Source organism: Calliphora vicina, chromosome 1 (genome assembly GCF_958450345.1).
Source record: "Calliphora vicina chromosome 1, idCalVici1.1, whole genome shotgun sequence".
Taxonomy (NCBI): Eukaryota; Metazoa; Arthropoda; class Insecta; order Diptera; family Calliphoridae; genus Calliphora; species Calliphora vicina.
Window position 1 is genome coordinate 17,811,514 of NC_088780.1, and position 526,509 is coordinate 18,338,022.

Below are 526,509 nucleotides of genomic sequence, written 5' to 3' on the forward strand. Positions count from 1 at the left end.
CAATAAAATAAGTCAAAAATAAAAATCTTCAGCCAAAAAATTATATTATGCGTTGTTGTTGTTGTGAATGTATATTTGTGTAAGTTCGGCTTTTTTGTTATACACACAGAAAACACGATATTTCTGTTAGCAACACGAACATCTGAGACGAATAAAATCGAATAATTCTTTCAAACTCTCTCAAAACAAAAACAACACACAGTGTTTAATTCTGTCAATTTTGGTGTTATGATTGAAGATTTTCTTTTTTGACTACTTTTATTGCTACCTTATCTGCTGCATCAACTGCTACTTTACTGCTACCTTAAAAATTAAAACTCGATATAGAGCAGTAGCAATGATTTGTATTTTTATGCTTCTACTCCATTTACAATTCATGTTTTATTACTACTGCTCTGTTAAGAGTTTTATATTTTGAAGGTAGCAGTAGTTTTAAAAAAAACAAGAAAACGAAAAAAGACAAATGCTACTGCTACTGCTACCGCTACATACACTTTTTTGAAGCAGTAGTTGTAGCAACAGTTAAAAATTTGTTAGTTATCGTAGCTTTTTAAACACTGATTTTGATTAACTTTTTCTTAAGTTTTCTAATAAACTAACCTTGATTAAAGTAAAAATGCAATTCTTTTGGATTTTAAACTTGTACACCAAAGAAATGTGATTGAAAGAGTTAAAACTGCTATAGTTTCCTGTTGGCTTCATTCAGCATTACCCTGTATCGGTTCTAAAACAGAATCTCTAGAAAATTTACTTAATTAAGCTCTAAAGAAATATACAGTGGTTGACAAAACAATGGAAACTTTTCCAAATATTCCATATGTAGCCCAAAATTTAAAATATTTTTTTAAAATAAATTTTTTTTTTTTACTGAAAAACAAACAACATAATTAATTATATTCTGAAAAAAGCGACAAAATTAAAAATATTCACTATTTCTTTGCTACTGACAAAACAATGGAAACTTTTAAACTTCTGCAAGAAAGAAGAGTAAAACGAAAATAATATTTAAAAGAACGATGTAAAAAGCATCCTGTTTACAGTTATTTTATTTTTAAATTCTGGTAATTTTTCACAATTTCTTTTTCTAAGTTTTTCGCATAATTGTTTTTTTTTTCAAAGTTAACGAAAATGGCTAAAGTTAAGATTTGTGAAGACTTAAAAAATAAAATAATTAACGATTTTAAAGCTGATTTAAAACAAAAAAGTATCTGTGACAAATATTCAATAAATAAATCAGCAGTTTCAAAAATTATAAAGAAATTTCGTGAGACCGGTTCTGTAAAAACTCCACATTTAGGTGGAAGACCTCGTAAGACTACTTCTAGACAAGATAATTTAATAGCGAGAGAGTTCAGGAAATTCCCAAAAATAACTCCTCGAGAGGTTGTTAATAGCCTAAAATTAGAAATAAGTACCCGAACATTTAGTCGCAGGGCAAATGAGGCTGGTCTTGGTTGCTATAGTCCTGTGAAAAAACCATTCATTTCTAAAAAGAACCGTTCTGCTCGTCTACAATATGCCAGGGATCATTTAAACTGGTCGATACAGAAATGGAATACTGTCATCTTTTCCGACGAATCCAAATACAATTTAAGAGCCAGTGATGGGAGAACATTTGTAAGACGACCAAAGGGAAAAAGATTAGATACAAAGTACACAAATAAGACTGTAAAGTTTGGCGGTGGCAATATTATGGTATGGGGATGTCTTTCAGGGCAAGGTATGGGTCCAATTCATATTATAAAAGATACCATGACAGGTATAGGATACAGAACTATATTAAACGATTTTATGTATCCATACGCTGAGGAAAATATGCCCCTAGTTTGGAGATTCCAACACGACAACGACCCGAAACACACCTCTAGAGTTGTAACCGAGTGGCCTGCCCAATCGCCAGATCTCAATCCCATAGAAAATCTATAGGAAATTTTAGATCGTAAAATAAGGAAAATTACACCAGGAAGGAAGATTTATCGGAGGCGGTTATAAGGGAATGGCGAAATATTTCAAAGGAGACCATTGACTCTTTAATTGGTTCAATGCAGCGTCGATGTGTAGCAGTTATAAAAAATAAGGGATACCCAACAAAATATTGAGTTATTGCAAAGTTTAGACCATATTTATTAAAATAATACCTAAGTTTCCATTGTTTTGTTAATGCCGTAATAAAGAAATCTTTTAATTTTGTTTTCTCATTTTTAGAATTTAATTAATTATGTGCTTTGTTTTTTGTTAAATTAAGTTAATAAAAGTATACAAATAAAATACTACAAAAATGTTAAAATTTTTTAAAAAATGATTTCAGATTTTAGGCCACCAATGAAAGTTTCCATTGTTTTGTCAACCGCTGTAGATTAGGCGACTCTAAAGTGTCTCATTACAAAGTTAAATTTTTTATGGATGAATAGGCTTTCTACCTTTTAGATGTTGGTGCTTTTTTATTCCTGGAATTATACAAATTCATAAATAAAATGAAATAAACTGAAAAAAAATCTAAAGAAAAACTGGAGCTAAATAAAATTCATCAACCACGACTGCAAAAAGCGATACCTGAAACCTGTAAGTTTGTAAAATAAAATTTAAAAATTTAACTAAATTATTTATAAAATTGCATTTCAACTGAATTTTCATAAATTTAATTAAATATTTTTTAAAATATTTCCAAAAAATATTGATTGATTTCATGTTTAATTAAATTTTAAAAAAACATAAAATAAAATGTACGAATTTGTATTCCCAATAGTTGAAATTACTCAATAATTTTCAAGTATTGACCATAGAGAAACATAGAGCGGAAACTAGAAAAAAACTCAAAAAAAAAAATACTCAAAATAATTACACATACGAGTTGTTGTTTTTGTTTTCACATAGTTTTTTCTACTAATACATCAATATACACCAATTTGGTTTCTGACAACTGAGTTAGGTCTTTGACAGGAGAGTTTCCGCTCTATGTCTATTCTCTATGCTTACTATGAATTTTTTAATTTCTAACGAAAAATCGGGTTTTGTTTAAACAATTTCAACAAATTATTCTATTTCAAAACCACTATAGTTTTTGTTACTTTTCAAACTTGCTTCGATATTTACCAAGTTTACCGTTTCGTTTTTATCAATTAATTGTCATTAGTTTGTTATTATTTTAATTTTTGAAAAAGTGAATTTTAGAAATATTTTTGTCGATTTTCTTGTTTGTTAATATTTGTAAATTATTGTATATTTTTGTAAAGAAGTAATTTATACAAAATTGGTAAGTTTTTCAAAAAGTATAACGCGACAATGAATATCCATTGGAAGTTTGAGAAAATTGTGATTTTCCGAACATCAATTTGTCAATAATTCGTGTTTGAAAATGAATTGTTTTTGAAAACATTTGGTGAAGAAGTGATTAATGATGCCAACTTGAGTATATTTTCTCAAACAATGTAATATGTACAGAATTATGAACTTTTTCAAACTAATTTCATAAAAAAAAAATCTATTTTTGACCAAAAAAAAAGCAGAAATTAGATGTTTTGAAAAAATCATTAGTTCGTAGAACCATTTTTGTAACAATTTTATTTATTTTCTTTCATATTTTCTAAGAATTAAAAATCTGTAATATTAAATTATTCATTTTATTTATTATTTTCATTATTTCTTTAGAAATCATGGCTTTACCTCTAACTATGGCTCGCTTTTCAAATTCTTTATATAAACCTTTTTTGTTACAAATAAAACCTTTTCGGGTAAGTTGTATTTTATTTTTTTTTTGTTTTTAAAAGTTTTAATTTTAATTTCATTTATTTATCTTTTTATTTTATTATTCAGAGACTGCAGCGCCACAGATCACATTTTAGTAAGTTTAATTGCATCAAGTTTATAACTGGTTGAAAGTGGTGATTTTATTTTGGGATTTTTGTTTTGTGTAGCACCCATTGCTGGTTGGCTAGAGAAACCAAAAAGTTTATTATTTCATCCAAAGAATATTTTAAAACATGCTGAGGTAAGTGAAGAAAATTTTTTATTCATATGTTTGATAAAATTTTAAGATATTAGTAGTATATATTTCAAATTTGATATTTATATTATATGTAAAATATCATTAAAGTGATCCAACATTTGTTGTGGAAAAGAAAACTTTAAATTATGGAATATAATTCCCTCTGATTGCCATGTTTAAATTTGATCTTGAAAGAATTTACTATTTAAAGCAATTGTTTTACAAAATATACTACGTATTTGGGTAATTCATATTTTTGAGAAAAGCTGTGATACTTGATTACGTACTTTTCGTTTATTAAATATATTTAACGTCACAATTTTAAGAAAAATTGGTTTTTATTTTTCATATCAAAGGTTCGAAAAAATTATTTTTTAATTCCATTTTCGAAATCGATTTAAGTTGTACCTCTTAAACATTCCGTTAATGTATTCATTAGAAATAGATTCATACAGCTCAATTATGAATAAAAAATTCCGCGGGAGTTTGTTCCCCGGGAGTTTTTTCTCATTGAAATTGAATAGGAAAAATGAGAAAAGGGAAAAAACTCCCGCGGAATTTTTATTCATAATTGGGCTGATAAGCTTAATTCCTTTGTATTTCAAATGTATTGAAAAAAATCCTTTGAGAATTCTTTATTTATAGAATCTATATAAATAAAAATCAAATGTCGTTCGTTGGTAATTGCATCAGTAGAAAACAGCCGGACCGATTTAGACAATTTGTATACCCTTCACCTTCGTGAGAAGGGTATATATAAGTTTGTCATTCCCTTTGTGATTTCTACATTTTTCATTTCCGACCCTATAAAGTACAGTGAGTGTCAGTCAAAATCGTACAACATATTTTTTTTTTTAAATATTATGAAATTATAAAGGCAATAATAGGTGATTATATAAAAAATTAAAAGTAAGTTTATTAATTGGAACAAAAAATATGTTTTTCAACAAAAAAGTTAACAAAACCTCAATTCGTTAAAAAAAAAATTGATGAAAATTAAAGAACATCACAAAATTCATATTTCACTTAAATTCGTACAATTATATTAAATTATAATTAAAACTTTAAAAATTAAAAAAATGTTAATATTAAATAATCCTAATACTTTGTAGAGTATCATTTGCTATTTTTTAGTGCCTTTACGATTTTAAATGAAGCGATGATATTCTGGGCACTGACAGTCTTACCCAATTTTTTTATTTGTGGATAAGGGCAATTAAAATTATACCCAATTTTCTGATAGGTAATAGCACACACAATATAAAAATAGCATTTTAAAATATTTCCAAAACATCAACTTTCTAAAACTAATGAATAAAATTTGACTACGATGGTGTACGATTTTAAGTGACATTCACTGTATATATATTCTGGATCCTTATAGATAGCGGAGTCGATTAAGCCATGTCCGTCTGTCTGTTGAAATCAATTTTCTGAAGACCCCTGATATCTTCGGGATCCAAATCTTCAATAATTCTGTCAGACATGCTTACGAGAAGTTTGCTATTTAAAATCAGCAAAATCTGGATTACTAAGTCATTAATATAGACAATATGGATATCTAATGATAGATATTTCAAAGACCTTCGCAACGAAAAATATATTTTTTAACCCGAATTTTTTTTCACCAAAAAAAATTTAAATTTAAAAGAAACAATCCGAAATTTTTTTTTTCAAAAAATTAAAAAAACTGAAAAAAATATTTTGTTCACCTAAAAATATTTAAATTTTTTATTTTGAAATATAATTTGCTAAAGGGTATATATGATTCGGCACAGTTGAATATAGCTCTCTTACTTGTTTTTTTAAATGTTGGTCATAGCCCATCTTAGGTTTTTACGGAATGAAAAATTAACCACGATTTATCTAAAATGGGAAAACGGCTACACCGATTTGGATAATTTTTTGTTTATAGTAATCCAATTTAAGTATTTACTGAAAGAAAAATTGACTACGCCAATTTTTTTCGATATATCTAAAATCGCAGGACGCCTGGGCCGATTTAACTAATTTTTTTTAATGTTCGCAATACATAGTCCGCAAAAGTTTTTACATAAATATAAATTGTCCACGTCCATTAAACGTCAAATTATTAAATACAGGGACCCGAAATAACTTATTTTTTTTTAAATAAGCAATTGGTTATAGAATAAATAACTGCAAAAAAATAGGTCTCGTAATAACAATTATAAATAACTCAAACAAATTTTAGTCTATAATAACCATTATGAAAAATTTTAATATTTTTAGGTCTTTGATAACCATTATGAAAGATTTTTATTTTTTTCGGTCTTTAATAATCATTATGAAAGATTTTTATTTATTTCGGTCTCTGATAACCATTATGAAAGATTTTTATTTTTTTTGGTCTTCAATAACCATTATGAATGAATTTTATTTTTTTGGTCTTTGATAACCATTATAAAAAAATTTTAGTTTTTTGGTCTTCGATAGACTACAGCCATTACAAATATTTATACACTACACCACCATAGTGATATAGCGTATAGTGCCCCAAGGACGAAGTCTATTGATTTTGGTTAGAATCGGTCTATTATTTTTCCTAGCCCCCATACGATTGTCCTATCTGAAAATAGATAATCCCTCATAAATATCTTAGTTATATAGATATTCAAACCAAATTCAGCACAAATAAGTTTTATGTAAGTCGAACTCTCACTACTAAATTTTGTGACGATTGGTCCATAATTAGTCATAGCTCTCATACAAGGCCCACTTCCGAAACCATTTTAACGAGTATAGGTTTCTTAAAAAAGTTGGTATTTAAATAAAATTTAGCACAAATAACTTTCATATATACAGAAGATATGTCACTTAATTTTATGCCGATTGGTCCATAATTAGTCATAGCTCGCACATATTGCACATTTTAAAAGAAAACTGTTTATAATCATAAATATTCTTGATTCTTATTAAATTCTGAACCGATTTATCTTTCTCTGTCTATTTTAAAATACAAGAAAACCAGGTTCATGCGACCAAAAAGCTTTGTTGGTATTCATAATGTTTACGGAAGACCAAAAAAAAATAAAAATCTTTTATAATAGTTATCAAAGACCTAAAAAAATAAAAAAATTTCATAATGGTTATTGAAGACCAAATAAAATAAAAATCGTTTATAATGGTTATCAAAGACCAAAATAATATTGGTTATTTTTAACTGTTCAGAGATCATTTTTAAAAAATTCTTGATAAACAATTATTTCAGGATTTTTTCCAATATTGGTTATAACAGTTATGTCCCTGATTAAATACATCACAATAGCTTAAATCGATAATAACTTGGCCAATAAGCGTTGAATCAAGAAAAGGAGCTAGATCTGTGATCACTCATATTTCTGACCAAAAATCGATTTTTTTGTATAAAAACTCAAAATATCAAAATTCGCTAATAACTTGGCCAATAAGCGTTTAATCAAGAAAAGGAGCTCGATCTGCTATCACTCATATTTCCTATCAAAAATCGATTTTTTATATAAAAACCAAAAATATCTAAATTCGCTAATAACTTGGCCAATAAGCGTTTAATCAAGAAAAAGAGCTTGATCTGTGATCACTCATTTCTGACAAAAATCGATTTTTTATATAAAAACCCAAAATATCTAAATTCACTAATAACTTGGCCAATAAGCGTTTAATCAAGAAAAGCAGCTCGATCCCTGATCACTCATATTTCTGACCAAAAATCAATTTTTTATTCAAAAACTCAAAATATCTAAAATAAGCCTTTAATTGAAAAAAAGGAGCGCGATCTGTGATCACTCATATTTCTAACCAAAAATCGATTTTTTATTCAAAAACTCAAAATATCTAAATTCGCTAATAACTTGGCCAATAAGCGTTGAATCAAGAAAAGGAGCTAGATCTGTGATCACTCATATTTCTTAACAAAAATCGATTTTTTATATAAAAACCCAAAATATCTAAATTCGCTAATAACTTGGCCAATAAGCGTTTAATCAAGAAAAAGAGCTCGATCTGTGATCACTCATATTTCTGACCAAAAATCAATTTTTTATTCAAAAACTCAAAATATCTAAATTCGCTAATAACTTGGCCAGTAAGCGTTTTATCAAGAAAAAGAGCTCGATTCCGTTCGATTTTTTTTATATAAAAACTCAAGATATCTAAATTCGCTAATATCTTCACCAATAAGCGTTTAATCATGAAAAGGAGCTCGATCTGTGATCACTCCTTTTTCATACCAAAATTCGATTACTTATTTAAAAACTCAAAATATGTACATTGATTTACATGTATTCTGTTGTTGCAAGACTTAGGTTTTTGACAATAAACATAGGTTCTTTATCTCTCAGTAGCGATTCTATGTATATTTTATTCGGTCATATATGAATCATCATAATCAGGGCAACCAAAAACATGCAATATCATATTTTTTGCTGTGCATCGTATAAACATATGAGTTAGTTATTTATCCGTTTCAGACAATTATAAGAATTTTGGCATCGATTTGTTAGTGCATATTTTTGCATATTTTGCTATTTACTGCATATTTTTGCATATATTGCGTTTTATAGCATATTTTTGCATATTTAACTGATAACTGCATATTTTTGTGGCATATTTTCTTTATTTCCATTATTTTGTTTTCTAACCCCCATTAACACGAAGCCTGGTTATGCCTTAACTAATAGTTATACTGTCGGTTAAAATTATTTTTGTATGAAAACTGTCAGCATAAAACATAACCAGGTTTCGTGTTACTGGGGGTAAATATAATTTTATTGCTTGTATTGTACTTTTTCATTTCTATATTTTACAATTTGTTAAGGTCCAATGATAATTTGCTTAAGCTACTTAAAGAAAAAATTAGTCGAAAATAATCGACTTAACTTCATTAAATTTTCATTGACTTAAGGGATCTTAGTTTCAATATATTTGAATTAAATTAAAAATATTCACACACAAATATCAAAATTTAACAAATAGTAAAAAATACATAAAAAATTAAAAGAAAAGAAAATGGGCAACTTCTTAACAAAATGTTGGATACATTTAAAAAAACTTAAGGTGGCTTGATACAGTTATGGTTGGGTATTAACAGTTTACCACTAATGCAGAATTAAACAACTTTTCAGCAAATGTTCAGAATATTAAGATCCATCGAAAATATCACGTTCAAAGCACGTTGATAGATTTACACAAATTGTAACAAAGATATTATGAAATCATTAAAAAACAATCAATTGATGAGAAAGGAAAAAACATAGAAAATGTCACGGAATTTTGAGTTCCAGTAATAAAAATGCAAAAAAGGTTTTTTTATTTTTCGGCAGTTTTAAAGAAAACATATCATTTCACTATTGTAAGGCTTTTTGATAATTCTGTTTAAATTTTGGAAATCAAATTTAGATGTTATGATGAATGCTCCAAAATCCAATGCAATTTTTTACCAAACAATTACAAACGCTCTCTATAGTGATTTCGAAACATAATTCAAAGGATAATAAAGTAAATTTTAAAGAAATTCTTGATATCCTCTCCCTTCAATATTATGCAACTAATTACTAAACAAACTTTTATTTACTTCTTATATTATTTTTAATAAAACATTGAAATCAAACAATAACCAACTATTTTTAAGTGCATATTTTTTATATTTTAAGAGCATATTTTTCGTTTTTAAGTGCATATTTTATGCGCATAAAACACTTTTTTTAGAGCATATTTTTGGTTGCCCTGATCATAATATTAATAGGCAAGTCGATTTCTTTACACCCCTTTTACTCTCACATTATACATTTAATTTGGGCAAGAAATATACCATTTTAAAGGGATTTATTCACAGAAGTGCAGAATATATATTTTGTTAAAATCGGTTCAGTTTTTTAGGAGTTATAAGCGTTTAAAGATACTACTAACACATATGAAAAAACGTGTACATGTGAACTTTAAGCTAAAAAGTAAACAAAGCAATGCATGTTTGTCTAATTTGTTGTTGTAAATAAGAGAAACAATTAAACAGTATTGATTTCGCTCTGTTTTAAGTGAGAGTTGTTATAGAAAACAAAGAAGAAGAATTTAGTAATTTAAATTCGCTTTAATAAATATATTTTGAAGGTGTTTTTTTATTTTCTAACTCCCATATGCATAAACAATTTTTAAATTTATCAAAGGTTTATAAAATTAATTTTATTTTATAAACCTTTGATAAATTTAAAAATTGACAAATTTAAAAAAAAACTGTTTATGCATATGGGGGTAAATATATAATTGTAGATAAGTAAATAGTTATTTTATAATTGTGACGATTTTCAACGGTTTATCACTGCATGAAGTTTAATCAAAATTGGGACGGGTCGGAAGAAATGGTGAGCCTTCCATACAAAGTAAATAGTTATTTCTAAATATTTTCTGAACTATTATTGCAAGATTCTTCAAGCTAAGTCTAAATGGTTCTTTTATAAATTTTCATAATTTCGCTGAAATTGTTCGGGATTGGAATAGTGGGCGTGGCACACCCTATACAAAGTATATAATTAATTTTGAATATCTGTAGAACTGTATTGTAAAAGTGTTTAAACTTATAGCGAATTAATTTCTTATTACTGTGCGGAGTTTAGCTGAATATAGACTGATTTAGATTAGAGGGCATATCACCCAAAATGGGAGAGGTCGGAAAAGGATGTGAGTCACCTCCCATACAAAGTAATAATTGGAAGGTTCTTCAAACTTTGTCCGCATAGCTCTCTTACAATTTTACACAGATTGGCTGAAAATGGTCGGGATTGGATTAGTGGTTATGGCGCAAAGTAAATAATTAATTTTGAATATCTGGAGAACTATAATTATAAAAGAATTTAAACTCTGTATCAATCAATTTATTACCATTCTAAGGAGGTTAGCTAAAAACGAATTTATTCCTGATCCCTGTTCGAAGATTAGCTAAGCATGATCGGCTTAGTAGGAATGACCCCTCCCTTATAAAGGAAAGTTAAAGTAAAACTTGATATTTATATAAAAGGTTTAAAAATGTGTGGGATCAGAGCAGTGGAGTGGTATCTCCCATACAAAATTAGTTAGTTATTTTCGACTATCAAGTGAATTGTAGTTGAGAGATTCTCAAATTTTATATGTGTTATTTTCGTATTTCCATTCATATTTTTTTAATTTTACTAGGGTAGGGGTAGCGAAGTGCACCGGGTTATGCTAATAAAAATTATCATTCAATATTACGTTTTTTTTTCTTTTTAACTATTTTTACCCCTTTCAAACCGCTTCTCACAAATTCACAAATCGAACACAAGCATTTTTAGTTTATAATAAATTTTCGAAATTCTTATTATTTTCTTTCGTAATTCCTTCTTTATAGTAAATGTTCGTAAGTAAGATCAATTTATAATAAATTTTTACTATTTATAGTAAATTTTTGAAATTCTTACTATTTATAGTTCATTATACCCTTCACCTTCGTGAGAAGGGTATATATAAGTTTATACATTTCTACATTTCTCATTTCCGACCCTATAAAGTATATATACTCTGGATCCTTATAGATAGCGGAGTCGATTAACCCATGTCCGTCTGTCTGTCTTTCTGTTGAAATCAATTTTCGGAAGACCCCAGATATCTTCAGGATCTAAATCTTCAATAATTCTGTCAGACATGCTTTCGAGAATTTTGCTATTTAAATTCAGCAAAATCGGTCCACAAATGGCTGAGATATGAGGAAAAAACCAAGACAACCTCGATTTTTGACCTATATCTGGATTACTAAGTCATTAATATAGACAATATGGATATCTAATGATAGATATTTCAAAGACATTTGCAACGACTTTTATAAGACCATAGTAAGTTGGACCTACAATGGGTCAAAATCGAAAAAAAAAATTTTAACCCGAATTTAAAATTTAAAAAAAAAAATATTGAAAAAACAAAAAAAAAATTTTAAAATTAAAAAAAAAAAAATTAAAATTTTAATTTAAAAAAAAATTAAAATAACAATCGAAAAAATTTTTTTTCCAAAAAATGAAAAAAACAACTGGAAAAAAATTTAATTTTGTTTACCTAAAAATATTTAAAATTTTGAAGTATAATTTGGTGAAGGGTAATAAGATTCGGCACAGCCGAAAATTCTTACTGCTTATCTGAGCAAGAAATTTTATATCATTTGGTTTGTTTTTTTCAAATACTTACAATGTTGATTCACACACAGCATTTTCACTACATTATAAAAAATTTATTATTTTTTTAAAAAATTTCTATTGAGTCTACTGTACTCTACACATTATTTACTACTACAATATAAATAAATAAAAAATAAATAAATATTACACTGAAATAAAAGAAAATTCAAATAATAAGTGCAAATGTTTCAAAATTGTTGGTATACAAATTAAAATGAAAATAAATTTGTTACGCTACTTTCTGGTTGTAACTAAAATTCGACTACTGGTGAGATTTGTTAGCTATAGTTAATAATACTAGATAAAATCAAACTACAAATCAATAAATTACATTATTTTATTAATAATTTTCAATATATTTTCATGAAATACATATTTTTTTAATAAGTATACTGCTGGGGTTGGTTGGTTGGTTGTTTTGTTGTTTTTTTAAGAATTACTATAATCATTAATCATTAATATATAAATATTTATTTAGGTCTTTTAGCAAATACTACATTTAATTATTACGTTTTGTTTTTTATATAGAATATAGAGTTTAACTAACAACTAATTTCAAAACTAAAACTAAAATAAAATAATTTTCAAACTGCCAAAAAACAAAGAAATTAAAAGAAAATCAAAAATTAGCTTTTAAAGGCATAAAAAGCTGGGTTTTTTTCTTTTAATTAAAGACATATTTGGTTATTAGGTTTTTATAAGTAATTAAGTTAGAGCAAACTATTTAAAATTGTTTAATTATGAACTTTTATAACTTTATAACTGTTTTTCTCAATACTTTTGTTTTTTAATATTTTGTTTAAAGTGTGTGTGTTTTAGGTTAATGGTAATTTAAAGTTTAAACAGCAACACAAAACTACTTTAATATAATATTTTCCTTTAAAGTTTAATAATATTTTCATTAGAAATATAACTATTTTGAAATAACATCAAATTGTTTTCTGGTTTTTTTCGCATAACAAGCATAAATTTAATTTAATGTGTCGACATTTATAAATGTTTTGAATATGAGAGTTAGTTGTAATGAATTTCTTTTTATTTTTTGTTAAATTTTCTTTTAATATTGCTTTTTTACTTCATTGTATTTTATTTATTTATATTTATATTTGAAAAACCAACTACATCTATTATTATATTTTTTTTATTTAATTTAAGTTTATTTTCCAGTTAAGAAGATATTGTCCGTTTTTATTTGTTGTGTCTGTGTGTAATTTGTTTTATTTAAATATAGAATAAGGTTTTAATTGGTTTTCTTTTTTCTTCTTTGTAAGGTTATATTGGGTTTAAAATTGTTTATTTTTAAATATTTTGTTTAAATATTTTCTTAAAAAGGCATTTTTAATTGGTGATATCGTTTCAAATACTTTCTTTTTCTATTTATATATATTTTTTTTTCATTTAGTTTTTCATATTTATATTGTTTAGAATTGTTAACATTTTGTAGATTATTTAAGGTTTTTCTTGGGGATTTTGTGTTAATTGTGATTTGACGTTTAATGACATTTAATTGCTACATCGATATTATTTTTTCGCTTTTTTTTTTTAAGTTAAAAATTGTGACAAAGGATGAGAAATTGAAAGTATATTTTCAATATCACTGTCATAATGGGAATATTCAAATTAAATTTTCACAAAAATAACTTTCTCTGATCTAGACCATAACCAATTTTTTCTGACAAACTTTTAATGGTAATTTTTCCCTATAGTATTCATAGTAAATTTTCGAAATTTTTGCTAATTTCCTATAAATAGCAAGAATTTCTATTTGCAGTCAATTTTCGAATTTATGAAATTTTAAGTTAAGTTTGAAAATTTATCGAAATCTATATATATAAAAAAGGTCCATGTATGTAATGTCATCACGTGAGAACGGCTAAAGCGATTTGGCAGATTTTTTTTTTAATTTTTTTTCGAAATTTTCAGATTATTTATAAAAAAAAAATTCCGGGTAAAAACTCGGAAATTCTTTTTTTGTGAGTCCAGTCAACTGTAATAAAAAAGCTCCCTAATGTATGCGGTATAAATTTAGATATTTTATTTGCAGTATAAATAAGAACAGGCTGGTGTGCGTGGGTTAGAGAAACTTGAAGAACTAACATTAGCAAATGTTAATAATTATAGTCAACTTTCGAAATTATAATTATTTACAGTAGATCTTCGAAATCCTTGCTAGTTATTAAATTTTCAAAATTCTTGCAATTTTTAATCAATTTTCGAAATTATAACTATTTATAGTAGATTTTCGAAATCGAATTTTCGAAATCTTGCTATTTTTAGTAAATTTTCGAAATTTAGTAAATTTTATAGTAGATTTTCGAAATCCTTGCTATTTATTAAATTTTCGATTTTCTTGCTATTTTTAGCCAATTTTCGAAATTGTAACTATTTATAGTAAATTTATTAAATTTTTGAAATTCTTGCTATTTTTAGTAAATTTTCGAAATTATAACTATTTATAGGAGATTTTCGAAATTCTTGCCATTTATTAAATTTTCGAAATTCTTACTATTTATAGGAGATTTTCGAAATTCTTGCCATTTATTCAATTTTCGAAATTCTTGCTATTTTTAGAAAATTTTTGAAATTTTACTATTTAAAGTCGATTTTCGAAATTCTTGCTACTTTTAGTCAATTTTCGAAAATTTTCCATTTATTGTAAAATTTCAAAATTCCTAAGTCAATTTTCGAAATCCTTGCTATTAAATTTTCAAAATTCTAGCTATTTTTAGTCACTTTTCGAAATTATAACTATTTTTAATAGATTTCCGAAATCCTTGCTATTTTGTAAAGCTTCGAAATTTTTGCATTTAAGAAGATTTTCGAAATCTTTGCTATTTTTAGTCAATTTTCAAAATTATAACTATTTATAGTACATTTTCGAAACTCTTGCTATTTTTAGTAAATTTTCGAAATTATAACTATTAGTAACTATAGTAGATTTTCGAAATTCTAGTTATTTATTAAATTTTCGAAATTCTTGCTACTTTTATTAAATTTTTGAAATTATAACTATTTATAGTAGATTTTCGAAATTCTTGCTACTTCTAGTCAATTTTCGAAATTTTTGCATTTATAGTAAAATTTCGAAATTCCTACTATTTAAGTCAATTTTCGAAATTATATCTATTTGTAGTAGATTTTCGAAACTCTTGCTAATTTTAGTAAATTTTCGAAATTATAACTGTTTATAGTAGAATTTCGAAATTCTGCCTATTTATTAAATTTTCGAAATTGTTGCTATTTTTAGTCAATTTTCGAAATTTTACTTAAAGTAGATTTTTGAAATTCTTGCTATTTTTATTCATTTTTATTATTTTGGATAAATTGTACCATTTAAATAGATTTTCGAAATTCTTGCTATTTTTTTAAATTTTCGAAATTCTTGCTACTTTTATTAAATTTTCGAAATTATAACTATTTATAGTAGATTTTCGAAATTCTTGATACTTCTAGTCAATTTTCGAAATTTTTGCATTTATAGTAAAATTTCGAAATTCCTACTATTTAAGTCAATTTTCGAAATTATAACTATTTATAATAGATTTTCGAAACTCTTGCTAATTTTAGTAAATTTTTGAAATTATAACTGTTTATAGAAATTCTTGCTATTTTTAGTCAATTTTCGAAATTTTACTATTTAAAGTAGATTTTCGAAATTCTTGCTATTTTTATTCAATTTTCGAAATTATAACTGTTTATGGCTACTTTTATTAAATTTTCGAAATTATAACTATTTATAGTAGATTTTCGAAATTCTTGCTACTTCTAGTCAATTTTCGAAATTTTTGCATTTATAGTAAAATTTCGAAATTCCTACTATTTAAGTCAATTTTCGAAATTATATATATTTATAGTCGATTTTCGAAACTCTTGCTAATTTTAGTAAATTTTCGAAATTATAACTGTTTATAGTAGATTTTCGAAATTTTACCTATTTATTAAATTTTCGAAATTCTTGCTATTTTTAGTCAATTTTCGATATTTTACTCTTTAAAGTATATTTTCGAAATTCTTGCAATTTTTATTCAATTTTCGAAATCATTCCTATTTTGGATAAATTGGACTATTTAAAGTAGATTTTCGAAATTCTTGCTAATTTTAGTAAATTTTCGAAATTATAACTGTTTACAGTAGATTTTCGAAATTTTACTATTTAAAGTAGATTTTCGAAATTCTTGATATTTATTTAATTTTCGAAATTCTTCTAATTGTAATTCTTATTATTTATAGCAAATTTACGAAGAATATTTTCGAAAATCTTCTGTTTTAGTAAATTTTCGAAGTTCTTGCTATTTTTAGTAAATTTTCGAAATTTCACTATTTATAGTAGATTATCGAAATCCTTGCAAATTTATTCAGTATTCGAAATTCTTGATACTTTTAATTAATTTCCGAAATTATTACTATTTATAGCAGATTTCGAAATCCTTAAAATTGTAGCAAATTTTCGAAATTCTTGCTATTTTTAGTAAATTTTAGCAATTTTACTATTTGAAGTAGATTTTATAAAATTTTCGAAATTCTTGGTATTTTTAGTTTATTTTCGAAATTATAACTGTTTATAGTAGATTTTCGATATTCTACCTATTTATTAAATTTTCGAAATTCTTGCTATTTTTAGGAAATTTTTCTATTTAAAGATTTTCGAAATTCTTGCTATTTTTATTCCATTTTCGAAATCATTCCTATTTTTGATAAATTGTACTATTTAAAGTAGATTTTCGAAATTCTTGCTATTTTTATTCAATTTTCGAAATTTTTGCTACTTTTATTAAATTTTCGAAATTATAACTATTTATAGTAGATTTTCGAAATTCTTGCTACTTCTAGTCAATTTTCGAAATTTTTGCATTTTCAGTTAAATTTCGAAATTTCTACTATTTAAGTCAATTTTCGAAATTATATCTATTTATAGTAGATTTTCGAAACTCTTGCTAATTTTAGTAAATTTTCGAAATTATAACTGTTTATAGTAGATTTTCGAAATTTTTCCTATTTATTAAATTTTCGAAATTCTTGCTATTTTTAGTAAATTTTCAAAATTTTACTATTTAAAGTAGATTTTCGAAATCCTTGCTATTTTTAGTCAATTTTCGAAATTATAACTATAGTAGATTTTCGAAACTCTTGCTATTTTTGGTAAATTTTCGAAATTCTTGCTATTTTTAGTCAATTTTCGAAATTATAACTATTTATAGTAGATTTTCGAAATTCTTGCTACTTCTAGTCAATTTTCGAAATTTTTGCATTTATAGTAAAATTTTGAAATTCCTACTATTTAAGTCAATTTTCGAAATTATAACTATTTATAATAGATTTGCGAAACTCTTGCTAATTTTAGTAAATTTTTTAAATTATAACTGTTTATAGAAATTCTTGCTATTTTTAGTCAATTTTCGAAATTTTACTATTTAAAGTAGATTTTCGAAATTCTTGCTATTTTTATTCAATTTTCGAAATCATTCCTATTTTAGATAAATTATACTATTTAAAGTAGATTTTCGAAATTCCTACTATTTAAGTCAATTTTCGAAATTATAACTATTTATAATAGATTTTCGAAATTCTTCTTCTATTCAATTTTCGAAATTTTTGCATTTATAGTAAAATTTCGAAATTCCTACTATTTATGTCAATTTTCGAAATTATAACTATTTAAAGTAGATTTTCGAAACTCTTGCTATTTTTAGTAAATTTTCGAAATTATAACTATAGTAGATTTTCGAAATTCACCTATTTATTAAATTTTTGAAATTCTTGCTATTTTTAGTGAATTTTCGAAATTTTTCTATTTTAAGTAGATTTTCAAAATTCTTGCTATTTATAGCAAATTTTCAAAATTCTTGCTATTTTTAGTAAATTTTCGAAATTGTAACTATTTATAATAGATTTTCGAAATTCTTGCTATTTTTAGTCAATTTTCGAAATTATAACTATTTACAGTAGATTTTCGAAATTCTACCTATTTATTAAAATTTCGAAATTCTTGCTATTTTTAGTCAATTTTCGAAATTTTGCTATTTAAAGTAGATTTTCGAAATTCTTGATATATATTTAATTTTCGATATTCTTCTAATTGTAGTAAATTTATGGAGTTCTTATTATTTATAGCAAATTTACGAAGTTTCTACTATTTATAATAAATTTTCGAAAATCTTCTATTTTAGTAAATTTTCGAAGTTCTTGCTATTTTTAGTCAATTTTCGAAATTTCACTATTTATAGTAGATTATCGAAATCCTTGCTATTTATTAAAGTTTCGAAATTTTTCCAAATTTTTACATTTATAGTAAATTTTTGAAATCCTTGATAATTTATTCAGTATTCGAAATTCTTGATATTTTTAGTCAATTTCCAAAATTATTACTATTATAGTAGATTTTCGAAATCCTTAAAATTGTAGCAAATTTTCGAAATTCTTGCTATTTTTTAGTAAATTTTAGCAATTTTACTATTTGAAGTAGATTTTATTAAATTTTCGAAATTCTTGCTATTTTTTGTCAATTTTCGAAATTATAACTATTTATAGTAGATTTTCGAAATTCTTGCTATTTTTAGTCAATTTTCGAAATCATTCCTATTTTCGATAAATTTTACTATTTTAAGTAGATTTTCGAAATTCTTGCTACTTTTATTAAATTTTCGAAATTATAACTATTTATAGTAGATTTTTTCGATTTTCGAAATTCTTGCTATTTTTAGTCAAATTTTGAAATTATTACTATTTATAGTAGATTTTCAAAATCCTTCTATTGTATTCAATTTTCGAAATTCTTGCTATTTTTAGTAAATATTCGAAATTTTACTACATATTTAAAGTAAATTTTCCAAATTGATACTATTTATAGTCAATTAAAGAAATTCATGCTATAGCCAATTTTTTTTTTTAATTCAAATATGTATTCTAAACTTTCGATTAGATTACTTGAGACACAATAGGATAGTGTCTCCTCTTTGCATTACGAAATACACATAACTGTTAAATGAACCAAATTATATATGAATTAGAGTCAGTCAATTATTAATTAATTAGTGAACAATTTGGGATATATAGATTCCCTTTATTGTATTTAAAATTTATATTTTTCATCTCTCGATACAGTTGATTAAAACTGCTTTATTATGTATTAAGAAAAACTCTCTTTTGTTACTTGAAATATTACAAAATAAAAACTAAATAATTACAACTTTAATAGCTACGAAATTATAAAATCTTCAAAAAAACTACCAAAATTTAAAATCATAAATCTAAAGCCATTACAATAATTACAATTTCGCCATTACTTAAATTACAAATAAATATAATACCAAACTAATTTATTATTGATACAATACTATAACTAAATATTACAAGTGCAACAACTAAACTACAAATTGTTTAATATAATTTTAAACAATTTACATTAAAATGTTTGAATACAATACAATACTTGTACTTAACTTAGGTTTACAGCATTTACACATCATTTCCAAAATTAATTTAAAGTAAAATACACTTGTTTTTTGTTTTTTGTAATTAAAAGAAAATCATTTTCTTTTTCTTTAAAATTTTATTGTTTTTCAATTTTTATAATTTTTTTTTTTGTTTGTTTGTTTGAAATTATTATAAAGGAATTAAAATATATAGTTTCAAAGGATTTCATTTTTAAAAAGGAAAAAAGCAAAACATTTCGAGTATATAGGCATGGTTGTATATATTTATATATATATTTGATCTAAAGAGAATATACAATAGATATATATAGTATATTATAGTATGGGGGAGGAGGTGTATATATAGTTATAAATATATATATATATTTTTCAAGATATATAAGTAGTATATACTAGTTTATATGTATATATAAACAATTATTAAAATCACCACATTTTTTTTTAATATATTAATTGCTAGTTTTGTTTTGTTTTAATAAATAATTTCTTAAATACAAATTTATTATGTTTTTATAAGATTTCTTTAAATTAGAAAAAAATACTAAAAGAAATTTCAAACTCGGTTTCCAGAATATCTGGTTAGCTTTTTCCAAACAATATGAAAAAAATAACCAGAACTTGGGAAACAAGGGTAAATGTTGTTGATTTTTGTGGTAAAAAAGGACTTATAAGTAGCCCCTTTTGGTTTGTGAATTTCTTTTTTCAAGGATTTTTTCAAGCCCTCAAAACATATTAAAATTTTTTGTTTCATTAATTTTTGTAGGTTTCCAAGTTTTTTTTTATACATTTAATACTAAACTTTCTAATTTAGTTTAGTTTTAAAAAGTTTGTTGTTTTTTTTTGTTTTACAAATAATACAATACAATTTAAATACAATAGAAATATTTAGTTGTGTTGACTACATACATAGTTTTCAAATATAATGCACTTTTGTTTTTTAATTCAACTTTTTTTTGGTTCAAAAATACAATCAATTTTAATTACATTCAAAAACTAAAAGAAAACTTCACAGGGGAACAGCAGAAGATTAATATGAAAAGAGCTAATAAGTAAAAAACATAATAATTAGAGGTCATTACCGAATAACATACTTTGTAATGACTACTAATTACTTATGAATTACTTAGAAGTAATTAAGTAATGACTGGCTTAAAATCTTATACAAAAGTATAGTTATTTGAATGACACACACTAAAATATCGACATTATTTTGGCCTTCAATTTTTCCTCCTCTCATTCATCATCTGGTTGTGTTTATTTATATTAGTATTCTTCGGATCTACATTGGAGCAGCGAAATTTTTTTTTTTTTCAATTTTATTTTTATTTTATTGTATCTTCATTCATGAACTAACAACAAGTACTTCAAATCTTATATCTAATAATTATAATTTAATTAGTCCAGCCAGTGCCGGACGAAAAATTGTTTATTCATTTAGCTTTTATTAAATTGGCATTCTTCCTTCTATTCTTTGGATTAGGTCTGCTGTGACCCTCCTTCTTAACCGAGTGTGGTCACGGTTATTTAATATGTTGCGGGCCAGTGGGTTTGGGTGAATTTCAAGTTTTTTTAAATATTTTTCTGCATTTTTCGTGATCTCAGTTTTTACAAGGGGCACGTTTAGATCTTTGTGTATATTCGCATTTTTGATATACCAGGGGGCAACTGTGATCATTCTTAAAAACTTGTTTTGGCGTCTTTGGATCTTTTCAACATTTGACGCTGAGGCCGTGCCCCATAGCTGTATGCCATAACACCATATCGGTTTTATGATCATGTTGTAAAGTAGAAGTTTACAATCTAAACTAAGCGTAGAGTTTCTACCAATAAGCCAATTAATTTGAATTGACTTCAATTTCATTTGAATCAACTTTGCATCTATATGACTTTTTCCATGTAAGGCGACGATCGAGATGTATTCCGAGGTATTTCACTTCCGATTGTTGAATTATTGTTTGGTTATTGATATGAATAGGAGGGCATGATTCTCTACGCAATGTAAATGTTATATGGGTACATTTTTGCTCATTGACTTTAATTTTCCATTGTTTTAACCATTTTTCGAATTCAAATATGTGATTTTGTAAGTAACGAGATGCTTCTTGAGGGTTTTCATGAATGCTTAGAATAGCAGTATCATCAGCAAATGTTGATGTATGAGTACGATTGTTAGTTGGCATATCAGACGAATATATCAAATATAAAAAGGGTCCCAGGATACTGCCTTGTGGGACTCCAGCTTCAATGGGTTGGGGACTACTTAAAAAGTCTCCTTCTTTAACCTTAAATGTTCGACCAGTTAAATAGCTTTCCAATAGCTTATGTGTGTTTGCGGGTAAATTTTGACTCAGTTTGTATATTAAACCATCATGCCATACTTTATCAAATGCTTGAGAAATGTCAATAAAGAGAGCGGAACAATATTTCTTTTCCTCAAACGCTTTTCTTACAATATTTACAAGTCTATGGGTTTGTTCGATAGTACTGTGTTTTCTTCTAAAACCAAATTGATGATTCGGAATACAATTGTTTTCAATTAACATCGGGTGCAACTTGTTCATAAGTATCTTCTCAAATAGCTTTCATATATTGGACAATAGGCTTATTAGTCTGTATGATTCTACTTTTGTGTGATCTTTTCCCGGCTTAGGTATCATGGTAATCAGTGAAACCTTCCATTCTGGAGGATAATATTCAAGGCGTAATATAGCATTAAAAATAAAAAGAATTATTTTTATTGCTATCCGGGGTAGCTCCATAAGCATCTTGTTACTGATTTTATCAATACCAGGTGCTTTCTTGGAGTTTAAATCAACAATAGCCTTTTCGATCTCTCGAATCTCAAAACGTAGGGGTACGACTGCTCCAAAATGGGGTACAACAGGTGGCAACTCAATTGCTTCATTTGATGTGTTCGGTGTAAATACGTTTTTCAAATGATTAACAAACAGATTCCCTTTTTCAGTATCATTTCTTGCCCAACCACCACTTGAATTTCGCAAGGGGGGCTTACATATGACAGGTCTTTTAAGACTTTTTGTTGCTCGCCATAATGAGTAATCCGATTGCGGGGTTGCGTCCAGGCTTTCTAAATATTTATTCAATGATTCCATTTTTCGAAATTCCAAGAGCTTTTTAAGTCTTTTTATACAATCTTTAAGCTTCGATTTGAGTTGGGGGGATCTGTGCAATTGCCACTCTCTTCGAACTCTTCTTTTTTCATTTAAGAGCCGTTCGACATCTGCAGAATAAATTCTATTATATCTGATTTGTCGGGGGGTTTGGGTAGCATGTTGAGCAGCCAGTTTGAGATTTTTATCGAAATTGATAAGAGAGTGATCGATGTTTTCTGGTGTTCTTAGCGGTATGTTTTCCGAGCAATGTGTACTGAGGTATTTCTTATATTTGAGCCAATCAATTCTTGTGCCTGTCATCGCTAAAGTACCAGTCGGGGATACAATTTCTCGGGGGCTCAATAAAGTAACAATAGTGGGTAAGTGATCTGAAGATAGTTCCATCGAGGATTCAACTTGAATCATTTCTCCAGGGATATTTTTCATCACGCTAAAATCAATAACATCCGGTTTTTTTCGTGGGTCAGTAGGCCAGTAGGTAGGTTGGCCGCTCGAAATCACATTCAAACCCATTTTAGAAATTGTATCAAACAAAACACGACCTTTAGGGGTAATCAGTCGTGATCCCCAGAATGTGTGCTTAGCATTATAATCGCCAGCAGCCAGGAAAAGGGGGCCTAGTGATTTAAAAAATCTATTATATTGACTTTCTGTAATTGAAAATCTAGGGGGTGAGTATATCGATGAAATCACTAAGTTTCGATGAAAATCTTCAAGACAGATTGTAGTAGCTTGAAGATAATCTTCGCAAAGATCACACATTAAGTAGTGTTTGATTCGAGCTTTTATTAAAATTGCCGAGCCTCCGCATGCTCTACCTCTGGGATCTTTGGTATCATATATTACGTATCGATTTATTCGAAATGAACTTCTGGACGTCAAATGAGTTTCAGAAACCAGCATTATATCAATTTGTTGGTTTCTTAAAAAATATTCGAGTTCGTTTTTGTGTTGGCGTATGCCGTTTGCATTCCAGAAACATATTTTCAAACAGTTCATGGCTTATTTAGGATAGCTTGTAATAACATGGATTGCATTTTAAGCATTTCCTGCATCATATTACTCATAGAGTTGGTAAAATTGTTAACCGATTTCACTAGGGTCTCTATTGTAGCTTCCAGTCGACTAAAATTAGAAGTGGGATGTTGTTCTGTAAATTCCACATTGATATTAGGGTTATTTTCTTTTCCTATTGGTGGGTTTTGAGCAAAAGTTGGATTCGTTTTTAGAACACTAGCGTATGAACCTTTATTATTCATGGTTTGCGAGATTTGGGGATAATGGGTATCAACTAGGTTCTTTGATTGCACAGGATAAATACCGGGTTTCTGTGTTAATGTTCTTTTAACTATAGAATATACTGGGCATCCTCTGTAATTTGCTGTGTGATTTGCTGCATTTTTTTACTTTTGAGTCGTTTTTGGATTTATCGAATTGGGTAGAACCGTGCAATTCTCCACACACCACGCAAACAGGGGGTAGTTTGCAATATGCCCTAGTATGACCATATTCTTGACAGTTTAAACACAGGACTGGTCCCGATCTCTTATGTGCGAAATTGAAAAGAAAATTCGCCCATATGTCGCCACAATTATGAGTAAAGTGAGGAGTCTTTCGAAGTCTGCCCCGAATTTTTGTACTGTAGGGATAATTATGCCTTCGACCTAGCTCACTGTACACACTTCCTTAGTTCAAAATATAATAGGGACACTGTGAATTAATTTTGAATAAATATTGAAAAATTTTGATGCAGAATTGAATTTCCTCCCTTAATGTGCTGTTGTGGGCTTGTTGAACTAGACCTTTGAACAAGTCTTAGACTTTTCAATTTAAGTTTAAATTTAATGCCATTATAACTGTAAACACTTTATTGAAATATATTTTGGCAAATAAAATGTATTGTTACGAAATAATATTATCAATTTGAATTTAACGGCTGCTTGCAACATTCATCATCCAGAAACTTCTACTTATCAACAATGTTGATAACATTGTTTATAAGTATGATAACATCAACTGTTAAAGCTTTAAGTAATCATTGTGGAAATGGAACATTCTAGTTTTGTCCGTAAGATAATTCATGAAACTACTAGAAAATGGCACTGTGTATATAAATAGTAACAGCGAGTTACAGAGCAGTCAGTATATCGTAGGCGCCGTTAGACTTTAACATCAACTGTATTCCTTTGACCAGTCCAGTCCATTTCATTAAATTTGTATTTTCAATCAATATTTTCAGTTTAAATTCAAATCATTTTCATAGTCCCCTGTGAAATTCTTTATACATAATTTACAAATTAAAAAAAAAACATATAATACAATAATTTGGGGTTTCTCGTTGCAAGAACTTGTACTAAATGATTTTCCAAACTAATTAAATTTGAAATTCCTTGTGTAAAATTTACAAGTATCGTTGCTTAGTTAAAATGAAAACTAAAATTAAGGGAACGTTTTGTATAAATATCTACTAAAATGTAGTCTAGCAAGTGTAGGGTTTAGCTGGTAAATAGTAATGTTTAAATAAGTTTAACTTTGTTTTAAAAATAAACTAAAATTATCTGTTAAATTTATTACAGTTAATCTTGTTTATTTTTAACTTACTGTTTAAACAAGTTAACCAAAGTTAAACTAATAATTAAACTAAGAAAATAACAAGTTTAAACTATAGTTTAGTTAAAACTTAGCTACTTGAACCCAAGTTTACTATAGTTTAAACTGTAAATTATTAAAATAACTTGCTTAGAAATCCAGCGTAAACAGTTTTTAAATGCGAAAATTTCCATTTATTTTTTGAAATCTTTCACATTTTGTTTAAAAGTAGAGTGTTTAGTGTAGAGTAGTATAGTTTAGTTATATTTGTTGTTTTTTTTATAAATATTCGTTTTAAGTTTAGGAAATAATAGATTATTATGGAAGACTAGTTCTAAGTTTTTATTATTTAATTTAATGCATTAAATATTTTATACAAAAATTTGACTCACCTTTTTATGGTTTTATTGTTTATTTTTCTTATTTTATTTAGAGTTTAAAATTAAAGAATTTCAAGTTTGTTTTTAAATACTCAACAAAATTCTTTAAAACTTTTCATTTTACTTCGGGTTTTAAAATAGCGTCACTCTTGAGTTTCGTTTTATTAAAATTTATGTTTGTTTTTTTAATATTTTAAATGTTTTATGAAAGTAATTGTTTGTTGTCTTGACCTGTTAAATATTTAATTTATGTTTGATATGTTGTTAATTTTTTATTTTTTTTTTACACACACAAGATTTTATTAATATTTATTTTGAAGTTATAATGCCTTTGTTGTAGTCCACATTAAAATTTTTATATATTTTATACATTTATGAGCATAAATATCCTTGAGAATTCCATTTGTTTTTTATTTTTTTAATTTTTATTATTATATATTTTATGTGTTTCCTTTGAACTAAAATCGTTAGATTGTTTATCATTTTCAAGATAATATTTTTATTTATTTTCCATATTGATTTCTCTAATTTTTGTATAACATAGTTTGTGTCTTCTTTTCAAAAATGTATAAATTTGCAAACATTTGTATAAATTAATACAAATTTCTATTAAATCGCAGTAAATATGCAAACATTTCTCTTAACCGGCACATGTTTCTTCTAATTTGCACGAATTTGTTAATAATAATTATTATTTGACACAAATTTCACCTTATCGAATTAATTTTCACAATTTTCTATAAAATTTGCACAAATTTTCTATGAAATTTGCACAAATTTCTATTAAATTGTATTAAATATGTAATCATTGATATAAACTGATACAAATTTCTATGAAATTTGCACAAATTTCTATGAAATTGCATTAAATATTCAGATAACTGTAAACTAGCACAAACGTCTTTAAAATTTGCACAAATTTCTATAAAATTATTATTTGACACAAATTTCATCTTATCGAATTAATTTTCACAATTTTCTATGAAATTTCCACAAATTTTCAGTGAAATTTAAATAAATTTCTATTAAATATGTAAACATTGATGTAAACTGACACAAATTTCTATGAAATTTGCACAAATTTCTATGAAATTTGCACAAATTTCTAATAAATTGCATTAAATATTCAGATAACTGTAAACTAGCACAAATTTCTATTAGTTGTCAAATTTATATGAAATTTGCACAAGTTTTCTATGAATTTTGCACAAATTTATGTTAAATTTCATTATACATTGATGTAAACTAGCACAAATTTCTATTAGTTGGCACAAATGTCTTTAAAATTTGCACAATTTCTGTCAACCTGCACAAATTTCTATTAGTTAGCACAAATGTCTATAAAATTTTCAAAAATGTCTGTAAATATTGCACAAATTTTCTATGAAATTTGCAATTATTTGTCTTGTAAAATTTGCACAAGTTTCTCAAATATGCAAACATTCCAAATTTATATTTTTTGGCACATGTGTCTTCAAAATTTTCCACAAATTTCTATAAATATTGTACAAATCTTAGCAAATTTTTATGAACTCTTCCAAATTTCTAAAAAATTTACAAAACTATTTATGATTTCTACAAAACTCTTTAAGATTTGCACAAATCTTTATTTAAACGTAATAACTGTTGTGAAATTTCTGTTAACCGGTATAAATTTCTATTATTTGACACAAATTCCACCTTACAGAAATAATTTTCTTAATTTTCTATGAAATTTTGCACAAATTTCTATTAAATTGCATTAAATATGCAAACATTGCTGTAAACTTGCACAAATTTCTATTAGTGTGCACAAAAGTCTTTAAAATTTGCACAAATTTCTATAAATATTGTGAAAATCTAACAAAATTTTTATTAAATCTTCCAAATTTCATAAATCATATGTAAACATTGATGTGAACTGGTACAAATTTTTATGAAATTTGCACAAATTTCTAATAAATTGCATTAAATATTCAGATAACTGTAAACTAGCACAAATTTCTATTAGTTGGCAAAAACGTCTTTCAAATTTGCACAAATTTTCTTTGAATTTTGCACAAATTTATATTAAATTGCATTATATGTATATGCAAACATTGATGTAAACTAGCACAAATTTCTATTAGTTGGCACAAATGTCTTTAAAATTTGCACAATTTCTGTCAACCTGCACAAATTTCTATTAGTTTTCACAAATTTCTGTAAATATTGCGCAAATTTTCTATGAAATTTGCACTAATTTGTCTTGTAAAATTTGCACAAATTTCTCAAATATGCAAACATTCCAAATTTATATTCTTCAAAATTTGCACAAATTTCTATAAATATTGCGCAAATCTTACCAAATTTTTATGAACTCTTCCAAATTTCTAAAAATTTTACAAAACTTTTTATAATTTCTACAAAACTCCTTAATAATTGCACAAATCTTTATGACAACGCCATAACTATGCTAAAATTTTTGTTAACCGGCACAAATTTTTATTATTTGACACAAAAATTTCAACTTACAGAAATAATTTTCACAATTTTCTATGAAATTTGCACAAATTTCTATTTAATTGCATTAAATAAGCAAACATTAATGTAAACTAACAGAATTTTTTAGTTGTCAGAAATGTCTATAAATATTGCAAATTTTTTATGAAATTTTGCACAAATTTCTATACAAATTTCAAACATTTTGAACAAATTTCTATTAAATTGCAGCAAACAATGCTGTAAACCTGCACAAATGTTTAAAAATTTGCACAAATTACAATAAATTGCACAAACCTTAAGCAATACTTAAAATTTTGCAAAATTCTTTATCTCTACAAAACTCTTTAAGATTTGAACAAATATCTATTAACATAATTATGATAAAATTTCTGTTAGACGACACAATTTTTGATGAAATTTCACAAATTTCTATAAAATTTTCAAACATTTTGCACAAATTTCTATTACATAGAATTAAATATGTAAACATTCCTGTAAATCTGCACAAATTTCTTTTAGTTGGTACAAAAATTTACACAAATTTCTGTATTGTCTTATAAAATTTGCACATATCTCTATAAAATTTGCACAAATTTTATTAATTCGCTTTAATTATGCAAACTTCCTGTAAACCGACAAAAATTTTTATAAATATTGTGCAAATCTTACCAAATTTTTATGAACTCTTCCAAATTTCTAAAAATTTTACGTTTTGTAATTTTCTACAAAACTCTTCAAGATTTGCACAAATCTTTATTTAAACGTAATAACTGTTCTGAAATGTCTGTTAACCGGTATAAATTTCTATTATACAAATTCCAACATACAGAAATAATTTTCTTAATTTTCTTTGAAATTTTGCACAAATTTCTATTAAATTGCATTAAATATGCAAAAATTGCTGTAAACTTGCACAAATTTCTATTAGTTTGCACAAGTCTTTAAAATTTGCACAAATTTCTATAAATATTGTTAAAATCTAAAAAAAATTTTATTAAATCTACCAAATTTCATGAATGGTTTTCAAAATTCTTTATGATCTCTACAAAATTCTTTAAGATTTGCACAAATCACCCTCATCCTAGCTTCTACAAAATATACGCACAATTGACTTAAAAATTTGCACAAAATTCTCATTATTTGATACAATTTTGGCCTTGCTGAAACAATTTTCTATAAAGTTTGCACAAATTTAGTCAAATTTATATAATATTACACAAATACGCAAAAAATTTTGCGGTCAAATGTCTTCAAAATTTGCACAAATTTCTATAAATATATTGCAAATAGTTTATAATATAAAATTTGCACAAGTTTTCTATGAATTTCACACAAATTTGTATTAAATTGCATTATATATGCAAACATTGCTGTAAACTAGCACAAATTTCTATTAGTTTGCACAATTTTTTTAAAAATTTGTACAAATTTCTATAAATATTGCGAATATCTAACAAAATATTTATAAAGTCTTCCAAATTTCATAAATGTTTTCAAAATTCTTTATGATTTATGATGAAACTCATTAAGATTTGCACAAATCTCTATTAAATCACTCTCAGCTTCTTCAAAATATTCGCACAATTGTCTTTAAAATTTGTACAAAATTCTAATTATTTGATACAATTTTGACCACAATTTTCTATAAAATTTGCACAAATTTAGTCAAATTTCTATAATATTACACAAAAAATCCTGTAAATCTGCTCAAATTTCTATTAATTGCCACAATTGTTTTCAAAATTTGCACAAATTTCTATAAATATTAGGAAAATCTTGCCAAATTTTCATTTGCCTCAAATTTCTCCATACAAGAACAAATTTAATTTTCCCTCAATAGGAAATTGTTTTTCTCTTTCAATTTCTGAAATTGCTTTTAACTCATCTTAGCTTTCACAATTTTCTTTTTATTAAGAAAACTTGCAACAATATCTTTCTATACGAAATTGTTTTTCCTTTACAAACTCGGAAACTATTTTTAAATTTATATAAACTCTCGCTAGCTTCTAACAAATTCTAAAAAAAAATTAAAAATGTTTTAAGATTTGCTTAAATTTCTATAAAATTGCACAAATTTAATCAAATTTCTATAAATTTACAGAAATTTCTGCTAAATTGCATTAAGTTTCTGTAAGCCTGCTCAAATGACTTCAAAATTTGAACAAATTTCTATATAAACATATTTCAGATTTGCGCAAATTTCTATTTAAACGCAACAAAAATGCAAAAATTTCTGTTAAACGCCGAAAAATGTTTACTATTGTTACAAATGTCTTTAAAATTTGCATAAAAATATTTTTAATTGACTCAAATTTCAACAATTTTCGTTTTATTGATAAAATTTTCAACAATTTCTCTGTGAACATTTCTGATAACCAGCGATAATTTTTACTAATTATTAAAAATTTCTTTAAAATTTGCATAAAATTTCACAAATTTCAATTAAAAAGAACTATTTTTGTTTTATTGATAAAATTTTCAACAATTTCTCTGTATAAGAAATTATTTTCACTTCAATTTCTAAAAGTTTTACCAAAATAGTATTAGATTCTACAAAATCTTAAAAAAAGTTTAAAAATTCTTTTAGATTTGCTCAAATTTCTATAAAATTTGCACAAATTGCTGAAATTTACTCAAATTTCTATAAATTTACACAGATTTCTTTAAAAAAATTCTTTAAATTTGCGCAAATTTCTATTAATTTGGCACAAATGTCCACAAAATCTTAAAAAAAAGATTAAAAATTCTTTTAGATTTGCTCAAATTTCTATAAAATTTGCACAAATTTACTCAAATTTCTATAAATTTACACAGATTTCTTTAAAAAAATTCTTTAAATTTGCGCAAATTTCTATTAATTTGGCACAAATGTCCACAAAATCTTAAAAAAACGTTTAAAATTTCTTTTAGATTTGCACAAATTTCTATAAAATTTGCACAAATTGCTCAAATTTACTCAAATTTCTGTAAATTTAAACAGATTTCTTTAAAAAAATTCTTTAAATCTGCTCAAATTTCTATTAATTTGGCACAAATGTCCACAAAATCTTAAAAAAAGTTTAAAAATCTTTTAGATTTGCTCAAATTTCTATAAAATTTGCACAAATTGCTGAAATTTACTCAAATTTCTATAAATTTACACAAATTTCTTTAAAAAAATTCTTTAAATCTGCGCAAATTTCTATTAATTTGGCACAAATGTCTACAAAATCTTAAAAAAACATTTAAAAATTCTTTTAGATTTGCTCAAATTTCTGTAAAATTTGCACAAATTGCTGAAATTAACTCAAATTTCTATAAATTTACACAGATTTCTTTAAAAAATTTCTTTAAACCTGCACAAATTTCTATTAATTTGGCACAAATGTCCACAAAATCTTAAAAAAACTTAAAAATTCTTTTAGATTTGCTCAAATTTCTATAAAATTTGCACAAATTGCTGAAATTTACTCAAATTTCTATAAATTTACACAGATTTCTTTAAAAAAATTCTTTAAATCTGCGCAAATTTCTATTAATTTGGCACAAATGTCTACAAAATCTTAAAAAAAGTTTAAAAATTCTTTTAGATTTGCACAAATTTCTATAAAATTTGTACAAATTGCTGAAATTTACTCAAATTTCCATAAATTTACACAGATTTCTTTAAAAAATTTCTTAAAACCTGCACAAATTTCCATTAATTTGGCACAAATGTCTTTCAAATTTGCTTAAATTTTTAAAAAAGAAAAAAAAAATTATGAAATTATTTCTTTTTATTAAATGAACAAATTTGTGCAAATTTCTGAAAATGTTTGCTCATATTTCTTTAAATAATTTAAAAATCTGAATAGATTTCTAAAAATTTCAAAAAATTTGTGCAAATTTCGGATAATGTTTTCAAATTTGTATGACTCTCTCAAACATTTTCCTAAATTAGCAAAAATTTCCATTAAATAGTTAGTAAATAGTTGCAATAATTCTTGCAAAATTATTTGTGATTTTTAAAAATGTATAAAATGTTTGCACAAATTTCTATAAAACTATAATAAATATAAAAACATTCATGTTCAAATTAGAACAAATACAAATTTCATATAGATTTGCACAATTTTCTTTAAATAATAGACAAATCTGTTTAGATTTCTAACAATTTTAAATTTGTGCAAATTTCGATGTTTCCAAATTTGTATGACTCTCTCAAACATTTTCCTAAATTAGCAAAAATTTCCATTAAATAGTTAGTAAATAGTTGCAATAATTCTTGCAAATTTCTGCAAAATTATTTGTGATTTTTGAAAATGTATAAAATGTTTGCACAAATTTACTCAAATTTCTATAAAACTACAATAAATATAAAAACATTCATGTTCAAATTAGAACAAATACAAATTTCATATAGATTTGCACAAATTTCTTTAAATAATAGACAAATCTGTATAGATTTCTAACAATTTTAAATTTGTGCAAATTTCGGAAAATGTTTCCAAATTTTTATTTTCCTTAAACCTTCAAACTTTCTATTAATTAAATCCCGAAATTCGGTAATATGAGTCTGTAAAAGGCCTAATGAAATTTTCCTGATTCGAAAAGGATTTTCAAAAAGAAAAAAAAAATAACACTAATAATAATATTATCTTGAAAAGTTTTATTATAAATATTATTTGGTTTTATTTATTATTTTTCTTTTTTTTTAGTTAAATACCATAAATATATGTTTAGAGATTATTATTTTTTTATTATTATAATTAAACTCACAACATACATACACAATTTTTGGTTTTGAGTTTAATACATTCGAGACAACAAATATTATTTGAAACATCTTGATTTTGGTTTTTTTTTTAATTTTATTTTAACGTTTGTTTTTTTGGTTTTCTTAATAATCATTAATAGCCACACGTTAAATATAAACGAACATAAATTTTTAAGTTTTTCTTTTTGTTATATTTTTTTCTTTTTATTATAATGATTATATAATTTTTTTGGTTTTATTTTCTTGTCTTGGATTAATATAAGTTTTTAATTATAATCGAACAAAGCAAATTATTTTTTTTTATTTTTATTTTTTTAATAATTACCTTACATTTTCTATAATATAGAGGTTTTTTTAATGTATAATTTTTATGATTTTTTTTTTATATTTCAATTTTTATTTTTTTAATGTAAATATAATGTATATTATTTATTATTCAGCATAATTTTCTTTTATGTCTTAATAATTCCTTAATATTAATTGTTTTTTTTTTCAAATACTTAACATTTTATTATATATTTATATATATGATTTATAATTTTTGTTTTTGTTTTATTTTTCAAAGAAAAGAATTGCTTTTTTAATTTCATTTTTATATGTCTTAATAAGTGTAATTATTTTATAGGTTTTCAAGGGTTAAAATAAATTGATATATGTTAATATTATTCGCCATTTTTTGTAGTTTATTAATAGTTTTTAAAGTAAATGACTCCTAAACTTAACTAAATAAATGACTTTTTGAATTTCATGTCATTTAAATAATAATAACTCCTGTAAATTAAATTATTGAAGGCTTAAAAATGGAGTTCGTCCGAATATTCTCGAATATTCAATATTGAACGAGAAATTTTTATAGCAAATCATGATTAAAACAAGTAAGAGAGCTAATTCGGCTGTGCCGAATCTTATATACCCTTCACCAAATTTAACTTCAAAATACAAATTTTAAATATTTTTAGGTAAACAAAATTTATTTATTTCAGTTTTTTTTTTAATTTTTTGGAAAAAAAATTTTTCAAATTGTTTTTAAATTTTAAAATTTTTTTTATTTGAATTTCAAAAAAAAAATTTTGGTGAAAAAAAAAATTCGGGTTAAAAAATATTTTTCCCGATTTTGACCCATTGTAGGTCCATGGTCTTACATACGTCATTGCAAAGGTCTTTGAAATATCTATCATTAGATATCCATATTGTCTATATTAATGACTTAGTAATCCAGATATAGGTCAAAAATCGAGCTTGTCCAGGTTTTTTCCTCATATCTCTGCCATTTGTGGACCGATTTTGCTGATTTTAAATAGCAAACTTCTCGAAAGCATGTCTGACAGAATTATTGTAGATTTGGATCCTGAAGTTATCTGGGGTCTTCAGAAAATTGATTTCAACAGACAGACAGACGGATATGGCTTAATCGACTCCGCTATTTATAAGGATCCAGAATAGATATACTTTATAGGGTCGGAAAACTATATTGTGGAAATTACAAAGATTACTATGATTATTTAATGATGATTTTCATATGCAGATCTATTAAATTTTTTTTCAAAGTTGTACATTATGTAAATCTTTGCCTATTTGATATTATTAATGGATCGAAATGAATCGATTTTAACTCAAGAGCACAATAAAAATATTTTGATTATATTTAAAATTTGAAATATTTACGATGGATCACCAAATTAAAAAATTGTCTCTATAGCTATTATAAATTATCATTTAAGTATCAAGAAACATTTTCGACAACAATATATTGGTGATTGATTTCGTTATGCGTGACTGTCTGATTCAACATCGCCCAGCTCATAGACCAAAAGGTAGAGACATGAAATTTGGACTATAGGTTCCTTTGGCCGAATGTAGAAGTGAATAAGAAGTGAATTTTTTCAAAATTCTAAAGTGTGAATTCGGTTACCTTATATCTTCTAAATTAATACAGATATAAACAAAATTTAAAATTAGTCTTTATCTACTTAAAAAAATTGCAAGACAGGGATTTGGTACTTTTTTTGAAGATCGAGCGTCTTAGCAGAGAAAACGGGTAAAAACTTTATTTTGGTAGCTTTTTGTTACCCCATGTATCTTTTAAATCAATAAACTTGGAAATAAATTTCAAATCGTATTCTTTACTTATAAAAAAAATAACTAATAATAACAAGTTTGGTACTTTTTGGAAAATTCGAACAATTAAATGGTAAAAATTTTATTTGTTTTTGGTACTTTTTTCATAAAATATGTTTTTCTATAAATTGACAGACATATCGAGCCCTTAGTGCCAAATTATCGTAAGCGATAAAACACATATTTTACAGGATAAGGTTTTTTTTGATTATTTTGAAATTTATACATAGAATTAAAAATGTTATGATATGTTATGAAATGTTAAAATATTTATAACTTTTGACAATTAAAAATTCATGGATACTTTATTGAAAAATATGACAAAAAATGTTTTTTATTGAATTTTTGCACAGATACAAAAATAGTTTTCAATGAAATTTCACAGTTATGTAGATTTTTCTATTTAAAATGGAAAAATAAAAACGAATTTTGAAATTTATTATCAGCAATCCCATAATTCCCAGAAAAGTGTTGAAAAATTCCAAAAATGGGAATTTTTTGTTTTTTGGCTATAATATCCATAACAGGGTCGGGGTTATCGGGATCCTTTACAAAGTAATTAGAAACATATTGGGCATCCTAAAATCGGTTACTATATTTTGATATCGAATATGCGATTTGAGAGTTTTTGCCCTAAAATTTTATTTTACATAAAAAATAGGTGTTTTTTGAAAGGAACTGGTCCCCTCGGTAACAACAATTTAGAAATTTGTTTTCCTTTAAAATATTTTATGAAAACTTAGATTTCAGAAAGTAGAAATTCCTTATACATCCTCTTAGAAATTTTTTGCGATAACTTAAAAAGAAAAAAAGTTATTTTTTCCCAAAAAAAATTAGCGAAAAATCGCCTTTTTAAAATTTTATTTTTTCTATTTGACACATACATGTGTTGTTAGTCCAATAAAGGAAAACTGGAGGAAATCGGGAAATATTTGGATACGCTATATCAAAAAACTGGAGTAGGGAGGGTAAAAATGTTGAAAATTTAATTTTCATATGCGAATAAAGCAATAAGAGGTAATAGATAGCTTCGACGAGGTTTTTTGTAGTGCTCGATGAGAAGATTCTATATGTGTAATTTTTTTGAAATCGGAACTCAAACCAAGAAATAATATCGTTTTAAAAATGTAACATACCCGAGGTGTCCTACTTTGAGGGCTCTTGGTCGCGCCCCTGGTGGGCCCACGCGGTCCACGTTCAGAACTTAAACTCGACAACACTTCTTCTTTGCGCATGTGTAATTTCTTTCAAAACAATCTAACCATTTAGAAGTTACAGATTTATTTCCCTCTTTTTTTCTATACCACTGTGTGTCGCTTACGATAAAATTTGTTTACTGTAAAATATAAACATTGACTTACGATAAAATCGTACCCCCTATATTTTTAAAGTTATTAACAATTTTGATATTCTGAGAACGCTAAAACATCAGTCGGTCCATAAAATTTTAATTTCTGCAATAAAAAAAATTTTGAAAAATGTCGCTTACGATAATTTCGCGCTAAGGGCTCGATATGAAGATTTCATTATGACCGCTACTGAAATTTATTTAAATAAAATCATTGGGGACAAAAAAAAGTAACAAAAAAGAGGTAAAAATTCAAAATCAATTTTTATAAAATTTTAGACATTGGTTCCTGCAGTCATAGAATTAACTAACAGATGTTATTTGGTAGGTGGAAGGTGAAAGATTGGACCTTCCATGTGTAAACAGCTTGGTATTTTTAAGTAAACAAAATTTATTTTTTTGTTTAAATTGTTTTTGAAAATTTAAAAAAATTTTTTTTTTCGAAATAGTTTTTTTTTCAAATTTTTTTTTTCCCGATTTTGACCCGTTGTAGGACCAACTTACTTATAGCCTTATATACATTGCTGCAATGGCCTTTGAAATATTTATCATTAGATTCTATATTAATGACTTACTAATCCAGATATAGATCCCGGTTTTTTCCTTATATCTCAGCCATTTGTGGGTCGATTTTAAATAGAAACCGAGCCAGAAGAATTCCCGATATATTGATGTATGAATCATGTATGTACGTTATTTGGGGGCTACGTAAAGTTCATTTCAACATACAGACGGACATGGCTATATCGACTTCGCTATCTATAACGATCCAGAATATACATTTATACTTTGTGGGAAATTACAAACGGAATGACAAACTCATGGTGAAGGGTATATAAATATCCGCAAAATGGAGTATTTTGAAAATTCAAACTTGACGTGTGTTCAAGAGTAAAAAAGGGAAATTGGTACTTTTTTACTTAATGGTACTTTTTTTTAATATTTAAAATTATTAAACTTATCGTCATAAAAGTTAGCTGATGTACATTAGAATGAAGTTAGAATCAAACATATTGGAAATTCCATATTATCGTACGTGACATTTGTACGCCTATAGAGTGGTATAGATATTGCAAAAATAGGAGTATCTGAAAAATAATTTGGTCTTTATGCTCCATTCAGAGGGTACTATATTTTAAAATAATAAAAAGTTCTTTCGAAATATTGTTGTCCAAAATATTGAGCGAATAAGGGTATATCATACGTGACGTAAAACTCATACGTGACGTAAAACGGAACTCATTTTAAGGTACATATAGAAATATGCGAAAATATTCGAATAGTGAGAGACGTTATGTTTTCTTTTAATTTCTTACACTAAACGAAATATTTTTGCTTTACAATCCGTCATATTTAAATAAAAACAATCTTTGGATAATTTTATAATAAATAAAATTTAATATCGTACGTGACATACCCATGAAATATCCATTTCCCTCGAAGGGAAAGCGCAATTTACATTAAGACTTTCAGATGTCTGTTTTTTCGAATTCCCAGTCTAAAAAGGAAGATCAGAACAATTAGTGTTTCGCCATTTTTTATTTGACATCATAACTGTTTATCGATTATTTGTTATTAGTTAATCGTAGGCAAATATTTGTAAACTTTCGATGGCACTTTCGATAAAATAATTTTTTGTTAAAAAATCCTATCATAGTTTTATTATGATCGGTGAAGCGAACCGGGTTTGCATGATTTGTTTTAAAGTTTTAAAAAAAATCATTTCCTATGACAAGTTATGGTTAGGAATTGTCTTTAACGCTATCTTAAGTTATTGAAATTAGGGAGCCATTTACTTTAAACACTTTATCATATAAATTACTATTATATATTATTTTTTATCATTATTTCATTAATGAAATTTTAAACTTAATTAATATCTATTAATACTATTTTTTTTGTTATTTGTCTTGGTGTATGCTTTTTGTTTTTAATATGTTTTATGTATTTATATATGAATTTGTTAATTTATTATTGGTTTTAGATACATTTTTTTTAATTCAGTTAAATATTGCATTTATTTTTCTGTTAGATAATTGACTAGTATAGGGTTTTACATTTAAATTATAATAACTTTTGTTATCAAAACTTAAGAACAAAAAAAAAAAATACCAACTATAAAAACTATTAAATATATCAAGAGATGAATATACAAAAAATTAAACTAGTAACTAAAATTAGTAAATTATAAGATAAACTAGTTGTGAATTTTAATTAGTTTTATATAATACTAGAACTATAAAATAAAAAGCCAAATGCTCGGTTTTTCTTTAATACTTTTTTTTCTAAAGAAACTTTTACTTAAAACAAGGGGCTATATATAGTTTTGGTCCTCATTGTTAAAATCTTAAAAATTAAAAGAAACTTTTATATAAATAAACTACTTGGAATGATTAGTAATTCGGTTACTTAAATAAATAAATAACACTACTTAGGAAGACTTTTGGTCAAAAGAATAACAAGAAGAGAAGAAGTTTTTAACAACAACTTTTCTCTCTTCTCACATGCAAGTACTATGTGAATTCAATAAACTTGTGTGAGAGAGAGTTAACTTGTCTCTAGAAGGCCTACAATGTTGAGTTAGGTTATTTTTTAACTGCCTTGCTCTTTTTGTTATTCTTTGATTTTAATTAAAAGTCTAGTTTTTTTTCTAATAACACAAAACTAAACTAGAAATTTGTTTTAAATACTTTAGTATTTTAAATAAAATAAAAACCATAAATCTTTTAATTATCGTTGTTTTCTATAAGTCTTTTTAAATTGTTTGTATAAATTCACTATAAAATACTTGCTAATTTTTTGAGTTTTTATTTTTACATAAAATATTTAGAAAAAGGGGGGAAAAAATCTGTGTATATATTTCTTACAAAAAGTCTACTTTGATATAAATTTCATTTCTTGTTTTTTTTGACACAACTCTGGTTTTTTGAATTTATATGTATTCGTTTTATGATTTTATCGTTTATTTAAAATTTAAACGATAAAATACGATATGATTTTAGGGTTTAATTTCAATTTTAGAGATATAAGTTTGTACTTATAGTAGTATATTATGGTTTTAAATTTAATTTATTATTTAGTTTTTTAAATATTTGTTTTTAGTTAAAGTGTATATAATTATCACTGTTTTTCTTTATTTCTTTTTTTTGCAAAAAAAAATTTAGTTTCAATTATTATTTCTGTTAAAAAATACCATAAATTTATTAAAAATTTGAAACTCGTTTTATTAAATATGTATGTATGTATTTATGTATAGTATATATATTTTTGTTTAGTTTAATGTTTATTTTTTGGTTTTTTATTGTCATACAATTCTAGAAAATTTATTTATTTATTGCTTTAAAATCTAAACTACAAAATCCTGGAATTTATTTACTCTCAAAAGCCTTTCCTTCTAAATCCTTTTAATTAACTTTGTAGTATAGTTTTTTTTTAATTTTCAATATTTCTTTCTTTTAATTATTGTTATTTGTGTTTAAGTGTTTGTTTTAATTTAGACCTTAAAAAAAGCCTTAAATCTTAATTTTTATTTAGTGTATTTTTTGTGTTTAATGCACTATTAACTAATAAGAGCACATAATTTAATTATTATATTGTTGTTAATTTATCCTTTTTTTCGTTTATTTATTTAATAATACTGTTTTATAATTGTTCTTCTAAAATAATTAGTTTTTTTTTTTTTTAATAAATGACTGCGTTTTTGGGCAAAAAATTCTAAAATGCATATTTAGGAAATTTCAAAATCTATACCACAGGAAAGCTTAATCATTTTACCTCCCTAAAAATGTAATAATTTCCTTAAAAAGAGAAAGTAAAATTACTCAATTAAAAATGTTTTCAAAACCTTATAATCCTGGGGTGTTACTCTCTATTGCGATGCGAAATGGTACAATTGGTACCCTTTATTGCGTTTTCGCATCGCACAAAAAATTAGTTTAAAATGTTTTTATTTACAAGTTTTGACATTTAATTTTGTCATTCTTCGCTATTCACCCCTATCGTGAACAACATGTGAAATTTATGTTCCCATGAAATATCCATTTCCCTCGAAGGGAAAATTGCTATCCTGATATTCCCCTGAACTTTTCATTCACAATAGTTGTAACAACTGTTTATTGTTTACAAAATTCCATCTAAAAATTTCCCATGTTGGGGAATTTTTTTCACGTGAACAAAGTTCATGAACGAAAAATGGGAAAATGGAACATATTTCATGTGAAATATTCACCAATATCGTGAAAAACATGTGAAATTTATGTTCACATGAAATATTTATTTCCCACGAAGGGAAAATTGCTATCGGGAATATCATGATGAACTTTACATTCACAATAGTTCATTTTGTTTGTAACAGAATATATGAATATATTAGTAGAATAATTATAATTACGAAAATTATATTCTCAGCACAACTTCACAGATCTGTATGTCATTCTGGAAGCTATATTTATACCAATAAGCATTTTAACTGTAATTCAAGTTAAAAGCAAGTGTAATCCGGATGTATTACACTTTATTTCAATAGCATTCTCCAGTAAAAAGGAAACATAAATTGAAGCCATACTATGTATTTAGTTTGAAAATATTTATTTTTTAAAATATTTTGCAAGTTTAAAACATAATTACATTTGCATTTAAGTCAAATTCCAAAAAAAAAAAATGTTCAAGTGCTTGAATTTTTGGGGCTTTGATGCTTATTGGGATTTTATATATCTAAATCTTTTTGTTTTGAGAATATTTCGCTTTAACGACGCAGCAGTTAAGCAAGTAGTCAATGTATTCCTTATAGACAGTAATTGTCACTAATGTCTGATCGCTTGACTAACTCCAATTAATATATTTTGTGTCATTTGACACGTATGTGCAGAGATAAGTCTATTGGTTACTTTATACATCCCAGGTAATCTAAGGTTCACTTAAGTGTCTCTAAGTAATCTAGAGTGTAGTCACTTTAAACGTTTATTTTGTACTACACTTTTCTGTGAGTAACTGGTGTTTAAGTAAATTGACATCCCATATAACCTAGCGTGAAGTTAATTGCCACTTTAGTGTCTCTAAGTTACCTAGAGTGTAGACAATTTAAACATTTGTTTTTTTTAGAAAGTAGTTATTTTATCCGCCAGAAGTAATTTTTATTGGAGAGTTGTCAGAGGAATGTTTGTTTACAAGCAATCGGCTATTGGACTGTCTATTTGAGGTCAATTAGAACACGTACATGTTAAAATAACAAGTTATGTAATGGATAAAGTAACCAGTTAGGTAGCTAGTAAGGTAACTGACTCTATGTAACCGTTATGTGAATCCAATACGTTGGACCAGCTACCAGATAGTGTCATTGTAATCCAAAAGTTTCAATTTACACCCTGCTTGGGACATGCAAGTTTTAAAACCACTAGTCACGTAGCTTATATATAACTAGTTGTCACCCTAAATTGTAGGTAAAATCGATAGTTCGGGACAGTCTCATAGAACTGTTGGGAAATGATCGGATACTATCATCACACATACTCATTCCTATCGTGAAAAACATGTGAAATTTATGTTACCATGAAATATTCATTTCCCTCGAAGGAAAAATTGCTATCGTGATATTCCCCTGAACTTTTCATTCACAATAGTTGAATTTGTTCGTAACAGCTGTTTATTGTTTACAAAATTCCATCTAAAAATTTCCTATGTTGGGGAATTTTTCTGCGATAGGGGTGACTATTTCCCTCATTACATCCAGAAAAATGCTTCGTAAGGTTTACATAATGACACATCTCGATTATTTCCTATGGGGCCACTTGAAGTCTCTGGTTTATGCTGATGAGCACGAAAGAATTGACGCCTTGGTAGCCAACATTGATCGTGTTACATTAGATATACCCATTATAATAGCAGAATTGAGCATAATACCCTTTTGTGGTTTATGACAGCTAACCTCTATAGCATTAGTCTGTATCAACTTTCACCATGGAGTGGTCAGAGCGTTTTTGAGGAAACTGCATATTAGAAGACCGTCCCCGGTCGGGTTGCCCACATACAGTTCGAACACAGCAAGTCCCCAAAGCCTTCAAATCAACGAGTTCAGCGAAATCCTCTCCGGAAACAGAAAATCGTGTCACGTGAGATGAATACATCATGGAAAAGTTAATGGGTCGAATTATTAATAAGACTTGGTATTTGAGGCCTTTCAAACGTCGTACATACCAGACATTTGTTTACTGCAGCTTTAAAAAAATAGGTCATCTAAAGAATCCTCTAGCTAGTCCCACGGGTCGAAAATGTTCATCATTCAGGTGTCTCTTACGATGGGGTCACTGACTTACATTTTTGTGAACTAGGGGTCAAAATATAGACCAGAGTTTACCAAGTTTTTGGTAGCTATTGTGAAGCCATGAACTAAATGGCTAAAAGACGCAAACCTGGCCTTCTGGCAACCTTTAGGGGGTTATTATGTAATTCGATTCGAAACGAAACACTTTCGAAATACAACGTGGAAAACATACAAATTCGAATGAATTTCTTTTCGAAAGGAGTACAAATTGTGGATCGCCAAAACACCATGTACGGATATAGCGTTAATCGAAATGGATGTTCTTTTCAGGCAATGTTACGCGTGCTTTGCCCGTGAGGACTATTCGCAGTATAGTCCAATGTTTCAGTAAACCAACCCGTACGACGACTAAAAATAAAATGTGCCGAAAACATCGCCACAGTATGTTAGAGTGTGCAGGAGAAACAATCGATTTCGCGTCATTCACAAGAACTCAGCCTTTCGCAGACCACAACCTGGCGAATTTTGCGTCGTGACTTGGAAATGTACCCGTACAAAATTGAACTAACCTTGAAGGTAAACAACCTAATTTTGGAAACTGACTCTAATTTTCATCAAAAAATCATCTGAGGCCCATTTCTGGGTACTTCAACAATCAAAATTATTGAATTTGGGACGATACCAATTCACATGAGATCCGTGAGCTTCAAATGCATCCCGAAGAAGTCAATGTTTGGTGTAGATTTTGGGCTGGCCATCACCCCTATCGCAAATCAATATTTCACATGAAATATGTACCCATTTCCCATTTTTCGTTCATAAACTTTGTTCACGTGAAAAAAATTCCCCATGTTGTGAAATTTTTACATGAAATTTTGTAAACAATAAACAGCTGCTACGAACAAAATCAACTATTGTGAATGAAAAGTTTAGGGGAATATCAGGATAGCAATTTTCCCTTCGAGGGAAATGAATATTTCATGGGAACATAAATTTCACGTGTTTTTCACGATAGGGGTGCATATTTCGGTCCATATTTCTTTGAGATCGACATTGCTCGAACGATTTGAGGTGATGGTTATCTCACGTGTAGGTGATGTATACTGGTCACCGATATCATGCGATTGAACTCTGTTAAACCTTTTTCTTATAGAAGTTTCTAAAATCGAATGTCTTTGTCCACTCAGCAAAGCCGCGACTTACATTTGCACGATATTATTATGCAAAATATCGAACAATTTGGGGGAGAATTTAATCGGCACTTTATGGATTTATATATAATTCTCAATTTGTTCATCCCTTTAGTTTATTATTATTATTATTTTTTTTTTTATTTTCTTGACTTATTCTTACCCTTAACTGCCCTGACATTGATTAATAATTATTTTTATCCAGAAATTTCATTGTTACGATTAGCTAAATAATAAATATTTCTTGTACGCCATTTTGTATGTTTAATAACTAAAATATCTATTACATATTTACAAAAACTAAAAAAAAAACACTTTTTTAAAATGATTCAAAACACAAGTGATAAAAAAACTAAACTAAAATGAAAATGGTAAAATATTTCAATTTTATTTTTAACTATTTTCAAAATGATAATAATGTTGGTTATATAAAAAATGGCATTTATTTCAAACTGGTGATGGTAGGGTGTTTTATTTTTATATATTTGCTCTATATGTTGGTTTTATTTTTTATTTTTTTATTTATATCGAAAAAATATTGATGTACGAGTATTATTTAAAAGAATGAAACTAAGGACTACAAAAACACTCAATATAAAATATTAACTATGAAGTTTTATTTAATTAAATACGAGTATAAATATATGGGGGGTTATTGTTTAATTCGCAACAAAAGGAAAATATAACGAATATAATTTTATTCGAAATGTTTTTCTTTTGTTTTTATATTTTACAATAACTTCCCCACTTACTTCTAACAAAATGTATGAGACAATTAACTAATTAAGAAATTTTTAAAGCATACTTGATTTATTTAAGATAAATTGTTATAAGTTAAAAGAATATTTTCAGCAGCAGTATTTTATACAAAGCAACATTTTAATACATACAATACAATTCAAGATATTTTAATACAAATTCAAATATTTCTAGTTGTATAATATTTCGTATTATCCAACTAGAAAGTTTAAAATAAAATTGTAATAAATTAATTTCGTTATATTAACATTTGAATGGATATTCGAAATGCTCTAATTTCAACATTCGGTCTCTAAAAATGTTCAATGTTGAAAGTAAGGAGAAATTAGATTCGAATTTTGTTTAAATACAAAAAACCATTATTATTCGAATAGTTTTAAAATCAGTTTATATTTATTTTCAGAAAACATAAACAAACCATTTGTTATTAATTAGTTAATGACATTTTTTATTCAGAAAAATTATTCGAATAATTTTTTTATTTATCGAATAAAAAATGTAATTGTTTTCAATTAGTCAATTACATATTTTATTTAGAGAATAAAACAAATATTCGAATAATTTTTTTAATAATCGAATAATTTTAAGGGCGTCTTAAATTTTCTTTATAATAAGAAACAATAATTAATTTGAATTGAAATGATTTCAAACCTGGGTTAAATTATTCATAGAACCGGTAATCATTTATTGAATACAAAATTCAGATTAAATGTTATTATTCGCAGAATAAAAAAGCGGTTAATATTTGAATAATTTTGTTTTTTTTGGAGAACCGGTTATTATAATTCGAAAAACTTGGGTTTACATTTCAACGAAATAATATTTAGTATACAAAAAACCTAAATTATTCGAATAACCTTAATCTTATTAGAGTATAACAAAAATCGAATATGTAATTTAAAATCAAGGTTAAGTGTTTTTCTTTAGACAATATTTTCAATTCGGAAAATCAAAAAAAAAAAATTTTTTCTAATAATTTAAAATTCGGTTTCATCATTTATTGAAATTTCCTCCAAAAAATTTTTTTATAAAAGAAACAATTTCTATCAGCCCAATTATGAACACAAAATTCCGCGGGAGTTTGTTCCCGTGTGTTTTTTCCCATTGAATTTGAATAGGAAAAACTTCCGGGGAATTTTTATTCATAATTGGGCTGTATAAAATATTATATTCATACAATAGATAATTCAGCAATTAGTATTCGAATACATAATTATAAATACCGGTTACATTCACCCCTATCGGCAATAAAATGCGAAATTTTGTTCCCATGAAATATCAATTTCCCTCGAAGAGAAAATTGCTATCGTGATATTCCCATTAACTTTTCATTCACAATAGTTAATTTTGTTCGTAACAGCTGTTTATTGTTTACAAAATACCATCTAAAAATTTCACAACAAGGGGAATTTTTTCAAGTGAACAAAGTTGATGAACGAAAAAAGGAAAATATTTCATGTGAAATATTGATTCGCGATAGGGGTGATTTTATTATTTAGCTTAAAAACCACTTATTATTCGTATAATTATTTGATTTATTTGTTTGTTTCGCTTTTATAATGCAAATAAGTTAGAGATTTAATAATAAAAAAAATTTTCGAATAATTTTGAAAATATAAAAACCGGTTTTTATTCGAATACATAATTTAAATTTTCTTATTCGGTAAAATTTTAATATTTTTTATTCAGATATGCATTAATTCAAATCCTTAAAATCATCATTCGGAATATACAAAAACCGGTTCTTATTCGAATAACTACAAAACCCGAGCGAATGAAATCTACAAAAAATGCTTGTGTTGGAAAAAAATCTGATTATACAAAATCCGGTGTTTTTTCGGAAAATCCAAAACCGGTTATTATTCGAATAATTTCAAAATCCGTGTGAATGATTCCAATAAAAAAACCGCATGTTAAAATTGAGAAAAATTGTCCGATTATGCCAAAACTTGGTTTTATCCGAATAGTTTACACCCGGGTTTTTGATTCGATTAATTTCAATAAATAAAATATTATTTATTAAAATAATTTCAATTGTATCTAGGTTTTTTGAAGTTATTAAAATTAAGATTATGGAAAAACCGTTTTTTATTCGAATAATTTAAACTCGGTTTTATGATTCGATTAACTGGATCATGTTTAAAATTTAAATAAAATTATTTTAATTTAAACCCCTTTTAAATTTTATTATTCAGAATAAAAAAACGGTTATTATTCGAATAATTTCAAAACCCGTGTGAATGATTCCAATAAAAAAACCCATCTTCAAATTGAGAAAAATTTTCCGATTATGCCAAAACTTGGTTTTATCCGAATAGTTTACACCCGGGTTTTTGATTCGATTAATTTCAATAACTAATAAGACAAATTCGTCTCCAAATTACAATAAAATTATTCAGATTATGCAAAAACCGTTTTTTGTTCGAATAATTTAAACTCGATTTTAAGATACGATTAACTGGATCGATCATGTTTCAAATTTCAATAAAATTATTTTAATTAAACCCATTTGTTTATTATTCAGAGTAAAAAACCGGTTATTATTCGAATAATTTTTGTCCCATGTTAATGATTCGAATGAATAAGTTAAAATTTTAATGTTTCATCAATTTTAAATATTGTTCGTAAAATACAGAAATTCGATTTTTATTCGAATAATTTTAAATTTCATTATACGTCTAAATTTTATGGCGTCTAATTAAATTCAATTATTGGGAGAATACAACAACTGATTATTTTTATTCCAATAATAATTTTAAAACCCGGTTTCAGTGTTAAAATGTATTAGTATTAAAACAAATTAATTATTTGTATTCAAATAATTTTATACTCGGGTTCATAATTTGAATAACTAGGACTATTTGAAATTTCAGCAAAATGTTATTCAGAGTATAGAAATTTCTATAATTTTCAAAATATTTTTTAACAAAATCGGTTATTCCAGTAACTTTAAACCCGGATTCGTTAATCGAATACGAAAATCTGCAGTATTTTTTAAAATTTAAATGTATAAATTCATCGGTTATTATTCAAATAAATTTTTAAAAGATTTTTGATTTTAATTAATATTTTTTTATATTTATATAAATTTATATAATTTTTTACATATTTTAAAAAACGGTAATTTTTATTCGAATAACTTAAACTCGGGTTCATTATTCGAATAACTAAGATTATGTAATAAGTTATAAAAAATTTTATTCAGAGAATATGAAAATCTGCAGATTTTATTCGGATCATTTTAAACATGGATAACAATTCTATAAATTAATCGGTTATTATTATTCGAATAATTTTTTAAAATTTTTTGGATTTTAATTAATATTTTTTTATGAAATAAACAACTGTTAATTATTTGAATAATTTTTAAACCGGTTCCATTATTCGGAAAATACAAATGCCGGTTTTTATTCGAAAAATTTTTAATCCAATTTAATCACCCTTATAGTGGTTGGCGTAAACATCATACGCCTACGACAGTTTCGTACTAGATTAAAGAAACAGTTTGCATTTTAGCTTTAATCTAGTACGAAACAGTCGTAGGCGTAAGACGTTTACGCCAACCACGATAAGGGTGAATGATTCAAATAAGATTAGTTCGTGTTCAAATTAAATACCAAAAAAATCATTAAGAATTTACAAAGACGGGTTTTTTATTCCAATAATTTAAAACAAATAAGTTTATTTTGAATTAAAAAACCGATTAAATTCCATTATTTGGAAAATACAAAAACCGGTTTTTATTCGATTAATTTTAAATATAATTCAATGATTCAAATAAAATAAGTTCGTTTTCAAAAAAAAAAAAAATTTCCTAAAAATTTACAAAAACCGGGTTTTATTCGAATAATTCAAAAGAAATATTATTATTTTGAATTAAAAAAAAGGAAAATATAAATTCAATTTAATGATTCAAATAAGTTTGTGTTCAAATTACAAAAAAATCAATAAGAATTTACAAAAACCGGTTATTGTTATTCGAATAATTTAAAACCCGGGTTCATTATTCGAATAACTAAGGTTATTTTAAATTTTGTAAAAAAATGTATTCAGAGAATACAAAAATTCGACAGTTTTTATTCGAATATTTTTTTTTTTTGAATAATTTTTCTCAGTTTCTATTTTCATTAATAAGAAAATTTGAAACAAAATTATTACGAGTATTCAAAAACCGGTTATTTTTGTTTTAATAATTTAAACCCGGGTTTAAATGATTCGAACAACTAAGTTCGAAATAGTTTGTTTTTTATAAATGCTGAAAATATTCTTTTTTTCCTTATTATTTATGGTTGACTTTTCTAAAATGTTTTCAATTTAAAAATCAAGCTAAAAATTTTGGATTTAATAATACTATAAAATGATGGAAAAATACACATAACAAATATTTATAATACGGAGTTCATAAATACATATTTAATTATTATTTTTTGTAGTAATTAATATTTTTTGTTAAAGAAAAAAATGAAACAGAAACTATTTTAAAAAAAATTACATTATACAAACTAATATCTCTAAAATTAAATCAAATTTTCATGATACACGATATCAATACGAATATTTATATGTAGAATATTGAAAATTGTTTTCAAAAACAAATTAAACAGTGTGTAAGAAATATATAGTAAATATTCAATAATTAATTGAGTTTTAATACATAATAATAAGAATATTTTGAAATAATTTTCAATTTAAATACGATTTTGACTACTCGATTCTAAAGAAATTCAAGAAAAACATACACAAATCAATGAGGTTTATATTGTTTAAATATATATAGTTTAATTTACTATGTTTACTAAGTTTTTTTTTTGGTTTTAGTTTTGTTTATTGATTTCTTTTTATACCACAAAAGCTAAATATTATTAAGGGTAATTAAACAAATAGTTACGGTATTTAAATAAGTTTTGAAACCAGTAAAATATAAGCTGCTATATAAACATAAAATAAGTTTTCAATTTAAAAGCTAAATAAAACGGAGCATTTGACTTTTTTTTTCTAAGTATTTTGGTTTTTTTTCTTCAAGGTTTTTATATGTTTTATTTTTGGCTAAAAGCTAAAGCAGTAATAATAAATAAAAATTTACACATTCTAGTACAATTTAAGGAAATTAAATCATAAAAATTACACCATATTAAGTAAAACTTTCTATATATTCAAATAAAAATCTACGAAAACTATAAAAATTTTCGTTTCAAATTAAAAAAAAAACACTAAAAATTTTCGTTTAAATAATAAAAAAATATTTATTGAAATTAAGAAATAAAAATCTTATATATTTTCATTGTAATTTGTTTTTTATATAAAAAAAAAATGTCATTGAGATCTCTTAAAAATTAGTATTTGGCTTAAAAAAATTATAAAATAAATTAATGTTCTTTAATGGAATTAGCATAAATTTTTATAATAACAAAGGATGGCACTCTATTATAAGGAATGTTAGTTAATAATTGTTTACAATTAAAATAAACAAGTCATAATTTAAAGTTTTAGGTATAAAAACTCTTTGGTAAATAAACTTAAATTATATAAAATAAAATATAAAAAATATTAAGTAAATAAATCATAATTTATGTATGTATATTCATAGATTCAAAGCTGCTAATTTATATCTTAAAATTAAAAGGAAACAATTCAAAAATTTTATTAAATTTCGATTTTCAATCTGTCTTTTTTACATTTGAACGTATGTCAAAAAGCCCACCTAGGTTGAAATACAAAAACTCTTAGTTCTGGTTCACACACGTCAAGTTTACCTGCGCAAGTCTTGAATTAGTAGATAAGACAGGAGATTGGATAGATTTTTTTTTGTACAGCATGTACCGATATAGTTATCCGAAATAATCCTTCGTGAAAAACATGTGAAATTTGTGTTCCATTTCCCTCGAAGGGAAAATTGCTATCGTGATATTCCACTAAACTTTTCATTCACAATAGTTAATTTTATTCGTAGCAGCTGTTTATTGTTTACAAAATTTCATCTAAAAATTTCACAACATGGGGAATTTTTTCACGTGAACAAAGTTTATGAACGAAAAATGGGAACATATCTCATGTGAAATATTGATTCGCGATAGGGGTGATTGATTCGCGATAGGGATGAATCTAAGTATGTGAATTACATGATGTTCATTAGTCCTCAACCCTTTTTTTATTAATTTTTCTTTAATATTTGTTTATTTAGAGCAGTGGTCGACTTGAAGAGATCTTGGAATATGGATTATATATAACAACTGATCAGCTATTTATTGAGATTTTTTATATTTTTATGAACTTCATTGATATTCGTTTGGTTTATAGGTAAATAACTAACTATGCTCGGCCCCTTGGTGGCTATGTATGCCGACCACTGATTTAGTGAAGGGAACCAACACAGTGCCGCCTCGAATTTTAACATGCTTTTTACACAACACTAACGTCATGTCATTATGAATTAATTCACATTCAGCCCAATTATAAAAATTCCCCTAAAGTTTTTTCCTATTCAAATTCAATGGGAAAAAACTCCCGGGGAACAAACTCCCGCGGAATTTTTTATTCATAATTGGGTTGATTATATCCTTTGTTCTTCATATTCATTGAATTCATTCTTTATAGAATTAATTCCTTATTGAATCATTCAAAATTTCTTGAATTCATATTCACTATTATAAAAAAGCTTAAGTAAATTTTTTTCTATTCATTTTGTAAATGATTAATGCTTTCATTATAAATAAATTCATAGAATAGTTAAGATTGAGTTCTGAAATGGAATTAAGAGTAAATTCTTTCAAACCTTTGTATGGCAGTGATTAACACAAAGAGAACATAGAACATAGATTGTCTGCCACAAACGAGTGGAAACCATGGGCATCTCATATGGCTGAGTGGTTTAATTTTTCATTGATCACTTGTGCATGAGAAATCTTTCTGCTCACAGTCGGGTACACAAAACGCTGGTGCACACATGTATAGTTTCCATGAATTAGGCTACAAATTGTTCCCTCATCCGCTCTATTCTCCGGATTTCGCTCCAAATTAATGGTAAAAAGGAGGTTTACTGAATTTCGTTGAGGCCGTATAAGCACGGAAGATGCCGAATGTTCTGGACGCCCAGTTGGTGTCTCTACAGCCGAAACAATTGATAAAAATTCTGATATGGTTTCGGCCGATTGGAGATTGTGGAAGCCATAGGCAGCTCACATATCTCAGTAGTTTCAATTTTGAATGATCACTTGAGTATGAGAAAGGTTTTCGCGTTTGCTCACAATCGGGTGCACAAATAGGGAACACAAATGTGCAGTTCTCATGGCAAAAATCCATGAATTAGGCAACGAATTTCTCCCTCATCCGCCCTATTCTTCGGATTTAGCCCCGTGTGACTATTTCTTGTTTCCAAACGATGAAATCATCTCACAAATCTATTTTTGATGACCTTGGCAAATCTTATTTTTTGGGATACAAAAAGTCACGGACTAGCCCTCGTATTTATATAAATAATATAAAAATGAAATGGTCCATGTATGTAATGTCATCACGTGAGAACGGCTGGAGCGATTTGGCTGATTTTTTTTTTATTCGATTCGAAAAAAATTACGGCTAAAACCGGCGTTTTTGAGTCCAGTCAACTGTAATAAAAAAGCCCCTAATGTATGCAGTACAAATTTAGACATTTTATTTGCAAATAAATAAGAACAGGCAGGGTTGGAGAAACTTGACGAACAAACATTAGTAAATGCTTTCGGGCGAAGCCGGGGCGATCAACTAGTATAAATATATTTATAGAAAATTTTGCATTCTTTTTGCTTAAATGTTACAAAATGGAGAAAACATATTTCTGATCTCTCGAAATCCCATTAGAGTCTCAAACACGACTAAATCGAAATTTAGGGCCTGGCTCACTAAATGCGAATGAACATTTCCTTTCTTATTTTATATTGAAGACAACAAATAAATTTGAATTTTTTTATTGTTTTCAATATAAAATAAGAAAGAAAATGTTCGTTCGCATTTAGTGATTTAGGCCCTAATTCTCTTCAAATCAAAACAAAATTAATAAAAAATTTCAAAATGGGTAAAAAAATATAAGGATACATTAATTAAATAGAAATGTTTTAAAATAAATTAAACTTAAACATGTAAGTACAGTTTTTGTTCACTAATTAATTCAAGCTAATAATAAAAATATATTCAAAAGAAATATACAAAATTATATCATACATTAGCAGCCAAAGGAAAATAAATTAAAATAAAGGTTAATAATAATAATATTGTAACTAAAAAAAAAGTAGACTACAAATTTAGTTTAATCAATTTAACAACAAAATTAAGTACGAATTTTATTCATCAAATAATTATAATGATTACCACTCAAAACTTACCTTTTTATTTCAAATCAAATGGTTACAAACAAAATACTAAATAAATTATAAAACAACTGAAATACAAAACAATCTACTACATTTTTTTTTTTGTAAATACAACAACATTAAACAAAGAAAGTAACTAAAATAATAACATTTAGGCTCAGTTTCACAATGTTAAAATGTATAGATTCTATTATGTTAAGTTAACAAATAACTGTTAAGTTAACTGTTACCTTAACATAAAGAATAATGTTAATTTAACATTGAAACATTTAAACACCTTAAATAAAAAAACACAATTATGATAATTTTGAAAATAATTTTATTTACACAAAAAAGAACAAAAAAATAATAAGAAAATGAAAATTTTTTAAAAAAATAGTTTTTCTTTTTTACTTTACAAAGAATTACTAAATAAAATAATTTAAAAAAAAAACATGCACAAAGGTTTGGTTTTGTTTTTCCTTTTCATAAAATGTTTATTTGTTAAAATAATAATGAACAAAAAAAAATAAATTCAATTTTACAAACTAAATTTTAAAAATAAATGTTTATAAAACTAAAAAGGGGGCGAAAAAAATATAAATTCAAGTTTAAAACTACTAAAAAATAAAAAACTACTTGTTATAGTTAAATGTTTAATTAAAAAATTACTAGAGAGCGTTCTTTATATTATATACTACTTTATTTTATATATATATTAAATGTTTGTTTGTTTAATAATAATATGTAGAATATTGATTGATAAAGTGAATAATAAGTAAGTACTTGTTACTAATTAAACAAAAAATATGTTATTGTTAAGTAAAGTAAATTTAAAAATGGTGTAATTATTAATAAACATGAGAACATTTTGTTTTAAAAATTAATTATGTAATTAACACAAAAAAAATATGTATAAACTTTAATACAAATGATTATAAAAGTGAATAATAATGATTCAGCATTTTAAGAGACAGACAGAGAATATATATGTATGTATTTAATTAATATATTTATGTTTGTATGCATGGTAATGGATGTAAATGTTTATGAGAGTGTGGGTGTGTTTTTATTTATTTAACTATATAATAATAATACTTCTGCTAAATGTCCCTTGAATGTAAATTATTTTCTTGTTAATTTGTACATCTACTAATAAATAACATTCTATGAATCGTGAAAACAATTATGAATTCTAAACTTGTTAAAGGAACGGAGAAGAGAGGGAGAGAAATGCTTAATAACAGTATTTTTTTCAAATACGACTTCAAAAATTAACCTTCTTAGAAAGAGTACTTTATTTATTAACGTCAATTTAAAAAAAAATTGTCTCAAAAAGTAAGTCTTTAAAAAAGGTAGCTTTTTCAAATAAAGGTACTTTTTTAATGACAATTTAAAAAAAAAATCATAAAATTTCCATTTTCTTTTTAAAAAAGTACCTTTCAATAAAAGCAGTACCTTCTTTTAATAAAAGTAGATTTTTTAAATAAATGTACCTTTTTTAAAAATTAATTAAAAAAATACCTTTTTTACAAAAACGAACCTTTTAATCAAAATTACTTTTTTTAAAAAAGTACTTTTGTAATAAGTATTTTTTTAAAGAAAGTGACTTTTTTAAATAAAAGTACCTTTTTAAAATATTTTTTTTACATAAAAGTACTTAATTTTCTAAAAAATTATCTTTCAATGAAACTACTTTTTATAAAAGTACCTTCTTAAAGTAATTTTTAAAAAAAGTATATTTCAATGAAAGTATTTTATAAAAATACCATTTTTTAAATAAAGTACCGTTTTTAAATAAAAACATTTTTAAATAAAAGTACCTTTTTTTAAATAGAAATACCTTTTTTAAATAAAAGTACCTTTTTTAAATAAAAGTACCTTTTTTTAAATAGAAATACCTTTTTTAAATAGAAATACCTTTTTTAAATAAAAGTACCTTTTTTTAAACAAAAGTACCTTTTTTAAGTAAAAGTACCTTTTTTTAAACAAAAGTACCTTTTTTAAGTAAAAGTACCTTTTTTAAATAAAAGTTCCTTTTTTAAACAAAAGTACCTTTTTTAAATAAAAGTACCTTTTTTAAATAAAAGTACCTTTTTTAAATAAAAGTACCTTTTTTAAATAAAAGTACCTGTTTTAAATAAAAGTACCTTTTTTAAATAAAAGTACCTTTTTTAAATAAAAGTACCTTTTTTAAATAAAATTACCTTTTTTAAGTAAAAGTACCTTTTTTAAACAAAAGTACCATTTTAAATAAAAGTACCTTTTTTAAATAAAAGTACCATTTTAAATAAAAGTACCTTTTTTAAATAAAAGTACTTTCTTAAACAGGAACTATTTCAAAAAGTATTATCTAAAAAAGTACCTTTTTAAATTAAAGTACATTTCTTAAATAAAAGTACCTTTTTTAATAAAAGTACTTTTTTTAAATAAAAGTAACTTTTTTAAACAAAAGTACCTTTTTTAAATAAAAGTACCTTTTTCAAATAAAAGTACCTTCTTTAAATAAAACTACCTTTTTTAAATAAAAGTATCTTCTTTAAATAAAAATACCTTTTTTTAAATAAAAGTACCTTTTTTAAATAAAAGTACCTTTTTAAACAAAAGTACTTTTTTTTAGATAAAAGTACCTTTTTAAATAAAAAATACCTTTTTTTAATAAAAGTACCTTTTTTAAATAAAAGTACATTTTTTAAATAAAAGTAACTTTTTTAAATAAAAGTGCCTTTTTTAAATAAAAGTACCATTTTAAATAAAAGTACCTTTTTTAAATAAAAGTACTTTCTTAAACAGGAACTATTTCAAAAAGTATTATCTAAAAAAGTACCTTTTTTAAATAAAAGTACCTTTTTTAAAATAAAAGTACCTTTTTTAAAATAAAAGTACCTTTTTTAAATAAAAGTACCTTTTTTAAATAAAAGTACCTTTTTTAAATAAAAGTATCTTTTTTAAATAAAAGTACATTTTTTAAATAAAAGTAACTTTTTTAAATAAAAGTAACTTTTTTAAATAAAAGTGCCTTTTTTAAATAAAAGTACCATTTTAAATAAAAGTACCTTTTTTAAATAAAAGTACTTTCTTAAACAGGAACTATTTCAAAAAGTATTATCTAAAAAAGTACCTTTTTTAAATAAAAGTACCTTTTTTAAAATAAAAGTACCTTTTTTAAACAAAAGTACCTTTTTTAAATAAAAGTACCTTTTTTAAATAAAAGTACATTTTTTAAATAAAAGTACCTTTTTTAAATAAAAGTACCTTTTTTAAATAAAAGTACCTTTTTTAAATAAAAGTACCTTTTTTAAATAAAAGTACCTTTTTTAAATAAAAGTACCTTTTTTAAATAAAAGTACCTTTTTAAACAAAAGTACTTTTTTTTAGATAAAAGTACCTTTTTAAATAAAAGTACCTTTTTAAATAAAAAATACCTTTTTAAATAAATCTAGAATTTTTTTAAGTGCCCATTCGAAAAAGCATCTTTTTAAAAGTACTATTTTATTTTGTAAGTCATTTTTTAAAAAAGTTGTTCTCAATGAAAGTATTTTATAAAAGTATAAAAGTATATTTTTTTAAAATAAAAGTACCATTTTTAATAAAATAAATTTTTCCTCATATCCTCATTTTTGTTGATGTTTTTTTGTTTACTTGAAAATAGATTGAATTCTTCCCCCGGTCACTATGTTTAACAGTTCGTGAATCTATTACTGAAAGATTGTTTGAAATGTTTTCAATTCCGTAGTTATTATTCCGCTCTTCAGATTCCGTTTGATTTTTTAATTCCCAAATTCTTGCGAATTTAATTTGGCAATGTTTTGTATAACAAAACAAAAATCTAGTATTTAAAAGAAATTATTTAAAACTTGCACTTAGAAAAGTGACAGTGGTTTCATTCCGAAACAAATTTTCGTTTCACTTATTCTAACGAAGTGGAATTATTTCCAATTTCGATCTATAGTGGAATTATGTGACAAGGGCGGGGTATGTTTACAAAGACCAATTGACTCAGCAACGAATAACGAGACGAGAAGATTGTTTGTGAAATATTGTTCCATATCCCATATGCTGTGTCGTCGTGGCAACATCATTAGCAACTTGTTTTGCTTTTAAATTTACTTTTAGAGTAAATATTTGTGCCATTTAATATATTAAAAACTGCCACGCCCTTATTTTCCCAAAAACCTAAAATGTTTGTAATTAAAAAAAAAACTTTTCTAAAATTCTCAGAATATTTCCGTCAATTAGAATGAAATTCCTTTGCAAAGTTAAAAATTAGGCGTGGCAGTGGGAGGAGTAATCTAACTCGAATTCATATGAAAACATGTGTTGATTTTAAACGTGTTTTTTTTAATGAATTTTGTTCACAATCTTTAGAATTACTAATGATATAACTTTATATTAAGTGATGCTAAACGATAAACGTGTTGCTCTCTCCTCTGCTCAATTTAAACTCTTAACAAAGTATCAACGATTTTGAATGTTATTACCATTTTTTGTTGCTCCTTAAACTAAATTCTAATGATACTAATGAACTTAAAGAACAAAAAAAAAAAAAAAAAATAAAAATTAAAATTAAAATATGTTTTGTATGCAAGTTTAAACTAAAAACTTAAAATAAAGAAACTAACTGATTTGTCTGGCAATTCAAATGATTTTGTATTTGTTTACTTAAATACAATGTTTTATATTTCAATTTGTTTCCTTTTATAGGAATGTGTTTAAGTGATGTTAAAAAATAAACTGAAATACAATTAGAAAGTTATTTAAAAAAAAATAAAATTCAAATCAACTAATGCTACGAGTACTTCAAAAGAAATAAAAAAAAACTATAAATGATGTCAATAATAAAGTGTATTAAGAAAAAGCCATATAAAATGTTTAAAGAAAGAATTAAAAAAAAGATATTGAGAATAGAAATATATGATGTTTATGCAGAGATTAGAAATTAAGAAAAATAAAATGAATACAAACTTCTAATGAAACACAAAATTGTAATAGTAATAATAATAATAATAATAAGTTCAGATGAAATACACAAATAATATATACATAAATTCATATAGATTTAAAGAAGAAAATAAAAGATTTTATATTAAAAAAATTCAAGGGGTAAATAAAATGTGATACGAAAAGAAAAACTTTCAAATTCAAATGCTTAATACTTTGTTAGACGAAAGTGTTTAAATTCGAATCAAATTTTTTAAGTACAAACTCAAATTAATACAAAATATTTCAGAAATCATAATTACAAAATTAGCCAAGTTCAATTCAATTTCTAAACATAAAATTATTAACTAAAATCTAATACAAAACAGAAAAACTAAAACAAATAACTTATATTTAATAAATTACAAATTAACATTAAACAAACTAAATGAATTAAATTCGTTAAGTTTATAGGAAAGTTTTTGTTTTCATTTGTTTTTTTGGGGGGTGTGGAGATTAAAAGTTAAATTTAAGTATTTCTGATTTAATAATAATACAATAATAACTAATAATAAGAATTAAAATAATGGAAAAAGAAATTCATTTGTTAATGCTACATTCTATTGTATGTATGTTTACGTTTAAATGTTTACCACTAAGCAAATTAATTATAATTCAAACTAAATTACAATATTTATTTTCAATATACTTCTTTTTTTTTTTAATTAAATTTAAGTAAAAATTCAATACAGCTTTAAGAGAAAAACAAATTAAGTATGTAAGTAATACAATGATGCTTTAAAAGTGCTGATTTCTTTTTGTAACAAAAAGAAGTTGTTTGAAAAAGTGTGTTAGAAAATTATAATATGTTAATATGGAGATGTGTTTTGTGATTTCATTTAATTGTGGTTTTAATATAGAGTGGCAAAATTATTGTTTGAATATTTTGTTTTGGGTAAAATGTTGAGTATCTTGGGGGGAGTTTTAAAAAGTGTAAATGGCAAGTTTTTTGGGGGTTTTGTTGCAATAAATTAAATTAAAATTGAAGAAAAATGGTTTAAATAAATGATATGGAAACTTTGTTGGTTTGGAAAAAAGATTGCAATAACTTTGAGGCAAATTTATAACTATAACTTGAAAAACTATTCAATTATTTGCACTTGAATACTTAATTAACAAATTGTATCTAGTGGGCGTGGCAGCGGGAGGTGTAAAATATGTTCACAAAATAGCCAAGTTTTCAATTTACCAGTTGGTTCAAGTTTCATGTGGATATCTCTTTTAGTTTAAAAGATATTTTAAAAAGAGTTCACTTGATATATGTCATAATGAAATATTTTCTGGTTAAAAACGCTTTCTAGTTATCTCTGAATATTTTGCACATTTAGTTACCAATACCCTTGAAACTTGGCATAAGTGTGGATAAGGAAACTTTGTTTTCATTGGTGAAATCAAAAACCTGCCATCCTTGCTCATTACTGAATTATATGCACTTTTATACAAAACTGGCAAATTTAACCAAGTAGGCGTGGCAGTGGGCGGAGAAAAATATGTCCATAATCTAGCTGGAATTCCATTCTATCCTAAGCCTAACATTTCGTTTTATAATCTCTTCTAGTTTAGGAGTTATACGGTTTACAAGAAAACGATTATTTGACAATCACCTTCTACTAAATTCTGTTCACCTATTACCTGACAAAAAAGTTGAATTTTGATTTTTGCAATTTTTATGGTTGAAAAATTATTTTAGTTTTCCTTGAATATCTCCACCAAATAGAAAGCAATTGCTAAGAAATTTGGGTGGATTATAGATAATAAAATGGAGAATTTATATCTGAATTTGAAAAATTGCCACGCCCACTCGTTTCACAATTATTTACACATTCAAATTTAATCAGTAAATTGTATCTAGTGGGCGTGGCAATGGGCTGTACAAGATATATTCGCAAAATAGCTAAGGTTTCAATCTTTTAGTTGGCTTAAGTTTCAGGCGGATATCTCTTTTAGTTAAAAAGATATTTTAAAAAGAGTTCAATTGATTTTTTGTCATTATGAAATATTTTCTGGTTAAAAACGCTTTCGAGTTATCTTTGAATATTTTGCACATTTAGTTACCAATTCCCTTGAAACTTGGCATAAGTGTGGAGAAGGAAACAAAGTTTTCATTGGTGAAATCAAAAACCTGCCATCCTTCCTTATTACTGAATTATATGCACTTTTATACAAAACCGGCAAATTTAACCAAGTAGGCGTGGCAGTGGGCGGAGAAAAATATGTCCATAATGTAGCTGGAATTCCATTCTATCCTATGCCTTACATTTCGTTCCATAATCTCTTCTAGTTTAGGAGTTATAAGGTTTAAAAGAAAAATAATATTTGACAATCACCATCTACTAAATTCTGTTCACCTATTACCTGACAAAAAAGTTGAATTTTGATTTTTGTAATTTTTATGGTTGAAAAATTATTTTAGTTTTCCTTGGATATCTCCACCAAATGGAAAGCAATTTCTAAGAAATTTGGCTGGATTATAGATAATAAAGTGGAGAATTTATATCTGAATTTGAAAAATTGCCACGCCCACTCTTTTCACAATTATTTGCACTTTTAAACTTAATCAGCAAATTGTATCTAGTGGGCGTGACAGCGGGATGTGCAAAATATGTTCACAAAATAGCCAAGCTTTCAATTTACTAGTTGGTTCAAGTTTCAGGTTAATATCTCTTTTAGTTTAAAAGATATTTTAAAAAGAGTTCATTTGATTTTTTGTCATTATGAAATATTTTTTGGTTAAAAACGCTTTCGAGTTATCTTTGAATATTTTGCACATTTAATTACCAATTCCCTTGAAACTTGACAGAAGTGTGGAGAAGGAAACAAAGTTTTCATTTGTAAAGTCTAAAACCTGCCATCTTTCCTCATTACTGAATTATAGGCACTTTTATCCAAAACTTGCTAATTTAACCAAATGGGCGTGGCAGTGGGCGGAGAAAAATATGTTCATAATGTAGCTGGAATTCCATTCTATCCTATGCCTTACATTTCGTTTCATAATCTTTTCTAGTTTAGGAGTTATAAGGTTTAAAAGAAAAACATTATTTGACAATCACCTTCTACTAAATTCTGTTCACCTATTACTTGACAAAAAAGTTGAATTTTGATTTTTGTAATTTTTATGGTTGAAAAATTATTTTAGTTTTCCTTGAATATATCCACCAAATGGAAAGCAATTTCTAAGAAATTTGGCTGGATTATAGATAATAAAATGGAGAATTTATATCTGAATTTGAAAAATTGCCACGCCCACTTGTTTCTCAATTATTTACACATTCAAACTTAATCAGCAAATTGTATCTAGTGGGCGTGGCAGTGGGAGGTGCAAAATATGTTCACAAAATAGCCAAGTTTTCAATTTACCAGTTGATTCAAGTTTCATGTGGATATCTGTTTTAGATTAAAAGTTATTTTAAAAAGAGTTCAATTAATTTTTTTTGTCATTATGAAATATTTTCTGGTTAAAAACGCTTTCGAGTTATTTTCGAATAGTTTGTACATTTAGTTACCAATACCCTTGAAACTTGGCATAAGAGTGGTTAAGGAAACTTGGTTTTCATTGGTGAAATCAAAAACCTGTCATCCTTCCTTATTACTGAATTATATGCACTTTTATACAAAACCGGCAAATTTAACCAAGTAGGCGTGGCAGTGGGCGGAGAAAAATATGTCCACAATGTAGCTGGAATTTCATTCTATTCTATGCCTTACATTTCGTTTCATAATCTCTTCTAGTTTAGGAGTTATAAGGTTTAAAAGAAAAACAATATTTGCCAATCACCTTCTACTAAATTCTGTTCACCTATTACCTGACAAAAAACTTGAATTTTGATTTTTGTAATTTTTATGGTTGAAAAATTATTTTAGTTTTCCTTGAATATCTCCACCAAATGGAAAGCAATTGCTAAGAAATTTGGCTGGATTATAGATAATAAAATGGAGAATTCACTGTTGAAATTGAAAAATTGCCACGCCCACTATTTTCACAATTATTTGCACTTTTAAACTTAATCAGCAAATTGTATCTAGTGTGCGTGGCAGCGGGAGGTGCGAAATATTATCACAAAATAGCCAAGTTTTCAATTTACTAGTTAGTTCAAGTTTCAGGTGAATATCTCTTTTAGTTTAAAAGATATTTTGAAAAGAGTTCAATTGATTTTTTGTCATTATGAAATATTTTCTGGTTAAAAACGCTTTCGAGTTATCTTTGAATATTTTTCACATTTAATTACCAATTCCCTTGAAACTTGGCATAAGTGTGGAGAATGAAACAAAGTTTTCATTTGTGAAGTCTAAAACCTGCCATCCTTCCTCATTACTGAATTATAGGCACTTTTATCTAAAACTTGCTAATTTAACCAAGTGGGCGTGGTAGTGGGTGGAGAAAAATATGTCCACAATGTAGCTGGAATTTTATTCTATCATATGCCTTTAATTTCTTTCTAATATCTCTTCTACTTTAGGAGTTATAAGGTTTAAAAGAAAAAAATTATTTGTCAAACACCTTCCACTAAATTCTGTTCACCTATTACTTGACAAAAAAAGGAAATTTCGTTTTGGAAAATATGCGGTTCGAAAACAATTTTAGTTTTCATGGAATAACTCCGGCAGTTGGAACAGAATTTTTGTGAAATTTGGCATGAGTGTAGAGAATGAAATGGGTCATTCATTGATGAAATTAAAAAACAGCCACACCCCTTTCGTAAGTAATTATACGCACTTTAATAATAATTGTTTAAATTTATCAAAGTGGGCGTGGCAGTGGGCATTGAAAATGTCTCCTATAATATGCCAGAAGTTCTTATCTACAAAATGCATTAAGTTACAGCACGTTATCTATTTTAGTTTATAAGTTATACAGTTTTAAAGAAAAAAAGTTATTTAACATTTTCCTTCTGCCGCATTAAGCTTGCCTATTACTTGATACAAATTATATTAAATGATTTTGCCATTTATAAAGTCTGTCAATTTAAATATCCCTTCTAATTTTGCTAAAAAAAGGTTTCCATATCAAATATACTCCATTTCAATTATGAAAAGAAAAATTTATTTAATAATTTTTATCAAAAAAAAAAAAATGAAATGAAACTAAAATTATAACAAAATAAGTTTAGAAAAGTATGTAATTTATGAAAGAAATTTGTTTTCAAAAAAAGTTTTAAAACTTTCTTTTTTTATTAAATTTCAATTTCATTTGTTTTAAAACACATTTTGTTATTTATATGTTTTTTTTTAAAATTTTTAGGGAGAATAATTTTGTTAAAATTAAACGCAATCACAATCGGTGGTTTTAGAAGATTATTTTTCTTATTTCATTTTACTTTCAATATTAATAAATAACTTTCTTTTATTAATTTAATATTTAATTAATATTAATTAAAAATTCATGTTGTTGTTTTTTAAGTGTAATTTTGTTTTTTTTTGTGATTTTTTTTTATTTTTAATTTTCTCAGTTTTTAATTCAATATATTTTTAGACTTAAATAAAAGTGTATGTAATTGAATTCAGGATTTTAAGGGTTTTCTTTCTTAAATATTAAAAATGTTTAGGTGTGTGTGTATGTGTATATATATGTATTTAGCATAATATTTTGAAAATAAAATATTTTTTTGTTTAAATATAAATTATTCTCTTTTTGTGTTTTTTGAAATCATTGTCTTTTTTCGTTTGTTTTGCTTTTTTCGATTTTTTTTTCTTCTTTAATACATAACAATTCGAGTTTTTTTTAATGTTTTTATAAGGTAATAGTGTTTTTTTTTATGATTTTGTATGCTTAATTTGTTTTGCTTTTATTTCAACTAAAATGCTTAAGCATGACACGACTTAACAACTAAATGAAACTTAATTTAATAATAATGTTTAAGGGATTTGTTGCTTTTAGGGTATAAGGGGGAGTTTTGTTTTGTTTTTAATATAATTTACAACATTTTTGTTTTTTCTTCATTTTTTTAATATTAAAAATTAAATAGTAAATAATATTAAAAGGAAAATGAAGTAGTGAAAATAAAGAGAATAATAGAGTAAAGTAATAAACATTCAACAAAGTTTTTTTGTATTTCTTTTTTGTTTTTGCAAAATACCTTAATAAAAAGCCGCTTTACACAAAATGTAAATATGTTTGTTTAAAAATGAAGCAACACACAACAAACATTACCTTTGTTGTCGTTTAATTGTTGTTCTTTTAAGGCTTTCTGGGTTGGGTTTTTTGTTTTCTTTTAGATTAGAGTATTTTTGTTAGAGGAAGATTTTCAGATTTTATTTAAACATACATTCCCATGCCATACACTGAACTCCAGTCGACTCCTTGAAAACTCGACATATCCACATTTGCTAAGGCATAACTTTGATATGGATTTGTGGCGGCGTTTAAGTTATTCGAAGCCACTAAGGCTGCTTGTTGCGCAGCAGCGGCAGCCAAGGGATTTGTTACAGCCGAACCTGCATGAGCACCGTTGGCATTTGTTGAGCCAGCTGCAGCTAAGGCTGCGGCATTGTGGGCTTGTGTTGCTGCCGCTGCTGCGGCTGAGTTTTGAGCAGCTGTATGTTGTTGTGCCGCTGCTACGGCATTCTGTTGTTGTTGATGATGATGAGCATGAGCATTGGCAACTTGTTGTTGCTGTTGTTGTTGGGCTTGAGCAAAAGCATTGGCGGCTGCTGCTGTGGCGGGTATGGGGTAGGGAGCATAACTGTAAGAAAAAGGAAACCTTATTTAACAGTTCATGAGAAATTTAACGAAATCTTTGAAAAAAAAGTACTTGAAAAAAAAATTATTTAAAAAAGTTACTTTTGTTTAAAAAAGGTACTTTTATTTAAAAAAGGTACTTTCATTTAAAAAAAGGTACTTTTATTTAAAAAAGGTACTTTTATTTAAAAAAAGGTACTTTTATTTAAAAAAAAAATACTTTTATTTAAAAAAGGTACTTTTATTTAAAAAAGGTACTTTTATTGAAAAAAGGTTCTTTTATTGAAAAAAGGTACTTTTATTTAAAAAAGGTACTTTTATTTAAAAAAAAAATACTTTTATTTAAAAAAGGTACTTTTATTTAAAAAAGGTACTTTTATTGAAAAAAGGTTCTTTTATTGAAAAAAGGTACTTTTGTTTAAAAAAGGTACTTTTGTTTAAAAAAGGTACTTTTGTTTAAAAAAGGTACTTTTATTTAAAAAAGGTACTTTTATTTAAAAAAGGCACTTTTATTTAAAAAATTTTCTTTTATTAAAAAAGGTACTTTTATTTTAAAAAAAAGGTACTTTTTAAACATTTCAAGTTGCAATTTATTTATTTCCACTCACCGAACACTGTGTAATGCTGCTTGAGGATATGTAGTTAATAATTTACCAAAACCACTTGGATTAGCGGCTACAGCAGCGGCGGCTGCAGCATTTTGTACTTGGAAAGGATTTTGTGAAATCAAGGCGGCTTGCTGGGCAGCAGAGGCGGCCTGGTGTGTGGTGGCATGAAACTGTAATTGACCCTGATGATTCTGTAGCATAGCCAATGGATTCATGGCTGTGAGACCGGCGGCGGTGCGGGCGCCCAACAATTGTCCGGGGGCAGCACCCAACAGCTGACCGGGCGCCAATGTGCCCAACATAATGCGTTTCTGTAAGAGCTGAGCGGCTGGTGTGACGGCCTCTTTGGGTTGAGCCTTTTTACATTCCACCTTTTTGTTCTTAATGGTATGGAAGTGTATCTCACACACACGATCTACCACATCCTCATTCTCGAAGGTGACAAAACCAAAACCACGATGACGTTTGGTCTGCTGATCCATTAGCATGACAGTTTCGCCTACAGTGCCGAACTGATTGAAATAGGCCTTGACCTCTTCGGCCGTGGTGTCTTGGGCTACACCGCCCACAAAGATTTTCTTGGTTTTGCTGGAATTGCGTGGCCTGTTCTTGGGCGTGGCATGTTTGGGATCAATCTTCTTGCCATCCAAAGTATGTATGGGCACTTGCAAGACCTTGTCCACACTGCAGGGATCTTTGAAGGTGATAAAACCAAAACCACGACTACGCTGTTTAGTGGAAATTTTCATTTTAAGAAAATATTTTGGGTGGGAGAGGGAAGAATTAAGGGAAAGAAATAGTTTAAATTATTAGTTGTGTGAATTTTCAAAAATTAAGTAGAAAAAAAAGAAATTAACTAAGACATGTTATTGTTTATGTTTTATACAAAATTTTACTAACTAAATTTATAGTAAATATGTAATAATAATAATAATTGTAGTAATAATAAATATGTAGAATAAAATAATGATGATACCGTTTGCAAATTGAACAAATTGTTTTAAACTAAGTTTTATTCAAACAAAATTACTGCCTAAAGTTAATAAAGTTTTTGTTTTTAAATAAATATTTATAATTTTATTTATAAAAATAAATAGTAGAGAGAGATACGTTCATAAAAAAAAACCAATTGGTAACAATTTCAAAGTTTTATGTTAAACAATTTCGAAACAAAATTAAAATAATTCCAAAATCAAATAATTAGAAATTAGAAAAAGAATAACTTGGTTTTGAGTTTTCTTGTAATATTTCAAAGCTACCAAGCCTTTTAGGTTTAAGAATTAGTTACCAACAACATAAATTAAACGTATGTAGGTATTTTATTTACTCTTATTAAACTGGACCTATAAAATTCAATACAATTATTTTAAAGGCAAGAGTTTTTTTTTGGCTAAAAAATGTTTGGTTTTTTGATCAAACTACTTATTTAGAAAATGTTTGTATACATGTTAAGTTTTTTTTTTGTTCAATGTTTTATAAGCTACAAAAAAATTTGTACTAAAAAAAGCAGTGTAATTTTAATTCAATTTTAAATACTCGTAATTCTCAACTTGATATTATTATTTACACACACAAAATTTCACAAATATTTCTCAACAAAGTCAAATTAACAACTTGTTTAATGGTAATGGCGGTGGTGGCGTGTCAAATGTTTTGAGTTTTTAGTTTGTTTTTAAGGATTTAATCAGGACCTGTTAGAAATGTATTTTACTTTTATTATTGCCATTGTGTAGTTTTGTTTTGTTCAAAATAGCTAATAATTTCGGTTGTTTGTTAAAAACACAAAAACAATATCTAAAAATATATGTAATTAAAAATGTAAAAGAAAGTTTACACTATTATTTGGTTAACTATTTTGCTAATGAAACATAAACAAAATTAATATGTAGGGGGTTGGTAAATAATTTGTTTTTAATAAGGAAAACAATCCAAATACAAAAATAAAACAATAATTAAACTGTTTTTCCTATAAAAAAAATTCTTACACTAAATAAATGATTCAATAATAAATTTCACTTGCCCAATGAATACAAAAACCTTAAGAAGACACTCTCGAATTTAACAAACATTAGTTCAAATATCAGCAGGTTCTAGGAAGCAATAGTAGGTAATTTATACTATGACATTTGCTCAAATGTCTAAAACATTTAATGATTATATTCATTTTATCATTTCACCAAATGTTTGCCAAACTAAAAGAGAGTGCCATCAGTTTGCTTTCACGATCATGAAATCTCTAACTGGCAAGTTATTATTAAATAGTAATAAATATTAAAGTTTTTAATATTTAATTTTCATTTAAATACTTTCAAAATATTACACACAATTTGGTAGAACTAAATTTAAATTAAGTATAGTTTCTTTTTTTTTTGCTCAATTATTTAAGGAACGCAACTAGTAGATTACATAATAGTTATTTGCTTTTGTTTTATTTTAAATTACAAACTTATATTAAACTTAATGTCTAGTATTTATATATTACAACTAAAATCTAAAATATTTCTGCAATATATTTGTTTATTTAGTAGCGTATGTTTTTATGTAAAAATGTATGAATCTAAATATGTATAAATATAGTTGTAGACTTTAAAATATTGTTTAATTACAATTAGTTTTTATTTAAATACCTCCACAAACAAAACTGCAAAGCAGTTAGTTGTTACATGGGACTTAGAGAGAGAGATTTATTAGCTTTAATTAAGACAATTTTCAACTGTTCAACGTTTTCTATACACTTTTTTACACAAATTTAACGTCAGCACACAAAATTTAATTCCGGCTCAAAATTCTCTATAAGAATTTAACGCAGTCACAAAATATTCTATAAAAAATTATGACCGGCGCAAAAATGTCTATAAAAATTTAACGCCGGCACAATATTTTCTATAAAAATTTAACGCCGGCACACAATTTTCCAAAAAAAATATTTAAAGCCGGCACAAACTTTCAATAAAATGTAACGACGTCAAAAAATTTCCTAAAAAAAATTAAGGTCAACTCAAAAAGTTTTAATAAAAATTTAACGCCCTCACGAAATGTTCTAAAAAAAAATTAAACGTCAACTCAAAATTTTTTAATAAAAATTTAACGCCGGCACAAAATTTTCTTTAAAAAGTTGACAAATTTAACGTCAACTTAAAATTTTTTAATACAAATTTAAAGCCGGCACAAAATTTTCCAAAAAAAATATTTTAAGCCGGCACAAACTTTCAAAATGTAACGCCGTCAAAAAATGTCCTAAAAAATTAATGTCAACTCAAAAAGTTTTAATAAAAATTTAACACAAAATGTTCTAAAAAAAAATTGACGTCAACACAAATTTTTTTAATAAAAATTTAACGCCGGCACAAAATTTTCTAAAAAAAATTTTACGCCGTCACAAAATGTTATTTAAAAATTTAACTCCGATGCAAAATATTTGATCAATTCACAAGGTTTCTTATCAGTCATATTGTCATAATGTCCTAATATTTCACGACTCGGCGGCTCGGCTTAACAGACTCTTAGGCGTTCGACGCAGGTCTGTGCTGGTTGGTTACGACAACACAATAAACATAGCATACAGAGTAGTATTATTTTAGAAAATTTTTTGCTTCAAATGTGAAATATTTTATGACAATATGACATGATAAGAGAGCCGGCGAGGCTCAAAATGTTCGATAAAAATTGAAAATATTACGTAAAAGCTTTATATTTACTACAAAAATTTAACGCCGTCATACAAATTTTTATAAAAATTTGACGCCTGCACAAAATATTCTATAAAAATGTCTAGCCAGTTCAAAATGTTCTATAAAAACTGATTGCTGGCTGAAAATATTACGTAAAAGCATTTTACGTCGTCACAAAATTTTCTACAAATTTAATGCCGGCACAAAATATTCTATAAAAACATGTTCTATTAAAATTAATTGCTAGTTTAAAATATTACATAAAAGCTGTATAAAAATCTCTTTTTCAAAGTCCCACGTATTATTTTAACAGTTTTCTCTTAAATATTACAAGATATTTGTTTTTTTTAATTACCACTAAATTTTCTATAAAATATTATTCCTCGAAACTACCATAAAATATTGTAAACAATACTTAAATGAACGAGAGCCTAAAAACATACCAAAGAAAAATTAGACAAAATATTTACAAGTTTAAAAATTTCAATCAGGATATCAAAATGGTCGGGGGGACTGAAGCTACAAAAACATTAATATACGAAAATATTTTGATTTAGAAAATCATTTATTTGTATTTAATATGATTTTCGAACACACCAATATATAGATTTTTAACATTAGGAATTAAATTATTTAAAAAATTGCAATTATTTACTTGTATTTGAAATGTTTTCTCTACACATTTCATGTAATTCAAACTTACTACTAAAGTAGTAGTGTTTTAAAACTATCGTATGTATTTTTCATATTTATTATTATTAATTACAAAACAATTTCTATAAAATTCGTCTTAAATTTCTAGTTTTTAATAGTTTTATTTTCAAAAAGTTTCATAAAACAAAAAGCATTAATGCTTATTTAAGGTCTTATTCATAATCAATTTTTAAATTTATCAAAACAAATTATGTTTTCTACAACTTTTATAAATTTAAAAATTAATTATGAATATGGGCTCTAAAGTTTTGACTAACTATATTTGTTATATAAAGATTTCTGTTAAGATTTTGCATATTATTAGTAAACGTTTAAAAAAAATGATACAAGAAATCCTTAAGATATTGAAAAAATATCTACAAAACATGAAAACTATAAACTTTAATATTAAGGATCGAAATTTGTAATTGTTTTCGAATAAAGTTCCTTAATCACAAATTCTAGCTTTTTAGTACATACTTATAAAATTTAGTTTAGAAATACTAAGGTGTCCTTTAACATTTTCTAAGAGGGAAGAAAGTTTTCTATTAAAACCAAAAAATACATTTAGAGGACAATGAAATATAAACTAACACTAACATTTTATTTTGCATCTTTACTTGTTTTTAGTCAATATGACAAGTTTTTTCATATATTTTAAATTTATTACTAAACAGACTAAATACACAAATATGTTGAGTGAAAGAGATGGGAAAAATCTATGTAAAAACTACAATTTTAAATAAGGTATTTTGTAAAAATGTACTTTTTATTTAAAAAAGTACTTTTTGTTTAAAAAGGTATTTTTATCCATAAAGGTACTTTTTATTCAAAAAGGTACTTTTTATTTAAAAAGGAACTTTTTTTAAAAAAGGTACTTTTTATTTTAAATGGTACTATTTATTTAACAAGGTTCTTTTTATTTAAAAATGTACTTTTTAATTAAAAAGGTACTTTTTATTTAAAAAGGTACTTTTTGTTTAAAGAGTTATTTTTATTCAAAATCGTACTTTTTAATCATAAAGGTACTATTTAATCATAAAGGTACTATTTATTCAAAAAGGTACTTTTTATTCAAAAAGGTACTTTTTATGAAAAAAAGTACTTTTTATTTAAAAAGGTACTTTTTATTTTAAATGGTACTTTATATTTAACAAGGTTCTTTTTATTTAAAAAAATGTAGTTTTATTTCTAAAAGGTACTTTTTATTTAAAAAGGTACTTTATATTTAAAAAGGTACTTTTTTTAAAAAGGTACTTTTTTTAAAAATGTACTTTTTATAAAAAAAGGTACTTTTTATTTAAAAACGTACTTTTTATTTAAAAAGGTACTTTTTATTTAAAAAGGTACTTTTTATTTTAAATGGTACTTTTTATTTAACAAGGTTATTTTTATTTAAAAATGCACTTTAATTTCTAAAAGGTACTTTTTATTTAAAAGGTACTTTTTATTTAAAAAGGTACTTTTTGTTTAAAAAGTTGTTTTTATCCAAAAAGGTACTTTTTATTCAAAATGGTACTTTTTATTTAAAAATGTACTATTTATTCAAAAAGGTACTTTTTACTCAAAAAGGTACTTTTTATTTAAAAAGTAACTTTTTATTTAAAAATGTACTTTTTATTTAAAATTGTACTTTTTATTAACAAGGTACTTTTTATTTAACAAGGTTCTTTTTATTTAAAAATGTACTTTTATTTCTTAAAGGTACTTTTTATTTGAAAAGGTACTTTTTGTTTCAAAATGTAGTTTTATCCAAAAAGATACTTTTAATCAAAATGGTACTTTTTATTCAAAAAGGTACTTTTTATTTAAAAAGGTACTTTTTATTTAAAAATGTAGTTTTATTTCTAAAAGGTACATTTTATTTAAAAAGGTACTTTTTATTTAAAAAGGTACTTTTTATTTAAAAATGTACTTTTTATTTAACAAGGTTCTTTTTATTTAAAAATGTACTTTTATTTCTAAAAAAATACTTTTTTATTTGAAAAGGTACTTTTTGTTTAAAAAGGTATTTTTATCCAAAAAGGTACTTTTTATTTAAAAAAGTACTTTTTATTTAAAAAAGTACTTTTTTTTATTTTAAATGGTACTTTTTATTTAAAAATGGTACTTTTAATTTAAAAAAATATGTACTTTTATTTTAAAAAGTCCGTTTTATTTAAAAGATTTTTCAAAAAGGTACATTTTGGCTGTGTTGCAGCTATTAGGACTATTTTAAAAAAAATTTCAAAAAGGTTCTATTTTGGGAGTGTTCAGAAAGTCAAAGATTATTATAAAAAGATTTTTTTGCGGTATTTTATTTCTTCGAAGATGTACTTTTACGAACTGATTTTTAAAGGTTGGGAAATTAAAATCGCTCTTTACAAGCTGGAAGGACAGGCCGATACAAGAGACCTCTGTCAGGTGTGATAATTCGATCGGTAAACAGTAACTCGACGTACTTTTTTTTTCAAAAATGCCATTTACAACTTTTGAATCGAAAACAAGATAGATTTTTCGAGGTTGATGCAAGTGTCAGGGGTCAGAAGAGACGATCGATAAAAATGTAAAATTTTGTCAGGACTTTCGGAAATTTCTTTATACATTTTTATTTATAAAATGTTCAGTATTATTTCTGCTCAGACAAGACAGATTTGCTGCCAATCGTTTCTATCAACAGAAAGTCAGTTGACAAAGAAGAATTAAAATTAAGATCGAAATAAGCGAATTCTAGAAATTTATTATTAAAAATTCCCGAGAATGAAAACATTTTTTAATCACCCTTATCGTGGTTGGCGTAAATATCTTATGCCTACGACAGTTTCGTACTAGATTAAAAATAAAATACAAACTGTTTCTTTAATCTATTACTAAACTGTCGTAGGCGTAAGACGTTTAAGCCAACCACGATAAAGGTGAATATATTTATGTTCTATTGTGATCATAATAACGGTTTTTTTTTTGGAAAACATTGCATTGAATTTAAACGATCTGTCTGATTTATAACAATATTAAGATAATCTAAATATTACAAGGATTCTAAGAAATATAGATAGATTTCTTTTCTAAAATTCTAATAATGTTGTTTTCCTTTAAATGTTTCTAAATTACGGTCAAGCAAAGGACAAATTATTGTGCTAAACACATATTAAGCGTATTTCGAAACTACATAATCAATTGTTTAAGAATTAACTACTAATATGATAACATCTCTTTAACTCAACATATTTGTTTTTGGTTATAATAAGATAAAATTTACAAAAGTTTAATTAATAATATACAATAAATTTGATTGATGTCTTTGGTTTTTGCTAGAAGAAGTTATTTTATACATAACTTTATACATTAAATTTATATTTTGGTGTTATACACTTTAAACAAATATACTTTTTCTGAAATTTAGTAGACGATTTACAAGAAAAACTAACAATAATAAGAGTATGTAAACATAAAAAAAAGATATTTCTTGATTTTAAGAATGATACGAAAAGTAGAGAGAGAATGGTGACTGACTGATTGACTTTGAGGTGGTAAGTAGTAGTAGTGGTAGTACAAATCATCAAACGTATGGCCAACAAATATGTATAGATATTAATTATTGAGAGATACATAGTATGTTTTTTTAATATTTGATATTTTAGTTATTTTTTTTTTCAATACAAATAAACCAGAGTAGTTATTACATTTTAAAGGTAGTATGTTGAAGTTATGCGATATTACATATTTACGTTTTACATACTAAAAAAATTAAAAAGGAAATTAAATATTTGTTTGAAAACTATTTAGTTAAAGAAGTTTAAGGTAAAATTTAAAAAACAAAACAATAATTATACAGAGTAACAAACAAAAACAAAGAAGAGTGTAGTACCTATGAATCATTTAATGAACGGAGTAACGTTTAATGTTAATATTGTACACGAGGCTAGGTAAAAATAATGAAGAAAATTATAGTTGCCGTCGTATACAGGATACGCTATAACAATAGTCCTTGTTCACAAGCAGTCAGCTTTCAATTTTTGCTTTTTTTGCCATTTCGGGTTTCTAGTGCTAATAGAGCAAAGTAGTTTGGGTTGTTTACTTCATGTAAAAATGCAGCCAGCTTGCATAATTTTTTGTTTTCAATATTTCCACATACAAGTCCTGTTGCATATTGGTAGTTTGCATCCTTTTGTGTTGCTTATTTTTTGTACAATTAACAACAATAATTCAACTTTTATAGGGAAATAAAAAAAAAAAACAAACGTTGAAATGCAGCTGCCTTCTTACTTCAACAACAAATAACGTGCCATGGCTTATGAATTAAACATTATTCTTTACGTTTATGCCGAGCCTGCCTTTTGTTTATTTGTTATCCTTCCTTCCTTATCCAGTCTTTAAAACCAGGTAGTTGAGCGGTAGTTGTAGTAGTTGGGTATATATATAAAAAAAACTGTTAGAATATATTGTAGATCGTTGTTTTTATTTGCCAGTTGGTTTGATCTTTGTTTTCTTTTTAATGTGTATTGTTAGGGTTACAAATATATTTTATTTCTTTTTATTTTTTTGTTAAATATTTATACATACTTAAGTTTACAGACAAATATTTGTATAGAGTAAATTTTATTTTTAAAAACTAGTTGCGCTACTTTTCGGTTTTATTTATTTTTTTTGTTATTTTGGAAATTTTCTTAAAAGGTTATTATTGTTTATGGAAAGAGACTTAAATTTTTGAAGACTTAAGAACATGAAAACCTAGCAAAAATTTGTGGTAAATGCTAAAGATAGGAGGAATGAATTCAAAATGGAGCAAAAACGATTTTTTACTGAATTTTTTAAAATTTCATTATGTACTTTTGTTTTGTAAAATGTACATTTTCTGTAAAACTTACTTTTATTTTTTAAAGGTACTTTTATTTAAAAAAGGTACTTTTATTTAAAATAGGTACTTTTATTAAAGAAAGGTACTTTTATTTAAAAAAGGTACTTTTATTTAAAAAAGGTACTTTTATTTAAAAAAGGTACTTTTATTTAAAAAAGGTACTTTTATTTAAAAAAGGTACTTTTATTTAAAAAAGGTACTTTTATTTAAAAAAGGTACTTTTATTTAAAAAAGGTACTTTTATTTAAAAAAGGTACTTTTATTAAAAAAAGGTACTTTTATTAAAAAAAAGGTACTTTTATTTAAAAAAGGTACTTTTATTTAAAAAAAGGTACTTTTATTTAAAAAAGGTACTTTTATTTAAAAAAGGTACTTTTATTTAAAAAAGGTACTTTAATTTAAAAAGGCACTTTTTTAGATAATACTTTTTGAAATAGTTTCTGTTTAAGAAAGTACTTTTATTTAAAAAAAGGTACTTTTATTTAAAAAGGTACTTTTATTTAAAAAAGGTACTTTTATATTTAAAAAATTTACTTTTATTAAAAACAAGGTACTTTTATTTAAAAAAAGTACTTTTATTTACAAAAGGTACTTTTTTTACAAAAGGTACTTTGATTTAAAAAATCTACTTTTTTAGAAAAAACTTGAAATAATTCCTGTTTATGAATGTATCTTGTGAAAACTATATTTGTTAACAAAGTACTCTTTCTCGATGTCTGGTTAGTATAACTTTAGGTTAAACCATAACTAGATATTGTGAAAATGGGGTTTGAAGATATTTTGAATCTATATTTCTTTGTAATTTTCCTTTTAAGCAGAGCTTCGAATTAATTAATTCAATTGGAGCTTAATTCACTAAAATCTTAATTATTTGTTTAAATAGAATTATTTCATTGTTGAATTAATTCATAACCTTTGAATGAGTATTTTTTTTGTTAATTCAAATCTAATACAAATAGAATTAACATATTTTATCCTCATTGAAAATGTTCAAAGCTATTTTGTAATGGCTTTGAATTCAAGAAAATTTTAATGATTCAATAAGGAATTAATTCTATAAACAATAAATTCTCAAAGGAATAAATTCAATACATTTAAAGTACAAATGAATTAAGCCTATGAATTAATTCATAATGAAGTCATTGATGAATTCTTTCGAGCTTTTGCTTTTAAACAAGTATCTTTTTTTATTTTCAAAAAAGTACCTTTATCAGAAACTTGGGTAATTAAAAATAAGTCTTGCATTTATGTAAAACTGTTGCTGCCAATTTATCATCTATTCCACATTAATTAAAATATTTCCTCCCTAATGAATTCATTCCTTTAAATAAACTGCCTTAATAACTATAAAATACGTATAATATACCAAAAATTCTTCATAAGAAACCGCTGTTTCTCACAAAAAAAGGATAAAATAAATTCATAAAAATCTTTAAAAAAAACAATAAAATCCGTTAGAAAACTTTTGAAATCATATAAAATAGCTTAAGCAAAAACCCAAAAAAAAATTAAATAAAACAATCCTGTTATAAAAAACAAAAGGAACAAAAATAAAACTATCCCCTAACAGTTTTGGCAAACTCTTCTTTAAAGTCTTGTTAGAGATCCCGTTCATTGTTTTACATTTCGTTTAATGGGTCACATAGTAGTAATACATTCATTCCCATCAAGCAATAAAACAAACTTAACTGCAATGATCATTCGCTCTCCTTACCTTTGTCAATTTATCAACAAAAGGAACAAAAAAAAAATAAAACTAAATGTCATGAGCCTGGTGTGTTCCTTTCAATACAATAATGAACAAATAACGAGTGAGCAGTAGCTGAAAAGGTACAAATATGAACAGATGTGTATTTTTCTTCCTCTAAACTCTAAACACACACATTTACAAAAACTTGAAATTATTCTCGCCCTACAAATAAGTACGTACATACATTTTAGGTTGTACATAGGCCTTTCAGGATATTTAACTATTCAATTCTAAAGCGTATGAAATTTATTGAAAATTATTAAACAGCTGCTGTTTCGCTTGTTGAAAACAAAGAATTTCGAGTTGTTTCTTTTTTTCTCGCTCAATTCAATTTAATATTATGTATTGGTGGTTGGTTACTTTAATGTTTAGGGAACAAGAAGTATTAGTGAATTAGTTTTTGTATATTTTTTTTAGAGAAAAACAGTTGGAGTTTTTAGTTGTTATTTAGCTCGTGCTTAATAGCGCGTTTAAATAATAAATATAAAGTAATAAAATAGCAGTTTTGTGGAAGTCACCTGTTGTGGCAAAGGGTTTTTGTAAAGACGGTCTTACTTTAAATAAGGAAAATAATAAAAAAGGGTAAATTTTATTAAACTTATGTTGTAGTTTTAAAATAAAGGATCAATTTGTTTGTTAATAACAACAAAAGACTGGAAATTCTTAATGAAGTAAAGAAATTTTCAGATAATTTCTAGAAAAAACAAACCCTTACACTTTATAATAATTTGCTAGATGTTCTATTCGGAAGTGCAGAAAACTAGTATCAAGAGTAATGAATTAAACATAGGAATTACAATATTTTTGCGAAAAAAAATCATAAAATTCAGAATACAAAAACAAAAAAATACATTTAATTCCGGATTTTAATTTTTCAAATAAAATTTTAATCGAATTTGATGATAGTTTTGAAAATTGAGGTTGTTTATAATGACTTAGCATTAAAAATTTCTAAGCGGATTAAATTTTTATTCGAATACACAATTCATTTCAAAATATGTTATAATAAAACTTGTAGTTATTAAATGAAATTGTGATTTTCACATAGATTTAATAACTTAAAGTCAAACCCGGGTTTTTATTATTCGAATAATTTTTAAACCCGGTTTTTATTATTCGAATAACAAGCTTAGGAAATGCTAAAACATGCCTCTTTAGAAATAGTTATTAAAAACTCGGGTTTTAATCGAGTTTTATTGAAGTATTTAATCGAATAATAAATTAAATCTTTATTCGCTTAAATAATTTCAAAAAATTAAATTAAAAAATTTTGTTATTTAATTTGTTATAGTAATTTCCACCAAAAATTTTAATTTCAAGTCAAAATCGGTTTTTTAAATCGAGTTTTTAATCAAATAATAAATTAAATCTTTATTCGCTTAAATAATTTCAAAAAATTAAATTAAAAATTTTTGTTATTAATTTGTTAAAGTAATTTCTGCCAAAAATTTTAATTTCAAGTCAAAATCGGTTTTTTATTACACGAATAATTTTTAAAACCGGTTTTTATTATTCGAATAACAAGTTTAGGCGAAGCTAAAAACTTGCCTCTTTAGAAATAGTTATTAATAACTCGGGTTTTATTGAAGTATTTAATCGAATAATAAATTAAATTTTTATTCGATTAAATAATTTCAACAAAATAAAGTAAAAATTTTTGATTTCCACAAAAAAAAATAATTTTAAGTAAAACCCGGTTATTTATTACACGAATAATTTTTAAATCCGGGATTTTAAAATCGAGTAACAAGCTTAAACAAAACTAAAAAGAATAAACGATTCCTTTTTTATTTGTATTACGATAACGATATCCGCAACAAAAATGCTAAGACCGAATTACCGCACTCGTGATCGAATGAACTATCGTATCGAAAAATAATTTCGATATCGTAATTATAACAAAATTTAATAAATTTTATGCTCGAAATGCCTTAATCTCAAATAAGGAAATTACGATCGATTTTATTCGATATCGAATGCGGTAATTCGGCTCCTGTCTTATTCGAATAATTTTAAAACACGGTTATTTTAATCGAATAACAAGTTTATACAAATATAAAACCTGTATTTTTGAGTCAGTTATGGATAATTCTGTTTTTTTTATAATCGTGTAAAAAATAAATTTCTATTAAATAATTATTATTGAAATAATAAATAAGTAAAAAAGTTAAATAATTAAAAAAAAATTATTAAAAATGTTTTTGTTATTAAAAGAAATTGCGACATTTTCCCAACTAAACATTTTTTAAATTCAAATCCGGTTTTTTATTATTTGATTAATTTTTAAACCTGGTTTTTTTAATCGAATAAACAGTTCATTGTTTATACATATAAACATAAACAATTTAAAATTTGCTTGTAGTTTTAAGAAATATTGTGTTTAATAATCGTGTAATATTGAAATTCCATAGAGAAAAACAATTAAATTTTTATTCGAATTCAAAAAATCTATTAAAAATGTTTTTTTTATTAAAAGAACTACCTCTATTTTCCAAAAAATTTAATGTTTTAAATTAAAATCCAGGTTTTGATGATGCGAATAATTTTTAAACCCGGTTTTTATTATTCGAATAATTTTTAAACCCGGTTTTTATTATTCGAATAAAATGTTTATTTCAAGCTAGTTTTGAAAAAAAATGTGAATTTTGAACGATAAAATTTTTATTCGAATAAATGATTTGGAAAATTATTGTTTTCAAATATCAGGTTTTTATTTGTAGCAAAATTTTTAAACCCTGATTTTTCAATCGAATAATAAGTCAAAACAAAACAAAAAATCCGAATATTGTTTTACGATTGAATATTTTTCTTTGAATTTTTATTCGAATATTAAATTTCTAAAAATATAGTGAAAATTTTTATTTTTGAATAAACTATTAGAATTTTTGTTTCATGACTTTTGGGTATATTTAACTGATCTGTTCTTAACAAAAGATTTTAAGTCTAGCAGAGTTCAAGGTGAAAAATGTTTGGTAATAATATCAAATATTTTAGATTAATTTGACCGATAATCATTGAATTCCCAATAAAATATTTAAAATCTAGAGGAATTCAAAATTTTATCTTGAGAAATCTGCGCAAGATAGGCACTGGCAGGATAGCTTGCTAGAAAATTACTCATTTGAAAAAGATAAATTTATATATACATATATTGCTCCAACAATAAATAATACGTTTATAATTTGTTGTTTAAATACTAATGTTAAGTACGAAGAGAATAAATCGGAAATTATAAACAAATAAATCTTTCTAAATATGTAGAATCAATTACATCATGTTTCCATATGTCGGGAATAGCATTTCGCTGAAAAATGCTATTAAATTATGTTCGAACTTGTCGTTTTTAATTCTTAATTATTTCAATGCAATCATATTTTAAGAGTTATTAAGTAATTTAAAGTGTCAAAAATGTGATTCACGTTTTCTGATATACATAGTTTTATTTTTATAATGTAGAGTAAGGAAATTCCCTAATAGGGCTGATTATTTCAACAATTACTTGCTTTTAAAAATATTAGGATACAGGATTAACAAATAACACATGATGAAGATGTATGTTGCATTTTCCGTGCAACTTTGAATATATATAGTTTTAAATCATTAATCCCCTCTTTTGAATATGTATAAAATAAACATGAAAAGTGTGTAAGATTAAACAGAACTGGGATTACAAATAAATAATCATGGGGATTATATATTAAATACCTACTAAAGATTTCTTAGAGTTTCGTTTTATAAAAATTGTTAAACAATTCTAAGTAAACCAAAGGACAAATTGCTGTATTAACTAAAAGGTTCTCAACAGGAACTGTTACAACAAATTGCAACTTAAAATTTTCAAAACAAATGAGCAAAAGATAAGACTAGATACATTTTTCAAAGTATGTATGTGTATTTTTTGCTGTTTCAAATTTAAAATTGAATATTTTAGCTCATCATTTAAACACACAAAGAAATTTCTTCAAAATTAACAAAGCAAAAAAGCAAAATTGGTGTGTGTGTCTTTAAGTTGGGTCTTTCCATTAAGGCAAATAGACAGGTAAACAGCAAGAATGATAGTAAAATAAAATGAAACTATAGAACAGAACAGCCAAAACAACAACAAAATGAGATTAAGAAACAAAAGGTATCACCAAGTAAAAGTCCAGATGATGGTGATGATGATGATCATTATAAAAGACATGACATATTGACAACAAAAGTAAAGAACAGCAGATGCAGTTCGTAGAGTTTGTTTGTTTGTTTTGTTGGTATTTAAGGTTAAAATGAAAATGTAAACAAGACAATAAAGAAGAGAAACCTAAGAAACGCCGAAAATACCTATAAAACCTCAAAATAAGGTTAAGAAAAGAAAACAAGAATAAATAAAGAAATGTGTAGCACACATCAGGCTCGAAAAACACATTTGGTTGGTTGGTTGGGTAATAAATCAAAGAAATAAATAAATAATAAATATAAAGCCATTTAAAGTAAATAATAATAATATTAACAAGCCAAAGACTAAGAGCTGTCTGTGCTTACCTGAGTGAGAGGATCCTTCATAATGAGCACATCTGTGACGGCACCGAACATATTAAAATATTCCTTAAGTTTTTCGGATGATGTTTGCCAGCTAAGGCCGCCTACGAATAGTTTGCCGGGTGCGGGATCGGTTCCTGCCGCCCCACTAACACTGTTACTGGGTGTTGAACGTCCCGATAGCGAAGTTTTGATGGCAACATCTGTTTGATTGTTGTTACTGTTGGGGGCGGCACTATTTAAAATGGCCAGGGCAGATTGTTGGGCTTGTGTATGTTGTTGTTGTTGCTGCTGCTGGGAAACTGCGCTGTTATTTGTGGTATTTAAAGTTTGTTGCTGCTGCTGTTGTTGCTGTGAGGCATTATTTGCATTTGTTTGTTGTTGCTGTTGCTGCTGTTGTTGTTGTTGCTGAGCAGCAGCTACGGCGGCAGCTGCGGAGGCACTTTTTAACACAGCCGCTGTTGTCAAAGAACCATTAATGGTGGCCGCAGCCACATTGCCATTCATGGAGGCTACCAGAGCATTACGCAAATCCCGATTGTGTGGATCAATGAGACCAGCAGCAGCAGCGGCGGCAGCAGCTGCAGCGTTGTCAATGGGATTGCTGTGGGGATAGAAAAATTTATTGTTGGAATTCTCATCTTTAATGCGTGTTGCAATGGGTGGTGGTGGTAATGAGGTGGGATGATGTAACATGGTAGCTCCTTCTATCATTATAATGATTTTTATTATTAAAATAAAATTCTAGTTTTCACAAATTTCTCAGGGAAATTAAAAAAATATATCGCACTTGATCAACAAGAGGGTATTAACTCAAAATTTTAAAATTTTCAGTAGAGGATAAAAACTGTTTGCGGTTATATTTTAAGAGAATTTGAAAATCTGAATACATCATAGTATGTAAATTCTATTTAAAAATATAATTACATTGTTTTTCTTTTAAATTTTTCCAATTATTGCAAAAAAAATCTGTTTTTTGAGTTAATACCATTTTTCTGAAAAAATGTGAACAACTTTATTATAAAAAGAGTCACATTTCGAATTAAAATCATAAAGTAAAACAAGTTTTATCAACAAAACAGTATCAACTCAAAATACAACCAAATATAAATAAAACAATATGATTATTTTTAACTGGAATAAAGGCTCAACTCAAAATAATACCTTTTTTATGAAAATATACTATGCATTTCTATTTCAACTTTTGTATTAACTCAAAATAATGCCTTTTTGTTGATATGAAAGTAGTCACTACGTTATCACGAAAATAGTCTCAAATGTTGTTTTCGAGATGAAAGAGTAATCGGAATACGTTGAAATTTTTACAGTAGATAGATATTGATGTTGTTAGTTGATTTCTTGAAAAAAGTGAAATTTTCAAAAGTTTGAGTTAATACCCTCTTGTTGATCAAGTGCGATATGTCCGTTAGTTTTTAAAGTAGGGTTATGATTCACTTTGTTTTATTTTTACTAAGAGATTTTAGTCCTTTTTTTTGCTGCACTACAATGTCTTGGCAATTTATAGCAACAAATTTCCTTGGTTTTTTGTTAGAAAGTTCAAATAAACATTAACTACGCGCTTTAGATTTCAACACTATTAACAAACTTAATATTGTGGTTGCTTAGTAACAGATTAATAAGTTAAAAAAAAGTAAAGAAAAATCACGTTTGTTTTGCCAATTTTGTAACTGTTATTGTTTTTGCAGTAGTTTTTAAACTCTTGTATTCTTTAAAAGTTTTTGCTCTTTTTATAAACAATTTTAAAAAATTATTAATGTTCTTTAAATAAATAAATTATTTTTTTATTTAAACACTTTTTATTTTGCTTTAATATGTATTTTTATCAGTCCTTATTCCTTGAGCGTAAATTAACGAATGATTTTCAAAACATGAAATGAGAGGAGCGCAAGCGTAAATTACTCAAAAACAATTGAGTGTTTTTGTTTTTTTTATAAACAACACCAAACAGGGTTGCATATATTGGGTTTGTATTCAGCAGGGTTGTATTTTTAAGGGCGCTAAAACAGTAATGTATGGGAATGTGAAATTTGTCAGAGAAATCAAACGCAGGCGTTAAATTGTAATGAAATAGGTATTGTTTGAAGATAATTCAAGTGGGTATTTCATTATTAGATACTATTAGCATATATATTTAATATTTCCATTAAAATTCAAATATTTTCTTTAGCTTTTTTAATTTATTTGAACTAAAAAATCTAAAGAAATACCTACAATCACAAGTTTTAGTTATTTTCTGTGATTTCATGACAGAAATGTAATAGTTTACTTTGGGGTCAATAAACAAATTATATAAAGAGATAAAGATGAAAGTGAAATATAGTTTTCATGTAATAGGAAATAAAAAAGGCAAAAACTGAGTGCACACTAAGGAAAGGCTAATCAAAAAATACATTTTTATAGCAAAACTTAAATAAACAAATTTTAAAATAAGAAACTAGACTCAGCTTTAGTTTATTTTTGGTTAATTTCAAAAAAAACTTACACTTTTTAAACTTTGATTAAACTAAGAAAATGTGAGTTTAAATAATCTGAATATCACTAATTAATACACAATTAAAAAAATAATTTTAAATATAAAATTACTTTAAATACTTTCAGAAACAATTTTCTTAAAATCACATTCATAACATTTCAATGCAATTAAACATAAATGTCATGGTAATTTGACAAATAATTTATCTCTAGACCCTTAAAACAAACCAAAATATTACAAGTTTGGCATTTTCTATAAAATTACTAAATAATATTAAACTATTTTAATAAAATTCAACAGATTAAGAGGCTGTCTAAATTTAATTTATGCTACAATTTTAATACCATTCTCTGAATGAAAAATATTTAAAAACTACAATTTAATTTCAAAAACAAACAACATTCTTTAGCTCTATAAACATTATTCGTTTCCAAAATTATAATATTTTCTTAAAAACCCATTCATTACACTTCTATGAAATACTACTTGTCACATTTTGTGTCAGAAAGCAATTAAACATAAATGTCATGATAATTTGTCAAACAAATTTATGTAGCAAACTCGACACGGTTTTCTCTGTGACACTTAAAACAAACCACTTGAAGAAAATTTAACTAAATTTTCAAAGAGGGCCACTTGAAATACTTGAAATCCCAAAAATATTACGATTTTATAAACAATCCATTAATAATGGTTTTATAATAAATTCCAATTCTATTTTTAGGTTATACCCATAGCCTTTATAACAGTGGTGGGTTTCACTTGTGAAGTTCTATGGACCATAAGATTAGCGTTTACCCGTGATGATGTGAGGTAAAAACAATAAGAATTTTAAGTATTATTTGATTTTAATTATAAATAATTTTTAGATTTCTCAATAAACAAATGGCCTGTGAACAAGTGGAGACTAGAGTTGGACCCATGTATCCGCCGCCTCAAAGAAAATTCAGGGTTTATAATCAGAAATATGAAAATCCTAAAGGTGTAATAGCGGCCATACAAACAGCGGAAGAGGAATGATATTAATTCTCAATAAAAATTTAAAATAAAAAGTATTTAAATAAAAAATTACTAATAAACTATAAAATTATCTAATTTTGTTTATTTTTCTTTAAACAAAATTATTACTTTTAATCCAATTTTCACTATAACTATGCAATTTAAAATATCATATGACATCTAATCAATAAAATATGAGACATTAGGGCACCAAAACCACTATATCCATCCACAAACTTTTAGTAACGCAGTGGTTTTTGGAAACCCAACAAAACTTAATATTGTCTCGGTTACTAAAGGATATTTCTTCAAAACACATCCCGCAGTTATATGAGCCTTTCTGGTGCATTTTGTGTGTTTTGTCTTTGGGGTTCTTTAAAAGAGGGAAACATTTCAACATTGTCATACAACATATTTCCTGGAAGGTAAAGACCATGTAGAAGTAAACCAAGAAATAAGGTCACACATGTATAACTGAAGCATATACAATTGTATTTATGCGTTGTAATGTGATATTTTCATTTACTTTTTAAATAAAGTAGGAAAAAACTGCCATACAAGGAAGTAGTTATTTTTTATAAATTTAATAATTAAATTAACGTAACAAACTGGTTTAGGTATTGTAGCAAATTGAGGGGGGAATTTGAATTGAATGTTTGTATATTGTAAAGGTATTTTAGTTTCCTATCAATAAGTTAATTAGGATTTCTTATGAATTCTATAGGTCTTTATGTAGTCGAAGATAAACTACAATCGCAGGTCTTCTTGTAGTCGACGATAAACAGTTAAACTTTAATCGTATAAGTTTATTTAGTCGAAGATGAACTTCAATCGTAGGACTTTATGTAGTCGAAGATGAGCTCCAATCGTATGTATTTATGTAGTCGAAGAAGAACTTCAATCGTAGGTCATATGTAGTCGAAGATGAACTTCGATCGTATGTCATTATGTAGTTGAAGATGAACTTCAATCCTAGGTCTTTATGAAGTCGAAGGTAGTTAAAGGTGAACTTCAATCGTGGGTCTTTATGTAGACTGAATTGAGCTCCAATTGTAGTCTATGACAAGCTTGAAACATAGTTCTTTACGTAGTTTAAGTTGAACTTCAACCGTAGTCTACGTTGAGCTCCATTCGGTAGCGTAAGTTGAGCTTCAATCGTAGGTCTTTATCTAGTGGAAGTTGAGCTTCAATCGTTTGTCTTTATCTAGTGGAAGATGACCTTCAATCGTAGGTCTTTGACTAGTAGAAGTTGAGCTTCAATCGTAGGTCTTTGTCTAGTAGAAGTTGAGCTTCAATCGTAGGTCTTTATCTAGTGGAAGTTGAGCTTCAATCGTAGGTCTTTATCTAGTGGAAGTTGAGCTTCAATCGTTGGTCTTTATCTAGTGGAAGATGACCTTCAATCGTAGGTCTTTGACTAGTGAAAGTTAAGCTTCAATCGTAGGTCTTTATCTAGTGGAAGTTGAGCTTCAATTGTAGGTCTTTATCTAGTTGAAGATGAGCTTCAATCGTAGGTCTTTATTATAGTGGAAGTTGAGCTTCAATCGTAGGACTTTATCTAGGAAGTTGAGCTTTAATCGTCTAAATAGTGGAAGATGAACTTCAATCGTAGGTCTTTATCTAGTGGAAGTTGAGCTTCAATCGTAGGTCTTTATCTAGTGGAAGTTGAGCTTCAATCATAGGACTTTATCTAGGAAGTTGAGCTTTAATCGTCTAAATAGTGGAAGATGAACTTCAATCATAGGTCTTTATCTAGTGGAAGTTGAGCTTCAATCGTAGGTCTTTATCTAGTGGAAGTTGAGCTTAAATCGTAGGTCTTTATCTAGTGGAAGTTGAGCTTCAATCATAGGTCTTTATTTAGTGGAAGTTGAGCTTCAATCGGTTGTGTTTATTTAGCCGAATTTTATCTTCAATCGTAGGTCTTTATCTAGTGGAAGTTGAGCTTCAATCGTCGGTCTTTATCTAGTGGAAGTTGAGCTTAAATCGTAGGTCTTTATCTAGTGGAAGTTGAGCTTCAATCATAGGTCTTTATTTAGTGGAAGTTGAGCTTCAATCGGTTGTGTTTATTTAGCCGAATTTTATCTTCAATCGTAGTTCTTTATCTAGTGGAAGTTGAGCTTCAATCGTCGGTCTTTGTTTAGTGGAAGTTGAGCTTCAATCGGTTGTCTTTATTTAGTCTAAATTGAGCTTCAATCTTAGATCTTTATTTAGTCTAAATTGAACTCCAATCTTAAATCTTTATTTAGTCTATATTGAACTCCAATATTAGATCTTTATTTAGTCTAAATTGAGCTCCAATCTTAGATATTTATATAGTCTAAATTAAGCTTCTGTAATAGGTCTTTATGTATTTTAAATTGAGCTTCAATCTTAGGTATTGTTTTTGTTTAAGCTCCAATTGATGTTCAATCGTTTTCAAATTGTGTTCATGTAAACGACATTAATTTTTCACAAATTTTGCTAGACATTTTATTTAGTTGTTTATTACATACTATTTTCATTTGTATAAAATTTAGAGACATTATTACAACTTGCCTTTATGTTCGTAATAGTAAAAGTTAACTTTAAAGGGTACCTTTTTCTATTACTTAAAGTTACCTTTTTCTATTACTTAAAGTTACCTTTTACTTTTACGAATATAAAGACAAGTTGTAATAATGACCCTTATTATTTCAAAACGCATTTTTTTAGTTTTCTTGAAATTAACTAGAACATTTACCCCCATATTCATGAACAAATTTTAAATTTAAACAATGTTTTAAAGCAAAATTTCTATACAAAATTTGATTTTAAAACGTTGTTTAAATTTACAAATTGTTTATTAATACGGCCTTTAAAATTTATGTTATTTCCAGTAATTTTCCATTAAATTCTTAGTTGTTATCTTATTTAACCACTACTGTATGAATTAACAAAACAACCCCACCACAAAAATGCAACTCTGCTGTATATTTCCCTGTTTTAACTTTGACATTCAACTTTCAAAAAGCATTGTGTATTTGTTGTTTGGCATAACGGAAATGTCAATAGAGATTGCTGTAATTTAACATTTCCTGTAAAAATAACAGCAACAGCAAGCATACTCAAACTGTAAATAGTTTGAGAGTTATTGTTAAGGCAATTACAAAATACAACAGCATTGCCATTTTGAAATAAATATCCCACACACACTTTTCTATTAAATAAAAAAGGGGAAATTAAAAATTTCCAATGCGCCTGCTTAGTTTTACATTTCTTTAAAAGAAATAAATATAATTTAATAATAAAAAAAAATGTTGGTTAGTCAGATGCTCTTTAAGGAGAGTAATATTATGTTTTTTTTCATGCTAGAAAAGCAACAAATATTTGTATTTGTGTGTGAGAGCATTGTGTTGTTGCTGTTTGTTGTTTCTTTCTTCATCCTGTGTGTAAATGTCATAAATTCAGTTTTGATAGAGAAATATGGCTTTAATATTGATTTGAAGTGTAGATGGAGTAGAGAAGAAGTTTTAGCTGACTTTTTTTTTCTTATCTAAATCAAATGTATTAATTTAATATCCTTAAGGATATTTGATTAATTTGAAAAGATTTTTCGGTTATTTTTTATATGTAAGAGTAACAAAGTACATATTTATTTCGTATTTAAGAATATTATGTTAAATTGGAGAAATGAAATATAAGGAATTGAAACGTTGGCATGTATGTAATTGATGGTAAGCTGGGTAAATTTTTAGGAATATTTATTAAATAACTGAGGTAAGACTGAGATTTAGTTACTTTGTTATTAATTAGCTAATTAAACAAATCTATTTTTGATAAATGAAAAGTTTTAAATTGAATTTACTGCAAAATGTTTACGGTACCATTTTTTAGCACTTTTTTTGTCATTTGGGAAAGAAATGCTACCCATATTTTATATCAATAGATAGAAATTATGCATTCTATTTAAAAATATTTGATAAAATCAAGATTTCCAAAAAAAAAATCCACAATCGATGCACTTAACTTTGGCTGTGCTGTAGCACCCTTATATTGAAATTTAGAATATTATTAATCCCGATACTGAAAGCTTATGATATGCTCTATTAGTGTTCCAAGTTTTATGCAAATCGATTGGATAATTTAAAAGTTTTTTACACTCAAAAGTTAAATTTCCAAAAAAAACTGGTCACAGGAAATACTTAACTTTGACTTACTGTAGCGCTCGTTAGACTAATATATTTAATATTTCTAAAACATATACTGAAAGCTTATGTCTTGTTCTATTAATGTTCCAAGTTATGTACAAATCTGTTTAGTACTTCAGAAGTTTTATACAATCGTATAATCAACTTCCAAAAAACTGCTAGCTCACAAAATCCTCAACTTTGGCCTACTGTAACTCCTCTTGAGTTTCAATTAATTATAATAATAAACAAAATTATAAAAGCTTAAGTCACTCTTTATAATTAATCCAAATCTTAAGCAAAAAAGCTTTAGTATTTCCAAAGTTGTAATATATTGAAGTTTTATCTTTTTCAAACATAAAAAAGTTTAATTTCAAACTCCTATTTTTGCTGGGTTATCAGCCAGCAACAATTAACCCAAACCATACAAAACAATAAGAATTAGTTGTTACATGATTAGCAATAACAAAATATCTAAATAGCAAAAGTTCTAGGAAATAGTTTTTGTTTAAGGACAAAAGAAATACACTTGGAGAAATTACAAAACAAAAAGAATACTTGTAAGGCTTTGTATATAAAATTCCTGTTACAGCCAAAAACTTTGGGTTTTCTTAAACATTATTAACTATTTACATTTAATTTGACTTGTCTTGTCTAGTTTATTTAGTCATCTTTATTTGGGTAAATTTATGCTAAAAATGTTTGTGGGTGTGTGTTGGTGGGAGTGTATGTATGTGTAAGTATGCATGTATGTATGTGTGGCATTCTTTTAATTAATTTTGGTGACATCAGAGTACATTTTAATGCATTTGGGAATTTACAACCATTAACAATTCATTAAACAAAACTTTTCTTCTTTTTTTGATGTAATTTTGGTACATTTTTCTTATACTTTTTTTGAGGATTTTTTTTTCTAATTTTTATTAGAGAGGGTGGAGCAAAACATGCCTTTAGGGGCTTTTTTAGGGTTATTTCAAAAAAAAAGTAGACAAAAACTATTTAATTGTATTTAAGTTAATTGAAGTCAGAGAAAAAAACTAACTTTTTAACAGGATATAATTGCTGTTTTGCAGAGATAAAGAGTTAACGCCTAAAACTATGCATTTAACAAGTAGGTTGGCAAATGGTGGGTTAATGAAAAATGTTATAAAAATAATAATAGTTGCAGATCGTCATAGACTAGATAAAGTCCTGCGAATGGAGCTTAACTTAGACTGCTTAAAGATGTTTGTATATTAAAGTTCAATTTGTATTCAACATCGACTTGATAAAGATCAACGATAGCAGCTCAACTTTGATTAGAAATAATTCCTATGGTTGGAGCTCAATTTCGATTAGATAAAGACCTACGATAGAAGCTCAACTTCAACTAGATAAAGATTTGAAGGTAAACTCTGACTAGATAAAGATCGCGATTGAAGCTAAAAATCCACTACATAAAGACCTACAATTAATGCTTAACTTTGACTAGATTGAGGCTCAAATTCCACCAGCTGAAGACCTACGATTGAAGCTCAACTTCGACTAGATAAAGACCTACGATTGAATCTCAACTTAGAAGATAAAGACCAAAGATTGAAGCTAGAACTCCACTAGATAAAGATCTACGATTGAAGCTCAACTTAGTCTAGATTAAGACCTACGATTGAAGCTAAAATTCCACTAGAAAAAGTCCTACGATTGAAGCTCAACTTTCATTAGATAAAGACCTGCGATTAAAGTTCAACATCCACTAGATAAAGACCTACGATTAGAGCTTAACTTTGACTAGATTTAGGTTCAAATTCCAGTAGTTAAAGACCTATGATTGCAGCTCAACTTAGAATATAAAGACCAACGATTGAAGCTAATATTCCACTAGATAAAGTTCTACGATTGAAGCTCAACTTAGACTAGATTAAGACCTACGATTGAAGCTAAAATTCCACCAGATAAAGGCCAACGATTGAAGCTTAACTTAGACTAGATTAAGACCTACGATTGAAGCTAAAATTCCACTAGAAAATGACCTGCGATTGAAGCTCAACTTCCACTAGATAGAGACCTACGATTAGGGCTTAACTTTGACTAGATTTTGGCTCAAATTCCAGTAGTTAAAGACCTATGATTGAAGCATAACTTCGATTAGATAAAGACCAACGATTGAAGCTCAACTTAGACTAGATAAAGACCTACGATTGAAGCTCAACTTCCACCAGATAAAGACCTTCGATTGAAGCTCTACTAAGACTAGATAAAGATCTGCGATTGAAGCTCAAATTCAACTGGATTAAGACCTACGATTAATGCTTAACTTTGACTAGATTGAGGCTCAACTTCCACTAGATAAAGACCTATTAATGAAGTTAAACTTCGACTAGAAAATTAACAACTATTGAGGATAAACTTCTAAGATTGGCGTCCAACTTCCACTACATAAAGACCTACTATTGAAGCTCAACTTCGACCTAATAAACAAGAACGATTTAATGTCAACTCCACTAAATAAAAATCTACGATTGAAGCTCAATATCCATTAGATAATGACCTACGATTGAAGCTTAACTTAGACTAGATAAAGATCTGTGATTGAAGCTCAACTTCCACTAGATAAAGACCTGCGAGTAGCGCCCAACTTCCACTACATAAAGAAGCTCAACTTCGACATAATAAACATGAACGATTGGAGCTCAACTCCACTACATAAAAACCAACGATTGGCTAAACAAAGACCTACGATTGAAGTTCGACTTCCACTACATAAATTCCTATGATTGAAGATCAACTTCAATAAGATAAACATCTACGAATGGCGTTAAGATTAGACTTCATAAAGACCAACAATGGAAGCTCAACTTCAACAAAATGAACACTTACGATTGGAGCTCTACTTAGACTACAGAATGAATCCCAAGTACGACCTACGATTGAAGCTTATCTTCGTGTAGATTGAACCCCATCTTCCACTATATAATGACCGAATAATGAAGTTGAACCTCGTCTACATTGAACCCCAACTTCGTCCTACGATTAAAGCTCAACTTCGTCTAGATTGATTCCCAACTTGGACTAGATAATGACCTACGATTGAAGTTCAACATCGTCTACTAAACTAGAGAAGATCAACTGAGATCACAAAAATAACCAATTGACATTTGTGAGCTTCAAAAGCTACCCTATAGATGTATGTATAGTGTATTCAAATGGAAAGCTTAAAGCTTTCATTTTCTGAAAGCTTAGATCTTCTTCTATGATTCTTACATACATTGTTTTGCCATCGATTCTGTAGCTTGGCAGATATATACATTTATTTTTGCAATAAATTAATTTTGCTACCTAAAACATGTTTCATCCTGTTTCCCTTTAAATATAAATGTATGTGTGTACACGTACACGTACACATATGTATGAATATGTGCCAATATTTGTATACGTTGTGTTGAGTATATTTTTAACAGTATTCCACACAAAAAAAAAGGAAAACTTTACAATTCAATTTAAAAAATAATTTAACAAATACTAAAACAAAAAAAATCAAGAATGTAGGAACCCGGCAGTACTAAAAGAACCCTCTACATAACTTTGGTAGTGCAAAAGGTGACTATACATTCCCCTATTAAAATCGCCAGTCAAAGACCTTGTGAGTGGTTGTAAGGGTAACTAGTTGAGAAATTCAAAGTTGCGGATTTAGCTTGGCGCACAGCAGGGTTTCAGAAGTTTAAATATACGAGCATTGGCTGTGTACATACATATGTGTATTGAATTGTAAAATCGACTGGAGGCAGGGGATAGAGGGTTGTACATGTAATTTGCAACCACATATACAGCAATAAAAATATTTGTATTACAAATACAAACACACAAGTACAAGTACAATTGTATGAGTTAAAGTATGTGTAGAATGTAATGTGTTGTGGTGGTGGTAAGACAATTTAGTTGCTAAATTTTTTATGGTTTTTAGCTTTTTTCTATAAAAAAAAATATCGAAAAAAAGGAAAAGCAACTTGTTATAATTTATTTAGCTTTTGAGGAGGAGAAAGGATGTTAAATGTTTATTTTTGGTGGGGAGTGTAAAATTACAAAATATTTGGAAATTATTAATGGAAATCAGGACTAAAACAAAAAAAAAATAAATTAAATGTACATAAGAGAATACTATAAATATTCGGTTGCAATGATTCAAAAATACTCTGCAGCTAGAACTAGAATTACACAATTAAACTCAACTCAAATTGCTTCAAATTGTTCCAAAGTTGTGTTATATTTCGTTTCATAACTTTTTATATAATAAACTGAATTATGTGATTTTCAATAAGAAACTTCTTAGTATTATGGTGAACATTTTGGGTAAATATCATTAATTTCGATTTGGTATTTTAGACGTGGGCGTGATTTACACTAACAGTAATAAATTATTTTTATTACCACGATTTAATTCGATTATATCACGACCAACAATTGAAGCTCAACATAACGACCTACGGTTGAAGTTGAAATTAGACTAAACTAAAGCTCAACTTCGACCAGAAAAAAAACCTAAAATTAGAACTCAACTTCTACCAGAAAAATACCTAAAATTGGAGCTAAAATTCGACTAGAAAAATACTCTCAACTTCCTCTAGATAAAGACCTACGAATGAAGCTCAACTTCCACTAGATAAAGATCTACGATTGAAGCTCAACTTCCACTAGATAAAGACCAACGACTGAAGCTTAACTTCCACTAGATAAAGACCAACGACAGAAGCTTAACTTCCTCCATATGAAGACCTACGATTGAAGCTCAACTCCCACTAGATAAAGACCTACGATTGAAGCTCAACTTCCACTAGATAAAGACTTACGATTGAAGCTCAACATTGACTAGAATGAGGCTCAACTTCCACTAGATAAAGACCTACGATTGATGCTCAACGTCCTCTAGATGTGGACTTGCGATTGAAGCTCAACTTAGACTAGATAAGGACCTACGATTGCTGCTCAACGACCTCCAGATGAAGACCTGCGATTGAAGCTCAACTTCCACTAGATAAAGTCCTACGAATGAAGTTTAACTTCCACTAGATAAAGACCAACGATTGAAGCTGAACTTTGACTAGATTGAGACTCAACTTACACTAGATAAAGACCAACGACTGAAGCTTAACTTCCTCGAGATGAAGTCCTACGATTGAAGCTCAATTTCCACTAGATAAAGACCAACGATTGAAGCTGAACTTTGACTAGATTGAGACTCAACTTCCACTAGATAAAGACCTACGATTGAAGCTCAACTTCCACTAAATAAAGACCAATGACTGAAGCTTAACTTCCTCGAGATGAAGACCTACGATTGAAGCTCAATTTCCGCTAGATAAAGACCAACGACAGAAGCTTAACTTCCTCCAAATGAAGACCTACGATTGAAGCTCAACTTCCACTAGATAAAGACCAACGACTGAAGCTTAACTTCCTCCAGATGAAGACCTACGATTGAAGCTCAACTCCCACAAGATAAAGACTTACGATTGAAGCTCAATTTCCACTAGATAAAGACCAACGACAGAAGCTTTACTTCTTCCAGATGAAGACCTACGATTGAAGCTCAACTTTGACTAGAATGAGGCTCAATTTCCACTAGATAAAGACTAACGACAGAAGCTTAACTTCCTCCAGATGAGGACCTACGATTGAAGCTCAACTTCCACTAGATAAAGACCTACGATTGAAGCTCAATTTCCACTAGATAAAGACCAACGACAGAAGCTTAACTTCCTCCAGATGAAGACCTACGATTGAAGCTCAACTTCCACTAGATAAAGACCTAAGAATGAAGTTTAACTTCCACTAGATAAAGACCAAGGATTGAAGCTGAGCTTTGACTAGATTGAGACTCAACTTCCACTAGATAAAGACCTACGATCGAAGCTCAACTTCCACTAGATAAAGACCAACGACTGAAGCTTAACTTCCTCCAGATGAAGACCTACGATTGAAGCTCAACTCCCACTAGATAAAGACTTACGATTGAAGCTCAATTTCCACTAGATAAAGACCAACGACAGAAGCTTTACTTCTTCCAGATGAAGACCTACGATTGAAGCTCAACTTTGACTAGAATGAGGCTCAATTTCCACTAGATAAAGACTAACGACAGAAGCTTAACTTCCTCCAGATGAAGACCTACGATTGAAGCTCAACTTCCACTAGATAAAGACCTACGATCGAAGCTCAACTTCCACTAGATAAAGACCAACGACTGAAGCTTAACTTCCTCGAGATGAAGACCTACGATTGAAGCTCAATTTCCACTAGATAAAGACCTACGATTGAAGCTCAACTTCTACTAGATAAAGACTTACGATTGAAGTTTAACTTCCACTAGATAAAGAACAACGATTGAAGCTCAACTTCCACTAAATAAAGACAAATGACTGAAGCTTAACTTCCTCGAGATGAAGACCTACGATTGAAGCTCAACTTCCACTAGATAAAGACCTACGATTGAAGCTAAACTTCCTCCAGATGAAGACCTACGATTGAAGTTTAACTTCCACTAGATAAAGACCAACGATTGAAGCTCAACTTCCACTAAATAAAGACAAATGACTGAAGCTTAACTTCCTCGAGATGAAGACCTACGATTGAAGCTCAATTTCCACTAGATAAAGACCCACGATTGAAGCTCAACTTCGACTAGATAAAGACCAACGACAGAAGCTTAACTTCCTCCAGATGAAGACCTACGATTGAAGCTCAACTTCCACTAGATAAAGTCCTACGAATGAAGCTCAACTTCCACTAGATAAAGACCAACGATTGAAGCTCAACTTCCACTAAATAAAGACTAATGACTGAAGCTTAACTTCCTCGAGATGAAGACCTACGATTGAAGCTCAACTTCCACTAGATAAAGACCAACGATTGAAACTGAACTTTGACTAGATTGAGACTCAACTTCCACTAGAAAAAGATCTACGATTGAAGCTCAACTTCCACTAGGTAAATACCAACGACTGAAGCTTAACTTCCTCGAGATGAAGACCTACGATTGAAGCTCAATTTCCACTAGATAAAGACCCACGATTGAAGCTCAACTTCGACTAGATAAAGACCAACGACAGAAGCTTAACTTCCTCGAGATGAAGACCTACGATTGAAGATCAACTTCCACTAGATAAAGACCTACGAATGAAGCTTAACTTCCACTAGATAAAGACCAACGATTGAAGCTGAACTTTGACTAGATTGAGACTCAACTTCTACTAGATAAAGACTTACGATTGATGCTCAACTTTGACTAGAATGAGGCTCAACTTCCATTAAATAAAGACCTACGATTGATGCTCAACGTCCTCCAGATGTGGACCTGCGATTGAATCTCAACTTAGACTAGATAAGGACCTGCGATTGATGCTCAAAGACCTCTAGATGAAGACCTGGGATTGAAGCTCAACTTCAACTAGATAAAGACCGAAGGATAATGCTTAACTTTGACTAGATTGAGGCTCAAATTTTACTAGATAAAGACCTATGATTGAAGCTCAACTTCCACTAGATAAAGACTTATGATAGAAGCTAAAATTTTACTAGATAAAGACCTACGGATGAAGCTCAACTTCCACTAGATAAAGACCTACTATTGAAGCTAAGCTTCCTCCAGATGAAGACCTACGATTGAAGCTAAACTTCCTCCAGATGAAGACCTACGATTGATGCTCAACGTCCTCCAGATGATGACCTACGATTGAAGCTCAACTTCCACTACGATTGAAGCTCATCTTCCACTAGATAACGACTTACGATTGAAGCTCTCCTTTGCCTAGATTTAGGCTTAACTTAGACTATATAAAGACCTAATATTGATGTTTAACTTCAAGTAGATTGAAACATAACCTAGACTAGATAAAGACCTAAGATTAAGGCTTAACTTAAACTGATTCTCAATAGCAAACTGCTTAGGACAATGAAGAACATTCTGGGTTAATATCATTATTTTTGACTTTGTATTTTAGACATGAGCGTGATTTACACTAATAAAAATATTTTCTGTTGCTAACCAATTTTGATTTTCTGATTTTCCATAGCAAAATTCTTAGTATAATTATGGACATTCTGGGTTAAATTCATTAATTTATATTTGGTAGTTTGGACGTGAGCGTGATTTACACTAACAGAAATAAAAGATTTTTATTGCTAACCAAATTTGAATGTAAATTAAACTCAAATAACCATTACAAAAACAAGTAAGCAAGTTGTAATTGATTTTTATTGAAAAATCTGAATTTGATCGAAGTTGTCTTATATATTGTTCCATAACTTTTTATGCAATGTATGGATTTTGCTGATTTTCAATAGCAAATTGCTTAGGTTAATGAGGAACATTCTATATTAATATCATTAATTTTAATTAGGTATTTTGGTCCACATCATGATTTACACTAACATACAGATGTATTTAGCTAAAATTTTAATTTAAAACTATTTTCTGTTACTATTTAAATAAGGACTATGACTTAAACTGTTTATATCCTTTTTCTCCTAACTTTTTATTATCCCTGCATTTTACATCCTCTTTTATATTATTTTGTTGTTGCAAAAATCGCTGGCCTTAATGAAAACATAATAAATCATGTCCTTAATAAATTGATTTTCCTATACCAAACCAAATGAAAGATACAAATAGAAGAAAAAAACACAACAAAACAGCAACAGCAACAAAAAATCATCCATCTAAATCCATGAACATGTTTAATGTACAAAATATACTCCAAGTAGAAAAACAACAAAAAGGACGAAAAGGAAATAAATTCAACTAAAACCAATAAATCTCATCAAAGTAAAAAGATACATAGGAAAAAAACCAACAAAAATAAAAAAAATAGAATAAAATGAAATGAAAATAAAAAAAAAAGAAATGCATTGTCATTTTGTGAAAATAGAAATAGCAGAGAAGAACATAAAGAAACAATTTAATTGTGCTGAATTTCATTTCATCACAAAATTTCGGCCGGCTGTGACAGTTTAGCAAGACAGAAGGCTGAAACTTCAACATCATTATCATCAACAGAGCATCATTATTAAAGGGAAATATCAGTTTACATTAACCTATAGTTTACTATAAACGAAATATAGTTAAATAGACTCTCTTTTCTCTCACTCCTCCTTTTCTTACAAGCTAAAGACATTTGCTAAAGAGTGTTTTTTTTGTTCTCGTAGCGAATGTCCTGTGTGGCTTTTAAATGTCTCCTTTATGGGGTTTGTTGGTTTGTTATTTCTGTTTTTTTTTTTAACTCTCAAGTCTTTGTAATTGAACCATGGCGATGTCAAAGTGGTCCATTGTATCAAATACCAAGTACTACTACTTTAATATTTAATAAAGACCTAACAACACGAATTTATGTTTATTTTTTATCCATCAACAAAAAAATTAAACGAAAATATTTGTTAACAATATTTGTGTTTCTTTGTTTTCCTTGGAAAACCAGCAAATATTTGTAGCATAAGCAAATAAATTCAAACCCCCCCCCTTCAAATACAGGTCTTGCTTTAGCATTTGCTGCCTGATTCTTATTAAATTTCCTTGGGTGTCTCATACTAGACCTGCTGAAAGTCTCTTTTCAAATGTAAGTCACGTCTGTAACCGTCAAGTAACAATTATTTATTTTATGGCCGCATAAGGGGGATGGGAAAGCGGAAGGAAACAGGAGAAGGTGTATTTAATTTATAGAAAACCTGTTAAGGGAGCGAACATCTTTAAAAATGGAGGAAGAGGGATGGGGAAGGGCAGAAAACTTTAGCAAAAATAAGAAAGATTTTGTTTTAGCTTATTTACAAAACTGACAAGAGTTAATTTATGAAATAAAATTGAAAAGATCGTAAATTATAATTACTGCAGAGAGGCATGTAAAATGTTCTCTCTCTCTCTTTGCTACTATCAGAAATGTAAGGTTCCCCAGCCTGTTAATGGCTCGAGCCATAAAAATTATAAATTTTGATAACTATAGACCTTTGAAACTATTATACCGATACTTGTAATATAAAGAGAGTAAGAGATAGGCTTGAAATTTAAACTAGTGATCGCTATAGCTATATCATTATCAAAGCTGTCTAAAGCCATAGAGAAATCGAGTGAAACAAAAAAGAGAGCTATATTCGGCTGTGACGAATCTTATAATACCTTAGACAAAGTATAATTTTAAAGAAAGATTGAAAATATTTTTTAAAAAAAAAAAAATTTAAAAAATAACAAGTAAAGCTACCGAAAACGAAATTCCATATAAAAAAAAGTTCGAAATTCCATAAAAAAAAGTTCGTTTCGGAAATCGGCAACGAAAATTGGGAACGAAACGGCACCGATCAGTAACGGAAATCCTGTCATTTGGGTCCGGAACGAAAACAACTTCAAGTAGGTTGTTTTCGGTGCTGTAGGAACGAAATTATTTTAATAACTTTTTTATTTCAAATTTAATGAAAATCAAAATGAATAAAAAAAATAAATTTGCTTTATTATTTTGTCAAAAATAATCAAATTCTATTTAATTTCTAATTGGCACCTAACTGAAACGAGAACAATTCAGAAACGAGACGGTGGCGAACACCAACGTTTTTCAGTTTCAGTTTTCGTTATCGGCGCCGATTACGGTGTATGCGGAAACCCAGCTTAAGAGAAACATTTTAAATATTTTTAGGTAACAAAATTTTAATTTTTTTTCAAAATGTTTTTTTTAAATTAAAAAAAAATTCAAACTATTTTGTTCATTTTAAAAAAAAAAATTGTTCAAAATAGTTTTGTTTTAATTTAAAAAAAAATTCAAACTATTTTGTTCATTTTTTTAAAAAACAATTGTTCAAAATAGTTTTTTTTAATTTTTTTGAAAATTTATTATTCAAAATTCTTATTTCACCCCCTCTGCATCTGCGCCTGGTCCTAGATTCGGCTGTGCCGAATACCCTTCACCAAATTATACTTTAAAACACAATTTTTTAAAATTTTTAGGGAAACAAAATTAAAAAAAAATTAAAAAAATTTCAAAATTGTTTTTGAAAATTTAAAAAAAAAAAAAATTTCACTTTTTTTTTAATTTAAATTTTTTTTAATTTATAAGTGAAAAAAAATTTAAGACAAAAAAATTTTTTTTGTTGGAAAAAATAAATTCGGGTTAAAAAATATTTTTCCCGATTTTGACCCATTGTAGGTCCAACTTACTATTGACTTTGAAATATCTATCATTACATATCCGTATTGTCTATATTAATAACTTAGTAATCCAAATATAGATCAAAAATAGGCAAAAAATCGAGGTTGACCCGGCTTTTTCCTTATATCTCAGCCATTTGTAGGCTATTTTCTCGATTTTAAATAGTAACCAAGCTGGGAGAATTCCCGATATATTGATGTATGAATCATGTATGTAAGTTATTTGTTGGCTAGGGAAAGCTGATTTCAACATACAAACGAACAGACTGACATGGCTATATCGATCACTATAATGGCTACACACGATCCAGAATATATAAAACAAGTAAGAGAGCTATTTATATACCCTTCACCAAAATATACTTTAAAATAAAAATTTTAAATATTTTTAGGTAAACAAAATTTATTTTTTTTCCAGTTGTTTCTTCGAAATTGTTTTTAAAATTTTTTTTTTTAAATTTTAAATTTTTTTTTTAGTTTAAAAAATTTTTTTTTTTAGTTTTTAATTTTTTTTTTTAATATTTAGTGAAAAATATTTTGGTGAAAAAAAAAATTCGGGTTAAAAAATATTTTTTCCGATTTTGACCCATTGTAGGTCCATCTTACTATGGTCTTTGAAATATCTATCATTAGATATCCATATTGTCTATATTAATGATTAAGTAATCCAGATATGGGTCAAAAATAGGTAAAAAATCGAGGTTGTCCTGGCTTATTCCTTATATCTCAGCCATTTGTGGACCGATTTTAAATAGCAACCGAGCCGGAAGAATTTCGGAGATATTGATGTGTCATTCGTGTATGTAAGTTATTTGGGGGCTTCAGAAAGTTGATTTCAACATACAGACGGACAGACGGACATGGCTATATCGACTCCGCTATCTATAACGATTCAGAATATATATACTTTGTGGGGTCGCAAATGAAAAATGTAGAAATTACAAACGGAATGACAAACTTATATATACCCTTGCCACTCATGGTGAAGGGTATAATAATGGCGAAATTACAAACGGAATGACAAACTTATACATATTTTTGCCCCTTATGGTGAAGGACGCTGCAGTGTTCTAAAGTTCTCTTTTTCGACAGAAAAAGAATATAAATGTTGATAACTATACAACTTTTAAATTTGTTGAACCGATGAACCGATCAGTACCGATCAATAGAAAAAGAGATAAACTTTCAAAATAATGTTTGAAGTCGTAAATCGTTTAAACACAGCGTTTTAGTTAATATTTTATCCTGGATCTTTATTCAGTCTTATTTAATATTTAATCTTGGATCTTTTTACAGTCCTTGTTAATGTTTAATCGTGGATCTTTAGACAGTCTTAGTTAATCATTAATCCTGGATCATTATTCAGTCCAAGTTAATATTTAATAATGGATCTTTATGCAGTCTTAGTTAATCGTGGATGTTTATACAGTCTCTGTCAATCTTTAATCTTTATGCAGTCTTAGTTAATCGCGGATCTTTACACAGTCCAGGATCTTTATACAGTATCTGTCAATCTTTAATCGTAGATCTTTATACAGTCTTAGTTAATCGTTAATCCAGGATGTTTATACAGGCTCTGTTAATCTTTAATCGAAGATCTTTAGACAATCTTAGTTAATCTTTAATTATGGATCTTTTTACAGTCTTAGTTAGTTTAGAGCTACACCGGAGCTTTAAAATTCTACTTAGCAATATAAAACAGAAACAAGACAGAAAGTCGGTCAAGTTCGACCATATGATACCCTACACTGAGTATGTATATGATTATAAACAGTTTTCTTTTCAAAATTTATAGCTTTTATTTTGAAACATTTGTACAATACAAATTTATTTAAAGTATTGGCCGTTGTTAGCTATGAAATTTTTCCTTCTTTCAGACAAACTATGGATTCCGAGCCAAAAGAACTGCTCATCTCTTAAGGCCAAGAATGATAAGTATGCCAGAGAGAGCGTTTTGCAGGGATCTAAAGAAATAGTAGTTTAAACGGGACAAGGTCTGGACTATAAAGCGGATGAGGCAAAACTACCCAACTACTTCTTTTCTTATGGATCTTTTTTCCCCTGTTCAGGTCCATAGGTAGCAAACCGTTCAAAATTCATGGAAACAATCAACTACAAAAATGTACCTAAGATCTCAATAAACAACTTTCTAGATTAAATGAACTACCTAGGAACGATTCTTAACACCTTTTAGTTAGGTCAATATAAGTTAGTAAGAAAAAACTAAAGGATTTAAGCTATTAAATTATTATAAACTAAGCATACTTTTAGGCAGCTTAAAAAAAAATAATTTCTAAATTTATTTCGAAGTTTTTTGCGATTTTGATCTTGAAGATGAGGTTTTTTTGATTTTATATGTTCACAGTTTTTGTTCTTTATGACAAGGGCTACAACTTTGCCTCAGAGAGTAAATCAAAATTCCGAACTGTTTGCAAGATATGAACCTGAGAAAATTATCACTTTTTGGCAAAAATGACACAGAGGCACCAAATCTTTGGGGGCCCATAAAAAAAGTGCATGACTTTGGGACGTTTTTTTTTGTTGGTACTCTTAATACACCATCTATTGTTAATCCTACTTTTTTAAGTCATACCCCAATAAAATTTGCTGAATATTTTTTTGGTGAAAAATATTTAATAAAATCTTTATTATTGAAAATATTTAAAGTTTTCAGAGATATTGCATAGTTTTGTTTTAAATAATATTTTTAAAATTTTAAGATTAAAAATATTTTTTGGAAATTCATTGCTTCATTTAAGTTATGGGCAAATTGCTTGTTAATTTTTTGGATTTCATTTCAATGTGCAGCATATTTTTTTAAAGCTAAAACCTATTGCCTACTTCCCAGATGTTTCAATTCCATATTATTCCATAAAGAAAACAATATACACATATGTATTGTATTGTGTTGTAAGTAAAAATGTATGTACGCAATACAAGAAGAAAAAAATGTGGGTTAAATCATAGACCTTTTGACAACTCTACAAAAACAACAATTATAGAAACAACAACAAAAATCATACAAAAATACAGGGTGAGTAATTGAAAATATATGCTTGATAAAATGAATTATAATTACATTATGTTGCCTCTTCCTTTAACTTTGTTTTTATTATGATTATTGAGGAGCAATATACTCCTAAAAACACACAAACACACACATATTCATACCTAAAAAAATCAGAAATATATAGATTACTCTCTTGGAATAGAGATTTATTTACAGGGGTAGCAAAATCTCTCTCTCACACACACACACTTGCTTTCATACAAAAATCTATTCCAATTAAATTATCATATTTAACTGTTTTCATTGACAAAATGGAAGCAAACGCAATAGAGACAAAATTGGCAAATAGATAAATAAACCAAAGAAACAGAGCGAGAGAGAGAGCCTAAAAACATAAACACCCACCCACCCTTTTAAAAGATTTACAACAACAACAACACATTTATATGGATGTGTAAATGGATATATAACGGCAAAAAGGGAAATTGAGCAACAACAAAAATCAATGGAATAATGAATCAAATTTAATTGTCTGAGAGAGAGCGAATGTGTTATCAAGAGCCAAAGAGTGGTAATTAATAATAGAGAAATATTAGTAATACAGAGATATTAATCATAATAGAGAGTTGTTGTTTTTTTTTGTTATTAATAAATTGTGTATACCAAAAGGGGATGGATGCTTTAAAAGGGAATAACTGAAACACTGAAAGAAATTTTTTATATAAATTAAAAGGATTTTTAAATAAATTTTAAAAGTAATAAAAGGAAATTTAATAATTTTTTTTGAGAAAATTAAAAAAATTAAAAAAAAGATTTAAAGGAAATAAGAATATATTAATATTTCCTTATTAAATTGAATATAGAGAGAAGGATTTTTGTCTCTTCATAATGGATTATGCGCTATTGAATAATAGAATCTCCCACCACTTTTTTCTACATACTGGAATTGTCATGTACATATTCTAATGTAGGCAGTCGAGAGAGCGATTTTGTGTTGTGTTGAATAAATGGTTGGTTGGTGGTTTTTAAGATTATTTTTCTGCTGTACTTCCATGTACTGCTGCTCTGTTCATTAGTTGGGATGTCTGTAATGTTGGTAACGTTGGCAATCGTGTAAGGAATCTACCCTCACACGACACAATTTTAATGGTCTGCCATTCAGTTACCATTTGGATTTCGTACGTGCAATTTCTCTTTAGCTTAAGCCAACAAAAATAAACCGAACCAACATTTGACTGTTTCCAAAAACCTAATATTTCTTTTCTAATTGTAATACTACACAGAAAAATTGAAAAATTTTGGAAATTAATACAAATAAAATGGTGATAAATAAACCATTAAAAAAACGAAATTAAAAAGTTAAAGTTTTATTAAAAAAAGAAAATTGAGACAAGTTCTTTAAAAGAAAATTTACAAAAAAAAAAAAATTTACTTAAAAAGTTCAAGAAAACCGAAATGATTGCCAATGATATTGTCCTGTCACAGCAGTATGTTTTTTTCAAATATTTTACTGCTGAAACGGGGCATTAACATTGTTGGTCATACAAAATCATCAACAAATTTAAACAAAAAAAGGATAATTTAAGAAAATTACAAAATTTCCTATCAAAAAAACAAAAGAATGAATGAAAAATGTAACCACACAATTTTCAAAAGTCTTTGGTATAATTTGCCAGGAGATTATTGAAAAATTTCCGGTATACGGCACTAAGCAGGAAAAATCAATTTTCCATGCTTAATACAAGCCCTCTTTGCCTCTTTTGTATTTGAACACAAACACTCACTCACACATCTACTTACACACACAAACCAATACACGCACATGTATAAGCCACACATACACATACTTACACACTTAAACACAGAGGCTCAGGCTGTAGTAGGGACCAAACAAAAAGCTTTTACAGCAAAAAGGAGCAAAAAATTTAGTATGAAAAAATACCAGCAGCAGCCCTAAATATTGTAACTAATGCGTTGACGTTATTTGCAGCACTCATACACACATATTAATGTGTACACACACACATACATATACACTTTCATACATGTTTTGTTAGTAACACAAAAAAGGATATTTTTGAACTACAGTCAGTTCCTCTTAACTTTCGGCTTGTAATATTTTTTTTATTTGTTTGGCATTTAAAAAAAATCTCCCAAAAAACTAAGGATGCTTTTGAAATTTCTGTTAAAGATAAATAGAGATGGATACTTTTTTTCACTACAAAAAGGAGAAAAAAACCAACATTTTACAAGTGTTATACAAACTGAAAACCCCCTAAAACCAATTAAACTTAAAATAATTGAAATGCTACATTTATCTTATAAATAAGCGCTAAAATTTAATTGATAACTTTTCAATTTCTGCGAAAAATCAATAATTTTGCTTGAAAAGGTTGCTTAAACTTTGGGCTTCTTTCTTTATTTTCCTTCATTGTAATACAAAAAAAAAGGAAACAATATCAAAGAAATCTAAAGTGTAGTAATATATTAATGTTAAATGGCAAAAGCAGCAGCGACAGCAGCAGCTTTAATAAAAAAAAATCAACCCCCTTTTCTTACAATGACCGTCCCTTAACCTAGAAAATGGTATACAGAGATATACAGGATAAACTTAAAACAGCAACAACAACAACTAGAAAATGTATCATCATCATACAAAACAACACCCTGAATTGAAAGAGCAAAAAACAGAGAAAAATAAGAAAAATTTTTTTTTTATTTGGATAAAAATGAAAAATTTCAATTCCAAAGAATTAAAATTTTGTCCCGAAAATAACAAATTTATTTTTTTTTCTTTTAAAAAGTCACGAAATTTCTATTTTATATGTTACAAACTATCAAACAAAAGCAAGTTTAAAAGAAAATTTCAATTCCATAGCATTCCCCAGAACAAATTTTTAACCCATTTCATATTCCTTGCCGAAAGACACATAAAAATACTCAATAATTGAATTAATTTTGAAAGTTTTCATGAAAATTGAGAAAATTTTTCAATTCCATTTTGTTCCTTTGAGACAGAATTTATAAATTTATAAGTTTTATGAAGTATTTTTTATTTCAAATGTTTTTAAAAGATTATTTAAAATAAATTTCATTTCCATTTTGTTTCCTTTTGAAAATTTTGAAAATTCTAGTAAATATTTCAATTAAAGCTGGAAGTTTTTAAGAAAATTGAAAAAATGTTTTGTTTCTTTATAGAATAGATTTTAATGTTTTTTTAAAAACTTTGATTAAATTTGGAAGTTTTCATGAAAATGTTTCAATTCCATTTTGTTCCTTTGAGACAGAATTTATAAATTTTTAAGTTTTATAAAGTATTTTTTATTTCCAATGTTTTTAAAAGTTTATTTAAAATAAATTTTATTTCCATTTTGTTTCCTTTTGAAAATTCTAGTAAATATTTCAATTAAAGCTGGAAGTTTTTAAGAAAATTGAAAAAATGTTTCAATTCCGTTTTGTTTCTTTAAATAAAAAATAGATTTTAATGTTTTTTTTTAAAAACTTTGCTTAAATTTGGAAGATTTCATGAAAATGTTTCAATTCCGTTTTGTTCCTCTAATAAATACACCAAACTTTAAACTTTTTTTTAAAATTTTAAATTAAATTAAAGCTGGAAGTTTTCAAGAAAATTGAGAAAATGTTTCAATTCCATTTTGTTCCTTTAAAAACATTTTGAAGTTTTATTAAGTATTTTTTATTTGCAATGTTTTTAAAAGGAAATTCAAAATAAAATTTCAAAAATTTTTAATTAAATTTGGAAGTTTTCAAGAATATCAGAAAATGTTTCAATTCCTTTTTGTTCCTTTATGAAAAAATTAAAAAATTTTTAAGTTTTATTAAGTATTTTTTATTTCAAATATTTTTAAAAAGAAAATCCAAAACAAAGTTTCAATTCCATTTTGTTCCCTTAAGGAAAATTAAAAAAAAAACTCAAAAATTCTATTAAATTTGGAAGTTTACAAGATAATTGAGAAAATGTTTCAATTCTGAGTTGTTTCTTTAAATAAATACATAGATTTTTAATGCATCTTTAAGAATTTTGAATTAAATTTGTAAGTTTTCTAGAAAATTGAGAAAATTTTTCAATTCCATTTTGTTTCTTTAAAACAAATTTAAAAATTTTTAAGTTTTAAGTTTTATTAAGTATTTTTTTATTTACAATGTTTTTAAAAGGAAATTCAATGCAAAGTTTCAAAAATTTTGAGTTAAATTTGGAAGTTTTTAAGAAAATTGAGAAAATGTTTTCAATTCCAATTTGTTCCCTTAAGAAAAAATTTTGATTTTTTTTTAGTTTTATAAACTATTTTTTTATTTGCAATACTTTAAAAAGGAAATTTAAAGCAAATTTTCATTTCCATTTTGTTCCCTTTTGAAAAATTTTTAAATTTTAAAAAATTCATTAATTTTTTACCACAAAATTTTAATTTTTTTTTATAATTTTGGAATAATTTAATATTCAACCATTTAACATATAAAGAACTCAATTCCTTTAAATAAATACATCGATTTTTATTAATTTGAATTAAATTTGAAAGTTTTCAACAAAATTGAAAAATTGTTTCATTCCATTTTGTTTCTTTATGAAAAAATTTTGAAATTTTTTTGATTTTATAAAGTATTTTTTATTTACAATGTTTTTAAACAGAAAATCCAAAACAAAGTTTCATTTCCATTTTGTTCCCTTAAGGAAATTTCAGAAAAAAAACTCAATAATTTAATTAAATTTGGAAGTTTTAAAGATAATGGAGAAAATGTTTCAATTCTGTGTTGTTCCTTTAAATAAATACATAGATTTTTAATGCTTCTTTAAGAATTTTGAATTAAATTAGTAAGTTTTCTAGAAAATTGAGAAAATTTTTCAATTCCATTTTGTTTCTTTAAAAAAAAAATTTTAAATATTTAAGATTTATTAAGTATTTTTTTATTTACAATGTTTTTAGAAGGAAATTCAAAGCAAAGTTTCAAAAATTTTGAGTTAAATTATAGTTTTTAAGGAAATTGAGAAATGTTCTCAATTCCAATTTGTTCCCTTAAGAAAAAATTTTGATTTTTTTTAGTTTTATAAACTATTTTTTATTTGCAATACTTTAAAAAGGAAATTCAAAACAAAGTTTCATTTCCATTTCCATTATGTTCCCTTAAGGAAAATTTTGAAAAATCTTTTTTTTTTAAATTTTTTTTTATAATTTTGGAATAATTTAATATTCAACCATTTAACATATAAAGAACTCAATTCCTTTAAATAAATACATCGATTTTTATTAATTTGAATTAAATTTGAAAGTTTTCAAAAAAATTGAAAAATTGTTTCAATTCCATTTTGTTCCTTTATGAAAAAATTTTTAAATTTTTTTGATTTTATAAAGTATTTTTTATTTACAATGTTTTTAAACAGAAAATCCAAAACAAAGTTTCATTTCCATTTTGTTCCCTTAAAAAAATTTTGAAAAAACTCAGTAATTCAATTAAATGTGAAAGTTTTAATGATAATGGAGAAAATGTTGCAATTCTGTGTTGTTCCTTTAAATAAATACATAAATTTTCAGCGTTTCTTTTGAAACTTTTCATGAAAATTAAGAAAATGTTTCAATTCCGTTTTGTTCCTTTAAGAAAAAATTTGGAAATTTTTAGGTTTTATAAAGTAGTTCTTATTTACAAAGTTTTTAAAAGGAAAATGGAAAACAAAGTTTCAATTCCATTTTGTTCCCTTTTGAAAAATTTTGATATTTAGAAAAATATTAATTTTTAAAAAAAAATTTAATTTATTTTATAATTTAACATTCCCATAACTAATTTATATAAAAAAAACTCAATATTTGAAAGTTTTCATGAAAATTGAGAAAATGTTTCAATTCCGTTTTGTTCCTTTAAATAAATATAAAGAATTTAAACGCTTTTTTAAGAATTTTTTTATTTGCAATATTTTTTATAAGCAAATTCAAGTAAAAGTTGGGTTTCAATATCCAATTTCAAAATTTAATTTCATTTCATTTCCACATTTAATTTGATTTCTTTACCCAAATTTAATTTAATTTCTTTTATTGTTAAAATTTAAATTTTTTATATAATTTAGAGATATTGTAACATTATATAACCAATTTTTATATGAAAACATTCCATATTTATATTTATTTATAGTTAATTTCAAGAACATTTAAAAAAATAGTTTCAATTCCGTTATATTCCTTTTAAAAATTAAGATATTTTTGAAATTTAAATTTTTTTTCTTAAAAAAATTTACTTCAAAATTTAATTTCATTTCCACATTTAATTTCATATCTTTACCCAAATTTAATTTAATTTCTATACCCAATTTCAAAATTCAATTTCATTTCCACATTTAATTTGATTTCTTTACCCAATTTATATAAAAACTCAATTGCCCAATTCACAATTGATGTCGTAGTGTTGTAGCATTGTATGTCATAAATATTTTTCAAACTAATTTTAAGAAATAAAAAAAATTACGACATACAACGATAAAACTCTACGACACCAATTGTGAATTGGGCAAATATGTATTTGAATTAAATTTCAATATTTTCAAAGAAATAGAAAAAATGTTTCAGTTGCGTGTTGTTCCTTTAAAGGAAAATAATTATTTTTTCAGATTTTTTTAAGTATTTCTTTATTTTGAAGAAAATTCAAGCAAAAGTTTTTATTACAATTTGATTCTTTAAAAACAATTTTAAGGCAAATCTAAGATTTTTATATTTTAAAATATTGTTTAACAAAATTTCAGTTGGTTGCAATAACTAAAATTTTTAAGTTTTCAAGTAATTTGTAGAATAAGGTTTAGATTTCATTTCCATACCATTCCCTTTAACATTTTTTTAGAGAACTTAATTCAATACTTAATTTCAATTCCATTTTGTTTCTTTTAAGTTATGTTCTCTAACTTTTTTTAAAGAAAATATTCTAATATTTGTTAAGAAAATATTTAAATATTTAGCTTTAATTTCATGTTTATTAAATTTTTACTTTCCCATCTCCTTTCAAATGTTTCAATTCCTTTATGTTTCATCTTCATTAACTATTCCCATTTATGCACATTTAAACACCCAACTAGCAGCAAATTGTTTTATTAATTTCTCTACCATTTAATAATTTCAAATTTCCTGTTTAATAAAATTTTATAATTTACTTTACAAGCAGAACTCCAGCACACAAAACAAAAACTAATTATTTGCCACTCCCTTTTGTTATATGCTGCAGCATCATCATCAACATCATCATTATCATGTTCATCATTAAGAAATCTATGCTACACTTTACCTATTTGGAAAAATATTTATAAAATATGTTCTCAGTTTACATTACCAACAAACTGCTAGTCCTGTGCTGCTCATCATCATCATCATCGTGAAAGCTGTAAATGGATGTTTTTTAACATCATTATGATTTTCCCATATACAGAATTTGTAGAATTTCTGCTCTCTTTCTCTTTGTTGAGTTACGTTTTATGTTGTTTTCTTTTTTTTTTTTTTGTATTTTGCTCTAAAAGATTTTTATCTATACCCTTATTATGTTACATGATGGTTTATCTGTGATAGGGAAATTTAAGATGAAGTTTGAAACAAAACATCGACAAAAAAATCCTTAGTTTTATAGCCACTACCCATTATTTTATGCACACAGCACACGGCATTCACATTATATTATATTGTGTGGCCCTTTTGTACAAAAAAAGTTTAAATATTACAAATCCTTTTTGGTATAAAGAGCATATAATCCCCTCGGCTTAAACAGCATCCTTGCCATGCCAGGTCAGGCCATAGCAAATGAAGCCAGCATAAAAGGGTGGTTTGTAAAATAAACCAACAACAACAACGAATGAATCGCTCTTAATAGCTGAGCATGATATAGAGCACACAAAACAAACAACAATAAAAACCGTTTTAAAAGGAAGTGTGTATAACAAAAGAGGGATGTTGTTATTGTTGTAGTTGTTGTTGTCAATATGCAATTTAAATACGAATGACCGAACGAATATAAATGAACGAACTTCGTTGAAAGCATACGAAATGTGTCGTTTAAACAAATCAAAGCAGGGTTGCAAGAAATTGGTACAATTTTCAAAATGTAAAAGGTAATAAATATGTTTGTAGGGATTTGCATAGAACTAGTAAACTATTGCAGTGATCTGTACGAAACTTGGTTTATAAATAGACAAGAAATTTGGCTTTTAATATGTTGTTAAGAGAGTTAACCAATTTAAAGGTAAAGACTGCAAAAAACAGTGACAAAATTAAATGTTAATGAAGAATTGTTTGAATAAAAGTTTCGTCAAGTAAAAAAATTAGATTAGAATAAAACGATATTTAAATAAGTTTGAAAAATATGAAAGCAAATCAGTTGTAGTAGGTGAGGTTTGAGAAATAAAGTTTCGTTAAGTTCTTTAAAACTTTGTTAAGTTGGAAATTTCGATTAGAATGAGAAGATGTTTAAATAAAATCAACAATTAAGAAAGAAAATCGGCTGTAGAGGATGTAGCAAAAGTAATATAGTTTCGTTAACTTTTGAAAATTAATAAAAAACCGAAATTTTTACAGATTTAAATACGTCTAAATATGAATTAAATGAAAATGAAAAAAATTATATTTAAATCTTTATGGTTTTGAAAACAAAGTTTTGTTAAGTTTTATGAATCGTTAAAATTTTAAGTTTACTTATTAGTATTTTATTGATGGTAAAAGAATATAGGAAAAATTAATTCAAAATGTTTTTAGTTATGAAAATAAATTTTCGTTAAGTTTTTCAAAACATCTTTAAGTGAATAATTTTTATTGAATTAAAAAGAAATTTATTAAAATTAAACAAATATGCAAAGAAAACTTCTATAACAATTTTGGTTGAAAAATTAAACATTCGTTAAATATTATAAATTGTTAAAATTTAAATATTCTGCTACAGTTAAATAGTATTTAACTTCTAATAAACGATTATAGAACAAATTTTATTTACATGACTTTAGTTTAAAAAATAGTATTTCGTTAAGTTTTTCATATAAGCTTTAAGTAAGAAATTTGCTTTAAATTAAAATGATAATAAACCCAGTTAAACAAATATATAAAAAAAATAGTTCCCAGTTGGTTGGGTTTAGAAAATAAAGTTTCGTTAAGTTTTTTAGATTTTCAAAAATGAAAAATTTTTTTACATTTCAAAAATACATTTATCATGTTAGAATAATATAATAAAATTTCTATTCAAATATTTTTGGTTTAGAAAATAAAGTTTCGTTAAGATTTAAAAATTTTCAAAAATAAAAATGTTAACTTGATTTTAATAAAATATTATCTGTACTAAAAGGATAAAGGAAAATTTTTATGGAAATATTTTTAGTTTGGAAAATAAAGTTTCGTTAAGTTTTTTAAATGATCAAAAATTAATAATTATTTCAGATTTCAATAGTATTTTAATTATGTTAAAATAATATAACTAAAATAATATTCAAAAATGTTTGGTTTAGAAAATAAAGTTTCGTTAAGTTTTAAAAATTTCACAAAATAAGAATTTTTTCTAGATTTCAATAAATCTTTAGTTATGTTAAACGAATATACTCAGCATTTCATTTAAATCTTTTTAGTTTACGAAATAAGGTTTCGTTAAGTTTTTTAAATTTCCAAAATTTCGTAATTTTTTTAGTTTTCAGTAGCATCTTTAACATATATTACGCCCACTATAACATTTGTTTTGAAATATTTGTAGTTTAAAAAATAAAGTTTCGTTAAGTTTTAAAAATTTTTAAAAATTAAATTTTTTCCCCAGAATTTAATATTACCTTAACTATGCTAATTAAATATACCGGAAATTCTTCTGAAATATTATTAGTTTAGAAAATAAAGTTTCGTTAAGTTTTTTTAATTTCCAAAAATAAGAAAATATTCTAGATTTCCAAATAACCTTAACCACGCTAAACATATATAACAAACATTTTATTGGAATATTTTTAGTTTAGAAAATAAAGTTTCGTTAAGTTTTTTAAATATCTAAAAATTATTTTTTTTATCAGAATTCACTAGTTGCTTTACCATGTTAAACGACTATATAAAAACTTTTATTGAAATGCTTTTGATTTAGAAAATAAAGTTTCGTTAAGTTTTTAAAATTTCCAAAAATAAGAAAATTTTTCAAATTTCCATAAAAGCTTAACTGTGCTAAGCAAATATAACAAACATTTTATTTCAGTATTTCTAGTTTAGAATATAAAGTTTCGTTAAGTTTTCTAAATCAATAAAATTAAGAAATTTTTGTAGTTTTAAATACTATTTTAGCTAAGGTAAACGATTATAGCATTATTTATATTCAAATCCCTTTAGTTTACAAAATAAAGTTTCGTCAAGTTTTTTAAAAGTTCGTTAAGAAAAAATTTAATTTCCTTTAAAAAGAAACTTATATATTTTTAACAAATAGAAACTAAATTCCACTATATTGCATAACGTTTAAATAATAAAGTTTCGTTAAGTTTTAAAATTTGCTGAAATTAATAAAATTTTCTATATTATTCTAGAAGCTTATCTATGCTAAACAAATATAGCAAATATTTTATAGAAAATTCTTTAGTTAAGAAAATAACGTTGAGTTAAGTTTTTGAAAATGTTTATTTTTAAAGATTTTTGTGGATTCAATTTAGCTAATCCCTTTTTATTTTCCAACCCTGTCTCCTAAACAAAAATGAAACTAATCCTTGCACAAAACCTAGAATTCTCATTCTAAGAAAATCCCGTTTTAACATATACTTAAATGAAAGGTATTCATCATTTAAAAATCCATACTCAAACAATAGAACCCAAGAACACAAACAATATTTAGGTTGTTGGCATGCATCATCATCATAATCATAATAAATCACAGCAGCAGCAAAATTAGCAGCTGCTGCAGCAGATTTAGTGACCGAGACGTTATTTTATCATCAGCTCTTTTAAAAATGCAAAAATGTGAGTGCACACAGCACTAGAATGAAGAGTATTGAGTTGAATGTAAAATGTGTAAACGGTAATTTAACAATAACAACAATGTTAATAAAGGAAACAAGCAAAACACAACAACCAAATGAAGGCAAATGCACAGGGATAAAATAACAGCAACAACAATACACTGTGTATGCTGCTTGCTTTGCATACCTTTAGTTTTGTTGTTGTTGTTATTCAAGTACATTTAATTGATGAAATTTTGATTTCCCTTTTGAGTTTTTTGCATTGCAAGTAGGAGAGAGTGAGAGAAAGAGAGAGAGAAAGAGGAAGTGCAGTAGAGTATAGCAATGTAGTGCTTATTATTCAATGATTTTTATGTATTAATGCGATTTTTTAGAGGTAATCTTTTGATTTTATATATTTGTGTAAATTTTAGCAATTTATGCTAGGGTATATAAGATAAAGTAAATTAATAAAAATTTAAATGAATACAACTAAATTTTTAAATAATATTAAATATTTTTTTTTAATTTTTCAAATTTTAAATCCCTTTATTACGCCTCACGGTTTTAAGAACAAATTGTGCTGTTATTGAAAAAATCTTTTGTTATTTCTTCAGTTTTTGTAGTTGTTGTTTTTAATATTCTTTGTTCTTTTACTACATGTCGGGATGGACATACCTACAAACACACTCACAATCCCACTGGCAGACAGACTTACACACACACACACTCTCATTGACAATTGATAATCACCCCTTTTGTTTAATTATTAATCAAGTATAAAACATTGCTGTAGAGTCCTTAAAAAATCCATTAACAACAAGCAGGATCATGTACAAATAACTAGAGGGTTGTTTTTATTTAATTTCATTTTATCCTTATTTCTACAGCATTTTCATCTGCGTTCATTCGTTCGTTCATCTACGTGTTTTTGCTTGCCACTACTCATTTGTCTTGTTTTTTAATTAATAGAGAACAGCAAATTTATGACCGAGATTGTGTAAAAAAATAATAATAGTAATAATTAAAACCTTAATAAAACATTTAACTACTTAAAATATAAAAAAGAAAATAAATTAATAATTTAATATTTTGTGAAAGTGTGTTGAATGGTGGTGGTGGTGGAAAATATTACTTCGAAATTGATTTTGCATTGTGGGTTACACTCAGATTATTGCTGTTTTGTAATCCATAGAGAGAGAACAATGCAATTTTGAAATTGAAGTATTGAATAGAAAATCAACAAGGATTAAAGTGTAACAAGCAGCTGTTAAATAAAAAGTGTTTTAGAATTTTTTTTCAGTGAAATTTTTATAAAAAAATTGAAATATAAGAAATATTGAAAATTTGTTTGGTTAAAAAATAGCAATTAAATTTGTTGTCTTCAATATTTTGTAAATTGTGTCTATATGAAAAAGGCAGTTGTTTTCAATGTTGAAAAACTTTAGATTTAAAAAAAAAATATATATTTTTGTATTTAATAGACTATTATAATTAATTCTTATAAAAAAATTTTTTATTTAGATTTTCTTTTTTTGATTTTAGAAAAAAATTTTATAAATTTTTAAAAACTGTAATTTATTTTTATGTTTTTATTAGACCACACCAAAGGCTATTCGAATATGTTAAAATAAATATATTTTTTTTTAATGCAAAATTTAGATATTAATTTTTTATAATAAATTTTTTCTTTAAAATTTTATAATTTTCTATAAAATATTTGTAAATTTCGCAAAATATTTTTCACTATCTAACAGTTAAAAGCATAAGTTCTTATAAAAAGTAGAATTGAATTCAATTTATCAATAAATATATTTTTAAATGCTCTCCAAATTCGAACATTTTACAGATTAATAAAAATGGGGTACATTTTGACTCCATATGCATTTTTATGAAAATTTTATAGTATCAGTATATTTCAGCACAATTTTTCTTCGGAATCTAATACCTAGTAGCATTAGCTATTAGTAAAATAAAAATCTAATCAATTTCATCAACATATATTTTTATAATATGACCTCAAAATTAGAACATTATTGAGATTATTGCTTTCATTATAACTTTTTTTATTTTCTACAAAAATGTAAATAAAATGTTAAATTGGCAAAATATTTCTTCACTATCTAACAAGTAAGCATAAGTTATTAGAAAAATTAAAAACGAATTCAATTCATCAATATATATATTTCTAACTGCTCTCCAAATTCGATTAATTTGACAGATTAATGAAAAATGAGGTACATTTTGGCTAGATATACATTTTTGTGAACATTTTATAAAATCAATATATTTCAGCACAATTTTTCTTCGGAATCTGATAGCTAGTAGCATTACCTACTAATAAAATAAAAATCTAATCAATTTTATCAATATATATTTTTATAATATGATCTCAAAATTTGAACATTATTGAGATTATTAAACTCAGTAGCACTTTTTGTTATTTTCTAAAAAAAGCATAAGTTATTAGAAAAATTAAAAACGAATTCAATTCATCAATATATATATTTTTAAATGCTCTCCAAAGTCGATTAATTTTACAGATTAATAGAAATGGGGTACATTTTGACTCCATATGCATTTTTATGAAAATTTTATAGTATCAGTAAATTTCAGCACAATTTTTCTTCGGAATCTAATAGCTAGTAGCATTAGCTATTAATAAAATAAAAATCTAATCAATTTCATCAATACATATTTTTATAATATGACCTCAAAATTTGAACATTATTGAGATTATTAAACTCAAAAATTTAAGTAAAAAAGTTAAATTGGCAAAATGTTTCTTCACTTTCTAATAGATACTAGCATAAGTTATTAGAAAAAGTAGAATTTATTTAAATTTATAAATATATAATTATTTTTTAAATGCTGTGCAAAATTTAATAATTTAGAGGTTAAGGAAAAATGTGAACAATGAAATGGAAATTTTGTAGAATGAGTAAATTTTAGCACAACTTTTTTCCTAATCTAATAGCTATTAGCATTAAATATTAGAAAAATCAAAAACGATTGTACTGTATCACTATATATTTTTAATATATTAACTCAAAATTTGTTAGTTTTTGAGGTTATAGTAAAAAGCATAGAGAAACATAGAGCGGATACTAGAAAAAAACTCAAACAAAACAAGTAAGAGTGCTATATTCGGCTGTGCCGAATCTTATATACCGTTCACCAAAAATTTACTTCAAAATTTTAAATATTTTTAAGTACAAAATTTAATTTTTTTCCAGTGGTTTTTTAATTTTTTGGAAAAAAAAATTTTCGATTGTTATTTTAATTTTTTTTTTAAATTTAAAAATTTTTTTTTTTTTAAAAATTTTAAAAAATTGAAAAAACAAAAAAAAATTTTTTTGTTTTTTTTTTTTCCGATTTTAACCCATTGTAGGTCCAACTTACTATGATCTTATATACGTCGTTGCAAAGGTCTTTGAAATATCTATCATTAGATATCCATATTGTCTATATTAATGTCTTAGTAATCCAGATATAGGTCAAAAATCGAGGTTGTCTTGGTTTTTTCCTCATATCTCAGCCATTTGTGGATCGATTTTGCTTATTTTAAATAGCAAAATTCTCGAAAGCATGTCTGACAGAATTATTGAAGATTTGGATCCCGAAGATATCTGGGGTCTTCAGAAAATTGATTTCAACAGACAGACGGACAGACAGACAGACGGACATGGCTTAATCGACTCCGCTATCTATAAGGATCCAGAATATATATACTTTATAGGGTCGGAAATGAAAAATGTAGAAATTACAAACGGAATGACAAACTTATATATACCCTTCTCACGAAGGTGAAGGGTATAAAAATTACTCAAAATAATCACACATACGAGTGTTGTTTTTGTTTTTACATAGTTTTTTCTACTAATACATTCTCACCACTTAGGTTTCTGACAACTGAGTTAGGTCTTTGACAGCAGAGTTTCCGCTCAAAATATTTTTCATAAAATTTTTAAATAAAAATTAAAATTGTGACAGATTTTCTTTATTATCTGAGAGCTATTAGCATAAACTTTAAAAAAGTTTCTTTTTCCTTCAAAAATGTCGAATTTTGTAACAACAAAGCGTTATATGCAAGAAGTTTTGCTTTACTTCTTTAATTTGAGATAAAAAGCAGCTAAAGCTCACCAAAGTTTATGGTGAATATGCTCCATCGATTTCAACGTGTGATAGATGGTTTGTTCGATTCAGAAGTGCTGATTTTAACACGGAAGACAAAGATGGCTCAAGTCAGTGAAAAAAGTATGAAGACCCAGAATTGAAGGCTTGATTCCATGAAGATTGTTGTAAAACTCAACATGAACTTACTATTTAGAATGAAGTGGTTGTGAAGTTTTGCTTAATAGTCCAGACCTTGCAGCGTTCGACTAATATTTGTTTCGATCGATGCAGAACGCTCTCTCTGGGACACGCTTCACTTTTAAAGAGAGTTTGTGGCCTCAAATGATGAGCAGTTCTTTTGGCCCGGAATCCATATTGTGCCAGAAAGATGGCCAATCCTTTAAATAATTTTATATTTTACAAATGTTTCAAAATAAAAGCTAAAAATTTGAAAAAATACCGCATTTTCAAGTTATACACTCAAGATATTTAAGGATTTATTAGGATTTTCCAGTTTTTTTTTTAGCTTATAGTTTGTTTTGTTATAGAAAAAGAATAATAATTTCATAATTTTTTAAATTATTTTTCTTTTAATACAAATTCTTAGCTTTTTATCTGTAACTTTCTTTTTAGACTAACCAAATATTTCTTTATCAATAGCGGCTGATCTTTAAAAACCCAATAATTTCGCTCTAAAATTTTAACACTTTTCAGTCATTTATTTTATTTCCATTTACTTGTTTATTTTATATGACACAATTATCATTTTGTCATTAAAGATAATGTCATACATTCATTCATTCATTCACTCAATACTATCTCGTAACATATCTCTTCAAGTGTTATAAAATATAAAACAAAAGTACTCTTCTACTACTGTTTATTTTTTAACCCACACAAACCTTTTTTTTTGCATCTCCTTTTCTATCTCCTCTTATCTATATTTATATCCTGCTAAAGTTGGAGAGAGAGAGAGTGGGATAGAGAGTGAGATATTGTGGCCTTAACTGTACAAAGGAAAACTTAAACAAGTACTTTTTTCCGGTACTCAATGCGTAATCTTGTATACATTTACTTTTTTCTATTTTATTTCACATTTTTTTGCACAAAGTCGGCAATTTTTTATTTTTTTTGTTAAGAGGAAGGGAGGGAAGAGAATATAACTTCTAGATATCAGCTTTAAAAAGTAAGCAGCTAGTCAGGAAGTGGGCGTTGGGAGATAGAGTAAATGTAGAAATATGCATATCAAAACATTTGTGTTTTTCAAACACAATTTACTTATATGGATGATGACACTTAGCAATAAAAGAGAGAGAGAGAGAAGCGAGCAAAAAAAATATTGTGCACAAAGCACATAGACAATTTTAAGCTTGTCAGTCAAAAAGGGGATAGAAAGCTAATAGGCAAATTTGGATTTTTTTATCTATAATACAAATGAAATGGTCCATGTATGTAATGGTCCATGTATGTAATGGATTTGAAATTTTCAGGAGATATTGTACTCGCAATTTTTTTTTGGAGTCCAGTCAACTGTAATAAAAATAGCCCCCTAAAGTATGCAGTACAAATTTAGATATTTTATTTGCAAATAAATAAGAACAGGCAGGTGTATGTGGGTTGGAGAAATTTGAAGAACTAACATTAGTAAATAGCTACCGGGCGAAGCCGGGGCTGTCAGCTAGTATTTAATAAAAATTTCAGCCATGTGTATAAGTTTAAAATCAAAACAATTGCATTTTTACTTTAATCAAGGTTAGTTTATTATAAAAAAATAAGAAAAAACAAGTAAGAGAGCTATATTCTATTCGGCTGTGCCGAATCTTATATATAATTTCCCGTAGTTCCTTTTAGGAGCATAGGGCCTCAACAAAGGTTTTCCAACTGGGTTTGTCGTTAGCAATGTGTTTTATTTCGCTCCAGGATACATTAGCCTCTGCTGCTTTTCCACTAGTATGCGCCAGGTTTTGGATGGACGACCCCTCCTTCGGCTTCCTTGAGGAAGCCATTCGGTACCTTGTCTCGTTACATCATCTTGTGGTTTTCGTAGTGTAAGTCCAAGCCAGGACCATTTACGTCCTTTAATCTTATATACCCTTCACCAAATTATACTTCAAAATACAAAATTTTAAATATTTTTATGTAAACAAAATTTATTTTTTTTCCAAAGTTGTTTTTTTCATTTTTTGTTAAAATTTTTCTTTTGAATTGTTATTTTAATTTAAAAAAAAAATTTTTTGTTTTTAATTTTTTTTGGTGAAAAAAAAAAATTCGGGTTAAAAAATATTTTTTCCGATTTTCACCCATTATAGGTCCAACTTACTATGGTATTATACACGTCGCTGCAAAGGCCTTTGAAATATCTATCATTAGATATCCATATTATCTATATTAATGACTTAGTAATCCAGATATAGGTCAAAAATAGGTCAAAAATCTATGTTGTCCTGATTTTTTCCTCATATCTCAGCCATTTGTGGACCGATTTTGCTGATTTAAAATAGCAAACTTCTTGAAAGCATGTCTGACAGAATTATTGAAGATTTGGAAACCGAAGATATCTGGGGTCTTCAGAAAATTGATTTCAACAGACAGACGGACATATAGACATGGCTAAATCGACTCCGCTATCTATAAGGATCCAGAATATATATACTTTATAGGGTCGGAAATGAAAAATGTAGAAATTACAAACGGAATGACAAACTTATATAGTATACCCTTCTCACGAAGGTGAAGGGTATAATAAACCAAAACATAAAAAAAACCACCCCATTCCAAGGTTTTGTGTGGCTTGAGGTGGTTAGTTTATTAACCACCGTGGCATTAAAATTAATTATAATACAAATTTTTTTGAAATCTAATCATTTTGACAAAACTTTCTGACCAAATAGAAAAGTAACACTGAATTCGATGAACAATACAATGCATTTTTTGTTGAATGCGTGAAAGTCTCTGAGAAAAACTGCGGTTTACAATATTTTCAAATTAATATATTTATCTAAGCAGAGCAGCCTGACGGCAAAGTTTTGCAAAAAACCATAAACGATGACTTCAAAAAATGTAATTGTTTAGCAAAATGCCAGTAGATGCCCATAAACTATGTTTTAAATACTATAGAAAGGGTGGTTAGTAAAGTGACCACTACACCGAAAAGAGTTAAAAGGAAATATTAACATAGTTTTTCACTTTCTAATAGACCATACTATAAGCTATTGGTCATATAATTTATAAATGCGGTATTTTTTCAAATTTTTAACTATTATTTTGAAACATTTAAACAATATAAATTTATTCAAATTATTGGCCAAAAGAACTGCCCATCTTTTGAGGTCAAGAACGAATCAAGCTGGTGAAGCATATCCCAGAGAGATCGTTCTGCATCGACCGAAACAAGTAGAAGTCGGGCGGGGCATGGTCTGCACTATAAGGCGGTTGAGGCAAAACTTTCCAACCACTTCATTCTAAATGGTTTTTAAAAGGTATTGCAACATGTGGCCGAGCGTTGTCATGATGGAATATTACGGTTTCATATTCTGGTAGTTTTCCAGAAAATACTCGCTTCAAACCAATCAGTTGTGTTCGGTACAGGTATGATAGTCTGGTAAGATTTCAGCAGCTCTTAATAGATAGGACCCTTTTGCTCCCACCAAATTCAGAGAATTACCTTACCGCTATGGATAATTGGCTTTTGTGTCGATTCGGCTGGTTTCTCAAGCCTCATATACTATCTCTTACACTTCGGGTTAACGTAATGGATCCATTTTTTCATCTCTAGTAAGGATTCGGTAAAAAACTTATGTTCTTTTATAACATTCAAGCATCATTTCGGACATCCAAAATGGTCTTTCAAGGTCTCTCGGCTTCAATTCGTATGGTACCCAAACGTTTGCTTGAGCAGCTACCAATGATTTTGCAAAATCTTCATGAGGTTTACAACAATCTTCATGTAGTAAAGACTCCAATTCTTGATCTTCAAACTTTTTGGGCTGACCTGGGCAATCTTTGTCCGTATCAAAATCACCACTTCTGAATCGAACAAAACATCTCTCGCACGTTGAAAACGATATAATACATTCACCATAAGCTTTGGTGTACTTTTATCGAAATTAATGAAGTAAAACTTCCCGCATATGACGCTTGGTTGGTACAAAATTCGACATTTTCGAAGCAAAAAAAAATTGTTGGAATTCATGTAGCTTCTAGAATGTGGCGCTGTGTGTATAAATATGTACAGCAAATTGCAGTCAGTTTCGTTTATCATAGGCGCTGTTAGAGTAAACATCAACTGCATTAGCTGTGTATTCTGGTACATTATAAAGTGTGTTTTTAAAACGTGTATTAAAATAGTGATTATTTAAATTGTTGTATACATTTGAACAAATAAAGAGTTGTTACAATTTTAAACTACTAAAATGCTGTTATTTGCAATCAAAAGTATCCGGTTAATTTAAAGGAAATAAACCATCGATTTTAAAAGGTAAAAACGTAACAATTGATCAATTCACAAGGTCTCTTATCATGTCATATTGTCATAATGTCCTTAGGCGTTCGGCGCAGGTCTTTGCTGGCTGGTTACGATAACACAATAAACATACCATACAGAGTAGTATTATTTTACGACATTTTTGGCTTGAAAAGCAATAACAACATTTTGTAATATTAGGACATTATGACAATATGACATAATAAGAGACCTTGTGAATTGACCAATTATGTATATTTTTAATATACCATCAAATTCTAAATACGTATATTCTGAAATATTGAAATTCTCTTTGGAAAATTATTTTAAAATGGTCCTTCGCACCTGGTAAACAATCATATATTTTAATGTTAGAGCATACCTTCCCCCTTTTATACATGTGTTATTTACCCCGTTAGTTACAACAGCAACAACAACAATTATCAAACAAAACATAAAAGCAGAGAGAAGTACGCAACAAAAACACACATCAGTTAGTAACTCTCACGCCTTTTTGTGTCATGAAATATGCGTTTTTAACCCGTTTAATGGTTTGATGACAGCATTTTTTCATGTTGTCACTCTTGTTGAATGCGGCACAAAAATAACAAACAAAATAAACTGACAAAACAGAAAAAAAAATCCAACAAGAAGATTGCAAAAATTCTAGCAGTAGGAGTAGAAAAAGTTTATACAAACTTAACGTTCTAGATACAATTTCAAAATCAACAAAGAAGGGTACTCGTTCAAACAACGTTTAGTTACACATTTAACACAGTGGGTGGGCTAAAAGCTTTAACTAGATAGATGATATTGGTTTGAGGCAATATAATATTTCCGTATTTATTTTTTTTTTTGTTAAGGAAACAATAGGAAAAGAGACTGAGGTAAAAAAGTATTTTTTATTTTAAAAAGTACTTTTTTTGTTACGAAAACAATAGGAGAAGAGACTGAGGTAAAAAAGTATTTTTTATTTTAAAAAGTACTTTAAAAAGTACTTTTTAGAAAGTACTTTAAAAAACACTTTTTAGAATGTACTTTAAAAAGTACTTTTTAGAAAGTACTTTAAAAAGTTCTTTTTAGAACGTACTTTAAAAAGTACTTTTTTAAAGTACTTTTTAGAAAGTTTTTCTTTTAATTTTTTGGAAAAAAAATTTTCGAATTGTTTTTTTATTTTTTTTTTAATTTACGAAATTAATTTTTTTCCAAAGTTGTTTTTTTCATTTTTTTGGAAAAAAAATTTTCGAATTGTTTTTTTCAAATTTAAAATTTTTTGTTTTTATATTTAGCAAAAAAAAACTTTTTGTGAAAAAAAAATTCGGGCCCATTGTAGGTCCAACTTACTATTTTCTTATATAAGTAATTGCAAAGGTCTTTGAAATATCTATCATTAGATGTCCATATTGTCTGTATTAATGACTTAGTAATCCAGATATAGGTAAAAAAATAGGTCAAAAATCGAGGTTATCCTGGTTTTTTCCATTTGTGGACCGATTTTCTCGATTTTAAATAGCAACCGAGCCGGAAGATTGGAGATATTGATGTATGAATCGTGTATATAAGTTATTTGGGGGAAAGTTGATTTCAACAGACAGATGGACGGACATGGCTTAATCGACTCCGCTATCTATAAGTTTCCAGAATATATATACTTTATAGGGTCGGAAATGAAAAATGTAGAAATTACAAACGGAATGACAAACTTATATATACCCTTCTCACGAAGGTGAAGGGTATTAAAAAAGTGCCACTGAAGCTCACCGATTGGTCACCAAAGCTAATGGTGAATGTGTTTCATCGGTTTCAGAAGTGGCGATTTTGACAAATATCGCCCACGCCAGCCAAAAAGACCAAGAATTGTAGGCATTATTCCATGAAGATTGTTGTAAAACTCAACAACAGATTGCAAAATCATTGGGAGCTACTCAAACAGCAATTTCAAAACTTTTGCGAGCAGCAGGATTCATCCAAAAGCAGGGAAATTAGTTACCATACGAATTGAAGCCGAGAGACCTTGAAAGAAGATTTCGCATGTCCGAAATGATGCTTTAACGCTATAAAAGAAAATAATTTTTGCATCGTATCATTACTTGCGATGAAAAATGGCTGCATTAGGATAACCCGAAGCGTAAGAGATCATATGTGAAGCCCGACCAACCAGCCGAATCGTTAACAAAGCCAAATATCCATGGCGCTTAAGTAATGCTCTGTATTTGGTAGGAGCAAAAAGGTCCTATCTATTATGATCTGCTGAAATCTTGCCAGACCATCACAGAAAACCTGAACCCGAACGCAACATATTCGTTTAAAGCGAGCATTGGCAGAAAAACGTCCAGAATTTGTGCCAGACATGAAACCGTAATTTTCCATTACGAAGAAAAAATATTTAAAACTAGTTGACCCGCCCGGCTTCGCCCGGTAGCATTTACTAATGTTAGTTTTTCAAGTTTCTCCAACCCACATACACCTGCCTGTTCTTATTTATTTGCAAATAAAATATCTAAATTTGTACTGCATACTTTAGGGAGCTATTTTAGTAAAATTGACTGGACTCAAAAAAAAAAAAAAATCCGAGTTTTATCCGGAATTTTTGCATTTTTTTCTTTACAAACCATCTCCTGAAAATTTCGAATCGAAAAAAATAGCCAAATCGCTCCAGCCGTTCTCACGTGATGACATTACATGCATGGACCATTTCATTTTTATATATGGGGCATTTCACGTCAAGTGAACCAACTTTTGAAATCGATGTCTTCCGATCGCGATGAAATTGCACCAATGTTAGTTCTATTGGATAGTAATTCGGACACCATTTTTCAACAAGATCGGTCAAGAACTCTCTGAGTTATAGGAGGTCAAAATTTGACATTTTGGCCAAACAGGTGTTTTTTTTTATCCATATAACTTATTACCTATTGTTCTTAGCAAAATGTGTCCCAAATAGTTTAGATAGCTATTTATGCAATCTTTCGAAAAAAAAAATTAAAAAAATTTAATAAAATATTTTTGATTTTTTTTTTTTTAAATCACAAATATTTTTGACTTTTTTTTCAAAATGGGCCCTTTTTTTTTTATTTTTTTAAGAAAGCTTAGGTCTTTTTAAGAAAGCTTAGGTCGCTTAGTGGGATGCGAGTGGGATATCTATCTATATATATATATAGATGAAGAGGTTGAGAAGTTTTGATCCATCCGCCTTATAGTCCAGACTTTGCCCCGTCTGACTACTATTTGTATCCATCGATGCAGAACGCTCTCTCTGGGATATGCTTCACTTTGGAACAGAGAATCTGAAAATGTCATGAGTATCCAAAATTTGGCTTGTTTGTTTAAAGTCATAAATTATTATTAATTTCAAAAAAAAATCTCTACTTTAGGGAACATTTTTTATACCATTCACCTTCGTGAGAAGGGTATATATAAGTTTGTCATTCCGTTTGTAATTTCTACATTTTTCATTTCCGACCCTATAAAGTACATATATTCTGGATCCTTATAGATAGCGGAGTCGATTAAGCCATGTCCGTCTGTCTGTCTGTTGAAATCAATTTTCTGAAGACCCCAGATATCTTCGGGATCCACATCTTCAACAATTCTGTCAGACATGCTTCGAGAAGTTTGCTATTTAAAATCCGGGACAACCTCGATTTTTGACCTATTTTTGATCTATATCTGGATTACTAAGTCATTAATATAGACAATACGGATATCTAATGATAGATATTTCAAAGTCCATTGCAACGATGTAGATAAGGCTATATTAAGTTGGACCTACAATGGGTCAAAATCTGGAAAAATATTTTTTAACCCGAATTTTTTTTTCATCAAAAATTTTTTTTGTCATAAATTTTTTTTAAAAAAAAAATTAAAAAAATTTGGAAAAAACTTTTCTAAAAAAAATTTTAAAAAAAATTTGAAAAACAATTAAAAAAAAAATTAAATTTTGTTTACCTAAAAATATTTACACAAATTTATTTTAAAGTATAATTTGGTGAAGGGTATATAATATTCGGCACAGCCGAATATAGCTCTCTTACTTGTTTATTGCACAAATTTTACAAGAATCTTATTTATTCTCTTACCCAACATTTTCATTTATATCTTCCAAAGTTCCCTGGTATTTTTCTAGTATTCAACATTTTCCAACACTTTAAACCTCGTTAGCGCAAAGGGCAGCAAGCAGCAGCAGCAGCAAAGAAGCCCAAACCAATGATAAACAAGGAAGACATAACAGCACACAGAAATCTACATTTTAAACACTCTAGAGTATTTTCAAACAAACTACTCCAACACAGTGAAAAAAAAAACTAAACAACTTACTTTTGCCATTCAAGTAGAAAAAAATAATAATAAACACGCTCCCTTAGTATTTCACCCAACCCTAAGGAAAAATTTTTGCAACATTTTTCAACTGAAAACTTTGAAATTTGAAACCGTTTCAACAGAATGTTCTATGTACAGCCAGGTATTTGAATGGTATTAGAAAAATGATAATTTGTAGAGCAAACAAATAAAAACAGCAACAAACAACAGCAGCTATAAATGGAAGAAAAGAAATTTCAAACATTAGCTGCTAAAACACCTGAAATTTCACTGCCAGGATGACATGCAATATGACAAGATAGTTGTTGTTGTGACCGGCTTAGAAACGGGTCGTTTCTTCATTTAGTGTGTGTTTTATCACACATTTGTATTAACACAGCCCAGCAGTTTTACAAGTACAAAATGTATCACTTTTAGTTAGTAATTGTAGCTAATGCCTGGTCTTTGTAGTGAATTAGTTAGTCAATTGGTTACTTTATACATCCCCGGTAATCTAGTGGGAAGTCAATTGTCACTTAGGTATCTCTAAGTAATCTACAGTGTAGCCACTTTAATCGTTTTGTGAGTAATTCGTACAAACTGCCCAACACTTAAGCAAGTTTCTTTATTTATTGTGTGTTTTTTCACACATTTGTATTAAATACATCCCAGCAGTTTTACAATTACACAATGTATGTCGCCATTTAGACAGTAATTGTCGCTAATGTCTGATCGGCTGGCTAACTCCAATTGATATATTTTGGGTCATTTGATATTCTAGTGAATTGGTTAGTTAATTGGTTACTTTATACATCCCCGGTAATCTGGCGTGAAGTCAATTGTCACTTAAGTGTCTCTAGGTAATCTATAGTGTAGCCAGTTAAGCAGTAGTCAACTCCAATTGATATATTTTAGCTCATTTGACACGTATGTGCTCTTTGTAGTGCAGAGATAACACAATTGGTTACTCTATAAATCCCCGGTAATCTAGCTTGAAGTCAATTGTCACTTAATTATCTCTCAGTAATCTACAGTGTAGCCACTTTAATCGTTTTGTTAGCAATTCGTATAAACTGCCCAGTTAATGAAGTTTCTTCATTTAATGTGTGTTTTATCACACATTTCTATTAACACACCCCAACAGTTTCAAGCACAAAATACATCCCTTTTAGACAGTAATTGTCACTACTGTCTGGTCGCTTGGCTGATTCCAATAGATATATTTTCGCTCATTTGACACGTATTTCCTCTTTGTAGTGCAGATGGAAGTCAATTGGTTACTTTATACTTCCCTGGTAATCTAGAGTGAAGTCAATTGTCACTTAAGTGTCTCTAAGTAATCTAGAGTGTAGTCACTTTCAACGTTTTGTGAGTAATTCGTTGAAACTACTCAGCTCAGTTAAGCAAATAGTCAATGTATCCCTTATAGACAGTAATTGTCACTAATGTCTGATCACTTCACTTTATACATCCCCGGTAATCTAGCGTGTAGACAATTGCCACTTAAGTGTCCCAAAGTAATTTAGAGTGTAGTTAGTTTAAATGTTTATTTTGTACTGCACTTAAGAAGGTAGTTAATTTTGCCTTCAGCACTAATTTATTGGAGAGTTGTCAGAGGAAGGTTTGTCTACAAAGCAATCGGTTATTGGACTGGCTATGAGATATTATTATACCCTTCACCTTCGTGAGAAGGGTATATAAGTTTGTCATTCCGTTTGTATATATTCTGGATCTTTATAGATAGCGGAGTCGATTTAGCCATGTCCTTCTGTCTGTATGTCCGTCTGTCTGTTGAAATCAATTTTCTGAAGACCCCAGATATCGGGAACCAAATCTTCAATAATTCCGTCAGACATGCTTTCGAGAAGTTTCCTATTTAAAATCAGCAAAATCGGTCCATTATGATAACCCGAAGCGTAAGAGATCGTATGTGAAGCCCGACCAACCAGCCGAATCATCAACAAAGCCAAATATCCATGGGGCTTAGGTAATGCTCTGTATTTGGTGGGAGCAAAAAGGTCCTATTATGATCTGCTGAAATCTTGCCAGACCATCACAGAAAATCTGTACCGAACACAACATATTCGTGTAAAGCGAGCATTCGCCAGAATTTGTGCCAGTCATGAAACCGTAATTTTCCATCACGACGAAAAAGTATTTAAAATGAAGAGGTTGCAAAGTTTTGATCCATCCGCCTTATAGTCCAGACTTTACCCCGTCTGACTATAAGGCATTTGCAAGCATCAGCATTCATCCAAAAGCAGGGAAATTGTTTACCATACAAATTGAAGCTTGAAACATGATTTTGCATGTCCGAAATAATGTTTGAACGCTATAAAAGAAAATCTTTTTTGCATCGATTCATTGCAATGAAAAATAGATCCATTACATTAAACCGAAGTGTAAGAGATCGTATGAGGCTTGAGAAACCAGCCGAATCGACATCAATGGCGCTAAGGTAATTCTCTGAATTTGGTGGGAGCAAAAGGGTCCTATCTATTAAGAGCTGCTGAAATCTTACCAGACTATCATAGTTAATCTGTAACGAACACAACTAATTAGTTTGAAGCGAGCATTTTCAGAAAAACTCCCAGAATATGAAACCGTAATATTCCATCATGACAACGCTCGGCTACATGTTGCAATACCTTTTAAAAACCATTTAGAATGAAGTGGTTGGAAAGTTTTGCCTCAACCGCCTTATAGTCAAGACCTTGCCCCGCCCGACTACTATTTGTTTCGGTCGATGCCGAACGATCTCTCTGGGATACGCTTCACCTTACAACAGTGTATCCGAAATTGGCTTGATTCGTTATTGGCCGCAAAAGGTGGTTAATAAACTAACCACCTCAGGCCACACAAAACCTTGGAATAGGTTGGTTTTTTTATGTTTTGATTTATTATACCCTTCAACTTCGTGAGAAGGGTATATATAAGTTTGTAATTCCTTTGTAATTTCTACATTTTTCATTTCCGACCCTATAAAGTATATATATTCTGGATCATTATAGATAGCGGAGTCGATGAAGCCATGTCCGTCCGTCTGCCTGTCTGTTGAAATCAATTTTCTGAAGACGACAGATATCTTCGGTATCCAAATCTTCAATAATTCTGTCAGACATGCTTTCGAGAAGTTTGCTATTCAAAATCAGCAAAATCGGTTCATAAATAACGGAGATATGAACAAAAAACCGGGACAACCTCGATTTTTGACCTATTTTTGATCCATATCTGGATTACTAAGTCATTAATATAGACAATATGGATATCTAATGATAGATTTTTCAAAGTCCATTGCAACGATGTAGATAAGGTAACGATGCAACGATAAGATAGATGTAGTAAGTTGGACCTACAATGGGTCAAAATCGGGAAAAATATTTTTTGACCCGAATTTTTTTTCATCAACAAATTTTTTTTGTCAATTTCGAAAAAAAAAAATTTTGAAAACAATTAAAAAAAAAATTAAATTTTGTTTAAAAAAAATTATTTTAAAGTATAATTTGGTGAAGGGTATATAAGATTCGGCACAGCCGAATATAGCTCTCTTACTTGTTTTTAACTTACTTTTTCAATTGGCTTCCGCTTGCACCCGTACATTTTAAAATAATGAGTTATTTAGCTGATCAAGTAACCAGTTTGGTAGCTAGTAAGGTAACTGATTCCATGTAACCGGTATGTGAATCCATTGCATTGACTACTTTGAACTATCTAGCAGACAGTCTCTCAGTAAACAAAAAAAAGGGTCAATTGACCCCCTGTTTAGGATAGGCACGCGTTAAAATAGCTAGTTGCCACCATAAATTATAGGTATCATTCGGGACAGTCTCCCAGAACTGCTGGTTCTCAAAAAAGCAACAGTTTTTACCTTGTATAGGTGTGTTTAGGGAAGTATGAGTTTGAGAAGTATGCGAGTGTGAGTTTTGTAAAAAGGACACACCTTTTAATTAATAAAATTATATGGCAATCAACTTAGTATTTTGTGTATTTCTACTTTATTTTTTTTTTGTTGTTATTGTCTTAAAATTATCATATTTTCTGTTCTTGTTGTTGTTATGTTAAAATATTATTTAGTTTTTATTGTTATTGCAGCCAACATTTTATCGCAAATTTATACAAATAGCTACAGTAAGGGAAATAGTTAAAGGAACTTGTTTGAATATTTTTATATTTTTTTGAAGAGAACAATAATAAAAGACATAAAAAACTTTCTTAATTTTCCGTTTAACATAAGAAAAGTATATTTTATTAAAAATTTTAGGAAATACAATTATTATATAAAAAAACTTAATTGTAAACTGAAGAATATTTGAAATTTAAAGTTATATTAAAAAAATATATATTTAAATATTTCAATAATTTTTTTATTTTTTAATAGCTCCTACTAAGACCTATTAGATAATAGAAAATAATTTTTATTTTTATTAAAAAAATCATAAATTTTGGTTAAGTAAAAAAAAAACACTATTTTAAGCAAAAATTCTTTTAAGGACTAAACTTTAGAGGAGTTTTAAAAAATAATATATTAAAAGATTTAAAAAGTTTTTTATAGTTTTTAATAGCTCCTAAAATGGTGTATTAGAAAATGAAAAATAATTTTCAGTTTTTTTTAAAAAATCATAAAATTTTGTTAAATTTGAAAAGTCTATATTTTGGGAAAAACTTATAATTAATGCAAAAACTTGATGGAATATTTAATAAAAAAAAATATAATATTTAAATTTTTTTTACATAATTTGAAAGTTCATTCTATAGTCTATTAGATATAAGAAAATAATTTTGATATTTTTATAAAATTATACATTTTTGTTAAATTTAAAAATTACTATTTTTGAAAAAAAAATTTAAAAGGACTAAATTTTAAAAGAATTTAAAAAAGTAATCAAGTAAGAGAGCCATATTCGGCTGTGACGAATCTTTTATACCCTTCACCAAATTATATTTTAAAATAAATATTGAAAATATTTTTTGGGTTTAAAAGACTCCATTACATCCTGTGAATCCTATTTGTATAAGAATTTTGTGTTACTTTCATTATTAAATTTGTATTGTTACCATCTTTATCTTTTATTTAGTGATTGTACTTTCCTTAATTGTGAATTTGTTTTAATTTAAAGTTTTCTTATATTATTCACCTGCACTGTATAGTCCTACATAATTACGCTGGTGCCTTGTGCCCAAACTTTAGTCTCTGGTGAGGTTTTATTTTTTATTTTGGGTTTACTTCGCTCCCTGTTTTATTTTTCATTCTACTATTATTTTAATTTGTCTATTTATTTAGCTGAAATTGTTATTGTTAACAATCTACAGATACACATTTAGACTTTGACGTCATTATTTGCTTATACACATACAGAAAAGAGAGTATAAAACACAGTATTATATTTCTGCAGCTGTGAATAATATCCCAGCAATTTTGGCTAAACAATAACATACAACCAGCAATAAAAAATGTCTTTTTAGTTCACAAGAAACTTGTAGCAAGTAATTAATTATGAAAATATTTTTCAAGTTTTATTGAAAATTTTTAAAAAATCGTCTATAACTTTTTAAAATTCTTTTGTAAATATTAAACAAATCAAGTGATGATATGCCTTAATTTGTTGTTAACATATTTGTAGAACATTCCATTGCTGTATTTAACATGCTTCCTGGTGAAAATTGAGTTTTTATAAAATTCGAGCAAATTAATATTAATCATACGCCACCATGAACATTTTTACAAATTTTCAATTTTCTTTAAAACAAAAGAAGGTTTCAGAATTTTTAATATTGTTTAGGCATAGCTGAAGTCTTTCAAGAGATTTACAATTCAAAATATATTTGAAATGTCATTACTAACAGAGCTGGGAGTGCTTGAAAAAAAAAATATTTGTTTATTAATTTTTTTTTGAAGATTACAAAAGGAACACTAAATGAAAATTGAGTCTGCAATATATTACTTCCGATAAGTCAAATAAGTACTTTCTAAAGAGCAGTACAAACAATAATGTAGAGTCACTAAAGTGACAATTGTCTACTCTTTGCATTACAAAGAGTTCATACTTGGCATACTTTTGGCATTTGCAAAAATATATAAATAAGACAAAATTACTGTCTAAAAAGGATGCATTGTGAACTTGTAAAACTGCTGGGCTATTTAAAAATATTTCTACGAATAAAATTATTTTTATTTGTTTTAATATATAAAAATTAATGTGTATCCAATGAATTTGTAATATTTTATGAGGTAATATTTAAAGGTGTGTATGTGATGTAACAGAAAAAAGTTTTAATTGAATATAATTTGAGGTGAATTTGAAACCTACATAAAAGAGTTAAATTATTGATGAATTATTTTATAGACATTCTTTTAGTAAAGTACGAAAAAGAGAAAGGTTACAACAAAAATGATTGCAAAATCTTTAGAGCTAAAATTGTTATGTTGAATTGCTAAAAAGCATTAATATTTTTTATGATCCAGTAGTTATTAGAATAAGCTTTTAAAAACTGCAAAAAGTTATTAAATGTTGTTGAATAAGCTTTTAAATGAAGGAAAAATAAATTTCATATTTTAATATAAACTATTTTGAAATTCGCTCAAACTTTGCTCAAATTTGGGTATAGTCGAAAAATTTGTTATATTAAAGATTTCAATAAAATTTGTTGTTTTAATAGAAATGTGGTTAAAATTTGAGTATTACTTAAAAGCTAACACTATAAACTTTCAAATAAAGTAAAAATAAATTTAATATTATAATATGTATATTTTTTAAAATTAACTCAAACTTTGCTCAAATTTCAAAATAGAAAAAAAAAATTTGTATATTGAAGATTTCAACAAAAATTTTTGTTTTAATTGTAATACGGTTAATATTTTTTTAATATATAAAAGCTAACGCTATAAGCTTTCAAATAAAGAAAAAATAAATTTAATATTTTAATATAAATATTTTTTTAAATTCACTCAAACTTTGTACAAATTTCAGTATCGCCAAATAAATTTGTATATTGAAGATTTCAACAAAATTTACGATTTCAAAAGGAAGTTTGTTAATATATTACTATTATTTTAAAGCTAGCACCATAAGCTTTCAAATAAAGTAAAAATAAATTTAATAATTTAATAGAATATTTTTTAAAATTTACTCAAACATTGTTCAAATTTCAGTATAGTCAAAAAATCTGTTATATTGAAAATTTCACAAAATTCTTTGTTCTAAAAAGAATGGGGTTAATATTTTAGTATTATTTAAAAGCTAACATTATAAGCTTTCAAATAAATGAAAAATAAATTTAATGTTTTAATATATATTTTTATAAAAATTCACTCAAACTTTGCTCAAATTAGGGTTATAGCCAAAAATATTGTTATATCAAAAATTTTCTCCAAAATATGATGTTTAATAGTTTTATTTGAAAGTTAGCTTTTAAATAAAATATAAATAAATTTAATATGTTACTACATACTTTTAAAAATTGCGCTCAAACTTAGCTCAAATTTTGATTAAAACATAAAAATTTTTAATATTAAAAATTTAAAAAATAATTTTATTTTTAATAGGAAAGTGGTTAATATTTTGGTATGATTTTAAAGCTAATGCTATAAGCTTTGAAATAAAAGAAAAATAAATTCAATATTTTAATAAATATTTTTTTAATTTACCCACAAACTTTGCACAAATTTGTATATGACCTAAAAATTGTTTCTATAGAATAATTTATTATTTTTAGTTTTAATAGGAATTTTGTGAATATTTTAGCATTTTTTAAAAGCTAACACAATAAGTTTTCAAATAAAGGAAAAATAAATTTAATATTTTACTATATATTTTTAAAAATTGAGCTCAAACTTAGCTCAAATTTGTGTAAAACATAAAAATTTTTAATATTAAAAATTTTTTAAAAAAAATTAGTTTTAATAGGAAAGAGATTAATATTTTGCTATGATTTTAAAGCTAATGCTATAAGCTTTCAAATAAAGAAAAAATAAATTCAATATTTTAATAAATATTTTTTTAATTTACCCACAAACTTTGCACAAATTTGGATATGACCTAAAAATTGTTGCTATAGAAGAATTTATTATTTTTAGTTTTAATAGGAATGTGGTTAATATTTTAGCATATTTTAAAAGCTAGCACTATAAGCTTTCAAATAAAATATAAATAAATTTAATATGTTACTACATATTTTTAAAAATTAAGCTCGAACTTAGCTCAAATTTTGAATAAAACATAAAAATTTTTAATATTAAAAATTCTAAAAATAATTTTAGTTTTAATAGGAAAGTGGTTAATATTTTGCTATGATTTTAAAGCTAATGCTATAAGCTTTCAAATAAAAGAAAAATAAATTCAATATTTTAATATATATTTTTTTAATTTACCCACAAACTTTGCACAAATTTGGATATGACCTAAAAATTGTTTCTATAGAAGAATTTATTATTTTTAGTTTTAATAGGAATTTGGTTAATATTTTAGCATTTTTTAAAAGCTAGCACAATAAGCTTTCAAATAAAATATAAATAAATTTAATATTTTACTACATACTTTTAAAAATTGCGCTCAAACTTAGCTCAAATTTGTGTAAAACATAAAAATTTTAAAAATTATTTTAGTTTTAATAGGAAAGTGGTTAATATTTTGGTATGATTTTAAAGCTAATGCTATAAGCTTTCAAATAAAAGAAAAATAAATTCAATATTTTAATAAATATTTTTTAAATTTACACGCAAACTTTTCACAAATTTGTATATGACCTAAAAATTGTATCTATAGAATAACTTATTATTTTTAGTTTTAATAGGAATTTGGTTAATATTTTAGCATTTTTTAAAAGCTAACACAATAAGCTTTCAAATACAATATAAATAAATTTAATAGTTTACTACATACTTTTAAAAATTGCGCTCAAACTTAGCTCAAATTTTGAATAAAACATACAAATTTTTAATATTAAAAATTTAAAAAATAATTTTATTTTTAATAGGAAAGTGGTTAATATTTTGGTAGCATTTTAAAGCTAATGCAATAAGCTTTCAAGTATAGGAAAAATAAATTCATTATTTTAATATATATTTTTTTAATTTACCCACAAACTTTGCACAAATTTCGGAAAGGCTTAAAAATGAGTTATATTGAAAATTTTATCAAAATTTGTAATTTTAATTAAAAAAATGGTTAATATTTTTGTTTTATTAAAAAGCCAATACTATAAGCCACAATAAATTAAATGTTTTAATATATATTTTTTTTATTTACCCACAAATTTTACACAAATAGTTTTAAATATACCCTTTTTAAAACCAAAAAAAAATCGCTTAATTAAATAGGTAACTACATAATATTTTAAAATAATGTTTATTTGATAAAATTGTTTAATAAATATTTTCTTAATTTGAGCACAAACTTTACTCAGTTTTGGAATATAAATTTTAGGTAAAAAAATCATTCTCAACTTTTCTCGTTTTATAAAAGTTAATAAACATCCAAATTATTATTAAAAATTCCCCGGGAGTTTTTATACCCTACACCCACCTTAAAGTATACCGATCGACTTAGAATCACTCGATTAAACGATGTCCGTCCGTCCGTCTGGTTGGCTGGCTGTCCATGTAAACCTTGTGCGCAGAGTACAGGTCGCAATTTTGAAGACAATTCGATCAAATTTGGTACATATTATTTTTTCGGCTCAAGGACCAAGCCTATTGAAACTGGCTAAAATCGGTGCATTATTTCACCTAGCCCCCATACAAATGTCCTTCCGAATTTGGACTTTATCGGTCATAAATGTTTAATTTATAAATGTATCTCCACAAATTGCGCTCCAAATAAGTTTTATTTATACAAAATTCATGTCACCAAATTTTGTTACGATCGGTCCATAATTAGTCATAGCTCCCATATAAGGCCCACTTCTGAAAATCACTCAAAAATATAAATTATTGAAATTTTAAAAGAAACATGTTTTTGCTCTTTTACTTAGTGTAGGGTATTATATGGTCGGGCATGACCGACCATACTTTCTTACTTGTTTTCCCATTAAATTTGAATAGGAAAAATGGGAAAAGGAAAAAACTCCTGGGGAATTTTTATTCATAAATGGGCTGAATATGTTTGTATTATTTATTAGTTTTTATTATTAGCTTTTTCGGAAATATAAGTAATTATAAAATCTGTTAATATATAAATTTTTAAATGTTGTACCAAACTTTTATTTCCTTTCCTAATCATGTTTTGCTACAGACTTTTCAGGGTTTCTTTTCTTCTTAGAAAAAAAATCATTCTTGAATTTAAATTTATGTTGTTTTTTGTACAGAAAAAAAGAGCAACATGTAAAATAGCTAGTTAAAAAAAAAACAAGAACTCACCAGTAGAGTACTTAAAACTTGGAAAAGTACCCCACAGAATTATGTGTGTATATGAAGCCAACAAGTCACAACCAAAAAAAGAAAAAAGTGCAACGGAAATAACGTTTAGAAAAAAATTACAGCTAGAAAGTAGCAACGCCACGTTTGTTTGTATGTGTAAATCTAACGGAAATGTTGTTAACACAAAGCTTTTTAAAAAAAAATAAAAAAAAATGGTTGAGACACAGGACCAAGTGCCGCTAAACACATGATAGACAGTGAAAGCTTTAAGGGAAGAAATATACATTTATTAGTTAAATTAAGCAATAAAAGCTTTAGCATAAAAGCTTTTTTAATGAATTTTATTAGATTTTTAACAAAAAAATAAATTTTTTTATTAAATTTTATGTTTAAATTAGAAAAATTCTGTATTTTTAGTCAAATATTGCATCAATCTTAACATAGCTTTATTTTGGTCTCCCTTTTCAAAAGCTTTTACTGTTTTTCTAAACCTTAAAGTATGCTTTAGTTTGTTTTAAACATTTCTTTAACAGAATTTTTCTATTACTCTTTATGTAGGTGTAGGGGGTGTAGTTGTGTGTGCATCCTCTTTCTACTCTGTAATATAGCTATGTTTGAGTATTGCATGAAGTAGCAGTTGTACAACTACTGCAGCCACTTTAAAGTTGAGAAAAAAAAAACTCATATTCTCCCACTTGGTTCAAAAGAAATAAAAGAATAGCTAGTTGTTGGTTGTTCTTGCTGTTTTTTTTATTTTTTTGTTCTACTCACTGACACATTATTCACTTGGAAACACAAGTGCTTGACAAGTGGAGGTGGTACCAACATACAAGTGGCTAATAACAACAACAACTACTAATACAACACAACAACAAAAAGCAATAAATATTATCACTTACATGAATGAAGTCTGTAAAGTAGCAAAAAGGATTTTTCTTAAACGAAAGCTTTTTAAAAATAAAGCTTTTTAGGTTAGATGAAAGAGGAAAAGCTTTTAGAAGATAGAGTTGCCATAACATAGATATGACAATTTTCCTTCTCTAAAGTCGTTTTTGAAGTGTCTACACTAAGGATGAAAGCAAATTTTAACTAGTACCAGTAAAGGATGTTCCAAAATTCATGAAATATATATAAATTTGCAGCCATTTGTGAACTAAAGTGTTGCATATAAAAAAAAAATAAAAAAAAAGTTTGACAGCTGATAGTTTATGTTTGGTAAATATGAAGCAATACAGAAGACAATAAAGAGTTTTCATTGCTGAACAATATTTCAAAAATAATGAATGTTTGACGGCCACAGTTTTAAACATTTTTTTTAAAAAATTTTTCGTACCAAATCATTAATGAAGCATTTTTAACTTGATGGCTTTCTTAATAGTAAACCCACAAAAACTGTCTGGTGCACAATTTGTTTCTGAGGCATAATGCTGGTCCATTCCTGACAGTTACCAGAGCTCAATATCGCAAAAATATTTTTTTTTTTCGATTTTATTTAAAATTTTGTGAAAAAATCCTTCATAAGTTTTACAAATGTTTATGAAAATGTTAAACAAATCTGCTAATGATATTCTTTAATTTGTTCTTAACATATTTGTAGAACATTCCATTGCTCTATTTAACTTGCATCCCGTTAAAAATTGAGCTTTTATAAAATTAGTCCAAATTAATATCAATCATAGGCACCCATGAACAATTTTACAAATTTCAAATTATCTTTAATACAAATGGAGATTTTTTAATTTTTAATATTAAGAATAGCTTTTAATGATAACAGAGTTCTTTCTGCCTAAATTGAATATTATTGAGGTGAAGGACAAGTGGTTTCAATAGCTCGTGAAACAATTCAAATACTATTTGAGTTATAACCAAGTCATGTATTCTCTTCTTTCGGTGATCAGCCATTGAATTTCTTTTTATGGTGCTATTTGAAGTGAAAGCTCAATGCTAACAAGGCCACAAACCGCCGTACTTTGAAGAAGGATTCGTTCCAAAATTCTGAAAAACCGCATAAATTCAAATTTAAAAGTTCAAAGTTAAAATTCCAAAAAAAATTGTTAATTTAAAAACCGCATAAATTTGAATCCGCATAAAACGAGACCTGAGTGTATACAGTTTATGAAAATTTTATAGAATAAGTTAATTGTGGCAAAATTTTTCTTTATTACCTAAAAATTATGAATAAAAATACAGCTTAAAAAAAATAAATTTTTTTATCCTTTTTCTTTGCGCTCTAAGCTTAGTTAAATCAAATTATAATTTTTTTAAATATTAAATCATTTAAAAGACCTTGGCTATTCTTAAACATTATTAAAATTTTTAAAATCTTTAACAGTTTTAAAGAAAATTGGAAATTTGTAAAATTTTTAGTGGTTACGTATGATTGATATTAATTCGCGGTAATTTTATAAAAATGCAATTTTCAATGGGAGGCAAGTAAAATAGAGCAATGGATTGTTCTACAAATATGTTAACAACAAATTAAGGAATATTAACAGTAGATTTGTTTAATATTTACAGAATAATTTAAAAATGTACTGAACGATTTTTTTCAAAAATTTCAATGAAATGTAAAAAATATTTTCAAAATTACTATATTTTAAAAGGGGTTTTAGTATTATTTGCAATTATAAATCACTTAAATGACTTATTCTATTCTTTAGCATAATTAAAAATGTTCAAAGCTTCTTTTGTTTTAAAGAAAATTGCAAATTTTTAAAATTGTTGCGTATGATTGATATTAATGTGGACTAATGTTATGAAAACGTAATTTTCCTGGGATGCAAATTAAATAGAGCAATGGAATGTTCTACATTTGTGTTAAAAACAAATTAAGGAATATCATCAGAAGATTTGTTTAATATTTACATAATAATTTTAAATGTTCTGCACGATTGTTGCAAAATTTTTTTTTTTTTTTTCCATAAATCCTAAAAAATTATTTTCAAAATTTCTATATTTTAAAAGTTTTTTCAATGTTATTTTCAGCTTAATTAAAAATGTTAAAAACTTAATTTGTTTTAAAAAAAATTTTAAATTTGTAAAATTCTTCGTGGCTGCGTATGATTGATATTAATTTGGACTGATGTTAAGAAAACGTAATTTTCACCGAGATGCAAATTAAATAGAGCAATGGAGTGTTCTACATTTGTGTTAAGAACAAATTAAGGAGTTTTATCAGTAGATTTGTTTAACATATACATAATAATTTTAAAATGTTAGGCAAGATTTTTGCTAAATTTTCCATAAAACCTAAAAAATAATTTTCAAAATTAATATATTTTAGAAGGGGTTTCAATATTATTTTCAATTGTAAATCACTTAAAAGTTTTACGATATTCTTTAGCTTACTTAAAAATGTTTAAATCTCCGTTTGTTTTAAAGAAAATTGACAATTTGTAAAATTCTGCATGAGTGCGTATGATTGCTATTAATTTGGAAAATTTTATAAAAACTAAATTCTCCCCGGCATGCAAATTAAATTAAGCACTGGAATGTTCTACAAATGTGTTTAAAACAAATTAAAGAATATCATATTGGGATTTGTTTAACCCTTACAAAGGAATTTTAAAAAGTTAAAAACGATTTTTTGAAAAATATTCAATAAAATACAATAAAATTCAAAATTTATTGATTTTAGCAAGTTTTCCAATCTTAATTTCAATTGTAAATCACTTCAAAGACCCAATACATTCATTAGCTTAATTAAATTTTTTTAGAATTCCATTTGTTTTGAAGAAAATTGAAAATTTATAAAATTTCTCATGGTTACGTATGATTAATATTAATTTGGAGTAATTTTATAAAAATGCAATTTTCACTGGGATGTAAATTAAATAGAGCCATGGAATGTTCTACAAATATTTGAACAACAAATTAAGGAATATCATGAGTGGAGTTTTTTTTATTAGCTACAAAAAAATGTTTGGATTTTTTGCAAGATTTTTTCAATAAATTTCTGGAAAAAAAAATTTCAAAATTAATTTATTTCAACAGATTTCTGCAAAACGTGAAAAAATATTTATATGAATGCGAGTTTATTATTTAACTATCCCTTGTCACAGCAAGATCTAGTCATTTCAAAAGTTTAATTATATTTCTTCTAACTGGAAATTATATCTAAAACGTGTTTGAAAATAATTTTGTATTCAACATTCGAGTTTTGGATTAACCTTTAGTAGACAAAAGTGAATTCGATTTCAAACACTTATATACCCATCAAACATATAATACCCTACACCAATTAAATGAGCAAAAAGATTTTTCTTTTAAAATATCAATAATTTTCGGAAGCGGGTCTATATGGGAGCTATGACTAATTATGGACCGATCGTAACAAAATTTGGTGACATGAATTTTGTATATATAAAACTTATTTGGAGCCAAATTTGTGGAGATACATATATAAATTAAACATTTATGACCGATAATGTCCAATTTCGGAAGGACATTTGTATGGGGGCTAAGTGAAATAATGCACCGATTTCAGCCAGTTTCAATAGGCTTCGTCCTTGCGCCGAAAAAATAATATGCAGCAAATTTGATCGAAATATCTTCAAAATTGCGACCTGTACTCTGCGCACAAGGTTTACATGGACAGCCAGCCGACCAGCCAGCCAGACGGAAGGACGGACATCGTTTAATCGACTCAGAAATTAAGTCGATCGGTATACTTTAAGGTGGGTGTTAGACCAATAGTTTTGGGCGTTACAAACATCTGCACAAACGCATTATACCTTCCCCACTATGGTGGTGTAGGGTATAAAAATTAATCATCATGTCGGTTCGATTCTCACACAAGGCAATTTTGACTTTCTTTTTTTTTAGCTACATATACTTGAGGTGAATGTAAGTATGTTTGTAAGCAGGACGCATGACATTTTTCAAATCCCGAACAAAAATAATTAGTGTTTCAGTCAAATAATAAATGGTTTTCACTTATCTCCAATATTACATGCTGGCTTACTAGATAAGTCGAGTTTTTGCTGGGTAGATTTAATATTAGGAGCTTATTATTTTACTTACTACTATTAGTCCCGGTCCACACTGTGAAACATTTGCTGCAAAACATTTGAGTTTGTTGATGAAAGGGGAAAGAGGAATGAAAAAGGGAACTTTGTTTCATGTACATGAAGTTTTTGTTGAGTATGTCATCCACATTTATTCGTTCGTATTCGTACTGTACAGAAATGTCAAAAACTGAAAAGCAAAAACTTCACTGTGTGGACACGAATGCAGTTTCAAAAGAGAATTTAAAAATGTTTTGCAGCAAATTTTTCACAGTGTGGACCGGGACTTAATTGTCTAAATTGAAATTTTTTCAAGCTGATTTTGTGCTTAAATTACTTGAAAATGGCAATCTTTTTTGTATAACTTTAAATGGCAGCTCTACAAAATTTCCCTTTTAAAAAGGTTTAGAGATTGACTTAATCAAAAACTTCACCGTTTTGCCGTTAGATGGCGCCTTTTATAGTGGAGTTTAAAACCTTATTCTCAACATCAATGGTGAATAAAAAAACTCCAAGGTGAGTAACTTTAATAACGTAAATTATATACGAGATAACGTAAATGTAGAAAAAGAAAAAAAACGAGACAAGGCAGAGGATTATTATAAAAAGGACATTGACAGTGTGAACCTTTTTCGCTCTTTTGTTTAAAACAATAAAACTTTGTTTTTTTTGTTGTTGTGTGCAAAGTATTCAATAAAATAAAAGGAATTCCATAACAATATTGATATTTTGTTTCAAGTACTTTTGCGAGACTTTTCATGTGTCAGCAGTTTTTACTCAAGAGGACCTGCATGAATAAGCTTTCCTTCCATGTTGAAGGGTTTTTTTTTTAGATTTGTCCTCCCTTAACAAACAATTGTTATTCAAATGCTATTGAAAATGCTGATGGTTTAATACTAAACAAGTCCTTTAGTATCAAGTCCTCTTAATACTATCTATAGTATGTAGCTGCAAACTTTTGTTAAATCATCATGTTCTTGGCTTGCCTCTTTCCTTTCCTTGCTTTTTTTCCTGTAATAATTTATTTTTTATTTAAAAACTCTTCTCACATAACTAACACAAGAGTGTGCTGAGTGCTATAAACTTAATATCCTGTGGAGTTTAACTTTTGCTGCGGCTGCCGTTTGCTTGCTGCTCATCTTTACTTTTAGCTTGAAGAAAATGTTTAAAAAATGAAAAATTTTTGTACTGTAGCTTCTTTTTGGGTCTTGTATCTTGGTTATTTTATCTGCTCTTCCTTTGATCAATTGAATTGGGTTACATGTTTCTCAAGTTATGGCGGGTAAGAAGGACCATATGGAGATAGTTGTGTTTAATGGATATATTAAAGTATTAATGTTGTACTCAAGAGGAAAATATGTTTTTAATAATTTTTGTTTTATGGCAAAGTTTGTCTTATTCAGTTCGGTTAAGGTTTTTCTTTTTAAACAGTTTGTATAAACGAATTAATAGGTGATTTAGTAGTTTAAGGATGATGTGAAGAAGGAAGTAATAAAGTAATAAATATAGCTCAATTTTAACCCTGAACTGTCAGACTGTTTTTTACCTAAATTATTATCTATATCATTATAAAATCTTGCATGAATTTTAAAGCAGCCTTTAGACAGCTTTTAACAGCCTTTTAAAACAATTTTTTATATCTTGTGGGGATTCTACCTGTTCTAGATTTTAATTTATAAATTTTATTTAATGTCAATTTCATTTTACTTTTAATTTTATGTATATAAATAGTTATTGAAAAATATTAATGACAATTTTTTTGTGTTTTTTTAATCTCATTCAAAATTGTGTTGTTTTATTTTGTTAAATTTTTTTGTTGTATAACATTTTTTTTAAGTAAAGTTTTTGCCTGTGAAATCATTAAAATGTTAGCTATCAAAATCTTTTTACTTTAGTTCTCTAACTTGAAAACTTACCGAGAAATTTCAGTTTTTCTAAAACAATCTCTTAATTAATATTAATCATACGCCCCAGTGGTTAAGAAACTTTTTATTTTGGAAAACATTCGATAGCTCATTAACGATTGTTGATAAATTAATGAAATTTCACATGGTATGTGCAGAGGTATTTCTAAGTTGAATTGTATTTACATGGGTTCATAATTCAAATGGGGTGTAGTGGTAGCCGTTCCCAAATTTGCTTACCTCGAAGAAATCACTAAAAATTCAGTTCTTATCCGAATGTTCAGAATATTTAGATACGAATTGAAAAAAGCTACAAAAACTATGATAACATGTATGAGTATCTTTTTAATAAATAAAAAAAAAAATAATTTTTGATCGAATAATTGATTAAAAACCTTTCGTACTATATAAGTACCAAATTTTATTACGATATCTTAAACCATCATGGAATTTCAAGTGTTTATGTTAAATAAAATTCTAAAAATGTATCGCAAACAGTTTTTGCTATCAAATGTTAGTCCCAAAGTTCTAAAGTTGTAAATAATGCCTTTCAGGGGACTCACAAACCTTGCCAAAAACAAGAAATTGGAAAATAAATTCAATATTCTCTAGAAATGAGATGGAAAACGCTAACAAGAATAATAAAAATGGATAACAATAATACAAATTAACATATTTAAACTCATAAGAAAGTGATACAGTTTAAAAAAAAGCTTAATTTTGTTTTGGTATGAAATTTTCAATCTGTTGTTGATTTTTTTTTGTTTTCTTTTGTTAAATATTAAGGTGTATACTTAATTCAAATAAAGTATTTTCTTGTGATTTCCTTGAAATTTAGTTAACTTTCCAAATCTGTTTAATTTAGTTGTCTAACTTCAAAACAAACCGAGAAATCTAAGTTCTTGTAAAACTACCTCTTAATTAATATTAATCATACGCACCCTTAAACCAAAAAATAATAAACTCAAAATTTTCTAGAAACGATTTAGAAAACCAAAACAAAAATAGTCAAAATGGATAAAAATAATACATATTAATATATTTAAAACATTAAACAAGCTTGAAACTGTGCTTAATTTTTTTTAACGAAATTTTGGAATTCGCCTTTTTTTTGTTAAATTTTCCGTTGTATAAACTTATTTCATATAAAGATTTTTATTGTGAAATCTTTGAAATTTAGTTAGCTTTCCAAATCTGTTTAATTTAGTGCTCTAACTTTAAACACCACCTTTTAATTAATATTAATCATACGCACTCTAACAAGAAAATAATAAAATCAAAATTTTATAGAAACGAGTTAGAAAATCCAAACAAAAATAGTCAAAATAGATAAAAACAATACATATTAATATATTTAATACATTAAACAAGCCTTAAAATGTGATAAATTTTTTTTTTTTAACGAAAATTTTGAACTATCACATTTTTATCATAAATTTTCCGTTGTATAAACTTATTTCAAATAATTATTTTTATTGTTAAATCTTTGAAATTTTGTTGGCTTTCAAAATCTGTTTACTTTAATTCTCTAGCTTTAAAAACAACTGAGAAATTTTAGTTTTTCTAAAACAACATTTTAATTAATATTAATCATACGCACCCTTAAACCAAAAAATAATAAAATCAAAATTTTATAGAAACGAGTTAGAAAATCTAAACAAAAATAGTCAAAATGGATAGAACCAATACATATTAATATATTTAATACATTAAACAATCATGAAAATGTGCTTAATTTTTTTTAACGAAATTTTGGAATTCGCCTTTTTTTAGTTAAATTTTCCGTTGTATAAACTTATTTCAAATAAAGTCTTTCCTTGTGATTTCTTTGAAATTTAGTTAGCTTTCAAAATCTGTTTAATTTATAGCTCTAACTTTAAACCCCACCGAGAAATCTAATTTTTTGTAAAACAACCTTTAAATTAATATTAATCATACGCACCCTTAAACCAAAAAATAATAAACTCAAAATTTTCTAGAAACGAGTTAGAAAACCAAAACAAAAATAGTCAAAATGGATAAAAATAATACATATTAATATATTTAAAACATTAAAAAAGCCTTAAAATGTGATAAATTTTTTTTTAAAAATTTTCGAATTGTCGTCTTTTAATGATAAATTTTCCGTCGTATAAACTTATTTCAAATAATGATTTTTATTGTGAAATCTTTGAAATTTTGTTAGCTTTCAAAATCTGTTTAATTTAGTGCTCTAACTTTAAACCCCACCGAGAAATCTAAGTTTTTGTAAAACATCCTCTTAATTAATATTAATCATACGCACCCTTAAACATGAAAATATTAAATTCAAAATTTTCTAGAAACGAGTTAGAAAATCTAAACAAAAATATTCAAAATGGATAAAAACAATACATATTAATATATTTAAAACATTAAACAAGCATGAAAATGTGCTTAATTTTTTTAAAGAAATTTTGGAATTCGGTTTTTTTGTTAAATTTTCCGTTTATAAACTTATTTCATATAAAGATTTTTATTGTGAAATCTTTGAAATTTTGTTAGCTTTCAAAATCTATTTACACTAGTGCTCTAACTTCCAAACCAACTGAGAAATTTAAGTTTTCCTAAAACAACCTTTTAATTAATATTAATCATACGCACTCTAACAAGAAAAAAATAAATTCAAAATTTCCTAGAAACTACTTAGAACTGCAAAACAAAAATAGTAGAAATGGATAAAAATAATATAAATTAATATATTTAAAACATTAAACAACACTGACAAGTTATTTAATTTTTTTTAGGAAATTTTCGAATTGTCGTTTTTTTTTAGTTAAATTTTCCGGTGTATAGACTTATTTCAAATAAAGAAGATTATTGTGAAATCTTTGAAATTTTGTTGGCTTTCAAAATCAGTTTACCTTAATTCTCTAGCTTTAAAAACAACTGAGAAATTTTAGTTTTTCTAAAACCACCTTTTAATTAATATTAATCATACGCACCCTTAAACAAGAAATTTTAAAATTCAAAATTTTCTAGAATACAGATAGAAAACCCTAACAAAAATTCTAAAAAAGGAAAAAACAACTACAAATTAATATATTTCAATGATTTAAAGCCCTTTATCTTAAAAAATACTAAACAAACTCTTAAATAAATATTTATTTCCAAACATTTTTGTACCAACAAAATTACTAATTTTGTTTTATTTATAAAGGAGGGTGATTCCATAAACCGGAAATCTTCAAAAATTATTTCCCTGTCCTCAATCACTAAAACAATGAAACCAATACGTGACAAAGTATTGAAAAATAGAATATATTGTTAAAAAAGAAAACAAAAGGTAAAATGATACTTTCAACTTGCCTTTTATAAAAAAACAAAATCTTACATCCTGTCTTGTGAACATAACACTACAAATTTTATATGATTTTTATTATAGCAAAAGCCACATTTTATGTCTGCTGTATCTTGAAATCTTTTCTCTTTTTGTTAGTAAAATTTGCATGAAAAAACAACGTAACACCACATTATCTAAATCATGCTAAAATATGCATATTTTATATTTGTTGCAAAATTTTCGTTTTTTTTTGTTATTGCTAAACAATGTTTTACAAAATAATATATATTTTAACAAAATATTGTTTACTATCACACTCTCACACTTGCTTTTTGTAGTTTATTATGCGCCCGTTTGTTTGTTTGAGCTAAAAGATTGTTATTTTTTCAAGTGGCTTTTCTCCTGCTGCTGTTTGTTGCACAGCATAAAAAGCCTAAAAGTATTCTACAGAAAAATATGCATCTACAATATTTAAACAACTACATGTAAACATTTGTTTGTGTATGAATGTGAGTTTGCTGATGATTGTGTTGTTATTTTCATGTTAGTAAATATAAATTTAAAAAAATTTTTTAAAATGCGCAATTTTTTTCCCTTTTTGCATTATTGTTGTTTGCACTACACACAAAAACAAAGATGTAGCAAAATTTATAAATATATACTACATACTTATATCTGAGGAAAAAAGTATGGATATGTCTATAGAAACAAAGTGTTTTATGCCCCTTAACACCAAAAAAAACAGCAAATGTTGTAAAAATACATATAAAAAAATCATGTATAGCTAAAGGCAGACAGTAGAGTGTTATATAAAACGAATTGTTATAAACAGAAAAATGAGTATCAAAAAAAATTGCAGAAAATAAATTTTTATTTACAAAATTTATTCACAGTCTTAAGATGAGAAGTAAAGTACTAAAAATACTACTACTTTACAAAACTACTTACAACTAAAATTAATTTTAAATTGAGCTTGAAATTATTATACAACTATAATTATCTGTGAAATATAAAAAAAAATAAGTTTCCAAACATTTTTTAAAAAGTACCAAAAAATACTACTTTTTTAAAATAGTACTTAATAGAAAAATGAATCTTAAAATATGTATATTTAAACTTATATTTATTTAAATATGTTTGAAATTTTGAAAAAAGTACTAATTTTCCAAAAATTTTAAAAAGTACCTAAAAATACTACTTTTTTTTAAATGCTAAAATTGTTTCAAATGTACTACTTAAACTTTATATTGCTTAAAAAGTAAATAATAGCAGTCATTTTAACATTTTTCAAAAAGTACTAAAATACTACTTTTTTAAAAAAAGTAGTAAAATTAAATTTCAAATACTAATTAAATTAATACTAATTAAATTTTCTTAATTTTAATATATTTGGGCGGATTTTTAAAGAATAAAAACCTAAAATTTTAAAAATACTACTTTTTTAAAAATAATATAAATCTTAAATTCTTCTTTTGAAAATGTTTAAATTGCTTTAAAAGTAAAAAATAGCAATAAATTTTTCACATTTTTCCAAAAGTACCAAAAATACTACTTTTTTTAAAATAGTACAGAATAGAAAAATTTATTTTAAAATACATATGTATATTTAAACTTGCATTCATTTAAATATGTTTGAAATTTTGAAAAAGGTACTAATTTTCCAAAATTTTTAAAAAGTACCTAAAAATACTACTTTTTTTTAAATGCTAAAATTGTTTCAAATGTACTAATTAAACTTTAAATTGCTTAAAAAGTAAAAAAGTAGTAATTCTTAACATTTTTCAAAAAGTATTAAAAATACTACTTTTTTAAAAAAAGTAGTAAAATTAAATTTCAAACTTATTTTTCGAAAAAAAATTTATTACTACTAAATTTTCTTAATTTTAGTAGGTTTGGGCGGATTTTTAAAGAAAAAAAAACTAAAGTTTTAAGTACTTTTTTAAAAAGTTCTTAAAAATACTACTTTTTTTAAAATGTTAAATTCTTCTTCTTTTGCATATGTTTAAATTGCTTTAAAAGTAAAAAATAGCAATAAATTTTTCACATTTTTCCAAAAGTACCAAAACTACTTTTTTAAAATAGTACTAAATAGAAAAATTTATTTTAAAATATATATATGTATTTAAGCTTGCAATATTCATTTAAATATGTTTGAGATTTTGAAAAAGGTTATAATTTTCCAAAATTTTTAAAAAGTACCTAAAAATACTACTTTTTTTAAATGCTAAAATTGTTTCAAATGTACTACTTAAGCATTAAATTGCTTAAAAAGTAAAAATAGTAGTAATTTTTAAAATTTTTCAAAAAGTACTAAAAATACTACTTTTTTAAAAAAAGTAGTAAAATCAAATTTCAAACTTATTTTTCGAAAAAAAAATTTAATACTACTATATTTTCTTAATTTTAGTAGGGTCAGGCGGATTTTTAAAGAAATTTTAGTTTTAAGTACTTTTTTAAAAAGTAGTATTTTTGCAACATTTGAAAAAAAATTCAAAATTACAAAAAATTTTCAATATTTATAAAAAATATGAAAAAACTTAACTTAATAAAATATTGCTTCAAAATTAAATTTTATTAACATTTTCTAAAAAGTGCAAAAAATACTACTTTTTAAAATATTACTTAAATATGTTTTTTAAATATCTGTAAAAAAATATAATTAAAATTACACTTTTTGATTATAAAAATTAGTAGTAATTTGTTACATTTTTCAAAAAGTACTAAAAATACTACTTTTTTAAAAATGAAGTAAAACGTAAAATTTCGTTTAAATTGAGCTTAAACTAACACAATTTCTTTAAAAATCAATGAAATTTTTAAATAGTAGTATTTTCCAAAATTTTTCAAAAGGTATCAAAACTACTACTTTTTTTAAAAAATTTAAATTTCGTTAAAAATGTGCTTAAGTTTTGAATATTTATTTAAATTGCCTTGAAATCAAAAATTAGTTGTTTGTTACATTTTCAAAAAGTACTAAAAATACTACTTTTTTAAAAAATGTAGTAAAAAGTAAAATTTCTTTTAAATTGAGCTTAAGCTAACAATATTTCTTTAAAAATCAATAAAAATTTTAAATAGTAGTGTTTTCCAAAATTTTTCAAAAGGTATCAAAACTACTACTTTTTAAAAAAATTGAAATTTCGTTAAAAAATTTGCAATATTTATTTAAATTGACTTGAAATCAAAAATTAGTAGTAATTTGTTATATTTTCAAAAAGTACTAAAAATACTACTTTTTTAAAAATTTAGTAAAACGTAAAATTTCGTTCAAATTGAGCTTAAACTAACAATATTTCTTTAAAAATCAATGAAATTTATAAATAGTAGTATTTTAAAAAAATTTTCAAAAGGTATCAAAACTACTACTTTTTAAAAAAATTTAAATTTCGTTAAAAAATTTACAATATTTATTTAAATTGTCTTGAAATCAAAAATTAGTAGTAATTTGTTAATTTTTCAAAAAGTTCTAAATATACTACTTTTTTAAAAATGTAGTAAAACGTAAAATTTCGTTTAAATTGAGCTTAAACTAACACTATTTCTTTAAAAATCAATGAAATTTATAAATAGTAGTATTTTCCATAAAATTTCAAAAAGTACCAAAACTACTACTTTTCAAAAAAGTATTTATAACATAGATTGATTTTGAAAACATGTTTAACTTTTAAAGATTTATTTAAATTGCTTTAAAATTTCAAAATAGTAGTACTTGCAAAAAGTACCAAATATACTACTTTTTTAAAAAGTAGTAAAAAGTTAATTTATCTAAAAATATACTTAAACTTATAATATTTCTTTGAAATTTTTAAAAAATATTAATTTTCAAAAAGTACCAAAAATACTACTTTTTTAAAAAAGTATTTAAAACTTAAATTTTTTTTGTAAACAAGCTTAAACTTATTTATTTTTGCAAAAAGTACCAAAAATACTACCAACTAATCATATGACGATCGTTTACTACTATTTTTTTATTTCCTATTGTTCTATTGTTCCCTTCATTTTAGCCTGATTCTACTGTTTATATGTTTTTAGTACTTTTTATGTAGCTATGTTGCATAAAGTACTCAGACATGCTTATAAACGACAATGGGAGTTTATAATGCTCGTCTTCAATTTTTTTTTTTTCAAATATATTTTCAATGATGTTGTTGCTCTTACTGCCTTTGCGGCATTATCCATGCATGTAGTTGTTGTTCCTGTTCCTACCTACTCCTTATTGTATTTTATTATAGATTTTTATCTGTATCAGAACAAAAAAAAAAAAAAATTCATGTTGTTCTAACTAAATGCTGACAATATTGATAAGCAGAGTCACACTCCTCCCAAAGTTGCTCAAATGTTTGTGTTCCTTGTGGTTCTTACTACAGTGATGACAGTGTCATGAAGTGTGAGAGTTGCTGTTTTAGCTGCTGCTGAGTACATAGTTCTCAAGTATTTTTTATGGTAATTTTATCATCATGTCAGCATAAATTTTCAATCAATCAGTTTTATAAACGTTTAGCTACCTAAGAGTTTAAGTGTATGTTGTATGCATTTGTGTGTAGATTTAAATGAAAAGCTTTGATGAAGCTTAAACTCAATACTTGAGGTTTAAGCTGTCTGTGTAAGCAGTTTAATCTAGGGTAGTGAACTCGAAGTACTTTGTATTTGTAGTTTAGGCGATAGGTTCATGTAATAAAATGAGGTAATATATAAAATATATATACAGTGTTCGAAAAAAGTATAAAGTCCATTAGAATTTTTTTTTTTTTTTTTGGAAAATTAATTTTCTCTTAAACTTGTAATTTGTATAATTTAGTTTGATGATCAATATTTTAAACGAAAGGTTTTTAAATATATTAATTTGTATTAGTTTTATCCATTTTTACTATTTTTGTTACTTATTTCTATTTCAATTGTTTAATATTTTCAATTTATTAATTTCTGTTTAAGGGTACGTATGATTAATATTAATTAAGAAGTTGTTTTAGAAAATCTTATATATCTCAGTTGATTTTAGAGTTAGAGATCAAATGTAAACAGATTTTGAAAGCTAACAAAATTCTAAAGATTTCATAAGAACATACCTTATTTGATTTGAGATATATATAGGAAACTTTAACAAAATTAAATGAAAAAACTTTTTTTTAAAAAAAAAATTATTTTTAAAATATTTTATTTCTTCCTTCATAAAATAAGAAATATTGCTAAAATTGTCAATGCCAAGACAAAGTAGACTATATTAGTAATTATAAACTATTTTATGAAATAGTTGAAAATTTAACTGCCATACTAAAGTTAGTTGTTTTGTCTTTTAACAGGTTAATGCAAAAATTGAATTAAATTATGTATAAAAGAAAACTCTTCCATTATTATTTTTTTTTTAAAAAAACCCCTAGTGAAGGAAATTAATGTACGTCTGTTATTGTTTTTTATTATCCCTTCGACTTGCTTACAGTGTTAACCGGATATGCACATTTCTTAAAACCGGAACTTACCACTATACAGTTTTATTTTTTTGTTTGTTTGTTTTCAATTTCGTTTGTTTAATTGTCCAGTCATTTCGTATTCATGAGTGAAGGTTTGGGGTGAAAAAACAGACATGAAGAGTGTGGGATTCGTGTACTACATACCTGTAAAGAGAAGAAGAAAGAAAATGGAAAATTATAAAAACAGTTTAATTGAAAAATGTAAATAATTAATTAATATATTCATTTAAAATTTAAAAGATTTTTTAAACAGTCAACAATTTATTATCAAGAAACATTAAGAAAATCTTGAACTATTTTCTTTATTGTATGGAATTTCCCATCCCTGCAAAGTATAATATTTCAATAACCAACAAATCTTGAACGTAAATCAATGACCTATCCCACATTTATTCTCACATTTTTACTCTCGTTTGTATATCTGTTTTTATTTATTTAAATAATTAACACCCTCAAATAAAACTCAAAACTGGTTGAACAAAAAATTTAATAAAAAACTAGAAATTATTGTACAAAAAAAAAAAAAATATAAGTGAAATTTATCTCTCTATAAAGTAAAATAGGTCAAGATTTGTTGCTGTTAGAAAACAGCTGTTACTTTAATGATAAACTTTGAAAATCATCAAGGTTTAAAACGATTTATTTATTGAATAGAATTTTGAATTTTTTCAAAAGAAAAACATTAATCTGATAAAAATTTCACTAAAACATACATTTATTTTTAATATTATTGAGATTTTATATTTTTTCACTTTTTTTAAAAAAGTAGTATTTTTGGTACTTTTAGAAAAATTGCTAAAACTATTAAAATTTAAATAAATGTGGCAGATTTAAGCACTTTTTAAATGAAATTTTTGTTTTAAGTACTTTTTTAAAAAAGTAGTATTTTGGTACTTTTTCAAAAACCTTGAAAACTACTAATTTTTTAAAATTTTAAGTCAATTTAAAGATATTTTGCGAATTTAAGCATATTTTAAATTAAATTTTAAGTTTGGTACCTTTTTAAAAAAAGTAGTATTTTTGGTACTTTTAGAAAAATTGTTAAAACTATTAAAATTTAAATAAATGTTGCTGATTTAAGCACATTTTAAATGAAATTTTAGTTTTAAGTACTTTTTTAAAAAAGTAGTATTTTGGTACTTTTTCAAAAACCTTTGAAAACCACAATTTTTTTTAAAATTTTAAGTCAATTTAGAGATATTTTGCGAATTTAAGCATATTTTAAATTAAATTTTAGGTTTGGTACCTTTTTAAAAAAAGTAGTATTTTTGGCACTTTATTTAAAAAAAAATTTAAAACCACAATTTTTTTTAAATTTTAATTAAACTTAGCAGGTTTTAAATGAAATTTCAGTTTTAAGTACTTTTTTAAAAAAGTAGTATTTGGTACTTTTTCAAAAACCTTTGAAAACTACAAATTTTTTTAAAATTTAAGGTCAATTTAAATAAATTTTGCAAGTTTAAGCACATTTAAATGAAATTTTAGTTTTAAGTACTTTTTTAAAAATGTAGTATTTTTGGTACTTTTAGAAAAATTTTTAAAACTATTAAAATTTAAATAAATGTTGCAGATTTAAGCACATTTTAAATGATATTTTAGTTTTAAGTACTTTTTTAAAAAAGTAGTATTTTGGTACTTTTTCAAAAACCTTTAAAAACTATTAATTTTTTTAAAATTTTAAGTCAATTTAAAGATATTTTGCGAATTTAAGCATATTTTAAATTAAATTTTAGGTTTGAACTATTTTTTAAAAAAGTAGTATTTTTGGCACTTTTTTTAAAAAAATTTGAAAACCAGAAATTTTTTTTTAAATTTTAAGTAAATTTAGCAGCTTTTAAATGAAATTTTAGTTTTAAGTACTTTTTTAAAAAAGTAGTATTTTGGTACTTTTTCAAAAACCTTTGAAAACTACTATTTATTTAAAAATTTAAGGTTAATTTAAATAAATTTTGCAAGTTTAAGCACATTTAAATGAATCTTTAGTTTTAAGTATGTTTTTAAAAAAGTAGTATTTTTGGTACATTTTAAAAATTTTAAAAACTACAATTTTTTAAAAAATTTTAAGTCATTTTAATAAATTTGGCAAATTTAAGCAAATTTTACGGTAAGGTACCTTTTTAAAAAAGTAGTATTTTTGATACTTTTTTAAAAAATTGTGAAACTACTATTTTTTTTTTAAATTTTAAGCCATTTTAAATAAATTTTGCTTTTTTAAGTGGTACGTACGTTTTTAAAAAGTAGTAGTTTTGTTACTTTTTTCAAAAAATGTTTAAAACTACTAATTTATTTTTAATTTTAAGTAAATTTAAATAAATTTTGCAAGTTTAAGCTCATTCTTAAAGAAATTGTAAGGTTAGTTATCTTTTTAAAAAAGTAGTATTTTTGCTACTTTTTTAAAAATTGTTAAAATCTATTAGTTTAATTCTTTTTTAATTTGAAGCCAATTTAAATAACTTTTGCAGGTTAATGCATATTTTAAATGAAATTTAAGGTCGGGTATTTTTGATAGTTTTTGAAAAAAAGTAAAATACTACTTCATTAAAAAAAATTTAAAATTACTAAAATTATTCAATATTAAGGCATATTTAAGCTAATTTTAAAAGAAATTAATGTTTAAAGTACATTTTAAAAATAGTAGTATTTTTAGTACTTTTTTCAAAATTGTTAAAAATTATAAATTTATGAAAATTTTCAAAAGAAATTACTTTTTATTACTTTTTAAAAAAAATTTTGGAAAATTATAAAATTTATTTCTAAATTTTAAGGCAATTTAAAAAAATTTGGACATCAATCATATAAAAAAATAAAATACAATAATTCTCTAAAACCTTGAATTTTCTTAATATTATTGAGATTTTATATTTTTTTTCACAATTTAAAAAAGTAGTATTTTTGATACTTTTTGAAATTTTTCTAAAAATTTTAAAAATACTACTATTTTTAATTTTTTTTGGCACTTTCGTGTAAATATATTATGTTTTTAGCTATTTTTAAAGTAAATTTTAGTTTTAAGAACTATTTTAAAAAAAGTAGTATTTTACTACTTTTTTAAAAAATGTTCAAAATTCACTACTGTTTTTAATTTTTAATGACATTTAAATTAAAATTATAAGAAATTTGTATTTTAGGTAGAATTTTAAAAAAGTAGTATTTTTGGTACTTTTTTAAAAAGAGTGGAAAATTACAGAAATTTTTAAATTTTGAGGCAATTTGAATATATATGATAATTTAAACAAATTTTACTATTTTTTTTAAAAAAAGTAGTATTTTAGTACTTTTTTAAATAATTTTTTTTTTAAATTTGTCCGACATGTGTACCGTCATGCCAAATAAACTATATTATGTGCCTCCTTTTTCATATGTAAGGTTATTCTAAAGCTAATTTTTTAATGTGAAATACCCCGTAAGACTTTTGTTATTTATATAAAACTCCCTATAAACATCTGAAAACCTATAGAAATTATTAAAATTAAAAAACTCACTGACAATTTCTTTTAAAAAATTGATGTAAATTGGATAGCGATATTTTTTCGTATATATGTTTATATACGAAATACCCCCATATTTAATAAGTTTTTTGTTTAACTCTCTCTCATTCGCTCTAAAATCTGTTTATTTAAATAATTTATTAACACTTTAATATCTAATTTTGTTTCTTATTAAGAAGACTCTTGGTACATTTTGTTTAAACATTAGAAATGTAGAGATAGATAAGCTGTTATTAAGGGCAAATAATTTATTTTAATCATTGAATTGGAGAAATGCAATTAGTTTTAACAAGTTGGTAATAAATTGATCTTTAGTAGTTAAAATGATTTAAAGAGGTTAACAAGTGAATTTGATGAAAATAAAAACTGAAAAATAATTGTTTTAAATAGAAAACAAGTGAATAAAATGAATTTTTATAAAATTTTAGTAATAAAAGGTGAATTTTAAAGGAATAAGAATCATTACAACTTACAATATTTGTAAATGAAAAGTAATGGACAAAGAGAAAGACTGTTTGCAAAAAAATAAATTTATGAATTTACTCATTTTAAGAGATAGTAATGAGGAATTAAGTGAAATGTATGATCGAACATGTTTTTTTGATTACAAAATTTAAATTTATTTAGTTAAAATTTTACAATCTCATCTATAAGTCTATAAGTATTAAACAATTAATATGGAAAGTGTCCATAACTAATACAAAAATTATTGGTTTACAAGTGAAATTTTCTTCTATACAATAATATTCCCTGTTTGGAACAAATACAAAATGGATTTCATCACAATTAATCTTCCAGAAATTAGATTTCAGATTGTTGTCTTAAAAAGTCATAAAATATTTAATTATATAAACTAAAAGTAGTTTTAAATAGCTTTAACTTTAAACGTATTAATTTTTTGAGTTAAAGCTTTAAAAAGCTTTGAATTGAATTTAAAAGATTTAGAATAAAATAATTAAATTTTGAAAAGATTTTAGTTTTGAGAAAAATAATATAGTTTTAAAACATTTGTATTAAAAGTCATTTAATGATAAATTTAAATCTTTAAAAAGCTTTGCATTTAAAAATCTTTAGGTTAAAAGCGTTTTATTTAAAATGTTTAGAGTTTAAAAGCTTTAATTTTTAAACTAAAATGTTTTAAATAGTTCAAATTTAAAAAAGGTTTTAATTTTATAATAATTTAGTTTTAAAACTTTTGCAGTTAACAGCTTGTAGTTTTAAATAATTTTACTTCAGCTTAATCATTTAAGCTTTTGCATTAAAAAGCTTTTAATATTGAACGATTTTTAAATTCTTTGAGTCAAAATGCATTTAATCTTAAAAGCTTTGTGTCAAAATGCTTTTCATTTTAAAAGCTTTGATATAAAAGGCTTTTAAATTTACAAATTCAAAACTTTAAAATGCTAGTCAGCTAGTTTATATTTTAAAATCTTTTAATTTTAAAGCTTTCAGTTGAAAAAGCTTTTTTACTTTTAAAGAAACAAATTTTAAAATATAAAAGATCTTTTATTTTATTTTTTATTTCAATATCTTTTCAATGGAAAAGCTTTTAAGTGAAACGTTTTTAATTTCAAATGGTTTTGCTATTAAAATATTTTATTTAAAAAGCTTTAAGCTTTGTTTTGATTATTTTTAAGCATTTAACTTAACTAACAAGTCTTGAGCTCAAAAGACATTCTATATCACATGTATTATGCTTCCAAATCAAATATTATTGGTCTTTGATTTAAATAGCTTTATATTTGAAATTATAGAAAGCTTTAAGCTTTTGTCTCATATATCTTTCAACTTCTTATAGTTTTGTAGACACAACCTACAAAGCAATTTAAATGTTCTCATTTAAGAAAGTTTAAAAAATTGCCTTAAAAGCTTTCAAGAGCTTTCATTAAAAAAAGGTTAAAGTTTTTACCATTTGATTAAAAAGGTTTTGAATTATATATTAACGAAGCTTTCAGCTTTTGACTTTTGAGTAGGATTAAAAAAGCTTTGAACTATTCATTTATTAAGATTAAAGTTTTCGACTTAAAATTCGTTTTAACTTCAAAGGCCTAGTGTTTCTGATTTAAAATGTATCAGGCGATCCACTTAAACAGCTTCATGTTTTATAGGTTGATTAAAAAAGCTTTGAACTATTCATTTATGAAGATTAAAGCTTTCGACTTAAAATTAGTTTTAACTTTAATTCGTTTAACTTTTCTAATTTAAAAAGTTTCAATAATTTCACTTAAAAAGCTCCAATTTTGTACAGTTTGATTAAAAAAGCTTTCAACTATTCATTAATAAAGATTTAAGCTTTTGACCTAAAATTAGTTTTAGCTTCAAACTCCTTGTGTTTTTGATTAAAAAAAGCTTTAACTATTTATTAAAGAGTATTTAAGCTTTTGACTTAAAACTCATTCTAACTATTAAAGCTTTGTGTTACTGATTTAGAAAGTATCAGGCGTTCCACTTAAACAGCTTTAAGTTTTTATAGGTTGATTTAAAAGCTTTCAACTATTCATTAATGAAGATTAAATCTTTCGACTTAAAATTCGTTTTAACTTTAATGGCTTTGTTTTTCTAATTTAAAAAGTTTCAATAATTTCACTTAAAAAGCTCCAAATGTGAATAGTTTGATTAAAAAAGCTTTGAACTATTCATTAATAAAGATTTAAGCTTTAGACCTAAAATTCGTTTTAGCTTCAAACTTCTTGTGTTTTTGATTAAAAAAGCTTTGAAAAAAGAATATTTAAGCTTTTGACTTAAAATTCGTTTTAACTTCAAATGCCTTGTGTACTGATTTAAAAAGTATCAGGCATTCCACTTAAACAGCTTCAAGTTTTTATAGTTTGATTAAAAAAGCTTTCAACTATTCATTAATGAAGATTTAAGCTTTAGACTTAAAACTCGTTCTAACTATTAAAGCTTTGTGTTACTGATTTAAAAAGTTTCAATAATTTCACCTAAGAAGCTCCAATTTTGTATAGTTTGATTAGAAAAGCTTTGAACTATTCCATCATGAAGATTTGAACTTTTGACTCAAAATGCGTTTTACCTTCAAAGGCCTAGTATTTCTTAATTAAAAAAGTTTCAAGCATTCCACTTAAACAGCTTCAAGTTTTTATAGTTTGATTAAAAAAAGCTTTCAACTATTCATTAATGAAGATTTAAGCTTTTGACTTAAAACTCGTTCTAACTATTAAAGCTTTGTGTTACTGATTTAAAAAGTTTCAATAATTTCATTTAAGAAGCTCTAATTTTGTATAGTTTGATTAGAAAAGCTTTGAACTATTACATCATGAAGATTTAAGCTTTTGACCCAAAATGCGTTTTACTTTCAAAGGCCTTGCATTTCTTAATCAATAAAGGTTTCAAGCATTCCACTTAAACAGCTTCAAGTTTTTATAGTTTGATTAAAAAAGCTTTCAACTATTCATTAATTAAGATTTAAGCTTTAGACTTAAAACTAGATTTAACTTTAAAAGCTTTGTGTTCTGATTTAAAAAGTTTCAATAATTTCACTTAAGAAGCTCCAATTTTGTATAGTTTGTTTAAAAAAGCTTTGAACTATTAAAGAATATTTGAGCTTTTGATTTAAAAATGGTTAAAACATTAAAAGCTTTTTGCTGCTGATTAAAATTTTAGCGTTAAGCTTTTGAATAAAAAAGCTTAGGGTGTTTGACATAAAAAGCTTTGGTTAAAAAAGTTCTGATTTCCTAAGCTTTAAGCTTTTAATATGAAAAGTTACTTGATTTTAATTAAAAGAAGTTTCAAGCTCATTATTTTAAATATTTAAAAGCTTAACATAATTATACAATTTGATTTAATAACGCTTAATTAGAAATAATATTTTTCCCTTTTCTGCCACCCTGTAATACAATTCTAATTAAATTTCCTTTTCATTGTTTTCTATTTTTCCTCTACATACCAGTTGTACTCGTATTGATTTATGTAACATCTGCAGAATTCAATTTAAATTCATCGAATACCACAAACAAATCCTTGGACACTTTTAATCAAACCAAAATTACATTAAATAATACCTGGCATTACAAAGATGCTAAAGATGACCCAATTACACAGAGTGAAATGGCAAAAGGAAATGGAAAATCATCATTATTATTATTATTATTAAATACAACAGCAACGACAAATAGCAGCAGTAAATATTTGACAACAAATCAAAAACTAGTGAATAATGAAAACAAAGTAAAACAACTAGAGCCAAAGGATCATCAACATAATCGAAATTCAAATTCAAATCATTTTCATCAGCAGCATTACAACACAACACTCAAATTCAAATTGAATAAGAGAAATAATGAAAATAATGAAAATAATCATGATAATTTCAATTTAAACAATAAATTAAAGACAATAACTGAAGCTGAAAAGGAAAAAGATGCCAAAGAAACCAAACAAAATGCTTATAATGAGGATAATGGAGAACCGGCTGGCCAGGAGGAGGAGAAGGAGAAGCAAAAGATGGTGGAAAATGATGACAATCTGAATGAGAAATATCAAGCAAAATATTATGTACCAACTAATAGTTTGAGCAATGGCTGGCTTGGACAATTGCCACAAATTCAACTACAGCCACAACAACTGCAATTATTTTTGCAACAGCCACAACTGCAACAAGAACAATCGTCTTCAGCAGCAGCAGCCTCATTGTTGCCACAGGAGTATCATCATTTATCCGATTATCGTTTTCTGTTTAATGCCGAACGTCATACCAACTTCTATCTACACACTTTAACTCAACAACAACAAGATTATGTTGCTGTTGCCACAAAAGAGGCAGCAGCAGCAACTACTGCAACTTTAGCATCATTTAAGCAAGATGTTGCTCAGATTATTTACGATGATGATGATGATGACTACTACAACTATTATGATGAAGATGATGACAATGATAATGAGTACAATAATGATGACAATGATGAGATGGAAATGGAGGAGGAGACAATGGTAAATTTAACAAATCCAAGAGTTTTAAATGTTGTTACCGATACAATTGGTGCTGTATTTGGTGTAAATACTCGGCCTGTTGCTGGCATTCAGGGCATTCATATTGAAGAACTAGAATTGTATAATGGGCTGTCATTAAGACAATCAAGGTTTAATCCTTTCAATCCTTGTAGGTAAGTAAAACGAAACTGTATAAATAACAAACATAATGAACATCATATTGAAGCGAGTGAAGTGAAGGGGAGAGAGAGGTCTGTTGAAAAATGCTCATAAATAAATGTAAACCAGCATTAGCATAGTTTTAAGTAGTTTGTTGCAAATTGTTTTGAACGTTAAAGTAGTTTCTTGTGGTAAAACGTTTTCAATTTTTGTACCATAAAAAGCTTTTTACACTTGATTTGCCTTTCAAATTGACACATTTAAAAATGCAGGTTGTTTGCATTGCTTGCCACTTAATGTACTATATGATATGTATGTGGCAATGTGGCATAAATAAAATATGTACATATGTATGTGCAAATATTTAAGTGCAGCCGGAATTTAAGCAATTTAATATTAAGGAATGTTTTAATGTTTTTAAAAGCTTATCGCATGAAATATTAAAACAAATTAGTACAATTGCAGCAGTTTTGTTGTAGCAAACATTTTACTAAATAAATCAATATAAATTACAAAGTTGTGGTAAACAAAAAATAGAAAAAAATTTGAATACTTAAGCTGGCTCAAATAAAAGCTTTAATTTTAAAATGATTTTTTCAATATTTATTGAATTTTTCAATCTTAATTATATGCTTTTTATTATGAAATAAAATGCTTGAATTGAAAATCAATTTAATTAAGGAATTAAGGAAAATTTAAGGGCACTTGATATTAAGCTTTCGAGTATTTTCCCTTTAGTTTGGTTTAAAAAGCTTTATAATTTTGATTTTAAACTAGAAATTTTGACTAGCAAATCCTCAATATTTAGATTTCCAATATCGGTTACTAAAAATTTAAATTTTTAAAAAAAAGTTCACTAAGCTTTAAACTATTGACTCAAAAAGCTTTAAGCTTTCAGCATTAGATCTAAGAAAACAGAATTTGTTGAATACCCTTAAACTATTAACTTAAAAGCTTTAAGCCTTGGCTTTTAAAGCTTTTGTAATTAATACCATAAAAAAAGCTTTAAAAGCTTTAAAAATATTAAAGATTTTGTTTTTTGTTAACAAATTTTAAGCAGAGAAAATACATTTAGCTTTAAATGCTTGACTTAAATATCTTTAAGGTTTTAATTTAAAAGCTTTGAGCCTTAGAGATGAAAAAGTTTTATTTTTCCAAAAGCTTTATTATTTGGATTTTAAATATTTTATGAAATTTTAAGCTTTTAACTAGAAAAGTTTCAATACATTCAAAAAAAACTTCTTTGAATTTTGTTAAAAATTTTGTTGAAAAACTTTAAGGTATTGCATTTAAAGCTTTGAGCCCAAGAGCTAAAAATGCTTTATTATTTGTAACTTAAAACCACATTTCTTTTAAAACTCTTTTAACTTTTTACTGAAAATCAAAACTTTTTAAAAAAAAACTTCTTTGAATTTTGTTAAAAATTTTGTTGCAAAACTTTAAGGTATTGCATATAAAGCTTTGAGCCCAAGAGCTAAAAAAACTTTATTATTGGTAACTTAAAATCACATTTCATTTAAAACTCTTTTAACTTTTTACCTAAAAAGCTTCCAATAATAAATATAAAAAAGCTTTAAGGGAATTTAAGCATTTGTAAGTTTTTGGGTAAAAAAAGCTTTAAATATCGTAAAAATATTAAAAATTTTGAATTTTGTTTTAAAATTATGATGCTTTTGAAAATTGAATTTTAAAGCTTTCGGCCTAATAGCAAAAAAAGTTTCATGTTTCCTATTTAAGTTCACATTTATATAAAAATCTTTTAACTTTTGACCTAAAAAGCTTCCACTAATAATAACTATTGACTTAAAAAGCTTTAAGGTTCTAAATTTAAAAACATTCAAAATAAGATCTAAGTCACGAGTTTTAAAGCTTTCATTATTCGTACCAACAAAATACTTTGTCGTTTGTTTAAAAATTATGATACTTTTGCAAAAATTCATTTAGCTTTAAATGATTCACTTAAAAAACTTTAAGCTTTTGAATTTAAAAGCTTTGAGCTTAAGCGCTAAAAAAGCTTTAGTTTTTAAAATTAAAACAATATTTTATTTAAAAATATTTTAGCTTTTGACCTTAAAAGCTTTCGCTAATAAATATAAAAAAGCTTTAAGGAAATTCTTTTAAGAATTTGTAAGCTTTTGGATAAACATTTTGTGGAAAACATCATTACTCTCTAAACTACTGACTTAAAAAGCTTTAAGGTTCGAAATTTAAAAGCTTTCGACATAAGATCTAAGCTTTCATTATTAGTAACAAAAAAGTTTTAAATATTTTAAGAATATAAAAGAATATGATACTTTTGCAAAAATTCCTTATGTTTTAACGATTGATTTAAAAAGCTTTTAGGTTTTTGAATTTAAAAGCTTTCAGTCTAAGCCGTAAAAAAGCTTTATTTTTTCAAATTAAAACTAAATTTTATTTAAAAATTAGCTTTAAGAATATTTGTTTAAAAATTTGTAAGCTTTTGGGTAAACATTTTGAGGAAAACTTTAAGGTTCTGAATTTAAAAGCTTTCAGCATAAGATCTAAAAATGCTTTACTTTTCTAACATTAAACCACTTTTGACTTAAACTGCTTTAAGATTTGGGTTTAAAAAGCTTTCATTGTTGAACCTAAAAAGCCTTAAAAAGTTTTAATAATTTTAAAGCTTTTGACTTTTGAGCACAAACAATTTTAACATTTTGCATTAATTAATTAATCTTTCATTCTCAGATTATTAAGCTTTCAAATTTAAAAAAAAAAATTTTACTTCAAAAAGTTGAACATTTTTAACTAAAATAAACTTTATATTTATAAAAGTTTAAAGCTTGTGATAAAAAATTAATAAACTTAAAAAAAATTTTTACCTAAAAGTTGCTTTTGAATTAAAGAGGTTTAAACTTTCAACATAAACGCTTTAAGTTTAAAAGTTAAAAAACTAAAGGCTTATAAAGTACAAATATTTTAAGACTTAAAACAAATTGAGAGCTTTAAGGTTCAAAATACTTTAAGCTTTCAATAAAAAAACTTTAAGCTTTTACTTAGTAAGCAATTAACGTTTCATTTTAAGCTTTTAAATGAATACAATGAAGCTTTTTAAAATTAAAAGCTTTTATTTAACCTATAAAGCTTAAAGGTTTTCAATTTAATAGTTGTATGTAAAAACCATTTATTGTGAAAGATTTTTGCTTAAACATTTTTGACAAGAAAGCTACATTTCAAAAGCTTTTGACAAAAGTTAAAGAACTATAAAAGTCCAAAATTTAATTTATTCTAACTCTCTCTTCCAGAATTCTCATACATGGCTGGCTGGGCGGTTCGCATGCCGGCATCTACAACACTTTAGTACCCGAATACTTCAAACTGCAACAGGGCAACTACAACATCATCACCGTTGACTGGGGCAAAGGTGCCATAGCCGACTATATAACAGCCAGTTATCGTGTGAAACCCGTAGGAATGGTGGTGGCCAAATTCATCGACTTCCTGCACCAAGAATCCGGCATTCCCTTTGAAAACATACAAGTTATTGGCTTCAGCATGGGCGCCCATATAGCCGGCATAGCAGGGAAATTTGTACAGACCGGCAGACTACCGGTAATCTATGGTCTAGATCCGGCTTTGCCTCTCTTTCGCTATGAAAATGTAAACGAAAGACTTGATGTTAGAGATGCTGAGTATGTGGAGGTGGTGCACACCAGTGTAGGTTCCTATGGCTATGATCATCCTTTGGGTCATGTGGATTTCTATGTTAACTATGGTTACAATCAGCCGGGTTGCTTTTTCAATGAATGCTCCCATTTTAGAGCTTTTCAGGTGTTTGCCCAAAGTATAGCTAATGAATTTTTGGAGGGCTTGGAATGTTCCGGGGACTTGTGGTTAGACTTGATTAAACATAAGAGATGTTTGAGGGGTATGGGTAACAGTTTGCGGCTGGGTGTGGAGGGTATGAGGGGTGCTGAGGTGGCTTTGAGAAGGGGTTTGTATTATGTGAATACTAATGCTCAGCCGCCGTTCAAGGTGGGGTGATAAATTTGGTGTAGAAAATTTTGTAAAATTTGATAAGGATTTTTAGGTAGCAATATTTTTTAAATAAAATTTTATTATAAATAAATAAATTTTAAATTTTTTAAATAAATTAATAAATTTATAAGTTGCTTTAAAAGTTAAAAAATAAAATGGTACTATTTTAGTACTATTTAAATGGTACTATTTTAGTACTATTTAAATGGTACTATTTTAGTACTATTTAAATGGTACTATTTTAGTACTATTTAAATGGTACTATTTTAGTACTATTTAAATGGTACTATTTAAATGGTACTATTTTAGTACTATTTAAATGGTACTATTTTAGTACTATTTAAATGGTACTATTTTAGTACTATTTTAGTACTATTTAAATGGTACTATTTTAGTACTATTTAAATGGTACTATTTTAGTACTATTTAAATGGTACTATTTTAGTACTATTTAAATGGTACTATTTTAGTACTATTTAAATGGTACTATTTTAGTACTATTTAAATGGTACTATTTTAGTACTATTTAAATGGTACTATTTTAGTACTATTTAAATGGTACTATTTTAGTACTATTTAAATGGTACTATTTTAGTACTATTTAAATGGTACTATTTTAGTACTATTTAAATGGTACTATTTTAGTACTATTTAAATCTTACTATTTTAGTACTATTTAAATGGTACTATTTTAGTACTATTTAAATGGTACTATTTTAGTACTATTTAAATGGTACTATTTTAGTACTATTTAAATGGTACTATTTTAGTACTATTTAAATGGTACTATTTTATTACTATTTAAATGGTACTATTTTACTACTATTCAAATGGTACTATTTCAGTACTAGTCAAATGGTACTATTTTACTACTATTCAAATGGTACTATTTCAGTACTAGTCAAATGGTACTATTTTAGTACTAGTCAAATGGTACTATTTTAGTACTATTCTAATGGTACTATTTTAGTACTATTCAAACGAAATAACAAAAAAACTTAAATTTTTAATATTTTTCAAACACTACGTATGATTAATATTAATTAGAGTTAATTTTGCAAAAATCACTATAACTTTGGAAATAGATAAGCTAGAGTAAGTTTTTAAAGTAAAATATAATGTAGATAAATCAGGCTATATAATATTACTGCACTAATTACTATTAATTCTTTAATTCATTAAACTAGAAATAGTATAATTAATAACTAGAACTTATTAAAATTGAAAATTTTTAATTTCAAAGAAAAGTGTAAATCTGATAGCCTAATGATTTTAGAAACAAAGTTCTATTTCCCATTACAAGGAATTTATTTTAAATTTGTAAATTTTCTGATTCGAAATAACAAAAAACTTAAATTTTTATTTTTTCAAACAGTACTTATGATTAATATTAATTAAAGCTTATTTTACTAAAATCACTATAACATTGGAAATAGAAAAGCTACATTAACTTGTTTATGTGATATCGAAAGTAGACAAATAAGGCTATCAAATATTAGTGTAACATTATTACCAATTCTTTTACAATCATGTAACCATTGAACAGAAATTATGAAAATTTTAAAATTCCATAAAAATTGTTTTTGTTTTAAAAAAACGTTAAGCAAGATGGTTAATTCTTATTTAGAAACAAAGTTCTATTTCCTATTATAAGGAATTTATTTAAAATTTTCTCATTATCTGGTTTGAAATAACAAAAAACTTAAATTTAAAATTTTTTAAAAACGTACATATGATTAATATTAATTTAAGCTTGTTTTACCAAAAATCAATATAAGTTTCGAAATAGAAGATCTAGAAGAAACTTGTAAAATATCGCATAAAGCACACAAAGAGGCTTGTGAGAATTATTGTAAACATTAAAAAAAAATTATGAAAATTTCCTAAAAATTTATTTTCTTCCAAGAAAAATTTAAGCGTGATAGTGGATTATGTTTTATAAACAAGGCTCTAATTCCATTTAATACGAATTGATTTTAAATTTATTTAATATATCAAAAAATTTAAAATTAAAATTTTCTTCCGACAGTACGTATGATTAATATTAATTAGAGTTAATTTTACAAATAACTGTATAACTTTGATAATAATAAAGCTAGAATAAAATTTTAATGTAATATAGAAAATAGATAAATTAGGCTATACAGTATTACATTACTAAATACGAGGTTCTTTACAAATTTAGCTAAAATAACAAACAAAAAATAATATTTTTTTTTTATTTTCAATTCCATAAAAAAAATTTTTTGTAAACCCTCGTATACATATGTTTTTTGATTTTATTACCAAATAATTGATACCACAAACAAGTAACAATTTCCAAAAAACCCACAGGGAATAATAACAAATTGAGGCATTCGAATGAGAATTAAATGAATTTTTTGTTAAAATCTATTTCTAAGAATGTATAAAATTTTACATAAAAATAAAATAAATAAAACAAGAACCATTTTAGCAAAATGTTGTAATAATATATACATAGAAATTTTGGTACATATTTCCACAAGTAGTACACTTGTGTTTACATGTATGAGTAGTTCTTTGTATTTTATTTAAAAAGTCATTTCTATTAAAAACTTTATGATTTTTTTTTTTCACTCAGTACTGTTCACTTTTCTACAATATTTTTTGTTTATTTGTATAGTTTTTGTATGAGTATATATGTACATACATATTTTTTTCAGTAGAATATTTTACACATGACAGCCTTTTTTAATTTTGAACATTTTCATGTTCATGTGCTTATATTTTTGTAGTTATTGTAAAACGAACAAACAACAAAATCCTTTACAAATTTGTGAAAAAGAATAGTAAGTATGTAGTAGTAGAAAAAGGGGTAGTAGAGAGAGAGAGAGAGCAAAAGATGTATTACAAAAAAAAAAAATCGTAAAAAATATTTACTATAAAATGTATGAACTTCTACGTATGTTTAAGTGTGAGTATTTTTGTATGTTTTTATATGTAAACTAACATATGTTAGTACCTATTAAATGTATACAATGTTAAATGGGAATGTATTTGCTTATTGTTCAAGATACACTTAAAGCAACTTAAGATATTATAGAACAAAAATTATATATGCAAGGAAAATTGTTATCGATTGTAGGCATGTGAATTTTAAACTGTTGATTTTTTAATAATAGCAAGTGTTTTAATAAGTTTAGAAAACATGGTAATAGAATTAGTAGGAGTTTGTTTAAATTATGGAAAAAAAAGGAAAATATTTTTTTAAGAATAAATTTTTTTGTGTTATTTTTACTTAAACAAATGATGACTGTAGTTCTTAGTTTAATAATATTGCATAGCCTGATTTGTCTTGTTTCTGTATTAGTTTAAACTTGTCTGCTAACTGTTCTACTTCTAAAGTTATGGCGATTTATGTCAATTAAGCTCTAATTAATATTAATCATACGTACTGTTAGTCAAAATTAAAAAAATCAGTTATTTGCTATTTTTAATAGCAAAATGAAGAAATTTTTAAATAAATTTGTATTAACTGAAATATGAACAACAAAATCGCTTAAATTTTTATTAAAAAAAATTTTAAAATTTACATAATTCTATTTTTAAATTTAAATGAAATTTTGATACAGTTTTATAGACTATTTAGTGTTTTTTAAAATGTAAAAGAATTTTAACGAATTTTATTAAAAATAAAAAAAAAAAAATATTTATAAATTTTTTAAAAATTTTATTGGTTATTTTTAGTTAAACAAATGAAGGCTGTTGTTCTTAGTTTAATAATATTTCATAGCCTGATTTGTCTTGTTTCTGTATTATTTTCAAATTTGTTGCTAACTGTTCTAGTTCTAAAGTTATGCAGATTTTTATCAATTAAGCACTAATTAATATTAATCATACGCACTGTTTGTCAAAAATAAAAATTTCAGATATTAGCTAGTTTTAGCAGCAAATTGAAGAAATTTAAAATAAATTTGGATTAACTGAAATATGGACAACAAACTAGCTTAAATTTTTATTAAAAAAATATTTTTTTTAAGAAGTTTTAAAATTTACATAATTTTATTTTTAAATTTAAATGACATTTTGATGCAATTTTTGGTATTTTATATATAATATTTTTTATTGTTTTATACGTCTTTTATCAGCTTTTGTTGCAATCTTGTTAATAGCTATGTTAACACTTAAGTTATAGCGATTTTTGTTAAGACATCTCGAATTAATATTAATCATACGAACGTTTAACAAAAACCCAAACTTAAGTTTTTATGATAGTTTAAAACATAAAATTAACAAGTTTAAAATAAATTCAGATTAATTAAAATTAGAAATTTGTGAAGAATTGAGAGATCAGTTAATTTTTCTCAGAACACAAAATATTTTTTTGGGAAAAATTTTGGCTTTCAGGCTAAATTTTACCCATTTAGTAGTATTTAATTTTATTAAATTTTTTATTAAAATTATAGTTTTGTTTGTTATTTTAGGTAACTGAATGTCGACGCTAGTACTACATAACAACCTTAAGTGTCTTTTATTATAACTTGTTAAAATTTTGTTTCTAGCTTTTATAAAACCCAAGTTACAAAGATTTTAGTAAAATAATCTTGAATTAATATTAATCATACGCACTGTTTCAGAAAAATAAAATAATTAAATTTTTTGATATTTTCATTAAGAAAATTAACAAAATTTAAAATAAATTTAGATTAATTAAAACAAGAATTTAGTTATTTATGAATCAGCTTAAGTTTTAGTTAAAATAAAAAAATATTTTTTTTTGGAATACCACTATTTTCCTCTTATTCATGATCAATATTATACAGTTCACTGTATTATTTAATATGTTTTAGCTTTAAGAGGATTTGTTCAAAATAAATACAAAATTTTATTAAAATTATTTAAATAAAATTTTTAATTTTAAAATTATGGTTTTGCTGGTTATTTTAGTTAAATGAATAACAAAGATTGGAATACTTAAATAATATTTACTATAGCCTAGAGTGTCTTCCATCAGAATATGCTAACATTTAATTTGTAGCTTTTATAAAACTCCAGTTACAGCGAATTTTGTAAAATAACTTACAATTAATATTAATCATACGTACTGTTGGAGAAAATTTAAAAAAATAAGTTTTTTTAATATTTCGAACCGGAAAATTAAAAAAATTTAAATAGATTTGAAGAAATAATAAATAAAGCTTTGTTATTTAAAATGAATTTTTTATCTGCCTCGATTTTTCTTAAAAAAATTTTTTTTATAAAAAATTTTCATAATTTTTATTCTTAATGAAAATTAATTTTTTTTGCAGTTTACTTAAATAATGAAAATTTTGCAAGTGTATGTCTCCATAAATATATACCCATAAAATACTAACACACAACTACAAATATGCACACACATGTTTAGACAAATATCAACCTAAAAAACCTTTAGAGGCATACAATAACTGGCATACGAATACATACTAAAGTATTATTTGTTGTAAGCAGGTATTAGTTACACACACATATAGTTATATACATATACACAACACATCGTTAGATTAAGTTCACCATGAATACTAATTATGAGCATGTGTGTGTGGGAGAGTGTGTTTATGCATTAATATTAACACTGAAGTGGGTATATGTGTGCACGATTTGTGGCTGTCTAAGCAAGTGTGTGTTTGGGTATTTCCTTTCTCCTGAGTGGTTGTGTTTTTCCCCTACTACTCATTTGCTATTATTTCGTTTTGTGTATGTTAGTAGTGTAAATGTGAGATTTTTTTTTCATAATTTTTTATAAGAATGATCTTTTTTTTTTTGTTTTGTATGCTGCTGCTCTTGTGATGACATTAAAATGTTGGTGGAAAAAATTCCAAAAAAAAGTAATCATTTCCTCATTATGATTTGAGTTTTTTAATTATTATTTTGTACGTTTAAATTTGTTAAATCAAGTTTTTCTTAAGAAATGTTAAGCAGTAATATAATGTGATTTAGCTAAAGAGCAGGTTTAATTGAATAAGGGAAAAGTTAACATTTAGGAAATATGAAAGATAAATGTACAATAGTTAATTGTGAAACTAAAACTATAAAAAAATTTTTAAAAAAATTATTTTAAAAATTTTTTTTTTTTCAAATAACTAAAAATTTTCTTTTATAAAGTATATTCGATTTTTTGACTGTGTTAAAGCAAATTTCGTTAGCTTTCTAACGCTATATTAATTGTGTTGCTAGCTGTACTAGTTTCTGAGTAATTGTTAAATTTGTTTATCTACCTTGTAATTAATATTAATCATACGTCCTGTATTATTTTTTAAGCAATTTGTTTAATTATTCTTAAACTACAGCAAATTTAAATATTTTATTTATGGTTTAGGGGTTTAACAATTGCCAGGAATTATTTTATCCATACAAATAAATAATAAAGGTTTCAGCTCCATGAAAATTATTAATAATAAAAAGTAAAACCAACATTTATCAAAAAATTTAAATTTGCAATATTTCAATACTGGAAGATTTATTGTAAAAGTAAACTACATTTTGTCAGCATTTAATTTTCTTCAAAAAAAAATAATTTTGAGGGAAGTTTACATTTAGGATATATGAAAAATAAATGTACAATAGTTAATTGTGCAACTAAAATTACAAATAATTTAGATTTCTTTAAAAAAATTATTTTGAAAAAAAATTATTTTTTCCAAATAACTAAAAATGTTCTTTTATAAAGTACATAAAATTTATTGGATTTTTTAATTGTATTAAAGCTAATTTTGTTGGCTTTCTAAAGCTATATTAATTGTGTTGTTAGCTGTACTAGTTTCTGAGTAATTGTTAAATTTGTTTATCTACCTTGTAATTAATATCAATTGTTCTTAAACTACAGCAAATTTAAATATTTTTCTTAGGGGTTTAACATATACCAGAAATTATTATATGCATAGATATAAAAAATAAAGGTTTCAGCTCCATGGAAATTTCTAATAACAAAAATAAATTCCCAAAATATTGTTCAAGAATTTTACTAATATATCCTAAATTTTTTTGGACAATTAAAGTAAATTTTCTCAGCTTTCCTATGCAGTGTAAATTATTTCACTAGCTTTAATGCTTTCCAAGAAATTTTTTAAAATGTCAATTAACCCCTCAATTAATATTAATCATACGCCTGGAGCAATTTCTTAAGAATTTTTTGATTTTGCTGAAATTAAAACAATTCAAAATATTTCGTTTTTGTTTTAGATTTTTAACAAAGACCAGGAATTATTATACAAAAAATAAAGTTTTCATCACCATGAAAATTTATAATTTTAAAAAGAAAAAATTCAGATAATTTTGATAAATTGTAAATTTATTCTGAATTTTATTGAATTCAAAGGAGTGAATAATGCTCTATAATTTCAATAATTATAAAAATTCTTAATTATTTTTCATTGAAAGTAATATTGATGACATTAAGTTGATAATTTATCTAATTTTTTTTAAATTCTCATAATTTTTATTAAGAATTTTATTATTATTCCCTAAGATTGTTAGTTATATTAAAGTAAATTCTGTTAGCTTTCTAATGTAATTTAAATTATGCCTCTAACTTTAATACTTTCCAAGAAATTGTTGAAAATGTCCATTAACCTCTCAATTAATATCAATCATACGTCCAGAACAACATTTTAAAGAAATTTTTAATTTTTTCTTAAACTAAAGCAATTTAAAATTTTTGCTTTTTCCCTCAGCTCTTTAACAAATACCAGGAATTACAATACAAATAAAAACTAAAGTTTTCATCTTCCTAAAAATTTATAATTCAAAAAGAAAAAACAATATATTTAAATTTGATTTCTGACTCCAGCTTTAAATAACGCTAAACACTTTCAATACTTAATAAAATTCCCAGCTATTTCATTATACTGAAAATTATTAAATTATTTAAAAAAAAAATTTGAATTCCTTAAATTTCAGTTAAGAATTTTATTATAATTCCTTAATATTGCTTGTGAGATTAAAGTAAATTCTTTCAGCTTTCCAAAGCCATTTAAATTATGTCTCTAGCTTTCATACTTTCCAAGAAATTGCTGAAAATGTCCATTAACCTCTCAATTAATATCAATCATACGTCCGGAACAACTTTTTCAGAAATTTTTTAATTTTGCTTAAACTAAAGCAATTTAAAATTTTTGCTTTTTGCCTCAGCTCTTTAACAAATACCAGGAATTATAATTTCCATACAAATTAAATCTAAAGCTTTCAGTTGGCTGGCAGTTTTTAATGTTTCAACATTAAAAATATGTTTCATACATTTATGCCGTTTGTGAGAGAGTTCTATTTGGTTTTTGTGCAAGTTTAATATGTCGTAAAAATTCTTGCATACATAGTAACCTATTTTTACACATTTTCATGTTATTTTCTTTTGTTTGTTAAAGCTGGCAATATAGAAATAGAAAAAAATATGAAGTTTTTTGTGTGTGTTATTAAAACAACTTCTTTTATGACACTCTAGACGTAAGAGTGATTTTAATTATAAAGACAACTTTTTTTGTTGTTGTGTATTGTTTTGTTGGTTTTTATTAAGGAAAAAGGAAGTTATATTTTGCACATTTAAATTACACAGAGTTTAAATAGCTGGATGGCAGGGCATTTTTCTCTATTTTTTATTTTCTTGTTTTTGTAAAGAAATGTTAATGTGTTTGGAGAGCAAACAAACAACACTTACTGGAGAATAGTAATTGTTAATGGGAAAATGTCGAGAACTTAAATGAAAAATGTTGCAAGTATTTATAAAGAAAAGTAGTTTGCAGTAGACACAATGAAAATAAGTGTAAAAGGTTAATGGTAATTGAAAAAAACAGAAATTTAATTTCAAAAAATCTGTATAAAGTCTTTAATAAGCAATTTGTTTTAAATTTAAACAGTTTATCATAATTTTAACATTTATAAAACTTTAATTTTGTAAAAATTTTTATTGAAATTATTCAGTTTTCCTTAAGTTTTTATATGATGCAGACATTTCTTTAAACTTTCTTACACAACTTTTTATACAGTCTTAAACCTGCATTTCTAAGGCTTCTTTTCATATCAAAAACAACTTTATAACACTAATTTACTTAAAGTTTCAGCAGATTTAATTAAATTTAACAAAAATTAATATTAATCATACGTCATGGTGAGCAAATATCACAAAATTTCAAATTTCCAAGAAACCTTAGACATTTCTCAACAAATTATTGAGGAATTTTAAATAAACCATACAAATAAAGCACTTACCATCTAATAGCTTCCAAATAATTCATATTGATTAAAGAAATTAAGCAAATATGTTAAAGAATTTTATGTTTTTTTTACAAAATTTAAAAATTTTGTTTAATTTTCCTTTTATTCAGAGAAACGTTTAAAGTTTATTTAAATTGTTTACTTTTGTTCCTCTGTTAACTAGTTGTTTTTTTTCGAATTAAACAAATTATAGTATACACTTGTTTTTAACACCACGTCCGTTTTAAAAATGACTGATGAATTGCTAGCAAATTCAATACCCCTTTTTTGTTGGTTTTTTCTGTTTGCACTTTTACGTTTATTTTTTATTCCACTTTAAGGCAGGTTTACACGCAGCAAAATATAAAAAAAACCTTTAGCAGCAAACTATTGACGAGCATAAATGCTTTTTTTTAGGGCTGGATATAAAAGAAGCCATTGAAATGTTGCAAAATGTTAAGAATAAGTGAGGGAACATACAAACAAACAGTAACTAAATAAATATAAATGAAAGCAACTAAAAACATGGTAAATCAAATAGTAAATTTTAACATTTAAATGCATACAAAAACAAACAGCGAAATTCCGCACACACAAAAACATCTAAATAAATGAATGAATGAATGTATACATTGGTAGGTAAGGGTTGTTGTTTGAGCTAAAACTGCACTTTAACTAAGTTTTTTTTTGCCTGATATAAGAGTGAGTTTGTTTTTTGTCTTTATTGTGAGACAAAAGATAAATACAAATAAAATGTATAAGTTTTGTTATGTTGCTTTATAAAAAAACATGACATTTATTTTTTCTGCACACAAACATACGAGGTTTTTGTTGGAAATTTATTTAAAGGGTTTCCCTATATTCTAAGTCGTATTAAGGTAAAATGTAACTAGAATTGTTGGCTTTTATTTGCAGTTTAATTGTGGTTTTTATCTTTATTGGTTTAATAGTTATGAAGAAATTACTAAAATTACTTTTAATTAATATTAATCATACGTCATGTAGGACTTTCAGATAATTTTAAGGATTAACTACATTTTATGTAGGAAATTGTTATAATTTATTAAAAAATATAATAGAATTTAAAGGTTTTCATACTATAGAAATAAAAATATTAAAATAAATAATAATTTTAAAGGGAAAATTAAAATTTTTGGAAAAAATCAAATTTTGAAGAAAAAAAATTATATTGTTTTTAATGTTTTAAATGATTTTAACAATTTAAATAAACAAAAATTTTTAAAGATTTATATTGTCATACAAATTTTAAAAATTTAATTTTTGGAAAAATATTTAGAATTGAAAAAAAATATTGTTTCCAATTGTTCAAAATTAACCGAAATATTGGTTAAATATATATTGTGGTAAATATTTTTAATTTTGTTCAATTTAATTTTTTATAGTTATACTTTATATCTAAACATTTTATGAATTTGAATATATCTATAACTTGTTTAAGTATTTGCTAATTTAGCCTGTTTTGTTAGCTTGCATTACCATTTTAAATTTAGTTTTTAAGTTTAGTATTTTGTGAAATATCGAAATATAACAAAATTAAGTCTTAATTAATATTAATCATACGTCATATTAGTTTTCAATATAATTTAAAGGATTTAGTAGTTTTAAAGCCGTAATCGGAATATTTTGTAATATAATTTTATAGTATTCTTATTGTGGAGATGAAAAATAAAAAGAATTTCAAAGATAAATTCTAGAATTTAAAATTATAAAAAAATGTTAAAAAAAAATTTGGAAAAAAATATATAATTGTTAAAAATTAACTAAAATTTTTAATTGTTGAAAAATGCATTTATTTTTCTTCTGTTTAATAAACTTATAAAACAGTTTTTGAAATTAAATTTTTACCAATATATTTTTTAATTTAAAAATTTTATGATTTCCAATATTTTGACAACTCATTTAGGTAACAGCTAATATAGCCTTTACTGTCAGCTTTCATTATTATTTGAAATTATGTTGCTAACTTTACTATTATGGAAAATATGACAAAATTTGTAAAATAACATTCAATTAATATTAATCATACGTCCTGTAAGACTTGAACCAAATTTAAAAATTTTTTAGCCTTAATGAAAGGAATTTGGAATATTTTATCAGTTAATATTATAAATCTTTGAAGTATCCAAACTAAAATGGGAAAAGTCTTTTGATATTCTAAAGAAAGTGATAGAATTTTGATACAAATAAGTCTTGATATATTTGTGAAATTTTTTTTCGCTAATAAATATTAATCATACGTATTTAACATGTTAAACTGAATATATAAATTTCAATGACTTTAATAAAGGAAAAAAATGTCTCTAAATGAAGAAATTATTATTGAAATTTTTTAAATAAATTCATACGTATATAGCTTATTGTATTGTGAATAGATATCTAGAACATTTCATTTCTCTAGCTCCTTTGCTTCCCACTCAAAAATTATATTTTATAAAAATACTCGAAATAAATATTAATCATACGCCTCAGTATAATATTTTTTAAAATTTTAAATTTCTCATAAGTTAATATATATTTTAATCAGATTAATAGGGTTTAAGAAACTAGAAATATATTACTACAGGATGATAATAAAGTCAGCTTGAAGCATATCATATGGCAGAGCTGGTAGTGAAATTTAAAAACGTCATTATCTGGTATTAAAATTTAAATAAGTTTTTTCAATTTCTTCAATACATTTACTCTTTACTTTATGAACATTACTTTTTTTCTTTATTTTCTTTGAGTGATCATAATAGCAAGATCTAGAAATCAAGGAAAATGCAATATTTTCTTATTAAAATTAATTTTTTAGTTCTCCATAAAAAATTACTTTCAATAAAGAAACTTCCTATTAAAGTCTTTAAGCTAGTATTTGTCAAATATTGCTTATTATGAAAAATTCATTTATTTTTCTTCAGTTTAATAAACTTATAAAACAGTTTATGAAATTAAATTTTTACCAATATATTTTTTAATTTAAAAATTTTATGATTTCCAATATTTTGACAACTCATTTAGGTAACAGCAAATATAGCCTTTACTGTCAGCTTTCATTATTATTTGAAATTATGTTGCTAACTTTACTATTATGGAAAATATGACAAAATTTGTAAAATAACATTCAATTAATATTAATCATACGTCCTGTAAGACTTGAACCAAATTTAAAAATTTAGCCTTAATGAAAGGAAATTGGAATATTTTATCAGTTAATATTATAAATCTTTGAAGTATCCAAACTAAAATGGGAAAAGTCTTTTGAAATTCTAAAGAAAATTATAGAATTTTGATACAAATAAGTCTTGATATATTTGTGAAATTTTTCTTTCACTAATTGATATTAATCATACGTTTTTAACATGTTAAACTGAATTTATAAATTTCAATGCCTTTAATAAAGGAAATCGGATCATAAAAACTGATAATATTACAAATCTGCAGTACGAAGTTTTAAATTTCATACTTAAAGACTTCCTTTATTTATCTAGTCTCTGAGTATGAAATTGGAAAAAAAAAATTTTAAAATTTTTAAAAAAAAAAAATTTAAATTTGTATAAAACATTTGTAAAAACAAATAAGCATGGAATATATAAAGAAAATAGAAGATTAAATTTAATGGGTTCATATTGTTGGTCTAAAAATTTAATTTTTTCTGAAATAAATCTAAGGCGTATGATTAATATTATATTTGGCTTAAATCAGTAAAGGTTATTTTTCACATGAAAATAAAGCAGCTAGAGCAACTCAATGTTTTACAAATCTGTTGAAAACATTTCAGGCAATATATATTTTCAAATACTTTAAATATTTTTATAAAATTTTCTTCATTTAAAGGCCTTTTTATTGGAAAAACAATTTTTTTTTAAAAATTTCTTTGATATAAGTGAATTTTTAATAAATCAAAAACTTAATTGAACTTTTAATGCTTAACTTATCTCCTCTACTTTTTGTTTACTGATAATTTATTGTTCTTGGTATCCTTAAGACACCTTTAACACCTTAGTTTTAAATGAAAATAGTTGTTTACCTTTCGTTATTGCCAAAAAGTTTATACTTAAGTTTTAACTTTTCTTTGCTTTCGAACATTACTACAGAAAAATAAATTACATACATATCAATGGCAAATCATTTGAAATAAATGAACAAAAGAAAATATATTTTTATTCCCAATTAGTAATCAATATGTATAGCTTCTTATGCAATATTAATATTATTAATTTATTTATTAAGTTTTGAGATATTTTAATTTTCTTCAAATTATTGTACTGAGTCGTATGATTAATATTTATTTCGAGGATTTTTATAAAATATAATTTTTGAATGGGAAGCAAAGTAGCTAGTAGAACAAAATGTTCTACAAATATGTTCATAACATAATCAGCAATATTTGACAAATACTAGCTTAAAGACTTTAATAGGAAGTTTCTTTATTGGAAGTAATTTTTAATGCAAAACTAAGAAATTAATTTTAATTAGAAAATATTACATTTTCCTTGATTTATAGATCTTGCTATTATGATCACTCAAATAAAATAGAGAAAAAAAGTAATGTACATAAAGTAAAGAGTAAATGTATTGAAGAAATTAAAGAGATTGAAAAGACTTATTTAAATTTTAATCCCAGATAATGACACTTTTAAATTTCACTACCAGCTCTGCCAAATGATATGCTTCAAGCTGATTTTATTATCATCCTGTAGTAATATATTTATAGTTTCTTAAACCCTATTAATCTGATTAATATATATATTAACTTATGAGAAATTTTAAATTTAAAAAAATATTGTACTGAGGCGTATGATTAATATTTATTTCGAACATTTTTATAAAATATAATTTTTGAGTGGGGAGCAAAGGAGCTAGAGAAATGAAATGTTCTAGATATCTATTCACAATACAATAAGCTATATACGTATGAATTTATTTCAAAAAGTTCAAAAAATTTTCTTCATTTAGAGACATTTTTCTGTTAAGAAAAAAAAATTTCAAGCTTTTAAAATGTTCAGACATCCCTGAATTTCTTTTCACAATCCTCGTACTCAAATTAGTTGTTAATACTGCTGCTATTGTTGTCGTAAAAAATCTTGTGCAATAAAAACATCTTTTATATCTAAATCTTTTTGTAATTACAGACACTCAAGTACGCAAGAAACTTAACAATGATGTGAATTTTTTCTCAAAACCAACTAAAGCCAGATATAAGAGGAAAATCTTTTGTGATTTTAACCAAATAAAATAATAGAAAAATCTTAGTTTTCTTCCCCCTTAAAACCTACCATTCAAGTATAAGCATATATGATTTTAAAAATTGTTCTTCGAAATTAGGTCAACAGTGGCTTAAATGCTTTTGACTATTCTTTCGTTTTTTTTTTTTTTTTGCTTTAAGCTTACAAAACAAAAAAAGTGGCATAGAATTAAAGGTTTTTTGTTTTGTCTTGCAGTTGTACTCGCGCAAAAAGTCATAAATCATTGAAACAACCAGATTATAAACTAAAAGAAAAAAAATACCCTGCTGCACATGAAAAGCTATTAACAATTTGAAAAAGAGCATTTTTTGGTAAGGTCTTAAATGCTGCATTAATTCGATTCTAAATATGACAAAAGATAACAAAACGCTAAAGGATTACAACAATGTTACTTTATAGGCTTTAGCTGCAATAAGCCTATCATATTTAAAGCAAACAACTAAGTTGTAAACATGTAAGGAAAATCTAATTATTATGATGGTGATTTAATGATACAATTTCAAGGATTTAGTTATTTGTTTGAACTCTAGTATTAAATGGATTATGACTGGATTTGTTAGCTTTCAAAAACCGTTTAAATTTTGTTTGTATCCCTAGCAGTTTGGAATATATAGAGATTTATGTTAAATTACTCTTAATTAATATTAATCATACGCCTAGAAGAATTAAAATAGAGCTAATGCGTTTTCAAGTCTTTCAAATAGAAAATATAAAAATTTCTTTAAGGTATATTACATAACAGGACCTCAGTAACTAAAAAATGGGAAAAAAATAATTTTTTTTTGGAAATTTAAAAAATTAAAAAAAAAATTAGAAATAAAAAAATTTTATTTTAAAAATTTCGTTAAAAAATATGTTCCTAGTTCTATTTAAATGTTAAGCTGCTTTGTATGAAAAACTTTTAGCTTTCAAAAAAAATATATTTTTTCTCCGCAAATTTTGTTTAAGTATTTTTTCCTTCTTTTTTAAATATTTCTTACTTTTTTTAACACAAAAATATATTTAAATTTTATACAAACACCTGCTTGTTATTATTGTTGTTGAATTCATTGAATACTTAATTCAATTTAATCCAGTTAATGATTATTTACCTGCAAGCAAAAGAGAAAAATACAGAGAAATTAGTGAACATTGTTAAAGCAGTAAAGTTTTCATAAGATTAACATAATATAGCACATTAAATTTACAGACTTAAACTCAAAGAAAATAAACTTTTCTTAAGGGAAATTAAGCACACAATATATGAGTAACCATAAAAGAGAATAATTACAGCTGTTTAATGTTAAAGAATTTAAATTTTATAACTGAAAATTAAATTTTTCCAAAAAAAAATTTCAGACGTATGATTAATATTAATTTGAAGCAAATTTTTAAATAATTTTTTTCACGTATACCAGCCAAAGCTAGGGCTTTGAAATGTTTTACAACTATTTGCTTAACTTAACAAGCTTTATATAACTTTATTCATTTGCTAGATTTTCTTAATTTAAAGCCAGTTTTCTGATGAGATTTAAAAGAAAATTTATTATGGAAATTGTTTTTCTTTTGCAATTGATCAGAAACTTTAATCAAAGAAGAATTTTTAATATAGCCAAGAGTTTGAAATGAAACTTATCTGCTCTTCTTTCATGTTATTAATAATTTTTGTTCTTAGTGTCCTTGTGACAACTTTAACACCTCTATTTTAATTATAAATTTGTTTTTCCCTTTACTTTTTATTGAAGCACAGATAAGTTTTTGCTTAAGGGTTAAAGTTTCATTGGTTTTGTACAAAAAACACGCAGAACTGAATGTATAACAATCAATAGTAGTACTAAATAAAAGTTTTTAATAAAAACTAAAATTTATATACAAAGAATGACCAGTAGAACCCATTCTAACCCACTGCCATCTCTGGCAGAGAACATGCTGCCAATTTATTTCAATATTAACTTGTAGTAAAATATTTCTAGTTTCTTAAAACTTATCAAGCTCATCAAAATATTAATTAACTTTTGAGATATTTAAATTTTTCTAAAATATTATACTTAGGCGTATGATTAATATTTATTATGAGCATTTTTATAAAACATAATTTTTTAATGGGAAGCAGAGGAGCTAGAGCAACATAATATTCTACAAATATGTTCACAATATTACACGCAATATTTGTGATTAACAATCTTAAAGTAATTAATAGCCTAGCCTCCCATAAAATAATTTCTTTACCAAGAACTAAAAAAACAAATAAAAAAATATTTTCCTATTAAACTTAGTTTCTTTAACAACAAATTTTTAATTAAAAATTGTTTCCATTACTTTATATTAAACTACACCTAAATAAGTTTGCACTTAAGTGACAATTTAACTTCGCCCTCGAATATCAGTAGCCGAAAATAAGGAATAGTGAAATAAATTTAAATCATATATTTATTAGATATAAGCCTAAATAAAGAAAAATTAATTACAAACTAAATTAAAAAAAAAAATAAAATAAGAAGGTAATTAAATATTTAAATTGCATTTCCAGCTCTGGTTAAGTAAATGTACGCACCTGATTTTATTATTTATTTGCAGCTAAATATCTCCAGTTTATTAAACATTAACAAACTAATCCAAATATTTATTAACTTAAGAGAAATTAAAATTTTTACAAAATATTATATGGAGGCGTATGATTAATATTAATTTCGACAATTTTCAGAAAATTAAATTTTTCTTCCAAAAGCAAAGGATTTAGAACAACAAAATGTTCTAGAAATCTGTTCAAAACATATAAATCTATATGAATCCTCATTTACTTTAAAGACTCTAATATGATATGTTCTATCTAAAGCCATTTTTCTCTGAAAAATTTACGTTATAAATTTTTGAAATAAATTTATATTTAAATTTAATATAACAAAGAGTTAGTTGAACCCTGTAGTAAATATTTAAGTGCTCTCCTTGAGTTTTATTAATAATATATTGTTTTGCAGTTTCCTGGTGACATTAAAAACACTTCTAAGCTTTTTTTTTATATATATACTTATATAAAGATAAAAAGTAAAGTTATTACAAATAAGTCAATACAATAGGGGAAACTTTTCTACGCTTTTCCAACATATCTAAGAAGAAATGAAAAGTAAAGAGGAAACAAAAATCAATACAAGATGGAGCAGGTTTTTCATGAAATATAGAATTATATATTTTGAAAGAATTAAAAACAAGCTGATGTAGAAAATGACAGTTTTTACAAGACGGCAGCAAACAACAAGGATTTATAAATATTAAATAATAAAAAAGGAACAAGTAAGGAAGTTTTTCAAGAACCGATATTAAAATAAAAAATAAAATTTTAAAAAAAAAATAATTTTTTTTTTTTGTTAACAATTTTTATTAAAGAAATTTTTGTAAAATAACATTTTCTTCGAGGCTTTTAAAAGTCCATTTTATTGGCTCAAATTTACCATCTTTACTTTTTCCAAAACTCTTATAATTTTAAAATTAGGCACATTTTAGTAAAATTACTCCAATTAAATATTAATCATACGCCCCTGGTTTAATTTCACTAAAATGCAAATAACTTTTAAACCATTTAAGACTTCAAAACGGAAATAATATCACATGAATGCTAAAAAAATGGCATTATAATGCAAGTAAAAAAATAAAACATTTGAAAAATCAATTAAATAAAATTTTTAATTTTATGAAAATTATTAAAAAACTATTTTTTGTGAAAAATTTTATTAAAGAAATTTTTCTAGAATAGCATTTTCTTCCAGGCTTTTAAAAGTCCATTTTATTGGCTCATAGTTAACATCATTTGTTCTTCAAAAATTCTTATAATTTTAAAATTAGGCAAATTTTAGTAAAATTACTCCAAATAAATATTAATCAAACGTCTCTGGTTTAATTTCACTAAAATGCAAATAACTTTTAAACCGTTAAAGTCTTTAAAAGAGAGATAATGTCATATGAAAGCAAACAAAATTGGCTTTCAAATGCAACTACAAACATAAAACATTTATAAAATTTATTAAATAAAATTTCTAATTGACTTAAAATTATTTAAAAAAATTATTTTGGTGAAAATTTCGTTAAAGAAATTTTTGAAGACTAAAATTTTATTCATAACTTTTAAAAGTCTATTTTATTGGCTCACATTTACCATAATTATTTTTAAAAAAAATCTCTTGTATAAGAAATTATGAACATTTTAGTAAAATTAACCAAATTAAATATCAATCATACGCCATGGAATTATAAATTTCAAAAATGTTAATATTTGTAAAGTTAACAATGAATTTAAAATGTTTTTGTTTAAAATCCTTACTATATAATAAAAGCTATTATTTTAAATACTTAATTATCCATTATAACAAATAAATTCAAAAATTGCATTATTTAAATTATAAACTAAAATTTGCCAGTTTAACTTTAATTCGTTAAACATGTTACAAATTTCATTATTTCACTTTAATTCATAAACAAATTTGCAAATTTTTCATTAAATAGCTTTTAAAATATGCTAAATATTTCGTTAAAAGAAAGAAAAAAAAACTATTTCAATTAAAATTGTTTCAAAAAGGATTTAAGTACTTGGAAATAAACTCTGAGCACAAAAAGCAAAAAAAAAACAATAAAATAAAAATAGTGGAGTAGGGCGAAGTGAAAACCAGCAACAAGTGTAGCATTTTCAGGGCAAAGTATAAAGGGTCAGTGTAGTTAAATATTTGTTTTAATAGCCAGTAAATGTATTGTATGCGAATGGTAAAGTGTATTGTACTGTTTATTTAATAAAGGTGCATTTATTGCATTGTATGTGTAAAGGTTAAATAAATACATTTAAAATTCATTGTTTTTCGTTTAAATGTAACAATGCTTTTGTTAGCGAAACTGAACATTTTATTATTTTTTTAAGCAATTACAAATAGAGAATTAAGTAAATTTATTGGAAATTTTGTAAAACAATTGGAAAATAGTTGTAGTTTTTGTGAAAACATAAAAACAGTTTTTTTTAAAAAATATTTTATTTTAAAACAGATATTTTTGTTATATAAATATTGGAAATGTTTTGTTTTGGTAAATGCATTTTAAAGCTAAATCTGTTGGCTTTAATTTGCTATCATTGGTTTTTAGAAGTCTTACATGGTTTTAAGGTTATTAGCATTTTAGTGAAATTACTCCTAATTAATATTAATCATACGTCATGGATCAAATAATTTGATTTTTATGAATTTTATAGAAATTATGGGATTTAAAGCTAAATTAGTGAATACAAAATATAATTCATATGATTTCTTTATTTTTTTTGCATTTGAAGAAATATTTTTGTTTTAAATTTTCTCACAGAATTTAAATATTTTTGAAAAAATTAAAAAAAATTTCATTTACTTGCCTCAAACTAAATTTATAACTATTAAACTTTGTAAAATTATAGAATTCAAATTTTTTCAAAAAATTTTCCAAAAAATTTTAACACAAAAATTTCCAAAATATTTTGAAACAAATTTTTTTTTAAAAGTCGAAATGTTTTATTTTTGATATTTGATGTGAAACCCAATTTCGTTAGCTTTCATATGCCATTGTCACTTTTCCAAAAACTTACACAGTTGAAAAGTTATTAGGTATTTAGTGAAATTACTCTAAGGCGTATGATTAATATTAATTTTGGAAAATGTTTCAAAATGCTCATTTTTACCCGGAAGCAAATGAGCTACAGCAACAAAATGTTCTACAAATATTTTCACAATACAATACTCGTTATATTCCTTTCATTTACAAAACACTTTAAAAATATGTTCTTGGCTTTTTACCCCAGAGAATTTAATCAAATCAATTTTATTTTTAGTCTTCCCTCTATATATTTACACAAATTTAATTCCATTTACACCAGCTTATACATATTTATTTACAAAATTTGTTATAAATAAATTCATTATCATCATTATCATCGGCTCTTATTGCTGGGCTGCTAACTAAGCACTCTTAAGGCCACATTGAAAAGTTTAAGTGTAAATTCTTCTTAGCAAAGATTTAGTTTGTGGCACATAATGTGAATGAAAGAAAGAAATAAACTAAGAATAGAAAAACATACAAACAGATTAAAAGATAATAAAATATAATAGTTAAACTGCTAAAAAAACAAAAACCTAGACATGGGAAAACAATAAATTAAAGTAAAAATATGTAGACTAAAATTAATTGATTTTTTATTGAAAAATTTAGAAAAATAAAATGAAAATATTTTCATGTAAGTAATAAATTTAAGTTAAAAGTAAACAGAAATTAAAGAAAATGTATTTTTATTAAAAAGTCAAGAATTTTTTTTTTTAATAATTTTGAGTTTTGTTAAAGAAATTTTTTTAGTTTCTGATTAATATGTCAACAAAATTGAATTGTGTTCTTAAAGCTTAAAGATTTGGCTTTTACTTCGTTTAAATTTTATTCAAATGTTGCTTTTAATTAAAAGGTTATAGCTAATTTCGCAAAAAAGGTCAAAAAATTAATATTAATCATACGTCAAGTATAACACAGATTTGAAAAATTACAAAAATTACATAAGAAATCCAAAATTCCAGAATTTAAAATAAATGTTTTTAATTTAAACAGAAATACTATAAATATAATTAAAGAATTTTTAAATTTTTAATCATTTCTAAGAACAAAATTTAAAAAAATGTTTCCTATTTAGCTAAATTATGCTATTAAGTCTTTAATTTATATCAACTAATCTTTACAAACTACTTACACTGCAGTGTTTTACATTTATGTTTGCCATTATTATCTATTCAATCTGTTTATTAATTTTCTTTCATCATAACCTGCTGAACTGCCTTTCACTTCATAGAACCCAAAATGAGATAAACAGGGCAAAATATACAACTACTGTTTTGCATTTTCCATTGGAGAACTGACAATTCGAAATCACTTTTACTAATTTAAGGCTAATTAAAATGCAGACATGCACCACAGTGCCAAAAATTTTGTTTCTGTTCTCTATCTCCCTCTCTAGCTGAGGGGTATAGTTTTTGCTGCAAACTAGTTAAAGTAATTATTTTATATGGTATGTATATTGTGTTTTTTGTTCGAAAATGATAAATTATTATAAAGAGCTTTGAAATTTCTTGGCAAACTTAAGCAATACATATAAAATTTGATGTTAAACATTTTGCTGAAACTGAAAACATAACACAAAAAACAAGTAAGTAAAAAATTTCAAGGCTTGATTTTGCAACAAAAAGGATAAAGCATATCAAATATATTATATGAAACAAGTAAGATACATTTTTAAGTAATTAAAAATCTATTTAGCTAAGTAAATTTAAAATCAAGGAAATATATAAGTTTAAATAAAAATTGTAGAATAAAAAAAATATTTTACTTAAAAAAATATTTTTGATTTTAAAATTTTATTAAAGAAATTTAGAAATTTTGTTACAAATTTTAATTAAAAATAAAGCTAATTCTGTTTTATATTAGATGCAATTTAAATTTTTCCAAAAAATTTTATAGTTTTTGAAATATTTTGAATTTTGTAAAATATGTCAGAATTAATATTAATCATACGCAGTATGGTAAATTTAAAGCAAATATGCAATATTTTGGCTAATTTGTATATATGTAAAGGTTTTAATGAAGGATTACAATAATACACTGTTAAACAAATATAAATTTTATGTAAAGTGCTGCAAATCATTATAGGTACACTTAAATTTTTTAACTTTAATGGTATTTTTAAGGAATTTTTTTTAATATTTTAAATAAATACTGCAATAAACAATTAACTAGTTTTGAGTTAAATATAAAAAAATAATTATAAGTACACTTAATTTTTTTTGTATAAATTTTCTTAAAATATTTTTTTATTCTAAAAATTTATTTTATATTCTTTTAATAGTAAAGCCCTACAATTAAAAATTATTTATTTTTCTTATAAAAATGTAAAAAATATTTTATTAAAAAAAATTTCTTACTTTAAGTTAAAATTTAATTCAAGAAATTTACAAAATTTATTACGAATTCTGCCTAAAAATAAAGCTTATTTGGTTTTTTATTACATGGCATTGAAATTTTTTAAAAATCTTTTATAGTTTGGGAAATATTTAAAATTTTGTAAAATTTCTCATAATTAATATTAATCATACGCAGTGTGTCCAATTTAAATTAAATATACAAAATGAAGGCTTATTTCTTTATAACTAAAAGTTTTTATGATGGATTATCAAAATACATTTTTAAATCAATAAAAATTATAAGTACAGTGCTGGTAATCATGATAGGTATACTTATTTTTTTTAAATTTAAATGTTATTTGTAATGGAAATTTGTATTTCTTTATATTAAATATTTACTTAAACAAACAACTATGCTTTACTTTTATATAAACTTAAATATATAAATACTCGTAAAAGTTTTTGTATAAATATAATAACATTTAATGCAATTTAATTCAGAAATTAGTTTTTAGTCTATATTGTATTGAAATAATTTTCTATTTTTTTCTTTTGTTTATTTATGTTTTTAACTTTAAAACATTTAGACCATTAACGAATTAATTTACTATAATAAACAACTTTTTTTGTATATAATAGCATAAATAAAAAGTATACTTTTAGGGTAAAAAGTTTTTTCTATTTTTTTTATTAGTTAAATAGAAACTTTGTTGTAAATGACTAAGCATAACAAAATGTTGCTAAATTGTTTTAATAAAATTTACGTTTTTTTTTTGCCAATGCTTAAAAAATTAGCATTAATATGGTATTATAAAATCCAACAACAAAAACAACAGAAAATAAAAAAATGTTAATACGTAAAGAGTTAATTGGTCTCATTTGTTCAACTTGATTTAACTTTTAACGAAGTACACTCACACACCCAAAAAGGCAACACAAATCCTTTAACACACATTGTTATACTTACATTGATAAATATATAAATACACTTATACACACACAAATACTGTGTGTTTGTCACAAAATCATTAAATTTGTGTTCACCCTCTCAATGTATTTGATGTTCCATAAATACGTTACTTTATAATACGTATTTAAACAAATTACGTAGATACGAATAAAGGGTCCTTAAGACAAACTGGGAATTGAAAACAATTTATATAAGTTTGAATAAATTATATAATTGCAAGTGTATCTATAATTTTATTTAAAGTTAAGCTAAAATCAAATTTACTTTTTTTTTTTTGAAATATATAAAATTTTATATAACAAAATTTGAGTGTACCTATAATTATTTTCAGCACTTTAATTAAAATTTATTTTCCCCAAATAATTTATTATATCATTACAATCTTACAACCTTAAAAATCCTTTAATATTAAGCTTATTTTTAAGATTTTATAAAAATATACCACATTGCGTATGATTAATATTAATTTTGGATAATTTTACTAAAATTGCAATAATTCAAAAACTAAACAAGGTTTTGCATAAATTTAAAAGCCATATTAAAACAAACAAAATGTACTGTAATATAAAATAACTTTTGCAAAACAATTTTAAAATTTCTTTAATAAAAATTTAAGAAAAAAAATTAATTTAAATAAAATATTTTTTTTTATATGGTAGCAATTGCAAGTGAAACTATAATTTTATTTATATTTAAAATACGATTTTTTAGAGGGCTTAAAAGCTTAGCTAAAATTCATTTTAATTTTTTTTTAATTATATTTAAAGTTTATTTAACAAATTTAAGTGTATATATAATTATTTTCAGCACTTTAATAAAAATTATATTTTGCCCAAACAATTTATTATACGAATACAACCTTTAAAATCCTTTTATATTAATCTTTCTTTTACTATTTTATAAAAATATGCCACACTGCGTATGATTAATATTAATTATGGATAATTTTACTAAAATTACAATAACTCAAAATCTAAACAAGACTTTGTATAAATTTAAAAGCCATCTTAAAACAAACAAAATTTACTATAATATAAAGTAACTTTTGAAAAACAATTTTAAATTTTATTTAATAAAAATAAAAGACAAACAATTTTATTTTAAAATTTTTTTTTGGAATAAGTTTTTTAAATTATAGAAATAACAAACTAAATCTCCTAAGCCAATAAACAGGCGGCACCCATTATAAGTTTTTGTTAGACTTTAACTTAACATGTGTCACTGTGCGTGTGCAAACATGTGATTTTGTGTTCTGGAAAAACAATATGTAAGTAAGTATGTTTAAATACATGTATAGAATGTATGTAGATTTTATTTAACTTGTTTATAATATGCCAGTTTATTGATTTTCCATAAAAGATTTGCCTGCTTTGGGATCATTTGTTACCAGTTCTATTATCGAACAAACTTGTTGTTTGTGCAAAACTGAAACATCATTGTCATTAAAAACTCTAGAGGCATTATATTGTACATTTCGCTACAATATACACAGCTTATATATAATACATAGGTATGTCGTTTTTAGATACTCACGAATTATTTGTTTGTTTTATGTTTTTTCATATCTAAGGATTTTGCTGATATTTTTTATTTGTAACAAAAAATCAAAATAAGTGGGGAAACATACTTGTGCAGCCTCTCTAGATCCCTTTTGTAATATTTTGTGCTTACACAGGCTTTATACACATTTTTTTAATGGAAAATTATTATTATTTCTTATATTTCAAGCATGTATGTTGACTTTGTTGTAAGCATAAAAATGAGAAATACTTATTAATTGTGAAGAGCTATGGCCTAAATATAAAAAAAAAATCATAATATAGATTATGGGGAAAATACATAAAATAAATTTTAATATAAACAGAATTTATTACATATATAAAAACTATTAAATGTAATTACACCAAATGTTTAACGAAATATTTTAAAAATTAAAAAAATAAAATTTTCAAAAATTAATTTCTTTAATGTACCAATATTTATTTACCACAGTGTTTTAAAATTTATAATTGTCCAACTATTTATTATAGTAACCCTTAAATTTTGTTGAAATTTGCCTAAATTTTTAATATTTTCTTTAAATGTATCACACTGCGTATGATTAATATTAATTCAGGCACATTTTACAAAATTTTAAATATTTCCAAAACTATAATATATATTGCAAAATTTTAAATGCCATCTATTCGCAAACAAAATTAGCTTTATGTTGCAATAAAAGTCATTATATAGTTAATAAAATTTTTGAATAAAATTCAAAGTTAAAGTAAGACATTTAATTTAAATTAAATTTCTAATTTTTGTTTCTGTCATGTTTAACCTCAAATTTTATATGTGCTTCTAAGTAAACAAGATTTTCTATAGAAAACCATGTTGGGACACACAATTTTCTGTAGAAAATCTTGTTCGACAACCAAATTTCCTATGAAAGTCTGATATTAATTTCACGTATAAAATTTAAATTTATTTTTTTTTGTTTTTTTTTAATTTTTTCCATAAAAAGTCCCATCATTAAAACAATTTATATTTTAAATTAAAATTTGATTAAACACACACTCTTACACTGCCAAGCATGCAAAATTGTCGTTCTTTTTAAATATCATTAATAATTTCTGGTTTTTTTATGCCTAAAAGCAGGCAACACATTTTAAAACTACAGCTTGAAAGCAGCAAAATCCCTACAAGCAAATGTTTTTGCGCTGTTTTAAGAATAAATAATATTTGTTAAAAAATAACGTTTTTTATTTTGTTTGCAATTTTTTCCCAGTTTTAATTACAAGACCGATTATATTTTTTTCACTACTTAACTTTATAAAATGCATGCACACACATGCATTCAAATAGTGTTTTTTGTCATAAGTGTGGGTGTGTGTGATAGCTTTGTTTTTAAATATGAGCATCAGCAGCAGTGCCAAACAGTGTGTCATAAAGTGTGTATAATGTTGAAAATGAAAAAGCGCCTATAAATATGCAACACTATTTTGTTTCGTGTTTTTTACAAGGCCTTTTCAAGCACGTTGTTTTATTTTTCTTCTCTCTCTCACATCTATTTGGCTTTCTACGTTTTTGTTTTTAGCAAAATGAGCATATTCAAACAAGGCTGTTGCTTTTTATTTTTTTCTGAGTGATTGTGAATGTGTATTTCAACATCAACTATCGTAGGCCTCTTCATCAGAGTCCTCGTCCTCGTCATCATCTTTAGCTTTAGTTTCTGTGATTTTTTCCTTTCATTTCATTATTATTGTTGTTGTATTTTGCAAAACCCTCTCTATATATGAAACAAGAAGTATAAATACAAGTGTGTTTAATAGTTGGAAGACGAATTTGTGGTAGACTATTTTAAATCTTTATGTTTGGGACAATCTTTTCTATAGAAAAATTGTGTTTGGGACAACATTTTCTAAAGAATATTGAGTTTGGGACAAACAAACAAAAAGAAACATGAGGGACCAACATTTTAATAAAAAAATGTCTTTGAGACAAACTTTTTTTAAAGAAAATAAAGTTGGGGACAAACTTTTCAAATGAAAATTGAGTTTGGGACCAACATTTTAATAAAAAAAATAAGTTTGGGACAAACTTTTCTAAAGAAAATAAAGTTTGGGACAAACTTTTCAAAATAAAATTGAGTTTTGGTCTAACATTTCAATAAAAATTTTGTTTGGGACAAACTTTTCTAAAGAAAATAGGGTTTTGGACAAACTTTTGAAAAGAAAATTGAATATGGGACCAACTTTTCAATAAAAAAATTATATTTGGACAAACTTTCAAAGAAAATTGAGTTTGCGATCAACTTTTCAATAGAAAAATTAGCTTAGAAAAAAGTTTTCGGAGGAAATTTGTGTTTGTAAAAAAATTTGTATAAAAATATTTTTCATTGAAAAAGATTTCCTACTTTAAGATTAAATTTTATTCCAAAAATTTCCAAAGTTTAATAAGATTTTTTATATAAAATTAAGTCAATTTTGTTTTCTATTGCAAGCATTTAAAATTTTTCGAAAATCTTTTATAGTTTTTGAAATATTTAAAATTTAGGAAAAATTTCCAGAATTAATATTAATCATACGCAATGTGATAAAATTTAAGAAAATATACTAAATTTAGACAAATATCAACATAATTGAAGGTTCTAATGAAAGATTCTAATAATAAATATTTAAACCAATAAAAATTTGAAATACAGTGCTGAATTAAATTATAGGTACACTTATTATTTTTGGATTAAAATTAAAATTTAAAAGAAAATTTTTTATTAATTTGTATGCAATATAGACTTCAACAATTAACTAGGCTTGATATAATATAAATTAATAATTATAGGTACACCTACAAGGTTGTTGTATATTTGGGACAATCTATTCTATAGAAAAATTAGTTTGAGACAAACTTTTCTATCGAAAAATTATTTTGGTAAAAAATTTTCTATCGAAAAATTATTTTGGGACAAAATTTTCTATCAAATAATCAGTTTGGGACAAACTTTTCTATAGAAAATTATGTCTGGAACAAAGTTTTCTATGGAATATTATGTTTGGGACTAACTTTTTTATAGAAAAATTAGTTTGTTACAAACTTTTCTACAGAAAAATTAGTTTGGGACAAAATTTTCAATAGAAAATTTAGTTTGACACACACTTTCTAAAGAAAAATTAGTTTGGGAAAAAATGTTCTATCAAATAATCAGTTTGGGACAAACTTTTCTATAGAAAATTATGTTTGGGACAAACTTTTCTATAGAAAATTATGTTTGGGACAAACTTTTCTATAGAAAATTATGTTTTGGACAAACTTTTCTATAGAAAATTATGTTTGGGACAAACTTTTCTATAGAAAATTATGTTTGGGACAAACTTTTCTAGAGAAAATTATGTTTGGGACAAACTTTTTTATAGAAAATTATGTTTGGGACAAACTTTTTTATAGAAAATTATGTTTGGGACAAACTTTTCTATAGAAAATTATGTTTGGGACAAACTTTTCTATAGAAAAATTAGTTTGGGACAAACTTTTCTATAGAAAAATTAGTTTGGGACAAACTTTCCTATAGAAAAATTAGTTTGGGACAAACTTTTCTATAGAAAAATTAGTTTGGGACAAACTTTCTATAGAAAATTTAGTTTGACACAAACTTTTCTATAGAAAATTTAGTTTGACACAAACTTTTCTATAGAAAATTTAGTTTGACACAAACTTTTCTATACAACAATAAGTTTGGGACAAACTTTTCTATAGAAAAATTAGTTTGGGACAAACTTTTCTATAGAAAAATTAGATTGGGACAAACTTTTCTATAGAAAAATTAGTTTGGGACAAACTTTTCTATAGAAAAATTAGTTTGGGACAAACTTTTCTATAGAAAAGTTAGTTTGGGACAAACTTTTCTATAGAAAAATTAGTTTGGGACAAACTTTTCTATAGAAAAATTAGTTTGTGACTAACTTTTCTACAGTTAAATTAGTTTGGGACATACTTTTCTATAGAAAAATTAGCTTGGGTCAAATTTTTCTATTAAAAAATAAGTTTGTGACCACAGTTGCTATGGAAAATTTAGTTGGAGTCACAATTTTCTTGTTACATATCCTTTAACAAATCCAAATTATTGTCTTGCTATAATAGCTCAGATGATGCCAACTAGCAGCAGCAAAAGTGTGGGAAAAAACTATAAAAGCCTTTAAGGCTTTTAAAACAAATAATGGGTTTTGCATATAAACAAGACAACGTGCCAGCGCAAAACAAATGGTAACAGTGGCAGCCAGCCTCTTGCTACAGCAGCAGTTGCATTAACTTCCCTATATATGTACATATGTATCAAGCTGTATGTTGTTCTGTATTTTTTAACAATTTCATTATTCTTTTTTTTGCTTTATTTTGTGTTGTTCAGAGCAAGAAGAATATATTTTGAGATTCCCCTTAACTGACTGTTTTATTTCTCTGTGAAATTATTGTGATTTTGTAAACGTGTCTTTTATATAATTTTTGTTTAAGCACAATTAATAAATGGCATTTCATTTTGTAAATAAACATTTAGTAGGTTTTTTAAATGTTCGTGTTTATGTTTAAGTTGCAAAACTATTTTTGTATAGCCTACATTGGGGGGTTATTAAATGTTATTATGTTTGTTAGTAAAAAAAGGGAAATTTTACATAAATTAAAGAAATTTTTAGTATTCCCCTTAATGTTTTCAATTAGTAATTTTAAATTTTATTTAATTTTAAAAATTTCCCCTAGTAGAAAAAATTTCCCTTTTTGGGAAATTTTTATTTTAAAGGTAATTTATTACTTTTTAGCAAATTTCGGATGAATAATATTAGTCGTTAATAAAAATAGTAAAAATTGGAAAACCTTAATTCAAACTAAAATTTCCCTTAAAGGAATTTTTTTTATTTTATGGGAAATTTAAAAACTTTTAGAAAATTTTGGATTAACAAGTCATAAAATTATTAAAAGTGTAAAAAATTATGAAAGTTAAGTAAAAACTAAAATTTCCCTTAAAAGGATTTTTTTATTTTAAGGGAAATTTATAATTTTTTAGCAAATTTCGTATTAATAATTCTAGTCGTTAATAAAAATAATAATAATTGAAAAAATTTAGTTCAAACTTTAATTTTCCTTAAAATAAATTTATTTGTTTTATGGAAAATTTATAAATTTTTGAAAACCAAAATTTCCCTTAAGGAAAATTTATAATTTTTTAGAAAATTTTATAAAAATTTACTTAAAACTAAAATTTCCATACTAGGGACATTTTTTGTACAAGGGGAAATTAATAAACATTTGTATAAAAAATTTCCCTTTTGGGGAAATTTTATTTTTAATAAAATTTTCTTGATTATGTTTAAGTTTAAAAGTTTTTTTTTAAATTTGCTAAAAAAAAATTAATAATTTCCCTTAATATAGAAAAATGTCCTTTAAGGAAATTTTTAGTTTTCACAAAATAATTGTAATTTTTATGATTTTTAACAAAAAGCGAAGATTTTAAAGCCAATAATATTTCCCCAACTCATTGACCCCTAAAAGTATGCTTTAAATATTAATATCAATTTTGTATTTAATGCAAAAAGACAATATTCGTTCTTAAAAAAGAAACAAATAAAAGGAAATACAAGAAACTATGAATAGTTTATACTGTCATAACAAACTTTGACAATAGAGACAGTAATATTCTTATCTTTAGACTAAACACACCAAATTAATGCAAAACAACTACAAAAAAACTGCAACAAAAAGAACCTATTGTAGACTAAATTTACAAATACTTTACTACAAAAAAAATACAAAAATTTCAAGACAAATGTCTCAAAATAAAACTAAACTAACAAATATAATGCAGCAAAAACATATTTTTTACATTTTCCATTTATTTTAGAACTATTTTTTGCATTTCTCTATACAGTACTTTTAGGCTTAGATGTTTATTGTATTGCTTATTTTTTTTACCAAATATTGTTACATTTCTTCTTTTCTTTCATTTCAACTTCATTTCTTCATCAGTTTTTTTGTTGTTTAACTCCTACTCTTTCATCTCCTCCCTTAAGAGTGGAATGACCGTTTTGAATTTGTTATGGGTGGCCCTAGAAAGTATGCTTTAAAAATAAAATCTAAATAAACGGAACATGCTAAACATAAGTTTTATGCTGCTGCTGTTTTCGTGTTTCAGTTTTTTTTTTCTCTATCAAAATTTAATGGTTGTTTTCCTTTGTTTGTTTGATTTTGTTTTTTGTAATTTGGCCATTTTATGTTGAAGACATGTTAGAAAGAAGTATTTTATTGTTAACATGCTTTTAGCCATTAGTTGTGTATTTGATACCATGGCCGGAACAAAACTAATAAACTTGAACGATATACAAAAAAAAAAGTCTGGAAAGTTTTTTTTTCAACAGAAAATAAGAGTAATAAATGATGTTCTAAAAAAACTATTCTACTTTTATGTAAATTATACAGTGTAAAGTTAAAAAGAAATGAGAAAAAATTTTAATTTACCTCTTCTAAGAGAAACTATGAAAAATACACTATTTTTTATATATATTAAGCGACATTTATCAATTTTTTAACAAATTTTGTATGAACAATTCAAGTAGTTATGAAAAATTAAAAATTTTAAAAATAATTGGTTAAAATTAGAAATTCCCTTTAAGGAAAATTACTGATACAAGGGAAAATTTATAAATTTTTAGCAAATTTGATGTAAAAATTCTTTAAAATTTTTAAAAAATATGAAAATTTGGAATATTTAGTTCAAATTAAATTTCCCTAAAGGGGAAATTTTTTTATCCTTAGGGAAATATATAAATATTTAGCAAATTTTGGATTAAAAATTTAAACAAATTATGAAAATTTTGTTCATACTAAAATTTTCCTTGTAGGGAAATTTTTTATTTTAACACAAATTTATAAATTTTTAAAAATTTGCTTAAAACTAAAATTTCCCTTTGAGGGAAATTTTTTGCACAATAGAAGATTTATAATTTTTTTTAGCAAATTTTGATTTAAAACTGACACAATTAATAAAAATACAAAAAATTATGAAAAATTAGTTAAATCCAAAAATTTTCCTTTAAGGGAAATTTTTTATATAAAGGGTAATTTATAAATTTTTATCTAATTTTTGAATACCAATTTATATAATTATTAAATGTACAAAAAATTATAAAAACTAAAATTTCCCTTAAAGGGAAATTTTTTATTTTAAGGGAAATTTATAAATTTTTAAAAAATTTTGTTTCTGCAATTAAAATAATTATTAAAAATATACAAAAATATGAAAATTTGGTTCAAACTAAAATTTCCCTTAAAGGGAAATTTTTTATTTTAAGGGAAGTTTTTAAACTTTTAGCAAATTTTGATTTAAAAATTGACAAAATTAATAAAAATACAAAATATTATGAAAAATTAGTTAAATCCAAAATTTCCCTCTAAAGGAAATTTTTTTATTTAAAGGGAAATTTATAAATTTTTAGCAAATTTTTGATTAACAATTCATATAATTATTAAATGTAAAAAATATGAAAATTTAGTTCAAAATAGAATTTCCCTTTAAGGGAATTTTTTTATTTAAAGAGAAATTTATAAATTTTTAAAAAATTTTGTTTCTGCAATTAAAATAATTATTAAAAATATACATAATTATGAAAATTTGGTTCAAACTGAAATTTCCCTTAAGGGGAAATTTTTTATTTTAAGGGAAATTTTTCCTTTTTCAGCAAATTTTGATTTAAAAACTGACCAATTAATAAAAATACAAAAAATTAGTTAAATCCAAAATTTCCCTCTAAAGGAAATTTTTTATTTAAAGGGAAATTTATAAATTTTTAGCTAATTTTTTAATACCAATTCATATAATTATAAAATGTAAAAAATTATAAAAATTTTATTCAAAATAAAATTTCACTTAAAGGGAAATTTATTACTCTAAGGAAAATTTATAAATTTTTCAAAAATTTTGCATACAAAATTATGAATACAGTACGGGCTCGATTTGTGCAACTACCTATTATTGCAACTGACCGATTAGCGCAACAGCCTATTTTTTAACATTAGATTCTTTATAACTGCAACTTTTTTCAAAAAACAGACGCGATAAGTGCAACTTTATTTTTTTTCATATGTAATATTATTCAGAAGTTATTCTATTCTCTTCTCTATTTATTCTGGTTGTTTTTTTAATCAGAAGCGTAATTCAAAACTATTTGCTAAATCATAGGCACCTAAAAAATACTTTCACGACGACACTGCTCTCATAAAGAATTTTGGCTGTTTATTCAGTTATTTTTTATTAAAAGATTTATTTACACCATTTATTTTTACTTTGTTTTGTTTAATATATGAATTAATTAATTTTTGTTAATTAAGTTGCATGTTTTTATAAAAAAAAGAATAAAAAATAATAGCATATATAGTGGTTGCTTATTGCAACATTTCGAATATCGCAACAACCTCGATTTCCTTTCGGTTGCGCAAATCGAGCCCGTACTGTATTTTGTTCAAACTGAAATTTCCCTTAAGGGGAAATTTTTTATTTTAAGGGAAATTTATAAATTTTTAGCAAATTTTGATTTAAAAATTGACAAAATTAATAAAACTACAAAAAATTATGAAAAATTAGTTACATCCAAAATTTCCCTCTAAGGGAAATTTTATATATAAAGGGAAATTTATAAATTTTTAGCTAATTTTTTAATACCAATTTATATAATTATTAAATGTACAAAAAATTATAAAAATTGAGTTCAAATTAAAATTTCCCTTAAAGGGAAATTTTTAATTCTAAAGGAAATTTATAAATTTTTCAAAAATTTTGTTTCTGCAATTAAAATAATTATTAAAAATATACAAAATTATGAAAATTTGGTTCAAACTAAAATTTCCCTTAAAGGGAAATTTTTTATTTTAATGGAAATTTATAAATTTTTAGCAAATATTGATTTAAAAATTGACACAATTAATAAAATACCAAAAATAATGACAAATTAGTTAAATCCAAAATTTCCCTCTAAAGGAAATTTTTTATTTAAAGGGAAATTAATAAATTTTTAGCAAATTTTTGAATACCAATTCATATAATTATTAAATGTACAAGAAATTATAAAAATTGAGTTCAAACTAAAATTTCCCTTAAAGGGAAATTTTTCATTTTAAGGGAAATTTATAAATTTTTTAAAAATTTTGCTTCTGCAATTAAAATAATTATTAAAAATATACAAAATTGTGAAAATTTGGTTCAAACTAAAATTTCCCTTAAGGCGAAATTTTTTTTTAAAGGGAAATTTATAAATTTTTAGCACATTTTGATTTAGAAATGGACACTATTAATAAAAAATTATGAAAAATTAGTTAAATCCAAAATTTCCCTCTAAAGGAAATTTTTCATTAAAAGGAAATTTATAATTTTTTAGCAAATTGTTTAACCAATTCATATAATAAATAAATGTAAAAAATTATGAAAATTTAGTTCAAAATAGAATTTTACTAAAATGTCCTTAATTCCTAAAACAAATATTGAAATTTTTTAGTACTTTTTTCTAGCACTTCCAGCACTGTTAGTTGCTAAATCCCATTTTTTTTAACCTGTAGTTCACTTAAAAGACTTTAACTATGCTAAGCATTAAACATTTTTAAATTTCCATTTGTATTAAAGAAAATTGTAAATTTTTAAAATTGTTCATTGGTGCGTATGATTAATATTAATTTGGAGTATTTTTATAAAAATTAAATTTTCATTAGGAACCAATTAAAATAGAGCAATGAAATGTTCTACAAATATGTTAAGAACAAATCAGAGAATATCATCCGTAGATTTATTTCATGGTTTACGTGGTAGTTCACTACGTGCGAACAATCAAGTAGAGTCGAAGGGACCCCTAAGATTTATTTCATATTGACAAAGTATTTTTAAAAAGTTATGAAAACTTAAAATTTTTTTCTATAAATTAATTAGCGCAAATTAATTTAAAAATATGTTAAGATCAAATTAATGATTAATATCAGTTATTTGATTCAAAACTAATACCATTTTAAAAGATTTCTGAACGTAAAACAACATTTGAATTACCGGGTGTATTATTGTTTTACCATATTTGTTTGTGCACTTCCTTCTTAATTATAAAATTAATTACATGATCATATCCATAGATATTTAATTACATGCCAAAATGTATCATATAATTACACGTAATTTATAGAAATTTGTTTTGTTTAATAAGATTATGAATGAAATATAGGACACACCACCCTCAAACTCTTGTGTGTTAAATAAATTATCAAGACAATTATGAAATTAATTTATATAGATTTGATTAATTGAATTTTCAGCAAGAGAAATAGAAAAAATCAATCAACAATAATGAGGAAGAATTTGGGGCAAAAAATAAGAAAACAAACGATGTTTTGAAAAATATGATTACAAAACAGGGACAGTGGGAAGGTCAGAATTTTCTATATCAAACCATATCAGGATTTCCACTAAATTTTCATTATTTCTGTAAATTAAAAACAGTTTAAATTATGCAAAATATCTTAATCTTTATTTAAGCCTTAAAGTATGCTTTATTTTTATTTACAACTCTCCTGTGTTTAGCCCCTACGACCCTGAATCTTCATGTATTTCAAATCTCTTATCATTCAAGTGTAAACAAATATTATTTCTTTAAAATAAATCATTTGTTATTTCAATAATATACAAGTCTTCCCTTTTTTATAGATTTCCATCAGTTTTATAGATTTTTTTTCTACTTCCACTTATTGCTGCAAATGTACAAATATATTGTAATATTCTTAAAAGCTTTAAAATAAATAAAAAAAATAGATAAATGTGTGTCATTAATATAAAAATGATGTGCTTTGATTGCATTTTTTTTATAACTTTGCTTTTGTTTTTAGTATGATTTGTATTATTTTTATTACAAAACAATGCCAACAATGAAGGCATTGAAATAATTATATTAAAAGCTTTAGATAATATACAAATATATAGAAAATATTTCTTATTTTTTCTAATATCTTGGAAAATAACAAGAAATTATACATATTTGCAAATAGTAAGGTACAGAATTTGATATAATTCCCAGGCCATTAATCAAAAAATATTTGTGCAAAACACAACATGTCATTTTAAGTACTAAAGCAAATCATATCAAGTCATTTTGCAAAACCTACACAAATACATAGAAATAAATAGTCATTCATATATATCCAGCAGTTTTAAAAGTAGACAATGTATAGCTTTTAAACCGTATGTACACTTACTTGCGCTACTTTCGATAATAAAACCACTCTAAAAAAAATATTGAAAAAATTTAGTAATTTTTTTCTCGCACTCCCAGCCCTGTTAGTAGTTAAATCCCATTTTTTAAACTGTAAATCACTTAAAAGTATTAAGCTATGCTTAAACATTATTACAATTTTGAAATCTCCATCTGTATTAAAGAAAATTTAAAATTTGTAAAATTATTCATGGGTGCGTATGATTAATATTAATTTGGAGTAATTTTATAAAAACGCCATTTTCATTGGGAAACAAGTTAAATAGAGCAATAAAATGTTCTACAAATCTGTTAAGAACAAATCAGACAATATCATCAGTAGATTTGTTTCATACTGACAAAGTAATTTTAGAAACTTATGAACGATTTTTAAAAAAAATTTCAATAAATTTTAAACAATTTATTAATTTTAAGAAGTTCTCTCTGAACTGAAAACAACATTTATATTACTGGGTGTATCATTGTACTGTCCTTTGTTAGATCAAAACATAGCCATTGCGAAAAAAATCAATCAGGAAATTATATTGTCCTTTTTTATGGAACTCCCAGCTATCTTAATAGTTTAATTCCAATTTTATTTCAAATTCTAAATCACTTTAAAGACGTCTATTGTGTTTAAACTTCATTCAAAATTTTAAAATCTCCATTTGTTTTAAAGAAAATTGTAAATTTCTAAAAAATTTCATGATTAATATTAATTTGGAGTAATTTTATAAAAGCGTAGTTTCCACTGGGATTCAAATTAAACAGAGCACTGAAATGTTCTACAAATATGTTAAAAACAAAGCTGAGAATATCATAAGTAGATTTGTTTAACATTTACAAAACATATTTAAAAAACTTTTGAAAGATTTTATGAAAATGTTCTATAAAACCGAAAAATATATTTAAAAAATTAATTAATTTTATGAAGTTTTTCAATGTTTTTAAATTGTAAATCTTGTAAAAGACTTTAGCTGTGATTAAACTTTATTCAAAATTCTAAAATCTTCAGTTGTTTTAAAGAAAATTTAAAATTTGTAAAATTTATCATGGGTGCGTATGATTAATATTAATTTAGACTAATTTTATAAAAACGCAATTTTCACCGGAATGCAAGATAAATAGAGTAATGAAATGTTCTGCAAATATGTTAAAAACACATTAAGGAATATCATTAGAAAATTTTCTTGACATTTACAAAACAATTTTTAAAAGTTATGATCGATTTTTTCAAAATTAACAAGGAAACCTAAACATATATTTTCAAAATTTTATTAATTTTAACTAGTTTCTGCTGTAACTCAAACCATATTTATATTAATGGCTGTATTATCATTAAACTGTAACTGGTTAAGTCAAGTTGTATTTATTTCAATTTATAGTTCTATTAGTTAGTTTGGGACAGTCACCCATAACTGCTGGGTAGTCATTGATATACACCATATGAGCAATTGTTTCAGTATGTTAGTTATAATGGAAGGACTTAATGTGTCATTTAATAAGCCACCATTTTGGCAGTGAACATTTGATAGGAAATGAAAATCACATTGATAGAGTGTTTATCATTGGCAAAATAGAGGAAGGGAATGCAATACAACAGAGATTGTTTGTACATGAGATGGCATAAGGAATTTATGATAGATTGGCTTTAGTTATATAAGGCTGTACAGTAAATACTTTAATAATCTAAAAACTTGAAAAATTTGGTAACAAAATTTTTTATTCCATTAGCAAGATATCAGTATAAACTTTTAAAATTATTACAAATAATTTATCTATCTTAAGAAAATAAAATATAAGATAAAACATAAGTGTGGACTATACACACTTACTTGGGTTACATTGAGACAGAAGAAAGTATTTAAGGACAAAAAACGAGTCTAAAAAATATTGAAATTATTTAGTACTTATTTCTTGCACTCCCCCAGGAACTGTTAGTAGTTAAATTCCAAATTTTTTTAAAACTAAATTACTTAAAAGACTTATGCTTTATTTAAATACTATTGAAAATTTTGAAATCTTCATTTGTTTTAAAGAAAATTGAAAATTTGTAAAATTTTTGATGGGTGCGTATGATTAATATTAATTTGGAGTAATTTTATAAAAATGCAATTCTCGTTGGGAACCAAGTTGAATAGAGCAATGAAATGTTCTACAAATATGTTAAGAACAAATCAGAGAATAGCATCAGTAAATTTGTTTCAGACTGACAAAGTAATTTTAGAAACTTATGAAAGATTTTTTAATAATGTTCAATAAATTGTAAAAATTAATTAATTTAAAGAAGGAACAGAACTTGCTGGGTGTATCATTGTAGTGTCCGTTGTTGAATCAAGATATAGCCATTTCGAAAAAACTTCAATCAAGAAATTATATTGTCATTTTTTTATAGAACTATAAGCTATGTTAATAATTAAATTCCAATTTTATTTCTAATTCTAAATCACTTTAAAGGCTTCTATTGTGTTTAAACTTCATTAAAAATTTTGAAATTACCATTTGTATTAACGAAAATTTAAAATTTGTAAAATTTTTGTTGGGTGCGTATGATTAATATTAATTTGGAGTAATTTTATAAAAACGCAATTTTCATTGGGAACCAAGTTGAATAGAGCAATTAAATGTTCTACAAATATGTGAAGAACAAGTCAGATAATATCATCAGTAGATTTGATTCAGACTGTTAAAGAAATTTTAAAAAGATTTGAAATGAAAAGTGGAAGATTTTTTAAAAATTTTCAATAAATTGAAAAAAATATTTTCAAAATTAATTAATTTTAACAACGTTCCGAATGTTATAAGAAGGACTTATATGAATATTATTAAAACGATTTAGCTGTAGCCATATTTAAGGTATGTGCACAATACTCTCAGGACCAAAATTTTAAATCTTTATTAATAAAATTCTTCTAAACTGTTTATCAATGTAGTAATTGGTTTGGTATTGAAAATCAGTTAAATCGTTTCTACAGAAAAAAAGTTATAAATCAAAATAAGAAAAGGCAATTACGAAAAAATAGTTTTTTTTTTAATAAATAAAAAATTGCTGTTATAATTTATGAACAAATATGTGTTTTTATTTGTGTGTTTACTTTAAGTTTCCTTGACTTTTTTTTAAATTTAAAAAAATACTACAGATTTCTATAAATCCCTTTCTGTAGCAGTTTTCTGAAAACCAATCCTTTGACAAATCTCCGTATTTGAATAAACACTGTTATTTCTATTCGTTTATGTCCTTAGCATTACGATTTCATACGAATTTCAAAAATTCCATGTTGCTAAAATGAGAGTCCTGTTTGTGCAGGATATTAAAACGGAAAAATTCCACATTAGCATACATTAATTCTGAGTATACAAAGCAATCTAGCAAATTAAGTTGTTTTTATTCATTCATACTCACTACTAACTAACATAAATGTAAAAATTCCATCATGTAAGTATTTTAGCAAATATGTGTTGCCTACTTTTAGGTGTCAATTATTGTTTTGTATGTCAATTTCCTGGCATTTGTTTTATGTGTTCTTGCTACTTTGATACATCACAACATATTTCAAATCTCTTTGGGCTTAAAAACAGTAAGTAACTGTTTTGTTATTATAAATGTTAAATAGAAAAACATCAATCATAAGGAAACTAAAGAAAATTAGAAAATTAAAGCCTACTTTTAGGCTGCCTATAATAATAATCCTTTGATATATTTTTACTAAAATCTGTGTTAGTAATGTTTAATAATTCATTTCTGTGTTTGAGGAAATTGTGAAGCAGAAAATATAATTTACTTCAATGAATATATTTCAAGTTTTCTGCTGATTTTGGGGGAAATTATAGTTTCATCTATAAAAGAGCCTAAAAATAGGCAACAATTTGTGAACTCGAATTTAAGTTAAAAAAACTTATTCAAGGCGATATTTTCAGGAAGTGAAGAAAGCGGAAACTAACAATAGTATTATTGGAGTGAAATTATGAAATGTTTTTATGTTTGAAAAAATTAAAAAAAAAATTTCTTTCAAAGAGTGAAAATTTATTTTGTTTCATAAAACTTAAAGCCTGAGCTATTAGAAAATCAATAAATTTAATATACATTTTTATAATATTCCAACAAAATTTAAGGTTTTTTAACTTTTTCTTACCCTAAAGACTTGCAAACCAATAAACGCCTTAAACTAGGCAATGATTTCTACAACAGAGTAGATCTCAAAAAGAACTAAATCAAAGCGAAGATTTAAGGAATTAAAGAAAACACAGCACAGCATTTGCAAGAAAAAATAAGAAATGTTTTTGAATTTGATAAAAGTTACATAAAATTGTACTTCACAATTTCTAACAAAGAACAAAAAAATGCAAAATATTTCTTTAGTTTCTTATAGCTAAAATCATAAGCTATTAAAAAATTATAAAACAAATTCATAAATTTAATATCTATTTAATAATATTCCATTAAATTTAATGCCATTTAACTCATTCTTACCCTAATCACTTGTGTTGAATGAAGGTTGCCTATTTCTACGTTTTTATCCTTCCACAAATCTTAAGATTTAATTCAAATGTTGATGAAGTTGATAATCTTGTTGATGATGATAACAAGGTCTTGAGTTTAATATTAATATAATGTGAAATTTTCATTTTACCCAGAATCTTTACAAACATAATTTTATATATTTTTTTCTTATATTCATATATATAAGCTCTTTTTATAAATAAACTGGATGGTGTAAAGGTAAACCCTGCTTTTTTTTCTTGTTATAATTTATATTTATTTATTTTTCCTTTTTAGAAATATGGAGCATATAAATAACTGTTACAGCTTAAATTACATAAACACTTACCCAGAAGTATGCTTTTCTTAATATTATATCCTTACATAAAAGTTTATTGAAACTGCTGAAATGTATGCTATAGTTTTCTCATAAATGTTGTATTAGATAAATAAAGTTTGTTAAGAGTGGGATAACGAATAAATAACAGCAAAAATAAGCTTATGAAAGTTTTTAAACACAACAAAAAACAAAAAAAATAATTCAAAAATTTTGTAAGAAGTAAACCTCAGCTGCTAAAATTGAGCATTACTTTAAAGTGTAAATGATTAAATGTTTGAAAGGTAATGTAGGAAATTTGTTATTTGAAAGAAATTAACCTTTAAGAATGCATAAATATATTAAAATCAAATTAATGATTAACATCAAAATATTAGTTTGGCATTTAGTGGAAAAAAATCAATAAATAAAATATTTATTTTTTTAAGACTTCCAGCTCTGGTTGTAGTAAAATTCCAATTTTATTTTGTATTGGAAATTAATTAAAAGTCTTAAGTAATGCTTAAACATTGTTAAAAATTTCAACTTCTCTATTGGTTTTAAATAAAATTGGAAATTTGTAAAATTGTTCATCGCTACGTATGATTGATATTAATTTGGACTAATTTTATAAAAACACAATTTTCACCGGCAAGTAAGTTAAATAGAGCAATGGAATGTTCTACAAATATATTCAGAACAAATTAGAGACTAATACTACAAGATTAAGTCAAAGTCTTCTAAACAAATATGAAAAGTTATGAAAGATTTAACAAGAAATTTTTATAAAATTAAAAATATTTTTGAAATTAGTTTATTTTTTAAAGGAATTACAGCTGCAAAAGGTTTTACAAATATGTTACTAACAAAGTAAAGATTAACTGCCTTATATTACTTGAACGATTTCGGAACAAAACTATAAAAATTTCAACTATTTCAATTAAACTCGACAAAAAAAAATTCAGGCAGTTTGTTATTTGACATTAAAGTTCTTTAATTGTGAAATAAATTAAGCTTTAAGAACACAAGCAAAATTAAGGATTAACATCAAAATATTAGTTTGGCATTTAGTGGAAAAAAATCAATAAATAAAATATTTATTTTTTTAAGACTCCCAGCTCTGGTTGTAGTAAAATTCCAATTTTATTTTGTATTGTAAATTAATTAAAAGTCTTAAGTAATGCTTAAACATTGTTAAAAATATTAACTTCTCAATAGCTTTGCAATAAAATTGAAAATTTGTAAAATTGTTCATCGCAACGTATGATTGATATTAATTTGGACTAATTTTATAAAAAAACACAATTTTCACCCAGAAGCCAGTTAAAGGAAGCAATGCAGTGTTCTACAAATATGTTCAGAACAAAGTGGAGATTAACATTACAAGATTTACTCAAAGTTTTCTAAACAAATTTGAAAAGTTATGAAAGATTTAGAAAAAAATTTCTATAAAAAAAAAATTATTTTTGAAATTAATTTATATTCTAAAGGAATTACAGCTGCAAAAGGTTTTACAAATATGTTACTAACAAAGTAAAGATTAACTGCCTTATATTACTTGAACGATTTCGGAACAAAACTATAAAAATTTCAACTATTTCAATTAAACTCGACAAAAAAAATCCAAAAAAAATAATTAAAGATTAATAAATATTTTTCAGTTAATTTATTTCTTCAATAGTTTACTAAATGTAATAATTATGATTTCTTTCTCATATTTTTTGCACAAATTAAATTTAAACAAATTTTTTTTTTATTAATTTCATTCATGAACCGACCTCCTTCTTTGGTATTTTGTTAGTTTTGAATTTCATTTGCACCTCTAAATTACTAAGAATTCCTTTGGCTAAATTAATCTCCTTTAATAATTAAAAAATCTCTAACCGCTTTGAAGAAATTTAAAAATTTGTTAAATTTTCCATGGTTGCGTATGATTAATATTAATTAAGAATAATTTTGTGAAAGCTCAATTTTCACCATGAACCAAGTTAAATAGAGAAATGGTATATTCTACAAATATGCTAAGAACAAATTAAGCAATATCCTTAGTAGGTTTGTTTAACATTGCTAAAGCAATTTTAAAAACTTATGAATGATTTTTTTGAAAAATTTTCAATAAAACTAAAAAAAAAAATATTCTCTAAATTAAATAATTTTAACAAGTTGTCCACTTCTATTTTAAATTGTAAATCACTTAAACGACTTTCGATATGCTTACGCATTACAAAAAAATAAAAAAAATCTCTATTTGTTTTGAAGAAAATGCTAAATTTATAAATTTATGGGTATGGATTATTGTACTAATATGGAAAAACTACTAAAATTATTATTTGAGAAGCAAATACAGCAGTGGTACACATTCTACAAATATGTTAAGATCAAACCAAGGAATATATGTTAAGATCAAACCAAGGAATATATTGACATTAAAATAAAAAAATTTTAAAACGATTTTTTATTTTTTTTTAAATGAAAAAAAAGTATGAAAATTAACTAATTCGTATAATTTTCTTTTGAACTTAAAACTACATTTATTAAGATTGGTGTATTAAAATTTTACAGTCCCTAACTAGACCCAGCTTTAGTAATTTCTAAAAATTCTATTAACAAATTATTTTGTTCTTTTCATGCAATCCCTGCTATGTTAATATTTTAATTACAATTTTATTTTCAAGTATAAATCTTTTAAAAGACTTTAGCTATGCCTAAAAAGTATTAATAATTTCTAAATTTTCATTTGTTTTCAAGATAATTAGAAATTTGTAAAATTGTTCACGGGTACGTATGATTGATATTAATTTGGACTAATTTTATAGAAATGCAATTTTCAACAGGATACAAGTTAAATAGAGCAATGGAATGTTCTACAAATATGTTAAGAACACACTAGGCCATAATACTAGTATATTTTTTTTAAATTTTCAGAACAATTTTAAAAACTTATAAACAATTTTTTAAAAATTTTTAATATAATAAAAAAAAAATATTTTTATATTTATAAGAGTGAATGAAATACTTAGAATTTTATAAAAATCAAGAACTGAGAAGACTTTTAGGAATATTTTTATAACGATTTAGCAATATCCTAAAGATTTGGAAAAAAATACAAAGCTGATATTAATCAAAATCATTTAAAGTATGTATAAATGTCCTTAGTAGTTTGATATTGATAATCATTTAAATAGTTTCTGCAAGTTGAATCAATTTAAAAAATTATTTCAGTTATTCAAATATTTAATTTTGAATTGCTGGTAAAATTTAAAAACTAAAATCTATTTTATCATTTATTTAAAAATTTCTGCTTTAAAATACACATTAAGTAAGTTTTTAATTTAAGTATACTTTTTTTTTATACGCTTTTTTTTGTTATTACTATTTCAATATAATTTCCATAAAAAACAAATATCTTTTATTTATTATTGTATAACCTCTATAACAAAAGGTTTTGCTTGTCTATTACAATGCTTTCCATATTATTTTCCCCACCCATAAGTAGAAACAAAATTACACCTTTCAAATGGAAGAATAAAAGGAAAATTGATTTTATGAAAAGAAAACAATGAGCTTCATTTACCTTGACTGGTCAAAATGATTTTGTTAAAGTATTTTCTATAGCTTTATATAACTATATAAACAGCAATCTATTTCAAACAAAGTTTATAAATAAAAGAAATAAAGTGTTTGTTTGTTAGACAAATGAAATTTGATTTAAAAGAAAGAATATAAAAGAAACAAGGTAAACCTTTAAAAGAAAATAATATAGAGCGCCTAAATGTAGGCAATGATTTGTGAGAATTGTGAGCAACTAAGGCCAGGAGATGATTTGAGGAATTTAAAGAAAACATTTTAAAATTTATATAACAAAAGAAAGATTAAGAATAGTATTACCTTAACCCAAAACTATTTTTGAAAAAAAGATAAGATTTTACTATTAAACGACAACCTCAAAAATGATCAAAGTTTAAGGGAAATTTTTATTCACTTTTCTTAATAACTGTAGTATACTTTAGGGCATATTTTCTATGTTTTCTTCATCACACACTTTAGACTATACTTTTTTAATTGAATTTCTAATATTTTATTTACTAAATATCATACATTAAGATGTTGGCTTCTTATAAATCAATTTTACAATTCTTATAACAAATTTCTGTATTTTATTAAGAAAATAAAACACCAATCCTTAAAAGGAAAATACAAATTATACAAGTTAATACAATTACAATTATAAACACCATACAATACATATAAAATCGTTTATAACGATCTGAGTTCTTCAAAAAGTAAAGAGAGAGGTGATGGTAAATACCGAGAGACGTAGTGAGTGAGTGAATGCAAAACTGCTGCTTCAATATAATTTAATTTTTCAAGTGCATTTATATTCATACACACTCACTCACTGCCATATTTCTGCATTTATGCTCTCATTTATAGTTGTTACTGTTATTTGTAAACAAATCTGTATGTATAAGTGAGAGGTTTTTCCTATATATAAATATGTGTGAGGGTATGTGTTTACAAGTGTCTGTAAAGTATCATTATAATGTTATAAATGCATTTTAAGTATTTATGATGTTTATTGATGTTTTAATATATAATTTTTTTCTCCTTCTAACGAACAGCATCAACAACAACCAAATGCTGCTGCAAATGGATGTTGTTGCTACACTGGCTGTTGTTGTTAGTAGCAGTTGTGTTTTGCATTATGTTGCTGTTGTTATTATTGTTGCTATTACTAATGTTGTTATTGCTTTAAGTTGTTTATAATGACTCGGTATGATGTGAGTGTGCGAAGCATTTGTAAGGATTTCCCCAGCAGTTCTAAGAAACTAAAAATTTTATCTAAAATTTTTTAAAAAATCGTTCATAAGTTTTTAAAATTGTTTTGGAAATATTAAGCATTTCAACTGATATTAATCCTTAATTAGTTCTTAATATATTTGTAGAACATTTCATGGCTCTATTTAGCTTGCATCTTTGTGAAAATTTCAATTTTATAAAATTGCTCCAAATTAATATCAATCATACGCACCCATGGAAAATTTTACAAATTTTAAATTTTCTTTAATACTAATACAGATTTTATAAATTTAATCATTGTTTAAGCACGCTTGAGACTTTAGCGTAATTTACAATTTAAAATATAATTGGAATTTAAGTAATAACAGAGCTGGGAGTGCAAGAAAAACGAACAATTTTTTTATTGATTTTTTTTAAGAAGAGATTTTGAAATAATAATAATATTCAAGCATAGCTAAGATGTTTTAAAAGATTTTTTATTTAAAATAAAATTGGATTTCTATTACTAACATAACTAGGATTTTGATTTATAAATATATCTTAGGTTTCATTAGAAATTTTGAAAAAATCGTTCATAAAATTTTTAAAATTGTTTTGGAAACATTAAACAATTCTACTGATATTAATCCTTAATTAGTTCTTAACATATTTGTAGAACATTTCATGGCTCTATTTAGCTTGCATTCCAGTGAAAATTTCAGTTTTATAAAATTAGTCCAAATTAATATCAGTCATACGCACCCATGGACAATTTTATAAATTTCCAATTTTCTTTAGTACTACTAGAGATTTTATAGTTTTGATCAATGTTTAAGCATGGCTAAAGTCTTTAAAGTGATTAACAGTTTAAAATTAGATTGGAATTTAATTACTAACAGAGCTGGGAGTTTAATAAAAAAGTACAATATAATTTGTTTATTGAATTTTTTCCGAATGACTACAATTTGATATAACAAATGACTGCAGAAAGACTAAAATTTGTTATAACAAAGGACAGTACAATGATAATACATTTAACAATATAAATGTTGTTTTCAGTTCAGAAAGATCATGTTAAAATTAATTAATTTTGAAAATATTTTTTACAATTTATTGAAAATTTTTATGTTTTTAAAATTACTTTGTCAGTATGAAACAAATCTGCGGAGGATATTCTTTGTTTTGTTCTTAACATATTTGTAGAATATTTCATTGCTCTATTTAACTTACATCCCAATGAAAATTATGTTTTTATAAAATTAGTCCAAATTAATATTAATCATACGCACCCATGGACAATTTTACAAAATTTTTTTATTTTCTTTAATACTACTAGATATTTTATAGTTTTAATCATTGTTTAAGCATGGCTAAAGTCTGTAAAGCGATTTACAATTTAAAATAGAATTGGAATTGAAGTACTAACAGAGCTGGGAGTTCAATAAAAGAGTACAATATATTTTGTTGATTGATTTTTTTCGGAAAGACTATCCCTTGATCTAAAAAAAAACAGTACAATCAGCATTATGCATGTTGTTCTTAGTTCAGAAATATCTTGTTAAAATTAATTAATTTTGAAAATATTTTTTACAATTTATTGAAAATTTTTAAAAAATCTTTCATAAATTTTTAAAATTATTTTGTCAGTATGAAAAAAATCCACCGATGATATTCTTTGATTTTTTCTTAACATATTTGTAGAACATTACATTGCTCTATTTAACTAGCATCCCAATGAAAATTGCGTTAATATAAAATTAGTCCAAATTAATATTAATCATACGCACCCATTGAAATTTTTACAAATTTCCTATTTTCTTTAATACTACTAGAGATTTTATAGTTTTAATCAATGTTTACGCTTGGCTAAAGCCTTTAAAGTGATTTACAACTTAAAATATAATTGGAATTTAAGTTCAAAAAGAGCTTGGAGTTCTATAAAAAAGGACAATATAATTTCCAAATTGATTTTTTTTTCGTAATGGATACATCTTGATTTAGCAATGGATATTACAATGATAATACACTCAGCAATATAGTGCTGTTTTCAGTTCAGAAGAAATTTGTTAAATTGAAAAATTTTAAATTCTTTAAAAAATCGTTGATATGTTTTAAAAATTACTTTGTCAGTATAAAACAAAGCTACCGATGATATTTATTGATATGTTCTTATCTTATTTGTAGAACATTACATTGCTCTAGTTAACCTGCATCCTGGAGAAAATTGCGTTTTTATAAAATTAGTCCAAATTAATATTAATCATACGCACCCATGAACAATTTTACTAATTTCGAATTTTGTTTAATACTACTACAGATTGTATAGTTTTAATCAATGTTTAAGCATGGCTAAAGTCTTTAAAGTGATTTACAATTTAAAATAGAATTGGAATTTAAGTACTTGCAGAGCTGGGAGTGCAAGTAAAAACAAGAAAATTATTTTTTATAATTTTTTTTTTTTAAAGAACTGAATTATTAGTTTTAGCAAAAGGTTTATTAAGTGAATATCATACAATGACTACTCTAAAGATTACTTAGAGACACTAAAGTGACAATTTACTACTCCAACAATTATCTACTCTATGCATTATAAGTAGCTTATATGAAGAAATTACACATTCGTGAAAATTATTAACTAAAAGACAATTATTGACTACTTTTAAAACAGCTGGGAAATGTATTGGAATTTCTGTGTACTTTTGGCTGTGGATGTGTTTTAATGATGACGATAATGATGATGTTGTTATTATAAGTAAAATATAATAATGTTTTGTGTGCAAAAAAAGCAACATGATTACATTTTATAATGAGAAAGAAATCCTTTATTAGAAATATGTGAAATGTGGTGTAAATTGTATTTAGTTGAGAGTTTAATTTAAAAAATATTAAAAAATTTCTACAAGATTTAATGGCATAAATTTATTTGTAAACTAACATAATAATAAATAGTATTAACTATTAAAACAAGGAAATTATGTAACGAAATCTTGATAATTTGTAAGTTATTTTGAGAGAAAAACTAATATCATTTAAAATGTAAAAGTAAAGTTTACTTGAGCAAGTCTGGAGTTTATAGAAGAGAAAGGAGAGCAGATTGGGAAGATTTTCCTCTCTCGCTTCTATAAACTCAAGACTTCCTCTAGTAAACATGATGTGTGTGAACCAGCACTAACTGCACTTAATTATTTAAATAAGTCCTCATTTTAATTACAAATTAATTTCACATTATTAACTTTCTTGTTGGCCTTTAATTTCAATAAAAATCAAAACTCAATTGTTTTCAATTTTCAATATTATTGCTATTTCTATCAAATGAACAATAATAATTTTGCTCTTTTAAATATTAATTAAAACGTTTTGCTGTTGTTGTTTTTTTTTATTATTTATATATATTTTTTTAAACACAGAGAACATTTCAACCTTGAAATATTTATTTTATTCCAAGCATTCTATATAAATGTGGGTTGGGTTTTTTAAAACAATTTTTTGTGTGTTTGTACGTTTTTATTATTTGTTAAATGTTGCTGGTGCTGTTGCTGCCTTGTTGCTGCAACCATTGATTAAACAACAGCAGCAAGAAAAAAATATATAATAAAAAATTGCATTGTGAATTTCAATGTATGTTCACATTTGTTGGCTTGTTGGCATTTTTTTTACAGGGAAATAAATGAAAAATATTTATTTTATTCACACACTTGCAATAATACAGGAACATATTACCCAGCAGTACTCATACATAGGAAGCAAGAGCAGTACAGTGACCCAGCAGTTTTGAAAGCATTCAATGTTTGCCTTTTAAATAGTAATTTTCACTAATGTCGTATTTCATTTGTCAAGTATAAGCCCTTTGTAATGCAAAGAGTAGACAATTGGTTACTTTATTCAACCCAGGTAATCTATCATGTAGTCAATTGTCTGTAAAAGTCAAACAAAAATATTAATACTGTTGTTAAAAAAAATCAAAAAAATTTTGTGTTTTTTTTTATTCACTCCCAGCTCTGTTAGTAGATAAATTACTTTTTTATTTTCAATTGTAAATTACTTGAAAGTCATAAGCCTTTCTTGAACTGTATTCAAAATTCTTAAGTCGCCCTTTGTTTTAAAGAAAATTGATAATTTGTAAAATTGTTCATGGGTGCGTATGATTGATATTAATTTGGACTAATTTTATAAAAACTAAATTTTAACCAGGAAGCAAGTTAAAGAGACTTATGAAATGTTCTACAAAAATGTTAAAAACATATTAAGGAATATCATCTTTAGATTTGTTTAATATTTACAAAACAATTTAAAAAACTTATTAAAGATTTTGTGAAAAATTTTAAAATTCTCCAACAAATATATCAAAATTCATTAATTTTAGCAAGCCTTTTTTGAACTTAAAACACAGATTATATTGCTGGCTGTATTATCTTTTTACCATGTCTTGTTAGATAAAACTAAAGTCTGCAATATAAATTTAAGAAAAAAATTATTTTGTGTGTGTTTTTTTTAAAAAAATCTTCTTTTAAATTGTAAATCATTTCAAAGACTTTAGTCATGCTTAAGCTTTGTTAAAAACCTTTAAATTGTCATTTGTTTAAATGAAAATTTAAAATTTGTAAATTTGGCTGCGTATGAGTAATATTAATTAAAACTAATTTTATAAAAACGCAATTTTCAACGGGATGCAAGTTAAATAGAGCAGTGAAATGTTTTACAAATATGTTAAAAACACATTAAAGAATGTCATTAGAAGATTTGTTTAACACTTCCAAAAAAAATTTTAAAACTTATGAATGATTTTTAACAAATTTTTTCATATATTTTTTTAAAAAAAAAAACATTTTCAAAATATATAAAATTTTAACAAGTTTCTTGTGAATCTAAAATAACACCTATATAAAATGCATTTTTATACCATTATAATGTGCCGTGTTAGACCAAACTAAGGTCTGCAATAAAAAATTTTATAAACAAACAATTTTGTCCTTTTTTCTTGCACTCCCAGCTCTGTTAGTAGTTAAATTCCAATTTAATTTTAAATCATAAATCACTTAAAAGACTTTAGCCTTGCATAAACTTTGTTAATAACTTAAAAATCTCCATTTGTTTAAAAGAAAATTCAAAATTTTTAAAATCGTTCATGGCTGCGTATGAGTAATATTAATTAAAACTAATTTTATAAAAACTCAATTTTCAATGGGATGCAAGTTAAATAGAGCAATGGAATATTCTGCTAATATGATGAAAACAAATCAAGAAATATCATGAATAGGTTTGTTCAGCATTTACAAAACAATTTTAAAAACTTATAAAAGATTTTTTCAAAAGTTTTAAAAAAATCAAAAAAAAAATTTTAAAATTATTTCATTTTAACAAATTTTTTTATAAACTTAAAACAGCATTTATATTGCTAGATTTATTATCATTATACTGTGTCCGGTTAGATCAAGTTAAAGTTTTCTATAAAAATTAAATAAAAAAATTATTTTATCTCAATTTATTGTAGTCCCAGCTCTGCTATTATTTATATTTAAAATTTTTTTTAATACTCAAATCATTGAAAACCCCTAAGCTATACTTAAACATTAATAAACATTTTAAAATCTCTATTGGTATTAAAGAAAATTTAAAATTTCTAAAATTGTTCAAGGGTGCGTATGATTAATATTAATTTTGACTAATTTTATAAAAATGCAATTTTCACCAAGAAGCAAGTTATATAGATTAAAACAATATTCTACAAATATGTTAACAACAAATTAAGGAATATTATCAGTAGATTTGTTTAACTTTTGTAAAACAATTTTAAAAACTTATAAACAATTTTTCATAAAAATTTCCAAAAAATATTTTCTAAAATAATTGAATCTGTTATACTAAGAAATCATTTGTTCTGGATTAGTTTGCCAGAACTGCTGGGTTTATTAAATGAGTGAGTGAGTGCCTGATTGTATGCGCGGTATGTTTGTCTGTTTGGTTTTGTATGTGTAATGAATTTGTAATGTAAAGTTAATACACCATGTTGCATAATAATTAATTAATAAGGAAATGTATGTAATTTTAATGTTTATATTTTCATTATTTCCACTACAATTTCTTTAGTTCTATACAAGTTTTTTTTATTTATTATTAGAATCACAGCCACAACAAAAAAAAAACACAGTTGATTACAATGTTTTCATATTGTTTTATTTATAGGACAATAATGGCACGAAATAAACAATAAACTAGATTTATGGTAAATTAGAATAGAATATTTGTTAATAAAGAGAATTTATTTAAAGCCTTAAAGTGATATAGAAATAATTTCTAAAGTTTTGTTTCGTCAGCTTTAAACAAATGATTGATTGCAAATATTATAAAGTATAAATACTCCAGGAAAGTATTGTTAAGTAGCTTTCATTTGATATATTTTGGATCATATTTGTATAATTTATTTTTCAAGTTAAATAGTTTTACTTTCATGTGGTTTTAGTTGGTACTCACTGTTTTTGAAATAAATTATAATTTATGCTGTCACTTTTTCTTAACATTTCATTTAACACAAATCCATATTTTCTTTTAAATGTGCTGCATTTTAAACAAAATGAACAACAGAATAAATAATAAACTTTATTTACACTTGAAAATGTCTGACAGTCAGTCTGACTGTCTGTCTCTCTGTTTCTATATAAGAAAACCATGTGTCCATATGTCAGGGTTTATAGACGATATCACCATGTGTAAGAATTTTATATTGTGGTTGTTTTTCTTGCCAAAGTGTTACCATTACAAATGAGTTGTTAGCACACGATAACTACAAATAATAGGGGTAATCACTTAAAATCAAATTTCTTAATATTTTAAAATTTAAACAATATTTTTTACTATAAACCAATAAAAAATATTGTCCCTTCTTAAAATAAATTTTCAATATTTTTCCCTTTTTAGTTGCCTTCATTGATTACCCCTAAATAAGATTGCAAATCAAGTTTTCCCTTTTTTTTATATAGTGTAACAAACTAACAAGTGATGAAGTGTTTATGAAATTTAGAAAAAAAAACATGGTTGTTTATTTATACAAACAAGCATGTTCTGGCATGTTTTGGATGTAAAAAAAAATAGCTATAAACTGGTCATTTCATAGTTAATAAATATTAAAGGAAAACACGCTATGAAAAAGAAAATATCACAATAATCATATTTTCCTTTCAAAAACATTCAAATATTGAAAAAAAAATATTAAACTGTTGTTATGGTTATTGATTCTTATTATTTTCTATATTTAAATATTATTTCCTGCATAACAATTTGGTTAATTAATAAGTTCATTAAGTGTTGCCTAATTTTAGGCTTTAATAACTTACTAATTATAGAAATAATTGTGGTGCTATTAAATGCCGTTTTATGGTGGCCCAGCTAAATGCCAGTGACCATAAATATTTGCTGTTAAGCTTGAATTTATATGCTCTCTTTAATTACCCACAAATATTTGCTTAATATTGTTTATTTTGATAAGATTTAGCTATGTTTTGATGGTTTTTTATATTTTAGGCTTTGGAATTTGAAGAGTATTTTAGGGATTTTAATGTTGTCACTTTCTAAAGCATACTTTAGGGGGGATGGATGTTTTTTAACAAGTTGTAATCATTTGTTAAAATATTTAAAACAGACAACATTTAAACTATTTAGCTGTTAAAGTTATTATTTTAGGCCATGGAATTTGAGATTGAGTAATTTAAAGATTTTAATGTTGTCACTTTCTAAAGCATACTTTGGGGGGCGTAAGTTTTTAACCAGTTGTAATTATTTGCTAAAAAGTGTAAATTAAGTAAAACTTGTCTTTAAAAGCTAACAATCAAAACTATTTAATAGCTAAAGTTATTATTTAAAGTTTATTTCATTAAACCTTCATATCATTAAATTTAATTTAAACAAAGGCCTATCGATGCCATTATGTATGGATTAGAACATTGTGCAAATGTACATGACTCTGGCTGAACTTGACCATTGGCAAGGGTTAAGAATTTTGATTTACTCTCTGAGGCAAAGTTGTAGCTCTTGTCATAAAGAACAAAAATAGTGAACATATAAAATCAAAAAAACTTCATCTTCCAGATAAAATTTACAAAAAACTTAAAAAAATCGATTTTTTATTACCTTTTTTCCCCTGTTCAGGTTCATAGGTAGCAATCCGTTTAAAATTCAAGGAAACAATCAACTACAAAAATGTAGCTAAGATCTCAATAAACAACTTTCTAGAACATATGAACATCCTAGCAATGATTATTAATAACGTTTAGGTAGGTCAATATAAGTGATGTAAGAAAAAACTAAATTATTATAAACTAAAGCATACTTTTAGGCAGCTATACAAAAATTTATTTTGAATTTTTTTAAGTTTTTTGCGGTTTTGATCTTGAATAAGAATTTTTATGACAAGGGCTACAACTTTGCCTCAGAGAGTAAATCAAAATTCCGAATTGTTTGCAAAATATGAAACTGAGAAAATTATCACTTTTTTTGCAAAAATGACACCGAGGTCCCAAATCTTTGGGGTCCCATAAAAAAAGTACATGACTTTGGACAAAACTGGGAGACACGAGACTTTTTTTTGGTCTTTTATCACCTAGTGGTGTCCTTATATGGTTATTTATTTTCGTGATATCAAACAAAATTTAAAAATTATATCAATTCTGTGAAAAAAAACCCATTTATTTGTTAAAATAAAAAACAGCCTTAATATAGGCAACACATAATTGTACACTGACCAACTTATCTAAAACCCTTGATCCATTTTATATGTTTGCGCCATAATTTATGCACTTTCTCTCTACTTTTGCTCCCAGCCCCTAAAAACACTCTTCACAGTAAAAAGTCAAATGTTGTCTAAACTTAAACACACACACAATGCAATGGTTTTGCAAACGTTTTAATCCTTTTAAACTTTTTAACACCTGAATGCATAAATCATGCGAATAGAAAACAACCGGGTTAAAGGTTGAGAGGATATGAAGTTGCAAAAATTTATAAAATTTTCTTTTTTTCATTTTTTATTTGTGGTTTGAAAAAAAAAACACACACACACACAGTCAGCATTTCCTAGTAAACAGTTTTAAAATTTGTGGCTATTGGCTAAACATTCATTGGTTTTTCTCTAGAGGATGGGTTGGAATATTTTATTTCTATTTATGGTTGTTATAGCCATGAGAGAGTATTATTAAGCGCAGGATGGCATTACAAAATTAAACTATAGCAACCAGCAGTAGTTTTGAAAAGTTTGTATTTTTATGATAATCAGTTTAGGAACATAGCAAATTGTTAAAAGGTGAAATAAAATCAACAAAGAATTTATACACATAAACTAGTTAATGGGATTAAATAGGAAAATTAAATATTAAAATCTTTAAAACAGGGTTACATAATAAATTTAACAAAAAATAATAATATATAAAAGAATATTAAATATTTTTTCCTAAATTGACAAATAACATTATAAGCTACTAGGAAAAGTATAAACAACTAATAAAAATTAATACATATTTGTTTAATAAGCCAACAAATTTCCTTAATTTTTAGGCATATTTCCACAAAAAACCAACATTTTCTTTGGCCTCTAATTTTATATTTTTAATGAAAATAAAAAAATATTTTTTAATTATCTTAAAGCCAATAACATAAGCTTTTAGAAAATGTAAAATTTAATTTAAAAATTTGTTATATATTTTTTTAATATTCCCCTGAATTTTTAGAATTTTTGAAAATATTTCAAGGAAAAAGTCTCAAAATATTTTGGTCACAAAATTTATCTAAAAATTATAAATATGAAATTATTTCTTTATTAGGTAATAGCTAACAATATTATATACGAAAAAATTAAAAAATATATATAAAATTTTAATAAATATATTTTTTATGATCTATCAAAATTCTATAATTTTTTAGAATATTTCGAAAAAATACTTCACTTGATTTTTATTACAAATTTTATATATTCTGTTGAAATAGCAAAATATTTCGATATTTTTGGATAGCTAATAACATAAGCTTTCAGTTATAATACAAATAAATACAATAATTTTGAATATATTTTTTTAATATTTCAACAAACTTCAAAAATTTGTATTATTTCACCGAAAAAACCACAAATTATTTGTAGTTTACATTTTCTATAAAAAAAATAAATATGAATTTTTTTCTTCCTTATCTAATAAATAACAACATTAGCTATTAAAAAAAGTAAAAATATATAAACTATTTCAATTTATATTTTTTTAATGATCCTTCAAATTCCTATACATTTTTTAGGTTATTTCGAAAAAAACCTAAATTTTCTTTTGCCTCTAATTTTATATATTTAATAAAATTAGCTAAATATTTTTTCATTATCTCAAAGCCAATAACACAAGCTTTCAGTTATAATAAAAATAAATACAATAATTTTGTATATATTTGTTTTAATATTTCAACAAACTTTTAAGGTTATTCACCAAAAAAACACAAATTATTTTGACCTAATATTTTATTCGAAAAAATACTTCACTTGATTTTTATTACAAATTTTATATATTCTGTTGAAATAGCAAAATATTTCGATATTTTTGGATAGCTAATAACATAAGCTTTCAGTTATAATACAAATAAATACAATAATTTTGAATATATTTTTTTAATATTTCAACAAACTTCAAAAATTTGTATTATTTCACCGAAAAAACCACAAATTATTTGTAGTTTACATTTTCTATAAAAAAAATAAATATGAATTTTTTTCTTCCTTATCTAATAAATAACAACATTAGCTATTAAAAAAAGTAAAAATATATAAACTATTTCAATTTATATTTTTTTAATGATCCTTCAAATTCCTATACATTTTTTAGGTTATTTCGAAAAAAACCTAAATTTTCTTTTGCCTCTAATTTTATATATTTAATAAAATTAGCTAAATATTTTTTCATTATCTCAAAGCCAATAACACAAGCTTTCAGTTATAATAAAAATAAATACAATAATTTTGTATATATTTGTTTTAATATTTCAACAAACTTTTAAGGTTATTCACCAAAAAAACACAAATTATTTTGACCTAATATTTTATTCGAAAAAATACTTCACTTGATTTTTATTACAAATTTTATATATTCTGTTGAAATAGCAAAATATTTCGATATTTTTGGATAGCTAATAACATAAGCTTTCAGTTATAATACAAATAAATACAATAATTTTGAATATATTTTTTTAATATTTCAACAAACTTCAAAAATTTGTATTATTTCACCGAAAAAACCACAAATTATTTGTAGTTTACATTTTCTATAAAAAAAATAAATATGAATTTTTTTCTTCCTTATCTAATAAATAACAACATTAGCTATTAAAAAAAGTAAAAATATATAAACTATTTCAATTTATATTTTTTTAATGATCCTTCAAATTCCTATACATTTTTTAGGTTATTTCGAAAAAAACCTAAATTTTCTTTTGCCTCTAATTTTATATATTTAATAAAATTAGCTAAATATTTTTTCATTATCTCAAAGCCAATAACACAAGCTTTCAGTTATAATAAAAATAAATACAATAATTTTGTATATATTTGTTTTAATATTTCAACAAACTTTTAAGGTTATTCACCAAAAAAACACAAATTATTTTGACCTAATATTTTATATACAAAATATAAATATGAAATTTTTTCTTTCTTATGTGATAGCTAACAACATTAGCTATTGAAAAAAATAAAAATATATAAACAATTTCGATATATATTTTTTTAATGATCCTTGAAATTCTTAAACATTTTTGGGTTATTTCAAAATAAACCTAAATTTTATTTTGCATGAAACTTTATATATTTACTAAAACTAGCAAACTATTTTGTCATCATATGATAGCTAATGACATAAGCTTTCCGAAAATGTAAGAATAAATACAAACAATTAATATAAGTTCTTTTAATATTCCCCTAAACTTTTAACAAATTTTAGGTTATCTAGAGGAAAAAAATAGCAAAATATTTTGGGCACAAATTTTATATAAAAATTATAAATATGAAATTATTTCTTTATTAGTTAATAGTTAACAACATTATATACGAAAAAATTAAAAAATATATAAAAAAATTTAATAAATATATTTTTTATGATCTATCAAAATTCTATAATTTTTTAGAATATTTCGAAAAAATACTTCACTTGATTTTTATTACAAATTTTATATATTCCTTGAAAATAGCAAAATATTTCGATATTTTTGGATAGCTAATAACATAAGCTTTCAGTTAAAACAAAAATAAAAACAATAATTTTGAATATATTTTTTTAATATTTCAAGAAACTTCAAAAATTTGTATTATTTCACCGAAAAAAAAAACACAAATTATTTGAAGCTTACATTTTCTATAAAAAAATATAAATATGAAAATTTTTCTTTCTTATCTGATAGCTAATAACATTAGCTATTAAAAAAAGTAAAAATATATAAACTATTTCAATTTATATTTTTTTAAAGATCCTTCAAATTCCTAAAATTTTTTTAGGTTATTTCGAAAAAAACCTAAATTTTCTTTTGCCACTAATTTTATATATTTAATAAAATTAGCAAAATATTTTTTCATTATCTCAAAGCCAATAACATAAGCTTTCAGTTATAATAAAAATAAATACAATAATTTTGTATATATTTGTTTTAATATTTCAATAAACTTTTAAGGTTATTGCACCAAAAAAACACAAATTATTTTGACTTAATATTTTATTTACAACATATAAATATGAAATTTTTCTTTCTTATGTAATAGCTAACAACATTAGCTATTGAAAAAAGTAAAAATATTTAAACGATTTCAATTTATATTTTTTTAATGATCCTTCAAATTCCTATAAATTTTTAGGTTATTTCAAAAAAACCCTTAATGTTATATTGTATAAAACTTTATTTATTGAGTATAACTAGCAAGTATTTTGTCATCAAATGATAGCTAATGACATAAGCTTTCAGAAAATGTAAAAATAAATACAAAAATTCCATATATATTTTTTTAATCTTGCAACAAACTTCTCTAATTATACCCTACACCACCATAGTGGGGAGGGTATTATGCGTTTGTGCAGATGTTTGTAATGCCCAAAAATATTAGTCTAACACCCATACTTAAAGTATACCAATCGACTTAGAATCACTTTCTGAGTCGATTAAACGATGTCCGTCCGTCCGTTCGTCTGGCTGGCTGTCCATGTAAACCTTGTGCGCAGAGTACAGGTCGCAATTTTGAAGATATTTCGATCAAATTTGGTACATATTATTTTTTTGACCCAAGGACCAAGCCTATTGAAACTGGCTGAAATCGGTCCATTATTTCACCTAGCCCCCATACAAATGTCCTTCGCTCATAAATGTTTAATTTATAAATGTATCTCCACAAATTTCGCTCCAAATAAGTTTTATATATACAAAATTCATGTCACCAAATTTTGTTACGATCGGTCCATAATTAGTCATAGCTCCCATATAGACCCGCTTCCGAAAATCACTTTAACGTACATAAATCGCTTAAAAATGTTGGTATACTCACTAAATTCAACATAGTAAACTTTCATATAGACACAAATCACACCACCTAATTTCATGGTGATCGGTCAATAATTGGTCATAGCCCCCATATAAGGCCCACTTCCGAAAATCACTCAAAAATATAAATTATTGAAATTTTAAAAGAAAAATGTTTTTGCTCTTTTACTTAGTGTAGGGTATTATATGATCGGGCTTGACCGACCATACTTTCTTACTTGTTTTTAGTTTATTTTATAAAAAAAAAATACTAAAATATTTTGAGCATAAATTGTATATAAAATTATTTCTTAATAATTTCAATTATAACAATATTAAATATTTAAACAAGCTACAATTTTAATATACATATGTTTAATTGAATTGTTTTTTCCTTAAATTCAGCCTTAATGTAGGCCATGTATTAAAATAATATCATACATTACCCTAAAGTATGCTGCAATTATTTTTTATTTTAACACTTTATTTGCTAAAAATTGTATACAATTGTAGAAATACAAAATGTTTTCATGTATACATGCGTGTTGTAACATTTAAGTATGCAATTATATTTTGAAAAACATACACACAAACAACAATTAAGGAAAGCTTGCTGAAAAATATGTTAAAATGTATTTCATATTTACTTTAATTTAATAAGAATTCTTTAATTATAATTTACAAATGTTTTGTAATTAAATTACGTTTGAAAATATTAAGTTTTCAAGCTTAGTTAAAGGAGAAAGAGTGAATTATAAATTAAGCCTTAAAGTAGGCTATTGTTTTTTGATAATTTTTCTATTTTACTCATTAATTTTCATTTACCAATTAACTCTTTGCTATTTATATCTATGTATTTTAAATGCCATTTTGCCAGCATTTTATCTCACTCATATTAACTTAAAATATGCGTGCTGATAGTAGGCGTGTCTGGGGAATATTAATAACACAACTGCATACAACGATAATTTCATTTAATATTTTTATTGGCAATTTGTAACACATTTCACACGGCATTTAGCTTATAATAAGTACACAATGTCGTTGTCACCACTACAGACCGACTGGCTGTAAAAATACAATGAAGTTGTTAAGCTTGTATATGGCTTGAAATACTTTTCATTTCCCATGGCTTGGAGGACAAAAAACTATTTAAATATTATTTTTTTTTTGTTTCACTTTATTTAAATTAAACGCATTTAAGTGAATTATATGTGTATTTATATGTTGTGTGTGTATGTTGTTTTTTTTATAGATTTTTATCGGGATTAATATGTTAATAGTAGAGTGGAAAAAAACTGCAAACGTGTTAAAGAACATGCAATACAAAATAAAAAACAGAACTTTAAATTATGAGGTGTAAACAGAATAATTGAGTATAAATATATGGCTGGAGCAAAAAGTGTAAAATGTAAAGCATACCTTTAGGAGTTGTAAATAAAATATGTGAATATTTAAATAAATAAATTCATCAAATACAGTTTAATTAAATGTGGCTGAAATGTATTTCAACGATTTATGAAGATGGAAAACAACCTCAAGGTATAAATGGATTAATTGAAAATAAATTTCAAAATATAAAATAAAAAAATATATAAAAACAAGTAAGAAAGTATGGTCGGTCAAGCCCGACATATAATACCCTACACTAAGTAAAAGAGCAAAAAAATGTTTCTTTTAAAATTTCAATAATTTATATTTTTGAGTGATTTTTGGAAGTGGGCCTTATATGGGGGCTATGACCAATTATGGACCGATCACCATGAAATTCGGTCGTGTGATTTATGTCTATATTAAAGTTAACTATGTTGAATTTTGTGTGTTTACCAACATTTTTAAGCGATTTATGCACGTTAAAGTGATTTTCGGAAGCGGGTCTATATGGGAGCTATGACTAATTATGGACCGATCGTAACAAAATTTCGTGACATGAATTTTGTGTATATAAAACTTATTTGGAGCGGAATTTGTGGAGATACATATATAAATTAAACATTTATGACCGATGAAGTCCAATTTCGGGAGGACATTTGTATGGGGGCTAGGTGAAATAATGGACCCATTTCAGCCAGTTTCAGTAGGCTTGGTCCTTGGGCCGAAATGTACCAAATTTGATCGAAATATCTTCAAAATTGCGACCTGTACTCTGCGCACAAGGTTTACATGGACATCCAGCCAGCCAGCCGACCAGACGGACGGACGGACATCGCTTAATCGACTCAGAAAGTGATTCTAAGTCGATCGGTATACTTTAAGGTGGGTGTTAGACTAATATTTTTGGGCGTTACAAACATCTGCACAAACGCATAATACACTCCCCACTATGTTGGTGTAGGGTATAATAAACATTCAAAATGAATTTAAAGCAAATAAGAGATTTATATAACCATATACGGACACCACTACGTGATAAAAAATAAAAAAAGGCCCGTGTCTTCCAGTTTTGCCCCAAAGATTTGGGGCCTCGATGCAAAAAAGTGATCATTTCCTCAGGCTCATATCTTGCAACAGTTCACAATTTTGATTTACTCTGTGAGGCAAAGTTATAGCCCTTGTCATAAAGAACACAAATTGTGACATATAAAATCCAAAAAACTTCATCTACAAGATCAAAATCGCAAAAAAACTTCAAAAAATAAATTTAGAAATAATTTTTTTTAAAGCTGCCTAAAAGTATGCTTTATTTTATAATAATTTATAACACTTAATTCCTTTAGTTTTTTCTTACTACCTAAACGGTGTTAAGAATCTTTCCTAGGAAGTTCAAATGTTCTAGAAAGTTGTTTATTGAGATCTAAGGTACATTTTTGTAGTTGATTGTTTCTTTGAATTTTGAACGGTTTGCTACCTATGAACCTGAACAGGGGAAAAAAAGTAAAAAATATCGAATTTTTTTAAAGTTTTTTGAGATTTTGATCTTGAAGATGAAGTTTTTTTGATTTAATATGTTCACAATTTTTGTTATTTATGGCAAGGGCTACAACTTTGCCTCAGAGAGTAAATCAAAATTCCAAACTGTTTGCAAGATATGAGCTTGAGAAAATTATCACTTTTTTATGAAAAAATTTCACCGAAGCCCCAAATCTTTGGGGGCCCATAAAAAAAGTGCATGACTTTGGGCAAAACTGGCAGACACGGGTATATTTTTTTTGGTCTTTTATCACGTAGTGATTATTTTTTTCGTGTTGCTTTGTGTTATTTACCCATCATCCGAATAATACTTAAAGAAAAAGATTAAACATATTTTTTGGTGGAAATATTTTTTTTGTTAAAAAATTTTATTAGTGAACGAAACAATTTTATGGTAAAACAAATATTTTTCCCAATTTTGAACCATAAAATTAAAAAAAAAAAAATTTTAATTAAAAAAAAAATTGCATTCAAAAATATTTTTCCCGATTTTGACCCATTGAAGGTCCACATTGCTATGGCGTTATAAACGTCATTGGAAAGTTCTTTGAAATATCTATCATTAGATATCCATATTGTCTATATTAATGACTTCGAAATCCAGATATAGAACAAAATCAGGTCAATATCGAGGTAGTCGTAGTATTTTGCTTATATCTCAGCCATTTGTGGGCCGATTATGCTCGATTTTAAATGGTAATCTAAGTTACACTTCAGCGAATATATTAATGTATCAATCATGTATGTAAGTTATTTTGGGGATACGTAAAGTTGATTTCAACATACAGGCAGATGTTTGAAAAAGTAAAAAATCAGTTTTCTTTAAGGGAAACATTTTCTTAAATTTGTTTGTTTATAAAATAATTATAATCCAGTTAAAGAAAGAACTCCATAAATATTTATAGCAAATAAGGCGTTAAGAAATTTAAATAATTGCTGCATACTTTAAGGGGCTATAAAATTCAAAAAATGGTATTTTTATTTAAATCACACAATATATTTGTTTCCCTTAGACTTTTCACTACATTTATTGTAGCTACACACTTTAAACGCAGGCTATAAATATAAATAATTTGCATTTAAAAGCATCATTAGGTTATATAAATTACAAAAGTTGACACAACTTATTGGCGGTAAGAGAGACATACTTAGGCTATTTGTAAAAAGAAAACAGAGAAAAACGTATAAAATGGCAAGAAAAAAATATTACAGTATAAAATTGGCTGCTGTTTATAATGATAGAAATAGTTTTTTTGTAAGTAAATTAAAGCATACATTTAGGTGTTTTATAAAATACAAAAAAAGCTAGTTTGAAAACAATTATAACCTAGTTTTGGCCATGTTGTGTTTATAGTAAATTTGTGTGTGTTGTAATAAAGTCGTAAAATTTTAAAGCCCACATTAAGGTGTTCGATTTTAATGAATTTTATGGCATAGTTTTTGGCTGCGTATAAAAAAACGCAATTTTTGTTGTCTATTTTTGCTATTTTTTATCTTTTAAATAACGTTCCCTTATGGAAAATTGACCGCATTTGGTGGCCAAACTGGAATATAAACCAACTACAAAAAGCAATTTTGGTAAATTTTTTTGCCAGTTTTTTTTTGGTTTTTTTTAGACTTGGAAAATGTTACACAATGTTGAGTCATGCTGCAGTTGGTTTTATTTGCTGGTTGTACGTACATTCAATAGCTTTTATGGCTTGTTTTTAATTTTTCTGTTTTTTTTTTTATTTGCCAAAACGTCTGTCTTGCCCACTAAGTGTAGAAAAGAGAGGAAAACCCGCAAACATTTAAAAGGTGTAGAAGGTGAAGTAAATGGAAATTTTGTTAAGGATTTTTTTTTGTGTGTCAGTCAGTCAGTGGCGTGTGTTTTATTTTCATTTTTATGGCTTCTCTTCTACACTTCTGCAAACATATATTTCTTAAGTATTTTGGCTTTTAAATCCGCAAAAGGGACCTTTTAATTTCACTCTCATATTTATCTGTCTTCTCTTTCTGCACACACAAATGCCTAGAAATCCCAGCTGGTAAGAACAACAACTTCCTCCACACCACCAGTTTTCCTATCCAGTTGCTTTCAAGACAGGAAATTTCTATATACATCCATAGTATATTTTGGAAACAAAACACCACGAGTCAACATTTAAACACGCAATCTAGAACCTGCGAAAACAGGAAGAAGGCAGAGAAGGAGTAGCAGTAGCAGCTCCAAGTTATACAACATACAAGTGCATGTATAGCAGTAATTTTAACAACTTCCGTTTTGGAACAGCAGTAGCAAAAATAACTGCCATAATCATACTGTGAATCAAAATTTCTTTTAATGGCCACAAATTTTTATTATAGAGTGCAAAAGCGAAAAAAAAAACTTAGAAAATAAATAAAAAATTAGCAAAAAGGAGAAAAAAAAACTTTATAAATCGATAGATATTGGATGTAAAAACAGTTGAGTAAATAACACAGTGCTACAGGAAAAAAAATAACCATATAAGGACACCATTACGTGATCAAAGACCAAAAAAAACAGTTTTGCCCAAAGTCATGCACTTTTTATGGGCCCCCAAAAGATTTGGGGCCTCGGTGTAATTTTTTCAAAAAAATTTATAATTTTCTCAGTTTCATATCTTGCAAACAGTTCGGTTGTAGCCCTTATCATAAAGAACAAAAATTGTGAACATATAAAATCAAAAAAACTTTATCTTCAAGATCAATATCAAAAAACTTTTAAAAATCCATTTTTTTACCTTTTTCCCCTGTTCAGGTCCATAGGTAGCAAACCGTTCGAAATTCACGAAAACAATCAACTACAAAAATGCACCTAAGATCTCAATAAACAACTTTCTAGAACATATGAACTTCCTAGGAATGATTCTTAACACCGTTTAGGTAGGTCAATATAAGTTAGTAAGAAAAAACTAAAGGAATTAAGTGTTTTGGACCAACTATTAAATTATTATAAGCTAAAGCATAATTTTAGGCAGCTTTAAAAATTTCTAAATTTATTTCGAATTTTTTAAAGTTTTATTGAAGCATGCAGCTGCTTAATTTGACAGTCTAAAATTTAGACTGTCAAATTAAGCAGACTCTAAAACATAAACTATTCAAAACTCTGAAAATAAATTGTTTTGCTTAATTTAAAAAGGTTATAAAGTTATAAAGTTATAAAGTTATAAAGTTATAAAGTTATAAAGTTATAAAGTTATAAAGTTATAAAGTTATAAAGTTATAAAGTTATAAAGTTATAAAGTTATAAAGTTATAAAGTTATAAAGTTATAAAGTTATAAAGTTATAAAGTTATAAAGTTATAAAGTTATAAAGTTATAAAGTTATAAAGTTATAAAGTTATAAAGTTATAAAGTTATAAAGTTATAAAGTTATAAAGTTATAAAGTTATAAAGTTATAAAGTTATAAAGTTATAAAGTTATAAAGTTATAAAGTTATAAAGTTATAAAGTTATAAAGTTATAAAGTTATAAAGTTATAAAGTTATAAAGTTATAAAGTTATAAAGTTATAAAGTTATAAAGTTATAAAGTTATAAAGTTATAAAGTTATAAAGTTATAAAGTTATAAAGTTATAAAGTTATAAAGTTATAAAGTTATAAAGTTATAAAGTTATAAAGTTATAAAGTTATAAAGTTATAAAGTTATAAAGTTATAAAGTTATAAAGTTATAAAGTTATAAAGTTATAAAGTTATAAAGTTATAAAGTTATAAAGTTATAAAGTTATAAAGTTATAAAGTTATAAAGTTATAAAGTTATAAAGTTATAAAGTTATAAAGTTATAAAGTTATAAAGTTATAAAGTTATAAAGTTATAAAGTTATAAAGTTATAAAGTTATAAAGTTATAAAGTTATAAAGTTATAAAGTTATAAAGTTATAAAGTTATAAAGTTATAAAGTTATAAAGTTATAAAGTTATAAAGATATAAAGTTATAAAGTTATAAAGTTATAAAGTTATAAAGTTATAAAGTTATAAAGTTATAAAGTTATAAAGTTATAAAGTTATAAAGTTATAAAGTTATAAAGTTATAAAGTTATAAAGTTATAAAGTTATAAAGTTATAAAGTTATAAAGTTATAAAGTTATAAAGTTATAAAGTTATAAAGTTATAAAGTTATAAAGTTATAAAGTTATAAAGTTATAAAGTTATAAAGTTATAAAGTTATAAAGTTATAAAGTTATAAAGTTATAAAGTTATAAAGTTATAAAGTTATAAAGTTATAAAGTTATAAAGTTATAAAGTTATAAAGTTATAAAGTTATAAAGTTATAAAGTTATAAAGTTATAAAGTTATAAAGTTATAAAGTTATAAAGTTATAAAGTTATAAAGTTATAAAGTTATAAAGTTATAAAGTTATAAAGTTATAAAGTTATAAAGTTATAAAGTTATAAAGTTATAAAGTTATAAAGTTATAAAGTTATAAAGTTATAAAGTTATAAAGTTATAAAGTTATAAAGTTATAAAGTTATAAAGTTATAAAGTTATAAAGTTATAAAGTTATAAAGTTATAAAGTTATAAAGTTATAAAGTTATAAAGTTATAAAGTTATAAAGTTATAAAGTTATAAAGTTATAAAGTTATAAAGTTATAAAGTTATAAAGTTATAAAGTTATAAAGTTATAAAGTTATAAAGTTATAAAGTTATAAAGTTATAAAGTTATAAAGTTATAAAGTTATAAAGTTATAAAGTTATAAAGTTATAAAGTTATAAAGTTATAAAGTTATAAAGTTATAAAGTTATAAAGTTATAAAGTTATAAAGTTATAAAGTTATAAAGTTATAAAGTTATAAAGTTATAAAGTTATAAAGTTATAAAGTTATAAAGTTATAAAGTTATAAAGTTATAAAGTTATAAAGTTATAAAGTTATAAAGTTATAAAGTTATAAAGTTATAAAGTTATAAAGTTATAAAGTTATAAAGTTATAACGTTATAACGTTATAAAGTTATAAAGTTATAAAGTTGTAAAGTTATTAAGTTATAAAGTTGTACGATTGTAAAGTTATAAAATTATAAATTTGTAAAGTTATAACAGAATTTTTTGTATTCGATAATTAAAACCTGGTTTTTTGTTAATTGAAAAATTTGAATTTTATTCGAATAAAGAATAAAATTTGTTGAATTGTTAGAAAACATTACATATTATAAACAAATTCTTTAATTTTATTGATACGTAATATAAATACCGTTTTTAATTAATCGAATAATTTTAACCCGGATTTTTAATCGAATAATGAAATTTAATTTCATAAAAATTTCCTCTAATTATTATTAACGAAACATTAAAAGGATATTTTTGTTATTCGAATAATTGAAATCCGGTTTTTTATTAATCGTTTAATTTCAATTTCATTCGAATTAATAATAAAATTTGTTAAATAGTTAGAAAACAAACAAATTCTTTAATTTTATTAATCTCGAAATATAAAAATTTTAATTAATCGAATAATTTTAACCCGGATTTTTAATCGAATAATGAAATTTACATATTATAAGAAAAGTTTTTATTTTCATTAATTTTAACCGGGGTTTTTAAACGAATAATGAAATTTAATTTAAAAGAATTCTAAGATTTCATATAAATTTCTTTTAATTATTATTAACGAAACATAAGAAGCGATTTTTTATTATTCGAATAATTTTAATTTTATTCGAATAAATAATAAATAAATTTGTTAATTTTTTAGAAAACAAACAAATTCTTTATTTATTAATCTCGAATTTAATTAATCGAATAATTCTAACCCGGATTTTTAATCGCATAATGAAATTTAATTTCTGAAATAATAAATTTCATCTAAATATTATTAACGAAACACAAAAATCGAATTTTTATTCGAATAATTAAAACCCGGTTTTTTTAATCGAATAATTTGTATAATGATATAAAGTTGTACGATTGTAAAGTTATAAAGTTATAAAAAAACAGTTTTCTTTTCTTTTATTAATGGATTCAAAATTCACTCACCTGGGCGTTGTTAGGCAGGCGAATGCTTTTATGGGTGTCTGAAACCTGCAATAATAAAAATCAGAGAAAAGAGAAAATTGTTGGTTTGTGGTCTCTATAAAAGTTACTTTAAAATGTTCTAAATATTTTAAATTAAAATATAAAATGATTTGATTACAAATTTTATTATAAATATTTTATAGTTTTAATTAAATCAAAGATAAGTAAATATTTAATTAATATGACAAAACTTTTGTATTGTAAGCAGGCAAGTGATTATTTTTTTATATATATTTTTATTAATTTTTATATTAAAAATTTTATTATACAGAGTTTTTTAATTGCAATTTGAAAAGGAAAATCACTTCTCTACCAACTGAAAATACTACTTATGTCATTCAGTTCTAGAAAAATAATCTTATAGAAGAGATAAATGTAGCTATAAGTTTTTCCCCTAAAATGCTGCCATGAAATCTCTCTAAAGTCCTTTTGAGATTCTGCTAAAATATCCTTTGAAAATCAGTTTTCTTTATATTTATTTATAACTTTCTTTCTACTGGCAGGATTTAGATGGTTTTTAATACCAAACTATTTAGGATATTAATGAAAAGTTTTTCATAAATTTTATTAATATCGGTTTTGTATTTTTCTTGTGAGAGTGTTTTAAACACACTTTGACGAGGTATAATCAAACATTGTTTTATTTTATTTATTATACAAATTTGTATTAATTTTAAAAAACAAATTTGCATTTAAATTATTTGTATTATTAACTTCAATGGCTGGTTGGATTACAACAGCGAAGTAATTATAATCTAGATTTCATATACTCTTTAAGCCGACCACTGCTTTACATCCTTCAATATGATTTATAAAATAAAAAAAAACATATTTTTTTTAATTACTAAAGAAATATAAAGCTGATTAAGTTACTGTTTAATGTTCTTTTTTTTTATTATATTTCAGTTGTGTTTTGAAAAGCAGCCTTTAAAAATTATTTGCCAAATTTATGACAGTTTTAAGGATAAAGTAAAGAAACTACTTAAACACAGCTGTTTAAGTAGAGGGAGGGAAATCATTTGATAGAAAAAAAGCGCACAATAAATAAAGGTTGGGGATGTGAGTTTGAAATAGAAATTGGAACGAATTGTTATAATTTTATTTATAAAGTAATTAAAGTCAAAGGTTTAATGTCAAGGTTGGTTGAAAGAAAGAATTAAGGCTAAATTATGTTTAAGAAAGATGTTTCCAAAACAAAAGTGATTTAAAGTTATAAAAAATGCCAGAAAGCTAAAAATAAATGTATTAATGCTTAATATAATTTTTAATAAAAAAGCAAATATATGACTCCATTTTATTTCAAACTAGTTGATCGCCCCAGCTTCGCCTGGTAGCATTTACTAAGTTCTTCAAATTTCTCCAACCCACATACACCTGTCTGTTCTTATTTATTTGCAAATAAAATATCTAAATTTTTACTGCATACTTTAGGGAGCTTTTTTATTACAGTTGACTGTACTCACAAATAAGAGTTTTACCCGGAATTTATGAATTTTTTTCTTTACAAACCATCTCCTGAAAATTTCGAATCGAATAAAAAAAAATCAGCTAAATCGCTCCAGTCGTTCTCAGGTGATGACATTACATACATAGACCAATTCATTTTTATATATATAGATAGATAATGTTAAGTTAATTTAGATCTAGTTCATAGAAATGTCTTTAAATATGCAAAATCAAGAAATTATTGGTGAAAAAAATTAGTAGAAAAGTGAAATTTCAAATTATTAAACACTTTGAAATTTTCCAGAAATATTGAAATATTTGTTTTTGAAACTGTAAACAAAATTAAGAGAAATTAACAATATCGTAATGAGTAAAACAGCAATTTTTCAAATTCTGAAAATTTTCAAAATTGTATTATTTTTGAACCAAATCGTAAAACATTTTTTCATAAATCGATAAATAAAATCATGACCTATTAAAAAAAAGTGAAATAAACAATTTCGCTTAATATATATTTGTTTTATATTGGCTCAAATTTTCCAAAAATTTTTTGATTTTTTTTTTTTTTTTTTTTTTGGAAAAAAGTGATTTTTCAATTTATAAAAAAATTGATATTTTACAAAAATCCGAAAATATTTTTTCATATTTCGAAAGATAAAATTAAGAACTTTTAGAAAATGCTGAAATAAATAAATTCGTTTAATATATATTTTTTTAATAAGCCACTAAAATTCAAAAATATTTTTTTTTTGTAAAAAAAGGTGATTTTCTAATGTTTTAAAAATTGGAAAATTTTTAGAAAAATCTGAAAATATTTTTTTATACTTCGAAAGATAAAATTAAAAGCTTTTAGAAAATGTTGAAATCAATTATATTACATAATATATATTTTTTAAATATTTTGACAAATTAAATTTTTTTAGAAGAAAAAAAAAACGATTTTTCAAATTTTCAGGAAATTTCTTAAATCTCCAAAATAATATTTTCCATAATTAAATAGATCTAAACTGCCCATACAAAACATGGTAATGTCATGCAATTGCTAAACCAGTTACTTTTCATTAACTACTTAATACCGTTTGCATTACTTGGAAGTAGTTTGGTAATGGATGTTATATAATTTAATATGTAATAATTTTTTAAACCAAATTCTTGATTAATTCATTAATTCAAATTGATTTAAAATAACTCCAAAACTCTAAAATATTTTTCCATAATTTTTCTCTCCTTACAACTGTCTACATCAATTATCCTCTCTCTCTTTATTTTTCATAATATTTCCTTAAATTGCACAAAACAAAAAACTCTGTATAATAATATTTTTAACAAATTTATGTTAATATTATTCAATAATCTTACTTTAATTATTATTTCAATTATTTATAAATAAATTTATTTCACACTTTCATATATTTAATAACAATATATTATAGAGAGAAAAAAGCAATATAAATTACAGCCTAACAACTATAAATAATTTATACAAAATAAAAAAACAAAAAATATACTTTATAATTTAATAATAAAATGCACACACAATGACAATTTATATTTAATATATTAATTAATTAATGATTTAATAGTAGAGATATGGTCAACCATGGCAAAAAAAAGATAATGACATTAAACTAAATAAAATAGTTATAAAAAAAATACAATATTTACAAATAAATTTCCATTAAAAAAAAACCACCACAAACCAAAATACACACTAAAAATAATATTAAAATTAAACAAAGGCCTAGATTTAAAACAGAAATATTTTTAATAAAGGGTTGTGATAATAAGGGGACCACTTAATTTGATTATAAAAAAAAAGTTCCTTTTTAGAAGATTTCTTTGACTTTCACTGTGTCTAATTTTTTGATTCATGGAAATATAACCATATACGGACACCTCTTCGTGATAAGAGACCAAAAAGTTTTGCCCAAAGTTATGCACTTTTTTTATGGGCCCCCAAATATTTGTTCCCTCGTTGTCATTTTTGCAAAAAATTGATCATTTTCTCGGGCTCATATCTTGCAAACAGTTTGGAATTTTGATTTACTCTCTGAGGAAAAGTTGTAGCCCTTGTCATAAAGAACAAAAATTGTGAACATATAAAATCAAAACAACTTCATCTTCAGAATAAAAATCGCAAAAAACTTTAAAAAATTCCATTTTTTTACCTTTTTCCCCTTGTTCAGGTTCAAACCGTTCAAAATTCAAGAAAACAATCAACTAGAAAAATGTAGCTAAGATCTCAATAAACAACTTTCTAGAACATATGAACTTCCTAGGAATGATTCTTAACACAGTTTAGGTAGGTCATATAAGTTAGTAAGAAAAATTAAGTGTTTTGGGCCATAAATTATTATAAACTAAAGCATACTTTTAGGCAGCTTTAAAAAAATTTGTTTCGTCTTTTTATACTCTTCACCTTCGTGAGAAGGCTATATATATGTTTGTCATTCCGTTTGTAATTTCTACATTTTTCATTTCCGACCCTATAAAGTATATATATTCTGGATCATTATAGATAGCGGAGTCGATTAAGCCATGTCCGTCTGTCTGTCCGTCCGTCTGTCTGTTGAAATCAATTTTCTGAAGACCCCAGATATCTTCGTTATCCAAATCTTCCATAATTCTGTCAGACATGCTTTCGAGAAGTTTGCTATTTAAAATCAGCAAAATCGGTCCACGAATGGCTGAGATATGAGGAAAAAACCAGGACAACCTCGATTTTTGACCTATATCTGGATTACTATGTCATTAATATAGACAATATGAATATCTAATGATAGATATTTCTAAGACCTTTGCAATGACGTATATAAAACCATAGTAAGTTGGACCTACAATGGGTCAAAATCGGAAAAAAAATTTTGAACCCGAATTTTTTTTTTCACCAAAAAAAAAAATTTTTAAATTTAAAAAAAAAAAATTTTAAATTTAAAAAAAAAAAAAATTTTAAATTTAAAAAAAAAAAAAAATTTAAAATAAGAATTAGAAAAATTTTTTCCCAAAAAATGAAAAAAACTACTTTGGAAAAAAAAATAAATTTTGTTTACCTAAATTTAAAATTTGTATTTTGAAGTATAATTTGGTGAAGGGTATAAGATTCGGCACAGCCGAATATAGCTCTTTTACTTGTTTTAGTTTAGTTTTTTGCGATTTTGATCTTGAAGATGAAGTTTTTTTGATTTAATATGTTCACAATTTTTGTTCTTTATGACAAGGGCTACAACTTTCCCTCACAGAATAAATCAAAATTCCGAACCGTTTGCAAGATATGAAACTGAGAAATTTATCACTTTTTTGCAAAAAAAAGTGCATGACTTTGGGCAAAACTGGGAGACACGGGTCTTTTTCTTTTTTTGGTCTTTTACCACGTAGTGGTGTCCTTATATGGTTATATTTCCATGAAAAGAATTCCTTTTTTTAAAGATTTCTTTGACTTTTTTAACAAATTCTGGTTAAACTTGTTAAATTAAAACATCAGTACACAAATAATAGTTTAAAATATCATTAAAATCCAGCAATTTTATAGAAAATTAAGAATTTTAAACACAAAAATAAATACGAAAACTTTCAAATTAAAAAAAAAAATATTTCAAATTTACCTTTTAAAATAATTGCTATATTTCTGTATTTATTATTAACATTAAATATTTAAATTTAATTATAACTTTATGATAAAAATTACACAATTCTTTAATCAGTTTATATGTTGAGGTTGTTTTTTTTTCCTGAAGTGAAAATAAACTGACAACACAGATAAAATACTATAAAATAATAACAGAAAAAAAAACACATGCTGTGGTTTTTAATAAAATTTATTAATTGTAATTTTACAAATAAATAAAGCGAAACATATAAAAATCGGTTAAAGTTTAATTTTGTTTATTTTTCCCAATAAAACTATTGATTTTATTTATTATTACTGGAAAAAAAGAGAAACAAATATTTATGACTACCAAATAAAAAAAGAGTAAAAAAAACATAGATTATTTAAATATATAATTGAAAATGACACTTTTGGTTTGGCAACAGATGAAAAATTTATGACAATAAAATTAAATCAACTAATTAATTAAAAGGAAAACAAAATAAGAGAGGTTAAGGGTTGGAAAATTAAAAATTTATAAAAAAAATCGCACAATATTTTTTCTGATGAATAATTTACATAACCTTCACCAAAATAAACTATAAGATAAATTGTATAAAAAAAATTTTGGTAAAAAAATAATTTTAAAAAATCGAGGTAGTCGCAGTTTTTTGCTTATATCTCAGGTATTTGTGGGCCGATTTTCTTTATTCTTAAATAGCAACCTAAGTATTACTATAGCGAATATATTAATGTATCAGTCATGTATGAAAGTTATTTGAGGGCTACGGAAAGTTGATTTCAACATACAGACGGACATGGCCGCTATCTATAACTATTATGGGGTTGTGATTTTCATCTTGAAGATGAAGTTTTTTTGATTTTATATGTTGACAATTTTTGTTCTTTATGACAAGGGCTACAACTTTGCCTCAGAAATTAAATCAAAATTCCGAACTGTTGGCAAGATATGAGCCTGAGAAAATTATCACTTTTTTGCAAAAATGACACGTCAATTTTTTTTTTCCAAAATCTTAAAATCCTAAAGGTTAACACAGGGTCTATCAAAGAAATGTTATAACTGCTTCTCTTAATATATTATTTCATGAATGTAATGGCCAAACTTTAGTAAAATTTTTTTTAAGTAAGAAAAAATTAATAATTTTTCAAATTGTTAATTTTTTAAATTTTTTTTCTTAAATCGCAAAATTTTCTTTTACAAGCCAAGAGCTAAAATCACGATCTACAAAAATAGTGTAAAGCTAAAAGTTTTGTTTAATATAAATTGTTTTAAAAATCTCTATCAAATTTGGTATTTTTTTTTATATGAATTTTTTTAAATTAAAAATTTCAAATCATTATATTCAAAATCGCAAAATTTTCTTGCAAAATCTTATAACTTAACACACGTTCTATCAAGAGTACTTAAAATTAAGACTTTCGTTTAATATATATTTTTATTAATTTTGCCAAACTTTGATAAATTTCCTTTAAAATAAGAAAAAAATCAAATTTTCAAAACTAAACAACTTTGAACTTCTTGCCAAAAACCAAATTTTTTTTGCAGTAATCAATAGGTTAATACATGGTCTTTTAAATAATTCCTAAATTGTTTTTTTTGATTTATATATATTTTCTAAAATTTCAGCCAAACTTGGGTAATTTTTGATATAAAGAAAAAACAAAAAAAGAGAAATTTTCAAACATATTTTTATATTAAACAATTTTTCTATTTCGAAAACTTTTTTTCACTATCCAATAGCTAAAATCAAGTACTACCAGGGAAATATAAAATTAACAGATTGGCTTAATATATATTTCTATTAATTTGTATCAAACTTTGGTAAATTTTGTTTTAAATAAGAAAAAAATTAAAATTTTCAAAATTAAACAATTTTGTAATTTTTTCCAAAAACGCAAAATTTTTTTCCAGTAAACAATACCTTAACACAGGATCTTTTAAAAAATTCCTAAATGTTTCGTTTTTATTCATAGATATTTTTTAAAATTTCAGTCAAACTTTGGTAAGTTTTGTTATAAAAAAAATCAAAAAAATAGAACTTTTCAAAAATATAAAAATTTTAAACTTTTTTTCCAATTTCGCAAATTTTTTTTTCAAAATTCAATAGCTAAGATCATAAACTACCAGGAAAATGTAAAATTAACAGATTGGCTTAATATATATTTCTATAATTTTTAGCCAAACTTTGGTAAATTTTCTTTAAAATAAGAAAAAAATTAAAATTTTCTAAATTAAATAAATTTGAAATTTTTGCCAAAAACGCAAAATTTCTTTCCAATGAACAATAGCTTAACACAGGATCTTTTAAAAATTTCCTAAATGGTTCGTTTTTATTCATATATATTTTCTAAAATTTCAGTCAAACTTGGTTCATTTTTGATATAAAGAAAAATCAAAAAAAGAGACATTTTCAAAAATATAAAAATTTTAAATTTTTTTTCCAATTTCGCCAAACTTTTTTTCACAATCCAATAGCTAAGATCATATACTACCAGAAAAATGTAAAATTTACAGATTGGCTTAATATAAATTTCTATAATTTTTAGCCAAACTTTGGTAGATTTCCTTTAAAATAAGAAAAAAATTAAAATTTTCTAAATTAAATAAATTTTAAATTTTTGCCAAAAACCAAAATTTTCTTCCAGTAATCAATAGTTGAACTCAGGAACTTTTGAAAAATACCTAAATTATTCGTTTTTATTCATATATATTTTCTAAAATTTCAGTCAAACTTGGTTGATTTTTGTTATAAAAAAAATCAAAAAAAAATAGAACTTTTCAAAAATATAAAAATTTTAAATTTTTTTTTCAATTTCGCCAAACTTTTTTTCACAATCCAATAGCTAAGATCATATACTACCAGGAAAATGTAAAATTAACAGATTGGCTTAATATATATTTCTATAATTTTTAGCCAAACTTTGGTAGATTTCCTTTAAAATAAGAAACAAATTAAAATTTTCTAAATTAAATAATTTTGTAATTTTTGCCAAAAACCTAAGTTTTTCTTCAGTAATCAATAGTTGAACTCAGCAGCTTTTGAAAAATACCTAAATTGTTTGTTTCGATTCATATATATTTTTTAAAATTTCAGCCTAACTTGGGTAATTTTTGTTATAAAAAAAATCCAAAAAAATAGAACTTTTCAAAAATATAAAAATTTTAAAGTTTTTTTCCAATTTCGCAAATTTTTTTTTCACAATCCAATAGCTAAGATCATAAACTACCAGGAAAATGTAAAATTAACAGATTGGCTTAATATATATTTCTATAATTTTTAGCCAAACTTTGGTAAATTTTCTTTAAAATAAGAAAAAAATTAAAATTTTCTAAATTAAATAAATTTGAAAATTTTTGCCAAAAACCAAAATTTTCTTCCAGTAATCAATAGTTGAACTCGTTTCATACATATTTTCTAAAATTTCAGTCAAACTTGGTTGATTTTTGTTATAAAAAATATCAAAAAAATAGAACTTTTCAAAAATATAAAAATTTTAATTTTTTTTTCCAATTTCGCAAAACTTTTTTTCACAATCCAATAGCTCAGATCATATACTACCAGGAAAATGTAAAATTAACAGATTGGCTTAATATATATTCTATAATTTTTAGCCAAACTTTGGCAGATTTCCTTTAAAATAAGATAAAAAATAAAATTTTCTAAATTAAATAATTTTGAAATTTTTGCCAAAATATTCTTCCAGTAATAATCAATAGTTGAACTCAGGAACTTTTAAAAAATCCCTTTTATTCATATATATTTTCTAAAATTTCTGTCAAACTTGGTTGATTTTTGTTATAAAAAAAAATCAAAAAAATATACCCTTTCAAAAATATAAAAATTTTAATTTTTTTTTCCAATTTCGCAAAACTTTTTTTCACAATCTATTAGCTAAGATCATATACTACCAGGAAAATGTAAAATTAACAGATTGACTTAATATATGTTTCTATAATTTTTAGCCAAACTTTGGTAGATTTCCTTTAAAATAAGAAACAAATTAAAATTTTCTAAATTAAATAATTTTGTAATTTTTGCCAAAAACCTAAATTTTCCTTCAGTAACCAATAGTTGAACACAGGAACTTTTAAAAAATTCCTAAATTATTCCTTTTTATTCATACATATTTTTTAAAATTTCAGTCAAACTTGGTTAATTTTAGATATAAAAAAAATTTAAAAAAGAGACATTTTGAAAAATATAAAAATTTTAAACTTTTTTTCCAACTTCGCAAAATTTTGTTTCCCAATCCAATAGCTAAGATCATAAGCTATCAGGAAAATGTAAAATTAACAGATTGGCTTAATATATATTTCTATAATTTTTAGCCAAACTTTGGTAGATTTCTTTTCAAATAAGAAACAAATTAAAATTTTCTAAATTAAATAATTTTGTAATAGTTGAACACAGGAACTTTTAAAAAATTCCTAAATTATTCCTTTCTATTCATACATATTTTTTAAAATTTCAGTCAAACTTGGTAAATTTTAGATATAAAAAAAATTTAAAAAAAGAGACATTTTCAAAAATATAAAAATTTTAAACTTTTTTTCCACTTTCGCAAAATTTTGTTTCACAATCCAATAGCTAAGATCATAAACTACCAGGAAAATGTAAAATTAACAGATTGGCTTAATATATATTTCTATAATTTTTAGCTAAACTTTGGTAGATTTCCTTTAAAATAAGAAAAAAATTAAAATTTTCTAAATTAAATAATTTTAAAATTTTTGCCAAAAACTTAAATTTTCCTTCAGTAATTAATAGTTGTACACAGGAACTTTTGAAAAATACCTAAATTGTTTGTTTCGATTCATATATATATTTTAAAATTTCAGTCAAACTTGGTTGATTTTTGATATAAAAAAAAAATCTAAAAAAGAGACATTTTCAAAAATATAAAAATTTAAAACTTTTTTTTCAATTTCGCAAAATTTTGTTTCCCAATCCAATAGCTAAGATCATAAACTACCAGGAAAATGTAAAATTAACAGATTGGCTTAATATATATTTCTATAATTTTTAGCCAAACTTTGGTAAATTTCCTTTAAAATAAGAAAAAAATTTAAATTTTCTAAATTAAATAATTTAGAAATTTTTGCCAAAAATCTAAATTTTCCTTCAGTAATCAATAGTTGAACACAGGAACTTATGAAAAATACCAATATTGTTTGTTTCGTTTCATATATATTTTATAAAATTTCAGTCAAACTTGGTTAATTTTTGTTATAAAAAAAATCTAAAACAGAGGCATTTTCAAAAATATAAAAATTTGAAATTTTTTTTTCCAATTTCGCAAAATTTTGTTTCCCAATCCAATAGCTAAGATCATAAACTATCAGGAAAATGTAAAATTAATTGATTCGTGTAATATATATTTCTATAATTTTTAGCCAAACTTTACTAAATTTTTATTTAAATACCACAAAAAGTCTCTGTTTACAAAATGCTAAATTTTTAATGTTTTATTAAAAATCGCAAAATATTTTTTCATAAATCAATAGATTAACACTTTGACTATCAAAAAAATTTAAAAAAAATTAATATTGCTTCATATATATTTTATAAAATTTCAGTTAAACTTGTGTAATTTTTTATTTAAAAAAAAGTAAATAAAAAATTTACATAAATTTGTTAAAAAAAATCTAAAAAATCGAATTTAAAAAAATGTATTTCTATTTTTTTCATTTTTGCAATAGCTAAAATCATAAACCTCTAAAATAATGTAAAGCCCTTAAAATATATTTCTACAAATTTATTTTTATCTCTTAATTTAACATTTAATAAGTAAATTCCTTATAAATAATTAGCTGTTTACAAAATTCTATATTTTAAACGGAAATTAATTCGCATTTTCCTTTTCCTGCTTTTAGTTTGCCGGCTAACAGCTAAAAATTGTTGACAAAATCCACTCCAAATGTATTCCAAATTCAAATTTGTCTTTAACCGCACACAATGCAAAAAAAACAATAAAATCTAACAAAACATGCAAAAAATTACAAATAAAAATATAAATTTTTTCAAACATTTTTAATTTCCGTTGGAAAACCAATGACTATTTGATTTGAATGATGATGATGAGGATTGTTTTCCAAATCATTATAAACTAGCAAAAACAATATTAGAAACACAATAAATAAAAATCAATTCATGTTGAAAAAAATAATTTTTTGCTTTAAAAATGTTAATAATTTTATGTTTAAAATATCTAATTTATTTTATTATATTATGAAATTTGTTTAAAATATTGCATTCGTTAAGTATGTTTTAATTTCGTATGATAATTTTATGCAAACACCTGTTTCCACAGCTTAATTAGTTGTTGATTTACATTTTCGTTTATTTAAATATATGTATCGAATGAGTGAGAGAGAGCGAGAGGCAGAGAGATGAGATGTCTACAACCACATGAAAAAGAAACTCATAACTACACCACACCACAACAACAGCAACACAAACCTTAAACCAACTCAATTACCAAAACAGTTAACATTTTGTATAAGATTGCAATTTAAAGCTGAGAGAAATTTACCTGCAAAGAGAAGAAAGAGATAAAATGGAAATTAGTTTGTGATGCTGAAAATTAAGGGGATAAATTAAGGATATAAACAAGATGAAATGAAAAACAAGTAAGAGGGCTATATTCGGCTGTGCCGAATCTTATATACCCTTCACCAAATTATTCTTCAAAATATTAAATATTTTTAGGTAAACAAAATTTAATTTTTTTTCCAGTTGTTTTTTTCATTTTTTGGAAAAAAATTTTTCGATTGTTATTTTAAATTTTTTTTTTAAATTTAAAATTTTTTTTTTGTTTTTTTAATTTTTTTTTTGAAAAAAAAATTCGGGTTAAATTTTTTTTCCGATTTTGACCCATTGTAGGTCCAACTTACTATGGTCTTATATACGTCGTTGCAAATGTCTTTGCAATATCTATCATTAGATATCCATATTGTCTATATTAATGTCTTAGTAATCCAGATATAGGTCAAAAAATTTTAAATATTTTTAGGTAAACAAAATTTTTTTTTTTTAAATTTTAAAAATTTTTTTTTTGGTTTTTTAAATTTTTTTTTTGTGAAAAAAAATTTGCGTTAAAAAATATTTTTTCCGATTTTGACATTTTTTGTACAGAAAATTTCGTGTAACAGAATTATCTACATAAAAAATCAAGTATTCAAGATTTTCTGTAAAAAAAATATTTGTATACAAGCATTTTCTATAGAAAATGTCTAGTAAACTGTATTTTTCTGTAAAAAAATTTGTGTATAACAGTTTTTTCTATAGAAATGTAGAACATTTTGTGTAAAACATTTATTTGTATAACAATTTTATATATAGAAAATTTTAGTATAACAGTTTCTTTTATAGAAAATTTGTGTATAACAGTATTTACAGTATATTTTATAGAAAATTTTTTATATAATATTTTTTCTATAGAAAAGTTATGTATAACAGTTTTTCCTATAGAAAAATTTGTGCATTACAGTTTTTTTTCTATAGAAAATTTGTGTATAACAGTTTTAGCTAAAGAAAATTTTGTGTATGATGTTTTTTCATGTAGAAATTTTTGTGTAAATCCTTTATTTGTATAGAACTTTTGTGTATAACAGATTTTTTCTATAGAAAATTTCGAGTATAACAGTTTTTTTATAGAAAGTGTTGTGTATAACAGATTTTTTCTATAGAAAAACTTGTGTATAACAGTTTATCATATAGAACAATTTCAGTATAACAATTTTTTTCTATAGAAAATTTTTGTATAATAGTTTTTGCAATAGAAATTTTTGCGTATAACAGTATTTTTTATAGAAAATTTTGTGTATTATATTTTTTCTATAGAAAAAGTTTTTTTTTGTATAGAAAAATTTGTGTATAACAGTTTTAGCTAAAGAAAATTTTGTGTATGATGTTTTTTATGTAGAAATTTTTGTGTAAAACCTTTATTTGTATAGAACTTTTGTGTATAACAGATTTTTTTCTATAGAAAATTTCGAGTATAACAGTTTTTTATAGAAAGTGTTAGGTATAACAGATTTTTTCTATAGAAAAAGTTGTGTGTAACAGTTTTTCATATAGAAAAATTTCTTATAACATTTTTTTTCTATAGAAAATTTGTGTATAACAGTTTTTGCAATAGAATTTTTTTCGTATAACAGTATTTACAGTATTTTTTATAGAAAATTTTGTGTATTATATTTTTTCTATAGATAAAGTTGCTTATAACAATTTTTTTCTATAGAAAATTTGTGTATAACAGTTATTGCTATAGAAATGTTTGCGTATAACAGTATTTACAGTATTATTTACAGAAAATTTTTGTGTATTATATTTTTTCTATAAAAAGGTTTGTGTATAACAGTTTTTTTTCTATAGAAAATTTATGTACGACGTGTTTTTATTTTTGTCTAAAACATTTATTTCTATAGAATTTGTGTGTATAACAGTTTTATATATAGACAATTTTTAGTATAACTGTTTTTTTATATAAAATTTTGTATATAACAGTTTTCCATATAGAAAAAGTTGTGTATAACAGTTTTTTTTCTATAGAAAATTTGTGTATAACAGTTTTTGCTATAACAATATTTTTTATAGAAAATTGTTTGTATATTTTGTCTATAGAAAAACTTGTGTATAACAGTTTCTGCTATAGAAATGTTTGCGTATAACAGTATTTACAGTATTTACAGTATTATTTATAGACAATATTTGTGAATTATGTATATTTTTTCAATAGAAAAAGTTGCGTGTAACAGTTTTTCCTATAGAAAAGTTCCTATAGAAAAGTTTCTATATTCTATAGAAGATTTGTGTACGACGTTTTTTTATATAGAAAATTGTGTCTAAAACATTTATTTCTATATAATTTTTGTGTATAACAGTTTTATATATAGAAAATTTTAAGTATAACAGTTTTTTTATAGAAAACTTTGTATATAACAGTTTTTCATATAGAAAAAGTTGTGTAGACCAGTTTTAGCTATAACAATATTGACAATATTTTATATAGAAAATTTTCTGTATAATATTTTGTCTATTGAAAAAGTTGTGTCTAACAGTTTTTTTTCTATAGAAAATTTGTGTATTACAGTTTTTAGCTATAGAAATGTTTGCGCATAACAGTATTTACAGTATTATTTACAGACACTTTTTGTGTATTATATTTTTTCTATAGACAAATTTGCGTGTAACAGTTTTTCCTATAGAAATGTTTGTGTATAACAGTTTTATTTATATAGAAAATTTGTGTATAATAGTTTTTTTATATAGAAAATTTTGTCTAAAACATTTATTTCTATAGAATTTTTGTGTATAACAGTTTTATATATAGAAACATTTTATTATAACAGTTTTTTATAGAAATTTTTGGTTTTCATATAGAAAAAGTTTTGTATAACAGTTTATTTTTTTTTGTATAGAAAATTTGTGTATAACAGTTTTTGCTAAAGCATATTGTTGTTACAATATTTTTTTCTGTAGAAAATTGTATGTAAAACTTTTAGTTCTATAAAATTTTTGTGTATAACAGTTTTTTCTATAGAAAATTTCTAGTATAACATTTTTTTATAGAAAGTGTTGTGTATAACAGATTTTTTCTATACACAATTTTGTGTATAACAGTATTTTTATAGACATTTTTTCCATAGAGAATTTCTTTTATAAAAGTTTTTTTGAACAATTTTGTTTGCAACAATTTTGTCTTCAGAATGGTTTCTGTATAACAGTTTTTTCTATTGAACATTGTAGGTATATCAGTTTTTTCTATAGTGTATAACACATTTTGTGCAGAACATTTAATCAGAAAAAATTATGTGTATAACAGTTTTGTATAAAAAAACTGTTATACTGAACAGTGTATAACAGTTTTTTGTAGAAATATTAGTTTTTTTTATAGAATATTTTGTTTATGACTATTTTTTCTATAGAAAATTTTATGTATAAGACTATTTTTTTACAGATATTTATATGTATAACAGTTTTTTCTATAGAAAATTTCGAGTATAACAATTTTTTTATAGAAAGTGTTGTGAATAACACATTTTTGTGATAGAAAATTTTGTATATTACTATAATTTCTATAGAAAATTTGTTGTACAACAGTTTTTTTTAATATTAATTTTTTGGGTATAAAAGTTTTTTCTAATAACACTTTTTTATACAGAATGGCTTTATAAAAAACAGTCTCTTTTATACAAAACTAAAAAAAAAACTTTTATATGGAACAGTGTATCACAGAAATGTTGTGTATAACAGTTCTTTCTATAGAAAGTTTCAAGTATAACTGTAATAATATGGCAAATTATTTGCTTATAACAGTTTTTCACATTTTCATTTCCGCTATAATTCTGTCATTGTTAAACTGTTTCTCCCAGTGTTTGCTTGCATTTCCCCTTTTTGTATAGTTAATCAGTTCTGTTTAAATTTAAACAGCTTGCTTTTAATCACGTTTTTTTTATTATTTAATCAGTTCTAAACGTCATCATATAAACAGCTATTAATATAAAAAATAACTTTTTTTCAATATCAGCACAAATAATCTTTATTGCAGCTGCTATTATTATAAAAAAAAACACATATAAAAATACAGTAAATTTCAAATTGGAGAAATCCCCACATTACAAACCTAAACTAATTCACAATTTTCTTAAAATTACGAAAACCATTTGGCAGTAAATTATAGATGGAGGTACATAAAACATTGTCGGTGGACAGATTTTCCAAATCTCCCTCCAACTCCTTGAGATCTTCTGCATTAGTTTGCACCGCTTTTGCCACATATAGAGGAATATCACCATGAGCAAATTCCATAATAAATTGTCGACATACACCACAGGGTGTGGTGAAGGCATCTTCCTGATAGGCCACCACGGCAGCGGCTGTGAATTCACGTACTCCCTCACTTACAGCCTTGCAAATGGCAGTGCGTTCGGCACAGGAGGAAGGGCTGAATGCGGCATTCTCTACATTGCAGCCATTAAAAATGCGGCCACATTTAGAGCGAAAAGCAGCACCAACTTTGAAATTACTATAGGGCACATAGGCATTAAGGCGCACCTTGTTGGCCGATTTCAATAATTCTTTAACGGAGACATCTGTTTATAAGTAAAATTAAAATAATTACAATTTGATTTCTCTACAAGTAGTTTCATTTAGAGAACTCACCCAAATCTTTGTAGAGTTGTATGGTTTCTGGTAAATCAGCCTTTTTCAAACCCGTCACTTTAGTAGTGTCCATTTTATTTTAATAATTTTCTTTTTGTTTTATAAATAAATGCTTAAGAACCGCTCTCTAACTCAGCCATCCACTAACTGACTGTTAGTATAAATGAATAAATATCTGGCCATAATATTGTGGTTGTTTGTCAACATTATTATCACAACAACAATTTAACAAAACTACAATAATTTGTTTAAAAAATATATAATTTGTTGTGGGTTGAATACTCTTTCAGCTCACGCAGAGTATTTTTTTTTAATAAAAATAGAATTATAAGAAATTGTTTTGAAATGAGAAAATGAATTTGAACAAAACACCCTCTTATGAAACACCCCCATTCTTTGTTGATAGCAAAAATAGTGGATTTTGTTTAGAGAGACCAAATAAGAGAGTGAGAGTAAGAGCAACAACCACTTTAAATAGAGAAGAAAAACAGATCATTTGAAAACAAATGAAACTAATCAGGGATGGAAGCTGTTTGTTTATTAAAATAGTAGATTGACACTACAAAACTGTTATAAACTAAAATGTCTATGGAAAAAACAACTATACAAGAAATGTTATCTTTAAAATAACTGTTATACTTGACATTTTCTATAAAACCAACTGTTAAACTCAAACATTTATATATCAAAAACTGTTATACACAAATTTTGTATAAAAAAAAACTGTTATACAAAACTTTTTCTATAGGAAAAACTGTTATACACAACTTTTACTATAGAAAAAATATTATAAACAAAATTTTCTATAAAAAATACTGTTATACTCGAAATTTTCAATAGAAAAAATCTGTTATACACAAAAATTCTATAGAAATAAATGTTTTACACAAAATTTTCTACATTAGAAAACGTCACACACAAAATTCTCTTTAGCAAAAACTGTTATACACAAATTTTTAATAGAAAACAACTGTTATATACAACTTTTCCTTTAGAAAAAATTTAATATCCAAAATTTTCGATAAAAAATACTTAAATACTGTTATACGAAAACATTTTTATAGCAAAAACTGTTATACACAAATTTTCTATAGAAAAAAAACTGTTATACACAAATTTTCTATAGAAAAAAACTGTTATGCACAACTTTTTCTATATGAAAAACTGTTATATACAAAAATTTCTATAAAAAAAATGTTATACTAACAATTTTCTATATATAAAACTGTTATACACAAAAATTCTATAGAAATAAATGTTTCGGACAAAATTTTCTATATAAAAAAACGTCGTACACAAATTTTCTATAGAAAAAAAACTGTTATACACAAACTTTTCTATAGGAAAATTTGTTACACGCAAATTTTTCTATAGAAAAAATATAATACACAAAAATTGTCTGTAAATAATACTGTAAATACTGTTATACGCAAACATTTCTATAGCAAAAACTTTCATACACAAATTTTCTATAGAAAAAAACTGTTATACACAACTTTTTCGATATCAAAAACTGTTATATACAAACATTTCTATAAAAAAAATATACTAAAAATTGTCTATATATAAAACTGTTATACACAAAAATTCTATAGAAATAAATGTTTTAGACAAAATTTTCTATATAAAAAAAAGTCGTACACAAATTTTCTAAAGAAAAAAAAAACTGTTATACACAAACTTTCTATAGGAAAAAACTGTTACACGCAACTTTTTCTATAGAAAAAAATATAAAACACAACAATTTTCTGTAAATAATACTGTAAATATTGTTATACGCAAACATTTCTATAGCAAAAACTGTTATCCACAACTTTGTCTATAGACAAAATATTATTCGCAAAATTTTCTATAAAAAATATTGTAAATATTGTTATAGCAAAAACTGTTATACACAAATTTTCTATAGAGAAAAAACTGTTATACACAATTTGTTCTATATGAAAAATAGTTATATACAAAATTTTCTATAAAAAAACAGTTATACTAAAAATTTTCTATATATAAAACTGTTATACACAAAAATTCTATAGAAATAAATGTTTTAGGCAAAATTTTCTATATAAAAAAACGTCGCACACAAATTTTCTATAGAAAAAAAACTGTTATACACAAACTTTTCTATAGGAAAACCGGTTACACGCCACTTTTTCTATAGAAAAAATATTATACACAAAAATTGTTTGTAAATAATACTGTAAATATTGTTATACGCAAACATTTCTATAGCAAAAACTGTTATACACAACTTTTTCTATTGATAAAATATTATACACAAAATTGTCTATAAAAAATATTGTAAATATTGTTATAGCAACAACTGTTATACATAAATTTTCTATAGAAACAAACAACTGTTATACACAACTTTTTCTATATGAAAAACAGTTATATACAAAATTTTCTATATAAAAAAACATCGTACACAAACTTTTCTATAGAAAAAATATAATACACAAAAATTTTCTGTAAATACTGTTATACGCAAACATTTCTATAGCAAAAACTGTTATACACAAATTTTCTATAGAAAAAAAACTGTTATACACAACTTTTTCTATATGAAAAACTGTTATATACAAAAATTTCTATAAAAAACTGTTATACTAAAAAATTTTCTTTATATAAAACTGTTATACACACAAATTCTATAGAAAAAAAAACTGTTATACACAAATTTTTCTATTGGAAAAATTGTTATACACAACTTTTTCTATAAAAAAAATATAATACACAAAATACCCAAAAATTTCTATTGCAAAAACTGTTATACACAAATTTTTTTATAAAAAAAAATTTATACAAAAATTTTCTATATATAAAATTGTTATAAAACACAAATTTATTACAGAAACAAGTAAGAAAGTATGGTCGGTCAAGCCCGACCATATAAAATACCCCATACTAAGTAAAAGAGCAAAAACATTTTTCTTTTAAAATTTCAATAATTTATATTTTTGAATGATTTTCAGAAGTGGGCCTTATATGGGGGCTATGACCAATTATGGACCGATCACCATGAAATTAGGTCGTGTGATTTATGTCTATATGAAAGTTTACTATGTTGAATTTTGTGTGTATACCAATATTTTTAAGCGATTTGTGCACGTTTAAGTGAATTTCGGAAGCGGGTCTATATGGGAGCTATAACTAATTATGGACCGATCGTAACAAAATTTGGTAACATGAACTTTGTATATATAAAACTTATTTGGAGCGGAATTTGTGGAGATACATTTATAAATTAAACATTTATGACCGATAAAGTCCAATTTCGGAAGGACATTTGTATGGGGGCTAGGTGAAATAATGGACCGATTTCAGCCAGTTTCAATAGGCTTCGTCCTTGGCCTAAAAAATTATGTGCACAAAATTTGATCGAAATATCTTCAAAATTGCGACCTGTACTCTGCTCACAAGGTTTACATGGACAGCCGACCAGCCAACCAGACGGACGGACATCGTTTAATCGACTCAGAAAGTGATTCTAAGTTACAAACATCTGCACAAACGCATAATACCCTCCCCACTATGGTGGTGTAGGGTATAAAAACTGTTGTACCAGAAATTTACTTCTATTTTGATGTAGAAAATACTGTTACACGAAATTTTCTGTAGAAAAAATATATTTGGTAGATAAAAACTGTTATACATGTAGTTTTTAGATATTTTAACATTTTATTGTTACTTTTTATGACCTTGAACTTTTAAGGCCATTTGATTTGAACAAATTACTTATTAGAAAAATGATTTATATGTTTTAAAAACTAAATTCAGTATTAAGAAAATAAAAATAAACCGAAAATAAACTATTATGCTTTTTAAAAAATTAAAAATATCCAAAAATTTCACACAGAAATTTCTATATTCTCTTTAAAAAAAAGATATAGTTTTATGTAAACAATTCTAATGAGTTCTAATTCTCGCTCTTTCTTTCTCTCTCTTTCACCCATTTATTAAATTCACCTTCATTCATTAACAAAAAAAATCCACCACCCAAAACAAAGTGATAAAACAAAACAACTCTGTACATTAAACAGCTGGGGTTTTTGTTTTGAAAAAAGAAAACAGCTGTCAATCAATTATTTAATTATTTTCAAAGAGCCATGTTGTATATTTTAGAATGTATTTTAGTCAAATTTATTTACTTTCAATTTTGCAAATAATAAATAAATCAACAAATGTGTTAGAATTTCATTTAGCAAACATATTTATTAACTGATTTTTATAAAAGATAAAAATAAATCAATAAATAATCAGGGGAAAATTTAAACACAAAATTTACTTTCTGTTTTTATTTTTTTTTTGTTTAATTTAAAAAAAAGAACACAGAAAACCACTTTGAATAAACGAAGCCGAAACTATTTTTTTTTTGTTCAATAAAATTGTTGTTTTTAGCGCTAACAAATTAAGTGATAAGAGTAACGAGAGTTTCCACCATACAATTAAAAGAAGAAGTGGAAGGGAAACTGATAAAAATCTCCATCACACCTTAAGTTTAAATATCAATAAATATAAAGTTTTGAAGATTGAATGTTTAAACTAACCACAGGATTCTGAATTTTATGAAAGTAAGAAAATTATAACAAGTAAAAGATCAATATTCGGCTGTGCTCACCAAATTATACTTTCAAATAAAAATTTTAAATATTTTTAAGTAAAAAAAATTAAAAAAAAAAAATTAAATGAAAAAAATTATATCAAACTAATTTTTTTTTTGGAATTTTTTCAAATTTATTTTTGATTTTTTTTGGAATTTTTTCAAAATTTATTTTTGAATTTTTTCAAAATTTATTTTTGAATTTTTTCAAAATTTATTTTTGAATTTTTTCAAAATTTATTTTTGAATTTTTTCAAAATTTATTTTTGAATTTTTTCAAAATTTATTTTTGAATTTTTTCAAATTTCTTTTTTTATTTTATTAGTGAAAAAAATTTTTTTTTGGTATCAAACTAATTTTTTTTCAAAATTTATTTTTGATTTTTTTTTCAAAATTAATTTTTTTTGGAATTTTTTCAAAAATTATTTTTTGTTTTTTTTTGAATTTTATTCAAATTTTTTCAAATTTATATTTGTTTTTTTTGGAATTTTTTCAAATTTCTTTTTTTATTTTATTAGTGAAAAAATTTTTTTTGGTATCAAACTATTTTTTTTTTCAAAATTTATTTTTGATTTTTTCAACATTTTTTTTTTTAATTTTTTCAAAATTTATTTTTTATTTTTTTTAAAAAATTTTTTGGAATTTTTTCAAAAATTATTTATGAATTTTTTCAAATTTCTTTTTTATTTTATTAGTGAAAAAAAATTTTTTGGTATCAAAAATTTTTTTTTTTGAATTTTTTCAAAAATTATATTTGATCTTTTTTCTAAAATTTTTTCAAAATTTATTTTTGTTTTTTTTTGAATTTTTTCAAAATAAAAAGAAATTCGAGTTAAAAATTAATTTCCCGATTTTGACCAATTGTAGGTCCGAATTACTATGGCTTTATAAACGTATTTGGAAAGGTCTTTGAAATAGCTATCATTAGATATCCATATTGTCTATATTAATGACTTAGTAATCCAGATATAGATCAAAAATAGGTCAAAATCGAGGTAGTCGTGGTTTTTTGCTTATATCTCAGCCATTTGTGGGCCGATTTTCTTGATATTAAATAACAATATAAGTTAGACTATAGCGGACATATTGATGTAATAATCATGTATAGAAGTTGTTTATGGGCTACGTAAAGTTGATTTCAACATACAGAAAGATAGACGGACATGGCTAAATCGTCTCCTCTAACTATAACGATACTACAATGAGTCTCAAATGAAAAATCCAGAAATGCATTGCAGTGCATGGTGAAGGTTAAGTTCAAAATTCAGCAAATTTCTGGAATTTGTGAATATATTGTTTTAATTATTCCCCTGGTTAACCCTGTTTTACCCCCAGTTTATCTTCCCCCAATGTTTTTCCCCAACCCCTATGTCAACGAGGTAATAATTTCTGTTTTCATTATCAGTTTTAAAAATTCAAATGAAACAATTTCGTAGGCGATTATTTTTTTTTTAGTTGTTTTTTTTTTTGCTCTATAAAATTGCACAATATTTTGCTTTTAAATGCTGTTGAATGTAGTTGCTGTTGTTGACTTTATAGCTGCAGCTGCAATTTGAGCTGGCTAGAAAGTAATCGATAGTAATTTATATTATAAATGGGACAACTACTAACTACTGCTATTAATAATGATAATTTGCCATGAATTTTTGCAAAACAATTCAACAAAAAGCAAATGATTTAAAAAAAAAAGTAAAGGGAAGTACGTAGGTGGCTTTTGAAAATAATAAAACATTTTTAGTAGTTTATAGTATAGCCTACTTGATGGAGAAAAATTAATAAAATTTTTTGATAATTTGTTCAAGATATGAAATTTTCTTAGAAATAGAAATTCTTTCGGTCATAGAAAATTATACAGGGTCATTCAATTGGGACTTCCGAACTTTCAAATGGGTAAGCATGGTCTTGAGTGATACAAGAACAATAATGTGGTATTTGTACCAAGAGAGGCAAATCCTCCAATCTGCCTGAAGCTAACTAAGGCCAGTTTAGAGATATTGGGCTCATGTTAAAAGAGAAAGTGAAGAGCACAAAAAAGTAGTCCAAAAGTGTGGTAGGTTTGATGCAACATGTTTGAAGTAAAAATGTTCAAGCACCATGTTTGTAGCAACATGTTTGATGCAACATTTTGAAGGCTTTCTTTTATAGTTTTATTTAGACAAATCTAAAGATTGTAGTAGACATTTGTGGATAACATTAGAATCAGGTAAATGCTTCAAAGATTTTCTTAAATGACTGGAAAAAATAAAGAATACATAGGAAAATTTAAGAAAATAAGACAAACAATAAGATTTTTGGGAAAATATGAAGTTTGTTTAATTTTATAACATTATAACTATAAAACATTAAAACTTTATAACCTTATAACTTTATAACTTTATAACTTTATAACTTTATAACTTTATAACTTTATAACTTTATAACTTTATAACTTTATAACTTTATAACTTTATAACTTTATAACTTTATAACTTTATAACTTTATAACTTTATAACTTTATAACTTTATAACTTTATAACTTTATAACTTTATAACTTTATAACTTTATAACTTTATAACTTTATAACTTTATAACTTTATAACTTTATAACTTTATAACTTTATAACTTTATAACTTTATAACTTTATAACTTTATAACTTTATAACTTTATAACTTTATAACTTTATAACTTTATAACTTTATAACTTTATAACTTTATAACTTTATAACTTTATAACTTTAAAACTTTTACATGTTTGATGTACCATGTTTGTAGCAACATGTTGGATGCACCTTGTTTGTAGCAACATGTTTGATGCAACATGTTTGATGCAACGTGTTTGAAGCAACATGTTTGAAGTAAAAATTTTGCATCAACAAGTTTGAAATGAAAATCGGAAAATATTTGGACCCGCTGTTATGAAAAAACCGGAGTAGGATGGCTAGAAATTTTTAAAATTTAATTTTCAAATTCGAATATCCTAAATTATAAGAGATAATTTATAGCTACGACAAGGTTAAAACAAACCAAGATAATAGTATCGTTTTAAAAATTGAACATACCCGAGGTGTCCTACTTTTGCATTCCCTGACAAAACTAAAACTTAACCCGACAGCACTTCTTCATTGCGCATGTAAAAGCGGACTAAGGGTTTAGAGATATAAAAAACGAGTTAACCTCGATTTTTGATATATATCTGGATTACTAAGACATTAATATAGACAATGTGGTTATCCAATAGATATTTCAAAGTCCATTGCAAGGATGTTGGAACTACAATTGGTCAAAATCGGGAAAAAATTCTTTTAATTTTTAAAATTTTTCTTTTAAATTTATTGAAAAAAAAAAATTATGACTAAAAAATTTTCCAAAAAATTTTAAATCCAAAATTTTTAGTGAAATTTTTAATTTTCTAATTTGAGTGGAAAAAGTTTAATTTAAAATTTTAAAAAATCCTTGGTTTTATTATCAAAAGTTTACGTGATTTTCTTGTCTGTGTAGTTATTTGTCTATTTAGGTAATTTTCTGCTTTTGTCCATTTTAAATGGTTATTTTTCCATTAAACTCCTACAAAAGGTACGATTTTGTTATAAAAGTTCGTATGTGGTAGCTAGTTTTGGTGTAGAAACTAATATTACCCAGCAGTTTTAATCCTGAATTAATCTGTAATAGCTAAATTTATAACGCTTTGGGTAATTTCTCAAGTTTAATCTCTTTGTAATGCAAATAGTAGGCAATTGGTTACTTTATGCATCCCAGGTAATCTATTGGAGTGTCAATTGTTACTTAGTGTCCATTGTTAATCCCTTGAAGTCAATTATTACTTAAGTGTCTCTTAGTAGTCCAGAGTGTAGTCACTTTAAACTAGAAAGTAGTTACTTAACGTATCACAAGTAATCCATTAGATAATCAGTAGTCACTTAGTGTATTTTTGAACTGCTGGGTACTTGTTAAACAGCTGGGCTGAGTTTCATGTGTGGGTGTGTATCATTTTGTAGTGGTACTGCAATCTTGTATTGAAAATCTTTTAAAGCCATTAGCCTTTAAAGAATATCGAACATGTTTATAGCAAAAAACGTATTTAGGTAATAGAAACTTTGTACATTTACACTCACCGAAAGATAAAATGAAGAAGGACACTCCTTGAATTCTTAAAATTCTCAGAAATTTCCAAAATTGCTATTAAATCAATTTCCATAGAATTTTTAATGGAAAAATTCCTCAAATTAAAAGAAAGTTTTTAAGCAGATTTAGTTGCAGATAATTTCCTTAAATAGCTAACTTTAAATTGTTAAAGACAAAATAGTGTCATTGTTTAAACATAATGTTTATTAAGTAATTAAAAAAATGGTCCTTCGAACCTTGAATTTATTGAATTTTTAATCATGTTCTGTATAGAAGGACCTTTCATTAATAGTTCAATTCAGCAGAATTTGGTTTAAACAATTGTAGTCACTATGAATTATTATATAACAAAGTTATAATTAACAAAACATGGTTCGAAGGACCATATTTCAATATTGTAAATTGCCACCAAATAAAAACATAAACCTTTCTATTCTTGCCTTTTAGAATATCTTAAACATCATGATTATTACATTAAGTATATAAAAAAAAGGTCCTTCGAACCTTGAATTTATTGAATTTTTAATCCTGTGCTATATAGAAGGACCTTTCTTTAAAAGTTTAATTCAGCAGAATTTGGTTCAAATAATTTTAGTCACTGTGAATTATTTATATAACAAAATTATAATAAACAAAACATGGTTCGAAGGACCATATTTCAATATTGTAAATTGCCACCAAAAAAAAAAACTAAAACGTTTCTGCTCTAGCCTTTTCGAAAATCTTAAATATGAAAATATTTCTCCTCAAAATTTTCTTCATAATAGAAATAGTATTAAAGGTTTTTATCTCGCAACATTCTGGTACTTTACTTCCTTGTTTTTTTTTCATAAACATTTTTATACAAAAATCCTACACATCTTTACCACAACTTGAATATCTGTTTTTTTTCCACCAAACCCACAAATATTCTTCTAAGCTCTCTATATACTACTTTATATCAATTACATTTCTTTCAACTACAAATATGATACAAATTTGATGTCATTGTATCTGCATTTTTTTTTTGTTTGCCTGTAACAGATTTTTATAAGATTTCTTTGTAAAGATAATCAAAGACTTATAAACTAAATAAACCACAAACAAACTGACAAAAAAATAAGAAATAATAATAAGAATCAAATCAATATTTGTTTTATACAAGGAATACAATGTACCTACATAAGAATTGCTTATATTTGTACATGATTTTGAAGGCTTTCCTTTAAGGTTTTATTTAGATAAATGTAAAGATTGTAGTAGACTTTTGTAGTCATATTTCGAAAAAATAACAAGAAAAGAAAAAAAAATACTTTAAATAAATAACACATTCTTACTATTTCATAAATTAACCAGAAAAATGTGTCAGGTTTTTTTTTATAAGGAAGAAAATAATAATAAGAAAACCACAGATTGACAAGATTAGAATCAGAGAAATGCTTTAAAGATTTTCTTAAATGACTGGAAAAAATAAAGTCTACATAGGAAAATTTAAGAAAGCATGATAAACAATAAGGTTTTTGGGAAAATATGAAATTTGCATAACTTTACAACTTTATAACTTTAGAACATTATAACTTTAAAAATCCGGGTTAAAAGTATTCGATTTAAAACCGGTTTTTATATCCCAACATTAATAAAATAAAGAATTTGTTTATAATCTGTGATGTTTTCTAATAAATATGCAAATTTTATTCATTATTCGAATAAAAATTATTCGATTAATAAAAAGCGGAGTTATAATTATTCGAATAAAAATTCGTTTTTTGTGTTTCGTTAATTATATTTAGAAGAAATTTCTATGAAATCTTAGAATTTTTTTAAAAATAAATTTCATTATTCGATTAAAAATCCGGATTAAAATTATTCGATTAATTAAATTCGTGATTACTAAAATTAATGAATTTGTTTGTTTTCTAACAATTTAAGAAATTTTATTATTTATTCGAATAAAATTAAAATTATTCGATTAATAAAAAAACCGGGTTTCAATTATTCGAATAATAAAAAATCGCTTCTTATGTTTCGTTAATAATTAGAAGAAATTTCTATGAAATCTTAAATTATTTTAGAAAGTAAATTTCATTATTCGATTAAAAATCCGGATTAAAATTATTCGATTAATTAAATTCGAGATTAATAAAATTAAAGAATTTGTTTGTTTTCTAACAATTTAACATATTTTATTATTTATTCGAATAAATATAAAATTATTCGATTAATAAAAGCCGAGTTTAATTATTCGAATAAAAATTCGTTTTCTGTGTTTCGTTAATAATATTTAGAAAGAAATCTAATAAATATGCAAATTTTATTCATTATTCGAATAAAAATTATTCGATTAATAAAAAGCGGAGTTTTAATTATTCGAATAAAAATTCGTTTTTTGTGTTTCGTTAATTATATTTAGAAGAAATTTCTATGAAATCTTAGAATTTTTTTAAAAATAAATTTCATTATTCGATTAAAAATTCGGATTAAAATTATTCGATTAATTAAATTCGTGATTACTAAAATTAATGAATTTGTTTGTTTTCTAACAATTTAAGAAATTTTATTATTTATTCGAATAAAATTAAAATTATTCGATTAATAAAAAAACCGGGTTTCAATTATTCGAATAATAAAAAATCGCTTTTTATGTTTCGTTAATAATAATAAGAAGAAATTTCTATGAAATCTTAAAAATTTTTTTTAAATTAAATTTCATTATTCAATTAAAAATCCGGCTTAAAATTATTCGATTAATTAAATTCGAGATTAATAAAATTAAAGAATTTGTTTGTTTTCTAACAATTTAACATATTGTATTATTTATTAGAATAAAATTAAAATTATTCGATTAAAAAAACCGGTTTTTAATTATTCGAATAATAAAAAATCGCTTTTTATGTTTCGTTAATTATGATTAGAAGAAATTTCTATGAAATCTTAGAATTTTTTTAATTAAATTTCATTATTCGATTAAAAATCCCGGTTAAAATTATTCGATTAATTAAAATCGAGATTAATAAAATTGAAGAATTTGTTTGTTTTCTAACAATTTAAGAAATTTTATTATTTATTCGAATAAAATTAAAATTATTCGATTAATAAAAAACCGGCTTTTAATTATTCGAATACAAAAAAAAATCGCTTTTTATGTTTCGCTAGTAATAATTAGAAGAAAATTCTATGAAATCTTAGAATTTTTTTTTAAATTAAATTTCATTATTCGATTAAAAATCCCGGTTAAAATTATTCGATTAATTAAAACTGGTTATTATATTCCAAGTTTAAAAAAAATTAAAAAGAGTGCTTATAATATGCAAATTTCATTATTCGATTAAAAATCTGGGTTTGAAATTAGTCGATTAATTAAATTCGAGATTAATAAAATTAAAGAATTTGTTTGTTTTCTAACAATTTAACAAATTTTATTATTTATTCGAATAAAATAAAAATCATTCGATTAAAAAAACCGACTTTTAATTATTCGAATAATAAAAAATCGCTTTTTATGTTTCGTTATTAATAATTAGAAGAAATTTCTATGAAATCTTAGAATTTTTTTTAAATTAAATTTCATTATTCGATTAATAATCCGGATTAAAATTATTCGATTAATTAAAATCGAGATTAATAAAATTGAAGAATTTGTTTGTTTTCTAACAATTTAAGAAATTTTATTATTTATTCGAATAAAATTAAAATTATTCGATTAATAAAAAACCGGCTTTTAATTATTCGAATAACAAAAATATGCTTTTAATGTTTCTTTAATAATAATTAGAAGAAATTTGTATGAAATTGAATTTCATTATTCGATTAAAAATCCGCGTTAAAATTATTCGATTAATTAAAATTTTTATATTTCGAGATTAATAAAATTAAAGAATTTGTTTGTTTTCTAAAAATTTAATAAATTTTATTATTTATTCGAATAAAATTAAAGTTATTCGATTAATAAAAAACCGGTTTTTAATTATTCGAATAATAAAAAATCGCTTTTTATGTTTCGTTAATAATAATTAGATGAAATTTCTGTGAAATCTTAGAATTTTTTTTTAAATTAAATTTCATTATTCGATCAAAAATTCGGATTAAAATTATTCGAATAATTAAATTCGAGATTAATAAAATTAAAGAATTTGTTTGTTTCTAACAATTTAACAAATTTTATTATTTATTCGAATAAAATTAAAATTATTCGCTTAATAAAAAACCGGCTTTTAATTATTCGAATACAAAAAAAATCGCTTTTATGTTTCGCTAGTAATAATTAGAAGAAAATTCTATGAAATGTAAATTTCGTTATTCGATTAAAAATCCGGGTTAAAATTATTCGATTAATTAAAATTTTTATATTTCGAGATTAATAAAATTAAAGAATTTGTTTGTTTTCTAACAGTTTACCAAATTTTATTATTTATTCGAATAAAATTAAAATTATTCGATTAATAAAATTATTCGAAAAACAAAATTATGCTTTTAATTGAAATTGTTTCGTTAATAAAAATTAGAAGAAATTTGTATGAAATTGAATTTCATTATTCGATTAAAAATCCGGGTTAATATTACTGGATTAATTAAAATTTTTATATTTCGAGATTAATAAAATTAAAGAATTTGTTTGTTTTCTAACAATTTAAAAAATTTTATTATTTATTCGAATAAAATTAAAATTATTCGATTAATAAAAAAAACCGGGTTTCAATTATTAGAATAACAAAAATATGCTTTTAATGTTTCGTTAATAATAATTAGAAGGGATTTGTATGAAATTAATTTCATTATTCGATTAAAAATCCGGGTTAATATTATTCGATTAATTAAATTCGAGATTAATAAAATTAAAGAATTTGTTTGTTTTCTAACAATTTAACAAATTTTATTATTTATTCTAATAAAATTATTCGATTAATAAAAACCGACTTTTAATTATTCGAATAATAAAAAATCGCTTTTTATGTTTCGTTAATAATAATTAGAAGAAATTTATATGAAATCTTAGAATTTTTTTTAAATTAAATTTCATTATTCGACTAAAAATCCCGGTTAAAATTGTTCGATTAATTCAAACTGTTTATTATATTCCAATATTAATAAAATTAAAAAGTTCGTTTATAATATGCAAATTTCATTATTCGATTAAAAATATGGGTTAAAATTAGTCGATTAATTAAAATTTTTATATTTCGAGATTAATAAAATTAAAGAATTTGTCTGTTTTCTAACAATTTAACAAATTTTATTATTTATTCGAATAAAATTAAAATTATTCGATTAATAAAAAACCGGGTTTCAATTATTCGAATAACCGAAAATGTGCTTTTAATATTTCGTTAACAATAATTAGAAGAAATTTGTATGAATTTTAATTTCATTATTCGATTAAAAATCCGGGTTAAAATTATTCGATTAATTAAAAACGGTATTTATAATACGAGATTAATAAAATTAAAAAATTGATTTATAATATGTAATATTTTCTTACAATTTATGACATTTTATTCTTTATTCGAATAAAATTAAAATTATTCGATTAACAAAAAAACAGGTTTTTAAATAGTCGAATACAAAAAATTCTCTTATAACTTTATAACGCCCTTAAATTTATGTTTATTGGGTTTTGCCTTTCAAACCAAACTCAGTCACACACATTTTGTGTATTGCTCTTTTTTTCTTTGCAATTTATAGTGACGGCGCTATCGGTTGCAAATGTGCCATGGTTGCATGTGTTTTATGTGTGCCACTAATTTTCACATTTAGAATTATTTGATGTACTTAATGTATGTAAATTTAAATGTATTTATGTTTACACACAAGTAGATTTCCCCTTCCCATCCTTCTCTAATTGTCCCCCTTTCCCCCAACACTGTGATGTGGCTGTAGCTGCTGCTGCTGCTGTTGTAGATGGTATTTGAAAATATAATTTAATATTTGAAATTATGTTTGACAGCATTTTGAGCTAATTATAATTTCATATATTCTTGCTTTAACAAATTTAGCCAATTTGTAGGATTTTATAAACATTTTGAACATTTTGTAAATAAATTTCTAAAGAATATTAAACAAAGTGTAAGCCAGCAGCAGGAGAAGGGTAGTGGGCGGTGAATTTCAATGCATACAATGTAATTAAAATGTTACGTACAAAAATATTATTGAATTGGTTCGTAATAAATCAACAAAAAAAAAGGGAAATATTTGAACAGAAAATATTAAAAATGGAATTTGAAATCATTGAAGAAGGAAAAATTTCGTATACTCTACCATTTCATATATAGATAATGGTCTGTAGGTCTGTCTTATTTACATTTACCCCCAAATGTGACCTAATCTTCTCACTAAATATCATTAATCTCAAATCTGTCTACCAACTAAACGCTTTTGTTCTCAGCTTAATTGTTTTCGATTGCGTTCTATCTCTTAATCTCTGACAAGAGCTAGAATTTAAATGTTCTACATTGAAATTATAGTCAGTCTTTGTTTGAGGTTTAGACAAAACAGTCATAAAGAAATGTTTTTAAAATTTTTCCAATCTTTGTCTATTTTATTGTTTTTAAATTGTTTACATTCATCGACATGTGACTCTGATGATACAGCCCGCATTTACATAGATAATGATGAATTCAAAGGTTCAATTAAAGGCAAACAATTCCAAGATTCAAACGTCGAGTATATGGGATTTCGTGGAATACCATATGCCAAGCCACCGGTAGGAGACAGGAGATTTAAGGTAAGTAAAACAATAGTTTAGGTTTTAAGGTTGTAAAGTTATAAAAAAAATTTGTTGTATTCGAATAATTAATTTTCATTATTCTAATAATTAAAACTCGGTTTTTTATTAATCGAATAATTTTAATTTTATTCGAATTAATAATAAAATTTGTTAAATTGTTAGAAAACAAACAAATTCTTTAATTTCATTAATCTCGAATTTAATTAATCGAATAATGCAATTTAATATCTGAAATGATTTCATAGAAATTTCTTCTAAATATTATTAACGAAACACAAAAAGCGAATTTTTATTCGAATAATTAAAACTACGCTTTTTTTTAATCGAATAGTTTTTATTCGAATAATGAATAAAATTTGCATATTTGTTAGAAAACATAACAGATTATAAACAAATTCTTTAATTTTATTAATCTCGAAATATAAAAATTTTAATTAATCGAATAATTTTAACCGGAATTTTTAATCGAATAATGAAATTTCATTTAAAAAAAATTCTAAGATTTCATACAAATTTCTTCTAATTATTATTAACGAAACATAAAAAGCGATTTTTTATTATTCGAATAATTTTAACCCGGATTTTTAAGCGAATAATTTAATTTCTATAATAATTTGTGATTTCATAGAAATCACAATTATTTAGAAGATATTATTAACGAAACAAAAAAAAGGAAATTTTTGTTCGAATAATAAAAACTCCACTTTTTTTAATCGAATAATGAATAAAATTTGCATATTTGTTAGAAAACATAAGAGATTATAAATAAATTCTTTAATTTTATTAATCTCGAAATATAAAAATTTTAATTAATCGAATAATTTTAACCCGGATTTTTAATCGAATAATGAAATTTACATACATATTATAAGCAAACTTTTTAATTTTATTAATCTTGCAAAATATCATAACCAGTTTTAATTAATCGAATAATTTTAACCGGAATTTTTAATAAGCACTCTTTTTAATTTTTATTATACCCTTCAGCTTCGTTTTTATTAAACTTGAAATATAATAACCATTTTTAATTAATCGAATAATTTTAACTGGGGTTTTTATTCGAATAATGAAATTTAATTTAAAAAAAATTCTAAGATTTCATAGAAATTTCTAATTATTATTAACGAAACATAAGAAGCGATTTTTTATTATTCGAATAATTAAAATCCGGTTTTTTATTAATCGAATAATTTTAATTTTATTCGAATTAATAATAAAATTTGTTAAATTGTTAGAAAACAAACAAATTCTTTAATTTCATTAATCTCGAATTTAATTAATCGAATAATTTTAACCCGGATTTTTAATCGAATAATGAAATTTAATTTCTGAAAAAATTTGTGATTTCATAGAAATTTCTACTAAATATTATTAACGAAACACAAAAAGCGAATTTTTATTCGAATAATTAAAACTCGGTTTTTTTAATCGAGTAATTTTTATTCGAATAATGAATAAAATTTGCGTATTTGTTAGAAAACATAACAGATTATAAATAAATTCTTTAATTTTATTAATCTCGAAATATAAAAATATTAATTAATCGAATAATTTTGACCGGGATTTTTAATCGAATAATGAAATTTAATTTAAAAAAAATTCTAAGATTTTATAGAAATTTCTTCTAATTATTATTAACGTAACATAAAAAGCGATTTTTTAGTATTCGAATAATTAAAAGCCGGTTTTTATTAATGGAATTATTTTAATTTTATTCGAATAAATAATAAAATTTGTTAAATTGTTAGAAAACAGACATCTTTAATTTTATTAATCTCGAAATATAAAAATTTTACTTAATCGAATAATATTAACCCGGATTTTTATTCGAATAATTTTAATTTTATTCGAATAAATAATAAAATTTATTAAATTGTTAGAAAACAAACAAATACTATAATTTTATTAATCTCGAAATATAAAAATAATAATTAATCGAATAATTTTAACCCGGATTTTTAATCGAATAATTTTAATTTTATTCGAATAAATAAAAAAATTTGTTAAATTGTTAGAAAACAAACAAATTTTTTAATTCTATTAATCTCAAATTTAATTAATCGAATAATTTTAACCCGCATTTTTAATCGAATAATGAAATTTAAATTTTTATTCGAATAATTAAAACTCGGCTTTTTATTAATCGAATAATTTTTATTCGAATAATGAAAAAATTCGCATATTTGTTAGAAAACATCACAGATTATAAACAAATTCTTTATTTTTATTAACGACGAAATATAAAAACCGGTTTTAAATCGAATAATTTTTAAAGTTATAAAGTTATAAGGTTATAAAGTTATAAAGTTATAAAGTTATAAAGTTATAAAGTTATAAAGTTATAAAGTTATAACGTTATAAAGTTATAAAGTTGTAAAGTTATAAAGTTATAAAGTTATAAAGTTATAAAGTTATAAAGTTATAAAGTTATAAAGTTTTAAAGTTATAAAGTTATAAAGTTATAAAGTTATAAAGTTATAAAGTTATAAAGTTATAAAGTTATAAAGTTATAAAGTTATAAAGTTATAAAGTTATAAAGTTATAAAGTTATAAAGTTATAAAGTTATAAAGTTATAAAGTTATAAAGTTATAAAGTTATAAAGTTATAAAGTTATAAAGTTATAAAGTTATAAAGTTATAAAGTTATAAAGTTATAAAGTTATAAAGTTATAAAGTTATAAAGTTATAAAGTTATAAAGTTATAAAGTTATAAAGTTATAAAGTTATAAAGTTATAAAGTTATAAAGTTATAAAGTTATAAAGTTATAAAGTTATAATGTTGTAAAGTTATAAAGTTATAAATTTATAAGGTTATAAAGCTCTTCTGCTAAATTTTCTTAATTTTTCCAGGACCCCCAGAAACTGGACAAATTTGAGGGCATTTTAGATGCCACTCAGGATGGTTTTGAATGTCATTCCGAAACAGCTCGCAATGGCTCGGAAGATTGTTTGAATTTAAACGTCTACACAAAACAGGTAAATCCAATTTGTTTACCAAAGATCTCTATTACATTGTATTTTATTCCCCCTAGTTAAACCCCACCAAACTACTTCCAGTAGTAGTGCTGATTCACCCAGGTGGTTTGTATGTAGGTAGTGGCGCTAGTTATTACATGAGACCTGGCCACAGATGACCCAAGACTGGGTGGTAGTAACATTTAATCATCGTTTGGGTTCTTTGGGTTTTCTGAACTTGGGAACTCCCGACATACCCGGTAATGCAGGATTTAAAGATCAAGTTTACGCCTTAAGATGGGTACAAAAGTTTATAGCCAACTTTGGGGGCAATCCCCAAGATGTCACCCTAATGGGCTACAGTGCTGGGGCACTAAGTGTTCAGGTACATTTAGTATCAGCCATGAGTAAGCAACTCTTTCACAAGGCCATTTTAATGAGTGGTTCGGTAGCTCCTCAGACCTATTTGCCCCAGGGACAACAGAGGTATTTGGCGGTACGTTTGGCCAAAAGTTTGAAATGTGAAAAATTCCAGACCCTAGAAGAAGAGATACCTTATGGTGTGGACCACAAATTTTCAGACTATGAAGATATAGAAAATCAAGACATCTTAGAGTGTCTAAATCAACATAATGGCTCCGTCTTAGGCAAGGAGTTAAGATCAATGTTTGATTTTGGCAAAGATAATCCCATTATACTATGGCTGCCTGTTTTGGAAAATGATTTCAAGCAGGAACGTTTTCTCAGCGAAGATTTAGAGGTAGCACGCAAAAATCTACTGATAGGCTATACAAATGGTGAACTGTGTTTATCTGCTAAAGATATTTTGGAAGTAAAATCTACGAAAAAGAAATTTTCTGAAGAATTTAGGACCTTGGCTCCGCGCACTTTCATGTATGAGAGACATCCCAAAAGGGAGCTGATAACGGAGGAACTAATAAAAAAATATTTTAATAATTCTACGGATTTTTCTGACAAAGATTATGATGCTATATGTGATCTATTCTCGGATAGTATTATACGTTTTGGTTCGCACAAATTGGCGGATTTCTTGTCACAACATGAGGGTTTAGTGTATTTTTATGAATTTTCCTTTATGGAGGATTATACAGGCAAGGAGGCGGTATTTCCGGGTAAAAAAGGTACAACAAATTTTCTAAATATGATTAAAACTTTTGTTAATTCTAACCTAAAAGTATGCTAAAGAATATAGTTTTTTTCTTTAGCCTCAAAGTATGCCTTAAATTTGTATTTATTTAAATTACTCATCATTCTAGCTGACCTTGACATTTTACAACAAATTTATTTATATATTTTAAACAAAACTTCAGCTCGCTGCGAACACATGATCGACTTACAGTATTTATTCAATTGGCCCGGACGTAAACATGACACGGAAAGGCAAAAACATATTGTACAGCTGTATACAGGATTTATTTACGATTTTGTTAAAAATGGGTAAGTTAGTCGGACTCAATGGTGTTAAAGTAAATATTTTCTATTTAATATCTTTTTTTAGGAAACTTTCTGATGTTAAGGCCAAACCCTATCCCCATTCTTATGCCCTGATCAATGACAATATCGAGTATGTTGAGGGTCGCAACTTTAAGAATTATGAATTTTGGCTGCAACATTTTCCCGATTATTTCAATTATAAATTGAAATGAATTTGAAATGAAATTCTTTACTAAAAATGTAACGTTGTATGAGAATGATAACAAATGTATAGAAAAAGTTTTTTTTTATTAAAAAACAGAATACGGTTATTCGAATAAAATTCCTTGATTTCAAATTATACGAATAATCCAAACCCGATTCTTTTAATATAAGAGAAATAATTACATAAATCAATTTAAAGTAGTATATTCAAATAATGTTCATAAGAAGTCCTAACAGGTTATTCGAATAAAATAGCCGGGTTTTCAATTATTCGTAACTTCAATGTAATTTATCGCATAACTCGAATACAATGAAATAATTTTTTAATAATCTGTAATGTTTTCTAACAATTTAACAAATTTTATTAGTTATTCGAATAAAATTTAAATTATTCGATTAATAAAAAACCGGGTTTTAATTATTCGAATACGAAAAATTATATTTTTATGTTTCGTTAATACTAATTAAAACATTTTTTTTATGAAAACTTAGAATTTTTTTTTTATTTTTCGATTAAAAATCTGGGTTAAAATTATTCGATTAATTAAAAAAAAAATTATATACCAAAATAAATAATATTAAAGAATTTGTTTATAATATGTAAAGTTTTCTTACAATTTAACAAATTTTATTTTTTATTCGAATAAAATTAAAATTATTCGATTAATATAAAACCGAGTTCTAATTATTCGAATAAAAAAATTCGCTTTTTATGTTTTGTTAATAATAATTAGAAGATAGTTTTATGAAATTAAATTTCATTACTCGATTAAAAATTCGAGCTAAAATTATTCGATTAATTAAAACCGGTTTTTATATTACAATAATAATAAAATTAAAGAATTTTTTAATAACATGTAATGTTTTCCAATAATTTAAAATATTTTATTTTTTATTCGAAAAAAATTAAAATTATTCGATTAATATAAAATCCAGGTTTTTAATTATTCGAATAATGAAAATTCGTTTTTTATGTTTCATTAATAATAATTAGAAGAAAATTATATGATAAGTAAGAATTTGTATAGAAATTAAATTTCATTATTCGATTACAAATCCGGGTTAAAATTGTTTGATTAATTAATACCGGTTTTTATACTTAGAAATAAATAAAATTACAGAATTTGTTTGTAATATGTAATGCTTTCTAACAATTTAACAACTTTTTTTCTTATTTCGAATAAAATTAAAATTATTCGATAAGTAAAAAACCTGGTTTTAATTATTCGATTAATTGAAACCGGTTTTTATATTGCGAGATTAATAAAATTAAAGAATTTTTTTATAATATGTAAAGTTTTGTAACAATTTAACAAATTTTATTTTTTATTCGAATAAAATTAATATTATTCGAATAATAAAAAACCCGGTTTGTAATTATTCGAATAACAAAAATTCGCTTTTTATGTTTCGTTAATAATAATTAGAAGAGATTTCTATGAAATTAAATTTCATTACTCGATTAACAATTCGAGCTAAAATTATTCGATTAATTAAAACCGGTTTTTACATACCAAAAATAATAAAATTAAAGAATTTTTTTATAATATGTAATGTTTTCTAACAATTTAACAAATTTTATTTTTTTTATTCGAATTAAATTAATATATTTCGATTAATAAAAAAACCCGGTTTTTAATTATTCGAATAATGAAAATTCGTTTTTTATGTTTCGTTAATAATAATTAGAAGAAAATTATATGAAAAGTAAGAATTTGTATAGAAATCAAATTTCATTATTCGATTACAAATCTGGGCTAAAATTATTTGATTAATTAATACCGGTTTTTATACTTCGAAATAAATAAAACTACAGAATTTGTTTGTAATATGTAATGTTTTCATAACAATTTAACAACTTTTATTCTTTATTCGAATAAAATTATTCGACAAGTAAAAAACCGGGTTTTAATTATTCGATTAATTGAAACCGGTTTTTATATTAAAGAATTTTATATAACATATAAAGTTTTCTAACAATTTAACAAATTTTATTTTTTTATTCGAATAAAATTAAAATTATTCGATAAATAAAAAACCCGGGTTTCAATTATTCGAATAACAAAAATTCGCTTTTTATGTTTCGTTATTAAAAATTAGAAGAAATTTGTATGAAATTAAATTTCGTTATTCGATTAAAAATCCGGTTTAAAATTATTCGATTAATTAAAACCGGTTTTTATATACCAAAAATAATGAAATTAAAGAATTTTTTTATAATATGTAATGTTTTCTAATAATTTAACATATTTAATTTTTTATTCGAATAAAATTAATATTATTCGATTAATAAAAAAACCCGGGTTTCAATTATTCAAAAAACAAAAATTCGCTTTTAATGTTTCGTTAATAAAATTAGAAGAAATTTCTGTGAAAATAAATTTGATTATTCGATTAAAAAACCGGGTTAAAATTATTCGAATAATTAAAACCGGTTTTTATATACAAAAAATATAAAATTAAAGAATTTGTTTATAATATGTAATGTTTTCTAACAATTTAACAAATTTTATTCTACCTTTTAATAAAATTAAAATTATTCGATTAATAAAAATCCGGGTTTTAATTATTCGATTAATTGAAACCGGTTTTTATATTGCGAGATTAATAAAATTAAAGAATTTTTTTATAATATGTAAAGTTTTCTAACAATTTAACAAATTTTATTTTTTTATTCGAATAAAATTAAAATTATTCGATAAATAAAAAACCCGGGTCTCAATTATTCGAATAACAAAAATTCGCTTTTTATGTTTCGTTATTAAAAATTAGAAGAAATTTGTATGAAATTAAATTTCGTTATTCGATTAAAAATCCGGTTTAAAATTATTCGATTAATTAAAACCGGTTTTTATATACCAAAAATAATGAAATTAAAGAATTTTTTTATAATATGTAATGTTTTCTAATAATTTAACATATTTAATTTTTTATTCGAATAAAATTAATATTATTCGATTAATAAAAAAACCCGGGTTTCAATTATTCAAATAACAAAAATTCGCTTTTAATGTATCGTTAATAAAATTAGAAGAAATTTCTGTGAAAATAAATTTGATTATTCGATTAAAAATCTGGGTTAAAATTATTCGATTAATTAAAACCGGTTTTTACATACCAAAAATAATAAAATTAAAGAATTTGTTTATAATATGCAAAGTTTTCTTACAATTTAACAAATTTTGTTTTTTATTCGAATAAATATAAAATTATTCGATTAATATAAAATCCGAGTTTTAATTATTCGAATAAAAAAAAATCGCTTTTTATGGTTTGTTAATAATAATTAGAAGAGATTTCTATGAAATATAATTTCATTATTCGATTAAAAATCCGGTTTAAAATTATTCGATAAATTAAAACCGGTTTTTATATACCAAAATAATGAAATTAAAGAATTTATTTATAATATGTAATGTTTTCTAACAATTTAACAAATTTTATTTTTTATTCGAATAATATTAATATTAATCGATTAATAAAAAACCCGGGTTTCAATTATTCGAATAACAAAAATTCTCTTTTTATGTTTCGTTAATAAGAATTAGAAGAAATTTGTATAAAATTGAATTTCATTATTCGATTAAAAATGCGGGTTAAAATTATTCGAATAATTAAAACCGGTTTTTTATATACAAAAATAATAAAATTAAAGAATATTATTTAATATGTATTGTTTTCTAACAATTTAACAAATTTTATTTTTTATTCGAATAAAATTCAAATTTCATTCGAATAAAACCCGGGTTATAATTACTCGAATAAAACAAATTTTTATGAAATTAAATTTCATTATTAGATTAAAAAGCCGGCTTAAAATTAATCGATTAATTAAACTCGGTTTTTATATTCAAAGATTAATAAAATTAAAGAAGTTGTTTATAATATGTAGTGTTTTCTAACAAATTTTATTGTTTATTCGATTTAAATTAAAATTATTCGATATTATAAAAAACTTGCTTTTAATAAAAAGAAATTTCTATGTAATAAAATGTCATTATTCGATTAAAAATTAAAAAATCGGTTTTTATATACCAATATAAATAAAAATAAAGAATTTGCTGATAATATGTTGTGTTTTCTAACAATTTAAAATTTTATTCTTTATTCGAATAAAATTAAAATTATTCGATTAATAAAAAACCTGATTTTAATTACTCGTATAATAAAAAGTGGATTTTTATGTTTTCGATTAAAAAACCGGGTTAAAATTAATCGATTAATTAAAAACGGTTTTTATAAATAATAAATAATAAAATTAAAGAATTTTTTAGTAATCTGTGAGATTTTCTAACAATTTAACATATTTTAATTTTTATTCGAATAAAATTAAAATTATTCGATTAATAAAAAACCGGGGTTCATAATTTTACGAATAAAATAGTAATGAAATCAGTAATGTTTTCCAAAAAGTTTATAAATGTTATTATATTATTCGGGTTTAAATTATTCGATTAATTCTAAACAAGTTTTTATTCTGAGACCAAATAAAACTAAAAAATAAAAAACCCGCTTACTAAACGGTTTTGTAACAGTTTATATATCAAAAACTTAAGTTTTGTGACCCGCAATCCTTTTCTATCCTTTAAGATTATAAAATTGTATTAATTTATTATATGTCGCTTAACTTTTCTTAATGACTGTATATTTATAACAAAATTTATGGCATATGCATAAAATATAATTACATAGTTTACCTGTTCCTAAGCCATATGTTTCTTTTGGTCATTATAGCCATTTTAATGTAGTAAATTAAAAAAGTAAATTAAAATGAAAATCCTACACTCTTTGTTTTTTCAACAAAAAAAAAGAAAAGAGTTTCTTTTTCTGGTAAATAAATATTTACAACAATCTTAACACGGAAGTAGGGTACTTGAGGTGGAAAAAAGAAGAAAGAAAGCCAACAACAAATAAAGATAAAACCACAATAAAAGCAAAGAAACACACACATATACATATGTATGTATGTGAAAGTGTTTAAATGTATAAATATTAACACCACACCACACTACCCACCCGGGGTGTTACGCGCGACTCATAAGTCAAAATGGTATTTACTGTATACTTGACAAATGTTTCCCAAGTGGGCGCCAAGCAACAATGGGCCACTGCTAACAACAGCAAAAATAAACTGAACTGTAAAGAAAAAAAGTAAGGCAAACAGTACAATATACATACAAACATATAGTAAATATAGTCTGAATTTTGGGTGAGTTAAAAATAAATTTCGAGAGAAATTTCAATACTTTATTTTTGAAATCATTAACCTGTAAAATTACTTTTAGAATAACAACTAGATTTTAATTACTTAGTTACATTGTCATACTGAAGGTTGTAAAGACCTATATGAAATTTTATTTTTTTTACATTTACTCCCAGCTCTGTGACAATTCAAGTTGTAAATTTATTTCAAATGGTAAATTATTCAACAGCCTTTAGCTATGATTGAACTTCATTAAATATTTCAAAATCAGCAACAGTTTTGAAGAAAATTGAAAATTTGTAAAATTGTTCATGAGTGCGTATGATTAATATTAATTTGCACTAATTTTATAAAAACGCAATTTTCAATGGGATGCAAGCTAGATAGAGCAATGGAATGTTCTACAAATATGTTAAAAACAAATTAAAGCTTAATAATAGTATATTTGCTTAGCAATTACAAAACAATTTTTACCAGTTATGAAATATTTTATTAAAATTTTGTATAAAACCTAAATATTTTTTCAAAATCAATTAATTTTAACAAGTTTTCCAATCTTATTTTAAATTAGAAATCACTTAAAAGACCTAACACATTCTAGAACTGTATCTATCCATATGTTTTAAAGAAAATTCGATATTTGTAAAATTTTTCATGATCGACTAATTTTCATAAAAATGCAGTTTTCTTCAGGAATCAAGTTAAAAAGAGCAATCGAATGTTCTACAAATATGTTAAAAACAAATTAAGACTTAATAATAGTATATTTCTTTAGCAAGTACAAAACAATTTTAAAAAGTTATGAACGATTTTTTTAAAAATTTGTTATAAAACTAAAATAATATTTCAAAATCTATTAATTTTAACAAGTTTTCCAGTCTTATTTTACATTTTAAATTACTTAAATAGCCTAATTCATGCGAGAACTTTATTAAAAACTTAAAACTATCCATTTGTTTTAAAGAAAATTTAAAATTTCATGATGGCGTATGATTGATATTAATTTGCACTAATTTTAAAAAAATGCTATTTTCAATGGGATGCAAGTTAGATAGGGCAATGGAATGTTCTACAAATATGTTAAGAACATATTAGTTATTATTAATAGTAGATTTGTTTAGCAATTACAAACAAATCTTTAAAAGTTATGAAAAATTTTTTTCAAAATTTTCATAAAAAATTTTCACATTCAATTAATTTTAACAAGTTTTCCCATCTAATTTATAATTTTAAATCACTTAAAATGCTACCCTCATTCGATAACTTTAATAAAAAGTTAAAATTATCCATTTGTTTTAAAGAAAATTGTAAATTTGTAAAAATTTTCATTAGGGCGTATGATTGATATTAATTTAAGCAAATTGCATAAAAAGATAATTTTCTCCAGGAAGGAAGATAAATAGAGCAATGGAATGTTCTACAAATATGTTAAAAACAAAGTAAGCATTAACATAAATGGATTTGTTTAACATTCTCCAAATAATTTTTAAAAATTTTGGAACAATATTGAAAAAAAATATATATTTTTAAAATGAATTCATTTTTAGCAAGTTTCTTCTGAATTCCCAGGATCCTCTTGTCTTTGCTAGAAATGTGATTGGTTTGTTAAAAGTGTAGAAACTTAAAAGAGAATTTCTCTCACCCAATTTAAATGAAAATGACAACACATACCCAAAAAGGATATTTTGTTTAAATCTGTATGTATATAACAGCATAAGTGAGACACAGTGTGTAATTCCGTATTGTTGTGTGTATCTCTCAGAGAGTATATTTATTTAAGCTTAAGCTTATTTAGTCTTACTGTAGCTATCTACAGTTGGTCCAAAATTGTACATATTTTCGCATATTTTTTTTCATTTTGTTAGCAACAGCAACCAACAACTTAAAACCATTCACAGATGTTTTATATTTTTTTGAAATTGTTGCTTTTTGTGTTGCTTTCTTTTTGGCAAATATTAAAGTGTGGGGTTAATTTGGACTTCAGCATTGGGGATTTACTATACTTTTGTTTTCGTTTATTTTTTCTGTTTCTAAGTGAATTAAGTTTTAAACAGATTTGAAGGATTTAAATTCTAAACAGAATGTTGAGTTTTGTTAATTAAATATTGATACAGAGATACCGACATATTAAACCAGGGATTAATCAGAAATTAATTGTTTAAATGATTTCAAAATAAAAATAATATAAAAGAAGATTCAAAGCAAGTTTGATTTAAATTAAAGAAACTTTTCTTTAAAACTGAATAATGGCGATATTTTACAAAAAAAAAATGATTTTAACACTCCCAGCTCTGTTAATAATTTTATTCCAATTTTGTTTTAAATTGTAAATCACTTGAAGGACTTTAGTTATACTCGAACTTTATTAAACATTTCAATATCTCCATTAGTTTAAAAGAAAATTTTAAATTTGTAAAATGGGTCATGGTTGCGTATGATTAATATTAATTTAGACTAGTTTTAGAAAAACACAATTTACTCTCGGAACCAAGTTCAATAGAGCAATGAAATGTTTTACAAATATGTGAAGAACAAATTAAGGAATATCCAGATAAGATTTGTTTAATATTTTCAAAACAATTTTAAAAAGTTATAAACGATTTTTTCCAAAATTTCTAATAAAATCTAAAAAAATATTTTAAAAATCAATTTTACTCACTACAAAGTCTATATTGGTGGGGCTATTATCATGCTGCTTTTGGATTTATAACATTCAGATACATCTGTTCAACAAATTCATTAAATATGAAGATTTTTACGAAAATTATTTCAAAGAAAAATTTTAATTTGAAAGAAAAATTAAAAATTCTTAGATTTTCTTGTAAAAACAACCATATAATATGCATTTAAGAAACTTTTTACTAAAAATATTACTTCTTTAAAAAAAAAAAATAAAAAAATAATTGAAGTTTTTTCTATAAAATTTAAAAAAAAAAAAAAATTATCTGCTAAAAGACAATATAATAAGCTTTTAGTAAATATAATAATAATTCTTTTGTTTAAAACAACAAATCCAATAAAGAAATTATTTTGTAATTTTTTTCTTGCAACCCAGCTCTGTAAGTTATCGAATTCCAATCTTATTTTCATTTGTAAATCACTTAGAAGACTTTATCTATACTTATACTGTATTGAAATTTTTAAAATTTCTAACAATTTTAAAGAAAATTGAAAATTTGTAAAATTTTTCATGGGTGCGTATGATTAATAATAATTGGGACTAATTTTATAAAAACTTAATTTTCACCTGAATAAAAGTAAAATAGAGCAATGGAATGTTCTATAAATATGTTAAGAACAAATTAAGGATTACCATCAGTACATTTGTTTAACATTTACAATATAATTTTAAAAACTTATGATCAGAATTTGCAATGAAACCTAAAAAATACTTTCAAACTTGACTACTTTGGAATAGCTATTAGCCAATATCTTTGTAATCTATGGTTGGTCAGTCACCCAGAACTGCTGGAATATATATGATACTGTTCACATATATGTGAAATGATTTTACCTAAAAGTATGCAATGGATTTCCGTTTGTAAAAACCATTGTACATCTCTCTCTTATAGAAAACAAACTGCAAATGATGGCGTTGATGGAAAAAATCCATTATACTCATTTATAACCATTAAAAAATATTATAATACTATATAATATAAGAAAAATAATGGAAAAATATATATTTCAACAATAATATAAAAGAAATAACAACAAAAGGAAATAATGTAAAAAAAACGTAACAATTCAGCTTCATTTTAAATGGATTTTCAAGATGAAAATGGCCCAGCAAAAGAAAAAAAAAACAATAAAAGCTAAGACTTAATAAGGGAAACAAACAGAAGTGTGTCAAAATCATATACTATATAACAGAAAATGTTTATAATATATAAATAAATATTGGTAAAACATTAAGAAATTTTATATATATAAAATAAATATATTTAATAATACATCTTTTTTTGCTTTTAAAACAAAAGAAATTAAAATGTTTAACTTAATTTGTATGTATTTGGTTGCCTACTTTTAGGCCTTTGTTTAAACTCATTTAACAAAGCATACTTTTAGGCGGTTTTTATATATAAATTACAAAGATAGTCGTTTTTATGAAAAGAGAGCAAAAGAATTTGCTTTGTTTTGTAACATCCTTTTGCAAAATATTATATTTCCTTTAGTCTTTGTTTAATATTATACTTCCCTTCTTTTTTTTGTTAAAAAAACTATTATTCATTTTCAGCTTTATTGTTGTTAATGTAGTTGTTATTAATGTTGTCTTTTTTTCTGTACTTCCTTTTTTTATATACATATTTGTAAATGCTACAAATATTATTTACTTAAAATAATTACTGCTTGCTATAATTTATTTTACCAGAGAAACAAATAATTAACATACAAACGGATACTAAATGAAAACTCGAATGTCAAAATGCTAAAATTTTGTAATTTATGAAAACAAAAATCCGGGTAAATTATTCGAATAAATAAATTTTTTTATACATTTTTCTAATAATTTTACAATGTAGCCACTTGTGTATAACTAAACCGGTTTTTTTAAACGGTTTTTATTCGAATAATTTAAAACCCGATTTTATTATTCGATTAACTCAGTTTAATTATTAATGAAATTTGGAATATATCAAAGTTATAGAAGCATTTGGCAAATTTTAATATACTAATTTCACAAATATTCCGAATTTTTATTCGAATAATTTGAAAACCGGATTTTATTATTCGAATAATGAAGTACAAAGTATATAAAAATGCTATGATTTTATAATTTATGACAACAAAAACAGGTTTTTATTATTAGATTAATCTTAAACCCGGTTAAATTATTCGAATGAATAAATTGTTATTATACAATTTTCTAATTATTTTACAATGTATCAACTAAACTCGATTTTTAAACTGTTTTTATTCGAATAATTTAAAACCCGATTTTATTATTCGATTAACTCAGTTTAATTATTAACGAAATTTGGAATATATCAAAGTTATAGAAGAATTGGGCAAATATTCCGAATTTTTATTCGAATAATTTGAAACCCGGGTTTTATTATTCGAATAATAAAGTACATGTTTTTGACAAAATTTAATAAAAACTCGAAAGATTATATCAAAATGCTAAAATTTTGTAATTTATGAAAACAAAAACCGGTTTTTATTATTCATTTAATCTTAAACCCGATTAAATGCTAAAATTTTGTAATTTATGAAAACAAAAATCAGTTTTTGTTATTCGATTAATCTTAAACCCGGGTAAATTATTCGAATAAATAAATTTTTAAATACATTTTCGTAATAATTTTACAATGTAGCCATTTGTGTATAATTAAACCGGTTTTTTTAAACGGTTTTTATTCGAATAATTTAAACCCGATTTTATTATTCGATTAACTCAAATTAATTATTAACGAAATTTGGAATACATCAAAGTTATATAACAACTGGGCAAATTTTTCCATACATTTAAAAAATATTCCGAATTTTTATTCGAATAATTTGAAACCCGGGTTTTTATTTTTCGAATAATTTGTACATTTTTTCAACAAAATTTAATAAAAACTCTAAAGATTATATTAAAATGCTAAAATTTTGTAATTTATAAAAACAAAATCCTGTTTTTATTATTCGATTAATCTTAAACCCGGTTAAATTATTCGAATAATTAAATTTTAATTTTCAAAATTTCAAATTATTTTATTATATATCAACTTTTATATAACTAAGCCGGTTTTTTGAACGGTTTTTATTCGAATAATTTTAAACACGAATTTATTATTCGAATAACTCAATTTAAATATTTACGAAATTTGGAATATATGAAAGTTTTATAAGAGTTAAGCAAACTTTTTTTTAAACTTAAGAAATTAGTATCGGTTTTAAGTAATCGAATAAATTATTCGAATAAATAAATTATTATTAAATTAATTTTTTTTTTATAATCTTTACTTTAATTTATAAACCGATTTAATTAAAACCAATTTAATGAAAACCGGTTTAAAAAAAACTCGAAACATTATATCAAACTGCTAAAATTTTATTTTTTTTTTGTAAAAAACCTGTTTTTGTTATTCGATTAATCTTAAACCCGGCTAAATTATTCGAATAAATAAAATTTTATTATACAATTTTCTAATTATTTTACAATGTATCAATTTTATATAACTAAACCGGTTTTTATTCGAATAATTTAAAACCCGATTTTATTATTCGAATAACTCAGTTTATTAATTAACGAAATTTAGAATAAATTTAAGTTATATTACAACTGGGCGAATTTTAATATACTTATTTGACAAATATTCCGATTTTTTATTCGAATAATTTGAAACCCGGGTTTTATTATTCGAATAATAAAGTACATGTTTTCAACAAAATTTAAAATAACTAGAAAGAAAATTTAAAATACAACAAAATGCTAAAAATTTTAATTTTTTTTTTGTAAAAAACCGGTTTTTATTATTCGATTAATCTTAAACCCGGCTAAATTATTCGAATGAATTAATTTTTATTATACAATTTTCTAATTATTTTACAACGTATCAATTTGTATACAACTAAACTGGTTTTTAATCGAATAATTTAAAACCCGGTTTTATTATTCGAATAACTCAGTTTATTAATTAACGAAATTTAGAATAAATTTAAGTTATATAACAACTGGGCAAATTTTAATATACTTATTTGACAAATATTCCCATTTTTTATTCGAATAATTTGAAACCCGGGTTTAATTATTCGAATAATAAAGTACATGTTTTCAATAAAATTTAAAGTAACTAGAAAGAAAATTTAAAATACAACAAAATGCTAAAAAATTTAATTTTTTTTTGTAAAAACCCGGTTTTTATTATTCGATTAAATTTAAACCCGGTTAAATTATTCGAATAAATAAATTTTTATTATACAATTTTCTAATTATTTTACAATGTATCAATTTGTATATAACTAAACCGGTTTTTATTCGAATAATTTAAAACCCGATTTTATTATTCGAATAATTATAAATAAAATTTAGAATAAATCTTAGTTATATAAGAATTTGTGCAAATTTTTTTAACGAATAATTTCAAAACCGGGTTTATTATTCGAATAAAGTTGAACACAGCCCTGCTGCTCGAATATTAGTCGGCTTTTTGCATAAACACTTGTGCCAACAAAAAGCTCAAAATAGAAACCCATTTTAATCAGTAACACTCCAATTAAATTTTGACTCCCAGCTCTGTTAAAAGTTAATTTTAAATCTTATTTTAAATTGTAATTAATTTAAAAGTCTTTAGCTATGCTTAATCATTATTAAAGATTTTACAATCTTCATTAGTTTTAAAGAAAATGTGAAATTTGTAAAATTTTGTATGGGTGCGTATGATTAATATTAATTTGGACTTATTTTACAAAATGAAAATTTTCACTAGGAAGCAAGTTAAATAGAGCAATAGAATGTTCTACATATATATTAAGAACAAATTAAGGAATATTATCAAAAGATTTGTTGAATATTTATAGAACAATTTTACAATTTTATGCATGATTTTTTCCAAAAATTTTGAAAAAAAAAATTTTTTTACAAAATTAATTAATGTTAAAAAGTTTCTAACGAACTTAAAACAGCATTTATATAGCTGGATGTACTATAAACCCCAGAACTGTTGGGTTATCTTTTAAAATATTTTTTTTTGGTTGTCTCTGCTCCAAACTAACTAAGTAGTAACATTAAATATATTTTAAATACTTTACGATTCATGCTGCAATAGACAAGCGCGTTTGTTTTTTTTTCTACTTCATGTCTCTTAGAATTTGTAAAACATTCTAAAATTTCCTGTCATTATTTTATATATTATTTTCTAAATTATTTTTTTTCCATTTTTTGTACTTTTGTTCGTGTTCCTTCCTCGAAACATCAGTCTGTGTGTGTATGATTTTGAGTGTAAGTAGAAAGCCTTTAAATGGGATTTTGTCTAGTTCTTCTATTCTTTTTTCTGCCGCCATAGATTTTTGTTAACATTAGATTTGACAACAAACAATTTGTTTAATGGGTTTTTAAAATACTTATTAAAAATACACAAACTACACTGACTGGATGACTATAACAAGAACTATGTAGTGGTAGTTGCATAGAGTAGATTTTATTATAAATTTGGGGCAGCAACATGAGGCAGCAGAGTAGGAGGTTTAAACACATTATGTAGGCCATGGTGTTATTAATGTAGTGAAGTAGATAATGATGGTTTTTTAAACAGCTGCTCATTAATTATAAATATTGATGGATTTTAAATAGACAAGTTGTTAGGGGGCTCTTTATTTTTTTTTTTTTGTTTTAAATAATGGCCTATAGATATTAAAATTGAATTATCTTACTCTTTTTGCCAAAATTAACATTATTACAGGGATTACTTCAGAGACATACCTGAAATGAAATAAAAAAAAAAAAAGGAATTAATATAATTTATTTGTAAACTAATTTTATATAAAATATTTAAATTTAAAAATATTTAAAGTAAAATTTTCTCTACATCATTACTGCCAACCCAAATCGTTATCAAGAAAATGACAATTTTAATTTAGTTTCTTTGGCCTCCACAAAATTGACACTTTTTCTAGCTTTTCAAATACGTGTGCATTTAAAAAAATTCTTTCAAGAATTTTCACACACATTTCTTTTTTTTTTGGCAAAATACAATAGATATTTAATGTGTCTTTGTATATATTACTTGTCATTGCATATCCACCAACAGGACAGTTTGTTTATTATAGTTTCTCATCTCAAACATTTTATGTTTGTGTAAAACAACTAAAACATCACAACAAATTTTTAGTTTGTTTCCAAAAAAAAATCCAAATAAATTTCATAATTCACAGCACGTTTTCAATTTAAAATATAAATTTGGTAGTTTTTTTTTTTTAGTTTCGTTGGCTGAATTTATTTGTGGTAAATATTTTTGACATTTAAAGCCAATATTTGTGTACAAAAGAGGGAGGAACAGAGGAAATAATATAACAGCAATAAAAATAAATATTAAGAAAAATATTTGTGAAAATGATATTAGCATTTAATAAGGAACATCTAATAAACAATTTTATATATGACAGTGGGGCCAATTTATAAAAATTTGAAATAGAAATAAACTGAATGGTTAAAATATTTTATGTATTTTACAGTATATACAATACGTTAGTACATAGTTTGCTTCCATCCACCTACAGCCCAATGTCTAGTGCATAGTCTTGTCAATAGTCAAGGCCATAGTCTACTCTATACATCAGTCCATAGTCTAGTCCATAGTCAGTCCATAGTCTAGTCCATAGTCTAATCCATAGTTTAGTCCATAGTTAGTCCATAGTCTAGTCCATGGTCAGTCCATAGTCTAGTCCATAGTTAGTCCATAGTTAGTCCATAGTCTAGTCCATAGTCTACTCCATACTCTAGTTCATAGTTAGTCCATAGTCTAGTCCATAGTCAAATCCATTGTCTAGTCCATAGTCTAGTCCATAGTCGAGTCCATAGTCGAGTCCATAGTCAGTCCATAGTCTAGCCCATACTGTAGTCCATAGTCTCGTCCATAGTTAGTCCATAGTCTAGTCCATAGTCGAGTCCATAGTCGAGTCCATAGTTAGTCCATAGTCTAGTCCATGGTCAGTCCATAGTCTAGTCCATACTCTAGTCCATAGTCTAGTTCATAGTTAGTCCATAGTCTAGTCCATAGTTAGTCCATAGTCAGTCCATAGTCTACTCCATAGTCAAATCCAATGTCTACTCCATAGTCTAGTCCATAGTCGAGTCCATAGTCGAGTCCATAGTCAGTCCATAGTCTAGTCCATAGTATCGTCCATAGTTAGTCCATAGTCTAGTACATAGTCTAGTCCATAGTCGAGTCCATAGTCGAGTCCATAGTCAGTCCATAGTCTAGTCCATACTGTAGTCCATAGTCTAGTCCATAGTTAGTCCATAGTCTAGTCCATAGTCTAGTTCATAGTCTACTCCATAGTCTAGTCCATAGTCTAGTCCATAGTCTAGCCCATAGTCTAGTCCATAGTCTAGTCCATAGTCTAGTCCATACTGTAGTCCATAGTCTAGTCCATAGTTAGTCCATAGTCTAGTCCATAGTCGAGTCCATAGTCGAGTCCATAGTCGAGTCCATAGTCAGTCCATAGTCTAGTCCATACTGTAGTCCATAGTCTCGTCCATAGTCAATCCATAGTCTAGTCCATACTGTAGTCCATAGTTAGTCCATAGTTAGTCCATAGTTAGTCCATAGTCGAGTCCATAGTCGAGTCCATAGTCGAGTCCATAGTCAGTCCATGGTCTAGTCCATACTGTAGTCCATAGTCTCGTCCATAGTCAATCCATAGTCTAGTCCATACTGTAGTCCATAGTTAGTCCATAGTCTAGTCCATAGTCGAGTCCATAGTCGAGTCCATAGTTAGTCCATAGTCTAGTCCATGGTCAGTCCATAGTCTAGTCCATACACTAGTCCATACACTAGTCCATAGTCTAGTCCATAGTTAGTCCATAGTCTAGGCCATAGTCTAGTCCATAGTCTAATCCATAGTTTAGTCCATAGTTAGTCCATAGTCAGTCAATAGTCTAGTCCATACTCTAGTCCATAGTCTAGTTCATAGTTAGTCCATAGTCTAGTCCATAGTTAGTCCATAGTTAGTCCATAGTCAGTCCATAGTCTACTCCATAGTCAAATCCATTGTCTAGTCCAGTCTAGTCCATAGTCGAATAGTTTAGTCCATAGTCGAGTCCATAGTCGAGTCCATAGTCGAGTCCATAGTCAGTCCATAGTCTAGTCCATACTGTAGTCCATAGTCTAGTCCATAGTTAGTCCATAGTCTAGTCCATAGTCTAGTCCATAGTCTAGTCCATAGTCGAGTCCATAGTCGAGTCCATAGTCTAGTTCATAGTCTAGTCCATAGTCGAGTCCACAGTTATTCCATAGTCTAGTCCATAGTCAAATCCATAGTCTAGTCCATAGTCTAGTCCAAAGTCTAGTCCATAGTCTAATAAATAGTTTAGTCCATAGTCGAGTCCATAGTCGAGTCCATAGTCAGTCCATAGTCTAGTCCATACTGTAGTCCATAGTCTCGTCCATAGTTAGTCCATAGTCTAGTCCATAGTCGAGTCCATAGTCTTGTCCATAGTCTAGTCCATAGTCTAGTCCATAGTCTAGTCCATAGTCGAGTCCACAGTTATTCCATAGTCTAGTCCATAGTCTAGTCCATAGTCGAGTCCATAGTCGAGTCCATAGTCAGTCCATAGTCTAGTCCATACTGTAGTCCATAGTCTAGTCCATAGTCTAGTCCATAGTCTAGTCCATAGTCTAGTCCATAGTCTAGTCCATAGTCTAGTCCATAGTCTAGTCCATAGTCTAGTCCATAGTCGAGTCCATAGTCTAGTCCATAGTCTAGTCCATAGTCGAGTCCACAGTTATTCCATAGTCTAGTCCATAGTCAAATCCATAGTCTAGTCCATAGTCTAGTCCAAAGTCTAGTCCATAGTCTAATAAATAGTTTAGTCCATAGTCGAGTCCATAGTCAGTCCATAGTCTAGTCCATAGTCTAGTCCGTACTGTAGTCCATAGTCTAATCCATAGTTAGTCCATAGTCTAGTCCATAGTTAGTTCATAGTCTGGTCCATAGTCTAGTCCATAGTTAGTCCATAGTCAAATCCATAGTCTAGTCCATAGTCGAGTCCATAGTCGAGTCCATAGTCAAATCCATAGTCTAGTCCATAGTCAGTACACAGTTATTCCACAGTCTAGTCCATAGTCAGTCCATAGTCTAGTCCATAGTCGAGTCCATAGTCGAGTCCATATTCAGTCCATAGTCTAGTCCACAGCCGATAGTCTACTTCATAGTCTAGTCCATAGTCAAGTCCAAAGTCTAGTCCATGCTCTAGTCCATAGTCTAGTCTATAATCTAATCAATAGTTTAGTCCATAGAATAGACCATAGTATAGTCCATAGTCTACTCCATAGTCTAGTCCATAGTCTAGTCCATAGTCTAGTCCATAGTCTAGTCCGCAGTCTATAGTCTAGTCCATAATCTAATCCATAGTCTAGTCCATAGTCTAGTTCATAGCCTAGTTCATAGTCTAGTTCATAGTCTAGTCCGTAGTCTAGTCCGTAATCTATTCCAAAGTCTAGCCCATAGTCCGCTATATTGTTAGGTACATACGTCAGTACATAGTTTAGTCCATAGTCTAATCCGTAGTCTTATCCATAGTCTAGGCTGTAGTCTAATTCATAGTCTTGTCAATAGTGTAGTCCATAACCCAGTCCACGGTCTTGTCTATATTTTAATACATAGTCTAGTTCATAATCTAGTGGATCGTGTAGTCGTAGTTTAGTACATAGTCCACCATATTGCCTACTTTTAGGCTGATTTAATTTAATTATCATCTTTTCATTTACTTAAGTTAGGGTCACAAATGGCAAATATTTGACGAAAAATACCTTTGAATTGTTTTAATTATTTCAAAAACTTATTTTACTTCTGATGATTTAAAACAAATATTTAGTTTTATTTTCTTTGATGCTGTTTGATCTTACAAAGCACTTGTAAAAGTAAACAAAATAAAAGTGGTTACACTTTTTTTAAGTAAATATTTTCCATGTGTGATCATCACTCATACCTTTAGTTAGCATTATTTTTTGTTGTTATTGAGTAATTGAATCCTTTAGTTCAATGACTTAATCAAGTGCTTGGTTAATATTTATTTGGTACAATTTTTTTTGTGTAAATCCACTAAAATATTTCCATAAATTTTGTTCTATATTTACTTGATGTTGTTGTTTGTTTGCCTGAAATGCTCTCATAATAATTGAAATTGAAATGTTTTCAATACAAAAAAAATATATTTTTTTGTTGCATTTCGAAGCTACAAAAATGTGTTTTAATTGCACTTTTTAATACTTGTAAATGGATACAATACTTGAATTTAAATTAAATATTTTGTTGTTGGTTTATACAATAAAAAAAATAAAATATATTTTTCATAAATTGTTTTAAGGTTTTTAATTGCATTGAATATAATACGATCATAAATAAAATTGAAAACACAAAAACGATGAAATTTTTGTGTCAACGTCTTTTGCTATAGATGCCTACATTAACTGTCGTTCATTAAACTTCCAGTAAAAAAAAAAAAAAAAAACAAAAATCTCATTCACATGTCTCATCATCGTTTGTCATCAGCTTAAAAACAAAACAAAAAAAAACGTCTGCTGTCTTAAATTTCAAAATTCTTGATAAATTAAATCTGTCACACATTTTTTGCTTTAAGCTGAGAGCAAGAGACATTTAATTAGCAGGAATAAAACAAATAAAATTAAAATAAATTTTGAAAAATGAATAACTGTTGTTGTTCATCTTTAAATGAAATGTTTAATTTGTTTGTCAAAAGCTTTAAATGTTTTAGAATTTTATTAACAAAATCAATTGAAGTCTATTATTTACAAAAAAATTAACTCACTCACTCTTCCCATTCATTTACAATCCATCCCATTCTTCTAACACTGCATGACATTTAAGCCATAAAATCTTTGCAAACACTTTCATATGTCACACATTGTGTGAAGTGTAAAATGACTATTAAACTCTAATGCCACTTGTTGCGATATCGCCCGGCCTTTTGCTCTGGCTGAAAAAATCATCTACAAATTGCACAAACAGCTAAAAATTGTCAACAAATTTCTCAACATGTTCTGGTTTTTTATTGTTGTTGGCTTTAGCTATTTGCTTTGTTTGTATTTGCAACGCAGCTCTGCTGGATTTCTACGCCACATGCATCTTTAACGCCTCTTGATGGTGGCTGCTGCTACAGCAGCAATAGCTTCTTTTTTGCTACAGCTGTATAAATAAATAAACCACAAGTTCAAGATTTATAGGTTAAAGAAACTGCTGATTTTTTTTTTGGTATTTTAAACACCAAATTGAGCAACAATCTTGGCTGCATATTTTATTTTCTAATTTTATGATCTGAATTTATTTTTTATCCCTAACTTTATGAGAAAATTATGTAGTATACTTTAGTCTTTCTAACTAATTTAATTTTTCATTTTCCATTGTCTACCTTAAGGGATTATTCTTTGTTTTTCTTACATTTACTGTGGGTGTTTGAGAATTTTTCCCTTAAATTATTTCATTTTCACCTTTTCTGTGTAACTTTTATTTAGAAAACAAAACAATTTATTATTAGGTTTTTAAATAAACATACATACATTTTCCAACTAATTTAATATCTATAGTCTATCCTAAGGGATCTTAAATAATTAAGAAAACTGAAATATGAAACAAAAAAACAGCTGACATTTTGATAATTTAATTATTTGTTGCATTTGTTTGAATTAAATATTATTTATAACTCTTCTAAGGTATATATTATTTTATTTTAGGCCCTTATTATAATTTATATATTTATCTCACACATTTTTTGTGTTTCCTTTTTCTTTATTATTGTGTTTACTTCTTTTGTAATTATTTATTGCTTATATTCCTTAACATTTCTTTATTTTTAATTGGTTTGCTAAATCAAGCATACCTTTAGGTGTTGCTTTTGAACATAATTTGCGTAGACCACCTAAAAGGTTTTTGTTTTTTTTTGGGGGTTTAGTATGTTTGTGTCTTTTCTGTAAACGAGTTAATTATAAGGAAATTAAGGAAATTTGAGACAGAAAAGAAAAAATCCTGCTGGAATTTTCGACATTGAAAAATTGTGTGTAATTAAGTAGTGTCTACATTTAGGCGTACATTTACCAAAGGCATTTTTGTAATTAAAAGTATAATATAACATAATAAATATATTAAACAGTTTAAAAGGCAACTTAATAAATATTTGTTTTTAAAGGGAAGGGGTTTCATAATAATAATAATAATAATATGACTAGACCTTGAATAAACTATGGAATAGACTATGGACTAGACTACGGACTAGACTATGAACTTGACTATGAAATAGACTATGGAATAGACTGCGGACTAGACTATGGACTTGACTGTGGAATAGACTATGAACTTGATTATAAAAAGACTATGGAATAAACTATAGAAAATACTATTAACTTGACTATGAAAAGACAATGGAATAGACTACGGACTAGATCATGGAATATACTATGAACTAGACTATGGACTAGACTATGAACTTGACTATGAAAAGACTATGGAATAGACTATGAACTAGACTATGAACTTGACTATGGAAAGACTATGGAATAGACTACGGACTAGACTATGGAATAGACTATGGACTAGATCATGGAATATACTATGAACTAGACTATGGACTAGACTATGAACTTGACTATGAAAAGACTATGGATTAGACTACGGACTAGACTATGGACTAGACTATGAACTTGACTATAGAAAAGACTATGGAATAGACTACGGACTAGACTATGGAATAGACTACGGACTAGATCATGGAATATACTATGAACTAGACTATGGACTAGACAATGAACTTGACTATAGAAAAGACTATTGAATAGACTACGGACTAGATTATGGACTTGACTATGAACTAGACTATGAAATTGACTATGGAAAATACTATAGAATAGACTACGGACTAGACTATGGAATAGACTATGGAAAAGACTACGGAAGAGACTAGGGACTAGATTATGGATTAGACTATGGTCGAGACTATGGACTGACTAGACTATGGTCGAGACTATCTACTAGACTATGGATTAGAGTATGGACTAGACTATGGACTTCACTACAGACTAGACTATTAATTAGACTATGGATTTGAATATGGACTTGACTGTGGACTAGACTACGGACTAGACTATGGATTAGACTATGGACTAGACTACGGACTAGACTATGGACTAGACTATGTTCTTCACTATAGACTAGACTATGAATTAGACTATGGATTAGAATATGGACTAGACTATGGACTAGACTATGGACTATACTATGGACTAGACTATGGACTAGACTATGGACTTCACTACAGACTAGACTATTAATTAGACTATGGATTTGAATATTGACTTGACTGTGGACTAGACTACGGACTAGACTATGGACTAGACTATGGAATTGACTGTGGACTAGACTATGGACTTCACTACAGACTAGACTATTAATTAGACTATGGATTTGAATATGGACTGGACTAGACTATGGACTTGACTGTGGGCTAGACTACGGACTAGACTATGGACTAGACTATGGACTACACTACAGACTAGACTATGACTTAAGGTAGGGTCACACATGGCAAATATTTGACGAAAAAGACGTAACCACTAAATAAAATATATTTGAATTCATTTATTTATTTCAAAAATGTATTTTACTTAAGATGATTCAAATCAAAACACTTGGTTTTATTTTATTTGATGCTGTTTGATCTTACAAAACACTTGTAAGAGTAAACACGTCAAACAAATTTGTGCTAAAAAAAGTGGTTACGCTTTTTTGAGTAAATATTTGCCGTGTGTGACCCTACCTTTAGACTATGGACTATGGACTAGACTACGACTAGCTCGTGGACGATATTATTGACTACAATATTGACTAGACGATGCATTTGACTATGGACTAAACTAAACAAGACTATGGACTTAACTATGGATTAGACTGTGGACTAGACTATGGACTAGACTATGGACTAGACTTTGGAATAGACTACGGAATGGACTACGGTCTAGACTATGTAATAGACTACGGAATAGACTACAGACTAGATTATTAAATATACTATAGAATAGACTACGGACTAGACTATGGACTAGACTAAGAACTAGACTATGGAATTGACTATGGAAAAGGCTACGGAATAGACGGAATTAATAACTATACTATGGACAAATTGATGAACTAGACTATGGATTAGGTTCTGTAATAGACTATGAGTTAGACTGTGAACAATATTAGAAACTAGAACACGGAATTGATAATAGACGGAACTACTAATAACATTTTTGTGTATAAACATTACTGGGAAATCCCGATTTTAAGTTTATTTGCAAGACCTTGTCAACAACAGTTTGACCCCAAAACTTACTCTACATTTGGCAAGGTCTTTGGCACTTTTACTATCAATATTTGGAAATAAACGATAACACTTGCAATGACTAACGGTGACATCAAGCAAACGAAACCACTATAAAATTTGAATTAAAAATTCCACTAACAAACATAGTTTTTTCCCAAGATTTATTTATTTATTATTATGTTCGTAACACAATATAATTAATCATGACATGGGGTGTGAGTGAATTTGTTAAAACACTATTATTTTTAAATAAAATGTGATACAATTTTCTTTTCAAACAAATAAAAACACATAACAAACACTGATACTGATCATTTATCATAATTTTGATAGAAAAAAATAAACAAATTTTAAGATAATCTTTTTCAAATGATTTGAAAACAAATAAACACAAACCAAAAAATAAAAAAAAATTATATTTTATTAACGATAATATTATAAATATTTGTTTATTTCTTTCTTTGTTTTTTTTTGTTGTCTGACTTATTTGGACAAAAAAGTTTAATGGCAAGATTAAGTTTTAAATTATGAAAATAAATCAAAATTTTAGAAAAAACACAAACAACAACAAAAGCAATATCAAAATATACGGGCAATTTGGACCGATAGCTGAAAGCGTCTTTAAATAATAATAAACATGAAAAATATGTTAATATTCATTGAGTTTTTTTATTTAGACGAAGAATATATTAATAGACGTTTTACTTTATTTAGCGTTAAATACGTTTTGTTCAAGAAATCTATTCAAAAATTATGTAAATTTATTAAACTTTTTTTAACGGTTGTATGCCAAACAACAACAAATAAATTGAAGGAAAAAAAAAATTCAATTGAAAGCGAAATCTATATGAAAGAAACAAAAAAAAATGAAGTGTAAATTTGCTAATAAAACAAAAAGTGAAAAGAAATGAAGACAGCGCCAGACAACAGAAGAAAGAAAGAAAGACAGAATACCACATGGACAGACGGACGGACGTATGGATGGATGAATATGAAGCTAAAAGAAACAGGTCTTTTAAGTTTTCATAAATATGTTTCTAACCATAAAATCAATCAAGCTTAACTAAGAGCTGCTGGAATCCCACAAATGTAGGCCTCAAATGTAACACTTATTCAAGCTCAGTTTGAAAGTAAAACTTTTATGGCACAAAGAAAAACATAACCGGTTTCATGTCTGAGTCTGTTGGCTACAGCTTAAACTTAACATTTCTTGAACACAATTAACCCAATTTTAAGCTGATCGCTAGAAAACAGACGTTTTTTTTAAAACAAAACCAGATCAAATTTGAAACAAACAAACAAATACAAAAAATAATAACTGATTTACATAAAAACAATGCGGTATTATTTCATGCTGTTTGAATATTTAGTGTGACGTAAAGTTTCTAACCGTTTAAAATCAAAAAAACACTCTATATTTCAACTGATTAGTATTTAAATTTGATAATTAAAAGACAAGATCTGGTGAGATTAAATGAAATTGATTAGTGATTAACTGTTGTGTAATTTAGGAATGTCATTTAAAACAATAGAAACATTTATTAACTCAATATAAATAATTAAATGTGGTTTTTCAATAAATTTAACTAATTGCAAATGGTTATTTTCCGTTACGGTAGTTGGTTTTTTTTAAAAAAAATATTGCAGTTTAAAACTAAATCATTTAGTTATAGTAGCAGCGGCATTTCGCGATAGTCTAAAGTCTAGTTATTGTCAGTAGTTTTCTACATAGTCTGGTGCATAGTCTTGTAAATACATTAAGTCAATTGTCTTATTAATGTCTTATCCATAGACTTGTCAAAAGTCTCGTCCATAGTCTAGTCCCTTGTATAGCCCACAGTCTAGTCCAAATCCATGGTATAGTACACAGTCGAAACCATAGTATATTTCATATACTAGTAAATAGTCTTGCTAATAGTCTAGTTCATACTCTAGTCCACAGTCTAGTCTATAGTCTAATCCATAGTATATTCCGTAGTTAAGTCCATAGTCTAGTCCACAGTATTTTCCATAGTCAAGTTTATAGTCTAGTCCATAGTCTAGTGCATAGTCTTGTCAATAGTCAAGGTCATACTCTACTCCATACTTCAGTCCATAGTCCAGTCCATATTCTAATCCATAGTCAAATTCATAGTCTAGTCTGTAGTGTAGTCCATAGTCTAGTCCATAGTCTAGTCTACAGTCTAGTTCATAGTCTAGTCCATAGTACAGTCCATAGTCAATTCAGAGTCTAGTCCATAGTCTAGTCTAGTCCATAGTCTAGTCTAGTCCATAGTCTAGTCTAGTCCATAGTCTAGTCTATAGTCTAGTCCATAGTTAAGTCCATAGTCTTTTTTAGTTTAGTCCATAGTCAAATGCATCGTCTAGTCAATATTGTAGTCAATAATATCGTCCACGATCTAGTCGTAGTCTAGTCCATAGTCTAAGTTATAGTCTAGTCTGTAGTGTAGTCCATAGTCTAGTCCATAGTCTAGTACAGTCCATATTCAAATCCATAGTCTAATTAATAGTGTAGTCTGTAGTGAAGTCCATAGCCTAGTCCGTAGTCTATTCCATAGTCTATTCCATAGTCTAGTCCGTAGTCTAGTCCATAGTTAAGTCCATAGTCTAGTCCATAGTCTAGTTCATAGTCTAGTTTTTAGTGAAGTCCATAGTCTAGTCCATAATGTAGTCCATAGTCTAGTTCATAGTCCAGTCCATAGTCTAGTCCACAGTCTAATCCATAGTTAAGTCCATAGTCTTGTTTAGTTTAGTCCATAGTCAAATGCATCGTCTAGTCAATATTGTAGTCAATAATATTGTCCACGATCTAGTCGTAGTCTAGTCCATAGTCTAAGTCATAGTCTAGTCTGTAGTGTAGTCCATAGTCTAGTCCGTAGTCTAGCCCACAGTCAAGTTCATAGTCTAGTCTAGTCCATATTCTAATTCATAGTCTAGTCTGTAGTGAAGTTCATAGTCTAGTTCACAGTCTAGTCCGTAGTCTGGTCCATAGTCTAGTCCATAGTCTATTCCATAGTCTAGTCCAGTCTAGTCCATTGTCTAGTCCATAGTCTAGTCCATAGTGTAGTCCATATTCCAATTCATAGTCTAGTCTGTAGTGAAGTCCATAGTCTAGTCCATAGGCTAGTCCACAGTCTAGTCCGTAGTCTATTCCATAGTCTATTCCATAGTCTAGTCCATAGTCTAGTCCATAGTCTAGTCTGTAGTGAAGTCCATAGTCTATTCCATAGTCTAGTCCACAGTTTAGTCCGCAGTTAAGTCCATAGTCTGGTCCATCGTCTAGTCCATAATCTAGTCCATAGTCTAGTTCATAGTCAAGTCCGTAGATCAGTCCATAGTCTAGTCCATATTCTAATCCATAGTATAATTAAGAGTCTAGTCTGTAGTGAAGTCCATAGTCTAGTCCATAGTATAGTCCATATTCAAATCCATAGTCTAGTCCGTAGTCTATTCCATAGTCTATTCCATAGTCTATTCCATAGTCTAGTCCATATTCTAATCCATAGTCTAATTCATAGTCTAGTCTTTAGTGAAGTCCATAGTCTAGTCCATAGTGTAGTCCATAGTCTAGTTTATAGTCTAGTCCATAGTCTAGTCCACAGTCTAATCCATAGTTAAGTCCATAGTCTTGTTTAGTTTAGTCCATAGTCAAATACATCGTCTAGTCAATATTGTAGTCAATAATATTGTCCACGATCTAGTCGTAGTCTAGTCCATAGTCCAGTCCATAGTCTAAGTCATAGTCTAGTCTGTAGTGTAGTCCATAGTCTAGTCGTAGTCTAGTCCAGTCCATAGTCTAGTCCATAGTCTAGTCCGTAGTCTATTCCATAGTCTATTCCATAGTCTAGTCCATAGTCTAGTCCATAGTCTAGTCTGTAGTGAAGTCCATAGTCTATTCCATAGTCTAGTCCATAGTCTAGTCCATAGTCTATTCCATAGTCTAGTCCTCAGTTTAGTCCGCAGTTAAGTCCATAGTCTGGTCCATCGGCTAGTCCATAGTCTAGTCCATAGGCTAGTCCACAGTCTAGTCCGTAGTCTATTCCATAGTCTATTCCATAGTCTAGTCCATAGTCTAGTCCATAGTCTAGTCCATAGTCTAGTCTGTAGTGAAGTCCATAGTCTATTCCATAGTCTAGTCCATAGTCTATTCCATAGTCTAGTCCTCAGTTTAGTCCGCAGTTAAGTCCATAGTCTGGTCCATCGTCTAGTCCATCGTCTAGTCCATAGTCTAGTTCTTAGTCAAGTCCGTAGATCAGTCCATAGTCTAGTCCTTAATCTTGTCCACTGTCTATAGTCAATTTCATAGTCTACTAAAAAAAAAACAGTCGAGGTCATAGTCTAGCATAGTCTGCTGTAGTCTAGGTCATGCTCTGACCTTTTGTATAGTGCCTAGCCTGGTTTATAATTCATTTCATAGACTGATTGATCTTTTGTTCCATAGTTTCCGTCACAGCCTCTTCCATAGTCTAGTCTTGAGTACACTGAAATTATTCTTCCTTGATTCGAAGCTCCCTTGACAGCTTTTTATGGCTAACACTAATTCATTCATAAAATCTTTATTTAAAGAACTCATTGTCAGTAACTTCTCTTCATTTCTATTGATGTGGGTTTAATAGAAAATTATTAAAACAAATATTATTAATAAAATAGCAGAAACAAACAGAAAACATAAAAACCATTAACTCGAATACAATGAATCCTCATTCATTTCTCATTTATTAATAAACATAAATATTTCATTTTTTTTAAAAACATAGTTGTATCTCAACTCTAAACAATCTTCAACATATAAATTGAAATCTTGAAGACAAGCATATGCTGTTTTGATGATATTTAGACAGATATGCGTTTCTGTTTCTGTGTGAAATTTAATCCTCTTTATCAATTTGAGTTTTAGTCAACCACAAAAACTTCCGCATTTGTTAAATTGATTTGTTACGATTTGGTAGATTTTTTTGTTGTTGTGGGATTGTTTATTTTTATCTGTTTTTTTTTTTAATAAATGAACCATTTCAATTAATAATTTTGTTGTTCTTAAAATAAGACCTCTACAAAAACAAAAAAAGAGGGAATCGAAAAATGTGTTGTGTGTCTTGCCGCATTCCAGTTTCAAGTGCAGCTGACGCCATTATTCTGTTTGCTTAAGAAATTATTGAAACCAAATATTTGAGAAAAAAGAACTGCATTATTTATAATTTATTTAACATAATTTTTTATTACATATGAGTTCTTTCTTTTAAAATAAAAATATAAAGAGAAGGGTTGACATTTGAAATATTGTTATGCTGGTTGATTTGAGGAATAACGTCATCAGACCAGTCATAAAACTGAAAAAATAACACTTTTTTTTGAAAACCTCAAAATCTTTTTTTGCCATCTAAATGACTGACTCCATATTTCTACAGGGACACTTACCACAAACAGTTCAATTTTAAGTTCAAGGTAGAAAAAAAACCAGCTACAAAACAAAATACAAAAACTCCTGATGCGCTAACTGAAGTTTAGTATTTTTTATTTATTTTTTTTTTTTTGTTTTCATTTCAATGTAAAATTTATTTTCAAAATTAATTGAAGCACGTAGTAAATGACTCTCCTGTACAGCAAAATTCAAAGAAAAACATAAACTCAACAGCATAAAATAACACAACAGGTGGTAAAAGATACGAAAAAAAAACTTAAGTTACTTCAAAGTAAATTTTACATTAAAAAAATTTAAAATTAAGTTTTGTGAAAATTATAGCAGAAAGTTAAATAAATATTTATTGCTTTTTTGAATTAAGCTGAAATTGAACTTCCTGTTTAAAATTGAGGTCGTAATTTAATGTTGTGGTAAAGAAATTTGACAGGAAACTTTTAAAATACAAGACAGAGTCAGTTCATAGTTCGGACAATAATTGATTCAAAAGTCTTGGGGACTGATTCAGAAACAGGACGGTAAAACAGCTTTAACACTTTTTATATGACAATCACTGAAATTTGTTTAAAAACTGCTTGACTTTCATATAAACATTTGAATATTATTTTCAGGTCGAGTTTCTGAATCAGGCTCTTAGTCTAATTCATAGCCTACTCAATAATCTTATTCATAGTGGCGTCTATAGTCTAGCTCGTAGTCCAGTCCACAGTCTGTTTCAGATTGTAATTCATAGTCTAGTCCACAGTCTAACCCATAATCTAATCCATAATCTACTTCGTAGCCTAGTATATAGTCTAGTCCAAATGCTAGTCCATAATCAACTCCAAGCTCTTTTCCATATTGTAGTCCACAGTCTATTAAATAGTCTAGTTCATAGTCTAGTTCATAGTCTAGTTCATAGTCCAGTTCATAGTCTTTTCATAGTCTTTTCATAGTCTTTTCATAGTATTTTCATAGTCTAGTTCATAGTCTTTTTGAATAGTCAAATTCAAAGTCTAGTTCATTGTCTTTTCATAGTCTAGTTCATAGTCTAGTTCATATTGTTTTCATAGTCTTTTCATTGTCTAGTTCATAGTCTTTTCATAGTCTTTTCAAAGTCAAGTTCATAGTCTAGTTCATAGTCTTTTCATAGTCTAGTTCACAGTCTAGTTCATAGTCTAATTCATAGTCTTTTCATAGTCTAGTCCATAGTCTAGATCATAGTCTAGTTCATAGTCTTTTTCAATAGTCAAGTTCAAAGTCTAGTTCATTGTCTTTTCATAGTCTAGTTCATAGTGTTTTCATAGTCTTTTCATAGTCTAGTTCATAGTCTAGTCCATAGTCTAGTTCATAGTCTTTTTCAATAGTCAAGTTCAAAGTCTAGTTCATTGTCTTTTCATAGTCTAGTTCATAGTGTTTTCATAGTCTAGTCCATAGTCTAGTTCATAGTCCAGTTCATAGTCTAGTTCATAGTCTAGTCCATAGTCTAGTTCATAGTCTAGTTCACAGTCTAGTTCATAGTCTAGTTCATAGTCTAGTTCATAGTCCAGTTCATAGTCCAGTTCATAGTCTAGTTTATAGTCTAGTTCATAGTCTAGTTCATAGTCAAGTTCATAGTCTAGTTCATAGTCTTTTCATAGTCTCTTCATAGTCTTTTCATAGTCTAGTTCATAGTCTTGTTCATAGTGTTTTCATAGTCTAGTCCATAGTCTAGTTCATAGTCTAGTTCACAGTCTAGTTCATAGTCCAGTTCATAGTCCAGTTCATAGTCTAGTTCATAGTCTAGTTCACAGTCTAGCTCATAGTCTAGTTCATAGTCTAGTTCATAGTCCAGTTCATAGTCCAGTTCATAGTCCAGTTCATAGTCTTTTCATAGTCTCTTCATAGTCTTTTCATAGTCTAGTTCATAGTCCAGTTCATAGTCCAGTTCATAGTCCAGTTCATAGTCTAGTTTATAGTGTTTTCATAGTTCACAGTCTAGTTCATAGTCTAGTTCATAGTCTAGGTCATAGTCCAGTTCATAGTCCAGTTCATAGTCTAGCTCATAGTCTAGTTCATAGTCTAGTTCATAGTCCAGTTCATAGTCCAGTTCATAGTCCAGTTCATAGTCTAGTTCATAGTCTAGTTCACAGTCTAGCTCATAGTCTAGTTCATAGTCTAGTTCATAGTCCAGTTCATAGTCCAGTTCATAGTCCAGTTCATAGTCTTTTCATAGTCTCTTCATAGTCTTTTCATAGTCTAGTTCATAGTCCAGTTCATAGTCCAGTTCATAGTCCAGTTCATAGTCTAGTTTATAGTGTTTTCATAGTTCACAGTCTAGTTCATAGTCTAGTTCATAGTCTAGGTCATAGTCCAGTTCATAGTCCAGTTCATAGTCTAGCTCATAGTCTAGTTCATAGTCTAGTTCATAGTCCAGTTCATAGTCCAGTTCATAGTCCAGTTCATAGTCTAGTTCATAGTCTAGTTCACAGTCTAGCTCATAGTCTAGTTCATAGTCTAGTTCATAGTCCAGTTCATAGTCCAGTTCATAGTCCAGTTCATAGTCTAGTTCATAGTGTTTTCATAGTCTTTTCATAGTCTAGTCCATAGTCTAGTTCATAGTCTAGTTCATAGTCTAGTTCACAGTCTAGTTCATAGTCTAGTTCATAGTCTAGTTCATAGTCCAGTTCATAGTCCAGTTCATAGTCTAGTTCATAGTCTAGTTCATAGTCTAGTTCATAGTCAAGTTCATAGTCTAGTTCATAGTCTTTTCATAGTCTAGTCCATAGTCTAGTTCATAGTCTAGTTCACAGTCTAGTTCATAGTCTAGTTCATAGTCTAGTTCATAGTCCAGTTCATAGTCCAGTTCATAGTCTAGTTCATAGTCTAGTTCACAGTCTAACTCATAGTCTAGTTCATAGTCTAGTTCATAGTCCAGTTCATAGTCCAGTTCATAGTCCAGTTCATAGTCTAGTTTATAGTGTTTTCATAGTTCACAGTCTAGTTCATAGTCTAGTTCATAGTCTAGGTCATAGTCCAGTTCATAGTCCAGTTCATAGTCTAGCTCATAGTCTAGTTCATAGTCTAGTTCATAGTCCAGTTCATAGTCCAGTTCATAGTCCAGTTCATAGTCTAGTTCATAGTCTAGTTCATAGTCTAGTTCATAGTCTAGTTCATAGTCTAGTTCACAGTCTAGCTCATAGTCTAGTTCATAGTCTAGTTCATAGTCCAGTTCATAGTCTAGTTCATAGTCTAGTTCATAGTCTAGTTCATAGTGTTTTCATAGTTCACAGTCTAGTTCATAGTCTAGTTCATAGTCTAGTTCATAGTCTAGTTCATAGACCAGTTCATAGTCCAGTTCATAGTTTAGTTCATAGTCTAGTTCATAGTCCAGTTCATAGTCTAGTTCATAGTCTAGTTCATAGCCTTTCATAGTCATTTCATAGTCCAGTTCCAGTAAATTTTATAGTCAGCTTCATAGACTAGGTCATACTCTAGTTTTTAATCAGCAGTATATGCCATAGTTTATTCCATAGTAAATTGTCATAATCATGATCATAACCACATCCCATAAATTCCCTAAATACTTATTGATGCAACTAACCATCCAACATTTTATTCCTCAATCATTTTACAAATTATTCCTAAAACTTTCAGTTTCTACAATACTTTCCTTAAGAATTTTAGCTTTTTAAGTTTATTTTTTTTGCATAAAACTATGTATAAACAAATTTTAAAACTCATAAATCATTTATTAAATATTTTACAATCAATCTTCATTTATCCAGCTCACAACAAGACATACAGACAGACATACAGACGGACTAGTAGAGGAAAACTATTAAAGAAAAACCACAACTATAAAGATGGATATTGAAACAAAAACAGATAAAAGATACAAATAAAAACAAACAAACAAATAACTACAATAACAAAAACAAAAAGTTGTTGGCATATTTGCAACTTATTTTACCAAAAGATACAAAAAAAAAACACAAAACTCAACTAGTTAAAATACATTCATTCATACATACATATGTAGATATGTATGAATTTGTATCTATAAATGTCTGTCTGTCTAACTGACTGCGTATCTATGAATGTCGGTATAAGAGTGTGTGAATATTAAGCACAATTGGCAGCAATAGAAACAAAAAAAAAATAAAATTTTGAAACCAAAGAATTGAAAATGAAAATTGCATCAATTACTTGTTTACTCTGTTGAGTCTATATAAATAAATAAATGCATAAAAACGATGAAATACAAATAAACGTAGAGTAAAAACTGATACGACTTACGCATGTCAGACTTTTTTTTCATTTCATTTATGTACATTAAAACTATGTATATATGAACATATTCATTGAAGTGTGTGTATTATGCAGATGTTTCATAAAAACACAGAAAAAAAACATTGAAAAAAATGTCTTAGTTGGAAATAAATGGCATTTGCCATGGCATGTCATGCCATATTAAGTATGTCTCTGAATGTTGGGTTGGTTGGTTGGTTGGTTGCTTCCCAAGTACTTGTACTTGTACAAATGTATCTTCTAAGAGGACTATGGCTGACTATGAATATGTAGCAGTTTTTTTTTCTTTCTTCTCAGTCATGAATATGAATGTTGCATGCATGCATGCAGTTGTATGTATTTGTATGTATTTATGACCGTATAATATTTACCAGTAGATGAAAGACAAAACAAAACAACAAAAATTAAAATAAAAAACCAAGCAGATACAGAGGAAAATACGTCCGCATTTAAAAGATGTTAAACAAGATGTAACAGACGCAGAAAAATTTACAATTTTCTATATCTGCTGATGCTGCTGCAGCAACGACTACTGTTTTAGTCAAGGAAACATAAAATACAAAAATTTGTTTTAGACAAGACAATTGGCTGTATTTGGCAATGCATTTCATAATAATCTTATTGTTTTTGGTTTCTAGTTGTTGTTTTTATTGGCCAATAATACAGATAACAATGGCAACGATTTTCATTTAAGAGCCATCATTTTAATTCAAAAACCAAGAAAAAAAATAAGTTTGAATTATGAAAATATTGATGCTTTTAAGAAAATTATGGTCAAGAAATGATTCGTGTTATTAAACACATTTAACATTTTAAATAATGTGGGTTATGTCTAGAATATTTATGTTAATGTCGAAGCACATGTCATAGATACGATTTTAAAACATACTAGTGGCTAGACTATGGACTAGACAGTAGAATATATTGAAATATATACAATAACTATGGCCTGTACTATAAATAATTCTATGGAATAGACTATGAACTAGACTATGGACTAGACTATGGACTTGACTATGCAATATACTATGAACCAGACTATGAATCAGGTTATGAACCTGACTATTAACTAGACTATGAACCAGTCTATGAGCCAGAATCAGGTTACGAACTAGACTATTAACTAGACTTTGAACCAGACTATTAATTGACTATGAACCAAACTATGAACCAGAATCAGGTTATGAACCAGACTATTAACTAGACTATGAACACGATTCTGAACCAGACCAGAATCCAGACTATGAATCAGGCTATTAACCTGACTATTAAATATGAAGCTGACTATGAACCAGAATTAGGTTATGAACCAGACTATTATATAGACTATGAACTAGACTATGAACACGATTCTGAACCAGAAAAGAATCCAGACTATGAATCAGGATATTAACCTGACTATTAACTAGACTATGAACCTGACTATGAACCAGAATCAGGTTATGAACCAAACTATTATCAAGACTATGAACCAGACTATGAACCGGGCTATGAACCTGACTATTAACTAGACTATGAATCAGACTATGAGCCTGAATCAGGTTATGAACTAGACTATTAACTAGACTTTGAACCAGACTATTAATTGACTATGAACCAAAGTATGAACCAGACTATTAACTAGACTATGAACACGATTCTGAACCAGACCAGAATCCAGACTATGAATCAGGATATTAACCTGACTATTAACTAGACAACGAACCTGACTATGAACCAGAATCAGGTTATGAACCAGACTACTATCAAAACTATGAACCGGGCTATGAACCAGACTATGAATCAGGTTAAGAACCAGACTATTAACTAGACTATTAACTAAGCTATGAGCCAGGCTATTAACTAAGCTATGAACCAGACTATGAGCCAGACTATGAGCCAGTCTATGAATCAGGTTATGAACCTGACTATTAACTAGACTATGAACCAGAAGCAGGTTATGAACCAGACTATTATCAAGACTATGAACCAGACTATGAACCGGACTATGAACCAGACTACGAATCAGATTATGAACCAGATTATAAAGCAGACTATGAACCTAACTATGAACCAGACTATTAACTAGACTATGAATCAGGTTATGCTTCAGACTATGAACCAGACCATTAACAAGACTAAGAATCAGTATACGAACCGGACTATTAACTAGACTATTAACCAGGCTATGAACCAGACTATGCGCCAAAATACGGTTATGAACTAGACTATTAACTAGACTGTGAACCAGACTATTAACTAAACTATGAACTAGACTACGAACAAGACTATGATGAAGACTCTGAACCAGACTATGATCCAAACTGTGTTTCAGACTATGAATCAGATTATAAACCTGACTATGGACCAAACTATGAACCAGACAAGCCAGACTATGAATCAGGTTATTAACCTAACTATTAACTGACTATGAACCAGACTATGATTCAGGTAATAAACCAGATTATGAACCAGACTATGAATCAGGTTATTAACCAGGCTATTAACTAGACAGTGAACTAAACTATTAGCAAGACCATGAACCAGAATATGAATCAGGTTATGAACCAGACTATGAATCATGTTATTAACCTGACTATTAACTAGACTATGAACCCGAATATGAACCAGGCTTTAAGCCAGACTATGAACCAGACTATTAGGCAGACTATGAATAAGGTTATGAACTAGACTATTAACTAGACTATTACCCAGTCTATGAGCCAAAATACGGTTATGAACTAGACTATTAACTAGACTGTGAACCAGACTATTAACTAAACTATAAACTAGACTACGAACTAGACTATGATGAAGACTCTGAACCAGACTATGATCCAGACTGTGTTTCAGACTATGAGTCAGGTTATGAACCTGACTATGGACCAAAGTATGAACCTGACTATGAGCCAGATTATGAATCAGGTTATGGCCCTGACTATTAACTGACTATGAACCAGACTATGATTCAGGTAATAAAACAGATTATGAACCAGACTACGAATCAGGTTATTAACCAGGCTATTAATTAGAAAGTGAACTAAACTATTAGCAAGACCATGAACCAGAATATAAATCAGGTTATGAACCAGACTATGAATCAGGTTATTAACATGACTATTAACTAGACTATGAACCCGAATATGAACCAGGCTTTAAGCCAGACTATGAACCAGACTATTAGGCAGACTATGAATCAGGTTATGAACTAGACTATTAACTAAACTATTAACTAGACTATGAATCGGGTTATGAACCAGACTAAGTATTATCTAGACAATGAACTAGACTATGAACCGGACTATGAACCAGACTATAAGTCAGACTATGAAATAGGGTATGAACCAGACTATAAAGCAGACTATTAACTAAGTAGACCATGGACCAGACTATGAACCTAACTATGAAACAGGTTATGAACCAGACTATTAACTAGACTATAAACCAGAATATGAACCAGTCTATGAACTTGACTATCGAAGAGGTTATGGACTAAACTACGGATTAATCTATGGAATATAGTAAGGCTAAAACTGTGAACAAGACTGTGTAAAACTAACAGCATGTGGTTGGAAATTATTAATTTTATTTGAGGTTTGACTTTGGTTTAGAATATGTAGTAGACAATGGACTAGACTATGGATTATGATTTTCTAATTTAAAAAAAAATCCAATGCTATGCCTTTCAAAAAAAGGAAAAGATTAAAATATAACTAAATTCTTTCACATCACTGTATTTATAAATTGGTCATCTCTAGTCTTTCTATTGCATATGCCATTTATTCCCCATGGCCTTTACTTTATTATTTTAACTCTCCTCTTATTTATCTTCTTAATAATTCATATTGTTTATGATTAAGTCATTTCACTATTTGGTATTTGTTACAAATATTTCTTTCTATCTTCTTTAGCTCCATTCATTTATTGAACATTTAATAACACTTTCAATATTGTGTATGCGTCCATCAGAATTCTAACTGTCAGTCAGTAACTGTCATTCATTAAGACACTCGTTGGCCGTTTTAGAAGTGAGTAAGGGAGAGGGGGAGGGAGTTGGTTATGATTTTTATTAATTAGAAATTGCACACGATATGTAGGAAGGCATTTACTTTATTTGCTGTTTCATTACTGGGAAATTTATGACTCTATGGGTCTTTGAAATGAAAAAAAAAGAAAAAAATTCATTGCGGAAAATCTTACAAAGTCACGCAAATAGTTAATATAATGAATGATTTTCAATGTAATAAAATTAGTATTTTTATGCTGGTATTTTTAATAATGACATGGCATATTGGTTACAAAATGTCAGCTGAACATAAATTGAATTTATGTACTTTATTTATATTGAGTGTTATAATTTTAACAAAATTTATGGGAAATAGTTAACATTTTGCTGACTTTAGACAAGATATTTCAACTTGTTTTTTTTTAATAATTTCTATAATGAAAAATAGTTTTTGTAGAAATTTCTTGAGATATTATTAATTATCTCTACATTTATCTTAAAAATTTCTTAAATAAAAAAATTTACTTTTTAGCTTTTTTATTAAAATGCATTGCGCCAAAAAATTTATTTCAACAAAATTGTTTAACAAGAAAACATTTTGTCAGTTGACATGTTAAGACAACATATTAAACAAATTGTCGTAAGAAATCAACGAAAACAAACAAATATTAAATAATTTTAAAACTAACAGCATGTGGTTGGAAATTATTCATTTTATTTGAGGTTGGCTGCTCAGCGCTAAAAATTTCAATATCAAAAATATTTAATGTGTGTTTTTTTTAATGAGCATGAACAAAAAAAAACAAACAAAAATCTTTAAAAAATAAATAAATACTTTTGATGACATTTATCATAATGATTTTGATTAAAAATCATTTTTAACAACTAAGAAAGCTACCTTTTATATACCCTGCAGCAAGTTATACTTTAAAATAAAAATTTCAAATATTTTTAGTTAAAAAAAATTATTTTTTAAATTTATTTCTTTAAAATTTCATTGTTAATTTTTTTTTAATATTTTGAAATTTTTTTCAAAATTTTTTTTTTATATTTTTCAAAATTTTTTTGGATATTTTTTTTAACATTTTTTAAGTGAAAAAAATTGTATGTCCAAAATTTCATTGTTAATTTTTTTAAATTTTTTTCAAATTTATTTTTTTCATATTTTTCAAAATTTTTTTTTGGATATTTCTAAAATTTTTTTGTTAATATATTTCAACATTTTTTTATATTTTAAGTGAAAAAAATTTTATGTCCAAAAATTTTTCAAAATTTCATTGTTAATTTTTTTAAAATTTTTTTTTATATTTTTAAAATTTTTTTGGGGATATTTTAAAAAATTTTTTTGTTGAAAAAAATTTATGTCCAAAATTTCATTGTTAATTTTTTGGAATTTTTTTTGGATATTTATACCCTACATCACCATAGTGGGGAGGGTATTATGCGTTTGTGCAGATGTTTGTAACGCCCAAAAATATTAGTCTATCACCCACCTTAAAGTATACCGATCGACTTAGAATCACTTTCTGAGTCGATTAAACGATGTCCGTCCGTCCATCTGGTCGGCTGGCTGGCTGTCCATGTAAACCTTGTGCGCAGAGTACAGGTTGTTTTGTTAATATATTTCAAATTTTTTTTTATTTTTTAAGTGAAAAAAATTTTATTTCCAAAATTTTTTTTTTCAAAATTTTTTTTTTCAAAATTTCATTAATTTTTTTTTGGATATTTTTAAAATTTTTTTCTTAATTTATTTAACATTTTTTTAAGTGAAAAAAATTTTATGTTCAAAATTTAATTGTTATTTTTTTGATTTTTTTTTTCAAAATTTTTTGTTCATATTTTGAAAAAATTTTTTGGTATAAAATTTTATGACCAACAATTTTTTTTTCAAAATTTCATTGTTATTTTTTTTGTTAGTATATTTCAAATTTTTTTTTATTTTTTAAGTGAAAAAAATTTTATTTCCAAAATTTTTTTTTTCAAAATTTCATTGTTAATTTTTTTGAATTTTTTTTTCATATTTTTAAAATTTTTTTTTTTAATAATTTCAAAATTTTTTTATTTTTTAAGTGAAGAAAATTTTATGACAAAAAATTTTTTGGTGAAAAAATTCGGATTAAAAAATATATATGTATTTTTCCCTATTCTGACCATTGTAGGTCCGACTTACAATCGCGTTATATACCTAGTTACAAATGTCTTTGAAATATCTATCATTAGATATCCATATTTTTTATGTTAATGACTTAGTATTCCAAATATAGATACAAAATGGGTCAAAAATCTAGATTGTCCTGGTGTTTTCTCAGACATTTTTCGACCGATTTTCTCGATTTTAAATAGCAACCAAACAGGGTATATAGCGGATATTTTGATCTATATCTGGATTACTAATATAGACAATATGTATATCTAATAATAGATATTTCAAAGACCTTTGCAATAGCGTATATAAGGCCAAAGTAAGTCGGACCTGAAATGGGCCAAAATCGGAAAAAATATTTTTTACTCCGAATTTTTTTTCAGAAAAAAAAATTTTTTTTATAAAATTTTTTTCACTATAAAATTTAAAAAAAAAATAAAATTTTTTCACTAATAAATTTTTTAAAAAAAAAATTTTTCTTTTTAATTTTTTTACATAAAAATATTTTTAATTTTTATTTTAAAGTACAATTTGATGAAGGCTATATAAGATTTGGCACAGCCGAATACAGCTCTCTTACTTGTTTTTATTTAGTATCTTTTTTGATACTTTTGTAGAAATTTGTACTTAAATTTTAGTACTTTAAAAAAAGTACTTATATCCTGCGTACTTTTTTGTAGAATATAAAATATTACGCACAAAAATATTGTATTTTCCATGCATTTTTCCTGCTTCTGTATTTGTGTTTAAAAAAAATTAATTTAATTTAATTTTTTTATTTTTTTCGATTTGTTTGTTTTTGTCGTTTGTGGTTTTCTCCCTCTTTTTCTGATGTTTTTTTTTGAATTTGTACATTTTACTAGAGGGCGTCCTGTTTCAGCATTCAATATTTTCAGTATTTCTTCGGTTGATTTTTGTTGTGTTTCCTGCTCTTCCTCCTCCACTACAGTTTAAAAAACATGAAAAATGAATGCCAGCAACAGCTGAGAGGGAGTTACTTTTTCATGCTCCCCTTTTTCCTGGCTATAGAAGAAATATGTTGGGCTATTATTAATTTAACTGCATGATGCTGGTTTTTGTTGTTATTAAATATGTTGTTTTAATTGTTTAAACAAAAAAAATAATCATACAAATATGAAAATATTTTTTTAATGAAATGAAATTTCAAGCCCTCAAGTGATTGGAAAGAGTCGTGGGAAAGTGTCAAGTGTAAAGAGTCTCTCTCTTGAGAGAAGAGGTTTAAGGCGAAAAAGTACTTTTGTTAAACTTGGTAACTTAAGAAAGTCTTTTTTAGTAAATTTTTAAAAATTTCTTAAAATTAGGTACTTTTGCCTTAAGTACTTAATTCTTAAAAAGTACTTTTTAATATTTTGGTTAAAATTTCCCTAATTTTAAACAATCTATCATTTTTAATTATTTTTTTGTACTAGGTACAAAAGTGTTTAGTACCTTAAAAAAGTACTTTTTAATATTTTAGCAAAAATTCACGAACAAAAGTAGTTTTTGTATTTTTATACCCTTCACCTTCGTGAGAAAAAAAAAATTAAATTTAAAATAAAAAAATTTTAAATTTAAAAAAAAAAAAAAATTTTTCAAAAAATGAAAAAAAAATTAATTTTTAAATTGGTACCTTAATTTTTAGTACCTAAAAAAGTACTTTTCAAACATTTTTAAAAAATTATCCCAAAAAGTACTTTTTTAAGGTACTAAAAATTTAGGTACTAATTTAAAAAAAAAAATTACTTAAATATGTATGTTGAGTTGTATAAAATTATCAAACTTTTACCCTAATAATAAAAAGTACTTTTTTAAGTACTTTTTAAAATTTTTCAAAAATTCACCCAAAAGTACTTTTTTGCTTTTTTATTAAAACTAAACCAATTTAAATTTATACAACTTTAATTAAGTACCTTTTTTGTTTGTGGTACTTAAATTTTTAGTACCTTAAAAAGTACTTTTTAGTATTCGACTAAAAGTTTGAAAGTTTCATACAATTAAACATATTTAAGTCAATTTTTTTAAATTGGTACCTAAATTTTTGGTACCTTCAAAAAGTACTTTTTCATATTTTTGCAAAAATGTACGATTTTGTATTTTTATTAAAGCTAAACCAATTTAAATGTATACAAATTTAATTAAGTATTATTTTTTGTATTTGGTACTTAAATTTTTTGGTACCTTCAAAAAGTACTTTTTTAAATTTTTCGCAAAAATTTAGTAAAAAATACTTTTTTGCATTTTAATTAAAACTAAACCAATTTTTAAGTACATTTTTTGTATTTGGTACTTAAATTTTTAGTACCTTAAAAAGCACTTTTTAGTATTTGGGTAAAAGTTTGATAATTTTATACAATTCAACATACATATTTAAGTATTTTTTTTTTTAAATTGGTACCTAAAGTACTTTTTAAAATTTTAACAAAAATTTACCAAAAAAGTACTTTTTTGCATTCTTATTAAAACGAAACCAATTTAAGTCTATATAAATTTAATTAAGTACTATTTTTTGTATTTGGTACTTTCATTTTTAGTACTTTAAAAAGTACTTTTTAGTATTACAGTAAAATTTTTTTAATTTTATACAATTAAAGATATTTAAGTAATTTATTTTTAAATTGGTACCTAAATTTTTAGTACTTTGAAAAAGTACTTTTTAATATTTTAAAAAAAATTGCCCAAAAAAAGTACTTTCTTGGTTATTATTAAAACTATGTGGATTTAAATATATAGAAATTTTATTAAATACTATTTTTTGTATTTAGTACTTAAAATGTTAGTACCGCAAAAAAGTACTTTTTGCAATTTTTTTAAAAAATTTAACATAAATGTAATTTTCTTAAAATTCAAACAATTTACATCAAATATACAAATTTAATAATATTATTTTCTGTATTTAGTACTTAAAAAAGTACTTTTTTAAAATGTTGGACAAAATCTACTATATTTTCTTTAAATTTCCTTTAATTTTTATAAATTTCCTCACAAAATCTTATCGATTAAACCAAGCATCAAATCGCCATGATAACCCCTTTCTTCCCTCCAATCACTAAGTGTAGTAGCTTCTACGAAAAAAAACCACTCACATTGAAACTCAACAAGCAGAAAATTGTTTCCAATTTTTCTCTGTCTCTTACAGTTGCTTCTTTGTACAATTATCAACCCAAAAAAAAAAAAAAAGATCTTTAAAGCAACAACTTTTGCTTTTATTTTTTTTGTTGCTTACGTGCAACAACACACTGCCACCGAAATAAAAGAAACACAAACTTGCCACTCGTTTAAAGAAAACACATAAAATACAAAAACAAAACCAAACAAGTATGTGGGTTTAACATTAATTCAATGTTAAATACCTACCTACAATACAATATGTAGCAAGCAACCCAGAGCAATAACAATATGTTGAAGTAGAGTTGCATAATGTTTGGTGTGTTACAATTTTTTAAATTGTTTTCTTAACAATTTTTAAACAGAAAACAACAACACAAAAAGTACAATTATAGAAACAACAGCTACCCAGCAGTTTTAGAATTGAAAAAAATAAAAAAACATTATTTCGTTCTTTTTTCTTGTACTCCCAGCTCTGTTAGTTGCTAAATTCAAATTTCATTTTAAATTATAAATCACTTGCACGACTTTAGTTATGCTTAAACATTATTAAAAATGTTAATAGATCCTCATGTTTTAAAGAAAATTGAAATTTTGTAAAATTGTTCATGGCTGCGTATGATTAATATTAATTTTCTTTAAATTTAGAAAAACTCAATTTTTAGCAGGAACTAAGTTACATAGACCAGTAAAATGTTCTGAAAATATGTTAACAACAAATTAAGGATTAATATCAAAAGATTTGTTAAACCTTTACCAAACAATTTTAAAAAGTTATGATCGATATTTTTTTAAATTTTCAAAAAATTTAAAAAAAAAATATTTTCAAAATTATTTAATTTTATTTAGTTTCTTCAGAACTTAAAACAATATTTATATAATTTTACTAACCCTTGTTAGTTTTAACTGTAGTCGCCCAAAACTGCTGGGTTTATAGTTTATCTACAAGAGATGAAGTATAAAAACCACACAGACAAAACAAAAAAAAAAACACAATTGTTAATTATTGTTAATACGAGTAGTTATTAATAAAAATAACAACAAAAGACCAACCAAAAACCACATGAAAACACAAACAACAATAACAACAAAAATATAAAATATTAAATATCATTTTAGTTAAGTTGAAAAAATTAGCACAATTAAGCTAGGAAATAAAGTTATTTTGTAAGCAACTTTGGCAGAAATTAAGAAAGTTTAAGCAACAATATTTTCAAAGATTTTTTCAGTATTTAGTAATTTAAGGAAAAGCTAGTTCAACAATATTTTCGGGTTTTGTAATTTGTAACAAACAAAATTATTTATAAAAATTTCTTTAAATTTATTTTTATTATTCCGAACTTTAGGCGATACCATGATATTATTGAAAAAAAGTTTGCTTTTGTAATTTAAAGACACCTCATTTAATCGTCGACAAACAAATGCATGTACAGTGTCACTATTTGTTGAGAATTTTGTGCTTAAGGCAAATATTTAATTCATAATTTGTTTTGGTAATTTTTTCTTTCACTCCCAGCTCTGTGAGAATTTATATTCCAATTTTATTTTAAATTGTAAATCACTTGAAAGTCTTTTGCTATGCTTAAACATTATAAACAATTTTAAACTCTCTATCCGTTTTAAAGAAAAATTAAAATTTGTAAAATTATTCAAGGGTGCGTATGATTAATATTAATTAGGTCAAATTTTTTAAAAACTCAATTTCCACCAGGAAGCTTATTAAATACAGCAATGAAATGTTCTACAAATAGATTAACAACAATTTAAGGAATATTATTGGTAAATTTGTTTAACATTTTCAAAACAATTTTTAAAAGTTAAACAAGATTTTTTCAAAATTTTCCAAAAATTCCAAAAAAAATATTTTCAAAATTTAATCATATTAACAAAATTCTGCTGAATTTAAATAATATTTTTATGGCTGGATGTAAAATGAAACACGACATTGCTTTTTTAAATCAAACTAATATTTGTTCCTATAAAAAATTGTGTAACAAATTAAGAAAAATCTTCTATGTTTGAGTTTAAATTATAAAAATATATATTAAATTTTGTATTAATTTTATTCTTGAATTAAAAGCTTATGCTGTCAGCTTTCATTCTAATGAAAAATATTTGGAGTTTTTTAATTTTTGTTTAAATATTTTTGGTTTTTGAAAGCAAAAGAAAATAATAGAAATTTTGGATTTTAAAGATTATTTTTTATTTTATTTTAAATTGTAAATCACTTGAAAGTCTTTTGCTATGCTTAAACATTATAAACAATTTTAAACTCTCTAACCGTTTTAAAGAAAATTGAAAATTTGTAAAATTATTCAAGGGTGCGTATGATTAATATTAATTATTTCTAATTTTTTAAAAACTCAATTTTCACCAGGAAGCTTATTAAATACAGCAATGAAATGTTCTACAAATAGGTTAACAACATTTTAAGGAACATTATTGGTAAATTTGTTTAACATTTTCAAAACAATTTTTAAAAGTTAAACAAGATTTTTTAAAAATTTTCCAAAAATTCAAAAAAAATATTTTCAAAATTGAATCAACAAAATTCTGCAGAATTTAAATAATATTTTTATGGATGCATGTAAAATGAAACACGACATTGATATTTTAAATCAAACTAAAATTTGTTGCTATAAAAAATTTTAAGACAAATTAAAAAAAAAATCTTCTATGTTTGAGTTTAAATTATAAAACTATATATTAAATTTTGTATTAATTTTATTCTTGAATTAAAAGCTTATGCTGTCAGCTTTCATTCTAATGAAAAATATTTGGAGTTTTTTAATTTTTGTTTAAATAATTTTTGGTTTTTGAAAGCATATCAAAATAATAGAAAAAATTAAAAAATTCTGTAATTTTAAGTTGAAATTAAAAAAATATATATTAAGATTTTTATTTAATTTACAATTCAGTTGAAAGCTTATGTTATCAGCTTTCATTCTAATGAAAAATATTTGGCGTTTTCCAAATTTTGTTTAAATATTTTTGGTTTTTGAAAGCAAAAGAAAATAATAGAAAAAATTTAAAAAATCTCTAATTTTGAGTAGAAATTAAATAAATATATATTAACGGTATTATTTAACTTTTAATACAATTGAAAGCTCATATTATCAGCTTTCATGTAAAATAAAAATATTTTACGTTTTTAAAATTTTATTGAAATATTTTTGAAATCGAAAATTAGTTCCTCCAAAAAATTTATGACAATTAAATTATTTTGTTTGAGTTTAAATTAAAAAAATATGTATTGAAATTTTTATTTATTTCATAATTCATTAAAAAGCTTATGTTATCATGATTCATTCTAAAGCAAACTATTTTACGTTTTCTAATTTATTTTTAAATATTTTTGGATTTTGAAAGAAAAAGAAAATATTCGAAAAAATTAAAAAAATTCCTAAGTTTGAGTTTAAATTAAAAAAATATATATTAAAATTTTTAATAATTTGTTTCCTTATTTAAAAGCTTATGTTGTCTACTTTCATGCCAATGAAAAATAGTTTCCATTTTCCAATTTTTGTTTAATTTTTTTTGGTTATTTGGTGCTATTTATTTTGTCTTTTTTGTAGTTTCTTGAATTTTCAACTTTTTACTTGTAACAATACAAATTTATTATTTGCTGATTGTTGTTATTTTTTAGTTTAATTAAAACTAGTTAAACTAGTTTTGTAATTCATACACTGACACAGACACTGACACTCACTCACGTAAAATTCTAAAAAAAAAACTATGAGCAGCAGCAGCAGCACAAACAACGTTTTAACTTGAAAAAGAATTTCAATTTCAATTATTATGATTTAAAAACAAAGCATAAATTAAAATAATAAATTAAATGAATGCAGGTAAATAGAAAGAAAAAACCTTAAACAAAAACACGTGTTTAAATTTTGTTATAATAAATTCTAAATACTAAAATTCTGAGATTAAAACGTAATTACTTAAAAATTTTCAACTCAAAACCATTTCAACTATAAATAATTTTTGGTTATTTAGTTTCGCTATTTCAACTAGGAATTTTAATATAAAGTCATAAAAATAAATTAAAAATTTATGATAAAAAAACTAACAAACTCGTTAGTATTAAAAAAATCAAATCGCAGAAAAACCCGCTTACCTTCCGCAAATTTGAATATTTATATTTGTTAACTTAATAATATAATTTATTGTCTTCCATCTCTCAATTTGTAAACAAGAATGCTCAAATCTCCATAAAAATTAGATCACTTTCGCTTTTAACTAATTTATTTCGAGTTGATGGTTAAACTAAGACTGTTGTTGTTATTAATTTATGATAATTTTGACTTACGATTGGACATGTTATTTAGTATTTTTAATGACTTGTTCAGCATAGCTTACCTAAAAAGACAAAACAATAGAAAACACACAAGAATTAATAAAATTATCAACCAAAGTTTAAATAGACTTAAAAATCAATTAAATTTTTTTTTTAAAAAAAAAAAACTGGTTCAATTTTATGAGAATCTTTTAAATAATTAACTAATTGAATTGTTAAGTAATAAAGCTTTCAAAGCATTTCAAAAAATTTAAATAAAAAGCTGGAATTTATAAACTTTTTGATCTATTAAAGCAAATATTTATTTATAAAGGGTGTCTCACAATTTAAAAGCAATACACCCAGCCATATCAATGTTATTTTAGAAAAAACTTCTTCAAATGAATTAGTTTTGAAAATATTTTTTTAAGTTTTATAAAAAATGTTGGAATAAATCTTTCATAACTTTTAAAATTTTCTCCGTAAATATTATATAAATCTATTAAACTTAATCCTTAATTTGTTCTTAATATATTTCTAGAACATTCCATTGTTCTATTTTACTTAATTCCCGGTGAAAAAAATGTTTTTATAAAACTAGTCCAAATTAATAACAATCATACGTACCCAAGAAAAATTTCACAAATATGATATTTTCTTTAAACCCATTAAAAATATTCAATTCTAAAATAAAGTTTAAGAATGCATGAAGTATTTTAAGTGATTTACAATTTAAAATAATATTGAAAAGTTTGTTAAAATTAATAAAATTTTAAAAGTATTTTTAAGGTTTTATTAAAAATTTATAAAAAATCCTTCATAATTTATTAAAATTGTTTTGTTCATGTTAAACAAATCTTTAAATTATATTCCCTAATTTGTTTTCAACATATTTGTAGAACATTCCATCACTCTATTGAACTTGCTTTCCATTGAAAATTTCATATTCATTAAATTAGTCTAAATTAATATTAATCATACGCATTCATTAAAAATTTTATAAATTTGCAATTTTCTTTAAAACAAAAAAATATTTTAAAATTTTAAATATAGTTCAAGAATGTGTGAAGACCCTTAAATAACTTCCAAATAACATTGAAAAAATAAAAAAACACCTTAAAATACCATTGAAAAGCTTGTTAAAATTAATAAATTTTTGAAAAGTATTTTGAAGATTATTGAAAATTCATACAAAATACCCCATAATTTGTTTAAATTGTTTAGTAAATGTTAAACAAATCTTTAAATGATATTCCCTTATTTGTTTTTAACATATTTGTGGAACATTCCATCAATCTATTTAACTTGCTTTCCATTGAAAATTTTATATTTATAAAATTAGTCAAAATTAATATTAATCATACGCAACCCTTAAAAATTTTATAAATTTGCAATTTTCTTTAAAACAATAGGATATTTTAACATTCTGAATATAGCTCCAGAATGTGTAAAGACTCTTAAATAACTTACAATTTAAAATAAGATTGAAAAGCTTTTTAAAAGCAAAAATTTTTTAAAATATTGTTTAGGTTTTTTTGAAAATTTGGAAAAATAAATCATAACTTTTTAATATTGCATTGTAGGAATTAAACAAATCTTTTGCTAATAATCTTTACTATGTTCTTAACAAATTTGTGGAATATTCCATTGCTCTATTTAACTTACATCCCATTGTAAATTAAGTTTTTCTAAAATCATAGCAAATTAATATTAATCATACGCACCCTAAAATAATTTTACAAATTTCCAATTTTCTTTCAAACAAATAGAGATTTTGAAATGTTGAATAATGTTTAAGCTTAGCTTAAGTCTATACAATTTAAAATAAGTTTGGAAAACTTCTGAAAATGAAATAAATTGGAAATTTTGTTCAGTTTTTTTTTGAAATTTTTTAAAAAAATTTCACAACTTTTTAAATTTGTTCAGTAACTATTACACAAATCTTCCAATGTTTATCCTTAATGTATTCTTAACATATTTATAGAACATTTCATTGCTGTATTCACCAAAGAAACTTGTTAAAATTAATGAATTTTGAAAAAAAAAAATTTAAGTTTTATTGAAAATTTTGCAAAAATTGTTTTTATAAAATTAGCTTAAATTAATATCAATCATACCCACCCATGAACAATTTTACATATTTCCAATTTTCTTTAAAACAAATTGTTAGTTTTAAGTTTTAAATAAATTCTAAGTATGTGTAAAGTCTTTTAAGTTGATCTTAATTTAAAATAAGATTAGAAAGCTTCTCAAAAATAAAATAATTTTTTAGGTTTTTTTGAAATTTTTTAAAAAAACTTTTTATAACTTTTTAAAATTGTTTAATAAATGTTTAACAAACTAACTGCTGATAATCCTTAATTTGTTCTAAACATATGTGTAGAACATACCATTGTTCTATTTAATTTTCATCACAGTGAAAATTGCGTTTTCATAAAATTAACTCCAATTAATAATAATCATACGCACTCATCAACACTAATACAAATTTATAATTTTCTTTAAAACAAAGGGATAGTTTTAACTTTTTAAAAAAGTTCTGAAATGAGTGATGTCTTATAAGTGATTTAAAGTATAAATTAAGATTTGAAAACATGTGAAAATTTTAAAATAATTTTTATTTTTAAATTTTTTTTTATGTTTTTTCTAAAATTTTTAAAAAAATCTGTTCATATCTTTCTAAAATTGTTTTGTAATTGCTAAACAAATATACAGATATTAATCCCTAATTTGTTCTTAACATATTTGTATACTATATTATTGTTCTATTAAACATGCATCCCGGTGAAAATTTTGCTTTTATAAAATCATTCCAAATTATTACTATGAATAATAATTGTAAAAATTTTCAAAATTTCCTTAAAACTAATGGCGATTTTAATATTTCTAATAAATTTCAAGAATCAGTGAAGACTCTTAAGTGATTTATAATTTAAGAAAACTTGTTTATTTTAGTTTTTGAAAAAATTTATATTTTTTTGGAAAATTTTTAAAATATCGTCCCATAACTTTTAAAAAATATTTTGCCCATGTTAAACAAATCTACTGCTAATAATCCCTAATATGTTCTTAACATATTTGTAGAACATTTAGTTGCTCTATTTATGTTGCATCTTGGTGAAAATAACATTTTAATAAAATTAGCTTGAATTAATATTAATCATACGCACCCTTTGATAATTTTACAAAATTCAAGTTTTCATTAAAACTGTTAGATATTTACAATTTTTTTTAATAATGTTTAAGCATAGCTAAAGTCTTTTAAGTGATTTGAAATTTAAAATAAAATTGGAATTTAGAAACTAACAGAGCTGGGAATGCATGAAAAAAAGCACAAAATAATTTTTTTATTGAAACATTTTTTTTGGTTTATTATTTCTAGCCAAATCATGCCTTGTCAGCTTTACTTTATTATAGCTTAAAGTATTTTACAAAATATCAATAACATTTTAATGATTGAATACATTTTGTTGGAGTAATTCAATAGGTTTGTAAATTTTTTTGAGGGGGAGTAATTTTCTAAAACCCTTTACGACCTAAAAACTAATAACGTGTCTTGTGTACTTAATTTAATTCAGTTTGTTTTTCGTACAGGTAAATAAATGTATTTGTAATACAATATCAAATATTAAACAATAATATTTATCAACATATTATACATATTCTACGAATGCAAAGCTAAAAGCAACAATAAAGTAAATACTTTAACATACTTACATACATTCACAGAAGTTACATGAAATTATGTTATAAAGAATTCCTTAAGAGGTTATGTTGTTTTTTTCATATAAGGATGAGGGTTGGTGGCTTATTGAAGGGATGTAGCCATAATCTATTATGGGAGTCATAAGGTATTACGCACTTAAGACTTGCTCAGACGCAGGCCAAGTAAAGCAAGTGTTAGCAAATAAAGGTACTATGTAACGAAATCCTTTTTAGGAAAAATCTTCACGTACTATTTAATAAGACGGTAGCATATATTTGACATTCAAATGCCAGGAAATGGAAGTGGAAATAAAGGAGCATGAAATAATGGAAGAACAAATAAAAACACGTACAAAGTTTCTTTCAACAACATGCAGACAATAAAAAAAAAATAACGAATTTCCAGAAACAAATAACACAATATAAGGGGGTTTCCACATTTATTAGAGAACACAAATTTATTTTGAATTATTATAATTAAAATAAGTTTCACTCAAATACTCACAGTTTTTCTTCTAATTTTGTTAAAATTGATTTTATAAATTACAAATATTAAAATCATTTATTTATAATCGTGGAAACCACCATATAGGCTGCTTAAATCCAATATAAATATACCCAGCAGTTTTACAAGTAGACCACAATTTATATATTTTTGCATGATTTATCTTTGAAATGCTATTATAATTATTTTGGTTACTTTATACTTCCCTCTGAATCTTAACTAAAGTTAAATGTCCCCAAATAACCTACTGCGTAGATACTTTAAACATAATAATCATCTAATTAAACTTTTACTTAAAAAAAAATATTTTCGTAATTTCTTCTTGCTCTCCCAGCTCTGTTCGCAATTCAATTCCAATTTCATTTTCAATTTTAAATCACTTAAAACACATAACCTATGCTTAAACATTATTAAAAAATGTTAAATCTTTAAGAGATTTAAAGAAAATGTGAAATTTGTAAAATTATTGAAGAGGGCGTATGATTAATATTAATTTAAGCTAATTTTATGAAAACACAATTTTCAACCAGATGCAAGTCAAATAGAGCAATGAAATGTTCTACAAAAATGTTAAGAACATATTAAGCATTAATATCAACAGATTTGTTTAACATTTACGGAACAATTTTGAAAATTTATACAAGATTTTTTAGAAATTTTTTATCAATCTTAAAAAAAATATTTTTAAAATTAATTTTAACAAGTTTTTCAAACTTATTTTAAATTCCAAGTCACTTAAAAGCATTAAGATATACTTAAGCATTTTGAAAAATTTTAAAATCTCTATTGGTTTTAAAGAAATTAGGAAATTTGTAAAATTATTTAAGGGTTCGTATGATTAATATTAATTTAAGCTAATTTTATGAAAGCACAATTTTCACCCAGATGCAAGTTATATAGAGCATTGAAATGTTCTACAAAAATTTTAAGAACAAATTAGGCATTAATATCCATCGATTTGTTTAACATTTACAGAACAATTTTAAAAAGTTATATAAGATTTTTTAGAAATTTTTTATTAATCTTAAAAAAAAATATTTTTAAAATTAATTTTAACAAGTTTTCCAAAGTTATTTTAAATTTCAAGTCACTTAAAAGCATTAAGATATACTTAAGCATTTTTAAAAATGTTAAAAAATTCATTTGTTTTAAAGAAATTAAGAAATTTGTAAAATTATTTAAGATTGCGTATGATTAATATTAATTTAAGCTAATTTTATGAAAAGACAATTTTCACCCAGATGCAAGTTATATAGAGCAATGAAATATTCTACAAAAATGTTAACAACAAATTAGGCATTAATACAAATAGATTTGTTTAACATTTACATAACAATTTTAAAAAGTTATACAAGATTTTTTAGAAATCTTCTATGAAATCAAAAAAAATATTTCCAAATTAAATTAATTTTAACAAGTTTTTCAAACTTATTTTATATTGTAAATCACTTAAAAGCATTTAGCTATGCTTAAAGATTATTAAAAATGTTAGAATATTCATTTGTTTTAAGGAAAACTGGAAATTTTTAAAAATATTGGTTGGATATTAATTTGGAATGATTTTATTAAAACTAAATTTTCACCACGATGCAAGTTATTTATATAGAGCAATGAAATGTTCTACAAAAATGTTAAGAACAAATTAGGCATTAATATCAATAGATTTGTTTAATATTTAAAGAACAATTTTAAAAAGTTATACAAGATTTTTTAAAATTTTTTTATTAAATCTAAAAAAATATTTCCAAAATAAATTAATTTTAACAAGTTTTCCAAACTTATTTTAAATTGAAAATCTCTTAAATGCATTTAGCAATGCTTAAAGATTATTAAAAATGTTAAATTATTCATTTGTTTTAAGGAAAACTGGAAATTTTTAAAATTATTGGTTGGATATTAATTTAGAATGTTTTTATTAAAACTAAATTTTCACCACGATGCAAGTTAAATAGGGCAATGGAATGTTATACAAATATGTAAAGAACAAACTAGGGATTATTAACAGTTTATTTGTTTAACATTTACAAAACAAGTTTAAAAAGTTAAGAACGATTATTTTTAAAATTTTTCAAAAAGCCTTAAAAATATTTTCAAAATTAATTCATTTAACAAGTTTCACAATCTTATTTTAATTTTATAATCTGCTAAAAGTCCTCACTCATTCGAAAACTTTTTAAAAAAGTTAAAACATTCCATTTGTTTTAAAGAAAATTGCTAATTTGTTTAAAAGTTGTAGAAAGCGTATGATTGTTATTAATTGGGAATAATTTTATGAAAACGCAATTTTCAGTGGTATGAAAAATTAATAGAGCAATGGCAGGTTCTACACATAAGTTAAGAACATATTAAGGAATACCAGCAGTTAGTTTGTTAAACATTTACAAAACAATTTTAAAAAGTTATAAACGATTTTTTAAAAATTTTGTAAAAAGCCTTACAAATATTTTCAAAATTAATTAATTTTAACAAGTTTTGCAAACTTATTTTAATTCACAAATAACTTAGAAGCATTTGCTATACTTAAACCTTAGTAAAAGATTCAAAATATCCATTGGTTTTAAAGAAATTTTGAAATTTGTAAAATTATTTAAGGTTGCGTATGATTAATATTAATTTTATCTAATTTTATGAAACTACAATTTTCAGCTAGATGCAAGTTAAATAGAGCAATAAAATATTATAGAAAAACGTTAACAACAAATCAGGCATTAACCTCAGATAGATTTATTTAACACTTACAAAACAATTTTAAAAAGTTATACCAGATTTTTTAAAAATTTCTATTAAACCCAAAAAATATTTTAAAAATTAATTAATTTTAACAAGTTTTCCAAACTTTTTTTAATTCACAAATAACGTAAAAGCATTTAGCTATGCTTAAACCTTAGTAAAAGGTTCAAAATATCCATTGGTTTTAATGAAAATAGGAAATTTGTAAAATTATTCAAGGTGGCGTATGATTAATATTAATTTCCGATAATTTTATGAAAACTCAATTTTCATCAGGAAACAAAGTAAATACAGCAATGAAATGTTCTACAAATATGTAAAGAACAAATTAAGGAATATTTCTAGTAGATTTTTTTGATATTTATAAAACAATTTTAAACAGTTATGAAAGATTTTTTATCAATATTTCCAAAAAAATAAAAAAAAATATTTTCGAAATGAATTCATTTTAACAAAATTTCTTCTAAACTTAAGACATCATTTATAATAAGTATATTATCATGTTACTATATCATGTTTGATTAAGTTTATTTATCTGTCCAATTAGCTTCTAGCAAGTCTCTAAAAACTGCTGGGTATTATTCTAAAGTAACACGCAAATCCATATGTACGTAAAAAAATCTCCTTGTTACATCAATAAACCAAACCAAAAAAAAAAAGAGAAGACGTACAAAGTACTCGTTTTACGTCTTAAGCAAATTTTCATTTCGTTACATAAATAAAACTGTAACAAATTTTCAAATTCCGTTTAAGAATTTACGTCGTCTATATGTGAGTATTTCTTTGAATTATGTATCTTTAAACACGATTTGTTTTATTTTCTAAGGAAACAAAATACCAGCTAATGGTAGGTATATAAATAAAATAACAATAAATTCTATTAGCATTGAATTGAAAATAACAGAAAACAAATAAAAAAACATTTATAGTTTATGATATTCAAAGCGATTAAGACTGCATAAAAAATTATTTAAAAATAAAAAAAATCGTTAAGGGAAATAACAAAGAATCTTACTTAATATGAAAAAAGAGAAAATTTTAATTAATAATACAAAAAATTAAAGCATACTTTTAGGTTACGAAAATTGTGCATATCAAATTTGTGCAAAGTTTGAGGTTAAATTAAAAAAATATATATTAATTAAATTTAAAAATTTTAAATTATTTTAAAAGTTTATTATATTAACTATTAAATAATGGAAAATTATTTTGATTTTTTTTAATAGAAATATATTTTTTTAAATTTTTAAAATTTGCTAATTTTAAAATCCCCTAAAAAAAATTTCAAAGTTTGAGGAAGTTTTAAAAAATATAATATTAACAAATTTGGATAATTTGTTTAGCTTCTAGTACATATTATTGTTGTCTCTAAGAATCTATCAAAAAAATTTCGAATTTTAAACTCTTTCTATTTTTTTTGAATTTGTTGTTATCATTCTTATTTTTTTTTTTTAATTTATTCCCTTGTTTTTAACTTATTTTGCCCCCTTAACTCTAATAAATCAGTTTAATTTGTTGAAACGAAATTAAGGCTAAAATACACACAAAAATAAACCGCCTTGACAATAAACCGCTGTGAAAACGTTTTTAGAATTTTTAATTCATTGAAAACAACGAAAATTTCGTCACAAAAACAAGTGTAATGAACTGTTGAGCAAATAAATTTTGTTTAAAAATAAAACGTATCAAATAAAAAACGTAAACAAATTAGTAACCAAAAAATAAATTTAATTAAAAGACAATAAAAAGTTATAACTTAAAGACAAATAGATTTTAATAAAATTCAAAAATTATTTAAGGAAAACCTCAGATTATTACAATTATTTGGTTTCAATTAAAGCTGAATCTATAGTTTATTTTTGGCAAAAACATAAAAATACTTCAGCTCACAAAGTCTCTTAAGGCTTTAGCTATTAAACCTGTTAATGTTGTCTTTTTGCCACCCTTTTTTCTTAACTTATTGTCTATCGGTTATACAGCCTTATTGCTTGACTGGTCATTGGGTCAACTTTCAATACTGACGACATTGACATCTGTCCAACACAACAAATAACAATAAATTCACCTGGTCTTTCAAGAGTCGAAAACAAATCCTAAATAATCTTAAAAAGTATCTCAGTAGACTGAAATAAAACAATAATAATAATAAAAAGCAAACAACTGAAATGTTAACACACTTGGCTAGAAAAAACAACCAACCCTTTAATACCACAAAGACATATGGCAAAAATTACTTTTAGTAGGTTTTTGATACAAAAAAAAAAACAAAAACTTCGAAGCAGATAAGAGGTTAGTAGTAAATAATGATTTAGCTGAAAATCATTATATTGCTGTCAGTTGCTGTAGAAGCTGCCTACTTTATTAACATATAATTCAAGTTTATATAAGGCGATTAAGTTTTCATAAACATTTTGTAGGCTTTTCTTAGAAACAGAAAATAATCGTTAAACAGTAAGTTAACATAAGCAACAGTAGATGTATTCAGGTAAAAAGAAACAAAGCAAGATCAAAGCTTTTTTGATCTTGATAATAATATGGAAATTGACTTGTGATAAAACTAGTAGTGAGTTAATTGAAATATAAAATAAATTTTCGAAATGTCTACAGACTTCACAAAGGATTTGTTAAAATGAATTAATTTTTAAAATTTTTTTTTTGGAAATGTTGAAAAAAATCAAGCATAACATTTTAAAATTGTTCTGTAAATGTTTAAAAAATCAACTGATCTTAATCCCTAATTTGTTCTAAACATATTTGTAGAACATTTCAGTGCTCTATTTAACATGCAACCCGATGAAAATCGAGTTTTTATAAAACTAGTCTAAATTAATATTAATCATACGTACCCATAAAATTATTTACTAATTTGACATTTTCTTTAAACTCAATAAAAATATTCGATTCTAAAATAACTTTTAAGAATGCATGAAGTATTTCAAGTGATTTACAATTTAAAATGAGATTGGAAAGCTTGTTAAAATTAAGAAATTTTTGAAAAGTATTTTTTATAATTAAAAATTTGGAAAAAAAAATTTTAAATCGAACATATTTTTTTTTAAATTGTTCTGTAAATGTTAAAAAAATTCAACTGATCTTAATCCCTAATTTGTTCTAAACATATTTGTAGAACATTTGAGTGCTCTATTTAACTTGCATCTAGGTGAAAACTTAATTTTTCTAAAATTAGTCTAAATTAATATTAATCATACGTAACCATGAATAATTTTACAAATTTAACATTTTCTTTAAAACAGATAAAGAATTTCAATTGCAAATTAACACTCACGAATAAGTAAAGTATTTCAAGTATTACGATTTAAAATAATATAAGAAAGCTTGTTAAAACTAATTAATTCTTAAAAATATTTTTTAGGATTAATTGAAAATTTTGAAAAAATCGTGCATAACTTTTTAAAATTCTTTTGTAAATTAATGCTTAAGTATAGCTAAATGCTATACTAATCATTATTAAAGTGATTTACAGTTTAAAAGAAGATTGGAAAACTTGTTAAAATTAATTAGTTTTGAAAATATATTTTAGGTCTTTTCTAGAAATTCTTGTGTTACTTTTTAAAATTGTTTTGTAAATGTTAAACAAATCTATTGTAGTTAATGCTTAATTTGTTCTTAACATATTTGTAGAATATTCCATTGCTCTATTTAACTTACATATAGCTGAAAATTGAAGTTTCATAAGATTAGTTTAAATTGATATTAATCATACGCATCCATGAAAAATTTTACAAATTTCCTAATTTCTTTAAAGCAAATGGATATTTTAACATTTTTAATAATGCGTAAGCATAGCTAAAGGCTTATAAGTGATTTAAAATATAAAATAAGTTCGGAAAACTTGTTTAACATTAATTTGTTTTAAAAAAATGTTTTTAAGATTAATAGAAAATGTTGTATAACTTGTATAACTTTTTAAAATTGTTCTGTAAATATTAAACAAACCTATTGATATTAATGCTTAATTTGTTCTTAACATTTTTGTAGAATATTCCATTGCTTTATTTAACTTGCATCTAAGTGAAAATTGTGTTTTCATAAAATTAGCTTAAACTAATAATAATCATACGCTCCCTTTAATAATTTTTAAAACTTCCAAATTTCGTTAAAACAAATGAATATTTTAATATTTTTAATAATGCTTAAACATAGCCAAACACTTATAAGTGATTTACAATTTAAAATAAGTTTGGAAAACTAAATAAAATTAATTAGTTTTGAAAATATTTTTTAGGTTTAATTGAAAATTTTTCTAAAATGTTTTATAACTTTTAAAAATAGTTTTGCAAATCTTAAACAAAACTGTTGATGTTAATGCTTAATTTGTGCTTAACATATTTGTAGAACATTTCATTGCTTTATTTGACTTGCATCCTGGTGAAAATTGTGTTTTCATAAAATGAGCTTAAATTAATATTAATCATACGTAACCATGAACAATTTTACAAATTTTCAATTTTCTTCAAAATAAATGGAGATTTTCGCATGTTTAATAATGTTTAAGCATAACTAAAGGTCTTTAAGTGATTTTCAATTTAAAAAAGTATAAAATTTCATTAAAAATTTCGAAAAAATCATAAAATTGTTTAGTAATATTAAATAAAAGTTACTGATATTAATGGGGCCTTGAGCCCATTTTTATCGAAAAAAACATCTTCAGCGATGAGAGCTATTTCTGAATGAATGGGTAGGTCAACAAACAAAATTGTAGAATTTGGGATGATACCAATCTACTTGAGATCCAAGAGCCTCAAATGCATCCTGAAAAAGTCACTATTTGGTGTGTATTTTGGACTCACGGTGTCATCGGTCCATATTTTTTTGAAAAAGAAGTTGGTCAGGCAAGCACCATCAACAGCGAGCACTATAGGGCAAAGATTACCAACTTCTTTTTGACTGAATTGGATGATATGAACACCAACTGAACTGTGCCTTCAACTGAATGGCGTATGGTAAAGATAGAAAACGCTTAATGAAAGACCCTTTATTTAATTGAATAGTTTGTTGAAAAAACCTTAAGTTACCTAAATTCTCTAACACATATTTTGCTCTTATACATCCAAATATGTTGCTATTTCAATTTAAAAATTTCTCAGTTTTTACATTTGCTACTAAAATATCTTTTGTATATTCAGAAATATTTTGTTCATTTTTTTCTATATTTTTTACATATAAACCTGTATGAAATACTTTTACCCTAAATGCCTAACAACAGTTTTAACTGTTTTTTTCTTCTGTATATGGTTTGAATATTTTAGCATATATAAATTTATTTCTCCCAAAAAAAGTCTGTGGTGTGTGACATATTCATAACAATAAAAACAAAAAAACAAAAGTCAAACCAAATCATGTAATGTGTCAAATATTGTGTCAGATTTTATTAAAAATACAATTGATCACCTGAAAATAATAACAACAAAACTGATGAATAACTTTATTCAGAAATAAAAATTGTATCAAAAAAACCAACTTTTTTTTTTGGATAAATTTATTTGTTAGAATTTTTATATGGAAAAAAAGAAGAAATGAAACCCATTTTAAACTTCTTTTTTTTAAATACAAAACAAAAAAAATAAATAAAAAATACAATACAAATTTATAACACGTACGTGGGCGTGTGTCAATTTGGCTTTTTATTTCTCTAACAAAAAAAAAACTAGTAGTTGGCATTGTATGGTTTTTGTGAAAGAAATGTATGTTTAATATTATTGTTATTTATTTCTATTTCTTTTTTTTTTCAAATTAATGAATGTCAAGTTTATTTTAGCATAATTTTGTGTGTGTGTTTTTTTTCTATGTAGCCATAGTATTTTTGCTTTCTAACTAACACCTTATAACAATCACTTTTTTGTTAAATAATAGAAATAGAAAAATAAAATCATACGAGTATTAAAATTAAATCAATTTATTCTCAACACGTTTTAAATAATGTATAATAGCTATAAAATGTCTACAATTATGTTGTGTATTCAGGGTATTCAATGAAAATGTTTTCAAAATTGTACAATATTGAGTTAGAAAAAAACAAGTAAGAGAATTATATTTGGCTAAGCCGAAAATTTAAAATATTTTTGGCAAAAATTTAAAAAAAAAATAAAAAAAATGTAAAAAAAAAATATATTTTTCTCGATTTTGACCCATATTAGGTCAGAGTTACTATAGCGTTATATACGTCGTTGGAAAGGTATTTGAAATATCTATCATTTGATATCCATATTCTTAAAATTTATTTAAGTAACTTAATTTTTCTCAGTGCAGTTCTTTTATATATTTTTTTTTTTGTTTACTTAGCTACTGTTTGTTTTAAGGAAATCAACTAATCTTAATTATATTTAATATATAATTAAATAAACTTTTAAACATTTAATAAACATAATATTAAATAACCAAAAAACCACACAGTATTTATTTGATTTGATTAAAAATTTAAATTTTCATTAACCTTTTTTAATTAGCAGCCATTAATCATACAAAAAGCGCCAGCACGCAACGCAAATCGCTATGAAATGGTCAATGATTTTTAAGTAATTTTTCTTCAAAAAATCAAAAACAAACTAAAATAAAAACCGCAAACAATTTGACGTTAAATTAAACAAATCTTGTTAAAAAAAATATATATATTTGAAAATAAATTGCATGTAAGCCAAAAGGAGATTCACACAAAAGATGTGTAAAAAAACAAAAATTTTAAAATATTTTTTTAATAAGAAAATGTCAAATGTTGCGAGATTTACACAAAACAATACGCTTAATAATGTTGGCAAAACAGCATTAGACAGACAGAAGACTGATAGCTGAAAATTTCAAAATAATTTTGAAATCAAATACAAAATAATAAAATACGCAGAGACACAATTGCTTAAAACAATATTTCATGTCGAATTCACATCATTCAAACTCATTTATACATATGTACATATGTATTCAGGCAGTCTGTTATTTAGATATTCGGGTTTTCATTTATTCAGTCAGTCAGTCATTCATTAATTTAATTATTTATTCATTCATTCAGTCATCATCTTCATCTTTTAATTCTTTGCTTATTTTAAAGCATAAAAACTACTGGTAGCCAAACTCTTTTTGCTGCTGCTGATGATGATGATAATGATGCTGGTGGTTCCATAAATTTTTATTTAATTGTTGAATTTGTAAATCTTGTTTTTTTTAAAAAACATTTTTGTTTTATTTGAAAAATTTATCACAAAAATCTAAGCGGTATTTTAAAAGGGAATTATGTTTAAATCATTTTAATATTTTTGGCATGTTTTTTTGGGATTAAAATTCTAAGAAAATTTACCTAATGCATCACTTAAATGAACTTTGAGAACCAACAAACGTAATAGTCATGACTTAAAAATACGGGATTTGCAATACCTTTTAAAAAGTATTGAGAATAAAGTGGTTGGGATGTTTTGACTCATCCGCTTTATAGTCCAGACCGTCTGTCTTGTAATTGTTTTGATCGATGCATAACGCTCTCTCTGTGATACGCTAATTCATAAGTTAGAACAATGGTTTTTCAATATTTATGTTAAAAACTTAAACAAGAAAACAAAAAAAAAAAAAAATTTTAATTTTTTTGGAACTTTTCGTTTGACACTCCCATCTCTGTTTTTGGTTAATCTTCAAATTTATTTAAAATTCTAAATTATTTTAAAGACCATAAGCTTTCGAAACTACTTCCAAATTTTGAAAAATGTTTTACAGTTTTAAAGAAAATTATAAATTTGTTAAAAATCTAAAGGGGGGCGTATGATTAATATTAATTTTAAGTAACTTTATAAAAACTCAATTTTCACCGAGAAGCAAGTTAAATAGAGCTTTAGAATGTTCTACAAATATTTTAAAAACAAAGTAAAGATTATAATTAGTAAATTTATTTAAAGATTTCTTAACAATTTATATGAAATATGAATGACTTTTCAAGAAAATTTCTATGAAATGATAAATATTGATTGAGTTTCATAAAACCCTAATTCATATGTTCGAACAATGGTTTTCCATAATTTATATTCCAAAATTTAAACCACTAATATTAAAATTTAAACAAATTTTTTTTAGCTTTTCGTCTGTTACTCCCAACTCTGTTTCTGGTTAATCTTAAAATTTATTTAAAATTCTAAATTATTTGAAAGATCATAAGCTTAATAAACTACTTCCAAATTTTAAAAATGTTGTACAGTTTTAAAGAAAATTATAAATTTGTTAAAAATCTAAAGGGGGCGTATGATTAATATTAATTTTGAGTAACTTTATAAAAACTCAATTTTCACCGAGAAGCAAGTTAAATGGAGCTTTAGAATGTTCTACAAATATGTTAAGAACAAATTAAGGATTATTATTAGTAAATTTATTCAAAAATTTCTTAACAAGTTATAAATAATATGAATGAGTTTTCAACAAAATTTCTATAAAATGAAAAAATATTAATATTCTTCTTTTATAAAGTGTTTTTCTCTAGTTACAACAACTATATTTTTCATAATTTAATAGACCAGTTTTTAAGTTTAAAATCCACAATATATATTTTTTGATCACAAAGTAATAAATTTTTAAAATCTAAAATTTTTTTTAAATCTTCCTAAAACCTGTTTTTTTTAAATGGCTGTCTAGTATTTAAATTAAACTACTTCAATGGCAGCAATTTAACTGCAAAAAATATCAGAATTTAATTTTTTTTTTTAACTTTCCTTCTGACACTCCCAAAACTGTTACGGGTTAAGTTTAAAATTTATTTAAAATTCTGAATTATTTAAAAGACCATAAGCTTTCCTAAACTACTTAAAAATTTGCAAACTGTCCTACGGTTTTACAGAAAATTAAAAATTGTTAAAAATTTAAGGGGTGCGTATGATTAATATTAATTTTGAGTAACTTAATAAAAACCCAATTTTCACCCAGAAGCATGATAAATGGAACTATAAAATGTTCTACAAATATGTTAAGAACAGAGTACAAATTATTATAAATTAAATAACTCAAAGTGTACGGAACAAATTATATGAAATATTTAAGATTTTTGTAAAAAATTTCAATAAAATGAAAAATATTATTAGAAAAATTTGGTATAGAACTTTAAATTTCATTATGTTCTAATAAAAACTATACTATTCTTTCTCACTGTTTAAATATCTTAAATTTTAGGTATTTCACTTTACAAAGTATTGATTTTGTGCAAGATTTTGCAAATACAAAACATGTTGATTTTGAACTAGTTTTATGGTTTAAAAATTTCGTTTTATTATTTTCATAGTTATTTATTTATTATTGGCAAATTAACAATGCATATTGGTTTATAAAAGGCACCCACAATTGTTTTCTAACGACCGGTTTAAAACAACTATTGTTTTTTTTTTGTCTATTTTAATTTAATTTGAAAATCACACATTCATATTTTAATCAAGTTTATTAAGTGAGTGTCTAATATTTTTAGTTATTGCTGCTAATAATAATACAATATTTTAAACAGTCGACATTATTATTAGGTGTGTGATGGCTACTGTTGAATTATTTCACAAATTAACACACGATAATACGAATTCTTTGTTGTCACAATCATAATAGACCGACCGTCTATCAACGCCTACATGTTTTAGGCTAATAAATACATACAATATTAATTTATTTATACGTACATAATTCTAATAATAAATAAATATTTGCCAAAAATATTTATTTCATAAATAAGTTTGTTTAAAATAAATATTTTTGTTGAAACATAATTTAATCAAAAATGCTAAATGGGTAATAAAATTAATTAATTAAAAAATAAATTATGATTTGTTTGGATCATAAAGAGATATGTTAGGAAATGATTTTATACACACAACAAAAAAATAGATGATGTGATCTTTGAGTGTGTAACACATGGCAATTCTAAATATTTGTTTGTGTATTTTTGGCACTTTAGGCCTAGAATGATCAATATTTAAGAACAAATTTGTCCGTATTATTTTAAAAAGTATTATTTATAAGGAATTGAATGAATAAAAAAAATTATTTTGAAGTTAAAAAAAATTTATTATTTCATACATTTGTGCCAAATTTGTGCTAAACTGCACTAAGTTTGTGGGGATATTATAGAAATATATATTGACAAATTCGCTAGACTTTTCAATATTCTAATAGCTTGTAGTCTTAGCATTTAGATAAAGCAAAGAAAATACAGTAAAAGTGTAATCAAACCTATAAATTAAATTTTTTTCCAAAATTTGAACAAAAGTTTGAGTCAAAATTTAAGAAAAAAAATATACGAATTTAGTTACATTTTCCATTTTTGGTAAGTTCTTGAAAACTTTTATAGAAAATATAAATAAACTTGCATTTATGACTTCAAAAATTAATTGTATTTTTAGTTTTAAACTTGCTAAAACGCTTATTTCCTTTTCTATAAGTGTTTTAACAAAATTACCTTAAATCTATCTACAACTTATATTTTAGTTGTTAATCCAGCTTCCAATTACTTTTATTATTTTTCGTATTTACTAGTAGTCTTCTTAAGTAACTTAATAGTTTAATGTTTTTCGATACTGCTGGCTGGAGTCTGTGGGAATTTCAACAAATTTTCTTTGTCTCCAAATAAGTTTTGGCTTAAATTTCTTTATTTTTTATTTTTTATGTTAAAAAAAACTTTGTTACAAATAAAGAAAAACACATGTAAATCACATATTTAGCTTGTATTACCAGGGATTTAATGCTGATGAAGATGTTTTATAGTGTTGTTTTTATCACAAAAAATTAGCAGACTGTAGAAATTTGTTTTAATTGTATCCTATTACAACAATATAAAAAAAAAACTATTTGTAGAAGCAAAAGTTTTTGGCAAGATTTTCCAAGATTTTTAAAACAATTCTCATGTTTTTTTTGCCAGACAGTAAAACGAGTAGCGAGACAGACAGATAGAAAGATTTATTTAGCATCATTTGCTAATTCAGGTAAATAAAGCAGTGGTAGGCATAAAGAGAACAAATTCTAATTTAAAATTCCTGTCTTTGGTGTTTCCTAATTTGCTATTTATTCTGATTATATCCTTCAAATTAGGAAGGCTGGGGTATTTACAAGTTTGTGATTCCGTTTGTACTTTCAAAATTATATATATTTTGGATTGCTATAGATATCCGTGTCAATATAGCCATGTTCATGTGTTTGACTGTATTTTTTTTTTTTGGTTTGTATGTTGAAATCAAGTTTCCATAGCCCCCAAATAACTTTTACACATGATTGATACATCAATATATCGGCTATAGTTTAACTTAGGGTGCTATTTAAAATCAAGAAAATCGGTCCATAACTGGCTTAGATATAAGCCGAAAACCAAGACTACCTCGATTGACCTATTTTAATTTATATCTTAATGACTAAGTCATTAATATAGACAATATGGACATCAAATGATAGATATTTCAAAAACCTTTCCAATGATGTATATAACGCCAAAGTAATTTGGACCTGCAATGGGCCAAAATCGGGAAAAATAATTTTTAACCCAAATTTTGTTTTAACCAAAAAAAAAGTTTTGTCGTAAAATTATTTTCACTAATAAAATTAACATAAACTTTTAGAATTTAAAAAAAAATTAAAAATTTTTTTTTGTTGTAAAATTTTCACAAAAAATTTTAAAATTTTCACAAAAAAATTTAAAATTTAAAAAAAAAAAATTTTTTTGTTAATTATGTCATTAATATAAACAATATGGATATCAAATGATAGATATTTCAAAAACCTTTCCAACGACGTATATAAAGCAATAGCAATTCGGACCTATAATGGGTCAAAATCGGGAAAAACAATTTTTAACCCGTTTTATTTTTCAACCAAAAAAAAAGTTTTGTTGTAAAATTATTTTCACTAATAAAATTTAAAAAAAAAAAATTAAATTTAAAAAAAAAAAATTAAATTTAAAAAAAAAGTAAAAATTAAATTTTGAAAAAAATATATATTTTTTTAAAATTAAGTAATTAATATAGACAATATGGATATCAAATGATAGATATTTCAAATACCTTTCCAACGATGTATATGAAGCAATAGCAATTCGGTCCTACAATGGGTCAAAATCGGGAAAAGCAATTTTTAACCCGATTTTTTTTAACCAAAAAAAAAGTTTTGTCGTTAAATTATTTTCACTAATAAGATTGACCAAAAATTTTAAAATTTAAAATTTAAAACAAAAGTAAAAATTAAATTTTGAAAAAAAAATATATTTATTTGTCATAATTATTTTTCCATTAATAAATTAAGAAAAAAAATTAAATTTAAAAAAAAAATTTTAATTAAATTTAAAAAAAAAAAAAAAAAATTTTTAACTAACTCATTAAAATGATAGATATTTCAAAGGCCTTTCCAAAGACATATAGAACGTCATAGTGAGTCGAATCTACAATGAGTCAAAATCGGGAAAAAACATTTTTAATCCGAGTTTTTTTAACAAAAAAAATTTTTTTAATTTTTTTTTTCATGAATAAATTAAAAAAAATTTAAAAAAAAAAAATTTTAAAATTAAATTTTGAAAAAAAAAATATTTTTTTTTTAAATTAAGTTATTAATATAGACAATATGGATATCAAATGATAGATATTTCAAAGACCTTTCCAACGACATATATAACGCCATAGTGAGTCGAACATACAATGGGTCAAAATCGGGAAAAAACATTTTTAGCCTGAATTTTTTTTTCACCAAAAATTTTTTTTAATTTTTTATTTTAACATATAATTTGTTGAAGATTATTTAAGATTCCGCCCAATCGAATATAGCTTTCTTACTTATGGTTTCTCTCGATTTGTTTTCAATCATTATTTTTCTCCTGTTGGCTTTGCCTGCCAACCACTGCTCTAAAGTTAATTTCATACAGTTTAGATTATTTTTGATTCGTTGCACTTTCTTTATCTTGATTTTTGCTTAATTTATCATACAATAATTTCATAAACACTTCTTGCTTTGAATTGTCTCAGCCAGTCATATTTTAAGTCTTTTTCTAAGGTTTTAAAAAAAAAAATTCTGTTATTTTCTATTGATAATGTAATTTCATCATAATAATGAAGGGGGGGGGGGGTAGGGCTTTTGTGTGCTATTATTATACAATTATTTATAATTTCATGTAGCTAGAAAAGTTTTGCTGTTTTTCTGTTTTATTTTTGTATTTTTGCAATTCATTTGTATGCCATTGTTTAACGAATTATAGGAATTTTATGAAGCACGATTTTGACTTTTTTTATTTTATTCAATTTCATATTCCGCTGTCTTTGATGATATTGTGTTTTTTTAATATTGGATGGGTGTGAATAAAACGTGATTGGCTATAAAACTAAGTAAGTGTCAGGGGAAAGAGGTTAAATATTCAAAAAAAGAAGAAAAAAAACTAAATTTTAAAATAAAATATATTTTAAACCAAAAAATGCTTTTAAATTTTATATTTTTTTTCAAAAATTGAGGGATTTGAAACTAAATTCCCTTTAATTTAGTAAAATATTTCTAATAAATCTTAAAACAATTCAAATTATTTACTCTAACTGTCACTTAGTCTCCCTGCCAACACAATTTAATATTCAATCTAAATATTTGAACATAGAACAACAGCAACCCAAAGCAAACAATCTAACACTTTTAAATACTTCAATTAACAAACTAAATGTCTAACCATTAGATACACTTGCTGACAACAAACAAACAAAATAAACTCAATAAATATTTAAACAATTAAACTCAACAGTAGGGTAATTAAATAATGAAGAGCTAAATACTATTTGCTAATAAACAATTACAAAACAAATATTAACTATAATTGTCTATAAGTATTATAAAGTTTATTTAGTTTCTACTCCATTTAAAAATCATTAAAGTCAAATGAGCTTTTAAATTGTAGTAGATTAAGCTTGACAAGTTTATTACAGAAAAAAAAAACAAACACCTTTTTTACATAAAAAAACTATAATTGCTATACAAAAAAAAAAATCAAAACAAATAAACTACAGAGATTAATAGATAAATTAAATTAATTTAATAAATTTATTGTGAAAGTGTATGAATTAGCAACCTGTTGACAGGGAAATTGAGTTAACAGCGATTAGTTTGTAATTAAATTTCTATTTAGAACCACTTAACGTATGATTGATATTAATTAAAGGAAACACCTAAACGTATGATTGATATTAATTTGTATGGGAAAAAGAATATAGAGTTTAATTGAAAATTAAACAAATACATATAAAAAAATGTCGATATATTGAAATATATATTAATAGTTTAATGTGTTTTCTATTTGATAAGCATAAAAACTAAGCTATTTTTTAATCCCAAACTTAATTTTTGCCACTTTTTAAAAATTGTTTTTTTCTCAAAATTATTAAAAATTTGTTTGAAAATTTGAAAAAATATATATAAAATATATTCAAGAATTTAAAAATTTTCTAATAGTTTAAGATGTTTTTTATACATTAGTGAGAAAAAATTGTTGTTTTTCTACTTCTAACTTAATTTTTGGATCTTCTGAAAATTGCTTTAAAAATTTTAGTTTTTTAACAAATTAGCAAAATTAATTGATAAATTAAAAAAATATATATAAAATATTTTTAGCAATTCAATAATTTTCTGAAAGCTCAAGATATCTGCTATATGATAAGGAAAAAATTTAATACTTTTAATAGTTTTAACAAAATTTGTGGAACATTTGAAAATTACTATAATTTTTTTTTTTTAAATTAACAAATTTTTGTTGTCAATTTTTTGATCAATTCAATAATTTTGTGAAAGCTCAAGATGTCTACTATAAAATAAAGAAAAAATTGTTTACGTTTTATAGTTTTAACAAAATTTGTGGAACATTTGAAAATTACTTTAAAATTTTTATTTTTTTTAAAAAAATTAACAAAATTTGTTGCTAAATTAAAAAAATATATATAACATATTTTTAAAAATTAAATAATTGTCTGAAAGCTCAAAATGTCTGCTATGCAATAAGGAGAAAATATATTACTTTTTATAGTTTTAACAAAATTTGTGGAACATTTGAAAATTTCATTAAAAATTTTAGTTTTTAAAAAATTAACAACATTTTTTGCTAAATTAATAAAATATATATAACATATTTTTAAAAATTAAATAATTTTCTGAAAGCTCAAAATGTCTGCTATACAATAAAGAAAAAATATTTTACATTTTATAGTTTTAACAAAATTTTTGGAACATTTGAAAATTTCATTAAAAATTTTGGTTTCTTAAAAAATTAACAACATTTTTTGACAAATTAAAAAAAATATATAAAACATTTTTTATAAATTCAAAAATTTTCTGAAAGCTCAAAATGTCTGCTATACAATAAGGAGAAAATATATTACTATTTATAGTTTTAACAAAATTTGTGGAACATTTGAAAATTACTTTAAAAAAATTTATTTTTTTAAAAAAAAAAAAAAAATTTGTTGTCAATTTAAAAATAATTATATAAAATTTTTTGATCAATTCAATAATTTTGTGAAAGCTCAAGATGTCTGCTATACAATAAAGAGAAAATATGTAACATTTTCTAGTTTAAACAAAATTTATGAAAATTAATATTTTTGGGTATCAAAATTCACCAAAATTTTTAACAAATTAAAAAAATATAAACAATTTATATAAAATATTTAAATAAATTCCGGAATTTTTCAATAGTTTGAGATTTTTTCTATATTTTAAAAAGATAATTTTTTTGTTTTTCTACTTCTAACAAACATTTTGGAACAATTGAAAATAGCTTTAAAATTTTTATAGTTTTTTAAAAATTAACAAAATTTGTTGCTAAATTAAAAAAATATATATAAAAATATTTAATCAATTCAATAATTTTGTGAAAGCTTAAGATGTTTGCTATACAATAATGGCAAAATATTGTAAATTTTATAGTTTTAACAAAATTTCTAGAACATCTGAAGATTTCTTTAAACATAAATTTTTTTTTTAATTTTTAACAAAATTTGCTTCATAATTAAAAAAATATATATAAACATTTTTGATCAATTCAATAATTTTATGCTACTTTAGAATGTTGTCTATACATTAAAAATATAAAATTATACATTTTAAAATATTAACGAAATTTGTGAAACATTTGAAAATTTTACTTTTTGGGTATTAAAATTTACCAAAATTTTTTGAAAATTAAAAAAACATTTCGATTTTTTCAAATATATCTTAATACAACATGATGTCTTTTATATAATAAAGAGAAAAAATTATTCTTTTCATAGTTTAACAAAAATTTTAAATGTTTCAAAATTTTATTTTTTTTTTCAAAATTTACTAACATTTGTTGCCAAATTAAAGCAATATATATTAAAAAAATTGATTTTTTTCAACATATTCTCATAGTTTAAAACGTCTTCTTTGTGATAGTGAGTAAAAACTGTAAATTTTTTATCAATAACGAAAGATTTACATCAATTTGTAGGGAAACTAAAAATTAATTTTAATTTAAAATTAACAATATTTGTTGTCAATTTAAAAAAAATATATATAAAAAAATTTTATCTATTCAAGCATTTTCTAATAGCTCATGATATCTTCTATATTATAATGAGAAAAAATTTTACATTTTATTTTATTAACAACATTTTTGAAACAAATGAATTTTGCAAAAAAATTATTTTTTTTTTTCAAAATCAACAAAATTTGTTATCAAATTAAAAAAGTATATATAATTTTTTTTCAAAATCAACAAAATTTGTTTTAAATTTAAAAAAATATCTATAAAAATTTTTGATCATTTAAATAATTTTCTGATAGCCTTTGAAGTCTTCTATACAATAATAACAAAAACTAAAACTTTTTATATTTCTAACTAAAAGTTTGAAACAATTGAAATTTTCATTATTTGCTTATAAAAATTTATAAAGATTTTTGTTAAAATAAAAAAAAATATATAAAAAATTTAGATGTCTTCTCTTTGAAACTGAAAAAAATCTTAAATTTTTCCTTTAACAAACTAATTTTTAAACCATTTAAAATTTTTAAGATTTTCCAAAAAATATTTTTATATTTTCCCTTTAAAAATGTCTGTTTTAAAGTTAATTTTTTTAAAATTAATCCTGTTTATTTTAACAACTATTTATATTATGGCCCTATAAAATCACAATTACATTCACTGAATAAAAAGAATATCCCGCATAGTCTCTTAAAAAATTTATAAAAAAGCAAATAACCTCCCTCAACAAATTCTTTCAAATACAAAGATAGCAAACATACCGTGTTTTTTGTCTTTGTCTATAAATAAAAACAAGTTAGAGAATTTTGTTTTACTGTTTTTTCATAATTTCCCTTATATATTTCCAGTGTTCAAAAACATTTACGATAACAATGACGCCAATAAGTCTGGACGTCTGCCAGGCTTTAGGAAATAGAAACTCATGATATAACAAACATTAATACACATTCAAATACTTCAAGATACCTAAAGGAAAGACTTTTTAAAGCTAATATATCCCTGTTTGATAATTTTTATCACAATAGTACTTTTCTAGGGACTATTGTAGTATTTAACAGGGAAATGTTGAAGACTTTTTTGCTATTATTGCATCTAATTTATGAAAATTTCGGGGTTTAACCAAAATTGTTCAAAAATTGCTGATCCCTGTCATACAATTCATCTGCATTTTTAAAAACTTTTCTACTTAAAGCAAAAAAAAGTACTAAATTTCCAATTTCTTTGGTACAATTTGTTAATTTAGTACTTTTTGTTCTTTTTTATGATTATTATGCAGGAAAAAAAGATAAAAAAAGAAATATAAACCTTTACAACAAAATATATATAAAAAAAAGGAAATAAAATTTGTTTTACAATAACACTAACAAAAACCTACACATAGACGTCAGTCACATTTAGTTTAAAAGGATAAAAAGAACATGATATAAAAGAAAACAACAATGAATGACACATACACTCTCTTCCTACACTAAACAGTGGGACCTAAAAAAACTAAATATAGAAATAGAAATAAATTTAGTTAATATTTCACTCTAACAAATCAATTTTGCTACCTTAATCCCCCTTTTTTTATATAAATTTAACAATATTCTTAAACCTCCACTTCTTTTCTATATTTATACCAATTTTCATTTAAATCCCTTTATTAGTTTAGAAATTATAATAATATTATTAATTACTACTTATTTTACCTTACATTTCCACTGTTTATACTCTCATATAAAGGAAACATAAAGAACAAGCATTATCAATTGTGTGAGAAGGGGGTGGTGTTGGGTGGTTAACTCTTCTCTGCTATGAAAATGTAAACATTGGCACAGAAACACACAAACATGTGTGTTGTTAACAATTGAAGAAGAAGAAGCAGAGTGAGTAACAGTAGCTGTGTGTATGAATGTTAAAGAGTGGGAGTGGGAGGAGAGAGAGAGTAGTATGTTTATTTGTAACGGTAAAAGATTTTATTGATGTTGTTGTTAAGATAACTAAAGTTTTACATTAATATTTTAGTTTTTTTCTCTGTCTTTATTCTTTGTAGTATTTTTGTTGTTGTATTATAGCTGTTTTTATAATAAACTAGGCTTTTTTCTCCTTATATGCTAAACTAGGTACACAAACCTATATATATATATAAATGTCTGTCTCTGCATATACAGTGAGCCTCAAAAGTGAGTAAACAGCAGCGAATTTTTTGATTTTTTAAGATCATGAAAATCATTATAGTCCGACTTAAATCTATATTTTTCACAACCAAAGATATTATTCAAGCCAATCTCTATCAAACCGAAACTTTAAAATTTTAATCATGGATAAATTTTAGAATTTTCATTATCTTAAAAAATATCCAATAATTTTTGGTGTATACTCACTTTTGCGGCTCACTGTACATATTTTAGGTATTGTTCTCTCAATTATAGAAATGGCCAAACATATTTATATATACAAATGTATATATCTACATGGGTATTTAGTAAACAATAGCTACAAACATATATAAAAGCAGTGACATCATATTATTCTAGGACTTTTATATACAAAAAATAAAATCCTTCCTAGTTTAGTTGCAAGTTCCTTTCAAAGTTGTTTGTGATTTTGTTTGTGTATTTAACTACTTTCATGTATAATTTGTTAGTAAAAACATTTTCATGCTGTATATTAAAAGGAAAAACCACGTGTTTTTACTATAGTTTGTGTTTAATAAATAAATAATAAAAAAAAATAACTAAAAACAAAAATAGTTTCATGTTTCACATTTTATTTTTGTACTTATGGCCCCAAGGAAAAAACGAATTAGAGAGGATTTAACAAAATTAATTAAAATTTAATATGAAATATTAAAAGCAAGGAAAAAATTAAAAAAAAAAATATTTCAAAATAAGTTAAAATAAAAATGTGTAAATTTTTTAGAATTTTAGCACGATCTATGCAAAATATTAAGAGAAATGTTAAGTTTACAGAAAGCTAAATTTGCAATAGGTCATTAAAACATATTAAAATAAATGTTTGGTATTATTTTCACAAAAGTTTTTTTATTAAAACAAATAAATAAAATTTGTATATATTTCTGAAAAGCAAACAAAACAAGCTTTACAATGATATACAACAAAACTAGCTTAAATTTTTTCATGAGACTCACTGACATGTGCAAAGTAATAGTTTCCATAATTTCCTTTTCTTTGCATGTATTCACAAAAACTCTTTTATGGATATTTAAATAATTGATATGTTTATACATTTTTGAAAAGCAGACATCATAACCAATACAGTGATATACAATAAGACTAATTTATAACTTCTTAGAGTTCACTTATAGACAAATTAAAAATGTTAAACAAATTAAATAAATTTTTTGAATCTTTTTAACAAAAGTCTTTAATGAATTTTTAACTAGATAAAGTTGTTACATATTTTTGAAAAGTAAAAACAATTTCCTTTACAATGATATACAATATGACTTTCTAATCTTTTCTATATCACCAATTGATATATGCAAAGTAATACAAATTTTTCATTCTCTTGTTTTTTTTCACAAAATTGTTTGATGAACTTGGGAATAATTAAATTTTGTATACATTTTTAGAAAGAACACACAATAACCTATACAGTAATATTAAATATGTGTGTTTTATCTTTATTAAAAAACACTAATGCATAACTGAAAAATGTTAAAAAAAATTTAAATAATTTTTTGTTTATTTTCACAAAAGACTTTTGGGAATTTTCAAATATATAAAAATGTTATACATTTTTAAAAAGTAGACACAATTTCCTATTTAACGATATACAATATGTGTTACTTATCTCTTCCTAGTTCTCAAATTTATATATGCAAACTTGTACATTAGATCATGACACAAATTTTTAAGTTTCATGTCTTTTCTCACAAAAGTCTTTTATGGATTTTAAACTGATTAATATTATTACACATTTTTGAAAAGTAGACACTATAACCTATTCAATGATATATAATAAGTCTAATTTTTTTTTAACAGTCCATTAGATTTTCCACAATAAAATCAAAGTAATTTTTATTTTTTCACAATGAATTTTTATATAATGAAAATAGTTATACATTTTGAGAAAGTAGTTACAATTTCCTTTAAAATGATATGCAATATGTCACACTTTGTCTTTTCCATGAGTTTAATTGATGTGTGCAAAGTAAAATGTTCAAAAAAAAAAAAATTAAAAAAATTATTTTTTTTTTGTTGGAAAATTGTTATATGAATTTTGAAATAATAAAATGTTTTATACATTTTTGGATAGAAGACACTTAAAGCTATACAGTAATATACAATATGTCTAATTTAATTATTCTTACACAACAATAGAAAGCTGCAAGGTAAAATTTTCCCAAACAATTTCTTTTATTTCTTAATTTTTTTCTCAAGTCTTTCAAGAATTTTTAAATAATTTAATGATTTATACATTTTTGAAAAGTAGATACAATTCCCTTTAAAACACTATATAATTTGTTTAATTTTTGCTGTCTAAGTGTCTTAGAGCTGCTTGCAAAGTACCTTGTTTTTGAATCATACTTTTACATTTTTTGTATATTTTCCACAAAAGTATTTAATGAATTTTCAAATAATTAAATTTTGTATATATTTTTGGAAAGTGGACCCTATTACCTAAACAATGATATACAATATATCTACTTTTTGATTTCTTTGGATCAAATAACTGTACTGAAAGTAAGATATTCATGAAATAATAATTTAAATTTTTTTGTGCTTTTTTTCTTTTAAGTCTTCTATGAATTTTATAATTTTTATTTTTATAGATTTTTGGAAAGCTGCTACAATTTCTTATTTTATGATATATAATTTATTTAACTTGCTTTGTGCTTATGTCTACATAATGTAGGCAAAGTTATATCTTTTGAATTATACTTTCCAGTATTCTGCCTTGGTTTCTCTAAATCTTTTTACAATTTTGAAAAGTAGCTACAATTTCCTTTTTAACGATATATAATTTGTGTAACTTATAGTTTTTACAATGGCAAATTGAAGCAGCCAAAATTCAGCTTTTTGGAAAAAAAAATCACTTGAAAATTTGTTGCATATAACTTTGGTTCAGCGAATTTTTTTAGAAAGATTTTTATATATGTATGTATATTTAGTCGTAAAGTGAGAAATTCAAATCAACTTCCATCATTTCATTTACTCTAAATCCAACAAAAATAACAATAGATTTTAATATTTTTAAAAATATATTTTTCTTTATTTTTCCATTTTTCTGCAAAAGTCTTCTATCAATTTTGAAATATTTAAATTTTGTATACCTTTTTGAAAATTAGACACATTTACCTATTAATTGATATATAATATGTCTAATTTGCTCATTTACTTATGACAAAAATCTGATCTTAAAGTTGGCCTCTTTTTGAAAAATTTCTAAAGTTATCATATCTTTTCTAAAGTTATCATAGCTGGAGAAAAATAGTCCCTTAATAAAGTCGTTTGTGGACTAGCCGTTTTTTCTTACTCTTTTCTTTTTCTTTCTCTTTCTCTTCTCCATTTGATTTACAAATCTCTTTCATTCCCTTCTAGACATTGAGTTACAAAAACCCACAAACAATTTTCAAAAACAAGAAAGTTTGCAACTTTCTTTTGGTGGCTTTCCTGGTATTTCACTCAAGTGGGTGGTTTGTGGGCAAAATGTTAAAAGTATAAGACGTAGTAAAGTAAGTAGCAAAAGGAGAAAAGTTTTTAAAGACCTTTATAACTAACAAGTAATGGGGTTGTAACCTTACTTCCTCCCCCCTCTACCAAACAATGTCAGTTTATTCTAATCGCACAAATTTCTGATTGTTATGCTTGAAAATATTGCCGGTAACAGTTGTCGCCTGGTATTTATGATTTCTAAATAAAAAAAACATATTTTAACATAATTTACCAACTTTATTACTTTATATAAACTAATAACCCGTATTTCTTATAATAAAATATCAAGCATGTCAATGGAGTTTGATTGTTTTGTTTTCATTAGGAAAATAAAAACAATTGATTTTTTTTTAAGAAAAAAGTTTTGTGGAAAAAAGGGGTTAAGGTTAAATATTGTTTATATTCATTACATTAAATATTTATATTAATTTCATCATAAAAAGTACCCAAAATCTAAATAAGGGGGTTGTTATTCAAAGCAGCAGAAATACATTTAAAATAAACCAAATTCATTTCAAAACCAGACAAATTTAAGTGGAAATTTTGAAAATAAATAGACATATTGTATATCATTAAGAAGGAAATTCTATTTACTTTTCAAAAATGTTAAGAAAAATTAATTATTTAAAAGTTCCTAAAACACTTTTGTAAAAAGAAAGAAAAACATTGAAAAAAATTTTCATGAATATATTATTTGAGATACAAAAATGTTAATCAACCAAAAGGTAAAAAAAGCCTTTTTATATATCATTGAATAGGAAATTGTATCCACTTTTCGAAAAAATATAATAAATTTTATTATTTTAAAATTCATAGAAGACTTTTGTTCAAAAATTAACAAAACTGAATACCAAAATTTCGGAATATTTTATTTAAAACCCATTAATAAGATAAAAAGCACTAGATTAGTTAGTTATATTGTATATCATTGGAAAGGCAATTTAGTTTGCTTTACAAAAATGTATAAAAAGTTGAATAATTTACAAATTCATAAAATAATTATTGTAAAAAAACATAAAAACATTTCAAAATATGTTTTATGAAAATATTACTTGAGATACAAATATTTTACTCAATGAAAAGGAAAAATCAGCATTATTATATATCATTGGAAAGGAAATTGTATCTACTTTTCAAAACTATATAACAAAATTTATTATTTTAAAATTCATAGAAGACTTTTCCTCGAAAATTAACAAAAACGGAATACTGTAATTTTTGAATATGGTTTTTAAAACCCATTAAAAAGATATAAAGACTAGTTTAGTTGGACATATTATATATCATTAAAAAGGAAATTCTATCTACTTTTCAAAAATGTAAAGAAAAATTAATTATTTAAAAATTCATAAAACACTTTTGTAAAAAAAAGAAAAACATTGAAAATTAAGTTTCATCAATATATTACTTGAGATACAAAAATTTTACTCAAGGAAAAGGTAAAAACAGCATTATTATATATCATTAAAAAGGATATTCTGTCTACTTTTCAGTACTATATAAACATTTTTATTATTTCAAGATTCATAAAAGACTTTTGCTCAAAAATTAACAAAAAGTGAATACTATAATTTCAGAATATTTTATTTAAAACCCATTAATAAGATAAAAAGCACTAGATTAGTTAGTTATATTGTATATCATTGGAAAGGCAATTATGTTTGCTTTACAAAAATATATAACAAGTTGAATTATTTACAAATTCATAAAATATTTTTTTGTAAAAAATTCCAAAAAAATTTGAACCATAATATGGGAACATTTTACTTAAAAACTCATTAATATGATACAAGGACTAGATTAGTTAATTATATTATATATCATTGAAAAGGTAATTGTATATACTTTTCAAAAATATTTATAAAATTAAATTACTTCAAAATTTATAAAACACTTTTGTAGAAAAAAGACAAAAAAATTAAAGTAAAGGTTTTTGAACTTATTACTTTTTGTCAATCAATTGGACAGCAAAAATCATTTATGATAGTCATATTATATATCATTGTAAAGGAAATTTTGTCTAATTTTCAAAAATGTATGAAAAATCTAAGTATTGAAAAATTCTTAAAAAACTTGTGATAAAAAAATCCAAAAAAAATTAAAATAAATTTTCAGAAAATTATTTTAAAATTACTAGTTTTACACATAGAAAAAACCAGGTAGATATATTGTATATCAATAAATAGATAATTCTGTCCCCTATTTAAAAATGTATAAAAAATTTAAATATTTAAAAATTCTAAAACACTTTTATCATAAAAACAAAATATTCCAAATAAATTTTTAGGCTTATATTACTTTGCATACATCAATTACACTCATTAAAATAGACTAGGAGGACATATTCTATATCATTGTAAAGGTAATTGAGTTTACTTTTCAAAAATGTATAAAAAATCTTAATATTTAAAAATGAATAAAAGACTTTGGTGGAAAATGGTAAAAAAAAGTGAAAAGTAGGATACATAAGAATATTGCTTTGCTCAAACCAAAAGGACAACTATGAACATAATGAGCTAGACATTTTATACATCATTTTAAAGGAATTTATATCTACTTTTCGAAAATGTATAAAAAATTAAATTATTTAAAAATCCGTAAAACACTTTTGGCTAAAAAATAAAAAAAAGTGAAAATTTTATTTTCTGATTTTTTTATTAGCAGACCTTACTAAGATACAAGGAATAGTTAAGGTAGACATAATGTATATCATTGAAAAGGAAATTGTGTCTAGTTTTTAAAAATGTATACAAGATTTCATTATTAACAAATTTACAAAAGACTTTTGTAGAACAAAAGAGAACAAATTAAATAATTGTACAAAAGCATATTACTTTTTAAAAAACAATTGGAGTCTAAGAAAAATTTAGTTATAATTATTATATATCATTGAAAAGGAAATTGTTTGTAGTTTTAAAAAATATATTGCAAATTTGCTTATTTGAAAAATCATTGAAGGATTTTGTAAAAAAGTGAAAACTTTTAAACTTATTTCTTAGCATTTATCAGTTAGAAAACATAAGATAGAAATATTATATATCAATGTAAAGCAAATTGTGCTTACTTTTCAAAAATATACAAATAATTTAATTATTAACAAATCTTAAAAAAAAATTTTTAAAAAAGTCCAAAAAATTAGTTAGGTTTTTTTACATATTTTTTGGGAAACATTTATTTGACTTATTATATAAATAATATAGACATATTGTATATCAATGGCTAGGAAATTGTTTATACTATGCAGAATTGTATAACTAAGGCTATTTAAATGTTCATAGTGGAATGCAAAATGAGGTTTTCCGATCAAGTATTCGTTATCTAGGTGGCCAACTTTGCACCAGTGCAACAGTCTTCATATTTAAATTCAACCATTTTGCGGTTAATATTTGCAAAGAGTATCTCCTCCTCTATCGATATTCAAAGTTTCATATAAATCGAACTGGTAAATAAGAAGTTGTGTATTCATTATTTATTTTTAATAATTTTCTCTCACCTGAGATGGTCAACTTTGGCCTAAGGTAGCGCCCTTTTATGCCTAAATTTAACATTAATGAAGATAATATATGAAAAGCCCAGCTGCTCTTCTATCAATGTTGCAAGTTTCATACAGATCGGAAGAATTTTATAGAAGTTGTGTGATAAAATATAATTGTTTTATGATCAGCATAATAATTCCAAAAATTTTTTTCATGCCTAAAAATATGCTATAGTTTTTGCATAAATGCAAGAAAAATAGACAATCAAGCATTTTACAACAAAGAAGAGCTAAGATTTGGCTAGTTTTCAGCAATTTCTCTATTAAAACATGTTTCTTTTTAAGAAAAATGACAACCAAGTTCTAAATGATAGAAAAAACTTAATAATTATCTTAATTATGCCAATTCAAAGCTATTACTCTGTGAAAAACATTTTTCTATATTGTTTAAGTCTTCATTTAGCTTTATTTAAACCCCCTAAAGGCTTCCTAAACCATCCTCTAGGAGGTTTAGCAAGACTTTATATAAAATACAAATTAGTTAAATATTCATGAAACCAAATATCTTCATATTTAAAAGGGGTAATTTATTTATTGTGCAATGAGCCGTTGACAATGATTTATTGCTATGACAGCTATGGATTTTTTGTTCTCATAAACCGTAAACAGACGTTTTGTTTACAATAAACAAATAATTGAAATGAAAAACAATAATTACATTTAATTGTAACAGCTATAATAATAGCAAAACAAATTATAGTTAATAGAGAAAACTGATATTATGATGAATTAATTAAAGATTTAAGAGAAAGCAAAAAAACGCAGCTGTTGGGGAAACAAATTAAATAATTCTAAGTAATACAAAACAAAATAGATTTTATTTTAGAAAACATTACTAAAGCCTACAGATTTCCAATAGATTCCTCAGATTTTTTACTCAAATTTTCAACCATTTGAAGCTAAGATCTTAGCTAGTATACAATTTTTATTAAATAATGAAAATTAATAGAGAAATACTTTATAAAAAGTATGAAAATCTTAAAAATATTTTTAATTTTATTAAAATTTTTGGAAAAATCTTTCATAGTTTTTAAAAATTGTTTTGAAAACTGTGAAAAAATGTACTACTAATAATCTTTAATTAGTTCTTAACATATTTGTAGAACATTCTATTGCTCTATTTAACTTGCTTCCCGGTGAAAATTAAATTTTTATAAAATTGTTCAAAATTAATATTAATCATACGCCCCCTTGAAATTTTTAACAAAATTTAAATTTCCCTTAAAACTGTTGGAAATTTTCTAAATTTTAAGGCAGTTTATAAAAGCCTATGGTATTTTAAATAATCAAGAATTATAAATAAATTTTGAACTAAAACAATAACAGAGCTGGGAGTGTCAGAAAAATTATTTTCGTTAATTTTTTTGAAAAATTTTATAAAAACTTAATTTTTATCAGGAAGCAAGTTTAATACAGCAATATGATGTTCTACAAATATGTTAAGTACTAAGTAAAGATTATTATCAATAAATATTTTCACAGTTTTCAAAACAAGTTTTAAATACTATGAACGATTTTTTCAAAAAATCTTAGAATTTAAGTGAAAATTAAACACTTTTCCTCTCATTATTCCGTTATAATTTTAAAATTTTTTCAAAAAATATTTCCTTAAACTAAAATCACTTAAAATTTCTTTACAAATTTTGTATTAATTGCTAGTTTTAGTAATAAAAACTATTAAGATTAAACTGTTAAATAAAACTTAAATACAAGAGACAGCAAGTCAAACGAAATGCCATTAAACACCCATAATTATACAATACAAAATCAAAAGAAACAAAAAAGAGGAGTGTATTTTAAAGTTGTTATTGCTGTGTTCTCCAGCTGTCAATTACAAAAATTTATTTCTTTATCTGTTCACAAAAGAAACTTGATAAAAACAAATGAAATGAAACTTTGAAAAAAAGTAAATAAAAAAAAACTGAAACTAGTAATTAATGTCTGTTTATAGCTGAAATTGTAATGAATCATGATAAAAATAAAACATTAAAGTTTTTAAACACTGGCTAAAGAAACAGATCAATAAAAAACAGTAGCAATGATTAGGGGTTTTAACATTTCAAGCAGAATTAAGGTGACAATCAAATCTAGTGTGAAGTCAGTTTTCAGTTTAGTGGCTCTAAGTAATGTAAAGTGTAGACACTTTATAGTTTTTTGTGTACCAAACTTTAGAAAGTATTTAAAAGTAATCTTTTGGAGACACAAACTCAATCTTAATATATATTTTACTAAAAGCAATATTTGTTAAAAAAAAAATATTTTTTTATTTTCTCTTGCACTCCCAGCTCTGTTAGTAATTACACTACAAATTTATTTTAAATTGTAAATGACTTGAAAGACTTAAGTTATTCTTAAACTTTATTAAAGATTTTAAAATCCCTAGTTGTTTTAAAGAAAATTGCAAATTTGTAAAATTGTTCAGGGGTGCGTATGATTGATATTAATTTGAACTAATTTTATAAAAACTCAATTTTCACTGGGATTCAAGTTAAATACATTAACAGAATCTTCTAGAAATATGTAAAGAACATATTAAGGTATATCATTAAAAGATTTATTTAAGTTATACAAAATATTTTTAAAAACTTATGAGTGTTTGTTAAAAAATTTTCAATAAAAATTAAAAAAAATATTTTTAAAATTAAGTTTCTAAAGAACTTAAAACAACATTTAGATTACAGGTTGCTTTATAAATTTACTGTCTCTTTTTGTGTTTTGAAAACCGAGTTTTTAAAACGTATACCCCAATGTCAGTGAATTTTTTGTACTTTTTTCTTGCACTCCCAGCTCTGTTAGTAATTACATTACAATTTACTTTTTAATTTTAAAACACTCTAAAGTCTTTAGTTATACATGAGCTGTATTTAAAATTTTAAAATCTCCGGTTGTTTTTAAGAAAATAGCAAATTTGTAAAATTGTTTAGGGGTGCGTATGATTGATATTAATTTGGACTAATTTTAGAAAAACTCAATTTTCACTGGGATGCAAGATAAATAGATTAATGGAGTGTTCTAGAAATATGTTAAGAACAAATTAGGGAATATTATTAACATATTTGTTTAACGTTTACCAAATAATTTTAAAAACTTATGAACGTTTGTTACGAAATTTTCAATAAAATCCAAAAATATTTTTAAAATTAATTAATTTTAACAAGTTTCTGAGGAACTTAAAACAATATTTATATAACAGATTGTATTATAATTTTATTTTATAGCTAATATAGCTAATTGTTTAGTATTTAAGAGTCAACTACTTTGGTATTCCAAAAATCAGTTGTTTACAATATATATATTCTAAACTTCTGACGACATGACGCTCTTATTAACTGTCTCTGCTTTCATTATTCAGGTTTCATATAAAACCCACTTAAAACATGATATGCGTGTGGCTCCGTCAATAATTTCCACTATTATTTATTTGTTATTTTTGTTGAAAAATAAAACCATTGAATGAATGAATAAATATTTTTTCTCCAATATTCATGCGATTTCTGATGATATTTTACGCTTTTATTTTGCGTTATTTTTAACAAAATGCATTTAAAATTCCCTCAATGCCAATGACAACAAAACGCTCGTAATATGCAGTCATAAATAAATAAACAAATTCGATAAAATAAATAATAATAATAACACAGAAAATAAAATGAAACCAAATATGAATAAATAAAATGAAATGAAAAAGAAAAATAAAATAAAGTTATCAACTGTAAAGACAGGGGAGACTTGAACAAAAAGAGAACATAAATAATGTCACTGTAAGTTTTCAAGCAAAGCTAAATGTCTGTTTTTAAAAATTATTATGAACAATTAGCTCTGTCTTTCATTTCTAGTCTCCACTGTTTATATTGTGTTTATTTTTTTGCTTTCTTATGCAGTTTTATTTTACTTTACGTTTCGCTTTCGTTATGGTTTGTATAAAAAAACAAAAATTCATTGCTCTTTTTGTAATTCATATTTTTGCGCTTGGCAATCGAATTATTATAGAACTTGGGAGTTAAAAGCAGAACTTTAAAACAATAAAAACATAATTTTTATAAAAAAAATTTTAAAAAATCGTTTATATTTTTTGAAAATTGTTTTGTAAAGGTTTAAAAAATCGACTGATTTTAATCGCTAATTTGTTCTTAACATATTTGTAGAACATTCCATTGCGCTATTTAACTTGCATCCCAGTGAAAATTGTGTTTTTATAAAGTAAGACCGAATTAATATAAATCATACGCACCCATAAAAAATTTAACAAATTTTTAATTTTCTTTAAAACAAATAGAGTATTTTAAATTCTAAAAAGAGATTAATAAAGTCTTAAGACTTCTAAGTAATTAAGAATTTTAAATGAAATTGAAACCTAAAAAATAACAGAGATGGGAGTGAAAGAAAAAATTAAAAAAAATCAAATTTTTCCTAAAAACATGCTATACAAATAAATATTATTATATTTAGTTAAACAATGATTAAATACATGAAAATCATTTTTGAATCTAATTTTTACTGGTATTTCCGAATTTTAATAAAACAATAATTTCAAAATTGTGCAAAATTTTGCAAGTTTTGTTTTGAAAACTTGAAACAAATCCTCTAGCAATATTCCTGACATTGTTTTTAACATATTTGTACAACATTGTATAGCTCTATTTGACTTGCTTCCCGCAGAAAATAAAGTCTTTTATAAAATATTTTTCATTTTGTTGAAATTTCGTGTAAAATCTCTTATAACTTTTTAAATTATTTTTGAAAACTTGTGACACTTTGTTCTTAACACATTTGTAATACATTTCAATGCCTTAAATAACTAGCTTCCTACTGAAAAAGATCTAATTTTAAATTATTTTTTTTATTATATTGAAATTAGCTGCCAAATTATTCGTAACTTTTTAAATTTGCTTTGAAATCTAGAAGTAAATCTTTTGATATTAATCTTTAATTTGTTCTTATCACATTTGTAGAACATTTCAATGCTGTAAAGAAACTTTTTCCCTGTAAAATTTAAATTTTTATAAAATTTTACAAAATTAATATCAATCATACGCTCCCATAAATAATTTTACAAATTTTAAATTTTCTTTAAAACAAAAGGAGATTTTAAAATTTGTAATAAAGTTCAAGTATAACCAAAGTCTGTTAAGTGATTTTCCAGTTAAACCAAAATTTTAATTTAACTACTCACAGAGCTGGGAGTGCATGAAAAAAGGCAAAATACCAAATATAGTACTTTAACAATTTCATAAAAATTTTAAATAAAACCACAAAAAACACACAATTATTTACCATGTTCTGAAAGACCACATCATGATGTAGCAAAAAAAATAATTTTTATCAAAAGCCATTAATATATAGGTTTTAAATAAATCCTCAAACTTAAAAAAAAAAATCCAAAATTTATTATTAAATTTCATACCTTTAGTAACCTGCATTACACAGACACTTTTTCAGGCGAAAACATACACAAGTAAATTTGTACACATGCATGTTATTAGTCCCCAGCAGTTCTGGCTGATTGTCCCTCACTAGTGAGTTTACCCATAATTTAAGGTCACTTTAGGGTTTCAGCATTACCTAAGTGAAATTTTTTTTTAAATTTTTGCATAATTTTTTAAAATAATTTTGTAAATCTTAAACAAATCTACTGCCAACAATCCTGAATTTGTTCTTAACATATTTGTAAAATACAAATTTGTTTAACTTCAGCAGAAACTTGTTAAAGTTTATTAAATTTTAAATTATTTTTTTAGGTTTTATTAAAAGTTTGCGAAAAATGTTTCATAAATTTTTAAAATTCTTCTGTACATGTTAAACAAATCTACTGCAAATAATCCTGAATTTGTTCTTAACATATTTGTAGAACATTCCATTGCTCTATTTAGCATGATTCTCGGTGAAAATTAGGTTTTTATAAAATTATTTTTAATTAATATCAATCATACGCACCCTAGGAAAATTTTAAAAATTTGCAATTTTCTTTAAAGCGGCTAAAGATTTAAAATTTTTGAATAAAGTTAAAGTATTACTGAAGCATTTGTCACGATTTACAATTTAAAGAAAAATTTTAATTCAACTACTAACAGAGCTGGGAGTGCAAGTAAAAATAGACAAAATAATTAGTTTATTGTAGTTTTTGTTTTTAAGCCACGGAATTATTATTTTTTAGTAAAACATTTATGAAATGATTATTATATGATCGATTTTCACAAGAAAAACTATTAATTTTTATTTTTGGTTTCTACTTGAAATTTTTCTTTGAAATATTTTATAGTAAACTCTTTATATTTTAAAGAATTTGTTAAACAAACTTATGTTAATGGTAGAAATCACAGCCACAAACTAGCAATATATACTAGGTTGTAACTAAGATGACTTATTCCTACTTTCTAGATTACCAGGAGACACTAGAGAGACAATTGTCTCCTTAATAGATTACCAAGAGTGTATAAAGTAGCCAATGGATTACATTTTTCTTAAGAAGACGAATTAGTGTCTAAATGTCTTATATTGTGTTTTTTAAAACTGCTGGGTTTTTGTTTAAGGAGCTGAGCTACACTGCTTTAGTGTTGGCTGCTATCAGCTAAATGTGTTAAATGACCTTAAAGCTTTTATCTGCTCATATGCGATTGAGTATTCATTTAGGTGCAAGTTACGAGTTACTCATATTACAGCATGCATACTGCAGTATGAAGTGCTGTAAATGATGGTTGGTTTTGCAAATTATTATTAATAAAATTATGAATAAATTTTTATTAACTGCTGATATTTTACCCGTTTAATTTTGTTGGTTTTTTCAGTCTTATTTTTTTTTTTGTTTTTTTTTCACCTTAAAAAAATATACGATTATTGACTCATTTATACATTGAGTTCGAATTTAAATGTCAGTTCTGGTTTTGTTAAATGTTACTTCTTGGTGGGTGAAGGAGGAGTCATTTTATGGTGTTTGGTAGGTAGGTAGGTTGGCGCTTCTGTTGTTAATTTTATGCAATAAAATATTTAAATTTATTTGTTGATATTTACCTAAAAAGAAAGAAGAAAAAATACATTTTAGTTTTATATTTTTTTGTTTGAAAAAAAATGTTAGTTTAAATAAAATTAGCCAAGTTTAAGATATTGAAAATTTAAGAAAAGTCTAAAATTTAGTTAAGTCTTCTCCCATCTGCTTTTTTTTCAGCCAAAAACATTCTGCAACAAAATTAAAGCTAAATGGTTATCCATCATCATTCATTATCTTTTTCACAAAAAAAAAACAAACCAAACATAATTGGAAAGTGTTTCCTTTTGGCCAACTACTTTATTGAAATTAGAGTGCATGTGTTGTTTTTTTTTCCTCTACGTTCAGTGTCTTTAATGTTAATTACACCTGTTCTAAGCTTAACTGATTTTCTTTTGGCAAAATCCTCAAAAAACACAAGAATATCCTTAGAGATTTTGACCTTAATTACAATCAAAGTTAAATCTAAGAAAAGTTTGTTTGTGTTTACCAAAAAAACACACGCTATCTTCCCCTTCTCTATATCATACTCCCTTCTATTTACAAAAATATACTTAAAGAATTGCCCAGCAGTTTTGTAAACGTTTTACTAATAATTCCGTTTTCTTTTTAAAACAAAAATAATTTCCTCTTTTTTTCTCTTACTCCCAGCTGTGTTAATTTAAAGTTATAATTTAATTTTCAATTGCAAATCATGTAAAAGACCTTATCCCATCTTAAACAATATCAAAACTTTTTATGTCGCTCTTTGTTTTAAAGAAAATTTACAATTTGTAAAAATTTTTACGGTGTCGTATGATTAATAATAATTCTAGCTAATTTTAGAAAAATGCAATTTTCTTTAGGAATCAAATTAAATAGAGCAATGAAATGTTGTACAAATATGTTAAGCACAAATTAAGGTTTAATATCAGTTGATTTTTTTGTTATCCACAAAACAATTTTAAAAAGTTTTAAACTATTTTTAAGAAAATTTTCTAAAAAATAAAAAAAAAATATTTTTAAAATTAATTCAGTTTAACAACTTAAAACAGCAGTTATATTGCTAAGGCCTATTTTCTCAATCGTGACAATATATTGATAGTTCTCATATCAAAATTATATAAATTCGAAGTATTTCGTTACGAAAAATGATAACCAGAGATTAAGAAAATGGGGCATTAAAATTTTACTGTATTTTTTTTAGTCATTTCGAAAGTTCGTTAAAATCTCCCTGAACTGCTGGTTAACTTAAACACAACTTGTTTGAGTATGTCTATTTCCTAACACACCTTTCACCACTTAACTCTTGTGTTTTTTTTTTTTGGTTTTTGGGGGATGAATTTTATCCTTTTTAATAAGGTTTATTATAAGACATTTTTATGTTTATCCAAGTATTACAGAGTCCTGTTTGTATTAATTTTTTTATGGAGAATTTGTGTTCATCTTGTTGGTTGGTTTTTGTATTTTATTTTGCTAGTGCTGGAGTAATTAAATATTCTCTCAAGGATTTTTAGGTGTTTTTATGACACAAAATTTCGTAATTAAATGTTACACAAGTCAATGAGTTTTATGGCTTATTGCGATTATGCCTTTAATGTATTTGTTTTGTAATTTTATTGGTCAAACATATGTTGGCAATAAAATGAAAAGAAGAGTTAAGAAAAAAAATAAGATTTTGGGTAATAAAAATAACAAATGTTTTGATTCACAGTGAGTTTTTTTAAGGCAAAAAAGATTTGAAGCTACAAAAAGCAATTAAATCATAAAAAAAAAATTTTCAAAAAAAAATCAAAATTCATCTTAAAAATTAAGAAAAATATTAATAAACTACTTAAATTTTTAAAAGTAATTCAAAAATATCTTTTTAATATTAAAGAAAACTTTGATAATTTTGAGTTTTACTAAAAAATTTGAGCAAAACTTATTATTTGTACAATTTTATGTTGGAAATAAAAAACCGAAACTTTGTTTTCTTTATATGATAGCTAATACCAAAAGCTTTTAATAAAAGCAAAAATCTGTAAATAAATTTAATATATATTTTTATTAGGATTGAACAAACTTTGCTCAATTTTGGAAGTTGAAAATTTTTCCAATTTTTTTTTTTTTTTAAAAAAAGCTAAATATTTTGTAATAATTTTATAGCTAATAGCTTTTATTACTACAATATGTAACAATAAATCGAAAATATTCCTATAAATTTTTATAGTATTGAAAGAAAAATTGATAATTCTTTTATTTTTTAAATAAAAATGCAAATATGAAGGAATAAATCATAAAAAAATTAATGAAAAACAAAAAAAAATTAAAGAAAATACACAAAATTAATCAAAAACTGTTTAAATTTTGAAAATAAGCGATTCTGGAAAAAAGTACTTTTTTGGTACTTTTTGAAAAAAGTACCCACATTAACAAAATTGATCAAAAGTTAGGGAAATTAATAAATTTGAAGGACAATAAAAGTTATTTCATCAGAAATTGTAATAAAACTTATTAAAACATGAAAATCAACGAGTTTGCTAAAAAGTACCTTTTCAGGTACTTTTTAAAAAAAGTATCGCAACCAAAAAACTTATTAAAATTATGTTAAAGCTATTAATTTAAAGGAAAATAAAATTAATTTCAACAAAATTTTTGGAACAACTTATGGAAAATATATGATTTTGGAAAAAAGTACTATTTTGGTACTTTTTCGAAAATGTTGCAAAACCAATAAAACTGATCACAATTAAGGTAAAAGGTTAAGTTAATAAGTTATTTTAACAAAATTTTTAAAAATACTTGATTTTGGAAAAAGTACTTTTTTGGTACTTTCGGAAGTACCCATATTAACAAAATTGATCTATAAAAGTTATTTGTTGAAAAATTTTGATAAAACTTATTATAACATGAAAATAAATGAGTTTGCTAAAAAGTACTTTTTCAGGTACTTTTTAGAAAAAGTATCACAACCAACAAAACTGATTAAAATTATGTTAAAGCTATTAATTTAAAGGAAAATAAAATTAATTTCAACAACATTTTTGGAAAAACTTTGGAAAATTAAATGATTTTGGAAAAAAATACTATTTTGGTACTTTTTCAAACATGTTGCAAAAGCAACAAAATTAAGGGAAATTAATAAGAAAAAACAAGAAAATTATAAAGAAAATATACAAAAAACTGTTTAAATGTTGAAAATAAACGATTCTGGAAAAAAGTACTTTTTTGGTACTTTTTGAAAAAAGTACCCATATTAACAATATTGATCAAAAGTAAAGGAATTTAATAAATTTGAAGGACAATAAAAGTTATTTCATCAGAAACTGTAATAAAACTTATTAAAACATGAAAATCAACGAGTTTGCTAAAAAGTACTTTTTTACGTACTTTTTGGGAAAAGTATCACAGACAACAAAACGATTAAAATTATGTTAAAGCTATTAATTTAAAGGGAAATAAAATTAATTTCAACAAAATTGTTGGAAAAACTTATTGAAAATAAATGATTTTGGAAAAAGTACTTTTCTGGTACTTTTTCGAAAATGTTGCAAAACCAACAAAACTAATCACAATTAAGGAAAAAGTTTATGTTTTAGGAGAAAAATAAGTTATTTTAACAAAATTTGTAAAAATACTTGATTTTGGAAAAAAGTACTTTTTTGGTACTTTCGGAAAAAAGTACCCATATTAACAAAATTGATCAAAAAAAGTTATTTGATCAAAAATTGTAATAAAACTTATTAAAACATGAAAATAAATGAGTTTGCTAAAAAGTACTTTTTCAGGTAATTTTTAGAAAATTTTTGATTTTGGAAAAAAATACTATTTTGGTACTTATTTAAAAATGTTGCAAAACTAACAAAACTTATCACAGTTAAGATAAAAGGTTAAGTTTTAGGGGAAAATAAATCATTTTATAAAAATTTTTAAAAATTCATGATTTTGGAAAAAGTACTTTATTGGTACTTTTTCAAAGATGTTACAAAACCAACAAAACTGATCAAAATTAAATAAAAATGTTAAGTTTTAGCGGAAAAATAAGTTATTTTATGCAAATTTGTAAAATTACTAGATTTTGGTAAAAAGTACTATTTTGGTACTTTTAGGAAAATTTACAAAACCAAAAAAACTAATCACATTTATGGAAAACTGTTAAGTTTTCAGTGAAAAAAGAGTTATTTTATCCAAATTTCTAAAAATACTTGATTTTGGAAAAAAGTACTTTTTTGGTACTTTTTCAAAGATATTGCAAAATCAACAAAACTTATCACAGTTAAGATAAAAGGTTAAGTTTTAGGGAAAAATAAATCATTTTATAAAAATTCATGATTTTGGAAAAAGTACTTTTTTGGTACCTTTTCAAAGATCTTGCAAAACCAACAAAACTGATCAAAATTAAATAAAAATGTTAAGTTTTAGCGGAAAAATAAAATATTTTATGCAAATTTGTAAAATTACTAGATTTTGGTAAAAAGTACTATTTTGGTACTTTTAGGAAAATGTATTAGTACCATTAAAATTTTAATTTATTTAAGTTTTAAAGCTAATACCATTAAATATTATATATTTGTATAGTATTAAATCTAAATTTAAGTTTAACTTTTATTACGATTTATAAAAATTCAAAATTTATTTAAGTTTTTTCAAAATAAGCTAAATTTTTTTAAACAATTTTATAGCTAATAGCATTAGTTTCCAAGATATTTAAAAATAATTCAAAAATATTTGTTTATATTTTAATAAAATTAAAACAAACTTTGGCAATTTTGAGTTTTATAAAAAAACTTTAACAAAACTTATTATTTATAAAACTTTATGTTGAAAATAAAAAACCGAAACTATTCTTTCTTTAAATGATAGCTACTACCAAAAGCTTTTAATAAGAGCAAAAATATATTAAAAAAATTAATATATTTTTTTATAAAGTTTCCACAAACTTTGTTAGTTTTAAAATTTTTATTACAAAATTTTTTTGATTGACTCATAAATAGCTGCTTCAAAATGAAATTAAATTTGTTTAAATTAAATCAATATTTTTCTATTAATATTTCATTAAATTAAAATTTCCAATTTTTTTTTTGTTCAACCAACTTAATCAATCAAGCAGAATTGATTTCAAACCAACAAAAAAAAAACTTTCCCACACTATTAAATATTTCAAATATTCAATTCTATTATCAAAATTTAACCAATTCAACCATTCATTCCACTCTCTCACTCACTGCTATGACTGCAATGAGTGAACATTTGAAATCATCCGTAAGCAATTTAGTTTGTTTGTGAAGCCAATGAAGCAAATAGAGAGAAAATACGTTGAGGAAAACTACAAAAACATGAATAAATAAATGCAACAGATGCATTTAAATATTCTATTGATTTATTAGTTTAAATATAGACATTAAAAATTAAAGATTATTTTGTAAAAAAAAATCAAAAAATGATGCAACATAGCAAAGTGTAATGTATATTCAGGAACTTTGCAGCCTGCTGCTTAAAATAGTGCTCTCGTATAAACTGTCAGCTGTCAAACTGTTTATTAGCTCTTTGCTTGACAACTCTTTACTAAACAAATGACAACAAATTCCAATTTGTAGTGAATTTTTGGTAACCCTTTACTTCAAAAAAAAAAATTAGATTTCTTCTTTTTTTGACAAATCAAATACTAAAACAAATCTCAATCCTTTTAATACATCAGTAAAATATTTTTAATATTCCAAGAACAATTTTTCTAATTTCGAAATGACAAAAATACTAAATGCTTTTCAATTATTCAAACACTGTGACAGCAAACATTTATGACATTTTAAATTATAAACAGTCGGAAGAGAAACATACAGCAAAGAATACAATGACCTGATTCTGTTTGTAATTTAAAAAGGAAATTTTTAGTATAAATAATAAATCTATAATTAAAATGAAAAGCAAAATACTATCTATGTATTTCCTATGGAATTTCAATTTGAATTTTGAAAAATTGAAAATGTCAAATAGGAAACAAAACAGAAATATTACTAATGTTGAGCAAAAACAAACCAGCAGTTCTGGATAAGGTTTTACAAAAATTTATAATTTGCACTTTTTGTTAGCACTCCCAGCTCTGTTAGTAATTGAATTTCAATTTTATTTTAAATTGTAAATCACTTTAAAGACTTTAGTTATACTTAAACTTTTTAAAAAAATTTAAAATCTCCTTTTGTTTTAAAGAAAATTGAAAATTTAAAAAAATTGTTCTTGGGTGCGTATGATTAATATTAATTTAAGCAAATTTTATGAAAACTCAATTTTCTGTGGGATGCAAGTTAAACAGACCAATGGAATGTTCCACAAATATGTTAAGAACAAATTAAGAATTAATATCAAACCATTTGTTTAACATTACCAAAACAATTTTAAAAACTTATGAATGACTTTTGCAAAATTTTCCAAAAAAAAAAAAAAAAAAAAAATATTTTAAATTCTAATTACTATTAACCATCATCAATAAATTAAAAATATATTTACTATTTAAAATATTTTGCGGTTATTTTTAGCAGAATTTGTTTACATCTATAAAATAAATAAATCAAGCATTTTAATAGATTTTTAAGGCTTTTAGTAAATTAAGATGTTTTCTATCATATAAAAGGAAATCATTTTGCGTTTTCTTATTTAACAAAATTTCTGATAAATTTGAAAAAAAAAAAATTACAATTTTGGCAGATTTTGCTGATATTTTTATAAAATATACATATATTAAAAATGTTAATAGAATTTTGCTATTTTTAGCAGCAAATAGTAATGTCTATTAAATAAAAGACAAACTGGTTATGTTCTTAGCTAATAATTACAAGAAACTTGTTAAAATTAAATAATTTTGAAAATATTTTTTTACGTTTTATGGAAAATTTTTAAAATTGTTTTTGTAAATGATAAAAAAGTCGAGTAATGTTAATCCTTAATTTGTTCTTAAAATATTTGTAGAACATTTCACCGCTCTATTTAAATTGGTTCACAGTGAAAATGGCGTTTTTATTAAATTAGCTTCAATTAATATTAATCATACGTACCCATGAAAAATTTTACAAATTTGCAATTTTCTTCAAAACTGCTGAAGGTTCCACATTTTTTTTTTTAAATTGTTTTGGAAATAATAAACAAATTAATTGATGTTAAGGCTTAATTTGTTCTTAACATATTTCTAGAACATTCCATTAATCTATTTCACTTGTATCCCAGTGAAAATTGCATTCTTATAAAAGTATTCCCTATTAATATCAATCATACGCATCCATTAACAATTTTACAAATTTCAAATTATCGTTAAAACAAATGGAGACTTTAAATTTATTAAAAAAGTTTAAGCATAACTAAAGTATTTTAACTGATTTACAATTTAAAATATGATGGAATGTTAACTATTAACAGATTTGGCAGTGTAAGAAGTGTAAGCATGACTAAAGTATTTTAAGTGATTTACAGTGTAAGAAAACGGTACTAAACCCTGGTAAATCAAGATATATTCAAATGATAATACATTTTCCTCCATAAATGTGGTTTTAAACTAAAAAGCAATTTGTTAAAATGTAATAATTATGAAAATAATTTTTTGGAAATTTTGCAAAAAATATTTCATAAGTTTTTAAAAATGTTCTGCACATGTTAAAAAAATCTACCGATCTTAACCATTATTTTGTTCTTAACATATTTGTAGAACATTTCAATACGCTATTTAACTTGCATCTAGGTGAAAATTTCGTTTTTATAAAATTATTCACAATTAATATTAATCATACGCACCCATAAATAATTTTACAAATTTTCAATTTTCTTTTAAACTGTTAAATATTTTAAAATTATTGTTAAGCAAAACTAAAGTCTTTAGAGTGGTATTATTTAAATTATCACTTTTAAACTGCTGGGTAGTGTTACATTCATTTTGTAGCTTTTTTCTTTTTGCAATACCAACAATTTTGTTGATAGATGTAGATGTTTTATTGTAATTTGTTGCAGTTTTACATCTACTACTGCATTGTAATGGACTGACTGACTGCAATCCAAAACCAGACAACATTGAAACAAAAAAAAACAAAATCTAAAACCCAGCAGAGGGAGGAGGTAGGAATTACAAACAGACCAAAGTATCACTCCGTAACATGTAAATAACTTTAATGTTGTTTTTAGAAGAAAAAAACTATACCATTTTGAACACATTAGATCTTAAAGTAGAGCCAGCGGTCGGCTCTTTTAGGCCATAGGGTAGGAACAAAATATATTTTTTATTTGTTTATAAAAATTGTTAAATAAAAAATCCCATTAATTTGGTGGTTGAAATACCACAGAGTTAGAATCTTTCATAACATATTATTATTAAACATATACTCTTCATGCCGACCTGTGATGCAGAGTAAACAAAATGAGTCCAATCAATGTATGCATACTTTTGCAAACACCCTCAAATTGGTATGTTGTAAAGTAAAACAAATCCAAAATTGTAACTATTGGCTGGAGGTGCACAAAAGGCGTTAGACAAATGAGGCTGGCAACAAAAGCCCAAAAATTGGCTGAATGTTTTCTTAATTATAGAAGAGGTATTTTGGCAAACAAGTTTTAGAGAATACAAAATACAAATATCAAAATTCTTTTCAAAGGAAATGGTTAATGTAGGGAAAAATGGAAAAAAGAAATTAGAAAAAGTTAAGTTTGTTCAAAAATAAATGAAATATTTAAAAAAAACCTAAATTAACAAGTTATGGTAGTGATGGAATTTAATCAAAGCATCGGTCCCCACAATAGAGTTACGTTGGGCTTTAAGTTGAGAAAAAACTTGTTAAAAATAATAAATTTAATTTTTTTTTTTAATTTTGGAAAAAATCATCTAAAATTTTTTTTAAATTATTCGGTAAATGTTAAACAAATCTACCAATGTTAATCCTTTATTTGTTCTTAACATATTTTTAGAACATTCCAGGGTTCTAATTAGTTTAATTCCTATGGCAAATTGCATTTTTATAAAACAAGTCCAAATTAATATTAATCATACGCAACCATGAATTTTTTTTACAAATTTCCAATTTTCTTGAAAACTAATGAAGATTTTAAAATTTAAAATAAATCTCAGCAAGACAGAAGTCTAATAGATGGTTTAGAACTTACAAAACAATGACAATATAAGTACTAAATAGTTTTCAAAACATTTTGTAAGTTTTTTTTAAATTTTTTTAAAAAATCTTTTAGAAGTTTTTAAAATTGCTTTGTAAATGTTAAACAAATCTACCAATGTTAATCCTTTATTTGTTCTTAACATATTTTTAGAACATTCCAGGGTTCTATTTAGTTTAATTCCTATGGCAAATTGCATTTTTATAAAACAAGTCCAAATTAATATTAATCATACGCAACCATGAAATTGTTTACAAATTTCCAATTTTCTTGAAAACTATTGAAGATTTTAAAATTTAAAATAAACCTCAGCAAAACAGAAGTCTAATAGATGGTTTAGAACTTGAAAAACAATTATAATTTAAATACTAATTAGTTTTCAAAATATTTTTTAAGTTTTTTATAGAAATGTTTGAAAAAATTGTTCATAAGTTTTTAAAATTGCTTTATAAAAGTTAAATAAATCTACAGCTAATATTCCTTAATTTGTTCTTAACATATTTGTGGAACATTTCATTAATCTATTTAACTTGCATCTCGGTGAAAATTTTATTTTTATAAAACAAGTCCAAATTAATATCAATCATACGCACCCATGGAAAATTTTACAAAATTGCAATTTTCTCTAAAACGAACAGAGATTTTAATATGATTAACACGGTTTAAGTATAACTAAAGTATTTTAAGTGATTTATAATTTAAAATTAAATTGGAATTTCACTACTAGCAGCGCTGAGAGTGTAAGAAAAAAAATGGTTTTTAGAATTTTTTTTTAAACAACAAAATTATTATTTTTAGTAAAACTATAATTAAATTTACATAGTTTTCTAAAGCAAATTGTTGGTTTAACAGTTTTTTCTATAAAACATTTTGTGTATATCAGTATTTTCCAGTTATTTACCCCTTCAATTTATTTAAAAGTTCATAAATTATCATTTTAATTGCTCCTGCCTTTTTTTCACACTTTGTCTTTTTAAACACTTAAACATAATTTGTTTTTAATTCGTTTTTTTTCACTCTCTTATCTTAGTAATAAGATTTTATGTAAATTTTATTTAAAATTTATTTTATGATAATGATGACAATGACAATTTCTTAAACTTAACAAAAAAAAATCAGTTAGTGGAAAAACTGCACCTTTTTTTTGTTTATATAAAAATAAATTTTTATATTACAGACAAACTGCCTTCATTGCTGTGGTGTATGAGACAAAATTGGTTTTTATTTTATTAAATGTTTATCGATTTATTGACATTACGCTGTCATTATAAAGACCTTGAAGAAGAGAGACAAAATATATATAAAAATAACAACAAAATGATTGTTAATATTGTTGCAAAAAAATATAAAAAAAAAAACCTGAAGAAAACCCTGGCAAACAACGTGCTTGCTAGCCCAGTTCTTTTGTTATAATGTTGGCAAAAATAATTGTTGGTTGTTTTTTATTTATTTTTTTTTTTTTTGCATTTTCTTGCTAAAGTAAGTAATGAAAGAACTAGGAAAGTATTATACAACTCAAATTAATTGCAAAGTTTTTGCTTTTCTTAAGAAAACTTTGCTTTAGTTAAATGAATTAAATAAACAAAGAATAAGAAATATATTGTACAGAAACTGGAACAGTTTTGTTAAGATATTAAATACTTAAAATGATTTTATTGTCTAGGCAATATTAAAAATGTTTTGAGTTCAAAAGAAACTTGTTAGCATAAATTATTTTTGAAAATATTATTTTATTGAATATTTAAGTTTACAACTTTTTAAAATTGTTTTGCAAATGTTAAACAAATTTAGTGATTATATTCCTTAATCTGTTGTTAACATATTTGTAGAACATTTCATTGCTGTAATTTTATTGCTTCCCACTGAAAATTGGGTTTTTATAAAATTATTAATATTTAATATTAATCATACGCACCCTTGAACAATTTTACAAATTTCGAAATATCTTTAAAACTAAGGGCGATTTTAAAATGTTTAGTAAAGTTCTAGAATAACTTAAGTCTCTTAAGTGATTAACAATATAAAATAACATTGAATGTTATCTTTTAACAGAGCAGAAAAATATTTTTTAGATTTTTTGAAAAATTTTGGAAAAATTTGTTTATAAGTTTTTAAATTTGTTTTGTAAATACTAAACCAATCCATTGATGTTAATCCTTTTTCTTTCCTTAACATATTTGTAGAACATTCCATAGTTCTATTCCCTATGCATCCTTAAACAATTTTACAAAATTTCCAAATTTCTGTCTAAAAAATTGAGATTTAAATTTTTTAATGAAGTTCATAAATAACTAGTCTTTAGTTTAAGTGTTTAACAAATTAAAAATAAACTTCAAATTTAAGAACAAACCACAATTAAACATGAATCTTTTAAATATTTATCTAGGTTTTCCTGAAAATTTTTAAAAAATCATTTATAAGTATTTAAAATTATTTTGTAAGTGTTAAACAAATCTACCATTAATAATCTTTAATTTGTTCTTAACACATTTGTAGAACATTCCATTGTTCTATTTAACTTGCATCCTGGTGAAAATTTCGTTTTCATAAAAATACCCAAATTAATATTAATCATACGTACCCCTGAAAAATTTTACAAATTTGCAAATTTCTTGAAAACAATTGGAGTTATTCAAATTTTTAATATAGTTCAGAAATAACTTAAGACTTTTAAGTGATTTAGAATATAAAATAAAACTGGAATGTTATTAGTAAAGAGCTGATAATTTAATTTTCAAAATATTTTTTTTTCGATTTTATTAAAAATGTTAAAAAATTCGTTCATAAGTTTTTAAACTTATTTTGAAAATGTTAAACAATTCTTTTGATAATAAACCTTTTTCTGTTCTTAACATATTTCTGGAACATTTCATTGCTCTATTTATCTTGCATCCTGGTAAAAACTGCGTTTTTATAAAATCGTTCCAAATTAATATTAATCATACGCACCTTTGAAGAATTTTACAAATTTCCAATTTTCTTTTAAAACAAATGGAGATATTAAAAATATTAATAAAGTTTAAGAATCACAAAAGTCTTTCAAGTGATTTACAATTTAAAATAACATTGAAGTTTAGCTATTAACAAACCTGAAGGTTTATTTTTAAAAATATTTTTTATGTTTTCATAAAAAATTGTAAATAATCGTTTATAAGTTTTTAAAAATGTTTTGTAAATGTAAAACAAATCTTTTGATAATAAACCTTTTTCAGTTCTTAACATATTTGTAGAACATTTCATTGCTGTATTTAACTTGCATCCTGGTTAAAATTGCATTTTTATAAAAATCCCCAAATTATTATTAATCATACGCACCCTTGAAATTTTTTACAAATTTCTTTAAAACTAATGGCGATTTTAATTTTTTTAATAAAGTTCAAGAATAACGAAAGCCTTCTAAGTAATTTACAGTTTAAAATAAAATTGAATATCAACTACGAACTTAAAATTTGCCAAAAATCGTTCATAACTTTTTAAAAATGTTTTGTAAATGTAAAAAAAATCTTTTGATAATAAACCTTCTTCAGTTCTTAACATATTTCTAGAATATTCCATTGCTCTATTTAGCTTGCATCATGGTGAAAATGGCATTTATATAAAAATACCCAAATTAATATTAATCATACGCACCCTTGAACAATTTTACAAATTTCGAAATATCTTTAAAACAAATAGAGTTATTAACATTTTTAATACAGTTTAAGTATAACTAAAGTGTTTTAAGTGATTTGCAATTTAAAATGAAACTAAAATTTAATTAGTAACAGCTGGGAGTGCTAGATTAAAAAAAAAAAAAAAATTTTTTTATAGAATTATTTTTTATGAATTTTTACTTTTCAACAACAAATTGTCAAATATAAATTTAGCTTTACTTAATATGTATGTATATTGTCAGTTCTTTTTGTTTTCATTTCATTTTTGAAATTTCTACATAATCAATTTTCAAATCAATTGAAAAACATTTGCTTCAAAAACATCAAAATGTTCTAAGGTTGTTTTCTTTTGCTTAATATTTGGTAGTTTTGTTTTTTTTTGACATAAACCAAGTGACACTTATCATCAAGAATAAATAGCAACAACAACAGCACAGCAATGACAGGCCATAGACAATATATCATTTTAATACCAGAATGAAATATTTTTAAACTAAATTTAGATATTTTTTTGTATATACTTATACAAAGATCTATTCAGATACCTAAATAATTTATAAATGTAGTGTATTTGTCACCAACTGTACTCCCTCTCTCTTTGCTAAGAGTACATGTCTGTACATATGAGTGAGTATCTCTTATTAATGTTTAGTTGAGTGTTTTTGTTACCTTCCTTCCATCATTAACATGCAACTTTTCAAAATGTTGTGGTCTATTTCACATTGATATTCCCCCCTCTCCCTTGAAAATTTTAAATAAATTTGCAACAGTTGCTGTCAATATTTAAACGATTTCAAGCAAATCATCTGATGTGTTTTTTTATTTTTTTTTTCAAAATTAATGTTTTTGCCTTAAGAAAAATCATTGATTTCCTGTCACCAATCTTTCCAAAAGCTAAACTAAGGCAACACATTCATGAAATATTTCCTCAAATGTTTATCTTCGTTGTTGGCACTTGTCTTGACATGGATTTTAAGGAAAAAAGAAAAACAACTATTAACAACATGCAATTATTTTCGATGAAATTACAAGGTATAATCAATTAAAATAAAATTGTGTGCTAGATTTAAACCAGAAATTATTGGTAAATTGGAAATATAAGCTAAAGGAAAACTCCTACACATTCAATTACAAAATTTTAAAAGTGTTACGACAAATATAGCGATTCAGAGACAAATTTTGTTAAATATTAAAAAATTTATAACATTTTTATATTAAAAAATTAAAAAAAAATAAATTTTTTGGTAGCTTAATTTGTTCTAAACCCATATGTAGAACATTCCATTATTGTATTTAACTTAGTTCCTGGTGAAAATTTCATTTTTATAAAATTAGCCAAAATTAATATTAATCATACGCACCATTGAAAAATGTTACAAATATCCAATTTTCTTTAAAATAAATGGAAATTTGAACATTTTAATAATGTTCAAACATTAAACAATTGCAAATACAGTTGGAACTTAACAACAAACAGAACTGGCAGTTTAATTAACAAAAATATTTTAGGTTTCATTGAAAATTTTTAAAAAATCATTTATAAATTTTTTAAAATTGGTTAACAAAAGTTAAACAAATCTACTGATATTAATCCTTATTATGTTCTTAACATATTTCTAGAACATGCCATTGCTCTATTTAACTTCGTTCCAAGTGAAAAATGCATTTTTATAAAATTAGCCAAAATTAGTATTAATCATACGCTACAATGAAAATTTTTAAAAATATCTGATTTTCTTGAAAACAAATAGAGATTTGAAAATTTTAATAATGTTCAAACATTAAACAATTGCTAATACAATTGGAATTTAACTACAAACAGAACTGGCAGTTTAATTAATAAAAATATTTTAAATTTCATTGAACATTTTGAAAATATCATTCATAACTTTTTAAAATTGGTTTGCAAAAGTTAAACAAATCTTCTAATATTAATCCTTATTTTGTTCTTTACATATTTGTAGAACATTCTATTGCTCTATTTAACTTAATTCTCGGAGAAAATTCCATTCTTATAAAATTATCGAGAATTAATATTAATCATACGCTACCATGAAAATTTTTTTAAATTTCTAATTTTCTTTACAACAAGTAGAGATTTGAAAACTTTAATAATGTTCAAACATTATAAAATTTCAACTACAATTGCAATTTAACTTCAGACCGAGGTAGGAGCTTAATTAATAAAAATATGTTAGGTTTCATTGAAGATTTTAAAAAAATCATTTATAAGTTTTTAAAATTGTTTTGCAGAAATTAAACAAATATGCTAATATTAATGCTTATTTTGTTCTTAACATATTTGTAGAACTTTTCAATGCTCCATTTAAATTGCTTCTAGGTGAAAATTGAGTTTTTATAAAATAAGCTTTAATTAATATTAATCATACGCACCCTTGAAAAATTTTACAAATTTTGAATTTTCTTTAAAACAAATAGAGATTTTAAAATTTTGAATAATGATTAAGAATAACTAAAGAATTGTAAGTGATTTACAATTTAAAGTAAAATCGAAATTTAACTACTAATTGAGCTGGAGGTTTCCTAAAAAAGGAAAAAAAATTTTTTTGTAAAATTTTTTAAATTCTATAAATTATTATATTTGTAAATTTATTAAATTAAATTAATTTTTAGTTTCAGAATAAAACAATAAAATTTTAACTTTTTCAACTTTAAATAAAAATTCTTCTAAAATTTCCAATCTAATCAAACAATTCACTTTCTTTAACAATTAATCTTTTTCCCAAAAATATTTTTCAGCCAATGTTCCTTGTAGTTTTTAAACAAATTTCTATTATAAAACAAAATATTTCTAATTTTTTTTTTCTCAAAAAAAAACTTTTTCTTTGACCCCCATATATTTCAGTTTGTTGAAAAACAGCAAATAAAAACATAAATAAATAAACAAACTAAAATATTTTAAATATATACACACGTATTTAAAAAGCAAAAAGAAAATAAATATATATAAAAAAACAACTGCAACAAAATAAAATTGTAATCAAACTTGTTATAAATTTTCCACAAATTCAGTAACTAAAGGTCCGTAAATTATAGTACGAAAGTATGTAATAAAATAACATACGACAACGGTTTTGTACTATTAGTACCCAGCAGTTCTGGTTGACTGTAGCGGAAAATAATTAGTAACATATTTAAAATTTAATTAATTTGAAAAAATTTTTTTTTTTGGTTCTATTAAAAAATTTTCAGAAAATCATTTATAAATTTTTAAAATTGTTTGGTAACTAATAAAGAAATCTTTTGATATTAATCCTTAATTTTTTGTTAACATATTTGTAGAATATTTCATTGCTGTATTTAATTCGCATCACAGTGAAAATTGCGTTTTTATAAAATTAGTCCAAATTAATATCAATCATACGCACCCATGAAAAATTTTACAAATTTGCCATTTTCTTTAAAACTATAGGAGACTTTAAAATTTTTAATAAAGTTTATGATTGGTTAAAGACTTTTAAGTGATTTATAAAATAAGATATGAATTTAACTACTAACAGAGCTGGGAGGGCCAGGAAAAACAACAATATGATTTGTTTAATGAGACAAGTTTAGTAAAGTTTTAAGTAAAGTTTAGTATTTTATGATTGTCATCACCTTAGACTACTTGGTAGATATGTATAAAGTAACCAATTGTCTACTCTTTATATTTCAAAGAGCTTGACAAATTAATCAAAAATATAAAAATTGGAGGGTTTTCAGTTCCATTGTGTACTTTTAAAACTGCTGGGTTGTCGATGAGACAACAATAACATCAACAACATTAAATGCATGCACATGCTAGTACAACAACAAGAAAACAACAACAAAACATTTATCCATTCATTCCAATTCCGATAAAAAAAATATACAATTTTAAATGAAATTCAAACGTTTTCACATGCAACTTTTTTTCTATATAAAAAAAAAATTTCTTCTTTATAAACCTAGAAAGACAGACAGATGGACGGACAGACGGTCTGATACAAACAAGTAGCTGTTGTTAATTTGAACAATATGAGCAGAGTACCTGTATATTTGCTACAAAATATCAAAGTTAAATGCCAATTGAAGTATGTTCTCGTACTTGGACTATAATAGTTAAGCACACAGGGGAGTAAATATTATACGACAGATTATTCTGAAAATGGTAATGGAATTTTTTACATATATCTTAAGATAAAAATATTTTACTTTCTGATAGAAGAAATCAATCAAGAGCTTTGTTTTAATACTTTAAAAAAAGTACTTTTTTAGATTTTTTTTAGAGATTTCGCTGCTCTTTCAACAAAGTACTTTTTTAAAAAAAATTATTTTTTGGATATTTTGCCAACAAATATTGTTATTTAGCATTGAATTAACTCAAAAATCATAAATTTAAATAAAAAGAATACAAAATTTCAACTTTTAAAAAACTACTTTTTCTACTACCTTTTTAAAAAACTATAAAAAATAAATTTTTAAAATTGATTATATGAAATAAATGATAATCTTGCTTAAAAATAGCAAAATTTAGAACTATTTAGAGGTTTTACTACTTTTTGAAAAAAGTACTTTTTTACTACTTTTTTAATACCCCATATTTTTTGTAGATTTTTGCAAAATATATTGTTATTTAGCTTTGAGTTTATTTAAAAATCAAAAATGTTTAGAAAATACCAATTTTGATCAACTTTTTCAAAAACTACCTTTTCTACTACTTTTTGAAAATCATATAAAAATATAATCTCAACATAAATTTTAATAAAATATATTTATGAAGGATTAACTTGCTTAAAAATAGCTAAATTTAGAACTATTTTAAGGTTTTACTACTTTTTGAAAAAAGTACTTTTTTACTACTTTTTCAAAAAACTATAAAAATGTAAATTTTAATATTAATTATTTAAAATTAATGTTTAAACATGTTTATAAACAGCAAAATGTAGAACTATTTTGAGGTTTTACCACTTTTTGAAAAAAGTACTTTTTTACTACTTTTTTAATATACCATATTTTTGGAGATTTTTGCAAAATATATTGTTATTTAGCTTTGAGTTTATTTAAAAATCAAACATTTTTAGAAAATAAAAATTTAGATCAACTTTTTCAAAAAGTACTTTTTCCTACTACTTTTTGAAAATCATATAAAAATATAATCTCAACGTAAATTTTAATAAAATAGATTTATGAAGGATAAACTTGCTAAAAAATAGTAAAATATAGAACTATTTTGAGGTTTTACTACTTTTTTAAAACAGTACTTTTTTACTACTTTTTTAAAACCTCATATTTTTGGAGATTTTTGCAAAACATATTGTTATTACGCTTTAAGTTTATTTAAAAATCAAAAATTTTTAGAAAATAAAATTTTGATCAACTTTTTCAAAAAGTACTTTTTCTACTACTTTTTGAAAATCGTATAAAAATATAATCTTAACATTAATTTGAAAAATGTATATGCTAAATCTGTTTAAAATTAGGAAATTAAGACCCATTTCAGGTCTTACTACTTTTTTCAAAAAAGTACTTTTTCTACTACTATTTTAATAACTCTTATTTTGGATGATTCTTTAAAAACAGCACAAACCGGGTTTAAAACGATGATAAAAAACATATTATTAGAAAAGTACCTTTTTTAAAAGGTTTATAACTTCCTAAAAAAGGAGGGAAAAGGTTCCAGTATTTTTAAAATTAAGAAAATTTGTTTAAAGTTTTATTTAAACTGTATTATTCAAGATTCCACTGTATATATGGATTTTTAATAAATAATTTCCTCAAGAAAATACAACATGTATACAAATATTCTTATAAATAAATACAAATAAAATTGCATTTTAATAAAGAAATAAATAAACAATATCTTCTTTTTTTATTTATTTATGAACATATATAAAAAAAACACAATAACATTTGCAAATTCACAGGCACACACACAAACACATGTCACAAATGCCCTGCAATTAGTAATGTATTTTAGATTGAAATATTCTTTAATGATCTTTTTAACGCAATTGATTACTTTATACATCCCAGGTAATCTAGCGAGTAGTCAATTATCAGTTTAGTTTAGCTTTAACAAACATTAGTCATGCTTGATCTATATTAAAAATGTTAATACATCCATTAGTTTTAAAGAAAATTCAAAATTTGTAAAATTGTTCAAGGGTGCGTATGATTAATATTAATTCGGACTAATTATATAAAAACACAATTTTCCCTAGGATGCAAGTTAAATAGAGCAATGAAATATTCTACATAAATATTAACAACAGATTAGGGTATAACACAGAAACATTTGTTTAACATCTACAAAACAATATTAAAATGTTATAAAAGATTTTTGTAAAATTTTCCAAAAAACCTAAAAAATATTTTCAAAATTATTAAATTTTAACAAGTTTCTTTTGAACTTAAAAACAATCATTAGTTCGTTACAAGCACTACTGGGATCTTATAGCTAAAAAATATTTATTGGCATTTTTGTGACAGTCGATTTGCGTGCAACTTTCAAATGTATAGAAGAGCGAGATTGTTTGTGCAAGCACAAATTTATATAGAATTGAAATCATGTCATTCTTTCTTATTACATACAATCAACCTTCATACGTTTAACCACAAATTTGGAACACAGAAAAACCGATATTTGTTTATTGATACAAATAAGTGGTAAAAAAAACGAATAAAGGAAACAGCAGAGAGGGCTGAGATATTGGCAGAAAACATGCATGTTTTGTCTGCTCAATACTTTAAGCTACCTTTTAAATTAAACTCAATTTGTTAGACATTTTAGTAAAGTAAATGTAAGGATAAATAAATGTTAAATGAAACCAATAGAAAATAACTACTTTTTTTGGTTTCATATGTCTTTCATCATGTGTCATGCATACCTGGGGTTGAAGTTTTCAAAGTTTGTATCTAAGTTTTCACAGATGTTGTAGTTGCAACCTGCCAATCATTTTGATAACAATTTATATGTAAATGTCCTTTTAGGTGAAATACCCTCTCAATTAGCAATGAACTAGTTCATTTGTAGTATTGTTATTTTACAATTTAAATTATTATTTTATTTATTTAAGAATTTAGTTTATTGTTGTTAAATATAAACAAATGCCTTTTAAAATAGTTTCCAAAGTAAACTATTTAGCAAACATTTAAATTAAGTAAATATTTGTTAACAAAAAACATTAGATTCATACAGACAGAAATTTATAATATTTAAAATAAAGAAAATTTCTAAATATTACAAATAAGGGTTATTACAACAATAATAAGGGATGTTCCCAATTCAGTTTGCCTTAAATTGAGAAGAAACTTGTTAAAATTAATAAATTTTGGAAAAAAAAACTTTTTGATTTTATTGAAACAGTTGAAGAAAATCAATCAAAAGTTCTTAAAATTCTTCTGTAAATGTTGAACAAATCTGCTGATGTTAATCCATTTTCTGTTCTTAACATATTTGTAGAACATTTCATTGCTCTATTTGACTTGCATCCCAGTGAAAATTGCCTTTTTATAAAGTAACTCCGAATTAATATTAATCATACGCACCCATAGACAATTTTACAAATTTCTCATTTTCATTAAATCAAATGATAATTTTAGAATTTTTATTATAGTTTAAGAATATTTGAAGACACTTAAGTGATTTACAATTTCACTTTTTGTAGAAAATTGTATTTTTTCATAGTTTTCAGCACTTTTTTCAAATACCTCAAAAATTTTGTGAAAATCCAAAAACCCAAATTATTTTTCTCTTATATTGTAAAGAACTTCATGGACTATCAAGAAAGTTAAATATCTATTACAATGTTTAATATATAAGAGTTTATATTTAAATTCGAAAATATTTTTTAGGTTTTTTTGAAAATTTTGAAAAAAATCATTCAAAAGTTTTTAAAATTCTTCTGTAAATGTTGAACAAATCTGCTGAAGTTAATCCATTTTCTATTCTTAACATATTTGTAGAACATTCTGTTGCTCTATTTAACTTGCATCCCGGTGAAAATTGCATTTTTATAAAGTAACTCCGAATTAATATCAATCATACGCACCCATACACAATTTTACAAATTTCTAATTTTCTTTAAAACTAATGGCAATTTTAGAATTTCTATTATAGTTTAAGAATGTGTAAAGTCTTTTAAGTGATTTACAATTAAACTTTTTAAAAAACATTTTAATAAATTTGTTTTAAAAGACACTCAAACTTGAAATCTCATATTTCTGTTTTTTTTTTACTTTTGTTTAGTTTTTTTTTTAAATTTCCCTTTAAAACTTTTGCTCAAGACCTTTTCTGTTTAAAAACCATTTTAATTTGCCATTTCTTTTGCTTTTTGTGGATGAAAGAAAAAAACATTTTTGAACAACATTTATATTTAACACTTGAGAATTATTTTTTTTTTTAAGTTAATTTCAACGTTTTTTTCCATCTTACACAACAAAACTAAATAAATTTTATTTATGATGATAAAACATAGCTGTTACAAATACATTTCAATAGTTGGAAAAAAGCAGAGTAAGAAAATCTGTGATTACTATGCAGCTGTTGCAGTCAGCAAAATATTGCTAGTGCCACAGCACAGCTTCTCTTTTCATGGCAAGTAGTCAAGATAATATTGTAGTTGCTTGGTTTTTTATATCTGGATTTTTATTTTACTATTAACACAGTTGGGAGTCTTAGTTGGAAGGTAGACTACAGTTGTAAACTTAAGTTTTAATACAAGATTTGTAACTGTGAAAAACTTGGAAATATTTTTTTAGGTTTCTAGAAAAATTTTAAAAAATCTATCATACATTTTTTAAATTGTTTTGTAAATGTTCAAAAAATTTACTGATATTAATCTTTAATTTGTTCCTTACATATTTGTAGAACATTGTGTTGCTCTATTTAACTTACATCCCAGTGAAAATTGTATTTTTATAAAATTAGCTTTAATTAATATCAATCATACGCACCCATACAAATATTTACAAATTTTCAATTTTCTTTGAAACAAATGGAGATACAATTTTTAAGAAAGTTTAAGAATATGTAAAGTCTTTTAAGTGATTTAAATTTTCAAATAAAATTGGAAATTAATTATTAACAGAGCTGGGAGTGCAGGAAAAAAGTACGAAATAAATTTTTTATTAAATTTATTTTAACAACTTTAACAATTTAGTTTTAGCAGTTGAATACACCTGCAATGTAAATATTGTTTTACAATCCGAAAAGAAATTGTTAAATTAATTAATTAATTAATATTGAAAATATTTTTTAGGATTTATAAAAAAATGTTGAAACAAATGCTCATAAGTTTTAAAAATTATCTTGTACATGTTAAACAAATCGTTGGATGATAGTCCTTAATTAGTTCTTTACATATTTCTAGAACATTCCATGGCTGTATTTAACTTGCATCCCAGTGAAAATTGAGTTTTTCTGAAATTAGTCGAAATTAATATCAATCATACGCACCCATAATTTTCTTTAAAACAGTTATACCTTTTGAGATTTTTAATAATGGTTTAGAAAGGCCAAAGTATTTTAGGTGTCTTTTAAATTAGTAAACCTTTTTGAAATATTATATTGAATAAAAAAAAAATTATTTTGAAATTTTTAGAAAAATTTAAAAAAATTATATTTTTCCAAAATTTAAGAAAAAATATATATTAAGCGTTCCAATTGATTCCAACTCTCTTTTATAGGTAAGTAATCATAAAAAAGAAAAAAAAAATACTTTTTCTAATTGTAATAGCCAATTTTTTTCAAAAATTTTCAAAAACAAAGTGTCGTACATGTTTCTAATCAGCTTCTTCACCAGCAGAGGCTGTTTTTTAGAGATATAATTGAACTTTCGAAATTACAACAGCTTGTTTTTTTAGAATCAGAAGAAAATTTTTAAAACTTTTTAAAAAATGTTTCATAAGTTTTAAAAATTGTTTTGCAAATGTTAAGCAAATCTTTTGCTGATATTCCTTAATTTGTTCTTAACATATTTGTAGAACATTCCATTGCTTTATTTATCTTCCATCCCAGTGAAAATTGCGTTTTTATAAAATTATTCCCAATTAATATCAATCATACGCCTCCATACAAAATTTTACATTTTTTTAATTTTCTCTAAAACTGTTAGAGATTTTAAAATTCTTTATAAAGTTTAGGAATTACTAAAGTCTTTTAAGATAAATTTAAAATGTTTAAAGATTTTAACAGTTTATGGTGTTTGTCTATCATATAAAAGAAAATAATTTTGCGGGAAATTTTTTTTTTAATTTTTCCTAAATTACTAAATAGCTCTCCTCTTGGGTCTGTGTTTATTCTGTAAAATTCCCTGTCTAGTTTTTGTAACTTTGGCCTGTTTTTTTCTTCTTTTTGTTGCTGCCTTTAATTTCATGAAAAGCTATAACATAAATAAAACACAAGCCAGAGTAACTAGTAACATAGCAGCGAATGTATCAGGAGTTTTGCTTAAACAAATGTGGGCAGCGGAAGCCGGTTTTTTTTACTGCCAGCTTTTGCTGCTTAGTGAACTATAAAATACCACTCTTTTATACATATTTATATGTATAACACATTTATTTTGTACGATTTGTATTTTTTGTAGTGTTTCAACCCATTGTTGTAAATGTTGTTGTGGTGGCATAACTTGGCCAAAAGCAAAAGCAGTCGTCACATACAGAAGAAACCCCACGTGAAAATATTTCAAAACCAGACTTTTAGCAAATAAAGGAATGACTACCAGCAGCAGTATGACTCGAGGTGGTAGTTGGTCTTAAAGCATTTTTGCACACAACTATAAAAAAAGTGAATATTTTAAACAAGTTCGAACTTAATATCCCATTCAACCAAACAGTAGAAAAGTTATGAGTTTTAAAATTATTGGGAATTTTGAAAAATATGAAAGTTCGCGAATAATTCTCGATAATTTTTTGAATTAAAAAAATAGCAATCTTTGTAATAGTTAACAAATCTCGATCGTTATTGCTAATCGTTCTCAAACCTTAGATAAACAGATCAATAATTGAACATATCTCAAAGCCATTCTCCAATGTTTGTATAGCAAACGCAGGCATAACGTTGGATGTTAATACAAATTGTTTAATACTCTGGTCAGATGGGTTATTAAATCATCTGTGTGTGAGTATCTTTTAGTAAGTTTGTGAAGCTGCATGTGTATCACAGAAGTAGTTTTACAAACCTACTTCTTTAGCTGGTTTTCTGCTAGTATTTTTTTTTATTTTGTTTGTTTTGTTTCTGTTTTTGTTTATAAATCAATACGTAATTATGTGAAAGTGAAATGTGTAATATAAATTCAGTGAATTTTCCTAACAATAACAAACAAAAAAAAGAAAACAAAGCCATGAAAATTTCCCCATTGTTGCAAAAAAAAGCAGGCAAACATTTTCCCCACAAAAAAAAAAACGTTGTCAAGAGAAAAACAAAACCCATTAGGAAAATCAAGCAATCAAGAAAAAAAATTAAAAGACATTAAGACAATTTAAATTGTAAATAATGTTTAAACTCATTAAAGTATGAATGGAGTCGTTATTAAACATTAAAAAGTAATAGAGAGAGTTTTAAAAAAAAACAAATTATTTAATATAAAAAATAGTTTATAAAGCGAAAACTTCAAATTAGTTTCCAAGATTTAAAAGCTAATTTCAAGAGCTATTAAAATATGAAAATATTTGATACCACCAAGGATATCAAATAAAAGCTATGAAGTCTTTAGGTTTTTTTTTTTTTTTTTGAAAATTTCGAAACAAATGTTTATAAAATTTTAAAATTGTTTTGTAACTGTTAAACAAATCCACAAATAATAATCCCTTTTCTCTAGTTAACATATTTGTAGAACATTTCATTACTCTATTTAATTCGATTCATAGAGAAAATTGCATTTTTTATAAAACTATCCAAATTAATATTAATCATACGCACCCTTGAATAATTTTACAAATTTTCAATTTTCTTTAAAACAAATAGAGATTTCAAAATTTTCAATACATTTAATTAATAATGACTGATTCTAGCATAAGATGTGGCCTATCATATAAAATACTTCAAATAAAAGCTAAAAAAAATTTAGGTGTTATTGAAAATTTCGAAACAAATGTTCATAAAATTTTAAAATTGTTTAGTAAATGTTAAACAAATCTACTAATATTAATCCTTATTCTCTTCTTAACATATTTGTAGAACATTTCATTGCTCTATTTAACTTGATTCCTATAGAAAATTGCAATTTTATAAAACTAGTCCAAATTAATATTAATCATACGCACCCATAAACAATTTCACAAATTTTAAATTTTCTTTAAATAAAATAGGGACTTCAGATTTTTTAATAAAGTTTATTACTAATGGCTAACTCTAGCTTAAGATGTTGCCTATCATATAAAAGATATCAAATAAAAGCTAAGAAGTTTTTAGGTTTTTTTGAAAATTTCGAAACAAACGTTCATAAAATTTTAAATTGCTTAGAAAATGTTAAAAAAAATCTACTAATATTAATCCTTTTTGTCTTGTTAACATATTTGTAGAACATTTCATTGCTCTATTTAACTTTATTCCTACAGAAAATTGCTTTTTTATAAAACTAGTCAAAATTAATATCAATCATACGCACCCATAAACAATTTTACAAATTTTAAATTTTCTTTAAAACAACTAGAGATTTCAAAATTTTTAGTAAAGTTTATTAATAATAACTAACTCTAGCTTAAGATGTTGCCTATCATATAAAAGATATCAAATAAAACCTAAAAAAAATTTTGGAAAATTTCGAAACAAATGTTCATAAAATTTTAAAATTGTTTGACAAATGTTAAACAAATCTACTAATATTAATCCTTTTTCTCTTGTTAACATATTTGTAGAGCATTTCATTGTTCTATTTAACTTGATTCCTACAGAAAATTGCGTTTTTATAAAACTAGTCAAAATTAATATCAATCATACGCACCCATAAACAATTTTACAAATTTTCAATTTTCTTTAAAACGGTTAGAGATTTCCAACTTTTTAATACATTTAATTAATAATGACTAACTTTGTTAGTAGCTTAAGATGAAGTAGCTAAAGATATCAAATAAAAGCAAAGAAGTTTTTAGTTTTTTTTTGAAAATTTTGAAACATACGTTTATAAAATTTGAAAATTGTTCTGTAAACGTTAAGCAAATCTACTAATATTAATCCTTTTTCTCTTCTTAATATATTTGTAGAACATTTCATTGCTCTATTTAACCTCATTTGTAGAGAAAATTAAGTTTTTATAAATTAAGTTCAAATTAATATTAATCATACGCACCCATAAACAATTTTACAAATTTTCTTTAAAACAAATAGAGATTTCAAATTTTTTAATAAAGTTAATTAATAATGACTACCTCTAGCTTAAGATGTTGCCTATCATATTAAAGATATCAAATAAAACCTTAAGAATTTTTAGGTTTTTTTTGAAAATTTCGAAACTAATGTTCATAAAATTTTAAAATTATTTGGTACATGTTAAACAAGTCTACTAATATTAATCCTTATTCTCTTCTTAACATATTTGTAGAACATTTCATTGCTCTATTTAACTTGGTTCCAATACATAATTGAGTTTTTATAAAACTAGTCCAAATTAATATTAATCATACGCAACCATAAACAATTTTACAAATTTTAAATTTTCTTTAAAACAACTAGAGATTTCAAAATTTTTGATAAAGCTTATAAATAATGACTAACTCTAGCTGATGTTGCTGGAACATTTTTTTTATCAAAAAACAAAATTTTCATAATTAAATTTTGTATAATTTTTGTCCTAAAACCCAAATTTTCAAAATTAAATAAAATTCACATTTTAACTTAAAACTCAAGGTTAGTTTACATTATTTAAAATATAATATTAGGAACTTTCAATAAAGAGTAAAAGCGTTTGATTTCTTGAATATATATTTCTTTAAAAATGCATTAAATTTTTCAAAATTTAAGGAAATATTTTTTCCAAAAATTTTGAATTTTATAAAAAATCAATCATGTTAATTTAAAACTAAAACTTTTTTCTCTACATCTAATAACCTACGTTATAAGCTTTTCAAATTAATTGAAATTGATAAAATCTTGCTAAACATGCTAAAATTTCCTATTTGGATATCAATTTTGTCTTATCTTTCCTACTACATGCACCAACTATTGTAAAAATCAACAACAGCAACACACAATTATAACCAAGACTTATTAAAAATTCTTCTCAGGTCTAGTTAATTAAGGTGTAGTACTTTATAGATACCCACAAAGGCGCACTAGTATCAAAAGATATATCAGAAAAGAAAAAAATAAACTTAAATACACGTTCATTTAACTAAGTTCTGTGTTTTTTGTTCCAATATAGAGTAAGTAATTTATTTAACACGAAAGATCTACAAGTACAAGTAAGTATTTACAATAATGAGATACTTTTCCTTTTACTTGCGTTAAACGCAAGAAAACTAAAACTAAACTGGAGCTCATTTAATTTAAGTAGCTGCGGGAAATAATAAAAAAAAAACATCCAAGTTTTAACATAAAGAAAACTAAAGTTATAAATTTTTGCCGCTACATGACTGTGATTTTGTTGTTGTATTAAGTTTTCAAGTAGTTGTTGTTGTTGTTATTGTTATTAAAAAATGTAGTAATAAACTCTTGATTACAAGGTTAATTGGCAAAGTTGTACGTTGATGTTGAGCCAAAAAGGAAATAAAAAATATATGATTTTTTTTTCAATAGATTTAAAGAAAATTTAAATAGGAAATTTGAAATTTATTTCATTTCTTTTCCTTCCTAAAAACCCAATATCCGATGAAATTAAAACAACTCTTTATATTTACTTACGATTTAGTTTGAACAAAATTCTAAATTCTAATACCCTTGACAAGCTTACCTAGAAAGAGATAAAAATTAAGAAAAAAAAATTAGAAATAAGTTTTATATAATGGTAGTTTAAACAAGTAGATAAACAAAAATAAAAAAAATTAATTTCAAAATTTTTTTTTTGTAATTTTCATTTCAAAATTTTTTTTAATTTTAAATTAATTTTCAATTCAAAATCTTTTTTTTTGATTTTCATATAAAAAAAACTTTTCATTTAAAATTTTTTTTTTTAAATTTTTAATTCAAAATTTTTTTTGTAATTTTCATTTAAAAAAAAATTTTTTTTTTAATTTTAATTTTCATTTCAAACTTTTTTTTAATTTTTAAAATTTATTTTTTTAATTTTCGTTTCAAAATTAATTTTCCATTTAAAAACTTTTTTTAATTTTCAATTCAAATTTTATTTTTCATTTTAAAACCTTTTGTTTAATTTTCAATTCAAAATTTTGTTTTTAATTTTAATTTAAAAAATTTTAATTTCAAAATTTTTTTTTTTTAAATTTTCAATTCTCATTTTTTGTATTAATTTTCATTTCAATTTTTTTTTTTAATTTTAAATTCATTTTTTTTTAATTTTCATTCCAAACTTTTTTTAATTTTCAAAATTTTTTTTTTAAATTTTCAATTCAAAATTTTGTTTTAATTTTCAATTCAAAATTTTTTTAATTTTCAATTCAATTTTCAAAATTACTTTTTTTTTAAATTTCATTTAAAACTTTTGTTTTAATTTTCAATTTAATTTTTTTTTAATTTTCAATTTAAAAAAATTTTAATTTCAAATTTTTTTTTTATATTTTCAATTCAAAATTTTTTTTTTTGTAATTTTCATTTAAAAAAACTTTTCATTTCAAATTTTTTTTTTTTAATTTTCTATTCAAAATTTTATTTTTTAATTTTCTATTCAAAATTTTATTTTGTAATTTTCATTTAAAAAAAAATTTTCATTTCAAAATTTTTTTTTAATTTTAAATTCAATTTTTTTTTTAATTTTCATTTCAAACTTTTTTTTAATTTTTAAAATTTATTTTTTTAATTTTCGTTTCAAAATTTTTTTTTTTAATTTTCCATTTAAAAACTTTTTTTAATTTTCAATTCAAATTTTATTTTTCATTTTAAAACCTTTTGTTTAATTTTCAATTCAAAATTTTGTTTTTAATTTTAATTTAAAAAAATTTGAATTTCAAATTTTTTTTTTAAATTTTCAATTCTCATTTTTTTTATTAACTTTCATTTCAATTTTTTTTTTTTAATTTTAAATTAATTTTTTTTAATTTTCATTCCAAACTTTTTTTTATTTTCAAAATTTTTTTTTTAAATTTTCAATTCAAAATTTTTTTTTAATTTTCAATTCAATTTTCAAAATTACTTTTTTTTTAATTTTCATTTAAAACTTTTGTTTTAATTTTCAATTTAATTATTTTTTTTTTCATTTTCAATTTAAAAAAACTTTTCATTTCAAATTTTTTTTTTTAAATTTTCATTCAAATTAAATTTTTTGTAATTTTCATTTAAAAAAAAATTTTCATTTCAAAATTTTTTTTTTAATTTTAAATTCAATTTTTTAATTTTCATTTCAAACTTTTTTTTAATTTTTAAAATTTATTTTTTTAATTTTTGTTTCAAAATTAATTTTTTTAATTTTCCATTTAAAAGCTTTTTTTAATTTTCAATTCAAATTTTATTTTTCATTTAAAACCCTTTGTTTAATTTTCAATTCAAAATTTTGTTTTTAATTTTAATTTAAAATAATTTTAATTTCAAAATTTTTTTTTAAATTTCAATTCTCATTTTTTTATTAACTTTCATTTCAAATTTTTTTTTTTTAATTTTAAATTCATTTTTTTTTTAATTTTCATTCCAAACTTTTTTTAATTTTCAAAATTTTTTTTTTAAATTTTCAATTCAAATTTTTTTTTTAATTTTCAATTCAATTTTAAAAATTACTTTTTTTTTAATTTTCATTTAAAACTTTTGTTTTAATTTTCAATTTAATTTTTTTTTTAATTTTCAATTTAAAAAAATTTTAATTTCAAATTTTTTTTTTAAATTTTCAATTCAAAATTTTATTTTGTAATTTTCATTTAAAAAAATATTTTCATTTCAAAATTTTTTTTTAATTTTAAATTCAATTTTTTTTTTTATTTTCACTTTTTTTTAATTTTTAAAATTTATTTTTTTAATTGTCGTTTCAAAATTAATTTTTTTAATTTTATTAAAACTTTTTTTTTAATTTTCAATTCAATTTTCAAAATTACTTTTTTTTAATTTAAATTTCATAAATTTAAAAAAAAAATTATTTTCAAAATTTTTTAAAATAATTATTTTTTTAATTTATGATTAAAAAATTTTTTTCATGAAAAAAAAATCGGATTAAAAAATATTTTTTCCCGATTTTGACCCATTATAAGTCCGACTTACGTCATATATATCGCTGTATTTTCTACATCAATGACTTTGTAATTCAGATATAGGTCAAAAATCGAGGTTGTCCTGGTTTTTTCCTGTGGAACGATTTTGCTGATTTTAAATAGCATCCGAAGCGTTCTATCTATAGCGGATATTTTGATGCATGAATGTGTGTAAGTTATTTGGGGGCTACGGAAAGTTGATTTCAATACACAGACGGACAGAGGAATAGGACTATAAATATTTACCCTTGCTATGGTGAAGGGTATAAAAAGCCTTTAAACATAAATTTTAATCAAAATACAACATCTCATTTTTTAGCCTTAATTTTCTAGCATTCAGCCCCACTGTTTCCTGCACTTCAAAGCAAACAATAGCCGCTGATTTTTATTGTTTTTATAACCAAAATAAAACAAATTCGAAACAAAATTTAAAACGACCATAAACCAGACTCTCTGTATGTTTTTGTAAATATGAGTAAATGAATGTTGTTGTTGTGAACATTGAGAGTGACACATGCTGGCATTAATTTTTATGCGGTAAATTGTTATTATTTTTGGTTTTTTGCCATTATTTACACATTAGCCAAAAATATGAAATGAAATATTTCAGCAGCTGACCAACAAAATATTATATTTTGGAGGAATTTATTTTCAAAAATTTCTAGTTTCTAAAAACAAAAAATTAAAAAGATATTGTTTCTTTTACATTAAAATTAAATAATAAATTTTGACTTAATGAAGATCACAACTTAAAACATTAATAATAAAATTGTTTTATAAAAAATTAGGAAAAGAAAAAAAATAATTTATTAGAAAAAAATGTTTACTTTTATTATTTTATTTTTTGTTTCTATTACAAAGTAAAATATTTTAAAATTTTAAACAAGTGTTTTTTTTATTTTTTTTCTCCATGTCTTTAATACTTAGTTGCAGACAAAAATCATGTAAAAATTAAGGTCTAAGGTCTTCAGCGGTAAAAAACCGACTGCCATTCAAAAATCAACAAGTTTGTCTTAGTTTTTTTTAACAGTCATTGCATTTGTTTAGTATAATGTTTATTAAAAAAATAACTTTTAGCATGATTTGGCAAAAAATATTTAAATGTTTAAATTTTTTTTATTCCAAAAAGTAATAAAATGTTATTTTCAAGTCCATGTAATTATTTCATAAATTGCAAAAAATTTCCAATAAAAAAATAATAAATAAAGCCAAGTCATTTGGTTTTATCTGGGTGCTTCATATGGTTACTAAAGTAAATTTATATAACTTGAAGTAAATTTTAGTAAAAATAAAAAAAGTTTTTGTTAAAAATGTTTATGCAATATTCTGTTAAATTATAGCTAAGGTAATGCACTGTATGAGCTGAAATCTGACCAGAACATCACAGAGAACCTGTAACAATTGCAACTGATTCGTTTGAAGAGATCATTTCCCGAAACGCCCAGAATATGCGGACAGACATGAAACCGTAATATTCCATCATGACAACACTCCGCCACATTTTGCACTACATGTTAGAAACTATTTAGAAAGAAGCCTCACCTGCCTTATAGTCCAGAACTTGTCTCTTCCGACTACTATTTGTTTAGATCGATGAAGAACTGTCTCTCTGGGATAGGCTGCACTTTAGAACAGAGCATCCGAAAAAGGCTTGATTCCTTATTGCCCTCAAAAGATGAGCAGCTCTGTTGACTCGCTATCCATATGTTGCCAGAAAGATGGTAAAAGGTCATAGCTAACCAATGGCCAATACTTTGAATTAATTTATTGTACAAATTTGAAAAAATCCCAGATTTTTTTTTAAAAAATAAAAAATTAATTTTTTTCAATTTCAAAAATTCTACAAAAAAAATATAATTTTTTTTTTATTTTTGATTAAAAACTTTACGATTTTGTGCTATAAGTTGTTAAATAACATTAAAAGCTAATTAAAATTAAGAAAATATTTCATATTTTTAAAATATTTAAATATTTTTTTTCAAAAACTTGTTTATATTTCAGTATCAGTTCCAGTGGAGTTCTAGTTCTGTTCTAGTTCTGTTCTAGTTCTGTTCTAGTTCTGTTCTAGTTCTGTTCTAGTTCTGTTCTAGTTCTGTTCTAGTTCTGTTCTAGTTCTGTTCTAGTTCTGTTCTAGTTCTGTTCTAGTTCTGTTCTAGTTCTGTTCTAGTTCTGTTCTAGTTCTGTTCTAGTTCTGTTCTAGTTCTGTTCTAGTTCTGTTCTAGTTCTGTTCTAGTTCTGTTCTAGTTCTGTTCTAGTTCTGTTCTAGTTCTGTTCTAGTTCTGTTCTAGTTCTGTTCTAGTTCTGTTCTAGTTCTGTTCTAGTTCTGTTCTAGTTCTGTTCTAGTTCTGTTCTAGTTCTGTTCTAGTTCTGTTCTAGTTCTGTTCTAGTTCTGTTCTAGTTCTGTTCTAGTTCTGTTCTAGTTCTGTTCTAGTTCTGTTCTAGTTCTGTTCTAGTTCTGTTCTAGTTCTGTTCTAGTTCTGTTCTAGTTCTGTTCTAGTTCTGTTCTAGTTCTGTTCTAGTTCTGTTCTAGTTCTGTTCTAGTTCTGTTCTAGTTCTGTTCTAGTTCTGTTCTAGTTCTGTTCTAGTTCTGTTCTAGTTCTGTTCTAGTTCTGTTCTAGGTCTGTTCTAGTTCTGTTCTAGTTCTGTTCTAGTTCTGTTCTAGTTCTGTTCTAGTTCTGTTCTAGTTCTGTTCTAGTTCTAGTTCTGTTCTAGTTCTGTTCTAGTTCTGTTCTAGTTCTGTTCTAGTTCTGTTCTAGTTCTGTTCTAGTTCTGTTCTAGTTCTGTTCTAGTTCTGTTCTAGTTCTGTTCTAGTTCTGTTCTAGTTCTGTTCTAGTTCTGTTCTAGTTCTGTTCTAGTTCTGTTCTAGTTCTGTTCTAGTTCTGTTCTAGTTCTGTTCTAGTTCTGTTCTAGTTCTGTTCTAGTTCTGTTCTAGTTCTGTTCTAGTTCTGTTCTAGTTCTGTTCTAGTTCTGTTCTAGTTCTGTTCTAGTTCTGTTCTAGTTCTGTTCTAGGTCTGTTCTAGGTCTGTTCTAGTTCTGTTCTAGTTCTGTTCTAGTTCTGTTCTAGTTCTGTTCTAGTTCTGTTCTAGTTCTAGTTCTGTTCTAGTTCTAGTTCTGTTCTAGTTCTAGTTCTGTTCTAGTTCTGTTCTAGTTCTAGTTCTGTTCTAGTTCTGTTCTAGTTCTGTTCTAGTTCTGTTCTAGTTCTGTTCTAGTTCTGTTCTAGTTCTGTTCTAGTTCTGTTCTAGTTCTGTTCTAGTTCTGTTCTAGTTCTGTTCTAGTTCTGTTCTAGTTCTGTTCTAGTTCTGTTCTAGTTCTGTTCTAGTTCTGTTCTAGTTCTGTTCTAGTTCTGTTCTAGTTCTGTTCTAGTTCTGTTCTAGTTCTGTTCTAGTTCTGTTCTAGTTCTGTTCTAGTTCTGTTCTAGTTCTGTTCTAGTTCTGTTCTGTTCTAGTTCTGTTCTAGTTCTGTTCTAGTTCTGTTCTGTTCTAGTTCTGTTCTAGTTCTGTTCTAGTTCTGTTCTAGTTCTGTTCTAGTTCTGTTCTAGTTCTGTTCTAGTTCTGTTCTAGTTCTGTTCTAGTTCTGTTCTAGTTCTGTTCTAGTTCTGTTCTAGTTCTGTTCTAGTTCTGTTCTAGTTCTGTTCTAGTTCTGTTCTAGTTCTGTTCTAGTTCTGTTCTAGTTCTGTTCTAGTTCTGTTCTAGGTCTGTTCTAGTTCTGTTCTAGTTCTGTTCTAGTTCTGTTCTAGTTCTGTTCTAGTTCTGTTCTAGTTCTGTTCTAGTTCTGTTCTAGTTCTGTTCTAGGTCTGTTCTAGTTCTGTTCTAGTTCTGTTCTAGTTCTGTTCTAGTTCTGTTCTAGTTCTGTTCTAGTTCTGTTCTAGTTCTGTTCTAGTTCTGTTCTAGTTCTGTTCTAGTTCTGTTCTAGTTCTGTTCTAGTTCTGTTCTAGTTCTGTTCTAGTTCTGTTCTAGTTCTGTTCTAGTTCTAGTTCTGTTCTAGTTCTGTTCTAGTTCTGTTCTAGTTCTGTTCTAGTTCTGTTCTAGTTCTGTTCTAGTTCTGTTCTAGTTCTGTTCTAGTTCTGTTCTAGTTCTGTTCTAGTTCTGTTCTAGTTCTGTTCTAGTTCTGTTCTAGTTCTGTTCTAGTTCTGTTCTAGTTCTGTTCTAGTTCTGTTCTAGTTCTGTTCTAGTTCTGTTCTAGTTCTGTTCTAGTTCTGTTCTAGTTCTGTTCTAGTTCTGTTCTAGTTCTGTTCTAGTTCTGTTCTAGTTCTGTTCTAGTTCTGTTCTAGTTCTGTTCTAGTTCTGTTCTAGTTCTGTTCTAGTTCTGTTCTAGTTCTGTTCTAGTTCTGTTCTAGTTCTGTTCTAGTTCTGTTCTAGTTCTGTTCTAGTTCTGTTCTAGTTCTGTTCTAGTTCTGTTCTAGTTCTGTTCTAGTTCTGTTCTAGTTCTGTTCTAGTTCTGTTCTAGTTCTGTTCTAGTTCTGTTCTAGTTCTAGTTCTGTTCTAGTTCTGTTCTAGTTCTGTTCTAGTTCTGTTCTAGTTCTGTTCTAGTTCTGTTCTAGTTCTGTTCTAGTTCTGTTCTAGTTCTGTTCTAGTTCTGTTCTAGTTCTGTTCTAGTTCTGTTCTAGTTCTGTTCTAGTTCTGTTCTAGTTCTGTTCTAGTTCTGTTCTAGTTCTGTTCTAGTTCTGTTCTAGTTCTGTTCTAGTTCTGTTCTAGTTCTGTTCTAGTTCTGTTCTAGTTCTGTTCTAGTTCTGTTCTAGTTCTGTTCTAGTTCTGTTCTAGTTCTGTTCTAGTTCTGTTCTAGTTCTGTTCTAGTTCTGTTCTAGTTCTGTTCTAGTTCTGTTCTGTTCTAGTTCTGTTCTAGTTCTGTTCTAGTTCTGTTCTAGTTCTGTTCTAGTTCTGTTCTAGTTCTGTTCTAGTTCTGTTCTAGTTCTGTTCTAGTTCTGTTCTAGTTCTGTTCTAGTTCTGTTCTAGTTCTGTTCTAGTTCTGTTCTAGTTCTGTTCTAGTTCTGTTCTAGTTCTGTTCTAGTTCTGTTCTAGTTCTGTTCTAGTTCTGTTCTAGTTCTGTTCTTGTTCTGTTCTAGTTCTGTTCTAGTTCTGTTCTAGTTCTGTTCTAGTTCTGTTCTAGTTCTGTTCTAGTTCTGTTCTAGTTCTGTTCTAGTTCTGTTCTAGTTCTGTTCTAGTTCTGTTCTAGTTCTGTTCTTGTTCTGTTCTAGTTCTGTTCTAGTTCTGTTCTAGTTCTGTTCTAGTTCTGTTCTAGTTCTGTTCTAGTTCTGTTCTAGTTCTGTTCTAGTTCTGTTCTAGTTCTGTTCTAGTTCTGTTCTAGTTCTGTTCTAGTTCTGTTCTAGTTCTGTTCTTGTTCTGTTCTTGTTCTGTTCTAGTTCTGTTCTAGTTCTGTTCTAGTTCTGTTCTAGTTCTGTTCTAGTTCTGTTCTAGTTCTGTTCTAGTTCTGTTCTAGTTCTGTTCTAGTTCTGTTCTAGTTCTGTTCTAGTTCTGTTCTAGTTCTGTTCTAGTTCTGTTCTAGTTCTGTTCTAGTTCTGTTCTAGTTCTAGTTCTGTTCTGTTCTAGTTCTGTTCTGTTCGAGTTCTGTTCTAGTTCAAGAACTAGTTCAGTTAAGTGTTTTTTATATCTTAAGGCTCCTAATTGAACACATGTTCAATTAATTATTTAAAATCATTAAATTTTTGTGTTTATTTTTTCAATTTAAAACCTTGACATTTTGTTTTGCTTTTTTTTAATAATTTTTTAATAATTTAAAGAAATTAATATTTTTATTGATAAATATTACATAATTATAAACATGTTAACATAAACTTTATAAACAATAATTTGTTGTTCAAATGACTACAAAAAAAAACATCTAATAATTTGTTGTTATTTAATTTTTAAAATGTTCAATTACAGTTTTCATAAGCTCTGGCAGTGCGTTTGTTCATGTCATTTGTTACGTAGCTGACATGTCTGTTCCAAGTTTAACATGTTTTGTTAACATAAGCGAATAAATAACACACAAATAATGCGTTTGTAATAAATTTTAATCATAAACTTGACATTTCAATAGAAAAAAATAAAGTTTAGATTTAAACACAATCTTGGTAATTAAGTTAATTTTCAAGATTTTTTAAATTTTATTGAAATTATCAGAAAAATATTAGTTGGATTAGAAACTAATTGAAAGTTAATTTTTTAAAATGGGTAGAGGAATAATTTAAATTAACATACAAAGAAGTCTTGCAGGAAGAGAAGCTGTGACATCAGTTTGTTATCTAAAGCATCAATGAACATTTCTTTGCCACTGTAAATTTAGAAATTCTATTTTAACAGATTTTTAAGACCGTTTTGCTAATTCAATTATTATTTGCTTTTAAATAAAGTTCCCAGGCAAAACAGAAAATCCAAATCTCTATAAAGCCATCAAAATATTTCAAATAAAATGAAAATTCAATTCATCTGTTGCACTAAACCAGATGCCAGCCATAAAAGCATCTAAACAAATATGCATGAAAACAAAAACAAAACGAACAAAAAAACTATAAATGTCAACATTTATGATTTTGCCAATTGCAATTGTCACATGAATTGCTGTTTTATGAATTTCAAAACAAATGCAAAAAAATATTCAACAAATTGTGTGTAGGGGGCTCTACATGATGCCCGAAATGGTCACAGAGCGTAATGAAATTGAAAATTAAAAGAAAATTATTATTTCAAAAAAACATTATTGTGTATTTTAAGTAGTTGTGACTAATTAAATTATAAAATTAAATGGATTTATTTATAACAGAGAATGGTATAGGGAAATTAATGAAATATTGCGAAGTATAACTAGAACAGAACTAGAGCAGAACTAGAGCAGAACTAGAACAGAACTAGAACAGAACTAGAACAGAACTAGAACAGAACTAGAACTAGAACTAGAACAGAACTAGAACAGAACTAGAACAGAACTAGAACAGAACTAGAACAGAACTAGAACAGAACTAGAACAGAACTAGAACAGAACTAGAACAGAACTAGAACAGAACTAGAACAGAACTAGAACAGAACTAGAACAGAACTAGAACAGAACTAGAACAGAACTAGAACAGAACTAGAACAGAACTAGAACAGAACTAGAACAGAACTAGAACAGAACTAGAACAGAACTAGAACAGAACTAGAACAGAACTAGAACAGAACTAGAACAGAACTAGAACAGAACTAGAACAGAACTAGAACAGAACTAGAACAGAACTAGAACAGAACTAGAACAGAACTAGAACAGAACTAGAACAGAACTAGAACAGAACTAGAACAGAACTAGAACAGAACTAGAACAGAACTAGAACAGAACTAGAACAGAACTAGAACAGAACTAGAACAGAACTAGAACAGAACTAGAACAGAACTAGAACAGAACTAGAACAGAACTAGAACAGAACTAGAACAGAACTAGAACAGAACTAGAACAGAACTAGAACAGAACTAGAACAGAACTAGAACAGAACTAGAACAGAACTAGAACAGAACTAGAACAGAACTAGAACAGAACTAGAACAGAACTAGAACAGAACTAGAACAGAACTAGAACAGAACAGAACTAGAACAGAACTAGAACAGAACTAGAACAGAACAGAACTAGAACAGAACTAGAACAGAACTAGAACAGAACTAGAACAGAACTAGAACAGAACTAGAACAGAACTAGAACAGAACTAGAACAGAACTAGAACAGAACTAGAACAGAACTAGAACAGAACTAGAACAGAACTAGAACAGAACTAGAACAGAACTAGAACAGAACTAGAACAGAACTAGAACAGAACTAGAACAGAACTAGAACAGAACTAGAACAGAACTAGAACAGAACTAGAACAGAACTAGAACAGAACTAGAACAGAACTAGAACAGAACTAGAACAGAACTAGAACAGAACTAGAACAGAACTAGAACAGAACTAGAACAGAACTAGAACAGAACTAGAACTAGAACAGAACTAGAACAGAACTAGAACAGAACTAGAACAGAACTAGAACAGAACTAGAACAGAACTAGAACAGAACTAGTTCTGGAATTAGAACAGAACTACAACTGGAATATAACTAAAACTGAACTGAATCAAGACCATTAAATTATGCTAAGATATATGGCAGTCATTACTTCTTTAGGTCTCTTCGATTTGAAATAAATTCCTTCAACATATTTTTGCAACATTAAAAATATTCCCATTAAAAACTTTTACTTAAATGACCCAATTTTTGGTAACTTTTTTTATCACCGCGTTATAAAACCAAAGTGTGAAACTCCTTAATTTTGTTTCTTAAAAAAACAATTAATTGTGGGTTTATTGCTGCAAAAATTTAAAATTAATTTCTATTAAAATTCAATGATTTTAATGGCATTTTAAACTCGAAATACAAACAGTAGAAACTCCTACAACTCATAAATTTTACAATGTGAACAACAAATCATAAAAATTAACAAAAGAAATTTATTACAAATTTGCAAAAAAAAAACAAACATTTGTGCAGATTTTTGTTTACTCAGGTAATAAAAAAACAGGTAATAAAATGTTTGCAGACAGATTTCAAAGTTAAAATATTGAATTGAAATCACTGTAATTAATAGTGATAGGGAGGTGTAGTTTGAGATATTAATGGAAAGATATTTGTTGAAAAAAAAACTACTTTGTTTTATAACAGATAATAAATTATGAGGTGGTAACTTTTAAAATTTAAATTTTCTTACTAAAAATCTTTAAATAAATTTCTATTGTATAAAAGTAGCTGTAATAAGCTTTTAAAAATAGTATTATCTGATTAAGATTTGTAATATTCCAACAAACTATAAACATTTTCACCTCAAGTATAAATTTTAACAAAAGTTTTAGGTAAGCTTCTGTTTTTTCTAAACAAAGCCTATTAAATACATTTTAAACACAATTTTTTATAAAATATTTAAGGCATTTATTTTTAATTTATTCAAAATTTATTGCGTTTTCTCGTTTATTAGGGCTAAATAGGTTTCTCACCTAAAATATGTAAAACTATCTATCGCTTCTTTCAATCTGTTACAGTTTTTTTTTTTTGTGTTATTTTCTTTATCAGCCCTGTCTGCTGTCAAATATTTGCACTAATTTTGTGTTTTTTTCTTCTTTCCGTAAATTCACATAAAAATTCATGAAGCTGCTGTATTTTTTTTATTGTTATTCAACTCAATCTTATTTTATCTGCTCATTAAAAATGGTTTTGTTAACCCAGCAGTTCTGAATAACTGTCCCTTTTATTTTGGATTACCACCATTACAAAGTATAAAACAATTTAATTTTCAAAGATTACTGTTACCTCTAATAGGTAACAGTAATCTAGAAATTGACTTGTTGAGATAATATTAGAGATGAATAGGGCTGCTAATCTTTAATTAGAAACATAATTCAACTTTCGAAATGACTACAGCTTGGGGACAGTTAAATCATACTCCCAGCTATATAAATATCGTTTTAAGTTCCAAAAGAAACTTGTTAAAATTAATGAATTTTGAAAATATTTTTTTTTTATTTTATTGAAAATTTTGCAAAAATTGTTCATAACTTTTTAAAATTGTTCTGTAAATTTTAAGCAAATCTTTTCATTATAATCCTTAATGTGTTTTTAACATATTTGCAGAACATTCCACTGCTGTATTCTGCTTGCTTCCTGGTGAAAATTAAGTTTTTATAAAATTAGCTTGAATTAATATCAATCATACGCTCCCCTGAGAAATTTTACAAATTTTCAATTTTCTTTAAAACGGTTACAGATTTTAAAATTTTGAATAATGATTAAGCACAATTAAGGTCTTTACGAGATGTACAAATTAAAATAAAATTGCAATTTTTGTTTTAACAGAATTGGGAGTTTAATTAATTTATAGATTTTAGGTTTCATTGAAAATTTTTCACAAAATCGTTAATAAGTCTTTAAAATAGTTTTGTAAATGTTAAAAAAATCTTTCAATAATATTCCTTAATTTGTTTTTAACATATTTGTAGAACATTTCATTGCTTATTTCCCAAAGAAACTTGTTAAAACTAATGAATTTTGAAAATAATTTTTTTTAAATTTATTGGAAATTTTGCAAAAATTGCTCCTAAATTTTTAAAATTGTTTTGTAAATGTTAAGGAAATCTTTCAATGATATTCCTTAATTTGTTTTTAACATATTTGTAGAACATACTGCAGTATTCCCCGAAAAAACTTGTTAAAATTAATGAATTTTGAAATAACTTTTTTTAAGATTTATTGAACATTTTGCAAAAATTGTTCCTAAGTTTTTAAAATTATTTTGTAAATGTAAAGGAAATCTTTTGATGATAATCCTTAATTTGTTTTTCACATATTTGTAGAACATTTCACTGCTGTATTCTCCGAGGAAACTTGTTAAAATTAATGAATTTTGAAATTACTTTTTTTAAGTTTTATTAACATTTTTGCTAAAATTGTTCCCAAGTTTTTAAAATTGTTCTGTAAATGTTAAGCAAATCTCTGCATAATATTCCCTAATTAGTTTTTAACATATTTGTTGAACATTCCACTTTGGTATTTCCCGCAGAAACTTGTTAAAATTAATGAATTTTGAAATTACTTTTTTTAAGTTTTAATGAAAATTTTCCAAAAATTGTTCCTAAGTTTTTAAAATTGTTCTGTAAATGTTAAGCAAATCTCTTCATAATATTCCCTAATTAGTTTTTAACATATTTGTAGAACATTCCATTGCTGTATTCAGCTTACTTAATAATGAAAATTAAGTTTTTATAAAATTAGCTTGAATTAATATCAATCATACGTACCCCTGAAAATGTTTACAAATTTTCAATTTTCTTTAAAACGGTTACCGATTTTAAAAATTTTAATAATGATTAAGCATACTTAAAGTCTTTAAGTGTTTTATAAATTACAATCAAATTGGAATTTATGTATTAACAGAGCTGGGAGTTTTAGAAACAAAAATCTAAATATAATTTTTTAATTTAACTGCCTTTTTAAGCATTTGCATTAGAATTATTTTAACCAAATCCTTTACTAAATTATTATTTAAGGTGTCTTGTATTGAAATACAATTTTTTCTTTAGTAAATTCTTTATATTTAATGAATTTGTTAAACAAATTTATGTTAAGGTTAGAAATGAAAATGACTTTGTTGAGAGTAAAATTTCTTACTTCTAAAAACTTAATTGCTAAGTGTCTTTAGGTGACAATTATGTCTCTGAAAAATTATTTCTGCTAGGTAAAATAACAACTTTCAAAAGTCTAGTACAAAAAAAGTTGAAAGTGTCTACCCTCTTGATTACTTAGAGACACTAAAGTGTTAATTGTCCTCACTCTAGTTTACCTGGGTTAAATAAAGTAAACAATTGTCTATTCTTGGCATTACAAAGAGACCAATGACCCAAAATGATCTACAAATTGTAGTCATTGTAGTAAAACTGCTGGGTTTTGTGTAAAATTACACTCACAAAACCTAAACAAAAACAATAAACCCATTGAAATTTGTAAAAAAAAAAAACTGGTTCTTGTTAGTTTCTAAAATAATCAATTCAATACAGATTTTGATTTTTATGGTCTTAACTAAGCATCAGATATAAACAATAACAACATTTTAAGCTATTTGTAACGAATGCAAACAAAATTAGTTTAAAACTATTAAACAAAGACTTTATTTTATTTTATTGGAGAAAAAAAAATCCCATTCAGTTTGACTTATTGACCACAATGAAAACCAATTGCCAATACAAATAAAATCCGGGTTGATTTGTATCTGGTCGTTTGTTTTTTTTTATAATTCATTAAAATTTATTTAACGATTTCCCAAAAAAAAAAAAATCTAATTTAAAGGCGCCTTATTTTAATTTAATAAAACATTAAAGTTTAACTCTAATTTAAACTTTAAGGTTTTAACATAATTAACCTAAATTGTATTCAAAAAAATAAACAAACTATTTGTAGTTGTGTTTTTAAGTCAATTTTAAGCCATAAAGAAATGAAAAAGTAATTAAAAATCTGTTCAAAATTGTTAAGAAATTTTAAAGATTTCAATCTTATCAAGCTAAAAATTGTCTTATTGAAAAATAAAAATGAAAAAAAAAATGTAAATAGTTTTACATAAATTAACATACGCCTACAGTTAATTAAATATATTTCCTATAATATTGAGAAAAAAAAAACTTTCCTCTTAAAAGTTGCCTAGTTCGGGTTTTCCAAAAAAAAATTTTAAAATTTATTAATTTTAAATATTGTTTATATTATGTTTTAATTAATCATAAACCACTAAAAACCAAAAAAAATTTTTTTTAAAAATTTCATCAAAATTTGTGACGAAATTTTTTTTCAAAAAAAAAAAAAATTTTTACTTCCATTAAACTTCATTATTTAAAAGTAGATATAATAATAAACCAAAATAATAAAAAAACTAATTGAAATAATTTATATATCTTGTTGAAAATAATCGTTAAAAATTGATCAATCATCCAACTTTTTTTTAACTTTGTTACCAAATCAGTTGTGTTTATAAAACTTAAATTTTATTTTCACTATTCAATACATCATACTTTAAGCTACTAAATAAAAGTAATACTGTTTAAAAATTTTAATATACATTTTCTTAATCAAGCCCCAAACTATGTTAAAAAAATTTAGATTTTTGAAAAAATACATATCTCTTAAAAAGTTTCTAAAATATGATGTGTCCATAACACTCAACTTTTATTTTCATTATTTAATAGCTGTAACCTTAAGCTACTCAAATACAATAAAACTTATCAAATTGTTGAATATATGTTTTTTCAATGAAGCCCCAAACTTTGTTAAAAAAATTCAGAATTTTTGAAAAATACATATCTCTTTAAAAGTTTCTAAAATAAGATGTATCCATAACACTCAACTTTTATTTTCATTATTTAATAGATGTAACGTTAAGCTACAGTAAAACTAATCAAATTGCTTAATATACATTTTTTAAATCAAGCTGCAAACTTTGTTAAAAAATTTTATATTTTTATATTTTAAAAAAAAATTTGATAATTTGCAAATGTTTCAAAAATTCATTAATCATCAGAAAAGTCATGTTTTATTATCATTATTTAATAGCTCTAAACTTAAGCTTTTAAAAAAACTGTAGAACTATTTAAAATTCTTACTATATATGTATTTTCTCAATCAAGCCACAAACTTTATTACAAAATTTTGATTTTTGAAAAATTAAAAATTTTTCAATATTTTTCCAACAACAATAAGAAAGTCAAATTTTAAATAATGCAATATTTACTATTCCGTATTATAATCCAATAAACCTAAGTAAAACAGTTTACGATCACAAAAAAAATATTAAAAATTTAACAAAAATTTATTTGTCCTATTTGTTCAGGCTCCCAGCTCTATTTCTCATTCAAAACCAAATTGATTTAAGTGATTTAGAACTTACTAGACTTAAAGCTTTCCTAAACTCCTTTAATTTTTTTAAATCGTTCATTAGTTTTAAAGAAAATTGAAAATTTTTTAAAAATTGTAACAGTACGTATGATTAATATTAATTTTGAGGAATTTTTTAAAAATTTAATTTTCTGCAGGAAGCAAATTAATTAGAGCACTAAAATCTTCTACAAATTTATTAACAACAAAATAACAATTATTAACAATAAATTTACTCAAATTTTTCTAAACAAATTTTAAGAATTATAAACGATTTTCTTAAAAAAAATAAAATTTATATTTTTTTCAACAATTTTCTAAGGGAAGCAAATTAACTAAAGCATTAAAATCTTCTACAAATTTATTAACAACAAAATAACAATTATTAACAAACAATTTACTTAAATTTTTCTAGACAAATTTTAAGAATTATAAACGATTTTCTTAAAAAAAAAATTTTAAAATTTTTATTTTCTTAAAAAAAATTAATTTTTTATCACAATTCCAAAATCTTAACCATCATTCTTTTAAATACATATGACTAATATTTTATTTTCATCAAATCTAAATTAAACACTTTAATATTTTAACAGTTTTTGCTTGAAAAATTTTGAACATTTTAAGCACCCCAACTTAAATATGTAAGACTTTTTGTGCTCTCATCATCTTCATCATTATTATTATTATTATTTGATCGTTAGGCTGAGTTGTTGAGGTTTTATATAAAAAATTATACGCAGTTTTTTTTTTGTTAACATTCAAGTACCTTAACATTAACCAGCTCGTAGCACACAAAACAAAAAAAAAACAAAAGATTTATAGTCTTTTAGCTACGTTTATAAGCTTAGATTTTTGCCATATTTTTGTCGACTCATTCTTTTCAAGAACCAAGCACCAACGACGACACAATTAGAAGAAGTAGGTATAAAAACAAAAATGAAATAATATAAATTTATTATAACGTTACTACAGTTTCATTAGAGGGAAAACGTAATAATAATAACAATGTAGTAAGTACGTACTTGTAACGTATCTACGCATATACAATTATATTAGAGTTTGCTTTTGTTAAAAACAATAAGGGTATTCACTAAAGCAAAACTAGTATCTTAAAATTTCTTATGTTTAGAATTTTTCCAATTAAATTTTTTAACTTTTATTCCAGTTACTCCCAGCTCTGTTCTTAATTAAGTTCTGAAATTTTTTAAATTCAAAATCTTTTAAAGAGCTTTAACTTTCCCAAACTCCTTATAAAATTCTTAAATTCTTAACAGTTTTAAAGTAAATTAAAATTTAATAAATATTTTAGGGGTGCGTATGATTGATATTAATTTGAAGGAATTTTATAAAAATAAAATTTTCACTGGGAAGCAGCATAAATAAAGCAATGAAATGTTCTACAAAAATATAAACAACAAAATAGAGATTATTATCACTGGATTTACTCAATGCTTGCAAAACAAATTTAAAAAGTTATGACAGTTTTGGCTCGAAATTTTTGTAAAAATTACAAAATGAGTTAAATGAGTTTTTTTCTGCGCAAAGCCAGTTAAATAGAACTATGAAATGTTCTACAAAAATATAAACAACAAAATGGAGATTATTATTACTAGATTTACTTAATAATTTCAAAACAAATTTAAAAAGTTATGACAGTGTTGGCTCGAAATTTTCATAAAAATTAAAAATATTTTTTAAATGAGTTCTTTTCATCAGGAAACAGGTTACGTAAAGCAGTAAAATGTTCTACAAATATGTTAAACTGAAAATAAAGATAAATATCTCTTGATTACTTCAAAACTTTCAGAGTAACAATTGAAATATTTCAATAGTTTTGAAAAAATTAATTTTTTTATAAAATACTAAATTGGTTTAAATGTTCTCAAAATCAGTTGTGTTTAAAAACCAGAACATTTATTTGTATTATCTAATAGCTAAGACTTTAAGCTTTTAAAAATAGTTAAAACAAATTTCATTTGTTTAACCGTTTTAAAGAAAATTAAAAAACTAATAAAACTTTTAAGGGTACGTATGATTAATATTAATTTTGAGGAATTTTATAAAAATAAAATTTTTACCGGAAAGCAGGATAAATAGAGCAATGAAATGTTCTACAAAAATATAAAAAACAAAATGGAGATTATTATTACTAGATTAACTTAATAATTTCGAAACAAATTTAAAAAGTTATGACAGTGTTGGCTCGAAATTTTTGTAAAAATTACAAATATTTTTTAAATGAGTTTTTTTCAGCAGGAAAAAAGTTTCGTAAAGCAGTAAAATGTTCTACAAATATGTTAAACTGAAAATAAAGATAAATATCCCTTGATTACTTGATCAACAGTTTTGAAAAAAATAATTTTTTTATAAAATACTAAATTGGTTTTAATGTTCTCAAAATCAATTGTGTTTATAATACAGAACATTTATTCTCGTTATATAATAGCTTAGACTTTAAGCTTTTAAAAATAGGTTAAACAAATTTCATTTGTTTAACCGTTTTAAAGAAAATTAAAAAATTAATAAAAATCGTAAGGGTGCGTATGATTGATATTAATTTGGAGGAATTTTATGAAAATAAAATTTTCTTCGGGAATCAAATTAAATAGAGTAATGAAATGTTCTGCAAAAATATAAAAAACTAAATAGAGATTAATATTACAGGATTTACTTAAAGATTTCAAAACAAATTTAAAAAGTTATGACATTTTGTTTTGCAAAATTTTAATAAAATTAAAAAATATTTTTTAAATTAGTTTTTTTTTCTGCATAAATATAATAGAAATGTTTAGTAAATAGTTTTCTAATTTAACATTTCATGCCTTTCCAACTGAATACCCCTAATAAAGTATATTTTATTACTGTTTTCTTACGCTTGTTTCCCGCTTTTGACTATAATTAAAGTTGAACAACAATTATTAAAGTAAAAAGAATTTACTTAAAGAAGTAAGTACAACAAAGCCAAATAAAGTCAAAAGCAAAAGCAGCAAACACAAGCTGTAATGTTTTTGAGGTTTTTAAAAGTCAAACAAGCCAACTCAGGCCGGGTTGAAAAAGCCACATGACCAAAAACAGTTAAATCTTTTCAAAAAAAAGGTTAATGAACCATAATTATTTGAACAAAAAATACCACAAACAATTGGTCAGTTTTTTCTCGCAAAAATTAAGAATAATTTGGTGGAACAATTAAAGAAAAAATACCGAAAAAAAAATCTTACGAATTTTAAAAATAGCATGTTAGAGTGTAAGAGGAATTGAATGTTTAACATAGTGGGTTTGAAGTGTCAGTGTGATACAATTCAAAAAAAAGAAACAACTAAAAAATATTACTGGTATTGTTTGATATTTTTTGATGTTTAAACACCCATAGTTAAAGGTCATTGTTTAGACATAAATTAAAAAAAAATAAATTTGAATTGTTACCAACTGTTTTGATTTCATGCTGTAATTCTTTTTTCCAGCTATTTGTATATAAACAAATTTTATTTATTATTTTATCTGGCAAAAATGATCTAGTTAGGTTTTATGTTAAATTAAATTCAAATATGAAACCCACATATTTTTAATTTTAGTTTTTTTTTTCACTGTCCTCAAATAAAAATGTAATCAGTTTTAAGCTGTCAGTTGAAATAAATGTCTAGAGATTAAGAAATAAAGGCCAGATTATGAAGCAATTAATAAGGCGAAAAAATATTTGAAAAAAAAAATATTAAAAACAAGGTAGGAAGTTATTTTATAAATCAAATCTAATTGAAAAATATACTTTTACTTATTTTAAATCATATTTTTTTGATACTCGATAATGAAAAATTTTTTTTTTTCAAAATTTAATTAAATTTTTATGGTAATTTGTTTCGCGTCTTTAGTTGTTGTTATATTTACATGATAATCAATAATTAATAAGAGTTTTTTAAAAATTTTTCATTATTTTAAAATTTTAGAAAATTTTAATTTTTTTTCTTGTAATCCCAGCTCTGATTTTATTTACATATAAATCAGATTTCAATCTCTAGATCCCTAAGAACATTTTAGTCTTTCTTATCATATATATTAAATTTTAATATCTCCCCCAGTTTTAATGAAAATGGGAAATTTGTAAAATTTGTTAGGGGTGCGTATGATTAATATTAATTTGGACTAACTTTATAAAACTGAACTTCTCAATGGGAAGGAAGTTTTTTAGACCATCAAAATGTTCTACAAATATAATAAGAACAAAATAGAGATTAAAAGAAATCTATTTACTTAAAGTTTTCAAAACAAATTTAAAAAGTTATAAACAATTAAAAAAAAACATTTTTCAAAATAATTTTTTTTCCACCCGCAAGCAAGTTATTTAAGGCAATTATTATAATAAAACAAATATAAAAAGAGTTGTTTTTTAACGGAAAAGAAGTTCTTTATAAGATAAGATATTAACATCACTGAATTTCAAAACAAATTTACAAAATTATGCCACATTTAGCACAAAATTTCAATAATATAAAAATTATTTTAAAAAAAAATTACTTTTTCTGCAGGAAAAAATGATTTTGGAGCATTGAAATGTTCTACAAATATGTTAACAATAAAGTAGAAATTAATAACGGTTGATTTATTTAAAGTCTTTTAAACAAATTTAAAAAGTTATGAAATATTTTGTAAGAAATTTCTAAAACATTAAAAATTTGTATGAAATTAAAACTTTTTTTGCAGGAAAAAAGCCAATTAAAGTAATGAAAGGTGCTACAAATATGTTAAGAACAAAGCAAAGATTAATATCACAAGATTTACTCAATGATTTCAAAGCAAATTTAAAAAGATCTGAAAGATTTCACAAGAAATTTCTTTAAAATTAAAAATATGTTTGAAATGAGTACTTTTCTGCAGGAAAAAAGCCAATTAGAGTAATGAAAGGTGCTACAAATGAAAGGTGCTACAAGATATACTCAAAGTTTTCACAGCAAATTTAAGAAGTTCTAAAAGATTTAGCAAGAAATTTCTATAAAATTTAAATTTTTTTAAATAAAAAGTTTTTCTGCGGAAAACTAGGTATTTCAAGCAATGAAATGTTGTACAATTATATTGAAAACTATGTCTGGAATCTTATAATTAGATTTGCCTTAAAATTTCAGAACAAAAATTTCTAAACAAGAATTTTAGCTAGAAAAACAAAAAAATATCTATAAAAAATCTGATTTAAAAATACTTTTCACTTCATTTATTTATCCCTCCTTTTACTAGATACAAAAATTATGATTTTTATCCCAAGTTTTTAAAAAAAATTTAAATTCAAAAAAAATTTTTTTTTAAATATTTTTGTCATTGACTCCATCTCTCATATTTTGAAGGTCTAATTTTCATTTTAAATTCTAAATTACTTAGCAGACCTAAGGCTTTCTGAATCCGCTTTCAATATATTAAAATCTTTATTAGTTTTAAAGAAAATGTAAAATTTGTGAAATTGTTCAAGGGTGCGTATGATTAATATTAATTAAGACTAATTTTATAAAAGTGAAATTTTCACCCAAAATTAAGTTAAATAGAGCTATTAAATGTTCTACAAATATGTTAACAACAAATCAAGGAATATCATCAGCAAATTTAATTAGCATTGACAGAACAATTTTAAAAAATTTTAATAAATTTCACCAAAAAAAAATTCCAAAAAAATTAAAAATAAATTTTGTTAACAAGCTTAAATTAACTATTATTTAAAAATGTTCTTATAAAATATACACATATGTAAATAAAACCCTTAAAACTTTGTTAACAAATTGTTATTTTTTCTTTGTTTCCTATATCAGTTTAAATACAATCCTTTCCAATTAGCTTAGTATTTAGATTTCACTAATTCCAGTATCAAAATCTTTTGGCAAACTAACTACTATTTAAATTGTCATTTAAATATATACAATGTATTTTAAAACTGTATTTTTTTTATTAAAAAAACCACTTGAGGATTTAAATAAACAACATTGTTTCAATTCAAAAATCAAGCAAAAGTTCTTTTGATGTGTCAATTTCATTGAGTATTCTTAAGTAATTTTAAGTTTAAATTTGCTTTAAGAAGACATTCATTAGTTTAATAACTTTACTAATAATAATGAGCATTATTTAAGAGCTTAAATTGTCAAAAATTCCAAAAATTCTTGTATTTCATTCAAGATTGAGTGAGTGCTTGTGCAAACGTATGACTGTTGCATCAAATATTAATATTTTGAACCAGTATGGTTTTGATATTTTAGTTTTAAACAAAAATTTTCCAATGTGTGTCGTGAGGAGAGAAAAAAAGTTGTATGTAGCTGGAGAAAAACGTGATGATGTTGTCATTTTAAACAGCATTTTATGCAACCGTTTAATGAGGTTTAATGGCCACATTAAATGAAGATTTTTGTTGTGCATACTGATTATTTTTTTTAGTTTTGTATTTAATAATATACATATTTAAATAAAAATGCATATAAATGGTTTTTATTTCTATATTATTTTGAAGAGGAAATTATTTGTTTTGAAATTTTGTAAAAAACTAGCACACAATGTGAAACTGCTCCAAGTGTTTCATTTGGGGTCCAGGCAATTTAAATAAATAATAAGATCAAGACAAAGATATGCTAAATTTTAGACAAAATTAAAAAAAAAATATATCTTTTTAAAAATAGATTAAGAAATATTTGTCAATTTATTTAATTACTTAAAATTATTCCTCTGGTTTTCTTCTCAATTTTTTTGAAAAAAAATAAAAAAATTTATAAAAAATTAATTTTTATTATTTTCTTCTTGCAATCCCAGCTCTGTTTTTTATAAAGTTATAATATGAAATCAAATACTAAATCTCGTAAAAGACCTTAGGCTTCCTTAATCCCCTTTCAAAATTTAAAAATCTGTAACCGTTTTAAAGAAAATGGCAAATTTGTGAAATTGTTCAAGGGTGCGTATGATTAATATTAATTTTGACTAATTTTATAAAACTACAATTTTGACCGGGAAGCAAGTTAAATAGAGCCATATAATGTTCTACAAATATGTTAACAACAAAATAAGGATTAAGAGTAATAGCTAGCTTCAAAATTTTTAGAACCAAAATATCAACATTTTAAAAATTTAAAAAAAAATTTAAAAACTTTTCAAAAAAAATTTAAACAGTTTATATAATATTGAAAATAATTGAAGATTAAATATAGAAAAATGTATTTAAAACAATAAATAAATAAATTTTTAAAACTATTTAATAATAACTAAAAACTTACTTTAATTTTTTGAACATTTTCATAATGAATGTTTATATTTCAAAACATTTCAATATAGTTTTGCTTGCTTACCTGAAAAGAAAAAGAAAAATTCATAATTGTTAAAAACTTTAGTAAAATCAAGAGATTTAGACAAGAAAACCATAAAAAATAGGTAGCTAAAGAGTGAATTCCCTTATATATGGTACGAAATGTATTATTTAACTAATATCAATTGCTATAGATTAAAAATTATCATAATCACATTTAAGTTTCTTCTTCAGAGCTTTTTGAAAAGGTCTAGTTAAACCTCAACTTCATTTGCCATAATAAATGGTAACTTTACTACTTTATTTTGTTCTCTAAATCAAAAATGTGTTGATCAATCATATTTTCCATGAAAACATAAACAAAACATTGGATATATAAATAAAATTTAGCATATTAAACAATTTGAACCACAACACAAACAGTCAGACATCCCAAACTAAAGAATCACACAAAACCCTGCAGTTTTATATGAACATAATGTACCACTTTAGGCAGCAGCTTTCAAACTTTTTACTTAAAATAAAAAAAATATTTCTTTATTTTCTTTTGCACTCCCAGCTCTGGGAAAAAATAAATTCGAAATTTTTTAAATTGTAAATTATGTAAAAGACTTTAGTCATTCCTAAACTATAATACAAATTTAAGATTCCCTAGTTGTTTTAAAGAAAATGGAAAATTTGTAAAAATTGTTTATGGTTGCGTATGATTGATATTAATTTTGACTATTTTTATAAAAACTTAATTTTCATATGAAAGAAAGCTTAATAGAGCAATGGAATGTTCTACAAATAGCAAGAAAACAAATTAAGGAATAGCATCATAAGATTTATTTAACATTTGCAAAGCAATTTTAAAAAGTTATGAAGGGATTTTTCAAAATTTTCATTAAAACTAAAAAAAAAAAATAATATTTTCAAAATCAATTAATTTTAATAATTTCTTATTGAACTAAAAACAACAATTATATTAATGGAGGTATTAGTAGCAATTTTCAATAAAACGGTTTTAAGACTGTCTCATTGTCAGACAGAACTGCTGGAAAGCTTGAAAACCCAACGCCAACACTTACACACTACAAACTAACTACATCAATAGTTAAATAGAGGTTTTTACAAAAACTCCTGAAGCGTTGAAGCCATTGTAATGCTGTTTTTTTTTTTTTGAGTGGTTTGGTGTGGGGCAGGCATCCACAAAGAGCAACAGCAAGCGGCATATACAATTGCCATGGTGGCGTTAAATATATACAATTTTCAGGGGAACAAAAAAAAAACAAACAAAAACACAGAATATCTCTCACATCGGAACATCAGCTTAGAGGAGTAAAACAAAACTCATCAACATCATCGCCATATCAATCGTATAAATAAATATTTTGTCACAAAAGAGAGCTGAATATTTATTTCTATACAGACAAAGGTTTATCTACATGCATATATATACAGTTGCTTGTATGGTAACAATATTGCACAATGTGGTTACAAAAGTAGACTTCCTGTTTATAAAATATTTAAACGAATGTAGCTGATTTTTAACTTTAACTGGTTACCAAAATGCAAACAAATAAACAAATACACAGAACAAGAACCTCTGAAATATATAAATAATTTATTTTGAAAACAAAACAAAAAAACAACAACAAATGATTTATGGTACAGAAATTATTTCTGCAGGTAAAATGACCAACAGGTAAATTTCCAGGGAAAAAAATCGACACAAAATTATATAAATAAAAAGGATATGTTATGAAATGAGCAACAAAACATGGAGTAGAATTTTTAATTTTGTTTTTTAAAAACACAAAATTTAATGAAGTAAATAATGTAATTAAAAACTTTACATTTTCAAATTACAATATCAACTGAAAATTCATAATTTTCAAAACATTCAATAAAAATTTACATTGTTTACATACTTCTTTACACAAAGGAAAATAAATTTTCGGATATTTTTTTGGTTTTTCAAACAAAATTTGAGAAAATGATTATATTTTTGTTAGAAACTATATTGTTTACATTGGGTAAACAATTCAAAATTTTAATATTTAAATTTTTGTTTACTTGAGTTGTAAAAATTAGCTTTAAATTGATTTTTTTCATTATTTACCCAATCCTTTACATGATGTCAACAATGTAAAATAATTTTTTTTGGAGAAATTTTTAGGTTTTACAAAGAAAATTGGAGAAATTTACTTAATTTTGGTAGAAAATTTATTGTTTACATTTGGGTAAACAATGTAAACAATTCTAAATTTTCAATATTTATGCATCTTTTTCATTTAAGTTGTAAAATTTAGCTTAAAATTTATATTTTACATAATTTACCCAATTCTTTACATGATGTCAACAATGTAAAATTTGGCTAAACAGTGTAAACTATTATAAATTTTAAATATTTTTCATTTAATTTGTAAAAATTGGCTTGAAATGGAAATTTTACATAATTTACCTAATACTTTACATGATGTCAACAATGTAAATTAAATTTTTCAGAGACATTTTTAAGTTTTACAAAGAAAATTGGAGAAATTTACTTAATTTTGGTAGAAAATATATTGTTTACATTTGGGTAAACAATGTAAACAATTCTAAATTTTCAATATTTAAACATCTTTTTCATTCAAGTTGTAAAAATTAGCTTAAAATGGATATTTTACATGATGTCAACAATGTAAAATAAAATTTTTACATGATGTCAACAATGTAAAATTAAGCAAATTCTATAAAATGAACAAATTTATAAAAATATTTTATAAAATTATAAAGTTTCTATAAAAACTTGTATTATTTACATGATGTCAACAATGTAAACTATGGAATTTTTCGCAGATTTCTTAACAATCTTATTTCAACTTTATAGTTTAAGATTAATGCGTAAATTTTACATTATTTATCTTAAGTTTACCTAATGTCAACAATGTAAAATTTAAGAGATTAATCCTTATTCCTTTTTAGACTATATAATTTGGCAAATAGGTGTAAATTTTACTTTGTTTACCCAAATTTTACATAATGTCAACAATGTAAACAATTGAAAATTCAAGGAATTAATCATTATTTCTATAAAAACTTTATAATTTATCACAGAGATCTAAATTTTACATTGTTTACACAAATTTTACACAATGTAAACAATAGAAAATTCAAGAGATTTATCCTTATTTCTGTATAAACTTAATAATTTGTCATAGAGATCTAAATTTTACATTGTTTACCCAAATTTTACACAATGTCAACAATTGAAAATTAAAGTGTTTTGTAAGTAATTTTTCTTTATTTGGATAATTTAACATTAAATGGTAAATTTTATTTTGTTTACCTTAATTTTACATAATGTCAACAATGTAAAATTTCAGTGTTCCGAATGAAATATTGAAATACCTTAAAAATTTGGTAAATTTCTCAAAAATGTTTACAAAATTATAATATTTACCTTATGTCAACAATGTAAACAATTGAAAATTTAAGAGATTAATCATTATTTCTATTTAGACTGTATAATTTGGCAAATAGGTGTAAATTTTACTTTGTTTACCCAAATTTTACATAATGTCAACAAAGTAAACAATTGAAAATTCTAGGGATTAATCATTATTTCTATAAAAAACTTTATAATTTATCACAGAGATCTAAATTTTACATTCTTTACCCAAATTTTACACAATGTAAACAATAGAAAATTCAAGAGATTTATCATTATTTCTGTATAAATTTAAAAATTTATCATAGAAATCTAAATTTTTCATTGTTTACCCAAATTTTACATAATGTCAACAATGTAAACAATTGTAAATTCAAGGGATTAATCATTATTTCTATAAAAACTTTATAATTTATCACAGAGATCTAAATTTTACATTGTTTACCCAAATTTTACACAATGTAAACAATAGAAAATTCAAGAGATTTATCCTTATTTCTTTATAAATTTAAAAATTTATCATAGAGATCTAAATTTTATATTGTTTACCCAAATTTTACACAATGTCAACAATGTAAACAATTGAAAAATCTAAATAATAATATTTCACAGAGATCTAAATTTTACATTGTTTACCCAAATTTACGTAATGTCAACAATGTAAACAATTGAAAATTCAAGAGATTTATCCTTATTACCATATAAACTTAATAATTTATCACAGAGATCTAAATTTTACTTTGTTTACCCAAATTTTACATAATGTCAACAATGTAAACAATTGAAAATTCTAGGGATTAATCATTATTTCTATAAAAAACTTTATAATTTATCACAGAGATCTAAATTTTACATTGTTTACCTAAATTTTACAAAATGTAAACAATAGAAAATTCAAGAGATTTATACTTATTTCTGTATAAACTTAATAATTTGCCATAAAGATCTAAATTTTACATTGTTTACCCAAATTTTACACAATGTCAACAATGTAAACAATTGAAAAATCAAAAGATTAATCATTATTTCCATAAAAACTTTGTAATTTATGATAAAGTTTTAAATTTTACAGGGTTTAGATAAATTTTACACAATGTCAACAATGTAAACAATTGAAAATTAAAGTGCTTTGTAAGTAATTTTTCTTTATTTCGATAATTTAACATTAAATGGTAAATTTTATATTGTTTACCTTAATTTTACCTTATGTCAACAATGTAAAATTCCACTATTTCGAATGAAATTTCTATTAGACTGTATATTTTGTTAAAATGTTGTAAATTCTACATTGTTTACCTTAATTTTACCTAATGTCAACAATGTAAACTTTAGTTTTTTCTAGCAAAATTTCAAGACAAATAATTTTTTTTTTATTAAATTTTTGTTTAAATCTCTTTTCTTTATTTACATAAATTTTACTTAAGGTCAGTTATGAAAAAAATTGTATTTTTGAATTTATTATTTTTATGCCTCTAATGTTAAATTTTATGTCTTTATTTTTTTTAGTCGTAGTCTCTAATTTTTATACTGTATAGTTGGGTAGGTAGTGTATGTAAATAATAGTTTCTGTTGGTATGTCTGCTCCACTTTATCTTTTTAAACCTCATTTAGTTTTTTGCATTATTTTACCTCTTTTTTTTATGTGTAGTTTTTTAGCCTTGAACTAAAATGATTATAAAAAATATAATGTAACATAAAAAACAAGTGGAAAAAAGTACAAAAACTCTTTGCATGAATGTTTAGATGTCTGTTCTTTTTGGTAAACAAAATGTGTGAATATGAAATATTCATTTTCAATCTAAAAAAAATTCTGAATTTTTACAAAAAACCCTGCAGGAAATAATGATCTTAAGATAAATTTCAAAAAAAGATTTCCAAATATGACTTTCCAATCTTTATTTTTATTTTTTATATTTTAAAAACTGCCTTCACTTGAGATCAAGTAAAAAAATGTACTTATTCTGCAGTTTTTATTTTAGATTTTTTCAAAAAACAAAAAGTAATATTTGTTTCCATAAACTTTTTATAATGATTAAAGTGGTTGCACTTGAAAACTAAATGCACTTCTTAACAAATCACTGGTTCTCTCTCTGTTTTACCCTACTCTATAAATAAAATACATATGTATACTATACATACATACAGATACCTAAATACCTACATACTTGCATATGTAAATGTTAAGATTTACATGTAAAAAAAAATATTCGTATTCATTTGTATTTGCATAATGATATAGTAGTGAATGTGACTTTGGCTCTTTGAGAACAAACTAAATATTATATACTACATATTTTGTTCCATATTTACTTGCATTCTTTTCAGTATTTCTTTATTATTTTCACATTTTATAAACACAAAAATATGAAAATAAAATCATACATAAAAAAACAGATACATGAACTTTTGAATACAACACAAACATGTTAAGTTTAACCCCTTTAGGGTTAACAGTAAGTAACCACAAAAGTTTTATATTATATTTTTAAAAAAATCAGAGATTTCATTTCTCTAAATCTCAATAGCTAATGGCCCAATTTTTCTCATATCCAAAAGCGTTCTTTTTTATGTTCGTAAAGAGCTTAGAAATATAAACAAAAGTGTTGAAAACTCTTTGGCCAAGAAGACTCTATGATTTAAACTAAATTTTACATTTTTTACCCAAATTTTACATAATGTCAACCAAGTAAACAATTGAAAATTTAAGAGAATAATCACTATTTCTATAAAAACTTAATAATTTATCATAGAGATCTAAATTTTACATTGTTTACCCAAATTTTACACAATGTAAACAATAGAAAATTCAAGGGATTAATCATTATTTTCATAATTTATCACAGAGATTTAAATTTTACATTGTTTACCCAAATTTTACATAATGTCAACAATGTAAACAATTGAAAATTCAAGAGATTTATCCTTATTTCTATATAAACTTCATAATTTATCACAGAGATTTAAATTTTACATTGTTTACCCAAATTTTACATAATGTGAACAATGTAAACAATAGAAAATTCAAGGGATTCATCATTATTTCCATAAAAACATTATAATTTAATATAAAGGTTTAAATTTTACATTGTTTACCCAAATTTTACATAATGTGAACAATGTAAACAATAGAAAATTCAAGGGATTCATCATTATTTCCATAAAAACATTATAATTTAATATAAAGGTTTAAATTTTACATTGTTTTCCCAAATTTTACATAATGTCAACAATGTAAACAATTGAAAATTCTAGGGATTAATCATTATTTCTATAAAAAAAACTTTATAATTTATCACAGAGATATAAATTTTACATTGTTTACCTCAATTTTACACAATGTAAACAATAGACAATTCAAGAGATTAATCACCACTTCTATATAAACTAAATATTTTATCATAAAGGTCTAAGTTTTACATTGTTTACCCCAATTTTACACAATGTCAATAATGTAAACAATAGAAAATGCAAGAGAATAATCATTATTTCCATAAAAACTTTATAATTTATGATAAAGTTTTAAATTTTACATTGTTTACCCAAATTTTACACAATGTCAACAATTGAAAATTCAAGTACTTTGTAGTTAATTTTTCTTTATGTCCATAACTTAACATTAAATGGTAAATTTTACATTGTTTACCTTAATTTTACCTAATGTCAATAATGTAAAATTTCAGTATTTCGAATGAAATTTTGAAATCCCTTAAAAATTTGTTAAATTTATCAAAAATGTTTACAAAATGCTAATATTTACCTTATGTCAACAATGTAAACAATTGGAAATTCAAGAGATTTATCCTTAGTTTTATATAATCTTAATAATTTATCACAGAGGTCTAAATTTTACATTGTTTACCTAAATTTTACACAATGTCAACAATGTAAACAATTGATAATTTAAGGGATTAATCATGATTTCCATAAAAACATTATAATTTAATATAAAGGTTTAAATTTTACATTGTTTTCCCAAATTTTACATAATGTCAACAATGTAAACAATTGAAAATTTAGGAGATTAATCATTATTTCTATATAAACTTTATAAATTTATCATAAAGATATAAATTTTACATTGTTTACGTAAATTTTACATAATGTAAACAATTGAAAATTCAAGGGATTAATCATTATTTCCATAAAAACTTTATAATTTATCATAAAGATCTAAATTTTACATTGTTTACCCAAATTTTAAATAATGTCGACAATGTAAACAATTGAAAATTCAAGGGATTAATCATTATGTCTATAAAAACTTTATAATTTATCATAAAGATCTAAATTTTACATGGTTTAGCTTAATTTTACACAATGTCAACAATTGAAAATTTAAGTGCTTTGTAAGTAATTTTTCTTTATTTCGATCATTTAACATTAAATGGTAAATTTTACATTGTTTACCTTAATTTTACCTAATGTCAACAATGTAAACAATAGAAAATTCAAGAGATTTATCCTTATTTCTATTTAATCTTAATAATTTATCATAGAGATCTCAATTTTACATTGTTTACCCAAATTTTACACAACGTAAACAATTGAAAATTCAAGGGATTAATCATTATGTCTATAAAAACTATATAATTTATCATAAAGATATAAATTTTACATTGTTTACCCAAATTTTACATAATGTCAACAATGTAAACAATTGAAAATTTAAGGGATTAATCATTATTTCCATAAAAACTTTATAATTTATGATAAAGTTTTCAATTTTACATATTTTACCCAAATTTTACACAATGTAAACAATTGAAAATTCAAGCTATTAATCACCATTTCTATATAAACTTCACAATTTATCACAGAGATTTAAATTTTACATTGTTTACCCAAATTTTACACAATGTCAACAATGTAAACAATAGAAAATAAAAGGGATTAATCATTTTTTCTATAAAAACTTTATAATTTATCACAGAGATTTAAATTTTACATTATTTACCTAAATTTTACACAATGTCAACAATGTAAACAATTTAAAATTCAAGATTCTAATCATTATTTCTATATAAACTTGATAATTTATGATAAAGATCTAAATTTTACATTGTTTACCCACATTTTACATAATATCAAAAACGTAAAATTTATTTTTTTCTATAAATTCAATAAATTATATTAAAAATTTTCTAAATTTATTAAAAATTTCATAGAAAATCGTATGGTACCCAATTTTCCTGCTTTTGGATGAATTCTGTAGCTCGCAAATGTTTTTAAATTGTTGCTTGCGTAGCTCTCAATGATTTTGGAAGCTCTTGTTGAGTTTGAAAAAAATCCTCAATTCAATTTCTGGTCTTCAAACTGTTTTATCTTCCGTGTGGAAATAAATCTCTCGCACGTTGAAACGAATGGAACGCAATCACCATAAGCTTCTGTAAGCAATCGTTGTGCTTCAGCGTAATTTTTTTAAAAAATTAAAGAAGTAAAGCAAAACTTCCAGCAACAGAAATCCTTTTTGTTTACACTATAATGCTCAATAACTAAGTGAGAATAAATGACAGATATGTGCGTTTCAAAATGGCATATGAATTATTGAAAACAAAAGCCGCAATCAAAAAATACATCATCTATTTTAAATCCCGTATTTTAAAAAACAAAAATTTTTTGAACTTTGCCCTTTCTCTTTAAGTGTTTCTACTGTATTTGTGTCTTTTCTTGTTTATTTTTCTTTTTTTCTTATGTTTTTTCTCATCATTGTCAAGATTTACATACAACGTTGAATGAAATTTCCATAAAAAAAACCTCATTCGAATAAATATCAGAAAACACAAAAAAGAATAAAAAAAAAAAAAGATTTGTAAAAATCATTTCATTACATGAAATTTTTTACATACATATAAAGTTAAAGTAAAGTTCTCTTTTGGAAAAAAGTGCAACGATCTTACAATTCCAGATCAAATTTGATTCAATTTTACAAAATTATTGTATAAAATCTCTCTTTAACCCAGTTTCTTTAAATTTATTATTTTTCACTTTTTATCCTAAAATTATGTTTCTAAACATAATTTCAGAAACCACAAGACGATAAAAATATTGAAAGCAAAACAATTTCTTTTAAAAACTATTTGTGATAACACAAAAATAATGTTTTCTGCTGCCATCATTCAAAAGAAATCTACAATACAATAAAAAAAAACCCCAACCACCAAATATCTAGAACACTTAAGAACAAAACGAATAATAAAATATAAAGAGAAAAAAATTAAAACTTAGGCATTGAAAAATGTTGAATGGCTACGCCATACAACAAAAAAAAATAAATCTTAAAATTCAATAAATATTAAGTAAAACCCAGCAAACAGAAAAGTTACAGTCTCAAATTGAGAAAGATTTGAAAGCGACTTAAGAAAACCCCACAAGAAAATGTCAAATGGGGTCAAATCGCACCACATCTGTGGCCAGTTCACATCACCCTCAAGTGAGATGGCCATGCCCGCAAACCGCTATATTCTTCCATAGTGATTAGGCAACAAAAACTGAATAAATGACAGCCGCAGCTGTAGCTTCAACAATATGGCCGCTATCAACTGTCAAAGTTCGAAAGTCCCTATTGGAAGAGCTTTTCTTTAAAAATAATAGCTTTCTCAGCAATATTGCAGGAAAGCTTAGAAATTCCTTTTGTTTTCATATGAAAAATGTATAACTTTTCGGACGTTTCGCATCGTGTTTGCTGGGTATGTATTGACGGAAGTTTGTATGAGTGAGATTGCAAGTAAATAAATAATAAAACCGCAAATAGTTAAAAAAGAAATTCATTTAATAAAAAATATTGTTTTTAATAAACAAATCTCCAATAACAACACATAGAAAGAAGCAGGAAAAACTCATTTGGTTGATAAAAACTCAAGAATTTCTATGCCCTAGGTCACAGTGTAATACTGTATCAGAATTATGCACCAAAACCAATATTTAATGGCTCAACAATACTGGTTTTACAAAAAAAAAAAAAAAACTGTATCAATAATACTGTTTTTTTAATTTTTATTTTCAAACAAAAACAGTTTTGTTTGAAATATTAACTTTAAAGAACTAAATTACATTTGAAAATAAAATTTAGAAAAAAATTTTTTTTTTCAAAAACATTTTTTTTAAAAAAAATTACTATTTTTTGTTAAATATATCAAACATATATAGAATGAAACTAAAATACTGTTTTTTCAAAAACCAGTATTTTCAATATAAACCCATATTTGAGGTAAATTAGCTCAAACATTTTAAAATACTGGTTTTTTGAAAACCAGTATTTTGAAATTTGATGCAGTATTTAATTCCATATAAATAACTTAAACATTTCATGGTCATTCTTTACTTTTTTCTAACAATTATACAAAATACAGTTTTTTGCCAAAAACCAGTATTTTTCAATTAGACCCAATTTGAAATGTTTTTAATAATTTCAAAACATATAATAAATACTAAATAAAATTTGAAAAAATTTTGCAATTTCAAAAACCAGTATTTTTCTGTTTTTTAAAAATTTAATATAATATACTGGTTTTTTGAAAACCAGTATTTTGAAATTTGATGCAGTATTTAATTCCATATAAATAACTTAAACATTTCATGGTCATTCTTTACTTTTTTCCAACAATTATACAAAATACAGTTTTTTAAAAAACCAGTATTTTTCAATATAGACCCAATTTGAAATGTTTTTAATAATTTTAAAGCATATAACACTATATAAAATTTGAACAAATTTTGCAATTTCAAAAACCAGTATTTTTCTATTTTTTAAAAATTTAATATAATATACTGGTTTTTTGAAAACCAGTATTTTGAAATTTGATGCAGTATTTAATTCCATATAAATAACTTAAACATTCATGGTCATTCTTTACTTTTTTCCAACAATTATACAAAATACAGTTTTTTAAAAAACCAGTATTTTTCAATATTGACCCAATTTTAAATGTTTTTAATAATTTTAAAGCATATAATAACACTAAATAAAATTTGGAAAATTTTTGTAATTTCAAAAACCAGTATTTTTCTATTTTTTACCGTTTTATACCGTTTTTTCAAAAAACAGTATTTTTCAATATTAACCCAATTTGAAATGTTTTTAATAATTTAAAAACATATAATAATACTAAATAAAATTTGGTAAAATTTTGCAATTTCAAAAACCAGTATTTTGCATTTTTAAACCTGTATTTTCCTGTATTTTTTAATATACTGGTTTTTTTAACCCAGTATTTTGAAATTTGATGCAATATTTAATTCCATATAAATAACTTAGACATTTTATGGGGATTCTTTACATTTATCTAACAATTATACAAAATAATGTTTTTTGCCAAAAACCAGTATTTTTCAATATACACCCAATTTGAAATGTTTTTGATAATTTAAAAACATATAATAATACTAAAAAAAATCTGGAAAAATTTTGCAATTTCAAAAACCAGTATTTTGCTACATTTAAACCAGTATTTTCTATTTTTTAAAAAATTTAATATAATATACTGGTTTTTTGAAAACCAGTATTTTGAAATTTAATGCAATATTTAATTCTATATAAATAACTTAAACATTTTATGGTGATTCTTTACTTTTTTCTAACAATTGTACAAAACACTGTCTTTACAAAAACCAGTATTTTTAAATATAAACCCATTTACTACTATTTTTAAAAAATTTTAAAACAAATAATGTTATTAAATAAAATTTAAACAAACCTGTTAATTAAAAAACCCATATTTTAAACCAAAAACCAGTATTTCATACTTTAGTAACTTTTATATCAGAAAATTTCGTTTAAAAACTTTACTTTTTAAATGTAATTTTTTTAGAAAAAATACTGTTTTTTTTGTAAATTACTAAATTTTTTGAAAAACATTTCTTTAAACATTTTATCAACGTCTTTTTTTATTTTCTCTCTTTATTTTGTTAATGTTTAGCTTATTTATTTTCCCAGTATTTGTGTTGATTCTGTTTTAATAACAAATACTAGTTTTAAAAAAAAATTCAAAATTTAGAATTTTTATTGCAATTAATATTAGACCTTTAGAATATAAATTTTTTTTACATTTAAAGCTAATTTTGTGTAATGTTTTTTATTAATCAAAAAAAAATACTGGTTTTTCAATTTCGAAAATTTTCTTAAAATTATTTATTTTTATATAATAACTCGTATAATTCCCGATTAATAAAAAAAAATTACAAAATTTATGTTAAAAAATTTCCCCGTATTTCTTGTAATTCTTAATTTTTAATTCTTGTAATTTTTTAAAAATTTAATTTTAAATATTTCTCTCAGTGTTTTACACCGTTTTTGTTTGTGTGCTGTTCTAGTTCTAATATATTTCAATTGATATCTTTAAATGGTTTTGTATGACAACAACAAAAACAACTACAATAGTACATACAACAAATAACAACAACCAATAAAAAATTATTAATTAAAAAAAATATCAAACGAAAGTATTACTTAGGAAAAAAAAAAACTGTGACCAAAAGTTTTATCGCATTTTATTGCTTACGGAGGTAGATTTTTTTTCTCAAATTAATAAAATGCTACTGTAATTGAGGCAACAACACAGCCAATAAAAAATTCGAAAAACAACAAAAAAAAATATCGTTGTCATGTAAATATGAGTGAGTTAGAATTTTGGTCTCATTTTTAAGATATCAATATTTTCTAGTTATAAATAGGTAGAGGCATGCGATTGTATACAAAATATTAATTAAAAAATATAACAAAACTTGTTGTTGTTAGGAAAAAATGATTGATAATAGAAACAGTCTTATAAATATTGTAATGAAAAGAACAATCAATTGATTTGATTCATTTGTGGTTTTATTAATTTGCTGTTTGTTGTTAAAAAAATAATTCTAAGACCAAAGCCACAAACAAAAGGGGAGTGAGGGTCTGTCAAACATTAATAAGTTGGCGTCAGCTTAAAAAAATACTCATATTTCATTAACAAATCTCCCTGAGAGAAAAGAAAATAAACATTTTGAAAAAAAAATAAATAAAACACTAAAAAACATAGATAAATACACATAGATTAGAAACTCTGCAGTCAAAGACCTAACTCAGTTGTCAAAAACCTAACTAAAAAGAATGTATTAGTAAATATAACTATGTGCAACAAAAACCACACTCGTTTGTTTAAATATTTTGAGTAATTTTTTTCTAAGATTCCGCTCTATATAAATTTGTCTATAGTTTTCAGTTTGCTAGAATTTAAACCTAGATTTTTTTCAAGTTCTATTAACAACTTTAACTCATTATGAAATTAATAAAAATTCTCAGAAAAAAATATCTTTCTCAATAAAACATTTAAGTATTGAAATGAGTTTAAAAATCTTTTTACCCTTCAAAACCATATTTTGCCTCATAAAAAGACCACATGATGATGATGGTACAAGGAGAACATTAGTCATTTTTTATTTCAATTTAAAAGCTAGAGAATAATGTGAACCAAATACTATAATGAACATCTGTTTTTTTGTTGTTTGCTTTTATGGAAAGCAAAAAAACATTATATTTATTTCAATTTATTTTTACCCACAAACACAGATTGTCCATTACGTTTGCGACAACATCAAGAATACTAGAGAATTTATTGGTTGCTAGCCACCACCATCACCAGCACCATATAATTAGCTGAAAACAATTAAAGCTAATTACTTTAAGATGACGAAAACACAGAACTCAAAACAATGTAACAAAATGTCATAAGAAAATTATAAATTAAAGCTTTGTATAAGAAATATAACAAAAAAATAAACAAAAAATACTGGTTTTTTAAAAACCAACATAAATCAAATTTAAATTACAATTACTTTATATTAAACAATTTTCTTTATTTTTTAAGATATTTTAGCTTTTTTTAAAGAATTATAAAAAATACTGTTTTTTTTTAAATCATTATTCTAAAACATAAACCAGTTTTCTTATAAATTTGTACTTTTAAGTACCAAATTACCACTAAATAGAAAATTCAAAAGAATCGGGTTTTTTCACAAACCAGTATTTTTTTATTTCTTGAAAAAATTTGCTAAATTTTATTAATTTAAAAGGAAGAGATTAAAAATGTTAAAAAAAAACAGTATTTTTAAAATAAAACACAATTTGTTGTAATAATATACAAAAAATTATAAAATTACTACAAATATTCAAAAATACAGGTTTTTAAAAAACCAGTATTTTGAAATTTGAAGCATTATTTAATTCTCAATAAATAACTATAACATTTTGTTATGATTTGCTACCTTTTTCTAACAATTATATAAAATACTGGTTTTTTTACAACCAACTGCAAATATTCAAAAATACTGGTTTTTAAAAAACCAGTATTTTGAAATTTGAACCATTAATTAATTCTCAATAAATAACTATAACATTTTGTTATGATTTGCTAACTTTTTCTAACAAATATAAAAAATACTGGTTTTTTCACAACCAGTAATTTTTAATACATACCCAATATTACAAATTTTTCAAATTTAGAAAACGTATAATAATACTAAATAAAATTTAGAAAAACTTTGCAATCTCAAAAACCCATATTTTTGAAAATTTAAACCAGTATTTTCCACTTATTAAACAATTTTATAAAATATACTGGTTTTTCAAAAACCAGTATTTTGAAATTTCAAGCAGTTTTTTATACTAAATAAATAACTATAACAGTTTGTTATGAGTTTCTACATTTTTCTAACAACTATACAAAATATTGTTTTTTCTAAAAACCAGTATTTTTTAATACATATCCAATTTTAAGTATTTTTCAAAATTTGAAAACATTTAATAATACTAAATAAAATTAAGAACAATTTTGCAATTTCAAAAACCCGTATTTTTGAAAATTCAAACCCGTATTTTCTATTTATTAAAAATTTTATTAAAATATACTGGGTTTTCGAAAACCACAATTTTAAAATTTTAAGCAGTTTTTAATTCTATATAAATAACCTGAATATTATGTAGAGATTCTTCTCTTTTTCCTTACAATTATGTAAAATACTGTTTTTGGAAAAACTAGTATTTTTTAATATGGATCCATTTACAAGTATTTTGCCAATTTTTAAAACATATAATAATGCTAATTAATATTTGTAAAAGAATTGCAATTTCAAAAACCAGTATTTTTAAAATTTTTAATATTTTTAAAAAAAATTATAAAATTAATGGTTTTTTAAAAACCAGTATTTTGAAATCTGTAACAAAATTTAAATCTAAATAAATAACTTCAACATTTTGTAGAGATTCTATATTTTTTCTTACAATTATGTAAAATACTGTTTTTGGAAAAACTAGTATTTTTTAATATGGATCCATTTACAAGTATTTTGCCGATTTTTAAAACATATAATAATGCTAATTAATATTTGGAAAAGAATTTTAATTTCAAAAACCAGTATTTTTGAAATTTTAAATATTTTTAAAAAAAATTTATAAAATATACTGGTTTTTTAAAAACCATTATTTTGAAATCTGTAACAAAATTTAAATCTAAATAAATAACCTGAACAATTTGTAGAGATTCTTCTTTCTGTTCTAACAATTATGTAAAATACTGTATTTTTAATAAATAATAAAACTAGTATTTTTTTAAAATGGGCCCTTTTACAAGTATATTGCTAATTTTTAAAACATATAATATGCTAAATAATATTTTAAAAAGAATTGCAATTTCAAAAACCAGTATTTTTGAAAATTTAAATATTTTTTTACAAAAATTATAAAATATACTGGTTTTTTTGAAAACCAGTATTTTGAAATTTGCATCAAAATTTAATTCTAAATAAATAACTTTAACATTTCATGAAGATTCTCTACTTATTTCTAATACTTCTACAAAATAATGTTTTTGAAAAACCAGTATTTTTTAATATCAACTCAATTTCAAGAATTTTTCAAAATTTAAAAACATATAATAAAGCTAAATAAAATTTGGAAAAGAATTTTAATTTCTAAAACCAGTATTTTTGAAAATTTTAACCTGTATTTTATATGTGAAAAAAATATTGGTTTTTCAAAAACCATTATTTTGAAATTTTATGCTATATTTAATTCTAAACAAATAATCTTAATATTTTGTTGTAATTTTTAAATGTTTTCCAACAATTAAACAAAATAATGTTTTTTCCGAAAAACCAGTATTTTTAAATATACCCCTTATTTCAAGTATTTTTAAATTTTTAAAACCAAATTATTAAACTATTTAAAATTAAGAAAAATTCTGCGTTTTCAAAAACCAGTATTTTAAAAATTTAAACCAGTATTTTCCATTTTTTTTAAAAAATTTAATGTACTTTAAAAATGTTTCTTGTTTTTATTAGCAAGAACAGTTTTCTGATCAGTTTTTTGTTCTTCTCTGCTCAGTTTTAACAAAAACTAGTATTTTTATCCTAAAATTAGCATGGTATTTAAGGGATTATTGCAGAGTTGGTATTTTGTTCTCAGTTTGCTAATTTTTTGTGTGTAATTTTAATAAAATTTACAACAAATTTTACTTTATTATTTGTTATTTTCTTAGCTAAATAGTGTGTGTTAGAAGACTTATCACACAAATGGGTTTAACTGACGCACAATTAGCAGCCGTCCAACGACAACAACAATACATTATAATATGTATGTTGAGTAAATAGAAAATAAAAATACTTTCATGCTGTATGTTGGAAAACACAAAATACAATACAATACATCCCTCCCAGAATTTATGCCGCAAAATTCGTTGCTTGACAAGTCACACCACACACAATCAAACACATGAAAAAACTGCTTGAACTGAACATCATTCATTCGAAGAGACAGGCATTAACAACAAACATGCAAAAAAAAACTGAAAAAATAAACAAATTTTTTTGTTGTGGTTAAAACAAAAAAAAAAAAACAACAACAAAACTCAAAAGAAGGAAATGGTTAATGTTTTTTTTTTGTTCAGTTTTAAAAAGGGCTTATCATAGTGCTGACGTAAAAAAACAAAGAAAATCTCAAAACAACAATAACACGTGAAGAAAACTTACACTCACCGCTACATAATTCTTCTTGACTAGATGATCTCTAAATAAGAAAACGCAAAAACGATCACGAAATAAAAGAAATTGAATGAAACGCACACATGTGATCATTTATAATTGTCAATTAAGTTGTGAATTTGTTGCTGCTAGTTTTTATTATTCTTAATTTGTTTTTATGCTTGAAAAATTTTGTTTATTTTTGAGTTTTAAAAAACTTGTTGAGTGTGAGAAAATAGCAACATCATTGACAAAATTATAACGTTATAGGAATGTTTTGTAGTTGTTTTATATTTGGGTTGTAAAATTACAAATACCGCGCTATTTAAACGAAAATAAGGTGAAAAATTTTGATGTTTTAAAACAAATATTTATGAATGAACAGTTTTCACTTTTAAAATAACTTGAACCAGAGTCGAGCTACTGAAATGAAATATTCTACAATTTAGTTTTAAATACTTTGAACTATCAGACAACATTTAAATCTATAAAATCGAGAAAAAAATAAAATATTTATGGAGATTCAAAGTTTGAACAAAAATGTTGGTTTTGAAAAAAAAATTTAAATTTTACTTTTAAAATAACTTGCGATAGAATTGAGCTACTAACATGAAATATTCTATAATATTGTTCCAAACAACATTAAACAATGAAATATTTATGGAGATTCAAAGTTTGAACAAAAATGTTGGTTTTTTGAAAAAAAATTAACTTTTTTTCTTTCAAAATAACTTGTGCCAGAGTTGAGCTATTGAAATATTCTACAATATTGTTCAAAACACCTTGAACTGTCACACAACATTTAAATCTTTGAAATCGAGAAAAAAATAAAATATTTCTGGAAATTCAAAGTTTGAACAAAAATATTGGTTTTTAAAAAAAATTAAAAATTTTACTTTTAAAATAACTTGAGCCAGAGTTGAGCTACTAAAATGTAACATTCTAAAATATTGTTCCAAACATCTTTAACTGCCACACAACATTTAAATCTTTGAAATCGAGAAAACAATAAAATTTTTATGAACATTCAAAGTTTGAAAAAAAATGTTGATTTTGAAAAAAAATGTCCAGTTTTACTTTTAAAATAACTTGAGACAGAGTTGAGCTACTAAAATCATATATTCAAGGGTTTTGTTATAAACACCTTAAACTTTCATATCAGATTTAAATCTATAAATTTAAGCAACTATTACAACAGCTATGAAACTTTAAAGTTTGCCCAAAATTTTAAATTTTCCAAAATTGTTCCAAACTAAATTTTTATTTTACAAATAAATTCAAACTCTTTTAAGCTACTGCAATGAAACATTCCACAATTTAGTTCTGAAAATCTTGAGCTATCAACTCTGATTTAAATCTATAAAATTGCGCATATATTAAAATTAATATGAAGCTTTTAAAATTTGCCAAAAAAAAAAAAAAAGTAATTCAAAAATTTCCTCAAACATGTTGTACTTTTAATATAACTTTAGCCACAGTTGAGCTACTGAAATGAAATATTCTACAATTTATTAGTAAACAGCTTGAACTATCAAACAAGATTAAAATCTCTAAAATTGAGAAAATATTAAGAGAATTATGAAGCTTTAAACTTGTCACAAAAAATTAAAAATTTTTTCAACTTGCATTTTTCCTACATTTATGATTTTTTGAAAATTTTCAATTAACTTAAGTTACAGTAGAGCTATAGAAATGAAATGTTCTATACTTTTATTGTAGTTGCAATAAGCTGTCAAACCAGATCCAATATTATATGATTGATAAAGTATTAACAAAGTTATAAGGTTTTAAAATTTGTACTTTCAAATTTTTTTTTTCAAAATTTATGTTAATATTACTTTTAAAATAACTTAAGACAGACTACAGCTACTGAAAAGAAACCTTCCACAATTTTGTTCTAAACACCTTAAACTATCAAAAAAGCCTTAAACCTCCTAAATTAAGATAACATTAAAACTGCTAAGGCAACTTAAAAATTGCACAAAAAGTTAGCATCTCAAAAAAGTAAACATTAATTTTGTAATTTTTTCCTTGCAAAATAACTTTATACAGTAATGAGCTACTAAAATAAAATATTCTACTTTCTTGTTCCAAAATCCATAACCTGTCAAATTATGTATAATTTGTTGAAATCAAAAGATTATAGACAAAGTTAGTGTATTAAAAAAAATTTAATTTTTTTTCAAAAATAATTTTTTTTTTAGGATATTTTTAAATGTCTCATAATTCCAGTTAGAATTGTTGTTTTGAAATGAAATATTCTTGTTTATTGTTGTAAAAACCATAAGCTATTAAAATGAGTGGTAATATCTTAAAATAATTAAAGTATTAATAAAATTAAACTGCTTTAAATTTGATACAAAAAGTTAATTTTTCTTTTGGTTTTTCAAAATTTATTGAACTTTCACCTTCAAAATATATTGATATACAGCAGATTTACTAAAATTTTATATTCTACATTATTGTTCCTTAAACCTCTAGCTTTCAAATGCTATCAAAATGTTTCAGATTAAATGATTATCAAGCAAGTTACTAGGCTTTGAAATGTTAACAAAAATTAAACATGTTTTCCTTTTGTAATTGAAAAACAAAAGTTTTGTTATCTTTGTATTCAAAACATTCCAGTTAAATTATTGCCTTAATTAATGGTTATTGTAATTGTTTTTTTATTTCAATCTTTTATACATTGATTTCATATCAATTACAGTTAATTTTTTTTTTTTTAATCAAAATCAAGCTGAAATGTAAAAAAACACAAATTGAAATTGTAACTCGTAACTTGCACACCCTGACTTAATATTTTATTTGAGATTTGTTTTTATGTGTTTCACCCATATAATCGTTTTACGTTTGCATATTAATTACTTTCATTTTATATTTAAAACGTCGAGTGGTTTGAGACAACCAACCAACCACCACCACTCAACCAATCAACCAACCTACCCAGGCCTGCCACAGCCTTTACACAGTGAGACAGACCGACGGACGGACGTACTGCTTTTGTATTAATAAAGTCTGACATTTTCAATGTCTCCTTTAAGTAGATTTGTATGCAGTTTTATTTCTGTCTTTATTTGTTTTAAATTAAATAAATGTTGTGTATTATTAATATTATTATCTGTTTTTTTTTTGTATAAATTATTATTTATTATTAAAAGTATGAGCAATAAATTAAATAATTATAGAGTTATTACCTTCAAGTGCAAGTGTTTAATGGGAAATTGTAGTGGGTTTCACTTCACAAATGAAGTGCAGCTAAAAAGCAGCTACTTAAACTTATAATTTGCACTTCACTTTTAGCCTGGTACTTTTAGCTTTATACCCCAAAAGTACCTCAATTTACACACAATTACCCTATTGACGCAAAAGTATTTGGAATAACTTATTTGCTTTAATTTCATTTGAAAAATACTTTGAATTTCCCTATTCTCTTACAGCTTTTCGAGTCTGGTACTTTTTGGTTTATCCCCCAAAAAGAACCTAAAAATTCACAAAATTATCCCATGGATCCTAAAGTACCTGGAATAACTTATTTGCTTTAATTCCATTTGAAAAATACTTTGAATTTCTCTATAATCTTTAGACTAAGAGCGTGACGATCCTGGTACTTTTAGGTTTATCCCCCAAAAGTACCTCAAATTCCAAACAATAACCTCATTGATCCTAAAGTACCTGGAATAACTTATTTGTTTTAATTCCATTTGAGAAATAATTTCAATTTCTCCATGTTCTGTCCTGGTACTTTTAGCTTTATCCCCCAAAAAGTACCTAAAAATTCACAAAATTATCCCACAGACCCTAAAGTATCTGGAATAACTTGTTTGTTTTAAGTCCATTTAAAAAATACTTTGCATTTTTCTATAATCTTTAAACTAAGAGCGTCACGACCCTGGTACTTTTAGCCTTATCCCCCAAAAGTACCTAAAATCCTACACAATTACCTCATTGGTCTTAAAGTACCTGGAATATCTTATTTGTTTTAATTCCATTTGAAAAATAATTTGAATTTCTTCATGTTCTTTAGTCTAAGAGCGTCACGACCCTGGTACTTTTAGCTTTATCCCCCAAAAAGTACCAAAAATTTCACAAAATTATCCCAATGATCCTAAAGTACCTGGAATAACTTATTTGTTTTAATTTCATTTGAAAAATACTTTGAATTTCTCTATAATCTTTAAACTAAGAGCGTGACGACCCAGGTACTTTTAGCCTTATCCCCCAAAAGTACCTCAATTTACACAAAATTGTCCCATTGATCCTAAAGTACCTGGAATAACTTATTTGTTTTAATTGCATTTGAAAAACACTTTGAATTTCTTAGTTTTCTCTAGCCTCAGAGCCTTTCCAGACTGGGACTTTTAGCCTTACCCCCAAAAGTACCTCAAAAGTACCCTTTTTAAACTTTTTTATAAAGCCAATCTAATTTGTTTAAATTTCAGTAGAAAAATACTTTGAATTTTCCAGTTTTCTCTAGTCTTAGAGTTCTAACACCCTGGTACTTTTAGCCTTATCCCCAAAATTACCAGAAAATCTCCCAATATTCAATATTAACTTCGCTATAAAGCCCATAATTCCCCCCCTTACCTTCCCTAACATATTTGTTTCAATTTCTTTTAAAGAAACCTTTGAGTTTCTCTATTTTCTCCAGCCTTAGACCTTTATCAGCCAGCTACTTTTAGCCTTATCACCCAAAAAGTACCTAAAATTGTGCACTTTCCCTTTTAAACTGATATAAAAAGCCCAAAATTCCCTTATATTTCACTTGTTCAGAAAATTAATTTCAATTTCATATGAAGGTTTGTACATTTTTTTAGCATTTGAATTTTTTTATTATTTTTCTTTAACATTTTGCTGTCGCCATTTATTGTTGTTGCTTTTCGTTGGTTAATTACATGCAATTTGTTTAAGTCGGTTTTTTTTCTCTCAAATGCTTTATTTTCTCTATTAAAGATTTAAATCGAATTCAATACACACACCTGAAAGTGAGTGCTTTCAGTTGAAAACATTTGAAATTTATCTGCGTCTAGTGTCTGCAGTTTTATAACAAAATCTATCTTTACATTTAAATGCATATATTTGCATAATTGTTTAAAACTAAGTGAATTTCCGTGTAGGAATCAAATCACACACGTTTAGGTGGTAATACTGCTGGTTTAATAATTTATGCGTTGTTTTAACAATTTAAAAAAAAAACATTAAGCTAAACAAAGTTATTTAATACGGTTCATTAAGTGGGAAAAAAAGTTCTCTAGTTATTTGAAAATAACAACAAAACATTTTAATTTATATTCCGATCTACTTTTAAACTAGGAGCAGTTATAGTAGTTAAGCTTTTAGAATATTAAACTCAACGTTTCAAAAGTTGCGCCAGATGGCGCTTTAGTACTTTATTCTACATCAGATAACTTAAGACCGAGATGAGCTATGCAATTGGAATATTCTACAAATTTCTTGCAAAAACTCTAAGCTGCCAAATGATATTAAATCTATAAAGATTGATTAAATATTAACAAAATTAGATAGTTTTAAAATTTAAAAAAAAAAATATTTTTTTTGGAGGTTTTTCAAAATTTGTGTACTTATTACCTTAAAAATATGTTGACATAGAGCTAAGCTACTAAAATTTGATATTCTACAAATATTTTTTTAAAAACATTGAGCTTTCAAATGAAACCAACATTTAAAAGTTCCCAAGTTTATTAACAAAGTTACAAGACTTTAAAATTAATACAAAAAGTAAAAAAAAAAAATCTCCAAAAAAAATTTAATTCTTATTATTTTTCAAATAACTTAAAATGGAGTTGATGTACTAAAATGAAACATTCCACACTTTTGTTAAAGATAATTTAAGCTTTCAAATGAAATCAAATCCTAAAAGATTGCTCAAATATTATCAAAGTTATACAGCTTTAAAATTTAAACAAAAATTATGTTCTTGCATGTTTTTGCATAAACTTCATATTGAAAATACTTTAAGATAGAGCTAAGCTACTATATTTTATTATTCTACAATTTTGTTGTAAAAACTATGAGCTTTTAAATGACATCGAAATTTAAAACTACCAAGCTTTATTAACAAAGTTACAAAACTTTGAAATTTATACAAAATTAAAGAAAAAACAAATTCTGTAAATCTTTTTCTAAGACTAAGATGAGCTATCAAAATTAATTATTCTACAATTTTAATGTTAGATACTAAAAGCTATAAAACTAAATGAAATCTCAAAAGATTGATCAAATATTATCAAAGTTATACAACTTTAAAATTAAAAAAAAAAAATCAAATATTTTATGGAACATTTTTAAAATTTGTTTAACTTTTATATTTAAAATAAGTTGAGCTAGAGCTGAGTTTTTAAAATTTAACATTCAACAATTTTGTTCAAAAATCTTTGAGCTTTGAAATGAAATCTAAATTTAAAAGATTAACAAATTATCAACACAATTAGAAGACTTTGAAATTTATACAAAAGTTTACAAAAAAAAAAATATTTTTTCAAAAATAAAATTTATTTTTAATAACTTAAAAGGGAGTTGACCTATTAAATTTATATATTCCGCAGTTTTGTTGCAAAAACTTGATGCTATTTATTAATATCAAATCTGAAAACATTGCTCAAAAATTACCAAAGTTATAAGGCTTTAAATTTAAAAAAAAAAAAATATTTTTTGAGAGATTTTTAAAATTTTTTCAATTTTCAAATTTAAAATAAGTTGAGATAGAGCTTAGCTTTTAAAATTTAACATTCTACAATATTGTTTTAAAAAATATGAGCTTTCAAATAATATAGAAATTTAAATGATACAAGGATTATCAACAAAGTTACAAGACTTTGAATTTTATAAAAAAATTAAAAAAAAAAATCTCAAAAATAAATAAAATTTTTTTATATTTTTTAAATATCTTAAAATATAATTGAGCTACTAAAATGTAGTATTCTATATAATTGTTGTAGACACTATAAGCTTTCAAATTAAATCAAATCGTAAAAGATAGATCAAATATTAACAAAGTTTTTCAGCTTTAAAACAACATTTTTGGTTGGGAGGTTTTAAAAATTTTAGAAATTTTCAAATAGAAAACTCTTTGAGATAGAGCTGAGCTACTAAAATTTAACATTTTACAATTTTGTTCAAAAAACCTTGAGCTATTAAATGATATCAGAATTTATAAGATTCATGCAGTATCAACAAATTTATGAAGTTATGAAATTATGCTAAACTAAGCTTTTTTTCATTTTCCTTTTAAACTTACCTTAAATTTGGAACCGCTGCTGCTGCGGCGGCAGCCTGTAATGGCGGTGGCACATTGTAGGGGAAGGGTAGCTTGGCAGCTACAGCGGGATTTTCAAATAGCATATTCGTAAAAATTGTGCTGAATTTTTTGGCAAAAAATCCGGTATAAATTATGTATTATTTGCTTTTTTCTACAAAAAAAAATCAAACACTTTTTCTGCAAACGCACTTTTTATTTACTTTTTTAAAACTTTTATCTCTTTTTGAATAATTTTACAAAATTTTCATTGATTTATTATTTATTTTATGTTGAACTCCAACACTTGAGATTTTTTTTTATTTTCAATATATTTCAGATTTCTTATTTATTTATCTTTCAACCCAACACAATGACGCGACAAGAAAAAACAGTTGGTTGATGTTATTTTTTTTACACAGAAATTTATATAATTTTTTTTTACTCTCGTTTTACTTTGAACTTTTTTTATTTTTTTTTTGTTGAAAAAGATAAAAATTATTTATATGTATCAAATATACAAAAACAACAACAAAAATAGATTAAAGACGACAATTTTTTTTTATTTTTTAATAAAAAAAAGGAAAGAATATGATTTCTATATTTTGTTGTTGTTATTTATTTATTTTGTATTGAATTTATTGTATTTATGATTTTTTTAAACAAAACGCGGGCAGTATTTTTGTATTTATTTACTTTTGTTTCTGCTTTGTAGTTTTTGTTATTAATGCTGAATTGAAAACAACAAAAACATAGCTTACAGAAAAACACACAAACAACTCTAGGTATTAAATGGCGAAAAGCAACAAGGCAGAATTAAACCGAGTTGAGTTTTAATACAAGTATGTAGGTATGTATATGAGTTGTTAAGTAAACAAGTACTTTGCTCGGTACAAAAGAGACCAACGAAGACAACAAGAGACTTCGTTGTTTCAATACAACAAACACAATAATGATGATGATGACGACGAAGGCGAAGGCCTGATGATAAACAAACTTACGATAAATAATTACGAACGAAGTATGCTTTAATTATATAAAGTAAACACTGTTGTTGTTGTTTTTATTGTAATATATAATACCAATGTTGTTTTTGTTTTAATGGTTACTTTATTTTGTTTCTTGTTTTGTTTTTTTATAAGAGTAGAGCCTTTAATTTTTTAATGTTTTTGTTGTTTTTTTTTAAATACGCACAAACACTTTAAGCATGTGTTTGTTGTTTTTGTGGTGTATTGTCTATTAAGCGTTTTTTTTAAGTGATTCTTAAGAATTTATGTGTTATTTTAGTTAATTTTGTTGAAATTTTTATTTATTTATGGTATTTTTAAGCATATTCTTGTTAAAAATACAGATTTATTTGTTTTAATATTTTGTTTTTAATATTTTAACACTTTTCTTTAAAATTTTAGAAGTTGTAGTTTTAAAATCTGCAAATAAAACAAAATAAAATGTATAAGTATTAATATAAGTTCACAATTTGTTAAAAAAAATATATATTTTAAAGAATTTATACAGCATGAGGCTGATTGCCAAATAATTGCACATAAATTAAATCGTTTATTTCAAAAACCAGTCAAGCAACAAATTATTGATTTTGAGGAAATCAACGAAAACTTAAAAAAAAACAAAATTGATATTTTTCCTATGAAAGTTATTATAATTTTATTAGGAACTTCAAAATTAAAATGTTAAATGAACTTTTTAAAGAGTATGATGACGAAATAACTATTCGTTCTACAGTACATTCTGCTTCCGTTGTAGGAAATTGAAAAATATTCCCATTTATTCCCATTTATTCCCATTATTCCCATTTTCCCTTTTTATATCCAACCAAGTTGGGGTTTAGATCTTGTAAATCTTTTATATGTATTTTAACATTTATTGAGACGTACAGCATTTACTGTCACTTGACTTATTTCTGCACTAAACACGGATTTCTCGGCTTTGCTTCACCATAATAGGGGCAGTATTTAATTTTGTTTGCATTAAACCATGCATTTACCTTTAAAAAACAGTAATGGCCCAGTAACAAAATTTTGTATTTTTGTTGCTTAACTGGTTTTTGAAATAAACGATTCAAATATGTTAAGCTTTGTTTAGACGGTTGTCTCAGATCAGATAATTTTATATCCTAGCGAAATTTTTCATTAGCAGCACATAGCTAGGTCTGACAATATTGTAAGATCTGACAACCGTCTTTACTTTTGAAAAAACAAACTGTTTGGAAACAAAACTATAAGAAAATTATAAAACAGGATAGGTAGCTATAAGCTTTCAGTAAATTGTATTTAATAACAGCCTTTTAGAACTCAAATTTGCTGTAATGCAAAAAAAATGGCTTATAACATCAATAAATTTCGCACAGTGCAACAAACCCTAGCCAGGGGGGTTACTCTCTATTGCAATGCGAAAGAAAAACTGAACAATTGGTACCCTCTACTCCGTTTTCGCATCGCAAACAAATGTGTTTAAAATATTTTTATTTACAAGTTTTGACATTTCATTTCGCTATTGTTTATTTTGTGATACCAGTGTTGCTTATTTTTCAACTTACTTTGGGAAAGCATTTGCGTAGACGATACAGAGTACTAAGTTGTATTCTTATCGCATTTACCTTTCGCATCGAACTTGTTTTTGCATCGCAATACAGAGTAACCACCCAGGTATTGCTTTAGAAACATTCAAAACTCTACAACTTTTAAAGAAATTAAAATTTTTGCTTGCAGTTTTCTTTAAATTAGAGGAAACACTTTTACTTTAATTCGGCTTAAAAATTTAATAAAATTTTTAAAAAAAAATAAAAACTTTTTGGAAATATTTTGAGAAAAATTTTATTATTTTTGGTTGCAGTTTTCTTTAAATTATAGGAAACATCTTAGACTTTAATTCGGCTTGAAAATTGAAAACAATTTCTAAAAAAAAATAAAATTTTTAAAATATTAAAAAAAAAAATAATTAATTCATTTACAGCTTTCTAAAATTTCAAATAACTTGAAATACAATTAAGCTACTAAATTTAAATATTCAACACATTTAGTTTACACACTATAAGCTTTCAAATAAGATCAATTCAGAAAAGATTCATAAAATATTAACAAAGTTATAAAGCTTTGAAATTTATAAAAAAAAATATTTTGTTTATAGTTTTTCAAAATTTAATTACTTTTCTCATTAAAAATATGTTGATTTAGGGATGAGTTACAAAAATTGAACATTCTACAATTAAGCCTTAAGCTATCAAATGAAATCAATATTGATCGTTTAAATACCAAGTTACCACAAATTGAAATTTGTACAAAAAAATTAAAAAATTAAAAAAAAATGCGAAAATAAATAAAAAATGTGTTCTATATCAAATAACTTAAATACAGTTTAGTTACCACATTTAAATATTCCACACTTTTGTTATGGACAATATAAGCTTTCAAATAAGATCAATTCATAAAAGATTCATCAAATATTAACAAAGTTATACAGCTTTGAAATTTATAAAAAAATAAAATTTTGTTCATAGTTTTTCAAAATTTGAGTACTTTTCTCATTACAAATAAGTTAAGTTAGAGCTGAGCTACTAAAATTTAATATTCTACAATTTTTAATACAAATCTTAAGCTATTAAATGAAATCAATATTTAAACGATCAAAAAATAATCAACCAAGTTACCAGAAATTGAAATTTATACAATTAAAAAAAAAAAAATCCCGAAAATAAATACAAAATTTGTTCTATATCAAATAACTTAAAATACAGTTTAGTTACTACATTTAAATATTCCACACTTTTGTTATGGACAATATAAGCTTTCAAATAAGATCAATTCTTAAAAGATTCATCAAATATTAACAAAGTTATACAGCTTTGAAATTTATAAAAAAAAAATATTTTGTTCATAGTTTTTCAAAATTTAATTACTTTTCACATTACAAATATGTTAAGTTAGAGCTGAGCTACTAAAATTTAATATTCTACAATTTTTTAACAAAAATCTTATGCTATATAAATAATAATATAATATAATAAAATAAATAATATAATAAAATAAATTTTAAAAATTTTTTGTTACAATATTTGAATTAATATTATATTTTTTGTCTATAAATTTATACTTATATATCTTTGTTTTTATATAAGATAAATTATAAGATAATTATACTCTTTTTATTAGTCTGTAAAGAATATTGTTCTCTAGACTTTAAATAAATAAATAAATAAATAAATGAAATCAATATTTAAAAGATCAAGCTATTATTAACCAAGTTACAAGTTTATACAAAAATTAAAAAAAACCGCGAAAATAAATAATTTTTTATTTATATCAAATAACTTAAAACACAGTTTAGTTATCACATTTAAATATTTCACACTTTTGTTATGGAGACATTAAGCTGTCTAATAAGACCAATTCATAAAATATTGCTTAAATAGTAATAAAGTTATAATGATTTAAAATATATGCAAAACGTTAATTTTTTAACGGTTTTTCAAAATGTAAGATTTGAAATATGTTGAGTTAGAGTTAAGCTGCTAAAATTTAACATTCTACAATTTTTTAGCAAACACCTAGAGCTGTCAAATGCCATCAAAATCTATAATTTCAAATTACAAAACATGGACATTTTTAGTTACAAAAATAAAAAAAAAATCTCAGAAACGGTTTTTAATTTAATTTCTTTTAGTTTATTTCAAATTTATACTTTCATAATTTCAAACAATTATCAAACAAATTACAAAACTTTGAAATTTATAAAAAAATACCATAAATGGTTTTTAATTAAATTTATTTAAAATTTTTATATAATTTTTCTAAAACATCTAAATTTTTTTTTAAGTATTTCTTTTAATTCCCTTCTTTTTCACCTTACATATTTCAAATTTCTTTCAAAAAAAAACCTACTTGCCCAAACATGTCTTCCCACTTTCTTTTAAATCTGCCTTTTTTTAGCCACAAAAATAATAAAAAAAAAAAAACAACACCAAATAAAATACTACTATGTAACTTTACAACTTTCTTGTTAAATCGATGACTATTTATGCCAAACTAGTTGGGTTCTAAAAGAAAAACGTAAAAAACTATGCTTTTTTTACAAAGTGCTATATTGTATTTGCAAAATTAAAACGCAATTCGCCGTGTTGCCAAAAATAAACTAGAAAACATACATGAAATCTTATGTATGAAGGAAAAACAACAACAATAAAAACAAACAAACACATTCACATGTGATAAATCCTGTTTTTTTAAAGCAAAGAAATACAATAAAAAATAAAAACAATCACTGTAATATAAACAAAAAAGAAACACTCTATCACTCTTTGTTTTAAACAGCTCAAGTACTTTTCTCTCTCTCTCTCTATCTCTCTCGCTCTTAGGGTATTTGCTTTTAACAGTGATGCCAATTAGCTGTGTTAGTCCTGTTGGTGTTACCAACTATTAAATAATTAAATGGACAACAAAATGTACTGCAAGGCAGCTTGAAGTTAAAAACGATTAATTTATTATGTGAAAATGAAAAGTTAGACATATTTTATATCATTTGAAAGCAAATTGTATGTACTTTCTAAAATTCTATAAATAATTTTAATAATTTTATTTATTTTGAATTTATAAACAAATGAAAAGGGCCCAAAAATACATGTGTTTTTATTTTTTTTTAACGAAATTTTAGAATTTTTAAGCAATATTGCATGGCTACTTTTCATTACTATGTATTTGGACTTCCTTCCTTTATTGTTCAGTGGTATTTTATTTGCATTTACAGTGGTTTACAATACAATGGAAACTTTTTTAAATATGTATACAAAAAAGTCTTAAGAAATTTTTATTTTTTTTATAGAACAAACACAAACTGCGTAGCGTGTTGCTTGTCTGCATATACACCCAGATTCTCTGGCGAGAATAGAAACCGCAACCCTCAGATTGATAGTCCAGCATTTTTAATTTTTTTTTTTGTCTGGCCCTTTCAGTTACTCAGTACTTTATTGTTTATTCCTTAAAATTTAGTACTGCTTGATTGAACCAATTAAATATTCAATCGTCTCCTTTGAAATATTTTGTCATTCCCTTATAATCGCATCTGATAAAGCTGTCTTCGTGGTGTAATTTTGAGTCCGTAGTTAGCTATCAATAATTTTTAATAGGTTTGCTATGTTATTGAGATCTGCCGATTGGTCAGGCTACTTCAAAACACTTATATCATTGGATTGTAACCACTCTGTTACATCTCTAATGGAGGTTTTGGGGTCTTTATGGTAATGGAATCCCCAAACAAGTGTCATATTTTCCCCAGCATATGGATACCTCGCTTAAAATGGTGTGTATCCAATTCCAATCATAGTATTTGGATAAATTCACTGAAATTTATTGTTGGGGGATAAGCAAGTTCCTAAACGCATTTCACTGGTTGCAAAAGGCTTTAGAAAAGCTTAAGATTTTATACTATAGAGTGAATGAAAATAAGTCTCCTGGGCCAGATGACATACCAGCGTCTTGAAGCAGTGCTATTCGACGTTAGCTCGCCCATTAGCTAACCTTTTCAGTATTTCACACCGTGCCGGCGTATTTCCTGTATGTTGGAAGGTTGCTAATGTCACACCAATTCCTAATAAGGAAGAGGCTAATAACCCTGAAAATTACCATCCAATAGCAATTTGTTCTGCACTTTCCAAAGTTATGGAAAGTATGGTAAACTACCATTTGGTTAAATATTTGAAATCCAACCAGTATGGCTAGCCTTCCTATCGAAAAAATGTTGTCGTTCTATTCACCGTTTTGGCGAAAGTAAAGTGGTGGCTCTAGATATTTCCAAGGCGTTCGATAGAGTGTGGCTAAACTTATTGCGTGTCGGTAATAACTTCTCTCGATTTATATCGTGCTTTCTCAGAGATAAATTCAGGGGGGTACCGCAAGACTTCGTTCTTTGTCCTACTCTATTCCTTATTTTTCTAAACGACCTTCTACGTCAAACTTCCAAGCCTATCTATTATTATGCAGATGACAGCAACATTTTCCATTCATATTCATTCAGTTATAGACCAAGACTGTCGGAGATTGGGGCAATGAGTCAAAACATGAATGACTGCCTTAATCGGGACCTTGTGACAATCTCTGAATGGGGTCGTGCGAATATGGTTGCTTTCAACGTAAGACTCAGTGTTGCATGTTGACACAAAAACGAACGACAGACTATGTTGCTTCATCTGTATTTATGGATGCTGTAAATATTGAGGAATATAATGTGATCTCTTAGGCTTAGAAGACATTAAGTTTTTTATGGTGTCTAGCAATATTCCTCCCCAGGCTATTTCAACGGCTTGAAATAAATCGAGAAAATTGCGATCCTTATTTCCGCAATTTTCACGTTTTATTTTCATATTAACAATGTCTCTCAAGATCTCAATAGGATTGAGATTGGGAGATTGAGGAGTCCAATGATCTTAGGATCGTTATCCTGTTGGAAGCTTCCTATAAGTGGCATCTCTTCACTGGAATAAGGCAACATTACATCTTTCATTATATCACGGTACATGAACCGATCCATAATCCCATAAATTTTATGAATTGGCCCAATTCCATGACGAGAAAAGCAACCCCATAGCATTACATTGCCTCCTCCATGTTTAATTGTTCCTTTGCAATACTTAGGATTCATTCAGTCTTTCTGCTTTTGGTCTGCAAAAACGCCTTATTCCATCGGAACTTTTTAAGTTGTATTTGGATTCGTCAGAGAACAGTACTGTCTTCTATTTTTGGACACTCTAGTCGATGTGGGCTTTGGCAAATTCCAGTCTATCTTGTTGTTCTTAGCTGATATAAAGGTTTTTTTTGCTGGTCGTCGGCTGAATAATCCGGCATCTACTGCTCGTCTACGGATTGTTCTTTCGCTAACGTATAATCTTAAACTTGTTCGTACTTGATTAGCTGATTCTGTAGGATCTTTTTGTATTGCTCTTTTGACCAAGGAATCATAATATCGGACGACCTCCAGAATGTATCGGTGATATGCGACCAGTCTCCAAAAACTTTGAAATGAGCCTGGAAATAACTGATCTGTTAATTGAATATAATTCATGTCGTGATAAGCATGTTATCCAGTCTTCAATAACTTTTATTTTAAATTCACTGGAATACTTTTTTCCTTGCCAAACTGTATAAAACTTAAATTATGCACACTACTCCTTTCTTTATCTTTATTTTTGCAAATATGCAGCAACGTAGTCAAATTTTTAAACATCTTATAGGAGGGTGCTTTTGCGTTGAGTTTTGTCTTTTTATATGATTTATCATTTTAAATTAATTTTTCATAAAATTATCTTTGACTAAATTAATATTATATGAACATTATTAATTAAATATAAAATAGCTAAAGTTAAGATTTGTGAAGACTTAAAAAATAAAATAATTAACGATTTTAAAGCTGGTTTAAAACAAAAAAGTATCTGTGACAAATATTCAATAAATAAATCAGCAGTTTCAAAAATTATAAAGAAATTTCGTGAGATCGGTTCTGTAAAAACTCAACAATTAGGTGGAAGACCTCGTAAGACTACTCGTAGACAAGATAATTTAATAGCGAGAGAGTTCAAGAAATTCCCAAAAATAACTCCTCGAGAGGTTGTTAATAGCCTAAAATTAGAAATAAGTACCCCAACAGTTAGTCGCAGGGCAAATGAGGCTGGTCTTGGTTGCTATCGTCCTGTGAAAAAACCAATCATTTCTAAAATGAGGCTGGTCTTGGTTGCTATCGTCCTGTAAAAAAAACACTCATTTCTAAAAAGAACCGTTCTGCTCGTCTACAATTTTTCAGGGATCATTTAAACTTATCGATACAGAAATGGAATAATGTCCTCTATTTCGACGAATCCAAATACAATTTAAGAGGCAGTGATGGGAGAACATTTGTAAGACGACCAAAGGGAAAAAGATTAGATCCAAAGTACACAAATAAGACTGTAAAGTTTGGCGGTGGCAATATTATGGTATGGGGATGTTTTTCAGGGCAAGGTATGGGCCCAATTCATATTATAAAAGATACCATGACAGGTATTGGATACAGAACCATATTAAACGATGTTATGTATCCATACGCTGAGGAAAATATGTCCCTAGTTTGGAGATTCCGACACGACGACCCGAAACACACCTCTAGGGTTGTAGCCCAGTGGTTACAATCCAACGAGGTACGTGTTTTGAAGTGGCCTGCCCAATCGCCAGATCTCAATCCCATAGAAAATCTATGGGAAATTGAAGATCGTAAAATAAGGGCCCAAATATACACCAGGAAGGAAGATTTATCGGAGGCGGTTATAAGGGAATGGCAAAATATTTCAAAGAAGACCATTGACTCTTTAGTTGGTTCAATGCATCGTCGATGTGTAGCAGTTATAAAAAATAATTGATACCCAACAAAATATTGAATTATTGCAAAGTTTAGACCATATTTGTTAAAATAATACCTAAGTTTCCATTGTTTTGTCAATGCCGTAATAAAGAAATCTTTTAAATTTGTTTTCTCATTTTTAGAATTTAATTAATTATGTCCTTTGTTTTTTGTTAAATTAAGTTAATAAAAGTATTCAAATAAAATATGTACTACAAAAATGTTAAAATTTTTTAAAAAAATTATTTCAGATTTTAGGCCACTGATGAAATATATGGAAAAGTTTTCATTGTTTTGTCAAGCACTGTATATCATAAATCCGCTAAATTGCCAACACTTAATCCTTTGCTCTCTACAAACAAAAAAAATCCCTTTTGAAAACATTAAAAACAAACAGGAAAAGAGAGTAGTATATACAAAATAAACTCTCAGGCACACACTGCACTCTCTTCATTACCAACACCCGCAATTGTAGTTGGCAAAAAACTAATATGACTCAGAACAACAACAACTACACAACTAACTAAATAATGCATTACAACCTCCTACAACCAACCTCCTGCATATAATAACCAGAGCAAAGTAATGGCTCCCCTTTAAACAAAAAAAAAAACAAAGAACCAAAAACAACCACTATTTCAAACACACAGTAATTTTTTGCACACACGTGTGAAAGCAGCTCCTTTATAGGAAAACATACCCACTCATCCATACACACATATTTGCTCTCAAGCTCACACACATCAGAACAACAAACATTTTCTTATGAATACAATTCCAAGTCTTATTGGAATTCATGTCCATTTATTGCTGCTGTTGTTGTTGTTGGTTTAACAAAAACAAACAAACAAATAAATAACTGAAGAGTGCAAAACAAAACACACAAGAGCAAACAAAGCACTCACTAACACGCACATACCCACTCGCCCTCTCATTAATACAGGAATGCAAAAAAAGAAAGAAAAATCACAAATGAAATACAATTCTTCTTCTTATAAAAAGCAGAAGAAGAATGGCTGTCAAAAACGTGCACGCGTTAAATGTTTGATAAAAATAAATCAAATCACTATTTTAACAAAGAATGAATGCAAGTTTGTGTGCGTCTGTTTTCTTGATTTTTTTCTTCTTTCCGTTTTATTTTTTTCAAGTTGAGTTTAGTGTTTTGTTAATTTTTCTTCTTGTTTCTTAAGTACCTTTTGATTTTTATTTGTTTTGTAAGTTCCTTTATATGTTGAGTTTTTTTCTATACATAAATTTATGTTTTTAAACGTTTTTTTTTCTTTTTTGCTTTTTCTTTTGAAATATTTCTCTGGCAAAATACTCTTATGCTGGCAAGGATGTGTGTAAGTGTGCGTTTGAAAAACCTGATTCCTTTTATGTTTTCTGGTTCCTTTTTGAATTCGTGAGTGTTTTCTTTTGTATTTTGCGATTTAGAGTTGTATTTGCTTGTGCTTATTCGTCATTGATATTCAACTGAAATTACGTGTTAAGTTTTGATTTATAAATACATAAGAAATTCTGTAATATTTTATAAACTACGTAGGTATAACTTCAGGTTAATGTTGAAGAATACATTACTTTTCCATTACTCGAAAACTAATGTAAGTAGAGATTCCTAAAAATAGACAAAAATCAAAACCGCGAATTCGATTTTGAAAAAATTAAAAGCGATTGGTTTTGGCTTGTTATTAATACTTGAATTAAAGGGGTATATGACAAAATATGTCTTCAGAAAATTGTATTTTCTTCCAATCGAAGCAAGATTTTCCATACATTTGTATTGATTTTCATTTAATTGGTTCCGAGATTCATATGCCCAATTCACATTTGATGTCGTAGTGTTGTAGCATTGTATGTCATAAATATTTTTCAAACTAATTTTTCGAAACAAAATATTAATAAAAAAAATTACGACATACAATGATACAATGCTACGACACCAATTGTGAATTGGGCAATAATTTTAGCTAAAAAAAAAGATTTTTCGATACAAACATTTTCATATTAACGACTCAGGTGGAAGTACAAACTACGCAACTTCGAAGCTAACTGAAACAAAATCGACGCAACTTCAAAATCACAGAAATTTCAAAAAGACGCAACTTTGAAACGACACTGACATAAGCGACACAAACCGGGGTATTAGTGTAATTGACAAATTAATGTTCGGCAAATCGCATGATTTTGTGTTACTCGAGAGTAAAACGATGTTGTTGTAGCAGCATAAACAATTTTCAATATTCAATCTGGATGTTTTCTGCATGTTGTTCAAGTCCAAGTAATTCTGCAACTTCAGCCGGATGAGTCCATCAATCCATAGGTTTGAACAGTTAAATATGTGGAGGGTGTCATGAGGACATGCTGGGCATAAGTTGAGGATGGCACGGTCTATGCAGGACCAAAAGTCATTAAGTCTGTTGCTCCATCCAGATCTAAGTTATGCCAGTTTTATGCGACATAATCCTCTCGGCGTCTGCTATCGGTGGTGGGCGACCTTCAAGTTCGACATTCATACGATATCCTGCTACCGCGTAATTTATGGCATCTCTGTGAATGTTGTGCAAAGCTGTTGTATACGACCGGCAATTAAATGAATCCTGTACATACCTCTGTATGCTCTCCTCGTATTTCCGTAGGTCCTGTCTGACATGCGTCGGGGGAGACTCCAACTGTGTGCTGTTGATGTTTGGATGACTCCTCCGGTGACATCCCAGATGGAACTGTTGCGTCAACATGACGTTGTGTTCCTTGACCGATAGAACCTTGGTTTCCTTGTGAAGGTGGTAATTTGAAGGCAGCCTGTTACGGTCCTTAAGGTTGCGTTTTGACAGCTTTGAATGCCTCGGGGGAGACTCCAACTGTGTGATGTTGAAGTTTGGCTGACTCCTCCGGTAACATCCCAGATGGAACTGTTGCGTCAACATGACGTTGTGTTCCTTGACCGATAGAACCTTGGATTCCTTGTGAAGGTGGTAATTTGAAGGCTGCCTGTTACGGTCATTAAGGTTGCGTTTTGACAGCTTTGAATATTTGTCCACTGATTATTACTCAACGAAGGCCACCACCCTCGAGCTGCATAGTTGACCACTGACCGACCAATCGTCTTTGTTCATACCGCAAGTAATGCCGTCTAGTGTTTTGTGATTTATGTGTGATTGCAGTGGCGTGTGCTGAGAAGCTAAAAAAGGAGATTTTCGGGTGGTTCACTGTCGGAATTTAACGTTCAGTTCAGTTTTACCCCCTTCGTCCAGGTGGTAATGATTGTGGCCGATGACTTCGTTGGTTAAACGATTAAATCATGTGGTTTCGATTTACAGCACAGGGGTATAATCTGTACCTAATCTAAAGAAGCCATAATTATATTGCTTGAATGTTCTTTGAATTAATAAACTCCCTTGTTTTATGAAAACATTATTGGTTGTTATAGAGCTAGAACTAAAGGGATTTCCTGCATAAAGGGAGCTTCGATGCTGGAATATAATTATTTAGCTGAAAGGCCCATATATAGATGTATGTATGGAATATGACATCCTTTTAATGTCCGCTGGGGCTTCACACGCTAGATCGGATCCTAGAGATGTATAATTTTCAAGGACTCTGTCATTATGTGTGGCCTGCGACTTCAGAGAATCCCAGAAGAGGTCTGAAGAGATCGATTTTGGTTTACAATTCACCATGCATCCCTTAGAGCTAGCCATACCCTCAAATCAGTCATATCAATGTGTCCCTTGTGACGTTAGCTGTATAGCACTTAGCGAAGTCCTTCTGCAACCACATGTCATCCATATTCATAGACCTGAGACTTACGAAAACCGCACAAGAAAAAAACTAACAGCGTCAAATTGCACGATGTTGGTAACCAGTTCGCATTACCTCAACATTCCCACGACAGCCGGTTCTACGCACCGGAATGACCCGAGTTCACTCGTCCAAGGGCTGTCAACTCAGCAAACACTGCTGCTACAACAACAACCTCAACGTGTAATGTTCAATGTAGCTCGAGCTTTGTGGCACGTTGCGCCGGTATGTTGAAACTCCATGTCCATGCAAAGCATTTTGCTTGTCTGTAGATGCAGACAATCGGGGCACCCTCAAAGAAATATCCACTCCAAACAGTGACTTTTTCTGGATGTATTGGAAGCTCTTGGATCTCATGTTGATTGATACCGTCTGAAATTCGAGAATTCATTCAGAAATGGGCATCTTCTGATGAAGATGATTTTTTGATGAAGATGATCATTTGCTGAATAAATGACCAGCAAATTCGATAGATGTAGCTTCAACAATATGGCTGGTATCAACTGTTAAAGTTGGGGTGATCCTATTGGAAATCTCTTTATATAGTTGAGCGTTTTGGTTTTCCCGGTGTGTTTATCGCATAGAAGGAAACAAGTGAAACTTGTATGCGGTATAATTGATAATGACAGCCAATTCTATGCTCGGGAATGACTCGAGATGCGCGGTAAAGGGTTGTCAAATTCAGTTGAATACCTTCGATATTCGCTGGACTTTTAAAGATGCGAATGAACTGCTCTAAGTTTCCGGGTAGCGAAAGACTCTAATTGGATCTTTATTATTGAATGATTTTGTTGATTTTATCGAATTTGTTTAAGGAGAGAGTAAGCTGAAGCTGTTTTTTCATAAGTATTTGAAATAAAGTTTTTTTTTTGTATAGAGGAGGAGAAGGTTAGATTAACAGACATGGTAAAGACAGGAAAGAGCGCAGCTTTGTGTAACCTGAAAATATAAATAGAAGAGGGCCAGGCCAGATAGAGATGAAAAGAGAAGGGGAAAGTCAGATAGAATAAGGAGTAGAAGAAATAAAGAGGAAGGTGGTCAGAAGAGGAGAAGTGAGGAGGATAGTATACACAAGACTTTTGATGGATACCGGGTCACTCCGTGGAGATTTCAATGTCTGGTTTGAGTAGCCAATTGCTATTCCTAATAAAGGTGTTGATGCATTCTAACTTCATTTCCGATAGAAAGACTATTTAAGGAACGATGTCCCAGAAATCTGGTTTCATCCTCCTCTTCATTTTGACAACTTCTACAGAAGTCATTATAGGGCATGATTGCCAAATGTGCAGTGTCAGGTTATCACCGCCACTACATTGCACTATCATTCTGGTAATCGTACAAGTGGATTCACCTCCCCATCTTATCTGTGCGAGCTCGTAGTAAAAATTACTAATTTGCTGCTTGCAATTAGATAACGGAAACCCGCATAGGAAGAGTCTATGTCTCCGACAGGCATCATGACACCATTTTTCAGATTTCAGTTGCATAAAGAGGAGGACAACATTAAATTTAAATAAAACAGGCCAACACGTACATGTGGGTACCTGGAGGTTGAAACGCCATTACATCCAGAAAGATTTACTGTTTGGTGCGCTTCACAAAACGTTAACAGTCAACGGTTGGCGGTTTAGAGACATTCTTAGTAACTTGTTAGTGCCTCAATTGGAAGGCATTAGTATTGCAGACATGTGGTTTCAGCAGGATGATGCCACAGGTCACACAGCGCGCGTTACAATCAATTTACTTAGAGATACATTTGGCGAATAGTTTCCAGAGATGGCCCTGGTTAACTGGCCACCTCGTCGTGTGATTTGACGCCATTCGATTATTTTCTCTGGGAATATGTAAAGACCCAGTTCTATGCAAATAAACCAGAAACGATAGAGCACTTGGATGGGAATATTCGACGGGTTATTACTGAAATACTGCATGATTTATTGCGACAAATTCCATTAATTTCAGCCACTTACGTTCAACTGAAAAATATCAGATCGATGTCAGATTGAGACATTTCCGTTTTTTTTTTTTTTTTTTTTTTTGGATTCGAAAAACTCTCGAAAAAATTCTCAAAATGTGTAACATTAATTATTCATAGCTCTTGAAGTTGAAGTCGGATTTTATTGATTTAAGAAGCTATTTTAAGGTGTAATACCGACGAAGATTTAATTTGTAACTCAATTATTGTAACACTTTCTTTAAGATTTCATTTCAATATTAAAATTTTTTATTTAAACCCACAAAATTATAAAATTTTATTCAACTAAAAATTCAATTGGATTTTTTAAATTCCATTTTCACAAATTTAAAACATTTTCTCTAACTACAATCCCTCAACTGAATAATTTTAGATTCATTGATACGGATCTGTCAGTGTTTTTTTTAGTTTCAAAAAACTGTCTTAAACATTTACAAAGTTTACAACTTTAAATATTCATAGCTGTTTAAGTGGTTATCGGATTTGATTGATTTAAATAGTATTTGAAAGCTTTTTATGTCTTCTTTCACATGTAATTTAAAGTCTTTACCAAATAATTTTCTAAATTATTTTCTTTTATGATTCATAAAATTGTTAAAAATATTTTTTTTTTTTCAAAATTATATGAAATTTTATTTCACTAGATTCCAATTTGCTTTACCAAATTCCTTTTCCTTAAATTCTCAAGCATTTTTGTTTAATTTTCTCGCACCTACAACTGTTTAAAATGAAAGCCATTGAAATATTTTTGAATTTTTTTCGATTTTGAAAAACTCGCGAAAATTTTCACAGTAACTTTAGTAGGTTTTGATCAAACTTTGGCAGAAAGTATTGGATTTTCAAGATTTCAGTTTAATTATGGAAATATTTCCTAAAAATCTTTCAAACACACAAAATTATTCAATTTTAAATAAATCAAATTCGTAGGCCTGCTTTTTTTTAACTTTTCCTCAACTTTCAATAATTTTTTATAAAAAATTTTACAGCTACCTACAGTTGTATCATACGAAATCTTCTATAAAGTTCTAAATTAGGGCTTTATTTGTATTGTGCTCTGTTTAAACTGTCATATATTTTTCGCTTTAAACCTAAACACTTTAAGAACAAACAGAAAAATTTATGAAGCATAAATATTTAAACAAAATAAATAAATATGTAAAGAAGCATAAAATTAAAAGAAAACTGAACTGAAACTAAATCTAAAATTCCGACAAACACACAGCCAAAGCCAGAGACAAAAAGAGCAGACCAAATCCAGCACAATATTCAAATAAGAACCGACATTTTTGTTATGCAAAAAACAGCAACAACAACTAAAGCAAAGCGAGAACAAGAAAAACAAATAAACAAAAACTTAAATGGCAGTCAGAAAGTAGGGACAGACAGTTAGAGGGACAGACAACTACAACAACAACGGATGAAGCTTAAAAACGGAATTAAAACACAGCGACAACAACAAAACAAATGTATAGAAATACATAACAGCAGAAGCAGAAGAAGAAGAACGCAACAACACAAGTTGAGTTTGAAACGAACGACATGAAATTTTTGCACTCAAACTAACAGCCAACAACAACATGCAGCTTCCGTTTCAATGTTAAAAATGAAAAAAAAATAAAATAAGTTTTTGCTGTTTTGTTTTTTTGTTTTTTCAATAAAATAATAAAAACTGATACACATTCACTAAATAAATTTGTATGTAAATTAAATTCAGCTGCTAAATATAATCATAAAAAATTACTTTAAATTTAATAATCATAAAAATATAAATAAAAAAAAAACAAAATTAATTAAAAATTTTGTTTAAAAAAAAAAAAAAACACCTTTTATAGCTTGTCTCTGCTGATGATGATGAGGTGAGCTGAAATTAATTTCTTGCTGTTTTTATGGTTTTTAGGTTTGAAGCACAAAACTGTTGGTTTTTTTTTAATTGATTTAATTTAAATGACTTTATTCTTGCACAATCTTTGAATCAAACATTCACAAATACACCAAGTCACTGAAAGATTTAACAAACACGGTTGCTTGTCGGCAAGTTTAAAAGGTTAGCAACGTTTTAATATTTTAGTAACCAAATTTGAAATCTGCTTTAATTTCAAATTATTATTTTTTTTTCTTTCTATAAAATACTTTTATATTTTTGTGTAATTCAGCAAAATTTTTCTCGATTTGATTTTGAACTTTTTTTATTTTATTTTTAATTTCGTTTTGCTTTTTTTTTTTGGTGAACAAAAAGAAAATTTTTTGTTATATAGTGTAACCCGCTTAAAATGTGTAAACGTAATAACGGTCGGTACCGAACTAAACTGAAAACACACTAAACTAAAAGTACACTGCATGCAAAAAAGTCAAACCACACTCAAATCACTCGCTTGCTTACACACACAATACACAAAAACAAAATCAAAACCAGAAAAAAAAAATAAAAAAAGAAATCATTGTTACGTTTTCCACGCACATTGAATAAAAAGGCTCCAAAACAAGAACAAATTCACCCAAACACTCTCACTCATTCACATGCTCTTTTTTGTTTGTGAATTAGCCCCCCAAATTAGAGAGAGAGAGAGAGTGAGTGTGTAAATAAATGTAATAAATTGGAGCATAAATTTCATTGCTTAGTTTCTCACTCTCGCTCACAAAATAATTAAACTCCACTAAATATAAACTCTCTTTTATCTCTTGTGTGATTTTTTTTTGTATCCAACTAAACAACAAACACAAAACAAACGAACAACAAAAACATGTATAACATAGCGGCCGGATGTGGCCAGATGTAAACAAAGCAGAGAAATCCCTATTACAACTAAGAAAATAACCGAAATTTACTGAAATTATAAATATCACAAAGAAGGCAACATTAAGTATTCTTATCTATTTAAGCAGAAATTAGATTTAATTTTTATTTGAAAAGTGTTTATGTCCTCTTTCATAAATTAATATTTTAATTTAGAAAATTTTACCTTTTATTTATATATTTTTTTTAATTAAATCAAATTCACCACTTTTCTGCATTTAAAATTACTACTGTTTAAAGAATTGCAACATATTCCATTTTATATTCGAAAAACTTATTCAAAATTCCGATTTTTTAAAAACTTTTTTCAATGTTAAGTATTCATATTGTTACGAAATTGTACTTGAATTCAAATATAACGATTTTAACGGCTGATTTAAAGTTGCATAATGCTTTCAAATAACAGTGCCCAAACAATCTGTGGGCATTATTAACATTGAATAAAAGCTTTCAGTTGACCATTGATCGTAAGTTGGCAACGCTGTTTGCTGCGACCGTATATTCGAATTCGAATATTCAGTTAAAGAACATTATAGAAAGTACACCACATATGGCGTATGTATTAGAAAGCTCTAGACAGTTAAAGAGAAATCTAGAATGCAGATGGCAGTGTTATAAATAGTGGCAGCGGTTGCAGTCGTTAGTGAGTTTATCAGAGACGCTTTTAGAATAAACATCAACTGAGTGCTGTATTTTTCAAGTGAATTTGTGTACATTATAAAGTGTGTCAGTATTTCTGCGAATTTATAAACGTGTATAAAAAACATTGAGTGACTATTTAATTCTGTGGTTGTTGTACATTTTAAATAAATAAAGAGTTGTCACAATTTTCAAACTACTAAACAGCTTTTATTTGCAATCAAAAGTATCCGGTTTATTTAAAGGAAATAAACCAACGTTTTGAAAAGGTTAAAACGTAACAATATCTATTTTATAACTTAATTACTGAAGACATTTCTGTCATAAGCTTAGTACTCTACAGAGTACTGCTTTTGCGAAATTATTTCGTAAATATTTCATTCCAAATATATAAAAGGTCTTCCAATAGGTACTTCCGAACTTTGACAGTTGATAACGGCCATATTGTTGAAGCTACATCTGTTGAATTGGCTGCCATTTATTCAGTTTTTTTTGCTAAATCACCATGCACGGATATAGCGGTCAATAACTGTTGCAAATTATAAAATTATTTTATCAAAATTTTATCAAAGTTCTGCTGGGACAACGTTCCGCTAATTTTCATAAAAAAATCATTTTCAACGATGAAGCCCATTACTTGATGAATCGATAAGCCAACAAACAAAATTGTGGAATTTGGGACGATATCAATCCACATGAGATCCAAGAGCGTCCAATGCATCCCGAAAAAGACAACGCCGTTTGGTGTGGATTTTGGGATTTTGAGAAGGACGTTGGCCAGGCCATCACTTTCAACGGTGAGCTCTAAAGGTTACCAACTTTTTTTGATCTGAATTGGATAATATAGACACCAAACGAAATGTGGTTTCAACAATAAGCCGCACATTGGTTGGAGTTCATAGAACGAGCGGCTAAAAATAGAAGAAGTTGTCGAAGGACAATGAAACTTGGCACATAGGCATTTTTCATTTGAATCAAGAAAAACTGGAAAAATCAAAATGATCCGCCCACTTTTACGCCCACCTCCCATACAAAGTGAAAATTAAATTTTGACCTACGACATAGCATTTTTAAACACTCAGAATAATTTTTGTGAAATTTGAAAAATATTCGCCCACTTTTACGCCCACTTACCATACAACTTGTATTGAAAAAAGGGCATAACTCCCTTGATTTTTAATGCATCAACTAAATTTTCACAAGAAATAAATATTATAATTGTAGAATGGGCTCCTGAAAATATATACCTGATCCGCCCACTTTTACGCCCATCTCCCATAGAAAAAACGAATAGAAAAAACTATGAATAAGAAATTTAAGCAGTCTTAATATTTTTTAACATCATTATCGTAGTCCAATTTTTTGATTTGCAGCTTTGAGCGAAATCTATTTATAAATGGGTCTGAAGACGATAAAAGGTTATGCATTACGTCTTCAGTGGTGGCTACACATCCAATTCTTCGCGAATAATGTAATCTATAGGCTCTATGGTCTTTATTCCTCGGTTCCTGAGCTTCCTCGGACAGCATACCTGATACAAATTTTTGTTTTGAAACTTTTTTTAACTTTTAGCTGAGACTTCAAGCTATAATTTGACATCTTTCGTTAAACAGCGCTCCACAGCGCTAAAAAGATGCAGTCCACTGAAGTTGATGAACATTGAACTTTTGATTGTTTCAATTGTATAAAATTAAAATTCCAAATACCACTTTCAAAGTCCTTGTCCTAATATTTCAGAATAAAAAAAATCTTGAAACAATTTCTTTCATAAATACTTAAAATAATAAGAAAGTCTCAAAATTATTTCGTTTTCTTCGTGGCACAACAATATATGTGAAGCCCGGCCAACCAGCCAAATAGACACCAAAGCCCACATCCATGGCGCTAAGGTAATGCTCTGTATTTGGTGGGACATATCTATTATGAGCTGCTGAAATTTTGTCAGACCATCACTGATTCGTTGGAAGCGAGAATGTAGAATATGCCGCTAGACATGTAACAGTAATAATCCATTATGACATGACTCGGCCACATGTTGTAATACCTGTTGAAAAGTATATCGAATGAAGTAGTTGGTAAGTTTTGCCTCACCCGCTTAATAGTCCAGACCTTGCTCCGTCCTACTACTATTTGTTTCGATCAACGAAGAACGCTTTCTTTGGGATACACTTCATTTTGGAACTGAGTTGCCATAAAGATGGGAAAAGGCCAGAGCTAACAATGGCCAATAGTTTGAATAAGTTATTATTGTACAAATGTTTTAAAATATAAGCTACAAATTTGAAAAAATCTCTCATTTTTAAGTCATATAATAATTTTGTTTTAGTAATTTTTCATTCACAATGAGAAAATAAGGAGCGTCTCAAAATGAGATAAGGTGCATTTTAAAGTACAATGCTATATAATTGTTATTTTGGTAAAACTTTTATTGTAACAATTTATTTCGTTACATTTGAGATACAATGTGACAGGAAAACGATTTTTCTAAACTGTAAAAGAGTTAGATTGGATAATTGTTCTAATATCGATTGGAGATTCGAAAAATTTTACGAAAATAAGGTCATTTGTTTTGTGTGGTGCAAAATTTTTTAAAATATCTCAAAATTTAAGGTAAAAATATGCTGTTCAACCAAAGTCCTTTTGGTGGGCGAAATTCTCAAAGCTTAAATAATGGCTGCACACACTTTACGAAGCGCTAATTCGAAGGTGGGTAAGTCCGCGATTTTTTTAATTTCCCGTCTCTTAACAGAAATGGCAAAACTGATCCTGTCAATAGGCATCTGTCAGTTGACTCCTATTAAAATTTTGAACAAGCTGCGTCATTTAGTTTGTGTTTGACATCCTTTGATAGCAGATTGATTGCTCGTGACTTGAGGAGAAATTGGAATTTATTTTGCGAAAAGAACTTTTCTCAAACCAAGGCGAAGCTTAATAAATACATCAATTTCAATGATAAACAAGTTAGAACGGTATATTCGGCTTTGCGAATCTTAAATACCCTCCACCTGGATACATATTGTTACGAAATTGTACTTGAATTCAAATATAACGATTTTAAGGGCTGATTTAACAGTAGCATAATGCTTTCAAATAACAGTGCTGTAGTGGCAAGCTGTAACATATCTGTGGGCATTATTAAATAAAAGCTTTCAGTTGATTTGATCGTAAGTTGGCAACGCTGTTTGAATTCGAATATTCAGTTAAAGAACATTGTAGAAAGTACACCACAGATGGCGTATAATCTAGAATATTCGAACTTTGACAGTTAAAGAGCAATCTAGAGTGCAGATGGCAGTGTTATAAATAGTGGCAGAGGTTGCAGTAGTGAGTCAGTTTATCAGAGACGCTTTTCGAATGAACATCAACTGAGTGCCTTAAAGTGTGTTGTGTTTTTCAAGTAAATTCGTGTAAATTTCTGCGAATTTATAAACGTGTATAAAAAAAAACATTGAGTGGCTATTTAATTCTGTGGTTGTTGTACATTTTAAATAAATAAAGAGTTGTTACAATTTTCAAACTACTAAACGGCTTTTATTTGCAATCAAAAGTATCCGGTTTATTTAAAGGAAATAAACCAGCGTTTTGAAAAGATTAAAACGTAACAGTATTTTTTAGGTTGATATATATGGGAGCTATAACCAATTATAGTCCGATCATCATAGAATTAGATGATGATCGGACTATAATTGGTATATATGGGGATTATTTATGACGAATTTCAACTTAATAGCGATATTTATAAGATATTTGTGCTAATTTAAGTGATTTTTATATGGGGGCTATGGTCAAATATGGACCGATCCACAAAAAATTTAGTGTTGTGATTCATTTTAGCACGAAACTTATTTTTGCTGAATTTTGTATGGATACTGCAATTCTGAAGGCATTTATAGACCATATAACCATATTTCGGTAAGAAATTTGTATGGGGGCTAGGAGAAATCATGAACCGATTCATATAATTTTCACCATAGTTAGTCCTTTTATTATAAAAATAACGTGTGTAAAGTTTTATGTTATTATCTGCAATATATTTACACAAATAACTAAAAATATTTGAAAATTGTAATTTTTTTTTAGGTTGTCTCACATTTTGGTTCATAGCTCTGGTTCTACTGAACCGATTTTGCTGATTTTCCACACCAAACTGCTTAGGACAACAATAAACATACTTTTTGCAAGTCTACCAATTTTGTTTGCGTATTTTGGATGCGAGCGTGTTTTACACAGACGGACATGGCTCAATTGACTTAGAATTTCATAACGATCAAGAAAATATATACTTTGTTGGGTCTCAGATGAATATTTCTCAATGTTACACACGGAATGACAAACTAATATATACCCTCATTCACCACTTGTGGTGGTGGAGGGTATAAAAAATGGTTTACTGAATTTGTGGAAGATTGTAGAAGCCATAGGCATCTCATAGGGGTCAGTGGTTTCAATTTTAAATTATCACTTGGTTATGATAAAGCTTTTCGCAAGATGTGCGGTTTATGGTACCAAATTTCCCTGCTTTTGGATGAATTCTGCTGCTCGCAAGGTTTTTAAAATTGCTGCTTGTGTAGCTCCCAATGATTTTGGAAGCTCTTTTTGAGTTTTACAATAATCTTCATGGAGTAATGCCTCCAATTCTTGGTCTTCAAAATTTGTGTGGCTGACCTGGGCGATTTTTGTCTTCCGTGTCAGCTTTGGTGAGAAATCAGTGTGCTTCAGCAGCATATTTTTTTTTTTGAAATTAAAGAAGTAAAGCAAAACTTCCCGCATATCGAGCCCTTAGCGCCAAATTATCGTAAGCGTCATTTTTAAAATTTTTGTTTTATTGCAGAAATTAAAATTTTATGGACCGACTGATTTTTTAGCGTTCTCAGAATATTAAAATTTTTAATAACATCAAAAATATAGGGGGTAAGATTTTATCGTAAGCGACACACAGTGGTATAGAAAAATAAGAGGGAAATAAATCTGTAACTTCTAAATGTTTAGATTAGTTTGAATGAAATTTCACATGCGCAAAGAAGAAGTGTTGTCGAGTTTAAGTTTTGAACGTGGAGCTCATGGGCCCACCAGGGGCGCGACCAAGGGCCCTCAACGTAGGACACCTCGGGTATGTTACATTTTTAAAGCGATATTATTTCTTGGTTTGAGTTCCGATTTCCAAATTATACATATGGAATCTCCTCATCGAGCACTACAGAAAACCTTGTCGTAGCTATCAATTATCTATTATAGCTTAGGAGATATTCGCATTTGAAAATTAAATTTTCAACATTTTTACCCACCCTACTCCAGTTTATTGATAACAGCGTATCCAAATATTTCCCGATTTTCTCCAGTTTTCCTTTATTTGACTAACAACACATGTATGTGTCAAATGGAAAAATAATTGTTTAAAAGTAATGACTAAGTCCAAAGTTATATGCATTTGAATTAAAAAAATTTTAAAAAGGCGATTTTCGCTAATTTTTTGGGCAAAAAGAACTTTTTTTCTTTTTGAGTTATAGCAAAAAATTTCTAAGAGGATGTATAAGGAAAAAAATATTTTAAAGGAAAACTAATTTCAAAATTGTTGTTACCGAGGGGACCAGGTCCTTTCAAAAAACACGTATTTTTTATGTAAAATAAAGTTTTAGGGCAAAAATTCTCAAATCGTGTATCCGATATCAAAATATAATAACCGCTTATAGGTGGCTCAATATGATTCTAATTATTTTGTAAAGGGTCCCGATAACCCCGATCCTGGTATGGATATTATAGCCAAAAAACTAAAAATTTAATTTTTTAGAATTTTTCGACACTTTTTTGGGAATTGCGGGATTGCTGATAATAAATTTCAAAATTCGTTTTTATTTTTCCATTTTAAATAGAAAAATCTACATAACTGTGAAATTTCATTAAAAACTTTTTATAAATAAAAATTTAATTTCAATTCGAAAAATTTTTATCTATGCAAATATTCAATAAAAAACATTTTTTGTCATATTTTTCTATAAAGTATTCCATGGATTTTTAATTGGGCTGGATATGACGCTTTGTTGGCACAAAATTTCCCATTTTCGAAGCAAAAAAAACTTCGTTGTTTTCATTATAATTTTCAATAACTAAGTAGGAACAAATGACAGATATGTACCCTTCAAAATGACATATTAGTTATTATAGAGACAATAAACCGCCTTCAAAAAGATACACCATCTATTGTAAATCTCTTATTTTTAAGTCATACATCCAATAAATAAATAATGAAATAACAGATTCTATTTGTTTTAGCTTCCTTTCTTTCTTAAAATAATGTATTATAAACTTCAAGTTACTTCCTTTGTAACAATCTAAATTCCCACTTTCATTTCCCCATATCCCACAATCTGGCTACACACTTGCCAACAAACAAAATTTCTGCATTTACTTTTGTATTTGTTGTGTTTGTTGTTTTTATGCTTTTTCTTATTCTTCTTATGTTATACTTTTGCTTTAATTTCGCCGCTTAAGCATGTTTCTTTATTATTTTTGTTGGTTGGTTTGTTTGCTTTGAATTTGTTTTTGTCTTATTTGTTTTCTTGTAGTAGAATATTAGTATTTCTTTTTTCTTTATTGTTTTAATTCGTTCAATGTTTTCTTACATTTTCTTTTACATGGGATTCTATATTATTTTTACACTACTATACACAAAATACAAAAACAAACAAACACACTTTTTTACATGATTTTTTTTGGGGGATTTTGATTATGATCTTTTTTTCCTTTGATTAAACAAATTCTTCTTTAAACAAAACTTAAATTTAAAACTCGTTTGAAACTTTTTTGATTAATTAAAACAAAACACTTACATTTTTTTCTTGCTTTCTTTAAAATTTTCACGCTGAATTATTTGTGGAAAAAAACTTACAGTTTTAAAGGCAAAACTAATTGAATTGTTATGGGGTTTTTTGTTTATTTTGTTTTAAGAAATTAACTGATACTTTAATGTTTAAACAAATAATGGCAGTGTTTTGCTATTATTTTTAATATTTTTAGTTAGATTTTTGTATTTATTTTGTATTAAAACGTTTAAAAACTGTTTTTTTATTTGGCTACCGTAATGCTGTTTAGTGAAGTTCTAGTAAAAAACTGAGTGGATGCTAGTAACATGAAAAAGTTACTTTGGTTTTATCCCCCCCTTCAATTCGCTGCTGCTGCTTTGGTTTCTTTTTGTTAGTTGCTGTTTAGTGGTGCTTTTGTTGTTTTTGTTATTGCAAAAATGATGCAAAAACATCTCAGTGAGCAACAACAACAATAACAAGTAAACATTGAGTTTGCTGAGTGTGTTTTTGTGTTTGGTTTTGTATTGAGTGTGGGTGCTAGAGAGAGATAGAGCAAGAGTTTAATATGGGTTTTAATGAGAGTAAGTGAGATTCTTATTGGATTTTAGTGCTCAGTTTACGGCGAATACTCTCAAAAGACGCTAAATTTCAGGTTTTTGTTGTTATTTAGCTTAAAATATAAGTAAAAAAGGGAAGGCTTGATATTTTACATTGAATTATATAGTTGTTGCTTTCTATCTGTTAAAAAATTATATATAAAACTGTATTTCCGCTGATTTTTCAAATGTTTATTATTTTCTAGAGATTTTCACTAAAACAGAGTTGTTTCAAACAATGAAAATTAAATAAATTGAAAGCAAAATGTATGAAATTTAATTAATTTGTTAAAAATAAAAGATTTTAAAGCAAATATAAATAAAAATTAAAGATAAAAGAAACAATATTTGCTGTAAATAAAAAATAAAGGTTTTTTTCCACTAAAAAAAATTTATTTTAAAAAAAATTTCAATATTTTCTAAAAAAAAAATAATAAAATTAAAGGAAAACTGATTGTGAAGGAAACAATATTAGCTTCAAATAACAAAAAATGCATAGATTTTTCTAGCATAAAAAAGCAATTAAAATTTAGCAATATGTAATTAATATTTTTCTATCAAAAAAATAATAAAACTAAAGGAATAAAAGACAATAAAAATAAAGAGATTTATTTGCAATAAAAAGCTAATTATAGCATATTCTTTTAAAAAATATAAAACATTTAGCAATAATCATTATAAATATTGTAAACTTAAAAGAAAACAAAAAAATAATAGAAACCAATTCTTGCTTCCAATAAAAATAAACATGTTTTTGTTATAAAATCAATTTGAAGCATATTCTTTTAAAATAATATAAAAAATTCAGCTAAAATAAATTTTCAAGTATGTTTCGTTTCGAAAATAAAGTTTCGTTAAGTTTTTCAATACATCCTTAAGTATAAAATGTTACTCAAAATAGTATTCAATTAGTGTACTAACAATAAAAATGCATGACAATTCTGCCCAGTTGTCTCTATTTCAAAAATAAAGTTTCGTTAAGTTTATTAAATTAACACAAATTAAATATTTTTTGTAATTTAAATTTAATTTTATGTATATTAAATGAATATACAAATATTTTTCGTCAAATAACTTTCGTTTGAAAAATAAAGTTTCGTTAAGTTTTTTAAATTAACAAAAATTAAATATTTTTTGTAATTTAAATTTTTTTTTTATGTATATTAAATGAATATATAAATATTTTTCGTCAAATAACTTTCGTTTGAAAAATAAAGTTTCGTTAAGTTTTTTAAATTAACAAAAATTAAATATTTTTTGTGATTTAAATTTAATTTTATGTATATTAAAAGAATATATAAATATATTTGTTCAAGTAGCTTTCGTTTGCAAAATAAAGTTTCGTTAAGTTTTTTAAATCGCGCAAAATACATTTGTTTTCTGGATTTACATAGCATGTAATGAGTACTAAACGAATATATCAAAATCTTTATTTACAAACCTTTCGTTTAGAAAATAAAGTTTCGTTAAGTTTTTTAAATTTCCAAAAATTAAATATTTTTCCTAATTTATTTTTTATGTTATGAGAATTACAAGAATATATAGCAATCTTTGTTTAAATCTTGTTCGTTTAGAAAATAAAGTTTCGTTAAGTTTTTCAAAAGTTCATTAAAATCTAAATTTTCCTTAAAATTAAATTATATTAATTTAAAAACAACAAATATGCAAAGAAACCATTACAAATCGGCTAAGTTTCCAAAATAAAGTTTCGTTAAGTTTTTTAAATCATCAAGAATAAAATATTTTTCTTGGTTTCAATAGCATTTTATTAATGTTGAATGATTATACAACAATATTTATTTAAGTGGCTTTCTTTTAGAATATAAAGTTTCGTTAAGTTTTTTTACTTATCCAAAATAAAATATTTTTCCAGGTTTAAATAGCAGTTTATTTATATTAAACGAATGTATAAAAATCTTTTTTTAAGATCCTTTCGTTTAGAAAATAAAGTTTCGTTAAGTTTTTTAAATCATCCAAAATAAAATATTTTTCTTGGTTTCAATAGCATTTTATTAATGTTAAATGATTATACAACAATATATATTTAAATAGCTTTCGTTTAGAAAATAAAGTTTCGTTAAGTTTTTAAATCATCCAAAATAAAATATTTTTCCTGGTTTAAATCGAATTTGATTTATATTAAACGAATGTATAAAAATCTTTTTTTAAGATCTTTTTGTTTAGAAAATAAAGTTTCGTTAAGTTTTTTAAATCATCAAAAATAAAATATTTTTCTTGGTTTCAATAGCATTTTATTAATGTTAAATGATTATACAACAATATTTATTTAAATGGCTTTCGTTTAGAAAATAAAGTTTCGTTAAGTTTTTTAAATCATCCAAAATATAATATTGTTCCTGGTTTAAATAGCATTTTATGTATATTAAACTTATATATAAAAATCTCTATTCAAATACCTTTTATTTAGAAAATAAAGTTTCGTTAAGTTTTTTAAATTGACAAAAATATTAAATTTTTTGCGTTATAAATACAATCATAGTTATATTAAATGAATATATAAAAACTTATTTTCTAATACCTTTTGTTAAGAAAATAAAGTTTCGTTAAGTTTTTTAAATTAACAAAAATAAATCATTTTTTTAAATTTAAATAGTATTTTTCCAATATTAAATGAATATATCTAAATCTTTATTTAGATAGCCTTTGTTTAAAATCTAAAGTTTCGTTAAATAAAAAAAATCTTAGAAATAAAAACACATTATTGTAAATACAACAAATATGATAAAAATAGTCTGAATCTAAATTATAAATTTTCTTTAAGTTTTATAAATAGTCAAAAATATGTGTTATTTTTTTCTCAACTTCCCCCTTAACTTTAATTTACTAAATGCCTTCATTATTATTTTTACTATCTTCTTACAAGTTTATACATATTTTTTTAATTTGAAAATGTATTTATTTTATAGAATTTATTTGTTTTTATCAGCATCTTTGAAAGTAAAAGATTTTTAAGCCACACACTATGCTACATTTACCCACTTTTACTCGTAAAACTATAAAATTTCCTAGAAAAAACGCACTCCTAAACTCTTTTCTTTAACACACACATTCTCTTGTAAAAAAAATCCCATTCAACTTTTACCAATTTGCCACAAAAGATATAAAAAGTCTAACCACAACCAATAGCCCCATAACGGTTTTTTGCTATTTATGGTTTCAATCCACAACAAGCACACACTTCCAAACATCAAGTACACACGTACAGAGAAACACGAACCGAGTCGTGTTACCACTAACAACAACAACATGTATGCATGAGTATTCTCTTATGTGGGAAGAGAACAAACGAAATTACACTCAACAAATTATGTTAATTTTTCTGTACAAATCTATTCCATGTTTAAGGCTATTTCAAAAAAATATATATTAACCAATTTTTAATTTTTTTTGCAGATTCAAGTAGTTTAAACAGTTTTCTTTAGAAATGTTAAGGAAAAATTTCGGTTTTTAAAACCAAACATGGTTTTTTGGTAGAATTAAAAAATTGCTTCTTTTTTTTTAGAAATTTACTTATAAAATTGTAAAATGTTTAAATTTTTTTACATTAAATGCCTTGTTTACCATCATTTTAGAAAAAAAAATATTAAATAATCTCAATTCACTTTCTAAGTGTAGGAATTATCCGGTTTTTTGTTTCAATTTTCTTTAACACATGAACGCATCTACATAAACTATGCAAAAGACAGGAGAATATTTATTAAAAAAAACTCACAACTTTTTGCTCAAATACATAAAACAAAACAGTTATATTCTCTGTTTATTAATGGTACCAGACAGAGATGGGAAATAAAGCTCAATTGAAATTATATGTCTTATTTATAAATAATAAAAAAAATCACTTAAAGTATTTAAATAAATATGATAAAAACACAGATGTAAAAAATAAAATTTTGTTAGTTCAAATAAATATAAAACTAGACGTTTAGTAAATTTTGTTAAAAATTTATAGTTTCGTTAAGTTTGCTAAATCTTCAAAACTTAGAAATTTTTATAGATTAAGCTGAATAATCACGTATGTTCAAAAAAAATATTAAAATTTTCATTGAAGTACTTTTGGTTTAAAAAATAAAGTTTCGTTAAGTTTTTCAAAACATTGTTAAGTAGAAAATTTTGCTTCAAATACAAAGCAACTTAGGTAAATACATTTAATAAGCAAACAAATATTTTTCAATTATTTTGGTTTCAAAAATAAAGTTTCGTTAAGTTTGCTAAATCATCAAAAATAAGAAATTTTTATAGATTTAGATAACATATCATGTATATTTAGCAAAAATAATAAAAATTAAATTTTACTAATTTTGGTTTAGAAAATAAAGTTTCGTTAAGTTTTTAAAAAAATTGCTAAATGAAAATTTTTTATTAAAATGCAAAGAAACTTAGATAAGCAACTTAAATAAGCCAAAAAATTAATTTCAATTATTTTGGTTTCAAAAATAAAGTTTCGTTAAGTTTCCCAAAATCGTCAAAACTAAAAAAAAATTATAGATTTGTATAAATATCATGTATATTTAACAAAAATAGTAAAATTTTAATTTCACAAATTTTAATTTAGAAAATAAAGTTTCGTTAAGTTTTTTAAATCATCCAAAATAAAATATTTTTCTTGATTTAAGTAATATTTTATGTATGTTAGACAAATATATAAAAATCTTTATTTAAATAGCTTTGGTTCAGAAAATAAAGTTTCGTTAAGTTTTTAAAAAAACTTAGAAATACAAAATTTTACTTGGAATTTAAAGATTTTTATGTAGATACAAAAAATACGAAAACAAAATTTTATTACATGTTCCAGTTTCAAAAATAAAGTTTCGTTAAGTTTTTTAAATTCTAAAAAATTAAATGTTTTTATTGATTTAAAGATTATTTTATGTATATTAAACGAATATATAAAAATCTTTATTCAAAAAACTTTTTTTTCAGAAAATAAAGTTTCGTTAAGTTTCTCAAAAAATTGTTAAATAGAAAATTTTATTTGGAATTTAAAGATTTTTATGTAGATACAAAAAATATGCAAACCAAATTTTATTACATGTTTCGGTTTCAAAAATAAAGTTTCGTTAAGTTTTTTAAATCACCCAAAATATAATATTTTTCTTGATTTAAATAGTATTTTATGCATATTAGACAAATATATAAAAATCTTTATTCAAATAACTTTGCATCTGAAAATTAAGTTTCGTTAAGTTTTTCAAAAAATTTCTAAATAGAAAATTTTACTTCAAATAAGAAGTTATTTCTCTAAATATGAGGAATATGCAAACAAAATTTTCTTACATGTTTCGGTTTTAAAAATAAAGTTTCGTTAAGTTTTTTAAATTCTAAAAATTTAAATATTTTAATTGATTTGAATAGTATTTTATGCATATTAAACAAATATATAAAAATCTTTATTCAAATATCTTTGGTTTAGAAAATAAAGTTTCGTTAAGTTTTTAAATCGTCCAAAAATAAATTATTTTTCTATTATAAATCGTTTATAAAATTAAAAAAATGCTGATTTAATTAGTAACTTATTGCTTTTAAACAAATATTTATAAGAAAGCCTTTATTTTGTTCAACAAAAACTAATAATTTCCTTTATTATCTTAAATTCACGCTATTGTAAGCCCAGTTGAGTTTTCCCAACCCTGTTATAAAGCTTTAAAACAGTAAACAAATCTAAGGACAAACAAACTCACGCACTCACATTCACTGTTATATTTACAGTTAAACTTTCACACGCACTCTGGGTGAGAGCAGTACTCGAGAGAAGGTTACTGCTGCTGTTGTTGTTATTTACATGCATGCATTCGTTTGTAACTGTGTGTGTTCCACGATTGCATGGTGTTGACATATGAATTTTGATGTTTATGATTTTACTGACCAGTCAGCCGGGCATGTGATGCTGTTGTTTTTGTTTTTGTGTCCTTGTTGCAGACAGCAGTGTGAGTTGAGTATGAATATTTGTGTATGTAAGTGTTATCATGTTTTTGGTGAGTGGGGTTTGTTGCTGTTTTTTTTTTTAACAAACTGAAACTGCTGTAGACGAATTGTTGTCCTTTTTGTTGGTCACACATGTGGATGACTTTCTGAATACTCACTCACACACTTCACATTTGCCACATTATGTAAGAGAGTATGTGTTTGTGTGTATGAAAAATCTTTGCAAATGATAGGGATTTGATTAATTGTATCAAATGAAAGGACTTCAAAAAAACAGTTGATTTTTTTTTTTGCCTTTGCATTCCCACAAAGTCTTTATTTATTGTAGTACCACAATAATTATACTCCTGGGAATAATATTTATTGAAATACATACATACATAATTTGAATTATTGACGCAAGAATATTTTGTTATAAATCTTGTAATGATTAAACTTGGATTATTAAAGGCCATTAAATCAATTAATTTTTGTTATGCTGTTCAATTTGGTTCATGTTTCAGTTGTTGTTGTGAGTGAGAGGTTCTTAAGCAAATCTAACGAAATTTATTGTCAATAATTTGAGGTCAGGTAAAAGGCACTTTTCTATAGTTCAGTGGTAAAATATGAGGTAATTCTTTAAATGGTATTAGAGTGACCAGATTGGTTTTGTTTGAATTATTTTTAAACTTTTCTTCTATAAATTAAGTTAAAATATCAAGAAATAACCTAAGAATTAAATTTTTTTTAAAAAATTTATTATCAGAATAAAGATTAAAATATTCGAATGAAAAATTAATTTATTCGAATACAAATCAAGATTTAGTTCTCAAATATTTGAAAAAAAAATCCATTTATTGGATAAAAAGTAAAATTATGCGAATAAAAACCAGGGTTTTCTCTAAAACAAAAGATAAAAATTCAATTATTCGATCAAAAAAAAATTATTCGAATAAAAATGCAATTATTCGAAAAAAAACTATGTTTAGCTCTAAAAAAAATAAAAATTTTGAATAAAAAATCGAATAATTATTCGAATGCAAATGCAAAAGCTAAAAATTCAATTATTCGTTAAAAAAAATTAATTATTCGAACAAAAAACCATATTTACCGCTAAAAAAAAATAAAAATTTTGAATAAAAAATCTTATAATTCTAAAATGCATTAAAAACAAAAGTAAAATTTTATAATTCGATAAAAAAAATTAAATTATTCGAATAAAAATACAAATGTTCGAACAAAGAAACTAGCTCTAAAAGAAAATTAATTATTCGATAAAAAAAATTTCAACAAGATCGGTCAAGAACTCTCTGAGTTAGAGGAGGTCAAAATTTGAGATGAGAAAAAAAACACCTGCTTGGTCAAAATCTAACTCAGAGAGTTCTCCACCGATTTTGTTCAAAAATTGTGCCTGAATTATCCAATAGAACTAACATTGGTGCTAATTTCAAACCGATCGGAAGACATCGATTTCAAAAGTTGGTTCTCTGACATGAAATTCCCCATATATTAATTATTCGAATAATTGAACCGGGTTATAAAATTATTCGTATAAAAAGAACAATTTTCTGTGAAATAAAAAATGTAATTTAAAAAATCCATAAATACATATAATTTTTCTTAAATTTCCTTATGAATTATTCGAATAATTAAACCGGGTTTGCAAAATTATTCGAATAAAAAACCTGTAATTTGTATATTAAAAATATCAAATTTCTAAATTATGCTTATGTTTGATAAAATTTCCTAATAAATTGAACTAAATTATTCGAATAAAATATTTGGGTTCAAAATTATTCGAATAAAAAAACCGAATTTACTTAAAAACTGCTATTTTCTAAGAAAACTAGTTTTAATATAATTTTTCTAAAATTTCTTTATGAATTATTCGAATAATTAACCCGGATTTTAAAATTATTCGAATAAAAAACCGGTAATTTGTATATTAAAAATATCAAATTTCTAAATTATACTTATGTTTGTTAAAATTTCCTATTAAATGGATGTAATTTATTCGAATAAAATATTTGGGTTCGAAATTATTCGAATAAAAAAAATAAATTTAGTTAAAAACTACTATTTTCTTAGAAATCAAGTTTTACTTAAAATAATTTAAAAAATTATTCGAATAAATAACCCGGGTTTTTGAATTATTCGAATAAAAAAACGGCTTTTGTATTAAATAAAAATGATAATAAAAATTCCTTGAATAATATATTTTTTTTTTCTAAATTTCATTATTAATATTTATTAATTATTCGAATAATTGAACCGGGTTATAACATTATTCGTATAAAAAAAATGTCTGTGTAATAAAAAATTTAATTTCAAAAATCCTTAAATAATATAATTTTTCTAAAATTTCGTTATGAATTATTCGAATAATTAACCCGAATTTTAAAAGTATTCGAATAAAAAACCCGTTTTTTTATAAAAATTATTAAATTTCAAAATTATTCTGATTTTTGTTAAAATGTCCTAATAAATTAATGTAAATTATTCGAATAAAATAAATGGGTTCAAAATTATTCGATTAAAAAAAATCAGGATTTAGTTAAAAACTGCTATTTTCTAAGAAAACAAAATTTATACTAAAATTTCGTTATGAATTATTCGAATAATTAACCCGGATTTTAAAATTATTCGAATAAAAAAACAGGTTTTTTATAAAAACTATCAAATTTCAAAATTATTCTGATTTTTGTAAAAATTTCCTAATAAATTAATGTAAATTATTCGAATAAAATAACTGGGTTAAAAATTATTCGATTAAAAGAAATCATGATTTAGTTAAAAACTGCTATTTTCTAAGAAAACAAGTTTTATTGAAATTAATTTTTTAATCACAGGACACGGTTTTGAAATTATTCGAATAATTAAGCCGGGTTTAAATTTATTCGTATAAAAAACCGGGTTTTCCATTGAATAAAAATGATTATAAAAATTCCTTGAATGATATTTTTTTTTTTTTTTAAATTTCATTATTAATATTTATTAATTATTCGAATAATTGAACCGGGTTATAAAATTATTCGTATAAAAAGTACAATTTTCTGTGTAATAAAATATTTCATTTCAAAAATCCTTAAATAATGTAATTTTTCTAAAATTTCGTTATGAATTATTCGAACAATTAAACCGGGTTTTCAAAATTATTCGAATAAAAAAAACCGATTTTTTATAAAAACTATCAAATTATAAAATTATTCTGATTTTTGTTAAAATAAATTAATAAATTAATGTAAATTATTCGAATAAAATAACTGGGTATAAAATTATTCGATTAAAAAAAATCAGGATTTAGTTAAAAACTGCTATTTTCTAAGAAAACAAGATTTACTTAAATTAATTTTTAAAAAATTTCACAGATTTGAAATTATTCGAATAATTAACCCGGGTTTTTGAATTATTCGAATAAAAAAACCGGGTTTTGTATTTAATAAAAATTATAATAAAAAGTCCTTGAATAATATTTTTTTTTTAAATTTCATTATTAATATTTATTAATTATTCGAATAATTGAACCGGGTTATAAAATTATTCGTATAAAAAGTACAATTTTCAGTGTAATGAAAAATTTAATTTCAAAAATCTTTAAATAATGTAGTTTTTCTAATTTTTTTTTATGAATTATTCGAATAATTAACCCGGATTTTAAAATTATTCGAATAAAAATACCGGTTTTTTTTATAAAAACTATCAAATTTCAAAATTATTCTGATTTTTGTTAAAATTTCCTAATAAATTAATGTAAATTATTCGAATAAAATATCTGGGTTTGAAATTATTCGAATAAAAAAAACGGATTTACTTACAAACTACTATTTTCTAAGAAATCAACTTTTACTTAAATTTATTAAAAAAAAATTCACGGATTTGAAATTATTCGAATAATTAACCCGGGTTTAAAAATATTCGAATAAAAAAACCGGTTTTTTTATAAAAACTATAAAATTTCAAAATTATTCTGATTTTTGTTAAAATTTCCTAATAAATTAATGTAAATTATTCGAATAAAATAACTGGGTTCAAAATTATTCGATTAAAAGAAATCAGGATTTAGTTAAAAAGGTTTTACTGAAATTAATTTCCAAAAAATGTCACAGCTTTGAAATTATTCGAATAAAAAACACGGGTTTTTGTATTATTCGAATAATAAAACCCGAATTTTTTATGTTATAATTAAAAAATTCAGTGTTTTATATCAATATTTATAATAAAAATTGTACATTATTGAATAATACATCTCTTTTTTTAAGAAATATGGTCCTCCCTTTAAACAAAAAAATAAAAACGACCATAAAATTGAATGACCTAATGGGAGCTCTTAAAGAAAAAAATAAATACTTTTTATAAAAACCTTAAACTCATGGCCATAACCATTATATAATGCATATACTATACATATTTAAATAAATATAATTCAGCTATCATCTTTCAAAATACCAAGAGGTTCATTCGTTCTACATAATTCGCACTCAAAAGGGAGCAAGCAATACAAAATATTCAAACTCAATACCCAGCTCTCGTTTCATACCACAAAGTATTTTGTGTGTATTTGTAAAATAATTTCTAAAAAAGCAAGAAAGAAAAAATCATTTGTATAACAAATTGTATCATAAATTGCAAGAAATTTCAAGTTAATATACACCCAACCAACAGCATGAAAACAATCTTTAAACCTCAACGTCTTAGACGTCGTCATCGGTCGTCATCATCATCACCAACGTAACTAAACCATAAACAACAACCCCCAACCTTTAGCTAAAGAAAATAACCATAAAAATCATATAAATACTTGCAGTTCAATATGTATGAGGAGTATTTGGCAAATACTACAAGTATATTTGCTGTAGGAGCTGTTATTTTGTTATTTTTTTTTTATTCCTGAAGATCTTGAACCAGCCACAAAGCAACAAATCGAAGTAGTAAAAAAAAATTCAAGAAATTTATTATATTTATTGCAGTCGTTTGTTGCCAATTGATTTTTCGTTGACTGTTTATAATGTGGTTCAAGACTCAAGACTATTTACTACAACATGGCAAAAGTACTCGAAGCAGGGAGCAGCTCAATTTGTAGATATTTATGTATATGAGGAGAGCACAATATGATTTTCACGTTCCTAAGAGTAGCATAAACAGTACACTGAAGTAGTTAGTATTTTAAATTGATTAAGATGTTTGGTAAATCTAGTAATAATTTTAATTTCCCTTTTACTTTTACTATTTTTATACCCAGCGCCATCTTCTAGAAGTTTCATGAATAATCTAACAGAAAAACTTGAATGCAGCTTTTAAAGCTGCTTCTCAGTTAATGTTGTCATACCTATAAACAATGTTAATAACAGCATGTTATCAACATTGTTGATAGGTAGAAGTTTTTTACGTAGCGTATCCTTTAGATTCGTTTTAACTTCTCTTCTCTTACTCCGTTCTTTATTTAGCCCTGTTGCTGCTATAAATATTTTTGTAAAGCAAAAGTAATATGTTTACAACGTTTATTGTTAACAGTTACAGTACAATATTAGCAAAATACCCAACCAACAACCAAACAAAAAAAAATCCAGCAAATTTGAAAAGAAAAGAACTGTCGAATATTGTTAACAAACATTTATTTACATTCAAGTTCAAATTTCCAATTCTGTGAAGTAAAAGCCAACATTTAGCAGCTTTCTAAATGAACTCAAACATAAAAAAAGAACAAAAAAATATGGAAAAAATTTTACAGAATTAGTTTGGAGGGTTTAAAAAGATTTATTTTCTTTTCAATACTTGTGATATTTTGGCGAAATTCGTATGGAAATTTTGTTAGGTTATTTATGGTTGCTTGTTTTTGGGGGGAATAATGGTGTAATTTTAAATCTGGTTGGTTCTGTGTTTCGCTATTTGTTGGCTAAAGATATTTATTTTGGTTGAAAATCAAAATTAGTTTCTTGTGTTTTAGAATTTTCATGGTTAAAGTTAATGTAACGTTAGTCTAGAGACTTGTGAAGTAATAAAAAAAACTTTTGATGGTTTAGCTTAGAGGCAGACGAAATTTCAAGGATTTGACAAAACTGTCTAGCAGACAAAAGTTATTTTAAGAAAATAACAAGAGAAAAAAAAGATCACATTAATCGGCTAAATTAAACAATTTTCAAACAATTTACATACTAAACTTTTAAAATTTTCAATATTTTTATAACTGTCATACAATTTAGAATACGGATGTTGAAAAAAATAACCCGAATATTCGAATGCATTAAAATAACACAATGCAATTTATAAATTCAAAGTTATGTGAATTGATTTTATAATTTTTCGGTTATTCGAATAAAAATCTGGGTTTAAAATTATTCGAATAATACGTGGTTATATACAATTTTCACAATATTGAAATTAATTAATTTTATGAATCATTATTAAACAAAAAAAAACGAGTTTGAAATTATTCGAATAATAAAAACCTGTTTCCGAATTATTCGAATAATAAAATTTCTGAATATTGGAAAAAATTTATTTATTTATTGAATTATCCACATTTTCTTGGCGGTTAATCGATTAAAAATTATTCGAATAAAAAAAACCGGTTTTCGTATAAAGAAAAAAAAAGCTCTACAATTTATAAATTCAAATTTATGAAAATTATTTATTTTATAAATTTTCGGTTATTCAAATTATTCTTATAATTTTCGAAATATTAGAATATTTATTGAATTTTTCAGCATTTTTCAATCATTATTATATAAAAGAAATCAGATTTGAAATTATTCGAATAAAAAGAACCAGTTACCGAATTATTCGAATGCTAAAATTTAAAAAAAATTAAAAAAAAAATTATTTATTCGATTAAAACCGATTTAAAATTATTCGAATAATAAAAACCGGGTTTCGTATATAAAAAAAATAAAAATCCTACAATTTATAAATTCAAAATTATGAGAATTATTTATTTTATTATTTTTCGGTTATTCGAATAAAAATCCGGGTTTCAAATTATTCGAATAATAACAACCGGTTTTCGCAAAAAAAATTAAAAGCACTACAATTAATAAATTCAAATTTATGAAAATGCTTTATTTATTTTATAGATTTTCGGTTTTTCGAATAAATTCGAATATTAGAACAAATTAATAAATTTATTGAATTTTTCAACATTTTATGTATCATTATTAAATAAAAAATAGGGTTTGAAATTATTCGAATAATAAAAACCGATTTTCGTATAAAAAAAATGAAAATTAAGCTTAGAAAATAATTTATTTTATTTTTCGTTTATTCGAATAAAAATCCGGGTTTCAAATTATTCGAATAATTTTCGAAATATTAGAACAAATTAATTTATTCGAATATTTTTATTATTCGAATAATAAAAACCTGTTTTCGATTTATTCGAATAATAAAATTTCTCAATATTAGAAAAAATTATTTATTTATTGAATTCTTAACATTTTCTTAGCGGTTAATCGATTAAAAATTATTCGGTTTTCGAATAAAAAAATTAAAAGCACTACAATTTTTATATTCAAAATTATGAGATTTATTTATTCATTTTATAATTTTTCGTTTACTTGAATAAAAATCCGGGTTTCAAATTATTCGAATAATTTTCGAAATACATATTAGAACAAATTAATTTATTTCTAGAATTTTTCAACATTTTATCAATCATTATTAAATAAAACAAACCGGGTTTGAAATTATTCGAATAATAAAAACCGGTTTTCGATTTATTCGAATAATAAAATTTCTGAATATTGGAAAAAATTTATTTATTTATTGAATTCTCAACATTTTCTTAGTGGTTAATCGATTAAAAACCCGATTAAAAATTATTCGAATAATAAAAACCGGTTTTCGTATAAAAAAATTAAAATCACTACAATTTATAAATTCAAAATATGAGAATTATTTATTTTATAAATTTTCGGCTATTCGAATAAAAATCCGGGTTTCAAATTATTCGAATAATTTTCGAAATATTAGAATATTTATTGAATTTTTCAACATTTTATCAATCATTATTAAACAAAAAAAAACGGGTTTGAAATTATTCGAATAATAAAAACCTATTTTCGAATTATTCGAATAATAAAATTTCTGAATATTGGAAAAAATTTATTTATTTATTGAATTCTCAACATTTTCTTAGCAGTTAATCGATTACAAAATCGATTAAAAATTATTCGAATAAAAAAAAACCGGTTTTCGTATAAAAAAATTAAAATCACTACAATTTATAAATTCAAAATTATGAGAATTATTTATTTTATTATTATTCGGTTATTTGAATAAAAATCCGGGTTTCAAATTATTCGAATAATTTTCGAAATATTAGAACAAATTAATTTATTTCTAGAATTTATCAACATTTTATCAATCATTTTATATAAACCGGGTTTGAAATTATTCGAATAATAAAAACCGGTTTTCGATTTATACGAATAATAAATACGAATGCTAAAATTTCAAAATATCGGAAAAAATTAATTTATTTATTGAATTCTCAACATTTCCTTAGGTTTCTAATCGATTAAAAACCCAATTTAAAATTATTCGAATAATAAAAACCGGTTTTCGTATAAAGAAATTAAAAGCACTACAATTTATAAATTCAAAGTTAAGAAAATTAATTATTTAATTTTTCGGTTATTCGAATAAAAATCCGGGTTTCAAATTATTTGAATAATTTTCGAAATATTAGAACAAATTAATTTTTTTCTAGAATTTATCAACATTTTATCAATCATTATTAAATAAAAAAACGGTTTTGAAATTATTCGAATAATAAAAAAATGTTTACGAATTATTCGAATAAAAAACACGAATGCTAAAATTTCAAAATATCGGAAAAAATTTATTTATTGAATTCTCAACATTTTCTTAGGTTTCTAATCGATTAAAAACCCGATTAAAAATTATTCGAATAATAAAAACCGGTTTTCGTATAAAAAAAATTAAAATCACTACAATTTATAAATTAATAATATGAGAATTATTTATTTTATTTTTCGGTAATTCGAATAAAAATTCGGGTTTCAAATTATTCGAATAATTTTCGAAATATTAGAACAAGTTAATTTATTTCTAGAATTTTTCAACATTTTATCAATCATTATTAAATAAAACAAACCGGGTTTGAAATTATTCGAATAATAAAAACCGGTTTTCGATTTATTCGAATAATAAAATTTCTGAATATTGGAAAAAATTTATTTATTTATTGAATTCTCAACATTTTCTTAGCGGTTAATCGATTAAAAAGCCCGATTAAAAATCATTCGAATAATAAAAACCGGTTTTCGTATAAAGAAATTAAAAGCATTACAATTTATAAATTCAAAATTATGAGGATTATTTATTTTATAATTTTTTGGTTATTCGAATAAAAATCCGGGTTTCAAATTATTCGAATAATTTCCGAAATATTAGAACAAATTAATTTATTTCTAGAATTTATCAACATTTTATCAATCATTTTATATAAACCGGGTTTGAAATTATTCGAATAATAAAAACTTGTTTCCGAATTATTCGAATAATGATACGAATGCTAAATATTGGAAAATATTTATTTATTGAATTCTCATCATTTTCTTAATCGATTAAAAAACCGATTTAAAATTATTCTAATAAAAAAACCGGGTTTCGTATAAAGAAATTAAAAGAATTATTTATTTTATTTTTTTTTCAGTTATTCGAATAAAAATCCGGGTTTCAAATTATTCGAATAATAAAAACCGAGTTTCGTATAAAAAAATAAAAAGCACTAAATTATTCGAATAATTCGTGCGAATGCAAAATTTTCAAAATACTGAAACAAATTAATTAATTTTTTGAATTTCAAAAAATTTTCTTTGCCGTTATTCGATTAAAAAAAAATTATTCGAATAACATAAACCGGTTATCGAATAAACTAATTACAATCACTACAATTTATAAATTTTATTAAATTTTTAGGTTTTGGGGTTTGAAATTATTCAAATAATAAAAACCTGTTTCCGAATTATTCGAATAATAAATACGAATGCTAAATTTTGCAAAATATTGTGAAAAATTTATTTATTTATTGAATTCTCAACATTTTCTTAGCGGTTAGTCGATTAAAAACCCGATTAAAAATTATTCGAATAATAAAAACCGAGTTTCGTATAAAAAAATAAAAAGCACTGCAATTTATAAATTAAAATTTATGAAAATGATTTATTTTATAAAATTTCGGTTATTCGAATAAAAATCCGGGTTTCAAATTATTCGAATAATCCGTGCGAATGCAAAATTTTCAAAATATTGTAACAAATTAATTTATTTTTTGGATTTCAAAACATTTTCTTTGCCGTTATTCGGTAAAAAAACCGAGTTTGAAATTATTCGAATAAAAACTCAATCGATTATTCGAATAAAAAATTTTAAGTTTTAATTTATCAAATAATACTTTTTTTCATATTTTTTTGTTCGAATAAAAAAACCGGATTTGAAAATTATTCGAATAAAAAACCGGGTTTAAAATTTATGAAATAATTTTTTTTGTGAAATCACTGTTTTCCTTAATAACAAAAATTTTTTATTATTTATTTTGAAATTAATTATTCGAATAAAAAAATTTAATCGATTATTTGAAATTATTCGAATAAAAAAAACTTGATTTTAAATTTTAATTGAGGAGCTGCAGAACAAAAGGTACTTTTTAGAATTTTTTTATAAATTTATTTTTTTTGGTATTTTTATAATATTTTGGTTGAAATCTTCTAAAAAAATCAATTTCCCAAAATTTTTAAATTTTCAAAAAAGTACCTTTTGTTCTGCGACTCCCCATTCCCCTTAAATCCATTTATAACCAACTATTTTCTTTATTATTTTTGTTTTTCATAATAATCCAATCGATTATTCGTTTAAAAGTTCTGGTAATTTACAATTTTATAATAAACTTAACATTTTCCAAATCAAGGTTGATTTAAACGCCTGCCGTATTTATTTAATCTCATCCCACTGGCGAAAAGTGGCCAAATCAAATACAATCAACACTTAAGCCAAATTTCGGCGAAAATTCAAATTTAAGCAGAAAATGTTCCGCCAGACTTGACTGCTTGCTTGCTGGCTGCCTCATACAAGAACTCATGTAGGTTTTTGCACAAAATACATCATAAATCATCAACACCTGTCGTGTTGTGTTCTGGCCGGCTCGTTGGTCAGTCAGTTGGTTGGCCAAACGGTTGGCGTTGACCAAAAACTGCAAAAATAAACCGAGTGACGACAGCGTGGGCGATGACTACAATTGTGACCACCACCACCCACTTAAGTGGGGTGTTGTGTTTTTTTTAAACAGCAGCCGTTAGTGGAGGGTGTCTATGAATTAAGAGTCTTAAATTAAAACTGTAACTGTGTAATAGAGTTAAAACGAGCGTGGGTAAGTTGATGTGAATGAAAATTTAATGATTGTTTGACGAACTTAGTAAATGACCAGGAAAACAAGAGTTAAGATCCCCATCCATTAAATAGAAAAAATAATAAAATCTTTAGATCTACTAAAGATTGAATTAAAAATTTATTTATATAATATTTCTATCAGCTTTTTTTAATTTTTTACAACCTTTTCATTCTAGCTTTTTGTTCTTGTTGGCTGTAAAAAACTAATTGCTCTTGCAACACCTGTTACCGTTTGTAATTTACATAAATATTACACAAATCATCTTAGAAAGATTTTTCAAGGTTTATTTTTTTTCCTATTTTCATCTACTAATAAAAAATATTTTTGTGGCTTTGCAAAAAAATAGCAATAGTGAAAAATATTTTATGGTTTTTTGTGGCCAAAATGACCAAAACTGTAGAAAAAGCCATAAATGAGACAATGTGCCACTTTGTGGTGAAATAATAAAAAAATTTCAAAAATCCTGTAGCATCATTGTTGGCTAAGATTTTCTATTTGAAAAAAATATTTTAGTGGGAATATGAGTAAAACGTTTTGGAAATATTAAAATTTGGTTTTAACCATCATGATAAAGGCGATAGTATAAAGAATTCTGGCTAATGGCTTTTGAAAATCAGAGGGAAACATAAAAATCACCAAAAATTTTAAGCAATTATTCGAATAAAAATTTTATTTTTATAGGTTTTTAAAAAAAATTAATTAATTATAACTAGCTTTAAATAAACAGCTTTTAATTTTTGTTTAATTTTGTTATTCGAATAAAAAACCGGGTTCAAAAATTATTCGAATAAAAATTAATTTTTTTTGAATTTAAAATTTTTTTAAAAAAAATTCACTATTATATTTATATTTTATTATATTTGTATTTAAAAATAAATATTCGAATAAAAATTTAATCGATTCTTCGAATAAAAAATTCCCTTGTATCCATTTATAACCAATTATTTTAATTTTTCGAATCATAGATCCATGTTTGAATTTAAAACATATAAAACATCGCCATTTCCTTTAATAAAAAACTTTTTTATTATATTTGTATTTCAAAAAAATTTAATCGATTATTCGAATAAAAAAAAACTGGTTTTAAATTAAAATTTCCCTTAAATCCATTTATAACCAATTATTTTCATTAATTTTAATTTTGTTATTCGAATAAAAAACCGGGTTCAAAAATTATTCGAATAAAAATTTAATTTTTTTTGAATTTAAATTTTTTTTAAAAAAAATTTACTATTTTATTATATTTGTATTTAAAAATAAATATTCGAATAAAAATTGAATCGATTAATCGAATAAAAAATTTTCTTAAATTCATTTATAACCAATTATTTTCATTTTTGTTATTCGAATAAAAAAACCGGGTTACAAATTAATCGAATCATAGATTCGTTTTTGAATTTAAAACATTTTTTTTAAATCACCATTTCCTTTAATAATAATCATTTTTATTACATTTGCATTTCAAAATAATTATTCGAATAAAAATTTAATCGATTATTCGAATAAAAAATTTCCTTTAATTCATTTATAACCAATTATTTTAATTTTTGTTTAATTTTGTTATTCGAATAAAAAAAACCGGGTTACAAATTAATCGAATCATAGATCCGTGTTTGAATTTAAATCACCATTTCCTTTAATAATAAACATTTTTATTATATTCGTATTTCAAAATAATTATTCGAATAAAAATTTAATCGATTATTCGATTAAAAAAACCTGGTTTTAAAGTAAAATTTCCCTTAAATCCTTTTATAACCAATTATTTTCATTATTTTTAATTTTGTTATTCGAATGAAAAACCGGGTCTAAAAATTATTCGAATAATAAATTCGAGTTTGAATTTAAAACATTTTTTTTACATTACTTTTTCTTTTAATAACAAATATTTTATTATGCATTTTAAAATAATTATTCGAATAAAAAATTTAATCGATTATTCGAATAAAAATTTTGAAAAACACAATTTTTAAAATTTATTCTCAAATATACTGCTTCTTGTGTTTCAATAAATTTATTATTCGATTAAAATATTGGTTGAAATTGATTATTCGTACAAAATCAAAACGATTATTTGAATTAAAATCTTGTTTTTACACTTTTTTAAAAAACAGTATTTTTATAACCAGCTTAAAACAAACAGTTCTTTATTTTTAATACAAACTTATTATTCGAATAAAAAAACCGGGTTTAAAAATTATTCGATTAATAAAAACCCGATATGAATTTAACACATTAATTTTTTATGAGAAATTACCAATTTCATTAATAAAATTTAATTTAATTATATATTTCAAAATTAATAATTCGAATAAATATTTAATCGATTATTCGAATAAGAATAAAAAACTCAAGTTTTCATATTTAGTCTCAAATATACAGCTTTTTATGTTTGTATAAACTTTATAAGAATTCTTTTAATAACATTAGTGTTATTATATATTTTGAAATTTATTATTCGAATAAAATCAAAACGATTATTCGAAAAAAACGTATTCTTACATTTATACAAAAAAAAAAAATTTCTTATTTGCACTCACTTTGTAAATTTTTTACATTTTTTGAACTTGTTATTCGAATAAAAAAACCCGGTTTTAAAAATTATTCGAATAATAAAAATCCGGTTTTGAATTTAAGACATTATTTTTTTTTTTTGCAAAATTACTATTTCTTTTAGTAACAATAATTTTTATTATATATTTTGAAATTATTTATACGAATAAAAATTTAATCGTTTATTCGAATAAAAATTTCAATCTAACACAATTATCAAAAACAAGATTTTTATATCTACAATTAAAAAGTAATTTTTTTTAACTTCTTATTCGAATAAAAACCCGGGTTTATATATTATTCGATTAATAAAAACCCGGGTTTGAATAAAAAAAACCCGGTTTGACATACAATTTATTGGCGAAATAATTTGTTTACTTCAATAGCATCATCATTTATTATATATTTTGAGATTGATTGAATAAAAATTAAATTGTTTAATCGAATAAAAATCTCAATATTATACGATTGAAAAAACCGCAATTTTCATAACTAGCCTTGAAAATATAGCTTTTTAATTTTGTTTAATTTAAATATCCGAATTAAAAATACGAGTTTAAAAATGATTCGATTAATTTGATTGAATTTTGGATTGAATTTTAATTCATTTGTTTTTATTTTAAGTTTTGCAATTAATTATTCGATTAAATATTTAAATTAATCATACTATACTTTAAAATAGATATTTTTAATAATGTTTAATTTTTTTAAACGAATATGTATAAAAAACCGGTTCAAAAATTATTCGATTAATTTAAACCTGGGTTTATATAAAAACCATAAATTTTGTGACCTTATAAATTTCTATTACATATATATTTTGAAAAAAAATCATTCGAATAAAAATTTAATCGTTATCCAAATAAAAATTTTAATCCGAGACGATTATTAAAAACAAATGTTTTGCTATTATCCTTAAACAGACATATTTTTTATTATTTATACTTTTTATTCGATTAAGAAATTGGATTAATTTTTTTGGGGAATATTACTATTAAGAATGAATTATTCGAATAAAAATTTAATCGTTTATGTCATGTCAGTGTTAGAAAATCCAAATTTTTCATAACTATCCTTAAAAAATCAGCTTTTTTCATTGTTAAATTAATTTTATTAACCGAATAAAAAACCGGTTTTAAAAATTATTCGATTAAAAATCCGGGTTTGTTCAAAAACCATCATTTTTTTTGGAAAAGAAAATAGTTTTCTTTAAAAAATATTTATTTTTAATTAAATTTTATCGTTTATTCGAATAAAAATGTCAATGTTACAAAAACCAATTTTTTCATAAGTTTCATTAAAGAATCAGATTTTTTTTAATTTTTAAATTTATTTTATTAATCGAATAAAAAAAAAATAATTTTATTCGATTAAAAAACACACAAAATTTTTTTGGGAAAGCACTATATTTTTTAATAACATTGGATATACATTTTTCATAATGTTTTTGGATATAAATTTATTCGAATAAAAATTTCATTTTACGCAATTGTAAACAACTAGCCTCAAATATAAAGCTTTTGTTGTTATAAACTTGTTATTCGTATAATAATCCGGTTTTTTCATTAGTCGAATCAAATCCTTAATTTGTTTGATATTTTCGAATAAAAATTTTAAATGTTGCATGAAAAAATAGCATTTTTTTCATTAATGTCTTTAAAAAATAGCTATTTATTTAAATTTATTAATCGAATAAAAAAACCGGTTTTAAAAATTATTCGATTAATAAAAAAATTTATAAATTATTCGATTAAAAAACCCTGTTTTGTACAAAATTCATATTTTTTTTTGGAAATCTTTAATAACATTTTTTTCATTTATTCGAATAAAAAAATTTATTCGATTAAAAAAGCCCGGGTTTGTATAAACATCATAACATTGTTTTGGTAAAATTATTTCTTAAATAATATTTATTTTCATTATATATTTTGAACAAAATTATTCGAATAAAAATTTAATCATTTATTCGGATAAGAATGTCAATGTTACAAAAACCAAATTTTTCATAAGTTTTATTAAAAAATCGAATTTTTACATTTTTAAATTAATTTTATTAATCGAATAAAAAAAATAATTTTATTCGATTAAAAAAACACACAAAAACCATAATTTTTTTTAATAAAATTTGTTTTCATAATGTTTTTGGAAATAAATTATTCGAATAAAATTTTTTTTTTATTTATTCGAATAAAATTTTTTTTTTATTTATTCGAATAAAAATTTCATTTTACACAATTATACACAACTAGCCTCAAATATAAAGCTTTTGTTGTTATAAACATGTTATTCATATAATAACCCGTTTTTTTAAATTATGTATTCGAATCAATCCTAACATTGTTTGACATTTTCGAATAAAAATTTTGAATGTTGCATGAAAAAATTGCATTAATATCTTAAACAAATAAGCTATTGATTTAAATTTATTAATCGAATAAAAAACCGGTTTTAAAAATTATTCGATTAAAAAACCCGGGTTTGTATTAACACTATTTTTCCTAATTAGCTTGAAATATAAGTATTTTATAACGATTTAAACTTATTAATCAAATAAAAATCCAGTTTCCAAATTATTCGAATAAAATCCGAAGTTTCTTTGATATTTTCCTATGAAAAAAATGGTATTTTTTGTCTAATGCCTTTGTTTCCTTTAGACTCCTCCTCTATTTGTTGGATTATATTACAAGTGTCAACTTTGTTTGTCCATGTTAAGGCCATAATGTATGTATGCTGTTCATTCTTAGAGAAAACAAGTAAGAGTGCTATATTCGGCTATGCCGAATCTTATATACCCTTCACCTTTGTTGTGGATGCATTATTATTTTTTATAATTAGTATATATGTATGTACATTGCCCACTTTCAGCGTACAGCATCCTAAATTTATCAAGAACACAAAAAACAACAACAACGCCAAACGAAACAGAACACCAAAAGAAAAAACAAAAACAAAATACGCAAGGCAATGAAACCAACACACATCCAAACATACGTTTAATTGTATAAAAAACAACAACAACGCCAAAAGAAACAAAACACAAAAGAAAAACAAAATACGCATAGCTTGCACATCCAACCATACGTTTTGTTGTTTTTTTGTCAAAGCATGCAATACATTGTGTTTTTTGATGAAATTTTCAGAGGTTGTCTCGGATTTTTGCTCATATCTCCGTTATTTATGGACGGATTTTGCTGATTTTAAATAGCAAAATTCTCGAAAGTATGTCTGACAGAATTGTTGAAGATTTGGATCCCGGAGATATCTGGGGCCTTCAGAAAATTGATTTCAACAGACAGACAGACAGACAGACGGACAGACAGACAGACGGACATGGCTTAATCGACTCCGCTATCTATAAGGATCCAGAATATATATACTTTATAGGGTCGGAAATGAAAAATGTAGAAATTACAAACGGAATGACAAACTTATATATACCCTTCTCACGAAGCTGAAGGGTATAAAAAGATTTTTATTTTTCAACTAACAAAAAAATTTTCAAAAAATAGAATGTAGACTTGACATGTTAATATAAAAGCGTTGGTTGCTTTCTGCAATGGGTTGTAGGCTTAGGACAGAAATATACAACATATTTTTAGTTTTTTTTTTTTTACTCAAAAAAAGGGGGTCAAATTTGAAACCTCAAACATTTCAAGCTTGTATTTATATACAAGAGATTGTGTAGCAGATGTAGGTTGCTTTTGTTTTAGTTTTACATAAAGTGTAAAATGTATGTAAATGTTGCTTTAAAATTGTGTATGCCTGTGTGTAGTAGGTTCCATGCTGCAAGTTATCATATTGATAAAATACGAGACCACAACCCAAACATACAGAACACATGTTGCAACATGCATGCTTGTGCATGCCATCATTCTCTATGAACTCTAACAATTGCAGTATTTGAATTTAACAATGTTACTTGGTAACCATGTAGAGTGACGGACATCGAGTACGAGTCGTTGCTGCCAGTGTGTAGGTGCCATCATCATCATCTATCGTTTGATTTCATATTTATTCTATCTGTTGTGTCTTTTAATGGGAGCTACATATGTATGTGCAAGGAATAACAACCCTTTCCCTTTCTCTGGTACTTTTTAATGAAATTATGGTTTTCAAAATATTTTTTAACCTTTCCGTTTGACAACTTTACATGATGCTACAAATATCTGTGTATATGAATATAGTTTTTATTATCATGCCATAACCTTTCGATCCCAGAGGTATATTAGGTGGGTAACGGGTTAACTGAAAGATTTTAAAGGCAAATTTGGTGCATGAAGGCTTAACCAAGATTTTCTACAAGAATATTGTAGCAAAATACGACAACACTGATATAATTTAAAGCAGCGTTCGGCATACAGAGAACACATGTAGTTTCTCTCAGTTTTAATCTGGCCAGCTGCTGATTGTGATTGTTGTTTCTCATTTGACCATTTTTAGGAACTTCGTTGGCATTCGTGTATGTTCGGCCTCTTGTAGTTTTGAGTGCCGACCACTGATCTACTCTTTCTCTCTCTCTCTCCTTTGTAATGGAGAGTATATGGCTGTTAAAATGTCATAGAAGATCCTACTTTCTTTTGTGCAGCACCCTAATAAACATGCATAAAGGTAGACAGACACGTTTAAACATGTTATGTTTTGCTTTAAATCTGTTTTATTTTTTGTTGTTGTGTTTTTAGTTGTTTAACAATTAGTAAATAATAAAATTTGTTGTTTGTAGTTGTAGCTGTTGTTCTATTGTTTTTAATTAATTTATTTTGTGGTTTATTGAAAACTGTGTTTAATTTGCCAGCGCACACGTACAATGTAGTCGCATGATGTAGTTGTTTGGTTTTTCGTATAAAAATACTGATTTTTTTCGCCTTTAGGAAAAGTTTTGAATTTTATTCAGTTACAAATTTGTATAGAAACTATACTATAGAGTGTTTTATGGTGGCAGCAAACATATTTAACTTGATAATTGTTGTGGGAAAACAATTTTTTTAAAAAAAGCAAGAAAACTTGTATACCTATAGGTAAATTGAGACAAATAAAAAAACAAAAATTTAAACGATTAAATTTTTAATCCATTAATTAATTGCACAACTAAATTTATACGAATTTCACCAAACCCGGGTTTTTTATTAATCGAATAATTTTTAAAACCGGTTTTTTTAATCGAATAATAAAATTAAACAAAATTAAAGAGCTGTATTTAGAAATAAGAATTTCACCAAACCCGGTTTTTTTATTAATCGAATAATTTTTAAAACCGGTTTTTTAATCGAATAATAAAATTGAACAAAATTAAAAAGCTATATTTGGAAGTATAGTTACAAAAAATTATAATGTCTTCAATTCTAACCCGGTTTTTATTAATCGAATAATTTTTAAACCCGGTTTTTTAATCGAATAATAAAATTAAAGAGCTGTATTTTGATGAATAATTATCAAAAATTAGGTTTTTATTCGAATAAACGATTAAATTTTTATTCGTGTAATCAATCTCAAAATATATAACAAAAGTTAAAGCTATTGGAAAAACTATTGATTTCCCCAAAAAAAATTAAATTAAAACCCGGTTTTTGGTTAATCAAATAATTTTTAAAACCCGGTTTTTTTATTCGAATCAAAATTTTATAGATATAAAAAAGTAGTTTATTTAGCAATAAATATGAACAATAAGGTTTTTATTTACTAGATTAATGTTTTAATTTTTATTCGAATAATTTATTTTAAAATACACCATAAAAACTTATATTATTAATGGAATAAGTGATTTCCACAAAAAAAAATTGTGTCTAAAATTAAAACCCGGGTTTTGGTTAATCAAATAATTTTAAAACCCGGTTTTTTATTCGAATCAAAATTTTATAGATATAAAAAAGTAGTTTATTTAGGAATAAATATGAACAATAAGGTTTTTATTTAATAAATTAATGTTGACATTTTTATTCGTATAATTTTAATCGATTAAAAAAATTCAAAATTAAACTTTTGAATTGAAATTATTAAAAATTTTGTTTTTTACAATGCTTTAATATTAAGATTCTTATTCGAATAACCGATTAAACTTCTATTCGTGTAATCAATCTCAAAATATCTAAAAAATTTGAGTCTTAAATTAAAACCCGGGTTTTGGTTAATCGAATAATTTCGAATCAAAATTTTATAGATATAAAAAAGTAGATTATTTAGGAATAAATATGGATAATAAGGTTTTTATTTAATAGATCAATGTTGAGATTTTTATTCGAATAATTGTTTTAACTTTTATTCGAATAATTTATTTTAAAATACACCATAAAAACTTATGTTATTAATGGAATAAGTGATTTCCACAAAAAAAATTGTGTCTAAAATTAAAACCCGGTTTTTGGTTATCGAATAATTTTTAAAACCCGGTTTTTTATTAGAATAACAATTTTATAGATATGATAAAAGTTGTTTATTTAGGAATAAATATGAAAAATAAGGTTTTTACTTAATAAATTAATGTTGACATTTTTATTCGAATAATATTAATCGAATAAAAAAATTTTGCAAAATTTTAATTTTGAATTATAATTATTAAAAAATATAAAAACATCGGTTTTTAACAATGCTGTAAAAAAAATAAATTAAAACCCGGTTTTTGGTTAATCAAATAATTTTAAAACCCGGTTTTTTATTCGAATCAAAATTTTATAGATATAAAAAAGTAGTTTATTTAGGAATAAATATGAACAATAAGGTTTTTATTTAATAGATTAATGTTAAAATTTTTATTCGAATAATCGTTTTAAATTTTATTCGAATAATTTATTTTAAAATATACCCTAAAAACTTATGTTATTAATGGAGTAAGTAATTTCCACAAAAAAAATTGTGACTAAAATTAAAATCCGGTTTTTGGTTTATCGAATAATTTTTAAAACCCGGTTTTTTATTCGAATAACAATTTTGTAGAAATGAAAAATTTGTTTAGTTGAGAATAAATAGGAAAAATAAAGTTTTTATTAATAAATTAATGTTAACATTTTTATTCGAATAATTTTAATCGAATAAAAAAATTAAGCAAAATTTTAATTTTGAAGTATAATTATTAAAAAAATATAAAAAAAATCGGTTTTCAACAATGCTTTAATATTAAGATTCTTATTCAAATAAACGATTGAATTTGTATTCGTCTAATCAATCTCAAAATATATAACAAAAGTTAAAGCTATTGGAAAAACTATTGATTTCTCAAAAAAAAAAAATAAATTTAAACCCGGTTTTTGGTTAATCAAATAATTTTAAAAACCGGTTTTTTATTCGAATCAAAATTTTATAGATATTAAAAAGTAGTTTATTTAGGAATAAATATGGATAATAAGGTTTTTATTTAATAGATTAATGTTGAGATTTTTATTCGAATAATCGTTTTAATTTTTATTCGAATAATTTATTTTTAAATATACCCTAAAAACTTATGTTATTAATGGAATAAGTTATTTCCTGAAAAAAAATTGTATTTTAAATTAAAACCCGGTTTTTGGTTAATCGAATAATTTTTAAAACCCGGTTTTTTATTCGAATAACAATTTTATAGATATGAAAAAATTTGTTTATTTAGGAATAAATATGAATAATAAAGTTTTTATTTAATAAATTAATGTTGATATTTTTATTCGAATAATTTTAATCGAATAAAAAAAATTTGCAAAAATTTAATTTTGAATTATAATTCTTAAAAAATATAAAATAAATCGGTTTTTAACAATGCTGTAATATTAAGATTTTTATTCGAATAAACGATTAAATTTTTATTCGTGTAATCAATCTCAAAATATATAACAAAAGTTAAAGCTATTGGAAAAACTATTGATTTCCCAAAAAAAAAAAATAAATTAAAACCCGGATTTTGGTTAATCAAATAATTTTAAAACCCGGTTTTTTTATTCGAATCAAAATTTTATAGATATAAAAAAGTAGTTTATTTAGCAATAAATATGAACAATAAGGTTTTTATTTACTAGATTAATGTTGAGATTTTTATTCGAATAATCGTTTTAATTTTTATTCGAATAATTTATTTTAAAATACACCATAAAACTTATGTTATTAATGGAATAAGTGATTTCCACAAAAAAAATTGTGTCTAAAATTAAAACCCGGTTTTTGGTTAATCGAATAATTTTTAAAACCCGGTTTTTTATTCGAATAACAATTTTATAGATATGATAAAAGTTGTTTATTTAGGAATAAATATGAAAAATAAGGTTTTTATTTAATAAATTAATGTTGACATTTTTATTCGAATAATTTTAATCGAATAAAAAAAATTTGCAAAATTTTAATTTTGAAGTATAATTATTAAAAAATATAAAAAAACGGTTTTCAACAATGCTGTAATATTAAAAAATTTTATTCGAATAAACGATTAAATTTTTATTCGTGTAATCAATCTCTAAATATATAACTAAAGTTATAGCTATTGGAAAAACTATTGATTTCCCAAAAAAAAAAAATAAATTTAAACCCGGTTTTTGGTTTATCGAATAATTTTTAAAACCCGGTTTTTTATTCGAATCAAAATTTTATAGATATAAAAAAGTAGTTTATTTAGGAATAAATATGAACAATAAGGTTTTTAATTAATAAATTAATGTTGATATTTTTATTCGAATAATTTTAATCGAATAAAAAAATTTAGCAAAATTTTAATTTTGAATTATAATTATTAAAAAATATAAAAAAAATCTGTTTTTAACAATGCTGTAATATTAAAGATTTTTATTCGAATAAACGATTAAATTTTTATTCGTGTAATACAAAAGTTAAAGCTATTGGAAAAACTATTGATTTCCCCAAAAAAAAATTAAATTAAAACTCGGTTTTTAGTTAATCAAATAATTTTAAAACCCGGTTTTTTATTCGAATCAAAATTTTATAGATATAAAAAAGTAGTTTATTTAGCAATAAATATGAACAATAAGGTTTTTATTTACTAGATTAATGTTGAGATTTTTATTCGAATAATTGTTTTAACTTTTATTCGAATAATTTATTTTAAAATACACCTTAAAAACTTATGTTATTAATGGAATAAGTGATTTCCACAAAAAAAAATTGTGTCTAAAATTAAAACCCGGGTTTTGGTTAATCGAATAATTTTAAAACCCGGTTTTTATTGGAATAACAATTTTGTAGAAATGAAAAAGTTGTTTAGTTGAGAATAAATATGAAAAATAACGTTTTTATTTAATAAATTAATGTTAACATTTTTATTCGAATAATTTTAATCGAATAAAAAAATTAAGCAAAATTTAAATTTTGAATTATAATTATTAAAAATGCCTTTTTATACAATGGGAGATTTTAAATCGAATAAACGATTAAATTTTTATTCGTGTCGTAAATTAAAACACGGGTATTAGTTTTACTAATAATTTTAAAACCCGGGTTTTTATTCGTATAACAATTTTGTAGTAATAAAAAAAGTTTTTTAGTTGAACAATAAGGTGTTTAATAATAGATTAATATTGAAATTTTTATTCGAATAATTTTAATCGAATAAAAAATTAAGCAAAATTTTAATTTTTAAAAATAATTATTTTTATTTCCAACCCGAGTTTTAGTTTTACAAATAATTTTTAAAAATTTAAAATTTTCAATATTTTAAGCCACAGTTTATGCTTAAATTCATTATGTTAATATTTATTTGATTTATTGATATTATTAATTATTCGAATAAAAAAATTAATCTTTTATTCGAGTAAAAATCTCAATATTCATTAAATTTTCACAGATGTTTATGAAACTTTAAACTAAATTTTTTGTGAAATACTAAAATATGGAAACTAAATATTTTATGACCTGAGGTCAAAGGTCACATTTTTAAATATGCTTAAAAAATCTATCTAGATTGACCTTTAGAACAATATATGTAAGAATATACTTATTATGAGTATAAAATATGATAATTAAGCATTTATGACCTGAGGTCAAATGTCATATTTTATATAATTCAAGATTTTCACTAAATAATTAAAATTTGTTGGAATATTTTGATGGAACTTAAAGAAAATACAGTTGAAGTTCTCAATTAATATTTTAAGTGCCAAAAATTGAAGCTTTGAATCTTAGTTCTATTTATTCACTTAAGTATTTGTTACAGATTTTGATGGAACTCGCAAAAATGTTTGTCAAAATTATTAAATAAGTTTAAAGGGCTAAACAAATCATTGCTAAAATTAATTATTAGCATAATACATGATAATAATATGGGTTTAAATCATGAAAAATATATTTTGTATGCCTAGAGGTCAAAGGTCATATTTAAAAGAAGCTTAAAAACATGGTCTTAATTAATTATTACCTATTTAATGTAATAATGAATTTATTTTGGACTTAAAACATGATAACTAACACTTTTATGGCCAAAGGTCAAAGGTCATATTTTGTAAAATTTAAGATTTTTCACTAAATATTTGAAATTTTTGGGTTTAAAACACTAAACAAATCGTTTGCAAAGTTAATTATTAGCATAAAACCTATAAGAATGATAATAATTTGGATTTAAAACCTGAAAATGTACTGAGGTCAAAGGTCACATTTAAAAAAAAACGCAAAAAACAACCTTGTTTTAATTAATTATTAGCATAACGAATTAGTTATATTCATTTTGGTGTTAAAACAAGTAAATTAAACTTATTATGCCATGAGGTCAAAGGTCATATTTTGAAAAATTTTGGATTTTTCATAAAATATTTGTATTTTTTGGGGCAGATTTTGATAAAGATTTAAAAATGATCCTATAATGGATTAAAATGTTGTAATTACCTCTATAATGCACTAAGGTCAAAGGTCAGATTTTTAAAAACGCCACAGAACACTATCTAAATTCAATATTAAATATTATCTGAGTATTAAAACTGTAAAGCGAATTCATATCTTTGTGTGATTTATTCTGCCAGAAATTTTATTTAAATAAGAATCCTGATTTAAATTTTCCTTTACGAGTATTTTTTTTGTCGCTTTTTCTAGTTGAGCAAAAACTAACGTCAAACTTTCCCATCTTTTGTATCCCTGCCAAAACGATTGGTATGACATTTAATAAATTAACCATTAGGCAAATCAGATGATATATCTTTACTGTTAATTTAACCAAGAACTATGAGAGTGCAGCATCAGCGTTCACAGTTTTAATAGAGAGAGAAAGCAAGAGCGAGCGTGTGAAAGAAAGTGAAAATAATGTAAATGATAAAATTATTAAATGATGCGGAAGTACAAAGATAAGCCAACAACATTTAATACAAATGGACGAACAGAACAGAAGTAACATAATAAAAATGAACACAAATGTTTAAGGACAAAAACTGGTCACATATTTCATAAATGAAAAAAAAAAATTATATTATGAAATGTCATTAAATATAACATGATTTAAAAAGAGATTTGTTTGGGGAATATTTAGGAAAATTAAATTAAAATGATATTTAAGGATTTAAATTAATCAACAGTTTAATAATGTTAAGATTACAAACATTAAACTACAGTTTTACAATTTTAAGTTAAATAACAAACTGGAGTTTTGAAGCAAATAATAAACTAACGATTTAAATAATAATAAACTGCAGTTAAAGTGGGATTAAACTAAATTTAGAAAATATTTATTTGATAGCTATACGTAGGAAAAAACACCTGATGTCAAATACACAATGACAGTTTAGTTTAATTTCATTCTAGCAAGAGAGTGATAGAGAGAGAGTGAAGAGGGGAAACAAGCTTTAGTAACAAATTTATGTTTTTTAATAAACCAGCTTTGTAATTGAAAATTTTCCATTTGAAATTCTTCATAAACTTTTTCATCATTAACAAAGAAAAATACCAGCCCAAGATTTAAAACATTTTCCACTTTACAACCATAATAATAATAATAATGAACAAACTGTGTTCACACACATTCTGTTTCCAAATCATCACCATCCTCGTCATTGCACTCAAATTGTAATAAAATAGCAAAAACAACACAAAACAATTAAGAGAGCTATATTCGGCTGTGCGGAATCTTATATACCCTTCACCTAAGAGAAAGATTGAAAATATTTTTTGGTGAACATTTTTTTTTTTAATTTTATTAGTGAAAAAAAAACAAAGTTGGAAACAAATATATTGTAAAAAAAAAAATTTCGAAAAAAAAAATTCTTGAAAAAAATCTCGTCTTAATAATTGTAAACGTCGTTGGAAAGGTCTTTGAAATATGATTAGATATTGTCCATATTAATGACTTAGTAATCCGGATATATGTAGATCAATAGGTTAAATAGGTCAAAAATCGAGGTAGTCTTCGGTAGCCATTTGTGAATCATTTTAAAACCAGGTTTTTTATTCGAATAATAATTTTTATAGAAATGAAAACGTTGTTTAGTTGAGAATAAATATGAAAAATAAGGTTTTTTTCAAAAAATTAATGTTGACATTTTTATTCGAATAATTTTAATCGATTAAAAAAATGCAAAATTAAAATTTTTAAGTATGTATAGTTATTAAAAATTGGGTTTTTTCCAATGATGTTATATTGAGATTATTAATCGAATAAACGATTAAATTTTTATTCGTGTAATCAATATCAAAATATATAACAAAAGTTAAAGCTATTGATTTCCACAAAGAAAAAATAAATAAATTAAAACCCGGTTTTTGGTTAATCGAATAATTTTAAAACCCGGTTTTTTATTCGAATCAAAATTTTATAGATATAAAAAAGTAGTTTATTTAGGAATAAATATGAACAATAAGGTTTTTATTTAATCGATTAATGTTGAGATTTTTATTCGAATAATCGTTTTAATTTTTATTCGAATAATTTATTTTAAAATATACCATAAAAACTTATGTTATTAATGGAATAAGTGATTTCCCCAAAAATAAATTGTGCCTAAAATTCCAACCCGGGTTTTGAATAATTTTCAAACCCGGTTTTTTATTCGAATAAAAATTTTATAGATATAAAAAAGTAATTTATTTCTGAATAAATATGAAAAATAAGGTTGTTATTTAATAAATTAATGTTGACATTTTTATTCGAATAATTTTAATCGATTAAAAAATGCAAAATAAAAATTTTTAAGTATAATTATTAAAAAATGGGGTTTTAACAATGCTGTAATGTTAAAGATTTTTATTCGAATAAACGATTAAATTTTTATTCGTGTAATCAATCTCAAAATATATAACAAAAGTTAAAGCTATTGGAAAAATTATTGATTTCTCCAACAAAAAATTTGAGTCTTAAATTAAAACCCGGTTTTTGGTTAATCGAATAATTTTAAAACCCGGTTTTTTATTCGAATCAAAATTTTATAGATATAAAAAAGTAGATTATTTAGGAATAAATATGAACAATAAGGTTTTTATTTAATAGATTAATGTTGAGATTTTTATTCGAATAATCGTTTTAATTTTTATTCGAATAATTTATTTTAAAATATACCATAAAAACTTATGTTATTAATGGAATAAGTTATTTCCCGAAAAAAATTGTGTCTTAAATTAAAATCGAATAATTTTAAAACCCGGCTATTTTATTCGAATAACAAATGTATGAAAATAAAGAAATCTTTATTTGAGAATAAATATGTACAGTTTTTAATAATAGATTAATATGGAAATTTTTATTCGAATAATCATTTTAATTTTTATTCGAATAATTTATTTTAAAATTGTTGGAAGTCTATCTTTTTATAAGGCCAAATAAATACACAACCACAATCTATTTTCTAGATTTTTTACAAAAGTGTGTTCTTTATTCAACAAATAATTTTCAGTAAGTGACAAATAATAATTTTCATATTAAAGTATGAAACCAGACTACATTGATTTAAAAAACATAAATAAATTCAAAAATTAAATAACAAAGTATTTGTATTGCAAAGTACAAAATCAAAATATTTCAACAAAAATATACCCTAAAAACTTATGTTATTAATGAAATAAGTAATTCACCCAAAAAAAAAAATTGTATCTAAATTTCAAACCCGGATTCCAGCTTTACGAATAATTTTAAAGTCTGTGTTTTTATTCGAATAAAAATTTTATGCAAATAAAAAAAACTGTTTATTTGAGAACAAATACAAAAAAAATTGTGAATCGAGTGACGTTGAAATTTTTATTCGAATAATCGTTTTAATTTTATTCGAAGACAAAATTTTTTTTTTTTATTTTTTTTGACGAAAATAATTTAATTAGCGGAAAAAAACAACACTGGAAACAAACACTGGATAAAAAATTGTGAATCGAGTAACGTTGAAATTTTTATTCGAATATCGTTTTAATTTTATTCGAATAAAAATTTTTTTTTTTACTTTTTTTTGCCGAAAATAATTTTATTGGTGAAAAAAACATCAATGGAAACAAACACTGGATAAAAAATTGTGAATCGAGTAACGTTGAAATTTTTATTCGAATAATCGTTTTAATTTTATTCGAAGAAAAATTTTTTTTTTAATTTTTTTGCCGAAAATAGTTTTATTAGCGGAAAAAACAACACTGGAAACAAACACTGAATAAAAATTGTGAATCGAGTAACGTTGAAATTTTTATTCGAATAATCGTATAAATTTTATTCGAACAAAAAATTTTTTTTTTTAAATTTTTTTTCCCGAAAATAATTTTATTAGTGAAAAAACAACACTGGAAACAAATTAATTGTAAAAAAAATTATTATAAAAAAATTTTTTTGATGTATATAATTTGGACCCACTGTAGGTCCAAATTATATACATCGTTGGAAAGGACTTTGAAATATCTATAATTAGATACCAATATTGTCTATATTAATGACATAGTAATCCGAATATAGATCAATAGGTTAAATAGGTCAAAAATCGAGGCAGTCTTGGGTTTTTGCTTATATCTCAGGCATTTGTGGTCCGATTTTCTTGATTTTTAATAGCAAACGATCCGCTACTATAGCGGTTATATTGATGTATGAATTATGAATGTAAGTTGTTTGGGGGCTACAGACAGTTGATTTCAACATACATACGGATAGAGGGACTTGGCTTAAAAAATATTTTTCCTGATTTCGACCCACTGTAGGTCCGAATTATATACGTCGTTGTAAAGGTTTTTTAAATATCTATGATTAGATACCAATATTGTCTATATTAATGAAATATTATTCTAAATATAGATTAATAGGTAAAAAATAGAGGTAGTCTTGGGTTTTTGCTTATATCTCAGCCATTTGTGGGCCGATTTTCTCGATATAACAATAGCAACCGATTCGAGACTATAGCGAATATATTGATGTATGAATCATGTATGTAACTAATTTGGGGGCTACGGACAGTTGATTTCAACATACATACAAACAGACGGATATGGCTATACCGACTCCGCTATCTATAACGATCCAGAATAATAATGAAAAATGTGGAAATTACAAACGGAATGATAAACTTATATATACCCAACCTTGCACACTCATGATGAAGGGTATAAAAACTGAAAATTAAATGAAAATTTCAATTACATTTGTACACAATTAAATTTATCTGTATGAAAGAGAATTTTCATTAAACGTTTTACGAATGTGTGATTATTTCACTCTCTCTCTCTCTATCGCTCTCAATGTATTTAACATGTGATAAGTGATATGTCCCATTAGTCAACGTGAGTATTTTGTGTTTAATGTTGATTTTTTTAATTTTCCCGTTATATTTCTTTTTTCGGGTGGTTGTGACAGGCAGTATAGGGATGTTGCAAGGCCTTCGTTGAAAGAAATGTGTGTGTCTGTTCAGTGATGTTTAAAAATGTAATGAGTTGCAGTGACATTTAATTATCACATGTTAAACACAATGAATGTGTATGATGTCTCTTTTAGGTTTAACTTTATGTGTTCTGTAGTTGTTTATGATGATTTTCTTGGTTTTTTAAATAAAAAAAAGAATTGTATGCAATTGAAATACATAATGTAAATTACAATGTATTTATGAGGTTTATACAATTTTTATATCAAATGTCAGGGGAATTACAATACAAATAATTAAATTAACACATATAAATTTGTTAATAGAATAAAATAATAGGAAAGCATTCAACACAAAGTTTGCCATAGAATGTTATTATTATTTAATTTTAAAAGAATTTTCCAAAAAAGTTTTCATAGCACTAGTCTTTTTTTACAAACAAAAACTGTTTTTAAAACTTAAATATGATAATTAAGCAAATATGATAATTAAGCATTTTATGACCTAAGGTCAAAGGTCATATTTTTTATAATTCAAGATTTTTCACTAAATAATTAAAATTTGTTGGAATATTTTGATGGAACTTAAAGAAAATACAATTGAAGTTCTCAATTAATATATTAAGTGCCAAAAATTTAAGTTTTGAACCTTAGGTCTCTCTATTTGCTTAAGTATTTGTTACAGATTTTGATGGAACTCGCAAAAATGTTTGTCAAAATAATTAAATAAGTTTAAAGGGCTAAACAAATCATTGCTAAAATTAATTATTACGTAATACATGATAATAATATGGGTTTAAATTATGAAAAATATATTTTGTATGCCTAGAGGTCAAAGGTCATATTTAAAAGAAGCTTAAAAACATGGTCTTAATTAATTATTACCTTATTAATGTAAGAATGAACTTATTTTGAACTTAAAACAGCATAACTAACACTTTTATGACCAAAGGTCAAAGGTCATATTTTGTAAAATTTACGATTTTTCACTAAATATTTGAAATTTTTGGTTTTCTAACACTAAACAAATCGTTTGTAAAATTAATTATTACCGTAATACTATAAGAATGATAATAATTTGGATTTAAAATCAGAAAATTCTATTTTGTATGTACTGAGGTCAAAGTTCACATTTAAAAAAAAAGCAAAAAACAACCTTGTCTTAATTAATTATTAGCATAACGAATAAGTTATATTAATTTTGGTGTTAAAACAAGTAAATTAAAGTTATTATGCCATGAGGTCAAAGGTCATATTTTGAAAAATTTTGGATTTTTCATAAAATATTTGAATTTTTTTTTGGCAGATTTTGATAAAGATTAAAAAATTATGATATAATGGATTAAAATTGTTGTAATTACCTCTATAATGCACTAAGGTCAAAGGTCAGATTTTTAAAAACGTTACACAACACTATCTAAACTCAATATTAAACAATGTCTGAGAATGAAAACTTTATAGCGAATAATATTTAATAAAAACAAAATTTACAACTGATCATATTATGGATTAAAACTTTTAAATTAACCCTTTAAAATCTTAAGGTCAAAGGTCTCATTTTTTAAGAACGCCACAAAACACTATCTAAATTCAATATTAAACATTTTCTTTAAAACTAGTTTTTACAATTTCCTAAAAATTTTAAAGATTTAGTGAAAAATCTTAAATTTTCCAAAATATGACCTTTGACCTCATGGCTTAAAATTGTTAATTATCATGTTTAAAAGTCATTATAATTTAATTCTTAACTTTTTTTAAATAATTCTTAATTTAAGTTGTATTTTTAAAGTTTTTCAAAATGTGACCTTTGTGACCTCAATGGAAAAAAGTGTTAATTTCTATGTTTAATCATAATTTTTAAATTAATTATGGCGATATATAATTTATACAGTGTTTTTTGAAGTTTTCAAACAAGTTTTCAAATTTGACCCCTAAGTGCAATAAAGAATTTTAGATTTTTCAATTTAGAGTTCACATAAATTGGTTTCTGGTTTAGGCAAAACCTGGAAAAATAATTTTAAAACGAATATATAGGAGGAATTTTCTTAGTAAAAATAGCTTTTTTCAAACCTTTTTCTAAAAGTTTTAAAGATTTAGTGAAAAATCCAATTTTTCCAAAATATGACCTTTGACCTCAGCGCCTAAAATTCTTAATTATCATGTTTCAAATCTACAATTCTTAATTTTTCATGGTCTCAATTAATTATTACCTTATTAATGTAAGAATGAACTTATTTTGAACTTAAAACAGGATAACTAACACTTTTATGACCAAAGGTCAAAGGTCATATTTTGAAAAATTTTGGATTTTTCATAAAATATTTGAATTTTTTTGCAGATTTTGATAAAGATTAAAAAATGATCCTATAAGGATTAAAATGTTGTAATTACCTCTATAATGCCCTAAGGTCAAAGGTCAGATTTTTAAAAACGTTACACAACTCTATCTAAGCTCAATATTAAACAATGTCTGAGAATGAAAACTTTATCGCGAATAATATTTAATAAACACAAAATTTAAAACTGATCATATTATGGATTGAAACTTTTAAATTAACCCTTTAAAATCTTAAAATTCGATATTAAACATTTTTTTAAAACTTGTTTTTACAATTTCCTAAAAATTTTTAAGATTTAGTGAAAAATCTTAAATTTTCCAAAATATGACCTTTGACCTCAGGGCTTAAAATTGTTAATTATCATATTTTAAAGTCATTATAATGTAATTCTCAACTTTTTTTATCAAATAATTAATTTAAGTTGGATTTTTAAAGTTTTTCAAAATTTGACCTTTGTGACCTCAGTGCAAAAAAGTGTTAAATTCTATGTTTAATTCATAAAAAGATAATTTTTAAATTCATTATGACGAAATATAATTTATACAGTGTTTTTTTGGCGTTTTAAAACATGTTTAGAAATTTGACCCCTATATGACCTTTGACCTCAGCGCCTAAAATTCTTAATTATCATGTTTCAAATCTACAATTCTGAATTTTTCTTATAGAAATACTTAATTTAAGTAAGATCTTTTAAAGTTTTTCAAAATGTGAACTCTGACCTCAGTGCAAAAATAGGGCTAATTTCTATACTTAATTCATAATAAGATAATTTTTAAATTCATTATGGCGAAATTTTATTTTTTCTTAATTTTCTAACACATTAACAAAGTAAATATTAATGTATTTCTTAAGCAAATCTTTTCCATTCCCAGGCTTTTTTTCCTTATTTTTATTTCAATCATACGAATTGCAATTTTTTCATGCCTCATTTATCGCTGACCAAATTATACTCCTACTTAAAACAAGCAGTAAGAGTGCGATACAATTTCATTACCATTGTTCGCTCTGCTGTTTATAGTTTATGGTCAGATTATAATTTGCAGACTATTAATTTCATTTCAGATTTAATTTATTTAACCAAATCACGTGTGTGAAAAAAATATGTCTGTATTTAAGAGCCGGCATTGTTTATTCAGTTGCGAATAATTTCACTAGAGTGGTGTGTGACTTATTTTGAGAGAAATAAGTGGATAAAGTGTTTGAATGGGTGGGTAGTTTAAAAACTTAGCAAATAAACAACATTTGAAGTATTGTGAATGAAAAAAATAGGAGCTGAAACCAACAATTGTTTGACTTTCTGACACATGCTGAGTAAAGGCGAGAGAGAGAGAGAAAGTTTCACTGCCTGATTTCTTATTACATTTATTCCATTTTGAAATTAAATAAATGAAAACCAAAAAGCAAAAATTGTTTGTTAAATCGTGCGTATTAAACAATTTAATATGTGTAACGAAAGGAAGAAAATATGTCTGAAACATACATAAACTGTTAGGATTTGTTAACAACAAAAAAACATTTGACAAATCGCTAAAATCTGTCACAAACATTCAAATTGACATTTGGAAGTTGATTTATAAAAAAAACGTTATAAATTTATTGTTGCAAAATGTTTAATATCTCTTTAACATTAAATGAAGTGTTAAAAATTTTAATGTTAAAAAAATAACATATGTTACCACAATTTAACATAAATTTAATTTTCTTTTCTTTAATTTTTCTTGCTAAATGCTAAAAGAAATGTTTAAAATAAATTATTTACACTGCAAACTACATTTGCTTTAGGCCAAATATTATTTTCCTTTTTCGTTTATTTGTGAAACAAAACTATTGTAAATATATTTTTATTATTATGATTTTTTAAGTAACGAGAAAAAAGGTTTGTATTCCTGCTTATGCCTCCCTAATTTTCCTTTAGTCATCAGCACGACTTTGTTATTATTTGCCAGGAGACAGTGTTTTTTTAGGGATAATAATTATAAATAAACTCCTTTTTATATTTCTTCCAAATCCACACAAAATTTCAAAATATTTTGTGAAAAATCTTAAATTTTTTAAAATTTGACCCTTGACCTCTCTACAAAAACTGGTTAATTTCCAGGATTTTAATCATAATAATGTAGTCTCTTGAATGTATTAAGCTAATAATTAATTTTCATATTGATTTTTAGCGTTTAAAAAGATGTGACCTTTGACCTCACAGCTTAAAGGTTTCAAAACATAAAAAATTAATTCAGGAGACACTGTTTTTTTTAGAGATAATAATTATAAATGAACTCCTTTTTATATTTCTTCCAAATCCACACAAAATTTCAAAATATTTTGTGAAAAATCTTAAATTTTTAAAATTTGACCTTTGACCTCTGTGTAAAAAATAATTATTTTCCAGGATTTTAATCATAATAATGTAATTTCTTGAATTTATTATGCTAATAATTAATTTTTATATTGATTTTTAGCGTTTTAAAAAATGTGACCTTTGACCACACAGCTTAAAGGTTTCAAAATATAAAAAATTAATTCAGGAATCACTGTTTTTTTAGAGACAATAATTATAAATGAACTCCTTTATATATTTGTTCCAAATCCACACAAAATTTCAAAATATTTTGTGAAAAATCTTAAGTTTTTAAAATTTGACCTTTGACCTCTGTGTAAAAAATGGTTATTTTCCAGGTTTTTAATCATAATAATGTATTTTTTTAATGTATTAAACTAATAATTAATTTACATAGTAATTTTTAGCGTTTTAAAAAATGTGACCTTTGACCTCACAGCTTAAAGGTTTCAAAACATAAAAAATTAATTCAAAATTAATTTTTTGGGATAAAATCCACACAAAATTTCAAAATATTTTGTGAAAAATCTTAAATTTTTAAAATTTGACCTTTGACCTCTGTGTAAAAAATGGTTAATTTCCAGATTTTTAATCATAATAATGTAGTCTCTTGAATGTATTATGCTAATAATTAATTTTTATATTGATTTTTAGCGTTTTAAAAAATGTGACCTTTGACCTCACAGCTTAAAGGTTTCAATATATAAAAAATTAATTCAGGAGACACTGTTTTTTTTAGAGACAATAATTATAAATGAACTCCTTTTTATATTTCTTCCAAATCCACACAAAATTTCAAAATATTTTGTAAAAAATCTTAAATTTTTAAAATTTTACCTTTGACCTCTCTGCAAAAACTGGTTAATTTCCTGGATTTTAATCATACATATGAAATTTCTTGAATGTATTATGCTAATAATTAATTTTTAAATTGATTTTTAGCGTTTAAAAAAATGTGACCTTTGACCCCACGGCTTAAAGATTTCAAAATATAAAAAATTAACTTAGGAGACCCTGTTTTTTTTAGAGACAATAATTATAAATGAACTCCTTTATATATTTCTTCCAAATCCACACAAAATTTCAAAATATTTTGTGAAAAATCTTAAATTTTTAAAATTTGACCTTTCTGCAAAAACTGGTTAATTTCCTGGATTTTCAATCATAATAATGTAGTCTCTTCAATGTATTGTGCTAATAATTAATTTTTATATTGATTTTTAGCCTTTTAAAAAATGTGACCTTTGACCCCACAGCTTAAAGGTTTCAAAACCTAAAAAATTAATTCAAAATTCATTTTTTGGCATTAAAATCCAAGCAAAAATTAAAAATATTTTGTGAAAAATCTTATATTTTTGAAAACTGACCTTTGACCTCTCTGCAAAAACTGGTTAATTTCCAGTGTTTTAACCATAATAATGTAATTTCTTGAATTTATTATGCTAATAATTAATTTACATAGTAATTTTAGCGTTTTCAAAAATGTGACCTTTGACCTCACAGCATAAATAATTTAATATCTAGATTTTAATCACTAAAAAGTTCATTCTTAAATTCATTGTTTTAATAATGAATTTAAAGTTTTTAGAGCTTTCAAAGATTCTGGTATTGTTGACCTCAAAAGCATTAAAGGGTTAGTTCGAATTCTTCAGCGCTTTAAATATGAATTTCTTATTTTACACATATTTTTCTTCAATTTATATCAAAAACTGCAAAAATTTAAATTATTTTGTGAAAAATTAAAAATATTCAAAAATGTGACCTTTGACCCCTGCTGTAAATGTATGAAAAATGGAAGTTTTTTTAGTCAAATTCCTAAAAAATATTAAATGAAATTACCATGATCACAGTCATAATTCTCTAAATATTTGGATTGAAATACTGTTGCAAGATATTTAAACATTTCTGTTCATTTTGAACCCAAAGAGCTAGGGTTAAATTCAAATCCTTATCTTCTCTTCTCAAAATATCATTTCATGGTTTTACTTATTTCAAATATCATTGAAATCCACACAAAAACTGAAAATATGAAAAATATAAAATTTTCATAAGTTTGACCTCTTGGATAAAAATTCGAAAAATAACCAATCATTGGCTCTAATAGACATTTTGATAACTAAGCAAACATATTTTACTACTTTCATTATAATTTTCCAATAATTCACAATATTTCGTTAAAAATCTTATATTTGTCTAAATTTGACCTTTGACCTCAGCATTAAAAGTTTGAAAAATAACTGGTTTTGAATAAATTTTAATACTTGATATAATGAGAGTCATGTTCTATCATAATCCTTCAAATAATTTAAAATATTTGGTGAAAAATCTTAAATATTAAAAAATATGACCTTTGACCTCAGTGATAAAACTTGGAGAAATTAAAGATTTTCAACAAATTTGTCATAAATTTTAATAATACCTATGATCAGTGATAAGTTTCATCATAATCTTCCGCATAATTCAGAATATTTCGCGAAAAATCTTAAATGTGAAAAATATGACCTTTGACCTCAGTGATAAAAGTTGGAGAAATTAAAGATTTTCAACAAATTTATATTTCGTGAAAAATCTGAAACTTTCAAAAGTGTGACCTCAGGGGTAAAATTTTGAAAAATAACTGATATTGAACAAAATTTCCAAAAAAAATTTTAATTGAATTTTGAAAAAAAAAAATTTTCTTTTTTTCGAAATCATCTTAAAATAACCATTAAAGCTAAACTAGTTGCGTTTTAAAAATGTGGACTCATATTTTAGACTTCAGGCAGTGATTGTTTTAAGTTTTATCAAAATCTGTTTGAAAATACAGGAAAAATAAAGGAAATTTCAAAGAAATTAGAAATTTGACCTTTGACCTCAGTTGTTAAAAATATGTATATTTTCAAAACTAACAGTCTGATTGAAAACTGATGTATGGTAAAATTATAGAGAAGGAGTTAAGCTTTCAAAAATTTAAAGTTATAACCAACCTGTTTGAATACAGGGTGAGCCACAAGTTGTCAAAATAAGAGAGAAGGACCAAAGCTTTCAGAAATTGACAGTTGTAAACATCCTGCTTGAATACAGAGGTAGCTACAAGGTGATTATGTGCAACATATTGGAAATAACGAAATATTTTCAATTCAATTTTTTTTGTTCGAATATCAATTTTAAATTTAGGAAACTAATTTCAATAAGTTCTATTACAATTAGTTTAAAACCAGATAGAAATTTCGTAGAATTTTAAAATATGACCTTTGACCTTTTGTAAAAATATATTTATCATATAAATTAGGAGTCCAATTAAAATATGATGTAAAGCTAAACTATAGAGGAGGGCCTATGCTTTCAGATATTAAAAGTTATAAACCTCCTTTTTATTTAAAAGTTTTAAATCAAAAGGCGTAATTTCGATTATTTTTTTGTCCAATATTGATTTTAAATTTCAAGAACTATATTTTATTAAGTTTCATAATAGTCTGTTTTAAAATAAAAAATATTTAAGCAAAATTCCAAAAAAATTTAAAATTTGAACTTTGACCTTTTTTCTAAAAATACTAAACTAACAGTTCGATTCAAAAGTTATGTATAGGGCAATTATACAGAAGGATCTAGGCTTTCAGGAAATATAAGTTGCAATCATCCTATTTGAATACAGTGTGAGCTATAGGGTGTCAAAGTTGAAAACCTCAAATGTGAGAAAATTTCAAAAAAAAATAAATTTTAAGCAATTTTACTAAAATTAGCCACATGACGTTACATTTTTCTTAAATTTCTTTAAAATCTGGCAAAATACTCAATGGAATTTAAAAAAAAAAAACATTGAACTTTGACCTCGTTTATTAAAAAAATCTTACTAAATCTAAATCTTCTAAACTTTTAGCCCCATAAAAAAATTATGCATTAAGGAATCATAGAGTAGAAGCCAGGCTTTCAGTAAATATAATTTATAAAGAAATTGTTTAAATACAACATAAGCTACAGTCAGTCAAAGTTGAACATCTCGATGTTTAACCAAAAAATTTTAATCTTTCAAAACCACTGTTTTTCATATGATTTCCTTTTAGTTTTTCCTCTTTCTCTTTTTACTTTTAGCTGCCTTATATTTTTGTAAGTTGGCGCAAAAAAAACATGTCCCCCGTTATCTTTATTTAGGCACACTATTTTCATTATTAATATTTTCCCACTTTTTTAGGTTGCAACAGCATTTATATTTGCATAAAAAAGCTACATTTTCTATTAACTAAATACAACTACTTTTTGTATTATTTATAAAAAAAAAAATTGCAGAAAAACTGAACTGTTAATGTTTTCAAAACAACGTCATTGTAACTAGTGCCAAAATACAGACGAAACTACAGAAGTAAAAAGAGAGAGCAAAAAGAAAAATATGACATTTTAGCAAAACATTATCTAAAGAATATAAATTGAAAATTGGCACATTTCAAATGAAAAGAATTTTAAATTTATGATAAAAATATTGTGGAAATTGAAAATGAAATTTAATCAAATTGGTCCAAGTCAGCTTCTTTTCCCTTAAATAGAGGGGATCATGGTTAATAATATGTAGGCTTTTTGTTGACAGTTTAATGTTTACCATTGCAGCCAATTGATTTACATTGTTGAGGATTTGCCTTCTTTAGTCCTTAAAGTAGTTTAAATCCTGTTAAACATTAACACTTCCTTTATTGTTACACTTATGCTCCCCATGTGTGTATAAATTTGTTTGCTGTTTGTCACATAAAAATCTTTCTTATTTTCATTCTTAATTTTTTCTCATTGACTTAACTATTTAGTTCATTTCTTTCATTATTCTTTTTTTCTTTTCTATTCTGTGTCTTTTGTATTTTTTATGGTTATTTTCCTTTGTCCTTTCTTTTTTTGAGATTTGAAAGGTCCTTTTTTCGTCTTATTATATGCCTTTGTAATGGAATTATTAACCCTTAACCGCATAATCAATTTATTAGACTGAATTGGAATCTGCTGGTTAAAGGTATGAATTCATTCAAGAACTGCGATTGAAGAAAAAACTGGGCTAAAGAAAGAATCGATACCTAAGCTGGACTAGACGATTAAAGCTTTTCTTAAACTATATAAAGATCCACGATTAAAGCTTTTCTTAATCTAGGATTAAAGCTTATTTTAAACTATATAAAGATCCACGATTAAAGCTTATTTTACACTATATAAAGCTCCATGATCAAAGCTTATTTTAAACTATATAAAGCTCCACGATCAAAGCTTATTTTAAACTATATAAGGCTCCACGATTAAAGCTTAGCTATGACTTAATAAAGATCCAAGATTAAAGCTTATGTTAAACTATATAAAGATCCAAGATTAAAGCTTATTTTAAACTATATAAAGATCCACAATTAAAGTTTAATTTAAACTATATAAAGACCCACGATTAAAGCTTAATTTAAACTATATAAAGATCCACGATTAAAGCTTAACTAAGACTTAATAAAGATCCAAGATTAAAGCTTTTCTTAAATTAAATAAAGATCCACGATTAAAGTTTTTCTTAACCTTGGATTAAAGCTTATTTTAAACTATATAAACGATTTTAAACGATTAAAGCTTAATTTAAACTATATAAAGACCCACGATTAAAGCTTAATTTAAACTATATAAAGATCCACGAATAAAGTTTAATTTAAACTATATAAAGATCCAAGATTAAAGCTTAAGTAAGACTTAATAAAGATCCACGATTAAAGCTTAATTTAAACTATAGAAAGATCCAAGATTAAAGCTTAACTAAGACTTAATAAAGATCCAAGATTAAAGCTTAACTAAGACTTAATAAAGATCCAAGATTAAAGCTTAACTAAGACTTAATAAAGATCCAAGATTAAAGCTCAATTTAAATTATATAAAGATCCAAGATTAAAGCTTAACTAAGACTTAATAAAGATCCACGATTAAAGCTTAATTTAAACTATATAAAGATCCAAGATTAAAGCTTAACTAAGACTTAATAAAGATCCACGATTAAAGCTTAATTTAAACTATATAAAGATCCAAGATTAAAGCTTAACTAAGACTTAATAAAGATCCACGATTAAAGCTTAATTTAAATTATATAAAGATCCAAGATTAAAGCTTAACTAAGACTTAATAAAGATCCAAGATTAAAGCTCAATTTAAATTATATAAAGATCCAAGATTAAAGCTTAACTAAGACTTAATAAAGATCCACGATTAAAGCTTAATTTAAACTATATAAAGATCCAAGATTAAAGCTTAACTAAGACTTAATAAAGATCCAAGATTAAAGCTTAACTAAGACTTAATAAAGATCCAAGATTAAAGCTTAACTAAGACTTAATAAAGATCCACGATTAAAGCTTAATTTAAATTATATAAAGATCCAAGATTAAAGCTTAACTAAGACTTAATAAAGATCCAAGATTAAAGCTTAACTAAGACTTAATAAAGATCCAAGATTAAAGCTTAACTAAGACTTAATAAAGATCCAAGATTAAAGCTTAACTAAGACTTAATAAAGATCCACGATTAAAGCTTAATTTAAATTATATAAAGATCCAAGATTAAAGCTTAACTAAGACTTAATAAAGATCCACGATTAAAGCTTAATTTAAACTATATAAAGATCCAAGATTAAAGCTTAACTAAGACTTAATAAAGATCCACGATTAAAGCTTAATTTAAATTATATAAAGATCCAAGATTAAAGCTTAACTAAGACTTAATAAAGATCCAAGATTAAAGCTTAACTAAGACTTAATAAAGATCCAAGATTATAGCTTAATTTAAACTATATAAAAATCCACGATTAAAGCTTAACTAAGACTTAATAAAGATCCAATATTAAAGCTTATTTTAAAATATATAAAGATCCACGATTAGCTTAACTAAGACTTAATAAAGATCCACGATTAAAGCTTATTTTAAACTATATAAAGCTCCACGATTAAAGCTTAAGTTAAACCATATAAACATCCACGATTAAAGTAAAGTATATAAAGTATATAAAGATAGACGGTTAAAGCTTATTTTAAACTATATAAAGTTTCACGATTATAGCTTTTTTAACTATATAAAGATCCACGATTACTTACTATTTTCAATATTTAAAGAACGTATCCCTTCAAATACCTGCTCTAATTTAATGGGGGTGCGTAAGTATTAAACATTTCCTTTAATAGTCCATTGCTAACACCACTTCACTTCATTCTTTTGATGCTACTTACTCCTGCTGCTTGCTTTCATTAAACGAAAACTGTCATTATAATAATCTTCTTTCTATTCCTACACTTTCCTGCTTACTTCTTTGAACATTTTCATTTCGGTTGATTTTTTGGTGTCAGTTTTGCGGTGCGAGTATTAGTGTCAGTAATTTGTGGCATTTAACTTCTTTTTTCAATACTTAAGTCCTATTGCGAGTACAACTATAAAGTATGAGGAGTTTTTAGTCTGTGCAGTCCATTTGTTAATCCTGTGTATTGTGTTTTTGACACTTTTTTGTTTTGTTGTGCTGGTAATTTATCTATTTGCTTAAGGGGACGACGATGTTATGTTGTTGTCTTTTTTTTTTTGTTCTGTCTCTTGCTGGTTATTACTTTTTGTTTGGTACTTCTTTTATTTTATTACCTTAAATTGTGTTCTGTTTGTGATTTGTATAAAAATATTTGCAAGATTTATGGTTTTTAATGTCAACCCTTAAGTGGGGATGATGATGGTAAAACGGTAGTGAAAATTTGTTTGGGTTTAAAGGAATTTGTGAACACTTTTTTAGATAGTTATAGAATAAAAATAAAATATTAATAATAGACATAAATTCTTTAAATGCTATAATAAGAAAAAAACTCCGAATTTCCTTTTTTCCCCCAAATTTTTAACATTTCCACTTTCCTTTGTTGCCAGTGCTGGTTACTGAGCTAGAAAATGATTGGCTTTACTAATTTCTACAGTTTACACCACAAAAACCTCCATAAAATTAAATTTTCTTTTATGCAGAATTTTCATTCCTCTTTATAAAATCGTTCGAAAACTTTTTCTTTTCAATAACGTTATTACTATTTTTTGTTTTTGTTTTGAGAAGCAGAACAAGTACAAGTATAATTGCATTAATTTGTTATTTTACCTACAACAACAAATTGTTACTGAAAGTTACTTGTCACTCACTTTTTATTCAACTCAAAACCGTTCAGTCAAGAGTATTTCACCTTTTTTTTCCTCCTCCCTGCTAACAAGAAAATGCAAAAAAAGCTTGTTGTTTTTGACATGTAAGTCGTCTTAGTTCAACAAAAAACAACTCATGATGGTTTTTTTTTAAATATGCCACTGTATTTCACAATAGTTTTTTACCAAGTTACATTGTTTTTCATTCTAAACTTCAGTGATGTTTAGTTTTTCTCTTCATACATGTTCGTTTGCCATTAAAAACAACAAGTCACTGCAAACATGAACTTGTCAAAAAAACTGAAGCAAAGTTTCTAAAAATACATATGTATGAAGTATTTGTAGAGATTTTATTGGATAGAAAACATGTTAATGTAAATTTTGTTATTTTTCTTGGTCCTAAATCAAAAAAAAAAAGAATAAAAAGTGGCAAAAGAGGCAAAAAAAATCGAAAAGGTCAGGTGTAAAAATTTATTTTTAAAGACAATATTGAACTTTAACTAAGACTATAAAAGAAGCCATGAGTAAAGCTTAACTAACTATCCACATCCATGATTAAAGCTTAACTATCATTAAAAAGACTTTAAAAATATCCACGATTAAAGCTTAACTAGGACTTCATCCACATCCACGCTTTAAGCTTAACTAACTGGACTTTATCCACGATCCACGATTAAAGCTTAACTAACAAGGACTTTATCCACGATTAAAGCTTAACTAACTAAGACATTATCCACAGCCACGATTAAAGCTTAACTAACTGGACTTTAAAAAGATCCACGATTAAAGCTTAACTAACTAAGACATTATCCACAGCCACGATTAAAGCTTAACTAACTGGACTTTAAAAAGATGCACGATAAAAGCTTAACTAACTAGGACTTTATTCACGATTAAAGCTTAACTAACTAGTACTTTATCCACATCCACGATTAAAGCTTAACTAACTAGGACTTTATCCACATCCACGATTAAAGCTTAACTAGGACTTTAGAAATATCTATGATTAAAGCTTAACTAACTAGGACTTTCGAAATATCTACGATTAAAGCTTAACTAACTAAGACTTTATCCACAGCCACCATTAAATCTTAACTAACTAGTACTTTATCCACATCCACGATTAAAGCTTAACTAACTAGGACTTCATACACATCCACGCTTAAAGCTTAACTAACTGCACTTTATCCACGATCCACGATTAAAGCTTAACTAACAAGGACTTTATCCACGATCCACTATTAAAGCTTAACTAACTAGGACTTTATCCACGATTAAAGCTTAACTAACTAGGACTTTATCCACAGCCACGATTAAACCTTAACTAACTGGAGTTTATCCACAGCCACGATTAAAGCTTAACTAGGACTTTATCCACATCCACGATTAAAGCTTAACTAACTAAGACTATTACTTTATCCACAGCCACGATTAAAGCTTAACTAAGACTAGGACTTTATCCACGATTAAAACTGAACTAGGACTTTATCCACTTCCACGATTAAAACTTAACTAACTAAGACTTTATCCACATCCAAGATTAAAGCAAAACTAACTGGGACTTTATCCACATCCACGATTAAAGCTTAACTAACTAGGAATTTAGAAATATCCACGATTAAAGCTTAACTAACTAGGACTTTATCCACAGCCACGATTAAAGCTTAACTAACTAGGACTTTACAAATATCCACGATTAAAGCTTAACAAACTAGACTTTATCCACATCCACAATTAAAGCTTAACTAACTAAGACTTTATCCACAGCCACGATAAAAGCTTAACTAACTAGGACTTTATCCACGATCCACGATTAAAGCTTAACTAACTAGACTTTATTTACAATTAAAGCTTAACTAACTAGGACTTTAAAAATGTCCATGATTAAAGCTTAACAAAGACTTTAAAAAGATCCACGATTAAAGCTTAACTAAAACTATATAAAGATCAAGGATTAAGCTTAATCAAATCTAAATAAATATTAACGATTAAAGCTTAAACCCAACCTAAACTCTACAGTGTTATTTCTATTTCTATTATTTTGTGATAAATGTTATCAATTAACCATCGGCTGTTCACCTCAATGTCTGGAGGAAATTCCAACACAATATGTTTCAATGAATACAATTACAATTACTATTTAAGGTAGTAGCCCTACCACCAAACTAGGGCCTGCAGTATAATCTGCAGCGGTAACCTGAAACTTAAATAATTCAAGTCTCAGGTATGCCAAATAATATTGATCCACACATACGAGGAATTGCTGTATATGTTAGAAGCAAACACCAACCTCATGAGCTGGAAAGTCGAAGTGCCGTAACACATCACTGATGATATGTTAAGTATAAGGAGTATGTAGCGAAAATGGGGAGCTATGCCTGAACAATGATCTCAGAATTGAGGGATCGTTATTCCCACAACATGAAAATCTCCAGGTAGTCGCCATCAGACACATACTTGTAGTAGCGACTAATTGTTACATTTTACAAAGGTTAAGAGTAGAAGAGCTTAAAATACACTGAACTGAGATCCAGTAAAGAAAAGATACAATTGCCTCCTTGATAACGAATGAAATTGTATTGTTTATAAATTGGCGGGAATAGGAGCCAAGATTTCGGAAGATGAAATAGACTTCCGATGTGGCATTCCGCTGTCGACATGTAAGCAGCGGATAAATAATGCATATTATGAAATTAACCAAATAAGGTGGGTGCCATTACTGTAAACGCACGTCGTATCTACTTCGCTTACAACGAATACGACTTAGCAACATGGTTGCGATGATCACCGGGCATTGCACTTTCGGTACCCATGCTGCAAGATTTGGGCTGCCTCACCACGACTTTTTCAGGAGTTGTCAGAATAAGGAGAAGGAAGAGACCATCTTTCACTTCTATTGCGTGATCTGCGTGCCAAGCTTTTAGGCGAGCGATCCTTTAGTAATCTCGCCGGGATATCTGAGAAGGAATTAATGTACATAGATGCCTTTCTTGGGGAAAGCAGTTGGTTGATAAGACCAAGCATGCAAATTGCACCTCTTAGAGACTTAGCAACTGTCGCTTGATGGTCTGCGCTATTTGAATTCTTAAATTCTTCTCTCCTCTAACTCCTCCAATTCCCAACTATATTTTCTCTTGCTAAGTTTACTCTCACTCAACACAGATTTCTCTCTTCTTTTACTTATCTTTCTTCTTGCCTTTATCTTCTATTTCCTTAGGTATCACAAAGGGAACAATCATTTGACCCAAGTGAGCTGTACAAGACGAAAGGACGACTGCCTGAATAACTCACATAAAGGAAAGATTTGTTGATGCCATCAATAACATCACAATCATTAACGTCGACTCCAATACATTGCTGGATTCTTTATGGGAGGATATTAGAATTAGATAAGGATTAATAAGAGAAACTATTTTGAAATTTTTAAAGAACTTTATAAGTAGGATCACAAGGAACTTGGCAACTAGAAATATAAATGATACCTCACCGGTTCTGGATGAAACTAGCGGGGAAATTGTAGCATCAAAAGAATTCTAAATATAGTTCACAGTGAATTAATAGGCAATTATTCATGGATACCGAGATAAATCCCAATCCCCCAGATATTGAGAAAATTTGCACAGCAATACGAACCCTAAAATCCGGTGAAGCTGCTGGCAATGATGGACTACCAAACGAATGTTTTAAGATGGACCCATTGACAATAGCAAGAATTGTGCATGTAAGAAGACAATCATCATCAAAAGGAGACAAAAATAATTGCAATAATTCTATTCTAAATATTATTCTAGATCGAATATCGGACTCTTTAAAAAGTGTTCTGAGTTTAACGCGACAATGTATCTAAGCTTTGTTGATTATGAGAAAGCATTTATTGTTCTCTTAACAAACCTAACCGACGAGTCAATAAAAGTTGGATTAAAGGCTAACATAGCGAACGAAGGTAATGATGCTGAATACACAGCATACCTCAAAACCTACAATATATGCAGAGGAAATAGATAATATAACAACTTCTGAATACCTTGAAAGTGTTATCGATGTGAAAGGTGCTACAAAAAGCGATGTGGAAAACCCTTTGAAAAAGGCTAAGGACAGTTTTCCAATGCTACGGACGATTTATCTGGCTGTCCAACTCAATTGACATCCTAAATAAAATTAGACTTTTTGATTCATTTGTTAAATTAACTCTCTTGTACGGCTGCGAGACATGATTTGTATCAAATGAATTAACGAACAATTTACAAACCTTCATCAATAGAGGTCTACGTTACATTCTCGTACTATCAGCATCGTCAATGTATTGAAAATAACTGGATAAATATAGCTGGTTAGGATATACATTGAGAACAAATACTGATGATATCCCACAAGCAGTATTAAAATGGAACACACAGGGCACGCTCATATTGGGAATATTCTCGCAAATGTTCGATATTATTGGTCGAACATTTCTAGAGATTACTGCAGTACTTATTTACGAGAATTAATAAGGAATCACCGAATGTGGGAATGATCCAGCAAAAAAAATCCTTTGAATAAGTCCCGGAGGGAACATGCAGAAGAAGGCGACCAAATCTCCGGAGGAAAGCTCAAGTAGAGGAACATCTATCGGAACTCGGTGTGCGAAACTGGAGAAGAAGCTCTGAAGATCGAAACTCTTGGAAATCTATTTTACGTAAGGCTTAAGATCCATATTATAAATATTTATAAAGAAGAAGAAAGCTTAACTTTCTTCGGCTGTGCCGAATCTTAGATACCCTTCACCAAAATTATACTTTTTTTTAAAATATTTTTAGGTAAAGAAAATTTAAATTTTTTTTTTAAAAATTTTTTTTTAACATTTTTTCTTTTCGAAATAGTTTTTTAATTTTTTTTTTTAAAAAGTTTTTTCCAAATTTTTTTTTTTAATTTTTAAAAAGTTTTTTTTTGAAAAAATAATTTATTACAAAAAAAATATTTGATGAAAAAAATTCCGGTTAAAAAATATTTTTCCCGATTTTGACCCATTGTAGGTCCAACTTACTATAGCTTTATATACATCGTGGCAATGGACTTTAAAATATCTATCATTAGATATCCATATTGTCCATATTAATGACTTAGTAATCCAGATATACACTGGTGCACACTACTTTTTTTTAAAAAGATTGTAAAAATTAAACATGAACATATTTAGGGGGCTACAAATTTGTGTATTAAATTAGTTAAGACTTCACTTAAAATATTGTTTACAAAAAAAATCATTTGTACTTTATTTATTTTTTTTTACATAAATTTCGGGATTAACAGCCATTTTTAAGGGTATTTTCCTATAAACGCACTTCAATTTATGGGCCACTGTAGCATTATTAATAATGTGTGGATGATCCTTTGTTATGGATTGTTTCAAAAATACAGCCTGGCATTGATTCCACTAAGTTTTTAAGCAGATTGGAATCAATTTCCTCCCAGACTTGTTTAATTCTTAGTTTCAGCTCTGTCACAGTCATTATTCTGTCATTCTGGACATTATTTGCATAAACTTTACGGGCAATGTATCCCCACAAGTTCTCCATTGGGTTTAAGTCCGGACTACAAGCCGGCCAGTCCAACAGATGAATGCTATGTTCATTAAACCAAGATTTCGATTGCTTAGAAACATGGATTGCATCATTATCTTGTTGGAATATGCAATCTTCATCCATTTTTTCATCCATAAATGAGAGAAGAGCATCTTCCAACAGTTCGTTATAAATCGCATTATTCATTTTTGTCGGAACAAAACATATTTTCGACTTGCCAACTGCAGGAAAAGCTGACCAACTATAACACTGCCACCACCGAAATTACGTTTTGACATCCAAACATCGTTTGATCTCAAATCGTGCCAATAGCATGAGTATGAGAATTAAACTTTTTTCGTCAGAGGAAATTACCTTTTTCCACTCATCTGTCCATTTCATATATTTTCTTGCGAATTTTAGACGATTTTCTTTATGGTGCCATTTTATGTTTTCATCGTTTCGTAAAATGTGTGCAACGTGTTTAGAAGTCATTGGAAGATTCAATTTATTCTTTATTTGTGTGGAATTCAATTTGTTAGTTCTTGTTAGTTTTGTATTTCCCTTTGTAGGTTTGCGAACTCCATAATTTTGACCTTTCTTCAAGAAATTTCGCACCACACTTTCCGAACGATCGATTTTATGTCAAATTTCTTTATTGGAACATCCTTGGTCGTGAAAAAATTTAATTTGAATCTTTTCTTGATCGGACAAAAAAGTTCCCTTGGGCATCTTTAAAAGTGATGAAATTTATTGATTCAAATAAAAAAAGTTGCAGTACATTGAGATGTTACTATTAGAAATATTGAAAATATTTTATTTTTGGTAACTTTTTTAAAAACAAATTTTACGTCTGCGTTTATACTAATCTTCCACTTAAAATAGCACCAAGAACATTTGATCGCATAGTTAAGGCAAACAACAAGAATAAGAAAGAAACTTAATTACTTTCAAAAAGTACCGTTAAGTTGTCTCTCATTAAAAAAGTTAAATTTTGCATTTTGGATGAGAACAACAAAGATATAACAAAAATACAGAAACAAATTAAGTGCGTTTATAGGAATATGCACCAGTGTAGATCAAAAATATGCCAAAAATCGAGGTTTTCGCGGTTTTTTCCTTATATCTCAGACATTTGTGGGCCAATTTTGTCGATTTTAAATAGCAACTGAGCTAGAATAAGGGTATAAAAAGATCCATAATTAAAGCTTAAATATGTATAAATTTTCGATATTAAATAATTGAATATTTCCCTAAGCACAAAAATATATTTCACTATGACTTGCGAATAAACTGCCTTCTATAACTTGTTTACAGAGAGATTATCATATGCCGTTGGCATTAAAAACAATCACCACAGATTACAAATGATCTTACTAATTAAACCATACCAACTCCTCCTTTTTTACGAAATCCTGCAAAAGCATGTCTCTCATAGAAACATCATTTATCATTGGTTTAAATTTCATTAATGTATGTGACATTTTTTTTTTGTTTGCATGTTTTGTCTTGAATTCATTGAAACATGCCGTAAACACAGATGAACAAAAAAAACTAGTATGGCAAGTCTAGCATACGGTGATTTTAACAATGATGATGGTTTATGGCAACCATTGTAAATGACAGGCACATACATACACACAAACATACATACGGTGGAACATGAAGCCGTGTTGATGTGAGTTTGTTACGAGGATGTATTGGTAAATGCCAAACCACGTGTAAATAAAGATTGCGTTAAAAATAACAGTAAAAACGTAATAACAAAACAAGAGAAACCACTAATAAAAACTCAAATACTCACACCACCCATCAAACAATAACATGAGCATCACAAATGGGTGGACTGTGATGCAAAGGCGGAGTGATGATAATGTTGATGATGATGATGGAAAAACAACAAATTTAATGCAGTCAGTCAGTCATAAGTGTTACTGATAGTGAATGTACCGACATATTACTACCGTTCGTCCTTTTGTTTTTTTCTTCGTTTAGGGGTCATTGTAGAGCAAACATTAACAATAAATGCTACAAACTGCCCATTTTGTGTGACTACCAGTACTTACATGTCATACCTGGATATTTTACAGTATTTTTCAAATGTCATTGTTAAAGGCGTTTAATTTTCTTTCTGTTTTCATTTAAATATTACAAAATCTACTTTTTTCTTTAGCATTCTATTAGTTAATTTCCTTTTCTTGTTAAACTGTTTAATAAATGATTTTTAATTTTTTTTGTTTTTGAAAATAAAATGGAAACCTTTGTAATCTTTAGTTTAACATTACAAATGATAAAAAAATAAACAGCAGCAGCAGCAAAGTTTGTACAAAACCATTAAGTATTTCCACTTCAATGAGCAGTTTACAGGCATTTAAAAGTCTTTTATCACACAGTGATTTACTGAAAAAAAATCCAAAAGGAAGATGATATGATGAGATGAGAAGGAAAAACAATAAACACAATTTGCAAAATAGACATAGATACAAACATAACTACCACGAGCGTGGAAGTCATAAAAATGGAAATAAAAATGACATCGTAAATATGAAAGAGAAAGTGAGGATGATCAAAACGGTGGAGCCAGAGGACTATAGAACTGTATTTCTAATTAAGAGATCAAAATAATAAATTTTGTCAAACTATAATTATTTTATGATAATCTCCATGAATTATTTGGAAAAAATTTGCAAAGAACTTTGTCTACTCCTTTAAAGATTAACTAAGATTGTATAAAGATCCAGGATTAAATATTAACTAATACTGTATAAATATCAACGATTAAAGATTAACTAACACTGGGACTGTATAAAAATCCACGATTAATGAATAACTAGGACTGTATAAAGATTAACTAAGACTGTATAAAGATTCAGGATTTAAGTTTAACTAAGTCTATATAAAGATCCAGGATTAAATACTAACTAAAACTGGATATAGATCCATGACTAAAGATAAACTAAGACTATATAAAGACCCAGGATTAAAGATTAACTAGGACTGTATAAATATCCACAATTAATGATTACTTAAGACTGTACAAGATCCACGATTAATGATTAACTGGGAATGTATAAAGATTAACTAAGACCGTATAAAGATCCAGGATTAAAGTTTAACTAAGTCTATATAAAGATCCAGGATTAAATACTAACTAAATCTGGATAAAGATCCAGGATTAGTGATAAACTCAGACTTTATAAATATCCACGATTAATGATTGACTAAAACTGTAAAAAGATCCAGGATTAAAGATTAACTAGGACTGAATAAACATACATGGTTAAAGATTACTGTATAAATTTCCAGGATTAAACTTTAACTAAGACTGTATAAAGATCCAGGCTTAAATACTAACTAAATCTGTATAAAGATCCAGGATTTATCATAAACTAAGACTGTATAAATATCCACGATTAATGATTAACTAAGACTGTATAAAGATCCAGGATTAAAGATTAACTAAGACTATATAAAGATCCTGGATTAAAGATTAACTAGGACTGTATAATGATCCACGATTAATGATTAACTAGGACTGTATAAATTTCCACGATTAAATGTTAACTGTATAAAGATCTCTGAGACAGTCCAGATCATGAAAATGGGATTCTTCCTCCTCATCATGTACACTGGTGCATATTCCAATAAACGCACTTAATTTTTATACCCTTCACCTTCGTGAGAAGGGTATATATAAGTTTGTCATTCCGTTTGTAATTTCTACATTTTTCATTTCCGACCCTATAAAGTATATATATTCTGGATCCTTATAGATAGCGGAGTCGATTAAGCCATGTCCGTCCGTCTGTCTGTCCGTCTGTCTGTTGAAATCAATTTTCTGAAGACCCCAGATATCTTCAGGATCCAAATCTTCAATAATTCTGTCAGACATGCTTTCGAAAAGTTTGCTATTTAAAATCAGCAAAATCGGTCCATAAACAACGTAGATATGAGCAAAAAACTGGGACAACCTCGATTTTTGACCTATTTTTTATCTATATCTGGATTACTAAGTCATTAATATAGACAATATGAATATCTAATGATAGATATTTCAAAGTCCATTGCAACGATGTAGATAAGGTTATAGTAAGTTGGACCTACAATGGGTCAAAATCGGGAAAAAAAAAAAATTTTTTAATCAAAAAATTTTTTTTGTCATACATTTTTTTTTCAAAAAAAAAATTTTTAAAAAAATTTGGAAAAAACTTTTTTTAAAAAACAATTTAAAAAAAACAAATTTTGAAAAACAATTAAAAAAAAATAAATTTTGTTTACCTAAAAATATTTAAAACAATTTATTTTAAAGTATAATTTGGTGAAGGGTATATAAGATTCGGCACAGCCGAATATAGCTCTCTTACTTGTTTTTCTTATTCTTGTTTGCCTTAATTATGCTATCAAATGTTCTTGGTGCTATTTTAAGTAAAAGATTCGTATAAACGCAGATTTGTTTTTAAAAAGTTACCAAAATTTTTATTTTTTTTTCAACCAAAGCACTGTGGTTCCAAATCAAAATCTAGGTGGACAAGATTATGAAAATCGGTATCTTCAGAATTTGGAAAAACTAAGTTTTTTCGGAAGCTGACAATCTGCTCTCGTCCAATACAAATGGGTTTTTCAATTGGACATTTCGTTTTCTCGACAGAAGCGCCAGAAGTTCTGCTTTACTAAATTATCTCAATGGTTTTACCATATAGAAATTCATACTTCAAAACATAGATAAACATTGATATAGGCTTTTATTAAATGTATATCTTATATTTATGGGACTCTCCATTTTCCTGTTATAGTCCTTTAATGCCTATATACATAATTTAAAGAAACTTCTGGGGAATGTCTTTGTAAAAAAATTGTAGCCGCCAGCTACCCGCCGAAATACTTTTTTTTAATTTTTACGGAATGGAATTTTTAGAAATATTTCTTTATTTATTATTGATTTTTATATATCTAGACCCTACTGTAACTTGAAAAAAAGTTTATATTGATATTTTAAAAATTTTTTTTGGAATCGGAGATACCAATTCTATATAAAAAGATCGCCAAATAAATTTGTCCACCTAGATTTTGATTGGAACCACAGTGCAAAGATACGTTTCTAATAGTAACATCTCAATTAACTGCAACTTTTTCTATTTGAATCAATAAATAAATTTCAACACTTTTAAAGATGCCCAAGGAAACTTATTTGTCCGATCAAGAAAAGATTCAAATTAAATTTTTTTCACGACCAAGGATGTTCAAATAGAGAAATTGAACATAAAATCTATCGTTCGGAAAGTGTGGTGCGAAATTTCTTGAAGAAAGTTCAAAATTATGGAGTTCGCAAACCTACAAAGGGAAATACAAAACTAACAAGAAGACAACTTAATCTAATAAAACAAGAAGCAACCCGCAACAAATTGAATTCCACACAAATAATGAATAAATTGAATCTTCCAGTGACTTCCAAACACGTTGCACACATTTTACGAAACGATGAAAACATAAAATGGAAAAAGCCGAAATGTAAACCAATGCTAAAAAAGCACCATTAAGAAAATCGACTGTAAAAAGATCCAGGATTAAATATTAACTAGGACTGTATAAAGATCCACGATTAAAAATTAACTGGGACTGAATAAAGATACACGCTTAAAGATTAACTAAGACTTTAAGATCCAGGATTAAACTTTAACTAAGACTGTATAAAGATCCAGGATTAAAGACTTAATGATTAACTAAGACTGTATAAAGATCCAGGATTAAAGACTAACTAAAACTGTATAAATATCCACGATTAAGGATTAACTAAGACTATATAAAGATCCTGGATTAAAGATTAACTAGGACTGTATAAAGATCGACGATTAATAATTAACTAGGACTGTATAAATTTCCACGATTAAATGTTAACTAATACTGTATAAAGATCTCTGAGTCAGTCCAGATCATAAAAATGGGATTCTTCCTCCTCATCATGTACACTGGTGCATATTCCTATAAACTCACTTAATTTTTATACCCTTCACCTTCGTGAGAAGGGTATACATATGTATATAAGATTGTCATTCCGTTTGTAATTTCTACATTTTTCATTTCCGACCCTATAAAGTATATATATTCTGGATCCTTATAGATAGCGGAGTCGCTTAAGCCATGTCCGTCCGTCTGTCTGTCCGTCTGTCTGTTGAAATCAATTTTCTGAAGACCCCAGATATCTTCAGGATCCAAATCTTCAATAATTCTGTCAGACATGCTTTCGAAAAGTTTGCTATTTAAAATCAGCAAAATCGGTCCATAAACAACGTAGATGGAAATACAAAACTAACAAGAAGACAACTTAATCTAATAAAACAAGAAGCAACCCGCAACAAATTGAATTCCACACAAATAATGAATAAATTGAATCTTCCAGTGACTTCCAAACACGTTGCACACATTTTACGAAACGATGAAAACATAAAATGGAAAAAGCCGAAATGTAAACCAATGCTAAAAAAGCACCATTAAGAAAATCGTCTAAAATTCGCAAGAAAATATATGAAATGGACAGATGAGTAGAAAAAAGTAATTTTCTCTGACGAAAAAAATTTAATTTAGACGGTCCTGACTCATACTCATGCTATTGGCACGATTTGAGATCAAGCGATGTTCGGATGTCAAAACGTAATTTCGGTGGAGGCAGTGTTATGGTTTGGACAGCGTTTTCTGCAGTTGACAAGTCGAAAATATGTTTTGTTCCGACAAAAATGAATAGTGCGATTTATAAAGAACCATTGGAAGATGCTCTTCTCCCATTTATGGATGAAAAAATGGATGAAGATTGCATATTCCAATAAGATAATGCTACAATCCATGTTTCTAAGCAATCGAAATCTCTGTTGGACTGGCCGGCTTGTAGTCCGGACTTAAACCCAATGGAGAACTTCTACAATAGCTTTAACGTGGAGAACCCATATGTTCCGACACCTAACATTTGCCGCTTAATACTAGGTCTGCATGCTGGACCTTTTGTAACCGTCGCTGTTCCTCAAGTGGAGGAGATTGCGGACAGCATCTTGGCTGTTGTACTAGAAGTCTTTGTCATGCCGCTTTGGTCTTCACTTTGGTCCCGATGAGGATCTCTTTGATGTAGATGGGCGTACGACAAGATTCTCCGAGACAGTGATCGTATTCGGTTCAGTGCTGACATGGTTTACAAGTTTAGATGTGATCACATGCCTGCTCTTGTTTGGTTCGGGTGCAGTCTGGGCTACCTGACCTCCACAAAAGTAGTATTTAGCATAGCATCATACTTCTGTATATGGTCGTTTCCCTAGTGATCAAGGACACAGGATCTCGTGAGTCCAACGTCCTGATATACCGGAAACAGCGCTTGTAGCCCGCCAACCTTTTCCGCTCGTCCTGTTCTTTGTTTTTCGGTCCTGGGTCTCCATTTGCATGGTCATTAACCTGCGGAATTTGTCTGTCGTCATTCATTTTTAGCGGCTCAGAGGAACCATGAGCAAGTCCTCCTCAACCTTTCAGACCCGACAGGTTGTTGTCATAGCCCAAAGTCAATATTTCCTGTCTGGTCAGAAATGTATCCAATTTGTTTACCCCAGTAAGATCACCGACTTCCAAACCGCCTGAGTACTCACGTTACCCTTGGAGATTTTAGCACTCTCGACCAAGGCCTTTTGCCATCTTTTCTGTTTGACATTTCATTTCCAGATTCTCCATAGGTAAGAACATACACTGCCACTTCTCTGGAGTCAGACGCAGACCAGGATGTTGCTCAATGTGAGTCAGACGCTAGAAAGTACGGTTATGTTGCCTAGGTAACCCAAACCCCAGTCCCAGACCGACATCAAAATATGCAGATAGTGAGAGACTCGATAGCCGCCCTAACATAGGGTATAGATCCTACCGAGTTGAGGTCGTGATCGCAAGGCGACCAAAAGAGGTCATTTACCCCACAGCCACTCTTAACATAGAGGTTGCTATAAAGTCATGAAGTCCTATATCGGAACTACTAAGGATGTCAGTGTTTTGAGTTCTCAGAAAGAGTCGAATGACATAGTTGACCTGTGGAGCTTGCAATGTCGGTTCAGTTTTTGGCGATTGATTTGTTTAATTCTTCAAAGTGTTCTGGTATAGCTAGTAAATAGAGAACACAAGTCAGATTTTCTAAAGAATTTTGAATTTGCAAATATTTATGTATAATTTAATCGATTTAACTTGTTCTAGATCAAACAGCGACCACAATTGCAAACCCCAAGCCTGTAGGCGTGATCATAACAGCTTCATGATTAATGTGGACATTTAAAAGGGAAGAAAATTATTTTTTTCCCACCGTTCAAGTGCATATATTATGAAACAAAATTATGATTGTTTTTTATTAGCCAGAAACAATTGACTTGCATATAAAACTGACAAGGAAAATGTACTCGTAACAGAAACCATAACGTAGGAACAAACGGAACACACATAATATAAACAGCTATAAAGTGGCAAGACAAAAACGATTAAAAACAGAAATATTCGATTAAATGTCATGGTTTATGGAATCTAAACAAAAGAAGAAAAAGAAAAAATGAAAACAACAGTCATGTAAGGGAGGATTATGAAATGAGAATATTTTGCAAATATTTACAAAAAAAAAAAAACAAGAAAAGAAAACGAGGCACTAAATTATGGCAATTTAAGATAAAAACAAACACAAGTTGGAATGATGTTTGATGATTTGGTTTAATTTTTGCAAATAGAGGAAACAAACACGGAACTGGCTTAATGGCATGAATGGCTTTGTATGCTAAATAAGTAGAGTGTTGGAATAATAAGGAAATGGGCATAAATATATTCTTAAGGGTTTTCCACATCTTCCACGACCTCGTTTCACAAAGAAACTGGTCTATGTTAAGCTTCAATTATTTTAGCATATATGCTGGACCATTCCATAGGCTTTCTTAAGCTTTAATCGTGGTTCTTTATATAGTTTAAAATAAGCTTTAATCGTGGTTCTTTATATAGTTTAAAATAAGCTTTAATCCTGGATCTTTATATAGTTTAAAATAAGCATTAATCGTGGTTCTTTATCTAGTTTAAAATAAGCTTTAATCGTGGTTCTTTATATAGTTTAAAATAAGCTTTAATCGTGGTTCTTTATCTAGTTTAAAATAAGCTTTAATCGTGGTTCTTTATATAGTTTAAAATAAGCTTTAATCGTGGTTCTTTATATAGTTTAAAATAAGCTTTAATCCTAGATCGTTATAGAGTTTAAAATAAGCTTTAATCCTAGATCTTTATATAGTTTAAAATAAGCTTTAATCGTGGTTCTTTATATAGTTTAAAATAAGCTTTAATCGTGGTTCTTTATCTAGTTTAAAATAAGCTTTAATCGTGGTTCATTATATGGTTTAAAATAAGCTTTAATCGTGGTTCTTTACATAGATTAAAATAAGCTTTAATCGTGGTTCTTTATATAGTTTAAAATAAGCTTTAATCCTGGATCTTTATATAGTTTAAAATAAGCATTAATCGTGGTTCTTTATATAGTTTAAAATAAGCTTTAATCGTGGTTCTTTATCTAGTTTAAAATAAGCTTTAATCGTGGTTCTTTATATAGTTTAAAATAAGCTTTAATCGTGGTTCTTTATATAGTTTAAAATAAGCTTTAATCCTAGATCGTTATAGAGTTTAAAATAAGCTTTAATCCTAGATCTTTATATAGTTTAAAATAAGCTTTAATCCTAGATCTTTATATAGTTTAAAATAAGCTTTAATCGTGGTTCTTTATATAGTTTAAAATAAGCTTTAATCGTGGTTCTTTATATAGTTGAAAATAAGCTTAAATCCTGGATCGTTATATGGTTTAAGTTAAGCTTTAATCGTGGTTCTTTATATAGTTTAAAATAAGCTTTAATCGTGGTTATTTATATAGTTTAAAATAAGCTTTAATCGTGGTTCTTTATATTGTTTAAAATAAGCTTTAATCCTAGATCGTTATAGAGTTTAAAATAAGCTTTAATCCTAGATCTTTATATAGTTTAAAATAAGCTTTAATCGTGGTTCTTTATATGGTTTAAAATAAGCTTTAATCGTGGTTCTTTACATAGTTTAAAATAAGCTTTAATCGTGGTTCTTTATATAGTTGAAAATAAGCTTAAATCCTGGATCGTTATATGGTTTAAGTTAAGCTTTAATCGTGGTTCTTTATATAGTTTAAAATAAGCTTTAATCGTGGTTATTTATATAGTTTAAAATAAGCTTTAATCGTGGTTCTTTATATTGTTTAAAATAAGCTTTAATCCTAGATCGTTATAGAGTTTAAAATAAGCTTTAATCCTAGATCTTTATATAGTTTAAAGATAGCTTTAATCGTAGTTTAAAATAAGCTTTAATCGTGGTTCTTTATATAGTTTAAAATAAGCTTTAATCGTGACCTTTTATTTAATTTTAGTTAAACTTATCTTAACTGAGGTTTAACTTCACCGGAGTTGCCATATTTGTCTCTTATTTACTTCCCGGAAATTTAGCATCCTTTTAATTTAATGCTATAATAAAGGACATAAAGCTGTAACACTTAATTACTTTACTGGGTATGTATGAATTAAAACCAATTTTATTTGCCATTTAATACAATTAACAGTTGAAAACACATACACACAAAAACTACTACACTGTTTATGTTACATTTATAGTGTTTTTGACAGTTGTTAATTAGCAGTTTTTCTCTGTTTTTGTTACATTTCGTTACATTATGACGCCAGCCAGAAAACACAGCTTTTTTCATTCTTTCTTTTCCATTACGAATATATAAATTTCAGTGTAACACTAAACATTTAATTTTGAGTGGGTTTTCGGAAAAACATATTATTGGCAAAATGCCATATTAAAGGAGAAAAAAACATAAAAGGGTCATTAAAAACAGAAAAAATAAACAAGAAGCATTCTTTAAATCTTAATTTCTTTTAAATATTTTTTTGTTAAATTTAAATTTCCCTTTACCAACATACAGTTAATTTATTGAAGCGTCAGTTGATAGAAAAAATGGCGTTTTGTTGGAGGTTTGAGTAGTGTGGCATTGTTTGTTTTATAGTGTTGCCCTTTGGCTTTGTGTGTAGTTTCATTTGTCTGATTAAAAAGCTCAAGTTAGTGTAAACACTTTGTTTTATATTCCTGGAGTTTTTTTTTGTAATTTTAATTTGTTAGTTTTCATTGTTGTTATTTGTGCGGGTATGTAGGTAGCTGTTTTTTATTATTAATATTTTATGAAATGAAAAAATGCAAGCAGGTGTTAAGTGTTTAGTAAGAGGAGCGTACGAGTGAGTTATTCATTCCGACATATGTTTTTTTTATATAACCAAAGGAAATTATAAAAGTTTTTTGCGGTATTAAAAAAACACTCTATCTAGTATTCATTACTCAGTAAAATGAAATATTTAAATGAAAGGATTGTAATCAACAAAAAATCTAAATGGTTTTTTAATAGAAAATTACTTATATTTAAAAAGTTGTTTGCACAAACATTTATGAAATCCTAAAAAGGATAATCTAAAGCACATGAAAAAAGGAAGTTTAATTGAAATTTATCGTATAAGCAATCATGATGTATAATTGTGAATATTTGTATAAATAACATTATAATAAAACCTTTTATATGCTCATTTTATAGTCATTTTTAAATTCAGACATTTTTAAAACATATCATAAAGTTTAACAGTCAATAGCAGTTTTTTAAATAAATTTTATTGGAATTTTTTAATTTTTAAAGAAATATTTTTGATTTTAAAAAATTAAGAATGTCCAAAATTTGTAAGCAAGATATATGTTTTATAAAAAATATTATTCATTCTTAATTTAAAATGTTTTTTTTTTACCATTTTATATATTTTTTTTAATTTATCTCATAAGAAAGTTTTTTAAAACCAGTTTTTTGCTAATAATATAAATAATCATATACATTTTCATTAAAATATAAAGCTTTTTTTACATTTATAAAAATATTTTACAATTTATAATATTAAAACGTTTTATTTACACATTTAATTACCAAAAATTACTTACCTTAAGTAACCACTTTATAACTAGCGTTTTTTCCATCAATTGGCATCACTAAATACCAATTTGTTGTTGTTAGTTTTGTTTACTTTCTTCACCTACAATAACAACAACAGCAACTAAGCATGATGCCGCAAAATTTTCTTGCAGCTAATTTTTTCACAAATTTCTTTAACTTTACTTTCATTTTTTTCTAGTTATAACTATGATATGGTAAACTATTTTTTAACACACTTATTGTACACTTAATTTACTTTATTTTGATATAAAATTTATTAAATAAAGTTTTATTTTTCTTTAAGTTATTAACAATTTAAAATTATACTATTTTTCTTTTGCTCTAATTGTCTGACAGTTTTTCACAAATTGCTTCCACTTTACTAACAATTTTGGTTATTAATATTACTGATTTTGTTAAATATTTTTACACACACTTTTGCTCCAGATATTTTTCTTCATTTTGATATAAATTTTTTTAAATAAATAACACTTTTTCTTTAATTAATTAATGATTTAAAATTACACTATTTTCACTTTTTACATATTGTTACAATGACTGATGTTCTTTATGCAAGAGTACGAATTAAAATGAGGAATGTAAAGAAGAGCTTTGAAACATAGCTCTCTCTCTACTAACAACAATAACAACAACTAATAATTATGATGGCAATATTTTCTTGCTGCCATTTTTTTTTCATCAGAAATTTTTTTAACTTTAACAGCATTTTCTATTAATTATACTTAAATTTTGTAAAATATTTTTATAGACAAATATGCTAGAGGTATTATAGTTTATTTTTATATAATTTTTTTTTTAATAATTAACACTTTTTCTTTAAACAAAAACCATTTAAAATTGCACTATTTTTCTCTGTTTCTGTCTGTTGTCACAATGTTTTTTAGAAATTGCTTTCAACTTTACTAACAATTTTGGCCATTAATTACAATTTTTTTGTAAAATATTTTTACATTTACTAATTCTACAGATATTTTACTTTATTTTAATATAAAATTTATAAAACAAATGTTACTATTTCTTTAAGTTATTAACAATTTAAAATTGCACTATTCTTTATTTTATTTACATGTTTGTAGGCTGATGTTTAGGTGAGAACTAATTGAAAGGGAGTTAATGTAAACAAGAGTTTAACATAGAGCCTCTTTGTAGGTGTTTGTGTGAATGTTCGTTGTTCAATGGTTTGTTTATGCAAAAACAATAACATCAAATTTCTAATGGGTTCTGTTAATGTTAACATTTTCTAGTACAAGTGAATTTTGGAAATTGTTTTTTGTCGCTTTTAACAATTTTTGGTAATATATAAACTTGTTAATTAATATATTTTTATACAGAAATAATTTAGAGATATTATAGTTTATGTTGGTATAAATTTCTTAATTAAAATGTAGCCTTTTCTGTGTTTAATGTAAGTTTGAAAATTATACTTTTTAATTGCCGTGTTAATGTTAATTTAGAAGTGAGCCATGTTTACAGAGATGATTAACAGCTTCCATTTAGTTTACATTTTCTAGTACAGTGAAATCATGTTAATTTAGAGATATAACATTTAGCTTTGATGTAAATTTGTAGTTTTTCTTTGAAAAATATAAATTTTATGGAAATTTCTTTACATTTTTAACTGTTTTGTATTTTCTGTATTGTATTAAATTATAGCTAATTTTTATATTAATTATTCCTCAATTAAACTTTAAAATTCCCCACTACCTTAACTCTTAAACAAACAACCTCCAAACCAAATTCCTCTAACCTTAAACTAACAATTTTATTTATTGTTATTCACCTTAGATATTGTCACACCTGTAATTAATTTCCTAATGACAATCAACAATTTCAATTTGTAACAATTGCAGGACCTACACCTCCCTCCCATTGGTCTTAAACTACATACTACATACATTCTCCAACCATTACAACTTTGATTTATATTCCCCCAAGAAATATTAGTTTACCAGAGTACAATTGTCTGTGGGCCCTTTGGATAAAACAGCTTAACAAGAGTGTCATGTACAGTGGGCTTATTTTGGAGGATGTGGTAAATAATTCCTTGTGTCTTGTGTATTAAAGGACAATAGTTTAATTTTTTTTTGGGAGAGAGAGGTATTTATACGATATATAGTTTGTGTCTAAGACAATTTGTGTGTATTTTAATGACTTCTTAGTGTTCGAGTGGTAAACCACAAAACCGTACAACAACAACAACATCAACACAATACTACAAGTCATTTTGTTGTATAGCAGTGTAGCTGAGAATGTGTTGTTGAGTTGTTGTGGGTGGGTAATGTGTAGCATGAGGTGGAGGTTTAATTTGTAGTGTCTATTTCAGTGTATTATTGTGCATGTGATGATTAGGTCATAAGTTACTGATTTCTATTATTTATCAGGCAAAAAAAAAATAACTAAATAGCTGGAGAGTTGTTGAAATGGTCAAGAGACAATGAGTGGTCAGAATGAGAAATCTTTAGAAAACGCCTTTTTTATGTAGAAATTTATATAGAAAACAAGACAAGGACTAGCCATAGTTATAGTTAGTTATTTATATAAATTAAAGAAAATCGTATTTACATGTTAACTGAAACATAGTTTTAGTAGTTGAATAAAATTAAAAAATATGTAGGAAATTTAAGAAATTAATTTTAAAATCTTGAAATTTTTTTCAAAAAAATTAAAAAGATTTATATTTAATGGACATTTCCATCTGTAGAATCATCTACTTATCATCAATGTTGATAACACACTGTTATTAACATTGTTATACTTATAATCTGTTAAAGCTGCTAAAATTAACATTAAAGCTGCTAAAAGCACTAGAAATAGAACATTCTAGTTTGGTTCGTTAGATAATTCATGAAACTACTAGAAGATAGCGCTGATTATATAAATTGTAACAGAGAGTTGTGAGTGAGTCAGTATAACGTTGGTGCAGTTAACATCAACCATATTACCAGTGTGTGTATGAAAAGAGAGTGACTATTTAAACTGCGTGTAAATTTAAATAAATAAAGAGTTTTTACAAATTTTAAGCTACTTATCGATTCGGTTTGTTTAAAGAAATTAAACCAACATTTTTAAAAGGTAAAAACGTAATATCTTGAAATATCAGCATTACCACTATACCACTCAATTTTACAATAACAATTATCAACCTAATTATGAAAAAAATTTCCTAGGAGTTATTTCGAATTTTTTTCTTATTCAAATTCAATGGGAAAAACTCCCGGGGAATTTTTTATTCATAATTGGGCTGTAAGTTTTTATGTCGTATTTGCATACTATTAGATATTTCTACAGCATATTTATAGGTTTTAATAAAACAACTAAGCAGTTTTTTCCTTTATAGTTTTTGTGTTACAAAAAAATTAAAGCCAGTCTATACAATTTATTACAAAAAGAAAATATGAACATGTTTATCTACTATCAAAAGCTTTTTACTTTGTGTTCACTTTGTACTTTCTAAACTTTTTTGCAAAAAAAAAAAATTCTATAAAAATAGCTATTAATTTGTCACAAAGGCGTTAATTCTTTTTTTGGTTGTTATGGCTTTCAGAAATAGTTTTCTATGAAAAATGTCTACATCGTTAAAATTCCTTGCATGAAATTTACGTTTTTATTTGTAGATTCGCTGAAAAGAATAAAACACATGGCAGAAGCACCAACACTGAATAATGAATAGGGAATAACACCACCAACCAAAGCAAAACAAACGAAAATTAAAAAAATCACCTAATATAACCTTAAAACTAAATAAAACACACTAAAATATGCAACATTATTTGTCCACACAGAGTACAGCTAACTAACATAGTATTCTGTTAACCAACAGAGTACCCTAATAGCTTTGCAGTAATGGAAAGAGAGAGATAGTGAAAAGGAGGTTGTTGTCTAGGCTAAATACTTCCCTTTTAAATGAATTCTTATTAATTTTATAATTTCTTTGATTTAGTGCACTTTTAGAGCCTAATGTTGGTCACATTTTCTTTACAACTCGGCTAAAGGAATGAATATTCATTCAGTGAGGATATTAGTAGATATTTGTTTGTTATTTTTACAACAATAGACATAATATAACAATTAGTTAAAAAGGAACAATTTGCACACATACTCAAAAACATGGGTTATATGTATATACATTCTATTTTGCATATTCATTCTTCACTCACACACTTTCCCCAAACACATATTCACTGCATGACTTCTATTTAAATTCTCATATAATGGATAATTTATGAGCCCAAAAATATGCAATGTTTATTGCAGACCATTGCTGCTGGTGTTGCTGCTATACTTAATATGTATGAATGTATGTATTATATTTTGCTGTTCATTTTGTATACGATGAGTATGTGATAATGAAAATTACAACAACAACAACATCAACTGCTCTCCACATTTTGTATTTGAAAACTATTTAGCAATTTATGGTTTTACAGAAGACAAAAAAAACTATTATTACTGGAAATTGAAATAGAAATTTTTGTAAAAGAACAGCTAATAAAATAAGAAATATTTTATAAATTTACAAATTTGTTGACATGGCTAAATTGTTTATTAAGTTAAATAATGAATAGAATAAAATTTATGGCTTTTATAAGAAAATAAAATAAAAAAATTTTAAGATTGCAAAAATCTTAATAAATTTCTTAAAAACAAGTAAGAGAACTATATCCGGCTTTACCAAATCTTATATACCCTTCACCAAATTATACTTCAAAATACAAATTTTAAATATAAACAAAAAATTTATTTTTTTTCCAAAGTTGTTTGTTTTTATTTTTTGGAACAATTTTTTTCGAATTATTTTAAAATTAATTTTTTTTTTTTAAATTTAATTTTTTTTTTCTAATCCCGAATTCGGGTTAAAAAATATTTTTTCCGATTTTGACCCATTGTAGGGCCAACTTACTATGGTCTTATATACTTCGTTGTAAAGGTCTTTGAAATATCTATCATTAGATATCCATATTGTCTATATTAATGACTTAGTAATCCAGATATAGTTAAAAAATCGAGGTAGTCCTGGTTTTTTCCTTATATCTCAGCCATTTGTGTTCCGAT

The 526,509-nt window shown here is 25.1% G+C and overlaps 3 protein-coding genes and 1 pseudogene across 4 annotated transcripts; 2 read left to right on the forward strand and 2 right to left on the reverse strand.

Moving 5' to 3' along the window:
- Window positions 1-3,110: 3,110 nt before the first annotated feature.
- On the forward strand, window positions 3,111-84,249 carry ymp (yellow-emperor). The gene is made up of 6 exons (XM_065499233.1): window positions 3,111-3,253; window positions 3,649-3,731; window positions 3,814-3,841; window positions 3,915-3,988; window positions 83,840-83,928; window positions 83,985-84,249. Exons 2-6 carry the CDS (start codon window positions 3,654-3,656, stop codon window positions 84,133-84,135), a joined length of 420 nt encoding a protein of 139 aa, XP_065355305.1. The 5' UTR covers window positions 3,111-3,253; window positions 3,649-3,653; the 3' UTR covers window positions 84,136-84,249.
- On the reverse strand, window positions 64,091-429,876 carry msi (musashi). 2 transcript variants are annotated; one of them, XM_065499231.1, is made up of 5 exons: window positions 429,518-429,874; window positions 232,880-232,924; window positions 80,625-81,225; window positions 65,153-65,880; window positions 64,091-64,548 (listed from the first exon to the last, which is right to left on the reverse strand). In XM_065499231.1, exons 1-5 carry the CDS (start codon window positions 429,619-429,621, stop codon window positions 64,122-64,124), a joined length of 1,905 nt encoding a protein of 634 aa, XP_065355303.1. In that variant the 5' UTR covers window positions 429,622-429,874; the 3' UTR covers window positions 64,091-64,121. The 2 variants fall into 2 exon arrangements, with proteins under 2 accessions (XP_065355303.1, XP_065355304.1); XM_065499232.1 differs by lacking the exon at window positions 232,880-232,924 and having other exon boundaries at window positions 429,518-429,876.
- On the reverse strand, window positions 248,549-249,270 carry LOC135948702 (cytidine deaminase-like). The gene is made up of 2 exons (XM_065498113.1): window positions 249,140-249,270; window positions 248,549-249,069 (listed from the first exon to the last, which is right to left on the reverse strand). Exons 1-2 carry the CDS (start codon window positions 249,210-249,212, stop codon window positions 248,606-248,608), a joined length of 537 nt encoding a protein of 178 aa, XP_065354185.1. The 5' UTR covers window positions 249,213-249,270; the 3' UTR covers window positions 248,549-248,605.
- On the forward strand, window positions 264,301-269,303 carry LOC135949621 (esterase FE4-like; annotated as a pseudogene).
- Window positions 429,877-526,509: the final 96,633 nt, after the last annotated feature.

Bases quoted from the DNA above. Each gene is read 5' to 3' on its own strand.
- msi (XM_065499231.1), bottom strand. From the start codon at position 429,621: ATGCTATTTGAAAATCCCGCTGTAGCTGCCAAGCTACCCTTCCCCTAC. The intron at 232,925-429,517 runs GTAAGTTTAAAA...TTATTATTGCAG, and splicing joins GCAGCGGTTCCAAATTTAAG to GTTTCAGACACCCATAAAAG. The intron at 65,881-80,624 runs GTAAGCACAGAC...TCCACTAAACAG, and splicing joins TGAAGGATCCTCTCACTCAG to CGTAGTCGTGGTTTTGGTTT.
- LOC135948702 (XM_065498113.1), bottom strand. From the start codon at position 249,212: ATGGACACTACTAAAGTGACGGGTTTGAAAAAGGCTGATTTACCAGAA. The intron at 249,070-249,139 runs GTGAGTTCTCTA...ACTTATAAACAG, and splicing joins ACAACTCTACAAAGATTTGG to ATGTCTCCGTTAAAGAATTA.
- ymp (XM_065499233.1), top strand. From the start codon at position 3,654: ATGGCTTTACCTCTAACTATGGCTCGCTTTTCAAATTCTTTATATAAA. The intron at 3,989-83,839 runs GTAAGTGAAGAA...TTCTATTTTTAG, and splicing joins ATATTTTAAAACATGCTGAG to GTTATACCCATAGCCTTTAT. The intron at 83,929-83,984 runs GTAAAAACAATA...AATAATTTTTAG, and splicing joins TTTACCCGTGATGATGTGAG to ATTTCTCAATAAACAAATGG.